This window comes from Anthonomus grandis, chromosome 6, assembly GCF_022605725.1.
Source record: "Anthonomus grandis grandis chromosome 6, icAntGran1.3, whole genome shotgun sequence".
Taxonomy (NCBI): domain Eukaryota; kingdom Metazoa; phylum Arthropoda; class Insecta; order Coleoptera; family Curculionidae; genus Anthonomus; species Anthonomus grandis.
The window spans coordinates 7,777,533-8,354,248 of NC_065551.1; the positions used below are offsets into that span (position 1 = coordinate 7,777,533).

Sequence of the window (576,716 nt, forward strand, 5' to 3'; positions counted from 1 at the left end):
CCAGTCATTTAAGCCCGCTCAAGGGCACCAAAATTGGACCCCAGAAAATCAACGGTAAATGCGGGTTTTGTCGCTTCTCGGTGGTTTGTTTTTCTCTGCTATTGCTATCGCTTTCACATGTGTCTCGAGATTTCAAATGTGTCGCACGGTGTGCTCGCCGCTCGCTCCATCTTTGTCGCCGAAGGCCGGAGAACAGCTAGTTGAGATTTGGTTAGAGTCGTTAGAGAGGTAGATATTCAATACTTTCCTTCGAAACATTTTAGGTATTAGATAGTATAAGCTTTCAATTTACTTTAACTCAAAATTGTCTAAATTTTTACACTTTTTGTATTTTTATTTTTTATTTCCATATAATAGCCGAACAAAACTTAAAGACAATTTGTATTTGAATCTATATATACACACCGCCATGTCTATAGTATGTAAAGAAATATCAAGTATCGTGATCGCCTTAAGGCGGGACTCACCAAAATGGGCTAGCCCGGTGGCATTTGCGGCCTTGCCGCCGGCATAAAATGACGCGGCTTTCTGCGGACTTAAAATCGACTCCACCAAACTGGGCAGATGTGTCGGCTTGTAGAGAGTTCTTGTTCTTCATCTGAGAATGTTTGACGACGACGAAATTTTTTTGTTAGGGTATATGGCCCTAAAAATTATTGCCAAGAAAAAAAACAAGAGGAAGCACAGGTTTTGGGTACGGCCTAGTTTAAACAAGAATCTTCAAAAAACTGAAAATAAACTTTTACGTGATTTAAGAAAAGTGATGATTGTGGTTTAGTGCCTGGCCATACTATCAGAAGCTCTTTTCAAAATTTTGTTAGAATGAGTGCAACAGATTTTGAGGAACTAATTTGCTTAATTGGATTAAAAATCGCTAAACGCAACACAAATTACAGAAATGCTATACCAGTTGAGGATCGATTGGCAGTAACATTGAGATTCCTAGGCACAGGCGATTCATATGTTAGCCTAAGCTACACTTTTAAAATATCAAAGCAATTAATTAGAGTTATTGTACCTGAGGTGTGCCAGGCAATAAAAGAAGCTCTCAAGGAACAAATAAAAGTAAGTATGTTTTTTTTAATTTTTTTATTAAAGGCTTGTAGAAAAATAAATACCTATTATTTCATTTTATTTAACACATAAAATAAATCATTTAACTAAAAACATTAAAATGCAAAAAATTAAAAAGAAAATAAACCTTAAATATTTCTAAGATGTAGGTATACGCTTAGAGTGGCAATAAATGGGATAATGTATCTTCAGGATGTTCTGATGATTTCTGACCCTGGTCGTAGGACGTTAAGTTACAGTTAGATTGAGTTGAAGAAGGCCCTGATGAAATCCATGTTGCTATTTGTCTAGAACCTGATGGCTGCTGGTAGGTGGAGGCCGCAGGGTACTGAGCCAGGCCATCTGACGTGAAGCTCGAGTCAGACTGATTTGAAGAAGGTCCTAGTGGAATCCATGTTACTGCTTGTCCAGAACCTAATGGCTGCTGTTGGATGGGGGCGGTTGGGTACTGTGGGGTTGGTGGATTATTATACATACCAAGGCTTGCTTCATAAAGTGTAGTTTGAATTTTATGTACAACCAGACATCGCGCATAATGAGTAGGTAACATACGAATTTTGAATTCGACTTCTTTGCCTAGCAGTGATTACTCATCAAAGTTCTGTAGGCTTTCATATATATATTTAAACATTTCAAAGTTTCTTCATTCATATCCTCTGATTCTTCTTGCATTCTCTTTGTACATTTTTTTTTTGGTATATTGTTTTTCTTTTTTAATGTTTGCTCTACTTCTCGATTTGGATTATTATTAGAAATTTCTTCTTGAGTAATAATTTGTTCTTCCTTTTGAGTGCCATCTCTTACCAGATTTATATTGCTAGTTAAAGACTCTTCATCCAAACTTTCTTCACATTGATTCTGGAACAAAAATCATTATTTTTTTTTACTTTAAAACCCCAAGTTAAATTGAGTACAACCTGTTCCTTACGTAATACTTTCAGATGACGCGTTACAATTGGCCCAAAATATAATTAAACCATATCCTGGCACACATAAAGATGGTTCCAAAGAAAGAATATGTAATTACAGAATAAGTAGAGGAAGAAAAATGTCAGACAGTATTTGGGGTCTTCGCTTCAGTTTTTAGAGTATTTAGAAAACCAATGTTACTTCAAGAAACCACTGCTACTGAAGTAACATTGGCATGCTTATATTTACATAATTTTATGAGACGCAACACAGAGACTCGATCTCGTTATAACCCACCAGGCACATACGACATAGAAGATACAGAAACAGGGACAATTCTACCAGGATCGTGAAGAATGGACAGTTTAACCAATGACACATTGTTGCCGCTTGCTAGAACTCCCCGAAAATCTGCAAATATACCACAAAAAAAAAGAGATGAATTTTGTGACTATTTCGTTAACGAGGGTAAAGTCGATTGGCAAGATAGATACGAATAGCTTTTTTTTAATATCTTAATATCAGATAAAATCGAGGTCCCCTGTGTAACAAACAAACTTACCTGTGTATTAATTTCATCAGTCCCTTGGGTAAGACGTGGTGTATTCTTGTCCTTCAAAAACTCCAAATACGGATAGGCAAACCATTTGGTTTTATAATTCTCAACAGCTCCTCAACCTGATTTTTTTGATTCCATCTTCCTTTTTTCTCGATAAAAGTGGCTCGTTATATTTTTTATTTTCTTTCTACCTTAGCTTTTTCAACACGTAATACTTTTGAAATGTTTATTTTTATTTTTATAAGTATTTTCTCTAGGGTTCCACAAATTGCTTTCATTTCGGAATAATTCTATCAATAATAGGACTTTTTTGTCACGCCATTCGGTGGAAATAATATGGGTATCATCTTGAGTATTTTCCGTATCCGTATCTGAATATAGATTAGGGTTTCTTAAAAACCTACCTATACCTGCTCGAGCAACGGCTACTGCATTGACGAGCCCTTCGATGACATAGGTCCAGTTCAATAAATTACACAGTTGTGATTTACTATTACATAAGGGTTTATTGTACCTTTTGGTTAGTAATAATTAACAGGTATAGACTAATGAACGATTTACAATGTTGAAGTTAGTTATTTACCAGGGTTTACAATATTAGTTGACGTTACCAGCCTTCCAGAATCACAAGATCAATAGCAGGAACTTAGCAGGAACCAGGAACGGCATTAGCACTAACGTCACCTTGGTTTGTGCAGCTATTGACAACCACTGTTGCACTCACAACGTTGCACTCACTTTCAGTTCAGTTTTCCACCTTTACGCACACTTATTCACTATAGACCTTTTTACATAACTTAAACTACTTTATCGTAACAATTAGGTATACATATATGAACTTTAGACAAATACTTAAACGGAAGAGAGTGAGAGAGAGAGGAATTGCTTGCGCCAACTTGCTCTTGACTAACTTATTTTCTCGGTACTTTAAGCTTTGTGAATTCCTTCTTCACTGGTGAGAGAAACCTTGTGTTTCGAGGGCGCGAGAGTAGGTACTTCTTTTTGCGGTGACTGAGTGAATACTGATTTTTTCTCGTGGGACTCGGGGTGAAATGTTGGGTAAAAAATGTGGGATGCACGTGTGTCATGGGGCCAACACTTAAGTGAACTTAAGGAGAAAAATGGATTTTTAAGTGCACTTAAGCTAAACTGGCAACAAAGGCATTTCTTAAAAAGTAGGTAAAAACACATGTTGGGATTTGGGAGAAGGTTCAGGCAAAAATTATTTACTTGAGAAAAAAGGTATTATTCGTTTGACAACCATAAACTTCGATTCCATAAAATCATAAAATAAAATAAATTGTTAAAATTAACTTTTAACATACTCCCCCCTTTTGAAGGCTTTGCCTTCAACAAACATTATACATTATAACTTATAGACAAAACTTATCAAGAAATACTATGGTTAAACTAAGTTACTATCAGATTTGGGCAACGGGCATAATTTGGTTATATTTCTAGTAAATATTCCATTTTTAGTCCTAATTTTTACCAAGCGTATTTTACCATCTTTATTAGGTAAAGTATCTACTACTCTGGCCAACGGCCAATCAAGAGGTTTGGTGTTCTCATCTTTAAGAAGAACAAGGTCATTTGTTTCAATATTGGGGACTGGGGATATCCATTTAGGCCTATTCTGAAGATTGTTGAGATACTCTTTGGTCCATCTAGTCCAAAAGAATTGTTGAATCTGACTTAACCTTTGCCAACGATCTAAGCGGTTTTCAGGAATTGACGAGACATTGGGCTCAGGGTACGAAACGAGAGGACTTCCAACTAAAAAATGTCCAGGGGTAAGACAAGTTAAGTCCAGTGGATCAGCTGATAGGGGAAGAAGTGGCCTGGAGTTTAAAATAGCCTCAATTTGTGCTAAAATAGTGGAAAAATCTTCAAAGGTTAAATTCTGGTTTCCAATTAATCTTCGTAAGTGATGTTTAGTACTTTTTATAGCTGCCTCCCAAAGACCACCCCAGTGAGGAGAGAAAGGAGGTATAAATTGCCACTGTATTTCATGGCATGAGAAAAATGCAGTCAATTGCTCTTGTGTCTGTTGTGACTTAAGCGTGTCATAAACTTCTTTAATTTGATTGCTGGCACCAGAGAAATTTGTACCATTGTCACTAAAAATTGTTGCCGGGCATCCACGTCTTGAAATAAAACGTTTAAAGCATGCTAAAAATGCTTGTGAAGAGAGACTTGATACTAGCTCCAAATGAACAGCTTTAGTGACCATGCATACAAATAAAGCGATATACGCCTTTTCAATTTTGGCGCGTCGAAGAGATGACGATTTAATAATAAATGGTCCTCCAAAATCGACACCTGTTGTTAAAAACGGTCTAGAAGGGACAACTCTGGATTTAGGAAGATCTGCCATAATTTGTTCTCCTGTTTGAAGCTTAAATTTATAGCATTGTAAACAGTTTATAGAGATCTTTTTTATTTCTCTTAATCCATTTAGCGGCCAGTATTTAAGACGAATATTTGACAATATCGTTTGAGGACCAGCATGTCCTAACCTAATGTGTTCTTTTTTCAGCAAGAGTCCAACAACATGGTTTTTTGAGGGCAATAAAATTGGAAATTTTTGATCAAATGATATGGGTGCTTGGGATAATCTGCCTCCAACCCTTATGAGATTGGAGGTATCGATAAAGGGGTTTAACCTAAGGACTTGCTTGTTTGAAATTTTTCTTTCTTCTGACTTTAGTTCACTGATTTCCTTTGAAAACGTTTGGTGTTGAACTTGCTTTACTATAAAAATTTCTGCAGCCTTTAATTCAGTTACAGCTAAAGCACCATAAAATTTTTTACCATTACCTTTACAATTATTTACAAATCTATGTATAAATGCAATAGTTCGTTGCAATCGCGAGAAGTTAGAAAACCGATTAAAAAGTGTTATCCAGAAATCTTCGGAGTTAACAAGCAAGACCGTTTTTGCTTTTCTTGCTTCTTCTTCAGTGGAGCAAGGTCCCTTTTCATACATTTTTAAATTTAAATTCGGGTCCAGTAAGAACTTTGGGCCGTTCCACCAAAGCGTAGAGGTGAGAATCTGGTCTGCGGTAAATCCGCGAGAAAGATGATCAGCTGGATTATCCGCAGTTGGAATATGACGCCATTTGCAGTCTTGAGATAAAACCTGAATTTGAGAAATGCGGTTTGCTACAAACACATTGAAACGAGAAGGGTGGGCATTTAACCAAGCAAGTACAATCTCAGAGTCAGTCCAAAGATTAATGTTGTCAACTGAAAATCTTTCTTTTAATATGGAACACACACGAGTGACTAAATTGGAAAGTAAAAGTGCTCCACAGAGTTCCATGCGGGGAATTGTAATTTCTCTTATCGGGGCTACTCTACTTTTGGCAGTAATAAGTTGACAAGAGACATTTTTGTTAGGATAAAGGGCTCTTATATACACACACGCACCATATGCCTTCCTGCTGGCATCTGAAAATCCATGGATTTGAAGTGAACTGGGATTATTATTAGCTAGGAAAAAACGTGGAATTTTTAAACACATTAGTTGGGGAAGCTCTTTAATAAAGGTGGTCCATTGGGTTAAAATGGGTTCTTTCAGGGGTTCATCCCAATTAATTTTTTCTTTCCAAATGTTTTGCATAATTAATTTAGCATTTACAACAATGGGAGCTATGAATCCTAAGGGGTCGTACATTTGCGCAATTTTAGATAAAACTATACGTTTAGTAATTATGCTTTCGGACCTAGTGTCAGGTAAAGAGATAAAAAACTCATCTGAGTCGGGATTCCAGCCTACACCAAGGACTTTATTTGAAATTCCCTCGGTTTCTATGGTGAAACTTTCTTGGGACCCATTATCACAAGTTTTAGACAAAAATAAATTGCTATTTGAACACCATTTATGTAAGTGAAAATTTCCAATCTTGCAAAGTTCCAATAGCTGCCTATGTAATTCTACCAAATTTTCATAGGTATCTTGCCCACAGAGAACATCGTCCACGTAACATTGAGATAAAATAGCTTGAGACGCAAGAGGATAATCGTCTTTATGAATAATGGCAAGTTCATTCAGGGTGCGTGTAGCCAAATAGGGGGCACAGTTCGTGCCATAAGTGACGGTGAGTAATTCAATGCATTGCATTGGCTGAGAGGGATGGTCGCGCCATAAAATATTTTGCAGGTAAGTTTGATTTGGGTTAACGCGCACCTGTCTATACATTTTTTCGATATCAGAAGTGAGAGCGAATTTAAAACTTCGAAACCTAAGTAAAATATCAAACAGTTCAGGTTGAACTGTATATCCTTTATGCATTACGTCATTGAGTGATAGCCCAGAAGACGTTTTCATAGATCCGTCAAACACTACACGAAGTTTAGTGCTTGTACTGTCCTCACGAATTACACAGTGGTGAGGCAGAAAGTATCGATTTTTGTTATTTTCAGTTTTAAGGGAAAGGGGAATAATTCGTGCATGATTGAGTGAGATATATTCACCGATAAATTTTTTGTATTCAAGAAAAAGGTCAGGAGATTTTTGAAAACGCTTTTCTAAGTGGTGAAACCTTTTCTTGGCTAATGAATATGACTCTCCTAGCGGATGTGACTCTTGGGGCCTTTTAAGGGGTAAGTCGACTTGAAAATGACCATCTTTAAATACCGTGGTATTTTGAAAATTCTGTTCAACCATAGAATCTTCAGGGGATAGGGGTTTTTCGTGAGTGGGCGAAACATTTTCTAGTAACCAAAATTTCTCAATTAATGAGTCCAGTGAGCAATCTGAATTTAATGATTGCACTAAAAAGCAATTCTTAGAATTTGCCAAAGGGGTTTTGTGAACGAGAGCTTGGGAGGGGATTAATCCTGAAAGAATGTGGCCAAAGTAGGTACCTACCAACGTTAAAGAGTCCTTGTTAACCTTGGTGTATTCGCCTGAAAGAATGTGGTAGTATACATCTGCTCCCAACAATAAATCTATTGTAGAAGGCGTATCAAAGTAGGGGTCTGCAAGCGGTGTATTATTGGGAAGGTTCAACATAAATTTGTTGACTTTAAAGTGAGGGGATTTTTCTGTGATTTTGTCTAATACACAGCAGTTAACATTCAGGAAGTAATCGTGATTGTGACAGGAATGAATTCTCAGGGAAATTGCGTGATTAGAGTGCTTAATTTTGCCGCCAATACCAGAGATTTGTATTGGCTGCGTCTTAGGAGAGAGATCAAGTCTTTGAACCAGCGATTGGGTTACTATTGATATAGTACTCCCGGGATCTAATATTGCCTTTGCAATAATAAAATGACCATTCTTGTCGGGTATTTGAATCAATGAAGTACCTAATAAAACTTCATTATCTTCAGTGGCGAAAACTGACAAAGTCACAGGTTTATTAGCGTGAGGGCGATTCGAGTTCATTTCATTGCTTGTGCTTGGGATTTGTGGTTCTTGAGTCTGAGAGGAGCTTTGGCTTGAACCTTGATTCCGAGAATGGGAGCTATTTATGAGAAGCGAATTTCTGTTAAAATTTTGAGATCGTTCATTTTGGGTTTGAGGATTTGGCCTCCAATGTGAATTTCTGCTTTGCAAGGGCTGTGCTGCATCATCCATTGGATGCAAAAGAGAATGGTGTTTCATATGACAAATCTGGCACCTCTGAGATGTACAGTTTTTTACTTGATGCCTTGAACCGAGACAATTAAAACATAGATTATTATGATTAACAAAATCCTGTTTCTGTTTTAAACTAAGATCTTTAAATTTAAAACAAGTATAAATTTTGTGATCAGGGTGCTCACAAAAGGGACACTTTTGTCCTGCAACAAAATGTGAGCGAGAGTTTTGAGGAGAGTTTTGAGGTATGACTTGGTTGCCTTGGCGTTGCCCACCATGAGCATAGTGTGAAATTTTTTTAACAAAGGGAGTGTTGTGTTGAGAAGAGCGTCCATGAGAATAATTTCTAGTTGAAGGGCTTTCAGAGAGATCTTCTAACACCGAACAACGCTTTTCTAAAAAGCTTAGAAATTCTTCAAGCTTAGGGACCACATGTGAGGAAGAGCGCATTTGAGGACCTCTCTCGGATATATATGCCTTTCTTGTGCCAAAGTCTAATTTTTGAGAAAAAATATAAATTAAAATTAAATCCCAGTGGTCTACTGGAATGTTTTGATTTTTCAGTGAATCAAAGTTCTGTTTTATGCAAACTATAAATTCCCTAAGTGTGTGTGAGGATACCTTATTTAGGATAGGAATGTCAACTAAATTTTTAATATGGGCAAAAATAATTGATAATTGATTATCATATCTTTGTCTAAGGGTATTTAGGGCAATTTGGAGGTTGTCAGTGGTCAATTGTAAATTATCGACCAAATTTAGGGGTTCATCTCTTAAATAAGATTTTAAATAAATTAATCTTTGAATATCAGAGAGAGATTGATTATCTAGAATAAGGGTAGAAAAAAGTTGAAAAAAGGCATTCCATTTAGTGATGTCTCCGTTAAATGGAGGTATGCTAATTTGGGGCAAACTAACATTTGGGGAATGAGAGTGTTGGGGAACTATATGTCTTACTTGAGTTGGCGCTTGCGGGGAAAGTTCTAAAATTTTACGTTGCATTTTAGCAACACACGTTAAGTATTTGTCTTCTACATCATCCTTGTCTACTTTACTTATATCTAAAACTACAATTTGTTTTTCTACCTCTTCAAAATCTTTAAAAGCGTGGGTTAACATACTTTCACGTACCTGAATTTCTAAAAAGTCATGTATACTATCATTATTTTCTAAAAACCAATTAACAATTCGTGTTACTTTAGCCTTTAAATATCCGCGATTTTTAACCAACGCTTCTACTGATATTTCTATTCCTTCAGCCATTTTATTTTTTAGTTTTAGGCTTACAGAATAAACACAAAAAATTACGAGACAACCAGATGCTTATTTTTTGGGAATAGATTTTCTTTAAATTTAAACAATAATTGTTAAGAGAAAATAAACTAATTACCAAGAAACAATTTAAAAGAAAAAGTAAAAAGTGAGTTGCTACTTATTTCCAAATAACAATTATAACAAGTAAAAATAACAAAATAACAAGGGACAAATAACTAAAAGGTTTGTTAGTAAGTAATTAACTAAAATACTGTTTACTCGAAGGACCACCGACACATATGTCGGAACCAATTATATACTTTTTACACAAGAAGTATGTTTTGTTTTTGCTTAGATGAATCGTAAAATCACAACTTGGGAAGATCCGGCTCGAAGGACCATGAATATAGATTAGGGTTTCTTAAAAACCTACCTATACCTGCTCGAGCAACGGCTACTGCATTGACGAGCCCTTCGATGACATAGGTCCAGTTCAATAAATTACACAGTTGTGATTTACTATTACATAAGGGTTTATTGTACCTTTTGGTTAGTAATAATTAACAGGTATAGACTAATGAACGATTTACAATGTTGAAGTTAGTTATTTACCAGGGTTTACAATATTAGTTGACGTTACCAGCCTTCCAGAATCACAAGATCAATAGCAGGAACTTAGCAGGAACCAGGAACGGCATTAGCACTAACGTCACCTTGGTTTGTGCAGCTATTGACAACCACTGTTGCACTCACAACGTTGCACTCACTTTCAGTTCAGTTTTCCACCTTTACGCACACTTATTCACTATAGACCTTTTTACATAACTTAAACTACTTTATCGTAACAATTAGGTATACATATATGAACTTTAGACAAATACTTAAACGGAAGAGAGTGAGAGAGAGAGGAATTGCTTGCGCCAACTTGCTCTTGACTAACTTATTTTCTCGGTACTTTAAGCTTTGTGAATTCCTTCTTCACTGGTGAGAGAAACCTTGTGTTTCGAGGGCGCGAGAGTAGGTACTTCTTTTTGCGGTGACTGAGTGAATACTGATTTTTTCTCGTGGGACTCGGGGTGAAATGTTGGGTAAAAAATGTGGGATGCACGTGTGTCATGGGGCCAACACTTAAGTGAACTTAAGGAGAAAAATGGATTTTTAAGTGCACTTAAGCTAAACTGGCAACAAAGGCATTTCTTAAAAAGTAGGTAAAAACACATGTTGGGATTTGGGAGAAGGTTCAGGCAAAAATTATTTACTTGAGAAAAAAGGTATTATTCGTTTGACAACCATAAACTTCGATTCCATAAAATCATAAAATAAAATAAATTGTTAAAATTAACTTTTAACAGTATCCATTTCAAAGTCCTAGACAAAACACAAATATACGTGTAAACAACGTACCTACTGTTCGATCAAATATTCAAAACTGAATAAAAACACATGTGCGCGCCCTGGTCAGACAGAGCTGCCCGCGTGGCCGGCTTAAATCACTTTGATATTTACCGACATTTGCCCGCTACCAAAATATTGCCGGCGGCCGACGCTAGCGGCCTCGAAAGGATGTTTATTTTTAATTTTCCTTCAGCAAAAGCCGCTAGCCTAGGCCAGTTTCGTGGAGTCCCGCCTTTATAATTAACGTAGTATTACAAGGCGAGTGAGCATGACATTTATGTTTCGTTTCCTAGCTTTTGGTTTAAAACAAGTTTCAAAAAAATAATTTTTTATTTTGGGTGTAGTGCTCCCGAACCGAGATGGAGACAATGGTGAGCCTGAGGGAGGCAACATAAGTATCAACCGCCGAATATCACTTTATTTTCTTAAATGTCCTAATAATTAAAATATTTTTTATGTGATGCATTTTAAAACAATTGTAATATACCTACAACATTTTATTGTAATGTTATATTACTGTCTCATATCTACATATCCTTAATATAACTTTCTAAAGCCTACAAAAAGTAATTTCTGTAAGTGTATTTATAAAATAATAAAAATTATGTTAAAAAAAAAACAAATAATTGGGCCTGTAAAGAGTTGAGTTGACAACTTGCTGAGAAATTTATCACGCTCCTAAACGCATTATTGCGGCTTTCGATCACAAAAAATAGATTATCAATGACAGTAAAAACGGTAAACTCTAGTAAATAGTGTAATAGTTAAAAGAGCAGCAAAACACATGCAAAACTTATATGTAACAGATATACCATAAAGATTATAAAAAAACATTTGATAAGATTTTATATTATATATATAAATTACTCAAAACGATAAAGGAGCCACTACACATAAGCTTATATTCGACGTATTTTGTAATTAAATGATAATATTATTTTACAATCACAATGTATAGACTTTAGCCTTATTCGTATACTTCTAAACTAATTTTTTTTTTGTGTTGGTATCCTCAAATATTTTAAAGATTTTAATGTTAATAATTCCTTATCAGCTCATATTAAATTTGCACCTGTTTTTATCAGTCTTAGTTAAAATCTTACCGTGAAAACATGAATATTGACTTACTTACTAGGTGAAATTGATAGGACCGTAACGTTAATTGAAGAAGAAGAGTCGTAGAAATTTTGAGTGTAAGTCGGGCCACTGTAAACAGAGCATGGACTCATCAGCTCGGGAAGTTCGTTTATTAAGTCTGTGGGCGATTAGGGAACGAACCACTACTGCACGAGCGTTTTAAAATCAGTTAGCAACCACAACGGAAACCAGAATTTCTGATCAAACAATACGTAATAGACTTCATCAGTCTTGGTTGCGTGCTAGGAGGCTGGTTAGAGTTCCTCGTTTAGCAGCAGAGCATTGAAGAGCTTGAAGAATTTTTGCCGAAGCACATCGTCATTGGACAATACTACAATGGAGTAATATTTTGTTTACGGACGAGTCCAGATTCTGCTTACATCACAACGATGGACGAGTTCGGGTATGCGAGGAACAGGCGAGTGGTAGTTGAACTCAACTGTGCAAGAAACTGTTCTGTTTGGCGGATGGTCTATTATGGTATGGACTGTTATACGTTTAAATGGGCGCATCGACTTATTGGTATTCATGTTTTTACTGTAAGATTTTAACAATTTCTTAACGTCATTACATTACTTACAATAAATTTCTACACCACACGTGTTTCCTTTTGCGGATAATATGGGAGCAGATTTTATTTTACAACACGATAATGCTAGGCCTCACATGGCTAGGATAACAACAACTTTTTTAAATGACCATAATATTGAACTTATGGATTGATCGGCTAACAGTCCAGATCTCAGTCTCATCGAACATTTGGCGATACATTGCCACGAAGATTATTGGAGCGGCAGCCTATACAAACTATCCACTAACCTGATTGAGAGTATGCCCAGTCATTGTGGTAAAGTTATCAATGCCTGACGAGGGTATACTCACTACTAAGAATAGTTTTAAGATACTGTCTCATTAGAAGATGGAAAAAATTAAATCAATATTTATCGACTTATTGAAATTTGAATTTGTTATTCCTAAATATCATAAGCGACAAGTTTAAGACATTTACAATTTTAAGAGTAGTCGTTCACAAATAAAGGAGAAAATGTTAACTTTTTCAAAAAACTATTACACAAAAAATGATTAAAATTTTTTCAAGTGGCTTTTTTTCGTTTTGAGTAGTTTATTTCATATTATATTTCAGTATGTGGCTGGGTTACTCGTGTGTCATGGATATTCAAATTATTGTATTTGAGTAAATATTTTTATTTCATTGGCGAAGCTCTTTTAACCCCTAACAGTTCATTCAGTACCGACATCGGCAACGTTTTCCTTAACAAGAACACAAACACATAATAAGAAATATCTAAACATAAATATACGAATCGAAGGAACATAGTTAAAATGAAGATTCAAAGCATTGTAAGACTTTAAAGTAACATTCGGGGAGTTCAAGAAAACTGTGAGGTGAACCACAAGCTTCTAAGATTTTGTCACGATCACAATCAACAAAAATAACATTACCTACGAGAAATATATGCAAAATAATAATACTGTTATCATCTACTTATATCTACTTCTCTATTATTTTAGTTTAGGCCCTAGGATTAATTGCCAAAATGAACATATTTTTCATACCTTAGCTTGGTACTAGGCTTTCAAGATTCAAAGAAGATGAATTTAATTTTTAAGTTAACAGCAGTTTATCTTTAAATTTGCAAAAATCTGCGAAGCAATAACAATCTAAATTAAATTAAAAATTAAAAGGCAGCGTAATAAATGGTGGCTACCGTCTTATCAACTTTAACGTTGGATGAAAATAAACATTGTTCTGGTTCTTTTGAATAAATTTTTATTATGTCATTACACTGCGTCAATTCCTACAGAGACACCTATTTGGCGATCTTCAGAATAAAAGTCCTTATAAGTATTATTCAGTTTTTACCATTTTTAACTACATCTAATTCTTTTAAAACATTAAAGCTTCAATTGCGGTAGACTAGAACATTAAAACTATGTTAGTGACACTTTTTCCTAGAATAGAACATTTTCATATGTTGGCTTAACTTAAAAGCAACCTAATAAATTCCTGTTAATCCTGTAATGTCGTAATCTATTGTCAGTTTAACTTTTAATTTTATCAAAAAACTCATTTATAAAGATTCCTCCGAGGTTTTCATTGGCTGCATTTTTTTAATAGAATAAAATATAAAAGGGTTTGAATTAAACATTTTGAAAAAATCTGTCTTTTATGAAAATACCATATTTAACTAATCAAGTTTTACCAATATTCAACTAATCGCGACGAGCGACTATTACTAATAGCATATAGGGTGATAGCTAAACAGAAATCCTCATAACTAACATAATATATAAATACATAAATTTCCAAATTTTTTAAAGAATATCGTTTCTGACTATGATCTGTTTATTTTTAACATAGATTGGAAGGCACAACATAGAGGTTTCATCTTTATTCAAAACTGCGAAACATTTACGGAGGTATCAAAGACTCGATCCCATTGGATCGTGGGTTATAATTTCGATCTTCAGCTTCCAATTTTAAAAAAAGTTTTATACTGAAAACGACTCCGACCACTTGTAAGATGCTGACTCCAAGTGATACCGCACACATGATCCACAAACTCATTCTTAGGATAAGAGCTACTTTTTCTTCACATCCCTAAAATAAAAAAGTTATTATTATATTTATGCATATATTATTTTATTTGTATTTTTTATTATACGAAATTATTAAAACGTGAAAATAGTTGAGCTCTCATTAAACGCAATTATTGTCTTAATCAAACAGAAGAGTTATAGAGATCAAATTTTCTCCTTTATTTTTTAATACAACTATAATATAAAGTACACACGTACATTTTAAAGCAGAATTCATTATATAATTTTAAGATAAAGTGTACATATATATGTCCCCAAGGGCTTCATCAATAAACTGGAGGTGTCTCGCCAGCCATGAATGCGGACGGATGTGTTAAGTAAGCTTTGATGATATAAAATCAGTTATTTTTTGTAACTGAGTTATTAAGTTATTGCATAGAAATAAGGAGTGTAAAAATATGTATCTGCGGTTCATAGTTCTCATACAAAAAAAAGAATTTAAAAGTGCAAAGTAATATCGTCATTTGCAGAGTAAAAACAAACAAGAAAAATTCGCGTGAATGCAACATTAGAAGTTTTGATTAATAAAACAAACTTAATAAACGATAAAGTAGACTTTTATCTAAAAATCGCATCAGAAATGTACTGAAAGAAACAGTAAGTTGAAAGCGTAAATTTTGTTATGATCTTGAAGTTAAAACCTGACTAGAAAACCTAATTATAGAAAGTTTTTATTTCATTACTGCGTGGAAAGTTAAGACGAATATTGAAAAATGATTCTGATGTAAAATGTAATTTTGATGGTAGAAATCCAATTATCTCATGACATGGATCAATATAACTAGATGGAAACCATACCCACTATAAGAGCTTTGGAATAATGTGCTTATAGAGCTTTTATGTGCTTATAGAGCTTTTTATGCGCTATATAGAGCTGTAGAAGTAATGGGCCTGATGCCTGTGGAGATTTATACACCAAAGAGTCGTGTTATTTACAAAAAATCGCCTCCACTCTTTTGGAATTTAGTTTTGTTTGGCAAGAACCAACAAGCTTATCTTCTGTACTGGAGGATTAAATGGACGCAATAAAAATAAAGGACAATGGTACCAAGGAAATGGCAGATGTAATTATTATCTTATTTAGATAGTTTCAAAACTAAGACAGGTTCGAGCTGCGGTATATAGTCTAAAGACCTCCAATAAATATAATGCAAGTCATAGGTACGATGCTAAGTGATCTTCAAATAGAAATATATGATGGCAGCACACCCAAGTACTAGTAACGTTCATAATAAAACGAGACACATTTGCACCAATTGCCGACAGGCACTTCTTGCGACTTCAAGAATACACCTCACGTTAGAACTAGTGCAGTAATACGTTCTAAAGTAGAAAATATCCAACCTCAAAAAATATGAAATCCATCGTTACGCAAAAATCTTTGCCTAAAATCCTAAGACATATAATAAAAATACAGAGTGTTTGGAAGGTGAGTAGCCAAACAGAAATGGTGAATAGGTGAGGTTACTGGCTATTTAATACGCATAGTGTTTTTTTGTTTTTCCTCAAATTTAAGGAGTAATATATTTTTTCCTTTTTTTATTAGATTTTCCCCGTTTTTTTACTTTCACCTTCAATTTTTTTTAAATTTTTGGCCAAAATGGTGCACAATTAACTTTATTTTAAATACTAATGTTGTCTCATTCAGATTTAGGTAATAACTGAGAAAAATATTTAAAGAAGAACTAATAGTGGAGTAACAAACTTCCTCAAATCAATAAAAAAAATGTTACATCAACTTTACAATGGAAAAAATAATAATAAAAAAAAGTTGTGGGGTTTTAAAATGTATTAAAAAACTTCTCTAGTTAATAGTCTTTCTAACATATGCTACATGTAACAAAAATAATTAGGTAACTTACGAAAAACAAATAAGTTTGTCTTTAAGGACGCGTGAACCAATTTCTTGAAAGCAACCTAATTGACCAGGTATGCCTTTTTCTAACACAGCTAAACCTGTTATGCTATAATCTCCTTTATTATTCGGAGACACTTCCTTTGTGCCCCGCTACCTTAAACTGTTACCTGTCACTAACCATAATACGAGTATTATTTATTCGAGACTTGTCTTTCTTCGCTACTTCACGTATTTTTAACTCCGCTCTACTCATATTGTTTTTGTTGTTCATTTTCGTTAACTTTGTTTTATTGTTACTGTTGCTTACTATGGCTGGTGCCTTTACAAAGGAGGAGTACGCCGATATCCTAATGGCATATGGTAGAGCTGATGGAAATGGACGAGAAGCAAAAAGAATTTACCAAGAGCGTTTTTCCAATAGACGGCAATCTAATCGTCATACTTTTGAAACGACCTTTAGACGCTTAAGAGAAACTGGTAGTCTAAATCGCCGTGAACCTGGAGTTTGCAGACAACATAATGTTGCTGATGATGAACGAATTCTTTTGAAGCTTTTGACGAAGATCCCACAACAAGATTTCGGACTGTAGTTCCTCTCAAAGTCGTGTCCTTTCAAAGGAAATTCTCAGTAAATGTTTGAGCAGGCCTAATTGGCCACATTATTTACCGGATAATTTAAATGGGGATAATTATCTAGATTTTTTATCAAATGATCTGCCCGAACTCTTAAACGGGGTTCCAAATTTTCTCAATGAAGAACAAATGACGTTCCAACACGATGGGTACCCAGCGCACTGGAGATTGGCGATCTGGGAGCACCTAGACAATGCATTTCCCATTACTTAGATTGGCAGAGATGGGCCCTATCTTATGGCTTGCAAGATCACCGGACTTGACGCCGCTTGATTTTTACGTATGGGGCCGTGCAAAAGCACTTGTGTATTTCGAACCTATAAATACAAGGGAACAATTTATAGAAAAATTTAATGACACTTTTGTAATAATGAGACGGGAAGTAAAATTACAGTATAACACAAGAAAAATAAGAAAGCGATGTTACGCGTGTATTAGAAATAATGGCCATCAATTTGAGCAAGACTTATAAATAAACGATTTGAAGTAAAAAATATGTTTTTTTAATCAACCTATAAAGAAAAGGGTCATGGAAACGAAAGGTCAGAATAAGTTTAGCTGTTTTAGAATGGTGAAAAAGATAGCGCAACAGATTTAGCAGTGTTAGAAAGCGACCTAAGTTTATACCTGCTACTGCTCTTTGACATTTGCCTAAAGTTGTTGTTAAACTTTGATGTTACTGTTGGCTTTTGACTAAAGTAGACCGGTCCTTTAAGTCGAAAACTGGTCTATTTTTTAGTGTTATAGAAGCTATTTCTTGTAATAGAATCAATATTTCCACTATGGTGGCCTGTTTTGTGTTGCTTCGTTCCTGAGAGGTTCATTTAGTATGTGCCAAGTACGAACATTTAAAGACGCTGATTCAATATAATTCAATCGCTTATATAATTTGTATAAACTAAATCGCACACTCACAAATGACCATGCAAAGTCGCACGGTAAGTATATATATGCATATCAATCGCCTGTGGCCGTATTTTTGAAACCATGCGAGAATCTTTAAATGCGAACAAAGTCGAGCGACAAAATTCGCACACGAATTAAAAAGTGCATTTTTGAATAGCATTCGAAACTTCATAAACATGAAATGTAGTGAACGTAGCAGAGTCGAGTGCTATTGAAGGCCATATCAAATGGGATGAAGACGATCCAGATTTTTTAACCTAACCTGAAATTTAAGTTTAAAAACATCAGGGAATTTTGAGGTTTTTTCATGGCGTTTCTTGGGTTTTTCGAATTGACTTTTTTATGTTGGATTCAAAAAATAAAAAATATTGCAATTTTGTGTCGAGTGAGTAAAAGAAAGAATTAATTTTATTTCTGGCAGAGCACTCCGAATTAAAGTCGGGCAAATGAACCCAAGATTTTTCAGGTAAAGCTAAACAGCACAAGCCTTGTGGACAAAAGTAGCGGACAGATTACGCAGTCTCCCTGGAGCACATCAATTCCATCGTAATAGGCTTGCTTAATCTATATAATTTAATAAATTGAGCATCTGAATACATTTCAAGTAAGTTAAGAAACGAAAAGTACATCCTATTCTTTCGAGTTTCAGTTTCTTCAGTGCATCGATGACGTTTCTTTGCACAAGATTAATTAAATTAATCTTGCTATTTGATTATAGTTGTCTTTTTTTCAATAAACAACAAAAAAACACTACGAAAATATTTAACAAACTCACACAAATAAAAAAAAAAACAAAGCTAGTTTAAAATCAAAACAAGACAAGTGGCAGAATCAAATTGAAAATTGCACATGAACTTTGAACTTCCAATGGTATATACCCACTCGAGATACCGCATGGGAAAAAGTTCGCATACGATGCGGTGGAAAATACGAATATCGATTTTTCATGCGAAATCCTCTAATTTCGTATGCGAATCAAATTCGAATGGTTTCAAAAATACGGCCCCTGGGTTCAAAAAATTCCATTGTTAAAAATTTCGCAGCTGTCAATCTTTTTAATGTACAAAGTTATTTTTAAAATTTTGGATTTTGGGACCTCTGTTGTATGACAGATTCTTACAGAACCAATGGTCCCTTAAGATAGTCAGCAAGCTCTCCGAATTTTTTAATTTTTTTCTTTTTGTGGGGATACCTAGTAAATAAAGTTTATATAGAGCGACACATAAATTCTAAGCAATTACAGCAATAAATAATAACAACTATACGGAATTTAGCTGCTCGTCCCACAATACTTTTAAATGCGATAAAACGCATTACGAGATTTTATGGAAACAATTTTTATGAAATATTTAGATACAATTTTTAAAAAGGAAAAAATAAATAATAAATAACAATAAAAATATAAAATAAAATAAAAAATAATTATCATACTTTTTTTTTTAAAATTGACGGTTACAGGAATCTGTCATTCTGCCATTGACTTTTTAAAAACAATGTGGCAGTGTTTCTGTAGAGATGCATGACCATGACCTACTACTAAAATTAAAATAAGACGTAATTTTTTAACAAAAAATTTCTCATTTAGTCATTTCTAAAAATAAGTCCATAGTGTTATATATTTTTTTTTAATTGTATTCAGTTTTAAATAAACACACAAAATTGAGAGACCATGTATATTATTATATTATGGCTTCTTTACCCGTTCGTTAGGTGTGAATTAAAATTCTTATTAAGACTACTACAAATATTTATTTACACTATATTTGTTTACTACTATTTATGTTGATTTTAAAAGTTGCGTCAATATTCTGACTTGAACTGCTATTTCAGCGGCGTGGGATCCTGATATACTCGGCAGACCATGGTTCAAGATTCACAAACCTTCCATGCGCTCCAGAGAAGTGGGAATGCCGCTTGTGTCATGGCGATAATTTGGTAATGAGGAAGCACAACTGACATTACCGGTGTTGCTAATATCGTAACAGTTCATTTCGGCCAGAAATTTTTCCAAAGAGGATAGATGTCTATATCCTCAGAAAACTTCCCTCTTGCAACTGGACGTCTTATAGAAATACCAATCCACGCTTTTCTCCAGAGAACGACGTTAAGCACCCCAGAACTTGCACGCTTGTAGACCCGAAAACAACTTCTAAAATATTGCGAATTGTTCTTCAGTCTAGGTTATCGTGCCCACATGCGACTTTTGGAATTGCTAGGCTTCTTAAATCCAGGGCAAGCAACCGTCCTTTAGAAAACACAAAGCATCCCAAACGTCCTTACAGGTTGGCTTTTGATGTGACGCCTCTTTGGTAACTAGGTAGAAAATCTTTCTACCAGCCGCGTCATCGGCTATCTTGAATGCTTGCCCATTTCTGGGATAGAACCGAGGCAGCTCTTGAGTTTTTTTGAACTTTTTACGGAAAAACTATTCCTCCAGACATTTAAAAATCTTTAGCCATACAATGTGCCAGAGCATACTCAGCTGGAGCAGTAAATAGGTCTTGCAGCACTTCACAGGTCATACCATATCTACTCTTTCGGTCACTAGAATGACGGGCCATGAATTCATAGAATATCAAATCCCACTCTGGTTGGATTAGACGCAGCCCAGCGTCTTCGTGGTTTAGATAATAAGCAGCCAATCGGAAAAAGTGGTGAATGACTCGAGCTTTACCCCTCAGCGGCTTTTGAATGCCCTAAAAAACACTGGCGATAGCTTCCAGCACTTTGTATGACCCATCCTAGGATGTTTGAAGTTTCGGTGACAGACCCTTCCGTCTCTTAGGATCATAAAGCCAAATCAAGTTACCGTTGTTATTAAACCTCGGGTTTTTGGCATTGACATTATATGCGTCCTTAATCTGATCGCTGGCATCTTGAGTGGAAATGCGCCCTTGACTATGAATGATATCCTTTCTGCTACGCAGCTCACTGACGTAATCTTCCCCCAAAACATCGGTTCCTGGCGGCAACCAAACTCCAGATTGCATGGGAGACGGAGTTCTTTTTTGATCAGTACTCGAGTCGGAGACTCTTCTGTGATTTTACGGATGGCCAGTTGCTAAGCCAACAGGAACAAATGAAGAAACCTATTCCAGTCTCTTTGGTTGCTAGATACTACTTTGACCAAATACTGATTCATTGTCTATTTCCATGTGTGCATTCTTGAGTAGGATGAGACCATTTTAAGACCATCAACTGTTGTTGTCCCGGGCTTTTTAATAATGCCATCAATAAAAACGTTCACATCCAAAGTTTTGTTTTTGGGAAATTGTACATTTTAATGCAGTAGATTATGAGTCATACCTCTTGAAGTTTGTTCAGCTATTTGACTGCGGATGTAATGCATCGTTTCCTTAATTCCAAACGTTTTACAGAAGTTCTGGAACAAGTTGGATTCTAAATTTCAGCCTTGGTCTAAATGAAGGTACACCAAATCGGTAGATCTATTATTTTATTAATCGGCGATAATAGAGGGTTCCTGGTTTGGTAGAGGGTATGTGCCCCAACCCATTTGCTGAAATAGTCCATCACGACCAAGATGTCCTTATCCCCTACTTTTGATTCGGCAAGCGAATCAGAAACATCAATAGCAATCCCAACTAGCAATGATAGTCCCAGATTCTTGTTAAAAAGTATTCGCTACTAAAATATAGTTCCTGAATCCACTTTGCTACTTAAAATGTTACTTTATAGAACATAGTGACTTTAAAGTATAATTTAGAAGTCGCTGTCTGGTTCCTGCCACTAATATTTGTGGAAGATAAGCACCCATATATTAAGTGGCAACGGTTCACTTTCAAGTAGTATCTTGGAACTACCCGAATCTTTACAAATGCCACGATAAAAGACCAGAAACTTTATAGTCACTTTTTATGGTAGCAGTTACTTATAAATGTTACTGTAATACCTCGAAATAGTTTTTGTTACTTTGTGGTAGCAATTTAAATTCCAGGGTAGTTCCGGCTACGACAATTAGGATCTTTAAAAACATAGTCGCACATATAGTTCCAAGATAGTTATTGTCACTATGGTAGGATACTATGAAGTGGCTGCCCCATACGCCTTGCCACTAAAAAGTCGCCGGGATTAAAAATCGGCACTTCAAAGTGGCCGTTACTTAATACACCCCACTAAAAGAGCAAAATAATAGATCAGAACCACAAAAATATCAAAATTTTCTAATAGTGTTATACTTGTTATAAAATTTTATTATTTTAGAGTACAGTAAAATGCCAAAGGTAAATAAAAAAAAGTTTAGACATTCCAGTACCTTTTACCGGAGAGTTAAACAAAAACGGAATATGCCAGAAAGCAAATTTCAAGAACCCGAAAATCAATTTTTGCATGATGGTCGACTGCTAGAGGTCTACATCTCAGCTGATTGAAAGTATTGACGTCCAATGTTGCGACTCGTTTTAAACTTCATAGATCCAGTCGTCCATCAATCAAAAAAAATTTTCTTTTAATTCCTTCTTGAATTTTTTCTTTCAACCTGGCATAATTTGTTCCCAGTGAGGCACAGTTTTCTTCCAGTTTTGCAGAATTTTACAGAAATTATTTTTTAAAACCTTCTTTCATCTTTGTAGAATTTTTCAGAAATTATTTTTTCAAATCTTGCAATATTTGACCGATATCGCTTTCACCAGCAAAAATAGTTGTCCGGGTCATCGCCTTCCTCCACTAATGCATTGCGAAGCTGCTTCCGCAAGTCTGCTTTATTTCCCGTTGTATTGCAGTCCCTTTCCTCCAGCTCCCTTTTCAGCTCAGCAACTTTTGATTCCAACAGCTTTAGCATTTTTATATACTTTAATCCGATTTGTTTCAGTTCACTATTATTATATTGTATTATTATTATTTTTCACCAATGTCCAGTTGACTGAGGTCCAATTCACACCGCACACCCGACTCCAATCTAGCGTTTTAACCCGATCGTTAGGTGTGAAAACACTTGATGCACAAAATAGTCAACTAATTTTACATCATTAGATTTGATCCACATCACCAGGGTTGCTGTATTTTCTAATATTAAATAGTATAATCAGCTAGCGGCGCAAGATTTCGAAAAATCGAGACATGGGTGCAGATGTTTTAAATACACTTTCTGTAACACCCAACTAATCATAAATATGTAAAGATTTTACTTCCTTTCCAGTTCGGGTAAGGGGAAGCTTTTAAATAACAGCAATCATTTTATTATTAGAGTTAATTCTATCTTGAGTAACTACATGCCTCAAAAACTAATCTTATCTAAATCAATTTTAAAGTTTTAACGTAAAAGATAAGGACATAACGGACTATATATAAGCACATAACGTGTGTTTTGATTGAAATTCATTTGATGATTTTTTTATTGTTTATCGAAACCTTCATAGTCAGGAATTAGTAATAAGTCTAGCTTTAAATTGATTCCAAGATAAACACCAAACCTGATGTCACGAAGCTTGGTACGTTTTAAAGATCCATGAAATAATTTAGAAACGCATGGAACATTTTACATTATTTTGGTTGATGAGGACCAATAATTTTAATATCATATTAGTCAAAGAAAGCAAGTATGTAGAATCTAGAAAAATTAAACTACCAGGATTTATAATTATTGAATTACGTAAATGGGGACCCAAATTGTGCCATCAAATAAAATACTATTTGAGAAATTATTAAAATAAACGTAAGTAGAACCCTAAGTAAACTTAACAAACGAACCTAAACTACAAAACAAGAGCAAAAATATTTCAAAACTATGAAAATAATTAACGTTTTTACATTTGAAGGGTACATCTTAAATAGGGGGAATGTCAAAAATCGTTGATTTTCAGGAAATCAATTTTTAATTTTAAAACCCAATAACTTTTTATTTTATTACTTTGTATTGAATGTATTAATGGATTTAGTTTGTTATGTCTATTTGGGATTGGAATTGAGAAAATATTAATGAAATTCCATTTAAAAAAAATTTTTAGAGCAAAAAAGAAGAAGAAAGTACATATTGTAACGAACAAGAAGGGGGAATGTCACATATTTTTACTGTAGTTTTGTGGTATCATCAGTTTTTTATACACAAGCAATTCTAAAGCAAAACAGCAAAGTTTAATTCGAATTTTTCATTTAATTGGGAAAGATACAGAAAAAATTCAAACACTTTTTTTGCGCTTCTTACACACAAAGCTTTTGGAAAGGAAGCCTTGTGTTTGACATTTCTGGTATGTTTTAATGTAGAGAAATATTTTCTAGCGGCTGGATTGCGACAGAATTTCATTAACGTGCGGTCATTGTACTTGGCTAGTGTTATAGGCAGTAGTCCTGCTAATAGATAAAACCTCCTTAATATTGAAAAATAATATTATGTGTATAGTTAGGTACCTTTGTATAATTGGCCTGGTAATTCGAACAAATTGTTTGGTAAATTATTGATAAATTTTTTCTTCGGTTTAATCAAAACAGCCGATTCCCACATACCATTCCATGTTGATCGATGGTAGACAAGCCTGGGATGATCTTTAACGACTTTTAGTTCACGTATGGGCTGGATCTTCATTGGACACTTATTTTTGTAAAGTGTAGAAAAATGTGTAGTCCAGCATTTAAAAAAATCGAAAGTGATTTCCCTAACATCAAAAGGATTTGGTTTAACTCGTGCAGCTCTGAAAACTTCAGCCCATTCATTTGGAAGTTCCACACGCGACTTTTGCTGAACTAGTCCAAAATCCTTGTCGCATTCCATAAATGAATGTCCTCTAATGGAAAAACTGATCTTGATTTCATCAAACCTTTTTTGCACATGTACTAAGTGATGGAGGTAACGGATAACTGTGTAATTCTTATTCTGTCCCCCACATGAGTCGCAAAATATATCGAGGACTTGAACACTACTAGGTGGAAAGTTGTAAACAAAATGATGCAACATCGAACATACATCGTCAGAGCCTTTTCGACCCTTTGTTTCAGGATAAGTATAGAAAATACTTTGCTTAGTCGACAAAACATGAATATTAAAAGAGAATACAGATAACTGTCTCTTATAATAAACATCATTTGTGCTGATGTTGGGCACTGGCAGATTTTTAGCAAAATCCATGCATATTGCTTCTTTGTTCTCATTTACCCGACTAGATAATTTTGCAGCTTTTTTTCTTGAATAAAACACTTCAGCTTTATGCTTGTGAAGTAGATTTTACTGTTGGAGAGTAGTGATTTTGTCATATAGTTGTTTTTTTTCTATGGCATTTTCTGACACATTCTTCATTTTGGCTTCTAGGGACCTAATATTTGCCAAGTATTCGTCACAGATACTGCATGTATTCGACCTTGGGTAACCAAATGAAATGTTGAAGTCTCGTGAGAAAATAGATCTATATGTTTCATATGACACACAATATTTTTGATCTATAACGGTATTTTTGTACATATTGTACATTTTTCTGATATTTAAATCTTCGGGCAGGTATGTTTTTGAAGAATCCTTTAGGCTGTAATGGCTTTGTCGTTTGAAAGAACTAATATGATTGACTACTAGATCTTTAGCTTCCTGTTTCAGCTTGAGAGGCCTTTTTAAGTGTTTTCCTCGTTTATCATTTGGGGCGCTACCAATCATTTTTTTAAATTTCTGGAGAATTTCAAGCTTTTTTTTGGTTATAACATGTAAGGAAAGAAAAGCCTTAAAACAAACTGAAACTTCTGTTGTCTCACCATTTAAAGAGATTCTGACACGATAAGCAAATGAACTCTCATGATTGTAATCTTGCGACCTCTTCTGCGTTACGTGGACGTCGCTTTTGTACAGGACAGACACTAATAAGTCCACACAAATAGATGTTTTGCTCATCCACGGATTTTAATAAATTAAACTCACTTATTATCTTTTGTCTTGCACTAAGTGGAACTTTATCAAAACACTTGAGACGTTTACATTGGCAGTTGCTTCCTGTCACGTGACTTTATAGGTTAAGTTTTTTAGAAACATCGGTTAGTCTTCCGTAACTTTTTCTCTTTTTTCCCTGAACTGGCATAACAACAAAGTCTTCACTGTCACTGACACTTGGATTCATTTTTTACTGTTTATTAGCACTACAATATTAAAATACGACTTGTCACTTATATTTCCACAAGTTTGACGAACAATATATAAACACCAGAACCGGTAAACACAATCAGAAAATAAAAGTAACTGCAGTCAAGAGAGCCTTCTGACAGTTCCTGAATAACGTGCATTTGTGACGTTCCTCCTTCTTAGCATGTGGCGCGCGGACTCTCCTCCTTTTTAGCCAGTACAGTTTAATTTAAATTGTCGATATCTGGCGACTCTTCCCTTTTTTCGCCTGTATAATGTTACTAGGTGATACTTCTGTCTATTAAAAGTTGAACGGACTGAACAGCTCAAAATGAGCAAAAAGTGACATTCCCCCTTTTTAGCCTGTACCCTTCATTTTCATAATATTGCTTCCGTTTCAAGTTAGACGGTCCCGATCAATTGTCACCTCCAGGGTCAAAGTTGGAGACACCTGAGTCATGATAAGGCGTTGTCGGACGTTGCTGGATCCGACCACATTGTTTTGCAAACGATCTTGTTGATTTTTTTTTAAAAGTGTAAAAACCATGTATAAAGCGCTACTTATAAGTGGGAGCCCTGACATTACATTCGAATTTCGCATGTTAAAAAACCCCTAGTTATAAATTTTGATTTTAATATCGACACAGTTTCAAAAATTATTTAGAAAAAACAAAAATAAAACTTGAACACCCTCCATCTACGAAACTAAGCATTTCTAAACATATAACGTATTCCAAAATATAAACTTACCGCGTAAAATATGTTGGAAGGATGATCACTTTTACCACAGAGAAAAATAGGAGTTTTACAACACGAATCTGGAACTTTATTCATAATTCCGGGTGAACCTTTAATCCATCGACTATATTTCCAGTCTGAAAAGGTCTGTGCCCCGCAGCAATTCAGCTAAACAATATAATATTAATAATAGTTTTAATTAGGAAGAAAATAGATTTCTTAGAACTTACATTTTCTTGTATAAAATCCACGGAATCGGTTTTGGAATTTCTATTGTAATTCTCCAGAAATGAGGAGTTCAATCTTTGGCTAACGTCTTCAGATACATTTTGCTGATAAAAATATGCAAGAATAGCCACAAGTGACTCCAATAGGAATACTAAAACCAGGACTAAAATAAACTGAAAAAAAAATTTAAATAAAAATAACAAACCCAAAGTAATTCTCTAAAAAGTTCTAATGTATCTTACTTAGAAACGTTAAGATATTTAAGCGAAGATTATTTTACTTAGGATACTTACTACAAATATAAGCTTAGTTCTATTCTTTGGTATAGCACAAAAACCAAAGACAAAGGCACAAATGACTAGACATCCAGTAGTTATAAAGAGGTACAAAATGGCAGAATACATAGTCATATCAGCTACGGTGAAATAATGGTATGTTTCCAAGTACTTCCATACTCCCACAGTTACAATGGCAATTCCAGTTAGCTAGAAAAATCACATTATCTTATAATCATATCTGTTAAATATATTCTAATAACGTAAAGTTTAAAAATTGACTGAATAAAAATTTTTTCATTCAGCCTATACTGTCGTGGAAGTTCTTATTACTTTTATGTTATTAACATCTTGTCTTGTATGTTATTAACATGTTGTAAATTGTCAAACTTGACGAGTGAAAAGTTTATTTGTGGCGTCTTTCCAAAGTGTTGATTTTTTAACGTTTTAAAAAGCCAAAGTAACGTGTAAAATGATGATTGATGATGACTGTTCCATTTCTGGAACCCCCCAGAACTCACGGAGGCAGTGAATGCTGCATCATTGGAATTGTTCCCAGTAAAATCTAGAAATAAGTACAACTATGCATACAACTGCTTCATGGACTACCGTACGAATAAAAATGTAACTTCTTTATCGGAAAATGTTGTAATGACATACTTCTTGGAGTTTGGTTCCAAGATGAAATCTTCAACTTTATGGGCCAATTATTCAATGCTGAAGGCATCCCTTGCAATTAGACATGATGTGGATATATCTATAAATCTTATAAATATTCAAAACTTCGGGCATTCCTGAAACGGCAAGCGCATGTCTATAAGCCAAAAAATCCAAGATTTTAACTAAAGAAGAAATAAACAAATTTATTCAGGAAGCTCCAGATAAGGAATATTTGGAGCTTCTGTTCTGAATATTTGGATTCTGGAATATTGAAATGATTAAGGTAACTTACAAAACTTCAAATTATATTTGGATTCTTTACATGCTTATTTATTGTTATAGGTAGCTGTAATATTTGGAATTTCCGAAGCTTGCAGAATGGATGAGCTGGTTAAAATGACTACAAGATATACAAGACCTACTATCTAAACTTTTAGTTATCATACCGGATTCAAAAACCAATACATCAAGATCATTTATAGTAAACGAAATGAACTTAAATCTATACCGCAAGTATGTCTCTTTAAGACCAAGAGACATGAATACCACTCGGTTTTTTTTAAAGTACCAAAATGAAAAAGGTTGTAGACAAGTAGTAGGAATTCACCAATTTAGAAACATGCCTAAAATAGTGGCCAGTTATTTGAATTTGCCAAACTCGAAAGAATATACCGGCCACTGTTTTCGTCGGTCTTCTGTCACAATGCTTGTTGATTCTGGTGGAGATATTACTAGTTTAAAGAGACTGGGTGGATGGAAATCAACAAACGTCGCTGAAGGATATATAGAAGAGTCTCTTACTAATAAGGAAAAAGTGGCAAATAAAATTTTCACAGCAGAAAAAAATCAAGAAAGTAAATCTAATATTTCTATAATACTGCAGTAACGCCCAATATTAGTTATTGTCATACAAATAAAATAATTAGTTTGTAAAATATTCAACAAAATAATGCTATTAGCTCCCAAGTTCTTCCAGTTTTCAATACTTGTACTAATTGTCAAATAACAGGAAATATAACAAATAATAAGTAATAATTTTAAAATATATATGTTAACCTTGTTTGTGCTGAAAGTTTTAAAAATAAAATTGTTTAAGAAAAAACCTGTTCGCATTTATGCTCTAAAGTTTACTGTATGGAAATAACATTTCCTTACAGTACAGAAATGAATATTTCCTTACTATTATTTTCGGTTGCCAAGCAACAATCAAGTTGGAAGAAATATTGACTTTTTCTTTCAAATATGTTGTCAAAAATGTTATTATTTCTTATCGATTTTCGGAAAAAATATTTTTTTTTCGTGAACCCGTTATATTTTCAGAAACAGTTAAATTAGTAATAGTTTATACAATATTAAGATTGCCAATAGGATGCAGTGTACAGAAAGTAATTTTGTAGCAGATATTAGAGTTAAACAAGATCATTTTAGGGTTATATTAGGGCCGCATGCATTTTCTGTATGCACTATAATAAAATCAAAGGGACCTAATATTTTTAATATCACTTAAGAATATTTTACAGAGCCTTCAGGCCGGGTTATGGTGGTCTCCTTGGAGTCTCTGGCCTAAACGAGATGGGGGCTTGGGAAGATTAGACCAACGTGGTAGTGATAAGGCTATAAGCACACAAGCCGTTGGATAGTACTGGTGATCATTCAAATCTGAAAAACGTTCACAATACCACATAATACGCATATCTACATATATAGAAAAAGCTGTAAAATAAGCATAAAAAGAAGAGAAGATAGAAAGGCCTTCTAAAGTCAAGCCAGCTCAATGGAGGCCAAGGATCAATGGAAGCCGAAAAGAGAAAATTCCAAAAGGAGGCTTTAGGCAAATCAAGAGGTAATAGCAAAGGCAGCTAAAAAGAGCGGCAGCTAAGACGATGCCAAGTCAGATGAAAAATGAAAGAGGGTACCCGTACCGGAGACAAGGAAGACAAAAAGAGCTGATCGCATGGTCAAATGAGCCCACTTCATCGAGGTAGTCCACCCAAGGGACACCGCAGGGGAAGTGGACTGTTATGAATCTTTTCTGAAAAAATATGTCTTAAGTAGGCCGTACAAGGTAGACCAATCATATTGTCATACCAAAAACCTTGGCAAATAGAAAAGGAGGGTAAGGGTTACATGAAAGTATATCTGGACAACAAACTGATAAAGGGAAATCGTATCAGCAAAATTGTATACAACGCTACTGCCCTTATGTGGCAGTTACGAAGGATACTCGGTTAGAATTGGGGTAAGCGGTGGTAAAAAAAACACAAATGTTCAGAAACTGGTTCAGGATCAATGGGACCACTCTTTGGCCAAGCGCTTCTCTTATGAAATTCAGACATCTTCTTAGGCATATGTTCTTATCGCTAAAAAATCTTCTCGCTGGTTATTAGAATTATATTATTTGCGAATTTACATTGTCGCCATTCTAGAAAAAGCAACAAGAAACCAAGTAAAGAAAGGACTAAAAAAGAAATAATTATATACCCTGACAGCCAAGTGGCCTTAAAAGCAGTGGCAGTTCGTGGAATTTAAATTTGGGGGGTGCAAGTAAGTAAATACTAATATGAAATTAAGGATAAAAGAGGGGCGGTGTAGGCGATCCGCCGAAGGCTAAAATAGATACTGCGCCCAAATTGTTGACCGAAAGTCATTAAAATACACATTTTTGAAGCATTCGTATCCTCTTAAAAATTATAGCTTTGCACCGAGTAGAATTCATCTATTTAAACTCTCCCATTATTGAGCCGGGTAAAACCGAATGTAGAAAAAAGAAAGTATTTAAAGAACAAAAACTACAGAATCAGATTTTTTATTTATATTTAAAATCTATTCTTCTATTTTTTTAGGGAGCAAATATTTCAATCACTTTATTATCACAATCTAAAATATTCTGTACAAGTTTTTTTTCTATTGAAAGCATAGCAAGAGTATTAAGTCTATTCTGAGCCATCGTACTTCTTAAAAAACACTTTATTCTTTTTAGAGTCGAAAAATCAAAATGTCGCAGTATTCTTTTAAAATTAGTTTATTAGATTCAGGCAATTCAATACTTTGTCGTTTATGAATCTGTTTATTATTTTCATTGTTAGCTTGTTAAAATAATAAATAAACTTAATGATTTCGAATTTCCTGTACTAGATTTTCAACATTTATTACATACATCTGAATTTTTTCGACTGATCTTATTTAAAAATATTTTGACTTCTGAAGTTATTTAATGAAGGGCTTCTAAAAGGGAGTTCAAATCACCTAAATTTAAATTACGTATAAGTGCATTTGACGATAACATTATTTTACCACCTTTACTCTCTTGTTTATATTTTTCCAAGCATTCAGTTGATTTTATTTGTAAATCGGGCGTAGAACGACCTTTTAATTGCAACCTTTTCTTTAAAGAACGGTAACACTTCGAGACTGTAGCAAATGCATGACGCTGCCCGTTCGCATGGCAACCACAGATCTACTCGCAGATCTATTGGCCGCATGCTTCGCGTGACGTCACATCGGGTTGCATTCGATTCGAGACCCTGTGGAAGTAAAGTTTAGATATTTTACCTCCCACGTCCACTTATTATTTAACTCTTGCGGAAATACTCAAAATTATTTTTTGATAAATCTCGCTACACGCGGACCCGGCTACCGGTTTAGGCTTGGAAGGGAGGGTTATACCTGTTTATTTTTATTGTGAATTTAATATTTTTTATTTTAATAAAAAAATAAGGGGTTTGTGTCTCTGTACCAGAAATTAGTTTAAAGGTGGTAGAGGAGTGCAGGGATGTACTGAACGAGCTCGGCATAACGAAATTAGTTTGGTCATGTTTAGAATCCCAGAACACCGCGGAGTAGAAGAGACGGATCAGTTCCCAAGACTAGAATCAACTCTTCATTCCATAGGACATGAACCCTTCTTCGAAATAAGTAAGAAATAAATCACTCACGTCACAGGGCACGGGAGAAATCTAGGCTAAATTAAATAAGGAATTACAAGTGCAAACAAACCAAAGATTTTTAATTTTCAAAGAGTCATTTCTAGAGCTAAAGTAGCCAATGTCTCGACACAAAGAAGTTATTGCGAACCGAAAATCTTAGCGGTACCTGCCCCTATCAGGAGTGGAGCAAAGTTCGCTGTGCTTCAATTGTTTTCCCACCAAGAGTAATAGTTTGATAGTAGCACAAAAAAATACCGAAAAAGTCAAGACATTTAAAAGTCAAGCTATTTAAAAAAAAATAATAATAAATTCCAATTAGCACTAGCCAAGTATTCTTTTTTAGGTAGGTTTACACTGTTAGATTACTATTTTTGGGACAAGAGAGGAATTTTAGTGGATTAGTTGTCTTAAAGTGAAAGTTTAATCTTAAGTAATATAGAAAGACTTTTTGAGCTATAAATAGTTTTATACCTACTAATGGAAAATAACTGATAGAAACATAGCATCCATTTTTCCCAAGAGATCAAACAAAAAACAAGATAAACGTAAATAGACAAAGTCACGGTTTTATTATATTTCTTATATATTATTTATATTTCTTCTTCAGGGGTACAAATTTATAGAAGAAATAATATATAATTATTTTTGTAGGTTTGCTTGTACAATGGAAATTCGTTATAAGTATACTTACTACTATACATTTAATTATGAAAGTCTACTATGAGGCCACATCTTTGTTGGTTTATTTAGAAAAAACACTACATTTTATTTGATTTTTATAGTTTTTAAAAAAGTTTAAAAATTATTATGGCATACCGAAGACCATTTTTTTAATATAACGGTATCTGTTATATTAAAAAAACGGTAATATATAATAAATTTCGTAAGCTATACGTCATTAGGCCTAGACCTACATGTACATACACAGGTCACATATCACGCCGTGTGATTTTTTTGTGTTTTTACCTTTATTTTGAAATAGGTGATATACATTTATTTGGAAATATTTTCCAATCAAATAATACCAGACCATCGGTTATTCTTAGACATTCACTGTAGTGATGTAGAAGTTTTGAAAACATAATGAACCTCGGTTAAGTCTGGCGTATTACACGCGCTTCTCGGCTCTAACATTACCATGCCCACAGGTTTCAACATTTAAGTCATGTGGACTACCAGATCTACTTTTTCTATTATCAGCTGATCAATAATTCTATATGAATAAAGCTATGTGAATATATATTGCAACATTAGCTCATCCTGTATAATTTAATTTTTCACTTGTAAAAATATTTGATTAAAGATTATGTAAAATCCTAGAGATTCTTAAAAAAAGAGAAAGATTCAAGAGGACGGGGATATTTTAAATAAGATCATCATCAGATTTGAATTTGAAACTAGACGAGGGAATGCCATTTTTCGACAAGCGGTATTTTTAACGCTGTGTCTAGCCTCCCGGTACCGATATCCGAATAAATCCCGGTAAAATATAATATAATGGCGGTATGATGACGTAATTGTCTACCGGTATTTACAATAATCCTTGGCGGTATGATGACGTAATTTTCTACCGGTATTTACAATAATCCTGGTTTTGACAGAAACATAACCTATAAATAATTCGTTAGTTAGTACAGTGTTTAGATAAATTATTATAAAAGTATTGGTTGATTTGTTGTATATTAAGTGGTGTAAAAGTGTGTAACGATGGTGTTTTTTGTGGGCGAGACCTTTAAAAGTTTTGAGGATGTAAACAGAGCTCTAAAGGAATATGAAAGTAAAACATTTTTAAAGTATTGGAAACGAGACGCGAGGCTCATAACTGTGAAGTCAGTATTTTAAAAGACAAAAGTAACAACTTTAAAGGTATGTTTATGCAAACCAAAAAAATGAAGATGACTTTCGATGCTTTTCCAGAGTTTTTAAGTCTTGATGGAACTTATAAGTTAACTAATGTGAAGATGGAAATTGCCAAACCGAAGTAGTCGCATTTTGTTTACTTACGCAAGACAAAGAAAGTTTTGAATGGTTTTTAAATGAGTTTAAATTAAAAATCCTAAATGGGCCGAAATAAAGTGTGTGATGACTGATAAAGACTTACTAGAACGAAAAATTGTTAAAGAGTGTTTTCCTGAAGCTAATGTTATTATTTGTATTTTCCACTCCATGCACACATTTCAAAGGCAAATATCCTGCGAAAAAATGGGAATATCTTCTACGCAAAGAAACTTAAGTCTTGAAATTATTCAAAAGATGGTTTACGCCAAAACTATGGAGGAATTTGAAGACCTGTACAAAACTATGTGCGGAAATGTTCCCAAAGTTGTTTTAGACTATTTTAATGCGAACTGGTACAGAATTAAAGATGAATGGTCCATGACAAAAAATTATTTTAACTGCAATTTCCTAAACACAACCAATAATCGCATTGAATCAATAAATTCTTAACTTAAATCTGTCTACTAAATAAAACGCAACAGCAGCCTCAAAGAATTTTTACACAGTTTCTTTACAATCATAAATGCGTTGGAAGGAGAACGAGATTATAAGGCTATATACTAAATGCAAAAACGCTTGGTTACGAATTTTGATATATCTTATGATGAAAAAAAGTATATAGAATATTTAACTCAAGAATCGGCAAAAATTGTTCTTAAGTAATTACAACTTAGCAACAAAATTAACCGTCAGTGTTTACTGTTACCGACTCTAGCAATAAATACACTTTTAAAACGTCTGAAGGAGATATTAGTTGTGGGATAGATTTTTGTACATGCAATTTTTCCACCGGAATCTTATTACCATGTAGACATATTTTTGCGGTAAGAAAACGATTGGGTCTTCCTCTGTTTGCTAAGTAAATAAGCGGTGGACATTAGAATACTATAAAACAACGCAACGTCTTTTTATAAATCAAGACATTTTAAAATTTGATAGTAACAATGACAATTCGAAAGAAATGGAGCAGGATATTAATATTAAAACTCTACCAATTAATAAGCCTCAAACATATAGTCAGAAAAAAAAAAAGCCCTATTTGTCACAGATTCACTTGCTGATTTAATGGGACAATCTTGTGGTACTTTATAGACTCGATACACTCAAAACTCTCAAAAAGAAGGACATGAAGTAGTTTTAAAAATTAAAAATTTGATAAAAAGATACTAAGGACGACATTATTTTGCCTAGTAAGTAAAGGAAAATTTTCTGAGTCAGACCTTATTGGCCCTTTTTCATTATACATATTTATTTTTATATTATCATAATAATGTTGAATTTTAGCCTCAGGTGCAAAATCAAGTGTTCAAGACACGTTTAATATTAATGATATGGAAATAATATATTCTGGCGAAACTAATGTTAATGCTATAGAGGAAAACTACGATTTGGAACAGAATGATTTACATCAAAATTATGGTGAGCTTCAAATATTTTTTTGTCCATTACACATATTTCACTATACCTCTTTTTCAAGTGAAGCCACTAATGAATTAAATAGTATGGCGTATACAGAAGGTAATTCAGTTTCTGAAGATTTTGATGTTCAAACTGATGTTTTGACAGATACACCTAAAGGTAAATTCCAAGTTATCTTTTATTTATTATACAAAAAATCCGTAACAAATCATTTTTAGAAAATAAGATTATAATTTTACAAAATATCAAGCTTCCGAAAGTCATTAAACGACGAGCTCGACCAAAGGGCGCGGATTTAACTGCCATTGGAATACCAAAGAAAAACAATCGTATAGTCCCTTTTAATCGATTACATTTTCAAGAAAAACAAAAGAGAATTCTAAGCTGGGTGGTAGAAAAGAATTTTTCAGAAACAATTGACAGTACTGTGCTTATTGAGAAAACTTTTGTTAAGACCGACATAGAAAGAGTTCCTCATTCAATTCTAGATGAATATGTAGACATTAGTTTAATAAGGTAGGTAACCATGTCTTAAATATGGTTTCTATATAATATTACAAGTTTTTATTTTTATATTATAGAACGTTTTTTCATGGAATTTGGTCACAACGTTATATAAGAAAAAATCCCAACGTCCTTTAATTTGCTCTGTATGTGGCTATGATATATCGTCTAAAAAAGAAAAAATTACATATAGTTTATGCCTACTTAAACGGCATATTAAATGTACTACAGTGAAAAAGAAGCCAAAAACTTAGTTTTGCGCCTTTTGTAAAAAACAATAATTTTTAAATTTTATCACAATTTTTGTTTGTTATTTTTTTTCGTTGTTTAAAGAATAAATCATTTTATTTTTTGTAGCATCTGTTTCTGTACTCAAAAGTTTTTTAATAGAATTTAAAATTAAACTATACTGATTATAAAGAATATTATACAAATTTTGAAAACGATATTGAAATAGTGTCTAATTATTTTATAAAATCTAACGGGATTTATAGAAACACCGGCGAAATGTTATCATATATTATACATCGGTACCAGGAGGCTAGCACAGCTTGATATAAATACCGGTAGATTTTTACGTCATTATATACGTCATTATTTTACCGGGATTTATTCGGATACCGGTACCGGGAGGCTAGACATAGCGTATTTTTAACCGAACTAATGAATATTATTATGCTTTTAAAAATTCACCGCAAACCCATGAAGTCCAAAGATTGGGTCAAATCTTAAAATAAAATACTGGGGCCAATTTTTTACTAGGTAAATTTAAATGCTAAAAGCTACCTCCAGCTATTGAATAAAGCTGTATTAAATCAGCTTTAAGATGAGTCGTTAAGTATGCGACAGTTGTGGTGACAACAAGATGGGGCACTACCCATAATGGAAGGGTAGCAACTTAGTTTAAGCAAAAAATTTTCCAATCATTGGAAACCAGGGTATTGTACAGGGTGGGCCAATTTAGACGTTTTCTTATGGGAAGTCATGTCCCTGTTAAAGATAAAAAAATTTTGACCTCCATTCTCCGGGCTCAAATTTTAAAAGAAGTTTATTGAAGCAAATGAAATTTTGCTATGGCAAACAGTTTGGCCGCTAGAGGGCGTTTCTGAAATTTGGTCATTTTCGTTTTTCGGCTATGGCTGCTGTGTTTTTAAAGATAAATGATTTCTGTAAAGACTTTCTTATAGCACTTTTAAGCGCTTAACATGCTCATGATATTTAAATTTATACAGGGTGCTTCATTATTAATTTTTTTTTTTTTTTTTTTTTTAATGGAATGCATATTATTTTTTTGCATTTTCTTGTAGCCCTTAAAATTCCCTTTTCAAATATATATAACACTTATAATCTAAATTCATTAGTTTAGGAGATATAAATAGATTTCTTAAGTATCAATAAATTATAATGCCGTGCTATTTAAAACGCCTAAAAAACAGAGTAGGCGGGTGACACAATTGCGGGTGAAACAATTGCGTAAAGGGTTGAGTAGGCGGTTGTCAAACTGCTTTGAGTAATACGTCATTTTGACATAAACAAGCTTATTTTCATAATCTGTTTTACTTTGTATTTCTTTTATGTGATAATCACAATGTATCAAAACTATGAAAAATTCGATATGATTAAATGTTTTATTAAATGTAATGAAAATGCAAGAGAGGCCTGTAATTTATATCAACGACGATATCCAGAACGGGGGCAGCCACATAGTACGCTGTTTGAGAAATTAAAAAGAAACCTTATTAATTTTGGTTCTTTTGCTAAACCGCGAAGAAATGCCAATAATAATATAAATGACGATCAAGAGCTATTGGATATAACAGTTTTGGGCGCAATTGAAAATAACTCTAATCTATCCACCCGGAAATTGGAAGTAGAAACTGGTGTGCCAAGGACCTCTGCAAGACGGATTTTAAAAAAATATAGGTATAAAGCTTATCGAACCCGAAAAGTTCATCATCTCTTTCCTGCGGATCGTGATAGAAGATTAGAATTCTGTCGGTGGTATTTGCAAAAGTGTGGTCAAGATACAACATTTGGCTACAATTGTATTTGGACGGATGAAGCATCGATTAGTAGTGCAGGCATTTTTAATAGGTATAATAGGTATACCTGGGCTCGAGCAAATCCTCACGCAACGGTGGCTGTAAGAAATCAAGGCCGTTACAGTTTTAGTGTATGGGTAGGCATATTTCGTGGTAGATTTATTGGTCCCTATATTTATGATGGACTGTTAAATTCAGAGCGATATTTACAAATTCTGCAAACGCAAGTTGAGCGCTTCCTAGAGGAATTGCCTCTAGCCCAGCAGAGGCATCCTATATTTTTCCAGCAGGATGGTGCGCCACCGCACAATTCTAGAGTGGTCAGTAATTATTTAAATGAGCAGTTTGGTGAGAAGTGGATAGGAAATCAAGGTCCAATACGTTGGCCGCCTAGATCCCCTGACTTAACACCCTTAGATTTTTATCTTTGGGGAAGAATAAAAGACTTGGTATAGCAACAGCCAATTACTTCAAGAGTAATGTTGGAAGAAGCTTTACATAATGCATTTGCAACAATAACAAATATTGAATTAAGAAACGCTGTTGATAATGTTGAAAAACGTAGCCGCTGGTGCATTGATCAGGAAGGAGCTCAGTTTGAACACTTGTTATAAGTACGTAATATATGGAGTTGCAGTTTTAGTTAAAATATCAATAAAAAAATTAAATCTGGTTTTTACTTTTTGTTTGTTAGTTCATATTCTAAGTTTAAAATAAATAAATAAATAAATACTTTTATTTTTTTTTTACAGTATTATTTTGTTTTTATAACTGTATTTGTCCATTAATATAATTAATATTTAATAAAACAGGAGCTATTCTTTAATTTACTTTTGATTTTTAAAAGCGCTTACTGAAGTATCACAAATAAAAAATACAGAACCTATAACGTCCTTTTTTAATCTTTGAGTGTCTTAAATAACTGCACTTATTTTTAATAAGGACGTTGATATCGCAGGCCCTTAAATTCTCATTATATTTGATAAAACATCTAATCATATGGAATTTTTTGAAAAATTGATACGTTTTTGGATTCTAATATCAAAATATAAATACAAAGGAAAACATAGATTATAAAAACAAGTTTGTTTATGTAAATATTAAGCTTCACTTATAGCAGTTTAAAACACGCCTACTCTTCCGTTTACGCGATTAAAATGGCGGGTCATTACCTACGTGTTTTTAATATTTAAGAAATTTATTTATATATCGAAAACTATTAAATTTAGATTATTAGTGTTATATATATTTGAAAAGGGAATTTTAAGGGCTACAAGAAAATGCAAAAAAATAATATGCATTCCATTAAAAAAAAAAAAAAAAAAAATTTAATAATGAAGCACCCTGTATAAATTTAAATATCATGAGCATGTTAAGCGCTTAAAAGTGCTATAAGAAAGTCTTTACAGAAATCATTTATCTTTAAAAATACAGCAGCCATAGCCGAAAAACGAAAATGACCAAATTTCAGAAACGCCCTCTAGCGGCCAAACTGTTTGCCATAGCAAAATTTCATTTGCTTCAATAAACTTCTTTTAAAATTTGAGCCCGGAGAATAGAGGTCAAAATTTTTTTATCTCTAACAGGGACATGACTTCCCATAAGAAAACGTCTAAATTGGCCCACCCTGTACGTTGGACAGTCAGCAGTCCAGATTTTTCCCCGCTGGAGTATTTTTGGCAGTGCAGGACTGCACTTATTTTTTTTGTAAAAAAAAAATATTTAATCTCATCAAAACACTAACTAATTGAAAATTTTAATATGTCATAATGTTAAGGTGGATAAAAGATACCAAAAAACATTTAAAAATTCAGGTTCGCATTTGAAAAATTTAAGTTGATAATGTTCAAAAAATGAAACGTCGGATGTAAAATCCAAAAACGTCATTTTGTAGACGGGAAAAAATTATATTGATTTTTAAACGGAATTTTAATAAGCATCAAATTACGCAACTTTGCATAATTTAATCTACCTCGTATCTCTTGTAGATTCTTCAGCCTGTACTATAATTACATTTTTTATTTTTATGTGTATTCTGTTTTTTGTTTTTTTATTATTTTATGTTTTCATATATTTATGTGTTTTTTTATTATCTTTCTAGCTTTGCCTAAAAAATTTCTAAAAATGTTCTTAAGATTAAAGCAAAAAAAAATGACATCGCCGTATTCAGGCCGTCACTTTGACTATCAAGTGCTGAAAATAACGTATTCGATAGGAACTTCTTTATCGTTGCGAAACTTACCACAAAAACAAACTGGTAAGCATACAATACCGCTTTTATAATGGAAACACGGCAGCAACCTTCACTCGAACTCATGGTTAGTTCAGTCTCGCTCCCCACCGCTTACAAAATTACGCCAGCCATTGGAGTTTTATTCATGCATTTTTTCTGAATTCTAAAAAACAATAATTAAATTTTAATTTAGCTGAAGCAACCGTGTCTTATACATATATATATGTACATGCCTTAACCATAACTTATACTAGATGACATATTTTAGAATATGAATAGTGCCTTAAATTAAACTTACATAGAAAAAATCACTCTTAAGTCACTTTTTATTTTTAGTAAATTGTGTTAATATGAACACGTGAATCAATACGCGCAAATCGCGTGGTGGGCGTCAATATGTAAATATTATTGAATGTGAAATTTTAGTCGATATCGCGAAATTTGCTTTTATACATTTTTATCTCGGATGTTTAGTAAATGAAGGTTTTTATAATAGCTGCCGCCTGTTGATAAGCGTATAAATTTACGTAGTACTAAACTAATCCGAGGCCAAGTTCAAAGTAGCAAAGTTATGAAGACAATTCTAGTTATAACATTGTTACCAAGGAAAACGTGGTCTTTTTGCAAGCCTATAAATAGTTCACAACATACCTTATATTGTTACAAGCACAAGATTGCAAACAATATTTATGATTTTAAAAATGTCAGTTCACAATTAAATCCATTAGGCATTATTAAGTATACTTATCCCGATATAACTACCTACAACTCTAGTTAATTGTTCGCAACTGGGCTCAAAAACTCTTCTTTGGAATACATTTTTGTTTCAGCTTCTGATCAGTATATAAATACTTTTAACACTGTCACCTTACTCGCATTGACTTTCTGCTTGCTCAATTGATAAACAAGATAATAAACAACAAAACTAATTAAATTTTAATCAACTTTGATTCCCTTTATAGACTCAGAATTCACATAACACATCTACGCGTAAATGAAGAATATTTCTGAGTATAATTTTTACCGTGCTTAGGCAGCTTTTTCAGTATAAACTCGTAAATAGAAAAATGATATGCCAATAAAAATGGCGATTTACAAATATCCTAGTTAGTTTGCCACGATTCTTAAATAACTAAGGCAAAAGTCCATTCTGAAGTGAATATAACAGAAAAGTTTTGTAGGGGAAGCCTTTTCTGCACAATTAAAGTGGAGGTATAAGAATGATGCATTTCGGCAAGTGCTCTTGATGGCATCAGACTTTAAAATATATTGCAAACAGTTTAAAAAAATATTGACGAAAATTCATTTCATAATTTAAAAAAATACAGATTACAGCTGTGAAATTGTAAAAAAACTTTTTTTCCGAAAATCGATAAGAAATAATAACATTTTTGACAAGATATTTGAAAGAAAAAGTCAATATTTCCTCCAACTTTATTGTTGCCTGGCAACCGAAAATAACAGTAAGGAAATATTCATTTCTGTACTGTAAGGAAATGGTATTTCCATACAGTAAACCTTAGAACATAAATGCGAACAGGCTTTTTCCTAAACAATTTTATTTTTTTAACTTTCAGCACAAACAAGGTTAACATTATAAAGGGTGATTCAAATTGAGCTTCCATATTAAAAATATTAAAAAAAAAGAAGAAATTGAAAATTATAGAAAAATATTTATTTTCCCCTTGAAGGTAGTTAATTACAATTATGTATGAAAGATGACATCATGTAAATGACCGCCGCGGCTCATGTGGCATGACGTAATCTGTTTGGAGAAATTTTCGACTACTCTGTGGCACAAATCAGGACCTATGTTGATAATTTCGCGTCTAATCTCTTGTTTCAGCTCCGCAATGGTGTTCGGGTTATTCTTGTACACTTTGCTCTTAAGATACCCCCATAGAAAATAATCTAAGGGAGTTAAATCACAGGATCGCGGCGGCCAATTGATATCACCGTTACGTGAAATAACGCGACCTGGAAACTTGCCGTGCAGTACTTGGATCGTTTCTCCTGATGTGTGACAGGTGGCACCGTCCTGTTGAAGCCAGAGATCTTCGATATCCATATCTTCCAACTGTTCCCAGAAAAATTCTGTTATGATGTTCCGATAGCGAACGCCATTAACCGTAACAGCGTTCTCCGCGTGATCCTCGAAGAAAAATGGACCAATTACGCCTCCGGACCAAAAGGCACACACAGTCACCTTTTGAGGATGCATTTTCACTTCAACAATCTGTCTTGGATTTTCTAATCCCCAAATACGGCAATTGTGAGTATTTACGAAGCCCCCAAGGTGAAAATGTGCCTCATCGCTAAAGATTATTTTCATTGGAAAATTTGCCCCTTGTTCTCTTATCCATTCGGCAAATACACAGCGCTGTTGATGGTCCCTAGGCTTCAATTCCTGCGCTATTTGGACTCTGTATGGGTGTAACTCTTTTGTTAATCTTTTGTTAAAATCCGCTGTGTAGTGGAATATGAGGGGTCCAGTTGCTGCGATCGATGACGAATCGATGTTCTTGGATTTTCGTTCACACTTTCGGCAACAATAGCAATATTGTGTTCCGACCGACCTCTACGAGCATGCCTAGGAGTTTTGATGTTAGCGACGGATCCAGTTTGCTCGAATTTTCGTACCAAATTCCAAATTGTCTTCTCACAAGGCCGATTTTGTGCGCCAAAAAATTCACGTAAAGCACGAAATGTATTTTTCCTTGATCGGCCGTTTTCATAATAGGCTTGGATAATTTTAACACGTTGTTCGGTCGTATATTGCTTCATGACTGTTTTGTTTATATTTTGACGTTAGAAATGTCACGTTGCCGTTGACAAATTCAGTAGCGTTTCAAAAAAAAAAATTGTAATGTGGAAACTCAATTTGAATCACCCTTTATTTTCAAATTATTACTTATTATTTGTTATATTTACTGTTATTTGACAATTAGTACAAGTATTGAAAACTGGAAGAACTTGGGAACTAATAGCATTATTTTGTTGAATATTTTCAAAACTAATAATTTTATTTGTATGACAATAACTAATATTGGGCGTTACTGCAGTATTAGAAATATTAGATTTACTTTCTTGATTTTTTTCTGCTGTGAAAATTTTATTTGCCACTTCTTCCTTATTAGTAAGAGACTCTTCTATATATCATTTAGCGACGTTTGTTGATTTCCATCCACCCAGTCTCTTTAAACTAGTGATATCTCCACCAGAATCAACAAGCATTATGGCAGAAGACCGACGAAAACAGTGGCCGGTATATTCGTTCGAGTTTGGCAAATTCAAATAACTGGCCACTATTTTAGGCATGTTTCTAAATTGGTGAATCCCTACTACTTGTCTACAACCTTTTTCATTTTGGTACTTAAAAAAAAAACCAAGTGGTATTCATGTCTCTTGGTCTTAAAGAGACATACTTGCGGTATAGATTTAAGTACATTTCGTTTACTATAAATCGTCTTGATGTATTAGTTTTTGAATCCGGTATGGTAACTAAAAGTTTAGATAGTAGGCCTTGTAAGTATATCTTGTACAGTCATTTTAATCAGCTCGTCCATTCTGCAAGCTCCGGAAATTCCAAATATTACAGCTACCTACAACAATAAATAAGCATGTAAAGAATCCAAATATAATTTGAAGTTTTGTAAGTTACCTTAATTATTAAATATTCCTTATCTGGAGCTTCCTGAATAAATTTTTTTATTTCTTCTTTAGTTAAAATCTTGGATTTGTTTGGCTTATAGGCCATGTGCTTGCCGTTTCAGGAATGCCCGAAGTTTTGAATATTTAGATATATCCACATCATGTCGAATTGCAAGGGTTGCCTTCGGCATTGAATAATTGGCCCATAAAGTTGAAGATTTCATTTTGAAACCAAGCTCCAAGAAGTATGCCATTACAACATTTTCCGAGAAAGAAGTTACATTTTTATTCATACGGTAGTCCATGAAGCGGTTGTATGCATAGTTATACTTATTTCTAGATTTTACTGGTAACAATTCCAATGATGCAGCATTCACTGCCTCCGTGAATTATGGGGGTTCCAGAAATGGAACAGTCATCATCACTCATCATTTTACACGTTACTTTCGCTTTTTAAAACGTTAAAAAATCATCACTTTGGAAAGACGCCACAAATAAACTTTTCTTACTTCGTTTCCGTAGTTACGAAACAATGTTTCATGGCTTCTTTTATTTAAGGGAAAAATAATAATGTTGATTTGAATTTTTATGATCGCCCGGGAATGTTAAGCTTTTCCTACTAGGTATACAATATACTATTTTTTTACTTTTCTTTCTTAAATAACTTTTAAAAGCTCAAAATGAGGGTATACAGGTTGGAGAAATGAAGATTACTCATTGTTCAAAATAATGGGAACACCGCTTCCTCTCGTCAATGGGCGGCAGCCTCCGCTTGTCTGATAGGTATTTACTGTTTTTATTTTTTACAGAATAACAGTAATAATATCGACTGGCTATTAATTTATATTCTTTCCGAAAGAGTTCAAGCTATTAAGTGTTAGTTATTGTGTGTTTTTTGTAGACAATTCGGCAGTATCATGTAGGCATTTATTTTCAAATACCAAATAAATTTTTGCGACAAAACAATTTTGAGGCATTGTTTTGTCTTAAAAATAGCCATAAAGGTCCAGCAGCAAGAATGACCGAAAGAAATAATTTGTAGTGCCCTAGAAATGGATTCAACACGATCAAGTAGACGTTTTGGAGAGAAACTGAGTATGGACCATAAAACTGTTATCAGTATTTAGAAAAAAAAAACACAAATACGCATGTTTCAAATATGCCAAAACTCAGGTTATGTTTCCAGTGTGTGACTGTTTTGTGAAACCAGTTCGAAAAAGCAAATGAAAATGATTTTCTTTTACAAAATATTCTATTTCAGAGAATCTTATTCTCCATTATATGGAAAATACAACCTTTCCGTTGTTTGATGTTATTCTCAGAAGATAGTGCACAGAAGTTTTCAATTCCGTACACAGTATCCTCAAAAATTGAATGTTGAGAGTTGGTATTTTGGGCGACCATATTTAAGGGCCATTTTTTATTGAAAGTATTGTAAAAGCCCAAAAATACCTTGAGTTGCTGCAAAACCAAGTTCTCCCTGTCATTCAAATCTTTCCTGACTTTGACCTGGTATGGATCTGTTCGGACAAATACCGATTAAGGGTTCTATTTATCCGTTCTGCCATTCCATCTGACTACGGGTGTAACATAGTTGTCATCGTATTCTTGATTTCAAACGTCTCCCAGATGTTTTCGAACAAATTGGATTCAAAATTTCGCCATTGGCCCAAATTTAGCTCCAAGGGTACACCAAATTGGCAGATCCATTTCTTTACTAAAGTGTCGGCGACAGTAGAGGCTTTCTGGTTTGGTAGAGCGTATGCCTCAACCAAGTTGCTGAAGTAGACCATCGCAACCATGCATGGCTTACTGGATATGAATCACTTCTTAATAACATAACTTTAAATTATTTGACACAACTACATGAACACCAGTTGTGACTTCTTTTGAATTGTAAGCATTTTTAAGAATACTGTGATCCTTGAAATCTGAAAAAGGCTTTAGATAAATTTCATCTAGCATCAGAATGACCATTTAATATCCTCTTATAGGTTAAATTTGGCAGAAGCATAAAGTAAAAAATTTTCTGGTCAGTGTTAAAATTGCCACAGATATGTCTTAAGGTTTTCGCACTTAGCAATTAAAAAATCCGACATTTAGACATAACAATTTGCTTTCGTTTCCTTCTCTTCCTACAACTTGCCTTCTAAAATTAGAGAGTCCCATTGTGATCAATATGACTTGACGTTAGGAAAATACTTCGATCCCCATTTTGCAAGTATCGTCGACGATAGTGGTTCTAAACCACTGACCATCTTTCTCCTTTGCTCGCTGATAATGCTTGCAGTCTTCCAGGGAGGGTGTTCTTGATATGCATAGCTTGCTAAATACAGGTCGACGATACGATCGCCCTTCCTTACTTTGGCAGGACTGGAACTAGCGCCTTGCACAGTGTCTTGCTTTGCCACATTTCCAGCACTCTAATCTCCGGTCCTGGTGGCTACGTCCTCCATTATTATATTAACCTTCCTAATGATCCGTTGACTGATTCTTCAAAGTCGTCCTGTCTTAGAATTACTTATCGGACACGAGCCTGTCCTTCGTTCGTGTTCTTGGCACCTTCGAATTCAAAGGACCTAGTAGTAAGGCCTGCGTCATCTCACCATCGCGGAGTCCATTTAGGAATGCTTGATCAGTCAACGTTCCATGCTTATTTCCTGGATTTCTAGATATGCCAGTTGAACAAGTGTAATGCTAGTTTCAAATTCTTAGAGAAAGTCGCCTGATTTCTGTCACCGATTTTTCAACTGCGTGTAGTAGACATGCTTCAGGTGTGACTGGCCATAACGCATCTCCAAATGCCTCACTAAGTGGTCGTAGATTTCTTGCTCTTCGGGCGACATTCTTTGCAGGATGACAGCAGCATCTACTCTTAAGGCCAACGTAAGGCCAGTAGTCGCCTTCTCCTTGGACAACCAACCGTTTGCTCTTGCTTCCGCCTCAAACTGATGCTAATAAATATTCGATGATGAACTAATATCAAATTGAGGCGGTTTGTGGTGCATTAGCTCAACAATTTTCAATCTCATCAAATTTCTGTATTGGCACAAGCTTCGTTCTTTTTGTCTTTCGAGTAACTCATCGAAAGTGTTAAGGTCCTGTCTTCCATCAATCAAGGAGTGCACTTTTCCAGTGAAGATTTTTCCAAAATGTTTTCGTTTGATTCCTTTGTTTTCCGAAACATGTTTCCCAAGCTCACTCACTTTTTAAGTTGGTGAGTGTAGCAGAGCAGACCAGACAACATTTAAACGATATCGCTTGTCCTTCTCAAGTAATGCGTTACAAAGCCACTCTTGCAAGTCCTGTTTCTTCCCAGTCGTATCGCAGTCGCTTTTCTCCAGCTCAGTGATGTTTAGGCTTTTAAGTCCACTAACTTTGCCATTTTCACACATACTAGTTCGACCTATTTCACTATTAGTTATTTCTCACTAATCTCATTAATGTTCACTGACACTGTTGCTTGACGTCCAATTCATACCCTGACACCAATGTAGCATTTTTACGGTTTATGTATATAGGTGTGAATTTTTACACACTAGGGCGTAAAGTATTTTAGTATATTTAACTTTTTTACGTTCGGTAGTAGAAAAAACATCGTATGCTAAATAGATTAAATAAATCTAATTTTGTTTAAAAAAGGGAACTTTTTTAATGAATATGAACGATTATTCGCATGCCAGTTCATGTTCAAATCCTCCACTCATGACTTGGCACACCTCAATTAACATAAAAGCGTTAAATATAGTGCACAACTTAAAAAAATTTCTTGATAAAATACAAAATCAGGTCGGCAAGCACGATGTCTGGCTTCACGGTATTAAATTGACTATAGGTTGCGAAAACGTTACCGGGACACATGGGATTGTATATAGAGGGTGTCCCAAATTCGAGCCTCACTACTGGGATCTCTTGTTAAATTGACGCAAAGTTGCGCAATTTGGTGCTTATTAAAACGCCATTTTAAAATTTCAAAAATTCCGAAATATTTGGAAAAAACCGAATATTCGTTTATTCGAATAGATATACCTAACAAACTAAATTACTCATTCTTATTGCAACTTTCTGTATTCTACAAAATGGTGTCGTCAGGTTTTCAAACCGACGTTTCGTATTTGAGCTGTCATCATCAAGTTTGTTTCAAGGCGTTTAATGAGCATCAAATGCGCAACTTTGCCTCAATTTAACCGACCTCGTATCTTCTATTTTACGAGATCCCAATGGTGAGATTCGATTTTGGGACATCCTGTACATAAAAAAAACAAAATGTCCCGTTTAGTATGGGCCATTTCACCTTTCTAAGGGTTAGTCGTGCACCTCGAATCTGTTAATCCTGTAAAACAAAAGCAACATATTCAAAATTCTTTAATGTTTTTATTCTTTTCATATATGTACTATAATGACCTCTGTAAAGTATAACGTTATGTAAATATGCAAGACAAATAGAAAAAAAATGACTGGAATAAATATAATATAAAAAGTATTTAACAAGATTTCTTGGAGTAGTACAATAATCACTATTTTCACATACTAAAGCTCATTTCTTTGTTTATAAACTTTTTTTAGTAATAGCTTTAAGCAAAATATAATAATACGCCTAACAAATATTAAATATATAATTTAATTATAATTATTTCCTCATAATCTGCTTCACAATAATTCCAAGCAATATTATTCTTACTTTAATAGAATGCTAATGCTATAAAATAGTACAAGATTTGTATGAAAATATGACTACTTATAATAATAATATATTTGTACAAAATGATTAAAAGTTTGACAAATCTTTACAATAATTAGGGTGTCACAATAAAAAGACACGATCGCATTCATTTACTTTTACCACTAATAATAGACATCACAAAATAATTGGTATTATCAATTTTATAATATACTAACTATAAAGAGTTAAAAAAATGCAATAAAAAACAACTAACAGGAATAATAATATAAAATATCTGAAAAATTATTGTGAGAAGAATTTTATTAGATAGGAATCTTATGTAAGAAAAAATATGTATAAATGCAACACAATGGATAAAGTGTTTCTAGAATGCATAAGTCTGGAGAACAATAATAATATATTGTTAGCAGTTTACACTTAAAAATTGGTTATGAAGCTTTATATAGTATGTATGGTGATAAATTAAGTAAATATTTAAGGTGTTAAGATGTGAAAAATAATATTATTATAAGAAAACCGGGATAACCGAAAAAAATTACGGATCTTACCTACCGTCAAACGGGGTAAATCGGGACAGTTTGACATTTTTTTACAAACACGTGATTTTCATGCATGCAGCAAATGTTTTTAGGATGGGTAATATGAAAAACCTCTTGTAGACACAACAGCTGTTTGACATTCATGCGTGGCCGTTAGTTATTTGGAAGATTCCAGTGCGTACAGGTGTCCACATATTAGAGCGAAATTTAACGTTTTTTCAATCTGCTGCTAACTTTGTTTGGAAAAGGTATTTATTGGGAGATTTGAGCATTGGGTTGTTAATATAGTATACCTGTGGGTATTTTCTAGATGTTGAGTGGACTTTTGTTAAATTATTTTGCCAAGTTTTTTTATTATTAATTTTTAAACATAAAAACTCGCTTTCAGGGGTGAATCGGGACAATGGTCCGGAAATACAAAAAAACGCCTGGGACTATCAGAATTATAGTCAAGAACAACTGAAAAAGGCTTTGAGGCAGTTCAAAAGAGGCCAGATAACTCTTCAAGACGCAAATGAGTTATATAACATCCCAAAATCGACATTACAGTGTCATGCGAAGCAGAAGCCAAAGAAACAAGGTGGTCAAACAATTTTGACAGGAGCTGAGGAATCCAGGCTGGTCCATTTAATAGTACTGGCGGAAGAGTGGGCATACCCAATGGAGAAAACTACTATTCGATACATTGTAAACGAATATCTTGATAGAAAAGGGGTAAGAGTGGCGAAATTTAAAAATAATATGTCCGGTGTTGATTGGGCGAATTTGTTTTGTGTTTGACATAAAGAACTTCTGACTGAGAGACTGTGCGAGAATATCAAACGGTCTCGTGCAGCCGTGACTCGGGAAACAGTAAATAAATACTTCGATAATCTCCAAACCAACTTGCAAAACGTTGAACCTGAGTCCGTCATTAATTATGATGAAACATGCTTTGTGGATGATCCCGGACGGAAAAAGGTCATCGTAAAAAGAAAAACAAGGCATCCAGAACGGATCATCGATTCAACAAAACAATCGACATCAGTGATGTTTGCAGTAAGTGGTGATGGCCATCTATTACCCCCATTTGTTGTTTATAAAAGCGAGCATCTATACGATACCTGGTTGACAAATGGGCCACCAGGTGCGCGGTATGGACGAAATAAAAGTGGCTGGTTCGACCAGCCATTCTTGCCATTGAAGACTGGTTCATTTTTATAGCTCTACCTTTCTTGAAGAGGCGTCCGGCACCAAGGGTTGTCATTGGCGATAATTTGTGTAGTCATTTGTCGCATAGTGTGATTGAATTATGCGAAGAAAATAATATTCGGTTTTCTTTTTTGCCGCCAAATTCAACCCATTTAACACAGCCACTTGACGTGTCCGTTTTTGGCCCGATGAAAATGGCTTGGAGGTCAACTCTAGAAGGTTGGAAAAAACAATACAAGGGTTCTTTGCCGAAGGAGTATTTTCCAAGCCTACAAAGGCAAGCTATAAGCAAACTAGAAGCAACTCTAATACAAAATATTAAAAGCGGTTTTCGTGGCACGGAAATCATTCCCATCGATAGAAATCAAGTTTTGAAAAGGTTGCCACCAGAAAGAAACCTCGAAGAAGATGATCCTAATGACTGGACGGAATCTGTGGTAGAAGTGCTTAACGAAAGCAGGAATGCATGCCTACTGTAGCAAGGAAAAAGAAAGTTACAGTCGAGCCAGGCAAAAGCATTTCTACCACAGATTTTTTAGAAGCGCAACCGCAACCGTCAACAAGCAAGACAACAGTGCCTCAAGACTCTCAAGAGGACGACATTTTCGAACTTGAGTCAGATAAAGCAGAATCTGAAGCAATGGAACTGGACGAGTGCTTTGATGTACAGCATCCAATGGAAAATAGCATTGCCACTGACGATTTTGTCGAGGTTAAGTTTAAGACAAATAAAGTGGAAAAATATTTTATCGGGCAAATTAAGGGACTCTTTGGTAAAAGTTTTGAAGTTAAATGTCTCAGATCAAACCGAAAAATAAAAAATTGTTTTATTTTTCCAACAGTGGAAGATATTTGCATGATTACGCCGGAACAAATTAATAAAAAACTACCTAAACCAACCGAACTGCGACGAGGAGGATACAAATTTCCTTTACAATTGAAGTTAAAATCTTATGCCATCTAATATCATTATATTATTTCCGAAAATATTTTTTTTAATGTGGTTTTTTTAAGTCTGTAACTGAAAACTGTAAAATAAAGACTGTTTTTGTATTTTACTGTAGTATTTTTTTTTTTTGTTTTTATACTTAAAAATATATGAAAAATATAATTTTTTAAAATTTTTGGTGCCGATTTACCTCATACGCGGGACGGCATGCATTTTACATGGCCCAAAACGGGGTCAATCGGGACACCCTATATTTATTTATTTTTTTATAATCCATGGAAATTAAAAAATAATCACTTTCTGCTAAATTTTAACTTTGTTCGGCAGTTGTATAAAAAAAATATAACATAAATATCTAATAGTAGTCCCGATTCACCCCGTTTGACGGTACGTGTTCGGGTCTTTATGGTAACAAAGGGTAAAAAAGATTGAAATATTTACCATGTAATACACATATACAAAAAATCTGTTTCTAGTAATTCACTTAGTTTGATGAAGAAAAATTCTTATGCACTCCCGAAGAAAAATGTTGTTCTCCAGTTTTAAAACATACTTTCTAAAAACGTAAAAGACTAATTACCTTTTACACTTTTAATCTTTCCTTATTCATTAATCTCAAGGAAAAATATTTCTTACTCTTTTTACAAAACTATCTGCGACATTCCACACTTTGAACAACCCGGAGGCAAGATTCAAACAAACAAATCATAAACCTATTCAAAATTATCCAGAGTCTCCTCTAATTTCGAAACGATCTTTTTATAAAAGTTTAATTGTTCCTTTAGGAAATCTTTCACAGCCCTTTTCATGTCCTGGTCCCTTTCTTGTTGAAAATGATCTAATTCTGCGAATACCGTGTACGTGATAACGTCAGACCTCCTACGTATTTCTGCCAGTGCGGCCTGGGATGTTTGATTATTCCGTTCGCACTCGCGTTTTTTTTGTTCGGCCATTTTTTGCATTTGCAAGACGTTTGGTAGATTTGAAGTAATGCCTTTGTAGATGTATAGTTTGTCGAACAATGGGAGCCAATCTATTCTTAATTTCGCTTGTTCTTCATATAATTTGCCTATAACCGTGTATGTTGCACCGATGTTGCGGACATCTGGAAAATTGTAAAAAAAAGATAATAAAATTGCGTAATTTACAGGGTATTGATTAAGTACATCCACAAATTGTTAGCCTTTAATTTGCATGTCTTTTATATGTAACTTTATAATTCAGTACAAAATTATAAATTAAGTATTTTTTTTCTATAAAATATGCATCTTAAACTTATTACTTTACTGAAATATATTGTAAAATGCAGTGACTGCCAATAGATTAAGATAAATAAATAAAATGTATGTATTTTACCTAAGCAACACATCATATATTATAATCGTTAAATATATGTTTATTTAATGATTTTTTAGTAAATTTTTGGTTTTGGTATATTTATTTACCGTAGATGGTCAAGGTATATTTATTAAACTGGAGAATATATGTATATCATATACGATTCTATTTACAAAATGTAGAAAGTTTCGGCATTTCAAAACATTGACACGGAATTTACATATCTAGTTTTAAATTCGATTACTACATCTTAAATATTTGATGAAATTCTTTTAAAAAATCACTGTTTTTCGTCCTCATTATCGAATCTAATAAAGCTGTTTTTATAGTAAATATTTATATATAAAATTATATCAAATTTAAATAAACAGTATTATTAAATTAAATATTAAATATAAATTTTTTGCAAATATATTATTTTTCATCAACACAATCCTTATTCTCCCACCCAAAACATTTGTCCAGTAAGAAATTCTTTTGAAAAATCATCGTTTTTCGTCTAAATCCAATCTAATAGCACTGTTTTTATATTAAATATTTATTAATAGACATATAATATACAGTTGTCGCCAAAAAAATAAGGGTGCATATCAAATTTTATCAAACTGAACTAGCTTTACTATATGTTGGAATTTGAAAATGAAATAATACGCATTTTCTTCCGGCATTTAATCTGTTTACTTGATAAAATTTATAAATAAACCAAGAAGGCATTATATTTTAAAAGCAAGTTTTTTTTCATCATTGTTTAAACATCTTGTGGCCAAAAAAATAAGAGTATTTGTTTATTGTAACTATAGTCTCTGTTTATTCAGATAAAAGATTTGTTTGTGATATTTTCCATAAATACAAGTCAGTTTCAACAAGATCGTTGCATCGCGTTGGTAAATAGGGGTCAATGTGCGTCTAATTTTGCAATTGAGAAGTCAAAATAAATTCTACGCATTTATTGCAAATGTGCATAAAAGATCACCTTGTGTCATCTCCAGAGTTTTAAAAACACAAAATAAAATGGAAAATATAAATATATATTGTACGCGAAATCAGTAAACAACCTTTTTCCACATCTACCTCTATAACGCGAAACTTAAGCCTAAGTATTAGCACTAGGACAATAAGAAGACGTTTGCAAGACCAGAAATTATATGGTCGAGTGGCCAGAAAAGTCCCATTTCTAAGCAAAAAGACTATAAAACAAAGACTGACATTTATTAAGAATATTTTTTAATGAACATTTTCAAAGAAATTGGTGCAACAGTTTTTTAGTGATGAGACGAAGATCAACTTATTCGGATCAGATGAAAGAATATTCGTTGGAAGGAGGAAGAATGAACAATATAATCCTAGGAACACAATAGGCACAGTTAAGCACAGAGGTGGAAATATCAAACTGTGGGGCTGTTTTTCCTAGAATGCAGTAGGTCCAATATTTTGGATTAAAAAGAGCGTGACAAAAGAAATTTATTTGGATATCTTGGATAGACTCATGCTACCATATGCCCAAGAAAATATGTCTAGAAGGTGGGTGTATCAGCAAGATAACGACCCTAAACATACGGCACGGATTGTTAAACAATGGTTTACACAAAATAGGGTTTTGATTCTAGAATAGCCATCACAATCACCTGACCTTAACTCTATTGAAAACCTTTAGAAGGAGCTGAAAAACCGAGTAGCTTGTAAAAAAACAACAAATAAGCAAGATTTATGGAAGGAACTTCAGGAAGCTTGGTATTCCATCCCAGTTGAAACATGCGAAAAGTTGATCGATTGGATGCCACGAAGATGCGCAGCCATCCTCAAGAATAAAGTTTATTCCAAGTACCAAGTACCAAGTACTGACTAGCTTATCTAATGCTGTCATTTGTGTTGCGGTACATTGTAATTATAATTTTTTATGGCCATTTTTGAAAAATATTCCTATTTTTTTGTCCACCATAAAACGTGTAAGAAAAAAATTATTTATTTATAATTACAAATTAAAATGACAAAGGATAACGTGTATTTATTTTTTTATCACTGATGGCATATGTTCTACAAATATGAAATCGTTATTGTTTTTTTCTCTATGTAGCACAATATATTATTAGGAATATTCAAAAAAACCAGGCACTCTTATTTTGTTGGCCACCACTGTACATATACATGTATGTATGTATGTATGTGTTATTTTGACATTTAGAACTGTCGTTTTTATGTCAAAATAAAATAGTGACGCATTTATTTTCGTACACTGATTTTTACCTATTCAAAAATCATAAAAATGTAAAATGTTAAAATAAAAAAAAATCCTTTTTTATTAGGCCGCCATTTTGAAACGAGTTAAGATATGGGTCTAATATTTCAGGGCTATAAAGTACTCATTGAGACCTTTAAAATGAGGTACCACACGACCCCCCTTTCTATTTAAATTTTTTTCTCAAGATGTCGCCCAGCCGCCATCTTGGAATTTACAACTACCTAGTTTACAGTGAAAAATAGTATCTATAGACCAATTTACTTATGCCAAGTTTCAAAAATTTTTTTTGACCCGTTCAAAAAATAAATGGGGGGGGGGGGGGGGACTTCAAAGAAAAGCACTGTATATATATACACATAGTATGTAATGGTATATGTACATATTCATGTATATGTAGAGGGAGGGTAGTCTTGGTCGACTAGTTATGTAACAAAAATTCTTTTATAATTTTTTAATATTTTTTTATACATACAGTGCTTTCATTTCAAAACGATCCACCCTTAATAACTTTCTTAAAAAAAACAAAACAAAAAAAAAAACACGTCAAATTAGATATACAGGGGGACGTTTAATTCTGCATTTACTGAAGTTCTGTCAATCACCTCCTCACCTCCAGCTAACTTCATTTTAATATGTCAAATGGGAACCCCCATCGTGTGATACATCATAGTAAGGAGCGTAAAATTCTCTATTCAACGGTATTAAAAAAATGAAATCGGTAAATGTGTAAGCAAATAGTTAGCGAAGATTTCTAGAAATAATGAATATTTTATTTACGCCAAACTTTGGTATGTCAAATGGCTACCCCATGGTGTGATACATTATTTTAAACGGCATTCATTATGCTATCAATGGTTGTAAAAAAAAATAAAATTGATTGACCAAGAAGCAATTAAAGTGTAAATCGGTAGGGTGGAAAAACAAATTTAATTAGTTTAACAAATTTATTTTATTAAATATTCAAAATGCGCGCCGTTATTAGCAGGACAATAAAAAAGCCTATTTTCAAGCTCCTTACGAACATTGGCATGGGTCTGCCCGCTAATTTCTCTGCATTCTTAAAATATTCTATTTTTTAAATTATCAATACTCTAAGGTGGGGTTTTATAAACTTTGCTTTTTAAGTAGCCCCAAAGAAAAAAGTCTTGTGGGGTTAGGTCCGGAGACCGCGCAGGCCATTCGATTGCACCACGTTTCAAACTGACAGTTTTAACAATAATAAATCGCTTGCTTTTTAAACGCCTTAAAAATGTAAGGTATTGCAGTGTTTTTTGTACCTATTAGGTAGGTTTCGCAAAAAATATAAGTGAAATAAATACACATACAAAGTTATAAGACTGCAAAGATTTTTGCAAAAAATTTGAAGACACTCTTTTTTCTCGCAAATAACGGTACACATTCATTACTTAAAAAAATAAATAATTTGCTTGAACTAAATATACTGTTTGTTACCACACATTTTAACTTCTAAATTGCTTGTATTTTTTTTTTGATGATCTATTATAAAAAATGAAAAAATTTTAAGATGATGTAGGTACCACACTAAAAGTATTCATTTAAAATACCAAAGTTTGGCGTAAATAAAATATTCATTATTTTTAGACATTTTCGCTAACTATTTGCTTACACATTTACCGATTTCATTTTTTTGGGTACCGTTGAATAGAGAATTTTACGCTGCTTACTATGATGTATCACACGATGGGGGTTCCCATTTGACATATTAAAGTGATGTTAGCTGGAGGTGAGGAGGTGATTGACAGAACTTCAGTAAATGCATAATTAAACGTCCCCCTGTGTTTTTTTTTTTTAAGAAAGTTATTAAGGGTGGATCGTTTTGAAATGAAAGCACTGTATATATACATGTCTTTGCCCATGTAAATTATTAGAAAGTACAAATAAAGCCATTATTTATTTATTTAACAAACCACAGAAGGGTGTCCTCTGCGACAGAAAAGCTAACCTTCAGTGATAAGATAATTTTATGTGTTAGCTCAAATAATTTTTTAAAACGTAAGTATTCATCATTTAAAGACTGAATAATTTAAACATTATTTTACTTTTTGCGCCTTTTGTAAAATTTCATAAAAGATATTAATAAACGTATATACAATGCATCCGTAAAGTAGCAGATAAATTCAATAAATATTACATGGACCGTTTCTGGAAAAAATGCCCAAACACGTCGATTTTAATATTGGGTTTAGGGATTTTCTACTTGGAAATTAAATATACAGGGTGACTCAAAAAGATATGACGTCATCAATATGTTTTGTTCATGGAAACCACCATGTTTTAATGCAGAATCAAAAAAAACGCATTTTTTTTTACAAAGGATATGGTACAAATGAATAGTGGTTACATAAGCAATTTTAAAGGTAAAAATTATAATAAAACGTAAAATTAAGGAAATACTTATCTAAATTAAATGTTGGTATGTTGGTATTTTGGTTTTTTGTTGTTGTTGTCTGTGTCAAAAAGTGAATGTATTTTGGTGCATCTATTTGAAGTATTTTTACATTTGCAAGTGAAGTTTATTCTTTTTGAGAGGCGAAAGCAGTGTCATCCTGCGTTTTATTACTAACTTTACTTTACTACCTACTGGTATTGTATGAAATATGAGAAAATTAACCAAACGTGAAAGAATCGCAATCTTGTGCTTGGTTTCGGAGATATGTCACGTACTCAAAAGGAGGTGGTTCAGTTATTTAATGCAACTCATCCTGATCGGTCGCCTATTAGCCAAAGCATGGTAAGCGGATTCGAAGTAAAGTTTCGTGAATTCGGTCATGTTCGGAATACCCAAAAAGCTGGTCGGGGTTCAATAACTGAAGAAGATGAGCTTAACGTTCTGTTAACGGTCCAAGATAATCCCAAAGCCACAATCACAGGCACGGCTTCTTATGTTAACTTATCGCGACCTACTGGGCATAAAGTATTGTTTCACCCTTATAAAATATTCTTACTTCAAGAGCTATCGGAAGATGATTTTGATCGCCAAAATGAATTTTGTGAGCAAATGCAGCAATTATGTAATGATAACAATAATTTTGTAAAACGGATATTTTCTGACGAAGCAATGTTTACTCTAAACGGCCATGTGAACAGACAGAATTGTCGATACTGGGCGACCGAAAACCCTCATTGGTTCACAGAATGTCATACACAACACCCTCAAAAAGTCAATGTGTGGTGCTGTGTAGTGAAAGAAACAGTTTTAGGACCTTACTTTTTTGATGACACTCTCACTGGTGAGAGGTATTTGGACTTTCTCCAAAATGATCTTATCCCCGCTCTGTTAACTTTGTATCCGGATTTGGAAGAACCTGACACGCACCAACGTGATCTTTTTTTCAGCAAGATGTTGCCCCGCCACACTATGCTTTACCCGTTCGCAATTATTCAGATGAAGTTTTTCCAAATTGTTGGATAGGTAGACGAGCGTTCATTGAATGGCCACCCAGATCGACAGATTTAACTCCCCTCGACTACTTTTTATGGGGATACTTAAAAAGTAAAGTGTATGTCACTAAACCAGCGAATTTAGAAGATTTAAAAAAAACAAATACGCCATGAAATTAGAAATATTACTCCAGATGTCATTGACAACGTTTAAAAAGAATTTTTACATTGCCTTGGTTATTGTCAGGTTGTTAACGGTGCTCAATTCGAACAGTTAATTTAGATAGGTATTTCTTTAATTTTACATTTTATCATCATTTTTCGTTCAAAATTGCTTATGTAACCACTATTCATTTGTACCATATTCTTTGTAAAAAAATGCGTTCTTTCTGATTCTGCATTAAAAAATGGTGGTCTCCATTTAAAAAACATATTGATGACGTCCTATCGGTTTTTTTGAGTCACCCTGTATATTTAATTTTCAAGTAGAAAAACGCTAAACCCAATATTAAAATCGACGGGTTCATGCATTTTTTTCAGAAAGGGTCCATTTCATTTTTATTAAATTTCTCCGCTACTTTGCGGATGCACAAGTTCAACTGTAAGTTAATTGAATATATTTTTATAACATAACAAATTTACTCCTAGGAAAATTTCATGTATAGATTTTAATACGACCAATTTTGTGAATGACTTGATCAATAGGATGATAAATGACAGCACTAGTAATAAGAATTTAATATTTTTTCATACCGCTAAAGCCGACTTTCATGTAGACCGAATAATCTTTTCACTTTAAAGAAATATCTTAAATTATTTATAATATTAATAAATCATTCTCTTTGATAAAATCAAAATGTACAGGTTTTGACGATATGGGGTATGACATATTGCTGTTAGTATTAACTATGTTGCACCCGTGTTGGCTAAGATTTTTATTCTTTGTTTGGAAACGGGATTATCCAGCCATATGAAAAAGTGCAGTAATAAGAGCTCTTCCCAAGGGAGCAAGGATTATCTCATTCGATGAGCTTAGACCTATAAGCATTCTACCAATACTTGCGAAAATAGTTGGGCTAGAGATAGTATTAGACAAAATCAATAACTTTGTTGCACCAAGACACCTATTGCCTACAAATCAGTTCGGCTTCAGGGCTTGGCAGAGTACATTAACAGCTCTAAGCAAGGTTACCAGTCACATTTCCAAGAACATGGACGTCTCACTTATCTCCTGTCTTGTATTGCTAGACTATAGCAAGAGACTTAATCCCATCATCACGGCTACAGAATCAAACTAGTACATGAGCTAAATGACGATGATTTTGATCGTTATGTACAATTTTGTGAGTACTTTAGTGATAAGTTTAAATGTGAGAAAAATTTCCTGTACAATGTCTGTTTCTCGGACGAATGATCCATTTATTTACATGGTGAAGTCAATAGTCACACTTGTTGATACTGGAGTGACACTAATCCTCATTTATTTCGAGAAACACATACGCACCAACCTCAAAACAAGTATGGGCTAGTATCCTGGGAGATCATATTATTGGACCTTTTTTTTATTAATACAAATCTTAATGCTGAAAATGACTTGGGACTTCTGCAGGGCGCCATCAATCTCAGAATAACTTGAACAAGATGATAACGTCTAGAAAATGAGCTGATGTTTCGACAAGATGGGGCACCACCACATTATGCTGCTGCCGTTCGTCATTTTTTAAACGACGTATTTTCTGGACGATGGATTGGCCGCAGAGGTACCGTAGAATGGTCTCCTGATCTTACCGCTTTGGGTTTTTTTATGAAGTTATCTAAAAACCAAAGTCTTTGCAACAAAGCCTGAGTCCCTTGAAGATCTTCGAAATAGAATTGTTAAGGAATCCCAGTTAAGAACGTCCGAAATGTGCGTAGACGTTTTGAATAACAATAATTGTATTTTTGTATGGAGGTCCGAGGAGATCATTTTCAACATAATAATAAAATAATAATTTAATAAAATAGGTTGAGGAGATGGCGTTAGAGAAACGCAATTTTTGTCAATAAACGTCGCCCTCAAAATTAAATTTGGCGTATTCGGCCGTGTTTGACTAAACATTTTATTTTTCAAGATTTTTTTCACGGTGGACTGTTTTGTGTTGGACACTCTATATATGCTTTCTTGTTTTTTTTGTCTCTTAGGTAACATGAAAGAACACTGTGGAAATGTTCACTTTTTATGTAATGGTTTTTACTTTATCAGATTGTTGCATAATAAACGACGTTATTGTTATTGTTTTATTTAAAACTGCATTCCCAAAACCGCATAGCCGCGGAATTCTTTCGAGATAATATGTATACTTTACTAAAGTCCAGTTCAGAGATCTATTAGGATCTTTGATGTGTCGCAGATGCCGCACTAACTAGTCCGTGCGCCTATGTCATATTTATTGTCGCATGATATACAGTGCCGGCCAAAAGTGGAGAAACTTTTAATATTTTTATTTTTTTCTTATTAAAACCAATTCGAAGTAATTGTAAATAATGTTTATGGTTATATCTAGTAGTGACGAAAATAATAGTAACGAAAAAAAATTGAAAACAAATAATTTATTACAAAATATGCAAACAAAATTTATTTTCTCTAAGGACAAAAATGGAGAAACTTTTTATTTTTATGACATAATTATGTGATAATACAAAATGTGGATAAAAGCACACTAATACTTTGTGGCATAACCGTTATTCTTCACAACGTCTTGGCATAGATTCAAGAAGATTGTGTATAATATCTCCGAAAATTTCACTCCATGCTTCTTTTAGGATTTCGGAACTTATTCGGATTTTTTTGTCGAACTTTTTTGTCTAGGTGCTCCCACAAGTTCTCGATGGGATTTAAATCTGGACTTTGAGCTGTCCACTTCAGAACTTGAATTTGTTGAGAGGTTAGGAAATTTTTACCAAGTTTAGAGTTGTGCTTGGGGTGGTTACATCATACTGGAATATCATACTGGAATTTCCAAATTAACGGCAAATTATCCTCGGCGTAGGGAAGCATATTATTCCCTAAGATGTTTAGATAATATTGGCTATTCATGATCCCCTCTATTCTCACCAGTGGACCAACGCCATGCCCGGAAATACATCCCCACATCAACACTTTACCGCCTCCATGTTTGATTGTGGGAATAGTGTACTTTGGGTTGAATTTTTCATTCTCGGGACGTCTAACCCATCTCATACCATCTGACCCAAATAAATTGAACTTACTTTTATATGACCATAAAACGTTTTTCCATTGATTATAGGTCCAATGTAAGTGTTCTTTTGCGAATCTTAAACGAGTTTGTCTATTTTTCCTCACTGTAGGATCCAGTATACTTAAATTGTAGTGTTTTGTATAAGATTTTTAGTTTTTAGTATAAGCATTTATTTTTGTTAATTTTTATCTAATCTCTCCTAATATGCATATCAACTAATGAGGCAAACAAATTAATAAATATTACATTCAGGATGTAAAGTGCGTTTTTTAATAAGTAAAACTTGTGTCTTTTAAACGCATAAAGTATAGACAGCTAGATGATTTTTAATGTAAAAGTTTATTTTAAAAAATATACTTCCAATTTTCTGACTACATATTTACTTTTTATCAAAAGAAGTTGGTACTAAATATAGAGATGGAGGGTTTTAATAAGTATATTATTATAATATTATATCAGAATATGTATTAATTTTTAAAAAAAACTATAATAAAGGACATTAAATATGGCAGCCAAAATCCCCATTAATAATCACCACCATGTAAAAATAAATCTCAATTCCCAAAAAAAGGAAATATATAAAATTTTAAGACAAACCAAAACATTTTACACTTTTGTGTCAAAAAGTAAATATTTAATGCCTTAATCCACAGAATAAATAGGCCCAAGTAATTCGTATCACCTATTCTCTCATCACTTGTTATAAGAGACTGATGGCGCTAAAAACTAAACTTATTAAATTAAAATTTTTGGTTAAACTCATTTTACGTACTTAAATCTTACATTTAAATTAAATATTATCTTGCTATCAACTATCCTGAATTTCTAACTTAATAAAACTAAACCCAAAAATCCCGAATAATAAAGTTTTAAATACAAATAAATTTGAAGGCCGGACCTGTGCAACTTTTCACGCTTGAGTGGCTGTGATTAAGGTCAGGCGTTTAACAAAATAGTACGTGGGCGCATGTAGTCAAATTTTACGAATCAAATGTATAAATTCTTAAAAAATGCTTAAAACATTTATTTATTTAATGAAATGATTAAATATCGCTTAGAATATTACTTTATGACTCTTTCCACATAAAATTTTGCGATTTAAACATGCATGTCATGCGACAATACAAGCAACACCGGCACACGGACTATTCGCGGTACATCAAAGATTCTAATAGATCTCTGAACTTAACTATACGTGTGCTACGTCCACAAAATGTCGACCAACTGATTCAAAATTTTTTGTTCTAAAAAATGATCTTTTTGTGAAGTTCTGGTCTTTTTATTCCACACCATAATTAAAGATTTCACCCTGGAGCAGAACTCAATAAACTAATAATCGTTGTTTTAATAAATAAAAAAATCTTTGTTTTTATTAGTTTATATTATTTTCCTTAAATCTTTTTACTTTTTTTCAAATTCAATTTTATTGCAACAAAATTATTCAGTACGTAACAAATTTTAACTATTTTACAAACATAAAATTACCAAAACATCAGAGACATAATCTTATAGCCAATTATGGCCAATAAATTGCAAGAAAATACTAAAAAATTACTAGAATACGGTTTTTATGACTAAGAAATTTAGTAAATATGTAATAATAAACTACTTTATAAAAGGTTTATATTCATTGGAATCTCTAATATTTCTTAAGGAAAAATTTATGCTACTAAATTTTTAGAAAATATTTTTTTTTACTGTAATGATCTCTCTACATTTCTATGGTTTAAAAATCTATTTCTAGTATTTTTATAATTAAATTTCTTACCCACTGAAGCCTTGGAAAACATTCCTTGCTGATTATACTCAAATGCAAATCCTAATGCACAAAACGCATCGCCTATTCTCTCAAACTCTCTCTGATACATATTCGTATATTTCTTGTGCTGATCTTGAGCCACGTGCATCAGGTTTTTAATACATTGATCCATTTTATCCACATATTTTAGATTTTCATCCAATTTAACTTCCACTAGCGATGGCATTATTTCTTTTTCAGGGGCATCTATACATAGGCAAAAGTTGGCCCCTGTAAGTTGATCCTTTTCTGCGTTTCTTTTACCCTGTTTCCACTGTTTTTCGTCAGTACAAGTTAGAAAATGTATCCAAACGTCGCAAGTCGATAAAACTGGATGTCTACACATATAATTAATGAATTCTTGAAGTTGTGACCGGCGGTGTTCAATGAAAGATTCCTCGTATCTCCCTGAAACCTATAATGAATTTTATTTAGTTCAGATTTGAAAAATAATCATTAGGGTATTCAACGAATTTAAAAAGAGAAATTCTCAAAGGCTCCTTGAATATAATCAATTGTTATAATAAGAGATCTTAAAAATATGCTTAATTTAACATACCTGTTTATCTGGCAAAGGTGGTATCGCTATCAAATTAAACTTTTCCGATAACCGGTCATGTAACCAATCAAAATGTTTATATCTCCTAGACACTTCAATATTAGTAAAAGACGGTATTAGCTGATAAGCTATAAATGATTTGAGACCACCCATTTTTGACGCCTTGCTCCGCGACGTTATTTGAACGGTATAAGGATTGGAGATGTGCTCCCATCTGCCTAACTGATCGTCACTGTCTCTGTATATGTGGAAAAGTTTTGTCGATGTGTTTGAGTTATCTTTGGTGAGACCTATAAATTAATTATTAGTAAATAGAAGTCCATTCTTGAAGTGGAGTGGTTATAATATAGCGGGTTAAGAAGGGCGGGAAAACTTTTCTCCACAAATGACAATCTTTTTGTCTTTTTAAGAGTTGCATGTATTTCAATGAGTTCACTCATCATCATCAGACTCTAAAATTTTTTTTCTTTTGAGAGAAGCACATCAAAATAACAAACAGTAAGCCAAAATTAAAAGGTACAACAAAATTTAATGAAATTACAATCAAAAGTAGAAGTTTTAAAAAACCTTACCTAACACTACATAGCTGTGATGTTACCATGAAAAACAGTAATTATGATAATAAAATCAACAAACAGTTAATGGCGCGACATCTAGTTAACGTAGTTAAAACTAAGGTTTGAACATGAAAGATAAATCTATAACGATAAAGGCGAATAAGCTCGAATTATTATTGAACGTCGACAGAGTACTATAGTAGCACGGGGAGAAGAGGTTGTCAAAATTTTTATTGAGGCACTCAGACAGTTAATTATGTGTGAGCTATCATACTTCTAATAAACAGTACTTAGCTAAGCTTAACCTAAAGAGTGGGACTAGGGTAAGAAGAGATCTGACTAGATAAATATATAGTGACTTGAATGCTAACACATTGGTGAAGTCTTTGCAATATCTTTTGATAAATCCAAGCAGTTTATTAGCTCTGTTTATAGTATACTTGAAGTGGTTGGAAAAAGTAAGTCTCGAATCAAAAAAGACACCTAAATCCTTGAATGAGTCAAGCTGCTTTAAGGAGATACCTTCAATAACATATTGACAAGTAAGCGGAGACCCTTGATTTGAACAAGAAACTTGAACAAGAAAATCTCATGAATCCACATTTCTTGATATTTAATGACATTCCATTCAACTTACACCAGGAAAACACTTTGTTTATATCTCTCTGGAGCACCAAATGATCTTGAGAGGAAGAAATCCGTCGATCATCAGCAAGAACTCAGATTTTAATAGGGAGCCAAGACGATTGATAATAAGACTAAACAACAATGGTCCTAAGTGGGAGCTCTGTGGGACCCCTGAAGTTGTCGAAAATGGGTGCGACAAAAAACCACCAATCTTAACCCGCTGTTCTCTATCCATCAGATAAGACTTAATACAAAGTAAAAGGGAGCCGCTAAGATCTGAAATATGAGAGATAAGAATATTAGAGTTAACCTTATCAAAGGCTTTACTAAAGTCCGTGTATATCGCATGTGTTTCATTACCGTCGGCAAAGGATTTAAAGATGTAGTTGCTAAAAATAAACAAGTTTGTATCCACAGAGCGACCTCTGCCGAGTCCATGTTGTTGATCCCCAATTATTTTCTGAAATGTGTCAGACTGAATGTGTGTAGAAGTGGTTCTCCTCTATACAGTGCTCAAACAGCTTAGGAATTGCACAGAGTATTTTAGTATCCACTGGGACGATAATTAGTTACATCATTTTTATTTCCAGATTTATAAATAGGACATACATTCCAATCATCTGGAGAAATTCCAGATGTTAGGGACAGATTAAAAATATGAAAAAGTGGAAGGAAGAGGGAGTGGCAGCACCCTTTTAAAGGCCTGTCTGGAATTCCATCGGGACCTGCTCCCTTTCTGTTATCCAGTTTATCTAATGATGTTTCAACTGTAGTAGGACTGAGGGACGCCTGGTTGATATGATTACATTTATATGAGGTATCAAAGCTGCCTGAAGCATTAAAAGGGTTAGTATTCTTGTCAAATACAGATGAAAAGTGGGTGTCAGAGAGGTTTGCAATAGAAATACCGGTATCAGCCCTAAGGTCATGAAGGAACATCTCATTTGAAACAGTAGTAGTGCCTTGGTTGGAATGAAGCTTTACAAATTTCCAAAAAGTTTTGCTATCGTTTTCTATTGCATTTTCGGCTCTCTCAATGTAATGTCTGTAGCATTCACTAGATAATGTACGACACTCAGAGCGTAGAGCACTAAAATTTAAGTAATCAGTTGTTGATCCCGATTGTCTGTACCTTCTGTGTGCCATTTTTTCGAACGAGACTTTTTGATTCTCTCGAAAACCATGGTGGGTAGTGTTTTTTAAGAGCGTGTTTTTTTATAGGCACGTACTGATTCAAACAATCATAAACAACGGAATAGAAGTTTGCAATAGTGATATTTAAGTTATCGTTAACAATAATAAAGAGCCAGTTAAATGTAGAAAAGTAGTTATTTATGGATATGAAATAAGCTTCATTAAAGTCATAAGAATAGGTTACTAGTAGATCGAAGTAATTGACGTTACTATTTGGTAATTTATTTGGTACTATTTGCAGCTCAAGAGCAGGATGATAAGGATCTGGCCCGATTAGACCATTACATTTAGCTGTTAAGTTGGAATAAAAGGTTGTAAAACAAAGGTGAAGAATTGTTCCATGATCATTAACCACCGCATTGAGCTGCATTAAACCTAGGAAAGTGAATGTGTCACATAAAAGGTTTTCTTTATCGGACATAACATTATTTGGGCTTAAGCCATATTTATCTTAACTTGGTAACCATGTAATATTTGAAAGGTTAAAGTCACCAACAATAAGAACATTTTTGAAGCACTCACAAGCTTTGGTCACAGAGTCACAATGCTTCGCATATACAGATAGATCCATGGATGGAGGAATGTAAATGCAGCCAATGCAATATTCCTCACTATCACCAAGACACATAGAGATCCAGATTTCTTTAAGTGAATTGGCAAACGATGGGATTTTAGGGTGTTGCTTAATGCTAGGAGCACACCCCTGCCTCTACTTTTCGAGCTGTTGCCAGTGTTGCGGTCTATTCTATACACGCAGTAGTTGGAACTAAGGAATTCACCGTCGTTGACTGCCGGATCCAGCCAAGTTTCTGTTAGGGCAAGAATGTGGTAGTATTCCGATTGAGCAGCTCAGAGAAATTCCTTTAGTTTAGTTTTTAAGCCCCTCACGTTCTGATAAAAGAACAACCCATCATCTACTGTGGACGCTGAGACAGTGTTGAGTCTAGCTGAAAATTCGCCCCTCAGCCCTGAGTGCGAACTCAGGACGAAATTCCTTAACCGCTATTCCTGCTGGGCAGAGATTCGGGTCAAGTAGTCCCTTTAGTAGGCACTCTTTTACCACTATCTTAAAGGATACAACATCCTTATTCCTATCCAGTGTGACACATTTAACATCTGAGGTGTTCAGTTGCCTTTCAAGGTAGTTTAATATTTGTTGCTCACTAGTGTCCAGATTGCACCTGCCCAAATACAGCCACTGACATCTATCAGCTGCAGTGAAGAAGCTTCAAAAGAAGTCCCACTGATCTATGACAGTCTGCCTGCTAGGGTTGGGTTAATGGATAGATTGTGGTGTTGACCTGGGGTGTGATTTTGCTTCAGAATTGGCGCCAGCCATTGAAGAGCTACTAGGCCTGGATCTAATTGGATCGACTCTTTTTACATAGGCATGGGCTACTGCTTCTGTTCTGAATGCTCTGAAATGTTTCCATCCTGACTAATGTGTGCTACATCGGGCAAAGAGGAAGGAGAATTGAAACTAGAGTAAAAGAACATACCAAACTATAATAGAAAATAAATAATAATAGATTAATAATAAAGATAATATTATAATAGAAAATAACATAAATAAGTTTATTAATAATACTTCTTCACCTTTCGCCAACCATATCATCGAGGCTAGACATAGGTTCGTACCGGAGGCAGACACAAAAGTTCTTCATGTTGTCAGAAAAACTTAAGAATGGACCTTTTAGAGATCGTCTAAATTAGTCTAAATTAATAAAGCCATAAAATCACCAGATTTTGTTTGTGTCAGTGAATAGACTAAGTTTGATAGCAATCTGTTTTTTAACTCCTTAAGTACACACTACCTTCTGACTTCCAATAAATAAATAATATCCTTCTTAAGAAATACTTATCATTCATACTTCCCCCTCCCCGCGCTACTATAGTACTCTGTCGACGTTCAATAATAATTCGAGCTTATTCGCCTTTATCGTTATAGATTTATCTTTCATGTTCAAACCGTAGTTTTAACTGCGTTTACTAAATGTCGCGCCATTTACTGTCTGTTGATTTTATTATCATAATTACTGGATGTGTCTGCCCAATCCTCCAATGCTACTTAGCTGGTTCTTATTATGAGTTTATTGATATTTTAACCAGGCTCCCATACCCAGCGAAGGACCAGTAATTCATCCGTGTAACAAAAAGAACAAACACTTTCTGGATCAACACCTCTGCATTTATTAACTAAATGGTTCTTGAAGAATTACGAAACTTAAAGTAATAATCAAATAATTCCAAAAAGGGGGAAAACAGGAGAACAAATTTACTTAGTTGTGCAATGTTAAAAATGCAATTAATTTCGAGCAAGAAGGGTGGCGCGGACCGAACGTGGTACTGGTGGGACGTGTGTCGCTCGACTCTTTTCTTATAATATTATTTTACCGAATTTGGCCGTAAACGACTATTCAGTTCCTGGAATATATAAATGCTTAATCATTTTTTAGATTATCAGTTGGCCTTTATTTTATACTTAATATTGAAAGTTAAAGAAAAGTGGTTTAAATCCCAACAACTACTGTTTTTCATGTTAACATCACAGCTATGTAGTGTTAGGTAAGGTTTTTTAAAACTTTGACTTTTGTTTGTAATTTCGTTAATTTTTGTTGTACCTTTTAATTTTGACTTACTGTTTATTATTTTAATGTGTTTCTCTCAAAAGAAAAAATAAATTTGAGTCTGATGATGATGAGTGAACTCATTGAAATGCATAACTCTTGACAAAAAGATTGGCATTTTCATTTGTGGAGAAAAGTCTTCCCGCCCTTTCCCAACCCGCTAAATTAATTATTATATTAAAAGCAATTAACATATTAATCATATTCGAGTTTAAATATTTGTTTATGAACTAACCTAATATGTAGCCCTCAAGGCCACTTCTTACGGTACTCGAAAATATGTTTAGGCTCTTTTTGGTGATAGTTCCTTTGTTATCCCCTGTTGCTCCAGCTCCACCCGATAAAGAAATGGTATCGCTTTGCATACTTTGTCTATTAAGGACAAACTGTTGGTTAATGTTTTGGTTTTGTTCCGCGGTGTGTCCTAAAAATCGTAAAATGGCATAAATAACATCGAACTGTTTTAAAGAGGGTGATAGATTAGATCATTATGTATGTGAGAGAGAGCAATTGACATTGGTTAGTACCAAACAGTCATCTCTCTTTTTTTTAACAAATATTCTTAACTTTTAGAGATTTTTCTTGACAATGTAAGAGTTTTACAATGATAATTTGGCTTCCTCTATAAAGGTATACAGGGTGGTCTAGATCTTAACCAAGAAGTTTTAACCACGTACTTTATACGTCAAAAATAGAATCTAGTTTATCATACAGACCTCTCCGAAATATAGGGTGTTAAAAGTATAAGAAAAAAAGTTTTTTTATTTATCATTTTTACACTGCTTCAAATATTTCTTTGAAATTTGGGACATAGCTTTTAAGCATCAAAAAGAACTTTTTGCATAAAATTATTATTTTTAAATCCTGCCAGTGGTATCCGTACTGCATCGAGACGCAATATTTGAGACAAAAAAATGATACGCCACTGGTTTTTCCAAAAATAAAAAATACTCTTAAAATCCGCTATTTAATTTGTGGCAAATTCGGTCTGTTGACTTTTTTACTCACGAGACACCGTTTCCGAATAAAAAAATAACACACATGCATGAAGAAATCGCTAAAAGCTGATTGCAATAAAAAGCTTACCACATTGCTAATACTTCAAGTATTATAAAAATATTATAAAAAACTATAAAAGTATTATTTCTTATTGTTTGGGAATGTTTATTTTATATAGTTACTAAAATCAACGACATGGTGTATTGCATTTAGCGACGTCTAATAACGAAGATGAAAATTATAAACATCGTATAGCTAGCGCCTTATCATAGTCTAGGAAGTCTTTATCTATTATGATGATTAAACTTCTGTGAAAATCCTATACTGTAACTTTACCGTGATGATGGCAAGAACACTTGCCGAAATGCATCACTCCTAAAGTTAGAGGATTACCACTTTATTTGTGGAGAAAAGATTTTCCCTACTAACTTTTCAATGTTATATTCACTTCACTCCAGAATGGATTCCTTCCTTAATATATTTTTTATTTATAAACTATTACTTTAGTCAATAGCCTGTTAAATAGTACATAATTCAGCTGAATGAAAAAATTGTGGTGTATTCTGTTTTTTTTTAATTTTTTTTGCAACGTTTTTTGAAATTTCATTTTGAAATCACTGCCTATAAATTATATTCTAGCTTTCCATTAGAACTTATTAACTTAGATATTAATTTTTACAATTATTTTACATATAATTATACTCTATTTCAGAAGTGTATAGAGCAATAAACAGGGGAATTCCGTTCTGTTTGGCTACATTTCGTGGTAGTTCATAGGCGCAGGTACTTAATATATTTATGAATTTAATTTTCACGGATTAAATGCCTTTATTTTGAAAGAGATTAAATACTAAATAAATACTTTTAATCCTTTTGTATAGGTACCTATCTTTTAACGCTTTGTAACATGCAAAAATGGGGTCAGGTAATATATACAGACTATAAATACTTTTAAATCATATTTTAAACGTTAGTAGTCACTGCTACGCTGTAGTGTAATCACAATATTATTATCCCAATATTTAAAAAATGAAGGTGTTCAGTCCAACGAAAAGATGTACTAAAAATTCTCCACTATCGCTGAGTGAAAAAGTTATTATTTTAAATGTACATGATTGCATAAAACACGATTACCCTAGTTTTACTGTGCAAGAAATTGTTGAAAAATGTTCTCGAATGAGTGGAATTGGAAAGTCCACCATTTTCAAATTGTTGCGGGAAAGAAAAGTAGCAGGTCAAGTGGAATCTCCCAAGCAAAAGCCAGGACGACCTACAAAAGTCCTTGATGAAAATGCTAAATGTATAATTCGAAGAAAAGTTCACTCTTTTTATTTTAAAAAGGAAATACCCACCAAATAGACAAAATTTTAATGGAGCCTGGGAAAAGCATAACCGCAAAGCACTTTTACTGGAGAGCGACGAAATTGTTTGTTGGAGACGACAATACTTGAGAAGTATCAAGCAGTACCGCAAGGAGCAAAAGAAAGTTTTTTATCTTGATGAGACGTGGATTAACGAAGGTTATATAGTCCAAAAAATGTGGCAAGACAAAAATATAACCAGTGCTCGCCAAGCTTTCATAGAAGGCCTGTCTACGGGTATTAAAGTACCTTCGGGAAAAGGAAAAAGACTTATAATCACACATATTGGAAGCGAAGAGGGATTTTTAAAAGAAGGTCTGCTAACCTTTGAGTCGACTCGCATAGGAGATTACCATGAAGACATGAACTCAGACGTTTTCGAGGTTATTTTGGTGAAATGATAAAATTTCTTCCGGCTAATTCGGTGGTGGTTATGGATAACGCAAGCTATCATTCACGGCGAATAGAGAAGACGCCAACTTCAAATTGGAGAAAGCAAGAAATTATCGATTGGCTGAGTGCAAAAGGTATTGCGTCTGAAGCAAATTTGATAAAAAAAGAACTGCTGACAAAACTCGTTTCATGAAATACGCCGTGGAAGATATAGCCGAAAAATATAATATAACTGTACTGCGCTTACCGCCATATCATTGCGAACTAAATCCTATAGAACTGATATGGGCGCAGGTAAAAGGATTTGTAGCAAGACAAAACACGACTTTTAAAATGAAAGATGTTAAGCTACTGTTTGATCAAGCCATTACGAAAGCGACACCAGAGAATTGGCGAAAAGCAGTCCAGCATGTAATTAAGCAAGAGGACAAAATGTGGGATCTTGACAACCTCATCGATCAGACAGTCGATCCTTTAATTATAATGTCAAGAGGTGATGACAGTTCGTCAGATGACGAAGAAGACTACAATCTATTATAATTTAAAATTGTTATACACTATTCAAAAAGTGCCAGATCCAAAAGTGACATTTTCAACTGTTTTACTCTACATATTATGTTCAATAAATTTGTGAAAAAAATATATTATTCCATTTAAACAAAAGTAACTTTCTAAAATAAAATAGCATTTAAGTACATTAATTATAAGGTAAAAAACAAGTCCCAGTTGCACGCCTTTGGCGAACCGTTTTCAATGTTTATCAGTGGGTAACAATGGGCAAAACTCATAAATTGACCCAAAACCGGGTGGCACTACCTGCAATCAACGAAAAGAAAGAATTTTACATTGAAACTAATACCCAACTAAGGTAGTGGCATAAAATATTGGTGGATCACCAGGTACCACTTTTGCATACCTAATGAGGTTTTATTGCTCTACACACTTCTGAAATAGAGTATAGATCAATTTGAACGTATTTATTCAACTATAAATAATATTTATTTTAAAATTTGCAGCTTTGATATTTAAAGAGAATCTATAAAGACAAGTTGAATTAACAACCTTTTGAATGTGTCTTTGGGTTAAGGGACCTTGCACGTTTCGCAGATCCAAACTGAGTTGAAATTTTTTGGAATATATCTTGATCTGACCTTTAAGTTTGATAAGCACATTAATATGATTACTATCCTAATCGTCTATTAATGAAGAGCAGGAATTGATAATAATCTGTGTTCATTAAACAGAAGACCGTGCACATCAAATATAAAACTCAAAATGAGTCTTATCAACATTAAAGACAAGTTGATTACACGCACAGTACTTGCCTACATTGTCAAGGCCTTCTACAATGAGAGATATAGCTATTTTTTTGGTATAAATAATACAACAGAACAGTAGTATCGTCAGCAAATCACTTATCTGCGTTTTAGTACTAAAAGATTAGGCTTATAAGAGAAACAATAAAGACCTAATAAAGAGCCTTCCGGCAATTTCAAATTCAAATTCAAAAAGTAGCTTTATTGTCCTAAACAGAGTTATTGACAAGGCCATATTAAAACCTAAGTCAGTAAAACTTAGGACTCATAGACATCAGAAAGCAAATAGAGCTACAATAATTTTTTTTTTCAAATCACACATACATATTTTGTAATCAGGACAAAACAGCATTAAAAAACTCGTCTAATATAAAAGATGCCTTAGTAAGTAACAATCTTTTTAAATGGTTTTTAAATATAATATAAGAGTTAAGTTTGCTGATATGCAGAGGAAGGTGATTAAAAAACAACTTCTCGCCTGCTCTGAATGCGGAATCGGCACCCAAAGGGTGTATGTAAGACGAGATCCAAACAAACTGCCTCCTACAATTTCCTGCTGGTGCTTTCTGAATACCATAGTTATTGTTTCAAGCATGGCCAAAAGTAGATAGACAAATGGTTTTTTTTTTTAATCAAAGGAAATAAAAATTCTATAATAAAGATATTTAAGTATATTATGGGCAACAGAAACATGTATAAAAATAATATAAAACATTCTTTAGAAACAACGACCTAGTTTGGTAAATAATAAAAAATAACTAAATATACGCTGGACAAAAGTAGATAGACAAATTTAAAAAAAAACCAATACTCTTTTTCTTCCAAAGTATTTTTTTAAAATTACAAATTAAACCATCTACAATATTAGTATTTTGTAAAATACCCATTACTGTCTATTACAGCCTGACATCTACGTGGCATTGATTCAATAAGATTGTCTATGAGTTTAAAACCAATATTTTTCCATTTCTGTTGCAACCGTTTGAATAATTCACCTTTATTTGAATAGTTTGTATCCCTAATATCACGATCTACAATTTCCCATAAATTTTCGATGGGATTAAGATCGGGTGACTGGGAAGGCCATTTTAAAACTGGTATTTTTTCTTCTTCGAAAAATTGCTCCATAATTTTGGAGGAATGCTTCGGGTCATTATCTTGCTGGAATTGGAATCTCAATGGTAAATTGTCTTCGACATAGGGCAACATAACATCTCTGAGAATATTCCTGTACATAAAGCTGTCCATTATGCCCTCTATGCGATGTAACGGGCTCATTCCAAACCTGAGAAGCAACCCCAAACCATCACTGATCCACCTCCATGCTTAACTGTGGGTTTTGTGTACTTGGGATTCAAACGCTAGCCAGAAGGACGTCTAACATATTGAATTCCATCGGAATTAAACAAATTAAACTTCGATTCGTCGCTTCAGCAAACAAGTTTCCATTCATGCTTTGTCCAGTGTATATGCTGACGGGCAAATTCCAATCGGGCTAAGCGATTCTTTTTTGAAAGCAATGGTTTTTTTGCTGGCCTACGTGCAAATAGATTCTCTTCTACCAACCTTCGTCTTACAGTCCTTCAATTTGACGAGAAGTCATGAAAGGGTTATTCTGGCTATTTTTTTTTAATTTGCGTAAAGCTCTAATGTCCATTTTTTTTTAGTTGACCAGATTTATTTTTTGGCTCTAATGATCCTGTCCTTTCATATCTTTTGATAATTGCCCAAACAGCTTTTCTTTTAACATCAAATCTACGAGCAATATCAATTTGACGATCACCCGCGCGATATGCATTAATAATGCGTCTTAAATCAAGAGAGAATCTAATTCCGCGTGGCATGTTGCACCTTGAGTTAAAGAGAAGCAATACTATACTAATTTTTTTTTATAAATATCTAGACAAAAAAATAATTCCAAAATTGTTTTTGTCTATCTACTTTTGACCAGCTATATTTATATTATTGCTTTATCTGATAGCAAGCAAAATATTTATCTGAAATTTATTGGTATTTTTTTATAGACCGCCTTACAAATAACAATAATTTAAAATCTAGGGGACCTGTGGGTAAATCTTTAAACAATTAAATGAAAATAATGCTTTGTCTATCTACTTTTGGCCACTACTGTATATACGCAACAAAGGGTCAAGATTCTATTTTGAACAAAAAGATGCCGACAAGAAACACGACACCTCACTCCACAAAGGGCTCTAATTGCTTTTTTTTGCAGAACAAATACTGTATTTAAGAGAAGAGTAGGCACATGATCCCCAGAAACAAACCCCATAGCGAAGATGTAACTCCGCAAGGGCATGATAAGCATTTTTTGCAATGTAAACATCTAAGTCCTTAGAAATTATTCTAAAGACATAGCAACCTGATGAGACCCTACTGCACACTTTAATTATGAATTTCTGAAATTTGAGTCTGCAATCAATTGTCAATCCCAAAAACCTTCAAGACTGTGTAGTTGAAATCGGCTCCTCATTGATAGTGATAATCCACTCTTTAAGTGAGTGATGCCTGAAGAAGATTCACATATAACTACTTTCTGGGTGCAACCAGACGTAGGATTCCAAACATTTCAAAGCCAGCCCTATAAATCTGTAACAACCAAGCTTTTACAGCAGTACTCCACAGTCTACACAATCAAAAGCTTTAGACAGATCACAGATGGTTACACACCATCCAAGATCCTGAAAATGACATAGGTGCTTTTTTTCCAAACCATTTAAGAACCTTGCATCTTAGAGAGTATATACCAATAGATTTTTTTCTGTTTTCGAATTTTTCAGATTCTACTAACTATACCTAGTATAGTTGGAAGACATTTATACAAAGGACAAAGAGAGACGAGTTTTATAGAGAATTAAAATTAACAAAATATGCAATACCTGATAAGATGAACTTAACAAAATTTAACTAAGAATCTGCATTACCTATTTTTAAATAGTAACATGTTTATTTTTATTCTGGTATTTCCAATTAGTTTACCACAACTGAACATTGGTAAACCAAAGACCCTGTCATGCATATAAACATATATTTATATGATTTTGAATTCTCTATAAAAGTTCGTTTTAAATTCAAGAATCCCACTTTCTGTTAAATAAATAAGATCATTGAGTCAATTAAAGATTTAAAAAAAATAATGACGATAATTTCCAATATTATACTTAATATCCAATTTATTTTAGTAATTATTGATCAGTCATAATTTAGTTTAAGTTTAACTGGCTTAGATAAACAGCCTAAAATATTTTTTGTCTTACTAGCAACAAAGTGCAGAGATCAAAATGTTATCCAACATCTCCATGTTTAATATTGTTGAATTTTATTATATCTTCATCTAGTAATATGTAGTAGTTACTTTTGTTAATTTAAAGTATAAGATTAGGAGAAAATTTACTAACTATTTAACTTTGGATGCTTATTTACCTGGTTCTACTTTTGCCACATAATTACTGTTACTTTTAGGAGGCGCTTCATAAGTACTATCATCATCCCAATCATCCCAATCATCATCATCCTGATTATCATGTTCATGGGGTTGTTCCATTCCAGGTAAACCCCAACCCTGCTGAGTGGGTGGTAAAACTGGAGCTGGCATACTTGGAGGACCAGATTCTATCTTTTCTACATATGATTCTGGGAATAGACCAGATTGGCCCCTAAAAATATTTTAGAATTAATTTAATTTTGTGGTATTTCCATAAATAAAATTCCTGTCAATTTTAAAACTATAATGAAGATTTATTGCATACATTTTGTGACCAAAAATCAAATATTACTTAATATTTGTAATTCTAACAAGTTGTTGTATATTGACTGAATTTTCAATTTCACTTTAGGAATAGCTTCTTTAAACAAAAAACATCAAATATCCCCTGGTATGAGACTTTTCTATAAAGATACTATTTTTCTCTTTTAACTAATTTAATATAAAAAGCCAACAATGTTCTTAAATATAAAAGAAACTGCATACATGCAATATTTAATAAGTGGTATATGTACCGGGTGTACAGCTAAGAGAGGTCGCCGGCCATATCTGAGTAACTACTCATCGCACAGCGTAAGGAAAAAAATATTGTTAATAAAAGCGGCATAGAGAAATTGCTGGAAATTATTTACAAGTTCGTACGATAACCGCTAGGGGGCGTAATACAACATTAAAATAGAAAAAATTGGTTTTATTGAAAATATTCAAAGTAAATCCTAGAAAAGAATGCTGCCATTTAAAAGTATTATAAATTCTAAACATTTTTTATTTCAAACTTTTTTTTCTAATCTGTCAAATAATAGGTGGGGGAAGGGTTGAATATTTATATCTAAAATCCTTGATAACTTTGGATTGGTCTAACGAATTTCAATGAGCTTACTTTTGTTTTAAAGGATAATTATTAGGCTTTTATGTGGTATAATTACTTAGCCGTTTTAGTTGTTGTGTTAAGCGCTAGAGGGCGGTTTGTTTTAATTTGTACTTTTTCAGTGATTTTCTGGCAAATATTAAATACAACGATATAATTTTTTTTACTTAAGCTAAAAGAGCATGAAAAAACATAAAAACTGGCGCAAACCGCAACTCGATATCTTATTTTATTCCAAAATTATAAATTAAAATGTTTTTGAACAATGAAATCTGTCGCCGCGCTGACATTATTGCGTCACATAGTCAATAGCAAGCTTTGGAAACAAATAAATTTGATAAATATTTTCGGGGCCATGATAAAACGTTTATGATCGATGTCAAATGTAACGTCGAAGACAGATTTTGAAATCATTTAAGTTTTTAAAAATGCCAAACGTAGCTAGCACTGTATTTTGAGTTAATGCAAAATGCACGCATTGCAGCCCGTATATATGCCCAAAGATATCCTGACAGAAGACACAATAATCATAGAGTCCTTACCGGTTTAGCTACCAGGCTAAGAAAAACTGAAATTATTCGCGGCAATATTCATCGAAGACGAAGGCGAGGGCGCATAGAGGCAAACGTTATAAATATTTAGGGATATATTGAAATAAACCCTCAACTAAGCATCCGAAATATTCGTAGGGAATTTGGAGTGTCCCTCGACCCAGTAGAAAATATTCTGAAAGAGCACAGGTACCTATTTTTATTTGTTACAACACTAATAAGCATCCTATTATATTATATTTATTGTTTTTCACTTAAACTTCATCCATATCACGTGGTTCTGCACCAGGCGCTTCTCGAAAAAGACTTTGATAACAGACTCAATTTCTGTTATTGGCTGTTGAACATGGTTAGAGAAGATACCCGATTTATCTCGAAGATATTATGGACGGACCAGGCATCATTTAGCAGTGATGGTGGTGTAAACCTGCATAATTTGCATTATTGGGCAGAACAAAATCCCTGTTGGATTTGCGAGACTCAACACCAAGGCAGATGGACTGTAAATGTGTGGTGCGGAATTATTGGCGGAAAAATTATTGGTCCTTTCAATCCGCAAAATGATCTCCCGGTTACTGGAAGATGTTGATTTGGAAACAAGAGGGCAAATAATTTTCCAACATGATAGTTGCCCTGCACATTTTTCCGTTCAAGTTCGTCAATACTTAACTAGACAATATTGTTTGTGGATAGGAAGAGGAAGTATTTTTCCTTGGCCTGCTCGATCCCCAGATCTGACTGTTTAACTAAATTTTTATCTGTGGAGAAGGATTAAAGATTTAGTTTTTGTCACCCCACCCAAAACAAACAACAACATGCAGGACCAAATATGCAATGCAATAAATTCCTTACCCACAGCATAAATCCAGACAGAGGTTCTGTCAACGACTTTGACTGTGTATTGAAAATGAAGGAAAACAGTTTGAGCATCTAAGACACCATTAAAAATATAAAACAATTTATTTATATTACAATTTATTATAAAACTGTAGTGATTTCTGGACCATAGCAATTATGCCTCCAACCAGCTGAGTTACTAACTTAAATAATATTGCCAGCAATTTCTCTTGGCGACTGGATACTCATTGCTGAGATATGGTACCCTTATTTAAACAGTCTGTACAATGCTAGGCATTGCATTATTTAACACCTTTCTTACTCACCGGTGATGGATTGGTGCTTCTATTGTTGACAACAGATACTTTTTATTGGCTTGTAGACTGTCATTAAAAATTGCTTTATTTGCCTTGAGCATGATTGTCAACACAATTCAAACATGATGAAGTTGTTGAAAAATTTGAATTCAGAAGGAGAATTGAAGAGTTATAAACAAACATACTTTGCTCTATTGGTGGTTTTATGCGATTATGCCATATTTGGACTTAAAATGGACTTTTGGACTTGGACTTTTAAATTGTTATTTTTTATTTGTTGCTTAAATGTTCTCTTATACTCATAGGATTAAGAAAAAGCCAGAAATATAAATAAATTGCAGAATCATAATAAGACTACACAATGTAACATCCTGTATTGAAAAACACTCAATAATGCTTAGCAAAATGCTTGACAAAAGCATTATTGAGTGTTTTTCTTGAAAGGAACTTTTTTAAAATGGTGCCAGCCATATCTTTACAAAACTTTTGTAAAACAATCCTTTAAAGTCTAATATAAAATTTTCTCAAAATTATTAATAGATTTTGGGGTCCGGTAAAGTTAAAGGGACTTCTAAAAACTGATTTTTTTTTTTAATTTTTACATAGAATGTTGAGTGTGGTCAAAATATTGATAAAAAAGTGAGGATGATTGGAAAAAATACAAAATTTTGGAAATTATGAAAGTTTTTCTACATACGTTAAATACGTAATTATTGCCAACTTGCACAAGGTTTTTTAGCTCTTGATTTTGCTATAGTTAAAAAATATATTGGGGCAATTTTGGAACTTTTTGGGGGTTATTATTGTAAATTTATATAATTTTTTATCGCTTTGGACCTCTTTTAATTACATATTTTGTAATTTACACACAAGAAAAATAAAACAACAACCTTCTTGACAAAAATGGCAGTGGCTTCACTACGTCCCCAGTAGTATTTTTTGGTTTTGCCGGGAACACTTTTTAGTTGGATGGGTTGGCTGTGGACTCAATTTTAGATAATAAAGGCATAATATAGTTAGATTTTACATTACATGAACAAAACACATTTATCAGGTATTACAAAATAGGTACTATTTATTTAAATTATTTGATATTTTATGTAATTTTATATATAATAAATATACATTTTGAAAAAAAAACATAATTTAAGATATTTAATTATTTATAGGTAAATAATAACGATGAGGTTTAATGTACATTAACTTATAGTCAAAACAATAAATATCTTTAAATTCATTATAGGCATTAGGAATAGGAATAAGGCATAGGAATTATATGGCTCCCACCCTGCGTGTTTGTGCCTATAATTCCCATTTTCTAATTATTATCCCATTCACTAAGTAGGGTTCAAACGACTACCCAACTCACTATTTAGAGCCAACCCAAGGTTCCAATCCCTTTTTGCAATCCCAACTCTACATGTGCGCCAACCACACAGTCCCATGTGCGCCCACCTTTTTTTTATTTATGAATAAAGCCATATTTACATATTTGATATTCCTGATTTGCGTGTGAATGGAAATTTGTGTTTATCACCTAAAGAAGTGATGTAAATCCTTCTTTAGTTGCAGAATTTGTTACTTAAGGCTTTAAATTTAAATTAATAGCATATATAATGGTCAACATGATGTCTATCGCAAATAGAGTGTAGTTAAGCCAGGTGTAATTGTGAATTATACGTAAGTAGAAAATCCTTTATAATTTTTAAAATTTTGCATTTTTTTTACTTCATCCTCACTTTTTTATCAATAAAATGTTCAAACTCAACATTCTATGTAAAAATTTTCAAAAAAAAATCGTTTTTTAGATGTCCCTTTAACTTTAGCGGACCCGAATATTTAAACAAATCTCTCTAAGGGTCATAGATAAAATATTGTAATTTTTTTTCTGCAGTGAGATAAGAATTTGAGGAACTGCAAAATAAGCTGTAGCATGTTCATTTCTGCATTTATTCAAGTAGAAAAAAATCAATTTACACTTCAATGTATCAACAATAAAAACCAAAATATAATTGCTTTTAGTGATTTGTGTTTTCTTGGAAAAAAATTGTGAAACTAAACATAATTTTACTGTCTCCGAGATGGAGTAACCCTTTAAGATGTTTCATTATATTCCTATTATAATTTCAGTCAGTTTTTCTTTATCAGTACTTTCAAGGGTGTTTGTATTAAAATCTTTTGTTTGGCAAAAATATTTTTTAAAGTTTAACTTTTGTTATAATTATCATCAAACAAAAATAAGTAATTTGCCTAAAATTATATAATCTTTAGAAGTTAGGGTACAGTTTATATTAATTTTTATGACTGGTTATTTAAATATCCTAAAACTTCTTGATTACTTCCACTCTAGTAATATTGAATTATATACTTACTTTGCATTGAGGCCTTCCCACCAACCATCACCAACATCGATCCTGGTAACAGTAAGCACTTCATTTGTGGATATGGACATTTCTGCTGTGTTGGGTTCCCCTTGGAAGTCATACAGACAGCGCACTTGGAACTTAGCCATGGTAATTTTTTCAATTTAGCACCAAACTAAGCAAATTTTCTTTTTAAGCGCGTAGGAAATAAACGTCGAGTTAAGAAGCTGCTCTTAAATCTTTCACTAATTAAAATGATTAGGGCTGATAAAGGACAAAGTATAATTTAAACTGTTTTCAGTGATATACAAACTAAGGACTAGCTAACAGGCATTGGGACTTTTTTTCTAATGACCAAACAGAATTTCCTACAATGTATTTCCACCCCTAAACAAATTATTATTTTTTTTTACTGATTTGATGACACACGAAAATGAAAAAATAAATATTTTCTGCAAATTGACACAAGTCAGTGAGTGACAAACAGCAACCCACCCCGTGAACCATGCAAATTGCCACCTTATTCGTTTATTATCACATGCCTGGCGGTGTTACTCGACCGACCTAGAAATGAAAGCTGGTCGTTCTTGATTGGTAGAAGAAACCTCGACTATCAGACCCTGTAGGCAAACGAACATGACATTAATCAGCTGTAAAAATTTGAACGTGTAATAGCGTTTTCCATTTGTTACAGAGTTATTTTAAACCTATTTTCCAACAGATGGCGCAACCAGCATGGTATTTTTAAGTCGAAATTATTTAATTTTTTTTTGTAGCTGTTGGCTTTCTCGATGGATTTGGCCACTTAAAAATTTTTTATTTACGTTTTTTATTGTCCTGTCTGAAAATCAATAAAGATATTACGCCTATGTACCGGGTGACCCAATAAGACTGTTCCTCGGCCATATCTCGATAACCGTTTGTGTCGTATGACTTAGGGGTGGAAGAAGTTATAATCGGGTAAATCGGTCATGAAGAATCGATGGAAAACATTTTCAAGTTCTAAAAATGACCACCAGGGGGGCATAACTGCCATCTTAAATTTTAAAATTGCTTTTTCCTTAAATGTCGCACAATAACGAAAAATTGTTTTTCACATTTTTAAAGAAATTCAGTTTATCTATCATTCATGTAAAAGAAGAAACCAGTTATTTTAAAAATAAATATGGTGGTGGGCGTTCAATTGTTTTTTGCAATAACCTGCTTTAACTTCTTAACGGTTTGACCGATTTTAACAAATTTGGTATCGTCGAAAAGGGCATTTCTTATTGGGCAATAATATAATCGTCCAAAATATAGTAAATTTAGCTGAATCTTTTTCCTCCAGGAGGCTACTTTTGACACCATGACCCAAAATCGTAAAAAAATCAAATGGATTGATATTAAATTGATATTGTGGGATACGAGAGTAAGGACGTACTGTGTAAAATGGATAACAGCATAAAAAAAGTAAAGTATTAAAAAACCTTAGATCAGGTTTGTCTGAAATTCGGCACACAGATTTTCGTATGTTCCGCTCATGTAAGTATTTAGTATTTATTTATAATTTGTACATATTTCAAATTCATTGTAAATTAAATATGATACTTAAATCTAAAACTTTTCTTTAATAATTCTTTTTTACCCTTATGTGCTAAACATGAACCAACAATATGAATCAACAGATTTGTGTTTCTTGGCAAATAAACTAACATATATTATTTAATAAAGAAGAAATTAATATGGTACTCAGAATATATAATGTAAAAAAAACACAAAATTTGCATTAATTTAATCAAAACATATGTATACAATTGTGCAAAATCAAAAAAAAAGATGCATGACACAATTTTGAAACAGTCAGAAATCCAAAGAAATGTTTGTTTGCACAATACAATTATTTACCTCCCAAACAGCATCATACGTCCTAGGTACGTAATTTTTATGTCATGTTTATGTCCATATGTCCATGTTATAAAAATAACGTAATAAGTACGTACTTTTGGATACGTAGTTTGTACGTACATTACTTATGTCTCGCGGACGTACATACATGTACATATACATCCTTAGAAAATGCTTTAGCTCTTATACAAGAATAAAAAAATATATAAATTTTTGTTAATACACAAAACTATATGGCAGGAGTGAATGTTTGTTCAAATATACGTATTTTTAAATACTTCTAAGTTTTATTTTCAATATTTCTAAATTCAGTAGGGTAAAGAGAAAAAAAACTATTTGCATGCTTCATCTGATTTGATAGAAAAAGTCAACGAATTCGGTATAAATGAGACAACAACTGTCAAATCGAGATTCCTTCTTTCCAAAGGACTAACATACCCTATAAATTTAATTAGTTTACATGTTGATCTGGTCCAAAAGTAATTAGGTACAGGATTTTCAAAACATCTAAATACTAGGAGAGTGTTCCACAATCAGACACAAAATAGATTTTGCTAAGTATTGACCTTGTTTATTGAACCAACCAAAATATGATTATCACTAAAAGAAATTAAGGCTAAACATAAGTTTTTATGGTAGAACAAACATCATAAACCAAAAACTAATTAAAAAAAGTTTGTTTAACAAAGGAAGGACAGTTGTCTGTTAGTGGAACACACATGTTCCACATCCAGACACTGCATGTTCCACAATAAGACAAAAGGTAATAATGTTTTAACAAACTTCTAAAGCTGAAGAATTTACTTCAAACTTCAAATAAGATTGTTGGCGCTTTGTTGTTCCCACATGTGCTGGTTTTGGTAACACCATCTTAATGTTTTCCAAACATACCAATGAGACGTCTTCTATTTCGGGGTAAATGAAGCTGTTATTATACTTAACGGACTTTCTCAAAAATTTGACCTCGCATACCTTATCCTTTTTACAGAACACTTCAGCTATGTAATAATTTTTTTTTTCTTTTTGTCTATAAATTCTATCAAAATAAAATCGCCAACTTCTGGCTCTTTATTAAGCTTATCTAGAAGTGGTGGTGGATCGATTTCTCCTACAAAATCAATATCATCATCGGAACTTTCGGTTACAAGCATCGCCGCGTCGCGTCTTCATTTTCTTCGTCTGTTGAGTCTTCATCGATTACTTTTCTTTTCACGACCTTATTCTTCTTTTTTTTCTTTCTCGCTCCATTTGTTTAGCATCTAGGGCGATCTTTTCTGGAGTGTCCGTGGCGATAATACTTTTAGCTTTTTCTCTCTTCTTTCTCTGGTTTTTTCATTCTTCAGCTTTTGGGTATCCTTTAAATTGTTGTGGGCTTACGAAAGTTTCTTTGTGATTTTGTGTAGGTGTTATGTTTAAACTAACTGATACTGAAACTAAGGAGTCTGACATTATATTTTCTTCAATGCTTTTTGATGTTGATGGTTTATTTGGATCCATAAGTCGTTGAGCTTCTTCATTGTTTTGATCCACATTCCTATCAGTTACGCTGCTAATTGCAAAGTCGTCATCTGTAAATATGAATTTATCGACGGAATAAATCCCAGTTTTTCGAACTCCGGATTTGATATTAGCGGGAGTCATCGATTTTTCAAATGCATAAGCAACACAGCCAGCGATATCAAAAATAGAAACGGGTATCCCAGGGTGCTCTAAAAGCCATGTTTGTAAGGCAGTATTGTAGAATGATTTAAACGAAAAAAACACCGGGACATCTAATGGTTGCAGCTTGTTGGAAGTATGTGGCGGTAAGGTCAAAAAGATCACTCCAGTAAACCTCGTTTGGCGCTCGTGCAGGAAGATCCCTCTCTGAGCAATAATCTTTTTCGGTTCTTGGACGGTTGTGGTGGCAGTTTCATCTAAATTATAAATTCTTGTATCGCTGTAAAAATTTCCATGGTTCTGAAACACTTTTTCAACATTTTTGAAAAAAAGTCCAACATTGTGTTTGTTGAATGATGTCGCTCTGGAGAGGCTACATCCTTCCGGCTGGCGAAGACTTAATTCTGCATGTCTGGACATAAATCCAAGGAACCATTCGCGTCCAGCTTCCTTATTTGTTTGCCAATTTTCCGGAATTTTACAATTATTAATAGTTGCCATTTCATAAGCCAGTTTTCTGATATTAATGACCGTTTGTCCGTAACACATTTTTGAGAAAGTTAATACGTAATCGGCTAGGGCTTTTTCTTGATTTTCAAAAAAAAACTTTTCTACAAGCATAATTTGGAGCCATTTTAATCTCTTTGGAGGGATTCTGTTTTTGCCTTTTTACAAATTCATAAACCGTTTGAAATTTTAAATTGTATCTTTTAGCTGCTTGTCTTAAAGATATCTTCTCTTCGGTGACTGCTCTAAATGCAGCTCTCATGGATTGTTCATCAAATTGCCCTTTATCGCTTTTTCGCTGACGTCCTCGAGCCATTTTTCCTGAAATATAAATTAAATTTTTACAAAAATAATTACTTTTTCAACAACACTCCAAACAAGCGTTGTGTTCCACAATCAGAGACTGTCTGATTGTGGAACAAACATGCTGTCTGAAGGTGGAACACAACCTACAATACAAAATTAAATTTAACTGTGACCTTCATACATAGCCTACAAAATTAAACTTGCCTATAAAATGTCGACAAAATAGCCCAAAATCTGATGTAAAGGTTGTTTTTGTAATACTAGTTTCAGAAGAAAAATTAGAGCATATAATATCATATCAACGATAGAAAAAACTTACCTTGAAAAACGATTTTTTATTAAAAAATGCACAAAACCAAGAGAATAGCGTTCAAACTTTGTTTACCACATCGGCGTGTATATCCGAACGAAAAACGTCAAACTTGCGGCGGGAATTTCAAAATTACATGCTTTGTCTGATTGTGGAACATGTCTGATTGTGGAACATTCTTCCCTAGATAATGGAGTATTTGTCATGATAATATATTAAAATTATCAAGATCGGTCACAAAAGCAACTCAGTGTTTTTGTTGCCCCCACTGTCAAATAAGTAATCGGCAACAAGAAAGAGTTGACACTGTTAACAGTGTTTAAGACAAGCGACCACGAACTTAATAAATATACCTGGACTGCCAATTCAATAAAAAACAAATGGCCACTACTAGGTGGCTACCATTTTCCGTGACTGTGTCCTGTCGATGTTGGCCACTGACAAATTTCAGGTGTGCCAATTGTAGGGAAATAAAACAGTTAAAGTTTTTCGGAGGTTATGTTTAAAAAAACCAAACAAAAAGTTACATTTAGTTAGCAATAGATGCGATAAGGTAGTTGCGTTATTAGATCTGAGTGTTTTTCTTGTACTTCTTTAAGAATTTTGTTAAATTTTATGAAAGAAAGTAATCTTCACCTAAAATGAGACAAAGTTTCAATTCACTTGGGATAGATGAATGCACTTTAAAATATTTGTTTTATTGTTCTGATAAATTTGAATCTTTTAAATCCTAATACCATGAAAATAATAATCTTCATTTAAATGTTTGCTTGTGTTTACTTAACAAATTTTGCTAAGAACACTTTTATTTTCTTTCTATTTTTACTTTACCATTTCTACTTTCCTTCTATAAACCGAGTTTCCATATTAACCCATTCACGGACACGTCTACATATGCAGACAGACGTGCAGGGACACGCCTGCATATGAAGACGCAAGTTGATTGTCCCCAGAGGACAAGTCTTCAATTGCAGTCGTTATTAGCGTGTACTAAGGTTTAGAAAGATATGTTGTGTCCCACTAAATACTACAATAATACTGAGAATCGTCCCACGAAGCGTATAGTATGCATATATGTAACCTGCGCATGTGTTAACAGTCAGCTGATCTTTTGGCGCCAAGACTGCAAGTGCAGACAAAATCTACATAAGGTTAGACAATCAGACGTGGTTTGTGTCCCAATAAAGTGCACCTGTGTTCGGTAAGTTTTAGAGGTGAAAAATAAGTAGTAGGGGCTCATTTTTTTTTGGAAATTGTATTTACATATGGTTTTGGCCAGTTTCAATCTGGAGTTGGTGGTGATAATAGAAAACTAACATTGAAAAGTAGTGCACACAATAAATAACTAGGGCACAGTATAATATTTTGTTTTTACACGTTTTTGCTTATGTAGCTGCAGCTGTGTAGCCCGAAAATTCGTTGTGTGGTAGTTAGGTTAGGTTCAAAATTTTTTTATGTGTATAGATTTTGGTAACCAAAACAGATAAAAAACATCTCATTGCATGAGCCCCTCCTCGCCAGAAAATCTAGGCAAGTACATACTGTGAATGGACATTCTGTATTATATTAGCTACTTGTCTCGGCAGTACCAGTAAAATTCTATTTTTTTTTGCAGAAAAATGGACGAAAAAGAAGAAGCTAGGCTGTTGAAGTTTTATGATGAAGTCGAGACTGCTGAATCAGCATCGTCTAGTTCGGATTAGGCTAGTCAACAAAGTGATGAGGATCCTTATCATAACTCTGAAAGTGGGGATGAAGACTATGTTCCATCAAATAATAGCTCTAATGAAACTCAAGAAAGTACCCCTTCTGAGAACAGGGATATCAGTTCAGCATCGAATGACGCAGAGCCTTCGTTACCATCGCCAAGCTCTAATCAGTCAGACAGCGATAAGGAATGGCATAGCGACGTTGAAGACATTCCGCATTTCAACTTTGACAACGCAAATGCTGGGATCAAATTAAGATTTGATCATGTACCATCACCGCTGGAAGTTTTCAAAACTTTGTGGGATGATGAAGTGATGAATCTTTTAACATCATGCACTAATGAGTATGGGAAAAACATGGAAACGACCAACAGACCCCATGCAAGATATGCGCGAATGGCATCATTTCCGAACACCAATTTTGAAGAAATGTGTAAGTTTTTTGGATTGTCCCTTCTTCAAGCCCAAGTACGTTTTCCAACTCTGCGAAAAATATTCTCCTTGGATCCCCTTTACTATCATCCCATATTTTCCAACATAATGACTGGAAGGAGGTATGAGCAATTACTACGGGCGTTCAAATGCACCAAGGAAAAAGGAAATGTCGATCGTCTGAATAAAGTTACTTCTCTGCTACAAATTTTGATACGCAATTATCAAAAAGCCTTTTCCCCGGAAGAGGCATTAGCACTGAATGAGTCGCTTTTATTGCACTGAGGCAGATTGAGCTTTAGGCAATATATAAAAAATAAACGTCCCAAATATGGAATTAAATTCTTTGAATTATGCTCTCCAAATGGGTACAATCATAACATTGAAATATATAAAGGAAAACAGGACGATGGAGAAGTTTCCAAGCTTCAGGCATTGGTATTCAGACTAATGCAGCCATTTTTAGATAAAAGTCATCACTTGATAATGAACAATTATTATAATAGCGTGGGGCTGTCCAAAATTCTCCTTCGTAGAAAAACTCACACGACAGGTACTTTGAGATCAAATCGAAAACAAAACCCAAAAGTAGTTACGACAAAAAAACTCGGAAAAAAAGAGGGACCATATTTGGAAAAGAAATGGTAAAGTGTATGTCAGCAAATGGAAGGACAAGCGCGATGTTTTTTGCATTACTACCAAATTTCACACAACGATGATAGAGGTTTCGAATTCTTATGGGAAAAAACTACAAAAGCCAAAAGAAATTCACGAATATAACATGAATATGTCAGGGGTAGACAGATGTGATCAGTTTACTTTTTATTATAGCTGCCCCAGAAAATCAATCAGATGGTACAAAAAGGTGATATTTCATCTGTTAGATGTTACAGTTATAAATAGTTTCTTGCTGTATCGAGATATCACAAAATCAAAAACAAATTTACTTCAATTTCGGGAGAGTATCATTAGGGGATTACTTGGGATTCCAAACAATTTGAGAAACAGAAGAAAACTGGTGAACCAAGGTGCAGCAAAAGCTGCAAAAGTTTCAGTCCCTGCGACACACGTTACAGCTGAGGAGACAATTGTAGTACCTGAGTGTAAGTGAGTACCTGAAGTTCTACATGTCTTAGAAAAAATACCAGTCCCGCCCAACTCTAAACGCAAAAGTCATTTCCTGCGATGCCGGGAGTGTTCTAAGCATGACAAACGCGGGCAGACATCATGGAGATGTAAGCTTTGCGAAACGCATCCCCCATTGTGTATTGAGCAATGCTTTGAACTATTTTCATTCCAATAAATGAATTTCGGTTTTTGTAATACCTATGTTATAAGCATATGAATTAATATTTTTGTAGTTTCTTACTTTTGTGCATAAAAACTTTTATTTTTATACATGATATATTATTTCGTAGTACCTATGCAACCTTTCAATAAATATCTTGTCTGCGTCACACGTCAAACGACAGCGTCATCAACTTCATTACCGTTATTTAATATATTTTTTGTTGGCAACACTGAAAATATTCAGAGTGACCAACATCAAAAAGACATAATCACTATAAAAATGGCGGCTATCAGGCAGTGGTAATTTTTGGGTATGGGGGCATTATGCATTAGCAGGTACAATTGTATTGCAGGTACATTGTATATTTATTAAGTTTGTGCAAGCGACAGATACACGAGAACGAACGTCCTTCTTTCAGTCGGCTTGGCACTTGGCAGTATTGGCGTGGGTTATCTCTTTGTAATAAAAGTTATAACACCTGTAAATTTAGGATTTATCAAAATTCGGATTATAATAACATTTTCTTATTACATTTGAATTTAGTTTTACTGTTCACTCAGTGATCAGTAAGAGAAAGGATCTACTACCATCTAGCCCAATTCATGGAAAGAGCATAGTTATTCATTTTAGTACTAATGAAGTATTTAATTGATAACTTGCTTATTTTAAAATATAATTTTAAGGTGCAGCACTACAAGCAGGGATTGGAAGCACAAAGAAAATTGAAGACTGTACTTCACAATAGTTGAGTTTATTTTGTATTTTTTTAAACGTTTAGTTTTTGTTTGGTTTTTTAGACATATACATGTTTTGTTTTATATTTTTATATATTTTTTTTTATAATCAATATATATTCAGTTTTTAAAATGAGTTATTTTTTCCCAAATACATTTTACCACACAAAAAAAAGATTCATGTAAGTAACCTAGATACGTCATTTTATGAAAACATCTTGTCGAACTTGCATTGTCTTATTTATTTAATGTAACACGACGTTTCGGTTGGTAAGTATCTCCAACGTCTGACGTCAGTTTAAACTTGATAACGGTTGCAGATACTTACCAACCGAAACGTCGTGTTACATTAAATAAATAAGACAATGCAAGTTCGACAAGATGTTTTTACTGTACCATTGTCTACCACCTTCAAAAACACGTCATTTTATGTCCAATACATGACGTAAAAGTACGTACATAAGGCGTGAAATCCTGCGGAAAGTGGACCTCCTATATACGTCCATAGTACGTAATATGTCTTTTGTGGTACGTACTGAGTACGTACTTTTATGTCGTGGAAAACGTACAAAATACGTCTTTAGTACGTATCTGTGCTGTTTGGGCTTTGTTTTAATTTTTTTAAATGAATCAACTCATAAGTTATTGGGCAAAGCATTATACAAGGATATTCTATTTTATATATTTTAGATATATATTATTTATTTATATATTATTTTCGTTCAAAATTGCTTATGTAACCACTATTCAACAATGGTGGTATTCATATAAAAAATATATTGATGGCGTCATATCTTTTTTTGAGTCACCCTGTATACTTAATTTCTACGTAGAAAAACCCTAAAGTAATTATTAAAATCGACGGATTTTTCTTTCAATTTTTTCAGAAACGGTCCATTTAATTTTTATTCAATTTATCCGCTACTTTACGGATGCACTGTATATAAGCATTAGTTATTATAAATGGAATTTATTTTATCCAATAAAATATCTCATCTATTTGTTTATTTTTTTAGATAATCGGATTACTGCATTTAAGTAAAGGTTTAAAAAATTTATTGGCAAAGCGCCCTTAACCTTTACACGTCATTTTCAATCCTGAAAGTGAATACAATACTAATTGAAATTAGGACTAGATTTTTTATAAAATTAGTTGGTACTCATTCGTCAATATATTTCTAATAAGATTCTTTAACAAAAATATAAATAGGGGAGGAACAAATCTAGACATAAATACACGAACGGACAAACAAAAATCGAGACCTAAAATGTAAACTAACCCTAAAACAAGACTACGTTAGAAACATAAATTAAGAAATTCCAAAGATAGCCAAGAGGTGATCTCCGGCTTCCAAGCCTTTGCCAGTACCCTTGTTAGTAAACTGTGATACAAACACTAAGAAAAATAGCGTTTCTCGAGTGTCAACTTCATAGTATTAAAGCTGTCGATAAACCTAAAGAAAAATTTGGGCATAGATCGTACAGTTTTTGTGATAAATAATATATTTAATTATCATTACTTTCAATGTTATAACTGAAGATGACCTGTAGAGGATAAAAGACTGCTAATAAAAATTAAAAAACTTTACATGAATACGATAGTCTGATTATTCTTCAAAATGAATACCTTATCAATTGTACTTTTCAAAAATATATTTTTTTTAGTTTTTTAGCTAATTTTTTGTGATTTATAAGAAACATTTAACAATACACCAAAGTTCAAAATAAGACTTTCGAAATAATTAATTAGAAACTACTTATGTTAGATAAACTAACCCACAATGTGTTAAGGTGTGTATCATTTCCTAAATGTGTCCTTTTATCCTAAAACCTAACAACTTTAGCTGGCCCGTATCATAAACTTTGTATCAAAAAGCAGGAGGGCGGATTCGGAAACGTCGCAGGAAATATAAAGAAATATAGGTCAGGCTATTTTAAAACGTTAGCATTTAGAAGACAAGCCCAGAAATTATGGAGCAGGTATAAATGCCGCGCGATTGTAGGCGTAGGCGAAGAGAATGTAATAGTCGATTTTATAGAAGCCTTTTTATCAAATACTATGATGATGAAAACATATGATGATATAAGAGACATGAACATTATTTCTGAATCATAAAAAGGCAACGGGTAATAAAACTATATTTATTACTTTTTTTGCGGTATAAATTTATGGCACTTTTCTCACAATTACGTTTATTTTAAACATAGGAGTAATCTGACTAATAATGTAAAAATACAGTGTTTTCATTTCAAAATAAACCACCCTTAATAAGCTTAAAAAAAGGAAGCACTTTGTAACTTTACAAGCACCGAAAACTAAAGTCATAGGGGCACAGTCTAACAATGAAAATCTAATAAATTGAAATATATATATACTGATAGCATTAGAAAACGTCTATTTTTTTAATTACAAGGTAAATCATAATTATTTATAAAGTCTTATAGAAAAACTAAAGGTTTATCTTATAATAAATTAACTTAGCAAATCATAAGACTTTGCCAATTTCAAAAATCAAAATACGAACAATAAAATACACTCCAGGTGAAAAATTGAAATTCCAAAACAGGTTAATAGTTATTTTGTGTCTATCATATAATAATAAGGATTAATTTAATATGCAAAGAGACCAGATATTTGCGAAATAAATGTATATTACCGAAATTTTACAGATGGCAACTCTCTGTAACGAAATAAACCTGCGAAAGAACGACAAATGCCCGGCACATGAACAAATATTATAGTTTCTTCCATACTTTATTTTTATGCATAAAAGAGGAGAAACAGATCTAGTCAGCAATTATTTACCAGATACACTTTTTTTACTTATAGTGTTTTAAATATTTTTATTAAAAAAAAATTTCCAAAAAATATTGTATCTAAGTATAAAATCCCATTTCTATATTGAGATTCTGTAAAAATTCACTTTGGTTTTAGATGTTGGTTTTGGTTTTACTTGTGCGATTAGATATATCAAGTAGAATCCAATAAATATTTTGGTTTAATATTCGATCAGTATTTGTCATGAAAATTACATATTACATAAATATAAATTTGTTCTACCCAAAATCTACTGAAAAACCTAGATTTTCAGGGCTACGTCCCAAAGTCATGGCGTCAAGTGAAAGTCGTCTTCATTCCGAAACCCGGAAAAAGCGATTTTACAGATCCCAAATCGTACCGACCTATCAGCCTTACCAGCTTTATGCTGAAGGCGATGGAGAGGCTGATTGATCGATACCTTAAGGAAAGCATCCTGGTCAACAAACCACTACATGTGCACCAATACGCCTATCAGGCGGGCAAATCCACGGATCTGGCCCTACACCACCTCGTTAGGAAGGTGGAGGGCGCTCTGGGTAGTGGCAAGGCCTGTCTGGGTGCGTTTTTAGACATGGAAGGGGCGTTCGACAACACCCCTTTTGCATTAATCTGCCAAGCACTCGAGAGCTGCGGCTCAGAACCCTGTTTGGTTAGCTGGATAGAGGCCATGCTCTCGAAACGTCATGTATCTGCCCAGCTCAACAACGAGATTGTCGAAACGTTGGCGGCTAGGGGCTGCCCGCAGGGAGGAGTATTGTCCCCTACCTTGTGGCGCCTTGTGGTCGACAGCCTGATAAATCTGCTAAACAATGCTGGCCTATACACACAGGCCTACGCTGATGATCTGGTAATCCTTTGCCCAGGGAAAGACGCCGTCTTAATGCGGGGCCCTATGATGAAAGCGCTGCGTATGGTGGACACATGGTGCCTCTCGTGAGGTCTCAGGATTAACCCCAAAAAAGCAGAGCTCCTACTATTCACGAGGAGACGTAACTCTGGCACGTCCCCTGTTATATCTCTAGGTGGCGAGCAGCTGCATTACTCCAGGACAGTTCGATTTCTGGGAATCAAGTTGGATCCCAAACTCTCCTGGCATGATCATGCAGACACCAGAATGAAGAAGGCCACCTGCGCGCTATGGGCCTGCAGGCGGGCTTTCGGCAATACCTGGGGTCTGTCTCCTAAGATCCTCCACTGGATCTACTCGCGCATTGTGAGACCTCTTCTCACATACGGGGCTATCGTTTGGTGGCCATGTACTGAGAAAGCGAAAATTCGCGCACAACTGGACAGAGTCCAACGTCTTGCATGTCTCAGCATAACGGGTTCCATGCGGACGGCGCCAACTAGAGCGCTTGAGACTCTGCTGAGCCTTCCGCCTCTAGACCTCGTTGTGCAATTCAAGGCAATGAGGACTGCATACAGGCTATACGTCCTCGGCGAACTACGTGCTGGCGAGACCGGTCACGCAAAAATTTGGTCACGGGCCATACAGGAATGTCCTCTCCTTCTGATGGGCAGTGACTGCATGGCTCCAGTGACTGTGGACTGCGAGGGATTCGTGACGCATATTGCAGGCAGAGAGGAGTGGCAGCATTCCAACAGACCTGAACTGCTAAACAGGGGGACCATCTGGTACACAGATGGCTCCAGAATGAATAACAGAGCTGGATCAGGGCTTATTGGTGGGATCCCACATACCAGTAGGGCATACTCGCTGGGGGAGCACGCCACTGTCTTCCAGGCCGAAGTATTCGCTGTATTAAAATGCGGACAGAAAATCCTAAGCTGCGAACACCGCAATACAGTCGTATCAATATGCTCGGACAGCAGAGCTGCCATTAAGGCTATCACGGCCGAAAAGGTAAGCTCCAAGCTTGTACTAGAGTGCATAAAAGTCCTGAAAAAACTGGTACAGGTTGGATGCAGGGTCCAGCTCGTCTGGATACCTGGCCATGCAGGCCATGCAGGTAATGAACAAGCGGACTCTCTTGCCAGACTGGGATCCGCGAATGTGCCGATGGGGCCGGAACCCATAGTTGGTATCGCCAAATGCGTTGCGGTCGCATCAATGAAGGGTCTGCTGGACAAGTGGACCCACCGAAGATGGACTGAGTCCCTTGGTATGAGACAGGCCAAAGCGCACATAGGTGGGCCCTCTGCCTTTCTCACCAAAAATCTACTACGCCTAAAAAGACGCGAAATTCGGCTAGTGACAGGTCTTTTAACCGGTCACTGGCACTTAAGAAGCCATCTCCATACTATCGGTATTGCGGACAACCCGGAATGCCGATGGTGCTGTGAGGAGGATGAAACCGTTGACCATGTAGTCGAGGAGTGCCCAGCACTCACGCGCGCCAGGTTCAAATACTTGGGTAACACTTTCAGTGTACCGAGCGACTTTAAGTCCTTCAGACCAGAGAGCCTTATAGGTTTCTCTAAGGCCGTTGGGCTCTGGTAACCCCCGGTGGGGCATGACGGGTCCATCAGGAGACCTATATGCACAACTGCCTTGGCAGCCCACTGTTTCGTCAATTCATTCATTCAACCTAGATTTTAAGATTAGGATAACAGCTCTTATTCACTTAATTTAATTATATGGTTTAAATGTCATGGTATCAATAAATCCAATATATAACCATTATTTATTAAATGATATTACTTAAAAATACTAATAAAATAACAAAAACGATAAGCTCTGTTTATAATGTTCTCTGTTAATAAAATAGCTCTGTTTGTCAGATATTGGAAATAGCAAACTTTTCAAGCTTGCTATTGAGGCTTGCTATTCCATTTCGCGAAAAACAATTTTAAATATTGTTTGTTTTGTTTTTAAGTATGTTTATGTTTTAACGAATTTTGAAAAATCTTTTTGTCTTCAAGATTGTCAAAAATACCATACTAAAGTGCAAGAATATTTCATCGAAAGAATCCAGAAACAAGAGTGGAAGGAATAGTTTGTAGTACTCTAGAAGAGGATTCAACACGATCAAGTAGAAGTTTTGGAGAGGAACTGAGTATGGACTAAAAATTTGAAACAATATGGGTATAAATGGTTAAATGGTTAAATGGTTAAATATTTCAACTCAGGAAATATTTTCCCAGTGGAAAAAGCCAGTAGAAAAAGCAAATGAAAATTATTTTTTTTTTATGACATTCTATTTTTAGATGAATATTTTTTCCTATTATATGAGAAACACAATATTTCCGTTTTTCGATATTGGTCTTGAGAAAATGAGCACAGAACTTTTCAATCCCGTACTCAGTGTGTGTCTTAAATAGTATTATTTCGTTAAATTTATGTTTCGCTCGTATTGGCCACATAGAGTATCTTATGCACCAAGAAGATGCGCAATGGGCAATGACAAGAGACCTGCAGAATTCCTCCAAAAAGAACAGTAGCTTAGAGTGACCGGTACGTGGCTTATTGATTTAAAAAAGAAAACTGCCAAAAGGAAATCTCAAAACGTACAAGAAATATTATCAATTATACTGTGTGTTTAGTAATGGTATTAGCATTACTTGCATTAATTATTTAAATACTTATATTAATCTCACTTCGCTAAGTAAATTTTAAATGACCCCTATATCTAAAAATATATCTGCTCGCTAACACCAAAATTCCTCATTCCTCTCCTAAAAATGAACGAGGAACCAGACGTGAGAAGAGTGGACAAGCACTTAAAAGGGAACCATTTTCGTGTATTCGACGCATCTTGGTGTATACTTCACTAGTACTCAAATTAAGTAACTAATTCCGTAAAACCTTGCCAAAATTATCGAAAATACTGGCCGGTAACGGGAGTGACGGGCAGCTCAAATATATAGAAGAAAGGAATCAACAGCCTTTGGTATGTTCATTTTTATTATCCTTTTCCTCTCATAAATTTATTGCTCTCACCGCCACACTGTGCCTCTCAAACACTTCCTGGGATCTCAGAGGCGAACGGAGAACAATGAGAAAAAGTAGATGCAATCTGTTCTGTATGGCGTCGACATTTTCCATTTTAATTTAAACAAATAATTAATTACAGTCCACATATAAACCCTCAAATAATATGACGCAAACTAATCTACACACATCCTCAAAAATTGAATGTTTGAGCTGGTATTTAGGGCGACTATATTATAGGACCGTTTTTTTATTGATAGTACATTAAACGGCCAAAAAATACCAATAGAGTGTCTGGAAAACCAAGTTCTTTCTGCTGTTCAACTACTTCCTGATTTAGAGCTGGTATCGGTCTATTTGTTTTTAACACGGCACTTTACATACTTATACAGAATTTTTAGCAAATTCTTTTCCTTTCCGCCTTAGTAGTGGGACTGGCTATATTGAATGGCCTCGTAGATCTCCAGATTTGTCCCTAAATGACATTTATTACTGGGGTTATCTTAAGAAGACTATTTACAAACACGAATTTAGTAAGCCAATAAATTTAGATGATTTGCGAGAGATACTTGTTGAATTTAATTTAAATTATTGCAACTCTTCTGGAAGTACGAAATGGCTTTTATAATAGACTTTTATCATATTGCTAACTAATTGTTTAACTAAAGAAGGAGGTCTGTTTGAGGTTTTTATTTAAAGAATTAATTTTTCTTAAGTTTATTTTTATTTTTTATATCGTATTTAAATGTTTCTACTTTTTTCAGAGTTTATATTTTATGATAACGCTTTCATTTTCATTATGCAATAGACAGCATAATAAATATTATAAAATTACGATTCTATGTAGGTTGTATATTGTAATGTAAGAAAAATATCTTAAACAAATCCAAATTTCACGCCAAATTTCATTGCAAATAGTACAGTTACCCCATCCCAGTCCAACGCTCTGTACTGAAAAACCGCAAAATTCTTTCTTTAGATATATATTCAGCGTTTTTTTATTCAGCTTTTCGTTCCTAATATATGGCAATTTCAAGCAATTAAATTTCCAGCTTGTATATTTTCTCTTTAATTTTCTTTTATGTTTTGTGATATTGTTTTGTTTTTATAACTTACCCACAAATAAACACGTTTTTTTTGTATTAGGTACGTGTTTTTATTGTTTTTAATATGTGTTTTTCAAAGTTTTGCTATACTTACTTAAGCTAAATATACCTGCTTCTCTCAAACCGTGGCTACTATGTTCGTGGACTCAAGACAAAAAAAGTGTGTGTTATGTTGCCCAACGTTATCATCCTATATTAAATAGCACTATGCGCCGTATTTATACACGTTTTTTTGGAAACTGGAGGTTATACTAAACAACCTGAAACTGGCTTTCAACGAAGGACTAACACTCCCGATGATCGCTTTATTATCTTACAAAGTCTCCGACAGCGTCAAGCTACAGCTCTAGAAATTCGACTTCATCACGTCCGGAAGACCAATGTGCGCAACGGAAAGCGAACGGAGCGTGAGCCTGAATCCACATTGATGCGTAATTGCGGATCCGTTGGGACCACGTGATTGCTATCAGCCAATAAAAGACCCAAAATCGGGTGTGTTATTGGCGTGGTCCCAACGGATCCGTAATTACGTATCAACGTGGATTCAGGTTTAGACAAAGACTTCGTGAAGCCACTCTTGCTATTCATAGACCAGCGGCTAAAGCTTCTTAGACATCATCGTGTTATGCGTTTTCAATTTGCCAGGAACTATTAACACTGGGGTGAAAGTTAACAGGGGCGATGTTTTTTACTGATGATTCGAGATTTAGCCTATGGTATCCGGATGGTCATGAGTATCGCAAAGATCACAAGAATATTTTGCACAATATACCTTTAATCGTAGGGTAGTTGACCAAGGGATCCAATTATGGTGTAGGCTTATAGGTGCATTTATGAAATTCTCTCAGATTTGCTTGATCCTTATGTTGACTTTAATCGAAATAAGTATTGTATTATCATGCATCACATAACGCCAACACTGCGAGAATTACTCAAGAATACTTAAACGATGTAGACATTTCTATCTTGGATTGGCCAGCTTTAATTCTAGATGCGAACCCAATTGAATATATTTGAAACATGCGTGGGCAAAAACTAAGAAGTCGTATTCCTGCTCCTTTAACCTTAAATAAATTACAATACGCTCTTTTAGAAAAATTCCTCAAGAAGACATTCGTCATTTCATTTTAGGCATGCGAAGAAGAATGTAAGCAATCATTGGGATTAACGAATGTTTCGTTGTAAATTTTTTTTTTAAATCTAAAGAATTTTTTTTCTTGTCTGAAATCAATACAAAATAATAAAAGTTTTATTTAGTAAATATAATTGACTTTTAACTGTTTTTCTTTAATACAATTATGCCATTTTTATTACGTAGTAATGCCTGGTAAACCAAATCTTTATATGACGTAGAAATGAGTTTCGATTTAAATAGTAAAACTTCCTCAGCCTAAAAAATAAATTTTCTCTACAGATTTTTTAAAGACTTAAAGCAGAACGGGTTTTCAAGCAAACTAATAAAAACAACTATTAGAAAAGAGGCAAGGATAACAAGAAAAGATCGACAGGATTTTTAACGATTCTGCACAAGGAAAATTAGAGAAAATTAAGAGCATAAAAATGAAATGACGAATGGCAGAAATTTAAGCAACAAGACATCTTCAAAAAGGAAGGCATCTTTGAAAAGGACCATACGAGTTTTAGTATCGAAGACAAAGTATGCCTATAAGACACCAAGAGTTGCGTATATCAAATCTGCCGTGAATGTGAAAAGTCATCCATATACGAGACAAAGCGACCATTGGTAGTCAGGATAAAAAAGAATCGACAGCAGACCTCAACAGGAGAGGTTTTCAGATCAGGAATAGCCGGAGGCGCTTGGTTCAATAGCCACAACCTACATACATGGATAGAAACAAAGATTTTGTGCCATAAGCAACACTGGAAGCAAAAAATATTCCTAGAAACAATTTACATTACGTAAAATCAAGAAATCTTCAGTAAGGCCAGTGTTAATATTCCCAACATCCTACTGGAGAGACCCCTACTGTTAGGACGCTGCAAGATCTAATGCGCTGCATGTATGACCAGATGTCATACACCTCTAGCATATACGCCTGTAGAATAGTTATTGCAGAGAAAAACAAACCACCAAACCAACGGTGGTTTGTTTTTCTCTGGTTATTGTTGATAGTTTATACTTGATAACGGTTGCAGATACTTCCCTACAGAAACCTCGTACTAAATTTAAATAAAAGACAAAGTTCGAAAATAAGATTTTAATTTATGATATTAAAGTCGCTACCACAATTTTACTACAAAATGTTTCTGAAGAAAAAATAATAAAAAATTAGTAGGTAATAAATTTCAATATAGTTCTTCTTTTTTAGTTTAAAATAATTCATTATAGTATTATTATAGCGAGTTGTCTTGGATAAAGAGAACACTTTATAACGGCTTTACTTTTAATCAAAACAAATGATTTTATTTAGTATACAGATATGTTACATAAACACACATTTTTTAACAAATTCATTTGTTTTCTGTCACTTTCGGGTTTATCAGAAATTGCCTTCATTTTCTAATTTTAAATGTGATACGTCGCATTATATTTATATTATTAAAATTTTTATATTTCTACAATTGTTTCAAATAACGGAACGATGAGAAGCATAGCCTTTTATAAAATTAGGAGGTTGGCTACTCATTAGTAGTAGCTTTGCTTAGTTTCTTATCTAAATGAATTTAAAGGATTGTGGTTTTTTATCTATTAAAATAAAACACTTATATCTTAACTTTGATAATTACTGATTTTTAATTTATATACGTAATGTATATATTATTATAATGAATATTTAACCAAAGTCAATAAAATCATTAAATCCAGGTAACTTTTAAAAAATTAATACTATTGTAATTATATTTTGTGTTTTTATTTTTTTACTACTTATTTACTCATAAACTTAATTTTTATCATTTGAATAAATGTGTTAAATGATCCATTTTCCATGCAATCCAATTCAGATAATTCCCCTGAAGGATTAATTTTTAGATAAGGATAGATATTTAATAGATTTTACATTTCTTAAAAAAATATATAATTTATGAAGGGTATGAAAACATTAGTGAAATCTTTCTCTTTGTAATTGAATAAACTTTTTTGAAATGATTCGAATACATACTACAATGGACGAACTTTTGCATTTTCTATTACAAGATTTTTTTATAAAGCATGATTTTTACCAAGTGGACGACACACGAGCGTTTTTTAAATTTTAAGTATAGTATTGTTTTTTAATGAAATAAGCCTCTAAAAAACATTCGCAAGAAGAAAAACAGGTACATGCTCTCACACTAACATTCTCATAAATGAAACGCCACATATTTTACAGAATTCTAAGCTAGTCTGGAAGTTCTTGTTAACACACGATGTTGCTAAATATAGCCAAATATCTGTTAATGATAAAAATAAATAAAGAATTTACGTGTTTACTCTTAAATGTGGAATATGATCTTTTCCTTAAAATGAAAGGTTATACTAAAATATACTTAGCACTTTACAGTGAATTCTAGCTTTAATATACTATTCTACTACTTTTTTTTATGATGAGCCATTTTCTTTCTGGTGGTATTTTTTCTAAAAATCGAGTCGAAAATGTACTTTTAATATGAGTGTTTTCTTATTTATATATTTAAAAAAATTTATAGTGAAGAGAAACTAACGAAAAGTAGTACAATACTCTTAAAAAATTATTTTCTCAATTGTGTTTTGCGATTTGAGAATTGGTTAAAAAGGAGAGAATGTGGGATAGGAGTCCAATAGAATTGAATCTTCTTTAATTTATATATCGATGTTTCGACCTTTATAAAGACATTCTTAGGATACATACTATGGTGAAAGTTAAAATTATAAACAATTTTTTTTATTATAATGATTTTTTTTATAAATTGATCAATATATGATTAAGATAATATAATAAAGATATAAGATTAATAAATAAATTGTTTACAGATATTACAGGAATGATATTATAAACATACATACATAAAAAGCAAAAGAACAACATTATATTTTATTAACAACTCCAGTGAGGATTTGTATATACATATTTTTTATTTACTGTTTTGACTTAGTATAATTATGCTTCTGTTAAAAATATATTTATAATAATTATACTGTTCAACAAAAAAAAACAAAATACACGAGTCAGAGTTACACTTTTTGGTAACATGTTTATCAAGTTTAAATAGCGATTCTGAGTAATTGCTGGTAATAATAATGGTTTTCTCTGTTTTTATTTACGCTCTTTTTGCATTTTTTTATACTGATTTTGATACCATTTTTTTTATGTGAAGATTATCAAAAGCGTGCTCCGCCAAAGCGGTCTTTTTAACGATGATGTAAAATTCATGGATTTAATGGTTCTTTGATGTTGTTTCCATCTTGTTTTTCAATATCTGCCAGTCTGTCTTATATAAACACTCTCACAGTCCAAGTATTAAATCTTATATATCACACCATTTCGCAGATCCTTTGGGTTTTTTCTTTTAAATTTAAGAAAAACCGACTGACATCTTTAAAATGTTATCTGAATTTATTCGTCATTCATAAGGACTATGAATTACGAAAAAAATGCCACTCAGGCAGATCCCTCTAAGTCACCTCTCACACTCTTTCAAATATGGAAGTTTAAATAAATTGTGCTATTTTTGTTTTTAGTGATTTTGTTGTTAAATATTATTTTGTATACAGTGATTCATGATGAAAGGAACAAATTCATTTAAAATTCAGGTATTTTTTTCCTCTTTAATTTTTTGGACATATCGATTAGTATTGTCACTTGCGCGTTCTTTAAAATAAAAAAAAATCTATACAGGGTGCCTTAAGTAGAAACTATGGCGTCAACATTAATTTTTTTAAATAAAACACCCTGTATATTATGACATTTTACAATTTCGATATATTCTACTTTTTGTATAGCAAACCATATGCCTAAAGTCAATGGTTTATCAAATATGATGTAAGAGACGAATGACATATCTGAAATGAAAACATAAATGTATGAAAGCACAGAACATGTATTCTAATGTTTAAATGATTATTCATTTGATTCAATGCGTGAGTCCTTTGCAATGAAATTTGGTTACAGGGTGTCTCAAGTGGAAACTATGAGGTCAACATTAATTTTTAATGTGATTTCTTAGAAAGTAGTTGCCTATTTTAGAACCTACTTGTTAATGGTTTGTCAAGGCATTTGTGAATATAATTGTCATATTAGTTGTCATTTCCCGCATTTTAACGGAAAAAGCTACTTAGACTTTCTACAGTTTGAACTTATCTCTGCTTTAGTTGTTTGATCTACAAGAGGCTGAGATACCTAGTACACCTAGTAAGATATGGTTTTAACAAGACGGGGCGGGGCATCTCTCCACTTTGTCGACAATTTCTTGATACAACTTTTCCTAATAGATGGATTAAAGAAGAGGACTAATAAAGAGTGGCCACCAAGGTCACCAGATATAACCCCATTAGATTTTTTCTTATGGGGCTATGTAAAGTGCAAAGTTTACATGAATATACTAAATAATGTTGATGATTTAAAGTCAAGAATTCGACAAGAAGTTAGACTAATCGATCCGCAAGTGAAATTGTGCAATTGCAAGTTATTTACTAGCTTTAAAAATGCCCTGAAGTAAATTAATAACAAATTGAATATCAGTTGCAATAAATATTGTATCAATTTTTATTTTTTAATGTGTATGTTTCATTAGTCTATTATGTCAAATTTGACAAACCTCTTACTTTAGGCATATGGTATTCTATACAAAAAGTATTCAAAATATAAATCGTAGAATTATAAAATATCTTAATTTATAGGGTGACGTCATAGTTTCTACTTGAGATACCTTGTATAGAACATTTTTATTGCAAAAAACGGGCAAGTAATAATGTTAATCAACGTGTCCGGAAAATAAAAAAAGAAAAAAGCACCTAAATTTTACATGAATTTGTCCCTTTCATTGCACAATGCACTATACATATAAGCCGGTGTGAATACTTATTATTTACCAAAAAAACTTGTTTAAATTTGTTAAATTGTTGTTCTTGATTTTAGATTTTCTACTATATTAATTTTCTGCTGAAAGTTGTTTTCTGATTGATAGCCAAGGAATCTTTTTAAAATGGTGGGTTTGTGGTACCAATTTGTCAAAATTATGTTTTATGTTTACGTTCTCATCAATTCAATATTAAGAGAAGAAATATTGCCGCTGTTTTCGCCTTCAATAGTAAACTGTAACCTTGGATGAAAGCCATTCAAAATTTTTTACTTCCAACTGATCCGCAGGAATGTAATAAAATGGTCCACATATCTTTCGGGAAACGATTAACGAAAAGGTACTTTAAAAATACTTTAATTTTCTAGTTCCAGTAAAACTATATCAGCATAAACTGGTGATAATTACCCATTCCAAAACCATAAATCTGTTGGTATAAAAGAGCACCAGAATTGAAGTAGCTATTGTCCAAACACAAAATCTAAAAGCATCTATAAAACTTTCAATGGACAGACTGCAATGTTTAGTAATGAGATTCCACCTTTTTTCAATAATGTTCTTCAATAAATCTGTAGGTGTATTAGTAAAAAGACATTCACATCAAGAGATATCAAAACAAAATTCGTCTTATAGATACCGTTTCAAATGAATTTTTTATACAAAATCCACAAATCTTTTGTTTTTCAGGCAAATTTTAAAATATTAGCTAAAAACTTTAGAGAGAGCATACGAAACTTACGATTAACCTAAATAGAATATCGTTTTTATGGATTTTTGATAGAAAGTACGCTTTTGGTGGATTTATTAATTTATATCTGATAAAATGATTAATTTTTTTCAAGTTATCTAGAGTTTTGCATAGTTTGTTTTGGATCGTTATTGCGTGGGATTTTTATTTAAAACTTCATAGGTGGTTGTATCAGAGAACTGTTTTTGTTTTTTTAAATAGTCCTCTCCATATAAAGCCTTCGTTACATTGCCTTCATCGGCCTTTGTAATAAGAATGTTGTTATTGTCTTTTAGAATTATTTTGTCTTATTACAGTGCTTAAGGAGATGGCTTGATTTAATGGATTAGATTTTTTTGATGAATGCATATTATAATTTAACATAATATTAATAATCTGATTCCTTTTTTGAATTTTGATATCGTCATTTTCTACAAAGTTTAGAGCATATTCAACATCTATAATTATTTGTTCGAGAAAGAAGTCACGAATTTATGTGCTTTATTTATTCATTTATAGTAATTTATTTATTTATGAATACCCTATTTAAATAACCCTATTATAAAGTTGTCAATTTATAAACAAAATTATTATCATTATATTAAAACAAAAATTTAATTTGTGCTATCGGTTTACCACTGTAGTGTCCTGAGGATAACTTTATAAGGATCGAAACGTTGACATATAAATTAAAGAAGCTTTAGTTTTATTGTACCCCTATTCCACAATTTAAAAATTATTTTATTTAACAACAAAATAATACTACTTATGAAATAAAATGTGCGCAATAATTATTAAGTGTCCACCTTCGCTTTCCAAGCAAGGTCTAGCTAGCCTGTTAAATAGTATGACTGATGGCTTTTCCAATAAATAACACGGTGGTTATAACCTTAGAACATTGAATACACTAGAATAAACATTGGCTGCTTTGGATTGAGCGCAACATCTACACAGGGGGCAGAGAGAATATTTTGTTGATAAACATGCTTAGTATTCCATGTTGTCAGTGATTACTCAATTTTAGAAAAGAAAATAAAGAGAGATAATAAATTATTATAATTAGTAGAAACTGAGTTGCATTATTTATTATAAAGCAAAAGAAAGAGTGAAACTCGTTTAATAATCAAAACTATTTTGTACTATATTTACACTAAACACTTATAATAAATAATATTTTTAATTTGCATTCTTTAAATCACCAAATTTCCACACACAGCGGCAACGCCGTAGATTTTGCCCAGAAATTGGTAATCCGAACCGAAAATTTGGTAATTTTGCAATTACATTTATTTGAATAATTCAAGATTCGCTTATTAAAATTTTTTGAAACTTTGCACAAGGGTTTACCAGATTGGTCTCTTCAAAAAGTTGTCTTACATTTTTTCTGTAAAATGTACAGGGAAGCCAATAATTGACTCCCTTAAAATTTACATGGGATTTCCTATGTTCTGCTCGGCGACGCACCACCCGGTACATAATATACAATAATTTATTATAACAGACATATAAATTAGAATTAATCTAAAAATTTTTAAAAGTATTTTGTTAGCACTGAACTAATATCATTTTAACTAATTTTTTTCAGGAAAATTAAATAATAAATGTATTAAAGAAAAACATTGTTTTATTGCCATTTGTCCAATTGGTGATATGTCGTACACTATTGTTAGTACACTGTCGTAGATTATTGCAGTAAATTAACTCATTTAGATATGTAGAATAAAGCTAAAAAGTTTTATTTTTGTTCAGATCAATATCTGATGCTAACACCTAAAAAAGGCCCTTTTCTCTATGAGTAATCTTTTTGAGTAGTCGTTTGCTTTAGATATTACGATTAAATGATAAGATTGTCGAACTAAATGAAATTTGATTTCCCGCCTTAATTTGACCACGCCTTTCACCATTTTCATTGGTCCAATTACGTCAAACTGTCAAATTAGTTACAACAGTTTCCGTTGCCAAACGAGAGGACGCTAGCTGATTTGTCAGAAGAATTTCTATCAGTTTTATATATTTATATCTTCTGTATATTTGTGTTCTGTGTTTTGTATCTTAGAACATTGAAGGCCCTTTTTGCTAAAAAATAATAAAGAGGTCTGAAGTGAGTCACATACATTGAAAAAAAAGAAAATTCAAATCGTTCCTTTCACAGGCGAGTTAGGTGTCAATGGTGTCATCCTTCTAGGTTATAATATAAAAGACGGCATATTTGTAAAGATGATCTATTAAGTATTATATACCAAAATATTAATAAAAATGTGTAATTAAGTATATTATTATAATCTAGCAAATTTATTGCTTTTTCGAACCCGAAATGCCGCAAAATTAATGTGTGCGAAAATGAAGGTAGTAGGATCTGGTCGATATCCAGCGACCAACGTTGAGAACGCAGCATATGTTGTTTGCCAGCAACATATTTATAGTCGGCGCCCATTATTATTTAATCAATATAATGCCCATAACTCCTGGAATTCCAAAGGAGTTTTAATAATTTTTTGTCTAAATATTAACAATGGATAACTAAATCGGTTTATAGTGGGTATAAACCGCGACAAACTAAGGTTTTTTTTTGTAAAAATTAAAAGGTTAACTTCGAAAGAATTAGAATTAAACTTCTTCTGTAAAAAATTCTTCTGTAAAATATAATAAATAAACGGATTTGAGATGGTTGCAAATCTGTACAAACGAAAGTTTTTTGATTAGAAATTATTGAGTTAGACGTTATAAACGGCTAAAACTGTCAAAGGATATGAATAAAACTTTTCCTTACAGCCGTTAGGAGTTACATAGCCCTTTCTTTTAACATCTAACAATTCAATAATTTTTTACCAAAAAACTTTTGTTTGTAGAGGTTTGCAACGATCTCAAATGAATCAAATGCGCTTATATATTTATTAAAGAAAAAAAAAATTAATCCTTTGACAGCCTTTTTTATTTCTTTACCATTCAAAAAGTCGAATGTAATGTGTGTGTGTATGTCGTAAGTAATTTTTACAAAAAAACTTTAGTTTGTAGAAGTTTATAACCACTATAAATCGATTAAGTTATCAATTGTTAATATCTGGGCAAAAAAATATTTAAATTCCTTGGGAATTTTAGGAGATACGGGCATTATATCGATTAAATAACAGCGGGCGCGGACTATAAATAGGTCGCTCGCAAACGACATATGCTACGTTCTAGATCATTGGTTGCTGGATATCGATCGGGCGCTAGCTTCACAGATATGAAAAAATATCTAGAAAAACAAGACAAAGTGGCAACATTAACATTTATCCTGGATACGATCTACACACCCGATTTCGACTAAACTTTGGATCGGAAGTATTTGTCAAGAACGATTTGAGTTGCCAGCGGGAGGAAACGCTTGAACTTGCGGACTTCGACGTCATGTGGTTCAAAATAATAGCCAGTGGTGCCACGAAATTTATCTCCGGTATCTACAGACCACCAAGCGACACCCAATATAGACGGCTCTTTTTGAACCTGGTTGATTGCATTAACCATCTGCAAATTGACTACCCAAGCGCAGAAATCATCGTCATGGGTGATTTTAACGTTCACAATATCAACTGGCTGCGCTTCTGCAACAAGAACGACGATGAAGGACGAGAAGCTGAGCTATTTGCCACCATATGCGGGCTTACGCAGCCTGTGGAGGAACCTACCAGAATCCCCGATCGAGACGGCGAGTTCGCGAGTCTCCTAGATCTGGTCTTGGCTTCAGACCCTGACTCGTACATAGTATCAATACATGCCCTCCTAGGAACATCTGACCACAAATTGATAACAGTCTCTTGTCAGTTGGAGGTTAAAACGCAGGATCCTCCGATGCCGCGGAAGGTATGGCACTATAAATTAGCAGAGTGGAGCCATCTTCGGGAATTTTATCGCTCATTCCATTGGAAAGAGGTATGCTTTAGAACCAATATCATCTCAGAATGTGCAAACCAAATTACAGAGACGATCTTGGCAGGAATGGAAGCTTATATGCCTTTTTCTACTAAATGCAGATCAAACAACAAGCAATGGTTCAACCTGAATTGCAAAAAGGCAGTAAACACTAAAAACGCAGCATATCGCAAATGGTGTCAACATCCTTCCATCGAAAATCGGAGGAACTTTTTAGCCTCCAGAAATAGCTGCAAGCGAATTATTGATGAATGCAAAGAGAGTCACAACAACAGGATCAAAAACAAACTGCTAAACTGCCCAAATGGAACAAGATCTTTCTGGTCGGTATCGAAAGCCGTTAGTCAAGGATTTGCTAAGTCGGTCTTGCCACCCGTAACAGCAGATGATGGTTCTATCGCGGTAACAGCGAGGGAAAAAGCCAACTTACTGGGTAAACTCTTCGCGTCCAATTCTACTCTGCACTCGCAAGGCAAAACACCGCCATATTTGCCAAGGGTGAATTCATCGATGGAAGAAAATTCGTTTCCCCAACGAATTATAAATAAAATTCTTAAAAGCGTAGACACCAACAAAGCTTCTGGATCCGATGGAATTCCAGCCCTAATACTAAAACGTTGTGCAGACGAATTGACTCCTCCCTTATGTAGACTGTTCACGGCATCGTATAAGCAGGGCCAATTTCCAACAAGCTGGAAAACTGCTCGAGTGCAAGCTGTACCCAAAAAGGGTAAGAAGACGATGCCCTCCAATTACCGCCCGATTGCACTAGTTCCAGTAATATCGAAGATTATGGAGAAAGAGTCAACCAACAACTGTTAAGATATCTGGAATCATCTGGACTAATCAGCGATCATCAATACGGCTTCCGAAAGCTTAAATCCACCGGCCATCTTCTGGCCTACGTCACACACTTGTGGACGGAGGCCATGGAGAAGCACGGCGAGTCCCGCTCAGTCGCTCTTGACATTTCCAAGGCATTTGACAGAGTGTGGCATGAGGGACTACTAACCAAGCTCTCCTCAATCGGCATACAAAACTCGTTATTGAATTGCATCAAAAGTTTTCTTAAACAACGAACAATCCAAGTAGCCATCGATGGATACCTCTCCGACAAATTTAACATTAACGCTGGAGTCCCTCAAGGATGCATTCTATCCCCCACCCTTTTCTTGGTATATATCAACGATTTGCTAGGAATTACTGTCAATTCAATCTACAGCTTTGCGGACGATAGCACACTTATTTCCACATTTAAGTCCGCCAAACCAACGACAGCCGCAAGTTCTCAGAATCTTAGGCAGCAACAACTAGCTTTAACCAACAACGATATTAGAGCAATCTTGGAGTGGGGCGATAACAATTTGGTCAGTTTTAACGCTAAAAAAACGCAGGCTGCAGTATTTACGATGAAGACTAACCTTGGTGGCCCGGAGCTAGTTATGGCAGGGAAAACATTTCCAATGAAACCATCTTTACATCTTCTGGGAGTCGAGGCATGACCTGGCATGACCACGTTGCCGAGGTAGCCAGGGCGGCTTCCAAAAAACTTGGAGTGCTTTTCAAAACGAAAAAACTGTATACACCAGAATAGCTGCTGACTCTTTATAAGGCTCAAATACGCCCTTCCCTCGAATATTGCTCGCATGTCTGGAGCTCTGCACCCAAGCATAGTTTAAACCTGCTGGATTCTATACAGAAGAGAGCTATTCGTCTTATCGACAAACCAGAACTGACAAAGAGTCTGGATAGTCTGGAGCACAGGAGAAAGGTGGCCGATCTTTGTTTATTCTACCGTTATTATCACGGTAAGTGCTCCTCTGAGCTGGCAGGCCTGATTCCACCCAGGGCTGTTCCGGCAAGAAGGACGCGTCTAGCAGTTTCGGCTCATCAACATCGAGTCCACCTGCCTACTCCAAGGACGTCGCTGTATCGGGACTCATTCATCTGGAGAACATCTTCTTTGTGGAACGGGCTTCCACCTCACATATTTCCCGACGCATACAACCTACAGCGATTCAAGATAAATGCCCACAAATATCTTCGCGCAAGCACCACTACAAGAGGATTTTCTGACATAGGACTTTCCTCTAACGAAACTTTTAAAGAGTACATTTTTTACCTGTTACAAAATATAACACATTAAAAAAATATATATTGGATTAAGAAAATTATATATTGAATGAAAAATTGAAAAGTCGATTTGACATCATTATCTGAGAGATGGTGAACTCAAACAACCTTGCCTATAGTTTGTAGCTAGGCTTATTCTAGGCATTCAATGTTCTAACGTTATAACTTAGCGATATTACTAATTTTAATAGTCACATTTCTACTACTGTGGTGAGTACCGTCATGTTGTAACCACATCTGTTATTTTCTGTGAAGCGGAATATTCTCCAACAATACAAGCAGTTCGTCTCGTAAAAACTGTCGATGAATTGCAGATGTCAAGTGACCGTCAACACACAAGAACTAATACGACAATAATCTTCTAACAACAATAACCGAAAAACGGTGTTGGAAATCCCGTTCAAGAATTCGGAATTTCTCAAATAATTGATACCGTTTTGAGAGAATGTATCAGTGAACAAGATGTGATTATTAAAATTACAGCACAAATTACATGATGTAATTTTAATAATTTAAGCCAAATGCAGAACTGCATTTTGAGGGTCGAGATCAGTGAGTTGTAGAGCTTGGACTGGTTGCATATGAATTGGGTACATATCAGATTCGCGTATAAATCAATTTTGTTATTTTTAACTTAAAAATGTAAAAGACATGTATTTATAAGTGTGGTGTCCAGTAGCCTAGCTTGACTTCAACTTTCGATATTGAGCTCCAGTTCTTTAATTTTAATAGAAAAAAATAATGCATTCTGCGCAGTAATACCCTACATATATTAAGTCAGGATTCATTTAATTAATAAACAAAGTAATAAGTACGAAATATTTTTATTGTAACAAATAAAAATGTTACGTATCTCTCCTAACATCGCTTAAAGTTTGTTGCTATTTTCGCAGGACATCCTATATTTACACGGTACGTATATAGTACAAACTTGTCAATTATTAACCTGTGAACTGAACTAAGCAATAATACCTATGTTTAAATCGTTTTTATTGCGTTAATGATCATGTTTAAAAAAGTGAAAATTACCAACTTAATACATAAAGTGTATAAATAATTAAATATGATATATATATTTTAAGCTTTATAAGATTAAGATAGAACATCTAACTAAGAAACTATTTCTTAAATAAGTTTTCTTTTTTATTTAATTAGATTTAAAACTAATAAAAATCTTGTTACATTGATTATAAGCTACTTTTAAATGATGTAAGTTATTTGTGATGAGCATGCATGTGGATGTCGAATTATAAATTTACAAATAAATAATTATCGAATAATCAAATTAAGAGTGTTTTGAATATTTTAAATATTTTTATAACATGCTTTTTATTCTTATGGCTTATTTGTTCTTATGTTATCTAGTTTAAGATATTAGCATTCAGTTAAATCATTTTCATAAGAAGATTGAATTCAGCTTCAAGTAACAAAAAGCTTAAAGCTTGCGAATAAAAACTAAGATTCTTGCATTTAATATGACAAAATGATTTGAACTGCTTATTTTATATATGACTGATAGTATCTAATAATACATAAAATACATTTACGTTACAAATTTCATAAAATCAGATTTCACTTTTCGTCTTAGTGAAAAATGTTGGACTTTGCTTAAAATTTGTTCGTAAAAAAACGGATAAAAATAAGAATATAAATGCTTCGGACTTAGAATTTTATCTTGCTCTTGATAAAGTATTAATTTCCTTTAACACTTGACCAAGATAAATTCAAAATCAAAAGATTCAATAATTCTTAAAATTTTGGATTCATCCCTTTAAACCTTAGTAATAATAAGTAGCAATATTGCTACTTATCTATTACCACAGATATAAAGAGACAAACAGATTAAAAGGGTCAATGCGCTACTTCGTTACCTGCTACTTAGTTTTCCACCATTTTAATATAAACAATAAGAAAACATTGACATATTTCGCGCCAAAGCCATACCAATTTGCTTCGGATATATGTTTTTCGTCAATAACACATGGCGCCCGCTACAGGATAAGAAAAAGATTAACACCAAAAATCAGTTTATATTATCCCGCAAGAATACTACCATTGATTGAATATTTTATTATTTCAAATAATCAATCAACGGTAGTACATTATTTTGTCAACTTGTGAATAAGTGATACGATGTGCTGCACCAGAAAATAGCAAGTAAAAAAATAACATTTTCAACAAAGTTAGTGTGTTTTTATTACATATATGGTTAAAACAATATTTTTTTTTAGAATAATATGGGTGGTCGCGAATTAGGTTTAAAAATATGGCCATTTTTAGTTCTAGACCGGATGGTAAGCTTGGCGACAACTATCTAATCGGCAGATTTAACATAACATAATTTAAATTTGATGCAGATGTTATAACTTTAATGAAAATATGATATTTTACAACCACCTTTTTAAGTACATGTCAATGATAAACTTGCTGCTCAAGTTTGGTGGTCGAAAACTAATAAAATTGAATATACTTAGTTCTTGACCGTTAATTTTCTTTAAAAGTATGGAATTCCAAAGCGTTCAATTCCTCGCTCGAGGATTGCCCTGCTAGGCAAACAGGGTGGTTTTGCGCGAATCGTATGTTGAAGATATGACGAATGGACCGAATATACCAAAGAAAATGCTACTCAATCGACTCAGGAAGATGGTCTGAAGAACGTATAACGGGCAAAAACGTATTAAGGACTGGGTTGTCAATATTGTTAAATGCAGGATTCCAATACGAAAAGATACTCTTATAGAAAGAGTTGCAATGATTGCCAAAAAATCCGATGAAAAAGGATTTAAAGATAACATATCAGGGCAAAGCTGGTATTTAAGAAGGAATCCGAAAATATCTTTAAAAGAAAAAGAAAACATGGCGAAACAAAATTAAAAAAGAAGATGATTTTTAGTTAGACATACTTAATGATCCCACTAGGATCTTTAGCTGCAATGAGTCAGGATTTTGCCTAAGTCAGAAAAGGTTCTGGGACGTAGATGATCCAAAAATCTTTACAATAATAAACTTGCGAATAAAAAGAAACCTTAACTGTTCTTATGATGTTCAATTCATGTAGAAATATTACCCCACCTTCATTTATATATCCATATTTGAGACCTCCAAGAGCTCTGTGGAAAGTATACCATATTTTTAAATGAAATATTGATAGACAACATAGAATAATTTAAATTAAATATCAAAAATGTGGATTATTGGACTAGTTGATTATATGAAATGTGTCAAGACTCTCACTGTGTCAAGACTGTGGATGTTGCTGAAGCTCTATCGACAAACCAAATAACAAAGCAGGGGAGATCAAGCGAAGGAAAACCTTTCCAAAGGGCTTTAAGATGAAAAAAGATAAAATGAAACCATCTCTCTCAGAAAAACGTGATTTGCAAGATCATTTGCCAATAATTACAAGACACAATAAGTAAGCGATTACTTATTGTCAAATGTTACTTTGGGTGACATTTTCACATCTTCTTTTATAACGACTTGGAGAATAATCAACTTTTAGTTTTTGGTTTTCCTGACTTCAATCTTCCAATGCGCCTACAGTAATTACTTTCAACAACTAGAAGCAATAATATTACTACTCATAATCTTAAGGCAGAAATAGGGTCTTCTAATATATAATCTTCAGATGATGTCAGTGATATTGCTCCTTTTAATATTATTTCTTTTAAAAGAGACATTTTGTCTTTTTGTCTTTTTCTCTTTTCAATTAAAAACAAAATAAAACGTTTCATTTTACAATAATTTAAGGTCTCTTTAGCAAACTACCAAATTAAGTGTTTTCGTAGTATGGTAATACAACCGTTTTTTTTTCTTTAAATAAATTGTTGATTGTTATTGGAAATTGAACTTATAAAATGTTAAGTGCTCTATTTTTTGTGCCGATGTGTGTATAAAGATTTTATGTAAGTTAATTATAATGTAAATTAATTAAATTACTTAGTTTTAAAACCATTTCATAATTCTAATAATTTTTCATTTAATAATAATCACACAGAATTTTTTATATTAAATTTGTATTTATTATATTTTCAAAAATAGTACCTAATTTTAAAATACTTGTTTTTAAGGAAATGCTACTTATTAGTTAGAAGGATTTTTAATGAAAATATTGACAATGAGAGATTTAAACATTTTTACCGAGTATTCATGAAAGAGGTATTATGTGGAAAAATTTCATTAATATAATGAAAGTTTTACATAATAAGTTAAAAGTTCTTTTAAAAAAAAATTAAAAACATTTAGTGTTTTGCGTTCTGTCAATGTATCATCATTCTATAATTTGGGGATCCATACAAATGTGGGATTTTGCTGTTAATTTAAGTCTATCAATATCTGAAAATTGAGTTTGATATTGTTTTAACGAGTTATATATTTATCTGTTAATTTTTTCTATAGGGTCTTTTGCTAATTTGGAATAATTTCTTATTATTAAGTAAATTTATTATTAAAAAGGTAATTTTATTGATTAACTTAATATTAAAAAAATTATTTTAAGAAGGTATGATAGTGAAGAGAAGAAACGAGCTAAGTTTAATATATGAAACGTTAGCTTCCGGTATAGTAAAAGAAAACCTCAGGTAAATTGTTGTAATTAGGAATGGATTTTATAAATTTATAAGCCTAATTTAAGAATTATTTATATACCGAAAATTTAAATACTGTTAAAAATTTAAATTCATGATGTTATAATCAATAAAATACGTAACTGGTAAATTCATCACAAACAATATAACAAGTTTAAATGCTTAAATTAGATCGAGAAGGCGCCCTATTCATATTCTTTCAATATAACAATTAATAATATAGAGAGACAACTAAGTAGCCTACCTGCTTTTAATTACTTACCATTTTCGTTCGTTACTAGACCATTCAATGTTTGCGTCGGTTTTACTAATTTGCTTACTCATCTATAACGTGCTGCGCATAACCAACCAGAAAAGTGTATAACATGTGACGCGATTTAAAATTTTGCCATCCCGTTACACTTTATTTATTTTCAATCAAAAAGTTAATTTCTTAGAAATCCAATTACCAGTTTTCTTACAAATTATTAGAAAAATACACGATCTGTTTCAGGTTTTATTTAGAGGACGCGCTTTTTAGAAATAATGAACTAAAATAAATACGCTGTTCGTGAGCGGACCACCGCACTGACATTGATGTTTCAAACAAAACGTGACTTACTATCGCTCGGAAGCGCGCGAGTTGATGCTTTTAGTCGGGGCGCACTGTAAACCATTACAAAAGCTTTTGCATTACTCATTGATTCAAAAAATTTAATAATGTATAATTAACTACTAACTACAACATAAAAATGAAATATATAATATATAATGAATAGGTTGTTAAATACAGGGATCTAGAACACCAGATACGAAGACAATGGGAAATGACAGAAGTGCGGACAATCCTAATTATTGTGTCATTAACAGGAGTAATGCCAAAGAGCCTGATCGAAAACATAAAACTGCTCAATCTTAAGGAAAGGATTTATAAGCTAATACAGAAGTCGACGCTATTATCCACATCTCGAATCATCAGAAAGTTGATTGGAAACGCAAATAACCTCAACTAGTTTAAGAAAGATATTATGTTATTTTAGTCTAAATGTATTATTTGTTAATAAAGATAAAAAACAGAGTCCGATAATATGGAAAGGACTCTATCTGAGCTTCATCCTTCTGATATCTGGGATAAGTGACTGATCTCCATTCCCCCAGGGGAAAGTGCGATAAAATTTATAATGATAATAAGCAATTCGGTTGGGAAAACCACTATATGAAAAGCATATTCACGAGGTTTAACAAGAGTATGTCGACATAGCGGCGTCGAACTACTGGTTTACTTCGAAACAGCTTTTTCCCGAAACTCAGGGGTTTCTTGTGGCTATCCAAGATCAAGTCATACCAACAAGAAATTATTTAATGTTTGTCGTAGGTGACCCGACGGTAAAAAGTGACAGATGTAGGTATGGATGTGAGAAACGGAGTCTATTCAGCATGTCACCGGTGGATGTCAAACTTTTGCACCAACGGAATATAAAGAATGACATGATTTAGTCGCAAATATACTGCATCAAGAGCTCGCAAAAAACTAAACCTCTTATCAGCAGCCAAGGTACCGTATTATAACTATAAGCCGGAACCAGTTCTTTAAGATGATCAACACAAATTGTATTGGGATCACACTATACTTACAGACCAACGAGTAAGTAACAATAGGCCTGACCCAATACTAATTGATAAAATTTCTAAGAAGACAACCCTTATTGATGTAGCTATTCCTAATAATAACAACCTAAGAGCAAAACATAATGAAAAGATTATTAAGTACAGGGATCTAGAACACCAGATACGAATGGGAAATGAAAGAAGTGCGGACAGTTCCAATTATTGTGTCAACAACCCGAGTAATATCAAAGAGACTGATCGAAAACATAAAACTACTCAACCCTAAGGAAAACATCTATTTTACGTTTTTCTTTACATCAATTGACATATTTTTAAATATATTTTATTTATATTACAATGTATCCGGAACCTATATTTACATACGAAATGCGTGATATTATTTCATTTTTATTTAATTACTAATATCTGCGTGATTATTGGAAAAACTGTAACATTAAAATCTTTTAAAAGAATTAAGAAACTTATCGGTTTTACTCTTTACCCTTCATTTATTTCCATATAAGTTTATGAACAAAAACTAGTGGATTTTTATAATATTCAACTAAAAGTGTCCTATAATTACATATTTATAATTCTAACTTCGCGCTTACTGTCAGTCACTAAACAGAGGTATTGACAGTTGACAGTGTTGAGAGACAGAGAGATGAAGGAACCGATACCTCTAAAACTAAATACTTATAACGTCCCAGGCAGTGTGCGCAAAATTAAGTCAAGAAACAATATCAAACATATCATAAATTTGGCCTAAGTCTATCTCACAGGAGAAAACTCGCCAATGGGCATGAGTGATTGTGTGACATTCTATTGGCTGATCGTACCCCATTAGCCATCATCCATGTGTTTTGCATGCAAACAATCGTAGGTTATCTGCAAACTGTAGGTGGATTTTTCTAAAATTTATTATACCTAAATACCATAAAAGGAATTGATTTGATCATATTTCAAAGTAGGAATCCATATTTCATTAATTTATTTATCAAATTAGGCGAAAGGTATATTTATTTATTTACTTTTATTTAAGCCCTTATTTACAACAGGCAACTAGGCAGCTAACGCAAAGTCGACGCTATTATCCACATCTCGACTCGTCAGAAAGTTTATTGGAAACGCAGATAACAACTAGTTTAAGAATTATATCATGTAATATTAGTTTAAGTGAATTATGTGTAAAAATAAAGATAAAGAACAGAGTCCGATAACATGGAATAATAATAATAAAGTGCTTAACTAATATAATAATACCAAGTGAGTGTAACCTTAATGCAAAATGTGTAGGTGACGAATTACAAAAATGCCAGATATAACCAAATGGATCATAAACCGTTTAAACTTGAAGAACTTTAACATTGAGTTTCTCATAAAAGATTATCAAAGGGCAACTATAACACTCAAGATCCCTCAAAATGTCCAGCAATAACTTAGCTTCCTACATTGTATAAGCTAATTACATCTTGCATTACAGAATTTTTTAGAACACATATAGTCATTGCAACTGAAACAACATAGTAGTAATACGACAGATAAGATGCATAAGGAGTGTCACAGGCTGGAAAGAGCAACTGATAATCGACTCTGCAATTTGCAATCAAGCCTACAATAACAGGAACCTTTTCGGTGCCTAAATCGATAATCGAAAGGTTTTTGTTTGTTTTTGTTGTTTAGCGGTTAATTTATGCGGTAAATTACCACATAAATTATTTTCTTTTTAGTCCAATGACAATTAATGGACATTAACCTTCAGCTCTGGTAGAAGCATCCAAAATAGCAAAGTCCTAATTCGCAGACATAGAAATAAGAACCGATTACATAAGACTGACCTAGATAAATGCCGTACCGATAGCATATTGTCACTCCTAGTACCTAATAGCGAAATCTATTGGGGAAAAAATGTAGCATGAGTGCGGAACCAGGGCAAAATTTATAAACCATTGGTGTAATTAGTGCAGGTTTGTGTAATTTATTGGGGCACCAAGGTGGTACTTTTTGCCGTGAGTTCACCCAGTTCCGCACGAGCTATGGGAGGTCGTGCGGCTCTAGTTCCTATCCCGTAAGTAGAAAATATGGCGATTATTATTTAGGGAAGTTGATAAATAAGTGCATATAAGCAAAATTACATTTTAAAGGTAGGTAACGTAAAACATAACTTCAACTAACAACAGACAATTTCTGAATTTTTCTCTCAAGGCTAAATCCAAAAACCATTGGCAATGCAACAGTATGGTTTTTTACCTGAACCAAACCAGTGTCGCTGCCGCCTTAGTACCACAATTTTTTTTCTAATGGAATTTGCTATTAGTCATAGGCCCATACTGTTCCACCTTGACTTAAAGAGAGTTATAATTGCTCCCAGTTACTGAGCCGGACCAAACAATGGGATGACCCAATCCAAGCAGGCTGTTATAAACATTGGATTTCCTTTGCGCTTTCTTAATAGTTTTTTTAATCAAACTGTCCTTGACGTGATAAAACGGAATCAGAACCAGTATAGCCTATTAGACCCTCTCATCTGCTGCGAGGTCCTATGATTTCTCAAGAGGGTAGAATTCTTATTTTATTTATTTTCTTCAAGTATTTTTCTTGTTTCTTAAACTAAATACTTTTATTTTTTTCCAGAATAGATGTCTAACCTGCTATAATATCCAATATACAAAAACCTGAAATTACTCAACGTCCACAACTACTGGCTGCTAAGGACTCTTACTATTCAGCATCTTTTTCAGGTGGTATTAAGGAAGAAGCTTTAGTCACCGTCTATAGATTACAACTGTAAATCTATTGTTCTATCTAATCTAAGTTTTAATCTATAGACGGTGCTTTAGTCTTGTGTAACATACAAGTATGAATATGGCTTTTCCAAAGGAGATTTTGCACTTTTTTTGTATTCTTATTAGAAATCTTAATTGGTTCAATTAATTGGTGCGAATATCTTATACATTCAAAATGTTCACTCTGTGTACAAGCACTCTAATAAAAATATTTACTCTTCAGAGTTTAGCGGCAATACTTTAAAGTTTTCTGCAATAACGGAAAGTGATATGGTGAATAGTATAAGAATGATAAATTCAAAAAAATCAAATATTGTCAAAATATAATCAAATTTTGTTTTTGCAATTTAGATTGATATTTATGCTTTAAAATGCATATACAACCTGATAAAATTAGTTTCTTTCTGTAAAGGTATTTGTTAACGGATTAAAATGAAGGTTACACCAAAATCTTCTGAAAAAAAACTACGACTAAAAAATATGGTTTTCATTATAAATACTATTAAAGTGCCAATTAATACATTATAAGTGCCATTTCAAAAAAATATAAAACCCCAAATATATATGTTTTCTTACGAGTTGTTCACTTTAGATTAACAAGTAAAATTAATGATGTCACCGAAAACATTATGTCGAAGGACATACGTATGTAAAACTGTCTCACGTAAGTAAGAAAAACTATTACAAAAACAATTAGTTTTTTTAATGGTAATCAAAAGAATGGTTTTTTGTACTTTTTATATAGTAAAGTAATTAATTTTATACTAAATTAGGATTTTTTTTAACTATTATTATAATTTTAGATTTCACTTAAAACGAAAAAAATACATTCTATTTTTTTACAGTATATGTTTTATCTCTTGTTTCCGATTTGTAAATAATTGATAATAGCCACATCTCATGATTTAGCGATCAGGACTCTAAAATAATATATTTTTATTGAACCTAGAAAAATAACCTAGAAAAAACCTAAATTTTAGTAATTTGTGCTATTTTTTATAATAAATGCATCGAAAATTTGATTCATTAATGATTTTAAAATTCATAAAGCGGCTAAAACAAAACCAAAAGTTCGTATATACTATATACATATACATTATACATATACATATGCAAAAATCCCCCTCAGTTTATTCTAAACGTAATTATTTATTAAATTACATTTACAAAATTATTAAAACCCATTTATACTAATGAAACTGATTTATGCAAAAGCTTTGCATTAATCAGTTTTGGGACAAAGACATCATAAATTAATTCATTCCATCACTTTCAGTTTTTTATTTTACACCATTCAATATTGTTAAATTCATGAAAGCTACAAACAGAAAATGTCGTTTAATCATCCATAGCCGTAATTTTTAATCTATCAAAGATAGCCAAAGCAATTTAGGCCAACTTGAAGCCTCAATAGCACAAAATCGAAATCAATCACAAGATTATTTCTTTGCTACTATAAACGGACACGCAACCGAGAAAGAATAAAAATCGTAAAAGCGTTATAAGAATTCTCCAAGTATGGTGCGTTACCTTTAATTTAATCGGGTTGAAGTTTAATTATTCCACCTACTATATTTAAGAAATATGTGTAAGGTGTTTAACATTGAATTAATTTTATTAGTAATACGTATGTAAAAAGGATACAAATTGGAATAAAAAATGCATATATTTTTAAGATATACTTTAAGTTTTCATTATTATTAATATTATATCTCTTGGACTTTAAGTTAATTTCATTTATTTGTTTTAATTCCTAACCCTTGCACTGACTTTTCTCTATTTAGATTTGGTTTTGTACCATATGATACGGTTTTGGTTAGTTACACCTGACAAAATTTTAATCTATTTAGTCTCCTGTTATATTATTTAAGAGTCTAAATAAAATGGTTTTAATAATTTCACTAATTTAATTATAGACTTGAATTATTTTACTGGATTTGACTTTAAAATTTTTGTTTTCCAAGTTTTGTTTTAACTTAGCACGTACCAATATATTTATTGGCGCCCTTTAATAGGAGACAAGGGGTTTTAAGGAAATAAATCCAAAATTTCCGTGGCGTTTTACCAAATTTTGCCTTCTTAGAGAAGAGTTAGGTAACGTTGTTTTTCATGAATATTTTTTTATATAAGTTGGTAAAGGTTATAGTAGAGAAAAAAAAAACAGAATCCATGCACGCCAAGTTTGGGTTGTTTAGATAAGAAAGGTATTCGAATAGTTAGAGAATATCAACATCATTTACTCCTTATAGTGGTGTTATCTCCAGATTTTTCGTGTCCAATTTTATAAGTTAGTTCTACTGCCAAGTTTTCATTTAGATTATAATAAAATTCATATTAATCATTATTCTAGACTTATCATCCTTATCAATAAATAACAGATCAGGTCTATTATAATCTACTGTTCTATCCATTGTTATTAGTATGTCTTAATAGAGAACCGCTAAGTGTAAATCTAATACTGCTGCAGTATGATATTTGTAATGTGGTGGGCAATTTATAAAACAGGGTATCCTATAACTTGGTGGTCATAGAACTGCAGTATATTCTTAGGCTAAAAATACGATTTGGCCAAATTTTACTAGTCCGGAAAATGATAATAACCGAAATACAGGATGTTAAAAAGTTTCACTTTTATTTTTATAATTTCTTAATAATTTATACAAAAAGAAACATGTCATTGCAAAATTTAGTTAACTTCAATCTTTTTAGCTACCCATTTATTGAAAAACTGCTCGTTACTAAACAATGTTAATGTCTAGAAATAATTCTGCTGCTTTCTAGATTTTTCCCATTCCCCAGTATTGATTGTGTCTAGATAAACAACTGATTTCATATATCCCCATATGAAAAAGTCAAGTGAGTTAAATTCAGAGCTTCGAGGCGGCCAAGGCATTTAGCTCTACGACCGATCCAGCTGAAACACCATACTGCATAAGAATCATGCGTCTCCATAATTGCAATCTTCCAAAAGTTTGATCAGCTTATTTTGTAAAAAATCTAAATAGAGTTCGCCGTTTAAATTCTACAACCGAATTGGTTCGGAAATTCTATAACTCTGTTGGATCCAGAAAGTAATAACCGATACCAAACATTTATTTTAAATTCATGCTGGAAGTGACGTTCTATTCTCAAATGAGAGTTTTTAATATGCAAAGCATGTTGATTTTTGAAATTAAAACCTCTTCTGTAGCTTGGAAAGAAGCAAATTTTGAACAGGAATGAAATGGAAAGAATGCAGTTTTTCTTTATGGAATATTCGAGATGTTGTTGGTTTACTAACCATGACATGGTGAGCCATGCGTCTCGTTATTATTTTTTTTATTTGCCTTAGTTTCGATTAGCACTGCTTAGCTCTCTAAGTCTTTTTAAATAATTCACCCCTCAATAAATGAAAAACTGAATTTCCCTAGCAAAAAATGCAAATCGTAAATAAAATAATTTTTTTATTTAGGTCGTATTAAAAATTAAAAATTCAACTATCTCGAAAAGGGTCGCCCTGAGCGACTCGACAAAGGTATACCTTTTTAGAGTAATGTTAATTAAGAAGCTGAGATTTTTATCAAAAACTCTTATAGAGTGAGGCTTAAAAAAATGTACACCTTTTTATTTCGCATTGTCGCTGAATCACCAATCAATTCAAATTTTTAGGCCCTAAAAACTGCCTACTACTAAATCTGTGTAGATGCTACTTTCTAAAGAACCTATTAAAAAATAATGAAAATCAACTTCGCATCTGGTATCTTGGTCATTATCCGTTTTCGGCCTAGAAGAATTCGGTCAAATTAAAATATTCATGAGCGAAGAACATGCTGTTGCTCTAGGTCTACAGTTATGGGGCACCCTGTAAATTTTATGATTATTATTAGTTTTCATACCAAATGGCAATCGCACTCCCCATGGGAGGGAACATTCACTTATTCCAGATATCCTAGATATCAGAAGGATGATATCGTTACTTTTCTATGTTATTGGACTCCTTATTTACAAATAATATAAATATTTTTTCCTTCATTTACAAATAATACACTAAAATTACATTTGTTAAAGTTACATAATTATCTTAAACTCTGTTCTTATCTGCGTTTCCAATGAACTTTCTGACGATTCGAGATGTGAATAATAGCGTCGACCTCTGCATTACCTTATAGATGCTTTCCTTAAGGCTGAACAGTTTTATGTTTTCGATCAAGCTCTTTGATATATATTACTCCGGTTGTTGACACAAATAATTGGAACTGTCCGCACTTCTCTAATTTCCCATTGTTTTCGTATCTGGTGTTCTAGATCCCTGTACTTAATATTCTTTTCATTATGTTTCGCTCTTAGGTTGTTATTATTGGGAATAGCTACATCAATAAGGTTTGTCTTCCTAAAAAATGTATCGATTAGTATTTCTTGTTGGTATTACTTGATCTTGGATAGCCACAAGAAACCCTTCAGTTTCGACGAAAAGCTATCTCGAAGTCAACCAGTAGCTCGACGCCACTATGTCGACATATTCTTGTTGAACCTCATGAACTTATTACAGAACATATAGAACATATTTCTAGTACTAACGTCTTAAGTGATGGTATTTAGTGCATCTGTAAAACAAATCATTTGATTATTTTTGGGCATCGAGTGTTTTTCATTCACACGTCAACGAACGGTGAAAACCCTTCAATTTAATTATCCAAAAAAATCGGTAACTAATTATGAATTTGTTACAATACAGATTTTACTTAAAATATTTTGTTAATTATTATCAACAAACAAAATATCAATTTTTGACAATAGGTTGAGGTGTCATTTTTAAGAAAATAATAACTTGAATTTATGAAAGGTAAATATATATGAATTCAATTTCTATTAAAAGCTCAAAGATGTCATTAGAAATTGTATTAGCTTCGTTCTAAGTACTTATATGATTTTTTAGTGAGGAAGGTAGTTAAAGCAAGGTTTGTAAATTCTGCGGGATATTTATTGGACTGATTGTTCCGGTCTTGTAAGCCGTATTAGTTTGAATGTGCCTTAATATATCACAGTCTGCGGTATAGATGTATCTTTACTGTACCTTTTAGAATACATAGGATAATACAGATAGGCGTTAACACAAATTTAACTATCTATATGACATTATATTCCTTTTTTCCATTTTTATTTAAACATTTCTTTCTTAATATGTACCTATTAGAGAAAACTAACTTAAAAGCAAAAATTAAGCACAAAATACAACATAGATAAAACTAGAAACTATAATCCGAGATTAATCAAAAAAGCAGCGCGCCTGGAAGGGTTGGATTATGCTCAAGGCTCGCACGACTTTTATGTCTGGATTGTCTGGCATCTTAATTTTAAAACCACTATAGTATTACCTGCTATATCCCATAAAAAAAATGACAACATGAAAAAATCACAATTTCATTTACCAGGAACTCTTTCGGAAGTACGAAATGACTTTTATGATAGGTTGACTTATTTAGCCAAAGGATGATTTTTTATTAAGTTTTTTTTCAAGATGTGTATTTTTGTATACCATGTAATTTTTTCTGCTTTTATCAGAGTTAATATTTATTAGTATTTTTTAGTATTTTTATTATCGCTTTAATTTGTATTAAGCAATTAAAAATTATTATAAACATTTTAAGATTACAATTGTATGTGAGCTGTATATTTATACAGTGGCCGCCTAAGGTTCCGCATAAATTCCATAAAAATTAGAGACATGATTTTTTGAGAAAGTGCTCGGACCCGTCGATTTTTATTTTAAGTTGCGCATTATTTCACATAAATTTTTGTATACAGGGTGGAACAAAAAAAAAGATATGACGTCATCGGTCATTTTTTTAAATGGAATGCTATTTTTTTTATTACATTTATGAAATAAACGCAAAATTCCAAGCAAGTTTTGTATAACACACTTTATCTCAAAACTCAACTGTTTCCGAAATATTAACATTTAAATAACAAGAAAACAAATAAGTACGTCTATTTACAAATTAAGGTAAAATCGAGAAAAAAAAAATATTATAAATACTGCCAATTGTTTCTATTTCCATGGTTGCACTTGTAAAAAATCTCCATTTTCGAATGTCACTGTCAGTTCGAAAATTAATAGTTTTTATCGGAATAAATTATGGCTAATTTAACGGAAACCCAACGAATTGAAATTTTTGTGATGCTAGGGTACGGGGATCGAGTGCGCACGCAAAAAGAAGTAAGTGAACTGTTTAATCCCAAATACCCAAACCATCCTATTTTTCAGTCAACAGTTAGTAGAATAGAGCACAAATTCATAACTTCAGGTCATGTTAGGGATTTGCCAAGATCAGGTTGTCCAAAAATTTCTGAAGAAACAAAATTAAATATTCTGCTCTTCGTCGAAGAAAATCCAAACAATGCAACTTCACAAATTTTACTTGATAATAATATAGCCGGAACGTCAGTAAGACGCATCTTAAAAGCAAATGAATACCACCCTTAAAAAATTAGACTAATACACGAGTTAAATGAGGACGATCCTGATCGAAGAAACCAATTTTGCGAGCAAATAATAAACATTTGCAATAATAACCAAAGCAACTTTTTGTTTAAATGGTGTCGTAAATCCGCAAAATTGTCAGTACTGGTCAGTGTCAAATCCACACTGGGCAACTGAGGCTCATACACAGTACCGTAAATCTATTAATGTTTGAACTGGTATCGTGGAAAATAAAGTAATAGGGCCATACTTTTTCGATACTGTGTTATGCTATGTTATACGAAACTTGCTTGGAATTTCGCCTATATTTCATAAATGCAATAAAAAATATAGCATTCCACTTAAAAAAATGACGGATGACGTCATATCTTTTTTTTGTTCCATCCTGTATACAAAAATGTATGTGAAATAATGCGCAACTTAAAATAAAAATGGACGGGTCCGAGCGTTTTCTCAAAAAATCATGTATCTAATTTTTATCGAATTTATGCGGAACTTGTAGGCGGTCACTGTATACGTAAAGCCTAAATCAGAAAAATATTTTAAAAATGCTTGAACTTCCTACTTCTTCTTTCCTATTACATTAGTGTTTATATATATGGCTACTTATTAGAAAAGTATTTAGGTATATTATTTTATTTTAAGAAAGAAATTTTAATATTATTTTATTGAATATCAGAGTTCTAGATATAAGTTAAAGTCGATAGAAAATTATTGATAAATTTATAAACATAATTAATGGATCAATAACCTACCCGTTGACACCTCCAATAAATAAATATGAATAAAGCCAATGATTATTAGAATCCGGAAATCTTGAAACTAAAAGCAATAATTCCATAATATAGTTGAACTCAATACTGCCAAGATGTCGCCAGCGAACAGCGGCAAAGTCGAGTCTTGACACGATGGTGAAAAACAATTTTGTTCGACGGAAAAAGGAATGAAAGAAAATATAGAAATTTAGAATAGCTTTTAAAAAAGTATATGAAACCTCTGTAATAAATGTATTCAATTTTAAATTCAAATTCATATTCATGTCATTACAGCTTCCAAGATGTTTACAAGTAACTAAAACACAATGTTCTAAATACATTTAACTAAAAAAAAAGCACTGGACATGGACATATAACTTGGTTAAAAACACATTAAATAATAGTAAAGTTAAAACTTAAAAATACATCTATACTATGTAATATAAATACTATATAATACTAATACTAGTAAAACTTCTTTATTTTTCAAATTGTTTACTGTACTCTGCCTTATTTTCGTTGCCACTTTGTTACCAAAAATGGTTTGCCATATAGTCAGGGTGACTGGCAATTCAGTGGTCTGCAAAATGGACCAACGAGATCTTCTACCTGCCTTGCTAAGAAGGTCTGAGATTTTCTTTGTAACCACTGATTCCTTCTTACTCCTTCCATGCTTCATTATATCGTTAAGAATAGAATTTCAACTTCATTCACAGAAGTTGTTCATACTATCCGGACCGGGAGCAGAATAGTTTTTCACAGCCTCCATGGCCCTTCTTCGGTCGTGATTGATGTGATTTTATGCTCGGTAACTTGCATGTCCCTACAATAAAGGCTAATATTATTTAAAGCTGAAGCATCTCATCCCACAGGCTCTGATTTCTGGTAGATATCCTTCTACGTCGCTTGCAAGCAGTAAATAGTTAATATCGAATGTCGGATTAATTCGGTTTGGATAGAAAGCTAGAAGGTTTGTTCACAAACTAGTTGCTATACCTTATCCTCTTTACTTTCTCCTTTATGCTGTATATAGCTCGCATATGAAGTAGGCGTTGCAATTGGCTCAGTAGCAAGAATACATCAGAGTTTCCGATGAACTTCAAAAAACGGACGATGCATTATGTAGATAGCAGTGCTGATTTTTGCAATAATTTATAGATATTTTAATTTAATTTAATTGCAATCGCTTGTTCTCTATCAGATTATATAGTATTATTCCTGTTGTTGATATAATGAACAGCCTCCACTTCTCTCATTTCAGATTATCTTCGAATTTGGTGTTCTAAATCTTTGTATTTAACTATCTTGTCAATATATTTTGCTCTTAAGTTGTTGTTGTTCCGGATGTAAATATCAAAAAGATTTGTTTTCCTAAAAAGTATTAGAATTAAGTCAGGTCTATTACTTACCCGCTGATCTGTGCAGTAAAGTCCAATCCCAGTACAACGTGTGTTCGTCATTTTGAAGTATCTCCTGCAGGGCAAACTTGTAATATGGTACCTTATCTGCTGGCAAAAGATTTAATTTTCCTGCTAGACCTTGATGGAGTCCTATTCGCTACTGGATCGTGTCGCTCTTTCTTTTTGGTAAATAAATATCTGACGACTTTCCGTTGTATGGACTCAGATATTTCACATCCTTACCTACTATCTGCCATCTGTATTGCTTGGTTACTTATAATAAATTTGACATAGTTTCTTGCTGGAATAACTTAATCTTGAATAGCTACTAATCCTTCAGTTTCAGGGGAAAGTTGCATCAAAGGTGGCTCGTCAACCAGCAGTTAGACGCTGCGGTGTTGACGCACTTCTGTTCAATCTGGTTGACGTGACTCACGTGTACTCGTTTTCTAATCCAACTTTCTACATTAGCCTGCTCGGTACTGTGCTGGGCTTAAACAAGGAGCTCTCAAAGCCTAAGTGGTATCGAGTCATTCGCTTCATAGTAGTTATATATAAATTCACAATATTTATAGGTTTCTCCAGCGTCCATTGCTTCGATGATCTGAATGCTAGATGATCTAAATCCAAAGATCATTCCTGTGTTGCCAGAAAACTTTTATACTATTTTTATATGCTATTTGATATATTTGATACGCTAACAACTTAACATCATTCATGTAAAATGGATGCTTAAGTCTAGTTCTCTATTGTTGTTAAGCCTTATTCAATTTAGTCGGATTGAGGGTGAGTTAGATTAATGATTCATTATTATTATTATTATTATTTTTTTTTACCAGATTTCATGCCAAACGATAATCGCCCCCTGGGAAGGGGGAATCATCCACTTATCCCAGATATCTCAGATATTAGAAGGATGAACCTCTGATCTAGTTCTTTTCATGTTATCGGATTCTGTTTTTACCTTTATGAACAACTAATAAACTTAGACTAAAATTACATGATATGTTTTTTGAACTAGCTGGCGTTTCCAATGAACTTTCTAACGATTCGAGATATGGATAATAGCGTCGACTTTTGCATTAGCTTGAGGTTGAGCAGTTTCATATTTTCGATGAGGCTCTTTGGTAGTACTCCTGTTGTTGATACAATAATTGGGATTGTCTGCACTTCTCTCATTTCCCATTGTCTTCGAATCCACTGTTCTAGATCCCTGTACTTAACAATCTTTTCATTATGTGGTTGGTTTTCCTGAGGTTGTTATTATTTTGAGGTTTTCTTCTTAGAAATTTTCTCGATTAGTATTAGGTCAGGCCTATTCATTGTTACTTACTACTCGTTGGTCTGTAAGTACAGTGCGATTCCAATATAATTTGTGTTGCTCATTTTCAAGAACTGGTTTTGGCTTATAGTTATAATATGGTACCTTGGCTGCTAAGAGGAAGTTCAGTTATTGCAACTAGATCACTCATGTTGAGCCTCGTGGATATGCATTCCATATAGGGGTTTTTCCACCCCAGCTTTCCCTTTTTCTTGCTCGGTGCTATGATGTATGGACCGCTCAAGCTCCTGGAGTTTAAGTGGTCTTGAGTAGTCTGCTTCACATACGGCACGATGAATGTCTGATGTTTTAGCCTTTCTAAAAAAAAAGATTGCAGGTTAATAATTTGCTAAGTCATTTGCTTCTCTATGTACGCCATTCCTCCTCCTCCCATATGTCGAGGTAGCGTAGTTCGTTCGACGTTTTTGCTAGAGAGTGGGTTCATGGCAAGGCAGAATCAAAGTGAACTTAAGGAATCTTCCTGAAATATACCCCTACGAATAGGAATCATATTATTTCCAATACAGTTATGGTTAGGCACCTGAAGTTTATTCATGTTCGCCAAGATGCCATAGTGAATTATAAAAAGAAAATTATGTGGTTATCTATTTTGTACAATTTAAGTACATTGATAAGTCATTTATGTGGAACTGCATCAAAAGCTTTTCGGTAGTCAATGTATGCTGCAAGAAGGTTTCTCTTGTTGTTAATTGCCTCGAAAATTAGCTGTTTTTTACACCCCATGGCACCTCTGGTACATTCTGTCTCTTAAGCCGCTATGATGCTAATCTGGCAATAATGTCTGTAAGTACCTTGTGTTATTATTATTAGTATTGTGCGGTGTAATACGGGCCTAAGCAAGATGGCTTTAACTATTGCAAATTAAGAAATTTTCGTACAATATGACAGAAGTTTAATATAGTTGATTTCTGTAGTTTTATAATTTTAAATATGGCAGATCCTTTCGTCTCTTGATCTTGTGGCCAGAAAGAGATTTAGAAATGACACATGTAGTTGAGAGTACAATAAAAACAACAACACCAACACTTTCTTGCCTCCATTGCTGTTGAATCTCATTGACAAGATCGGTATACTGTGGCAGCTTGTTAGTAATAGTCTCTTGCAGATGTGCGTATTAGGCACAGCAATGTTTATCAAAAAAGTATTTCTTTGTCCTTTGTCAACTACTATGTTGTCTGGTCAATTAGCCCAAATAGTTTTGCCTGTAATAACACTTCTATCCCAGTACAATCGATAGTTTTTATTTTCCAGGGTGTAGTCGGGAGTATATTAATAATGTGGTTATTGAAGTGCTTGAACTTCTGAGCAAGTTGCTGGTGGATTATCTTGTCTACATAGTTATGATGATGGATATATTCTATATGGGCAAGGGATGTACAATCTGTTGTGATGTGTTGTATTATTTTTGGCGAGCGTAGACTTTTACTACATCTAAAATCTACTACCGCAGATTCTCTGACAATATGTTTAAGGTAATTTTTAGTGCCTATTATTTGATCTAAGATCGCGTACATAAATCCCTTGGTTTCCAGAAATAGATCCCCATGAGTCAGCCAGTAGTTCGATGCAACTAAATCTACAATTTCGGCACTGACTTCAGGAGGCTATTTTCTGTGCAGGGCTTTTTGATTCGAGGTGTTAACTCGCTGTTGAATTTGGTATACTTTAAGTTTAATGGAGTATATCTCTCGTTTGCCAAACTAGCCGCTTTGTAGAATAGAAAGAGTTGGATATTTGCTTCTCATGGAGAGAACAAATATCAAGTACCCCTCTACCTTAAAAATAATAAAAAAATAAAGGAATTATTCTTCGAAGTATATAGGATGCTCTATCGTGTTATTTTTTTCTAGAACTAAAGGCTTTTAAGTTACTAAATATAAAAAAAAAACATTCTTATGGCTAAAATAATATCTCAGTCAAAATCTTGCTACTGTTTCCTGAGAATATAGATCAATCTTTTCTTGATGGGGTATTTTCTGACTGAAATTGGAAAAAGTAATTTCGCTCTTAGAAAAGATGGCGACGTTGATTCTCCGTGTAATTTCGCTTCATTTCTCTGCTATCCACTGTTTTAAAACTAATTCAGATTTAATAGAAAGGGAGCGTAATAATCTTTGCAATTGGCTTAAGTTATTTGCAAATTGACAGAATTTTGCATTCTTTAAAAGAATTGACTTTGAATATTACATTAAATTCCGAAGTAAAATTAAATTAATTTATGCATTGTTCGTCAAATATATTGTTGGTATTTTAAAGTTCTATATTTTATGAAAGAGTGGATCAATTTTCAAAAACTAAAAAAATTTGACGTGTTCTTGGATCTTACTGAGAAAAATTCTTTTCCAGCCTGAAATTATATGAAAGTATTCTATTTGTATATAGCGAGGGCTTGCGTTTCAAAATGTACCAACCTTAATTAATTAAAAAAAAACAAAAAAGGCGAAAGTACTGTCCAAGGAACCTGGAACTAAATTGGGGTCGCTGTCACTTCCAGATGGCGGCTTTACTACCAATGAGCGGGAGTCACTGGAGGTCATGCTGCGCACTCACTTCCCAGACTCCAACTCATCTCGCGATCCTCCTAGCTGTTCTCGGGCTCCGATTCGCTTAGAGTTCGAGACTGCTAGAAGAATAATTACCTACGAGAGGGTAAAATGGGCAATCAAGACATTCCCCCCCTTCAAATCTCCAGGCATGGATGGATTATATCCATGCCTTTTGCAAAACGAGTTAGAAGTACTAACTCCACACAAAGGACTATTCAGGTCGTCCCTTGCTCAGGGCTACGTCCCAAAGTATGGCGTCAAGTGAAAGTCGTCGTCATTCCGAAACCCGGAAAAAGCGATTTTACAGAGCCCAAATCGTACCGACCTATCAGGCTTTCCAGCTTTATGCTGAAGGCGATGGAGAGGCTGATTGATCGATACCTTAAGGAAAGCATCCTGGTCAACAAACCACTGCATGTGCACCAATACGCATATCAGGCGGGCAAATCCACGGACCTGGCCCTATACCACCTCGTTAGGAAGGTGGAGGGTGCTCTGGGTAGTGGCAAGGCCTGTCTGGGTGCGTTTCTAGACATTAAAGGGGCGTTCGACAACACCCCTTTTGCATTAATCTGCCAAGCACTCGAGAGCCGCGGCTCAGAACCCTGTTTAGTTAGCTGGATAGAGGCCATGCTCTCGAAACTTCATGTATCTGCCCAGCTCAACGAGATTGTCGAAACGTTGGCGGCTAGGGGCTGCCCGCAGGGAGGAGTATTGTCCCCTACCTTGTGGTGCCTTGTGGTCGACAGCCTGATAAATCTTTTAAACAATGCTGGCCTATACACACAGGTCTACGCTGATGATCTGGTAATCCTTTGCCCAGGGAAAGATGCCGTCTCAATGCGGGGCCCTATGATGAGAGTCCTGCGTATGGTAGACGTATGGTGCCTCTCGGGGAGTCTCAGGATTAACCCCAAAAAAGCAGAGCTCCTACTATTCACGAGGAGACGTAACTTTGGAACGCCCCCTGTTATACCTCTAGGTGGCTACTCGCGCATTGTGAGACCTCTTCTTACATACGGGGCTATCGTTTGGTGGCCATGTACGGAGAAAGCGAAAATTCGTGCTCAACTGGACAGAGTCCAACGTCTTGCATGTCTCAGCATAACGGGTTCCATGCGGACGGCGTCAACTAGAGCACTTGAGACTCTGCTGAGCCTTCCGCCTCTGGACCTCGTTGTGCAATTCGAGGCAATGAGGACTGCGTACAGGCTATACGTCCTCGGCGAACTACGTGCTGGCAAAACCAGTCACGCAAAAATTTGGTCACGAGCCATACAGGAATGTCCTCTCCTTTTGATGGGCAGTGACTGCATGACTCCAGTGACTGTGGACTGCGAGGGATTCGTGACGCACATTGCAGGCAGAGAGGAGTGGCAGCATTCCAACAGACCTGCATTGCTAAATAGGGGGACCATCTGGTACACAGATGGCTCCAGAATGTTCTTTTGTGTGTATTTTTGAATTGCTAATATTGGAGTATGATCATTGCTACATATAAATCTGATGCAATCCTCAGAGAAAGAAGGCTTGTTTGAAACAAGACGGATTATCTAAGATTATCCAAATTTTTGGATCTGTTTATTTTAGCTGTCCTCGGTGGTTTGTACTTCAATAGAAAGATCGAGCACAGCTGCGGTATTATCGTTGATTGAGAATATGTTCTATATTCCCATATTCTCAATCAACGGTATCAATATACAGAATACTTTATTACTTTTATCTAATACATTCGCCCTTAGATTTTTGAGCCCTGTGATATGAAAGCTTATTCCCAAGTAAATTGAGTATTTATTTTAAATGGCTCTGTTGTTCAGCTTGAGCTTCTGTATGGGAGCATTTTATATTTCTTATTGTTGGAATTTACATAACATAACAGAAGAAAGTTGACTAATAGTACTTTAATGGTACCCATTGTTTATGTCGAGAAGCTGTGGAGATCCATAGGAAAAGCATCCTCCACAGTGGTGGTATCCATAGTAGGTGATGGTACCAGCTGACCTCAGGCTCCTGTCGCACTTCTTGCTCTGGTATTTTGTCTGCTCTTTTATAGAACTGAAACCTTAAGTTTAAAGGTTAGTATTATATCTAAATAACGAAACACAAAAAACTTAAAAATCATTTCTTTCTTTAAATATCTGGTTAATATCGAGATGATTATAGTCGCTCTACTGAAAAGTACTCTTTAGTAGTTATTGAGTTAACCCTCTGGCACGATAAACCTTAAATTATTTTTAAGTTTTGCAGATTCATCTGACATGCCATAATATTTTAATTTGTACTGATATCTTATGGCTTATTATCAAATACCATTAAAAAATCTAGTTAGCCAAAATTTGGGCGTCTTTTTATCTGTATCACCAGAGATATTAATTAATTTATCCGTAAATTTTTACATATTTTGATAAAAAATTACATTCCTAAGACAATGGAATAGTGCTGGCCACTAATGAATGCTTATTTAATTTAGTTCAATAAGAGTTTTTGACTCATTATTTTTTGATAGTGAGTGGACTAACAAGTATGTTAAGTTTAATGCAGCAGTTTATAAATATTTAGATTATATTTGTCGATATAGACATTATTCTACTCAAATATTACTGAACAAAGATTTTCATGCTCCGTTTCATAAAATTTAAACTCCTTTATTAATAGAGATATTTCGTTTGATACCTACTAATTAAATGTTAAAAAAAGAGTGATTTTTATAGACATTATTATTAAAAAAATTATCAAATCCTGAAATTCTTCTGATATAAAAAATTATTTAAATAATCGTTTATTACAATAGAACTCTCAGTATTATACCTGTGTGGTAGCTCTACCTACCTCAAATAGTTTTAATATTTTTGTATTGTTTTGCATTTATTTTATAATTCAGATTCATTAGTTAAGTCAATTTGGGATTTTACCTATACTTTATTTAATAGTTTAAGCTATAGGATTTACGAGACTGTATAATATATGATGATTCCTTTAAGTTTACTGCTTTTCATAAGCAAATACGATGGAAAATGTGTCAAATTTTTATGAATGAGACACAGGTCTTTAAAAGAATTAATTTTCAGTTTAAATTCTTACACACTTTAGACAAGTAATAATTTTTTGAAATTAACAGATTCAAGGATAAAATTGCGTAGACTTATACAGGGAGTTCCATTGATCATGTTACAAACTTCTAGGTTAAAAAGAAAATGTAAAAAAAAATCATATGAACATGGGTTCGGCAATGCTTTCTTAGGGAGCTAGAGCTCTTTGAAGACGAACCTTTAAAAACTAGTTTTCGTTTTATAACTTCGGAACTACTTTAGCTACCGCAATCAATTTTGGGATATAAATTATTGTTAGTACGTTTATTTTTTTGAATCTACTAAACAAAAATAATTTTAACCAGGGGCGTGCAAACCAAGGCGATGTTTCCTAAATTCAACTCCCTTTCTTTAAAACTTCAATTTCTGCCCATTTGGGTATCAGATTATGATGCTCCTATGCCTTTTGCATAAAAAAGGTATTATCGGTCAAAAACGCTAAATATTATCATTTTTGTAAAAATTGAGAAAAAGTAATTTAAGACACAACACCAGAATTTAAATATTTTATTAATAATACTAAAATTTACTTGCCGTATATCTAAAAGTTAATTTATAGCTTTAGTTTATCTTTTATTCAATGCAGTTCATAAAAATTTTAGTAATTTTGGAACTCCAGGCTCATCGGTTTAAATATAAGTATTCTTACAAATTCCTGTTTTCATTTAAATTTGTCAACTCTAGGGTAAACAAATACATAAGATACATCCAAAAATTAAGAGTATTGATAATCTTCACTACAATTTCTCAGATATTTGTTTGTTAACAATAATATAACTCGTACTTTTCTTGTTTCTTTTTTTATCAGAGTATGTAAATAATATTGCTCATATGAATTTAAAAAAGTATTATCTCTAATAGAAGAGAGTAACATTTTAATATAATTATAATGTTATTCATAACACTATATAGTACATATAACACGTTTCTAGTATTAAGCATCCTTTAGAATTTGGACAGTCCAATAAGTTAACGAAATTTGTTTCAAACCTTTACAGTTACAAGATATCTGGGACCAAAAGCCTTGACAGTAGTTTTTGAAATTATTTGTAATAGATTTTTTATTATTTTTTAATTTAATAAATCAAAATTTTGTAAATTGTTTTAGTTGATATTTTTTTATTTTTATTGGGAAAATTTGATTGCCTTGTTTTAAAGCCTTTGTAGTTGTTCGAATAGATATATACTTGTGTCCCCAACATGAAATTAGGTATCGTAGATGTAGTTCAAAGTAATAAAACTATTATATAGTATATATTTAGCTATTTAATTTAATTAATATGAGCATCTTCTTATCGCCCCTACAGAAGGAACTATTTATATGTGTTACTAAACTAAACTTATTTTTAATTATTAAACCTAGATATTCGTATTCCTTCATTCTTTTCAGAGGGATATAATATTCAGTTTAATTCCTCGCTCTTTGTTCCGCTTTACTTTTTGAGTGCAGATTGTGTGCACACCGTCTTTTCTATATTTATACTTAGTTGGTTATACCACCTAAGTATAAAAATATACCAATATATACCAAAGTATCTTACCAGATCCATAGCTCCAAATTAATCGCTTTTTCTAGTTTATTCTTATTTTCAGTAGAATATACAAAACAGCGTCATCAGCAAATAGTAGGTACGTATTTTGACTTTATTAGCAGATATTTAAGACTTTGTGCATATAAGAGAACCCAATACATACCCTTGAGCAACACCAACATCTAGATGTCGTTCTTCACTATTTTTTCCATTAATAATAGTAAAATGCTTTCTGCCTTTTGTATATAACTGTAATACACAAACATTTTGCATTACTGGAAAACTTTTGAATACCATATATTTCCACCTGAAGCATTTACGCAAGCCTGAAGGTGCTTACCCTTACTATCTATGAGATTGGAGATATGCTGTTGAGGATTATAGTGCCATTCTGAAGAAGACTTAGATAATCGTAGGTGGATTTCTGCATGCTTCCACTACCCTAGAAAGCATCTCCCAAGTATGTTCTATGGGATTCAGGTCTCGTAATAGTGCGGGACAGTCCAAACGGTTGATGCGTTCCGATTACAAATACTCATAAGTGTCACCAGTCATTGTGCCTTGATTATAAAAAAAATTCTGTGCGACCATTTGACATGACACCAGCCACAAAATATACACTGCAAAGGATGATACGGAATAGCAACCTGGGCAGCAGTTGGCTCTCTCCATACCCATATTCCATGACTATCCTGCACCTAACCAATTCTTGTTTCGTCAGAAAAAACGCCTAGTTAAAAAATTCTGCAGGTATAAAGCCATGTATTTTTGTGCCCATTGTAGTCGACGAACTTTGTGCTCAAGTTGTAGTCAGGGTACTCTTAATAGTCGGTGGCACCTCAAACCTGTTGCTAGTATTTGCTTGCGCAATGTATAGAACTCCCACATAATTGCCTCCCAAACCGAGTTAGCAAAATCTTTTCAAGACGCCGTTTTTCGAACTTTTTGGTCTAATACGTGTCATTTTGACGTCCCTACGTCCTTAAAGTAACGTAAAAATGTCACACCCAAAATGACGTCTTAAGAGACGTCCTAAATAAAGGCTAAAAGACATATTAAACGAAATACAAAAAGATACCTGGAAGACGTCAAATATTTCCGTAGAGACATGTAAAGACGTTTTAGATTATTTAAAATGACATTTGAGGACTGCCTGGATATTAAAAAAAAGTTCCTAAATTCTAAATATATATTTATTTATTTATTTGTAAGCATGAAAAAAATAAACAGACATTCTTTTGTCAATTTTTTAAGAAAATATTTGGTACAAAAATACTGTTAACTTTTAATTAACTCTTTAAAAGAAAACTTTTTTGTAGATAAACGGTATACGATATTTAAGGCGAATATTACTTCTTAAGCAGTAAAGATCACATTTTTTATAAACAATGAAGGGCTTTACGTACACTTTTATGAGAAATCTTTAAAACTTATATTGTTTGTAAGGCATAATAATAGAAATTAATGATTTTATTTCTTAACTTAAAATTCTAAACTGGGAAAAGTCTAATTAATCATTAAATAACAAAACGTGAAAAGGATAATTCCCTTTACCCAATGGAGCTTATAAAGATAAACTGCTGCTGCAAAAAGCTATAAAAAGTAAATTAGTTTTATTACACAATATGGCCACCCACCATATAAAATAGAAAAAAATTATGAAATTCATTAACAGATGGAAAAAGTAAGTAAAATAGCTATTGAAAAAAATAGTTTCCTTTAAATACAAAATAATATCCCTGATCTAATCCAATTTGGCGATTTGTTAGGATGGTAAGCAGGTTCAACACCTAAAAACGGGAAATAGACACCGAACACAAAAGGAAACACAGCACCAAACAACCATAGATAATATATATAATAACTAAAATAGATAGGCAACTGCTTAACAATGGGTTCGACTTTTACGCTGGTGGCGACGTACTGCGACCTGTGTGTCAACTATTCACCTGAATCGCCGAATGGCGGGCTTTTTAAAATTATCGGTATGTTTTTGACATTCGAATTGTTTATTAAATATTTTTTGTTAAACTCCATATTTTTGTTGGCATAAAATATGAAAAAAATATCATATTTAAAACTACAGAAAACAAAAATATGAAATTTAAAAAGAAAACTATTTAATAAACAAAAGCTAATTTGCGGGAAAAAATGGGAGATTAATAAAAAATAAAACAGTATATGAAATCTAAACCTCATTATTACATGTTAATTAATATTTAGTAGTTAAATTTAGCACAAATACAAAGATATATGTGAAAAATACTACAAATAAAAACTAAAATCTAAATTATCATAGAGAACTTATATTTTATTTAATAAAATTTGAATAGACATTTTACCACAAAATCTTGTCAACAAATTTAATCGCATATTTCAATATATTTAAACATGTACTCATACACAGAAATAGGAATATTGATAATTGAAATCCAAATAAGCTACAAAAATTAAAAAAGTATGTATCCAAATAGATTTTACCAATAAACTTGCTACCAATAAGCTAGATTGCAGATAAATAATTTAAATTTTAGGAAAAACTTATTGAACTTTTTTGAAAAACCCTGTATGAAATTAAGATATATAATCTCCATATGCGTAATTTAAAAACTTTTATTTTTACTGGAAAACTTTCATCAGAGAGTTTTCCAGTAAAATTCCACTGAGATCTGCCTCTGCAATATTTTCAATAGACAACCAAGTTTTTTCCGGAATAAAAAAAATTGTTGTAGTATTGATAGTAACTTCCTAATTTTTTCAGAAGAACTTTTTCAGTAGAACTTTTTCATTACATGTCTGCTTCAATTCTTCTTATGTTTTTTCTTCATCCAAATTTCGCTAATGAAAACAATTTGATATAAACTTCGTGGCTTTTCTTCACTCAACTCATCTTCTACAGCTTTTTTCAAGGGTATCAGGTAGTCTTTAAACACTCTTTCAAGAAGTGCTTTTATTTGTTTTTCATCCATGGAATTGCTTTCAACCTCACATTGCGGCAACAGATGACAGTTGTACAGAGTAGACGTCTATACTTGTAAGAGGCGCCGGTGTTCAGTTTTGATTTAATTTAAATTGTTTTGATCTAGTGTTGCGTGCTTACATTAACGTGCTATATTTTCGCGGTACAAGTGTTTCCTAAAAAACTAATTAAGTTCCTGCATCAGTAAATGTTTTTGTTTTATAAACAGTTCCTGTTTTGACTAAATTAAAATTATCTGGCTACCATTGATCTTAACTTGAAATAATTGAACATTAACCGTAGGACGTGCAATTGTGTGTTTTGTTGTTCTACGTTTGTTTCCCGCGTTGGGTTTAAGTTCAAGTTACTGTTTACTTGCAGTTCCTGTTTTTACCATTAATATTTATTTCAATTTAATAATATTTCCTTATAATCTAAAATGAACCGCAGTTTCAAATGTTGTCAAAAAAAGGCTTTTTCAAATTATTGCTGCATCTCTTGTATTTCAATGTTCCACCCAAGTTGTCTGGAAAGAAATTCTGATGCCATAAAATTGGGAGGCTACAAGATTTTATGCTCACAAAGATGTCAAGATGATTGTAATGAAAGAGATCAGGAAGGAAAAATTAATAAGCAAAAGATTTATGATTTGTTGACAGAATTGAAAGAGAAGGATAGACATATAGAGAGAATGAGAAGAAACAGCATGGTTTTTGAAGATGAAGTGTCGGAGGCCGAAATGAAGTTTTCCTCGTCCCTGGAAAATCTGCATAAACGGAATGAAGAACTTAAAGTTGAATTGGAAAACTTAAAAATTCTTAAAAATTAAAGAAGGTGAATTGTTGGTATTACTGAAAGTGAGTGAAAGGGGAAGTCTTAAGTTTAATTCACAAATTAGCGAGCTAAATATCCGAAATAAAAATTTAATTAAAACGATAAAAGCATTAGAAAATGAGTCTTTAACCTATAAGACTGAAATAAACTTGCTACAAAAAGACGTAAACGACTTAACTAACTTAAATAAGAAGATGTTAGACTCCGTAAAGGTGTTGGAGGTTGAAAAATATACCTGTTATTCCGACATTTGTGCATTGAAGGAACAGTTACAGATATCTAAATCTGTTGTTATTAATTCTCCAACACAGCTACCATCTAGGCCAAATACACCTGACGATAGTCGACCTCGGCTTCTCTTTGTTGGTGGAAATTGTAGAAGAGTGTTCCTAAAACATTAACGTTTAAAGTTTGAAGCTTACTACAAGGTTCAGTGTTTCCTGAAGCCGGGCAGTTCAAGCAGTGAAGTGGTTAGGACAGCATCAAATTTAGTTAAGGACTTTACGAAAGAAGATTTTTTAATAGTAATGTTAAATGGAATTTGTTCTTCATCTGATGTTTTAAAAAATTTAATTCAAAATCATGTTGATACAAACACTTTAGTGATGACAAGCCCTTATACTTATTTAAACCATAATGTCATCTGTAATAGTAATAAGGCCCTTTATCGTACTTTTCATGCAAATAATATTAATCTGTATGCGATTTTAGAGTCTAATCACGCCAGTAATCTTGGTTCAGAATTGGCATCATTATTACATGCACATATTTTCAAATATTTTAAAATTAATATTTCATCGAATAAATTGTCTTTGAATCATCAAATTAATGAGTCTGAACTGATTACTGATCGTGAATTGAATTCTCTTTTGAATTTTCTTTGAATTGAATCTTCTTTTTTATGGATATGCCCACGAAGGTTAAATCTCATTCATGTTCATATTCTACTAGTAAGATTGAAATTAGCTCTTCGAAAAGCTTAAGTATCTTTATTCTTAATATACAATCCCTAAGAAACAAGATAGATGAGCTTCATCTTTTGCTGGACACATGTAATTTTCCTGATATTGTACTTTTGACTGAGCACTGGTTGAGGCCTAGTGAATGTTTTTTAATATCTGATTAGGTTCCTATATCAAATTTTTGTCGTCAACAATCTATACATGGAGGAACCATGATCTTGGCTAGGCAAATATTGAAACGATTTTTTGTAATATTGATAAGTATGATAATCTTCTGTTAGAGAATGTTTTTAAATTCTCTCTTTCTTTTTGTAAGCGTTTTAATTTATATATTCTTTGTGTTTATAGGCCACCTACAGGAGATATTGCTATGTTTCTGGACAAACAACTTGATTCTCTTTTATCCCAGTTGTCCCTACACTTTAAGGTTATATTGGCTGGTGACTTTAATATCAACTACACTGATAAAACCTTGCCACGTACTTCTCTTAAGTATTTTAAATTCTTACGACTTGAAAATGCACGTTCTTTCTCCCACACGAATAACTTCTTTATCTGCAACTACAATTGACTATTTCTGTACAAATTTTGATGACGTTTTATGCACAATACTCCCATCTGGTATTTCCGACCATGAACCTATTCTAAATGCTAAAATGCCATATAATACTGTATTATCTTCATCTCATTATATGGGAAGAATTTTCAGCAGGATAAATTTCAATGCTTTTTCTGCTGCTATAGCTTCGGTAAATTGGAATGCACTTGAAACGGCTTCTGACCCACTTACTTTATTTTTTCAAGTTCTGTGTGATAAGATCAATCAGTGCTTTCCTAAAATGAGGCTTAAAACTAAGAAACGAAAACCATGGGTTACAAGAGGCCTTAGAATTTCAGCTAAAAACCTTCGTTTTTTGACTAAATTGTGCAAATATACCACAAATGAAAATATCCTTGTATATCATCAGAAATACCGTAGTCTGTACAGAAAGACAATTAAAGCAGCAAAATCTAATTATTATAGGGATCGCTTAAATATGTCATCAAATAGGCAAAGAGAGTGTTGGTCGATTATTAATGATTGTAGACATTGCCATAGAAAAGTATCTGAACCGGAGTTAAGACTTGACATTTTAAATGACTATTATTGTGATATACCTAATATCTTGCTTAAGGGCATTCGTAGTAACATTGATCCCTTACACTATCTTCAACAAGTGTCGGTTGAGCATTAATTTTTCTTTCATCCTGTCGATCTTACCGAAGTAAAAAATGAAATCAAACGCATAAAAAACCATAAATCATCTGATGGGATATCTTCGAGGTTGTTACTCTTTTTGCCTGATTCAGCCTTAAATGCTTTAGTTTCTGCTATAAACAATTCTTTATATATTGGCATTTTTCCTTCATGTTTAAAAGAGGCAGTGGTTATCCCTCTTCCGTCTCATTTCTATTTTGTCTACCCTCTCTAAGATAGTTGAAAAACTTGCAAAAAGCAGAATTTTGTCCTTTTTACATTATAATGGCATTTTGTCTGCAAATCAGTTTGGATTTCAAGCCGGTAAAGGGACTCATGATGCTGTTTTTAGCTTTTTGGAGAGCGTCTATGTGTCTTTGAATTCTGGAGAGTCATCGGCGGCAGTGTTTTGTGATCTATCCAAAGCATTTGACTGTGTGGATCATGGAATACTGTTATATCTAAGCTCGGTTTTAGGGGCCTAGCGTTGCGATGGCTTGAGTCCTATCTATCAAATCGTACTCAGAAGGTTACAGTGTCTGGGCGTTTGTCTGCTTCTAGATCCCTAAAATGCGGCATTCCCCAGGGTTCAGTGTTGGAACTACTGTTATTTTTAGTGTATGTGGATGACTTGACTTCATTAAAACTGCAGGGCAAGGTGGTTCAGTTTGCTGATGATACCACCATACTATGGAGCCATAAAAATTCTGATTATATTAAGATTTGTATCCCTAAAGACCTTCAGATTCTATCAGGGTGGTGTACTTCCAACAGGCTCGTGTTTAATGTAAGAAAGACGTCTATTATGGGGTTTAAGTGCGATGTTCAGGGTCTGATGTTTGACGAAAATTCCCTCTTGCAGAATAAAGAGTGCTGCAAGTTCCTAGGAATTACCATTGATAGTCGCCTTCGATTTGAAGATCATATTTTACATTTAGCTGGGAAATTATCTTCTGGATGTTTTGCAGTAAGAATGGCAAAACAAGAACTAGGAGGGGTGGTTGCACGTTCAGTGTACTTTTTACTTATTAAATCTCATATTCGGTATGGCTTGCCTTTTTGGGGTTTAACCAATAAGGGGCTACTTAATATTGTCTTTGTTATTCAAAAAAAGCAGTTAGATACCTGTGTTCTGCTAAGTTAAGAGATTCTTGCAAACCCCTCTTCATTTCTGAAAAAATCCTATTTTTTCACTCTTTATCTTAGAAACAGCTGCTCTTATTCACAAAATTCCCAAACTACCCTCTGACACTGGTCATTTGACTCGTCGTGTTAATGATGTTCCCCTACCTATTCCTACGTCTTCCCTTACCAAAAACTCATTGATTTACATAAGTAAAAAAATTTACAATTATCATTATCTTTAATTCAAGTATGTTCAAAAAGTTTTGTCTTCTTGTGTTTAATTTTGTTCATTGTTTTGTCAATTTTTGAAATTGTATTTTTGTTTTATTTTTTTTAGCTTGTAGGATGCTTGTACACAAGATTATTCTTACGTAATATAGCACATTTTCTTTCTTTCTTTCTTTACTGTCTACCATCCTACCATCTGGGGTGAAAGCTGATACAAATTTCACAATTCAGTGGAGATGCTACTTTTTTTTGGAAAAGTTTTTTGAGGTTTTTCTAGAACTTCTAAATATTTTTGGTTTACAACTGACATAACCTTAAACATTATGTGCACAATATAAATATTATACAATATAAAAGAAACTTATGAAATGATAATTGTTACTAATTTGCCACTTCACTTGTCCGGTGTTTTAACTTGTAAACTTTGTTGTATGATATGTGACTTCGGAAGATTTTTTTTTTGTATTATGTTCTTTATTCTGATGTTGAATGATTATGTTTTCTTTGTATTGTATTTAATTTTTATTGTGTCTTGCATATTTTTGTATTAAACAACCTAAAGTAACTTAAGGCGCAATCAAATATATAATAATAAAATGAATTATGTTTGTTAAGAAAATAAAAAAGAATGAAGATTATTGATAATTTTATTATTTCGCTGATTAATCTTACTATAGAATGAAAGAAAAGAGCAATTTTAGATCGAATGTCAGCAATTAACTTATTCTAATAATTAAACTATTGATAAATGCTAAATAATGGATCTCTGTTCGACTATTTCAAGCCATTAATGTGTTATAGCTAGACGGCCCTGATTGGTCCAAAATTTAGAATGAACCGGGACACTGCACCCTGGATGACCTAGATACAGCTAGCTGAATGACGTCAGAAAAGACGTCATTTCGTATTAGGTTCATACTATTTGTACAGGGCTATTTCATTCTAAAATATTTCAAATTCTAGCGAATATTAACTTTTATATTTTTAGCAGCTCCGATTATTAAAAGCTATGCATGGAGGGAAATAATGTAAAGTTACGATATTTATTTAAGCATAAATTAAACAAAAGAACAGTTAAAAATTGTTTTTGACTTGGTCTCCGATATCTGGCAGAATGTCAAGTTGCGTCGGGGCAACCAGCAGTTTTATTTTTATATGCTATTTTTGTAAACATTTACTTTCTAAGCGAATAGATATGTAGAATGTCGTATCAAGTGGCTTACATGAAAAAAAATATATTAATAAAAATAGGATAGGTTATTTCAAAAAATGTGTTAGTATATAAATTATTGATTTAAATCTAAGTTAATAGCAAATATTTAGCCAATCTCTACACTTTAGTTATGCACATCTGGAAAATCGCATTTGTTTCCTAGAAAGTGCTTTTGAGAAAAATTATATTTAAGAACGGTACAGAGTAGATGTACTAACACTATCAGCAAAGATTAATTATACTTGAAGTATAATGAAAATAAATTTGGATTATAAGGCAGTCTGGCTTTTTGACGTTAAAAAAGTCAAGACACCGATCTACTACGTTTCACTCTCTATAATTTAAATCAAAGGTATTTTGAAATAAAATGCCTTAAATATAAGCCTACGCTTTAAAAAAAATTGTAGGCTTTTATCGATTTAACTTTATTGGTCCTAATGATTTGGTAGTTTATACCTGAAAATATTTAAAAAAAACTCTATATGTTCTGATACGATTCTATTTGTTTTTAAATTATAGCGTAATTAAAATATCTTACTTAAGTAGTTTACCGCTTCTTAGGTTCAAATGCTGTAGGTGCCGATTGATTGTTTTTGTTCTTCTGACAAGTCTTAGGGTCAGTGTATTTGACGCGTTTATTTTTGAGTTTGTACGATTGAAGTCGTATAAAATGCCACACATCTATTCAAATTTAGAATATGTAAATATGGTTTGTGTTAACGTCTTTTCTAATCGGAATGCTACAGCTCCTTTTCAAGAACACCATCGACGATTTTTACGTTGGAGGAATCCAAATAAAAACATTTATCAGAGTTTTTAACAAATTTTGTGAGACCGGATTTGTAACTAGTACTGATACAATATCTGAAGGAGCCACTCGATAAGGTTTAGAGTAGAAAATTCTGAATCTAGTGGATGATAATGCACCGACCATCTCGCGAAAAAATTATAAAACAAAATTCTATTTACGATTTACGATTAACGATTTACGATTTAAAATAAATAACGCCTTTATTCAAGTATTTCTTTGTACATACAATGCAAAAATATATCAAAATGTACACTCACATCATATGCACGAGAATAGCGCAACTGGCGAAGTTTAGCCTCCTTTCCATTCTTCCACTCAATCGATTCAGCATCTTTAAATAAAAACAGAGAAAGTCCAATAGAATGTTTTTGAGAGATAACACTGGGGATAAAACAGTTATAACCAAATATAATAATATAACAATGCAGTACATACATACAATATATCTGTCACTAAAAAAGTTCTAAAAATCTACTGCACATCTAATAAATACCTACTATACTTAGACCTTAAATTACCAATATTGTATACCTTAAATTGAAGAGGTATATTATTATGTAAGTTAACACAATTATAACTGAAGCTCTTTTTAAAAAAAGAAGTTCTATGTTGTGGCATTGTTAAATAATTTTTATCATGTAAAGAGCAATAATTATGCACAGCCTTCCTATAAATTAGTTTTTTAAACAAATATACTGGTTATTGACACATATTTAGTTTTCTAGAAAATAGAGTCAAGTTAAAATTATACCAGTTATCATATTTAAGCCAACCCATCTTTTCTATATATTCCGATCCATGATGAAATTTTCTTAATTTATAAACAAATCTACAGCATGTATTCTGAAAGTATTGTATCCGTTTTTTATTTACAGCATGTAAGAATGAATGTTATACTATAAGCTGTACACTGTACAGCTTAATTTTAAACAACATTTAAAATCTTTACTAAAAAGAAGTTGTGTGAGAATGAAGCTTTTATATGCAAGCAGACATTTTAAATTTCAAAACCAGAAAAAAATTGTGTGAGTCACTTATTATGTCTATTTATTCGTATTGTTTCATAGTATGGCTTTGGCTATTTCAGATTTTTAAACAAAATCTAGAAATTTAGAGGGTGTTTTCAAAATTAAGTTATTTATTTTAATAACTTGTAGAACCCATAAAAAGAAGTTAACATACCAAAACTGACCTATATAAAATTTGCCTAATAAGAGGATTACTAAACCCTAATGAACATTTTTTTTTAATCTTTGTTAAGTTAGTTAAATGATTACTGTTTTTTGGGAAATTCTTAAAATTTGTCCTAATTTGTTCGATGAACATACAATCTTGCTCGGCAAATTCACCACTCTTCATCATGATTCACCACCTTTTTGAAATAGCAAGGAGACCGAGAAATCGGTCCATTGTGCCGTATCTATCAATTCGGAAACTCACTACTTCAATGTTCAGAAACTTCTTACCTAAATTGTCATGGAGCCATTATGTAAGAACCACATATTCTATCTTACCTTTAAAGGAACATATTCTAATATTTGTGCAGATTGTGTCGAAGAAAATCTAAATAAATTTCATAGATCTGTTGAGGTGGAAAAAAGTAGGGTTTAATAAGCATACCATTGTATGTCCAAAAATTTCATGAAAATCTATACTAAAAATTAGATCTTTTTACAGAATGGCGGATTGACTACCAAACATGTGGAAATTTTGCACTCCATCTCATGTAAATTTGACCTCGCCTGTACACAGAATTAATTTCGTAAGACTTCCTTTCTAAAAGCCACTGGCAAAATACAACTATTCTATGATGATCTTCAGGTTGTAACACTTGTATTCGTTGATATTTATAGGAATAATATTATCTGTGACGTATTGTCTTCCTTACTTTACTATGAGAAACTTCAACTTAAGCTGCTATGGTAGTAGTCAGCGTTGAGTCGACTATTTCTAAAATGTCTCCCTCAATTTGTAACATTTCAGGTTGAGCAGCTCTTCCAGTGTGGTCTCCTCGTTGTTCATTAAATACGAAGTCTAATAACTAGATTTACAAACATACGTAAGGCCGGATTATTTCTTAAAAGAATCCTTCCCGTATACAACCTGCATTGGTTGGCACTGTCCTTAGGTAAGTATCATGTCCACTAGTTTATTATTTTCGTAATCATGGGTTATTTTTCCGCACCAATTAATATCTAATAATAATAAAACGTAAATCGTAAATTTACTAAAGTTGGCTTATTTGCAATATTTGGAGACCCAAACAAAAAGGATCAACGAAAAGTTTGGTAAGCTTTAACACACCTCAAACGTTGAGGTGTGTTAAAGCTTGTTGCTGGTAAAGCATCTTCCTACAAATACAGTTCACATTTCTCCTGAATTGTTAAATGTGGAAGAGATAAATACATATTTCTGCAGCGTTTTTAAAAAATCAAACAACTGTAAAATAAAGTGGAATATTATAATAATATTCATATAAGGGAAGGCATACAATTTACTTTCAAATTGGTCGATCTCTCTGATGTGTTTAAGTATGTGCAGAATATTAGGTCAAATGCTGCAGGTATTGATGGGATAGCACTTCAGATGGTGAAACTGTGTTTGCATATATTAATATTACATATAACTTATATTGTCAATAGTTGTCTCGAACATGGTCATTTCCGAAATTGCTGGAAAGAATCTCTTGTTACCCCACTGCCTAAAAGACATGATCCTGTCAGTTTTACAGATTTGAGGTCTGTTAGTCTGCTTTCTGTAATATCAAAGGTTCTGGAAAAGTAGTTCATGTTCAGATTACTTATTACTCTAATACAAATGGCTTTTTTCCTGTGCATCAATTGGGCTTTAGAGCTAGTCATAATACAACAGCTGCACTTCTAAATATTATTGACAACATTGTAAAAATTCAAGATAGGCAAATGGCTGCTATATTGATTTTGATAGACTATTCTAAAGCCTTTGATGTTATTAATCATGAGTTGATGTGTTCCAAGCTATCATATTATGGTTTTGGGGAGGTTGAAATATTGTTCTTTAGGTCATATTTAACAGGTCAAAGACAGGTAGTTAGGATAGGTGGTGAGACATCGCAGAGTAGAAACATTATTTCAGGAGTGCCACAAGACTCCATACTTGGCCCTTTATTGTATGTTATTTATACTCCAGATATGTTTTCGATTGTATCAACGCACATGCAAGCATATGCGGATGATACAAAATTTTTATTTCGTCTTAACCCAGACTATCCTGATGATGCTGCTGAAAGTTTAAATTCAGATTTATCTAATATTTTGCAATACTCGATGGAACATAATTTGACAATTATTCCTGCAAAAACTACAATGTTACTGTTTGGCTCTGAAAAGAAACGGGGCATAGTCATGAATCAACTTAATATTAAGATTGAAAATACTCGGTTGACTTTTGCTAACTGCGGTAAAAATTTGGGCTTGCGTATAGATGTAGAAACCGTAACATTGTAGTTTTTGCAGGAATAACACTTGTATTCGTGTTACAGCCTGAAGATCATCATATAATAGTTGTATTTTTTGCCAGTGGCTTTTAGAAAGGAAGTCTTACGAAATTAATTCTGTGTACAGGCGAGGTCAAATTTACACGAGATGGAGTGCAAAATTTCCACATGTTTGGTAGTCAATCCGCCATTCTGTAAAAAGATCTAATTTTTAGTATAGATTTTCATGAAATTTTTGGACACACAATGTTATGCTTTTTAAACCCTACTTTTTTCCACCTCAACTGATCTATGAAATTTATTTAGATTTTCTTCGACACAATCTGCACAATCATTAGAATATTTTCCTTTAAAGGTAAGATAGAATATGTGGTTCTTACATAATGGCTCCATGACAATTTAGGTAAAAATTTCCTGAACATTGAAGTAGTGAGTTTCCGAATTGATAGATGCGGCACAATGGATCCATTTCTCGGTCTCCTTGCTATTTCAAAAAGGTGGTGAATCATGATGAAGAATGGTGAATTTGCCGAGCAAGATTGTATGTTCATCGAACAAATGAGGACAAATTTTAAGAATTTCCCAAAAAACGGTAATCATTTAACTAACTTAGCAAAGATTAAAAAAAAAATTTTTCATTAGGGTGTAGTAATCCTCTTATCAGGCAAATTTTATATAGGTCAGTTTTGGTATGTTAACTTCTTTTTATGGATTCTACAAGTTACAATAAATAACTTAATTTTGAAAACACCCTCTAAATTTCTAGATTTTGTTTTAAAATCTGAAATAGCCAAAGAAAATTCCTTTTTGCTAATACATTTCTTACAGATCTTTTTCATTAGAAACGAGCATTTTAGAAATTAAACCCCAAATAAAAAAAACAAGGAGATACAAGATCTTCTTTTCCAATACATCGTTGAGAATATGACAAAAGAAGTCAAACTTTTGAGTAAAGTAAACTATTAATAGCTTACTTGCTACCTGTTTTTTAAACCGCAAATATTTATGTTCATCTTTGCAAAATAATTTGCTTATACTATTGTAAATTATCCCTTTAGACCCTCCAAATAACATATTATAATACGGCATGGAACCTCTCAGATTTCCCCAATGATAAAAGAGTCAATCTTATTGCGCGCGTATTCAAACCTTAAATATTTTTTCTTTTGGGGTTATTTGACAAGTTTAGTTTACGAAACACTGGATGCTGCAATATAATATTCCAACCAGTTTTGACATGAAAGATACCGTTAATGCATTGGAAGATTAACAACGTCAGAAGATAAAACCAGCACTGGCCACAGATATATTTTTACTGGGTTTGGTCACTAGGATAGCATATTCTAATCGGCTTTTTTACTATCATGGAGCAACCATGGTAGTAAATTTAGGCCTTCATAAATTTGTTTTTTTATTATCGAAATGAAAATACAAAAATAAGATTCCTCTATAATTTAAAAACAATTTTAAATTCTATTAAGCAGAAGAAAGGAGACAAAAAAAGGGTAATATCAACAAATTTGTTTTCGTTCAAGCTCCCTTCTTGACAGTTCAGCACTTTTTTTTCTCTGTCTCTTTGGTACATAAGCTTAGTTGATCCATGGTGTTATAGAATGGGGTTTTTTCACTGTTACTTAAATGTGTATTAACATCGATAAAGCAATAAATCAAACAGTGCATTTGCACACTTTCGAAAAAAACAATATTTCATGAAGATGGATATCATAAAGAGTAGAACTTCTACATGCTCCATGTCCAACTTATTTAAAAAAAAATTAACCCTTTTTCTAAATTTACACTTTATTATAACTTGTGAAATAATGAATTTAGTGAGAATGCTATTTTAGAAATGAGTATTATTTGGTGAGTCGATTACTGATACCATTTGACATAACTAATGGTAATTTTGTAAAAGTCATAAGTCAAGTAACAGTCACAACCATAATTTATTTAAAATATTTCATACAAAATTGCATTAGAAATTTATATACATTTCTATATTAAATATCTACAAATTTTAAAATCTGTTTATTTATTCCCTTATAACTTAAGAAATACGGAATGGAATAACGAAATTTGGCATACTAACTTCTTTTATTCCCAGCAAGGTAATGGCATGGTTCTAATCGTAAATACGTTTCTAATTTTGCAATAAAAAATTATCTGTTTTTGCCTGTAGCAAGTAACGCGAGCAAATCCACGGGTTAGTTAACTATCGACGGTTCAGAAGTGAAACCCCGTATCTACAATTTTCTAAGAATTGTGAGACCACGTATCTACATTTTTGCCGAAATATAGTTACGAAACTAAAACGTTAGAAAATCTGTTTACGCATCTTTTAAATTCCTCATCTTTTACGCATCTTTTAAATTTTAAATTCCACCTCGTATCTTTTTTAAAATATTTTGCACCTCAAATTAAGTTTTTGTGACAACACGCATGTACCCATCGGTACAAATCAGCTTGTGACACCTCGTATCTTACTTAGTTTTGCGTGGTTTGTAATGGCCGCTAGAACGGTTTTGGTGGCTGTGTGAATTTTAAGGTAAGTTTAGTGGTTTTTATTGTTGAAATTATAATAAATTTTATGCTACTTACTTTATTATGCATAACTAAATCAAAATGTTATTTTAAAATTTTTTATGCTAGTTTCTTGGCATTTTTGGAGACACGTAGATACGAGGAATCACATATACCAATCTTATAAAATGATCGTATACATGCGTGTTGTCACAAAACAGAATTAAATTGTTAAGGCTGAGTTATAGTGCAAAAAAGAATTATTTTGACAGATTATAATATTATACAGATTATACAAATTATCCCTAATTATCCTATTTGGTTCTGCCGTTGGAAATAAATAAATAAATTACATTAAACAATAACCTCAATTAAGGATTACGGCTTCCTCAAGGTTCGACTATAAATACGGGCAATAGTCAGCATAAAATGGTACCTATTCATATTCCAGACTGGAATAAATGGTAAATAAATCGTAACAAATGGTATTCATATTCCAGACTGGAATATGAATACCATTTTATGTATTCATATTCCAGTAATGCGTAGGGTGCGATTTTTATACATTATTTTCTAGGGCTTTCGTGCGAATGTGTTACCGATTCCTTTTATGAAAACTACGCCAAACAAACAAAAAAAATTGACAACACAAAGATTTTTTTTACGTCTAGAGTAACTTTGCATTAAATAATCGTATTTAACATAATTTAAATGACTTCTAAGAGCGAAAATGAAATACTTGCTCCCCTCCAGATAGTCCTAGATAAAGTATAGTCTAATATTTGACTCGCGTATAATGTCCTATTATTAAAGTCGCCTTTGGCTCGTGGAATATAGCCTACATTATACGATCGTTAAATAATAATAATATACCATTTCTTACAGATCAAGAAAATGGAACACAAAAAATATTCATATCGTATTGAGAAAATATTTGCCAACCTCCCAAAAACTGTTATACCAGAAGACAATACAGCACAAGGTAGTTCTAACGATTACCCCAATGAATCAGTGAGAAGTCTAGATTCACCTATTGATTTGGAAAATTGTATATTTTACGATGACTTATGAATGAAGGAAACGAAATAACAGTTTCTACTACCCAAACAAACGAAGAAAATGAGAAAGAAAATCATGTCGCCATCATTAAAGATGTTTCGCTTGGAAACATTTCTTTAGGCCTTTTGCAAGATTCTTCTCTCTTGCATTCTTTCTTGGATAAACATTTAGGAAATAAGCGTGATGACCTCAGTAGTTGTTTATTAAACCTTGGAGAAGAATCGCATAGACACAAAAGCAGAATGTGGAAGTTGATGAACCGAATGAGTACGAAGAAATCCACCAAGGAAATAATGACCTCCTCCCAACCGACGATATGGCCTCCAAGGACGAAAGTGAGTCATCCGATTCCGAAGAAAAAGGAACAAAAAGACCTATAGAAGAACTTGAAACTGACACCGAGGACTCTGAAGATGATAACGTGCCTAGAGCTAAAAGAAAAAAAATGTAAAAAAATTGACAGATTTTAAAAATAAGAAGTTAAGGGAGCAGGGAAAAGCTTATAAAGGTTGGAGCAGACTTAAAGGGGCACCTGCCAAAAGGAGTACTGCAAGAGATGAAAGGAAAATGGGTCCTCGATGTACTTCAAATGTATGTTTAAAATCCAAATTAAGGAACTGTCAGGAAATTTCTGAAGAAGACCGAAAACAGTTTTTTATCAAATTTTGGTCCCAAATGAGTTGGGATCAAAGAAAAATCTATGTCTGTTCACTTGTTACGAAATCTGAGACTGCGCGCTTAACAAAGGGTCCGGGTGATGTTTCAAGAAGAAGGTCAACATTAAAATACACCCTTAATATTAACGGTAAAGTATGTATGTAAAATTTTTTCTCTTTCGACATTAGGGCTTCGAGAATGCAGTGTTTTAACGTGGGTCCAAATGTGTGAGTCTGGTATTCATCCTTCAAAAGAGGTAGCAAACTCCACTGGGCGGAAAAGTAAGGGACCTAGAAGTGACTGAAACCGAGTGGTTTACTGAAACCGAAGCCGACCTTACGGCTAGTAGTTTTGCTGCTTGCATTGTTGATTACTTTTTGCAAATTAAAGACTTAAATAACCCCGTTATAATATGGAGTGACGGGTGCACTTATCAAAACCGAAATTCTGTATTGTCAAATGCGCTGTTAAGCTTAAGCGTGCATAAGAACATTACCATTTACCAAAAATACCTTGAACGTGGACATACACAAATGGAAGTAGACTCGGTCCACGCTACTATCGAGAGAAATCTTAAGAATAAGTCGATATACTTACCTAGTGATTATTTAAAAATTACAACGGATGCAAGAAAAAAGAACCCTTATTTAGTTAAAAATATTAATTTCGACTTTATAAAAGACTACTCTGTGTCACCTAAATACAACTCTATAAGACCAGGTCGGAGGGTAAATGACCCTACGGTTAATGATATTAAAGTTATCAGATATACCCCCAATGGCATTATTCAAATTAAGTTAGGTTTTAAAAAAGAATTTCAAAATCTTCCAGAACGACGAATAGAAAAGACTGTACCTGATTTATTATCATTTGTGCAATTGCGAAAAGCACCTATAAAGATAAAAAACAAAAATGGGAACATTTGCAAGAGTTAAAATCTGTTATTCCAAAAGACTGTCATCTATTCTATGATCACTTACCAAAGTCAGAATAAAAGTGTATCACGCATATTAAGTTCCCATTTCTGATTTTTTATTAAAGAACAATATAGTTCAAAAAAATCCCTAGGCGTAAGTATTTTGTAAAGCAAAGTGTATATTTGTTAATATCCAATGTTAAAGACTTTTTATTTTAATGTTGTTTTAAGAGTTTCGTTTTATTTTGCGGTTCGAGCGGTTTGGTTTAAAGAATTGATTTCATAAAATAAGCTTAAGTTCCAAAATTAACATATCCGTTTTTAGTTATTTAAAAACTGTTTGAACATTCATTTTGTTAATTTGAAGTTTTCGTTTTCTTTACCTACTTACTTTTGTAAATAATAAAAATTTTGAAAAACACTAAATGGGGATTTAATTTTCTTAGTATAAATTAAAAAAAAAGTTCCTTCCGCCCTGCACCGTCCATGTGTGATAATACGTATCTTTCACATTTCAGAAAATTTTTTTATGTGAAACCACGTAAGTGCTCTAAATCTTAAAAATATTAAATTTTAAAATATTTTGTACCAAAATACTATAACAAAACCTTTGTTTTGTTATAGTATTTTGGTAAAAAAGCGGAAGAGTCAATTTAATTAAAATTTTAAGTTTAATGAAGTTTTTTTGCTCTCCTGTAAAATGTAGTTTTTGAAGATACGTGGTTTCACGAATTTCAGAAAACGGTAGATACATGGTTTCATTTCTCAATCGTCGCTATACTAACCTGTATTTTATGATTACGTAATGATAAAATACATAGATCAAAATAGTCTAGCGGTAATAAAAGGCAATTAAATTAAAACTTGGCAATGTTTTTGGGACATACTGAACAAATCTAAACTCATTTTGAAAACACTGCTAAGCATTAAATTATTAAATATACAAACATTAATCGTAGTATTCCGGGGGATTATTCCGGGGAAATTTTCACTAAATCAATATTTAATTATTCTGTATTTATTAGATGAAAAATGGGTTCCAGAATTTGATCGCGGTATTCGTTTGCTGTTAAAAACTCTTCACGGACTTGTAGGCAGGTGTTTGCCATACCGCCAGCCTTCTTTAATCTGGATGTAAACCAAATCTTGATTCATCAGTAAAAAGAATGCATGCCCATTCACGCTCTTGTCAATTTTAATGATGTATCATCAGCCTTTTCAAATATCTGCCACAACCTTCCTATAGTGCTCTTGGTAGAATTTACAGCTTCTGCGACGTCGTGAATGCTTAAACAATCCTGTATAATACCAACAGCTCATAACTGTATTTCACGATCAAGATGATGCCTTTGCCTGTTAATTAGGTTGAACGGATAATTAAAACACATTTTACTTCACTGGCAGCAAAAATACATATTTCAGTTTCTTTCACTCGCAGTTCAGTGCGCGGTCCGTATACACCTGGGCATAATTGTCGTACATACCCTAATTTCCTTTTTACCAAGTTTTTTTTCTGGTTAAGAATTTAAACTTTATTTAATATTAGGAATGTGTAATCTAAGGAATGTCCAACAAATATTGAATACCACCTATCTTGGAAACAATTAAAAAAAATATAAACGGCTTTTGTTCCTTGTCCCCTAGACTATTTTGATGTATATAGTATCACTCTTGTCATAAGAATTACATTTTGAATTTTATAAGTTAAATATTTATTATTAAAATCATTAGAGGTTATAACGTTACATGAAAAAGTATTGAATCACGATCTACCGTTAAATAAAAAAAAGCAGAAAAAATTAGTTCCTTTAAAGCTGTTAAGTTTTTCCCATTTATGGACATTTTCTCAATTTAGCAATTTTTTAAATGATAATATCCATAAAACTTTTAAAATAAACTCGGTTTTTATGCATCGCTATTTAATATCAACTGGGCGTTCTTGGATGATAGCATATACCTAGCTTGTGGACCATTCTATAATAAGTTTTATTAGCTACTTGCTTTGTATGTCGTAAAAAGGTAATAAAAACCGCTAATTTCCTGGTATTCTTCTGAACATAAAGCCTAAAGAAAAACGCTTTTAAAAAAACATATCGTGAGTACTGACCGAGTTTAAAAGGCTAAGGTCACTCAAGTCTCAAATAGATAGCTAAAGGAGATTCATTAGAAATTCTAAAGGTCATGGTGAGATCCATGACCATATGGGAGTGTATGATAGTCCAGTAGATTATTATTACAGATAGATTTATCATTGATAAAACTGTCAGTTTGACGCATGCAATTTTTCAATTTTAGTTAAAACAGTGAGTTAATGAAATGGTGTATACGCTAGCCGAAAGAATAGAAATAATTTTCCGTTATGGAGCTCAAGATCGGTGTGCAAGCAGAACCGCGAGAGCATTTAATAAAAGGTATCAAGATAAAGACGTGAGTTTTTAGAAGTTCTTTCCTTATAAAATTCATATTCTTCATGAACTCGGAGAAGATGATTTTGATAGGAGAATTCAATTTTGTGAAGTTATGTGCCAGCGAAATGACGACGATGACGACGAATGTTTGGGCAGGAATTTATGGGAATGAAATAATCGGGCCATTTTTTTTGGAAGAAAATTTGACTGGCGAAATTTATTTAAACCTTTTAGAAAATGCAATATACCCTTCCATCATCCAATCTATGGAAAATCAAGTAGATCAACATGGTGCTATATTATTGAATGAAAATAATATACATTTTCAGCAGCATGGAGCTCCCGCGCACTACAATTTGGTAGTTCGAGAGTGGCTTGATGAAAATTTTTGAGAAAAGTGGAGTGGCAGACGTGGTGCAATAGAATGGCCTACGCGGTCTCCGGACCTAACCCCACTAGACTTTTTTCTTGGGGGCTACTTAAAAAGCAAAGTTTATAAAACCTCACCTGAGAGTATTGAGAATTTAAAAAAATAGAATATTTCAAGAATGCAGAGAAATTAGCGGGCAGATCCTTGCCAATGACGTAAGGAGTTTGAAAATAGGCTTTTTTATTGTCTTGCTAATAACGGCGCGCATTTTGAACATTTAATAAAATAAATTTGTTAAACTAATTAAATTTGTTTTTCTACCCTACCGATTTACACTTTAATTGCTTCTTGGTCAATCAATTTTATTTTTTTTACATCCATTGATAGCATAATGAATGCCCTTGAGTACAATGAACACCATGGGGTAGCCATTTGACATACCAAAGTTGGGCGTAAATAAAACATTCATTATTTCTAGACATTTTCGCTAACTATTTGCTTACACATTTACCGATTTCATTTTTTTTGGTACCGTTGAATAGAGAATTTTACGCTACTTACTATGATGTATCACACGATAGGGGTTCCCATTTGACATATTAAAGTGAGGTTAGCTGGAGGTGAGGAGGTGATTGACAGAACTTCAGTAAATGCATAACTAAACGTCCCCCTGTATATCTAATTTGACGTGTTTTTTTTTTGTTTTTTTTTTTTAAGAATGTTATTAAGGGTGGATCGTTTTGAAATGAAAGCACTGTATATGTTTAAGGAGAAATAATAATAAAGGATTAGATTTTCATTGGGAAATTCACGACTTTTTTTAGCCCCAATAATGGGGTATCAGAGCACATATAAAAAATTAAGATCTTCTGGAAACACAGTACTATTTCATGATCATATAAAATTCTATTCATTGTCATAATATTATAGATTGTCACATACAAGTTTGACTCAATTGGGGCCTAAAAATAGATTAGCGAAGTTGTGGAGCCGTTTGCTATACCTTACATTCAACTTTAACAACGTGACTTATCCTTAAATATTTATTTGATACTTTAGAAAATCATTTGAAACATGATAGTCACTTTCCAGTACTTTCCACATTTTTGGATTGAACATACAATAATAGCTCTATTCCATAATAACTATCACATCGGATAACATACAGGTCAATTTTACTCCGTCCTGAAAGAAAATCTGTCTATGGATAATTATAGACCCAGGCGATTTCAGGAGAAGGAGAAGGGATCACCAATGACGCTAAGTAAAAATTTCATGAGGAAAGTCGACAGTCAGCACAGGGTCCCCTGAGAAGCTGCTCATATTTTTCCATCGCAACACAGGTACGTCTTAGAGGTTTTATGTAACTAGCGGCGCCATTTTGGAATTTTTACAGTGAATAGTGGTTTAGTGATAATTTTTTTAGTGATTTCTTACAGTGATATATTGGTATAGTATTTGGTCTTAATATGCTCCATTCCTACAGCAAATAATATAGTTTTTATGGATATTTGAAAAGTGCTTGTGCAAAAGCAAATGATATATAATTAAACGTGATATTTACATTAATTTGTTTAGCTTAATTGAAGATTTATTATATTTTGGTTAAGCAGTTACCTGTGAGGTTATTTTAAACCATATTAGGAAGAAATATGCGAGACGAAATAAAAATATTAAAAGAATTAATTTATCAAATTTTAATAATTGCTTGATATTTTAGTTAAGTTATTTTTATGCAAAATATTATATATTCAGAAAAATTTATATTTTTAAAATTATTGTAAACTTTTTATTTTACAGATATGAATACGTCATTTTTAAATTTTAAATATTTCTTTAAATGGAAATAAAGAGGATTGGAGTAATGCAATAAAACCAGCATGATCGCTATTTTAATATTTCAAGAAAAAAATAACGAAATTTGTTATGCCGATTGCATACCATACATATTTTTATTTGGTTTTTATTTTGTGTAGGTTCTAAGTTATTTCAGTGTAATAAGGGCGGTATTTTAACATTTACCTAATAGGTTCAATAGTAATTTTAAAAATAATTTGCAGGGAGCTTGTTGCATATTTTTTATAGAATTAAAAAGGAGTATACGTCTATGTATAATTACGTCACTTGCGGGCATTGCACTCTTTTAGGTTATGTGTTGAAACCACCACTAATGGAGACATTTTTATTTTATGATCAATCTGATGACTGCTCTGTAGAAAAAAAATGTAAAAAAAATTATAGGGATTTAGAAAATAAAATCCATAAGTAATACTGTGAAAAACACATTCATACCTTTTGATTACAAAATAAATAAAGTATTGGAATTCATGAATTAAGTCGAAATGATTACGGCTAAATATGTAACTTTTTTGATAATTTTAAGTCATGAAAAAGACTATGTCGTAACTCAAGTCACCTTAATCCATAAAACAAAAATATTCAAAGTAATAAGAATATCTGTATTTTTTATGCTGGAAACAAGGAGTAAATTAATAACGAAATCCAATAACTACCAGTACAGCTTACTAAAAATTAAGATAATTGTATTAAATGCAGAATCACAGCTCATGCCCGAAACCCGATATCCAAAAAATAACAGAGAAACCAAATTAGGTGACCGTGTGCAACATTATTTTTGCCGAAGCCTTGTCTTGGATATGTTCCAAGATCTATTTCTGGAAGCGTGTATTTTCAGTTAGTTTGTGTGTTTGTGTATATACGGGCCGGATCCGATTTAGAACTTACAAGTTTGCTATAAATAATAAGGTTGGTCGTGGAACGGATCTTGTAAATGTAAAAATAGCTCCGTTTGGGCCGTTGCTAATAATATTATGTCTCAATAATATTTGAATTTGATTTTTAGTTTCTTTAAAATGTATCTACATTTATTTTACTTTTTTTTGGGTATTGTGCCATATATATATATATATATATATATATATATATATATATACATATATATATATATATATATATATATATGCTACATGGTTATTGTATTTAACGATGAACTTCCATATTTACTATGAACACATCTCGTGAGAGTCATTTAATGTTCAAGTTACATTAAGCAGAATTATGTTTTTATTTCTGGAATAATGACTATTGCATTTAATCTAAAATTTAAAAAGAAACTGGTAAATAGATACTGCTCTATAGTTGATTTGCTTGAAATTTGCTAATTCTCAAAAAGGGAGAAACTAAAGCCCTACTTAATTTTTTTAAATCACTTTGTTGTAAGTTGCCTTTAAATTTTTCTTTTTGAAGTAAATTAATTGACTTTAAATTGAAAGAGACTATTTAGATGTGTAAAAGTTAAAAACAAAATATCCTGGCATTAATCGTGTATTTTGTTTATCTTAAGAAAAGGATCAAATCTAAAAAATTTCATGAGTCATCCCACAAAGGTCAGTTCAGGACAGGTCAGGTCAGGACTTATCCCACATATTTTTTTCAGTCGAATGTTACCTCTTGTGCCATCTTGCATGAATGCTAGTAAATGGAGGTTGATGGCACATTTTGTTTAATTTATTAAAAAAATAGATTAATTTTTAATAATAACATAAATTAATTTTTAATTTTTAAATTAAATTGAAATATTTTTGGTACGGTTCCTGTTTATGTTTTAAAAGATGATGAAAAATAATAGGTAGATTTTTTCTAAAAAATAAACTGTTTATTACTTAAGCAACTATTAGCAAAATAAAAGCAAAAAGCAAAATAAAAACTTTTTTTTTTCTTGAAAAGGCCATAAACTATTTTTTTTGTTTGTAAAGTTCTTCAAGCATTTGTCGTATTTAATTGAATTTCGTTTCTAATTCTCTGTTCTAGTTCTTCAATATTTCTGGATGTTCTAGCATACCGTTAGGCTAACCTCAAATATAAAAATCTAACATAGCAAGGTCAGGTCATCTTGCTGGATATTCGATTGTCTCCATCCAATTCATGTATTACGTAAAAAATTATATAAAGAAATTGTCGTACATGAGTATCATAATTGAGTGATAAAAAAAGTAGATTCAATGTATTTTGTAAAAATTAAGAAGATATCTGTCACCAGTTAAATTCTTATTAAAAATATTGTGCCAATAAGTGGATCTAAAATGATTCCAGCCCACACATTGATTGTTGCTGAGTATTGTGTATGCTGTTCGACCATCCACTTTGGATAGTAACGACATTTTCTTGGCATAGTAACGACAATTGCGCTGGTTTACCTAAAAAGAAAAGCTATGCGATAGATATTTGCAAAGATAACATGATAAGATTTTAATTTAACTTTAACATGGTATCAGCAGGTAGATGCTGTACGTATGTACCTCTCCTATAAGACTTAAAGTGGCTTCATCTAAAAATAACACCCAGCTCAAAAGTGTTTGACCATTATCAACCAAATTCATCATAGTTTCGTAATATTCTAATCTATGATTAGCTTGTCCCTCCATCAGTTCCTTGCATTTTAATGGCTCTTTTTCCTGCTGAACCTGAGAATTTAAGTCAGTAAAATATCCCGTTTTGTATCCTTGCTTATCTATGGATGTTTTGTCTAGAAATACTTCTTACATATCCATAAGTTCTAAATGGCTCCTCAATATTCGTCTTTGACCCAGATTAAATTGAGTTTCTCAAAATAGCGCCACAACTTCATTTTGAGTTCGCATCCGGTTTCAAAACTGAATCGTCAGTCAGATTTCAATTTTTAAGCTTTCTGTTAAGTACGGCGTTTTGACGTAAATAAATAAGCATGAATAAGTACTGGGTATTTATTTTACCAGAAAACACTATTAGAATAATAACTACCCATTCCTTAATTCGATTTAATATACAAAAACCTGTTTATCTGTGCGTTTGCTTATTAAATAGAAAAAGTTGAATTCTTATATTAAAGGTAATCATATACGATGGCCAAAAAAATAAGAGTGCCTGGTTTTATTTGAATATTCCTAATAATATATTGTGCGACATAAAGAAAAAAACAATAACGATTTCATATTTGTACAACATATTATGCCATCAGTGATAAAAAATAAATACCCGTTATTCTTTGCCAGTTTAATTTGTAATTATAAATAAATAATTTATTTATTACACGTTTTATGGTGGACAAAAAAATAAGAGTATTTTTCAAAAATGGCCATAAAAAATTATAATTACAATGTACCGCAAAACAAACGAAAGCATTAGATAAGGGAGTCAGTACCTGGTAGAATAATCTTTATTCTTGAGGACGACTGCGCATCTTCGTGGCATCGAATCGAACTTTTGGCATGTTTCAACTGGGATGGAATACCAAGCTTCCTGAACTTCCTTTCATGAATCTTGCTTATTTTTGGGTTTTTTACAAGCACTCGGTTTTTCAACTCCAAAGGTTTTCAATAGGGTTAATGTCAGGCGATTGTAACGGCCATTCCAGAACCGAAACCCTATATTGTGTAAACCATTGTTTAACAATCCGTGCCGTATGTTTAGGGTCGTTATCTGGTTGATACACCCACCTTATAGGCATGTTTTCTTCGGCATATGGTAGCATGACTCTATCCAAGATATCCAAATAAATTTCTTTTGTCATGGTCTCTTTAATCCAAAATATGGACCTACTCCATTGTAGGAAAAACAGCCCCACAGTTTGATTATATTCTTCATTCTTCCTCCTTCTAACGAATAATCTTTCATCTGATCCGAATAAGTTGATCTTTGTTTCATCATTGAAAAGAATGTTGCACCAATTTCTTTGAAAATTTTCATTAAAATTATTCTTAATAAATGCCAGTCTTTATTTTATATTCTTTTTGCTTAGAAATGGGACTTTTCTGATCACTTGATCATATAATTTTTGGTCTTGCAAAGGTCTTCTTATCGTCCTAGTGTTATAACTTAGGCTTAAGTTTCGTTTTATAGAGGTAGATGTGAGAAAAGGTTGTTTACAGACTTCGCGTACAATAAGCTTATCAGTCTTTCATGTGGTTTTTCTTGGACGGCCGCAATTTTTAGGAACATTTTTCGTCTTATTTTGTGTTTTTAAAACTATGGAGATTACACAAGGTGATCTTTTAAGCATATTTGCAATAAATGCATAGGATTTATTTTGACTCCTCAATTGCAAAATTAGATACCTTTCTTCGCGGCTACAATGCTCTGCGCAACTCTACCAACGCGATGGAACGATCTTATTGAAACTGACTTGTATTTATGGAAAATATCACAAACAAATCTTTTATCTGAATAAACAGAGATTAAATTAATAATTACAATAAAGAAATACTCTAATTCTTTTGTCCGCAAGATTTTCAAACAATAATGAAGAAAACTTGCTTTTAAAAGATAAGGCTTGCTTGGTTTATTTATAAATTTTATCAAGTAAACAGATTAAATGCCGAAAGAACATATAGCGAAGCTAATTCAGTTTGATTTAAAATTTGATATGCTCTTATTTTTTTTTGGCACAACTGTATAATTTAAGGGTAGTTAGGGGATTTTTATCACCTTCTCAAGATAAAGAAAATAAACATTTAAGGTTGAGATATTTTGTCTGAAAAAGAAAAGTACACCAGTATTTCGTTTTTAAAAGAGCAAATTCCAATTTAAAAAATTAAGTAGGATTAGATTTCACCCGTTCTGAGGGGTTAAAAAAATGTTAATGAATTTTAAAAGGGGCCAAAAAAATTAAAAAAAACGCATCCCCACCCTGTATATTTTATTGTACTGAGGGTGTCTTAAATAGCATATTTTTATATTATTATAAAATATAATTTAAACTATAACATATAATCCTAGAGTTCTACTGTATTAGCTTCTCAATGATTGTCGAGTAAAAAGTTAAAGTATATTAAATTTAGAGCCATAATTAAAAAGTTTCATATTTTTTGTGTCATTTGGTATCTTAGCAATAACAAAATATTATTTATTTCCTTTCAAAACCTATATTGCCTTCCAAATGCCTTGTAACGTTGCGACGTAGGAATTACCACTATCAGGAATTTCTCCTTAATGCTGTTGTAACTTTTTTAAAATGGCTGATATACAATTAGCATTACTGTCGTACACCAGCTACCTTTCTAAATATTTAAAGTATGTAATAACTAAATTAAAAAACATAAAATTTTAATGGCGTTTCTAAGACACCAAATATCACATTCAACTTCAAGCGGTCTTGTAGATTATTAAAAATAATAATATCGTCTAATTTAAATAATATTTTTAAAATAAGTCGTTTTTATTTAGTATTTATATTTTGTTTATACTATTCTTATTATAATTCAGAAACTAGAAAATATTTGGCAATATTAAAGGGCATAAAATTGGCATGAACATTGATACTTTTATCTAATTTAACTTTTTTTCTATTCTATTCTAGATGGCAGTTTTCACTTTTAAAAGGGAATATTTATAACAAATCTGGCTTTCTCTGCACTTTTTTAATTTCTGTAGTAGTGGAGTTTTGTTTCCTGTTTTAAACTTACATTAGTAAGTTTTACTATGTTCTCTAATACTCGATTAAAACAAACTTGATTAACAATGAAACATATTACCGAAATCAGAAGTTCTTATTTAGCTGTATCCCCAGAAACTTTTTATTTATTAACTGACCCTTGTCAATTTATAGGATAGCCTGTTAGTCTCAGCTGGCTGGACTACCTGGACAAATCAACAAAAATTACAATTTATATCAAACCAACCTAAAAAAAACAGAACTATTTTACTTTTCATTAAGTTAATATACTTTGCGTCTTCTAATATTATTTTAATAAGATGGCAGATTTTATGGCTCTCTGGCTATTATTACATAAATCAAAAGTCGATCTTTTCCCACTTGTTGAATATCATTTTTAGAAGCAAAAACTCGAATTACGTTAAAATTAATTATACAAGGTTTCCTCGAAAATTATTCAAATCGTAATTTTACGTTAAAATATTGTTTTAAAGATTCCTAATACCATTGGATAAATGGATATTTTAGTTTATTTTATTTATGTTTTATTGAGAAAATATCTGCTCGGAAGCAATATATTAAAAACCTGTAAGGTTGCTTTAGGTTTTGTCTTGTCGATTATGATTCTAAAATATAAGCCTTTTATCCCGAAAATTGGGCGTCTATCGACTTCTACCAAAACATGCTGGCACACCTAACTCTACCCTGTATTTATTTAAAATTTTTGAAAAGTTTTCCTGATTTATAAGTATTTTCTTAATAAAATAAAAATTAATTTACTTTCTGTTGTTATTTCAGAACAACCAAACACTTCATAATGGCGGACGATGAGGTTAGGTGAGTATCATTGTTTATAAGATTTTAAATAGAAAAAGTTATTTAAATAAGGTAAAAGAATTAAGCACTAAGTAAAATCAGAACTAAAAATTAAATTAAGGAATATTTCAAATAAAATGGCTTTACCTTATTTTTAAGAACGTTCAAAATTTCAAAACCAATATTTTTTTTCATAGAAATACTCCTAAATTAAAATTAAATCTCAATTTCTACACTTGATTTAAACTATATATAATAATTATTTCTTTTTCATGTATCCTCCATAGTATATATCATAAAAGGAAATCATCTATCAGAGCCTCAAAATATCCAAGGTAAATACATAAGCTGCATGCAGAATATTAGAGTTAACGTTTTTAGCTCTTTTGTAGGAAATGTTTGCAAATCTACTTCTATTAGTGACTGAAAGTAGAATTTGTCAATAAAAGCTTAATAATTCTTGTAGTTATATAGATATTTCATCTAAATATAGCGAACCTCTTTAGCTGTATATATATTGCTTTAATATTTATTATATTATGAAACATTGTATGGCTTCAGTAAGTTTGCATGGTATGTTGTGTCTTTTTTGCATGGCTTCACTTTGCCATCAACTTAATTATAAATGTTTATGTATACTAAATAAATGTCTAATAATATACAAATTAGTAAGCAACATTTTGCAATAAAAAAGAAAAAAATAGATTTGTAAAAACAAAAGTAAAATCAAATTTGTATGTTATTATTATATTTTTGTTCAAATTCCGATTAATTTTTATTCTTACATATATAAATTAATTGCCACATCATATAATTAAAACTTTTAATCATTGATGTTGTTTTACTTTAAAACTTTTTAATATCACTTACATTTTTGTTGGTCAATATACATTAACCATATTACCATATAAACCTTTTTATATGTTCACCTTTTGGCACCAGTATTTGAACTAGCTTTAAGGCACTGACATTACACATTAATTTACACTACACATTAATTTATCTTTATTGATATATTTTGAGCCAACTCAAACCTAACAATTTATAAACATTGTAATTAATTTCTTATTTTTAATCTATATATGGTACTAATTTATATTTTTTCTGTTTTTTTCCAGAAAAAAAAGTTGGAAGAGGCACGTAGCGTTTGGATACCAAAAATAAGAATCCTACTTTTATAATTTAACCCGATTTTATTTTAATTTTTAACAATTAAAAAAAAATTTGATCAGTCAATGTATAAACAATTTAGAGTTTGTATATTTTTTCTAAACATTAATATTATTATATTTTGAACAAAACTAAAAAAAATCACGATTTTTTCAAAATTTTCTAGAAAGCCTGCATAGGCAATTTAATTAAAGTTTATTTTATCCCTTAATATTTATGTTAAACAATATAGGAAAAGAAGAGGAAACAAGCTGAAATCGAAAGGAAGAGGGCCGAAGTCCGTGCCCGTATGGAAGAGGCCTCCAAAGCCAAAAAGGCCAAGAAAGGTTTCATGACCCCTGAAAGGAAGAAGAAACTTAGGGTAAGTAAACTTTAAAACTAAAATAATAAAATTTACGAATTTATGCACAAATATTGCTTATTTAGTTTTCCACGAATAGAACGGTTTCTAATACTGTGTTTTCATTTTTCCCCAGTGTTCAAAATATCTGTTTTCAAAAACATTTTGTAAATTTTTAACAATAATTTACAGAAATATTCCAAACACTCGTTGTGTTTTGTCGACTCTCGTTCACAATTATAAAAAGCCATTTGAGTTTCCATAAGATCACTTAATATATTTTTGTGTGGGTATATAATATATAAGTTTATATATGTAAAATTATGCTTTCATTCTAATAATTATGGGCAAGATGTCCTTCTGACACACGAAGATGGATTTTCTCTAGCAACTCTGAAATTTAACATTTAAGCATAACGATTTGCCTTCTTTCCCTGCTTATCGTCGTAGTTAACTATTTTCCAAAATAAGGACTTTGGAAGAATACTTGGCAACTAGTTCCCAAGTTGTCTTCTTTTGTTCCTTTATCTAGTTTAGAACTGTCTGGACATCGAAATCTTCTTCATGATCCTTAATAAGATCCCATTTTTCCAAATATCGTCGACGATGGTAGTTGTTTACAAATACGCATCTGTCTCGTGGTCTGCTGACAATGCTTGCAGTTTTCTAGACAGTGTCCTAATAGGGCATCGGCATTTCCATAGATTCTCTCTGCTTCGGTGTTTATTGTCAAAGTCAAACTCCTGAAGCTTCTCTATTCATCTGGCCACTTAACCCTATGACTTTTTAAACTGAATCATTTTAAAGCTGCATGGTGGACTCCTATGCCAACATTGGTAGCGTGGTATCTAGTACCAATCTTTAAGTTACAACTACTTTCATGCCCAGTAATTGGATATGAAGATTTATGGTTTCCAGTTAAGGTTTGTTCGTTAAATTCAAACATTTTCTTCTACTATCTTCTCTTCGAAGAAGAAGATTTTTACCATCAATGGTTTTTTTTGAAAAATAGATAAAAAAATTTATATCGGTTTTCTGTCCTTTATTATGTCCGTTTCAATTATTTTAACGTACTTTAAAAATAATAAATAAACGTAAGATTATTGAATAAGTTAGTTTAAGAGGAATAATTCGAATATTTTGGGCTAATTCTGCTAAGCAACTTTTCTTGCTTGCATTTAATACTTGATATTTTTATCAAGTACATATATATTATTTAATGAATTTACTTACGTATTCTGTTTTAATATTTTTGGGATATGTAGATTTTTGATTCTTAATTTATTTTTAAAAGTTTTTTTTTAAATTTATTCTCATAGAATTTTAAATAACAGCTGTTATAATATTGCTCCTAAAATACAGGGTGTTAATTAAGTACCTGGCCAAACTCCAGGAGGTGATTCTATGTGTAAATTCAAGATGAAAAGTTCACATAAACATAGGTCCAGAAATGCTTCATTTTCCAGATAAAGGGAGTCAAACTTTTTTTAAAAATCGGTTTTTCCTATAGATCTTAATAAGCTTTCAGTCGATTTTGTTCAAATTTAAAAAAGCCTATTTTAAGATCTACCCTTAAACTTTCATTTCAATAAACAAAATTTAACAATAAATGACAACAGACTTATAATAGTTGAAAATGCTCTCACTTGCCCTCCTTCAACCTAAACGCAAACATTAGCTCGTCTTAACATTGATTGTCGAACTCATTGAAATATTCCTGGCGTATGTCTGATCATATTAATCCCGTATCCGTTGGGTTAATTCTTCTTCAGTCTTGACTAAAGTTTTGTAAACGAGGGACTTTAAATGCCCCTTTTAAAGAAAAAAATCTTACGAATTTAAATCCGGTGACCAGGGTGTCCATGGCTGTGAACCTGCGCGCCCAATCCAGTTTTCTCCAAAAGTTACATCCAAAAATTAGCGAGATACTATGCTGAAGTGAGATGGAGCCTCATCATGCATGTGCCATATTGCGCCTGTTACTTCCAGCGAGACATGTTCTAATAGTCCAGGTAAAATAAATTCCAAAAAATTACGATATTCTTGACTATTTAACCTCGGGGATAAAAAAAAGAGATCCAATGAGATAATCAACTAATAACAAACATTCACGGAAAACTGTTGCTGAAAATTAACTTCTGTAACCGCATGGGAACTTTCTTCAGCCCAGATATGATTATTATGAAAGTTCATAATTGAATTTCGGGAAAAATACGCTTCATCGGTAAATAAAATACGGGATAGAAATCTTGGAAACGCTACCTGTAGCTGCAATAGCCAAGTATATTAAACAACTTGTTGGGGAAAATCGGCAGGTAATAACGCTTGAACATGCTGTATGTGGTACGGATAGAGTTGATATTCTCTTAAAATCTGCCATACATTTAATTGTTCTGCAATTTTGCGTGTACTTTTATCGGGGCTACGATCAATTTCATGTAAAACTGCTTCCTCAATCTCCACTGTTCTTACTGTGGCAGGTCTCCCAATTACAGCAGCCGTTGAAATGTACCTGATTCACACAGCCTGCGATGTATTCTCACAAATGTTTATCTATTTGGTATAATGCAATGAGGATATCTTTCTTTTCAAATGCGTCTAGCCGATCTAGAATTGCCTTCAGCAATTCCATAAACAAAATGCTTATCGGCCATTTGTGTATTTGTAAATTGAACCATTTTCCATTATTAGTAATTTCATTAGCTTAATACTCTTCGAAACACTTCAAATAATTGCAATTGTTAAGTACGCACTATTTTAAGTAAGTTATGTCAAAGTCAGATTTGTTTGAATAGTAATTGATTTTCCTTCCATGGCACTCTTATTTTTTGTTACTTTTAAAACATTGCTGTTATAAATTAATACGTTATACGATTATTTTATGTTAATTTGTCTTATCGAAACTAATTTTAACTTGTGCGAAAACATTCAAGCGACGGCTTTTGTCTAATTTTCATTGTTTAATTAGTTTGGTGGGTCTAATATTTTGTTATGTTATTTTCCCGGGGACATGCAATAAAAAGCTTTTAATTTTTTATTTCACAAACGAAGAAAGATGTGTAAACAATTCAAGAGACAAAAAAGTTTATTTTTAGCTGCTTAATTCGAAACAAATATAAACATTGAAAAAAAGTCTGTGGCGCATAATATTTTTGTCAAAAATATTGGTTAGGGTGTCTTCCGGGACGCCACTGGACATAATAATTTTAATCTAATTGGGGCTAAATTAGCCTCTTACTGCCCTTCATATCACTGTTAAATTTGAACAAAATCGACTGAAAGTTTATCAAGATATTTAGGAAAAACCAATTTTTAAAAAAAGTAAAAAAAGTTTCTTGTATCTTGAAAATCAAGCATTTCTGGACCTATGTTTATGTGAACTTTTTATCTTAAAATTACTCATAGAATCACCCCCTGGAGTTTGGCCACGTACTTAAATCACAACCTGTATAAGTAATAAAACTAAATTTATACTGGAAAAAAAGTAGTAATATAAAAAGAAAACAAAAAAAAAACAAGACAAGAAGTCAAGACAAGAAATTTAAAGAATAAAAAATTAGAAAATGTATTGAAATAAAAATTTTGGGAAATAAAGTAACCTAAAAATCTCTTAAAAATAATTCAGATATTTTTTTTTGCTCTTGGGGTTCATCCATTAAGCCCGAATACATCTCAGCATAAAGGCTTATTGTGCTCAATTCAAATATTACTCAAGAAATTCAAATTTCGTGAACACTAGGCAAGTTAAAAGGAAAAAAAAGTTATTAAAGATGAATAAGACTAAACCAATGAATCATGATTAAAAATGTGTCTGCTTTTTAATAAAGCGTAACTTATCTTGACATTTTAATAATCAAATAATTAATTGTTTACTTGTCTGTTCCACTCCCCGAAAAAAATCACAATAATTTCTTGCGAATTTCTTGGTTGATTTTGGTCCATAAAGAGTGCTTAATTCAATACTTCTGCTACATTAACATTTTTAAAGTAATACTATCATTCAATATTTCAATTATTGTAAATTCTTTTAATCAACATTATGCCTTTCCAAAACATTTCAGGCTCATCGCAAGGATTCACTTCAAGAGCTTTCTCTATAGCGTATTTTGAGGTTCTTATTTTTTCCCTAAAGTTTATTAACAAAAACTGATAAATTCACAACCACTGCAAACCAGCGATTCATTAATGAGCCGTTAATAAAGGAACTCTAGGCATGCTGAACGACAATCCTGAAGCTAAAACCCTTCTAAGGATATATAAGTCCATAAACATTTTTGTTTTGTATTGTTACTATACGGTTTGGTTGTCAACAAGATTCTCTTCTTCTCAATAGGTGCAAAAAAAGTTTTGTGTTAAGAGACTACAGGGTGGTCTAGTTTAAACGTCATTAATTTTAATACGTGATAGAGAATTTAAAAAGAAATAGACTTTCATTATAAAATTTTTCTCAGAAATGTTTAATAACAAAGATACAAGGTGTTAAAGTTAAGAATAATTAATGGTTTATTGATCATAACTTTTAAACTACTTGCTTAATTTTAATTAAATTTCGCATGCAGATTATTGTAGTGAATTATCAATTATTTATAATGCCAATTTTTAAAAAAATTGCCAGTGGCGTAACATACGGAGGGACTTGGTCCTTTTTTGTCTCAAATCTGCTAGTTAATAAAATATTTTTTTATAAGAAGTCAACTTTTAGATTCTCCATTTAATTTTGAAAAAAAGTTACTATTGCAAAATTATGATTTAAGGCACTGTTTTTAAAATATCTAAGTTTAATTGTACAGAAATGCCAGTGAAAATGCTGCAAAAAAAAGAAAATTAGGCTTGAATCTTAAATTAAACTTGTCAAATAAAATAATGACTTAAGGTAACTTTTGATCATCTTTTATATTTAACTTTTTTACAAATCCAAGCTTGATTTCCTTATTTTCATAAATTTTTACAAATCTTAGCAGGTATTTCTGAACAATTAAAGTAAGATATTTTAAAAACAGTGCGTTAAAACATAATTTTGCAAGAGTAACTTTTTTTTTCAAATTAAATGTAAAATCTGACAGCTGACTTCTTATAAAAAAATATTTTATCACCTCGCAGATTTGAGACAAAAAAAACCAAGTTCCTTTGTATGCTACGCCACTGGCAATTTTTTTAAAAGTTGACTTCATCAGTAATTGACAATTTACTACAATAACCTGCATGCAAACTTTAATTAAAATTGAGCTGGTAGTTTAAAATTTATAATAAATAAACAATTATTTCAACACTCTGTATCTTTGTTGTTAAACATTTCTGAGAAAAATTTTATAATGAGAGTCTGTATTTATTTTTCAATTCTCTATCACGTATTAAAATTAATGACGTTTAAGCTGGACCACCCTGTATATCTTGTAATTTAATCTTCTTTCCTTTTTCATCTATGAAGATCACATTTTTTTTGTTTTGTATCATAATTGCATATTCCTATTTTAGTGCAATACTTTATCTTAATCAAAGAGTTTTACTGTTTTTAATTTCGATTATCCTCCTTAAAAATAAAACAAATTTAATTTGAATTACAGTTACTGTTAAGAAAGAAAGCCGCCGAAGAATTAAAGAAGGAACAGGAAAGAAAAGCTGCAGAAAGGAGGCGCATCATCGAAGAAAGGTGTGGTAAACCGAAACTTATTGACGATGCCAATGAAGGTAAGCACATTTAATTACACAGACATAGATGTGTATATAAAAACATATTATTTTCTTATTTAATCACAATATAAACAAAGATTTTTTGGGGTCAACAATATTTTTAATATTTATAATAATAAGATTAGCAGTTAACTGGGAATTTATTTAAACTAATTGGAAACTATACAAACTTTAACTAAATTTTGTTTTTACGTAATATAGAACAACTTAAGAGTATATGCAAGCAATATTACGATAGAATAGTCAAACTGGAAGATGCCAAATACGATGTGGAATACGTCGTTAGAAAGAAAGAATTTGAGGTTAGAAACAAGACCAACCACAATAACTTTATAACATGGCAAAACATGCACGCAATTGGTTGGCTGAAGTAACTTTTCTTTTGTTTATTTTTCGATTCGCACTATATACGTCAAGGCTGTACTGTTTATTGTTGGATATTTTTTCACATTTTTGTTGTTTCGAATTTTACACTATCAAGTATTATTATGTCCCTTTCAATTTTTAGATCTGTATAATCTCCAACAATAAAATAAAATAGCCTTGATTTTTCAAAATATACAAATAAACTGCTAAGACTGTATTTCGTTTTGATTTTGAGTATTTTTACCAAAAACAAAGCTTTAAATAATCCATTCTAAAACAGTTTGTATACTACAAGAATGGTCCCGCTTTTAAGCATCAAATTTTAGAAAGCAGTTTTTAGCAGTTTAATTCTTTCTTACAATTTTCTGTACTCTTTTAACACTTTCTACTCCTATACATCTGGAAATTAGGCTTAAGCAAAGATCACGTTATGGTTGTCACAATCTACGCCCCATAATATAAAAAAAAAACACAGAAAACTTAAAAGGGAATTTCTACATTTTAGGTACCGTAAAACAAGTTTGCGAGCAATACTATAGACGTATCGTTGATTTAGAAAATAAGAAATACGATCTCGAAAAAGAGGTTGAATTCAGAGATTTTCAGGTAGAATATAATCAGGATCGCCGTCTGAGCGGCATGTGTTAAAAACTATGTTGTTCGCGTAGACGTATTTTTTTTTTTCGTAAAATAACCCTCACCAAATAAGTAGAAGCTTTTATTTTTGCACTTCTTTTTTTTGAATTTTGTTTTATATAAAATATTACACAAGCAGGTAAATATCGTAGAAAAGCATTTTTTTAATTAAAGATACTATTACGCCAGTGGACTAAGTACTTCTATCGCGCCCCAATTCATATTAAGAAATTCAATAAGCTCAACCCTTGACGGATAATTTTAATTCCAGAATTAGCTTCTACACTGTACAATAAATTTTTTGTTCGTGTACTGTGATCTTAAATATCAGCCTTATTACTAAGTCTGTAAACTTGTTAATTTATGTAGCCAATGTCTTTATAATTATTCCTTTTTCTTGATATCTCTCAAACATTTAAAACTTTTTAAAATCGACCCTTTTTTGCCATTTAAATTAGTAATTTTGCTTCTGATCAAAATATCTTTTGATTCCATATACAGGGTGTCCCAAAAGTCAACGATAAGCCGATAAAGGGCTTAGTAGGGATTCAAAAAAAATACTAAAAAAAATCTATCTTGAGTACTTTTAAAATTATAAGCATTCATAGAAAAACCGAAAAAAAATTGACACCCCCTGTTGACCTTTTTAGTACTGTAGCTACAAAATTTCGAATTTCTTAACAATTTTTTTTAATGTAACTTTCAATAACCTTTCGATAAATTACAAAACTAAATTCAAATACAACTGTTCACATTTTTAAGAAATTATCTGATTTTTGCGCAACTTGTGTTGAAAATTGTGTCTTTTGACCATCATTTCCCAAATTTAACTAACTGTCCTGGAAAAGAAAATTACTTGACTGCTTAGCAAGTGATTTCAAAAGTTGGCGTATCTAATCTAGATTTCAAAATGGTAAGATACTTGCTAGATTATTGCTTCAATAAGTGTGTATTTTTATTTTTTTTAGTACATAGTCAAATGTACGCTGCTACTCTAAGCTAAGTTAATTTTACAGTCAAAATAAATGAAATAAAAGATTATTTAAGTCGCAACAAATGTTCAAAATGTCTGCCTTCATTCCTGATACGACGTTTTAAATTGGATAAGTGCACACTTTTTCTTAATTTGAATTTCTCACTTTTTGTTAATTATTGATCCCGTAAAGTAGGCAAATTTAAAGAATTTATTTAAATTGGGTGATCAACTTAAATAAATTCTTGTAAATTAAGTAAAGAGTGAATTGGATGGCCCTAGGCTATTCTTCTACCCCGCCCTATCTACCTGTACGGGTATTCCCTGTTCAGAAATACCTTTACAGTGTAAGTAAGACTGATAGTGGCTCATCTTAGGTCATTAATTAAGCCTTTGCTACGGAAGGGCTGCGTTCAGCGGCGGCAAAGCCAAAGCTAAAAACATCTTTGGCATTTCTCCTGACCAATCAGATAACGATTCTTGTTGGAACGACATTATGGAGCCAATAAAAACATATTTCACCCCCCCCTCCCCTCTCCTAAAAATATTTTTCACGCTGCACACCAGGTCCGAACGCATCCCAGTACTTTGCTATCATCCGTTTACTACGTATCTTTTTGTATTCGTGTTGATATCGTGTTTTGTTTATTTTGGTTTTTTCGGATTTTTTTGTTAATTTGACTTGGCTTATTGGACTTGATTTGGATTTTTGCTCTTTTCTGGACTATCGATACCTGTGTGATTGTGTAATTAGTAAACGAAACCATGCCAGATCGTTATACTGCTCAAGAATATGCTAACATGCATCTCATCTATGGAGAATGTCGATGCAATGCTAATGCTGCCTCTAGACTGTATCGTCAAAGGTACCCAAATGAAGAGCGTTATCCAGATTACAGAGTATTTTTAAATGTGGATCGATTACTTCTAGAGGGCCGATACCCAAATCAAATGGGTGCTGCAGGCAGATCGCGCTTGCCCTACGAAGCTGAAGTCTTACAAGAAGTTGCCCGTAATCCAACTCAGTACATGGAATAGAAACAAGGACAGGCGTGTCTAAAAGTTTGGCACATCGAATATTGAAAAGAAACCAGTTACATCCGTACCACGTACAACAAGTACAAAGTTGATTACCTCGAGACTACCCGACAAGACTTAAATTTTGTCAAATAATGTTGCAAAGACATAGAGAAGATTCGCGAAGAATTTTATGGTCCGATGAATCGACTTTTAAGAAGGATGGATTCATAAATCTCCACAACTTACATGAGTGGCATGTGGAAAATCCACATTTACATCGAGAGGACCGGTCACAATACCAGTTTAAAGTAAACATGTGGACAGGAATACTTAATGGTAGAGTTATTGAACCATTCGAGTTGCCGGAAAATTTGAACGCCGAACTTTACCTAGATTTCTTGGAAAATCATTTACCAGACTTACTAGAAGATGTGCCACTTAATATTTACCGAAACATGTGGTTTCAACAAGATGGCTGCCCGGCCCACTATGCTCGTCCAGTAAGGGAATTTCTGGACAGAGAATATCCGAACAGGTGGATAGGGCGGGGTGGAACAATCGCGTGGCTGCCACGTTCACCCAATTTAAATCCTTTGGATTTCTTTTATTGGGGAGCAATAAAAGACAAAGTCTACAACAATCCTATAGAAGAGGTAGCTGAACTGCGGCAAAAAATACAGGCAGCCGCTGAACAGATCAACAAAGGAAGATTCGCCCGATTAATAACGCGATCTTTTCTAAAAAGGATTAGAATGTGTATTAGGAATGAGGGCAGACAATTTGAGCAATTGTTGTAATTCTAATAAAGTTTTGTTTCATTTTTCTTTGATTTTGTTTCATTATTTATTTTGAATATAAAATTAACTTAGCTTAGAGCAGCGGCGTACATTTGACTATGTATTAAAAGAAAATGAAACCAAAAATACACACCTATTGAAGCAATAATCTAGCAAGTATCTTACCATTTTAAAATCTAGATTAGATACGTCAACTTTTGAAATCACTTTTCCAAAACAGTAAGTTAAATTTGGGAAATAATGGTCAAAAGACACAATTTTCAACACAAGTTGCGCAAAAATCTGATAATTTCGTAAAAATGTGAACAGTTTTGTTTGACTTTAGTTTTGTAATTTATCGCGGGTTATTCAGGGTTACATTAAAATATGAATTGTTAAGAAATTCAAAAAATTTTAGCCACAGTACTAAAAAGATCAACAGGGGGTGTCAATTTTTTTCGGTTTTTCTATGAATGCCTATAATTTTAAAAGTACTCAAGATAGTTTTTTTTTGTATTTTTTTTGAATCCCTGAGCACCTGGTCTATTGCCCTTTTTCGGCTTATCGTTGACTTTTGGGACACCCTGTATACTATACTACGTAGAGATATTTAAAGGGAGGTTTAAAAGGCACTAATCAATATATCTTTTTTTTATGCAAGTAGCAATGTCATGTCGACTAAGAGATTTGACGACACACTTCTTTCATATTTTTTTTACCATATAACATTTTTTAAGTAAAATTTTTTTTTGACCATTGCTTCACTTTTTAAGATGCCTGTTTGTGTAATTTAATATTTTAGTAGCATATGTGGATCTATCAGAGTATTCATTTTGACATAAAAATGATATAAGTCAATTCACATCCAAAAGCTCTTGGCCTTCGTGTAGTCTTAATACTTCACACGCCTAAGCTATTTTTGCTGCAAGCTTTAAAGTAAAAGATCCTTAAAAACCCTTATTTCAACTACTGTCCTAGTGTAATTTAAAAAAGTACGTTCGCATTAGGGAAACTCATTAAAACCATTCAAAAAAATTGTTAAAAAACATATTTTCTTCTAGCCGAACTACAAACAATTTGCCAAGGCTACTACCAGCGAATATGTGGCCTAGAGGGGGATAAATATGATTTAGAAGTTATTGAGCGAATAAAAGCTGGAGAGGTACTTTCTGAATACACGATATATTTTACAAAATTGTCTAGGCCGCTGAAATCCCATAGAATGACGTATATATCATATTGTTCTTGTATCAAAAATAACTTTTATTTTAGACCCTCATAAGCTCTATAATTTAATTTTCCTATAAATAAGAGAATGTAGATTTGTAGTTATTTTTGGTAGAGAACTAGAGTGGTCCTGCTATGTATATATTTGCAAAAGCTACATTTTTAAATCAATTTAGTTCTCTTTTTTGACGGTGAGAATTAGCACGACGTAGTTTTTTAAAGATTAGTTAAAGGACCCTGCAATATGCCTCGCCAACATTCTTATATTTTTACACAACATTAGCACATTCCTTTTGAAATTTAATAAAATTTGGCTTTGAAAACTTTAATTAAAAACAATATTTCACCAAAAAAACTATAGATATTTGTATATTCAAGACAAACTAGTTTCAATATCCTGAAGATTCTAACATAGCGAAATACGTTGAAATAAAATGCCGTAACAAAATTACTTTTGTATTCATAAGAAGGGTCTTGTATATAAAACTGTGTTTAAAAGCTCCTTTTTTAGTGATATAGAAAGTCCTTATTTTTTAATAATTCATATATAAAATTTAAAAAATTACTCACAGGTTTTTAGAAGTCGCTTAAGATGAATTATTCATTAAATGTTTAGATCTTTTTTGCTTAGTTCAGTAAAGTTAAATAAGTATAAAATTGAAAGTTTAGATATTCATAACTAGTTGTACTAAGAATTATAAATAAAAGTTTAATTGTACTGAATTGAAAAAAATAAGTAATCACATTTGATTAAAAAAAATATTTAAATAAATTATGAAAAGCAGTAATCATAATAATTATTTGTATAATACTTAGATATTTCACACTTTTCTTTGTTACTGATGAAAGTGCTATTATCAGTATTTTTTAAAGTTTTATCCAGTATAATTAAGTATCCTAAGTAAGTGTGTATTTATACATATTAAAAAAAGCCTTAATTGAAATATTTATTTTTTGAAATTTTCAAATTTATTACTATTTGCATACTTTTTTAATAGTTTATGTCTGTTCTCTATTAAGGCTTATATTTCGCAAACTAAGAGACTCATATTTTTTAGCTTATTCTTACGGTGGTAAGGTTCTTTTAAAATAAAATAAATAATTTTTGTATTTTACCCTCGTGTATCTCGAAAAAAGAGCTATTTTACACTGAACAAGATGCCTGTAGGTTTAATTTTATATTTTTAGTAGCCTTATCAAAAAATTATTTTTAAGCGTAAAAGTATGCAAACTTTATCTCCCTTGCATTTTATTTTAATTGCATTTTATTACTAAAAATAAAGTAAAGACCAACATTTAAAATTAGAAGATTAAATATTTAAAATGTAATTATTAAACTTTATAGTAAAAAATTGGATAAAACAAACTTATTTGAAAAAGTTTATAATAAGTATTTTTAATGATTAATAAAAAAAAAGCGGAAAACAACTACACAAAACACACATTTACCATACTATCGTGGTAAAATCCCTTATAAAGCTAATAAAATAATAACTTGTGGTTCCGTTATTTCAAATTTCAGCTACCCTAAAACGAGTTATAAAGGAGTACTATGACCGTATGTACATTTGCGAGGAACAGAAATGGGATTTGGAACGCGAGGTTCGGAAGCGAGACTTTGAGGTACCGTCTGAGTCACGAATAAAAAGCGGTTTTAGGGTCCAGATGTGTAAAATTCTAAAAAATTGGTAGCGAAAATATTATTTAATGTGTCCGTCTTATCGTTTAATTGTTATTTGAAACTTGTTTAGTTATACGTCTTTCGATGGCGCTTCATGTTACATCTCTGAAATGAATTTACGTCGACGTCATATTTTTAAATAGGGTTAATTTTCAGAAAACATTTCATGAAAAATTTGTATCGGGTAATCAGCAACCAATTAAAAGAACCTTTCTGGTCTTGACTGTGCATTGAAAATATTTATATCATTTTCTTGTTCAATTTTAATTATTTAATAGAAGATCAAATCTTTTGTTAAATAATATCAAATTAGAACCAATTTTTGCGTAAGATTTTCACTTAATAAGTTTTCTGTATAATTCTTTGGCCACCAGTTTATGTTTCTTTTTTAATTTAATATATTATAATTATTTTTTTCGGAAATAATATTTTTCTAGAAGGTTGTTTAATATGTTGAAATGTATTTTTATTTATCATCAAATAACTTCAGAAGTACCCACCCTATGTATATTTTATAGAGACCAAATCTTTCAGAACCAACCTTCTTTTAAGAAAATCTATTTATATTTTCTTAATTTCCATCATGTACAAACAATATGGTCTATGAGATAATGAGATAAAAATCTTTAATTTGGCAATTATTAAAATTATCTTTCAATATTTGAATACGTGTAGCCTAATTTTTTGTAGCTTAATCTCCAGGTTTGGAACCTTATTTTCCTCTTTGATTTCTTCTAGTTCTTCTTCTCATTTTATAGCGGCTTTCATGTCACTTATCAATTAGGGTTTTTGTTTTTAATCTCGTCTTAATACCTCTAGATAATCTAGTCTGCTGGTTGAAGCTAGTTTTACCAAAGCAGTTTTACCAATAAATTATGTAGCCTAACTTACTTACTCATCTGTTAGGCTAATTTTTTATATTTGATAATTTTAGGTAATTTTCACTGTAAATGTATAACCATTTGGCTCTGGGCTACGATCAGCCCTTTTGTTATTTGTAAGTAATTTTATGGTTTAGTTAGATGGTCAATTATTGTATTTCTTTCTTTAGCTGCACTTAATTAATATGTTAATTTTTGTTATTACTGAAACCATCTACTAATAATTATTCCTCAAATTAGTTCAATTTTTAGGACAAATTGCGTATTTCAATAATCTTTTAAATATTATTTGAAGCTTAAATAGGATGTTATAAAGGCCTCCATAAAAATATGCAACATGGCATAAGTCATTTTCATAATAAATGTCATTACTATTCAGCTAGAATAAAATAAACTCATGAAATGGAACAAAGTAGATGATATAAAATCGAAAACCGGGTAAAATAAAAGAAATGCAAAGTCAAAGTCACAAATTTGAATTTGCTTAGTCCATTATTTATACTTCGTATAGACACGTGAACTTGTACTTTAAAAAGTAGTATAAATTGAATAAATGAAACAGCAAAATAAAAGCAATCCATCTAAAATAATGGCGATGCCGTTAAAAGTAGTTACACTACATATAAATGGAATTATATAGTCAACATTATGCTTGCGAAAATCACCAAAAGATTGCTTATTCCTCTGCTTGAATATTTCCAAAATAAAACATATCCAAAATTGTCACCATATGGTCTTTACGCGATACTTAAAAACAAAGATTTAAACGGAAGAAGTAAACATTTTATGATAATGTGATCAAATTATTAACTTACATTATACTTAATTTGTTCTAGGAAGCTTCATCATGAACATAATAAATATTTTCTATGCTTATGGTAATGGAGAATGCTTAAATGAATTAGCACACTTTGTACTTCCTTCTGGTATTATTGCTTTCTGCAAAACTTTTCAAATGGTACTACAAATTACATTATTCTAGAACTTTGTTGACAAGTAAATCTTCTATACAAATCAAGTAACTGAAATTGTCTAGCTGAAAATATTATTCTGAGGTGAAATATTATGCTCAATAAATAAAAAAAAAATTAACGATATGTTTTATAACTTCGAAACTTCTCCTAAGGATAACATAGATATTAGAGACTAATTAGATCGAATTATGCGACTTTAACTTTGCACAATTTTGTGTTTTAAATTTTCGGTAACTAATGAAGATAACATATTTCTTTAATTAAGAAAACGAAAAAAAATTACACAATTAAACTCGAACTTTTTATCTTATGGTTGCTGCGTGGCCCTACAAAATCGTCATTCCACACAACATATCACAAATATATACATTTTCGATGCGTATGTTACGAATATTTTCCAAAATAACTATTTTAGATAACTTGTACATTTCAGAATACTTAAAGAAAGTTATTCAGGGGTACCATGAACGTATGTATATTATTGAAGAACAGAAGTGGGACTTGGAACTTGAAGTTCGCAAAAGAGATTATGAGGTATCACGAGAGTAACTACTCAAATCTCTCTTTTTGAGTTTGTTTTTTTGAATTTTTGTAAACGAGGGGATTCTGGAAAATTGGTAACTGTCCTAAGACAATGGTCTTTTTACGGGAGTATCATATCGAAATCACATCCATTACCATAATGTATTGTGTAATTCATTTATTCATTTGTAGGTAGTTTGGTCGACTGACTGACTCACGCAGTTACCAATTTTTTTGATTTTTATGAGACATGGCCCCTAAAACGAAAAACCTAGTGACTAAACTTTGACGCTTATTATTACGATCATTTTATTCATTATAAAGCTCTGACGAGCCATCCTTTTGCATAAGCATTGCTCAGATAAACCTCGCTGGCAATATATTTTTGAAAAGTTTATACTGCCAAAATTGGTTTCGGTAGTAAATTCAAATAAACACATTGTAAATAATGCCAATCTATGTAATTACACCCACATGAAGCGTCTAGCCGTAGATTTACCCTCCATCCTCGCATAATATTTTTGTTACATGTAACTAATATTATAGAAAAATTATTTTACGTTATGTCGTGCTCTCCCCTATTGTATACAGTTTTAAGTCTCTTTTCTAAATAATAAATTTTTGCTAAATATCCTTTTAAACCTTTGCTTCTGCTGGTTTCGGTACATAATAAGGCTTATCTTATTTTTTTACTAGTTAAAAATATATTACATATAACTTTTTTATAATATGCTTTAACAGTGCTTGACCTGCGATTCTTAGAAAGGTCTGTATTTTAAGGTATAATCAATAACAACCTTGGGGTCTAAGGTTTACTTTTCCACTCTTCCAGTACCCATGGTATATTATTGTTAAGACTTGATGCATTTCAGAATTTATTACACATAGTAAACTTTAAACCTCGTCCAAACATAACCTTAGGTAGCTAGGTATTTATATAAATATATTTTTTAGATAATTAATAATTTTTAACCATTTCTCATACCACGTTTCGAATGATGTGGTTCTTATAACTTTAACCTTTTAACTCTCGGGAATAAACTGCGATCAAGTTTGGTTTGTAAGGCCGTCTTAAAATGGTTCTGCATTATTAAAAAATTGTTGATGCATATGCGCAAGTTAATTTTCTTTCTTTTTCTTAAGGACCGTTGAAATTGCCGCTTCTTTCATATTCACCTCGCTCATTTCTTTTTCTTATTTTTAATTTCCTCAAGCTCATCTTTTCCGACTATGAAGATGCTGTGATCATCTTAAATATTACCATTGCTTAGAAAATCAGCTTTCATTATGCACGGTGCTCACAGCACACTTACTTTTGGCACAATTTGAGCACAGAGATATATCACTCAACTGATTAATACTTTTCTACAATACGCTAGTATGGTCCCTACTCATCATATTACTACAACATAATATGACATTTTTGCTGCTAATCGATTTGAAATTCGCCACATTTAGTTGATGAGCTCCACATAACCACACTCTGTTTCACATAGATTTGTTTAGCCTAATTACCTGGCCCTCACTTATATTAATATAGTCAGTGATGCGTCATTTATTTGTCATGAGGTATCTGAGAATCACGCTTGAGATATTATTTACAAACTTAAATCTAATGCCTTGGGTTTGGATGGTGTAAATCTTAAAATGAATCTTTGGTCTTGTCCTCATATAATACCGTTTCTGACCCACATTATTAATATATGCTTAATTTCTGGTCAATTTTCCTCAATGTGTAAACGGTTCGTACGTCCCATTCCTAAATACAATAACCCAAAAGAATTAAAAGATCTACGTCCGGTGAGCTTATTCTGTAACTTATCAAGAGTTTCACAGAGGTTGGTGGATCGATAATGTCGAGATTACCTTGATAGAGATTCTTACTCAATTTCAGAGTGATTTTAGACCCCAATATAGTTGTGAGGCTGCGCTTTTGAAGTTAACGGAGTATGTGAGGTGGCAGATAAACCTAAATTAACTGCCCTTGTCTTAATCGACTTTTTGAAGGCCTTCGATACCATCAACCATATTCTTCTTTGTACCATTTTAAAGGCAGTCGGTGTATTGGGAACAACTTTGTTAAGTTCTTTTCTAATTAGTTAAGTAGCAGGTGTCACTATTAACAATATGATGTCTAATTTCTTTTCTCCAAAGTGTCAATATAAGAGTACCACAAGGATCCATCTTGAGGCCTCTCTTATATATTATTTACAAATATAAAATGTATTTATATTTGAATTTTTGCCAGTATTTATTCTATGCCTATGATACCCAATTATTTCTCCAACCTAATGATCCATCTAGTGCCATTTCTAAATTAAATATTGATATAGAGAATTTAGGATCTTGGGCAAAGGCGCATGCTCTTCTAAGAAATCCTAATAAACCAAAACTACTAATTTCAACAATACGTAAAAAATAAACTTTCTAATTAACAGTGTAGTGGTCTGTAATGATAGCATAAATTAAATTAAAATGCTTAAATAAGTAATAGTGATTTGAAGCAAAGTATTCTGCTTGTTTATCTTTTGAATATTACCAACCAATACTCCCTCAGAGAGATCTTTCTTATTTATTAGAATAAATCATCTTCTAAATGGTTTTGTACTTATTCTATCAATTTTTATTTTTGTTTTTTGCTACCTTAAGCATCACATTAAAAATGGTTCAGATATGATGGTTATATATGATATAAGGGTGTATATAATATATAACGAATTGAATAACCAAAAGGAAAATAATAGCTAGTTTAACACCCTTATTTTCTCAAACTGATAGTTTATATCTTCTGTTTCTGGAAGATGCTCAAATGTTTTAGCAAGACAAGATCTTCAATGAGGGAAATAACATAGTGCAACGTAAGGGCTTTAGAAATTCATTTAGAAATGATGGATCACAATAGTTAAATGTTATGTTCTCTATCTATCGTGGTTAAGTTTGGTTATACTAAGGTTATTTTGGACGCATTGTATAGTAAGACCTGAAACATCATATATATTTGATAAATGTCTAATTTGTATGTTAAAGTTTTTAAATAAATACAGGTCTTTCATACGGCATGGCCCTTCATGGCTAAGTATTTATTTTTATGATTTTAAATAAATATTTGTTTAATAAAAATACTAGTATGGTAGTTTGTGAACCCCAAGATCATGTAGCAACGTTCCAAATCTCCATGAATGACGATTTTGGTGACACAAATGGACATAAAATATCAAAAAAAATAACGGAACCTATAGTGCTAGAAGTGCCATGCTTTATCCCTTTTTTCAGATATTATAATCCCGATTTAATGTTGTTTTGATGTAAAAGTTGGTTTGACTGTAAATTTAATTGATATTATTTTTGACAGTTTATATTTTTTGTAGCAATGATATAAACCTCACTTAAATTATAATATAAACTAAAGATATTTTATATTTACTTGGATATTTACATATTTTTCCTTAATTAATATTACGAGAAATCGTTCATTGTTTTACTAATAATAGTAATTAGAACAGTATCTTTCTTTCGGTTCAAGCAGATTATATCAGCCTTTTTCTTTCAAACCTAAGATAAATCCCTAGATTTATATGAATAAACCCATAATAGTATGTACTTTAGGATGAAGAAGACATGGAATTATATCATTCTCAGAACTACTTCTATTTTTAATATTTAAAATAAGAAATAAGCAAAGAACCATACAAATGCAGTTCATGCCAGCTTTTAAGAAAACCAAACGTACTTAAAAAGGATATAAAATCAATTCTACGATAACTTTAATAGCTAATTTTTTAACCATAATTTGGATTTTTTCCTATGGCAATATCAATCATTTTAACTTTTAATAAATACTGGTTCTAAAAAATGTTAAACTCGAAATCAGTAATATCAAACCAAATGTCTGGTTAAAACATTGTTCAGGAAAATATAAGATCACATAGAAGTATAGTTTACATTAAAACATATAGCTTATCTAATATAGCCTAAAAAGCAAATAAAGTGAAATAACGCCATTTAAGTCCAAAAAAGAAATCGAAACTTATTTTATAGTTTTCATCAAAGTGCAATATTACAGTGCAAAAATATTTTTATTTGTCGTAATCAACATTGCCATATATATGAACTCACTAAGTTGGACAAAATTTCTCGCATTTGCATCCTCTCGACATTATACAAATACGTAGTTTCTATATTCTTTTTAGAACTTTGTAATATATACTTAATTAAACCTTTTAAGTTCCTATTTAATAAAAATAACAATTATATCGACTACTTCTGAATCAAATACCTAAGTGCAGAGGATATGATATACGGGCTTTGAATTGAATATTTTTGAAAAAGAAAACGTTACGCTACTAGTTTTTCTTGTAAGATTATAGCTTATATGATTTCTGTATATTTTTGTGCTTAATATTTTTGCACAAACAAATAAAATAACTTTTCTGCATTATTCTAAATTATACTGCTAATTTTGTTTTTTTTTATGTTAATAGTACTATATTTATTTAGGGACAAATAATGCTCTGTTGTTTAAGATCTTTGAGGAAGAGAAGCTTATAAAATCTCAACTTAAATATTATAATACGTTTTTGTTTACAGCATTCATAGTGAAATTAGTTTTTGCTGCCTTAGAAAATCGGATACGTGCTTTACAACCTTATCATTCTGTAGTTTAAAATTTAGGACCTATGGCCCTAAAAACTTGTTTGCTTGATTTAATTCAAGGAACGCGTTTCTGAATTTTGTCAGAATAAACAAAAATACATTGTATAAATTGCATTCTAAGGTTTGGACAGTTTTCAATTACCAATAGAAACTTTAGGAATGCAAAATTTATTAAGAGATATTAATACAGATTTATGAGAATATTATATTTAAAATATCTATTTAATATTTTTTATAAAAGAAGAAGTTGCCTTAAGAAACATTTTGATACATGCTTTACAGTGGACCACTCCTTTATTCTTCTTAAAGAAAAACCTTCCATGACATTTACAGTAGGCGATGATAATAGATGAGATAAAATATTGATCAAGTTAAAAAAAATTATAGAACATAAAATATTTATTAGTTTAAATATTAATAGAAGTACTGTCTTGATTTTAGTATTAAATATTTGGATAGAAACTAAACGTTATCTGATAAATAATATCTTTTTAACACTTTAACATATACATCAATCAAACCAACTTCTTAATAGCAAAACTAACCAAACTCTGTCAACAGGGAACCCACGCCGAGCTCAGCAACGTTAAAGTATATTTTAATATAATAGTCTAACAACCAAGCAGTAGTATTTTTAGTAGATTTAAAAAATTGTGTATTTGGTAAAAGTCTGTGATTTATGTAGAGTTGATTTTAATTTTATAATTTTTTGTATAAAAACCATTATACGAGATGGTATTTACCCATTTTTTCACTGGTGCGTTTTTCTCAGTGATTATTTTGTGCCCTGTTATAAGACAACCATTCCTCCCTTGTAATTTATTATCGTCTGTGTTTTTTATGCCAGTATTGTTCTGGCTTAAGATTGTTCCCTGTTTTTTTTCCTATTTTTCCTTATTTTCTCTACTAACCCAATCACTTGCTATTTGCTTCTATTTGTGTGTATCTCAAGCTGTATTTAACTTTGCTTTATGTATTACAATCATTAGTAATATGTACTTTAATTTCGGCTTAGAGGTTAAGAATAATTTCATTAAAAAAATCTTATTATTTAAAATATTTTTCCGAAAAAACTAAACAATTAATTGAAATTTGACTCTTAACCACTAACCAATTTAGAGAGGTAGAGCCTTAATTTAACTTAAAATTGATGATTGAATTTTTATCCAAAAATTAAAATTAATTAATGCTCTACCACATTCAAAAATATTTGTTTAAATGCTTTATTTATAATAATAAAGCCTTTATTACATTTAAAAAAATATCTTTTAATCCAAATAAAGCATTTCAGCAAATTATTTGCTTAAAGGTTAACCTCTGTATGTGAAAGAATATGATTATATGTTTAAAGTATGGCTTAAAATATTATTTTTTGAAATACAGAGGTTATCCTGCATATCTTTAAATATATAGAAAATAAAATGTAAATTTATATTTAGATCGCCGATCTGAACAGCCAAGTCAACGATCTGAGGGGCAAATTGTAAGTATTTTGCTATACCAAATTTGTAAAATTTATATTTTTTTAAATAACAAAGTTGATGTATATTATAAAGTACTTTGCAGTATTTCAAGAGTTCCTTCGTTTAAAAATGATTAAAAGAAATTTGAGAAACGTACTATTCTTATATCAGTGTTATTTTTTATCGAGATATAATACAAGGGATGTGGTATTTGTCATTTACTTTTTCAACAATACAGTTCTTAACGACACCGGCGGGCGGGGCTTAGTCTGGTGCCAATATGGATTTTTCTTCAGAGCAGGATGCTATGTTATCTTTAAGTTTTATTATAAGACCTTATTAATATACCCGTTACAAGTCTAGCAAGATAATATTTTTGTTTTTAAAAGGAATGAGCCAATTAAAAAGTAAATATGTAAGGTATAAAAATATTTAATTTTCATATAATAATTTCAAGGTTTATAAGTTAGTTATAAAGATTAAAGCTAGTTAAATATAAAAAACATATACCTAATTTATACACTTTGATGGCTATAAAATTTAAACAAATTATTATATTTTCAAAATATTGGTAAAAAGCCACAAAATAGTTTATTTTTCTTTATTTTCTTTCTTTTATTTTAATACATTACGGCAAAACTTTAAATCGAACGCCACAATTTCATTATACAGTGCTTTCATTTCAAAACAATCCACCCTTAATAACTTTCTTAAGAAAAAAAAATGTCAAATTAGATATACAGGGGGACGTTTAATTATGCATTTACTGAAGTTCTGTCAATCACCTCCTCACCTCCAGCTAACCTCACTTTAATATGACAAATGGGAACCCCCATCGTGTGATACATCATAGTAAGGAGCGTAAAATTCTCTATTTAACGGTACCAAAAAAATGAAATCGGTAAATGTGTAAGCAAATAGTTAGCGAAAATGTCTAGAAATAATGAATATTTTATTTACGCCAAACTTTGGTATTTTTAAATGAATACTTTTAGTGTGGTACCTACATCATTTTAAAATTCTTACATTTTTTATAATAGATCATCAAACAAAAATATACAAGCAATTTAGAAGTTAAAATGTGTGGTAACAAATAGTACATTTAGTTCAAGCAAATTATTTATTTTTTTTTGAAATAAAGAATGTGTACCGTTATTTGCGAGAAAAAAGAGTGTCTTCAAATTTTTTGCAAAAATCTTTGCAGTCTTATAACTTTTTATGTGTATTTATTTCACTTATATTTTTTTGCGAAACCTACCTAATTGGTACAAAAAAAACACTGCAATACCTTACATTTTTAAGGCGTTTAAAAAGCAGGCAATTTATTATTGTTAAAACTGTCAGTTTGACGCGTCATATTTTTAAATTTTAGTTAAAACAGTGAGTTAATAAAATGGTGTATACGCTAGCCGAAAGAATAGAAGTAATTTTCCTTTATGGAGCTCAAGATCGGTGTGCTCACAAAACCGCGAGAGCATTTAATGAAAGGTATCAAGATAAAAACGTGAGCCATAAATACGTATTAGAATTGATACGAAAATTTGAAGAGACGGGATCGATTTACAATAAGAAAAAATATGAAAATAGAGTTGTCGATGAAGCATGCCAAGTTGAAGTACTAGGACAATTTGCTATGGATCCAACTTTGTCTATACCAAAGGCCGCAAAACTAACAAATATTTCCACTAATTCCGTACATAGAGTTTTAAAAAAAATAAGTTCTTTCCTTATAAAATTCATATTCTTCATGAACTCGGAGAAGATGATTTTGATAGGAGAATTCAATTTTGTGAAGTGATGTGCCAGCAACTTGACGACGATCCCTATTTATTGAAGAACATTTGCTTCAGTGACGAATCGACCTTTTTTTAAATGGCCTGGTGAACAGACATAACTGTAGATACTGGGATAACGAAAATCCGCATGTTTTTCGTGAAGGCCATACCCAATATCCCCAAAAAATTAATGTTTGGGCAGGAATTTATGGGAATGAAATAATCGGGCCATTTTTTGGAAGAAAATTTGACTGGCGAAATTTATTTAAACCTTTTAGAAAATGCAATATACTCTTCCATCATCCAATCTATGGAAAATCAAGTAGATCAACATGGTGCTATATTATTGAATGAAAATAATATACATTTTCAGCAGGATGGAGCTCCCGTGCACTACACTTGGGTAGTTCGAGAGTGGCTTGATGAACATTTTCGAGAAAAGTGGATTGGCAGACGTGGTGCAATCGAATGGCCTGCGCGGTCTCCGGACCTAACTCCACTAGACTTTTTTCTTTGGGGCTACTTAAAAAGCAAAGTTTATAAAACTCCACCTGAGAGTATTGAGAATTTAAAAAATAGAATATTTCAAGAATGCAGAGAAATTAGCGGGCAGACCCTTGCCAATGTTCGTAAGGAGTTTGAAAATAGGTTTTTTTATTGTCTTGCTAATAACGGCGCGCATTTTGAACATTTAATAAAATAAATTTGTTAAACTAATTAAATTTGTTTTTCTACCCTACCGATTTACACTTTAATTGCTTCTTGGTCAATCAATTTTATTTTTTTTACAACCATCGATAGCATAATGAATGCCCTTTAGAATAATGTATCACACCATGGGGTAGCCATTTGACATACCAAAGTTTGGCGTAAATAAAATAATCATTGTTTCTAGACATTTTCGCTAACTATTTGCGTACACATTTACCGATTTCATTTTTTTTGCTACCGTTGAATAGAGAATTTTACGCTTCTTACTATGATGTATCACACGATGGGGGTTCCCATTTGACATATTAAAGTGAGGTTAGCTGGAAGTGAGGAGGTGAGTGTGAGTGGAGAGGTTCAGTATCTAATCTAAACTTTTGGACATTCATAAAAGCGAAATTTTAAAAATTTCAATTTTAATTTAATTCTTAGACCTTATTCTTTTTTCTTGATATTTATTTTTTACTTTATATCATTATAAAGCTTAATAGCAAAATTAGATGTATTTAAACGAAAACAATATTTTTTATGTAAGACTATTCTTGCTTTTGTTAGTATAAAAGATAACAACTGTTTTAAAAAAATTCCATTTAACATATGTTCCACAATAAAGTTGCTCTAGTTATTATATACGAATTTCACCTAGATAATTTAATTAATTTCAGTTACATGTTTAACTTCTGGTATGTTCAATTATCACCAATTACAATAAATAGAGGTAAAAAAAGTTAAACAAAGATACTTCGACATTATCAATCAGCTCATTTTCGTCTACTGCTGGACATAGGCTTCCCTTCATTGCTTTCAAATTCTCCTATTTTGTGCCACCTATATTCAACTTGTGTGGATCCGTTTAATGTTATCGGACAATACATATACCGGTGATCATTCCCTGCTTTTGTATTATCTAGGCCTTTACTCTATGATTCTCTTGCTCCATCGTCATTCTTGCAATGTGTCGCGCCCAATTCCACTTTAGGATTGCTATTCTTTCTACTGCGTTAATCACTTTTTCACCGTTGCTCAGCATTTGTGATGTGATCTCTGAGGGTCAGTTCCAGCATTGACCTTTCCATTGCACTTTTTTTTAATAATGTTAAAGTCTCAGCACCATAAGCTATGATAGGCAGAACACACGGATTAAACACTTTTGACTTCAGAAAAATTGGTAAATCTGACTTGCTGCCTAAGTTATTCCTATTCGCCTAACCAATTTGCAAGTTTGATTATTTCTGTTTATACGGATTTTGTGGCCAAGATACTTGTATAAGTTGATTTTTTCTACTTGGATGCCATTTATGTATACTCTTTCACCAGTTGTAGGGTTTTTCTCACAATAATTTTTAGTCCGACCTTATTATATTAATAGACTAGACTACTTACGCAGTTTCATAGCATGGCCAAGGAGATCTGATATTAGGACTATGTCATCGCCATATCTTAAATGTGCTAGGCTTCAGGCAACAGGTTCATCACCAAACAATTTCGGCGAAAAAGTATCCCCTTGCCAAACTCATCCATTTATTTTAAATTTATTTGGTGCCTCCTGCAGTCTTACATTAGCTGTATCATTATTAAACAGGATATCTCTAAAAGATTTATATAAAATCCTAGGACATATTCCTAAGGTCAAAATAAAGCCGATTTAAAGCAACAACTAGTCCAAAGTTGCTTCGCTTCTTAGATAGGGTGTTAAATTTAAAAAATAAAAATCCATTTTATTTAATTTTTTTTGAACATTTTGCGATATTACCATTTTTGAAAATTGGTACCTGGGGGTTTTTTGGGATGAGAAACTCGAAAATTGGCATCTTTTTACTGTGGGCGATAGAAGGCGCTCTATACTGCACTGTTGATGGTGTAAAATGGCCATAAGTTTTTTGCAAGTATGGTTTTTATTTTTTTTATAAAGGAAACAATTTCCCTAATGCTTTTGAGTAAAAAAGGTACTCTTGTTAGAATTAATCAATATTCGTGTTTTATTCTTTGATACCGCACTAGAATAATCAAAAATTGGAATTAAACTTTTTTTTGTTGTTACTTTTAACGTAGTTTGTAGGAAGATTTTTTTAACTTAATAAGAAACAATAATGTATGTAAACTAGTTGTAATTATTATAAACCTTTAAGAATTGTTAAAAATGACGTCCGTCAATATGAATGCCCAAAACACGGCGTAAAAAGTGAAAAAGTACTCTTTGGATCAACTCCTCATCGTTCTTCAGTATGTTGGCTGCATTTTGAATTCTTTGCCCGTATCTTTTCTTCTGTATTAATTGCTCTAGAGTACTCCATCGTTTTTAGAAACCCTCACAAAAATAATCTAATGGAGTCAGGTCCGGTGAGCGTGGTGGCCAGCTTACAGGAGCGTCATTTCCTCTTTCAATCCATCTATTTGAATATTGTTGATGCAAGTCATTCCGAACATTTAAAGTGAAATGTGGTGGAGCATTATCACGCGTTTACCACACGTCTGACCGTGATTGTAATGGCAATTCTTCTAATAAATCTGGCAGCGTATTTCATAAATGTTCTAAATAACTCACACCAGTTAGCTTTGGTGGTAAAATTACAGGACCGATTATAAAATTGCCAATGATTCCCGCACAGACATTGATCCTAAACTCATGTTGAAAATGAGTTACTTTACTGGCATTGGGATTCTCATCAGCGTAAATATGTTCATTATGAAAATTAGTTACACCACTTCTCGTAAAGTATGCTTCATCTGTAAACAAAATTTACTTAGAAAAATTTTAAACCTTATTGTCTGTTTTCATTGGAAAATTGACAGAACGATGTTCAAAATCTGTAGAATAAAATTCTTGTACCTTTTAGATGGTGGTATGCATAAAGCTGCTGTTCTTTGAAGGTTCTTTAAACCATGTCCTTGGATCCTCCTACTTCTAAACTTAAGCATCTGGTGCTTAATGTAGGATCTTCATGGATTCTTTCCAAAATTGTGATAATGTTTATTATTTACTATGGAGTCGATTTTTTTTTATTTTAAAAATTTATAAGGCACCACAATTTCTTTCAGAAACCGCCACATACTATTACAGCCTAAAAGCACTTTCTTCGAGTTTTTATCACACTTTCAATCGTATCATTTATCCAAACTAACTGATTGCTTAATTTTTGGCGAGCTATATTTATAAATCAAAATAGACATTTAAGTTTTATCTCTAAAAATATATAAATATTGCTAAGCCTTTCTTTTTTTTGCAGCGTTAAACCTACCTTGAAAAAAGTATCCAAATACGAAAACAAATTTGCCAAATTGCAAAAGAAGGCGGCCGAATTCAACTTCCGTAATCAACTAAAAGTGGTCAAAAAGAAGGAGTTCACCCTTGAAGAAGAAGATAAAGAGGTAATAAAGTAACTTAACTAGATAAATATTTACAAACATGAAAAACTCCTCTAATCAAAATTGTCTCTTAAGCTATTGTGTATTTTAAGTAACCTCATCGTACACTCTATTATAAATATTATTTCTCTTGACTTAATTATTCGTTTTTGCAGAAACCGAAACAGGAAAAAGCTGAGTGGCAGAAGAAGTAAAAAACTTTCCAATATTAAAAAAGAATTACAAACGTATTTAATTAATCTTTTATGATACTGATACCTATAACCAGTTAAAAAATATTGTCCTACAATAAGCAATAAATAAATTTATAAAGATCAGTGGTTTATTTAGATTTATTTTGTTTTTGAAGGAATAATTTTGCAGCAATTTTTTTTGCAGAATATATCCAAATCCTTGACACAATTTTGACACATTTTTTGCATTTTGCGTCTTTTTTGTAACTTCCTTTTTTGCATTTTTTTCCTTTTCTCAGTTTTTAATATAGGTTCGAAGGTGAGCTAAAGCTAATTTTAAATATGTGTGCTCCCTGCTATTTCCAATTGCCTAATGCTAGATTTTTGTGAAACATGTTTTTAAACTTTAATATCTTATATTTTTTATATGAGTTAGAGTTATATAGGAGACCCTCCAGGAAATTCATTGAGAGATTTTTGGCAAACTCAAAATACAAAATAGTATATTTTAAACAATATAATTCATATAATTTAAGATATATTTTATTTGGTCTAACTATACGTGCTAATTTTCTTTTTTTTAAGTTTTAGACAAACAGCCTTTAAATAATATTATTTTTTGATTAACTAATGTTTTTGATTATATTTTAATTACCAATGACTTTCCAGAGAACTACTATTAATTATTATTAAACAGTTTATAAAACCAGTTTCACAAAATGTACTTTTTTAATGGTTTTACATAATCATATTTTTCTAATTTGTCTTTCTTTGAAGATATTTATATTTCTTCTTTAAAATATATAAATATGATTATATCAAAGCCTTCTTAAATTTGCATCCTGTAATCTAGTGTCCCTTGCTAAGAAAATCGTAGCAATATAAATAATCTTTAAAATTCACTGGCTCTGTTAAGCCAAGAAAAATCTATTTACAGCAACTTGGCATACTGTTTTACCTTTTAGCTTAATGCACTTTTACAATAAACGAGCACCACTTTTCTGTAAACAGCACACATTTTTATCTTTTGCACCTCTTGTTTTCTTCCTATCACACCAAGCTACTGTATCTTTTTACTGTAACAAACTACAAACTCATATTCATAAGTTTATTCATAATTTAAGAATGTTTTGATTCGTGTAATTCTAACCAGACTATTATCATTTCTTTTCCAGAAAAAACCTGACTGGTCCAAAAAGGGAGAAAAGGTACAAGAAGCCGAGGCTTAAGGTTTCCGTTGTCCAGTGTGCCCCTTAAATCCTTATTTGTACTTGCCTATGTTTTGGTTGGGTCTGTTGCACGACATCAAATCTGTCTTTTGTATGTTTTGTCGCTGCCCATGTACATTTTGTTTATTTCATCTGTATTATGTGTTTATAAGAAAATATTCTTATTATTAAAAAATTACAAAAAATAAACTATTATAGTCTTGTGTTTTATTTGTTGTTACTTTGTTGATTTATGAGTATGTATGATGTCACCGTTTTTTTTTTTATTTTGTATAAATTTGTGTATTAATTAAAATAAGTTAGCGCAAAAAGGAAAGCATAGACATAAATTAAGGAAATACAAAAAAATCAAAAGCAAAAAAAATTAAATTAATATATTCTTTTACACTTCTACAGTAGTTAATGAAATGCATTTGTAACCAATTTGTTTAAAACTTAAAAACCTTTTCACTTAAATAAAAAAGTCTAATTCACTTAAAGAAAATCACAACAATTTGGCGAATACCTTTCATTTAAAACTCCAGTCTTCTACATAAAGAAAATAAAACGTCTAATACTTCTATATCATTTACAATCATTTAAAAAAAAACTGCTCGAAAAGGAAATGCCAGTAATTTACCTAAAAATATAAATACAGGATAAGATTTTTACAGCAAGTGAAATCTGTAAAAGAATAATGAGCTGAGACACAAATGAAATTAAAAGCACTATTAAGATATAGATCTCAAAAGTTAGCAAGAGTTTTAAAAAACATACATTATTGTTGAAGGTTACTACAAATCAAAGTTATTATGAGAATACGTGTATAAATAGTCCTGGCTGCTTAAGAGAAATATTTCTTCTTCTAAGGCCATCTTAGGGAATTCTGATGTTGTTAAAATATAACATTTGATATTTATGCATATTGTCGCTACATCATTATAAGAAGATGCCAATTATGTCGATGTATATAGTCAACCTTCTATATTTGCATATAAGCACACAAAAAAATATATATGTGTATTGACCATTTATTGGTAAATTATATTTTGTTTTAGCTAAAGTGTTTTACAAATGACTTGTTGCCTTCAAGAATAATCTATTTTCTCAGACCTTCTGTAATAATATTTAAAAATAACGTATTAATTAAAAAATTTTGAAGTATAAACTTTAGAAAATTAGAAGTTTTTACATTAAATCAATAAATATAATAATCCACCTCTAAAAATGGACGTAGACTAATCTACAGGTGTTAACCTATGTAGGTCCGAATTTGAAATATTTATGTCGATTTTTAATGAATATTATGCTTATTTAAATTTGAACAATGATTGATAGAAATTATTCACCAATGATTAATGGTCCTGGTCTAAGCTCCTGATCTACGATTAAATAAATGAATCTAAGAATTTTCCTTGTTGGGATACCTAAAATACTTGGTGTATGCCAATCCAATTGATACTATAGAAATTATATCAGAAAGAATTTATTTTTAGTGCAAAAAACTAAGTACCAATATTCGATTGAGGAGGGTTTATTTAAAAAATTAGAGAATGCGTACATTTAGAAGTAGTTCATATAGAATCTACATAAAAAATATTATACATAAGGCAATTGTTTTTTCCGAAAACCGTTTATTTATCCATATTGATTGAAAGTATATATTTTTTTAGAGTAAGATGCGTTGTCTTAAAACGATATATTTTTTATTTTTATTATACAGGGTTAGCAAAAAACTACAATCTTAAATTTACAATCAATAAAATAAATTTGAATAATTTTGAAAAAAAAAAACATGAGTTATTTGTTAATTCTGATCTGTTACCTTTTTGGCAAAATTTCACTGGGAAAACATTAAACCATAAATGATTAAATGTATAACACTTTTATCATTATATGCAGCAAAAAGTAGTGAAGTTCAAATAAAATATATTTAAATCCTTACATATATCCTCAGAGTATATAATTAGAAGTAAGAGAACTTTTTCTTTATCTGCTATTTCTAGATTATAACATAGAACATCCCAAAATTCAAAAATTTTATCATACTCATGCTAAATATCTACTCTAAGTTTCTTTTCCCAGATATACATGTTGAACCACTGGATTTACTGAGAAATTGAGACTTAATATGAGACAATAGAATTATCTATTATAATAATATGCAATTATATTATTTAATATGCAATTATATTTAAATACCTATATTATATTAAACCAATTTCAAAATTACGTAAGCTAAAGGAAAGTGCATTTATAATGTTAAATGAAGATAAATGCTTAGCTACTTGTTCGGTTGATTTTCATAATACATGGATTCCTTTGCTAAAGAGAGAAGTAGATCAGGGTATTCTCAAAATTAATTAATGATTTAAAATATTTGATATTCATATATTTTCTATGATTAATTTACATTAAGATCACACCCCTTTAATTTTAAAAAAGTAACCTTTCAAATTTTTGTTATCTTTCAAAATAGTTATGTCAATGTCAAACTATTAATAAACCATCAAATCATATAAAAATTATATAAAGTATTTTCAAATTAGGAAGAAATTTTGATGAGACTACATTGCTGAAAATTTGAAAGATAAGTATATTTTATTTTTAATTTAATTTAATTTTACTTTAATTACCTTGATAACGGTAGTAAATATAACTACCGAAACGTTAGTTCAAATTAGGTATTTTTAAAAAAAGTAAAAAGTCCAACTTTTTTTTTCCATTTGAAATAAATTTTGATTGTTAGAGTCCACAGTTAAACCTTTTTCTATTGATTTTTTTAATTCAAGCCATTTCCTAACACTTTCAAAATGCCCCTTACTGGTTTCGTGTCTTTCTAAAGTCTGAGATAAATGTCGCCAGTCACTATAGCCATTCCCCTCATTAAAACTATTATCAGAAACTTTAAATAATTTACAAGGAAAACAGTACATTGAATCTTTAGATTTTGAGTAAATAAGCCAGGTTCTAGGAACTTTTTCATTGTTAGTTATTTTTTTTTCAAAGTAAGGAGCCCTAAAACATCTATTTAAATTATTAATGGGATAATTAATATTTTTAATTTGAACAGGTCCTATTCCTAAAATCAATAATCTAATATTATCCGTTAATATTTCGGGCCAATATGCTGGATCTTCAAATCGTTCTTCATTTTTGATCTCCATCATTTGGTTGTTCTACATCGGCATTGGCTTCAGTTGACGTCAAAGGTTGAACATCCGGCCTTTGGCTTGTTGAAGGTTGAGGTCGTGCCGGTTGTGGGTTCGTTGATGACGCAAAAAACTTTTTTAACGAACCTGCTAACCGCCTGTCATCTTTCTCCTTTTCTAGCTTCCTTTTTCGGTATTGGGAACCAGAAAGCCTCTTTCGACCATCAGCCATCTAAATCAACAAATATTTTTTTTAGAATTGGCACAAAAATCAGACATTACTTTTTTCAATGAAAAATTGCTTAAGGCATGAAGTTCTAAATATTTGGAAGATATTAATAAAATATTTTAAACTTACCGTTAACAACACAAACACAATTTTTATATAAAATGTATTAAAAATAAACACTAATCGACAAGTCACTTTAAAACTCGCAAATTAAAATAAATTAAAAACAAAAGGGTGGGAATTTCTAAACATTACACCCCCTCTTATTTCTGCAGCTCCAAAATACATATTATCACAGATTTAACTAGCTACGCTCTAGCTACGCTAGTTACGCTAATCTAGCTACGCTACGAGCGTAGCTAGTTAAATCTGTGATATTATTTATTACCCAAAAGTATTGAAATTCCGCAAGAAATAAATTTCGAGGAATTACTATTGGTGGTACTTTACGCTGTTCTTTTAATTACGCCGTCCTTATAACATCATCAGCACCGGCGCCGCCCTGGCTGAACCCACCATAGTTGCGGTGCTATTGTTTTTATTACCTGGTCCTGGTACCTATTTCTTTATCTATATAGATTATTATTATTATAGCAACGATTCGGGGAACAATGCTCGGTTTCAGAAAACATTGCATTCTGTTGGCGCCTTAATTATAAGTTTTAAATTTTATAAATTTTTGTTATTCATAATTTTTTTTTCATTACTTGGCGCTTTTTTATTTTATTTTTCGGATATTTTGCCTATATATGGTGCGACGCACCCCTTGCACCCCCGGCACGGCTCGGCCCTGGCTACCGATACAAGGAATCTTGACCAGAGACGCGTCGTCAAAAAATATTTACATGATAAATATTTATTAATAATAGATTATGTTTTAATATAAACAACATCATCAATGTGCGTTTTTTTAACGTGCTTCATTAGAGTAAAGCTACTTATCTGATAAAAATTATTTTTATGGAAAATAAATATTTTATAATTATAATAGAGTTCTTAATAGTTCATGTTTTAAAATTTTGTAACGATAATAACAAGAATTTGATAAGTAATGTGTGACATTTTAATATGCCATTTTTATGCTAAGAAACACAAAATCAGTCCTGCTAATAGAACCATGGACAAGACTCGAGTTTTTTTATTCTTTTTAGCCTAAGTTTTTTCAAAAAATGTTTGAATTTGTTTGTATTTCACCCACATTTCACATTAAAGTTCCTATTTAGGCTTATTTCTATAATCCCCTATTCTACGTTTTTAATGGGAGAACCGTTTCTTTGATATGAGGTTATAACAATATCGATATTTAATGGTGAGAAGCGGCTCAAGTTTTTACCATCTGATAGCTTACAAAAATACTGAAATAAGACCTTATTTCCTTTTTTAACCAAAAACTAAAGAAAAAACACAGAACTTCACAAATGCCAAGTGTAAACCCAAAACCGTTTAACAAGATGACATTTTACGCAACTCACAGCTATTGCTTGCGGTGTTCATTCTAGATTTTTAAATTTTTTTTAGAAGCACTATAAGAAATAAAATTTTTAATAATTTTTTCTTAGACCTTACAGATGTTTTTTTTTGTCTTAGAATAGTGTGGATTACACATGTTCCACTCTCTATTGAGCATTATCAGATCTTCCAAAAAATACATTGTTTTAAGGGTTGAGTTGTTTGATAACTTTTTTTGCAGTCTTTTGCGGATTTAATAGAAATTAAATATATTGAAACACAACTAATGATTTTTGATAGTCATCAAGTAGGGTCACGTGACTAGAATAACTTTTTTAGTAGATATTATTCCGATTTAGTACTTAGGGTTTATTTAAAGTAAAATAGTACAATTTTGTCTTCAGATGTTCCCACTTATTATATGTCTCTATATTCGGTATTAACTTATTCCTTAATCTATGATCTTGCTGTTAAATCGTGGGTATCTATTGGTACTTCTAATTCTTCACATCAACATATGGAATTAAGCTCACTAAAATAGCGACATAAAATGTTAAGACCATATGGCAATTTTGTCTATCCACTTTTAGTGCTTTTCCACATGCTCTGGTAAGTAGTCTTTTATTAGTGTAAAATTCATTATTAAATTTTGGTAGCATTGAAATGAATTTGTTTGTATCTACTAAGACATGTACGCTTAATAATATTGGTTTTCTGCATTTTCTCCTTCATTTGTTTTGTTATTACTTAGAAGTTAACATTTAAAGAGTGATATTCTTAATTTAATGCGTGAATAATGCTGAATTTGATTACCTATTTTGGTGATTACCTATATTTTCCTATAATGGCTGTTTTTTTTTTAAATTTGCCATTTAAAAATTATTAAGTTATAGGATTTTTTATGGTTTATTACAAGAACATCATTTGTCACAAAGAAAAATCGATAAACCCCATTATTAGCTATTTTGGCGTCCTAGAGTACTGTGTTAACTTTTATGAATTCTGTATTAAAAAAAAAATGTTTAAGCGTGTCGTCATGAGTTTACTATCCAAGACGCTGGTAAAGTTTTTACTGTAAACGTTTCCTTTTGCATCCAGGATCTTTTAAATATTTCTTAAAAAATAAAGTAGTAATTCTACTTTCTATAGAATAAAGTAATTCTACTATTAAACCAACTTTTGGTTTTGCTTGTTTTATCACATTGCAGCAAGGCGATTTGCCAGCACGATTTTAAGATTCAGAAAAATCTTTTTCTGAAAAATGAATGAAAATGTTCTCCAAATACACATAATAATTTTTTCAGCTTATTACAAATACTTATTTATTATTTGTTATTTCTCGAAGAAATTTATTTTTTATCTTAAAATAATAATTGTTTAATGCACTATCAAAATCGACTTATTTTAATTGCAATTGAAAAAACATTTATTAAAAATCTGTTAAATATTTATATATCGTTATTTTCCTATGTTATGAGAAACTTGTGGTATTTTTTCAGCATGATTATTTATCTTTGTTGTTAAATAATATTTTATAAACTATAATGCTAATGAATCATAAATATTCTATATAAATTTTCATTTTCAGGAAGAAGGAGCCGAGGGAGGTGAGTTATTGCATTGTGAATCATTTGTAATATGTGACTTTCAATTTTCTTCCTAATGTTTTGCATATGTTGTTATTTAAATCATCATTACTACGTTTAAGTCATTTCTAAAAAACAAAATTAAAATATTATTTTTACTGATTGAATGTTTTAATACTAACTATATTAATAACAATACTAAAGTATTCTATTAAGGTAAGGAAAGGTAAATAAAAATATTTAAATTTTCCATACTTTACCATTATCAACTTACATCAGTCTATGAGTGCTATTTTCTTCTTTACTGTATAATTTTTTTAGAATCACTGAAGACATTAATTAATTTTCAATTATGTGTTTGTAACATATTGGCTGTACAAAAAACTATTCAAAAATTACTTGTTTCATCATATATCTATCAATTTAAGTTATATCTTTTAATTTTACTTACACATATCGTTACTTTTCTTCTTGATGCCCTATGCATATAAATATTTGTATAAAAAAGTTTTTTTTGTATTTCTTTATATTTTTGTGCTGTTTATGTTCAAGAATATTTCCTTAACATGGTATAAAAGTTCAATATTTCTTAAAGTATAAATATATAGTGTGCCACAGCATATATGGTTAATCTCTCAAATTTGGGTATGCTGGTAAAAAAGAAGGTAAAATTTAAATTATTTTTGTACTTCATCCTCATCTTAGACTTATACGCTCCTAAAGAACGTCTTTAAAAACGGATTTTTTTTACAATCAACTTAAAAAGATATATAAAATTTCATGAATCATTAAGTTAATATGCTTCAATAAGGCTTTTTAAAAAAATCCTTAGATATAAATAAAATAGTATAGTTATATTAATTGAATAATCGTGAAAAACTATCATAAGTGCCAAAGTCTTAATACATCTATCTTTTGTCAATTTAACAGAAAATTAACTTTTCTTTAGTTAAATAGTTAAGTTTCTTGTTTAAAATTTATCCTATAACTCTTTAGAATTTTACCCGACTAATAAATTGATTAATAATTTATAAAGTTTAATACTTTCTAAGTAAATAAAAAATAAAAATAATGGAGATTTGCATAATTAGATAGTTATATATTAAATCATAAAAGTTTATTCAAAGTATAAGTGTTCAATAAAACTTAGGAGATTACAGGTTTTTACATTCGGTTTCCCTAGGTAATTTGACAAAAAATTAATAAAAATTATGTTTTAAGTACCAGTATATTACTGCATATTTGAACATCGTTTTTAGTTCTAATCAACTTCTCTATATAACAATTTTCGATATTGTCCAAAATTAAGGTGCTTTACTCTTGAGCAAAATTTAATTTTTTTTTTAAACTTCGTATACGACTAATAAAATTTTATACTTGTTTAAATATTGCGTTTTAGGTTTTGAACCATGCAGAACTTTTTATAAAGAATAACTTTTTGTCATAAAACTAATAATAAAAAAGTTTCTTATATGTACATATAAGAAAATGTACTATGTATGTAACATTTGTATTATCTAAAAAACAAAAACCTATTTTTCTTACTATTATACAGTTTAAAAAAATGCTTAAAATGTGCTAAAGGTTCATGTTAGAGAAGCATAATTACTGATTTTCTATAAGTCTACTAATAGAATTCACGAAGTTAAATGAAGTACTTTAAAAAGTTACTAAGAAAGAATATAAATTTTAAAGATGTCCTTTAAAGGCGTTGGGCTAAACGTAAGGTCGTTAACTCGTAAAAAATCTTTTATCTTTTCTTATAAGCTATTAACATTCGGAAGTGCCCACATATTCTGGATTACCCTGTATAAAAACTAATTATTGATGAAATAATCTGCTTAAATATGCTTATCCAGAAATATTAATAATACTTCTAAAATATTGGCTTAATAGAAAAACCAGCAGAAGAAGCACTGGAAGCACAACCGTCAGCAGAAGCACCCGGCTCAGAAGCAGCACCACAAACAGAAGCACCACAACCGGCTGAACCTCCTGCGGAACCTGCAGGCGAAGGCCAATCTCCTACAGAGGGTCAACCACCGGCGGAAGGGCAACCTCCAGTAGAAGGTCAACTTCCGGCAGAAGGGCAACCTCCAGTAGAAGGTCAACCAGTAGTTGAAGGTGAAATTAAAGCAGAAGATGCTGCTCCTAGTGAAGGACAACCGCCTGAAGGAGGTGCACCAGCAGAAGGTAGGTATAATTGAGCATAAATGATCAATAGATAATAAATGACTTCACTGAGTTCACGTTTTTTTTAATAAGATTTTAGGTGTCATTATAACAGATATAACTAGCTCTGGCAAGTGCCGAGAGTTTTGCTTATTTAATAATAATCTTTTTATTTCAAATCACATAACAATGACAAACAATATACATAAAATGAAATAACATCAACCAAAAAAATGGATTAGGATTAAGTATAATAGTTTCTTAAAGAGTGGGGTTCCAGCTTTACTAACAAATTCTTAATTGCAGCCTTAACCCTTCCAACCGATACAATTCTTTTTATGTTTCTGGTAGGGAGTTAAATAGTTTTATACATGCATAATGTGGAGATTTTTTTTGTTAGTAAATTATTTAGAAATACATTGCCGCTATTGGTTCAGCTTCTTTATTTTCTTTTATAACTACTGAACAATGGATATTAAAATGAGGAAAACTAGATGACTTTGATACAATAACCATCAAGTATTACAATCAAATTATACATTTTAAACTGCTCTGTTATATAATCTGAAATTTTTATGAAATTTAATTTAAATACAGTAGCTCCTTTCATAAGACTAGATATGACTACTTATATACAATTTCGTATACTACTTATATGTAAAGTGATATGTTTCGACTACTTATATACAAAGTCGTAAAATCGTAAAATAAATTAAAAATACATTGGCTCTATTGGTTTAGCTTCTTTATTTTCTACTAGATAGCTTTGATACATATATAGATGTATACATATTTGATATATGGTATTACTGCTTGGCATTCGCCAACTTGCTTCCAGCAAAGACACTAGTTGTTTGACTATGGATCATGTAGGGATCTCGGGATTCCTCATAATCTGCTTAACTTGAGATAGAACTCCTAACATTCTTAATTACGCTATAGCTATTACTTATTAATTAGCCTAAATTTAATCACTAAAGCAGTATTACCAATAATCCAATATATATATACACATTTTTTATAATAATTAATCCTTCTGTCCTAATATCTTTATTGATCCGGCAGCTGATACGATGCATAACCCTTTATAATTTAGTTTATTTTAATAATCCTATTTACAAAAAAAAATTAAAAAATAAGAAAAAATTAAATGTAAACATAATGATTAACGACTTACTTTTGATCCATTCATCACTTCGTATGTTCGTTTAAGTAGAGTCGTGCTTTAACAAGTAATTTGTAATTCCGTTTAGTTTTGTAATTTTTACATTTGTAGAACCCGAAGTAACCTGTAGTAAAGAAATTAGCTGAAATTTAAGGTTTAATAATCTAAATGATTTTAGCTATTTTTGTTTTTTAAAAAGTCATAGCCCTGATGATGGTCTACGGACGAAAGAACTAGGCAGATATTTAAAGTAAAAAAAATGCAGATATCTTATATTAGAAAAAAGGTAATAACAACGCAACGCCGCTCGATCGAATTGTTTATTTTACCGACACAAGGAATCTTTACCAGTGACGTCGTCAAAAAATATTTACTTGATATATTTTTATATATAATATATTATGCTTTGAATTATAAATAATATTACCATTTATAAACTCTTTATGCATTTTTTAACGTACATTAGAGTAAAGATACTTGCCTACTATAAAGCATTTTTATGGAAATTAAATATTTTATAATTATTGTAGATTTCTTAAGTTTTAATTTAGGTTAATATTTATGATCCCCTATTCAACGTTTATACTGACGGTTCTCCCTTGATATGATGTTATGAATTTAGTACATAGTATATTAGTACCGGTATTTATTTATAAAAAGATCGGCTTGAATTCCTTTTTTCCAAGGTGTGGCTAAAACTGCACAAGTTTTTACCATAGTAGGAAATGAAAATTTGTGTCAATTTGACAACAGACAATCGATGAATATGTTTGTAAACAAAACACATTTCTTACCTTTGAGCACATGCTGGACTAGAACAAAGTAGTTGTTTAATAATTCTAATCTTTCAATGTTCTAAGTATATAAATTATAATTCACGTTCGGAGAATGATCTCTATGTTCAAAATACCTTTTTATTTGGTTTTCCCATATATAGCAAAAGCCTGAATTCTACAGTCATTTGAAAATAAAAAGTTATTTAGCACACTTTATCAAAATTGGTTGAGTTATGAGCTGCCAAAGTTGTAAAATTGTGCGTGTTATGTTATCGACTCTACAAGTGCATGGATGAATCTTGCAATGTTGCGTAACAAGTTGCCGGCATTTTAACTCAGTATCACTTAAGTTAAGCAATAATCTTTTTTTATTATAAACAGTATTTTTGCATCCTTAGTACTTGCATTTATGAACCCTAGAACTCCTTGCTGTTACCTAATTTAGTCCCCTTGAAAATTTGTATTATATATGTATATAATTATAATTGTATCATAGAAAATTTGAGTATCATGTTGGCCAATGATGTCACTAAGCTCAGGCATTGATGGGGACAAATAAGAGAAAGGGTAAAGGGAGGGAGTTTATAAATTAAGTAGGAGGTAGGCAAGGGTAATCTCTAATAAAATAGTACTTCAATAAAAGCTGAAAATGTTGAAAAATCTGATAGTGCGTGGAGGGTGGAAACATGTTTTTCATAGTAAAAAAAGATTTTTGCCTAGCTTAAGTGGTAGTGAATTGAAAAAACAAGTAACTTATCACGCAAATTGCCTGTCAAGATCCGTGTGCTTGTAGAGTCGATAACTCAGCACGCATAATTTTGCTATTTTGACTCAACGAAGAGAAAATCTTTTCGTCTTTAAATAAAACAGATAATACGTGGTTTTTTGATGCTTCGCCGATTCTGGGACTTCCTGCAGACATGTAACGTGAACAGCGAAAACAGTTTTTCTATAGAAAATTCATGTAAGGAATATAAAAGTAAATTCGAATATCAATTCTATGAAATTCATTAAAAATATTGGAAATTCTAGAAGAACAAACTAGTTTAATAAATGTGTAAAGGAAAACTATTTTAAAGACAAAACTAAATTAAGTACAATAATTTTTTTACTAATTTAATAAAACTAATTATAATTATTTTCTTTATTATACTGGGTGACCCAATATAGCAGGAACATTAAATAACCTCGTTACTCTTTGAGTAAAAGAAGTTAAATTTAGGTAACGTTACGTAACTATTGAAGACATGTGTGATGTTATAAGGATCTCCTGCTCATGCGATACACAGCCGGGTGGCATGGAGGTAAGTAACACGCGGCATCGCCATTCGGGAGGCCGTTCGTGTTTGTGAATGTAACACGCGGGCTGGCCAATTTACTGGCGATATCGAGTGCTACTTTGCATTAGACTTTTTACCGCGAAAAATAGCTGATGCAACATGGAAAATGCACAGTCATTATTTGTCTTCGTGATTTTAGAAAGGTAGCATATTTTATTGTATTGTCTGATTTTATTAATCATGGATTTGTCGTGCTTACCAGATGGCTATTGTTATTTAGAAAAAAATTATTTGTTGCGTTGCAAGTTAAAGAATAAAGAAGAAGTAGATGTAAGTAGCATTAATAATAATTAAGTTTACTCTTACGACTTAAGAATTAGACTTATTGTTGCCCCATACATATTTGAGTTGTCCTTGTCGGCTCTTTGTCGGACTAATTTGCCGACAAAGAAAGGTTTGATAATTATTGAGTCATTATTGATTTTGTCGTTCTGGGCATTATTTTAATACCCGTTTAATCAAGGAGTTTTTAGATTTGTTTAGGATTTATGTCATTTATTTTAAAGGGTTCAAGCAACATAGATCCCAGGGCCTTCTTTTATATTTTGTCACCGTTGATAACGTTTTTGTGCTACTGCGAAATTGAAATATTTAGGAAATATTTCTATATGGTGTTTATTAAAAACATTTTGGAAATGCATATGTCGGCTCTATATAAAAAATATTAATATTAAGTCAAATTTTCGTAGTCGAAATGTCAATGACCACAAAGATACCAAGTGATAAAGCTAATTTAAATTTTGTTTACACATCTTGTAATTATTTATTAATTTTAATGATTGTACGAAAGAGGTGTGTCCTACACTCCTACAAAAATTTCCTGGATAATCATTAACAATATTTTAGGAATGGAAAGAAAAAATGGAGGAAAGTACAAAAACTAATTGGTCAATCAAGCAAACAATTGAAACGCCCCCTTCATTGACACGATTTAATGTCTTTAAACGAATGTATAATTGCCATTTTCACACCAGAGGTGGAAGAAAAATTTCTGAAAGTAATAAGAAAAAGCGGGAACATAGATCTAAAAACATTAATTGTCGTGCGCAGTTAATTATTATAATTAAACAAAAAATGAAATATTAACATATTTTGAGAGAGGTCATTCGGTAGCATCTGCATACTATACATATAATTTTGATAAAATGGAACAATATGGTGACAATTTTAGCATAATGTCTGCAGATAGAGCAAATTTTCCCACCAAAAATGATTTCAAGTACTTATGGAAAGTTAATTTCGCAAATAAATTTGGCCCTAGAAATAAAAATGAAATACTTTCATTTTTGGAACAAAATCTAACAAAGTCTGATGTACCCCATAAAATTGATAAATTAGACGAACATTATATAGTTGCATTAAGTACGCCAATTATGCAAAGAGTTGGTAAATCGGTATTACAAAGTTCTGAAATCATCTTTGTAGATTCAACTGGCAATTGTGATGTGGATAACCACAAAGTTTATTTTTTTGCTACACAATCCCCGATTGGTGGACTTCCTTTGGGTTGTCTTGTTTCAACGTCCGAGAAAACAGAACTCTTTCATTTAGGAGTCAAGAATTTATTGGAAATATTAACCTATAAATTAGCACCTAGTATTATTATTACAGACGATGATTTAAAGGAAAGAAATGTGCTTAAAGAGTTTTTTCCGAATTCAAAACTGCTGTTATGCACTTTTCACGTGCTCAAAGCAGTTTGGAAATGGCTTTTGAGCGCGCGTAATGGCGTCGAAAAAGACCACCGCCAAACCTTATATAATATGTTCAAGGCAGTTTTAATGTCATACAAAGAAGAAGATGTACAAGAAAATATTAAAGTCCTTATAAAATCTTCCCAAAATTATTCAAAATTTAATAAATATATTGAAAACTATTTGGCGCCAAAGGAGTTATGATGTTTATTTTACCGCAAAAATCTCATGACTCGGGGCACTAATACGAACAATTATGTTGAAATAATGTTTCGGCTGTTTAAAGATATACCTCTTAAAAGAACAAAGGCCTATAGTCTTACCCAACTAGTAGATTTTATAACGAGTAGCTTTAGTAGGTATTATATACAAAGGATATTAGATGTTATAATGGGAAAACTTGATCGAACAAAAATGTTAAAGTTATTGCCAGATTGCAAGGATGTAAATAAAGAAAACATTACCGAAGTACCTGGCAACTTTCAATATTTAGTTAAAAGTAATTCTGATCCCAATCTAAGTTATTTTGTGGATATGAGTATCGGCATCTGTTCATGTCCGGTTGGCAACTCGGGAAAGATCTGTAAACATGAATCGGCAATCATCGATGTATTTAAACTTGAATCTGCTTATAATACACTAACCCTTCGAAGCAAAGAAATATTATATAATATAGCTACGGAAAATGACGCACCACCAAATTTTTTTGTTCCTTTGTTAGAAGAACCTTGTCTGGAAAAGCCTCAGGCTGAACATCTACCATACATTGGGCTCTTAGATACTTCTGAAGCTGCACCAAGCAATCAACAAACACATTCAATAGAATCTACTACTAAAAGTGTTATGGATATTGAGAATGGTTTTGATGCAAGAGAAACAGGAGAGAAATTAAAAGAATTTATTGATCAATTCAAAAACACACTACTAAAGAATTTGGAAGACGATCCACAACGGTTTCAACCGGCTATAGAAGCATTAATGAAAAATTACCACTCGAATGCTAAAACACCACTTCAACTATTAAGTTTATTGCATACTTCTTTTAAAAACACAATATATAAGCCAAGTCATCTACCAACAACTAGAAAGGGAAAAAAAATATTAGTGCAGCCTACAGCCATAGCAAGAAGACATTCGAAATATTCAGGTATGGCTACAGTGGGTATGGCTATTAAAAATCTCAAAAATATGTTGTAATGAGGAATTATACTAATTCTTATTTTCTTTAGGAAAAAGAAGATTCCAAGGAGGTAAAGGTAAATGGGGAAAGAAAAAGCCAGTTGCACCACATTCGCTTGGCAAATGTGTCGAAAACAATAAATGACTGAGTGACAGAAAAATAGCGAAATAACTATTTCCTTTTTTATGATTATTATTACACATTTAATTTCATTTTGTTAATAAACTTTTTTTTTAAATGGTTATCCTTTTTTTTACCGACTTTTCAAAAAGCCATAGAAGAAACTAAATTTTATAGTGGTCCATTTCATAATCACACACAATAGGATTAATAACTATGAAACATAATATAAACTATATATATATATATATATATATATATATATATATATATAGTTTCAATTGTTTGCTTAATTGACCAATTAGTTTTTGTACTTTCCTCCATTTTTTCTTTCCATTCCTAAAATATTGTTAATGATTATCCAGGAAATTTTTGTAGGAGTGTAGGACACAGCTCTTTCATACAATCATTAAAATTAATAAATAATTACAAGATGTGTAAACAAAATTTAAATTAATAAAATAATTATATATATATTTATATATATATATACTTTACTTACTTTATATATACTTTATACTATATACTTTATATATATATCCGAGTATATACAGTGTAACCCATTTGTTTTAGGGTCACCCTAATAAAAAGTTTATTTTTGGTACGATTTTGCTCGGGTTTTTTTTAAATGTTAGGTCCAGAAAAACTGCATCATTATAAAAAAAAATTGTACCATGCAAATTTCAAGGCCTACTAATGTCAGTTTTTAAGGGCCAAATTTTAAGAAACCATGCTAGGCATTTTTTTAGCAAAAAATTGTGCACACCACTGGATTTGGCATCCCCTAAAACGGTCTTATATTTCACCAAATTTCACCAAAAAATATTAATTAATAACAATTTTATAACAAAAAATAAAAAGAAAAATTATGCATTTATTTACATTTAAAAATGTGTAGATAGCCATGAAAAAAACAAATTGAACAAAGATAATACAAGCAAATAACAATTCCAAACTAAATACAAATAAAAACAAACAATAAACCAACAAAAATAAATACAAATAAAATAAAAACAATAAACAAAAAAATTAAAAATTAACCGCTACTAAATTTTTGAAATTTCTACTAATCCACCATTGCTTTCTATGCATTTTACATTCCTTTTGCCTACATTTAAAATAACTTTACGGTCTTGCTCTGGAGTAATTTTTGAACAAACCTGGATTATTCTGACTTGTAGATCTTCTAAATTTTGAGGTCTTGATTTGTACACTTTTTCTTTAAGTAAGCCCCAGAGAAAAAAATCGAGTGGCGTTAAGTCAGGGAATCTCGGTGGCCACTCAACGAAAGGACTGTTTCGTCCTATCCAACAGTTTTCAAAATGTTGATTTGACCAGTCTTTTACTAAACGAGCATTATGGACAGGACAACCATCTAATTGAAACTTCAAATTAAGGTGATATCTTAAGTAAATCTTCTAATGCGTTCGAAAACTCATTCTCAAGAAAATTCAAAAATTCAATTGTATTCAAATTACCATTAAAGAAAAAAGGGCCAATAATTTTGTCGCTTAATACTCCACACCAAACGTTAATTTTTTGCGAATCCTGTCTCCTTGCATTTATTATAAATTTTGGATTATGCACGAACCAGTGGCGGCAATTTTGACTGGAGACTACGCCATTTGTGGTAAAAGTGGCTTCATCGCTAAAAAGGATTTCATCTAGAAAGTTTCTGTTGTTTAAATATTCTCCCTGAAGCCAATAGCAAAACTCTAATCTTCTTGCCTGGTCACCATCCTCTAAGGTGTGCAAAAATATTGGCTTAAATGCTTTTATGTTATTTTTTTGCAAACATCTTCTTATACTTTCTCTGGGGATGTTAAGGACCAAACTAGCCGTTCTGACACTACTTCGAGGATTGTCGTTAAAATATTCCAAAATGTAATTTTCATTTCTTCTGAGCCCACGCCGTCCATTATGTCTCTTTTTAAGTAGATTTTTCGAAACAGATCCTGTTTCATTGAAAATTTTATTAACACGTTGCACAGTACTTAGACTTACTGGTCTATCAGGATGCCTAATATTAAATTCTCTGGCAGCTTCTCTCATCGAATGCGTATTACCACCAACAAGACGAACAATTTCAATTTTTTCTCTTAAATTTAAATTTTCCATGATTACTAATACTATCTAAACACGTTCTATTACCACTTTTGACAGTTAGATGTCAAATGTGACAATTCAATATTTCAATAATTTTTAGATACAATAGAGTTCAATATTTCAATAATTTTTAGAGACAATTTAGAAGTAAAACGCATTTTTTTTTAACATAAAATTGTTATTATTTAATATTTTTTGGTGAAATTTGGTATAAGGCCGTTTTGGGGGATGCCGAATCCAGTGATGTGCACAATTCATTGCTAAAAAAATGCCTAGCATGGTTTCTTAAAATTTGGCCCTTAAAAACTGACATTAGTAAGCCTTGGAATTTGCATGGCAGATTTTTTTTTGTTATAATGATGCAGTTTTTCTGGACCTAACATTAAAAAAAAAAACCCGAGCAAAATCGCGCCAAAACTAAACTTTTTATCAGGGTGACCCGAAAACAAATGGGTCACACTGTATATATATATATATATATATATTATATACATATATATATGTTACGTTACGGAAACGCAATTTAACTTTTTAAAAAAAGTTTTTTATTAAAATTATAAAATTTGACCGACATAAATTCGTCTTACAATACTGAGCTTACAACTAACTTATTCTACAGAAAACAATTGAATTTATAATATAAAAATGATGATTCTGCTCCTGACTAAGCTGCTTCTTATCGGCGACTTCTTGGAGTTCGCAAAAGGCGTGGGGTTGCCGTGGAACTAAAGCAACAGACGCCTATATATATTTTTAAATTGACTCCATTTGGCTTAAGCAGCATTTTAATTAAGCGTGAAAATAAATATCTCTTAATATTACAATCTAAGTTAAAAAAAAACCCTCTCTAGTTTTTTTTATCTGTATAAATCAATTACTTAGATATCTCTATTCTTGTAAGTTCAGCCGCAAATAATAAATGCATCAAATAAGATCAATACGGTACATAAAATAGTAGTTTTATTATTTGACATTTTTTAATTCTTGTGACATGAAAAATAGCGTTAAATATTTTATTAACCATTTTTCTAAGCTTATTCCAATACAATTTATATTATTGTGAGAAATGTTTACAACTTCTGCGCAATGGCGAAAGATACTCAATGGCGATGCCAGGTGTTACTTACCTTCATGCTGCCAGCCCGCGTGTTACATTTACAAACACGAACGGCCTCCCGAATGGCGATGCCGCGTGTTACTTACCTCCATGCAGCCGGGTGTATTAAAAAAGTTCTTTCATCTTTGAGGAATTTATTGGGTACAAAAAGTGAAGTTCCATCTCTGATCACTTTTTACAAGATTAACCTACTTAGATGCCGGTAAAAGCATTGGTTTTGTGCTAAGGTTGTTTACACACTCTTAGTTGCAACGAAACAGGCAGATCAACGCTCTGTATTTTTACAAATTCAAAAAACAATAGTCCGCTGCAAGCGTACCATTGTCATGTTTTGACAGGGGTCTAAAATAGTCCGCGAGCTTAATTAAAGACTACATATTGCGGTTAAGCAATAAGCTTCGCAAATACATTAACATTTTCTAGCATGCCGCCACCCTCGAAAGATTCCAGTATCTTTCAAAATAAAAGAAATTGAAATATTACATCAAAATGATCAATTAAACTAAGTCCTAAATCAGATATGGGCGGATTAGCAATAAAAATACTACTCTTAACTAATCATCATACATATAAATCTACATATATATAAATGACTAACAACTATTAACCAAGATGTACTGTAGTAACACATGCTAAGGAAGTTAAAAAATTAAATTCAACTCGAACAAAAACTACATTGAGATAGATAAAATGAGCTGTGTCAATGAACTGAATAACCTAATGAGTAAAAAATCTAAAGTAAGGATTGTTACACAACATACAATACGAGCTAATGTTCAAGAAAACAACATTTACGAAAACAAACTCTTACGACCTAAATTCGAGATATTATTTATCGCTAAAGTCTTCCTCGATAGGATATTGAATAGGTAACGGGCACACTTTGGTAACCGCATGCTTAATCACACAATTGCTAGTTTAAACACTGACCACCCGCACTATTCCACGTACATTCCAGGGTGCAGATCGACGATTCTAACCTTCTTCCAATGCAGGGAGGGCAGATTATCTTCCTTTAACAGAACGAGTGAACACAGTAAATCAGAATGCTTCAAGCCGGACTTCCATTAATATCTTTGATGGAGGGTGTGCAGAAACTCGGCAGACCATCTAGTCCAAAAATATTGCGACATTTTTTGAATGTGCTGATATCTAGAGAGACGGTTATCAGCGACGTCCGCCACATCTAGCTCGGGATGCTTGTCGAGAGGGCGATTAGAGAGTTTAATATGGGTTCCATTTGTACAAGCGAGGTGTAAAATTCCTCGTAATAGAGGGGAGAATTATCCTGAAAACTCTTGCCTTTTAATGTTTCATAAAGAGCTTTAAATTCGTTGTTAGCCCCAATGAAGTTCAATCCATTATCGGAATATAGATAATTACATAAAAAACAATGCAAAAAAAGCAATGAAACATTGAGTGCTAAGCTTAGTGGCCAACTTCAAATGCACTGAGGTGGTCGCTAAATAAACAAATAGACAAATATAACATTTTAGAATTCTTTTATTCTTAAATTTGGAATCTTTTAGCAGAAAAGGGCCTGCATAGTCCACGCCAGTGTCATGAAGAGGGCCTAACTCGGGGGGTGGGCAAATCGCCCATTTAAGCTTGTAATGGTCGAGGATTTGTCTTGAAACAAGATATGCATTTTCGAACAATAGATTTTACTAATTGCTTGCCATGCAGTGGCCAAAATCATTGTCTAATGAAAGAAAGTGTGGCTTGAGCACCAGGGTGTAAATTTCTAATGTGTTCATGCCTAACGATAAGGGCATATAATGGAGGCTTATATGGAATTAACGTAGGGTGCTTATAGTTATTATCTATTTTGGCACGGTTCAAGCGTCCACCTACTCGCAAAGGCATTGCTTACAGGATAGTTAAGAGTTTCTATAACCTTCTTTATTTTTTTGGCTAAGAGATGTGCACCACAAAGCTCAAGCCTGGATGGGAAAACGGCCTTCAAGGGAGCGACTCGAGATTTGGCGCAGAGTAGGTTACAAGAGATTGTTCCATCGGAAACCTCACATCGCATATATATACAGGCGCCATAGGCATTGATGGAGGAATCGGAAAACCCATGAATTTGTATATCGACACACTTTCGTGAGGATACTTGTAGAGGTATTTTGAGAGTATTAGCATTCAATAGTTGGTTGAGAAAATTAGTCCAAATTTTATGGAAATCATGAGGTACAGATGCATTCCAGGATATTTAAAGAAGCCACAACTTCTGAATACGTATCTTTCCTTGGATGATAATGGGACCTACCATAAGAGCATCATTAAGTGAAATACCACTGGGGGATTTGGAGGAAGCCTTAAACACTACTCTAAGGCTTAGTGGTAGTGCTATCTACTTTTTCTACAGCATGATGTGGTAAGTAACAAATAGGCTCTCTGGTATCACTACTGGGCTCAATTTTTGTCATATGCCCCAAGGCTTCATATTCATGAATAAATTGGGATAAGGTGCCTTAAGTTCGGGTTTTCTTTGAAGTTTTCGCTTAATAGCTAAAAATCTTTTAACAGCAGCATCTAGGGAATTGCCAATAGTTGAATGAATCTCCTTTAACGGTAAGCTTACTTCAAATCTTCCTAAAGTTTTTCTGGAAACAGTTTTGGCAAAATGACATTCACACTCAAGTTCTTTCCTAGACAATAGTTATTGTTCTCATTAATAGGCTCCCCTATTTTCCAAAATCTCTCAAGAGATTGCTTTTAGTTTGATGTCGCTGGACAACGACAAACAAGACATGGGTCTAGATAAATTGAGAGGAATTTGTATAGGGCTAGAAACAACCCAGCCCAAGTTTAGTATTATGAAGAAAAGGTCCATTTTTCCCAAGTTTTACTTGCCTAAAGAACTTAAATCATAAAACAAGGTAGCTCCCAGAGGCATATGTATCTCCGAAGACTGGAAAAATGTGGGGTTGGCTAGAGCAATGTCAGTAGGAAGGTTGAACTTGGAAATGTTGATTGTTTGTTGAGGACATTTATATGTTATCTTATCAATAACCAAAGCATAGATATCAAATTTATAGGCTCTGTTTAGATCTTTAATAGTCAATAAAGATTTTTTATTGATGAAGGTAGATCTTTGTTTGATTCCACACAAAGGGATATTAACCCTTTCATATTTAACGTTTAGTTTATCAAACAAATCTTTGGTTATTAGGTTCGATTGAGACCCACTATCTAGCAGGGCTCTGCATGGAATGGGTTGAGAATTTGCATCATAAACATAAACTAAGGCTGTTGATAAAAATACGAAGGTATTTGTAGCGGAGTTAGCACAAGCCAGACCATAATCAACCTTTGAAATACTTTGTGCAGTGTCAATATGGTCTGAGGGTTGACTCTCAAAAAATAAGCTCTTATTCCTGGATACATCAGAAATATATTGATCATTTTTCTGTGAAGTAGCAGAGGGTTCAAGTACCTTTATATCGACATTGCCACATTGACGATCTGCAAACAATGTTTCACTCTGATAGCTTTTCGAGTTATCTATCCTAGTTTGGGTATGGAGAGTCGTTTGCTGAGGCTTATTTACTATATTGGGATTAAAATTAGCTGTAGGGTCAGTAGCCTAGGATTTGGGGAAATAGTGCATCAAAGAATGATGCTTGCGATTACAAATTCTACAAAAATGCTTGGATTTATAATTTGAAGTGAAATGCACCAGACGCAGGCAATTGATGCATAGTTTTACTCTTTTCACCTCATTATGACGCTGGTTTAAAGATAGACTATGAAAATCTTTACAAGCATAAGCAAAGTGATTGTTTTTACAAATAGGGCATTTATGTTCAAAAACCGTATGAGTAAATGCTTGTATGGTGACATGATGTTTATAAAAATTTGTATCAGGGTTGTTAGGTATTTTATAATCAATAGAGTGTTACAGAGTGTAACCATTAAGTGATAACACTCTGTTAACGCACAACCATGAAGATATAATAAGAAAATGTAATAGTGGACTGTATTTTAGTAAATGATATGGTTCAAAGGAATTGTACGTTACATACACACATGGTTTTAAATGTTTGAAGTAAAGGGCACTTACCACTGGTCTTCTATCTTCACTGTAGATAGGGACGTCCCTTTATATAACTACCAACTTCATAAGCCTTGCTCTCACAACCAAATACAAATTAAAAGGTCCTTATTTTAGGTTTCGTAAAATTGTTAGATCCGGCACTCACGTCGTTCTTAACCCGATTGCTAGTCAATTGTCTCTGCCTTTACCTTGCTGGTAAAGTGCCCAGAATATACCAAATATGTGTAGTACATGCGCGATTAATAGATTTTAACAATTATGATTTAGCGGTGCGCTAACACACTCTGTAAGAAAAGAGGTAAGATTTAAAGTCGAAGTATTTTTTGACCAGATTTCCCATTCCCTACGAGTAACTTGATTAAGTTTGGATCTCATTAAATAAATTAGAGGTGTATTCCAATCATGTACATTTTCTCCCAAATTTGTTAAACATCTACAATGTTAAGTAAAATCTGTATTGTTGTGACGAATTCATAATGAGTTACTTATTATATTGGGTATTACGTCACTTATAGCAAAAATCAATTTAGAAATTTTTTATCTCACACGCTCAACAATTATTGAAAAGAAGAAGAAAATAGACTTATTCACGTATTTAAAAGAAATATGAACTTAAATCTGTAACGATACCGTTCGATATATTTAATTTAATTTAAGTTCAATAAGTTTTAAATACAATAATTTACTTGAGGTATAATAGATTTTTTTTATATACCTAGGAGCTGAGGTTCAATCTATTAATCTCTGAGCTCGTTTCTTCTTTTCAATATCCTACCTAACTTTGTTATGAATATTATAATTAAAAAAACGATAAAATACAACAAGAAGACCTACTTTTTTTTAAAAAATACCTAATTTGAACCAACGTTTCGGTAGTTATATCTACTACCGTTATCAAGGTAATTAAAGTAAAATTAAATTAAATTAAAAATAAAATATACTTATCTTTCAAATTTTTAGTAATCCAGTCTCATCAAAATTTCTTCCTAATTCGAAAATACTTTATATACTTTTTTATATGATTTGACGGTTTATTAATAGTTTGACAAACTATTTTTTTTTAATTACCTTGATAACGGTAGTAGATATAACTACCGAAACGTTGGTTCAAATTAGGTATTTTTTAAAAAAAAGTAGGTCTTCTTGTTGTATTTTATCGTTTTTTTAATTATAATATTCATAACAAAGTTAGGTAGGATATTGAAAAGAAGAAACGAGCTCAGAGATTAATAGATTGAACCTCAGCTCCTAGGTATATAAAAAAATCTATTATACCTCAAGTAAATTATTGTATTTAAAACTTATTGAACTTAAATTAAATTAAATATATCGAACGGTATCGTTACAGATTTAAGTTCATATTTCTTTTAAATACGTGAATAAGTCTATTTTCTTCTTCTTTTCAATAATTGTTGAGCGTGTGAGATAAAAAATTTCTAAATTGATTTTTGCTATAAGTGACGTAATACCCAATATAATAAGTAACTCATCTACAATGTTTTTGGAAACTGTCAAGAAATTTTCTTAAGCTAGAATGATAAATTGAAATTGGCTTCTATGTGGGCATGTATAATTGCCTTGTTGTTCTCATACCTTTCCCTTAGCAAATTCTAGGCAAACAAGTAATTGATATCAGTTGCTGTTAGGGCGCTAATAATTTGTGCAGCATCTCCCTTTAGTACATACTGGAGATTATAGATTTCTTGCACATTTGTTAAAGACATATTTTTGTCTATTAGAGCCTCAAAAGTTTTAAAGAATTGGGTTCATGCTTCATATGAGCCTGAGAACTCAGGAATTGATAATGGAGGCAATTTGGTAGAAAAATTGATGGAATTATTATTAATGGGGTTAATTTGTTCAGGATTATGATGAAGATTATCAAGCTCGATAGGCTCGATTGGTTGTAACATATGCTTGGCCTTTGAAATTGTTGAGAAATATCTTTCCTCAAAATCACTTCTGACCTCATCTTGATCATCCTCATCTGGCAGATTATGCAGCAAGCACAGATTATCAATACCTGTCTGAATTTGTTCAAACTCTTTTAATGTGAATGTAGCAACATTTAAACGGGTTTCAATTTGAACTAGAATATCTGAGGTTAATGAAGTAGGTAAAGAGTTTAAGTATGTGGATAAACGAGTAAGTGAAGCTTTAAGTTGGCCTCTCTTGGTTGTAAGAAATTTTAGTTCAGCTTTGGTTTTGGCTAAAAGCTCTTCTTGGGTTCAAGCTTCAGCCATCTTGAATAAGATATTGTTCAGCAGAAATACTTTTTAAATTAAAACAGTGCAGTGATAGTCTTTGTATTTTAATAATAATATGAAATGTGAAAAGAAATTGAATAAGAAGAAATGAATCAATCTTTAGGATCCAAGGTTGAAATTATGAGACTAAAAACAAATTATTAAAAGATTTAAAAATCATACAAATATATAGGTTTAAGGATAAGTAAACACTCTGTATATAAGGTGTACAGAGTAGGTTAAGGAAAATCTGTCTGTATATAGGATATACAGAACAAATTCCATAAAATATCTGTGTGTATCTAATGTCTATCTGCATATGAGGTCTACAGAACAATTTTATCAAAACTCTGCATATAAGGTTTACAGAAGTTTTTTTTCACCCGCAATTAAACAAAAGGCTAATAAGGTTAAACATTTAAAGTATGAGAGTGTGAAAATAAAATTGAAAGAATCTAAGATTTACTAAGCTTAAATAGTTTAAAAGACCAGCTTGGACAAATCTAGGCTAATAAAATAACTCAATCGTTATGGTAACGTTTAGCTTCATAAGTAATATTGTATAGGGTTTGCTGGCTTTCAAATGATTTTTAGCAAGAAACTAACCTTGTTTAGCGGCTACAAACTGTTCGGCTGCTGCAGCATTCAAAACACGCAATTTACACGTTAATCCGATCCGAAGGACCATTTTTATGTGTGATGTTATAAGGATCTCCTGGTCATGCCATAGACAGCGGGGTGTATTAAAAGAGTTCTTCCATCTTTGAGTAATTTATTGGGTACAAAAAGTGAAGTTCCATCTCTGATGATTTTTTCCAAGATTAACCGACTTAGATACCGGTAAAGGCATTGGTTTTGTGCCAAGGTTATTTACAAACTCTTAGTTGCAACGAAAAAGGCAGATCAACGCTCTCTATTTTTACAAAGCCGAAAAACAATAGTCCGCTGCAAGCGTACCATTGTCATGTTTTGAGAGATAGTCCGCGAGCTTAATTAAAGATTACATATTACGGTTAGCGAACAAGCTTCGCAAATACATTTACAACTTTTAACAGACATATTCACTTATCTTATGTAATTTTCAGTTTAACGAAAAATTGTCTTAATTTCCTAATTTTAAATGGAATATATTATATATTTTAAATATTTCAAATTTTGAACAATTATTTATAGCCTAAAAGTACGTTAAAATATTAAATTTGGATAAAGCAATCATGGAAACATAATTTTAATGATGTTGTATTTTGTGCGCGATTTAGACGCGATTTAGACATGACCATAATGGAAACTATCACTTTTTAGACGTAGATATTTTTCTTTATTTCTGCACATACACTTTGGAAACGCACAACCTAAAATAATCTCTCTAACTAACAAGCTCCATAAAACTAAATCAACTTACTTACTCCTAAAAATCAAACTAATTTAGTCAAAAAGTTAATTAACCAATAAGTAAGTTAACGCGTGCGAAAGTCATGCATATATGCTTTCTTATATGCTCCTCAATACCTTTAAGTTCAATCTCTTAAAAATTATTTTCTTATTTTTAAACAATATCAATGGATAACTTTCACTTTTTCTTTTAAGGTGCACCAAGTGCAGAAGGAGCACCATCAGCAGTAGAAGGAGAACAACCCGCACCTCCAGGTAGGGCATTTATCTTTTCTCTAAAAATATTTTTTAGTTTTAGTTCCTATAAATAGCCTACCATAAAAGTAATGATGATATTCTTGTGGCATTTATTGCTCTACACATAATACAATTTGTTGGCAAGGCTAGAAGATATCGGCCATTTAAGAAACTGTTAACAACATTTAAAGAAATAAAATGCTGCCAAAAGAAATCGGTCAAGCATTTTGCAAGGTCTGGAAGCTAAGTTGTGGAAAATTCTGAAAAGAAATAAGAAGTTTTGAAAAATGAATCATTTCATTAATAGAGAACCGGATCTAGTAAAATTCAAAAAATTAAAAATCGTAATATTGGACGTCAACACTTTCGATGATCTGCTGTGTAGACCTTCAGCAGTGAGCAACAAAAGCAAAGTTTGTGGCAATACGGAATCTGTTGAGATACTGCGCACCAACCCGCATCAATCTGATGGTACTACCTCATGAAGTATTTATCAGCGTCAGTTTGAAGTATCTGCAAAAGCAAACGACTGCAGGGAGAAGGACATTCATTCATGCAGTGTTACTACCGCTGATATCTACTACCACCTGGTAAGGTATTTGGGGATCGAACACACCTAAAACATGTCTCCACACGCAGTTAACCAATGGGTGTCAAAAATCTGAAAAATTGGAAGTCTATCTTGCACGTTTAGTCAGTAACATCCAGATGTCCCGGAAGGGATCATGAAACGTTTAAAGATTGCAAAGCAAAATAATAGGCGAAGGGTCCTGTTTGCTTCACAATCTTTATTTCAAAAATCCCAACCCAAAAAAAAGATTGTGAAGTAAACAGAACCTTTCGCCTATTATATTGCTTTGCATAATTTTACTTCACCCTGGAGAAATCTATGGTAATGTTTGAAGAATGGTTGAACTGCAAGCATTCGTTGGATGCTACTCCGCGATAATTAAATTATGCAGGTCTTACTACTAGGATTTCCACCTAAGCTAGTAGATGCACTAACACAGACAAGATTTTACTAGACCAACAGAAAGGCAGACGTAAGGGTTTCGTGCAGGAAGTGCATTGCATCTGCAGCGAGTAATGGGTCGCAGAGAAAACAGAAGGCTTTGCTGCGCCAGTACATCGTGGAAAATCCCTTTAAAAGATTGCTATTGGCGTTGCCAACCCGTTTTTAGAATCAAAAGTAGGAAATAAGTACATTGTGGTCGTGGTAGACTACTCAACTACTTCGAATATATTCAAGCATAAACTTCACCGAACCAGGGAGCCTCTACTGTCGATTTAATGCAGCTACACTCGAACATAGGGGAAAATTTGAATCCAACCTGTTCCATAACATCTTTAAAACGCTTTGAATGAACAAATCATCGTGGAATGATATTCTTTACGGGGACAAAAATTGCCATGGGATAAAGCTCGTGCACTTTGAGCACGATTGTATTTCTTGTTATGGAATTCAAGGCGACGCTGAGCTGCGGCAAATCCTACAAGACGATGAAGTTGACGTTCGATGAATTCATGACTCATCTGTCTAATGGTACGGTCTAATGGACGGTTTATGCTCTTCTAAAGGAGTTATTGCTTCCTGAGGACGTGAACCTGTCCCAGCCTGGCAATTTCCAACCTGGCATGCGGAAATTCGCGAATAGTCTCGGGGGCACAAGCGGCGGGCACATGGCGACATGTCTGGAGGCACGTGGAAGGTTAGCGAATCTTCCGGAATAATGGTCTAATATCATGGCAGTATCCGCGATGTAATTATACTAATTCTATACTTCATATCAATTGACTAATACTTATTTAATGACGATTGATGAAACTAATTATTTTACTGATTATTCAATAAGTTCATTTTGTATTTTTAATTATTTCATTAATATTTTAACACCAGTGCAAAGAAGTTCTTTATTAAGGAAGGTAAAGTCCTTAATCAAAATATAATATCAAGGGTTTACTTAAAACCTTTTGCCTAAGCATCTTTACAGAAAAATTTAAAGTTTTTCTCAATCGCAACTTGATAATTAAAGGAAATCACACTGCTGGTGACCACCGAGAATGTGATGATTATCAGCAATTATAGTAAAATGATGGCTAAAGTCAACAACAACTGGGAAACAGGGCCTTTAACCACCTAGTCTGAGAATATTCTAATGGCAGAATAATTGTTTATAGGGCAGACCCATAATTAAGAACGTGATGACCCTATTAGTTGATTGTAAGTTGGCCAGTACTATTGAAAAGTTTCCGTCATTTGCCCGGCACTTTTATCAGTTGACTAGGGCTTTGTGGCATTTACTGGGAGACTATAAGTTCATCTTGTTAGTAGCAGCTATGTAACATGATGAACTTTTTTCTTTAGTATTATCTTAAGATACATAAATATCATATTAATATGATTTATTATCAATTTTAAGATAGTCCAATTATGGTATTAGTTTAAATTCTAATAAAACGCATTCGCCATAATATTACACATTTAAGGTTAAGCTATATTAAGAAAATTCGAACTTATACCACTAGTAAACATTCAATAATATCATTTGGAATATCTTAGTATACCAAAAAACCACTATCGATTTTGTAAAAGGATTTGTTAGTGTTAAAAGATTTTAACAAAACTTATAGATCCCACTGTTAACTAGCGACTCGAGTTAACATACAATAGGCAAGAATCCAACTTAAAGAATTTTTGGGTGGTTCATTTGTGTATCTGGTAGTTTTTCTGGTTTTTGTGTTTCTATTTACAGTTTTAAATTGGGTGACGCCTCGTTGGTACAAATAAGCAAAAATGCAATTTACGTTTCTCATTCTGTGCTATTAGTCTATTGATAATACCTATTATTAAAAAATCGATAAAATAGAAATACATTTTTTCCTGAATTTGTTTTTAGTTTACAATATGCACAAGTGAATAACTGAAAGATAATTTATGATTAAGTACTATAAAACTACAGTATAAAAAAAATGAAGAACTTATGTGCCAACATATTCCTTTTTACATTTTCTCAATTATATTATTGTTATGATATACATAATATTACTTATCTTTCACGTTGTATATAAGCTAAATACCATAGTCAGTATATATAGTTCACCCCGCCTATGGTATTGCACTCGTGATTTTGCTAATGAAATAAATTTCAAATAGACAATAACACTAAATGTAGCAATCATTATGATGAAGTATTTAAGTTTAGTCTAGCTACTCATCATCTTAGCTTAATATAGATAGGTTTTATCGTACATATTTTTTTAGCATTTATCTGTAAACTTTCTTATTTATAGCAGAAGGAGCCCCATCAAGTGAAGGAGCCCCCGCATCGGAAGGTCAACCGACTACAGAAGGCCAACTTTCAGCGGAAGGTTAAATATTGAATATTCAAATCTGAGTTAAAAAAAATTGTATGTGTTCAATTTAAGGCGCACCACCAGCAGAAGCTGTTCCAGCAGCTGAAGGAGTATCAGTTGAAGGTGCAGTATCCGCTCCTACCGAAGAAGCAGCACCAGCAGTAGAGGCAGCAAGTCCTGCAGAAGCAGCTCCGACTGAAGCGACACCAGCCGAAGTTGCTCCAACTGGTGAAGCGGCGCCTGCTGCTGAAGCGCACACAGAAGCATCTACAGAGGCAGCACCGGCAGTTATAGAAGGTTTGATCATTGATTCAATTAGTTTTATGTGATTTACGAGAAAGCAATAATACACTAGTCCCAAAGAGATATAGTTTTTCTTTTAAGTTCTTTGTTATTATATTAATATGTAATATTATTTTTATTATTTCTTTATATTAAGCATTTTTTTAGCCGCAGCTTAAAATCATCAGCATTCTGAAATGAAAGTGCCTTCCAACTTGCAAGACTTCAATTACATTATTGGTTACTTAAACTTTTTTTTCTGTTATGTGTATAAATTACAACAAGTTATATATTTTGGACTTGCATCATATTACATATATTTTAATTTTACAATTTTAGGTGTAAGATTATATTATTTATTAAATGATGTATAGTTATTAAATCTTTTTATTGTATACAGTTATTTTTACTCACTATCCATCGTTTTAGATAAAGTTTTGCCTAAAATTACGAAACTGTTTAGCGTTCCTTTCCCTTCTTTTGCATGCAGGTCTCGTTTCTCTTGATCGGTTCAGGGAAGCAACGAGCCACATTTCATTCTGGAATCGGAATGACGCAAAAAGTGACGTCATCGTGCGCTGCGAACGGGTAAACTAGGTCAGTTAGGGTGCGATGCCCTGGTTTGGCTTCGAGGACACGGCAAGCTGCATGGAATTATTTCATTCTGGTCTTTTCCAACAAATATTATAGTGGTGCATTCGGCTTTCAATCGATGCATCAGTGTACAGTCTCTTTCATTTAAATGCGATCAATGTAACGAACTACAGATCCAAAATTTAAAAAATAATTAATAAAAAAACTTGGTGTAATCTATATAACTGGAAGATATAAATTTTGTTGATCCTTTGAACCATCTTTTTTTTGTTAATAATTCATTAATTGCAAGGAATAACCGCTTGTTACTTAGTAACTAAAATAAATTAAAATCAAATTTTAGCTCTTAATTAATTTCTTAGAAAACAAAACTGATATGTTAAAATTCTCCGAACCATATATTGATTAAAACCGAAAATCTGTTATTCTTCAATCCCTGCATTTACTGAGATAATCGAATTGAGATGAAAATCACTTAGGCGGACACAAGGCGTGGTTTTTTAAATAATATTAATAATAATAATATTAAGAAGGTATAAGTCCAGTAATAAAATGAAACAAGATAATTTACTTTTTGAACTCTCAGAGAAAATTATCTTGTTTCCTTTTTATCTTTTCTAGCAATTCTATTAGAAAGCTTAACGACAATTCTCCAACAAAGTCTCCAAAAATGCCTTTAGCATTTATCCCACTAAAGAAAACATCGAGGAGTTCTGAGGCACTCTAGGTATTGTTCCTAGTGAATGCAACCTCGACACTAAATGGCTGACTGAAGAACGCACAAGAAGTGTCAAACATGTAATCCAATGGCATCTTTACCATTTTCAGTTGGCGAAGTGACTAACGTCATAAAAAAGCTACATAACTGGAAAGCTCTAGGCCCAGATCACGTCCAAAATTACTGGATTAAGAAATTATAGTCAACACATCACAACTGGCCGACCTTCTAAACGACGTGCTTATAAATCCTCAGATTTTGCTTAATTTTTTAACAGAAGGTACCAAGGACTGCCAAGACATTAAGATCCGGCTAAATATCGATCAATACCATGCTTACCTACACTCTATAATCTAATTACATCTTCCATTACAGAACGTATTTTACAGATATTGTGATCAAAATAGCATCATAGCGGCTCAACAGACAGAATGTACCAGAGGTGCCATGGGGTGTAAAGAACAGCTATTTATCGACTCCGTAGTTTGCAATCAGGCATTTAAATTGCATGCACTTAAATTATATAAAATAGATAACCACAGAATTTCATTTTTAGAATTTAGTATGGCATCTTGGCGAACATCAATAAAATTTCAGGTGCCTAATGGTAACTGCATTGAAACTAATATGATTCCTATTCGTAGGGGTATATTTCAGGGAGAGTCCTTAAGTCCACTTAGTTCTGCCTTGCCATGAACCCTTCAACTAGGTACGGATTTGGCCTAAAAAAAGATAATAAAGAACTAACAAGAGTAAACCATCTACTTTATATGGATCACCTAAAAATTCTTGCGGGCAACACGAAGTTCACTAGATCAGATCCTTAAAATAGTGGACAAATTCTCTGGAATATGGGAATGACCTTGGACTGGATAAATGCCGAACTGTGAATATTATTAAGGATAAACTACAACCAGGTGACTTTTAAACAGAAAACGGTCAGATAATTAATGCTATGGATGAAGAAGAATCCTACAAATATCTAGGAAAGAAGCAAAGGCAAAGAATAGACCATAAAACTATAAAGAATAAACTGACAATTAAGCTCACTACAAGAATGCGACGACTCTTTAAAACAATGGTAGCAACTTTTTTATGGTAGCAACAAATTTAAAGCTATACATATGGAGTCAGTTCATTAACTTACTCATTTGGAATTATAGGATAGATTCAAAACGAACATCGAATATTTGCAAAGAAAAGCTAGAACACTCCTAACAAAAGCCAATAAGCATTATCAAATTAGTAACTGTTGTTCCTTTTTCTTAAGAAAGGCTGAAACATCACACATTCATCGTGCCATATATGAAGCAGATGACTCACACCACTTAAATTATAGGAGCTTGAGCTGCCCACACACCATAGCACCGAGCAAGAAAAAAAGCAAGGTTGGATGGGAAAACCACTACATGGAAGGCATGTTCACGAGGTTCAACAAGAGTATGTCGACATAGCGGCTTCGAACTACTGGTTCCCGAAACTGAAGGGTTTCTTGTGGTTATCCAAATTCAAATAATACCAACAAGAAATTATTTAAAGCTTATCGTAGGTGACCCGAGGGTACAAAGTGACAGAGGTAGGTATGAATGTAAGACAATGGAGTCCTTTCAGTATGTCACGGGTGGATGTCAAACTTTTGCACCAACGGCATATAAAGAACAACATGATCTAGAATTAAGAAGTAAACGTGTTATCAGCAGCCAAGATACTATATTATAACTATAAATAAGCCGGAACCAGTTCTTGAAAATAAGCGACACAAATTGTATTGGGATCGCATTGTACTTACAGACCAACGAGTAAGTAACAATAGGTCTGACTTAATACTAATAGATAAAATTTCCAGGAAGACAACCCTTATTGATGTAGCTATTCCTAATAATAACTAAGAGTAAATTAAAATGAAAAGATTGTTAAGTACAGGGTTCTAGAATACCAATTACGAAGACAATGGCAAATGAGAGAAGTGCGGACTGTTTTAATTATTGTGAAACAACAGAAGTAATACCAAAGAGCCTGATCGAAAACATGAAACTGCTCAACCTTAAGAAATCTATAAGCTGATGCAGAAGTTGACGCTATTATCCACATCTTGAATCATCAGAAAGCTCATTGGAAACGCAGATAACATCATCTAGTTTAAAAAACATATCATGTACTTTTTGTCCAAGTTTATTATTTGTTAATAAAGGTAAAAAACAGAGTTCGATAATATTGTTATTATTATTATTATTATTATTATTTAGATCTTATGAAATCTGATATAATAATAATAATATTATTTTCAATAATAATAATAATAAACATCTACCGATATTAACATACTTATTAATCGTATGGACAGACACGGAACTAGACAATGTCATAAAGAAAAGAAGAGCAACTCTGACTAAACATAGGAAGCGCCCTCCTAAGGCAAGTACCCTAAGGATCACAATACCAAGAGGGGAAGAAAGAAGAGGCCTTATTAACATCAATAAACCTATACAACGGGAAAGTTTAACTGTTAAAAGCGTACATACACGAAAAAAAAAAACAACCTTGCGCTTACACCGAAGTGCTTGCTTAGCTGCGCATATATACCTTTAAACCTGGCCAACGATGCTTAATAAGCAAATGAGTTAAACAGTTAGGAGAAGCAACAGCAGGAATGGCAGAGCAATACCCTCCATAGAAGACACCCTTATGACCGCGACCAACCACATGCCGACAAGATAGCGTCAAACGCATGGTTGAGCAGTGGAAAACTTTTCCCAGAAACGGAGGCCTTCATGATAGCTAGGACTAGGCGGTAAACACTAGATACTAGAGCTTGAAACACATCGTCAAACATTCTCAGAGATGAGATAACAGATGTAGAAAGTGCAGGGAGCGGCCAGAAACCGTCCAACACATTACAGCAGCATGCAGCTTACTCTGTCAAAACGGCTGCCTACGCCGGCAACCAAGTAATACATTAAGAATTGTACTACAGGTTAGAGCTTTTTCAACAGGCACCTAGAAGCCCTTAATAACCACCTATAAGTACAATCCTTTAGCTGTAACTAAAACGTCACAGTATACCATCTACTACGATCGATTCCCTTCTACAAACCGGACATCATAGTTCGATACCAAACACACATAACCTGCTGAACACCTTTGCAGAAAGAAAGGGGAGATACACCGATCTGGCCGATCTGGCAGATGAAATCAAGAAGTTGTGGTGCTTGAAAAAGTAACAGTTCTGCTCATTGTATTATCGGTCACGACAATAATACCCAAAGACCTGCACATAAGCCTTAAGAAGAAAAATAGGAATATTAATAATAACTACGGAAAAATCAAAACATACAATAACAAAAATAGTAGAAGTAGTAAATTTCTTGTTAAGAACAATAAAGAACTTTGTTGCAAAGTCCTCACAGAATAAAGATGAGCAATGATAAAGTTTGTCGCCACACTGACGACCGGAGACTGAATACCGGCACCCCTCTCGCAAATTAGTAATACTTGAAATTGCTAACATTATTTTACTTAGTTATATATTTTTTTAGAAGTTAATGATCTAGAATATGGCTACTGCTGTTATTAAAACATTAGGGGTTAAGATCAAAGCTAAAAAATAAACGAATTCCAGAACTGATGTAACTAAAAGTAACTTTAAAGTATTTTTTAGGCATTGCTTTTTAGGCATTTAAAGTCTAATTAAAGTTTGTTCTATCTTTTCCATAGTAAATAAAAGTTTTTAAGACATTATTTTAAAGGGTCAGATCAATTATAATCATTAATTAATATATACAGTGTGGTGACTTTAACTGGAATAAATTCAGTTAAAACTAATAAAATTTTATCTTGCAAAATTCCTGAGACCCGTCGATTTTTGTTTATTTTTTTCACATTTCAAGATAGTTGTTGTATTTTTTCACTTTTTGTCCAAATTAACCCAAACTTTTTTTTTTCAAATGGAAAGCCACTTTTTTTAAACTCTCATTGGAAATAGCCCTTTTTCCTGATTAAATTACCCTATTTACTTTTGTGATTATCTAAAGGAGAAATACGAAAAAAAAAACCATTAAATTATTAAAAGTCTCGAAATATTTTGTGTTGGTAAATTTTTGGCGTGTTTGTTTATTTTATTGGTATCGAGACATTTCCTGACATTGTTGTAGTGTCACTGTTAAAGTGAATTTCAACCAGTTGTTAAATAAGTTAACTTATATTGAAAAAATGCCTTATTTATCCGAATCCCACAAGATTGAAATCTTAATGATGATTGGTTATGGGGACAGAAGTCGTCAGCTAGAGGTTGTCCACTTATTCAGGCAGAAATATCCAGATTTGCCACTTATTAACCAAGGTACGGTTAGTAAAATCGAAAGCAGATTTCGAGAAGTTGGGCACGTGAGGGATGTTTCAAGACAAAGGTCTTCTAAAATCAATGAAAACACCCAATTAAATGTATTGTTAGCGATGGAAGAAAATCCGGTAACTGCAGCCAGAAGAGTAGCTCGCGAAAACTCTATTCATCATAAATCTATGCCAAAAATTTTAAAAAGTACAAACACCTTATAAAATGCAACCCGTTCAAGAGTTATTGGAAGACGATCCAGATCGCAGAGTTCAGTTCTGTGAATTAATGATGAACGCCATTGACGAAAATTGCATATCTTCGGAGTGGATCCTTTTTTCTGATGAGGCTACATTCACCCTAAATAGCCATGTTAATAAGCAGAACTGTCGCTACTGGTCTGACGAGAACCCACACTGGGTAAGGGAAACTAATACACAATATCCCCAGAAAACTAATGTTTGGTCTGGCATAATTGGCAGGCAAGTTATAGGGCCCATATTCTTCAATGATACTTTAACTGGGGAAAGATATCTAGAATTTCTTGAACATGAACTAGTTCCAGTCTTACGTGCCTTATATCCGAGTCAGTTCGATCCAGATTTGTATGATGAAAGAATCTGGATGCAACAAGATGGTGCTCCCCCACATTATGCCCGTAATGTACGCCAGTATTTAGATGACAATTTTCCAAACAGATGGATTGGTAGAAGGGGTGCAATCGAGTGGCCGGCACGTTCTCCCGATCTCACCTTACTTACTTCATTTTTTTTCTGTGGGGACATTTGAAAAGTCAAATTTATATGAGCAAACCAGGAAACCTAGATGAACTCAAAGAACCTATTAGGCAAGAATTCCGACAAATATCTCCAGAAGTGTTACAAAATGTCAGAAACGAATTTTATTGCCAACAAGTAAATGGTGCTCATTTTGAGCATCTTATACATTAAACGCAACTTTTAATAATTTAATAGTTTTTATTTTTTTTTCGTATTTCTCCTTTAGATAATCACAAAAGTAAATAGGGCAATTTAATCAAGAAAAAGGGCTCTTTTCAATGAAAGTTAAAAAAAAGTGGCTTTCCATTTGAAAAAAAAAGTTGGGGTTAATTTGGACACTCACTGTAGGTGAAAAAATACAAAAACTATCTTGAAATGTGAAAAAAATAAACAAAAATCGACGGGTCTCAGGTATTTTGCGAGATAATTTTTGATTAGTTTTAACTGAATTTATTCCAATTAAAGTCACCACACTGTATGTAATTAAATATTCTAGTACAAATATACTAATACACCATTTTTTCAAATAAAATAGTCTTTTTGTATAGTTAGGTATGAAATATTAGTATTTAAGACTAAAATATTTTTGTGTTTATTATGGAATGAACACGTGCAACATTCCACAACATTATACTGCATCCAGTGCCTTGATACCTTTAAACAAAAACTCTTTTTGTAGGTGTTTAATCTATACAAGACAATGTAATATTCGAATAGTCAGAAAAAATATTCAACTTTGAATTGAACGATTTAATACCATTTAAACTCCGGGAGCTCTCAGATACAAATTTATCACAGTACCGAGAAAGGTAAGATTATAAATTGAATTAGAAAACATTCTATGGAAGACACATCAATGGGGCTCGACACAGCGACGTCAAACTACTGGTTAACCTTCGCCCAGTTTTTCCTGAAACTGAAGAGTTTATATTGGCTGTACAGGTCGCTCTAGCAAGGAAATATGAATGCGAGACATCGGAGTCTATTCAGTATGTTACAGAAATGTTACATCTTACTATGTAACATAAATGAAACACGAATTACTCCTATTCGTATTTATCTTTATTGTCCGGGATTAACAAAAACTTACATGAAAGCTGATTTATCATCACCGCTTCTAACTACTACTTAAAAAATACTCGTGCCACTCGTGGCCTTAAGGTTTCTCGGGCGTGGTTCCTGCGCGGCTCTGGCTCCAGTCGGTTTATCGTTTACCGAAGTGTTCACTATACGAAAAGAAGGTTGTTAGAATTTGCGCCAATAGAATATAAATGAGTATATTCTGTTGGAAAAAATCTGGAACATATGAAAATTCTTTCCAATCGATGCCTTTTAGCATGAAATCTTTTAATGTAGATATAAGCTAAAAGCATAAATACTATGGAGTACTGTATGCATCATCCACATTTTAAATAATCACAACAAGTAGTACTTTAAAATTATACTTATATTCAGATCAAGGAGAAAAAAGTATTATTAAAATAACAGGATCATATGAAAAAAAATTATCGACCTTTATAGATTCTTCAAAAGAGATAAAGAAATATCAAAATATTCTCAGTTGATACATGAAATGAAAGCGTCAATGCTGTGTACTAGTCTGTGTCCTATCATATTATTGAGAACATCATTACCAGGCTAGAGCAATACATTAATATGTTAAGTCAATTTGGCAATGCCTCTAGATACTGGTGCAGGAAAAGCCACAGTATTGTAGTGAAGTACGCAAAGTCAATAGTGTTTGCAAGGCTGGAAAAAATATCCGGATGATTATTCCAGATAATTGAGTTGTGAGATGCTAAACTTTCCGAAGTTTTAAAAGGTTAAGTTTAACACCCCTGAATACTCTTTCATTTTAGCATAATGTTTTACAAAAAAATATGCCGGAGCAGAACATAACATCTAAAGAAAATGAGAGTAAAAAAAGTAATTTTTATTTTGCATTTTTTGTTGCAAAATTTGTAATCTCCAAAATTAAATTACTAATACCTTTACTAATATTAAAATAAGTAGGTTACTGTTAAGGTTAAATTAATATAATTGCAAATTAATTAGGAATAAATAGCAAAAAAGAGTGAAAACTCTTTGATAAAACTTTGGCATTTTTTAAAGAAAAATTTGTCAAAGTGGGAATGGGTGGTCTTGGTTCTAGATCTGTCATATATATATAGCTTTTATGTTTTAATGCTGGTGGTCTTTAAGGCCACCAACTATAGGATTGATCCTTAAGTCGAGCTTTTAACTCTTGCTTTAGAAAGTCTTTTAAGCACATTTTAATTCTCAGATTTATTTGATTATTAACCATTATTCCGTACCCACGGTTACCAACCGTACCCAAGCTTCCGTACGGTTTTTATAGGCCAATATTGAGCAGTATCATATCAGTCAGGAATAAAAAAGTCAAAGATTGGCCAAAGAAATTTTGAGTTTGGCGCCGTAGTTTTATTTTTTAAAAATAGTTAAATCAACTATTTTAATTATTCTACTTTATTTTGGCATAAACGATAAAAAAATGTAAGCGGCGATGTTTCATGATTCGCCAAAAGGATTTGATTGCATGAATCACAGTATACTATTGTAAAAACTAGATACTTAAAAATACTAATTAAATGATACCACTGGAAATAAGTTTTTACGCTTACATGTTGCTGACAAGTCCAAATTTGAAAGTCATATTCTCATGTACGTTGGTATATCATATACTCATCTTAGGTTATATACTTATCCAGTTGCCATATTTGTTGCATCTCAATGGCCAGCTCTGCGTATTTGGTCTTCTTCTCTTGGTATTTGTCCAGCATCTTATTGTTATTAGATACGGCGACAACTACCAAATATGCTGCTTTCGTTTCCTTGTTTACCACTACTACATCAGGTCGATTATCCGACACCGTCTGTCGGTGACCTGATCGAAGTAATCGTAGTAATACTTTAAAACAATTATTTTCAAGCACTGCGTTAGGCTGATATTTATAGTATGGTACATAGCTGTTAAGTAACCCGTATTTATTATCCAACGCATGATATGATATTGCACATCTGGTTGTGTCGCTGCAGGTAGGTAACATTAACAACAGGCCAAAAAAAAAAAGATGCACCTCAACATTAATAGAAAACACTTAGATAATATGTCATAATTGAAATTTACCTGTCTCCTACTCTATGTAGTTGCATGATGATTCGATGTTGGCACGTTTGTAAAATCATTTATCAACCAATAACTCAAAAAAACTACAAAAAGCTATAAAATCACTTAAAAACTTTAAATTGAAAGAAAATCACGAGGCTTGGCTTGTTTTCCACCCAGAGAGAACCTAAAAAAGACAACCGTCAAATACGACAGTTAAAATGTCACTATTGTCATATTTGATGTACGTCAAGAATTAGCCAATCAGAATCAATCGGCCATCTTGGGTCTAAGACTCTTCCGCCCCGCCCCATCTAACCTTCATACCGGTGGCCATCTCGATTCCCTAAACTCGAATTCGCTACGACAATCGAGGTGCTTTACAATTTTCTTTAAACGTGTGTAGTTTTGGGCTTTTGTATTTTTTAATTTGCGATTCTTTCTTGCATTGCATTTAATGATGAGGTTTTTTTACAATTTATTTGTTATTAATATTGCTTATAAAAATTTTGTAGTAAAAAATAACTGCAGATCAAAAACGAGATATAAGTTCTTATAATAATCAGATTCGAGAAAATCGGGTAAACTTAACGACTAAGTCAATTTAAAGTAATTGAGTATCCTCCCTTTTTCAAAAACCTACGAACCACTTTTAAATGTATGCACTAATTTCTAATATATTAGGTTTTGGATATATAAAATCCTTTTTAAAAAATAATTTTTATTTAAAAATTGCAAATTCAAACTAACATAGTAACGTGCTTATTTACTACTGACTTAATAGTATATTAATATTAAAATTACAAAGGCTTTTTATACACAAACTATGTGTATAAAATATATAGACTGACGCTGCTGACTGGACAAAGATAAGGAGGTTCTCGGATTTTCTGTTCCCACTAAAAGTGTGGAAATACAACTCTGCATATTCTTAGAACTAAATTTATCAAGGTAACATGAATGCTGATATTAATACAATGTTGGCTATTTTTCATATAACAACTCTCCCTTTTAGAAAAAAGTTGGTGTTGGATAAACAACAACTTTTAGGCAGAACTTTTTTTAAATTTCTAACTTTTCTTCTAACTTTCTAAGAGTTCTAACTCCTCCTCGATGTCTTCTCCCAAGTGGGTACTGGGTCTTTTTGATAGGATATTGGAGATTCTCTGTCGAACGGATTTTATTTAAGGTCTCGGTTGGAATGGTGGAAGATCGTTGCCAAGTCTTGAAGTCCTGGTTTTCCGACGTTTGAAGGAAATGCACAATATAATTAGTAGAATTACAATACGATTTTCAAAATGGTAAACCAATTTATGTGTTTTTCGATAAACGGTAGACTGATCATTTTATCTAGTTGGTCGGAGTACTGGTTGAGATTGTGTTTGGCGATGTTCATGTCATTAACGTTGATTTCATTGATGCGTTATGGCTTCAGTTTTGGGATTTTATATTTTTCTGAAAGGGGTTTCTTTCATTGATCGATTGGAATATGGTTCAGCTTGAATTCTCGTACTTACAACAAAACTGTTACAGGTACGTATAAGACTGATAATGCTATTGGCTTCAATGATATTCGTGACGATTTCCTGGCCTTCACACTTTATGGTAATTGAGATTAGAACCAGACGTTGTAACTAACCATGAATTTTGATGGGTTGGCTGGACATGGTAGCTCTCGGCTAGAAAATCGAAGTTGTACAGATTTTCGGCAGCTTTGTTTGTTGTCTAAGGAGTTGCGCTTCACAGATGGCATCGCTATCAATGGGGTACGTGAGTACATTGTAGCAAATTTTGGTCTTCTTGTCAATAACTTTACAATGGTTTATGTTTCGGAAGGTTATGAAAAATAATGAATCAACATCGCACGCAATGTATTTATTTACTGTTGAAATTGTATATAAACCTGTTCCATTGTCTAAAATTTGTATTGGGTATAGGCAGTATAAGATATAGGGTAACAAGTGGTATTTTTAATACAAATACTATTTTTGAATTAAACTGATGAAGCTTCTAATTTGATTATGTCGATATATTGGGCAATGGTGGAAGTTGAAGTTGGTAGGGGTAAATTATTTCTTTGATGAGAATTAGAGATTTATTTAAGAGAATCTTCTAAATCCTAGGGTTTTATTATAGAGCCATGCAGTATTTTTAGGCGCGCAAAGGTCACTGCGCTTAATGCGTCATTAAATGTGTCCTTAATAGATGAATAGCTTTTCATGAATGATTCACATAAGTCCAATGCTTTGATTTGTGCGTGATAAAAAGCAAAGTCGTCCAAAAGTTCAGCTATTGTTTCAATTTCGACGATATTTTTATTAAATTTTCATCGGTTTTTAATTTTTGTATAGTAGAATTAAAATTCTTTATAATTCATGTTGTTACTGATATTTATTTCTGTATAAGCATTTTAAGGTTTGCCTCATTACGGTTGATTTTGTCAATGCAGTCATGATAGTATTGTCCGTCTGATGCGTCTAAGTTCCCAGTTATTGTTTTTAGATGGTTTCGAAACCATTAAATATTACACGTTTATATCTTAAACGTGGTTCTTAATATTTTGTATTTACATATTTTGAAATTTGTTTAAGCAGACTTATGTGCGTTTGAATTTCTAATTTAAAAGCTACCATCATTCGATTGATTTTTTTGGTTGATAAGGTGTCAAGAAAACTGCTTAAAATTTTATCGTTATGATCGATTGCTTCTCTAAACGGAAGTAAGTCTTGTTAGATTAAAAGTATCCATTTTTTATTAGATACTTTAATATTGAATTCTTCAGTGAAAAAGAGTCCGATTGTGTTATTAATAGGTGTGATTCGGTATTGGCTGCTGGATCGAGGACCATCCCAGTAATCTGTAAGGAAATAAAACCTTATTCAAAATATGGTTTCATCCTATCAAAATTGACTTTAGTTAATTTGTTTGTTTCTGGATTCAGTAATACAGCTGAATTTAAAAGAATTTCGGTTATGACAAACGGGCCATTAAATTTGTTTACAGATTTTGATTTTATTTGTGATTCTCGTATGTAAACTTTATCGCCGACATTAAATTCGGGTAGATTTTCAAAAACGCTCTGATCGAATCGTACCTTAGATTTTTGTTTAGGTAGTTCCGTTTTTTGTCGGGCAATTTTATAAAAGTATGCCATCTTGTTATTAAGGTCTCAGATGTATTTTGAGATAAGGGCTTCTTGATTGTAAGGTTTTTCGGGAGGTCTATTTGATGTGTGGCCAAAAATTAATTTATACGGGGTGAACCCATGTGTGCAATTTTTTGTGTTGTTATAGAAAATCACGGCATATGGTAAGGCAACAAAAGGATGATCCTCAGGATGTTCTGCTTGATTTATTCTAATAATTTCCCCTAGCGTGGCGTAAAAACGTTCTAAAGAACCATTTGATTCAGGATCACCTATACTTGGAAATAATATTTTCGCGTCAAAAGTTGGCAAAGATCTTTTAAGAGGGTGTAATCGAATTCTTTACGAGACTCGCAACGGATTCTTAAGGGTATGCCGTAGTGCTGAAAATAGTCCATGAGAGTATCTACAACGGTAGCAGCTTTTTTGTCTTTTAGCGGGCATGCTTGAACAAATTTAGTTTGTCATTAATTGTTAAGGCGGAATTTCGGGAAGGGTACACAAAGATGTCAATATTAATTCAAATGGCGTTCGAGCTGTTTCCGTAATTACAAGCGGTCCACTTAGGGTTTCCCTGACTATTTTGACTTTTTGACATATTTCGCATTTTTTTATGAAATTTTCAATATTTTTATTCGTGGCCTTGCCAATGGTATTTTTGTATTATTCGACGGGATGTTTCATTAATTCCGCGATGCAATTATTTAACCCAAGATGATACTGTTCGAAAATGATGGAAATAATTTAGACATTATTATTGTAGGTAGATCTAAATTATTTTCTATGCGATAGGTTTCGTTTAATTCGAATGTTTCTTGATATTTGAACGAAAAATAGAACAGCAAACATCAGTAACAAAAGGTAAAAAAATATGTTATAATTATTGAATTTATATGTTTATGCCTAAGCAAAACACTCTTCACAAGTGGACCGGCTAATTCTAAGAACCAATAAATAAGAGTATATTTGTTTGTAGATATCATATTACAGTGATATCCCGTTGAGCCTTTTGAATAGGCATTGTAGGTAGTTTTTTAGGCAGTCAAGAAAAGACCGTGACTTAAAGCTAAGATTCTGTTTTGTTCCAATTTAAATAAATATAATTTTAATCAACCTACCGGGTGTTTTTCTTACAAATAATTAAATATTTTCGATTTTTAACTGTCTTGCTAGTGGCAATATTGATTTTTAACTGCTGAAATCTAATTCTTCTTCGAAGATTAATTTAATTATAAAGGTAAATGTTTACTGAATAGATAGGTTTTGAATATATAAAATCTTTTTTTAAAAACAATTTTTATTTAAAAATGACAAATTCAAACTAACATAGTAACGTTAATTAACTAAAATTAGGCTTTTTATACACCATCTATAGACTGACGCTACTGACTGAACAAAGATAAGGAGGTTCTCGGATTTTCTGTTCCCACTAAAAGTGTGGAAATGCAACTTTAGCATATTCTTAGAACTGAATTTATTGTAAACAATGCGTGGGTTTATCAAGGTAACATAAGAACTGATATTAATACAATATTGCCTATTTTATATATATAGATAATATGCATATATATATTATATGAAAAGTAGCCAACATTGTATTAATATCAGTTAGTAGGTTCATTTGTGATGTAAAGTTAGAACAGGAAGAAGCTTGAAATAAATTATATTATTTTCAAATCTTACCCTTTTCCATATTTTTCATTAAGGTTTTTTAAGCTTAAATCCGTACATTAATGGAGAAAAGAATCAATAAGGAGGCTACGGCTCCCCGCTGACGTCATTAGGTTCCCGGAGGTGGGGCAATGCGTCAATACTTGTTGCAAAATGTGTCGGACGGAAATTGGGTCAGTGGTGGGAGCAGGAGAAGAGTTCTTTGACCTCGCTGGTCCAAATTTATTGTTAGCGAAAATACTTAAGCTGAAGGTGTGAATAAAAATTTACATATGTAAAATAGTTTTATAAGAGAATACTTTGCTGGTATAATTGGCGTTCTTATTATTATAAACTTCCATTATATTCCACTCTTTTAAATGTTATGTTTATATTTTAATTACATTTTTCATGATAAGTTTAATTTATTTAGATAATTATTACTTTGGCTAATAAAAAATATGTATCTATTTAAGATATAATAATTTTATTATAAACGTAATTACTTTTATGTTAAAGTATTAATAATTATATGCTTAATTTTTTCCTAGTTTGCTTTTCAAAGATTTCCTATTTTAAATGTGTGGAAAATAATTCCTCTAATAATAAAAAGCTCAATATAGTAACTATGAAATATTTTATTTATTTTTCTCCTCTGTTTTTTTTTTGTATAGTATTCAACTTTCCCTTATATTTTTAAATATTTATGATTGTAGCTTAACTCTTGCAGTAATGCTTACGTCCTTATAAGTGAAGTGCCATAATTATTAACTAATTATGGCAAACCTCTGATTACTTGCCGTATCTACTTATAACAAAGGTTTTTGTAGGTAACTATAATAGTGGCTCAGTGACTAAACAAAGTGAAATTAAAATTTAATAAGATTATTTAATAAGATGCATGCAATTTATTTATAGAATAATTCTAAGTTAGCGTCTGCATTTTTTGGCGAGATGAACTTCCCCCTCTCTTCCGGGCTGACTGACGTCACGGGCTTAGGGGAAAAGAGGTCAAATGCCCAGGTTAATGCATTGGATGCGAAAGATGTACAGAGTGTTTTAATAAAATTAATTAATAAAAATACGCGTTTAAAGTTCCATACTTTGTTTTGATGCAAAATATTACACCAAGTTTTTTTTATTATATAATTTACGGTGAATTCCTATTTTAGCATATAATATATAAAATATAAATTAATTACACTTGATATTCGAAATTAGAAAATAAGAAGAGTTACTATCACAAAAATACTTAAATATTATAAGAATAAAAACAATTTTCTTTTCAAATTATAAATAAAAATAAACTTGATGTTGAACAATCCTTTTGATGAAAAACAAACACACACCATTATACCTAATATTTGTTAAGCATTATTGTAGATCCATAAGCCTAGTCGAATTTTTGAATAACCCAATAAATATACAGTTAGTAAAAAGTGTGTATATAAATTGAGTTTAAAATTATTATTAGTGAAATTTTAAATTCACATTTTATCCAAGTCTTACTCATACATTTTATACAGAATAAGGCGAGGAGAAACATAGCGGATTTCATTCATAAAACGCTCAGCGACTGGTGCAACTTTATACATTTAAGACCATGCCACACTAAATATGCACTTAACAAAACAAAAAAACTCCGCCACTGATTACTTCAATATTTGTTAGGCGCAAGCAAATACCATACGGAGTCATGCAGAATCTCTGTCCAATTACAATCAAAATTTATCCATAGCAACGAGCATAGAAACCAATACGATGCGATAAGACCAAATCGATACAATCTTTCCGCGTCGTGTTGCCAGTTCAAACGATGAGGATGAGATTCTTTGGAAAAAATTTAAATATTATTAAATAAAAAAAAGAAAAAACACAATGACTTTTTGATAATTGTAGGTACAATATTGATACTTTATGTCCAGCTCAATTGTACTCTTGCAATGAAACTCGGCAAGATGTGTGTAGGTGTATTCAGTGGCCAGTGCTGATTAAATTCCTTTCAAAATGAATTATGAAATTAGTTAATTAGTAATAATATGCTATTGTCTAACTTTTGTTAAATAATTTAATTAATAATTTATAATAACACTTAAACTCCGTTAAATATATGATATCATATAATATGCTGTATAGACTCAAGCTCTAATAAAGTCAAACCCGTGTAAGCCAAAGCTTTTCTTTTAAATACAAACAGATTTCAGAAATAATGAAGATTTTATCCAGCTGAAACTTTTGTTTTTCAAATGGGTACCTACCCTAAGTGTAATACATTATCTTAAAGGGCATACAATCTTCTATCTAACCAAACCACAAATAAAGAAAATCGGTTCGTCAAAAGTAAGCAAATATTTAGCAAAAATGTGTGGTAGTAAAAGACATTTTATCAACTTAAACCTTGGTAGGTCAAATGGTTGTGTCATATAGTGTCACACATTATTTTAAGTGGCAAACAATTTTCCATCTTACGTCGCCAGAAAAATTGATGCAAGTCAAATCAAATAACGCATATAATACAATATATCCTTCAATCGTCCAATATTTAGAAAACCAAGTGGATGAAAATAGTATTGGGATACTTTACGAAAAGAATTTATATGTATAACAAGATGGAGCTTCCCCGCACTCAAGCACTTTGATAATTCAAAAGTGGCTTAATGAATAATTTCCAGGGATTTGGATTGGCAGACGTGATGCAATTGAATAGCCCGAACGGTCGTCAGACTTAACACTATCGTTTTTTTTTCTTTGGAGGTATTTAAAAAACAAATGTTATAAAACCCCACCTAAAAATATTAATGATTTAAAAGATCGACTTACTCGCTAATGTAGAGATATTAGCGGACAAACACTTCCACTAGGAATTTCAAGACAGAATTTATTATTTTCTCGCGAATAAAAGAGCACATTTTGAGCTTAATAGAATAAATTTGTGAACTGATTAAATTGTTTTGAGTATTTGATTGGTGGTAGATTGTATGCCCTTTAAAAGGATGGCTCGATAAAATATTCATTTTTACCAGATATTTTATCTCACTATTCGCTGGTAAATCAACCGATTTAATTTTTGTTAGCACTAGTAAATAGACATTTTAATGATGCTTACAATGATTTACACATGATGGGAGTTCATTTGATATATCAAAGTGCGGTTAGATGGAGGTGAGGAGGTGATTGACAAACCTTTGTCAAATAAAAAATTAAACAACTGGTATATTTCGATTCACGTTTTTTTTCTTTTGTTTTTTTAAAGCTATTAAGGCTGAATTTTTTAAAAATGAAAGCACTATATATTATTAATACAAATGTTGGGCAAAAGTAGAGGAAATACATTTCTTTGGTCAGCCATAATACATTACCGATTATCTGATTCCTAGAATTAACGCAAACCTCGCGTATATAAATAAACCACCGCTATATAGGGATTTGCATGTTGCAATCTAAAAATAGGCAAATCGCAACCCCCGATCCCTCCAACAGCCCTCTAAAACAGGACAGTTACCTGCAAACATTATGAATCCGCAAGAACACGTGAGTGTTTAACAATCAATGTAATGACGTCATTGCTGTGTAGACCAATCGCCGCGTAGCTTCATTCAGTTTAACTGAGTGGCCCGCTTTGAGATTCATCTCGACGTCCTCACAAGAAATTCTGTTCAGTTTCGAATGAGGAGTCGCAGCTGAAAGTTCAGCAGCTGCGGACCTAGCACAATAGTGAATTAGTTGATGAATGAGTGGTGCATCAATGGATTCACATCATGACCTACCTCATCATAAATAACTTTGTGAGTTGTATTTTTTATGCAAATTTAATTAGTTGTGTTTCGATATGCGCTCCTAGATTGTTTATTATGCTTGTAGATTTTTTTTTAATACAAATATTATTTTGGACTTGCACGCATAAATATTACGTAGGCAAGAAGACATATAAATAAAATTATTATAAGCTTTATTGAACATGTAGAATATTTATATTAACTAATTAAAATAAAATGTTTTAATCAAGAAAATAAGGTATTATATGTATCCAAAATTTTAAAAACAAAATTGCCAATTTTCTTCAGATGCGATTATACAATTACCATAATTATACAAAAAATATACAAACAAAAAATTTAAATAAATTAAAAAATTTAACTTATTTTTTAGCTCTTAACAATGTTATAATAAAAAACTTAATTAATAATAATAAAATGCGTTACATACCGAATAGCTAAAGTTTTAAAAGAATTAAATTTGGTGTGTAAGTTTGTGTCGTAAAGGCTTATTTTTGACGTAATTTGTTGTTCTGTCACATATTATATAGATTCTATACAAATTTCTATAGAGAATATTCTAAAAATAATGCCACTTGTCAATTTTTTCCACATAGATAAAAAAAATAATATTTCTAATTGTGAAATAGTGCTAGGAATAAGTTGAAAATCTTATATTTGCATCAAGTAACAATGGAAAATAATTTTGATCGTTCGTTTTTATGTGCTTGACACGAATATTCTAAATAAGGAAATATATATTTCTGCGTTTAATAATTTTTTTCTCAAATATCATCGTTTTTAGCGAAATGCTTTCTATCGTAATATGTTAAAATAAAACAGGAAATCCATTTAAAATTATAAAATTAAGATCTTATACCTCTTCTAATTATCTGTAATAACGAATCAATTTAAATTTGTCGTTATATCGACAGAAAAACAGGAAATACGTCAAAAAATATACCATAATTATTATGAAAAGGTGCGATAGACAGATCGTTTTATCCTGGACCTGCCAGTATAAAAAAATGTATGCAAAATTTCATACAAATTTCATAAAATTCCGAAATAAATGACAACAGCGGGTATACCAGTATATAGGTATACCGGGTATACCGGCTATATAGTAATTTTGCTGTACCGCCTATATATTTTAAAAGTTATCAAAACTATGATCTCCCTGTCATAAAATGTTTTAGGAAAACACCTACCAACCTATACAATAATATTGAGGGAAATTAAAGTTTGTGTAAGAATTAAGCCTCACCTCCCTCAGTTGATCTTCTGGGGATCCTTAGGCCTTATCACAATCAACAAAAGCCCGCCAGAATGAGACTAGAGTATAATGAATACTCTTGTCATTGATGTAAGACAAGAGTATATGTGACGTTATATTTTTAATAATAAATGAAATTTAAATAAACATTTTATTATGCACCATATTTAACGATTTCGCAAAGTATCTGGTGTAGTATAGTCACCGCCAGACATAATTTATTGGACACTCTACAAAACTCGTGCTTTTTACCTGTCATAGCTATGTTACTACCTGCTATAACATATGCTTGCTCGTCAGGTTTTTTGACAGGTCACTAAAATTACGTCTGGCGGTTAGCGTAACTCTGTATTTGGCGGATTCTTCATTCGTTGGATCCTCAAATGATATTTTATATTAATTTCCGTCTTTCCATCCACCTTAGAGCAATCCTGTTATCAACTCTCTCACAGTATTCGTATACTGCTTTGCATGTATTCGCGTGCATGCGCACTTTCTTCTACTGGAAGTATAGAAAATCTTAATTAATTAAATGACGGCCATATTGGCCTCCTCTAATTTGCCACTACTTCAATAACTAAGCTAGGAACTGTCTCGTTCGATATATTTAAATAAACTCCAACATTTAAATAAACTACATTTAGACTGCTATTATTCCTTATTATTTACTATCTCAGAGATTATCTAGGACTACATTCCACAATAAGATCATGTTCGTGTCACTTGTGAAACATCACATAGTACGGCTTAAATTTATAGATTTTTGTGATACGAATACGTTAACCTAGATATATAGAGGGATGTTTAATTTTATATTTGACAAAGTTTTGTCAATCATTTCCTCATCTTCAGGTAACCTCACTTTCATATGTCAAATGGGAACCTCATTGTCTCACGCCATTGTGTGATACATTATAAGCAGCATTAAAATGTCTATTCAACAGTCCTTACAAAAATTAAATCGGTTAACGTACCATCGAATAATGAGCTTAAATGTCTGAGAGTTTTGGTCATTCTCCGGAACAGACTTGTAATATGGCATTTTATCTGCTAAAAAAAAATATTTTTTTCGCTTCCTTTAAGCAGAGCGTTCTTACTACTGAGCCGTGTCGCTTTTTATATTCTGTTGGTACAAATGTCTGATTATCTCTTTTAACGTGCTAGATAAAACTGCCATACCAATTGCTTGAGAACCAATAAATTTCAGAGTTAGTTCCTTGTTGGAAAGACTTGATCTTTCATAGACACCAGAAACACTTCTGTTTCAGGAGAAAGCTGCCCGAGGTAACGACATATTCCTGCCAAACCTTGCTGATACGTCTTTAATGTAATAGAAGCAATGCAGTTTCCAATCGACTTTCAATCTTATCCTGTTCGTTATTGTGGTGACTTCACTCTGGATCTTCCAAAGCTTAAACGGTGTTAAGTCATCGGCTTTACATACGTGTCGAACCTAATCCAAAGTCATTCCTATGTTACCAGAGAACCTCCACTATCTCATACATAAGCCATAGATCTTGATATTTAACAAATATAATATATAAGCACTCTCTAAAGTCACCATTCACAGGTATGTTATCATCTCCACCAGATAGTCTTGTAGAAGCGCACCTAAGAAAAAAATTACAAAATCTAGAGCTATTTTATTAGACATACTTACTTTTCAGAAGGTCGCAATTTTGCGAACCTGCAAAGCAAAGCACTTCCACGGCTAATTCGTTGCGATAATGTTTCATGCTAGAAGTGCCTCATCCCATATAGAAAAAATAACTGTCTTTATTAAGCTTTTTAATTTTTTAAAAATCTGAATATTAAAATAAAAATTCTTCGTCTTTTAAATATACACTCTGCATATACCTTTAAAGACTACATATTAATAAATAAAGTTGCTTAAATATTTAATTTTAAAATACCTAGGTGCAAAGTTTAAAATTTTAGTATTTAAAAGGCGTATTTTAAATAGGATTTTTTATAAAAACCATTTGTTCTAAAATTTATTCTAAAACTGGAAATTGTAGTTAATTCAACTTATTCCATATGTTCGCTATAAGTCTAGATAGTCATATACAAATAATATGAAACTACATATTACATAAAATTTATGTTAACCCAATACGTTTCAGAGTGATTAGGATAATAATTCTCAAATATAATGTTTAGTAATATTGGAGTATGTATGCTATTCTTTTATGAAATTAAAAGTTAAATTAAAAATATAGTTGATTTTAAATATTATGGATCCGTGCTCCTCTGTATAATTTTAGTAAATCGTAATCGTAATCGTAAATGGCATTAAACGTCTTTGATAATGAAATTCTATTTGATTTAGCCTATTGTTATTTTTGATAAAAACTCTTCTGTTCACATAAAGAAAGTCTTGTAGAATTAATTGCAATATTGATAAAGTCATAAATAAAACTGATGATGATATGATTCAGTGTGAATAATGTTTCACAAGGAGCATTTTCAATAGCCTTCACTTTATCTCCTGTAAGTATGTAAACCATTTTTGTCGATATTAAAACCTAAATAAGAAACCTCATCTATGAAAAAATGGCATTTTTCTAGGCAAAATTTTAAAGCAGCATTATTAAATATTTTTAATACTATATTCAATCTTTCTAAATGTTGTTTACGATCCTTACCGTAAATTAAAATATCATCAATAAAAACGGTTACGCCTTCAAACTCTTCCAATAGAGATATCTATAGGTATATCCATAATTTTTTTTAATTTTGCAGGTATACATGCTACCCGAACAGATGCTTTATTATACTGAAGTCCTTTATAAGTTGAAATAGTTACTAACTATTTCAAGCTTTGTTCTAGGCATATTTGCTGATAGGCACTTGGAAGATCTAGTTTACTAAATTGTACACCCCCTTGCAATTTAATAAATAATTCGTTGATCATAGGTAACGGATACTGATCTATTTTGATGTATGGGTTAATGGTGACTTTAAAATCACCACAAATTCTTACAGAACCATCTTTTTTTAATACAGGTACTATACGTGATCCTCATTCACTAAAATTAACTTTAGAAATAATTCCCAACCCCTCAAGACGATTTGATTCTTTCTCCACCCTTGTCTTTATTGCGAACAGAAGAGGACGTGCTCTAAAAAATTTTGGTGCGGCTGAATTATTTTTTAATTTAATGGATATAGACCCTTTAGTAAGTGTGCCGATTCCCGGAGAAAAAACTATATTTTTTTATTAAATTTTGTACTTCTGAAGGGTAATCAACATAACAGATATTTTTAACTGAAACAAATTAAAAAAATCACGTCTTAAGAGAGATAAGCCTGGAGCATTTTTTATTATAAAAAAAATTTAGGTTTAGGTAATGTTTTTTTTTTTGTTAAAAGTAACTTTATATAGCCAATTTTTTCACCATTATACAGGGTGTCCCGAAAGTAATAGGACATAGAACAACAGTAGATTCCTTAAGTCAAAATAATGTAATTGAGGTCAACTTGCCTTATCCTAACTTTAATAGTAACTGAAATACAGGATGTCAAAGTATTATTTGATTTATCGTTTTTTTCTCATAGATCCTGAACTTTAAAACATACGTGTCTTTTAAAAAGAAAAAGAAAATTTCGTATACAGTTTTCGTGTTTTCGGTAGAGGGCGCTCGTTGCGTTAGTATTTACTGGTTTAGAACCCCTAACTTTTATTCAGCCCCGTGTATCGGTTTAAAAAGTATCAAAATACATTCCTTTTTTAATGTTACATAAAAAACGTATACCTTATTAAAGTCGCTAGGAGCAACTACTTTCGATATAATCACCAATTTTCAAAAAAATCTTTAAAATAATATTTATTTACTACTTTATTTAAATCGCATTCGCAATCGCAATTGGCAGTTGGCGTTGGAGACAAGTGTTTGTATTATTTATGTCAAACTTTTTAAGTGTCATATAAAACTTTTAAAACGAGTAAAAAAAGTTTTTTTCTTAAGTTTATTCATTTTAAGTAATGGCTAGGCATAATTTGTTTACCAATTTGGAGATGCGTGATATGCTTTGTGTTTACACGCAAGACGCGGGTATCAGGAAATATCTCCAGATAGACAACAACCAAACCATAAATTATTCCAAAGAATTTATAGGCGACTAGGAGAAACTGGATCATTTCGGCTAAAAATGCCTGTTTTGGGCCTCCCAAAAAATATTTCCCAAGAACCGGAAGAAGAAATTTTAGTCCGCATAGCAGAAAATCCCGGGTTAAGTACTAGGCGAATAGCGGCAGTTACGAGTGTAAGCAAATCATGTGTTGGTAAAGTACTTCAGAAAGAAGGCATCCATGCATCATACCACTTTACACCAGTTCAGTGTTTGATTCCACCCGATTTGTCAGCCAGTATGCAGTTTTGTCGTCAGTTTAAAAATATGCAAAATGCAGATCCAATGCTTATTAGCAGAGTGTTATTCACAGACGAGGCTATATTTACTAACCGCGGCGTATAATAGGCCCCCATGAACTACCACCTAATTTGAACGCAGACTCGTACTTAAATTTCTTATGACATAATTTGGAGGTCTTTTAAAAGATATACAATTAAATGTTAGGCAGAACATGTATTTTTTGCGAGCGCATTTTTCTCGATAGGTACGCAATTACCTTGACGAGCAATATCCCGAACTTTGGATTGGCCGTGAAGGACCTTTGCTATAGCCTGCGCGTAGTCCAGACTTAAACCTCATGGACTTCTGTATTTGGGGATATTTGAAATCAATTGCTTATGATAGTCCTATAAATAATCTAAATGAACTAAATGTAAAATTTGTAAATTCTGTAAATATGTTAAAAAATCATGAGGATCTTCTTTTTAAAATACGGCAATCATTTGTTAAACGTATTTCAAAATGCATTGAAGGTAATGGAGGGAATTTTGAATAGTTGACCTCAATCAACTTGCCTTTTGACGTAAGGAATCTACTGTTGTTCTATGTCCCATTTCGGGACACCCTGTATAGATTAAAAATATGATTTTATCATAAAATATTATTTTTACTAAAATGTGCATGGTAAATTCTGTCAGGTAAGATACTATAAGTTGCACTGTATCCAAATAAAAAGAAATAGGTATATTGTCTATAAGGATATCTATGAATATAGGACTTACATTGTTTTTAAGTGCATTGGATTCAGGGATACATTGTGGCCAAATAGCCTTTTTTTTTGGACATATGTGACAAAAACATTCGCGAAAAGAACAGTCCTTATGATTTCTGCGACCGCAAACTAAACACTGGTCTGGAACTTTGAGTAATGAGGCTGAACTACTGCTCACATTTACCGATTTATGTGCAGCTTTCGATGAAGAAAAATTGGTTGGCTTACCCTTTCTGTGATTGCTACCAGTAAATAGCAGATCTGATTCTTGCTTCACCACTACACCGGAACACTCATGAAAAGACTGTGTCGCTGATTTTGCAGCAGCTACAGTAATAACGTCATCAAAACTCACTTTTGTTTCTTCTAGCCGGCGATCTTGAACAGCAACCTGCTGATTGCCTGTAATAAATATATCACGAAGCATCACTTTTAACGTTGCATTTTCAAATTCACAGACCGATGTTTTATTTCTTAGTCGCACTGCCCACTCTTTACGTGTTTAATTCAGTGATTTCTTAGTATTATAAAATTTAAATCTGTTTGCAAAGACAGATAAATTCGGTTTCAAATGTTCCGACAAAAGATTAATTAGGGTTTCGTTTAACTTGTTTTCTGGTTCCTCAGAAATGCAAAGGTCGTACACTAATTTATATGCTTCTTCGCTTAAAGCATTAAGTAATATGGCCGTTTTACGCGAATTGTCTGTAATAACATTTGCGTCAAAATAATTTCCGATCCTTCTTTAAAAAATAATCCAATCACAAGTCGAATTCTCTAATATGGCCGATATTTTCTGTGGCCATTATTGACGTCGCACTTCACTAAATAAAAATAAAACTTTTCACTATAACTGAGGTATTTACTTATATAGTTTTTTTAGAAAATATTTAACTTGAAATCCTTGTTTCGTAACGTATTAACGCTCCTTTGCTCCTTCTTGGGTTTCTACTGCGGTTAACTTCTAAACGCTTACTGAACTTTTTTCTTGTCCTAGTATTTGTCATAGGTAATCAGCGTAATACATACTAAAAAGCCTAATCATTACACATGCTGCCAAAAAACTCAAGGGTGAATTTTAGGCTTTGTTAAAAGTGTTATGGCTATCCTTTGCTAATTGTCTGTGTCAGTTATAGTAAATCCTAGAACCCAAGGAATAGGGTAATATAGAAAAATTCCCGCAATCTCATAACAAATGTTTTCAAAAAATACAACCAAAATCCAACACAAAATACAACCTTTCCATGAGTCCTAACTGACCTGCCAAAACCAGAAAAATAAGAGTTTTACAGTCTTTTAATGTCAATTTATAAAATAAATGAGGCTTCTATGATTAACTCGTTGATTTCTTTATAAAATGCTCTTTATAAAAAATTATAAAAGCAAGCTACACTGTGGTTTAGTGTTAGAAATATGCAGTCAAAATGAGATGGAAATAGATTAAGGTTAAAGGAGTAAGGGGCTATTTTACTCAGTTGAATTTATCTTGTTACCGAGGGAAGTTTTTTCAAATACAGTTTCTCCTTATCTTCTCATTCACTATTTAAGCTTCTGACCAACTTTCCATGATTAAAAAATAGGTGAGGTAAACTCCTATATGCTTGTTTGTAATATAGGAGTTTGTTGTACCTAATGATCTTCTAGATAGATTTTATGCCCTGATTGAATCTCATTGTTTTTATATTTACTATATAAAATATCTCTAAGTAATTTAGCAGTAGGCGCATGTGCACAAGATAAGTTTTTTTAGTAGTTCTGCATCTATTCCTGTTATCCATAACTTCTTTTTTGGAAATGTTACACATTATTGAATTTGGCAAACAGGATTTGCCTGTTAACCTTTATTAAATTTCGACGCAGATTTTAATACATGGGTCTTGCACTCCTACACCTAGCCACTACATAATGAAATTAAGATTACCTAGCCTTAAAACGTAAATGAAACGTAGACAAAACCAAAATCAGGAAATAATTCGTAACATTACCGTCCTGAATAAGTCTGCAAGCACGGCTTATAAGATACGGTAGGGAAAAGGGAATTTATAAGAAATGTATGAAATCGTTTGCTTGCCAAAAAGCATGAGATGGAAACTGTCATAAAGTGTTTTTATAAGTCCGCTTAAAAAAGATGCAAAACAAATTGTGGTCCTTTACTCATAAATATTAAAGCTGTTCGAAATATTTCGATTTTCTTATTATTAATTCCGAAACCTATTTGTTGATTTTTACCGATTGATTATATTATATTTTGTAAAATGTTGGCTATTAAATTTCTATATGAGATTATATCTAAAAAATTATATACTTCTAGACAACTATACTACAAGGAATTGGTTACCTCGACTCGTGTAATTTAACCCAATGGCACAACATAAGTGGCAACATCAATGTAGGTGCCACAAAAAATTCTTTTGAAAATTGTAACTTTCATTAATTGTAGATGATTTGCAATAAATTGATAAATATTCAATAATTATCCTCCCTAATAAAAACGCATTTGAATCATTTATTAAAATTAATTTCGACCGACATCATATACATCTGCATCAGATTAAATGCGTTTTTAATAAACAAAACGTCTACCTTACATGTATAACTGTTTAATCTGCGTTTATATTTATATCAAACAATAAAAATAAAACATATTAATTAATAAAAGTTTTTTATGCTTTTCTTTCTTCATTAAATATTAACTCCAACAGTGGTATGATTTTTTTTTGATTATGATTCTTGTATTTCTTTTTACTTGTAATAGAAAAATAATATTGTGATCACTTCTGTTGCAGAATTTATATCAATTTAAAATATTAATAGTTGGCCTACTTCTTTTCTATACAAACATTTCTATTGAGGGAATATGGCAAAATGGAAAATTAGATAGAGTAACAGAGTGGGAGGCTGACGTTTAAATGCAACTACGTATTAACTTTGGAATATTGGTTTTAATCTTCCTAAATATGGTTTCAAAATACTGCGCAAATTGAAACTCTTCCTACACAAAATTTTAATATGAAGCTCTTTATTTTATAATTGCCTTTGGTAATAGCTGAGTTATATAATAAAATAATTTCGAATAATAATATGTTGTTGACTAAAATTGATGTTTACATTAAATTTCCCTGCGGTTATCAGATTTCAGTTTTTGATGAATTTTTAAGAATTTAATATATAAAATATATGTTTTTAAAGGTTGATGTATTTTATAGAAAGACAAAAGATAGTGACTCCGCTTAGTTTTAATTGTGGAAGCTGTGATCATGAGTTTATTTCTATTTAACAGATTATTGACATTGATCGTTGCATAAATTTTACAAAAATTATTCTGTTTTTACTGTTCGTGTTATTAATAAACTTGTATATATATGTATACAGGGTGATTTTCAACCTATGCGCATAAACTTGGGAAATGGTAGATGAAGATCAATAATGAGTAACAATGAGAAAAAATTGTAGTAAAATATTTTTGGTTTCCGAAATAAAGTTAAACAAATGTCAACAGAACGTGTATCAAACGAACTTATTTTGTTTATTAATAACTAATAGTAAACAAGTCATAATGTTTGGAATTTGTTGCTTGGAATCTTTAGCAGTACTTAGTTTGTTGGTGGCTGTGATCGTTTTCGATCATTATTTTCACACGAACAAAATAAAAGCGTCAAATGTAATGACGCACATTTTTACAAACGAAGAACTTATCGACATGGTTTTGGTTTACGGAGAAACGCATTAGAATGCAGTGGCAGCAGCTAATCTGTATGCCCAAAGATTTCCCCGAAGATATCACCCGAGACGTGGGGCTTTCTTACGTGTTATTCAGCGAGGTAGAGAAACTGCTATTAGCTATTAGACCTAGGCACATTTTAAATCTGGAGGAGGATATTTTAGAAGTTATCGAAGAACAACCTGGAATTAGCACTAGGACAATTGCAGCGCGATTTGGAATATCGCAATCTACAAGTTGGCAAATTTTAAGGCACGAGTTGCTGTACCCGTTTCACGTGCAGAGGGTACAAGCCCTACTTCCAAGAGATTTGCCGCTTCGAGTACACTTTTGTGAGTGGTTCTTACATCACCAGCAGTTAAGCCCAAACTTTACCATGAACATTTTAGTTACGGATGAGGCAAATTTTACGCGCAATGGAATTTTCAACTTTCAGAACACTCATTACTGGGCTTTGGAAAATCCGCATATTACACGGAGAACATACTTTCAACAACGTTTTAAATAAAATTTAAATGTATGTGCTGGAATTCTGAACGGGATGCTCATCGGACCTTTTATTCTGGAAAATCGTTTGACTGGTGCTTGGTATTTAGAATTTTTGCGCAACAATTTACCAGTGCTCCTTGAAAATGTTAATCTCAACGTTAGGAAGAACATGTGGTTTCTTCAGGATGGTGCTCCACCACATTTTTCACGACCAGTGCGACAACATTTAGATTGTGTGTTTCCCGGACGATGGATAGCCCGTGATGGTCCAGTTGAGTGGCCCCCTCGCTCGCCTGACCTTCTTATTCCATCGCCTGATCCATTAGACTTTTATTTGTGGGATCATATGAAAACAATGGTGTATGTAAACGAAGTTGATACTAAGCAAGAGCTACGACATCGCATAAACGCTGCCAGTAACGCAATTCGCCTACAGCTTGGTTTGGCCCGTGCATGTACATCTTCATGGATTCGGCGAGCTCAAGTCTGTATCGAAAATAATGGAAACAACTTCGAACAGTTGCTTTAAATTAGTTTAAATTAAACACGTTAAAAAATACACGTGTACATGTGTTATTTAAATATTTAGTAGTTAACCTAAGCTAGATAGGCTTGTAGTAACCTTTTTACTTTTTAATAATGAAAAGGGACAATATTTCTAGGCTAAATTAGCCTGAGGATTTTTATATAAAAATTAATATGTTCGAGTCCAGAATTAAGTTGAAAGTACTTAAAAAGTGAAAGGGATGAGGCGTTCCGAAATAACATATCAGGAAGTGCTATCGATCATTTTATATAGCAAAAAAAATAATCAAAAGCTTGAAAAAGTTAAACGTTATATGCGAAGGTGTATGTCAATTTTTTTAGTGAAAAATACGAATATGTATTTTTGACAGGATTAAGATCTACTAATTCTATTTGTCCTTCTAAATCTTTATAATTTAGCTTGCAATAATTTTTTTTAATTGACTTCAAGTTTGTTAAAAATTCTAAAAACTCGACTGTTGCCATACTGTCTTTTGACCTAAATTAAAAACATAACAAAACATAATTACCGAATTGCAAGCGTTAAAAAACAAATATTTCAAAAATAAATACGAAGATTTATTTTTAACCCAGACTTAAACCCCTTAGACTTTTCAGTATGGGGATTTTTAAAAGAAAGAGTGTATGCGACACCTGTTCCAAGGGATGACCTTATAAATAGAATTAGGATTGCTTGTAATGAAATAGTACCATTTTTAAATAACATTTCACGTTCGGTTATTCGTCGATGTGAATTATGTATTGCAGAAAATGGTTTACATTTCGAACACCTTCTTTAAATTTGTTAATTGTTTGTTGTGTTCTTGTAATCTGTTGTTTGTTATAAATAAGTTATAAGTATTTGTGGTATTGTTCTATGTTGCGATTTATTAGACGGTTGAAATAAATTTATCTTCAAATCTTAAGTGATTTTTACAACCCAATTTGAGGAGAAAACGGAGTCAGATACGAAAAAATATCAAGAGAGCATTTTTGTCTACAATTAAATGCACTATTTAGAAATGATCGTTTAATCGACTTAGTCCAGTGGCGTGCTACTTTTTTAGTCACATTATGTTCACACATGTTCCTCTATGTATCAGACAAATTTTAGAAGTTAAGAGATTCAAAAAGGAATTAAAATCACTTTTATTATCCAGGGCATATTATAGTCTTGACCATTTTTTTAATGATACCTTTTAACCTGTGCTCTGACATCGTTTTAGTTTTGTTTCCTGTTAAATAATTTAATTTACTTCTTCTAAATTCTGTTTTATTGACAGCTTTACTTATTTTTTAATGAAATTTATCAAAAAGATGCTTTTTTTTCTCAATCTGTTTTGTTATGATTAATTTTGGTAATGTGTGTAAATTTTATGGTAAAGTGTTTTAGATGTTATGTTTGTTTGAAATTTAAAGTGAATTTGGAATTTTTTAGTTTTTAGGATGCTTGTACACAAGATTTTGTTGTCTTACGTAATATAGCACATTTTCTTTCTTTCTTCTTTCTTTCATTAAAGCAATTAAATCCTAAACTTAAAAAATAAACAAAGAAAATAAAAGAGATTATAAAGTAAAATTTCAGACAGTATCTAACCTATTTTCTATAATGCTCTATCAAGTGCTGAACATGGTTTTATTAAAGGTTGCTCTACTAGTACCAACTTGTTATAATAATAATGATATTAAATAAATAATTAAATAATAATAAAAACAAATGGTTTTCTTCCAGGCAGTTGAACAAGGAAAAACTGCCTGTTTTGTGTATTTTCAAACTATTAGCAGTCCCACATTATGCTAACTATAACTAAGCTACTGTCCCAGAACTGCCTTATTTTGCTTGTGTTTCCTTAGAGCTTGTTTTTTTGGTAGCAAAAATTGTTATTGGCTTAGTCGTTGAACTATGGATTGTTGATTCTCTCATCATGATCTTTCAACTCAGTTAGAGTTGTATCTATTTGAGCAGTAGGTATCTGAGAAAGCCTTAGAGAAAATGTGAGATAATTGCCTTAGAAAACTATGATTAACTGTTGATTTCTAGTCCTTGAAAAATAGTTAAAAATATGTTATTTTTAGTATAGTAAATAGCAGTTATGGAGCCTATGATTCTATGGACTGTACTCTTTTATTGCTAATAAATTGCAGTTAATTCTTTTTTGTTTTTTTTTTTTTTCATGAAAATCACTATTTTTATAATGAAAATTATTTCGCTACTGTATATATATTTTGTTTATTTCTTAATTGATAGTGGGTGTCACCAATTTTTTAGTTCGTTTTAGGGTTTATAGATGTAACATGATTTTCTTTTTATGAGCCTGGTTAAGGATTGGACTAAGATGAGCTTATGTTAATCAATGGTCAATAAGGCTTAATAATAATTGAATTCATGGAAAGTCACAAAAACTTGTTGTGTTCATCCACTTTTGGTTTTAATATGGCAACATGGGTGCAATCAATAAGACCTATAACACCAGGGAAATTGGATCTTTCCATAAATATTAATTTGTCTCTGATCTCTTATATTTGGAAAATTAGTAAATCGGTCAGCAAGGTGGTCAATAACTTCAGTAATTTTCTGGATCCAACGACATGTAGTAGTTTCGCTAATTCCAAATTTAAAATCTTGTTCAACGCTTCTTTGGTAATAATCTGTGGCATAAAATCTTGACATACTAAAACTGCCCATTCAATGGTAACTCTACTTCCCCTGCCTCTATTATTAACAGAATGTTGTAGAAAATAGGATCGAGTTAGATCTAATAGTTGTTGTGTTTAAGAAAGCTTCTTGATATACTAATGAAAACCTGGTATGACTATTGGTAAACAATCAATGAAATAAATACGTTTAAAAAAGGATGCTGACACATTATGCACGTATTAAATAAGGAAGAAGCTATATCGTCTGGTGCATACGATGTACCCAAGCGTGTCGTCGACAAATCGTTAAAAACTAGGCAATCCGCAAGACACTCACCATTGAAAATTTTATTTTATATCAGGCTTCGTTGTCTGACACGTATTGTTGGGCAACAATTTCTGAGTCTCGCAAAGGAATTTACGGAGCGTGACAAATTTTTAAGCCTTTAAAGTTGTTCAACCTTCTACATACTTAATATATTTTTTTTAATATCTATTCCGTAATTCGTTTTTCCCCTCCGACCTGAACAATATGACATCGTAGTAAAAATTCGTAATTGACGTTCCGACAATCTTAATCTGATTGGCTAACCATTATGACTGACTAATAGCAAACTCTATTGGGGAAAAAATGTAGCAGGAGTGCGGAACCAGGGCAAAATTTAAAAACCATTGGTGTAATTAGTGCAGGTGTGTGTAATCCATTAGGGCACCAAGCTGGGCACTTTTTGCTCTGAGTGCACCCAGTTCTGCACGAGCTATGGGTGGTCGTGCGGCTCTAGTTCCTATCCCGTAAGTAGATCACATGACAGTTATTAATTAGAGAATTTGATAAATAATTGCATATAAGCAAAACTAAATTTTAATAGCCAATTTTTGGATTTTCTCTTGAAGGCTAAATCCAAAAACCATTGGCAATGCAACAGTGCGGTTTTTTATCTAAACCGAACTAGTGTCGGTGCCGCCCTAGTGCCAGAATTTTTTTTCCAATGGATTTCGCTAGTAAGTTTTTGGCGAAGGTTTGCACCAACAGCATGCGGTATACGGCGGCCGTCCACAACAATTAAACAGGTGCGTCGGAATTTATTGATCGTTCTACGTATTTGCGAGACTTGCCTTTCTCGATTTTATTGAGCTTTTGTTGATTTAATTTAATTGTTTGTCATATCATTGTTAATTCTTATATATTTAATATTTGTTATTATAAAGTGACGACATTGGCGACATGAAAGTTATTCATAGAATCTGATGACTTTATTTTCCCTTGTAAACAGTCATTATGAAGAAAATTTATAAAGGACTTTTTACCACGGATATTTCTCACGGCAATGGCAAAAAAATTAGAGAGGATTATTATTTCTGCAAACAAAAAACATCATTTAAGAAAGGAAAGGAGATGGGCAATAGGTACCGATAGTTACTTGTGTTATGCTCAGGGATGAACAGTTATGAAATAGTTATTTATGTAACAAGTAAAATGATCCTTCGAAATTTTACTTGTTACATATGATGGAAAATTTGTCATGAGCCGTAGGTGAATGCAACAATTTCCACGAATAAAAAAGGGAGTTTTACACACGTGTAACATACGCATTTTTTTCTACCACCGAAGAATACACTTACAGAATACAGAATACAGAATACACCAACATACCAAAAAATCAAAAATTCCAAATTACTTTACGCACTATTACGTTAAAAAAACGTCATTTTTTTTTTAATAAATTATAAATTAAATGTCAAATAAACGTCAAATTACTTACAAAAACGTCAAATTACAAAAAATGAAACTTAAAATAAAACCTGGGAAGTTACATACGATAGTAAAAAAAACTTTTGCATTTTACTTAAAAAAAACCTAAAAATTGGTGTTTTCCATTTGTTGCAGCAGGTTAAAACAGTTAGACTTAAGTCAATGCAATTGGAAATTGTTAATAAAAATAGACTAAAAACAACTCATCAAACCTCTCTTCAAACCTCTTCTCACTTACGGGATTATCGTTTGGTGGCCCTGTACTGTTACAGGTTAAAATTGGCATTTTATACTCTTTATTAAAGCACTGATTACAGTTATATTTTCAAAATAGATATTTTACAAATATTAATGATTGATACTAGTAATGCCCTCTCTGTAATAGCCTCCCAAGTAAACCATAGTTCTGTTCTCTAGCCATTTCAAATTACAGTATTCTTTTTTTTAAGGACACATTTAGTTTTGTACATTTCAGCTTTATATTGTACTGGTTGTCAATGAAATTTTATTTATACTCTTATAAAACCCGGTTCTGGACTAAAGAAATATTTTAGAATTTAAATTATATTTCATATTGATTATTTAATTATTTTATAACGAATAATGATTAATTGGGCATGTACAATTATTGTGTATGTTGTACTGTTCATAGTACAATATCTGATTTTGGCTTGACCATACCAGATATGCTGGTTGATTTTACTCGGACTGACCTATCTAATTTTTGTCTCTTTTTATCTAATGTAAATATTAGTTTTCTTGGAAGATAGCAAGAAGTTGCTGGTCTAGGCAAAATCGAAATTGATTGTCATAGTGACACATATTTTCGTTGCCAACTTCCTTGGGCCACAAATTTTGTTATTTATTTTTTATAAAAGGTTTTATGGTACTTATAAAAAAAGTTAAGTTATTTTGTTATATATTTCGATTGGCAATACACTTTGTGCGTGATTGCTTAAATACGGGTTTGACCTCTGCGGTCGTTCCTTTTCCCAGACCGCCGTCATGAAGTGAAGAGTGCTTTAGTTCTTTTTGAAATTCGTGTGAATTTTACCCATATGGGGATATAATTGACTAAATGTGGTGATAGTAAATCAACTTTTTGGGCGTAATGCTATAATTTGTTGTTTTGTTGAATTTACTGGCCTTTATGGCGATTTAAAACCTAATAATTTTTCACGTGCCCTCGAACATCGGCAAAATAGCGGTTCTGATTGGCATTGGCAGGGGACAATTTAATTAGCAAGCTACTAGAGCTACATAACATGGATTTTGGACGGATTTTTTTTGTACGGACCTGATTTCTTCAGGCCACATGGTGCTTTCGTTTTGGAGTTATGTACTCTACTGGCTCTAATCTAGAAGGAGATTTTAAGCAACTGTGAGCTAACGTCTAACCTAGACCACTACCAGAGCTTGGCGTATTGTGAAGTGGAAGAGGTGAAGCTTGGAAGCCTGCAGTTTTTTTTTCTTTGACTGGGATTTGGATGTCTGGGAGAGTCTCGAATCTGAAGTAGTCTGCTGTGTGTGGAGCTAGGTGACACAACATAACATTTTTTTATTCACTTATTTTATTTTTATTATCACAACTTTTATCTTTTGAGTTGAGATGCATACATAAGCTTATTTAAAATTTTATTGACATTATTTAATCGATGCTATTTTATTATTGAATATTACTGATAAAAGTACATATATATGTGACAAGTGACTCCTGTGAGGTAAGACGCAGCCGGCTTCGTAGTACTACGAGTATATACTTGGGTTATATTATTTATTTTCAGACTACTCCTAAGATGTCAAATTTTCTCAGATTAGCTAGTAAATATTAGAGTAAACTAATAAAAGGGTAATTTTAAGTGGGGAAGCTTCAACAGTTAGGGTTGTTATTTTTTGTTTTGCTTAGGTCAATGTCCGTGTCGGGATATACCGGGCCATGTAAGTTATTAGTTTAATTGAATTGAAGCTTCATTCCCCAAAAGGTTTGGGTGTAACATAGTTTATTTTATTTTGACAACCACACTTTGATTGTGTATTTTTTTGTGTGATGTTGTGGTTCCTTATTACCAACTTAAATAATTATTCCTCTTAACGATAAATAACATAACATAATTCTCTGTGATAATCAAGACTTAAATAAATTGTTATTTTCTGTTGTTAATTTGTTTTTCACTTGAGTTGAGTAGGTTGGAATATCATAGGTAATTTGGAAACAATAGTGTATACTGATTTGACTTTGATTTTGTTTTCCAAGTTTCGTTTTGAACTTGCCTAAATAAATTTTGATAAATATTGGGCGTCCTTTGGGATTATATAAAATCCAAAACTTGGTGGCGCCATACTGATTTTGACATTTAGTTGGGTAACTCTTGGGTAGTTACTACCTAAGAAATTTTGGTTCATTTGGTTGAGAAAGAAGCTAGAACCCACATCGGCTTGAGCTAGCAGCATTGTGAAGGATTCCTTCTCTGGGCGTTTCAGGTAAGAGGGGTTAAGTTCCTCCGGGCATCAAACAACTTTTGGAGACCCTCTTAAGGCCATAAACCTTTCACTATTTTTAATACTTCTTTTCTTTTGATTAACTTGGCATTCATCGCTTCACCACCATCATTCGATTTTATTGCACTTTAGAAAAAAAAATATAACACTGGCGCCCCAACTTACTCTTCTTTCTCTATAGTTACCCAAAAATTTTTTTTTTCTTCTTTCACTGGATTGGACTTTAATATTCATATTTTGGATTTGAATTTTTTTTAAAGGTTAACGTGAAATTTTAGGACAGGTGTTCAAATGATATTTGGATTTGGAATAGGATAAAAATCTTCTATTTAATTTTTGGTGAATTTTTACAGGAAAATATAGGAGTTGATTTTGGTAACCTATTAATTTTGACCTATCTATTCATATAGTACATATATATTTGTTTTTGATTTTTGTCAATTTTTTTTAGTACAACATGTATAAGATTACAATAGAAAGATTGCAAAAGGATGAGCTGGAACATGAAGTTAAAGTTAGAGGTATTGACCCTTCTGGTACAGCAGATTCCTTGCGTAAATGTTTGCGTTCCCTTTTACAATTAGAAAAATCAGGCAATTCAGTTCAAAGCTCAGCAACTCTTGACCCTGATATCGAAATTCCGATTTGTGCAAATAAACTTACTGAGTTAAAAGATTCAATTTCATCTTTTCCTGGCACAACTACACAACATTTGAAAATAGAAACAAAATTTGCTCATTTAACTGGCAGAATAAATAGGATTACAGACACCGATAAAGAGGTGGCTTCAAAAAGGTCCTCTTTACTTCTTGAACTTACAACATTAGTTTCTGAGTATGAAAATAAAATAAAACTTCTTTCAGACTCTAACATTGATCCACCCTTAGATAATAATTTTGAAGTAAATACTTTATTAGATTCAACTCGAACATCTATTCATGATAATTCTACGCCTACTCGAAATGAAGTTAATATGACTGCGATAAATACCAATATGCAACCATCTACATCTTATTTCAAAAGTGTTCCAGTTTTTAAATGGAATTTAAAATTTTAAGGTAATAAGTCAGGTTTAAGCTTCAATGCATTTTTACAGAGGGTAGAAGAACTATCTATTTCAAGGGGTGTTTCAAAGGCAGAACTTTTCAACTCAGCTTCTGATCTTTTTGACTGTCAAGCTTTAAATTATTATCACTTAATATCTAGATATGCAACAGATTGGGACTCTTTAATTAAATTAATGAAAGATGAATTTGTACCTCCACACTTTGCTGATAAATTATGGAAACAAATTTTAGAAAGAACTCAGGGTAGTGATGAACCGATTGGTATTTATGTTGCAGCTATGTCTCAACTTTTTGATAGAATGCCTACTCCAGTTGGTGATCAGTTAAGATTAGGAGTCTTAAGATCAAACATTTTACCTTTTTATCAGGAAAGATTAACTTTGCATGAAATAAATACACCTTTTGAACTTATTGAATTGTGTAGAAAGTTAGAGGAGACTCGGTTAAGGGTAGAGGATTTTAAACCACCTAAGAAGGGCAATTTGTCACTCGAACCTGATTTAGATTATCAATATAATAGGACAAGTTTAGAAAATTTTAAAATAGGTAGTAAACTTAATAGTACAGAATTTGACAATCTAAATAATTGTGAATCAATAAACTCAAATTTTCAAAATTCCAACTATAATAATAATAGATTTTCAAGTAATTATAACCAGAATATACCTCATTCAAATCAGAGTTCTTTTGTTAATACAAATAGATTTGCAAATAATAATATTAATAATCAAAATAGGCCAGGACAAAATCAAAATTTTAATCAAAAATCTAGTAACCACAATAAATTCCAAGGTTCAGATCGTTATGGACAAGACAGAAATTTTAATTCTAATAATTTTAAGAACAGTAATTTTAAAACAGGTCCTAGTGGTCTAAATCATCACAATTCTGGCAACAAAAATAACAATAATTTTGGTAATGCTAATTCTGGAGTAAAACTTTGTTTTAAATGTGACCAACCAAATCATTTTGCTAAAAATTGTACATCAAAAATTAAAAAATGTTTTGGCTGTGGAAAAGATAACTTTACTAAAATAAACTGTCCAGATTGTAATAGACATAATAATCAGGGAAACGACTCGAGAAGCCAATCTTAGGTCGAGGGTTTGCTTCTGGTTTTGATTCGACCATGGATTGTAAAAATAAAATTGTACTTGACTATGTATTAGCACATGTAGGTCCAGGGGAATGTCCTTATTTATCAGTAGAAATTTTTGGGTCTAAATTTTATGGTCTTTTGGATTCAGGTGCAAATAGGACTTTTATGGGTAGTTCTGGTTGGGAAAAATTGAAAATATTGGGAGTTACTTTGGACATTAATAGGAGAACATCTTGTACAATAGCTAATAATATGTCGTGTGAATGTATAGGCGTTGTTAGCGTGCCTGTAAGTGTAAAAGGAGTTATTAGGGTTATTGACATTTTTATAGTCCCAGAAATTCGTCATGAGTTGGTTTTGGGTATTGATTTCTGGAAAAGCTTGGGTATTGTTCCTGACATGCGTCGAGGTGAATGGCGTTTTTCTGAAGAACCTTTAAATTCTGAAATTTCCTTGATTCAGTGTAAAGCAGATTTATCTGCAGAAGAACATTTGGCTTTGGATAAATTAGTTTCATCTTACTTTCAAAAGATTGGGGATAGGCTGGGATGCACTTCAGTTGTTAAACATAAGATAACCACTAATAGTGAGCCTATTAAGCAAAGGTATTATCCTGTATCACCTTTCAAACAGAAACTCATTGATGAGGAGGTTGACAAGATGTTGGAGTTGGGAGTCATCGAACCATCTACTTCAGCTTGGTCCTCTCCGGTTCTTCTGGTGCCTAAAAGTGATGGCAAAATGAGATTCTGCGTTGATTTTAGGAAATTAAATGCTGTATCCGAGCGTTGTGCATATCCACTTCCCTACATTTCAGCCATTTTGGATAAGTTGGGCGGAGCCAAATATCTTAGTTCTTTGGATTTAAGGAGTGCTTATTGGCAGGTTGAATTGGAGGAAAATAGTAAGCAGTATACTGCATTTACCGTTCCTGGACGTGGTTTATTTCAGTTCCGTAGACTTCCATTTGGATTACATAATGCCCCCGCAACCTTCCAAAGGTTGATCGACACCATCCTCGGTCCCAAGTTTCAGAATTCAGTGTTTAGATATATCGATGATATTATTCTAATAAGCCCGGATTTTAAGAGCCATTTACAGCTTCTAAAAGATGTTTTTCAGTGTTTGGAGGAGGCCGGTCTTACACTTAATAAGGAAAAAAGTAAATTTTGTAGAGCCGAGTTAAGATATTTGGGTTATGTAGTAAATCGTCATGGAATTTCTGTGGATCCTTCCAAAGTCGAAGCCATTACTAACATGCCAACTCCAAAATCAGTGACAGAAGTTCGTAGAATTATTGGTATGCTCTCTTGGTATCGTCGATTTATTCCTACCTTTTCTGATATAATTGCACCATTTACCAAACTTTTAAGAAAGGGAACTAAATTTTATTGGGATGTAAAATGTGATGAAGCTTTTCAAAAAGTTAAAAATTCCTTGATTTCAGCACCTATTTTAACTTGCCCTAGGTTCGAATATGACTTCGTTTTGCAAACAGATGCCTCAGGATATGGGGTTGGCGCTGTTTTATATCAAATTTATGATGGGCGTGAAAATGTAATTTGTTATATATCTCGTACCTTGACTCGACAGGAAAAGTTGTATTCAGCTACTGAGCGAGAACTTCTAGCAGTCCTATTTGGTATAGAAAAATTAAGATGTTATTTAGAAGGTGCTAAGTTTTCGGTTATTTGTGATCATCATAGTTTACAGTGGCTGGATAATCTTAAAAATCCTCAAGGTAGATTGGGGAGATGGGCTTTAAGGCTGCAGCAATTCGACTATAAAATAATTCATAGGAAAGGGCGCGATAATGTAGTAGCGGATGCTTTATCGAGGAATGTCCCGGTAAATTGTGATTCTGTTCAGTTCTCCAACCATGATTTCCATAAAACTAGTGATTCTTGGTATATTAAATTGAGAGATAGAATTGTCAAAAATCCTTTAGATTTTCCTCTTTGGAGAGTTAGTGAGGACAAGATTTATAAATATGTGAGGTTAGATTACCCAGATTTACGTGACGCTGCTGACTATTGGAAATTGGTTATTCCTAAGGATAGGAGACACGAAGTTTTTGCAAGCTGCCACTGCTCGTCTTTAGGAGGTCATTTAGGTGTCTATAAGACCTATGCCAAGATAGGCAGATTGTATTATTGGCCAGGGATGAGGTCGACCGTGGTAAGGTTTGTGAGACATTGTGTTACTTGTCAGAAAATCAAACCTGAACAAAAGAAGCCAGCAGGCTTAATGGTTTCTAATTTGGTCCCTAAACATTGTTGGCAGGTTGTGAGTATGGATTTATTTGGTCCTTTGCCCAAGAGTAAACGTGGCAATATGTATATATTTGTGGTCACTGATGTATTTAGTAAATTTAATCGTTTCTTTGCCATTAGGAAAGCTAATTCTGCTAAAATATGCAATATTCTTGAGGAACATATTTTTCTTTTTCATGGAGTTCCAGAGGTTATTAGGTGTGACAATGGGGTACAGTTTAAGAGCAAAGAATTTCAAAATTTAGCAAAAAAATATGGATCTAAAATCATGTATAATCCCAATTATCATCCTTCTCCTAATGTTACAGAGAGAGTCAATAGAGTACTAAAATCCATGTTAACTGCTTTTGCTTCGGAAAATCATAGAATATGGGATGAAAACCTAGCAGCTTTAGCTTGTGCAATTAATACAGCAACTCACGAAGTTACAAGTAAAACGCCTTACTTTATTAACTATGGTACTGAAATGATTTTGCATGCATCAGAATTTTTTCAATATAGGGACGTTAACCAAAATATAGTTTCTGATCAATCTCAGGGGAATTCTATTAAAAGGGTTGAATCTTTAGGGAAGCTAAGGGAATTTGTATCGAAGAAATTATTACAAGCAGGCCAGAAATCTAGGGATCAATATAACTTAAGACGTCGAAATGTAGAATTCAATATTGGTGATTTAGTTTGGAAAAGATTGTATGCATTGTCAGATGCAGGGAACTATTTTACTGCTAAGTTGGCAGGTAATTTTGAAGGTCCTTTTAGGGTAAAAAATAAAGTGGGTTACTGCATTTATGAACTTGAGGATATGCATGGGAAATCAAAAGGAAATTGGCATGTGCAAGATCTTAAACCTTATTATGATGAAGTTGGAAACTAGCTACCTATTTAATTTATTTTTTTTATTTTCATTGCCTATTACTTAACTCAATAGATAATTAAATTTAATTTGGATGGTAGTGTAATTATTTTCTTAATTGGCTATACACCTATAAATTAGTATTTAAAAAAAAAATTTTAGAAAAAAATTTTTTTTGGGGGAAAAAGAGGGTAGCTGTTACAGGTTAAAATTGGCATTTTATACTCTTTATTAAAGCACTGATTACAGTTATATTTTCAAAATAGATATTTTACAAATATTAATGATTGATACTAGTAATGCCCTCTCTGTAATAGCCTCCCAAGTAAACCATAGTTCTGTTCTCTAGCCATTTCAAATTACAGTATTCTTTTTTTTAAGGACACATTTAGTTTTGTACATTTCAGCTTTATATTGTACTGGTTGTCAATGAAATTTTATTTATACTCTTATAAAACCCGGTTCTGGACTAAAGAAATATTTTAGAATTTAAATTATATTTCATATTGATTATTTAATTATTTTATAACGAATAATGATTAATTGGGCATGTACAATTATTGTGTATGTTGTACTGTTCATAGTACAATATCTGATTTTGGCTTGACCATACCAGATATGCTGGTTGATTTTACTCGGACTGACCTATCTAATTTTTGTCTCTTTTTATCTAATGTAAATATTAGTTTTCTTGGAAGATAGCAAGAAGTTGCTGGTCTAGGCAAAATCGAAATTGATTGTCATAGTGACACATATTTTCGTTGCCAACTTCCTTGGGCCACAAATTTTGTTATTTATTTTTTATAAAAGGTTTTATGGTACTTATAAAAAAAGTTAAGTTATTTTGTTATATATTTCGATTGGCAATACACTTTGTGCGTGATTGCTTAAATACGGGTTTGACCTCTGCGGTCGTTCCTTTTCCCAGACCGCCGTCATGAAGTGAAGAGTGCTTTAGTTCTTTTTGAAATTCGTGTGAATTTTACCCATATGGGGATATAATTGACTAAATGTGGTGATAGTAAATCAACTTTTTGGGCGTAATGCTATAATTTGTTGTTTTGTTGAATTTACTGGCCTTTATGGCGATTTAAAACCTAATAATTTTTCACGTGCCCTCGAACATCGGCAAAATAGCGGTTCTGATTGGCATTGGCAGGGGACAATTTAATTAGCAAGCTACTAGAGCTACATAACATGGATTTTGGACGGATTTTTTTTGTACGGACCTGATTTCTTCAGGCCACATGGTGCTTTCGTTTTGGAGTTATGTACTCTACTGGCTCTAATCTAGAAGGAGATTTTAAGCAACTGTGAGCTAACGTCTAACCTAGACCACTACCAGAGCTTGGCGTATTGTGAAGTGGAAGAGGTGAAGCTTGGAAGCCTGCAGTTTTTTTTTCTTTGACTGGGATTTGGATGTCTCGGAGAGTCTCGAATCTGAAGTAGTCTGCTGTGTGTGGAGCTAGGTGACACAACATAACATTTTTTTATTCACTTATTTTATTTTTATTATCACAACTTTTATCTTTTGAGTTGAGATGCATACATAAGCTTATTTAAAATTTTATTGACATTATTTAATCGATGCTATTTTATTATTGAATATTACTGATAAAAGTACATATATATGTGACAAGTGACTCCTGTGAGGTAAGACGCAGCCGGCTTCGTAGTACTACGAGTATATACTTGGGTTATATTATTTATTTTCAGACTACTCCTAAGATGTCAAATTTTCTCAGATTAGCTAGTAAATATTAGAGTAAACTAATAAAAGGGTAATTTTAAGTGGGGAAGCTTCAACAGTTAGGGTTGTTATTTTTTGTTTTGCTTAGGTCAATGTCCGTGGCGGGATATACCGGGCCATGTAAGTTATTAGTTTAATTGAATTGAAGCTTCATTCCCCAAAAGGTTTGGGTGTAACATAGTTTATTTTATTTTGACAACCACACTTTGATTGTGTATTTTTTTGTGTGATGTTGTGGTTCCTTATTACCAACTTAAATAATTATTCCTCTTAACGATAAATAACATAACATAATTCTCTGTGATAATCAAGACTTAAATAAATTGTTATTTTCTGTTGTTAATTTGTTTTTCACTTGAGTTGAGTAGGTTGGAATATCATAGGTAATTTGGAAACAATAGTGTATACTGATTTGACTTTGATTTTGTTTTCCAAGTTTCGTTTTGAACTTGCCTAAATAAATTTTGATAAATATTGGGCGTCCTTTGGGATTATATAAAATCCAAAACTTGGTGGCGCCATACTGATTTTGACATTTAGTTGGGTAACTCTTGGGTAGTTACTACCTAAGAAATTTTGGTTCATTTGGTTGAGAAAGAAGCTAGAACCCACATCGGCTTGAGCTAGCAGCATTGTGAAGGATTCCTTCTCTGGGCGTTTCAGGTAAGAGGGGTTAAGTTCCTCCGGGCATCAAACAACTTTTGGAGACCCTCTTAAGGCCATAAACCTTTCACTATTTTTAATACTTCTTTTCTTTTGATTAACTTGGCATTCATCGCTTCACCACCATCATTCCATTTTATTGCACTTTAGAAAAAAAAATATAACAGGAGAAAGCAAAAATTTGGGCTCAATTAGATAGAGTCCAACGCCTTGCGTACCTAAGCATAATGGGATTCCTGCGTATCTGGCCTAGAGCCCGTAAGACTCTGTTGAGCCTTCCGCCCCTGGATCTAGTGGTGAAATTCGAGGCAATGAAGTCTGCGCATAGTGACTGGGTGAACTTCAGGCTAGTAAGACAGGTCATGTAAAAATCTGGTCGCATGCCATATTAGGAACGTCCTCCAATATCGCACCTGAAATATTGGATAGTAAGGGTTTCGTTATTTTGTGACCGATATAGGTCAGAAAAAGAGCAATGGCAAGACTTCAATGGACCTTCATTGCTAACCAGTAAGACCCTCTTCAATACAGATCCCTTCAGAATGAACAACAGAGTTAGTTCTGCATTGGCCCCCTCCCTAAAACCTCCCTAAACGGGCCTACTCTAAAGTCTTTGCTCTATTGAAATGCGTACAGAAAATCCTAAAATGTCATTAAGCTTACTAAGGCCGAAAAGGTGAGCTCCACGCTCGTACAGGAGTGAATAAAAATCCTGGAGTAACGGATAAAAGTGTGCTCCAGGGTTCAGCTTGTATCTGAATACCTGGCCTCTCAGGGCTATGCAGGAAACGAGAAAGCGAACTCCCTCGCCACACTACAATTTGCGAAATGGCCGGCAGGCCGCGAACCTACAATCGAGATAGCCAATTGTTTATTATCTCATCAGACAACTACTGCGCTTAAAGAGATGCAAAATCCGGCTAGTGACAAATCTTTTAATCAGACACTGCTTTTTAAAATGCTTTCTGTACACCATTGGGTATTGCGGACAACCCGGAATGCGCTGGTGTCGGGAAGAGGTTGAAACTCCAGATCACGTGATCGGGTGTAAAGTGCCTAGCCCTCTGGCGCAATTGTTTCAAATACCTGTGCACCATCTTGAGTTTACCCAGCGAAATTAAATCCCTTAAACCAGAGTGTCTCATTGGTTTTCCAAAAGGTGTGGTAATCCTCGGTGGAACACTACGGATATATTTGATTTTAATGAGGAAGACGATAAAATTTAGGGAAATAATAGACGACGATAGTCGAGAGACAACGATAGTCGAGTGATACCTGGTCACTCGACTATCGTTCCAATTTGAATTTTTTAAGGGGGGCCTCTAGAAGCTAGGGGATAATTATACGCTTTAAAAAAATTAACCACTTTTTTTCCTCTTCTATAAAAACGATTTTAAGCATTTTTTTAATATTTTTTACGTTTCAAAATTATGAGCCATTGCTACTTTTTAAATTGTCACCCTGAATGTCTTCCTAATTTTTTCATTCCGACTGTAGTATAACGTAATTGGGAACATTTTTTAAGAGTATATTATCATCTCCCTAGCTTCCAGAGGCACCCGATTAAAATTTCAAATTAAAAGGATAGTCGAGTGATACCTAGTTTGAAGGGTCCATTAATTCCCTAGATTTTGCTATCTTACTCAGTAAAATCAATGCAACCGTTTTCGAGCTATGAAAATTTAAATATTAGTCTAAAAATATTTATTCTAATACTAAAATCTGAGTATTTAAAGTTCTCTCAATGCTTTAGTTTTGTTTTTACATTGATTTATACTCGTAGCATCGGCGAAAGAGTTGAAATGATATTTATTTATGGTTTTCAAACTCGCTGTCATCTTAGAACCGCTGGATAAATAAGTTGGACATTATTATGAACGATTAGTAAATTTCATCCTTGCAAGCTACAGATTGTTCAAGAGCTTGGTAGTGGCGATACAGACAGGCGGATTAAATTTTGTGAATTAATGACATAAAAAATAGTAAACGAGCCACGTATTGTAAAAAATATTAGTTTCGATGACTAGTGCACTTTTTACACGGTAATGTTAACAAGCAAAATTGCGGAATGTTGTTACTGGACAGAATCTCCATATATTAATAATAAAGAAATAAAATCTGCTGAATAAAATCATGGACCGTTGTTTATAAATGATAACCTTAATGGAGAATATTATGCTGAAATGCTAAACCTTCATATAAAGTTAAATGTAGACAGTGGCGGATAGGACCTATCTGTAGAGGAGAAAATCACTTATAAATGCTTTGACAAAATAATGAAGCAGTACTTTAGCAGTATGCCTTTTGTGGAATCTTAAATATAACGCTTCTATTGTTTATCCTGAAAGTTGTCAATATATTAATTACAAATGGGGGACAATTGATGTTTGCAACAATAAACCATCTTTTGTTTACAATGATTATTAAGACCTGTGTCACAATTAGTTACAATTTATGACAGTTAGGGTTCTGCTCCGAATAAAGTCAATATTTCATCACTAATCATTGAAAGAAGTTCCAAATTTTAGAATCATTCTTATGTAAAATATATTTATGCGCAGATGTAGTTATTTTCGTTTCAGAATACAAATTATTTTTTCAACAATTTTTCATACATAAATCTGTAGTGTCACAAAATACCTTTTTTAATAGGATTTCTTATACGTGAGTGATAAAATTTTTGGTCAGAGAATTGTAGTCATATAAATTCCAATACAATTAAATTTTAGTAATTCATTCAAATTAAAATTTATTTGTAAATGTTTAACTGATAGATCTTTAAATCTTTAATATGTTCTATATATTCAGACTATTTGTAATAAAGTATTATTTTGAAAATTTTAATGTTGAATTAATAAAATATGTTTCGATTGGAAATGTTTTCATTTTCTGCTTGTTCAAATTTCTGTCGAAACCAGATAAAAATCTTCGTATAGCTGGAAAGCTGTCAGACATTGATGGCTACAATGAAAAATATGGTGACTGTGAATATATTTATGATTGTTTTAATAATCATTGCTAAATCTTTATGATATGTATTTAGTTGGCAAAGCTCTAACATAAGTCGTTAAACTTGAACATTTTAAAAATATGGTTACCTTTTCCGTAAGGTCTTGAATTACTAGTGGTTGTACATTTATTGGTAACTATAGTATCACTTAAATCTGCCTCATTACCCGGCAACGCCAGAGTTCACCAGAAGAGTTATATTAAATTTTCATGCTTTTAATGTCTATAAAGTATTATAGTAAGTATTTGGAATTCAAAACCTTACGTTAAGCAAATTTCAAAAATAATCATCAGAACATAGAGACCTTTAATTACGAAAAAACTGTAGTGACTTCATCAAAGAGAAAACTTTTAAACATGCATAAATAATGTAATATTTAAATAGATTTGATAGTCACTTTAAGAAAAACCAATAGCTAAATTTCGTATTTCTAAAGAATTGAACCGTTACAGTTTAACTTTGTTATTTTGTGTCATAGTTATCCCGGATGACTCTATATGAAAATGATGTTTATAAGTGGATTATAAAAAAAGCATGTAAAGACCATAAAGCAAATATAAGTCTACTTCCTTTTCTATAAAATTTTGTTTAAAATAAAATACTTCGATTAACTTTAACAAATATATTACATTGAATAAAGTTACCTTAAAATCGAAGAAATCTTATCCATGCGACAGAAAGAGTTGGACGTGTACCAGTCATCTGTACGTCTTTGGCAAGTTTTTCATTAGCAAATCCATGTTGTTTCTTTTGTTGTTAAAAAGTGTCAGTAACAATTCCCCAAAGTCTCATATCGGTACGCGATGTAGCAAATTTTCGTTTAAACGCATCCCTTCAGAAATTACTTGCCCGAGTGAAGTTGAACTTGAATTCGTGAAGTCTTTTACTTTCATGCTGACGTAATTTTATCGTGGTACGTGATGTATCCTGGTACAACCAATTTTCAATTATTCAAAAAATAATTACACTACCTCGATCAACATTTAACCCGGCAAGTTTGCTGTTTAGCATTTAAGACTACGTAAGACTCGACTAGTTGTTAACAATTTATATGAGTACCAGATGTAACCAAAATTTTGCGACCGTCTCCTCAATTATAATAAATTAATGAAACATACAACCATCAACCGCTGACACTATAACCTTCAAACATTTTGATAGGTACCCGTGTCTACAACCTGACAAGAGTCCTTAAAATTCGCATCCTCTAAGGGCCAAATTACGGACCAGCTGATAAAGTTTCTGTGTGTTATGAGGCAGATAAATTTTATCCTCTCATTAAACCTACCAATAGCTGTAGAAGGAATTATGAACCAAATTCTAACCTGTTGTTTAGTAGCAGATTGTTTACAGTTTGGCAACAACATAATTGTTGTGGCCGGTATAATAATTTTAAGAAAAAAAGAAAGATTAGGGTTATGAATATCCGGTCCTGAGAAAATAAATAAAATAAACAAAAATAATGAAAGTGTTTGGTTTTTAATTTGTGATAGTAGTTAAAGGTACTTGTATACTTGTTTTGTGCCAAATCCGATAATCTTTCTGTTAGTACTAGTAATTAATACATATTTGCATTTTTGCTAATTGTTTGTAAGTATCCCACCAGATATTTGCCAGTAAATCACATTACACAGCTTTTTAGAAACTGTTTACTGTGCAGTGAATTTGGTAGAATTTTAATATATTTTTTACATATTTTTTTTAAAGGATGTCTCAATAATCTATTAAAAAAGAGGTCGGTAAACTTTCCTGAAAAAGAAGTTATTTTGCTCTGTAATTCAGTAAGTCAATATGCAGGTACAATTGAGTCAAAAAAGACTGATGCAAAATCTTGGAAAGAAAAAGATCAGGCCTGGGAAAAATTGACGGCAAAGTTTATTGTAAAAAACCCTATGTCAGGGGTGGTTCGAACCCTGAATAATCTTCGAACAAAGTATGAGGGTATAAAAAAAGATCTAAGAAAAAAGTAGCCAAGAACAAATAGAAAATATTTTGAAACTGGTGGCGGTAGTGCAACCATAACACCTCTTATCACCTATGAGGAAATAATTTATAATTTAATAACACTAAGTGTTGAGGGACTGCCTTCAAGATATCATGATGATAGTAAGTGACAAAATATGGGGGATCAAATTTGACGTTCCTATATAGGATTTCTTAGATGTATGTTTTCTTTTCATTTCTCAGTCACAACAGTGGCATAGCCAGCAAAGAGAGGCAGGTGAGGGAAGGATGTAACCTTAAGTTGGGCATTATCACATTAAATAAAGAGAGATTTAACCAGATGAAAAATAACAAAATACTCATACAGATTAAGAATAAAATTTAGAATATTATAGACAAACTTCTTGCAAAGCTATGCAAGCTCCAACTCTTTAAGAAATTTGAGGTTATAAATTTCCTAATAAACCTTTTATACGCTGCTTTTTCCTGCTGTTAACTTATTCTACTGGTAAGCAAGAATTATCCCACTGGTAAGACAAACAAGAAGTTAATAATTCAATTTTTAATGTTACCAGCAGGATAACTTTTCCAGACACTTTACCAGCCGGTTCATAATTTGGCCCTTAGTCAAACAAGGTATTAAGAAGTGTATTACGGTGCTTGAGAGAAGTACATAAAATAATGAGGCCTTTCAGGGAATGACTTGTTACGCTAATTGCCTACTATATTTATTAGCCACCTTGATAACCTTACGTCAATCTCTATATTCTCATCTGCTACACTACTCTTTTAAACATGTATTAAAAAATTCCCTTAAAAATGTATATTTAAATAATTACTTAAAAATTTCCCCCTTTTTTGTAACGAATAATTTTTTTAAACTAATTAAGCCAGAAAAACATACGGGCAATAACTAAAAACATAATTTCAAGATTAGATTTAACAAAATTATTAATAACACGAACTTTTTTACCATAAAATTTATTCTTATCTAGATAAATACGTTCCTAAACCTCGAAAAGAAAGCGCACATATCCGCCCTGGTGTACTCCACAAATATTAAGACTAATTAAGCAAAAACATAGAGCCTGGAAAAAATATAAGCGTTCGGCCAATCAACAGGACTTAAGTAACTTTCGCAACTTGCGCATACAAATAAAAGCAGACATTGATCAGTCATATAAATCCTACTGCTCTAACCTTGAGCAAAATCTTTCAATGCAACCAAACAACTTTTGGAAATTGATTTTAAGTTCATAAAAAAACAGTTCTGTGCCATGTAATATATATGATCAAACTGGTTCTCTCCTAACTGACCCCCAAAAAAATAGCAGACTCCTTTGCTCAATTTTTTTATAACTCATACACTAGTACATCCCAACAGAAGATAACTGAAATCAACACTCACATTATGAAACTATTAAAATCACATCTATTACAGAAAATGCAGTACTAAGTGCTTTAAAATCAGTTAAGCCCAAAGCTCTAGTTGGTCCCGATAAAATATCTGCATTTCTTATAGTTGACTGTGCGTATGCTTTTTGTAAACCGCTAACAATATTGTTTAATCTTGCTCTCAGAACTGGAGAATTTCCCCTGCTCTGGAAAAAATCTGAAAAAAGATTATTCTTGTTTATAAAAAAAATTATAAAAATCTTATCGATAACTATCGGCCAGTTACACTTATTAACAACTTTTCTAAAGTTTTTGAGCGGGTCCTTCATTCAGCATTATACTTTCCCAAAAAAACATCTTATAAACACTAGACAGGATGGCTTCATGAAGAGCAGATCTACTACCACTAATCTTATTACGATCACGGAATTTATATCAGAATCTGTAAATGATAATTCTCAAGTTGATATAATCTATACAGATTTCTCGAAAGCTTTCGACCGTCTTGACCATTCCATTCTTATATCAAATCTTTCTGACCGTTTTATTCTCGTTTAACCTCTCTTGTCTCTTCTTATCTCACTAAACGTCCTGAACATGTTGAATGCTTTAGACACAGCTCAACTGAAATAGTCGCTCCTTCAGGCGTACCACAAGGCTCTATATTAGGACCTCTACTTTTCAACTCATTTATTAATACCATTTCTAAGGCCTAGAAGTAAACAGCTTATTATACTGTGATGATAAAAAATTATACTATAGAATTGACACTATTGAGGACTGCATTAAACTCTTAGCAGCCATTAACTCGTAATTAAGTGAATGAAGGGTGCAAGAATAACAACTTGCCTCTAAATGCTGTGTGGTTTCCTACTCCTTAAAAAACAACTGGGTTACTTACTAATACAAAATTAATAATGTGATACTACCAAGATCAACCCACTCAAAGACTTGGGAGTCATTTTTAATAGCTTACTTTTATTTAGTTTTCATATCGAAGATATCATAAAAAGAAGTTACAAAATGCTGGGTTTTGTTATCAGGAACTCTCCATGCTTTGAGAATATCTCTAGCATTAAACTCCTGTACTTTACCTATGTTCGTTCAATTTCGGAATATTCTTCCCACGTCTGGTCGCCACATTATCAAAACTATATTCAAGAGCTTGAAAATATACAGTGAAAATTTCTTAAATTCCTTTGGTTTACATGCGAAAGAGTGTACTCGGAAATCTCATATGATCGTTTGCTTGAACGATTTCAGGTAAAATCCTTACAGGAAAGAAGGGATTCGGCAGATTTATAGTTCTTACATAAATTAATTAATGACGTAATTGACTCGCCAGAGATTGCAACTTTCAAATTTACTGACTCCTCGGCTGTCAGCTCGCAGTTCTCAAACTTTTTACCTTTCAATACCTCGAATCAACATTACAAAATTTTCGCCTATACGTAGAGCTTGCAATACATACAACTCTATACAGAATCAATGTGATATACAGGATGTTTCAGAACTATGGGATCAAATTTCTGGGGGTTGTTCAGTGCAACAGAAGAATACATTTGAATATAGGACCATGTCCAGAAATGCGTCACTACGCCACTACGACCCTAAGACGCGATAAAATTTATAAAAAACATTAATTACCTAAATAGGATCTGCCGGATTTTATTTTACCTTTTGTACATGATACCATAACAACAATTGTTTAAAATCAAGGCTTATCAATGTCAATTCGCAATGTCATGTTTAAAAATTTTATAGCTTACAATTTTTAAACATTTATTGCTAATGGAAAACTTTACCAATCAAGAATTGGCGGATATGCATTTGGCATACGGAGCAACAAACTGCAATGCACGAGCAGCATCGCGGTTGTATCATGAACGTTATCCCGAACGACAGCATCCTGGATACAAAAAGTTTATTGCATTTCATCGACGGCTCGCTGAGACAGGCATGTTTAAGACCAAGATGCATGATACTGGTCTTGCTCGAACCGTAAGAACGGTCGAATTTGAAGAAGAGGTGCTTCAGCGAGTTGCCGATGAACCATCAAATAGCACACGTGACGTCGCTAAAAATATGAATACGAGTAACGCTTCTGTCTGGCGGGTACTACACGAGCAACAACTCCATCCTTACCACTTCCAGAAAGTTCAAGGTATCTAAGACCTAAAAGATCTAAATATCTTTTAAATTTTTTACGATATGTTTTGTGGACCGATGAAGCCTTTTTCACAAGAGACGGTATTTTTATTGGTAGGAATTGCCATGTTTGGGACGAAGAAAATCCTTATGCAATTTTTCCAAGAAAACATCAGAATCGTTGGTCTGTCAACGTATGGGCAGGCATTGTTGATGATTATTTAATTGGGCCATACCTTCTACCGGAACGGTTAACAGGACCTATTTATCTGCGTTTCTTGGAGGAAGTTCTCCCAGAACTCCTTGAAAATGTTCCACTAAACGTTAGACAGCAAATGTGGTTTCAGCATGATAGAGCGCCAGCTCACTTTGCTGTACAAGTACGCGAGTATTTGGCCCAGCGGTTTGGGCACCGCTGGATTGCCAGAGGTGGAGCAGTTTCTTGGCCTCCTAGGCCACCTGATTTAACGTCGCTCGATTTTTTCTTGTGGGGACATTAGTCTACGAAACTCCAGTAGAATCAGAGCTAGACTTAATTGGACGAATAACAGCAGCATTTGAAATCATTCAAAACAAGGATCAAATTTTTAGTGTAGTCCGCCGAAATCATGTGCGGCGTTTAAATCAGTGTATTGAGGTTGGAGAAAGACATTTTGAATAATTGTTGTGATGGTATCATATACAAAAGGTAAAAATAAATGCATCAGATCCTATTTAGGTAATTAATATTTTTTCTAAATTTAAACGCATCTTAGGGCCGTAGTGGCGTAGTGACACATTTCCGGACATGGGTTCCTATACTCAAATGGATTCTACTGTTGCACTGAACAACCCCTAGAAGTTTGATCCCATAGTTCTGAAACACCCTGTATTTAACTGTAGCCTAGCCGAAATTAAAAGATTTCGCTTAGTTTAGATAATCTTGTTTTTTTTTTATATATTTATTAATAATTTATCATATCTATAATATTAATTATATTTTGATAAGATAATTTCATGTTTATATACATCGTTTTCACTAGTTTCTCTGTAAGTTTCTCTGTTGAGTGATGTAAATAAATAAATAAATAAATAAAATTATCTTAGCTGTACTTAAAAGCTTTTTTGTATTATGGCTAGCAATGTTTTAATAATGAAAATAATCTACGGATAACGTATAGTAATAACTATAATAGATAATACAAGATAATATACCGGGTCATACAGCAAAAAGGAAATACTTAATAATTCTTAGAACATTGAAAGGCCTTTCAATGTTCTAAGTAATAACTACTTTACTTTTCAAGATAAAGAAATAAAATTTGGTATATTTATGGAATTGCTATAAGAGCATCTTTTGATATATCCGTATGTAATTTTCCGTCATTCCCTCTTTAACCGGAAGTGACACTAACTTTTTTATTTTAAATGAGACACTTCGTATATTATTATATATTTTGATAGAAAATAATATTCCGAGAACAATGATACTGCATTTGCTACTTTTTGTTTTACACTTATAGAAAAAATCATTTTTTCAAATTTTAAAATAGGGTGCCATGAATGCGTTAAAAGTTTTAATTTTTTTATTAAGTAATCGCGAAAAAATAGTTTTCATTACATTTTATAACTTAAATCTTTTACACGCCTATTTAAACTGTCCAAATCAGTAATTTTGGAATTTACTTTATTTTTTTAAATAGCATATTATTGGGAACAATCACTTTAAAAATAACGTTTTTTTTCCTCAATAATTTCGTATTATTATTTTTTTAATCGGTGGATAAATAAGCCCATAAGAAAAAAAAAATTAAGTCATAAATAAACGCATTTAATTAATATAAATAGCATAGAAGGCTTTGATTTCTTGACTAGGAAGCTGCGTTTTGACGCGTTCTTGAATTATTTTTTTCAATTTGACATAATTTTGACTGTACCGCAGTTTTTTGTGTTTTCTTATATTTGAAGTGTTTACTGACTGTATTTCTGAAAAACTGATTTAAGTAATACAACACAATGAAATTTAATTTTCTCGGTGATTACTTGATTAAAAATTAAAATTTCCAATGCATTTATGGCATCTTTTTCGAAATTTAAAAAAATCATTTTTTTATGAATATTATTTTCTATCAAAATACGTATTGATATACCAATTATACAATTTTATCCTATTTAAAATAAAAAAGTTAGTGTCACTTCATGTTAAAACGGAAGTAACAAAAAATAACAGAATATGTCAAAAGATGCTCTTAATACTGTTCTATCGATATACCAAATTTCATTTCTTGAATTGATTATTAAGTGTTCCCTTTTTCCTGTGTCACCCGGTATAATGTCGTTTCACTGTTATACGTCTTCTGACTTTTATTAAGGTAATTTTAAATTCATACACCCTCAAACGCCCCTAATAAAACTTTATATGATAGACATAAGATAATTATAAATATTTTGTCACTATTTGTCAACGCTCTATTTTTTGCCTTTTGTTTTGCAAATAAAGCCATCAAAAATATCCTTAGTGCCTAAAGAGTAATTCTGTTCATACACCCGAATGGAGTGGAGCAACCTATCCAAGAACTAGCGAGGCTAACGGCCTCGTCCTCCCAACGCTATTATTAGATCAGGGCCATTCTATATTTAGCTTTGGAATGTAGGTTAGTGAGGGAGGCTGCGCGCGTTGATGACGTCATCAATGACCTAAATATTTAGAGCGGCGCTGATCCACTGCGTCTGTTGGTTCACTTTTTCTTACTTACGAGGCTCTTATAGATCGCCTCAGTTGCAATGAACTCTAATTTCGTATTAAGTGATTGATCAAGTCATCGACAAGTTTTAAGAATCCTTTTGTTATTAAATTTAAAAATATAAAGCAATGTTTGGCTTGTATATAAATTACTCAATTTCTATTTACTATACTATATGTTATATTTAAGAAGACAACCCGATACAAACTCTAATGCTTATGATTTTTACGAAAAGGACTCACCTCTAAAAAGTTGTCTTCCACTAAACTTGGCTCGACGAATTCGGTATTTGCTCAGTGCTCAGTTGCCAATACGATAGTATAGCGAAAATGTTAATCTATAATAATATACTTTACTATTCTTATAATACAGGTTGGGGAATCGACCATTACGCATAGAGAGATAATAAAAGGCGAACTATAGAATATTTCGTGCGCTCTGCTACGTCGTTGTTTTTTAGTATTATATTAATAAGCATCTGACTTTGAGGGGTGTAACTATATTACTTGCAATAAAATATTAAGCTAAAGTGCCGGCATTTTTAGAATACTTGTCTGATATAGGTCTGATCTATTATAATGTGTATTGCATAATGAAAATTAAAGCATTATTGTAATAAAAACAAAATATTCTAAAACTCTGAAAAAGTAGAAAAATGTATACACTGTATAAAATTTAAATTAAAGCACTTGAAAATAACTTTTGGAAAAAATATTTATTAAATATTCTTTTAAGGACATTATTAAGGACAGCCGTCGTGTTGAAGATAGACCGATACTAGGTCTAAATTATGAAGGATTTGAATAGCAGGAAGAGCTTGGTTTTGCAGCAACTCTAGGTATTTTTGGATGAAGTACCATCAAAAAATGCCCTATAATATGGTTTCGCAAAATACTTACCCAAATATTCAATTTTTAAAAATACTGAGTATGGAATTAAAAACTGCTCATTTTCTCGAGAGCAATATCGAGCAGAACGAGTGTTTTACCATGTAATGCAAAAGAAGATTCATCTACAAATAGAATAAATTATTTCTTTGTGATATTGTCGACGTTTGGGTCTATATTAGACGATCCTCAGCACGCTATATATATATTATTTTAAACTTATGTACAAATATAAAAAACTTAAAAAAGTAGTGAAAAAAAAGATCTGAAAAGAATACAATTAAAGTAGACTGGTATTGCAAACCCACCTTTTTTTCCACTTTCAGTTAAAATACAAACCACCAATAAAAAATTGCCAAACACGAAAAAGTTTTTCAAAATTTTGTCAGAAAGGGTGGCTAATACACTTAATAATGAATATTTTACTATAGCTTTTAAATGTGAAAATACTGTCAGGTAAAGAAGAAGTCAGAAAATACAATAGTTGTCCACTTGACAAAAAAACACTTAATCCTAAAGAACTAGTAAGTGGGGTAGTTTATAAAATGCCCTGTTTAGACTGTAAAGCAGTTTATATTGGACAAACCGGGAGATACATAAAAACAAGAATTACAGAACATAACCTGAAAAAGTCTGAACCAGAAAATTTTTAAACTTGAAAAAATAAAACGACTCTTGCAGAACATGCCGATATAAAAGTACACCAATTTAATTTTCAAGATATAAAAATCTTGGATAAACAATCAAATTATAAAAAAAGAATAATTTCAGAAATGATAAACATTAAAAAACATAATACAAGCATTAATAAAAAGCAAGACAGATAATTTAGGTACATCGTATTTTAACCTGATTAAAACAATAAAACCAAATGGCCAAAATGTGATTCTTATATATCCCCGGTATACAACAAAGATCATCTAATTTAGATATATAGAAGGACGTTTAATTTTATATTTGACGTTTTTTACAAAGGTCTGTTAATCACCTCCTCAACTCCAACCAACCTCACTTTGATATGCCAAATGGTAACCCCATCGTGTGACATATCCTTGTAAGCAGTATTAAAATGTCTATTTAACAGTGGCAAAAAAAATTAATCGGTTGACGTACCAGCGAATAGTGACCAAAAATGTCGAAAAATGGAAATAATGGCTATTTTATCGCCCTCAAACTTTTGAATTTAAAATGACTACCCTTAGTATGATACATCATTTTAAAGGGTATACAATCTACCACCCTGGCAAGGGTTTGTCCGCTAATATCTCTACATTCGCGAAAAGTTCGATCGAAATTACAGGTGAGGTTTTATAAACTTTGCTTTTTAAATACCCCCAAAGGAAAAAATCTGGTGGTGTTAAGTTTGGCGACTGTACGGGCCATTTAATTGCACCACGCTTGCTAATCCACATCTCGGAAAACTGTTGATTAAAATTGTTGAGATGATGAGAATCTCTTGGATTCCTAAGAATACTTTAATTTAAACTGACAATATTCAAGCTCCTTATAGTCATCCTGATAGGATATAATATTATAAAAGGAGACTTATTTGTGAAGTATCTATTGAGTATTGGATACCAAAATGAAGCTATTTCCCTTCATTTTTTAGGAAAATATTAATAAAAAGGTGTTATTAAGTATAATAATATAATTTGGCAAATTTTTGTCTTATTCGAACGATTAAACGCCGCAAAAATGATGTGTGTGAAACTAATATCCGGTCGACATCCAGCAACCAAAATCAAGAATGCAGCATATATGGCAAACGGTATATATAGCAAATGACACAGATATGGATAAAAGTTTTTCTTTGAGAGTTATAGCCGTTTATATTTTTTAACATCTATTATTTCAGTAATTTTTTACCAAAAAAAACTTTTGTTTGTAGCGGTTTGCAACCATCTCAAATCCGTTTAGATACTTATTATACAGGGTATTTCGGGAGGAAAGGGAAATATTTTGGGAACATGTTCAGAAGGTCAAAATAAGATAAATTAACCTATATGTTTTATTCCGATTCTCAAAGTTTTCTAAATTAATCGGTTCTGAAGTTTTTTTGTAAGATTTTATTTTAAAAGCAACACAAACAACAAATATTAGCAAAAAAACAAAATTCCACTAATTTAAAATATTTTCGAAAATACCCTTACCAACTTCAAGGCAGCAGTTTGTTAAGCGCTTGTGTTGCACGTTTAATTGCTTGGGGATTGTTTTTAATAATATTTGAAGCATTCAAAATTTGATTGTGGAGTCCTTCTACGGTTTCTACTGGTGTTTCATACACTAGAGCTTTGATCCACCCCCAGGGGCAATAATCCAGTGGATTTAAGTCTGGTGACCTCGGTGGCCAAACTTGAGGTCCTCCTCTGCCAATCCAACGATCAGGAAAACGATTGTCTAAGAAATTACTAAATTGTCTAAAATGAGGCGGGGCTCCATCGTGTTGAAAATACATTCGGTGACGAACAATTGGCGGAACATTATCCAACATGTGTATTAAATGGTCTTCCAAAAAGCGTTAAGATCCTTCTTCAGTAAGACGCTCATCTAATACAAAAGGACCAAATAACTGGTCGTTTAGCATTCCACACCACACGTTAACACTGAATCTATGTTGAAAGTTTCGTTCAAACGTGGCATGAGGATTTTCATCTGACCAACGATGTTTTTAGTGTGTCGGTTATTAATTCTATTGCGGGTAAAATGAGCTTCATCGCTAAATAACATGTATTTATGTACGCCTCGATTTTGTTGGCCCAATCGCAAACTTGAACCTTTAAGCCATAATCACCCTCTTGAAGATGTTGAACCGGTTGAGTATGAAAAGGCCTAAAACCGTTTTTCCTAAGTAATTCGCTTCGTACGCCCGGGTTCTCTTCAGAATTAATTCTTACGCTTGGAAACTTTTCTGTTTCCTGAGGAAGTTTTCGATTTGGAAAACGACGTGGGTATTCACCAACAGCATGTAATGCGCTACCATTATTGAAGCCATACATGAATATCATGTCAGCACACTCCCTATGGGTGAATGTGTGAAGCATTACGTAATAAAAACTTTGCTCTTTTCAAATTGAAACGCTCAGAAACAATCAAACTGATAACCATGCTTGTCAAAACTACCAGTCAATTAAAATAGGTATCAACAAACAATGATGAAATACCTGCAACGTGAATTAGAAATACAGGGAACGCAATTATTCCAAAAATTTACGAAAAAAACTTTGAGCCGATTATTTCAGAAACGTTTAAAAATCGGATTAAAACATATGGGTTAATTTATCTTATTTTGACCTTCTGAATATGTTCCCAAAATATTTCCCTTTCCTCCCGAAACACCCTGTATATTATAGAAAAAAATGTATTCAAATCATTTAGGAGTTTGAGAGCATTTTTAATTTCTTTAATATTCGACTTTTAATTTTTACAAAAAAAAAACTTAGACTGTGAGGTTAATAAATCTATTTAATTATTCACCGTTAATATCCGGTTAAAACATTATTAAAATTCCTTACGAATTATATTTATACGTGCATTATATCGATGAAATAACAGCGGGCGCGGACTATAAATAGTTTGCTGTCAAATGAGATATACTGCGTTCTCGATTTCGGTTCCTTGATATCGGACGGTACCTTCACATACAATCAAAATTATCTAACTAGAAACAAAAACACAAAGTGCCAACATTGGATACATGGCATACATTGGATTTTTTTTCATTAACTCTCTTGTTAAGAATATTTTTTTATTCTAAAAAGTTGATTAGTCTAAAACTCTAAAGTACACAATGTGTCCAAGATAAGGATGTCTATCATGGGGATCTTGGCAGCTATAGGAGATACGAGGTTAATTAAATTAGAGAAAAGTTGCGCATTTTAGAGCCTAACAATACGCCGTTTAGAAAGTTTTAAAATTTTGAGTAGTTCGGAGAAATTCGAGAAAAACCGAAATTTTCCGATTTCGTTTTTATTTTTTTCTGGCGTTATTTAAAGAGATATGGAAAAACAAAAGACCCTTTCTCATGGCCACTTTTCAAGCGTTAAAAAATAACATTAACGAGGTTTTTCGTACGACGTTTCGTTTCGAAGAAACCATCATCAAATTTTTTTATATGGCGCGTAAAAAAAGTACACCCTGTATAAAATAGCATATTTCTTTACTATTACAACGATGTATGACACAATATGTTTCTACGATATTTAAATTGTAAAAAATGATTTTTTATTAAATTCCGATCGTTTTGATGTAGTAGGCTGTGAAATAATGACGTTCAGAAAATGTCAAAATTAAATAAAAAATTCAATGTTAAAGTAGTTTTTATTATAACCATTATTTTTTATTCTTTTTATCTTAGGTGAAGTAAATAGTTTTAATTATTTGATAAATTTAGTTGACATTGTGTTTTTGAACTCTGTTTTTCCGTCTTGTTGCTAGTTTTTTTTGTTACAAAATGGAAGACGCTTTTTTACCTAAGGAAAAGTTTGATATGTTAGAATGTTATATCCTATGCTACAGCAACGCCGTTGAATCTGGTCGTATGTATTTAAATAACTATCCAGACAGGAAACAATCTAGTACAAAAATTTTCGGACGATTGGTTTTCAATCTTAAGCAGTATGGTGCGTTTAAGAAGCCCAGTATTGTCAAGAAATAAGCCCTGCAATGAAGAAAAAGAAAATAATGTGGTATTAGCTGTAACTGAAAATCCGGAAATATCTGTTGGAAAAATAGAAGATACCACTGGAATACCAAAATGTACTGCCCATTTCATTTTGAAAAAATATAAATACCACCCGTTTAAATTCAGAATTTGTCAAGACCTCAGACCTGGTGACGAAGAAAGACGCAGAACATTTTGTGAATGGTACACCAGGAAGTGTCAGGAGGATGAAACATTTCCCCATAGGATTATCTGCTCCGACGAAAGCATGGTCACAAATAATGGAATTTTTAACCGGAAGAACACCCATTATTGGTCAAGAGATAATTCCCGAGTACACCGAATGGCTAGACATCAGCACCGTTTCGGTTTTATTATGTGGGTTGGCATTTTTGGAACAGATTTAATAGGCCCCTTCTTTTACAACAATTCCCTTACCTCGGAGCGGATCGCAACTTATTGGAATGCGATTTGGAAGAATCCTTTGACAACTTACCGCTTGCCAAGGTTAGAAACTGTTGGTTTCAGCAGGATGGTGCGCCCGCACACAATGCCCTAATAATTGTGCGAGAGTATCTATCGAACAGATTTGCGGAAAAATGGATAGGAACACATTCAACAGTTCCATGGCCTCCTCGTTCCCCAGACATAACTCCGCTCGACTTTTTTCTCTGGGGCTATTGCAAAAATTATGTTTACAGTCGTGTTTTTGAATCTGAGGATCAGCTGAGGAGAATGGATTTTGGGTTTTTAGTAGGTGGTTTTTTAACTTAATAATGTTTTTAATTCCTTAAAATAATCACGTGACCTAGCTACGTGACGGTATATGAATAAAGTTTTTAAGTTGTCAATAACGTGATTTTTGTTTAGTATTTCAAAATATGAGTAATAGCAGCCTACTACACCATACTCAGCGTCATCATTTCACCGCCTACTATATCAAAACCATCGGAATTCAATAAAAATCAAATTTTTAACATTTAAATATTGTAAAAACATATTGTGTCATACATCGTTGTAATCGTAAAAAATATGCTATGAGTTGCTAAGTTGATGATGGTTTCTTCGAAACGAAACGTCGTACAAAAAATCTCGTAATGTTATTTTTTAGAGCTTAAAAAGTGGCCTAGAGAAAGTGTTTTTTGTTTTTCCATATCTCTTTAAACGCCAGAAAAAAATAAAAACGCCATCGGCAAATTTCGGTTTTTCTCGAATGTCTCCGGAACTACTCAAAATTTAAAAACTTTCTAAACGGCGTATTGTTAGGCTCTAAAATGCGCAACTATTCTCTAATTTAATCAACCTCGTATCTCCTATAGCTGCCGAGATCCCTATGATAGACATCCTTATCTTGGACACACTGTATATTAATTAAAAAATAAAAGAAAACTTTAAAGGGTCCACTGTTTAGCTCTCACAAAATAAAATACATTTTAAAAATATTCAGTGGATTAAGAAAATTCAATGTTCTAAGATATAGGTCATAATTATAATTTACTACACAAGTATATCCCTAATTTGAAAATAAGTGATTTTAGAATTAGTTTATAAAACACCATAATAGTGATTGCTTACTTTTTTAAAGGTTTTTTTTTGATAAACTACATGAGAAGATATTTTGGCTGTATGAACTACTATTAAGTTTTATAAATTGTTAATTATGAAATAAGAGTTCGTATAATAAAAAGCAGTTAAAAGGAAGATTTGTAAGAGTGCGGTCCTGAATATTCCAGGAAGCGCCACTTGGCGCCACCTGGGAGCTTATTATTGAGTCCGGAGCTTATGGATTTCTACTTTTAGAATTTATTATATTTATTGATTTTTTGTAGGAACCTTGTTTTTTTAATAAAAAAAATGTTTCTCTTTTTAAACTTGGTTTTACAGATATGTTGGCATTTAAATCGGTTAATTAAATTAAAATAAAAGATCAAATGCATCCGATTATTGCGCAGATATCCGATTATTCAGATCAAAGAAATTATTAACATATCATCTGTCCCAAAAAGAACTTCTACGTCATTGGTATACATTTAAAAGAAATTTTAGAAATTGATTTTTGGAGGAATCAATGGGATGAGATATCTTGTTTATTGTTTATTGGGGGACTACTAGTATGGAAGTTGCTTGTTGTACTTATAGTGAACTATAATGTATAAGTATAGTTGCAATTATTATTTATTTAATTAATTATTTTTTTTGTTTTTTTTAATGAAGGTTAACAGTATAAGAGTAGCTTGTAGCTAATCTTCGCCTTTGTAAGCAAATAGGCATTATTGTAACATTTGCTGAATAAAGACATTTTATTATTATTATTATTAATCGCAAGATTGTTCGCAAAATTTCAGTCGCTAGAGTCGTCGGCATTGACTTGCCTCAGACTGTGGTAACCCTTCCGTTGAGCGGACGTAGATAACGGCTGTAGGAGGGGCGAAGTGACAGTTGGTTCGCTTGGTCCCTCCAGAGTGCACAGGGTGCGCTGCCCCTGCGTTTTAATTATCTCCCCCTTACGCGTCATCAAGCCTGAAGAATACGAATTGTTTTGTTAACACTTAATTGGATATATAAGTTGCAATTAAATTTATAAAGCAGTTAGTATAAAATAGAAGAATAGCAAAACAGAATCATTTAAAATCTAGTATCTAAAAGTTTTATTTAAATATATTGGTAATGAAAGTGTTATTGCTTTTGTACAAATCTGGCAACATGCACAGTTTCAAATGGTATTTTTTAAGTACTTAAAGTAAATAATTATAATTTTTTTTAATGAAGTGTTCGCATAAAAATAAGATACATTTTAATTCCCAAAGAAATTTTGCTGTGAATTTTTTCATTCCAATTACATAAAATCATTATCGTTCTATTTGCAATTGTCAATTAAAAAGCCTGAAGCTGCTTCAAGAAGTTTCACATTTTGTAAAAGTATTTTCATTAAAATACGAGATATTGCAAAGAGCAAAAAAATGCATGCGATTGAGCCTAAATTCATCTACATAATTTTCAGAGGATTTACTATGTTTCATAGTTCCCATCAGCGATATTCTATTTTGCGGTTTACTTGTCAAAAAAAATTTTAGACAAAAACAATTTTCGATTGCAAGTTGAAAATTTAAAGCGTAAAAAAAGAAGAATATTTATCTAAATGACAAATCATGCAAATAAACAAATCAAACAAAAAATATAATAAAGGCCTAAATACATATACATAAAATTCGGGGATGTGTTCCTTGGATTACATCCAGCAAAAAATGCCTATGGATTTAAAATGCAAATTGAAAAATAGTTCTAGATGCATAGCAACTACATAGAATTTTCAGATAAATATCTGCAGAGGTATAAAATTTATCCGATTGTTTTTTAAACTTAATCAACCTGTAGTTTAAAATCTTCGGCGTTTAAGACATATAAAGTTTTTAGTTTGATTTCATCCGAACGCGTTTCTTAATATTGAAATTAATATTTTTGTCACAATATTAAGAGATTGTTCTCTATATCTTTTACTAAATTTACTCTTCTAGTTGTTCGTTTTTAAGATTTTCCAAGACTTTGTTTATTGCATCAACATGTCAGAATTATTAAGTTGTATTATATATTATTCCAATATAATATTTATAAGATAAGAGTGCAAAATATTTACAAGAAATTAGACATTTAGTAGATATCCTACAGAAATTTTTAATATAATACATACTTTAATATAATAAATATTATATTAACAGAATTGTGTACATTCATTTCAGAAATGTATATGGCAATAAACACTATTACGCATGCAAAAAGATTATAGAAGACCCATCAATAATTTATACCAACTACATAGTTTGGTATTTGTTTTATTACAAAATGCTTTCTTTTTTATTAATATATTATTATATATATATTATCTTAAAAAAGACAAAAAAACATGAAATATGCACTGATTTCATTAAAACCACCCTTAATACCTTCTTAAATAAAAAAGATGTCAATCTAGATATACAGGAGGAAGTTTAATTTTATATTTGACAAAGTTTTGTAAATCACCTCCCCATCTCCAGCTAACCTCACTTTGATATGTCAAATGGGAACCTCCCATCGCGTGACACATCATTGTAAGGAGCATTAAAATATCTATTTAACAGTGCCAAAAAAATTAAATCGGTTGACGTACCAGCGAATAGTGTCAGCTAATAGTACTTTTAAAAAAATTGATGTAAGTTGAAGCGATTTACTAGTAAAAATGTATGGTAATAAACAGTTCATTGAGTCCAAATATTTTTTTAAAATATGCATCTATTATTTCCAGGAACAAATGATATTTGAAATTTTTTGCAGCACCTAATAGGTACAAAAATAACACTGCAGTAACTAGCATTTTTAATACGATTAAAAACCAGTTGATTATCATTATTATTAAAATCTTCATTCTGACGCTCTAAAAATTCAGGTGCGAGTTATTTAAAATGGTGTATACGCTAGCCGAAAAAACAAAATTATTTTTCTTTATGGCACTGAAGATCGGTGCGCTTCTAGAACTGCCAGGGCATTTAATGACAGACATCCAGACAAGAACGTAGGCTATAAATATGTGCTAGAATTGGTAAGGAAGTTTGAAGAAACGGGATCTGTTTGCAATAAAAAGTGTACTGCGGAAAGGGTTATTATTGAAGCATGCCAAATTGAGGATCTAACATTAACTATACCCAAAGTCAAGTTAATTAAAATTTCAACAGGTTCTGACAACTTCGAAAAAAAAAATTTTCTCCTATAAAATTCAAATCTTTTAACAACTAGGAGAAGATGATTTTGATAAAAGAATTGAATTTTGGGAACTGTTGTGCCAGCAAATTGACGAGTGACGAGTCAACTGTTTTTCTACATGGACTGATAAGCCGGCATAACTGTAGATACTAAGATAATGAAAATCCACATTTTTTTGGAAGAAAATTTAACTGGACAAATTTATTTAGATTTCATCGAAAATACAACATATCCTTCAATCGCCCAATCTTTGAAAAACCAAGTAAATGAAAATGGTATTGAAAATACCAAACGAAAATAATTTGTATTTCTAATAAGATAAAGCTCCCCTGCTCTACGCTTTGACAGCGGTTGAATGAACAATTTCCAGGGATGTGGATTGTCAGGCGTGGTGCAATTGAACGGCCCGCATGGTCGCCAGACCTAACACCACTAGATTTTTTCCTTTGCGGATCTTTAAAAAGAAAAGTTTATAAAATCATATCTGAAAATATTAATGGTTTAAAGAATCGAATTACTCGCGAATGTAGAGATATTAGCGGACAAACACTTGCCAATGTTCGTGAGGTATTTCAAAACAGACTTAGGTATTTCAAAACAGACTTAGAATAACAGAGCACATTTCGAGCACTTAATAAAATACATTCTGTGAACTGATCAAATTGTTTATTTGTTAAACAGTTTTTACACCCTTACTCTTATAAGTCTATAAACTTTTTTTTATACATCGTTGGGTAGTAGATTGCATGCCCTTTAAAATGATGTATCACACTATAGGATAGCTATTTGACATATCAAAGTATGACGTCGATAAAATATTTATTATTATCAGACTTTTAGCTCACTCATATGACAATTTTAATAATAATAATAATAATAATAATGATAATAATAATAATAATAATAATAATAATAATAATAATAATAATAATAATAATAATAATAATAATAATAATAATAATCAACTGGTTTTTAAAGATATTAAAAATGCTAGTTACTGCAGTTTTATATTTTTGTACCTATTAAATGCTGAAATTTTTTTTAAATATCATTAGTTATATTCTCGCAAATAATAGATGCATATTAAAAAAATAATTGGACTCACTGAACTGTTTATTACCATACATTTTTATTTGTAAATCGCTTCAACTTGCACCAATTTTCTTAAAAGTATTATTCACTGCCGCTATTCGCTAGTACGTCAACCGATTTAATTTCTTTTAAACTATTGAATAGACATTTTAAGGCTGCCTACAATGATGTGTCACACGGTGGGAGTTCCCATTTGACATATCAAAGTTCGGTTAGCTGGAGGTTAGGAGATGACTGACAGAACTTTGTCAAATATATAATTTAACAAGCCGCTGTATATCAATATTGACATGTTGTATGTATAAATATTATATTTGTATATTACATTATAATAATTGCATCAATATTGGTTGGTCACGGAATATTAACATATAAGGCAAAAATCATGTTTGTGTCTTACTTAAATGCAAATGAAAAAAAAATCTAATAGATGGATTTATTTTATCTTTTTAAAGAGAGTCGAAGAACACTTTAAAGAAAGTTACTAGAGAAAAATAAAGCCGATTGGAGGAGAAGAGATAGACTAACGACTGAATTTACCTTAAACTGTTTTCTTTTTTGGAAATGATTTTTAAAAATAAGGTAGTATGAAAAAACTCTAATACAAAGTTTTTATATCTTTTTTTTAATGAAAGCTAAAAAATCCTGAACCCTAAAAATTAAGTTATGATACAAACAATCAACTTGCTTAGAACTATTTTCCTCTTGCACTCAACAATTAAAAAATTTAAAAAAAATCTAATATATACCACGGAATTCAGCCAAACTGCCAAACTGGACGGAATTGAACTTTTCCACTACAGAGTGCCTCCGATTAAAACGGCATTTATGGAATCTTTGTTAATATTTAAGATACAGGTTCATTTAAATTAGCAAACTAGTAGGATTTTTTCTGTTGATTAAAATGGTAAAAAACAGATAAAAAATTGAACGGAAAAAAATTAAATCACACTATGGAGATTCAACGAGGCGAGAAAATATTATTTTGTTAAATGGAATCCTCTATATATTTTTTCATATGTCCAAAAATAATAATTTTAATATTAAAAAAGTTGATTTATACTAATAGCCAAAGCATAAAAATAATTTATAGCAATATAATTAATTTTACGAAATTTAGCCAAGTCGGTTTTAAAATATAAACACAACATCAAGTAAACCTACTTAATTTAAACCTACTAAATGAGCAAAAACATCGCCATGTTGTTTTATACGTTTCTGAGCATACTTAAAGCACTCGTCTTATAGCTTTTAAAATTGATCTTCCATCTATTAATCCAATTATTATATATGCCTAATATGTGTTTGAAGTTTAGCAACGGTTCTGTATTTTTTTAATTTATTTTATTCTTGATGTAACCCCAAAAATAAAAGTCAAGGGGGGTTAGGTCTGGTAATTTAGGTGGCCAACGAATTGGGCCACATGTCGCATTCTATATATCGCTAACTATTTTATGAAGTAATATTCTTACATCAGTTAGCTGACTGAAAGATGCTCCATCCCATTGGAAATATATTTGTTGCCGTCTCTCCAAGTTAACTTTATCCAAATAATCTTCCAGTGCTCCAGATATTATGAGGTCAACAAATCTTCTTCCGGTCAAAGTGCCATCAAAAAATATAGATCCTATTATTTGGCGTCTTATTAAGTCGCACTAAACGTTTATACTAAATTGATTTTGAGAGTTTCTGATATCAGTAAGAAAAAGATTTTCTCGGGATCATTGCTTCAAATTATACAGTTTAAAATATTACCATTTGCTTCATATGCATTACTTAACCAGTTGCAAAAAGCAAGTCTTCTTTTGTTATCGCCAGGCAATAACGTTTGTTTTGGTCGATACTTAAATGGCACAAATTTGTGTTTTTGTAAAAACCGCCGTATTGTTACTAAGCTCACACTGGAAGCTCTTGCTAAATCTCTAGTCGAGTTTTCTATATGAGCTTCAAAATCTGCTAAAATAAAAATTTTAACATCCTTACTTGTATTTGCAACCAAATAAATTTGTTCCGTGATCCAGTTCTTTTAAGCACGATTTTGTTACTTGCGGTCTTCTAGCACGCTATCACTATTTTTTCGTCATAGAAGATAACATACTAACATACCACATTTAAAACATTTTTCAGTAGGTATATGGAAAAGGCATTTTACTAATATAGATTTTACAAAAATCACAAACTTAGATAATGTGTAACCGACCCTGTACCTTAAATATTAACAAAGATATCAAAAGTGCCGATGTAATCGGAGGCACTCTGTTTTCCGTACCACAGCACCCTGTTTTTTGCACCTATTTTCTGAAATATGCTATAGAAAAGAATACATACGTTATAGATATTGTTATAACGGGCAACTCCAATTTGCATAGTTTTGAACTTTTTGAATCACTTTGTCTAATTTCGTTATTTAATTGTAATTTGTATTTTCTATAGAGTTTGTATCCTTTGGTTACAAAACTTAATAGGATTAATTCATTTTAAGCTCCACTAAAGTATTTCATATAAGTTCTAGTTACAGTAGCGCAGCCGATCATTTGTATAAGGTTTTTTTTTGTATGCTGTTTGTTATTTATATAGGAAGGAGTATTTTCAAACATAATACGATAAAGAAACGGTCATTTAAGAAGTTTATGATATCTTAGGACTGTGTACTTCAGCCTGTAATAAGAAATACCTACCAATAATCTTATATTTTAGTTGATACATTTGCTCGGTATAATTATACATATAAAGAAAACACGTTTCTTTTGGTTTGGATGGTTAACGTACCGTTGCAGGACCCACTACTAGAAGTAGTACTACAGAAGTTAAAAGAAAATAAAGGCTTTAAGAAGTTACGTTAAAATGTTTAACGGCGTATTCTAAAATATAGCTTAAAAAAGTTATAATAAAAAAGAATAATCAAAAGATAAATAGTAAAACATAATTACAATTTTGATGTCTTAGTATATATTGCATAAGTATTAAGAATATAAAAAAGTATACATAGTCAAGCTAGCAAAATTTTGAATAAAAGAAATTTGTGTCAATTCACTAATTTCTTGAATGTCATTCAAAATGTTAAGAATAAATTAGCTTAAAATATAAAATAACACAAAAAGATAAGAAAAGTTAGAATTTTTAAGTACAGCTACATTACAAGCAATAAACTCGTCCATCCTATTGAATGGCTGCCTATTTTTCTTGACAAGTATTATATTTAAAGATCCAATATCTGTAGGCAGCTTATTAAAAATGTTAAATTTTGATTGTCAATTAACTTTATTTGTCGAGAATTAAATGAAAATTGTCACCAAAAATATGAATTTTATATCGCCCAAACCTAATAATATAAAGTGCTTGATAATCTGAACTCTAAATTTATGCATACACAACAATTAAAAGTAATTTATGTGGGACGTTGAGTTCCTGGCCGCTTATCATATAACTCTTCTCTGCTTAAATTCGGAAAGTTACTTACAATTGCAACTGTTGCTCGTTTTTTCGACTCTTTTCTGATAGGTCGTCAGTAAAGGCATTCTCGCACTGATTAATTTTTTGAAATGAAACAGACTTGTTCAATTTCTTTCATCTAATACACAGTAGGATTTAGCATATTAGAAACAAAAGAAATGGAATTGGAGCAATCCAAATGCCCGTCAAGTCTTCGGGAGTTTCCCTGGACTGCAGCGGGATTGTTGATGGCTTTAAGGGTTAATTTAAACAAATTTATGTTTCTTTGAAAACTCTGTCGATTCAATAATATGCTGGAATTCTGTCTTTTTACCTTTGTATGTTCTCTTGTCTATCTTAATAGGCCACATAGGTGAATGGATTCACAATAATTGGCCCAGATATTCTGTAAAGTCCTGTTTAATACTTGTCTTGGGTAGTTGTCTGGCAAATAAATGACCAACATGTTGTTACCATTTAGATGTTAAATAGTGCTTTTTGGTAGTTAACATTTTATCATCCGTTAATGCGTATATATTATTTGATGTTGTTATTAGCTCGAGGAGCTGATCACATAATAATAACAACGTTCTTCTTTCAATAGTGTGGTTTGATTGCAGATGACAAGACCTATTTTTTGAAAGTTGCTTTTTTAAAAGTTAATATAATTTAAATAAATCTTCACAAAAAGATTGAGTTTTTATTTTTCAGATGAGAATTAAATAAAAGTGTTACGAAAATACTTTTTATTTTTCGCCTAAGACTAATCATATAAGATGCTTATAAATCTAAATTATAAATATATGCATATAGAAAAAGTAAAAGTAATATGTGTGAGACATTGGGTTATTGACCTTGTTGCATGACATAGTTTGAGTATTAAAAATGTGCCAACATTTACTCTAAATTTTGTTTCTAAATATTTTGGTGTAACCTTAATTTCTCAAGACCATAAGACAATAACGTCAAACTAGTAAAACAGTTAAATTAGTCACAGAATACCTAATTTCATTTGTTTGCTTTAACATGCAAAGAAATGGTCCACCATATATTATAAAGCATTTATTCTAGATGTTATAACTTTGTAACCTCTAGATAATACTGAGGTCCGAGAAATATTGTTACAGTTATTTATTGTTATGGTCTGCATGAGGATACGAGCATAGAAGTTAATATACAATTGATTAGCAGCAATTGAAACAATACGCAACTATCGTGCAAATTGCCATCATACGAGAAGTCTACATTGAAGCGATACCAAAACTCTGGTAAAACCTTTTTGGTGGTAAAAAGAACTGGACTACCTGGGCAGTCTTCTAAGTAAAGAAAAGCTTTTCAAAGAGTAAAGCAGAATGCCGAAGGACTCGCACCTCCATCGGAGCCACCTCAAATAAAAACAAAAAAACTTGTAACATGGAGAACGTACTAGAGGGGAATAGAAAACTAAGCCGATACTACGAGACTAATAAAGACCCATGCAAAAAAATAGGAAATCTGCGCAAGGAGGAAGGCATATTGACTGCTAACTTCAAAGAAAGTACAAATCTACTTTTTGCCATTTACTTTTTAGATTTCAACGCCAGAATTACGGAAGACTGGATGTACGTATCTTATTTACCCTTTAATGCTGATTTTTTTAGTTTTTCTTTTCTAGTTCTAGTTTCTATTTCTACAATGCTGGATTTTCGCAGATCAGATAATATCCGAGTTCACTTTAATCCACAATATACAATATCCACTTGAATTTAATATTAGATAATATCAAATTAAAGTGGGCATGGATTCATCCTTTTAAATTCCCGGGAACTGACGACTTCTATCCAGCACTGCTATAGTGGAACCTGCACCTGGGAAGATGTTCAAACCATCTCTGGCAATAATATACATCTCCAAGATAACTCCGTTTTCATCCGAACCGAGGGAAGTAGGACTATGTCACTCTCAAAACGATTCTTTAATAATTCTTCTTAAGTAATTCTGGAACTGGGTAAATTCAAGCACTCGGTTGCTTCCAAGCGTTCTTTCAAATAAAAGAGATTTGGTGTACGGAATATTTCCTATCCATTAACACCAAAACCACTGAGATGGTGCTATTCACTAGAAAGGGAAAACTAACTAAACTATTAGGTACCTCATTAAGTTTTGCTTCAGAAGCCAAAAGCTTTCGAGTAGCACTCGACAGCAAACGAAATGGGAAGTCTTATATGATAAAGAGAATACAGAAAGCATATATTTTATATGAACAGTATAGGTGCGCAATTAGTAGGATCTGAGGTTTCGCCCACAGAGTATTTATGTAGACCCACATAATTAATATAAAACTTATGCTAACGTACGTCGATATGAAGTGGAGTCATAAAGTAGATCTGATCAAAATCATATTCAAAGGATCGCATGCCTCATAATAACAGGAACCTTGAGAACTACACGAACTAGAGCCAACATTAGTTAATTGTTCAAATTAAAATTAAGCACGAATGAACACGAATTATGCAGGATTAGGGTTCTATATAGAAATATATTTTTTTTTAATTTATTATAATAGAGCCACTTATAAATGGAATTATTATTTTATAAAAAATATTAAATCATGGAAAAACTGTTACTTTAAATCTTTTGCAGATACAGGGAACAAAACGCGAAGAAGCAGTGGTATTTATTAAAATCAGGCTCATTTGGGACAGAAACTGAAATTCAACTAGTTTCTGCCCATATTGGGTTCGTTTTTGATAAAATTTATCTGCAATTTTAGATCACATTGCAGAGTTACAACAAATGAAGATTAAATATCACGGACGCAATAGATGATATTCTTAACGTCGTATGGGATGCAGATATCTCCGTTTTAAATAAGATTGTGCGTTCCTTACGATGTCGAGCATACATCTTCTCACCAAAAAGGAAGAATACATCGAAGGATGAGGCATACTTTTTAATACATAAATCGTATTACTTCTAATGTAAATAAACTTAACTAGACGGTTGCATGTAACGGCACTGAAAAACTAAAAGTAAAGCAACATTTTAAGGTTTCTTATTGGTAATCCCCTATACTGTAGTGTAACATGTAAAACTAGTCTCTCATTTATATGGATTCTTAAAGCGGAAGGAAGAACCTTTATTCCTTCCGCCTGAAGGACTATATTACGTATACTGATCACCGGCTTTTTACGTTTAGTGCATGACCCCGAAGTGAAAATTATTAGAAATCTGAAAAACATTATTTGACTGTTATTTTATTGTAGATTTAAATGTTTGGTAAGATGTTATTAGGAGTCAAAAAAAGTATATTGTGTAGAAAAATATTCTAGAAAGCAGTGTCACGATCACTTTTTTTGTAATAATAGTATTTATATTATGAGTAATAATAATAATAATCAAAAGAATATGAAAGTGCTTGATGCAAACCTGTACTTCGCTACAAACACCAGGAGTACCTCAGAGACCGAAAGAAAGAATAAAAATATAGGCTTCGATCTTAGTTTTCTTTTTAAGGAGATAATATAATCACTGAAAATGTTATGGGTAGGAGGAAACTTACAATTAAACAATAGACTCTTTATGATATCAGAATAAAATATTTTAAAGCACAAAGCCAAATCAAAGCGTTAAAATGAATGCTCCAATATTTTTTGATACAATATATGTACTGTATAAAAATATCGAATTATCGGATTTTGGTAACCCTTCTGTATACAAATCCAAGAACGTACCGAAATTCAAAACTATTAGTTTAGTTTTTTTGTCAAGAAAATCCACAATTCATCACTAACAAACAAATATCCCAAATTTGTTTGTTAGGACTATTTCCGTAAATAATTATATGTATGTATATAACAATATTTCAATAATATATCAAAAAATTTTACAATTTGTAGATAAAGCCTAAGTAAAAATAAGAGAATACAAATCATATAAAAATACAATAAAAAATACACATAGAGAGAAAACAAACATACAATACTTTATACAATTTAACAAAATTGAATAGGGTCAAATTACAAAAATAAATAAATAAATTAGTAAATAAACAAAAAAGAAAAATCAATATACCTTAAAATCTATATAAAGTCAAAAGGTAAACAAATCAAGAGGATATAGCAACACAAGCGCGAAGAATAAAATATTTAAAAAATTTTTTAGTTCTAATTAAAAACTGTGTGCGAAGTTTAATTTTAAATATGAATAAAAAAGTCGTTTATTGCATACAAGGCTCTCTTCAGTAAGTACGATTTGTTTAGCGAAATGAGGGAAAGGAAGATATGGACTTTACTTCTAATGGCAGATGATTGTGCATTTTTTTCGCATTATACAGAATCGTTTTTTTGTCTTGCTCTGAGCAAGAGGTTGGCAAATAAAGATCATGCTCTGCGTTCCTAAGTGGGTAACTGTGAAGGGGCCCTTTTAAAGTAGCTGTAACGTGTTTAGGTATTAAACAAATAGATTTAAATATGCACAAGGAAGGAAGTGTTAAAATTTTATATCTTTTGAAGAAATCCTGGCAGTGGGCTCTACTGTTTAGCATTTGATTTAAAATGAATTTCGGCAGATTTGCATACATTTTTAGTGTTAGTCCATCAATCACGATGAAGATTTGTTTTTAATGTCTTTAATTGTACCGCCAAGTTCTACTGTTACCATGGGCGTGACAGTAACAGACTAATTAAATTTTTAGCCACATTTACAAAGTAATCGTTTAGGCTGTTCGGTAAAGTAGAAATGCCAAAAAGTAGAAAAGCCTTATTTCCTGAATCATTAGCAATAGACCATGTTTCTTTGGCAAGATTACCGAATTTAGCCAACCTTCTATTATAATAAATGTCCTTGGCGGCCTTTATAGTCTTATGGTAAACTTTTCTGTAGAGTTTTACGTAAATAAGACAGAAAGTGCCGTCTGAAAATATTTTTAGGTGAGATAATGAGCGCATATTTTAAGCTGACGTACGTAGGCTTTTTGTTGTCCAAGGTTTATATTTTTTAAATTTAATTGGCTTAAGAGGAAAGAATTTGAACGCTAAACTAGATAATGTTGAAGGTAGAGAATTCGGTATTAACATCTCTAGAGAGAACGTTCCAGTCAGTTGTTAGACAGAGGTTCTTCAAATTTAGAAAATTTTTGTTAGTAAAAATACGGCTTAATTTCTACGGCTCGACTTGTGTTTGACAGCAATACAAAGTTTGTGTTTTCTGCTCTATGGTCAGAGAAACCTGAATTTAAGACAGCACTGTCAACAACTCCTGAAACTACATAATCTATGGTGCTGGAGCTAGTTTTAGAAATTCTAGTTGATGAGTTAATATGACTATACCAAATGAGTCGAAAATCGACTGGAGAGATTCTTGAGCAGCACACACACTGGAGAAGTCAATGTTAACATTATGTGGCAAAATTAATTTGCTTTTTAAAGGTAGGGAGAGGACTCAAGCAAGCTCAGTAATTTCTAAAATAATATATTTATGTCTGCGTCGAGAGTTCTGTAAATATGAACAATATAGAGATCATAATTATTATGATAGATAATAAAAAATTCGAATACTTTTTCAGATAGCAGATTATCAAATTTGGTAACTATCGAAAAATTATTGTTAGTAGACATTATTGTGGTAGCTCTATGAGATAAATTACTTCTAATAAATCTAGAGATTTTTATTTAATTTTAAACAAAAACAGGCTCATCAGTATTTAACTAATGTTCCGTAATAGCAATGACTGGAAAATTAAGCTCTTCTAGAAAAAGAACTAATTCATCTGTTTTTTGTCTTAAGGATTGAATATTTAAAAGAAACAAACTAAGCTTGCTCTCGTCCAAATTTACAGAGGGGCTAGATCCTCTATATTTTGCCATATGTCTCCAATTATTATTTTGATTTACTGCATTATGTAAATATATTGTAACTAGTTTATTTTCTTTTCAATAATTTCACATTCCTTACAGTAGATATCGACTTAAACTGTATCTACTTCTAAGATATCTAGAAAAACAAGAATCTTTATACTTGCAGTATTGTCAACTTTAGTCATCACTTAGTTAAGTGTGAACCAGTACAAACAGTTAAGAATACTAAACTTAAAGAAAAATAGTAGTATCGGGTCATAGTGCCATAAAAACAGAAAAATTTCTTTGCGCGAAATATGGACGTAAAAAATCAAGAATTTATTAAATCGGCTTTATTCAAAGTTCTTGTCAAGATTCTAAAAGCAATCTATTGAAAAAATACGACAGTAAGTATACTTTGGAACGTAAATTTGAAATCGCCAAATTTTTAGTCAGAAATTCACTGAGTCTCACTTTTTATGAATTGAAGTCATAATTCGTATGAATCTAAGTCATACTCAAGGTGAAAAACACGTGATATCTCGGTCTTAGAAAACATTATAATAAGAAAATGAAGTTTTACATATTTCGCTTAATCAGTATCCGAACCGGTAAATCACGGAATCCCTTATGCAAAATCTTGTCTGCTATTTTTGACTAACACCGAAATTGAAATGCTCGATGTCAATATTAAAGGTATGTTTTACTAACAAGGAAATCTACGCACGCAGTTTTGCATTTAGAAAAATAAACCCTTAATATATCAAATACTTAATAACATTAAACTAATTAGTAAATTTGTCTTATGATTGTGGTTTGCATAAGATTATGGTAACCTTTTGGTTAAAAGGTAGTAATGGGTACCGTAAACCAAAAGGGTACGACAGGCGATCAGGGCCAGTTCGGTCGCTATCATCTGCGTCCGAAGGTAATCGAATTTTGATTCGGTAGGTACGTTTCTTTCACTTTTTTGTGCTCATATTATCAAAAATCGTATTATTGCGCTCATATTAGCAAGAGACATTCTGAGGCAATCTGGAATATGGGCCAGAGTAGCTATCACTGCTCCTTGCCTTACTAGGGAGCACCAGGTAAAACAGTTGGCATTCGAAAGAGAGCACTAAAATTAGAATATAAATGAGTCGGATAACGTGCTTTTCACAAATAAGTCGAGATTTTGTTTATACTTTTGAGATCGATGAATAGCTGTTTGGGAGAGAATCTAACATGCCCTGGGTATTCTTTTAAAGGTCACACAGAATTGGTGCTGCTTAAAGAGGGTTCTTTAACTGCCGACAAAAATATTACAGATATTATAGATGTACTTTAATGATCATGTACCTTATGATTCATTTATTGCTAATGATTTTCTCCAAATGTACGATAATGCACGCCTCCACGTAGAATAGGTACTTAGTATCGTCATGATATTAATGTTTTAGGCTTGCCAGCTTGCAGTTCAGACATAAATCCGATAGAGTTTATTCGGAAGTTGCTCTACAGAAGAGAGAAATCTGAAAAAGTCCACTCAGCTAATCTTGTGAAGACATGCTACGTTTATTAATTTTTTAAAGTATAAGTTTTAGGCAGGGCCGAGCCTAGGGTATTTGCCGCCCGGGTGCAAGAGCTAATTTTGCCGCCCCTTCTGCAGTGATTTTTATAAAAAGTGTTACCAAAGTACAACTCTTACCAAAGTACAACGTTTAAAAAAAAGGGTGTAATAAAAAAATCATATTGAATTAAATTCCAAACACACATATATTAATCAATATATCAATATTATCTATACAAAAAATATACATAAAAGCATATATTATTTACTTATATACGTATTTCTATATTAATATGTAATTACATCGATATAAACACCTAAAGAAAATATATTTTACTTACATACTAATTTAAAGAAATTAAAAAAAGTAATTAGAAGCCTGGTTTAAATGCTAACATTTACTTTTCTTGTCTTTTTATATGCAAATTCCCTAATTAGGTTGGTGACATCTAAATTAGAACAATGTCTTCCTCAATACTTATTATTGATAAATTTGATAGTCTTGATTGGCTCATTATGGATCTTAAGTAGTTTTTTATTAATTTTAGTTTGGAAAATGAGCGTTCCCCGTGAGCTACAGTGACTGGCATTGATAAAAATATTCTTAAAGCTACGAATAAATTTGGAAATATGCCTTTCAAATCGTTAGCAAGCAGATATATTAATATTTCTTTGGCCGAGAAAATATTTCTATCATTAATGTAAATTGATAATATGTCGATTTCATTATAGAGGTCCAATCCATTTATGTCCATATTTTTTGTTTCAGGGTCAGTTAATTTAGCTTCTAAATTCTTACAATAGTTCATTTATTCGGGTTTGGAAAATGCTTTCAAATTGTTTAAAAAACCAAATAATTCAATATGTTTTTGTAAATCGTGAAATCTCTCATCCAATTTTGAGGTTGAAATATCGAGAATATTTAAAAAAATTACTTTAAAATTTATTTCTGGAGATTGGATTGGCTCATCCTTGTGTTCATAATCAAAAAACGTTTTTTTCCTTGGTCTTATTGAGTGAATGGCTGGAAAGAAAATTTCGGCGTCTACTTCTTCCGCAATCTTAGATTCATTTATCATGTCTAAAAACCCGTTTTCCGATCTCATTTGTGTCAAAAATAATTTGATTTCTTTTAGCATCTGTACAGCTTCTGGTAAAATAACATTAGACTTTTGCAGTGTTTTGCTTACTATATTAAATTTTGCCAAAATGTTGCACCAAATAACTAACGGACAAATAAATTTAAATGATTTTATTTTATTTATTAGGGACATTACAATATTCTTTGTTTCATTATCTCTGCTTTCATCATTAAAAAGCGTAAACAGAGCATCATACACTTTTTCTAACTCAAATCTAAGAGTTTTTATTGCCTCAATACGGCTTTCCCAGCGGGTATCCGATAAGGGCTTTAGTGTTAGCCTGGGCAGCTCTTTTAAGAGAGCATTCCATCTGTTAGTTGAGGCCGAAAAAAAGACATATATTTCCTGAATAATGCTAAAAAAATTAGTTACTTCTAGAGAGCTTTTTGCTGCATCATTAACTACTAAATTTAAACTATGAGCGGCACAGGGCACAAAAAAGGCTCTAGGATTAATATTTAACATTTTTTTTGTAGGCCATCGTGCTTGCCTTTCATGTTTGCTCCGTTGTCATAGCCCTGACCTCTCATATCGGCAATATCAATATCCAGTTTTTTTAAATAATTTAATAAAAAATCTGTTAACCTGACCAGTAGTGTTTGTAACTTTACAAAATCCTAAAAAATGTTCTCAAATTTCTATATTTTTGGAACAATCATCAATAAAAACGAATCTAACAATAATGGTAATTTGAACTTGGTGACTAACGTCAGGTGTACAGTCAAGAATGATTGAGAATTATTTGCATAATTTTAAACATTCAACAATACACTTTTTTACTTTTTCTCCTATTGAAAAAATTAATTTATTTTGTATTTTATCTCCCAAATAATGCGGCATTTTGTTTCCATCTTTTTGGAATCTATCAATATGTTCGGCCATTACAGAATCAAATTTTGCAATCGTCTCAATTAATTTCAGAAAATTACCGTTACCCTTATCAAATAGCTTTTGACTATTACCCCTAAAAGCTAAATTTTGTCCAGCTGAAAACTGGATAACAGATTTTATTCTCTCTAAAATCGAAGTCCATCTTTTTTTTTCCATTTGAAATAAATTTTGATTGATAGAGTCCACAGTTAAACCTTTTTCTATTGATTTATTTAATTTAAGCCATTTCCTAACACTTTCAAAATGCCCCTTACTGGTTTCGTGTCTTTTTAAAGTCCGAGATAAATGTCGCCAGTCACTATAGTCATTCCCCTCATTAAAACTATTATCAGAAACTTTAAATAATTTGCAAGGAAAACAGTACACTGAATCTTTTTGAGTAAATAAGCCAGGTTCTAGGAACTTTTTCATTGTTAGTGAATTTATTTTCAAAGTAAGCAGCGCTAAAACATCTATTTAAATTATTAATGAGATAATTAATATTTTTAATTTGAACAGGTCCTATTCCTAAAATCAATAATCTAATATTATCCGTTAATATTTTGGGCCAATATGCTGGATCTTTAAATCGTTCTTCATTTACCTGAATAGCTTCAATGTTCTCAGTTTGCGTATTTGCTGGCGTATTCGTCGAGTGATCATCTTGTTTCAGTTCATCTCCTGATGGTTGTTGATCTCCATCATTTGGTTGTTCTACATCGGCATTGGCTTCAGTTGACGTCAAAGGTTGAACATCCGGCCTTTGGCTTGTTAAAGGTTGAGGCTGTGCCGGTTATGGGTTCGTTGATGACGCAAAAAACTTTTTTAATGAACCTGCTAACCGCCTGTCATCTTCCTCCTTTTCTAGCTTCCTTTTTCGGTATTGGGAACCAGAAACCCTCTTTCGACCATCAGCCATCTAAATCAACAAATTTTTTTTTTGAATTGACACAAAAATCAGACATTACTTTTTTCAATGAAAAATTGCTTAAGGCATGAAGTTCTAAATATTTGGAAGATGTTAATAAAATATTTTAAACTTACTACCGTTAACAACACAAACACAATTTTTATGTAAAATGTATTAAAAATAAACACTAATCGACAAGTCGCTTTAAAACTCGCAAATTAAAATAAATTAAAAACAAAAGGGTGGGTTTTTTCGGTTTGTGGGTAATTTCTAAACATTACATCCCCGCTTATTTCTGCAGCTCCAAAATACATATTATTTATTACCCAAAAGTATTAAAATTCCGCAAGAAATAAATTTCGAGGAATTACTATTGGTGGTACTTTACGCGGCTCTTTTAATTACGCCGCCCTATAACATCATCAGCACCGGCGGCGGCGCCGGCGCCATAATTGGGGTGCTATTGTTTTTATTACCTGGTCCTGGTACCTATTTATTTATCTATATAGATTATTATTATTCTAGCAACGATTCGGGGAACAATGCTCGGTTTCAGTAAACATTGTATTCTGTTGGCGCCTTAATTATAAGTTTTAAATTTTATAAATTTTTGTTATTCATAATTTTTTTTTTCATTTTGGCGCTTTTTTATTTTATATTTCGGATATTTTGCCGCCCCAAATGAGCGCCACTCGGGTGCGGCGCACCCCTTGCATCCCCGGCACGGCTCGGCCCTGGTTTTAGGTTTAACGTTTTAATTATACCGAACCTACATAGAATCCCTAATTAATATGAGCTCTTTTTATTCAACAAAAAGGTGTTTCGTTCTTTTCAATATTCATTAATAAAAATAAAGTAAGGTAGAAGATTAAAAGGAAAAACGAGATCAGAGGTCGATTGATAACACCTGAGTATATAAAATATTAAAACAGAAATTATACCTCAAGTAAATTATTGTATTTAAGATTTATTGGACTTAGATTGTATTAAATATAACGATAGGCGTCGTTTTCGTTATTTAAGTTCATACTTCTTCTAAATATATGAACAAGTCTATTTTCTTCTTCTTTTCAATAATCGAGCATATGAGATATTTACTAAATTGATTTTTACTGAAATAGTGACGTAATACCCAATAAAATAAGTAATAATAAAATTCCTGCGTGAGACTAAGTCGCCTCGAAAAATTGAGGGATAAAATTTTCAAAAAATTTGAAATACATTGTTTATGTTTAAAAAAAAAGTTTAAATATAGCAATGGTAATTGTGTGCAGACACATTGTATAATAACAAAGTTTGTTTTATTCATTTAGTAAATACAAAAGTGACTTAAATTTAGAAAAGAATTACACTCTCGATAAATTTGGACTCTATATCTTGTTAAGTAAAGGTGATAATAAATACAAAGAAAGCTAATAAATATTAAAAAGCAACTTAATAAGAAAGAAATATTTAACATCGAGAATGCACAAAAGTAAATTAAGATAATTTATTAAAAGCAACGAAGTACACTGCCACATTTGAAATTAGGGAAATTATATAGGAACTTTTAAGTTAACGTCACACCGGAACATGATTGAGATTGTTTACACCTGGTACCTGTGGTATATTTATAATATTTGTCGGCCCTTTTAATTGCTTAAATACCATAACATTTACCGCTATGAGTAATAATACAAAATTACTGGAAATGATGCATATATAGCTTCTCCTAGTATTCCTATGAGAAGCATGTGGCATAAATAATACCACCAAAATAAATACTACCAAATAAATTTAAACCACTCAAAAAAAAAATCACATTGAATCTCAAAACCTAACTTCCAATAATTTTAGTGATTATTTTTTAAATGCTGCCAACAGCATTTTAAATAATATGCCTGAGTCAGATACATATCCTCTCGAGAATGTTGGTGTGACTGGGGCTTCAAGAGGCTCATCATCTTTGCACTGATTCTTCCGATCTAGCAACGAAGGCTCTTGCCGGTCTTTTGATTGATCCTTTAGTCGAGATTAGGCGCCATCTTTTTATGATTCTGTCTGGTCGCATCTAGGTGCTTGAACTTTTGACTTGCTCGGAGAATAGGAACCGACTGGTCGGGATAGGTTTGGTTGCATGTATTTATGAGGTCTGGGTGTGATGGTATTGGACGCGAGCCTGTGGAGCAGACCACGCCCCCTCAGATTGCGGAACCTTTGGCTAGCGAAAAAAGGTCGGGCGGAGGTGTGAACGTAACTGGTCCTTTACGGTGTTGTTTGGTGATAAATTAGGTTTTTGGCGGTTGGATTGGGTTTTGTATGAGGTTTATTTTTGTGTGGTTATTAAGGATGGGAATTGGGATTTGGACATGTTAGGAAGGAAACGAACGGACACTGCGAGAACCTAGACCTCGACTGCCAGTAATAGTTTGATCGCCGGGTTGGAGTTTAATTTCTCCAGTTTTGCCACTAAGTTATCAATTTTTTTTTCCAAGATCCCGTCGGGAAAACTTAAGAGATTTAGGAGATTTGTGTTTTTAATTGATAAATCGGGCCGTTTCATGTGCGATGATGTATCGCTATCCTTTGGCTCCGCCCTCCTGTTATTAGAGTCCGAGTCGGTCGTTCTCAAGGTTTTTTTTTTTTTTGGTTGTTTGTGTTTTTTATATTTGGGTTTTTTGGGCAGCGCCAATAGCTCGCCGGATGGTCACCGCCGCAATTGCAACACTCAGCCGGGGTTGTTCTGTTTTTTACACATTCTGTGTGTAATAGAAGTGTTCGCCCTTGCACTTGTGGCAACGCGGCTTTGCGTTGCAATTACTCAGGACATGACCATATTCCTGGCAGCGATGACACTGCCCAATTTGCTTCCTGTTTTCAATCGTCTGAGTCCTTAAGCGCTCAACGCGGACCCTAATCTTTAATATGTTATCAATTTCAAACACATTCTCCTGTTCTTTGGGGACGAGGAATCCGATGAGGTATGTGGGTCTTCGTCGGCCTGGGCCGGTTTTAAACCAGTTCCTCCGGCTCAAACCCCATCGCTCTCAGCTCCTCCTCGACCTCTTTTAGCTTGAAGTTTTGGTCAAGTCCTCTCAATATCACGTTCAGTTTCCTGTCCTCCTCAAGGAAGAAGGAATGGAATTCCATTCCCTTCTCCTTGAGAAGTTTGCCCGGTGGTCGTTAGGAGTTTTGGGGAAGAGTGCTAATCCCAATCTGTCTTTCTGCCCTTTTACTATGTTTTTTTTTCACAAAATAACTTGTATTTTGCGGCCTAGTTTTTTGTGTCTCTTAACACTACTTTTGGGACTTTGTTAATATTTGTGCTGGGATCAGTGCTTCTCCCTTTGCCCGCTAGGGAAAGGTCGTTTAAGGGCATGTACAGTGGATTTTTTTTTTAATTTTGGCGTAGGATTTTCGGTGGAGTTTGGATGGGATCTGAGGCTGACGATATTGAGGGGACTGGCTCCCTGTTTGTTGTTATTTCAGGGTGAACCAGTTCCGAGGCCGACTCACCTCCGTCTTGTGAGGGTGGAGACAGGCCCGCGTCTTCCCTGGTTCTTTTATTTTTACGCTCCTTTTGATTTTCATCACTAGCCAGACCCCTCTGTGCCGTCAGGTTCTCTTTGAGTTCGGAATATTTGATGGTAAGGGTTTCGTTTTGAGTCAACACATCCCCGAGTTTACATTTCAGGTCCGAGATCTGCCCATTAAAAGCTTGGTTTTCAGAGATTAATTTATTTATCTTTTGTTCAAACAATTGTACTCTCTCGATGATCTGAGAGTTTCTAAGTTTAATCTCATACATTTCGTTTGCGTTTCTCTCAATTTGCAAATCTCGTTCCCGAATTTTCTCCTCGAGTTTGTGTACTCTTTCTTTGCTTTGCCTAACTTCCGCACTCTAGGGTGGCGCTTTGCCAGCTTCCAGGTCGGGGTTTGGAGTGGTTTGAGTGATTTTGCTAGTCTGGGATCAGTACGGGATTTGGTATGGGGTTTAAGGAACTTAGAGGAGTCGTCCGAAGTCTTACCCCGTTCGCTCTCTTGTCTGCTTGTCGTTGTCTTGTAGTCTTCGCTTTTGGTGGATCTATCAGTTGAGTATCCATCTGACACGTCCATTCTTTGCTTCTCCTCTGTTTTTTTTCGGCGATAGTTGTGCCCCCCACTGACGATGGGGGGCGAGTCAACGTTTTTCTCCGCCGTTGTTACTTTGGAGCCTTCTCTGCTCTGATAAAATTGGGTGTATCGCTGTGTATTCAATGGATGACTTTTTAAAGTGACGTGCTCATATGGCAATCACTGAATGTATAATGAAACCGAATGAAGAATAATCTTCAAGAGACTTTAGGTTTGAAGGGGTGAATTTAAATAAAGTGGGGGATCTAATAAATTAATTTAAAAATAAAAATAGTAGTGGATATTTATGGTTTTAAAGTGAAAGTTCTTAAGCCAATACAGTTTTATAAACCTAGAGAACTTATTTCCATTCCCTTAACTGGAATTATTAATGCATGTATAAGGAAAAACTGTTTGAAAAAAGCCCCTGTTATTGCGTGATTCAAATTATAAAGTTCCGATATAAAAAAATCTAATATTCAGGAAATTATAGGCGAACTTCCAATTACATAAAAAAAGTCTTGGAAAATGTTTGTTGATCAAATGTTGCAGTTCTTTGAGGAGAGTGGACTATTTAGCGAGAGTCTATTTGGGTTCAGGAAGAACAAGAACAACCCAGGGTATTCTTAATATGATAGTAAATGTCATAGATGCTTTTGATGAGCAATGTTATATTACAGTTTTTTTTGTGACTTCAGCAAAGCTTTCGATAGTGTCAGCTATTAAATCCTTCTAGATAAGCTATAATTTTAATTAGAATCCGACTTTTAGAATCATACTTAACTGACGGGTATGGTGGTGCGAAGTCATCAAAGCAGAAAATAAAAGTTCCATTCTCGGGTCCATACTTTTCTTAATGTTTATTAATTATTAACAGAGACAGTTTTTGCTGTAAGGAATGTTGACAGCTTTAATCATCAAGTCTGACATACCAAAATTTCTTGGTGTAATCATTGACCCCATAACACAATGGAATCTACACGTTGAATGGGTAGCCTCAAAGTTTATACAGTATAGGTATACCCCAAAAAGGATTAAAAAATGCCTTTAGAAAAGTTAGATGATGTAACCTTTCATGCCCAACTTTTATATTCTGTACGGAGTCATGCTTCATGTGCTCAAAGACTCTTTGAGCAGTAAAGGGCAATTAGGGCTTTGGAGTTGGTTATAGGGATGACTGTAGGGCTACATTTGAAACTCTCGGAATACTCACACCTCCTTCTCTCTATATTAGGTGTCAAGATGTATAGACTTCTGGACAATAAAATATTTTAACCTTTTACCAAGTGAAGTAATGTAACTTTCTTCAAGTTGAAAGAAGAGATAAAACTAAATTTCATAAAAAATGTATTTTATTTTATTGAAAAGAAGAATTGAAAAAAAAGAACTTGATTGCCCGTTGCCAATATGTAAGTATATAGAATTTGAAAACTTCCAATGCAAATATCTCTTAAACTAAAAAAGTTAGAAAAGCGCAATTTGATACAAATATTATACAAGTATTGAGAACTACAACCACCATATTTTGGTTATAAGGTGAGTCTTGGACCCGATGCACCTCAACCCTAAAATTTTAAATGGAACCACCCCTTTTGTAATACCTTAAATTAAAGGTCTTTTGAACTAGTGTTCACCTACATATTTTTTTTTCTAAATTTTATACAGGGTCAAAGAAAGGTATAAGTTAAATAAAATAAAGTCTGTTTTAATGAAGTATTATTTTATTTAATTAGATGCTCAAAATGCATTCCATTTTGGGCTAAACAAAACTATAATCTATTTTTATTCACATTTTTGACATTTTGAAACACTCTGTAATAATTCGTTACCGAAAATCATCGAGTGAAGGTGGTTGCGTTTTAAATACAAGTGACCCAAAAGAAAAGAGTCAAAAGGTTTTAGATCTGGTAATCTCGCCGGCCATTCCATTGTACCTCTTCTCCCAATCCACTGATTTGGGAGCACATCATGTAAAAATGTCCTGACAGGAAGAACATAGTGGGGTGGCGCTACATCTTGTCAAAAATGTAATAAATCTTCGTTTAGATTCCTACCCCCATGAATATCCAACCGATTTTCTATTTCTTCAACAATTTTAGGTTGAATGGTAGTTTCCAACATTTTCAAGTAAGTTTCGCCAATAAGGTTAATTGATAAATAGAGGCCCGACCTAGTTAAAACTAGGTTCAAACATTTACTTTCTGGTGCGACCTAAAACCTGCATTCCAATTTTGTAAACAAACTTTTTTTATCGTATTAAAAAAATTATTGTTACATTTGACTGGAAGTATAATCTGACACACTTGACTTAAATTGAATATTGATAAGTAGCAAACAAAAAAAACGGTTCAGCATAGAGTACTTGATTATCTTTGCCAACGAATTTATTACAAAGTGTGCATCTAATCCAAGGCAAGGCTGTCAGAATGTTCGGAATGATTTGAAAAAATATTATTATTTTTGTTTAGTGCATTTTGAGCATTTAATTAAATAAAGTAGCATTTTATAAAACAGAGTTTACTTTATTTAACTTATACCTTTGACTCTTTATAAAATGTAAGAAAAATTCTTAGACAGGTGAATATTATTGCAAAAGACCTTTAACTTAGGATATCACAAAAAAAGTATTACTATTTAAAATATTGAAGTTTGCACCCTTTAACTACAACATGGTGGTTGTAGTTCCCCCTGCCTGTATAACATTTGTATCAAATTGCGGTTTTTTATTTTCAGAGATATTTGCAATGAAAGTTTTCACATTGACACCCTGTATGTCTGTGTGTGCGTGTGTAATTATAGTATTTAAAGTTTTTTTAATCTATTATATTTTCAACTTAGTACGTAGTTCCCTCTTTTTATTTTAGATATTGGGCGTCAAAACTAGTATAATTTTCATTATTGTAAGGTACGTGCACTACTTCTGTGATTTTGACACAAATAAATGATTTGATCTACATATTCCTTGGTTTTTTAATTTTACCGCTCTATATTCTTTTCCCTTCTTTGGCCAACTTTTTTGTTCAAATTCTGTTTTGATTCAAAATACGTTTCTGTATTTTTGTTCAAATAATTGCGTAAATTTTTTTACCCTATTTCTCCCCTTAATATATATTCCGAGGTTGCGTTTTTTTTATCTCCGATGGTACTTGTATGCCATTTTAAAAATTACATACCAAGTGCATATTGTAATAGATTATCTTGAATCAGATATAATATATCTTTCTTTAACACAGTATTCTATGTGTTATCTTATGGTTGAAAATGTCTTTGGGTAAATCAACCACCTTAAAAACCCACAAGTCGAACAGTTTACGACTCCTAAATAACTTTAAACTAATTTTAAAATAGCTAAACTATGCCTTTGGTAGGTTTAAGCATATTCAGGGTATAACCAATTTGAAAATCATGGTTAATGATCATGGCTAAGTTGTGAATTTTGGTGCTGAAACTAAAGCCAATTTCAACGAAGAAAATAAAAATACTAAAAAAATATATCTTATATATTAATTCAATGAAATTAAAGCTATTTAAAAAGGCAGAAATCTGCCCTTTGAGGTTCAGATAGTTCATAAGAATCAACTATATAATTTCGTAATAAAATGATTTTGTCGTTCTGACGATAGACGTTCAAACTTTACATCTCTAATAGAAAATAATGTATAGATACGAAAATCTAGTGAAATTAAATATTCAGGCATATATGTATCTGTGAACTCATTTAAAACTCTTTACTGCTCGTTAATCAATTCACAATATAGTTGCGGCATTACTAGTTGGGGAACCGCTTATGATTCGCACTTACATTATGTATTATTAAAATTAGATATAAAAAACCATACCGCTCTCTAAGTAATTATCTCTGCCTTGATTCACAAATCTTAGATATAAGGCAGGTATTCTTCCAAAAAACAGTCATAAAAGGACTCAGGGATAGGGCAGACCTCAAAATGTGACCACAACAGAATACACTATATATTTTATTTCATTTAATTTTTTTTTGGGAACCACCTTAGACTACTTCTTATATGAGCTAAAGATTGCTAGTTTGTCATGCGCAGTTTGACTGCAATTTTTTTATCAAAAGACATAAAAAATCTAGAAGAATGGAGGATTACGCTGATTTAAATGGTTTCTTTTTGTCATATACAGGGTGTTCGTAATAATCATTCAAATTTTATAAATTTCAAAGCTTCATTCTCGCTTTTTTTTAATGGAACACCCCGTATATTTTTTATGCATTTAATAAAGAATAATCAAATTACCATTTTGTATTATGTAAAGAAATTAGCTATCCGTAGTCGTTTTTAAAATAATTTAAAATAATTATCTGTTGAAAGAAAGAAAGAAAGAAAATGTGCTATATTACGTAAGAATAATCTTGTGTACAAGCATCCTACAAGCTAAAAAAACAAAACAAAAATACAATTTCAAAAATTGACAAAACAATGAACAAAATTAAACACAAGAAGGCAAAACTTTTTGAACATTCTTGAATTAAAGATATGAATAAAACAATCAATTACTACTAAACCTATTATTAAAAAAGTCATCCAGGTTATAATATGCCTTAGCCAATAAAATCGTCTTTAATTGTCTTTTAAATTTCTTAACATCCGATATATGTCTAACACATACAGGAACATGATTGTAAATTTTTTTACTCATGTAAATTAATGAGTTTTTGGTAAGGGAAGACGTACGAATAGGTAGGGAAACATCATTTACACGACGAGTCAAATGGCCAGTGTCAGAGGGTAGTTTGGGAATTTTGTGAATAAGAGCAGCTGTTTCTAAGATAAAGAGTGAAAAAAGAGTTAGGATTTTTTCAGAAATGAAGAGGGGTTTGCAAGAATCTCTTAACTTAGCAGAACACAGGTATCTAACTGCTTTTTTTAAATAACAAAGACAATGTTAAGTAGCCCCTTATTGGTTAAACCCCAAAAAGGCAAGCCATACCGAATATGAGATTCAATAAGTTTACACTTACACTTTTGAAAAGTTTACACTGAACGTGCAACCACCCCTCCCAGCTCTTGTTTTGCCATTCTTACTGCAAAACATCCAGAAGATAATTTCCCAGCTAAATGTAAAATATGATCTTCAAACCCCATAATAGACGCCTTTCTTACATTAAACACGAGCCTATTTGAAGCACACCACCCTGATAAAATCTGAAGGTCTTCAAGGATACAAGTCTTAATATAATCTGAATTTTTATGGCTCCATAGTATGGTGGTATCATCAGCAAACTGAACCACCTTGCCCTGCAGTTTCAATGAACTCAAGTCATCCACATACAGTAAAAATAACAGTGGTCTCAACACTGAACCCTGGGAAACGTCGCATTTTAGGGATCTAGAAGCAGACAAACGCCCAGACACTGTGACCTTCTGAGTACGATTTGATAGATAGGGCTCAAGCCATCGCAACGCTACGCCCCTAAAACCATATTTATTGAGCTTAGATAACAGTATTCCATGATCCACACAGTCAAAAACTTGAGATAGATCACAAAACACTGCCGCCGATGACTCTCCAGAATTCAAGAACACATAGACGCTCTCCAAAAAGCTAAAAACAGCATCATGAGTCCCTTTACCGGCTTGAAATCCAAACTGATTTGCAGACAAAATGCCATTATGATGTAAAAAGGACAAAATTCTGCTTTTTGCAAGTTTTTCAACTATCTTAGAGAGGGTAGACAAAATAGAAATGGGACGGAAATTACAAGGCTGATCCAAATCTCCACCCTTATGAAGAGGGATAACCACTGCCTCTTTTAAACATGAAGGGAAAATGGCAATATGTAAAGAATTGTTTATGGCAGAAACTAAAGCATTTAAGGCTAAATCAGGCAAAAAGAGTAACAACCTCGAAGATATCCCATCAGCTCCAGATGATTTATGGTTTTTTAGGCGTCTGATTTCATTTTTTACTTCGGTATGATCGACAGGATGAAAGAAAAATTAATGCTCAACCGACACTTCTTGAAGATAGTGTAAGGGATCAATGTTACTACGAATGCCCTTGAGCAAGATATTAGGTATATCACAATAATAGTCGTTTAAAATGTCAGGTCTTAACTCGGGTTCAGATACTTTTCTATGGCAATGTCTAAAATCATTAATAATCGACCAACATTCTCTTTGCCTATTTGATGACATATTTAAGCGATCCCTATAATAATTAGATTTTGCTGCTTTAATTGTCTTCTTTCTGTACAGGCTACGGTATTTCTGATGATATACAAGGATATTTTCATTTGTGGTATATTTGCACAATTTAGTCAAAAAACTGAGGTTTTTTGCTGAAATTCTAAGGCCTCTTGTAACCCGTGGTTTTCGTTTCTTAGTTTTAAGCCTCATTTTAGGAAAGCACTGATTGATCTTATCACACAGAACTTGAAAAAATAAAGTAAGTGGGTCAGAGGCCGTTTCAAGTGCATTCCAATTTACCGAAGCTGTAGCAGCAGAAAAAGGATTGAAATTTCTCCTGCTGAAAATTCTTCCCATATAACGAGATGAAGATAATACAGTATTATATGGCATTTTAGCAAGAATAGCTTCATAGTCGGAAATACCAGATGGGCGTACTGTGCACAAAACGTCATCAAAATTTGTACAGAAATAGTCAATTATAGTTGCAGATGAAGAAGTTATTCGTGTCGGAGAAAGAACGTGCATTTTCAAGTCGTAAAAATTTAAAATACTTAAAAGAGAAGTACGTGGCAAGGTTTTATCAGTGTAGTTGATATTAAAGTCACCAGAAAATATAACCTTAGAGTGTAGGGACAACTGGGATAAAAGAGAATCAAGTTTGTCCAAAAACATAGCAATATCTCCTGTAGGTGGCCTATAAACACAAAGAATATATAAATTAAAATGCTTACAAAAAGAAAGAGAGAATTCAAAAACATTCTCTAACGGAAGATTATCATACTTATCAATATTACAAAAAATCGTTTCAATTCTTGATACATAATTTTTAAATAAGAACCAGAACATCTGCATTCTAAACAAAATAGATATTTTAATAGTATTTTTTGTTGCCAAGCAAAATATTTCAACCGTTTTTCTAAATAAATTTTATTTGACATTTTTCATGACAATACCATTTTTTTGTGTTTATTATCAACTAAGTATTTAGTTATGTAAATTTCCGTAACTTTGTTTCTAAAGGAAGTTGTGTTCCAAAGATTTCTAAACGAAAAATGTATATGAAATGCATTTTAGCAAGGACGAACTTAATATGATATTTATGTCAGGTGAATGTGAAAATAATTGTTTTTCTGTTTTTTAGCCTCTCGAATATATGGGGCGCGTTATCCTCATAGGAGATGTCCAAATAAAAAATCTCTTAGAAAGTTATTAGCGAGATTTGTGGGCACCGGGAATGTTTGTTACCCAAAGATAAAAAGAATGAGGTCCGTTGCTAATCAGGAGCAAGAGTTAGATGTGTTATTATCAGTAATCGAAGATCCTCACCTAACTCACCTCACCTAAGTCAAGCAAATATGTTTACATAATAAAAAATTTTCATTTATTAATTCTTCATTAAATGTACTCCATTAATGTGATAAAAAATATACAGGATATTTTATTTTAAAAAAAGCAAGAAATAAAGCTTTGAAATCCTTAAAATTTTAATGATAACTACGACAGAAAGAAACTATTTTAGTCAAAGTAATGTTTCACTCTTCTAAAATCCAAATTTAAATTAACATTTCTGATGTCAAGATAAAATTAAATAATGTAGTGATTTTTTAATTTTTTTTGTTAAAAATATATTATTGCCCTTCACAAAGTAGCCATATTAAGCGCATATACTAAATAGTCTGAGGTCATCCCAAAAATTAAATAAAAAGAATGACACTCCATTTAAACGAAATGCCGGTTATATAGCCACACTTTTTTGAAGCGCCCTGTATATTTCTTGTTATATAAAATATTTTCTAGGCGCGCTATTAGGTCCCAAAAAAATTTTAATAGATTAGAAAATATTAACCATTTTTTTAGGCTTTATTAAAGATTAACACACTGTTGCAAGACCCTGTATAGGTTTTGGAATCAAAAAGCTTGGAAGTAATAATTTTATAATTGACGCATTATTATATTAATTATATAATTAAATATCATTATATAATAGTTCTTAGCTAAATTTAAAGTATAGAAAAAACCATTAAATATGCTTCTATTTAGTTAAATTTTTAATGCCTGAATTAACTTTTATTAAATATATATGCTCTATATTGCTGCTATAGAAACTATAAGTTTCAAATGCCCTATTATGTAACATAGTAATATATCGAGTTAGTTTTTTTAAACCAGAAATTATCTAAAAATAAATAAATAGTTACAAGAAGTTCTGTCAAGTATAATTGGATTATAAAAACACACGATTCTCCATCTATGATAAACTAAATAGAATATTGGCTTACCAGGTAGAGGGGGAATACTTAAATAGGGGATGAAACCTCATAAATACTTTAGTTTCAACTGTCCGCCGTTTTAAACTGCTCAATGGTGTCAGTTGGTAAAGTGATGTTCAACCAAAAAGTTTCAGTCTGGGCTTATAAAAAAAAGGTAAGAATATAGTTTATTTTATATTGATGTTGTAGTTGACTAATATTTAATAAAGTATAATACACATCTTTCGAGAGCTGTGAAATTGATCGGTAATAATAAAAAAGTACTAACAATAGAAGCTTAGCAATGATAAATTAAACAATAAAATAAAATTAAAAAAAGTATTTTATTAAAAAGCACTATTAAGTTATTTTAATGTTAATAACTGATAATGTGAACTATTGAAACTAAAAAATTAGCTATAAAATACAATTTTAGCAATATACAGGATATTCCACATTTACCATGATTCCATATTAATAAATAACAATATAAGGTTATTTTTATTAAGCTAAAGTGATGTAAAAACCTTTCCAAACATATCACAAATTTCAATTTAGCTCTTGGTGATAAAGCCACATATCCATACTCTAAAGTTCTAACTAAAGCTAGTCTGATTATAAAATCTAATTAAATGTCAAAGTACTTTGAAAGCAAGCTCTAAGGTGTGTACCGGATAGAATGTATTCAAAATAGTTCCATTTATCCGAGTATTAATATTAATAAATAATTTACTTTACATTTATATGTAATCAAACGATTTTTCTTAATTTAAGGTCGTTTTGTTATACCTACTATTTAGTTGTACCGTATTTGCAAACTACAGCTATCATTGTATCACTAATCGTCCTTATATTTATTCCCACGGTTTAAAAAAATTTTTAATAAACTCCAACAAGCTGAATATAAGTATCATATAATATAAGCCTCCTTGAAAGGTTATCTTTAAAAATACAAAACAGTAGTGTGTTAAAACTAACATACTATCGCATCAGTAGCAACAATTTTGTTTGGATACATTACTATTAATTAATAAATAAATGAATAGGTAACTATATATTCTCAACAGACAATGTAACAAAAAATAATAACAAATGAGGTTTGCTTCTTAAAGGCAACACAGGAACATTGTCACGGTAAATGCTTTGGAAAAATCAGACAAATGCGACTACTTACTGTGGACATTGAAATGATCCAAATGCATCACTCATTTCAGCGAGTATCCTTGATTGTGCTTTTTTGTCTTGAATAAATGACCAAAACTTCAAGGGATCAGAATGGATGTTTTCTTGTTATGAGTGATGCATGAGTGATGAATATTTATGAAATTTTTAAATCAAGGCGAAGTGTCTGTTTCTCTGTAGATGACAAGATCCAGTTACTATAAAGGTTTCCTAAAGTATATCGCATAAAAAACGTTACAGGTATCAGAGACTCTGAGCTTACTCAGAGAAGATTTCAATATATTTGTATTTCGATAAATATCGAAGAGAATTTCCGGTATACTTTTACTCTTCGATCCGGGTTGTCTTCGGTCTCCTCCCAATTGACTTGTAAATAGGAACTAGATACTGCAGATAATAGATACTTGTGACATGAGGAAAGAAGTAGACTGTTCCACAGTCTCTATATATATACTTGCTTTTATATATATATATATACTTATATACTTGCTTTTCTTCTGGAATTAACAGATAGGCCTGAAAGTCGTTTTTTATGTACTGTTTTATAAAAGTTCTTTAATATTTTTTGCAGACACTATGATCGGAAAAGCCTTCCGATTGCATAAAAATTACGGGTAATATTTTATTGATATTTGCTATAATATATATTGGAAAAATTTATTGATAATAAGGATAAAGTAAGTAGTTTTACTCATCTGCTTTTGAGGTAAGAGTAAATAATGTATATTATATAAAATTAAATTTTCATTAAGAATTCTCGCTCTTACCCAACTTTAATACATACATGCTAAAATCTAGGGATATTGAATTTTGATATTGATATTGAATTTTAATTACAAAGTGTGGTTTTAAATTTTCAAAATAAATATTTTTTGTCAAGGTGATATCAAAATACTGATTTTCGTGAGAAAAAATGAAATTTATTCACAATATATGCAAAACAACAAAACATTTGTAAAAAAAAAAATTATATGCTATGTGACCTACTCGTGCATTGTTTGTGGCTCTACAACGTCTTTTCATGCTATAGATTGTTGCTAACACTGTTTAAGAGCTTGAAGCAGCTGATCTCGGTTTTAAAACCCTAAAGAACTTCGCTGAAGCATTATTGCGGGCATGCTCTATTGCTCTCTAGGACTGGGATCAGGTGATTGAGATGGCCAGTCTAAAACACGAATGTTCTGCTCATCCAAAAAATGTAGTGTGATTCTTGCCGTGTGTAGAGTGGCATTATCATGCATTAAAATAAAACCAATATTTTGGGCGTATAGAAAAATAAAAGACTCAAGAACATTTCTAACGTAATTCAGAGAAATTCTTGCCCATACCATAATTGTATCTTCTCTATAACTATGTATGATGGATTCGACTTCTTGTGTCAGGTGCCCTCCACACACATACTTGGATTACTCCATCGTATATTGTATAGTAATCCATGGATTACTGACAATATACGATTTATGATGAAACTTAGGCAAAAAGCCCTCATGAAGTATAAAAAACTAAAAACTGATGCTGCGCTTAATGAATACAAACAAATTAGGAATTTTGTAACGGGTGCAGTACGTAGCGAAAAGAAAGCCTACTTGAATGAACAATTTAAATCAAACCCTACTTGTTTTTGGAAAACATTGAATTCTCTTAACATAACATCTAAAGTTTCTCCTTCCACAATTATTAGCGATTTTTGAAACGCACCTGATGGACTTAATTCGTTTTTTATTAATAGCATTCCCAAGGTAAATACGGTATGCACTAATAATGGCCTTAAAACTAAGTATACCAATAAAGTACACCCTAATGTTAAGAAACTATTTCAATTTAAGGAAATTTCTGAAAAGCAAGTTGAAAAAATAATTTGTAGTATAAAATCTACTGCAACTGGTTCTCATGGCATGGGCATTAAAATGATTTCACTTTTAGTTCCTTATTTAACACCCTATATAACTTTTATAATTAATAAAGCACTTGTATTATCAAAATTTCCATCTGAATGGAAGAATGCTGATTTACTGCCCATCCCAAAAAATAATACCCCTACGGAATTTTCTCATTATATATTGCCTATAAGTATATTGCCAACCCTTTCTAAAATATTGGAAAAGGCCAAGTATATGCAATTAAATGATTTTTTTAGACTTAATTCCATAATTCCTATTACTCAGTCAGGGTTTCGATCGCAGCATGGTATACCACGACAGCACTATTGCATGTATGTGATGATATTTTTAGTGCTTTAGATAATAGAGAGGTTACTGCATTAGTGCTGTTGGACGATAGCAAAGCGTTTGATACTCTGGATCACTCTCTTCTTCTTACCAAACTAAAATATTTTGGATTACACGAGTCGGCGCTGAGTCTACTTTGTGATTACTTAAGTAATAGAAAGCAAAGAGTGCGCTTAAATTCCACCTTTTCAGAATATTTAAATATTAATCAGGGAGTTCCTCAAGGCAGCATTTTGGGGCCACTACTCTTTTCGATTTATACTTGTGATTTTTCTGAATTCCTGCATAACTGCAAGTCTCACCAATATGCAGATGACGTTCAACTCTACTCAGCTTCTCCGATAAATGAACTGAACACTGACTTAGCGCGCATTAATACCGATTTAAATCAAATTGTACAGGTGTCTAATTTTCATGGGCTGGCTCTCAACGGTACTAAATCTAAGCTATTACTTTTTGGAATGCCTAAATCTTATCATTTGAATTTAAATGTTATTATCGATCGAAATATTATACAACCATCTGACTGCGAAAGAAACCTAGGCATTCTTCTTGATAATCAGCTTAATTTTGTAAAACATATTAATTCCAGTATTTTACAAAAAGCCTATTATAAATTGAAAATTCTATACATGCATAAAGATTTTTTATCTTCTGATGTTAAACTCAAATTAAGTGATTCGTTGGTTCTCTCTTTAATTAGCTATGGTAGTGTACTCTTGTGGCCAGCTCTTGCTCAAAAGGACAAGTACTACAAAAGCTACAAAATGCTTGCCTAAAGTTTTGCTACGATAGAAGAAAATTTAATCACGTCACCCCGTTATTTCTTGCCTCTGGCTGGTTGAATTTGGATGAACGTTATAAAATCAATATGGCTGTTCTTATTTATAAGGTACTCCATAATAAACTTCCCCAATATCTATATGACAAATTATCAAGTCATAACAGCATACATGGCCGTGAAATGCGCCACTCTGCAAACCTTTTGATACCAAATCATAGAACTTCCAAATTCCAACGGTCTTTTAGTTATAGTGCGGTTAAGGTATATAATTCATTGCCAAATAACCTTAAAGCTAAAACCTCGGCTGTGTTATTTCGAAAAGCTGTCAAATCTTACTTTTCTAACACTGCGAACTAATAACTAAAATATAAAAAATATATTTCATTTGATTTTAAGTTATATCACTAATTACTTACTTATTACTTTTTTCTTTCTTTTATAAACTAGATATAATTATAATTATTTTAATAATAAATTACGTCATGTGATGTAAGCAAAATTCTATTTTAGGCTTCTTATAATTTTAGGCTTCTCTTTTTATATTTTTTTTTCTGTATGTTTTTTTTGTGTATGCGGTTAGATAGAGTAGCCCCAGGCTAGATCTCGCCGCATTTTTGGTTAATAACTTTTGTAACTATTTTCGTAATATAAAGGCATTTATTATTATTATTATACTCTTTGAGAATCTGGATACAAGCCAAAGCGCGATTCATCAGTAAATAAAACATTTTGCCATTGATTTTGCTCCCAAGTGACATGTTCCTAAGCCCAAGCTAGTCGACTGGCGAGATTCCATCGATTTAAGGCTTGGCGTCTTCAAAGCCTTTGCCCTACTAGATTACCTTCTCTCAATCTTTTGTAGATGGTATGTCTTTAAACAGTCACATTATGAGCTCCACGCAGATGACTTATTAATTGTGTTACTATTACCATATGAGGAGCAGTCACCCTTTGTCGACTCAAATGCCTTTCGCGTGTGATTTCAGTTTCCCGATAACGGCTCCGAGAGGCGAGAGATGGCTCTGAGTGGTGCCTTTACTATTGGCTACACACCTTCCACCCAAAAAATCTAAAACCTAAGATTGACAACTGTCAAATCTGGTGAGCTTGGAGGCCAAAAGATGAGATCATGAGTCTGATAATAATAATAATTCTTTCACCAAACTGATGTCGTAAGTGTTCAGTTATTTCTGTTAAATTATAAAAGAGTCCCATTAAAAATACATATTTCGAAGAACCGCTTTTCAAATTGTCGTTAATATTAAAATTCTTTCAAAATACTACGGCAAATTTGAGCAACAAATACATACATTAATATTTTTTAGATACGAAGTCTTCATAAACGCCAATAGAACATTAAACCGTCGACTGCGAACGCCCTCTGAATATCGAGGAATGGTACTAACCGGAAGCAAAAATTGGTTTGTGACGTCATAATATCGGGAAATTTAACCCATTTAGATCCATGCATTTTCCACTAGATACAAAGGTCTGAGTTTCAGAAATAAAACGAAAAATATCACAAAATGTATTATTATAATATGAAAAGAGATAATAGCAAAACCTCATAGACACTAAGATTTGTAAAGAATCTCTCCAAAATTGCTCATGCGTTGAAACTTCCAAGACTGCTCTTTTCTCAAGTTTGTGGTCAGCTTTGGAGTATCTTTTTGATGCTTTGAGATCTTTTTAAACACTGTGTAGATTCTGGAGAAAAAAATGCGCTAATAAATGACCACCTTGTACATTTATATAGTATGAATGTACCTGCATGTACACACATTTACAAGATTAATAAAAAATCTTCACTAAAACGAACTCTAAATAAATAATATTTGCCAAACGAATCGATAAATAATAATGTAGTTCAGATGACCCACAAATTGACATAGTATAATTATAAGTTCCAGTTCTAAATCGACTGGGACATAGCCAGATGTTTCACGTTTTCTATTGAATATTTAATACTGCAACTGTGCCTATTCCTTTGAATGTATAATTTATAATTTATGACAATATATAGTTTTTAAGGCCATGTATAAGGATGATGTTATATTTTTCAGTTATTAAAAAAATTAATTAAAATGTGACTTTAAATTCGTATTTTACATATTTAACAATAATAACAACAAGGGGTTTCAAGTCAAACTAGGTACTATGGCATAACAAAATTGACGACGCGTCGTTATGGAAGAAAAAAAATATACAGAACTTGCCCATTCATAATTTAGCTGTTAAACAGCAATCAGCAAGATCGTTAACTACAAGATTCATTGAATGCGAACGCTAAAAATTCTTAAAAATGTCTTTTGTAACAGGAAAAGAGAAATTAAACGCAATATTTTAGGATAAGCTGGACAGACAATAATAGAGGTAAGTATACAGTTTTCAGAAGCCAGTTTAAATAAATATATAAATCATGATTTATGCAAAAGGCCAAGTATCTTCATAACTTTAGATGTATTCCCGCCTAGCACAGATCTAACGAAAGATCAAATATCTTTCAATGTCTAGATGTTTTACACATTCAGGGAATGTTTTCATGGAATATTTTGACAGATCTATAAATATACTTATGTTTTAGGTGCCTGAATATATATTTTATACATTTATTTATTTATTTATTTCTTAATTTAAAAAGCCACCTGACGTCGTTTGGATTCCAGCACTTTTTCGTAATAAAATATTAACCTTAAAATGTTTTTTTCACCTTAAACTATTTTTTTCAAAAATATAATTATTTTTACTATATTCAACTGAATAACTTAAATTTTGTGCTAAGTGGCGCTAATTATTATAACTACAATAGGTCGTAACTTTATCTTGGATAGCCTCATCCTGCTATCTATTTTTGTATCATCAATTATTAAATCACCTTTTCCAACTAGGAATATTTCCTATTAATTCTGTAATATTAATGGACATTTTTTATCTTTTATGCAGAAAAATGAGATTTATATGACAGTTTCAAATTTTAACATTGTGTCATCTAATTTCATTCAATATTTGTCAGAAATAATAAAATTTAATAATCAGTTCTTGCAATTCTGCAGTATTAGTTAAGTCCCAAAAAACGTTAGGAAGAAACTATCCTAATCAAATATACTGCTCCGCAACATTTTTTTTTTGGGAAAAAATACGAATCCTAATTACGGAACGAAACTATACAGGGTGAATCGTTAGGTCGTTTTATGAAAAAAAGTTCCTATGAACGTATGTCGGGAGTTGCTTTGTTTCTGAGATACAGAGCGATGAAGGTTCAAAAAAATAACGGTATTTTAAAAATACTATAACTATCCTTAAACCGATTTGGTTGAAATTTGGTGCAGTTATTTGAAGTTATAAGACGCTTATTTAGCTGTAACTAGATTGAAATTATTAGGTCCAGTGGCGTGTCAGTGGGCACCACATGCTTATTGTTGAGAACAAAACAAGGCCAATAGTTAATTGTTTTGCAGCTTTTTATTTATTTTTGTATTTAAGAAACTAAAAAACAACTTTTTCCTATCTTACCTTATTATCTTCATATCTGGCTTTGTTTTCGAGAAAAAAAATTTAAAGTATCTGTAACTCATTCTAAAAATTATCCATGGACGACAACATAAAATAAAAACCAATTAATTCGATAAACAATTTCGACCTTAAAGTACATGAGCAAAATGTCCACCCTCCAATGCACGACTTTTTGGTCTCTTGTGTCTTGTTTACTATGATAATAAACATTCAACTTCTACGATTTTTATTATCAAATTTTTGAAATACAACAAAATAACAAATACATTGCTTCTTATGACAAATAATTGGCAAGTCCATTCAAGTACCTCCTTTGTACCTACCTGCTTTGGAGGCCAGCTGACAGTGATAGAATTGCTATAAGTAAAATTCAGCTGTCAATTAGCAGTGATTCATTACTCCATCATGAATAATTTTACTAACCATGAAATGACCGACATGCACTTTATTTATGGATTAGCAAATGGAAATGCGGAAGAAGCACGAAGAATTTACCAGGACAGATATCCTAACAGAGTAATTCCATGTGCAAAAACATTTAGAAAACTACATGCAAGATTATGTGAAACTGGGAGTTTTAATAAAAATATGGGTGGTGGAAGACCAGAAAATATAACAACGCCTGAACTGGAAGAAGCTATTCTTGATGCGATAGAAGAAGATCCTTCCAATAGTATTAAGAAGATTGCTCCGGTTCAAAAACCGTTTGGAAAGTTCTAAAAAGAAACCTCCTGCATCTATATCACATACAACGTGTACAAGCTCTACTGCCTCGGGATTTTCATCCAAGATTAATGTTTTGCATGTGGTTGATTCATACGATGGCACACAATAATATTTTCCTACCAAATATTTTATTTACGGACGAGGCAAATTTATATTATGAACTTCCACAATGATCATTTTTGGGCCGACGAAAATCCCCACGTTATTAAAGAAACTCATTTTCAGCAACAATTTTCGCTCAACGTTTGGATGGGATTTAATGGTGACTACCTAATTTGCCCATTTTTTTTACCGGCAAGATCAACAGGTGAATCCTACACGGATTTCTTGCAACACCATTTACCCACTTTATTAGAAGAAGTACCCCTACAAGTAATAGTCAACATGTGGTTTATGCACGACGGGGCTCCAGCTCATTTCAGTGTTCTTGCTTGTCAGCATCTCGACGTCATCTACCCTAATTGCTGGATTGGACGTGCAGGACCTCAAAATTGGCCGGCTCGCAGTCCTGATATGAATCCCCTGGATTACTATTTATGGGGCCATCTGAAGGCTCTTGTTTATAAAACTCCTGTTCTAGATGTGAATGACTTGAGGAATCGGATAATTGTCAATTGCAATATCATAAGGGATACTCCAGGTATTTTTGAGCGTGTCAGACACTCAATGACAAATCGTTTGCAGTCGTGTATTTTTTCAGAAGTTGGGCAATTTGCTCATTTACTTTAAGGTCGAAATTGTTTATCAAATTAATTGGTTTTTATTTCATGTTGTCGTCCATGGATAATTTTTAGAATGAGTTAAAGATACTTTCTTTTTGAAAACAAAGCCAGATATGAAGATAATATAAGATACGAAAAAGTTGTATTTTTAGTTGCTTAAATACAAACGATTATTGGCCTTGTTTTTTTCTCAACAATAAGCATGTGGTACCCACTGACACGCCACTGGACCTAATAATTTCAATCTAGTTACAGCTAAATAAGCGTCTTATAACTGCACCAAATTTCAACCAAATCGGTTTAAGGATAGTTACAGTATTTTTAAAATACCGTTATTTTTTTGAACCTTCATCGCCCTGTATCTCAGAAACAAAGCAACTCCCGACATACGTTCATAGGAACTTTTTTTCATAAAACGACCTAACGATTCACCCTGTATAGTTTCCTACCGTAGTTAGGAAACACCCTGTACATGGGAATCCAATTTTTTTTTCTATTGCTAAATAATGAAATAACATATTTTTCATGTAAATATTAATTTAATTTCCTATAACTAGAAAAAATAATTAAAAATAAGAAAATATTTTTTAACAAGAAATTTTAATTTTTTTTTTTTTAAATTTAAAATATAGCTTTAATATGTAGTATAGCTATGTGCGTCTTGGCAACGCCTTTGCATACTGTCAATCAGGTGGCTAAGCATTTCTGGATGAATTTCATAAGTTGTGATAAAACGGTCCTAACCCCAGCCATTGCTTCGACGGTGGGTCCGTGTTCATCTACCCTTTGCTGGAACATCTCCCAAGAGTGTTCGATGCAATTAATTAAGGTCGGGCGATAGTGGAGGAAGTGAAAGATGCGGAATTTCATTTATTTCTATCGCATCAATAACAACTCTAGCCCTGTGAGGTCTGGCATTATCATCTAAAAAATAAAAGTCTGGACCGATAGCAGCATAAAATTGTGGTACAATGTTAATGACAATACCCCCTGTATGTTGTATGTATGTTCATGTTTCCATCGCAAATTTAAAAGTCAGTACGACCGTTGAAACATATGCCACCCCACACTATTGTGGAACAGGTCGTTGATTTCTAGGTGTTTTAGATAGGGCTCATATTCTAACTCTTCGACTATCCGAAAATCTAGCATACCTGGATTCATCTGTGAAAACGTAATTTCTTGTCCACTGTAAGGTTTGCGGCATGTGGTCTTGGGTTAGCCGCCTTATTGTTTCAATTGAAACACTTGTTCCTGTACCATTAAAAAGTCGCCGTGAAAGTTATCTACACAACTGTGGTTTCCCTGGAGCCACCAATCCTTGGTCTTTTTAACACAGCACCAGTTTCATTGAATCGATTATTTAATCTACTTATGATACTTTGTGATACATTAAACAAATTGGCAACTTCTTGTTGAAAACGATCACTTTGTGGCACAGCCCGATTTGCTTGTTCAATTGTTAATTTACGTCGCTCCATTGCATTGAAGAGATGTGCACAGTACAATATTACCAAAGACATAATAAACCATACATTCTTCAATTTGTTTCATTTTAACAAAATAGCAAAAATGTAGTAAATAAACAAAAAAATGCATAAAAAAATTTTTACCAGAATACCAATGTAAGTAACTGTATGGGTGTGTTAAACTGGTCACCAAAAATTTATTTTATTGCAATTTACTTACAATTTTCAGCAATATCCTTATCTCTTGTGGAGCAGTTTATTTGAACCCTTGCCGGGTATCAACATTTTAAACTTATAATACCATAAGTAGTTTTTAAATAAAATTTTATTGATTTTGACTTTTTATATAAATTATATGCAAAGTCTTCTTTATAATTACCGTATACCTACTCGTAGATCCTTGTTTCTTTTTTTAGTTCTTTGATAAAAAAAGCGATAACTGTGGAAGATCTAATTTGCTATTTTAATGAAAGTAATTACTCTTTTATAGTGAAATTGATATCCATGTATAAGCACCTCTAACCAGCAAAACTTCGAGGTATGCATCTAACATTTATGTAAATAACTTACCGACTAGCATTATTAGTCATTCCTTGAAGGCACAAGAATCCGAAGATTTTAATTGGAATTTCTCGTTTGCCTATAATTTAAATACTGCAACGACTAGTATAATTGTGCGCTATTCTGATCCAGTTCAGTTTAGAGATGCATTATTCCATTAACGGATAAATTGTGAAAGCACTTTTTAAGTAAATGAGACAGTATTGACTTAAGAGCTCTACTTTCGTATGCTATAAAACTCTAACAGCGCTCGCCTGGTCGTCTCAAAACCTTTTTTCTAAATTTATTCTTGTGAATAAAAAAACTTATACTAGTCAGTAAAGTGTCCTCTACATTTGTAAAACTGCTTTGGTATAGTTCAAATATAGTCGTAAGTGAAGGTTCTGTAGTAAACTGGAAATGATGTCCGATTTCGCCAGACTAGTCAAACTTCTCGGCTTAGATAGGCGACAGCTGGCGAGTACTAGAGAAGAAACACTAAAATATCTCCTCGAGACTTACTTCATTGCAGAGGGCGATACGGTTACGGATTCGGTCGAAACCATCAGGAGTCTGACTGGGAATTGGCTGGAGAAATACTGACCGATAAGGATATGAAATGGGTGAGTGAATTCTGTCCATACAAGGCAGCTGGGCCAGATGGAATAATCCCAAAGATGCTGCAGTTGGACCTGGCTTTAATCCTTCCTCAACTGAAGGATATTTTTGTCGGCTAGCGTAGCAATCGGATATGTACCGAAGACATGGAGGGTAGCCAATGTGGTATTTGTTCCCAAAGCGCGCAAAAAAGACTACAGCCTGGCCAAGTCTTACAGGCCCATCAGTTTAACGTCCCTTTTAATGAAAACCTAACAAAGGATGAGCGATTAACATTTAACTTAGGTGATTCTGAAGGAAATCCACTGCATAAAAATCAACACGCATAAATAAAAGAGGGGTCTGCTGAAACCGCTCTACACGCCATAGAGAGGACTGAGAGCTCAGCTCTGGCAGATCACCGGGCAGAGATCGAGGTGGGTGGTGGGTGCCCGCAAGAGAGTTGCCTATCGCCAAAGCTCTGGCATGTGGTCATGGACGGTCTCCTATGGCGGCTTGAGCAGGAAGGGTTGTATGCGCACGTCTATGCTGATGCCCGACTGGTTATAGTCACAGACAAATTCATTGATGTAGTGTGTGATCGCATGCAAAGCGCATGCATGATCATTCAAAGGTGGTGCGTGAAAACAGGCCTTCTGTCAATCCTGACAAAACAGAGCTCATACTTTTCACGAAAAGAAGAAATCTTGCGGGACTAAGGCCGCCATTAATGTACCAGAAACCTTTGCACATCAGGCAAGAAGTCAGGTACAAAGCTAACGTGGAGTAAACATGGCACCGAAGCAGTCAACAAAGGAATCGCCATCTTGTGGCAACTTCAAAGGGTAGTTGGCAGGAAGTGGGGTATAAATCCAAACATCCTGCATCGGCTATATACTGCTGTAATCGGGTCTAGAATAGTGTACGGTTCGGTGGTCTGGTGGACGGCAACAAACAAGACTTCAAATGCTCAAAAACTAGCTAGGGTGGCCAGTCTCGGCATTACAGGTGCAATGAGAACCACACCAGGTGCAGCGCTTAACATCCTCCTGGGCTTGCCAAAACTCCCGCTGTGGTTCAGAGCGTGGCGTTAGCAACTTATATAAGGATGAAGGATAGCCCCACAAGGCATCGACTCGGGGTAGTAGGGCATACACATATCACCAAACTGGTAGAGAAGGAAATGCCAATGCTGCTGCCCCTCAATGAAAAGCCAGAGGACACTGCGTGGTTAGAAGGTTCATTTGAGGTTGACATAGCAAGCAGCGAAGAATGGCCCATAGAACAAAGAGGCTCGACCTTGCAGGGATTTGCAAATATGGTACACAGGCGGTTCAAGAATGGCCCACACAGGGCTGTCAGGAGCTGGGGTGTAGCGCAACGATATCGATCAAGGACAAGCTTTCTCGCTGGGAAGACATAGTTTTTCAAGCCGAAGTGTGCGCCATTCTGGAGGTGGCCACCAGGGAAGAGGTCTAAGAGGGCCTGGAGACTGAGATAATCATTTACTTCGACAGCCAGGCTGCGTTAAAAGAGATCCAAGCACCAATAACCAGCTCCAAACTGGCCCAATGCAGGGCTGGACACATTTTGGGTAAGAGGAAGACGATTCGAGTATGTTGGGTTCCCGAACACAGCGGAGTGGAGAGCAATGAGCGGGTGGAGAAGTTCGCGAGTCTCGGATCAGCTCTCTCACCGATTAACCCCAAACCCTACATTGGACTAAGAGGGATTATAGCAGACCTGACCAGAGTCCTAAAATATCACTGCAGACGCCACCAACACCTGCATGTCTTAGTGCCCAGCCCGTTGAGAGGTTCACATCCTTTAATAGGAGGACGGCCGCTTAGGGAGACTGCAGTTTAATTTGAATTGCCTCAAATATTGTTTTGACAAATAATGACAATTATCAATTGATACCAAATAATCTAATAGCATTATAAATAAATCATCAACGTCCGTGAAAAAAGTTAAATACGTTATATACATACGTTATATACGAAAACGTTATATACATAACTATCATTATCATCATACATACTATATTCTGGATAACGAAGAGGAGTACTGCCAGTCCCTGAGATGTAAAAGGCTAGTAAAGGTATGATATGTAAGATAGATGGTAAGATATGTAAAAGATGATCAATAAAATTTTATTTGTATGCATATACCGATTTTTAGTAATTTTTATTATTAAAAAACAACTGTTTTAGTTATAGTTTTTCAAATTATACAATAAATTTTAAAAAACCATATCTGGAAAGTAAAACTGTTTCTCAGTCAGGTGACCATCTGAGTAATTTTTGAGGATTAATTTTTTTAGATAATAGTTTAGGCTATCTAAAGAACGTATGTTACAGGTACAAATATGTTACTCTTTCCCTGGAGAATAAAATTTTTAAAATATGTCTCTATAAGCTTATTTTAAAAATATTGGTCTACTAATTATTATTCTAAAAATTTATGACATTAAACAGTATATACACAAGTATATATACAAGTATTTTAAGTTATTTAAAAAAAAACATGATTGTTAAACGTATAAGGAGATCTAAAGGTAAAGACGTATAACTCCATAATATATAAGAAAAATTATATTAAAACTTTAATTTTTTCTTCTTGCAAGCTATCCAGGAGATTTAAAATGAAATTAAGGCAACCCTTTTTTATTAGAAGCCACGAAGTTTGAAACCCACTACAGCTGCTGGACGCTGCACAAGAGAGAATTTCAAAACTCTTGTGCGTGTGACAGCGGCTATTGTGGGGATTCTTATTCTACAGTATTGGATCACACATCTAAAGAAATGCTTTAGAAGTCGATTAAAAAGGTAAGAATTAAGTAAAACCCAAACAGTTAAATATACATATCAAACTGATCTAGAGGACAAAGGTATTAAAAAAAAATTAAATAAAAAATTTGGAAATTATGTGAAAAATATTGAAACTGAACAGAACTGTACTCCAAAACCACAAAAGTTCCGGCTTAGTACGTATCAAATTTTTGAATGTTGTTGAATGAACGAAATACCAAAAATTCGCCATACCCTTCTTAAATCAGGACGTAAACCAAACACACGGTCTTGCCAATTTTGATTTTCTTTGACTCAACCTAATCTTCTTGCGTAAATACAAATATCAAAATGGTGTGTATTATTATTTTTTGGGTAGTGACACTAACTCCGTGAACATTTCAAAGCCCATTTTCTAGCTAGTTGACAGTAATATTATGATTTTGTATGCAGAAATGGATGCAGAATAATTAAAATTCTTAGTACCCTGGCACCAAAAATTGTACTGAATAAATTTTTCAGTCTACCAAATATGCTATGAAGAATTTAAACTATTTATTTCATATGAATAAGAAGAACTTAGGAAAAGGTATATTCAAAGAAATATCCATTAAACAATAAACGTAATTTATGGTGAGAACAAATTTTTTCCTCTAAAAATAAAAGGTTTTTTTCTTTGTCCCCTAGACTATTTTGATGTGTATTTGAGTATACAGGGTGTCCGGAAAAAGGAGGCCAATCCGTCGACCACAAATAGGGTGGACCAAAATAATGCGACTTTCGTTATGCCATTTTTTAATTGGGCGCTCGGTATTCAATATACAGGGCGTCAAAATAAGAAATATAGAATCGTTTTTTTTTAAATAAGTCGAGTGTTTCATAAGATATTAAATTAAAATTTGGTATGAGAAGGTTTTTTGGAACGAGAAATTGAAATCCGTTTACGGATTTGCTATACCTTGCAGAGGGCGCCACCTGCGATATATTGCATGCATTAAAAAAACCAAAACTTTTTTGTTTCTCTGTATAATAAAGTTCTAGTAAAAAAATCTAATTGTCTTGATCTCTAATCTTTTCTTGTAAAAAAAGTATTCTAAGTAAATGTCGGCCTGAGAATCCGTTTATTAGATATCTTAATTGTAAAATCTAGATACTTCCTTCTAAACAAATTGGCTTGGCTGACCTCGGGATCCAGTAACTTTTTACGTATTGTCAAAGTAACAAATTTAAACGCTTCTGACGCTCTTTACAAGCTTCTCAATTACTCCTAAAATAAATCTACAATTTTTAATTACATATTTGTATTTGGTGTGTTTTCTTATAACTTATAAAACCCTAATGGCTCATAGACCAAGAAATGTACCTTTTTCCGAAATGGCGGATATGTTTTTGATGTTTGGCAAGTTTTAAATATTATTATCCTAAAAGAAAATATTTTTGAAATTTGATTAACTGCCTAAGGGAGACTGAACGTTTCATCGAAAGACAGAAGGGTAATTGCGGCGGACCTCCTACGGTGCAATTAGGGCAAGAGGAAGAAATTTTAAGACTTGACGAAGAATCACCAAACATTAGTAGTAGGGTTTTGGCTGAATGGGTGAGAATTGAGAAAACCGAGACACAATTATGTGTCTCGGTTAAATAATTTAAATATTAATTCTAAAATATTAATTTTACGGAGTTTAACAACTTTACCCATTTCATCTTCACCCGAATACCCGACGATCCCGAGGCAAGACTTGCTTTTTGTACATGGTTATGTGAAATGAATAATAGAAATGTGGATTTTATAAGGGCTATTCTGTTTACTGACGAGGCCACGTTCACGAGAAACGGCATAACAAATATCCATAACGCACACATATTGGCTGAAGAGAATCCTAGGGCCATAGTTGAGACACATCATCAAGTGGGCAGGTGTTCTGGATAACTTTCTTTTAGGACCTGTCATTTTACCAGGTAATTTGACTGGTGATTAATTTCTGTTTTTTCTACAAGAAATGCTGTCCGATTTGCTTGATGATTTGCCTCTAAATTTAAGACAAAATCTTTGGTTTCAACTCGATGGTGCTCCAGCTCATTTTGCTATAAATGTTAGGAACTATTTACATCAAGTATTTTCTAATCGCTGGATTGGTAGGGGTCGAGATGCTCTTGTTCCGTGGCTACGCCGTTCGCCCGACCTTATACCTTTGGATTTTTTAGTCTGAGGATGTATGAAAGACTTTGTGGCAATGGCTCCGATTTTAAACGAGGATCATTTAAGGGAAAGAATCATTGTAGCTGGAGAGTATTTCAGGTTAAAACCAAATATTTTTCAAAGCCTTAGATTTTCATTAATAAAGAGGGCTCGTATGTGTATACAAGCAAATGGAGGTCACGTAGACAAATAATTTAGGGTAATTATTCTATGATTTTTATTATAATAAGTAATTTAGAAAAAATAATTAACGTTTATTTTGTTAACTTGTTAAAATGTATCTAGATTTTAAAATTAAGATATCGAATAAACGGATTCTCAGGCCGACATTTACAAAGAATACTTTTTTTACAAGTAAAGATTGGATAATTAGAATTTTTTACTCGAACTTTAATATACAAAGGTACAAAAAAGTTTTGGCATTTTTAACACATGCAATATACCGCAGGTGGCGCCCTCTGCGAGGTATAGCAAATCCGTGAACGGATTTCAATTTCTAGTTTTAAAGAAACCCCTCACACCAAATTTTAATTTAATATCTTATGAAACACTCGACTTATTAAAAAAAAAACGATTCTATATTTCTCATTTTGACGCCCTGTATATTGAATACCGGGCGCCCAATTAAAAAATGGCTTAACGAAAGTCGCATTATTTTGGTCTACCGTATATGTGGGCGGCGGATTGGCCTCCTTTTTCCGGACACCCTGTATATGTACATATTTTTTGCAGCCACAAAATTGTGTAGATAAAATTAGCAACTACGTAAATAAATGACTCTTTTAACAATATAAGTTCAACTTTAGTACGCAAAAGTTTGAGTCGTAGATCGCCCTTTGTTATTTTTAAAATATTTTTTTCGGAATCGAACGAATTCTGAGAACCTCGACGCAAATAGGAGCAATTTACGAGTGGATGACGTCGTTTGTGCGACACGGTTTGTGTTTTTGTTTTTTTCTTAAGTGTTATACAAACGTTTAGTTATTAATTTTTTAGGTAAATAATTTATAAACTGCACTAGCCTATTACCAATCTTTTGCTACTGTGGTATTTAGTTCTACTAGATCTAGTATAATATTTCCTAAATATATATTGACTTCAGCCTTACAAGAGTTTCTGGCCGATTTTCACAAAAATTACTGTACTATTTGACACTCCATTGAAGGTTTTGGTTCAATTATCAACAACTAGCAAATTCTCTTCTCGCGAGTTCGCTCGCTTTCATATTTCTGGGTTCAACGCTGTATCCCGATAACCAAGTTTTATATTATTACGGCTCCCCAGCTTCTCTAGTTCTAGTAGGCAGTTTCATGCCAGTATTCGATGTAGCCATGCTGTTCGCAAGTAGCTGCAATTAAGTGAAATGGCGGAGGTCCAGTAGCGTCTCCATGTTATTTTCATGACTTCTAATAGAGCACCTAGACAAGGTATAATCTCAGTATATCACCTGTCCTAATTAATATAAAACGGGATGAGTGTAATATAGTAAGTGTCTTTAGTCATTATGCCAGAGCTGCATACGTAATTGTTGGTAGCACTGCTCTAGTGCAGATCCCATGTACCATCTCGAATTGTGAGCCAGCCCCATATCTATCCATGCATTCATCTAACTTTCATATCGATGGTTTCCGAATGCTTGATTATTTTATCCAAATGTTGGTTCGAGTCCAGAGATACGACCAATTTAACTCCCAATAAAGGAATTTCTCTATGTTGTAGTGCTAGAGCGCTTAGCTAATTTCGGTCTTTTTATAAATAGCACTTTTGTAGATTTAAGACTGATCTTTAAACATTAAACAAGGAACATTTGGGACAGTGTTCGTTCAAAATTCTGACCACCCGCTTCAATGCAAGCGTGACAGCGTCGTACCATTTTCTCCTGCACACGTTAAAAAACTTCCGTAATTTCTTGAATTTTAGCAACAACCGCAATAATCCTTCCTACTAACTTTTCCTTTATTTGTACCGGAGTGTCGTACACAAGCGCGTTTATGTGACACCATAAAAAGAAGTCGCATGCGGTCAGGTCTGGTGAACGTGGAGGCCATGCATTTGGTGCGTCCCCGCCAATCATTCTTCCCTGATATGCCTGGTGCAGATGATCCCTTACGGCTAACAGGTGTGCTGTGGCTCTGCCGTGTTGGTACCACATGTTTTGTCTGACATTCAGGTAAACATTTTCTAGCAATTCGGAAAGCGTTTCTTGCAGAAATGTCAAGTAAATTTCTCCATTTAGTGGTGGCAACAGATACGGCCCAACCAGAGTATTATGAACAAATCCTGCCCAAACATTCACCATACGTTTTTGTTGAAAACCACGCAGGTAAAGAGCGTGGGGTAAACGTGGCTGTTGCGGCTGTGGAAAATCCCCCTCCCTCGCGGGTAAAGGCGGCTTCATTCGTAAACACCACTAAAGACAGAAATTCGGCGTCGCACCTCGTTTATCGTAAAAACCATTTACTACTCTACCCGAAGGAGATAATCCTCAGGCAGAAGTGCGTGTATCTTTTGAAAATGAAATGGATGCAGTTGTTCGTGTAAAATCTTCCGTACCCGAACATGTTTTATCCGCAACGAGTGCGCTACAGCTCGGGTACCTATTTATGGAAGGAGATTCGACAATTTGTGCTAAAATTTCCTCTTGCCTGGCTGGTACACGCACTGCGCGTGGTATTCTTAGTAAATCCGCAATGCGCGTCTTCCATTACCATCAGCAGCGCCATAAGCCAGGTGTAGATCTGCTAATTCAGCGAATGTAAAATTCTTAATTAAACTTTTAAACGGTTACACTACAATTTAGATTAAGTTAGGTTTTACCGTTGATTGAAGAGGCGTTCCCTTTTCAATTAACGGTTTTACACATTGCCACGACGCAATTATAAATGAGTAGCCTACGCAATGTGAGTGCGGCGATAGGTCTCGAACGTCAAAATTGATAGAGCTGGGCACTCAATATCGACATTATTTGTGTATGAATATATGTTAGCATTTTCTTAAAAATTAGCTACGTAAAGAATATCCACGGAAGGCACGGGCTCTCAAGAGTGGGGGGTACGGCGGAGGATTGCGTGCGAGTACCGCTCCGGGGCAGATTCGATGATATCCGCCTTGAGAGACGACACGCCTTACGTGGTAGATATTGTTGTCAACATTTGTATTTTTTTTATAAAAACTATATTAATTTCTAACATCAGAAGTGGGATCGGCCCATAAACACATTTAAGACTTAAATTTCAAAGATGAGTGCCGACGCGTTGCTAGAACTTTTTCAAAAACTGCAAGATTCGCTGCAGGCACCGCGACGCGCCAATGACGACGTCGCGCTACCGGTATTTGATCCTGACCGAGTAGATTCGGGTGCTTCGAATTGGTGTAGTGAAATTATGGAAATCAGTGCTGAACTTAAATGGAATCCAAGAGAAATGGTTGCACGGGCTGGGAAAGCCCTTCGGGGAGAAGCCCGCAAGTGGTTCGAAAACTGGCAACCGGACCAACGTGATTGGAAGACCTTTCAATCCACGATAGTGGATCTGTTTCCACCAAAGAGAAATTTGGCCGAAAAATTGAAAAATGCTGTTTTGCTTACAAGCGAGCCGTTTGCTACGTACTGTGAGTATGCAAGAGAAAAATTAATTTTATTCGAACGCACTAAAATCAATTTTACTGAGTTAGAATTAATTGAGCTTGTAATCGGTGAGATAAAAGATGTCTCTGTTAAAATGGGAGCGTTAAATAGCAACGTAAAAACAACAAGCGAATTGATTACTCTGCTTTCTGGTTATTTTAAAAACACGCGTAAGCGTATTTTGGAATTGCCCGAGTCTCCTTCAAGTACCGCTGGACCATCAAACAAACGTCCAAATCTTAAACGTTGTTTTAACTGTAATAAAGTGGGTCATTTAAAAGCCGAATGTAAATTGTCGGAAAAATTAAATTTTAATCGAGAATTAAAAGATTAATCGACTTACCTGGTAAGGAAGATCAATCTTAATTATTCGAGCATCGGAGTCCTTCTATGATAGTATATTGGTAGGTTCCATTTTCGACCTACGCGACGCACTGTGTTGAAAGAATGTGTAAAGTAAACATAAAATTCCCCAACCCCCGGGTACGATCGTAATCTAACCAGTTCATTAGTGTCGGAGCAAATCGCACTAAATAGGGTAATAAATGATAAATTTATGGGGTGGGGAGGGCCCTATCATAGAAGGACTCCGATGCTCGAATAATTAAGATTGATCTTCCTTACCAGGTAAGTCGATTAATCTTTTAATTATTCTTCGCATCTCCGTCCTTCTATGATAGTATATTGGTAGATGTTTGTAGATAAAATGAAGTGCGATTGTTGTACGGAATCAACAAATTTTATTATCTAGATAATAATTTGGTAATGAAAGAACTTAACTAAACTAAACACAAAATAAATTCTAAGATAGGGATATCTATTCTTTGTAAATTTTAACAAGAAAAAAAAAACTAATAATCCTAACTTACTACTAGAGGGTTTTTGGATAAATATCTTTTTTGGTACCAATATTTGACATAATATGAATATGAGTTTGATATAATACTCATACTTATATAATAATATATTTTACATAAGTTAAACAACATTACATAAACAAGCACACATTACATTAACAACATTAAATAAACAAGCTTTATGTACAGTTGTTTATTATACATTTTGAAAAATCTGCTGAGTTTTTAGATAAAGGCAAGTTATGAAATGTATTAAAAACAGTAGATTTTTCAGTCCATCCGGCTGTAATTCTAATAAGATCTATATCTAAACCACACCTAAACGCGGCTGATGTGGTTGCATGACGTACACTATGGGACTTAAAAATATCTGTATCTATCCCGCTTTTTCCCAAGACATCCTTTACCCATCGACTTATTGTCTGCGTTGATGCAGGGCGGTATGGTTTCATATGAGTTAATATAAGTGTGTTAATAAAACGACGGCGTGTTTCTGTAACTTTAATATAATGTTTTATTGTTGAAGCTATACATAACTCAGGTTTATTTTTAAAATATGGGAAAACTAAAAACGGTTATTTTTTACCTAGGCCAGATGTTTTGACTCTATCTGAAATGCGAATTTCAATAGCGTCAGATTTTTGTTTAATATTCTTTAGAGTTATTTTAGAGAGAGTTTGAATTCTTTGACCTGAAGTTAAAAGCAACAAAGTTGTTAATTTAAGAGATAGATCTTTAAACGATAAGGATTCTAAGGGAAAAAGCGTTGACAAATATTCCAGTACTGGGTGTGGGTCCCAGGTTGCTGAATATCTAGGCCTTACCGGATTTCTATTGTATAGTCCTTTAAAGAATCTTTTTAAATTTTTTTCTTCTGATTCATTAAATGTAAAAATTAGTGAGAAAGCTGATCTGTATGAGTTTAGGGATGAATAAGAAAGGCCCAGATTGAATTGTTCGACTATAAAGTCTAATATTGAATTAAAGTTCATAGAATGAGGATTTTTATTTTTTATTGTACAGTGCTGCCACCATTTTTTGTAACAAGTACTATATTGTTTTAATGTGTTTTTTTGTATGGAGGAAAGCATAATTGGGATTGTCGATTCTGGTATACCCTTAAGCCTTAGCGATTCCCAGATAATTTCCCGGCCACCAGGGAAAGATATTGGTGAAGGGGATGATTGTCCCTAAAGGGAAAAGAAATAAGGTTATAATCAGGTGGAAATACCATCGGTTTGTCTATTAATAGTTTAAAGAACAATGGGTACCACGGTTGAGTGGGCCAGTTAGGAACTATTAAGATACCAGTCGCCTTATCATTAACTATTTTTTGAAGAATTTTTCCAATTAATAAGAATGGTGGAAAAGCATAAAAGAAAATGCCTTGCCAGCTTATTGTTAAGGCATCTACACAAAAACAATCGGGATCAGGGCCCCAAGAAATGTACTTTGCACACTTTGTATTTATTTCGGAAGCAAACAGATCTATTTGAGGAACACCGAATTGTTTTGTTATTTTGTAATATATTTTATTGTTTAATTTAAACTCACTGTTTACTGATTTAATTCTAGACAAAAAATCTGCCTCAAAATTGTCTTTTGTACTAACATAAGACGCAAAAATAAATATATTTCTTGATTCACACCAATCCCAAATTTTTCTGGTAATATTATTTAAATGCGAATATTTCGTGCTACCCATTCGATTAATACATGCCACGGCCGTAACGTTGTCAATGCGTAATAAAATTTTACAGTCAGATTTGTCTTTTGCCAAACATTTTAAACCATAGTATGCTGCACATAATTCTAGCCAATTTATATGGCGAAGCTTTTCCTTGTGGTTCCAGAACCCATTTGCTTGTGAAAATTTGCAACAAGCGCCCCAACCAGTATTGGAGGCATCTGAAAAAATTTCTAAGGAAAACGATTGTTGTGTTAATTCTTTTTCAGATGTATTAATATGAATTAACCACCAATTTAATTCTTGTTGTAATTTAGACGGAATTATCATTTTCTTGTTAAAATTATTATTATTTAATTTTAGAGCTTTCTGTTTTACTATTTCAAACGGTGTTATATGTAACCAGCCATAGGTCTGTGTAGGTGCTATTGAAACTAATTTTCCCACAAGACGAGCAAAATTTCTTATTTTACAGGTTTTAATTTGTTTAAATTTTTTGAGTAATTTTATAAGTGTTATTATTTTTTTTCTATAGGTAGACCTAATGACATATTTTTTGAATTAAACACAAATCCTAAAAATTCAATTTTTTGAATCGGATTTAGTATACTTTTTTCTTCATTAATTATAAATCCTAGAGAGACTAGTAGGTCTATTGCCATAGCTACAGAATGGGTACATTCATTTAAAGTTTTACCAAAAAATAAAATATCATCAAGAAAAATTACCATTATTACATCTTTTTGTCGTAAATACTTTACAACTGGTTTTAAAAGTTTTGTGAAGGTTAGAGGGGCTATGTTCAAACCAAAAGGAAGGCAATTAAATTCAAATAACTGATTACTAAATGAAAACCTTAAATATTTTTTATACTGCGAGTGAATGGGCAAAAGATAGTATGCGTCTTTTAAATCTAATTTGGCCATAAAACAATTAGGTGTTATTAGATTTAGCGCACTACGATAATCTTCCATTTTAAAATGATTGATATTAATAAAGCTATTAAGTTTCTTAAGATTTAAGATAAATCTATGTTTTCCACCTGGTTTTTTAATTAAAAAATGTGGGGATAAAAATTGTCCTTTTGTGTATTTACATTTTGATATAACTCCCTTTTCAAGTAAATTATTAATTTCTGTTAAGTATAACTGTTGTTGCTCACTAGAAAGGTGTTCTTTTGGAAAATTATATTGTTGTGGAGTTCGACTAAAAGGTAACTTTATTCCGCTTATCCACTTCAAAACCCTTAAATATGTTGTTATTTTTTGCCACTTGGGTTTAAAATATTTAATTCTACCTGCCAGATTATTAAGGCCTTTTACCTTCACTATTTTTGGTAGCGAGAGCTGGTTTTCCTCTGGTCTTTCTTGTAAAACTGATGTCTGTCCTGGCTCCTCGTCTGCTTCTCGTTCTGATAACGCCTGGTCGCTTGTGTCTTCCCGCTTCGTGTGTAGGGTGTCTTTCTGTCCTCTTTGGTTTTTCCCCTCGAGTATTGGCGCTGGTAGTTTAAACGATTATTATTTATGCCAGATGGTCCTGCTACAACCGGGTTTACTTTTTTCTGATTAAAAAGCTCTTCAGCTGCTTTTTTCACTTCTTTGGATGATCTGACTTTTATTAAAAAGTCTTTTCCAAATAAAAATTCATCACTTTTGTTTTCACTTGCTGCTCGCCGTCCTTCTTCATTTAAATGAGGTGATATTTCAAATTTTCTTTTTAGTGTAAGTGTATAATGTGTATTAGCCATTAACTGACAAGCGTCTACAATTTTTTCCAAATTTTCATTTGAGATTATTAATTCCTTATTGGGATCCTTCAGTTTTTCACTTAGGATTGATCCTAAGGCTGCCAAGCTGGCACCGATCTGTCCCTGAATATTTACTAAAAATTGGTCGTTTTTAATATTTTTTGTAGGAAGTAAACTCTTAATTTCGTCATTAATAAGGGGAGGAGTCAATGTTTTACAATTATTCGGTAATTTATACTTTTGTAATAATTCTTTTCTTGTTTCAGTGGGTAAACCATCCTTTAAGTAAGCTAGCCACCTAACAGCAATTTCCTCATGTACATCAGGGCCTAAGATACTTTCAGTATTAGGATGTTCTTTTAATAAATGAATAACAGATAGGGAATCTTCTGCTGCTATCGGCACAGCAGGCACCTGAATATTATTAGCACCTATCTCATTAGGTGCTGATGGACTGTTTTCCCCTTCCTCCATTTCTTCAGATTGACTGGAATATGAAGAAGGTTTTTCTGAAGAAAAGAGAGAAACAATTATAATAAAATACAACTTTTTAGTCAAGACAACCAAAAAGAAGCATAATTAACACAATTATTAGCTTAATTTATTTTGCGGCTAATATAATATACGACTCCTGGTTAATCTAAGTCCAAAACAACTAGATACCAGTATTTATTTTAAAATATAAGCAACGCACTTATATTTTAAAATATGGCCTTTTATTAAAAGCGTACAAGATGATACGTCAAAACAACTACCATACTCTCACTTTGCATATCTGAGTTTACATAAGTCAAAACAACTACATAAATCTCTTAGCATAAGGGTCAAACTGCTGACATAAAGCATATGGCCTATGGCCTAAATACTATGGCCTTAAAACCCGCAAATACTATCTAATTGTGTTAATATAAACATTTCTATTTATTTTTTTTTTCCTCACGAACAGAGCAATAAAACCCCGTGAAGGGTTTTTCTGAGCTGCAGGTAGTTTTCTGTCTAAAAATAATATTACATTTGAATCACATACCTGATTGTATAGATGATACATCCGATAATGATGAATCAGATTCTTCTTCCGAATTTATTTTCCTCTCTAAGCGTGATAGCATATTTTTAATCACTTTTAATTGGCCTGCGAGGCCTCTTTTCGATTTTGACCGTTTTTTTGGGAAAACTTTCGGCATCGTGCGCGTTTTAAATTTCAACACTTACGTACGCGACGGCACTTAAAAATGAACTGGTTAGATTACGATCGTACCCGGGGGTTGGGGAATTTTATGTTTACTTTACACATTCTTTCAACACAGTGCGTCGCGTAGGTCGAAAATGGAACCTACCAATATACTATCATAGAAGGACGGAGATGCGAAGAATAATTAAAACCAAATACTACTAAGCAGTGCGGGTTTTGTAAGAAAATGGGTCACGACTCTGATTCATGTTGGGCAAAACAGCGTATCGATAAAAATAAATTATCACACGTAAATTGTTGTAAGGGTGTAAATTCATTTAATAATTTAACGCTAACCGTGATTAAAGGCACCCCAGTACATTGTTTGATTGATACCGGGTCCACCTGCTCCCTAATGTCAGAAAAAACGGCAAATTTAATTGGCTGTAACGTTGAATATTATGTTACGTCGTTAAAAGGATTAGGGGGTGGTCAAGTATCAACTTATGGTAAAACTGTGGTTACTGTAGAATGCGAAAATGTTTCAATCGAGATTTGTTTCTTCCTTGTGCGAAATCATCAATTAGAATATGAAGCGATAATAGGTAGAGACGCGGTACATTACAATGATATAACTATTTCGGTTGACAAAGACGGAATTGACATAGTCCGTAATAAATCTGGTCCAAATTATGTTTATATTTTGTCTGAGCTGGGTGACGGCGCCGGCGATATCTTAAACGATATTATCATGGGTACTCTTGAAGGTGAAGAACGTAATAAATTATTTAAATTGCTTGAAAAGTATAGAGAGATTATTACTTTTGGAAATGCTGTACGTTGTATTAATACGACAGAATTTAAAATTGATCTAAAAAATGATTGTATTATAAATTATCGCCCGTACAGATTATCTATAATTGAACGAGAAAAGGTCAGAAATTTAGTGAAAGATTTATTACGGAACAATATCATTCGGGAAAGTAATTCTTCTTTTGCAAGCCCTGTTATTTTAGTTAAAAAGAAAGACGGGGGAGATAGGCTGTGTGTAGATTTTAGGGCCCTTAACCGTAATACTCAAAAAATAAGATATCCATTACCACTAATTGAAGACCAGTTAGACCGCTTAGGTAAGGGTAAATTCTTTATAACCCTCGACATGGCATCTGGTTTTCACCAGATACCAATAGCCGAGGATTCGATTCCAAAAACTGCCTTCGTTACTCCCGATGGGCACTACGAGTACTTAAGGGTACCCTTTGGCCTAGCTAATGCACCAGCTGTATTTCAAAAAGCTATAAACCAGGCTTTAGGGCCTCTTAAAGACTCTATTGCCCTTGTGTACCTCGATGACATACTGATCCCCTGCCCCAATATTAATGAGGGTTTGAATTTCTTAGAACAAGTGCTAGAAGCTTTAGCCAAAGCGGGTTTTTCTCTAAATATTAAAAAATGCCGTTTCTTTGAAAAAAGCGTTGATTATTTGGGTCGAAATGTATCAGCTGATGGTATTAGACCTGGTAAAAGCAAAATATTAGCTTTAATAAATTCCCCTTTACCTACTAACGTTAAGGAGGTTAGACAAATGATGGGACTTGCCAGCTATTTTCGTAAGTTTGTCCCTGAATTTGCAAGCAGGACCGCATGTATTACAAAATTGACTAAAAATAGCGTTAGCTGGGAATGGGGTGAAGAACAAAATGTGGCACGAAATTACATTATTAACCATCTAAGCAGCGAACCGTTGTTTACTGTCTTTGATCCTACTTTACCAACGGAATTACATACTGACGCCAGCTCCATCGGATATGGAGCAGTGTTATTTCAAAAACATAACTCCGAATCTCGTGTTGTTGCGTATTTTAGTAAGAGAACCACCCCGGAAGAATCTCGGTACCATTCTTATGAGCTGGAGACGTTAGCCCTTGTTAACGCGATTAAACATTTTCGTGTTTATCTATTAGGCATTAAATTTAAGGTCATTACAGACTGTAACGCTATAAAAGCTACAGCTCATAAGAAGGACCTTCTTCCACGCGTTGCAAGATGGTGGATTTATTTGCAGGATTTTGATTTTAGCGTTGAGTATCGTAAGGGTAAATATGTTCAGCATGCCGATTATTTTAGCAGGAATCCACCATCTGAAGGTCATTGTGTAAATATTATACATCAAAGTTCGTGGCTTGAAGTCGAACAGACTAAAGACAACGAAGCTCAGGATTTAATTATTAAGTTGAATACAGGGGAACCGGGAGTAGTTTCGGATTATGATATTAAAGATTCGTTGCTCTGCAGAAAAATTGATAAAAATGAGTTACGATATTTTGTCCCAAAGGGCTCTCGCTTTGGGTTAGTCCGCATGTATCATGATGAACTTTGTCATATTGGGGTGGATAAAACAATAAGCAAAATTAGAGAGCAATTTTGGTTTCCTCGAATGAACGCTTTCGTACGAAAATACATTTCACATTGCTTAAACTGTGTCTCTAATAAAAAGTTACCTGGCCCTAAGCAAGGTTTTCTTCACTCAATCGATAAGAAACCAATTCCTTTCCATATAATTCACGCAGATTGTGTTGGACCCTTTAAGACTACGTCTGACGGTTACAAACACATTTTGTTACTTATGGATGGCTTCACCAAATACATTTTCTTAATTCCTTTAAAGTCATTAACTGGTGTCGAAATGCGTGATAAATTAGAATTGTATTTAACTTTATTTGGAACGCCTTCGTTAATAATAATTGACAGGGGCACAAATTTTACGGATAAAAATGTAACACAGTTGATAAAATCTTTTAAAATAGAGCACCACTTGGTAGCAACAGGAGCGTCAAGAGCAAACGGACAGGTAGAGCGATATGTGGCTACTGTTACTACTATGCTCAGAGCGGAAATAAACAACGGGTCAGAATGGACGAGAGCAGTTCCAAAAATACAGCTTACTTTAAACAGTTCTATACAAAAATCTACGGGGTTTTCACCATTAAGATTACTAATAGGTGTCAACGCAAATAACGCTCCTATACAGGGATTAATTGACTCTATAGGTGGAGGGGTTCATTGTAATCTTGATATTGCTAGTGATAGAGCTCTTGCATACAGCAGGCTACAGCAAAATGCGGCTGCTCAGAAGAAAAGGTTTGACGAACATCGCCGTAATAACCATATATTTCTAATGAACGATTTTGTATTCGTTCCAAAATCAAACGCGAGGGCAGCAAAATTAGAGCCTGAATTTCGAGGCCCCTACAAGATTGTTGAAATCTTACCTGGTGATCGATTTAAAGTCGAGAATAAGCGTTTTAAACGCGGTCCCCTGATAATCGCCAAAGATCATCTCAAACTTTGGCCTGGAGAGTGGACTGATGAATTTGTTTCTGAAAACGAAAATGGTAAGCCTTGTATTGTTTTTTTTTTTGTCTCTTTTGTGTATGGATGAGCCAGTGTTAGCATTTATTTTGCACAATACTGGGGATTTGCTATTTTATTAATTTTGTTAAATGTTGGACGGATATTGTTGAAATCCGAGGAACATGAACAGAATTTTAATTAATTACTTTTGCTAAAATGTTGGACGGATATTGTTGAAATCCGAGGAACATGAACGGAATTTTAATTAATTACTTTTGCTAAAATGTTGGACGGATATTGTTGAAATCCGAGGAACATGAACAAAATTTTAATTAATTACTTTTGTTAAAATGTTGGACGGATATTGTTGAAATCCGAGGAACATAAACAATCTTATTGTTTCAAGTACAAAAGGTGGAAACTTTACTAAAGATTGAGAAACGTAGTTTAAAAATTAAAAAAAAAAATTGGCAAGATTTTAATGCTGCATGGGCACACTTGAAAACTGGGGTTTAAAAAGGTTTTCTTTCGTTGTTACAGAAAATGAGACCCAACAGTAGCTGTGTGCGAGTTGCGATGTTCTAAGCGGTGTTGTTACTGCGTTGTCTACGCCTAAACATCACGCCTTTTCGATTTAGTAGCTATTTAGAAGTAGTTTGTTATTGCTAAAAAAAAAAAAAGTATTTTATATTGTGGCATTATATCATAATAAGTAAGACATTCATTGTATATTTTAACCTCGTAATATTTTGATTATACTTTTTACAGTGGCAATTCATGCTGTTTTTATTTTATATGACTCAAAAAGAATTGTTGGTAAGCATTGGAGGTATTTCGAGAGCGAAATACAGGTCAGTCTGGCCGTGTTAGCATTTTCTTAAAAATTAGCTACGTAAAGAATATCCACGGAAGGCACGGGCTCTCAAGAGTGGGGGGTACGGCGGAGGATTGCGTGCGAGTACCGCTCCGGGGCAGATTCGATGATATCCGCCTTGAGAGACGACACGCCTTACGTGGTAGATATTGTTGTCAACATTTGTATTTTTTTTATAAAAACTATATTAATTTCTAACATATACATATGTTAAACTTTTTTCTTGTGATACCTATTAATAGCGAATTAAGGCGCATGCGCCTCTGGGTTAATAAGTAAGACATTTGTTTTGGCAAGATCTGCCCACCCTTACATTTTGACACAATAGTTTCGGAACACCCTGTATATAGAGGTATAAACGCTACACTGCCTGACTGCCATCTCACGGAAATAAAAGTGATAATGGCGCTCATCAACTTGGTTAGCTTACTTAGTGTCTCGTCCTTGTTGCATCGTCGCTATAATTATTTTATCAGGTACAGCAGATTTGTCAAATATGCTTAGGTCCCACTTGACCTTTTCATTTTGTCAATATCTTTTTGACAACTTCACAGTTGTCCTCTATGATAGGCTCGTTCTAAAATAGCCTCGTAGCTATTGATTTGGTCCTTTAAAATGTTTCCTACAAAGTGAACCAAAAATAGTTCGGTCAATGTGTCTATTTATCTAAATGTGTACTAATTTTTGTCTTAGCAAATTGAGTTATTTATATTGAGTTGTTATATTTATTCTAATGCTGGTTTTACAGACATAACAATGTCTAAAACCCGCATAGAATTGTAATCTTAAAATGTTTATGTATGCTGTGTTTTGCATAATGAAAATTAAAGCGTTATTCTAATAAAAAATAAAATATCAACTCTGATTAAAATATAATAAAAAATCAGAAATAAAACTCTAATAAACAAACTTAACAACATATCATTTTTTAAAGAAAAGGCTCAAATAAACCGCCTTCTTTCGCTAAACAAAAACTTAACCTATCGTAAAAGCTATTTCGCACCTTCAAAAGAGTTTCAGGTAAAAGAAAGAATTGGCACCTTTGACAATTTTATTTCGCAACTCCTCTAAATTTGTGGCCTACTAAATTCGTGCTTTTAAATGGTCTGCTTAAGGTAACCCCACAGATAAAAGTCATTTGGAGATAAATCTGGAGATCTAGGCCATTTAATATCGCCAGTCCCACTAATAAGGCGGTTAGGAAAAGTATTTGTTAAAAATTCTTTTACCCTAGCCGCGTTATGAGCAGGACAGCCATCTTTCTGAAAATAAACTGATCCCAGGTCTACATCAGGTAGGATTTGAATGGCAGGAAGAACTTGGTTTTGCAGCAATTCAAGGTACTTTTGGGCGTTTAAAGTGCTATCAATAAAAAATGGCCCTATAACATTGTCGCCCAAAATACCTGCCCAAACATTCAATTTCTGAGGATACTGGGTACGAAACTGAAAACTTCTGTGCTCGTTTTCCTGAGACCAATAACGAACAATGGAAGGATTGTGTTTGCCATGTAATAGAAAAGAATATTCATCAGAAAACAAAATATTTTTAAAAAAATATTCGTTTTCATTTGCCTTTTCTATCATGGTTTCACAAAATTCCATTCTTCGCCACTGGTCTTCAGGAAATATTTCCTAAATTTTTGAATACTTGAAACATTTGTACCCATATTTTTTCCAGATACGAGCAACAGTTTTATTGCTCATTCCCAGTTCCTCTCCAACACTTCTAGTGGACCGTGTCGAATCAAGTTCTAAGGTAGGTACTGCAAACCATTTCTTCCCGCCGTTCTATATCCTGGACCACTTCAACAGGTGGTTCTTGACGTTTTGTGTGGCATTTTTTACAATCTTGAAGACAAAAAGATGTTTCAAAATTTGTAGCCACATATAAAACCGTTTTTGCACAAAGAATCGTCTATTCTCAAATGTCACTGAAAACAAATCTCTACATTGTACTGCCGAATTGCCTCCATAAAACCATTTAATTAGTTGAACTCTTTCGGAAGGGGTATAAACAGCCATAGTGAAAAAAACACGAAAATAACGCTCAAAAATTATTAATGCAACGTGCAGTAACACAGCAAAGTGAGGTCTGCTGACTCCCGGTTCAAAAAATAAAAACGAAAAATTCCGCCGCCTGTATATGTATATCTGTGGAATCTGTATATGTGACGGCGCACGAAAAATTCCACCTAAGCGTCCAAAAATCTAATTTTTCATTTTAAATTAATTCATATAGATGATTTTGACCTAATTTTTAACGTTGTGCAATCGAAAAATTTTTATTACTTTAAATAATGGAGAATTTCATAGTTTGCTAGATCCCACTGTTTTTTCACGTGCGCACGTCTTTTTTATATATTTTAAATATTGATCGCCGAGGATTGACCAATTGAAGATCATTACAAGAACGAGCTGAATCAAAATTCTTGTTTGTAAGGCTTTACAGTTGCATTTAGTGTATTTATGATTATATTTTAATATTGGTGATATATATGAATTATTCTCAAACTGTGCCAGTGTAAATAGGTACAATCATTGTACTAACTAGTTTAAATATATCTATAAGCTGTTAAACATCGACAGAACTATGGTTTACTGATTGCATGGCTTATTTAACATGACAAGCACAAATCAAACCTGGCTCCAAGACAGATGTAGTGTTGATACGGGGGACCTATGTAGATCTGTTTAAGGGTAGAAGTCAATGTAGATGTAATGGAACTTATCGGACATCTATGATGTGAAAAAATTTCTTCTTTTTGTAGTACTAGATCACAAACGCTATGTTAAATGAGTATAAGCATTAATGGCTAAATTTTAACCTTATACTTGAATACATTTTTACAGAAATGCATGCATATAATATGTAGAGTATTATAGACCAAGATAGCAAAGGAAATCTTAAGACTTAAAGTCGAAATTATACCCATTTGTAATGACGTCATTTTTGTTTATCTTTGTTTAGCATATTCCAAACAGCGGCGACAACAAACTTTTGAAAAAAATTGGTGTCTGATGAATCTTTTCATATCATCTTTCATCACATTCATCTTTTATATACTAGGTTATGTGACATATCCGTCACTGTCCATCAAAAATATTGGTTTGTCAACTTGTTCTTAAAAGTTATTTCGAAAGTGTTAGATAATGCCTAAAAAAAGATATAATAGGTATAATGAACAATCGCAGCTGATAATTTTAAATATATTGGCTTTTTTTCAACTGGAAAAGGAACAAGTCCGAAACGGAATTGCACTTCAAATTGCGAATGTGATACAGCGACCCGCAGATGCAACAAAATTGAGCACAACAACGATCGCAAATATAAAGAAGAATGGGATAAAATCAGATCAGGATTACGCAACCCGTATATCTTCCAAGCAAAAGATAGCAAAAACCATAATTACAACATATTTGAAACATAGAATTCGGGACACAATTTATTCTATGTACGCCAGAAAAGAATATGTAATATTGGCAACAATAAGAGAAAAATTCAGGGAAGAAATTGAATATTTTGAGTTTTCCATTGACTCCTTAAGAAGATGGATTAATAGTATAGGCTTCAAGTGGAAAAAATCAAATAACAGAAAATATTTGATGGACTTGCCAAATATTGTTCATAAAAGAATCATTTTTTTAAGGGAGTATATCAAAAATAGAAATGTAGGTTCGGAAGGTTTTACTCCAGGTTTCATTGACGAGACTGGGATTTTTAGCAAGGGATCATTTCGTAGTAGCTGGCAAGATGATACCAAGCACACGGATTCAAGGAAAAACAGTGAATGTAAAAATTATCTGGTTATCTTTTTAGATTTTTTTTTGAATAAAAACTATTGCCCTTGTAAGGGCCCTCTAACTTCATAATTTCATCTGTTTCATAGTTTCATATAATTTCTCTCTAAGACAATATGAGGGAATTTAACTCCATACACTACTCGTATGTTCATGGAACATTAGTTATTAATTATATTAAATTTATGTTCTGGAAAAATGATTTCTAAAAGAAGAGAATTGAATTATCTTTTATTTTTTAAGTCATCGTTATATCGTGGTCCACGCCGGAACCAAAGATGGCTTCATCAAAGGTGCAAATTTAATATTCAAGAGTGGATTAAAGACGGGAGATTATGATGACAATATGAACAGGAAAAACTTCGAAAACTGGTTTAAAACTCAGCTGGTTCCAAATCTTTCCCCAAAGTCATTTATAATCAAGGACAGTGCAAGTTATCATTCTGGTTTATTAGAAGAAATCCCGAGAAAATCTTGGACAAATCAGAGACTGACCGAATGGTTGAAGAAAAAGAATATTGGCTTTCCAGAAAAAGCCATGAAAGATAAAATGGAGTATTGCACGCAGAAACTGCCCTAGTGAAAAAAAGTACTTCCTTGATAAATATGTTAAACCTTTAGGACACAAAATTTTGCGACTGCCACCATATCATTGCCAGTTTAATGCAATTGAAATGCAAAATATGATCAATATATTTCCAATTTTAAGGGGTCACCTTCAGAAGTTCTGACTACATGGGAAAGGGTAATAAACGAAATTTTTATAGATCATTGGCAAAAATATGTTTTTCATACAGAAAAGGAAATTGAAAAGGCTTGGGAGGCAATACAAGTGTGTGATGCCTATGAAATTCTGCCACTTGTGATTACGACTGACGAAGACGACGATGACGAAGACAATATCTCTAATTTCAGTTCTGACTCTGACAATACTGACGAGATTGATTAAGCTTTTTTTGTTCTAGCAAATTTTATTTTATGATCGTCGTTTAAGTATTCAATCATATCGTTGCAATTTCATTAACTTGGTAATGCAATATGGCGTGTTTTGTTTGAGTTTGTATGTTTTATTTTTTGGAATGGTATTTTCATTTTAATGTGTTAACATATTCCTTCAAGCAGCATTTTTTTTCATGAACAAGTAAATTAAATTGTCAGTATTTAAATTTTTTCCAGTGAGTTAAAATAATTTTATACCATTATTCACAATTTTTGTAATCTCGGTTTTGTTACGTCTACTGCTTGTGCCGAATTCTACTTTTCAAATATGTTGTAGATTTGGTTTTTCCGATCTTTTGCTTAGAAAATGAGCAGCGTAATCCTGATCTGATTTTATCCCATTCTTCTTTATATTTGCGATCTTTGTTGTGCTTAATTTTGTTGCATCTGCGGCTCGCTCTATCACATTTTCAATTTGAAGTGCAATTCCGTTTCGGACTTGTTGTTTATGTCGCATTATTTATGATTAATTATAATAATATTTGTTAATTGTTAAGTTTGTTAATAATACAATAAATACTACAAGATTTTTTAAAATTTGTTGGGAATAAAAGTATATACACAAATATAATAATATGCTGCTAAAATAAATCATTTGTTAATTTCTGAACGTATAAAAATACATAGCAGACTATTAATTTTTGAAGGCGATGGTAAAGTTTCTAACCTAATATTGATTGGCAAAAATATCTACGCCATACGTTTTTTCTCACCTGGATGACGTAACTACAAATGGGTATAATCACAGATGTAAATAGCTCCGCAGAGATGTAAATAAATGTAAATGATGTATATATATATATATATATATATATATATATATATATATATATATATATATATATAGAATATAGATATAGAATATTTTGATTCTTGAGCATGTTAAGAAGCTTAAACTAACCGATATGCCGAACGTACAACTTTCCAGTATAAAATACAGGAACAGTCTGAAATAAAAAAGCCTTAGGCTTATCCTCAATCCTAACTGGAGGATATCAAAGGTCAACCTGTTCGTCTAGCGTAGTGAGACTAATCCCCATACATCAACTGCGATATTTCCTGTACAAGTTTACTTAGAGACATACATTTTAGAGTAGAATCCTTTAGTACTGTGTAAAATATTATTAAAACAAAACCAAATTCTAACCCTAATGTAAGGATATCCGAAGTTAACCTGTTCGTCTAGCATATTCGGGCTCGACCTGATACATTATTTGCGATATTTCTTAAACTAGTAAATTTAAGAGACATGAATTTTAAAAGAAAGCTTCCCTTTTTGTCCACTTTACTCATATGCAAAAGATTCTTTAGAAACTTCAACCCCAAGAGAGAATTACAACACGTTCATCCCGTGTTCGTCAAAAAAAGTCTGTTAAACTCCTATACAACATCAATTTATAAGACGGATAATTTCCAAAATAATATCCATCACCTTGGACTTAGCCTTAGCCTCTCTAAAATTGTTGAAAGAATGTGAAATTAGGCGTTCTGAATTTAATACGTTACAGGGAACAATAGGTAGGCTACAATCCTGTAATATGAGGATATCAAATCTTCTAGCAATTCATAACGTCTAGGTTGACCAAATCTATTGCTGCGTAGGAGTTACAGAAAACAATATTAATTCTTTGCGACGAGGGCGTTTGAGCCTCCAATACAATTTTGCGAAAAAATCGAGAAGGACTACCAATGTATGCGGTGCATAGTCAAATCCAGGCATGTTATGTGGACGTCTTAGTTCATATAGACAAGCTTACTAAGAGCTTTACCAAAATAATCTGTTTTATTATTCTTGCAGGTTCTCGCGAATTCCTACAAAACAGAGTATCTAAATCAAGGACTGTTTGGGAAAGAGTTAAGTGCTAAAACTTAATTGAAACTAGACTGGATGTCGACAAAAATGCTTGTCATTGTCCGACTAGAATCAAGCTTTTCTTCTTCTAATTTTGAATGTGCTTTCTTTCTCTTGCTCATCCTTTTTACCTGCGGATCTCGTCATGCTGTTTCTCCTTTTAATTTTTTTAATCCTTTTTTGTCTTCTGGTCTCTCTTTCAGTCCAATTCAGCAATGCGGAATATGACCGTAAAACGCGGTCTCTAATATTCCCTTGGGAATACCAAGCTTTACCCAAATATACGGTTCTACTTAAATGGACCGTAATTTCCGATCTACTTGTGGGACCAACCTGCACCAGCACAGGAGTGGAGAGGGCCTTCGGTTTCGCGGTGATGCTTCTGGAGCTTCAAAACCCTCGAGGATACGAAAGAGCAAGAAAGAACCTCATGCTAAACGTAGGGGGTCGGATGGCTTGCAACTTTATTGCTCACCCGGCAGTTTTTAATCCTCTACTAGCGGCAAACATCTGCTGGTAAGTTTAATGGTTAGGCAAACCTTGATTGTATATTACGCAATTTTCTATACGTATTTTTGTATTTCATATATTATTTAATACATTATACCCATAATATTCCTACAGGCTAACCTAAAGCATAAAAAAGAATGTACGGCTGTTCTGTGTAAAAGGCTTAAAAAACTTTGCATGAACACAGCTCAGGAGTAAACAAGACACCCTTAAAGGTTTGGGTCTCAAAAGTATAAAATTGCGACGTTAAAGTTTTTTAAAATTAAAACTGTTTATTGCAATAAGAGCCAATCGATGGCAATATTACGCTATGTTCACCAACACTGTAAACTTGTTTGATTCATGGAGGGTCTCACAATGTCGGATCACAATTAACTGCATAAATAAAGGCACATGCTCTTTCAAGTGGGTAACACATACGAACCATTCAAGTTTTAAGGTGATTTTTTTCAAATGTTTCATTGTTCTTTTTAAGTATTGGTTGAAGAGTATTAAGAGTATTGAAGATGAGTAACATGTTTAAAAAGTTTGTATAAGAGTTTTAAGCCGGAGGAATATTAAATCTATAAATACAGACATTAAAGTGTTTTTACGACATTTACACTACGCCTTGCCAATGAACTTATCGTAGGGTAAAAGAAAAGATTTTCTAGAATCATCACATATACATATATTTTTGTTTACATTTAACATCATTACATAGTAATTCGCTGTGACCTAAAATAACAACAAAAAAATATGTTAACATAACTATATGCTATTTTTAATATAAAATGGTATAAAAAAAGTTAAGAAAATAGGGTCCATCCGTCTAGTAGAAGAATTTAAGTTCTGAAAAAAAATAGATTTAAGAATTTAGTGAAGACGTTGAATATTTTAAAAGATTTGAGATATTTTGATTGATTTTTGTTAGATTGTTGAAATGTAGGATTATAGGATAAAATTTCAATTCTTGGCAAGGTTTGTAAGCCCAACTATCAAATAAATTCTTTGAATTAAACTAAATGTTTTTAGCATTCCTTTTTACACAATAATTATTGCTTACAAGTCTATTAACTGAAATTTTTTTGAGACTGTTGGGCAGCAGATTTTATGGTCTTTAGAAGAATTTATTGTTCCTCTTCCACTTTTGGTTTTAAAACGTGCATGGTGCTTGTTAAAAAATTACGAAATTACATCTCAGGGTTTCTTTTAAACACCTGCTATAAGACATATGGAAGATTTTACGGGATTCTTCGTTATAGTCTTTTCATATACAAATGGTTCAGAGGCATTGCTTCTTTTTTGTAGATGGTATCTCGAAAAAGTAACCGAAAATCATCGTTTTGATACTAACATCTTGTTTTGGATAGACCGTGAAGGACCCCAATTGTGGCCACCTAGATCATTTGACATAAATAGCCTAGATTTTTATTTGTGGGGACACCTACAAACATTGGTTTATCATTCATCAATTGTGACATACAAGAACTAAGAAATCGGATTTTTGGATGTGAAACACGCATGAAATTTTTTAAAGAGTTTAAAATTCTATGAGAAAAAGAACAGAAGTCTGCAGGCGACAAGCGACAGGTGGTCATTACCAACATTTTTTATAAATTATGTAATAGTACTGTATTTAATTGTTATTGCTTTTTGTTCACTTTATTACACTATTTTGTTGTTATTGTAAAACTATTTATTTTACTTATTTTTTTTGTTAGTTTAAAGAGGCCTTTTATGTTTATAATTGATTGATTATTATTACAAAACCATATTTTTTTCTCAAGTCAATGGCTTAGTATTTTTTCTTTGGAAAAATGCATTAAAAATTCGTCGTAGCTATGGCTGCTGGAAAAAAATTAATGAAAATTATGTTTTTATAGCATAATACCCTGTGCCAAAATTCAGTTCAATATCTCAAGCCGTCTTTGAAAAACTTAGTAAAAACTAAAAATGGAATAAAACTTTGACAAGTTATATCTTAAAAACTAAGCATTTTAGGGCCCACGTTAATATGAACTTTTCGGCCTAATATATAATAATATAAAACTTATACCTCGTATCTTTTGAATGCGTTTATATAAAAATTTGAAATTTGGCACACATCTTTAGCAACCTTAGTACAACTTTTTGGTCCCTAGCTCATTTTGCAAAACTGCTTATTCTTCTTTCTTAACTTCTTATTCCCTTTCTATTTAACTTTATTTTTGAGGTTCATGCGATACTATCTATTGGAAAACTCTTAACGGACATTTAAACAAATATTGCGACATGCATCAATTATTTTTTGACGTAGATCGAAGATAGATTCTCTCTGGCTGGGTGATGTAGACTTTTTGTTTCAAGTAGCCCCATAAAAAAAAGTCCAGAAGTATAAGTTCGGGCGATAAGTATTATTTAAATATTCTCTAACATTTCTCCTCAAATAAGACGGTGCGTCATCTTGTTGAAAAACTGTTTCCAACTCAAATAGATGAGGATTGTCTTCAATAATCTCAAGGATCAGTGATTCTACTGCATTTTCCAACATGTTTAAGTAAAGGTCCTCTATCAAATTTTGGTCTAAAAAGAGAGGCCCAACAATATGATTTCCTAATATGCTAGTCTACTCATTTATTTTTTCTGGGTATTATGTGTGTGTGTTTTACGAAATATGTGGGGATTTACATCGCTTCAATAACGGACATTTTGTCTATGAACATTACCATTCAAAAAAAAGTACATTCATCACTGAACCAAATGTTCTTCACATAAGCAGGCTGGCGTCCTATTCTCTAGGTAATTTCTTTACTATTTACACAATTCCATACGTCGATCGGGAATTATAAACTCAAACCAGCAGTATGCTTTTTAAAAAAAGTTTTATTTAACTAAACTTAATAATTATAACATTATCGTACAAATTCTATGCTAGAACTGATCTTATAAAATCTAAAACCACCTAGAAACGATGTAAAATAATAAATGCCTATTCTGCTTATTCTACGAATAAATGCTTATATGCACACTTATTGGAATCGGTTCATGCACATAACTCCTCCTCCCTTAAGATTCTTCAACGTCCTCGTTGATAATGTCCTGGAGGGTCTTCAGAGGAATCGCCTTATGTTTTCTTTGCCACAAATAAGTTATAACTATAATAACTATTACAAGAATTAGGAATAAAACCGAAGTGCTAATTACATGGCTTTTTTCTGGAACAGAGTCTTTAAATACAATTGGTTCCCTAAGATCTTCCTGGATTTTTTCAGGATACATTAAATGCTTAAGTTGTAAATTTAAATGAACATTTGAATCTAAAACAGAATTTTCAATTTCAACATTTTTAATGCTCAAATTATTCGATTGTAGTGAATACTTATGCTGACCTATTATTACATTACATTGGCTTTGAATATGTGAACATCCCGTTAAATTATATTTAACAAACTGAAAACAATTTTCAAAAATAGTTTCAGGGGATTTTGTACAAAATAATAGAGCTTTATTATATGTTAACGTGTGAACTTGATAGTTGTTGTTTATCTTTGCAAATGTACAGTCTGTTAACAAATTACAACCATTAACAATTGGATCCATACATATCCAATTCGTATTAATCTCTAAACACTTTTTATACCATAAATTGTTACAATAGAACTTACTAGGGCTCACTAAAATAGTGTCATTTGAGGAAGGAATGGGGTATACAATTTGTAGGTTACATGTTTTTGTTCCAAGAATGGGGATCTTAATCACTAGAATTGCCATGTCATCGGATAAAATTAATCCAGTTTTACAAATTAATGTCAGTTCTGTAATATGTCTTATCGGCCATAATAAATTTTTAGGATATTGAACTTCTAAATACTTCCAAATTTCATGTATTTCTTTAGTATTTAAAATTTCAAGATCTAGGCTTTCTAAATGGGCAAAAGTTAACGTGCGTAATAATTTTTCTAAATAAGAGTGTACATTTTTAATTTGCAGAATTTGATTTTGCATTTCAAGTAAAAGTCTAATGGTGTCGTTTAAAACATCTATATTAGCTTTAAGTTTCTCTGAATTTTTATTTACTATATTTACATTTTCCTGGAATCTAGCAGTTATATGACCGGCGAATGAACTTAGTTCGTTAATCTTATGCATGGAATTAATCTGATTACTTTTCAAGATTTGCATGTGTTGGTTTATAGTCTCTAAGTCATCATTATCTAAATTGCCAGTAACGAATTTAATGTAGCTTCCAAGAAGGTTTACCAATCCGCGTTTTTTGCGAACTAAAGACTTAAACGAACTTAATTTTTCATAAGAATCGTATGTGTTATTTAATTCTTTATTGGCTTGCAAAAATAGCGAATTTAAGGTATTATTATACTTATCGGTAAAATGATTAAATATAAACAAATTAGAAGTTAATCCCGCTAAAGTAAACTTAATACTAGTGAGATTAAAATATACATAAGTACTATGATAATGATTTAACGTCATAGTAGGGGCGATTTTTTCTATAAAGAATCCATAATTCGGCATCAGGGGGTCGACTTGTAGAAGGTTGATCCTTGGAAGTCGGGTTACGCTGTAAAGATGATGGATTTTTCCTTAATCTCTTAAGTTTCCTAATATGACCAACTACGGTTTTCTTTTTTGATAGTCCAGTAAAAGCGTTTTTCTTAATAGTCTTAATTTTCGTAGGGATAAATGAGGGGTTCATCTTATTCCTATAGGGATTTTTTCTGTACACAATTTGGCCTTCTGAAAGTTCAGGTATGGGGCTGGAGTTTCTATTATGTTTTTGAGTATTTTTGGATTGTGTTTTGTGAGTTTGCTCATAAACTTTTTGGTGAAAGGGGATTAATTCGCTTTTTCGTTTTTCATTATATTGTTCGTAAATTGTCAAGTCATTGTTTATGTTAGGTTCGTTAAGGTACGGGCCATAGAGTAACGAAAAAGGTGAAAAACCTGTAGTAGAATGAATACTCTGATTGTATACTAAAACTGCTGAAATCATCAGATTTTGCGGGGTTTCCTCAGGGTTTTTCATTTTTTGAGTTTTGAGTTTTTCGAGAAGGGTAGAGTGTAGTCTTTCAATGGGGCTGTTAGATGTGGAGTTGCCAGGTGTAGTGTAGTGTACTTCAATATAAAAAAGTTCACAAAATTCTTGAAATAAACGATTTTTAAATTCTGAACCTCTATCGACTACTATTTTCTTCGGTACATTATGATGAGAAAAGTAGTGACGTAATTTATTTACAACGGTCGTAGCATTTTTATCAGAGATATAATATGCTTGGGCATATTTAGAAAAGGAATCAATAATTGTTAAGAAATAACAATTAGAAAATTGAAATAAATCCATATGTAGGGTCTTAAATGGTTTCTCTGCGAGTAAAGGGCCTTCATAATTGATTTTATATGGATGTCTTTCATATTTATTCTGTAAACAAATTTCACAGGTATTAATTAGGGTAGTAATCGTTTCTCGCATTTGAGGCCAATAATACTTAAGTTTTAATTGATTATAGGTTTCTGTTATGCCATTATGATTTTTTTGGTGATATTCAGAAATTATATCCTTTTGCTGATCTTGGTTTTCTATATCAATTAAATAACTGTTTGAAATATAAAGCTTTGCGGAACCGTTTAGGTTGGCGGCAACATATTTCTGAAATTCTAGTTTTAAATCGGAGTTTGGGATAAAAATAACAAAATTTATATCTGGTCTAATTATTTCCTTTAAAATCTTACTAAAATTATCTGCAAGATTATTTTTGTCTACTTTGACAAAATGATGATTCTTTTTAAAAGGTTTAGTATATTTATGTACAAAATTATTTCCCGATTCTATAATTAGACGTGAGGAGGAATAATTTACAGGGAGTTCAGAAATGGGTAAATATTTACCTTCTGTGTCATTATTAGAGTGTACTGTGGCATTAGAGTCGAGGTCATTTTCTCTAAGGTTATCGACATTTTGTTGAGGTTGGTCAAGAGTTTCGGAGATAAGCTCGTTATAACGTTCGTTGAGTGCAAAGTCAGCGAGATCAAAATCGGCGAGATTTACTACTGTTTCGTCGGTTATAGGGGCTATTGACTCGTTTTTCTCGAGGACATTTATGTCGACCCGTGATAGAGCATCGGCGACGAAGTTTTCTTTACCTTTTTTATATTTGATTTCGAAATCAAATTCACCTAATTTTAATTTCCATCGGATTAGGCGAGAATTCGGCTCTTTAATCTTTGACAACCACACAAGAGGGTTGTGATCCGTTTCTATAATAAACTTTTGGCCATATAAATAAGGGCGAAAATGTTTGGTGGACTCAATAATAGCTAGGAGCTCTTTCTCGATGGTAGAATAATTTCGCTCAGCAGAATTTAAGGTTCTGGAGTAATATGCAATGGGATGATCATTCTGGGAAAGTACGCTACCAAGGGCTATATTAGAGGCGTCAGTAGTAAGATGAAACGTTTTCGTAAAGTCGGGGTATGCGAGTACAGGAGAGTTAGTAATTAACTCTTTGCATTTGATGAAAGCTTCCTGGTACTCTTGATTACCAATAAATTTTTCATGACCTTTCCTTAGACATTTTGTTATTGGGAAGGTTATTTTCGAGAAATTTTTAATAAACCTACGATAATAACCAATAAGTCCCAAAAATGATTTTATCTCCTTAGGGGTTTTAGGCATAGGATATCTTTCGATGGCATGAATTTTTGAAGGATTTGGTTTTATGCCTTCAGGAGTTATAATATGACCTAAAAAGGCAACTTCTTTGGACAAAAATTCGGATTTTTCTAATTGTACTTTAAGATTCACTTCCCGGAGCCTTTTGAGGATTTTTCTGATGTGATCGATGTGCTCAGCAAGAGATTTCGAAAAAATTACTACGTCATCGATATATACAAAACAAAATTTGTAAAGGAAATCACGCAAGACTTCGTCCATCATTCTTTGGAATGTGGCGGGAGCGTTTTTCAGGCCAAAGGGCATCCTTAAATACTCAAAATGTCCATTATTGACAGTAAATGCGGTCTTTTCGATGGAATCAGGGCTCATTTCGATTTGGTGAAAACCTTGAGCTAGGTCAAGAGTAGTAAAATAACTACATTTTCCAAGATTATCCAAGATTTCGGTTATGACAGGCAAGGGATATTTATTTTCAATGGTGGCATCGTTTAACTTGCGATAATCGATTACCATGCGGAATTGTTTCTTACCAGAAGCATCAGCCTTTTTTGGAACAATCCAGACAGGGGCGGAGTAAGGGGAAATCGATGGCCTAATGATTTTGTTGTCTAAAAGCTTTTGAATCTGTTTTTGAATTTCAGGCAACATGGCTGGAGGGTGACGAAAAGATTTAGCATATATAGGGCGATCATTCGTGGTACGAATATGATGTTTAGTTTGGCTAGTAAAAGTCAAGTCGCAGTCTTCTGAGTACATGACATCTTTAAATTCTTGACACAAGGGGACAATTTTGCTTTTTTCTAAATCATTAAGATGGTTTAAACGCAATTGGCTAGAAATATTAATAGACTTATTTTTCGCGGAGGGATCAGTTATCTCAAAATGTTCTTTAGGAATAACTCTCATTCGTTGTTCAAATTTAATATTATGGTTGGGGAGTGGATTTGGGATTTTACAAAATCCATCTTTAACCGTTATTAAACTATCTGGGATTACAACTTGATTATTAATCTGAAAAGAGGGCAGAATAGCATCTCCATTTTCAAGATTTACAGGGATGTTAAGGGCATTGCTACTAATATTTTCAATTGGTTGACTGAGAGGCTTATTATACGCAAGTGAAAATTGAATTTTCTTGTTGTTTTGAAGCGTAAGACGTTTATTTTGATAATCTAAAATGGCATTTAAATTTTTTAAATCTTTAGTGCCTATTAGTGCGTCAAAATCTTTGTGCCAATTAAGAACACGCATTTTTAGGGGTGTACTAATTCCAATTTCCTTTAAAAGGGAAATATTAATATTGCAATTTTCACGGTAAGTCTTTTTGCACGCGGTTACTTCAAAGGGTTCATGAAATAATAAATCAGGGTACAAATTTGCAACATTGGGGTTCATTATTGATTCAGACGCTCCTGAGTCAATCAGAACAGTAATTTGCATTTTTGGCAAAAAGAAATACGGCAATTCGACTTTCTGGGCAATATTATTTAAGTTGATGGGTCTATAGAGGCTATTTCTTGAAAATTTTCAAGATTTGACCCACCCGGACAATTAGGGGGCATAAGGTTTGCTTCTTGCATGACAGGCGTTTTCTGTTGCTCACAATCATACGATAAGGATTCATCATAATATTCATCAAAATATTGACCTGCTGATGGATCATAATTACATTCTAAATTACTTAATTCTTGGGAAGCAAAGTTTCTAGCACCGGCGGGTTGAAAATGACTTCTATAGGGCCTTTGTTGCGCTTGTTGATACATTCGAGAGGGTCCTGCAGATTGTATCGACATTGGGGTTGGTTTCGGCAAGTGCCTTGGATTAAAGTCTCTTTGAGGGGCAAAAACATTTTTTTGTTGACCAAAAACTTCGGCGTTTGTCGGAAAATGCTGTTTTACGGGTCTAGGCTGTACATTAACGGGTTGAGACGGAAAGGGTTGATTTTTAAAATTAGTTTGTTGTGGATGTTGCTGATTCTTATGGTTATGGTATTTTTGGTTAAAATGTGGGTTGTGGTGAGAGTTCGTGTTTTGCTGTGGGTTTTGGTGTCTATGTGTAGTTTGGTTTTTTAAATTAATCTGTGATTCGATTAAATTATAGTTTGTAACATGTACAAGTGCGGCATCTAAATTATCGGGGTTTTGAATGAGTAACATCGTTTTTAACGACTCGGGGACATTGGACATTAAAACTATTACAGCAGTTTTTTCGGCTTGTGTGGAGAGGATTAACTTAGAATTATTGTCAATATTTTGACTTTGAATCTTACAGTTAATTCTTTGCACAAACAGTTTAAGTCTTTGTACAAAATCTAGTAAATGTTCGTTTCTATCTTTATTAATATAATTAAGTTGTTGAAGCAAAGTTTGATAACCTATTGGATCACCATATTTTTCTCTTAGAGCTACCTTAATGTCTTCCCAAGTCTTGAGATCTGGCCTACTCATCAAAAAATCTCTAGAATTATCAATTAACTTAGAGCGTATAACATTCAACACGAATTTTTTCTGAATTTCTTCTCCATTGTAGTAAAGTTCATGAAATTCGTTAATTGAAAAAATAAAAGATTCTAAATGTTCTGGATTTCCAGAGAAAGTTGGTAAAATGTTAGCAAAGGATCGCAGAACGTCCATTTCGCTTGTCGTTTTATAACTTTGTATTAAAGAAAAATGTTCTACAGATTCCTCTTCTTCAATAGAAGATAGACTACTTAAAACAAGATTATTTTCTCTAGTCTCACTAGAGTTAGAAGAGTCAAGATTAAAATCTGCAAATAATTCGGTTAAATTTAAATCAGATCTGTCTTTATATGATTCTAGCTTTTGTGCAAGGGAAGTATTTTTATTTTTCTTAGCTTTTAAGCCTAGTCTTCTCCTATTCGATAATAAAACACTTTTAAATAAATTTTCAGGATTAACAGACATAAATAAAATAAAATTAATGGCAATTTTAGTGATTACTTACATGAGGGATATGACGAACCATTCTAGCATCATTTCAAATTTTCTCACAAATCACCTTCACAAAACTTGCACTACTTTCACAACTTTTCTTCTACCAAGTCAGCCTACTGGTTGCAGGAAAATTACTTGAAATCTTAGGGTTCAACGACCTACTTCTTAGATTGAATGACGGCCAGAGTTTCACCCCAGGGAGTTTCTTTCTTTTTCCTGTGCTTCTTACTCAGTTGATCTCAATGCTGAACAATAGAGAGACCAAACGGCAGGGAGCTTGAGTTTGAGTTCTTGAAGTTTCCTAAAACTTCAATTGTGCTTAAGGTATTAAAATACACCAAATCTCAACGTTACACGATAGAGAGACTTGTAGCACAATCCTGTTCGCAGCGCCAATTATAAACTCAAACCAGCAGTATGCTTTTTAAAAAAAGTTTTATTTAACTAAACTTAATAATTATAACATTATCGTACAAATTCTATGCTAGAACTGATCTTATAAAATCTAAAACCACCTAGAAACGATGTAAAATAATAAATGCCTATTCTGCTTATTCTACGAATAAATGCTTATATGCACACTTATTGGAATCGGTTCATGCACATAACTCGGGATCATCTTCTGTCGATTGATAAACCATTTGAATTTTAGAAGAATAAAATGAATGTTTTTTAAGTACCCTTTTCGCAGTAGCAAAAGATACATCACACGTGTTACCAACTGTGGAAGTAGAGAGTTGCGGATCTCTTACCATAGTTGCTATAATATCCACCTATTTTCCTTCTGGGTAGTTAGGACGCCCTGGATTCTTCCTACTGGCAACACTACCCATCTCGATACATTTTTGAATTAGATCACGAATATAAGGGGTGTTTTTTTTTAGAGACGGAGAACTTTAAATTAATATTAAACACAAAATATTTTATTAATATGAACGAATTTGCTTTTATATTAAAGATTTTTTTTTTGGCATTAATATTTAAAAATGATTTCGGGCATGTGACCCCCACGGCTGGCGCGTACGTGGCGTAATCTAGAGGTCCAATTTTCACACACTCTTTCCAGTACTGCAGGCTGTATTTCGGCTGTTATCACGCGTCGTATGTTGGCTTCCAAGTGCTCAAGTGTTTCGGGTTTATCAGCGTAGACACGCGACTTAACATACATAGCCCCAAAGAAAATAATATAATAATAATCTGGCGTCAAGTCGCACGAACGAGCTGGCCAGTTTACAGGTCCATTCCTTGAAATTATTCGTTGCTTGAATGTCTCTTGCAGTAAATTAATTGTTTGGCGATTGATAAATTTTAACTGTATGCACGTGGCACCGTCCTGCTGAAACCACATTTCTGCAACGCCTTCCAATTGAGGCACAAAAAAGTTGGTTATCATGTTTCTGTATCGCTCACCGTTCACTGTAACGTTCTGACCATCAGCATTTCTGAAGACATAAGGACCAATGATTCTACCGGCCCATAAAGCGCACCAAACGGTTAGTTTTTTTGGATGTAACGGTTTTTCACCAATAGCTCGTAGATTCTCATCCCCCCAAATTCGGCAATTCTGCTTGTTTACATAGCTATTTAACCCAAAGTGTGCTTCGTCACTGAACAAAATTTTCATATGAAATCGTGGATCAACAGCAATCTTTCCTTCTGCCCATTCAGCTAATGTACAGCGCAAAAGATGATCCTGGGGTTTCAACTCCTGGACAAGTTGAATTTTATATGCTCGCAATCCGAGATCTTTGCGCAAAATTTTCCATAAAGTGGATGGACATAAGTTCACTTGTTGAGAACGACGACGAATTGACACATTTGGATCATTATCAACACTATGCTGCACAGCAGCTATCGCTTGTTGCGTTAGTAAAAGTATTGCGAAAACGATCAACAGTTTCTCGAATTAATCTCTCTGAAGGACCATTATGAGCACCATAAAAATCACGTAATGCCCGATGTGTTTCTCAAATAGAACCATGTCTTTCAAAATAAATTTGAACAATTTGGAAACGTTGCTCCGGCGTGAGCCTGTTCATGATGAATTGCCAAACTAAACTAATCTAAAAATAACCCAGAACTGTCAGGTCGGCTGTCATAAAAAACAGTGTTGCCAAATGAAAGTTCTCCGCCTCTAAAAAAAACACCCTTTACTTCCGATATACTGGACGGTCAGAAAAGCGAACATTAAAAATTCTTTCCGTCTCATGTACACTGTGTCCCATTTTGGATGAGATTGCAGGGTATCTCTGTCAATTTTGAAGATATAGCTTTGGGGTTTTCGCAACTCTGTATCACTTTTTTGTAAAACTTTTAAAGCCACATACAGAAATATTCCAACTACTTTTGTTCCTGAAATACAGGGCAAAAACGAAAATGTTTACGTTTTCAGATGTTTTTATTTCTCAGGCCCTGTATAAGATAGAAAAAAAAATGAAAACTGCTTATAATAGATATTTTTGCATTTTTTTTTCTGAATTCATTGATGTATCACAACCTAATCTTTAATAAACTTTAGCTTCAAAAATTATAAAATTCCATATTTATGTTTGTTTTTTTAATAGTAGGCCATGAATTCTTTCACACATGCATAAAAGTAGAACATGCATAAACAATATTTTGTCACAGTCTAAACAAATCAATATTGATGGCTGACGGTGTTTGGAAGCAGGACCCCAAATTTCCTGTAGAAAAATAGAGGAAGAGGTAGGAGCTTCAAAAACAAAAGTGCAACAAATTTAAAAAAAAACAAAGTACGGTATAACGTTGTTCGAGAATTGTATCTTGAAAATCCATTTAAACGAGTGGAATTTTCTAATTGGTTTTTAACTAAAACTAATGAAGATTTTGCAAAAAATGATGATCTGCCGAATCCAAATGGCAGATTTTGAATGGCAGTAACAAGGCCGATTTAATGTTAGTGTTTCTTTTTTTTACAGCCTTTTTTGTTTAATGTTCTAATTACAGTTTTTAATTTTAAATCTGCTCCGATATATTTTTTTTGTTTTTAACATTTTTAAGTTTATGTTAAAGAGTAATATTTCGAGCTTATTTTTAAAATATTATTAAATAAATAGCTTTAAATCACATGGCATTTTAAAAAAGTAATAATTACATGCATGTGTGAAAGAATTCATGGCCTACTATTAAAAAAACAAACACAAATATGAATTTTTCTGAATTTTGAGGCTAAAATTTATTAAAGATTAGGTTATGATACATAAATGTATTCAGAAAAAAAATGCAAAAACTTGACGTTAAAACCTACAGGATGTTCCATTTAAAAAGTAGCAAGTTTGATCCCAATCTTAAAAATAGTGTTGTAAAAAAAGTTTTTAAATACGCCACTGACTTTCATATAAAAATTAATATCTATTAAAAGCAGTTTTAATTTTTTTCTATCTTATACAGGGCCTAAGAAATAATAACATCTTCAAAACTGAACGTTTTTGTTTTGGCCCTGTATTTCGGGAACAAAAGTAGTTGGAATATTTCTGTTTGTGGCTTTAAAAGTTTTACAAAAAAAGTGATACAGAGTCGCGAAAACCGCAAAACTATATCTTCAAAAACGACAGAGATTCCCTGCAATCTTATCCAAAATGGGGAACAGGGTACCGGGTGTACAACTAAGAGAGGTCGCCGGCCATATCTCAGTAACTAGTCATCCCACAGCGTAGGGAAAAAATATTTCTCATAAAAGCGGCAAAGAGAAATCGTTGGAAATTATTTATAAGTTCGTACGATGACCGCTAGGGGGCGTAATACAACATTGAAATAGAAAAAAATGGTTTTATTGAAAATATTTAAAGTGAATCCTAGAGAAGAATGATGCCATTTTGAAGTATGATAAATTCTAAACATTTTTCATTTCAAACTTTTTTTTTAATCTGTCAAATAATAGGTGGGGGAAGGGTAGAATATTTATATGTAAAATTGTTGATAACTTTTGATTGGCGTAACCAATTTTAACGAGCTTGCTTTTGTTTTCAAGGGTAATTATCACAATTTTATGTAGTATAATTACTTATCCGACTTAGTTTGTTGAGCGCATGAGGGCGGTTTGTGTTATTTTGGACTTTTTCAGCGATTTTCTGGCAAATATTAAATACAATGATGTAATTTTTTTCATTTAGTCTAAAAGAGCTGAAAAAACATAAAAACTGGCACAAACCGCAACTAGATATCTTATTTTATTCCGAAATTATTAATTAAAATGTTTTTGAACAATAAAAAAAACTTCAGAACTCAAATTTTTGTAATAAATAAATTGTTTTATATTTTTAATGGTGTCCTAGATGCTCAAACTGTTTTCTTTCATTTTCAATACATAGTCGAAGTCGTTGTGTCGTTGACAGAACCGCTGTCTGGATTTCTGCTGTGGGTAAGAAATTTATTGCATTGCGTATTCGGTCCTGCATGTCGTTCTGTGTTGTGGGTGAGGTGGCAAAAACTAAATCTTTAATTCTTCCCCACAGATAATAATCTAGGACAGTCAGATCTGGAGATCGAGCAGGCCAAGGAAATATACTTCCTCTTCCTATCCACAAACGATACTGCCTGGTTAAGTTTTGACCAACTTGAACTGCAAAATGTGCAGGGCAACCATCATGTTGAAAAATTATTTGCCCTCTTGTTTCCAAATCAACATCTTCCAGTAACCCCGGGAGATCATTTTGCAAAAAATTTAAATACACATTACCAGAAAGTGTTTGATTGAAAAAGAAAGGACCAATAATTTTTCCGCCAATAATGCCGCACCACACATTTACAGTCCATCTGCCTTGGTGTTGAGTCTCGCGGATCCAACGGGTATTTTCTCCTGCCCAATAATGCAGAATATGCAGGTTTACACCACCATCACTACTAAATGATGCCTCGTCCGTCCATAATATCTTCGAGATAAATCGGTCTCTTCTCTAACCATGTTCAACAGCCAATGACAGAAATTAAGTCTGTTATCAAAGTCTTTTTCGAGAAGCGCCTGGTGCTGAACCATGTGATATGGATGAAGTTTATATAAAAAAACAAATATAAGATATCAGGATGCTTATTAGTATTATAACAAATAAAAATAGGTACCTGTGCTCCTTCAGAATATTTTCTACTGTACCGTGGGATATTCCCAATTCCCTAGAAATATTTCGGATGCTTATGTGAGGGTTTATTTCAATATATGCCAAAACATTTATAACGTTTGCCTCTACGTGCCCTCGCCTTCGTCTTCGATGAATATTGCCGCGAGTACTTCCAGTATTTCTTAGCCTGGTAGCTAAACCGGTAAAGACTCTATGATTATAGTGTCTTCTGTCAGGATATCTTTGGACGTATATACGGGCTGCAATGCGTGCATTTTGCATTAACTCAAAATACACTGCTAACATATCAAAAGCTATGTCGTTTGGAATTACCTTTGGCTTTTTTAAAAACTTAAATGATTTCAAAAACTGTCTTCGACGTTACATTTGACATCGATCATAAACGTTTTATCATAGCCCCGAAAATATTTATCAAATTCATTTGTTTCCAAAGCTTACTACTAACCCGTGACGCAATAATGCCAGCGTGGCGACGGATTTCATTGTTCAAAAATATTTTAATTTATAATTTCGGAATAAAATAAGATAACAAGTTGCGGTTTGCGCCAGTTTTTATGTTTTTTCATGCTCTTTTAGCCTAAATGTAAAAAATTACATCGTTGTATTTAATATTTGCCAGAAAATCGCTGAAAAACTCCAAATTAAAACAAACCGCCCTTTAGCGTTCAACAAAACAACTAAAACGACTAAGTTACACCACATAAAAGCCTAATAATTACCCTTTAAAACAAAAGTAAGCTCGTTAAAATTCGTTACGCCAATCAAAAGTTATCAAGAATTTTATATATAAATATTCAACCCTTCCCCCATCTATTATTTGACAGATTAGAAAAAAAAGTTTGAAATAAAAAATGTTAAGAATTTATCATACTTTAAAATGTCATCATTCTTCTCTAGGATTCATTTTGAATATTTTCAATAAAACCAATTTTTTTTATTTCAATGTTGTATTACGCCCCCTAGCGGTCATCGTACGAACTTGTAAATAATTTCCAGCAATTTCTCCTTGCCGCTTTTATCAGAAATATTTTTTCCCTACGCTGTGCGATGATTAGTTACTCAGATATGGCCGGCGACCTCTCTTAGTTGTACACCCGGTACATTACGATTTCCACCGTAAATGAAAATAATTTCAATTTTTTTAGCAAGGGGACGTGGATCAGGCATTCTCGATTAAATCAAGGTGCAAATAAAATTGACTGAACAAAATAGCAAAAATATTCTCTCCTTCTCTATTCGCTTTTAAAGGTATTGGTAAACCAAATAAGTTTTTGTGTGGAACAGTAACTTTTATGATAATAATGTGACATTGACAAAAAATACAAACTCTACCAACAACAACTAGGTGTGTCGTTTGTACAAATAGCCAACAAATTACATCTGGACAGGTGTAGTAAAGAAAATATAAATAAAGAAAAATGCGAAAAATAAGATTTTGAAAGGCTGCCATTTTGCTCTGGTTGGAAGTGATGACTTAATATTCTAGGACCATAAAGCATTTAGTGGGAACTTTCAGATAATATATGGCATGAGAGGAGTCATGTCATTCTATTTTAATGTTCAAAATAGCGTCCCACCGCCATTTTCAAGTTTTGCAAAATGAGCTAGAGACCAAAAAGTAGTATTTAGATTTCTAATAATGTATGCCAAATTTCAATAGACAAATAGAATTGTATTGCTTCTAAAGTAATACAATATATACTTATAGCAATAGAGTACAGGCATTACAAGGAAAAATATCTTTAAACAAAAACCAAATAAAAAAATCTGCTGAATCATAAGCACCGTTTGCAAAAATTACAGTTATAAAATAGGTAGCGAGGCAGAATTATTTAATATAAAATACTACGTAAAAAATTGGCTATAGTTATAACCTATATAAACTAATCACTAACCTAATTATACAACAATATATAATTTACATAAACCAAAACCGTATTATGTGTATCATAAAAAAAAAAACTAATTATTGATTATAGAACCTTTAGTTGAGAGTTGAAAAATAATACAACTTACGCACTAGCCCCAATAATCAGTCCCAAATACAAAAAGAAAGAACAAAATTACTCACTACGTTGTGCACGCTAAATACAACCTCATCAGAAGAAATTAGACCCTGACGAAGAGGGGCGCACTCAAAAAATATGTGCTGAAAGGTCTGCTTTACATTTGCGTTACATACAGGGTGATTTTTATAAGAAGGTCATGCTTTTGGGGGATGATAGGGGACGTTCAAATATAACTTTTGATATAAGACACTATGGGTCGGAAATGCCTCAGAAGCAAAATACAGGGGGTTCAAGTTTTTAAAAAAATTAAGAAATTAATTTTTAGTTTTTTGACTGTTTAAGATATCGGTGTCAAATTTTCTCAATAAAGCTACCTAATAAAGATGCTTTAAATGTAAAAAGTAAATGTTTTAGTTTCAACCAGTGGCGTAGATCAGATAGGCATTAGAGTAATTTTTTAATAAAAAAAAAAATACGCCACTGATAATCACAAATTTTAAGAATCCTTGGTTTATTTAACAGAAAAAAGGGTATCCTGCATCTTTTTCCCAAAAGGCACCATTTATTTAAAAATAAATAACTTTAATAAAAACTAAGGAGAAAAAAATTATTGGATAACGTTAAAAAATACTAAATAATAAATAATAATAATTAATAATTAATTTAAAAGGTGCTCAAAGTGGCCGCCATTTTGTTGGATACAGAGCCTGCAGCGTAATGTTAAATTGTCATGAATTTTCTGAATAACTTCACCCCTATCTTTAATTTCGGTATTTGGTCTCGCACGAACTCATCGGATTCGCCGAGTGTGCATATCCGCTAACTCAATGCCACGCAAATTGCAAAGAGGGACATGATAACAAAATAACTAATAGCTTTGACGGTTGTTAGGATATTTTTGACATACGAATCAAAACTTTGTTATAACGTCATCTTCCTGATTAATTTAAATAAGGTAGTTGTTCTGCCGTTGCTTTATTTTGGATGTTAAGGAGCCATTTACGTGGAATGAATTGGCAGATATGCATTTAACCCTTGGTGAATCCAGAGAAAATGCTGTATTGGCTCGCGCGATTTATGCTGAACGTTTTCCCAATCGAATGGTCCCAGAGAGAAGATTTTTTCTTAAGGTCGACAGGAGTCTACGTGAGAGAGGACAATTACAAGTAAGTACCTACTTAAAAAAAATTAAAACAAAAAATTAACATGTACTTTTTGTTTTAGGTGAACCCAGGCATAAGAGTTCGTGCAAGACCTATTCGTGATAATGTTAAGGAGGAAATACCACAATATCACAATATTGAAGAGGATCCAAATACAAGTACCCGAAAAATTGCTGATCACCTGAGGATAAGCCAAACGTTGGTTTGGAAAGTTTTGCATTATCTTGTTGCCCCAAGACTATGCTAATAGGTTCGCGTTTGCCACTTGGTATCTTCAACAAGGGGCTGAACACCCAGACATTCGCCAAGCTATTTTGTTTAGTGACGAATCAACGTTTTGCCGAGAGGGACATTTCAACCCAAAAAACAATCATGTCTGGGCTGATGAAAACCCTCATGCTAAATTTATCCGTGGCTACGAACAAAAATTCTCTGTGAATGTTTGGGCAGGCATTGTAGGGGAGAATTGATTAAGGAGAATATGATTGGTCCGTAGAGTCCGTAGTTCCAAGACGTCTCATTGCAGGGAATTATTTGATTTTTCTTCGAGATGTACTGCCTGAACTTTTAGAAGATGTGCCATTTGATGTTCGGCAAATAATGTGGCTTCAACATGATGGTTGTCCGGCACACTATGGTGGCGTTGTCAGGGAATATTTGAACCAAAGATATCCTAGACGTTGGATTGGGAGGGGAGGCCCAGTGGCTTGGCCAGCGCGCTCCCCCGATTTAAATCCCTGTGATTTTTATTTGTGGGGTCGTTTAGACCAACTTATTTATTCTACACCTGTGCCAGATGAACATGATCTTTTGGCTCGCATTGCAGTAGCTGCAGGCGAAATTAAAGATAGGGGTGAAGTTATTCAGAAAATTCACGACAATTTAACATTACGCTGCAGGCTCTGTATCCAACAAAATGGCGGCCACTTTGAGCACCTTTTAAATTAATTATTAATTATTATTATTTATTATTTAGTATTTTTTAACGTCATCCAATAAATTTTTTTTTCCTTAGTATTCTGATAAAATGGTGCCTTTTGGAAAAAAGATGCAGGATACCTTTTTTTCTGTTAAATAAACCAAGGATTCTTAAAATTTGTGATTATCAGTGGCGTACTATTTTTTTTATTAATAAATTACTCTAATGCCTATCTGATCTACGCCACTGGTTGAAACTAAAATATTTACTTTTTACATTTAAAGCATCTTTATTAGGTAGCTTTATTGAGAAAATTTGACACCGATATCTTAAATAGTCAAAAAACTAAAAATTCTGAGGCATTTCCGACCCATAGTGTCTTATATCAAAAGTTATATTTGAACGTCCCCTATCATCCCCCAAAAGCATGACCTTATTATAAAAATAACACTGTATAGTGCACATGTCGTCAAGATCTATAGAGTACGAAAATCCATCAAAAGTAGCCTTAAAAAAACGGCAATTGGCAGTCCGGCTTAGCAAAGAAACTTCAAATACTTAAAAGAAATTCTCTTAAATTGTAAATTAGTTTTTGGCTTTTGGACGTTTGAAAAACAGCTATAAAAGAGAGAAAATGCTGAAGCAGGTGCAAATGCAAGGTCTTTTTGAACAAAAACCTGTTCAAATTTATCCAACAAGACTTTATTCTTCTTTAGGTAGGTACTCATTAATGAAATAAATGGCATTCTAAATTCAATTTTTGAAAAAAATAAATTCTTTACTTCCTGAATCCAATTATATGAAGGGTCAGGGTTTTCAAGTTCCACCTGTCTCCTATAGCAGATTTGTGAGTATCTGGAGGGTTTAATAGATAAAAGTTTGATTAGCCAATTAATAGCTAATTTAGAAATAGTTAAAGAAAGGCATGTTACACCAAATTCTAGGCGCAAATGCTGTCAGGTGTATTGGCAGGAAGATAAAACAACTTTTTGAAAAAACTGACCTGTACACGTTCCAAAACTTCAATGTTGCAAACGCAAACTCCAAATTGCAGCATTATTAAGTAAGACGCTCAGAACAAGTGAATTATAGTGTCATCTTTGTCGACCAACTGGTATGGATGGACCGCGAACAACTCCAATATAACGTTAAACAATGATGAAGAGGTAAAAGATGCCCCCAGGTAAACATACTTCTTTGTTGTCTCCACTTTTTCGCCCTCATATTTAAAATCATGACTAGCTCGATGGCCACTTCCCCTAGCAAAGATCATAATTCTGGTTTTATTTAAATTGACAGTAAGTCCGTTTTGATGTGTGTAATCTTCAAGAGCCCGTAATTTTCGCTGCATATCGACTTTAGAGTAGTACAGAAAAACTGCATTATCGCAGTACAAGGCAAATAAAGCAAGGATGTCAGAAATACTGTCAATATCAATACCATCGAGTCCTCGACCCCGAAAAAATAGTTCAGTCACATAAAAATAGTGAAAATAAAAAGGTGCTCAAAGATTCTCCCTGTAGAACTCCTCCCGACACCAGAAACTTCCTGGTAAGCTCGTTGCTACGTTTTACCCTAAAACTGGCATAATCGTATATAACGACTGTATAATAGAAATAACTGATGCTGACAGCCCAAACGTGTAAAGTTTCTGCCACAAAAGGTCGTGTGAAAGTGAGTCAAATGCTCTTTTAAAATCAATAAAAAGTGCATAAACTTTTCACCCTCTAAGACGCAAATGCAATTGAGCAGACTCTGGACTTTCGAAAGCCACTTTGACACTCAGGAATACAATTGTTCTTGTCTGACCATACCTCCAGTCTTCTTAAAATTATCGTTGTGAAAAGTTTCACAATACAGTTGACAAGAGCTATACCGCGATAATTGTTGGGATCATTAACATCAAATTTGTAAATAAACGCATTCAAAAGATAAGAGGGAGGGGGAGGGAACAATTAAAAGCCGCACTGTATATAATATCCATACATACCTACAAAAATTAAGATGTGCATCATAATGACTAGTAAAAGTACAACAAATCAGCTTAATCATATCAATGAACCTAAAATAAAAATTAATTATAATTTTTTTTTAAATCCTTCAACAAAGTTATTTTGCTTACCAGGTCGTAAGGTGTATCCGAGTTTGATCCTACAAGACCAAATTTTTAATAACCTCTCCGCCTCCCCATTGTAAAAGTCCGGTTCTACCCTCAATGTACTTTTTAGATAATATATTGCTAAAAGTGGATTTTCATTCTGGTAGTGCAGCAAGGCGAGAAAAAAGTTTGTGGCGGGCTCCACATAATTTACTTTAAACGCAATAGTGAGAAATTTACTGCATTGGTCCTGAAAAGAGTATACATTTTTAAATTACAAAAAAATAACAAGTAAATTCTTAAAACACACATACTATTTAATTTAATGTTAAGGCTAGCAATCAATCTCTGTATCTCAGACCATTTATCAATAAAGAACTTATGGACATGTAAGTTACAAAATAGAGTAGTGGTGAAGACGAGATTCCAACAAATATTGTCAAGTCTCTATCTGTAAGATTAGTGATATTTAAAAAAAAGACCTCAGATTTATAAAAAAATAGAAATCAGTGACTTCAAAAATGACACACCCATTAGTCTTATTTCCAGTTTTTTAAACGTATTAGAATTGGCTAACTGCACAAGAATTCTAGAGCTCTCTAATGATGCCATTGTTCGGTCTGCAAGGCAATATACCTATTCAAAGAGACGTTCAATAACAATTTATATTAATAAATTATTATTATTTAAGTTCGCAAAGGCTATCCGGGAACACCTGGAGAGTAAGAACATAACATTGTGTAGATCATAAAATGTTACTGGATAAAGCAGAAAAATACAGTATCGGACAAAATTAGAGAGACTTGACTACTTACGTCTTTTATGTAAGATAAAAATGATTAAATTCCTCTTTTTGTGCTGAAGGATGTTATGTTTTGAAGTAGTTTAAAAAGGCACTAAAATAAATTTAAAAAAAAAAAACATTTCTCAAGATTTATTAGGAAAAATAAAAAAATGCAAAAAATTCTGTGCGACAAAATTAGAGAGACTTATCCTTAAAGTACATTTGTACCCTATACTAATGAAACTAACCTAATACTTTGTCCAGTACCCTTTATTCTGGATAACTTTTTCACATCTATTCGGCATCGATCCAATGAGATTCGAAATTACAGCCGGATCCATTGATTTCCAGGCATTCTCGATTTCTTCAAATAATTGAGCACGATTCCCGATGTTTTTAGTGCGAATCTTTTTCTCTATAATCTCCCAAAGATTTTCAATTGGGTTCAAGTCCGGCGATTGCGGTGGCCATTTTAAAACTTGAATTTTGTTAGCCAAAAACCATTCCTTCACAAGTTTGGCCGTATGTTTGGGGTCGTTATCGTGTTGGAACGTGAATCTTAGCGGCATTTCCCATTCGGCGTAAGGCAACATTACATCTTCCAGTATAGTCCGATACATAAACCTATCCATAGTGCCCTCAATTTTGTGGATAGGACCCATTTCATAACCCGAAAAACAACCCCAAACCATTAAATTGCCACCTCCGTGCTTCACAGTACCAGAAACATATTTTGGATCAAGCCTTTTGTTTGCTGGGCGATGTACGAACTGCGCTCCATCACTTCCAAAAATATTATATTTAGACTCGTCACTAAACAAAACCTTATTCCAGTCCTTAGCTGTCCAGTAACGGTGACGTGTTGCAAATAACATTCTAGCAGCTACATTTTTTTTTGATAGATGGGCTTTTTTTGCTGGTCTCCTTCCAGGAAGCCCCGCCTCCACTAATCGCCGCTGCACAGTCCTGGATGAAACCCCAGGCGCCTCCAATTCAGCTAAAATCTGTGTTGAAGATAGACGCGGATTATTCTGACTTAGTCGTTTAATTCTCCTGTCCAGCAGTACTGAGGTTTTTCTCTTGCGGCCACCTCTTTTAAGGTTTGTCACTCTTCCACGGAGCTGATAATTTTTTATTGTTCTAGAAACCATTTGTTTACTGACGTTGAATTGCTCTTTTATTAATTTTTGTGAGCGACCTGAGTTATAGGCTTCTATAATTTCAGAAATTAAACTAATCGCGACTTCAGCGAAACTAAATACAAAATGAGTCTCTTTAATTCTGTCGCAGTAATTTTTTATCAATGTTAAAAACATTCTTTAAATAAATGTAAACATGAGCTACAAAAATGAATTGTTGATAATAGAATTCTTGTCAACTCCGGTATACACTGCTTAACAAATATTAATATTATTTCAAGTACAAAAAATTGGAGTTGGCAAATAGAGAAGTCTCTCTAATTTTGTCCAATACTGTATAGTTTTAGAGGAAATGCTATACAGTCGCTTCACTTGTATATAACCGCAGAACTCAGAGGAGCACAACTGATAATGCTAAATCAGAAGTTAAATTGAATAATAGTTTGAAAAGTGATATTGAGGTGCGCTTTTCACCAGCTTGTAAAGCTTTATTTCCTGCATTTAACGGCGTAAATAATATATATGGTTGCATTTAAGTTTTTCGAAATAAATCATCGAATAGTATGTCACAAAACAACGCCCCCTAGCAGATTTTAGGAAAAGCAAAGAGCAATAATTTTACGGTAAAAAAAATAAAGCAATAAATGGCCCGTAAAACACAAGTTATTTAAAAAAATCGGTTAACCCAGAGCCAACTTTCACCTATTTTTCTCACTTTAAAAACTCCCCGACGACTTTATTTAACATCTGACAGAAATTTATCTCAAAACTTTTTTGTGGGGATATCTTTACAGATTATCAGATTATTACTATATTATTTTTAGACGCACGTTATTGCAAGTTTTTTTGCTGGAAAAATAGTTGTCAGCAACGCCCTCTAGCGGCTGAGTGCGAACTTCAAAATAATTTCCAGCATTCTTTTCGGGCCACTTTTATGAAAATTTGTTTGTTTAAGTTTCTACCATTATTAGGTGCTGAACTCTAGCCGAGGAACATTATTAATGTATATATAACCTGGTACGTTTATAATAAATCAATTGACCATTTTTGTGCATCGAGTGTTTTACACACCAAAACGGACCCTTCCATTTGCTACTCACTTTATGATTTTAAGACCGTTCATGTTGCCTTTTTTTCAATTTTCAGATGTCCTATAAATTCTCAAGAACATTCAGAGCCGGTCACTTAGCCGGAACATTACACAAAAGTTATCGTTTAAACTATTTTCAATAATTATCATGCTGACAATAATCTTTTTTTAAGTTTAACCGCTTACTACGCTTAATAACAGATAACCCTTGAATAAGCTATTTGCATGTTCTGTTATCTTGTATAAGATATTCCATTTAAGAGAAAGAACTGCATATTTTTTGATAGCCAATCGACGTATTTTAGGTCAGAAAATTGGAAAATCATAATAAAAAAACAGTTACATACAAAATAAAAGACTCACATAAATGTTGCGTTTTTTACATGGAACACCCTACTTATTATTACATTTTTCATTTGTTTAACTCTTTAGTTAAGTATTTTTTAATTAGCGCGCTATTAACATTTTATTAATATTAGATTATTTAAAATAATTTATTTTACCTTTAATCCCAGCATATAAACTGTAGATGCGATTGAAACTAAAACTACGTCGCTCTCATCCTTGGGTGCATTCTGGAACGCCATGTCTAAGCAGTCAAGCGCTCTTCTAAAGTTGCCTCTCACCCTCCAGTATAAACTAGCTAGGGTAGCTAAAACCCATTTAGGTGAAGTTCCCTAATATAAAGGAGATTACTACTAACTGTTGTTCTATTAAACATACCGGGTGGTGCGTCGTCGAGCGGACATAGGAAATGCCATGTAAATTTTAAGGGGGTCAATTATTGGCTTTCCTGTACATTTTACAGAAAACATGTAAGATAACTTTTTGAAGAGATCAATCTGGCAAACCCTTGTTTAAGTTTCAAACAATTTTAATAAGCGAATCTTGAATTATTCAATTAAATGTAATTGCAAAATTACCAAATTTTCGGTTCAGCCACCAGCAAACAATTTGTTATAAGGCTTTGTCAAATCTGACGTACAGCCGAATACAAGAAATTTTTTTTTCGTTTTATCAATCTCACAACCATACATTCAAAGTAAGACACGTTGACATTACTTTTTGATCTAAACTTTTATTTAATATAACGATGAAGTTAAACCAATAATAATTATTATTATCGATTATTAAAAAAATAATTTTATCATACTTAGAGAATTTAATTAAACCAATAGCAGTATCTGAAATATTTTCAATTTATTTTCCCATCATGCCTATCTGGTCCATTTCAACCATTAAACCTATTGTTAGTAAATTCGAGTTCAAAGACATTGCAATATTTAACTCAGAAGATCGAAAATAGATCCGAAAAAAGGGAGAACAGAACTCTTAATATTTACTAAGCGTGGGAAAATAAAATAAAATATAATAACTTTTTTAGAAATAATAGAGAATTACATAAAAACATCAATTAATCAAATGTTTAAACAACCCTCCCATTAACAGCGAAACAATATCCTAACCGATCATAAAATTAATTTCTAACGTTACAAAGTTGATATTGGGAAATTTTATTACATTCTAAAGAAATAGCGTTTTGTAACTGGTTTATATTCTCAAATTTTACACTTTTATAAATGACACTTTTTAAATGACCCAACAAAAAGAAGTCATTCGGTGAAAGATCAGGTGACCTGGCTGGCCAAAGTATCCGGTACCGTGGACCAATAATATTGCCGTTAAAATCATTTTCCAAGGACTCTCTAACCATACGGGCCTTATGGGCCGGCCAACCATTTTTTAAAAGTGCGCAATACCGTTGTATGATGTTTATTTACCTCTTGCCCAAAAACCCTCGTACTAACCATCTTGTTTTCCTCCACACTCAATAGAATATTAAGATCTTTGTTCTCTCTTTCTTGGGCTCTATTTTCGATATCCTGAGTTCAACATTTACAATGATTTATTACGGTACCTTTGGACTCGAACTTATTGACAATACGTTTAATAGTTGAAATGGACGGAATGGGCTTGGTGGGGAAATAAACTGAAAACATTTCAGATACTGCTCTAAAACTGTTTCCCGCATAATACCACTTAATTATGGCTATTTTTTCGTCGATTAAATAATTCATACTTGTTTTCAAATATCGACTGTCACTGATTTGTCCTCACGTCAGTGACAATATTCATTTTACTGGTGCCCATTTGGTTTTACCTGAACCGAAAATTCGCTAATTTTGCAGTTACATTTAATTGAATAATTCAAGATTCGCTTATTAAAATTTTTTGAAACTTTGCACAAGGGTTTGCCAGATTGGTTTCTTCAAAAAGTTATCTTACATTTTTTCTATAAAATGTACAGGAAAGCCAATAATTGACCCCCTTAAAATTTACATGGGTTTTCCTATGTTCCGCTCGGCGACGCACCACCCGGTATAACTAAAAATAATGAAAAGTAAAAATGGTATAGTCTATCGCTACATGTAATTCGCAGAATATTCCATATTCATAAGAGGGTAAAAGTAGCTTTTATAATATGTAAAATTGGATGTAACTTGACGAAGATACAGTCCGCAAATTCGCTGGGTCGTCTATTTTAAACCAGCTTTCAAAGTCGGGTTCCAATAGACGTTTGTACACATCTTTTTAATAAAAAGAAATAAAGCGCTCTCAATTAAAACTAAAACCAAAAAATTTATGAGGCAATGAGTTCCAAAAGTACTTTTATCCATTTTCAAAATTTGTGCGTAAAAGCGCTGACTTTGTTATCTCTGCATAAGCCTAAATATTTATCGGTACTAAAACATATTTTATTTCTTATATTTGGCATTATGAGGTTTTGATTCTGGTAGTTTTGCATTAAAATGAACGGAAAGGAAGACGAAACTCACGAAATAAAGATGCTTGGGAGAATAAGCTCTTAAAAAGAGCAAGGTAAGTTCCCTAAGATAAAAAAAAGTTAATAATATAATTTTCAATGTTGATTTTTTCCGTATTTTAAAAATTCCATTTAACTTAATTTATTATTAATATAATATTTTAATTAATTCTTAATAAAACCCGTTTTAACATTTTTTGCAGAAGGGGTCCCAAAGGATTACCTCAGAAGACGGCTTGAGTTTACAAGAAAGGAAATTTCCAATGCATGATATACCGGGATTTCACAAATCATTTTACTGAATGTCTGAAACGGTTTTACAAGACAGTTTTATTTTGAAATACACTTCATAAAATATTCCCAAAAGACGGCGACCAAGTGTTAACAATGGTCCCGGAAAAGGAATTACTATAACGTACTTTGTAAATTCAAGAACTTTGGGAATTGTGCAGGTTTGTGACAAAACATTCTTACACATTTCTGGTATCTACAAATTTTAAGTACAAAATGTTTGCAAAAGACTTCAAGGTGCTGGAAAGGCACTTAAGGAACGGCGCGGCGTGGGTGTGACACACTAGATCAAAAAAATATCTAAATGAGAAAGTAAATCTTAAAAGGACGTCGAGTCGCATTATACCGTTGACAGTCTATCGGTCCGGAGAGCAAATTTCCGTTCCCTATAGAAATTGGTGACCGCAGTCAAGAAATCGTGTAGGCAATGGAAGGTGCTTCAATCGCTACAAACCCTATACGATTTCGTGCCTAACACAGGTTTCGCTAAGACAAACTACGCGATGGACGGCCATTTACTTGAGGGGATGAACAATAATTCACGTAGAAATTGCATCATTTCGCCATTTTTTCGGTGCTGCGCGGTGTAATTTGCCAGAAAAATTAGTCCAGTTTTAAGACTAGTACACAGACTTAAGGCACTACATTTATTTAAATTGATTTAATAATGTCTTTCCAAACAAATTTCTTAAATGTTGTCCAGCGTTTTGATAGTGACTGTAAATTTGTAAAGAAAGAAAATGAAACCTTAGAATTGTGAACAAAATTTTCGCCTGAGCTATGTGCAGAAGAAACAAAAAAATGAATAAAAGAATATTCTGAAGCTTTCAAAACAAATTGGATCGTAAAAAGAAATTATGCAAATCCCATAAATCTGTTAGGCAGCGTAATAAGAAGTGCAACATGAAAATTTTTATTTGAGTAAGAATAAATAATGCTAATGCTCGAAGAATTGACAAATTAATGCGCGTTGAACTCAACACAACGATAAAGGTAAGTAGAATGTCTTATTAAACGGTTTTATTTACCTTGCCATGTTTGTTTATTTATTTATTTATTTATTTGGATCAAATTTAGTGATTGAAATTTGACCCCTTTCCTGTTGACAGATTGATCTGATATTTGGTATAAACCTTCACTTCTTCAATTTAATATATTTTGTATCATTGTAAATCCAAGATGACTGCCGCTACAAAATGGCGGATTACATATGTTTTTGTAGCACTCTCAATATGGGTATCAAATAAAAAAGCTTGACTAGTAAAATGTTGTAAACTATGAAAAAAAAAATTTAATCCAATTCGGCCGTTAGAATTAAATATTTTTAGATAATCGGTAACCACTCCCACAAAGTTCATGTCACTGAAGCATATAGTTATTTGCGAGTATCTGAGGAGACAAATGCTTTGCTCGTCTAGGACCTGCTGAAAGCAAAATATATCACGAAAATAATTTTATTGTCGACGCCGATGAAAGTGATATTTTAAAGACTCTAAGCAATGCTCAGATAAATCCCACAGACCGACATATTTATCATCTTTTTGAAAAATGGAGGTATGTATAAATAAAAACAAAAAAAATCAACTTTTTAACCTGATTATTTTATTAGAGAAGAGAACTGTGGAAATGGAAGCATTCATTCTACTATTGACCTTATGAAAACGAAAGTAGTAATAATAATAATAATAATATGTCTTTATTAAAAAAAAAAGCAATATTAATCTTACAATATTACTTAATACTACATTGCCAAGAAGGCGAAGATTAGCTTAAAGCTACTCTTTAACTCTTAACCTTCCTAACATTCACAGTTTAAATGGAGAAAACGAGAAAAAAAAACAAAAAAAGAAATAAGTATATATAAAGTATTCATCTTCTAGAACACTAGACTATATTTTGGATTGATTTAAAAACAAAAGTTTATAATATTTCCTATACACATTTAACGAAGTATTAAATATTGGTTTATAAGTATTAAAGAACTTAACGGCATGGTCAAGATATTGTATCTAATATTTCGAGTGTGAACATGGTTTCTTGGTATTAACTTTTCAAAAAGATATTCAGGTCTTTGACTAACATATAATCGATAAAGAAAAGTAGAAGTGAAGAATTTGAATAGGTAAGGTAGCGTTAACTACCTCAACTGAAGTATAAAGTCTGATACATGATCAAACTTTCCGAGATTAAAAATAAATCTACAGCAAGTATTCTGCACGCGTTGCAGGCGGTAACGATTTATTTGGTCTAAGCAAGGATAATAAACTATAAGGCAGTAATTTAGAATAGATAAAACAAGAGCCACTACAAGTTTTTTCCTAGTTTTAAAATTTAAAATGTGTTTATTGGTATAAAGCATACGCATGCGTAAATAACACCTCCGCAGAAGAGTATTAACATGTTCCTTAAACCTTAAAGAATTGTCTATTGTAAGTCCCAGAACCTTCACAGTATCAGAGAACAAAATAGTTTCGTTATCCAATTGAATGTGAACAGTTTCCATTATATTTTTATGCGATCCTCGGTTTGAAAACAAAACCATTTTTGTTTTATTAGGATTAATGACAAGGTTATGCTCTTTTGAAAATTGATTTATTACGTTCAGATCAGCGTTAATAGTATCAGCCACGTTATCAAAATTAGCAGAGTCAAAATAATGTATGTATTGAGTATCATCAGCATACTGATGTATTTCAGAATCTTCAACTAGACCGGGTAAATCTGAAGTATATATAAGAAATAATAATGGGCCTAGGATCGACCCTTGTGGGACACCAGAAATAATATTTTTCGAAGCAGAATATTCATTATTCACCCTCACTTTCTGGGTTCTACGCCATAAGTAAGTTTTAAAAAAGGACAAAACAACCTCACTACAGCCATAATATTTCAGTTTCGCTACAAGCAAATCATGATCGATGACATCAAATGCTTTCGAGAAATCAAGGGCTATCATAATGGCTGAAATCTTTTTGTCAAGAGCTCGCATGATATTATCGGTGACGTTTAGAAGTGAACTAGCTGTGCTATGATGTTTCCTAAAACCAGATTGATGGGAAGGGAGGATATTATTTGACATTAAAAATGATGACAGCTGCATATAGACTATTCTTTCGAGAACTTTGGAGATTACGGGAAGCAAACTTATCGGACGCAAATCTTGAATAATTTCAGGACTGGAGGATTTGGGAATCGGACATACCACTGATTCACGCCAGGCCGTAGGAAAATATCCTACCTCCAAACAACAATTTATAATATGAGTGACATGATCCAGTATATCAGGGAGACATAAGTGTAACATACGTCGAGTTATGTTATCCATACCAGAGGCATTGGACCTAATATTTTTTATAGTTTTTTCGACAGTACGTTGGTCTACTAAAGAAAAATGAAAATTATCCTCGTTAAATTTATTACTGGAGTAGAAGTTAATTTTGTTTACACATTTATCAGATTTATTAAAAACACTTACAAAAAAATCATTTATTTGATTTGGATCAGATATATTAAACGGCAGCTCGTTATTATTCTTGGTTGTTTTAATATTTAAAGTTTCTAGACCTTTCCAAAGTTTTTTACCAGTTTTGTCACTCTCCAAGCTTGCAAGATATGCAGCTTTTTCTCGTCTTATTGATGCCAACGCAAAATTACGACACTCCGTGTAATATCTCCAATTTTCTAAACACTTGTGATTTTTGTATTTAGTCAAAGCCTTATCACGTTCCTTTAAAATAAGTCTTAAGGTGTCTGTCAACCAGGGAGCTGGCTTTTTACTGACTCTTATAGTTCTGTAGGGTGCATGAATATTAAATAAATAATTAATATTTTGTTCTAAATATTGAAGTAGCTGTATATAAAGCAATGGGTGTCATGATATCTTTACAAGAATCTCCTATAACAATTTGTATAATTACCCCCATAATGGCAAGAGCACATAATAATACATTTGCGGCCGAAACTATTTTTGTTGATTCTACAGCTAGTTGTGATAAAAGCGAGACCAGTATTACCTTTTTTATAGCATCAACAAAGATTGGGGGTATACCACTAGGATGTATAATCCATAATGGCCAAGCAGAAAATGATTATGTCAATGCATTTATTGCACTAAAAAAATTACTTGGAAGCAAATGTTTTCATGACAGATGACTCAACACCTGAACGAAAAGCTTTGAGCAGATCTTTGTTTAGAGTTTTTCCATCTTTAAGGTTGCTGTTATGTTCATTTCATGTTTGTCAAGTTGTTTGGAGGTGGCTTTGGGATCACAAACAGAAAATCGAACTAGTAGACTGTAGACCAATCATGTTGATTATTCGTGAAATTTTATACGCTACAAATGTCATTGACTGCAATGAATTAATTGATGCAGCTTTCGAGAATGATCTAGTTATAAAATAATACCCACAATTCTTAAAATAACTTGAAAACTTAATACGAAGAAAATCTGAATGGTCTATTGCATATCGTCAAGATTGCTTAACCAGAAGATTGCTTAACCCATTTATGGCCAGTGATGCGTATACGCAACACTGCGCTAATGATTTATCTACAAAAAATAGTGCTTTTTTCGCCTGAAATATGGGCTGGTACCATTGACGCAAGGTTGAACAAAAGTGACAGAATTAAATTTGAACCATTTTTTTCATTTGCTTTCTTGTACGAATTTTTTAAAAGGCCGGATTTTTTCTTATATATGGCCGCACATTTTTAAAAATCATATACTCCTATTTAATGTTTTTATTTTCAAATTTTTGTATTTTTTTAACACTAATTACATTCCAAGCTACACCATAAAATTAAAAACCGGGGCCTAGTTGAACCAGGGTTTTCCTAACTAGGTCATCAATTATGCTGTTGCGTTCTCGCATCACCGGCCAAATAACTGAAATTGCCTGTCACAAGTGTGTCTAGACAAGTCTAGCAATTAGTACCCATTATCATGTAGAACTTCTTACTTCTACTAAAAGATATAATAGAAAATCCAAAAAAGAAGTGTCAATCCCACAACCAGCTGTAATTTCAAGATATAATAAATACATGGGAGGAGTAGATTTACATGATAATGGCGTGGCAAATTATAGTGATGGGTAAGAAATGGTGGTGGCCACTATTTAAAAATACAATAGACAGTACTCTTGTAAATTCCTGGAAACTCTACAACACGATGAATCACAATAAAATGTCACAAATTAATTTTAAATTATTCATCGCCGTACGCTTATTAAAAACGGAGGACTTTGTCGCTAGACCACTTCCATTAGAACCACCCAGTGAAATGAGGGTTGATTACTCTGGACATGTAATCAGTAGGACTGACTCCCGAAGAAGATGTGTATGTAGAAGTCAAACAATTTATATTTGTGAGCGTTGCAATATTTATTTACACGCTGACTGTTTTCGGCAATATCACTTAACACTATAGGCCGTTGATGCGTTTACGCAACACCACTTATTTCAGAAAGTAGCAGATTTATTTCTTTTTTGATTTCACATATGTGTTTCTGTAATGTGTTTTCATAATTAAAATATATAATTTAAAAATTTTAAGTTTTATTTCTATCCTTGGCCATAAATCGGTTAAACAATCTTGTGGAGGCCTGCATTCGAGTTTTTAAAGATATTGTCTTAAAACGGTACAAAGCATTCAATCCGGTGGCTTTAATTGAACTGGTTATCAAAGTATTAGAGAAGCACCATTAGAGACGTATACAAAAATATGCTAGTTTTCGAGTATCGAAACCTGAACTTGACTACAAAAAAATTTGCATCAAAGCAACTAAACTTACAGTTAAAAAAAAAACAGAAAAATGTATTCCATGTGAGCTCTGGAAAAGATTCGGATTTGATATACAGTGCTTTCATTTCAAAACGATCCACCCTTAATAACTTTCTTAAAAAAAAAAAAAAAAAAAAAAAAACACGTCAAATTAAATATACAGGGGGACGTTTAATTATGCATTTACTGAAGTTCTGTCAATCACCTCCTCACCTCCAGCTAACCTCTTTTTAATATGTCAAATGGGAACCCCCATCGTGTTATACATCATAGTAAGGAGCGTAAAATTCTCTATTCAACGGTACCAAAAAAAATGAAATCGGTAAATGTGTAAGCAAATAGTTAGCGAAAATGTCTAGAAATAATGAATATTTTATTTACGCCAAACTTTGGTATGTCAAATGGCTACCCCATGGTGTGATACATTATTTTAAAGGGCATTTATTATGCTATCAATGGTTGTAAAAAAAAAATAAAATTGATTGACCAAGAAGCAATTAAAGTGTAAATCGGTAGGGTAGAAAAACAAATTTAATTAGTTTAACAAATGTATTTTATTAAATGTTCAAAATGCGCGCCGTTATTAGCAAGACAATAAAAAAGCCTATTTTCGAACTCCTCACGAACATTGGCAAGGGTCTGCCCGCTAATTTCTCTGCATTCTTAGAATATTCTATTTTTTAAATTCTCAATACTCTCAGGCGGGGTTTTATAAACTTTGCTTTTTAAGTAGCCCCAAAGAAAAAAGTCTAGTGGGGTTAGGTCCGGAGACCGCGCAGGCCATTCGATTGCACCACGTCTGCCAATCTACTTTTCTCGAATATTTTCATCAAGCCACTCTCGAACTACCAAAGTGTAGTGCGCGGGAGCTCCATCCTGCTGAAAATGTATATTATTTTCATTCAATAATATAGCACCATGTTAATCTACTTGATTTTCCATAGATTGGATGATGGAAGGGTATATTGCATTTTCTAAAAGGTTTAAATAAATTTCGCCAGTCAAGCTTTTTTCCAAAAAAAATGGCCCGATTGAAGCAAATGTTCTTCAATAAATGGGGATCGTCGTCAATTCGCTGGCACATCACTTCACAAAATTGAATTCTCCTATCAAAATCATCTTCTCCGAGTTCATGAAGAATATGAATTTTATAAGGAAAGAACTTATTTTTTTTTTTAACTTTATGTACGGCACCAGTGGAAATATTTGTTAGTTTTGCGGCCTTTGGTATAGACAAAGTTGGATCCATAGCAAATTGTCCTAGTACTTCAACTTGGCATGCTTCATCGACAACTCTATTTTCATATTTTTTCTTATTGCAAATCGATCCCGTCTCTTCAAATTTTCGTATCAATTCTAATACGTATTTATGGCTTACGTTTTTATCTTGATACCTTTCATTAAATGCTTTCGCGGTTCTGCGAGCACACCGATCTTGAGCTCCATAAAGGAAAATTATTTCTATTCTTTCGGCTAGCGTATACACCATTTTATTAACTCACTATTTTAACTAAAATTGCACGCGTCAAACTGACAGTTTTAACAATAATAAATCGCCTGCCTTTTAAACGCCTTAAAAATGTAAGGTATTGCAGTGTTTTTTTGTTTCTATTAGGTAGGTTTCGCAAAAAATATAAGTGAAATAAATACACATACAAAGTTATAAGACTGCAAAGATTTTTGCAAAAAATTTGAAGACACTCTTTTTTCTCGCAAATAACGGTACACATTCTTTACTTAAAAAAATAAATAATTTGCTTGAACTAAATGTACTGTTTGTTACCACACATTTTAACTTCTAAATTGCTTGTATTTTTTTTTTGATGATCTATTATAAAAAATGTAAGAATTTTAAAATGATGTAGGTACCACACTAAAAGTATTCATTTAAAATACCAAAATTTGGCGTAAATAAAATATTCATTATTTCTAGACATTTTCGCTAACTATTTGCTTACACATTTACCGATTTCATTTTTTTTGGTACCGTTGAATAGAGAATTTTACGCTGCTTACTATGATGTATCACACGATGGGGGTTCCCATTTAACATATTAAAGCGAGGTTAGCTGGAGGTGAGGAGGTGATTGACAGAACTTCAGTAAATGCATAATTAAACGTCCCCCTGTATATCTAATTTGACGTGTTTTTTATTTAATTTTTAAGAAAGTTATTAAGGGTGGATCGTTTTGAAATGAAAGCACTGTATACTGTTCATTCTGAATTAGAATTATGTGAATGTCTTGCAGGAATCGGTGGTGCATTTTGTAAACATCTTTGCGCAGACAACGTTAAACATAATTCCCAAATAAGTACAGCTCCCTGTTTAGTCTTTGACGATAGAGTGGTTTTTGCAAAGATAGCATTAGGAGATAATATAGACGAGACGTTCTTTCAAAGTATGTCATTTCAAGACACCAATGAAAATATAAATACTTCAACTGAACAGGATGACTTTTTAGATCTATAGTCCAAAATAAAGCGCAAGAATTGTGCGAAATAGTAAGTATATACATATATATTTTAATAAAGTGAAATAAATCTCGACTGACAGTTCCAAATGAAAGCTTTATTTTCTTGAGGATGCAGACTGCATCCCCAATCAATAAAGCTTTCATTTTATATTTTAATATTTATATAAATTCACAATTTTCTCATTACAAACGGGAATTGACGCCGATACGACATCTGATGGGGAAGGTTCCGCAGATATAGATAGACTATCTAATAACTTCATTAAATTAAGTAAAATCAAACGGTAATAATTACATGCTGCGAACTATCAAAAAGTCAACGATAGTCTAGAACATATTGATACTTGATCACACATATTATCTATTTTTGAAAATTGTTGGCAAAAGAGGAAGTGTAACGGCAATAAAATTAAAGTTCAACCAACTACAATTGCACAAAGAAAAAGTAATTACAAAGGAACAACAGCCTTAAAGGCTGGTCGCATTACTAAACCACAAAAAAAGAAGAGAAGAAAGAAAATTAATAAAAAATATTTTAGAAAATAAACTACATGCAAAATCGCATATGTGAAATAAATATATGTCTTTTTTTACCGAATATTCTTCACATTTCATTTTGTTTTGTCACGAAATCGAATAGGGTTTGTAACGTTGAGACAATTTTCGTTACCTATACGATTTCATGACTGCGGTCACCAATTTGTATAGGGAACGGAAATTTGCGTCCGGAGACTCGTTGGTGTGACGTCACGTTAGTGGCCCTGTATTGCAGCTTTGCCCCGTTTAATTAACACACAGAGTGTCATCGAAAATATATTTAAATTCAAATATGGCGGAAACTAATACTCGTAGTAAGTTAAAGTAAAAATTATTGAACAGCGACTATTTTTAGCCATAAATTTAAAAAGTTACTTTTTATTTTTAAGCCTCTCAGTAAGTAGAGAAAAATATATAACATTTTTAACTGCTATAACTGTCTAGGATAAAATTATGTTAAAACAAGATAACTATTAGACACGTTCTATTTCAAATAATATATTTTCTGAAAAAAAACGTAACACAAAATATTATACACGAGCCTATTAAAAGTGCAAAAACAAAAATATATAGGTAACAAAAAATAATTTATAAATATACTTAATTAATATCTAAACAAAAAAAGTTATCTAAAAACCAAATCACCTAAAAGTTTAAATTCGTCAAAAGTGAATAGATGGGTAAATTAGTCATAAAACAAAAAAATAAACATATTAAGGATCATTGGCCTCTTCAGTACATTTTCGAATTTTTTTTTTTTCAATTTCGGATTTTCCAGAAAACTTTTTCTTTCAATAAATCTTCCTCGGCAATATTATTTTTGGCTTTGCTGTAATTATTTAAGAGGATTTGAAAAGGTGTTCTTAGTGTGTTATTCGTTCGCCATTGTCGTAATTGCTACTGCATAATGGCACACATGAAATTGAAATAACTTTAAAATATTACTTTAGAAACGTATTGCCGCATATTTACCTAGTTAAACTCCCTAAAATTAAACGATAATAGTCGGTAAAACGGCTTAAACGAGATTGTTTAGGCCCCAAAACGCTCACTGTGCACTGTGTAGCATTATTGCAATACTAAGATTGAAAAAGCGGGGCGCGAATGGCGCGATTTCCGCCAGCATACGTTAAAAGACGAATATGCCAATGAGAATTGAAGACGGGACCAAAAACCGATTGATCCCTTCGTTTACGTCCGTAAAATTTCGCGCGCGATTGTCATTGGCATATTAATTTTGTTTTGTTTTCCCAAACCTAGATTGCAGATTTTTTTTTTGCTTTGCTTCCTGAATGATTTAATTATCGCCGATAATTATTATTTATATCGATTTTGCCACTATTTGAGTGCTCACAGCAATCATAGTGTTTAGTGTTGACTCCGTTGCCTATAATATTCGGTTCTACGCTAATTTTGAGTTCAAAAACAAACATTTTAGTGTTTGATTTTCAATTTCTAGTAAACTGTCCAGTGATTTCTTTACTGCTTTACTTTTTTAGCTGCTGCAGTATCTGTTTACGATAATTATGGCAACACTAAGGTAAGATATAATTTTTTTAGGTCTAATCTGAATAATTATGTATTTTCCAGTCAACAAAATGCAATCTGCGAAGTCTGTGAGAAGGAATTTTCAAGCACATCCACGAGAAACAGAGACATCTTAAGAAGTTTCACCCAGAATTTGTTGTCCAAGAATACAAGAAACACATTATATGTCCTATGTGTACCAACGATACCTACACATCTTATTTTATAATAGTTTAAACAAACATTTTTGTTTAATATTCACAATATAAAGATTCATAGAACAATCATTTTTAAATTTTAGGAATTTCGAAGAATATACCTCTTGGAGAGAACAAAGTATTGGGAAGTCGATTATGCTTGTCAGACCCAAAATAAATTTAAGAACGGAGAAGAACTTTTAAGAAATTTTACAATTTTAATTTTTGTAGGATTAGTTGATGTAAATTTTTTTGAAACACATGTAGGACATGAAGACGGGTTAAGAACAAAAAGGTTATCTAAGGCTGAAGAAAACATTGTTGTTGGGCAATTGACAGTAGGTATGACGAATGAATAATTGCTAGAAAAAGACGCTAGAAAAATTCAGAATGACACAATAGTAAGGCTAAATTTGCTAACAAGAGGTGACCTGATATATTTGATAAGGAAATATAATGTTGACAAGAGAAGAGATGGTAATGATGGTGGTAGCCACTGCTTTGAAAATTAATGAATGGAATAGCTAATGGAAAAATTATGCATTTTCTTTCAAAAGAATTGGTACGTGTATATGTATAAAAATTAAAATTATTACTTAAATAAACAAATTAGAAAGTTTTGGGTGTTTTAATAATGATGTAAATAATGAAAGTGTTCATGTACATACACCTAAAGTTCCGCATAAATTCGATAAAAATTAGATGATGAGACATGATTTTTTGAGAAAACGCTAGGACCCGTCGATTTTTATTTTAAGTTGCGCATTATTTCACATAAATGTTTGTATACAGAGTAGAACAAAAAAAAGATATGACGTCATCGGTCATTTATTTAAATGGAATGCTATATTTTTTTATTGCATTTATGAAATATAGGCGAAATTCTAGGCAAGTTTCGTATAACACACCTTATTTCAAATCTCAACTGTTTCAGAAATATTTACATTTAACCAACAAGAACCCAAAGCAAGTAAGTACGTCTATTTACAAATTAAGATAAAATGGAGGATAAAATGTTATAAAATGTGAAAACTCTTATTAATGTATCAAGTATTCAAACTGATCCCCATTTAATTCTTGGCAGAAAGCAAGACGGTTTACAAACTCATGTAAAGGCACTATCAATTATTTAGGGTGATAAACGTCTAATTTCATATCTAATTCTATTTTTCAAATCTTGGTCAAAACCATTGTTTGGCTTCTCAATATAAACTTTACATTTCAAGTACCCCCATAGAAAATAGTCGCCGGGATTTAAGTCTGGTGATCTGGCCGGCCACTCTATTCGCCCTCTTCGTCCTATCCATCTTCCTGGGAATACTGGTTGGTCTTGTTCGTCTAGGTATAAGGCAGCCAAAGCAGGGATAAGATCTTCTTGAAGAAAATTCAAATAGCGTTGTCCTGTTAAGTTTTCCTCGAAAAATTATGGCCCTATTATTTTATTTTCCACGATACCAGCCCAAACATTAATAGATTTACCGTACTGTATATGAGCCTCAGTTGCCCAGTGTGGATTTGACACTGACCAGTACCGACAATTTTGCCGATTTACGACACTCTTTAAACAAAAAGTTGCTTCATCCGAAAACAAAACTCGTAACACAAACTGACGGTTATTATTGCAAATGTTCATCATGTGCTCGCAAAATTGGTTTCTTCGATCAGGATCATCCTCATTTAATTCGTGTATTAGTCTAATTTTATAAGGGCGGTATTCATTTGCTTTTCAGATGCGTCTTACTGACGTTCCGGCTATATTATTATCAACTGAAATTTGTGAAGTTGCATTGTTTGGATTTTCTTCGACAGAGAGCAGAACGTTTAATTTTGTTTCTTCAGAAATTTTTGGACGACCTGGTCTTGGCAAATCCCTAACATGACCTGAAGTTATGAATTTGTGTTCTATTCTACTAACTGTTGACTGAGAAATAGGATGGTTTGGGTATTTGGCATTAAACAGTTCATTTACTTCTTTTTGCGTGTGCACTCGATTCCCGTACCCTAGCATCATCAAAATTTCAATTCGTTGGGGTTCCGTTAAATTAGCCATAATTTATTCTGATAAAAACTATTAATTTTCGAACTGACAGTGACATTCGAAAATGGAGATTCTTTACAAGTGCAACCATGGAAATAGAAACAATTGGCAGTGTTTATAACATTATTTTTATCCTCGATTTTACCTTAATTTGTAAATAGACGTACTTATTTGATTTCTTGTTATTTAAATGTAAATATTTCGGAAACAGTTGAGTTTTGAGATGTGTTATACGAGAGGTGTGTTATACGAATCTTGCCTGTATATAAATATTCCACCCTGTATATAAAAATTTATGTGAAATAATGCGCAACTTAAAATAAAAATCGACGGGTCCGAGCGTTTTCTCAAAAAATCATTTCTCTAATTTTTATCAAATTTATGCGGAACTTTAGGCGGTCACTGTATATGGGGGTGATCCATCAATGAAAGACATATCTGATTTTTTGACCCATTTCATAATTTTATTTTAGTTTTTCAGAATTTATAAATTAAGGCTACATAAAAATAAAGGCAAGACAAATTAGTTTCATGTAGTCTTTTTAAAAATTCCATTTACTAATTGATGTGACAGTTTTTAAAGTGATTTTTTTTTGCAATATATATAGCAAGTAGTCAAACGAATTAGCTCGTACCAACTTCAATCGACCTCCTTGTTCAATAAGCTTTAATTTTTAGGGGATTCTTATCCAGGGCTAAATGATAACGATTTTGCTGTGGCTACATGAATGGGATTATGGAGAAGAAATTAAAACGATTGTTTGTATAGATGGAACACAAATGAATTGTTGTTATGGCTATATTTTATCTTTGTAGGTATAGTTTAGGCGAAGTTACTTGGTCAAGCTCCAAAATTGAGTATGTACAAATTACAATCAACATACTACATACACGCATTAAAATAAATTGAAAAATATATTACGTTATTTAGTGATCGATGCCCGTATATATTTACGGTCGATTCGAGTCTTTCCACAGCCCCCGGCCCGTTCAAAAATCAATATTTGTCAGATAAAGATAGGCAAGTTCGGCGCGGATAACGTGAAACAGACGAAGATACGAGATTCTCTCGATGCTGATGGGACTAAATTGAGGACGGGCCGTGAGTACGAAACAGAGTCGCGCGCAAAAATAGAAAATGCAATTATTTTATACGTTTTATTATTGTTAGTTTGCAGTATTTCTTAAAATAAACGAATATAAGTAAAATATTAACTTGTATTGCGTTCTATTATTTATATCGTCATTTTTTACTAGATATTATACAGGATGCGGCACAAAGAGCGAACGTTTTTAGGACAGGTAGCGATTGGCCATTAGAGAAGGGAGGGGTGTGTGTCAGATTACATTTGGTGCCTTATGAATGTAATCTGACGGAGCCACAGCACACACCGCCAGGGCATCCATGCCTGTTTTTCGTCCTTTGATTGCCAACCATTTAATTTCAAGATTCGGTGACGTTTTATGGCCTCTTCGGTACCTGAAGTTCATGAAAATAAATATCGTAAATTAGATGAATTGAAAGATGTAATCTGCCAGAAAATTAGTGAAATCAATAGAGATTTATTATTCTTCTCCACAACTGAAAATTCATCCGAGTATTATCAAATGCTATGTCTTTGTGTATGTTGGTCTACCAATAAATGTTCCCTAAAGCAAAAACTAATGATTTTATGATCAAAAACAACCTATTCCTCTGACGGACTGTGCAATAATACGGCGTGTTTTCACTATTGGGTTCTCGGTAATAATGATAACAGCCTGGCGTTGTTACTTTTAAAAAAGCTTTATTTACAAAAAACCCAAAAACTTAAAATTAATGAATATCATCAAAATTAATGATTAACATCTAATATGAACAGCAGAGCTTTGACACAATATTAAAATGTTACCGATTATTATACTACACTTACTTAAATAGTACTTAATTGCTATATCAGCAAGTATGTTGGTTACCGGCTATTACTCCTCCACCCTTAGAGCAATCAACGTCCTCGTTGATTAATTTTTCCAGAACTTTAGTCGGGATGGCTTTCAAATGTTTCTGTTTATGCCAAAGATAAATAACTAATGCTAAGATACATATAAATACAAAAGAGATAACCATAAACATAAAATACGATACATTATAAGGCGAATTAATAGCTAGGGGTTGCAAAGTCTCTACAAGATCTTCTTGAATTTTTCTGGGGTATTTTAAATGTCTAATTTGTAAGTTTATAGACAAATTTGTGGGTTGAAGTTTTTCGATTTTTGGGGGTATAAAAGAAATATTGTTGGAGTCTAAAGAATACTTTTGCTGACTAATTATGACATCACATTTACTAAAAATAAGTGCACAATCCTAAAGGGTGGTTTTTTGGAAGTGAAAACAATTTTCATAAATTATTTCTGGCGTTTTTGAGCAAAAGAGCAAACATTTTTTATAAGTCACAGTGTGTACTTGATAGTTGTTTTGAGCTATAGCATAGCGACAGTTTGCTGGTGGTAAACAGTTACTAGCAATAGGGTTAGAGCACATCCAGTTTGAACTTATTTCTAAACATTCACTATACCATATCTTACTACAGTAAAATTTGCTTGGACTAACAAGAATTTTTGATTCGTTATTTGGTATAGGGTAAACAAAATTCAATTGACACATTTTTTGTTCAAAAATAGGAATCTTAATTGCTAGAATTGCCAGATCACTTAACACTAAAAGGCCGGTCTTACATACTAGGGTTAGCTCAGATAAATGCTTTAATGGCCATAGAGCACTTTTAGGATAATGTGTTTCAAGATATTGCCAAATTTCTTGAACTTCTTCAAAACTCAATATTTCAAGGTCTAAAGTCCCTAGATGAGCAAAAGAAATTATTCTTAGCAGTTTTTCTAAAAACTCTTTAATACCTACAATTTGTGTATATTGGCTTTGTACCATTAATAGCAGGTTAATTTCACTGTAAATGTTTTGAATTTCGGCTTTAAATTTCTCTGCGTTTTCGTTGGTTATTACAACATTTTTCTTAAAATTAGACATAATATTTCCTGCCAATGAACTGAGGTCATTGATTTTTTGCATAGAGTTCATTTGATTTTCTTTTAAAATATGCAAATTTTGCGTAATGGTTTCCAAGTCGTTGTTATCGAGGTTACCGGTTACGAACTTGATGCCGCTTCCCAGAAAGTTCATTAAACCGCGTTTATTACGATTATTGTAAAATGAGTTATTTTTATACAAATTTAACTTTGCAAACGTATCATAACTATCTTGTAATGCCTTTGAAACGTAGTAAAATTGGGATATTGATATATTGCTATTTTTCGTAATCATAGAATATGTACTACGAATATTTTTTGATAATATATACAGGGTGGACTGAATATTAGTAATGTTAAAGGGGACATATGTCGTATGATAATAACTTACAACTAGGGTGGGGGAAATATCTTCTACATAATATCCGTTACTAAGGAGTTTTTGAGTTTGAAGGGCCTGGTAAGGGCTCATCTGGGTCTGGAGGGTCAGGATCAGGAGGCTGGAAAGAAATTGGATTTTTCCTTATTCTTTTTAACTTACGGATATGAGTCATAGTTGGTTTTTTCTTTGAAACACCCGTTATTTTATTTCCAGTTATTTCGGTTACTTTAGTCGGTATGAATTGCGGGTTGATTTTATTTCTGAGTGTGGTTTTCTTATAAACAGTCTGATTTTTTGATAACTGTGGGGGTGGTTCTGCATTTTTGTTCAGTCGTTGTGTATTTTCGGTCTGTCTTTGATAAGCCTTTTTATACACAGCTTCGTGAAAATGGGCAAGTTCCTGCTTTCGTTTTTCATTGTACTGTTCAAATATAGTGAGGTCGTTATCAAGGCTGGGTTCGTTTAAATAGGGGCCGTACAAAATTGAAAAAGGGGAGTGACCAGTCGTGGAATGTATACTCTGATTGTAAATTAAAACTGCGCTAGTCATTAAAGTTTGAGGTGTTTCTTCAGGATTTTGCATTTTTAAGGTTCTTAATTTTTCTAATAAGGTTGAATGTAATCTTTCGACTGGACTATTTGATGATGAATTGCCTGGAGTTGTATAGTGTACTTCTATACAAAATAGTTGACAAAATTCTTTAAAAAGATTATTTTTAAACTCTGTGCCTTGATCAACAACTATTTTTAAGGGGGTGTTATGGTGTGAAAAATAATGTCCCAATTTTCCAACTATAGTTACTGCATTTTTATCTGGAATAAGGTAGGCTTGCGCGTATTTTGAAAAAGAATCTATTATTGTCAAAAAAAGGCTATTAGAAAATTGAAAAATATCCATATGCAATGATTTAAACGGCTTTTCTGCTAATAAGGGGCCTTCGTAAGCAATTTTGTACGGGTGTCTTTCGTACTTGTTCTGCAAACATATTTCGCAGTTGTTGATGACGTAGGTGATTGAATCTCTTAGTTTAGGCCAATAATATTTTTGCTTTAAATTGTTATAAGTTTCAGTTATGCCGTTGTGATTGTTTTTATGGTAGTTCGTAATTAAGTCTTTTTGTTGGTTTATGTCGGTGACGTCATTTAAATAAATATTCGAAAATAAGAGTTTTGCTGAGGGATTGAGGTTTGCATTTACTAGTCTTTGGAATTCGAGTTTTAATTCCTGATTTGGAATGTGAATAGTAAAGGAAACATCTGGTTTAATTATTTCCTTTAAAATTTTTAAAATACAAGTGTCAGTATTTTCTTTTGGAATTCTTACGAAATGGTGATTTTTCTTAAAAGGCTGGGTGTATGCATGTTTGTACTCGTTTCCATAATCAATGACTAATCGATTACTTGCATAATTCAGGGGTAACTCTGAAATTGGAATATTTTTTCCTGTCGTGTCGTTGTTCGAATGCACTGTAATGTCAGAATTATTATCGTTTATGACGTCATGTCCTATAGGTTGGGCAGGGTCTGGGTTTGGTTGATTTATATTATTTGTAGTTGGTTCGTTATATAGTTCGTTAAAGACAAAATCGGCAAGGTCAAAGTCACACAGATTTGCGACTGATGCGTCAGCATTTGGGGCGGTTGATTGATTATCTTGCACCTCGTTAGTCTCTTGGGCGTTGAGTTCAATCCTTGAAAGGGTGTCAGCAACATGATTTTCCTTCCCTTGTTTATACTTAATATCAAAGTTAAATTCCTCAAGTTTAAGTCTCCATCGGATCAAACGTGAGTTTGGTTCCTTGATTTTTGAGAGCCATACCAAGGGGTTGTGATCAGTCTCAATGAGAAAGCGTTGGCCATATAAATAGGGGCGAAAATTCTTCGTGGAATCGACAATTGCAAGTAACTCCTTCTCAATTGTGGAGTAATTTCTTTCAGCCGAATTAAGAGTTCGAGAGTAAAAACCTATAGGGTGGTCATTTTGAGACAGTACACTACCAATGGCGATATTGGATGCATCTGTGGTAAGCTTGAAAGGCTTACTGAAATCGGGAAATTGCAAAATTGGTGAATTTGAAATCAATTCTTTGCATTTTTGGAATGCGGACTTGTATTCGTCATTATTGGGATTTATAGTTGAACCTTTGCGTAAACACTTAGTGAGTGGAAAAGTGACTTTTGAAAAATTTTTAATAAAACGGCGGTAGTACCCTACAAGACCAAGAAACGCTTTGATTTCTTTTTGATTTTTTGGAATGGGATAGCGTTGGATTGCGTCAATTTTTGATGGATTAGGTTTTATTCCTTCGGGGGTAATTATATGGCCAAGAAATGCTACCTCTTTACACAAAAATTCTGACTTACCGGGTTGAATTTTTAAATTTACTTCTCTTAATATTTGAAAAATTTTTCTTATATGGTCAATATGTTCTGCCAAAGATTTTGAGAAAATGACAACGTCGTCTATATATACAAAGCAAAATTTATACAAATATTTACGAAAAACTTCATCCATCATTCGTTGGAATGTGGCTGGAGCAATCTTAAGCCCGAATGGCATACGTAAATATTCATAATGACCATTATTTACGGTGAAAGCCGTTTTTTCGATCGAATTCGGGTCCATTTCGATCTGATGAAAACCCTGGGCTAAATCAATTGTCGTGAAATACGTACATTTGCCTAAATTATCCATAATTTCCTCAACTCTTGAAAGAGGCCAAAGTTCGTCCAATGTATCATCATTCAGACGACGATAGTCGATGACAAGACGAAACCTCTTTTTTCCTGAAGCATCTGGTTTTTTCGGGACTATCCAGACTGGGGCTGAATAGGGGGAAATTGATGGCCGGATAATTTTATTGTCTAACAATTTCTGAATTTGGGCTTGAATTTCAGAATTCATAGAAGGGGGGTGCCTAAAAGACTTGACATATATGGGTCGATCACTTTTTGTGCGGATACAATGTTTTGTCTCACTGGTAAATGAGAGATCACAATTTTCATGGTACAATATGTCCTTAAATTCGTGACAAAGGGGGATGATTTTTGATTTTTCAAGAGGGGTTAAATGATTGAATCTTAACAATATTCTTAATTATATTAGGGGTGGGGTTGGGGATTCGACAAAATCCATTTTTGGCTTCGACTAAACAATCGGGAATAATATGGTCGTTTATGTTTAAAGATGGTAAAATAGCAATACCATTTTCCAGATTTACGGGAACAGTTAAAGAGTTCACGTTAAAATTTTTAACGGGGTGTGCTAGGGGTTTGTTATAAGCTAATGAGAATGGTATTTGTATATTTTTTAGAGTCAATGTCTTGTTTTCATAATTAATAAGTGCTTGAAGGTGCTTTAAGTCTCTAGTACCTATTAAGGCATCAAAATCATTATGCCAGCTTAAAATGCGCATGTCAAATGATTCATGAATTCCTAGTTCTTCTAACAAATTTATTTTTAGATTTTTATTTTCTTTATAGACTCTTTTACAAGCAGTCACTTCAAATGGCTCAAAAAAGATGTTGTTTGGATAGAGATTTGCGATTTTTGGACTTATAGAGTCAGAGGCGCCAGAATCAATAAGAATAGTAATTTGTTTTTTTGGCAAATGAAAGTAAGGCAGCTCTATTTTTTGTGCAATATTGTTTAAGTTAATGTTTGATTCGAGGCCAAGTCCTGAAAATTTTCTGGATTGTCAGAAAAATTTTGACTATTGGGCGTGGCAACGTAATTTTGATTTTCAAAATTTTGTGGTGGGTACATAAAATCAGGGCTTAAACAATTAGTTGCTTCGTCAAAATCGGGGGGTTGTTCTACAAAATATGGTTCGGGGTTGTCAAAATCTGGGTAAGTCTCTACGTTCGTCAATTGAAAATTATTTTGTCTTTGGGGAGGTTGTTGATTTTGGTAAGACATCCTAGAGGGTCCTGCAGATGTGACTGACATAGGAACGGGGGGTTCTGTGATAGGTTTATGGGTTGGGGCAAATACGTTTTTTTGTCTGCCAAAAGTTTGGGTATTAGTGGGGTAATGTCGGTGCTGAACGGATCGGGGTTGTATCGGTACAGGTTGACTAGGGAATTTTTGGTCTGCCGGGAATGACATGGGAGCTAAAAGTGGATTTAGGTGGTGTGGCTGACTAGAGGCTCTAAATGATTGGTTTTGTGGAAAATTATGGTTATTGCGGTTAGGGAGTGTACCAAATTGATTGCGATGCAAAATTGAATTTGTATTTGTAAAGTTCACTTGCGATTCAATCATGTTGTAATTTAAAACGTGATTATAAGCGTCATCAAGTGTATTCGGTTGCTGTAGCATGAGTAATGTTTTTAGTGTTTGTGGAAAATTGGCAGTCAAAATTAAAACTGAGGTTTTTTCAACTTGATTAAGCAATGCGATTTTGGCGCTGTAATCATTGACCTCGCATTGTATTTTTGCAATTATTCTCTGCACAAATGTTTTAAGCCTATCTACAAATTGTAACATATTCTCTGTGTGTCTAGAAATTTTAATGTACTGAAGCTGTTGTAATAAAATTTGATATGTAATAGGATCGCCGAATTTAATTCGTAATGCGTCCTTTATTAAGCGCCAGGAAGTTAAATCAGGCCTAGATAGTAAAAAGTCTCTAGCTTTATCTGTAAATTTAGATTTTATTGCTGCTAAGACTAATTTGTTTTGATCAGCATTTTCACTATCATGAAGAGAAAAAAATTCATTAATTGAGATAATGAAACTTTCTAGATGGCTTTGTTCGCCTGAAAAAGTGGGTAAGAGTGATGAATGGAATCTTAGGGTTTCCATATTTAAATTTAAAGGTCTTAAAGTGTTTTCTACAACTGATGGTGAATTTTCTTCGGAACTTAAACTTAAATTTTCTAGAAGCTCAGCTAGTTCTTGTGAGTCTGAAGAACTTGAGCTTTGTCTTAAATTAGGAGTTGAACTTAATCCTAAAAACGCTCTATTTTTTAACAGGATTTTTTGCAAACGATTAGAAGGACTTGACATTAAGGCAATTCAGCAAAAAGAAAAACTTACAGTATAGGCAAGAATGAATCCATAAAGACTATAGAGGTGTTGCTGGAATCACTAATAGGTCCTCCTGATGGAACGTCAAGACTGCTGGGGGAAGAAGGGCGGCAATGACGTCGGCGTCGTTCTCTGTCTGCGTGTGTGGTGGCGGTAGATGCACTACAGGATCGCTCTTCACTACGCTCACTAGGCACTGGATCACACGATCACTAAATGCACTAAACTTTTTTGCACTTATTTCTCCTTACTCCTCTCAGTAGGACACTCTGGATGCACGTCCACAGGGTCCTTGATTCGGATAGTCGGCTAAGATTTAAAAATCACTTCTGCACAACGGAAACACCGATAAAGGGCAGAATCACAACTATCCTGTTCGCAGCGCCAATAATGATAACAGCCTGGCGTTGTTACTTTTAAAAAAGCTTTATTTACAAAAAACCCAAAAACTTTAAATTAATGAACATCTAATATGAACAGCAGAGCTTTGACACAATATTAAAATGTTACCGATTATTATACTACACTTACTTAAATAGTACTTTATTGCTATATCAGCAAGTATGTTGGTTACCGGCTATTACTCGGTAAATATAAGAGATAAGAAAATGGTTAAATTTAGGACAAAGTTGCGCATTTTTGAGCCTAAAAATGTGCCATTTTAAAATTTGTATAAAAGGTATTTAAATTTATATTTCTTGTTGAAGCGCTATTAGACCACCCCTTTTGTACGTGGAAATAAATTTTTAAAGAATCAACCATTTCTTAAGATGCGTGCCATAATATATAGGTTTGTATATGGTAACAATTATAACAATTTTGAATTTTGTCAGTGTGTTTTAATTAACATGGTGCAGTCTTGGCTCACCCTAAAATCGGTTTCGCGCTTATATTATAATGTAGTTCTTGTTGTTATTCTATTTGCTATATACCGTTGATCTTTTGTTCTATTTACTTTCGTCTGAATTTTTGAACAATAAAAATATCATTTTGGCGGCCTTTTGATACTAGTGATAATAAATTGTGTTAGTTTATGACCGTTTTACCGATCAAATTTTAAGAGAGTATCAATTTCTTAACACGTGTCATTTTCGACCTGGATATATTTTAAACCTGAATTACAATTTTTAAATACAATATACGTTGTTAATAGATTAATATATCTGCTTGATAAAAAAAAGTTACAGTACTGTTTTTTCAGATAAAAATTGAAGGTTAAATAGCATTGACATTAAAATTAATGAGTATTTTATTAGGTATTTTATTTTTTTGACAATTTGTGTAATAATTTAAAAAAAACTGTGTAAAAAATATGTGTCATTAAATTTAACCATGACTTTTGCGTGACTTGGATAAATGTTTTTGTTGGTTGTAAAATAACATATTTACTATTAATATATATTAAACCAGAGAAACAAAAATTATATGCACGCCAATGCCTTATAAAGAAAACGCCGCGTGCTAAACGTTTTTAGTTTTTATGCTTGTCCAAGTAACTTCACTTAAACTATATGTATGTAGCTAAAATATGATGGTGTAATATTCAGTATTTTGTGTTTTATTGAACTATAGTCTTTAAGGATTTTGGTGCATTTTTAAAGTAATTTAAAATTTTACTTATTTTCTATTTAAATTTTCAAATGTACTTAAATTTGGATTGCTTTATAAGTATAATATTTGTAGGGCGCCGAAAACCTAACTGAATTGCTTCAAAACGGGCATGATGAGAGACAGACCTTCTGTGAGTATATTTATTTATTCAAATGTATACAGAACAGTATTTTTTTTTATGTGCTACGAAAAAAAATGTTGCATGCAAGGTTGGGCTGTACGTGACCAGCAAAGATGGCAAAGCTAGCTAAAGAAGTGCTAGTTTACAGCCCAAGCTTGATGGATTCAGTTTCTTCTCTACCATTTTAGTTTTTTAAGTTGTTGATATAATATAATATAATACATTTTAATATAGTATAATCTCAATATAGTATAGCATATAGTATAGTTTATTTTAAAAATTAATATTATAAAATATGTTTTTATAAAATTTAAAGTATATTTGCCTGAATTTCAAATATTACAGTAAGCTAGTCGACATTAAGGTGTTTGATAAATATGATGGGAATTTTTTTATTTCAAAGTAATATCACTGTCATCACAATGATTTATATAATTTTCAAATTGTCTTTGAAAACTACTCAGCAAGTAAGCTGCCTCAAATATTTATGGAATATTTACTTCTTATGCCGGGTTTCCACCAAGCGGACAGAATAAAAACAAAACACGAACTGTCCGTTTGAACAGAAAATTTGAACAGTTTTATTTTGAAATTGTTTCAAAACTGTTGTGTCCCCAACGGACTTTCTGTTTACACCAGCAACGAACTGAAATCAATAAAAACTGTTTATATCTTGTTTAAGTTTTATTCAGTTTACATCGAGACACCGGACACGGCATTTGTGAAAATGTGGCGCACAGGAAATATGTTAAGACAAGATGACGAGTATTTATTTTTGCTAGGAGCTCCATATTTTATTATAAATAAAAAGAACAAAAATAAATATCGATTTTGGGTTAGACCATCTTTAAGGCAAAAAGCAGAAAATGTGACTTCTAAACTATTTTTTATTAAGTCTAGGAGGTGAACTGCGATCAAGTTTTAAGAACTTTTTAAGAATGTCAAGCACAGATTTTGAAAATTTATTTTATTTAATTGGCCCTCTCATTAGCAAGAGCAGCACCAACTACAGAGACTATCCCAGCAGTGGATCGTTTTGTCATTACATTGAGGTTTCTAGCAACAGGAGATTTACACCATAGTTTAATGTATTTATTTAAAGTTTCGGTACCATCTATATCAAAAATTGTTTTCATCAAGGCCACTCTCTTTTGTAGTTCTTGGTTTATTTCTGTCTTGGAGGAAAGCCATCAAATTATACCCAAACCATTTAGAACGAAAATAAGAAGCCGCTCCAGACTTTATGTGTTTTATAATTACGCCTCTCTCTACGATACTGAGAATTAATGTTGGCCTCGCTTTAAAGTCGACCTCTAACATTCGCTCAACTTCGGCTGTGGACACGTTACACATTTTTCCTAGTTCCATCAAGGCATCTTTTTTTAAAATTCTGTTTTTATAGTCTGCGTGTTTAGCAAGCCATAAGCTTCTGAAATTTTTGTAGCCCTCAATTAAATTGGCGGTTTCCCCCACTGTCCACACTTTTTCAGAAGTATTCTAAAAGTGCATATACTGGCTTATACGTGTCAATTTTTTTGATATAAATAAATATAAATACAGACATTGCGACGTTTTCTTTTTACGCATTAAAATTAGATTAAACCTCACAATAACGAAATTAAAAACAAACTGTCTCAAGACGTCTACACCAAGCAGACAAACATTTCTAGAACACGCGGACCCTTTGAAGTTACCGACACTCGCCGGGACACTGTTCGTAAAAACTCTATTCGCGGACTAAAAAGTTCTGAAAACATCAAAAATGTTCCAGAATAGTTTGCAAACAGTTCGCGAACTGTCACAAACGGACCGAGTTTGTGTTTTGTTCTGTCCGCTTGGTGGAAACCCGGCATTATGGCCACTATGATGATGCATCACCCATGGGATCAAAACAATGCCTAAACAGTTATATAAAAATTAAAATAAATAAACATATTTTTTAGGATTATGTTTTATATATTTTGATTTTAAATGTTGTTAAAAAAAAGTTTATATGTTATTTATAAGTTTTTTTTCATGGCAATTCATATACTTTTAGTTGTTCATCGTCAATCTTTATCATCTACCCACTCGATATTCTCTGATCCACATATTTCAATCTCCTATGGTAATGTATAATTAACTATTTAAATAAACTTCAAACGTTCATTGACAATTATTATATTATGAAAAGAGATTAAATTATAGATACCCATAGGAATATGACACGTAAGAAGTAATTTCACACTAAATTTTAATATACCTAATACCATAAAAAACTCCTATAAAACAAGCGAAAATAAAAATACCAAAAAAACTAAGTATTATCATTAATAATAATGCCAATATTTTTGGATGGTTTAATGTTTTATACTGTGCCAACATGGTGCGTTATAGGGTGTGCCAACAAGGTGTACGGCTAAGATAGCGCCTTAACTATACGAGGTAGAGCGAAAAGTTCTACAGCAAAGTTGTAGGATTGACAAAAACCTACGAACTAAAAATATTTGTATGTATACTGGGTGTGTCACAAAAAAGTTATTATAAAATATGATTTTTTTTAATGGTACGCCCTGTATATTATGGTACTAAAATGTGAGGCAAAAAGAGTACTTTACTTTGGTATAACGTTTTTAAAATTTCCATGCGGCGTTGGAACGTAATTAATTTTTTTATGTTATTTTGGTACAAGTTTCATAGGCAGAATAAATTTTAAGTTAATAATGATTTTTTAAACGAACCCTCTAAAAGGCAAAAAATAACATAAAAAAATTAATTACGTTCCAACGCCGCATGGACATTTTAAAAGCGTTACACCAAAGTTAAGTACTCTTTTCGCCTCACATTTTAGTACCATAATATACAGGGCGTACCATTTAAAAAAAAGTCATATTTTATAGTAACTTTTTTGTGACACACCCAGTATACATAAAAATATTTTTAGTTCGTAGGTTTTTGTCAACCCTACAATTTTGCTGTAGAACTTTTTGCTCTACCTCGTATAGTTAAGGCGCTATCTTAGCCGTACTCCTTGTTGGCACACCCTGTATATACCGTACTCACTCATATACTTGCACTTATTTACTAAAGAAACCTAGACCTCTTTCTATCCCATTCTATTTTAGGTATATGTTCCTGTTTATTTTTTTGCATAAGATTTTTAATTCTTTTTTCTTATTTACATTGAAATAACATAGTGTTTTTTTTCACTCTCTGTGTACCTCTGTACTTTTTGAGGGACTAATAAACGTTTTTATTATTATTATTTCTGCTCTTAATCCATATACAAATAACAAATATATAGATTGACCAAATTAATAAGTTGTAATATATATTTTCCATAAAAATTCACATATAAATTGGATAAATCTCAACACAAATGAAACAAACCAAACCTAACCCCAAATTTATCAGGATTTGTAACATCACTGTATAGGATTGGGTGTAAACTCCTTGAATGTACGGCTTGCAGTAATCTACGAAAGACAAAGGCGTAAACCGTAAAACTATAAAAGCATAACATTAAAATCCCTTACATCAGATTGTTTAAAATTTAACACTTATTCTCACATACATTCCACTCACACCTCCTATTTTGTTTTTTGATATTCGATCTGGTTATCTTTAAATTTAAATGATAGTTATTACCGGCCAACCTTGAAGAAAAGAAAGTCTGGCAACCATGTAAACAAAAATCTTGGCCATCTCGACCATCAACAGCTGTTCAGTCTGGCTTCCATCTCGGAAGCCAGCCTGAACAGCTGTTGATGATAGCCACTAACAAACCACAAAAAGTAAATTGTAATAATTGTAAAACAAAATAAGAGGTGTAAGCGGAATGGAATAAGAAATAATTTAAAGAACAATTTTCAAGTTCATTATGTGAGTTTCACGTTTAAACCTAAACAATTAAAGTAAGATATTTTAAAAACGGTGCGTTAAATCATAATTTTTCAAATTAAATGGAGAATCTAACAGTTGACTTCTTATAAAAAAATATTTTATCACCTCGCAGATTTGAGACAAAAAAGGAGTCCCTCCGTATGTTAAGCCACTGGCAGTATTTTTTTTTTAATTAACTTCATCAGTAATTGACAATTTACTACAATAACCTGCATGCGAAATTTAATTAAAATTGAGCTGGTAGTTTAAAAGTTATGATAAATAAAGAAATAAATATTCTTAACTTTAACACCCTGTATCTTTGTTATTAAACATTTCTGAGAAAGAATGTATAATGAAAGTCTATTTCTTTTCCAATTCTCTATCACATATTAAAATTAATGACGTTTGAACTAGACCACCCTGTATATATATATAAAAGAAAATCGTGTTAGTTACACTATTTATAACTCAAGAACGGCTGAACCGATTTGGGTGAAAATTGGTGGACAAAAAGTGGCTTAAAACCAGGAGACGGACATAGAACACTTTTTATCCCGTTTGACCGCGTTTCCGTGAAGTCAGTATAAAACGCGAATTAACAAAAACACATCTGACATGGAATAACAAAACCCGAATGACAGCTAAACGTAATTTTGTCTGTGGTTAAGTATGGTTAAAATTTGACAATTATAAAATTGACAGCTAAACATAATTTTATCTATGGTTAAGTAGATTGGAACGGGAACGTGAATATGATCACCAGGAATTAGATTTAGTAATTCAAACGAATGTACAACTGTTGAATCCCCAACAAAAGGAAGTTTATAATATATTAATGAAGGCAATTGATGATGAAAATGGTGGTTTATATTTCCTGGATGACTCTGGCGGAACTGGTAAAACATTTGTCATGTCATTAGTTTTAGCCACTGTTCGTGCAATATCCAACATTGCACTTGCAGTTGCTTCTTCTAGAAGAGCAGCCACATTGTTAGAAGGATGCTGTACAGTTCAGCATTAAAATTGCCGTTAAATCTTCAAAACCAATATGTAATATTTCAAAAAACTCCTCAATGGCCAAAGTTTTATCAGCATCGAAAATCATTATCTGGAACTGCACAATGGCGGATAAACGTGCATTAGAAGCACCTAACCAAACATTGAAAGATATACGCAATGACTCGAGATGTTTTGGAGGTATAATGATTTTACTGTCTGGCGATTTCCGCAAAACACTGCGAGTAATTCCAAGACCAACGGCTATAAAAGAAAAAAACGCTTGCCTCAAATCATTGAATCTATGGGGGTATATGAAGAAAGTTCCGCTGACTACAAACATGGGAGCTGCATCGCTTAATGATGAATCGAGCGGATTGATTTAATTTCCTCAGAGTTCTAACTAACTTTGACTTATCAAAATACAAACTTATCAACAAAGTATTCCCAAACATCATTACTAACTACAAAAATAATGAATCGTTGCGTGAGCGAGCAATTTTAGCGGCTAAGAATAAAGATGTTGATGACCTAAACTACATAATTCAGAATGATATCATTGGTACAATGTATTCATTCAAATCCATTCACTGTGTAACAAATGAAGATGAATATAGATCCAATTGAATTAATTGTGATGTGCCTGGCTTACCACCGCACAATTTACGCCTAAAGGTTGGCTCCGTAGTAATCATGATTTAAAACATAAACCCACCAAAACTTTGCAATGGTACTCGTTTGGTGGTAAGTAAATTATTGCTGAACAATGTGATTTGCGCGACGATACTCAAAGAAAAATTCGATGGTGAGAAAGTTCACATTCCGAGAATCCCGATGATCTCAACTGATATGCCGCTTGAGTTTAAAAGATTTCAATTTCCGATCCGTCTTGCATTCGCCATGACCATTAGCAAATCACAAGGCCAATCCTTGAAAGTTTGTGGTTTGAATCTGGAAAATTAATGTTTTTTACATGGTCAATTGTATGTGGCATGTTCACAGGTCAGAAGACTATCTGCGTTGTTTGTACTTGCGGCTACTGATAACTGAAGAGTGCGACCTATTAAAGAATCACTGAAATACTTAAAAATTAAATTCATAAAATCAAAAATCTGTTTATTTATTATCTCTAAGGCGAAACGAAGTTCGCAGGGTTAACTAGTTATTTAATAAATATGTAAAATAACTTTTAAGACTTTTTATTTTATTGTAAAAACAACTCTTGTCAAACAAATGTTTGGTTAGACCACCCAACCTACGTCAGGTACTTTTTAACAGACTCAGTTATGCTCGGTTTCCAAAAAAATTAAAATTATTAACAAGGGCTGTTTTTGGAAACAAAGCTTCAATTCACAAATTTCCCATAGAATTCAGCCTATCCCAGTGTTTATAATCACAAAGCCAAAAATCTTATGCATATATACAACAAATTTTTAAAAGTGTTTTGCGATTTTACTTACTTTTTTCATAGCAGTAATAATTCTCTGACCAATCTCGTTCTCGTCAGAATTACCGTCATTAAGATACTTTAAAAAAAGACTTTTTAAATAAGCATTGGACTTGTATTTGACATCTAAAAGATTCTTTTCGGATATCGGAATAAATTTTTCTCCATTCACATTTTCGCCTTCACAAATAGGTGGATACCATGGTAAATCGTGTTGAGAGTAATCTGGTAAGCCTATGTCATCAGTGATGGCTTTTTTCAATCTGAAATAGTGTCGCATTACTTGATAAGAAGCATAAGAAAAATGTAATTTAATACTTGTATCCCTTATTATCAGGTGGAATAAATACTGGTAATTCAAGGTCGTCTTTGTCCTCTAAAACCAAAGCCCATTCTACGCACTCATCTTTTTTTGGCCATCCTGTTGCGTCAAAGTATTTATTGGCTTAAGATAAAAAAGAAGGCTTTTAAAATAAAGTAGAATCTAAATGACACAATTATATAAAGGTTGTCTCAAACATTTTTGATAGCTATAACTTCAATTATAGGTTTATTATTATAGGTTATTACCCAACCCAACCCAATTAATCCCAAAATACGATAAAAAACAAACAAGTGTTACTACTTATATTTCAACAACAGATCAATGAATTTAAATAAATAGTATTCAAAAGGTCTTTTTCTTATACTGCCGCAAAAACTATAAACTCAGTTTCAGCATATCTTTGGAGTACTTCACTGGCTAGCTTTAAGAAAAAGCTTAAGCAAAGCCTGATTTCTCAACAATTGTTCATTAACTAAATAATAAAAGTCAACTTGTCGTCATAAAGTTAAAGTATTTACATGCAGGGTATTTTTTTTCTGCTCTATTACCTGCTTTTGCTCTGTGTTTAAAATATACTTGCTCTAGAGTTCTAGAATTATTCTTATTATAAAATTTTTAACATTGTGTTTTAAATGTGCAATTAAAATATAATGTTATGGCTTTAGTCAGTTCTGTAATTTATTTATCTTTTCTAGCACTCTTAGTTTGTGTGTGCACTTAATTAGTTCTTACTTTTAGTTTTAGTTGTTACCTTTTTAAAGTATGTGTTAAAGTATATGAACCTAAGACATTTACTTAAACAACTTAAACTTCAAATCAGGTCTCTATATACAGGATGACTGGTAAGTGGGTGCATTCCTTCAAGATTATAAAAGTATAACCAATTTGTTATAAATTAAACATATCTCTATAATACTACTAATGGCTTTCGAGATATTTCGTCTTTATTTTTCACAATTTCTTTGCTTCATAAATCAGGTCAAATATTTGAGCTGTTCAGCGGAAAAGTGGTCTAACTCCCTTAAAGTAGAAATTTAGAAAATTTATATTTTGCATCTGGATGAATTAAAAAATCACAGTAACATATTCTTTACTTTTTTGTACATATTTATAATAACCCTGTACTAAAATTTCATATGGTAAACATTTTTACTGATTGCGCCCATTAATTACATTTTTGCCGCCCAATGTCATTATTCCAGTAAGTTATTTTCAAAAACCTTTTCCTCGTAAAAGTTAACCAAATTTCACAAAACTGATGAACCAAAGAAAAATGATAGCTGTAGTATGTTTACTGTGATATCTATTACTGATAAGTGTTCAAAAAAATATAGAGCTTGAAAAGCAAAACATTATTACCACTTATCTCACATACTAAACTTACAGTAAGGAGAGTAAGAACAAGTTATTAAACAAATTAATCTTCATCAGAATCGGATAATGGACCACTGTCAATAGCATCTTCTTTTGTCAGTATGTCCAGGAAGAACTGATGCTGAATCGGGGGAATCCACTGAAGAAGTTCTATCATATCTTTTTTCTTAGCTACAGTAACTGATCTACACATGTTTTTTGTTTTTAGTGTACTATAACACTAAAAAAACCTGACTAAACAAGAAAAAGCGAGTTTAATAGGACCTGGCGCGACTTCGGAACAGCGTGGTCTCTTGACTTATACCACTATTCCAGCGAACGAATCCATTATGTTGAGAGGAATAACGTTAGGAAGCTCTAATCTTAGCTAAGTTAAAATTTTGACTTATACCAGTTTTCGACTGAATATATTAGACCAGTAGAAACATAATTAATGGTATAACTCAACAATTAAAAAATACTGACATATCACTTTTCCTCTGAGCGGCTTATTTAGCAATGAGAAAAATACTGTTTTTAAATATCCCTTCTTAAATTAAAAGTGACATACATATACACACAATTATTAATAGTGAAAATTAAGTTATTTAAAATATAAATTATTTCTTAACTTAACACTTACTTTTCTTATCAAGCATCTGACTAAGGTTTAAATTATGCTCAAAAATATCTAAAATTTCATAGTTCATAAAACGTACAAATGAAAAAGTTCTCCAGTCTGTTGCCTTTAAAACAAAGTACAACACTCCAAGCCATAACAAACTAAAAAAAAAATGGCTAATTCATTCTTTCTTGAGGAAACAAATTAGACAGAAATTGAAAAAGAAATAACTCTATTAAAACCAAATAAAGCGCCTGGGTATGATCAAATAAAAGCTGAGACTCTTAAAGAAATAAAAATGTTAAACCTCTAACACATATTTTTAATCTTAGTTTTAAGACGGGTACCATACCGACGGAATTGAAAACAGCTGTAATAAAACCGATTTTTAAAAAAGAAGATAAGGAACTAGCATCTAATTATCAGCCTATTTCATTAATAAATAGCATAGCAAAAGTTTAAGAAAGATTAATTAAAGTTAGATTGTCTATCTACCTTAACAAATACGACTTGATATCAAACAGACAATTTGGTTTTCGCCAGGGCATTAGTACCCAAGACGCAATAGGCAATTTAACTAAAAAAATCTACAAATCTCTCGATGGTTGTAATCCTTGTCTATGTGTCTTCCTGGATCTGGCTAGGGCATTCGATACAGTTGACCACCATAAACGGTTGGAGGACTTGAATAATATTGGAATACGGGGAATACCGCATAAATTATTTATTTGGTCGCACCCAAAGGGTTGCCATAGGAAATATTTTTAGCGAAACAAGAATTGTAAAGTACGGTGTACCTCAGGGCACTATACTAGGACCTTTGTTTTTTATAATTTACTTAAACTCTTTATTGGAAACAAATTTTTCAGCAGATATTATTAGCTTCGCGGATGATACAGTTTTATTTTTTACCGAAAAAAACTGGGAAATTGTAAAAAGAATTTCAGAAGAGGTATTAAAGGATGTTTTTAATTGGTTTTCGAGCAGGAAATTGAGTGTGAATTATGATAAAACTAAATTTCTGGGTTTTTCATCATACAGAGATGGTCTTCCAAATTATGATAGGTTAAATATTCAATTGAACGATAAGATAACTTATATTTCAGCAGTACCTAGCATAAAATATTTAGGTATTACCACAGATGAACAACTTAAGTGGAATATTCATATACAAAATGTTGCAAATACCTTAAGATCTTTATTGGCTAGATTTAAGTTTTTGGCTGGAATATTAAGCATTTCGCATTTAAAAATAATTTATTATCCTTGGTAGAATCTCGTCTTCAATACGGAGTTTTAGGATGGGGAGGGGCTAGAGACGTATTTTTAAAATGCCTAGAAATCGTTCAGAAGAGTATGATTAAAATAATTTATAAAAAACCTAGACTATATTCCTCAGATCTACTGTACAGTGAAACATACATTTTCGATATTCGTCAAATATTATAAAAAAATATAAGTCATATATTTTAACATATGTACACAAATATAAGTCAAACATTTCATTAATTACCCATCAGTATAATACAAGAAATCGTCAACTGAATTCCTTACAAACCAGTAGAGCTAGGAAGACAATAGGGCAACATAGTTTTACTTATCTTCTTGCCAGATGTTATAATTTTTTACCAGTAGAAATGAGAGGTGTTATTCTAGGTAGCAACTCATTGGGATTGGTTAAAAGTAGGATCAAAAAATTTATTATCCTTCAAAATAGACAGCTTATTGATGGTTTGGTAAATATTAGAAATTAACATGTCCACTTATATGGTCCTTGGGGACCCAAAGACCATATAAGTGGTCGTCGATGGCTGGGGACATTATGTATTTATTGCCGATGTTTATTAAATTTACTTGTATTTCTTTTGTTATATTGCATTTGAAAATAAATATTATTATTATTATAATATTTATTAAATTAAACGTTTAATTTATGTCCAAATATTCGAGAGCAGCCTCTTTAAAATTTTCTCGATTGATAAAAAAACAATAATTACCCTTAAAAAAGAATTTTAGCTTATCATAGCTTTCAGCTTATAATAAAATAAATAGCATTCTAAAAGTTAAATTAAAAAACTAGTAAAGCAAACCATGTAATGTGAATTAACTTATTCATTTTGAAAATGGGTACCTTCATTTCTTATATAAGCACGAGCCCGTTTTCTTATTTCTGTCTTGGTAATTCGATTAGAAAACTTGGAAACTTACTTGCTTTTTCTGATGAGAATTATCTTCGTCCCATTAGTGCAAATTTGTAATTCCTTCCCTAGAAAATTTTAATTCATCGGTCCATAAAATTCTTGTTAAAATAGAAGCGTCATTAAGCTAGCTAATTTTAATATTTTGTACCTAAATAACTAATAGACCATTAAAAAAAAACAGTTAAATTCTAACAATTCCCACTTGTGGTAGTTTGCACACAAGCTAAAATAGCTTGTGTGCAAACTACCTCCTTCAATAGATGTCACATACATACTATTTATAATAATAATAAAAGATAAAAAAGATTAGGCAAACATAGCGACAAGGCGGACGGCAAACTGGCAGAAATTTTCACAAGATTTGAGATATTTATTTAGTATAGTTTTACAATAATGCTGCAAAATATGTTTGATTTTCTAATAGAAACTGTTTTGTTTTAGTCCTCTTAAAAAGAACTGGACCATAGTAGGTTATAAATCTCTGAGTAACGTTTGTGGGTTTAAATGGAACAATAATATTGTTTTGTTTTGTTGACCTATTACTATATACACTACAGTTTTTATCAATTGGACACGTAATTTTATTGACATAATTAAGTACTGAGTGAATATAAAGGTTTCTAACATTCAATATATTGAGACTAGTATATAAATCGTACATTCAGAATGTTTATGGTTGTTTAAATACAATTTTAAGAACAGTATTTTGAGTAATTGATATAAATAGTTGTATTATAAGCACATCCCCATATGGTAATGCAGTATCTCAAATTGGATTCCACAAGGGCATTGTACAATATTTTAAGTAACTTCTGATTAAAAATATCACGTAGTTCATAGAATTTGTGAAGTATATTCCGATTTTTTTTTATTTAAAAAAGCAATATGTTCTTCCCACTTTATATATTGATTCAACATAACCCGTACATATTTTATTTGTTTAACTTTCTTTATCTTTATGCAATTACAAGTAACTTTATTTAAGCAATTATTATTATGAATATTGATTTCATTAATATCGGGTTGATCTGCCAGGGTTGCAGTAAAAATCATAAAATAGTTTTTTTATAATTTAGTCTTAAAAGGCCAATCATAGATCTTGGTGAGACCCACCTCAGCTTGATTATGAACTTCAACCAGGAATCACCTGAAAATAATAATGCAGTATCATCTGCATAGGATATAACACTGCAGTCTTCTAATATATCTCCTATGCCATTAATGTATATGAGAAAAAGGATGGGACCTAATACAGTACCATGTGAAACAGTGTCGAAGGCTTTTGAAAGATCCATAAAAACCGCCAAATTTGTGTTCTTATTTTCTATATTAATATTAATGCTATCAACTAAATCATATATTGCATTTTCAGTACTTTTTTATCTCTAAATTCATTCATTAGTAGTTTCATAGCGGTTATCTAATTTGAATACAGGGGTCACAATTTTTCAGTCCAAAGGTAAATTGGATGACGTAAAAGATAAATTTATTAAATGGCATAGTGGTTTTAAAATAAGAATAGGCATTTTTTTAATTAAATTTGTTGATATTTTATCTTCCTCCGGAGCTGAATTATTTTACATGCATTAGAATTTAATTTAAAGATTTTATATGCATTAGAAAATCGTTGTTTTGTACTGGGAATAAAAATAAGGAATTGGGGTTTAGTTTTGGTTTTTGAGGTTTTTTTTAGTTTTGATCTTTTCGATTTGTAACGTTATATAATATCATTTTGAATATTTGTCCCAATGTTTATAAAGAAATCGTTAAATATGTTGCTAATTTTAAGTTCATCAGTTCATTATTTTCTTTCAATATAAACTGAATTGGTAAACCTTTTTTTTTGAGTACCAGTTTTTTGTAATCATTTTTGGACTTATCTAATTTTAATTTCAAATAATCATTAATTTGTTTAGATTGTTTCGATAATTTTTGTATTTCATTTCATTGTCAATGCTGTAATTTTTATTAATTAGTTAATTATTAAAGAATGTCTCAAACGATCTCTTTCTGTAATAGAGTTATATAATTCCTTGAGTTACCCATAGCTTGCGTTTCCTTTTTTTGCTGTTTAATAATGTTATTTTTATATGTTTTCTTAATAAGAATAAAATCCTGTCCTTAGAACAGTTGTAAGGTTCTGTAATATCTTTTTTTTTAGTACTTTCTGCCACAGTTCATTGGTAAGGTCATTTATCAAATATGTATAATTTATGTCAATTTTTTTTTGTACGGGATTAGAATTGGAAATTTGTTTTGTTAGATTTTTAATACATAACCCTACTGGAAAATGATCAGTTAAATTTAAAATACAAGAGGTACAATATCTTCCCTTCTTAAATCCAGTTGCTTCGTTTTTAAAAAAATGTGATATAATGCCGTTGAAGTCTTGTGCGTTGTTCTTGTTGCTTGATTAATGCATGATACATAACCATTAAGCATCATAATGTTTAAATACCTTGTTACATTAATTTGTATGTTTCACACACTGTAAAAGTTTTAATATTTTCAAGTCTAATTCATAGATTAGTTAGAAATTTGACAAGAAAAGTTAAGTTTAAGCTGAAATAAAGTATGGTTAATATTTTACATAATTTTTAGTGCTAAGGTTTAGTATGTGAGTTTGGTTATAACTTAAAAAGCTACTTTTAAAATAGCTTTTATTATATTGTATAATTTTTGAAATTTGTATGGGGAAAATTATATTTCTTAAAAATACAAAAAAAATAAATATCTCCAAAACCGTTCAGTGATGTATAGAAGTAAATTATATTCGAAATGAAATAAGCTATACTTTCATTTCCTCAAAGGTATACGTCCACTTACCAGTCCCCTGTATACCCAATAGGATTTTACTAATTTCTAAAATTTTAACAGCATGTTCTTTAGTACAAATATAAGCGAATATAAATCGATTAGAATACTCCGACCAAGGCAGAGCCGTAGTAAGGCAAATTTGTATTCTAAGTCGACCAAAATCTAAATCTCAGCCAAATCGGACCAATAAAAAAGGTTATGATGGACACATAACTTTAAAAATCAATCAAAAAAATTTGCAAAAACTGTCTTGTTCGATTGATAAAATTTAAAAAATTATGTTGCTGTGCTAACTTTTACCACAAATTCAATAAGATTCATTGATTTTCAAAATATTACGTGTTTTTAAACAATGATATGTCACATACATTTTATTGTGACTTAATTTCATATTTTACGTGACGTATTATGATTATGCAAGCTAGCCTACCCGTTGGCTCTTTATTTAATATCACAACATTTAAGATAGTAATTTAAAGACTCGAATACATGTAACTGAAAGTGGCAAATAAATTACCTTTTGTCGGCATACTGGTGGGAAATCTTGGAAGTCCCAATTTCGAAGGTTCAATATTAATTTTCGTGGTCTCTAGATTGAATTGTTCCAGTCTCTGTCTCTCGTTTTCCACAATTTCAAACAAACTATGAAGGTTTAACTTTTCTACTTCGGGCGTTTTATCATAAAACTCGCACGAAATAATGGGTTTGTTGCCTGTAGTTTTTTTAATACACCTTTGAACCTAAAAAGTGTACTCTAAAATTAATTCATATCAACCAACTCAGGTGAAAAAAACCTTTCAATATTTAAAGTAACTAATGTATGTCTAAAATACCTTTTTAGAAACATGAGACATATCTGGGTTCATTGAGTCAAATTCATAATTAAAAGTAGCCGTTTCCCACATTAATCGCTCTTGCAACCGCAACCATTGCTGAAGAATACTGTGATAGTCATGAAGTTCTGAGAGAATATTTTGCAGATCACTAAACACATCAGAATAAATTAAAATCACCTAAGGAACCTTTCAACGGCTTAAAAAAAAGAGATTAAACTTACTTTTGAAACGACGTTAAAGCATTTTCTAATTTATAATAACACAACATCGCATGCCTATTGTTAGCGACTTCTTTGTTTTGTGGATCAAGTTCTAAACATTTATCGTAATTTTTAATCGAATTGTTAAAGTCTGTCATGGAGGCGTATATGTTTCCTAATGCAAAATAATGTATTGGAACGTTAGGTGCAAGCTTAATAGCGCTGTTCATCAATTGAATTGCTTCTAAAGGGTGACGCGAATGATGAAGAATTCCAGCAAGGTTGTGTAAAGGAATATCTTGATAGATTCTGGAAGAAAATAATTCTGTGAAATATATTAAACATGATATAAAATAGGCAGAAACAAATCTCTAAATCTAATAGTATTTAATTTTTTTAAATATTCATTAAAGGGCGATATAGGTCGCGTTAAGATCATTTTTGCTTTTTTTTTAACTTACGTTTTATTGAATATATCTTCACTTAAATATTATCTTTAAGAAAATAAATATTTTTTTTTATATCAATAAGCATTCTGGATAACATCAAAGACCTTGTCATTAAAGAAAACATCTAAAGGAATATTATTATTCGAAAGTTTAGGGGAGAAGCCAACGCGAATTAGGATATTAAAAGGATCCCAGTCAAGCTTAGTTCTTTCAGTATCCTAGATATCTAAGATCGATGGATTTTCCGCTCTAAAAGAGTACGTAGCCATACACAGGGTGACAATTGAACAAAGTGAGTTGAGTGATAAAATTTTAAATTACCATATATTAGAAATGAAAAACTGAATAAAAAACGGTAAAAACTGTTTCTATAAGACAAAAGACGAATAAAAACAAGCACATTATCTTACCCTTTTCTGCAACCTCTTAGACATGGCGAGATACAGCCCTTAAATCTTAAATAGAAGAAGGGGTCTTGAAAAATGCTTTCGAATGTTGCCATAGAAAGTCACATTTCAGAAAATTCTTCTCTGTTTATCAAGAAAAACAATAAATGAAAAAACATTTTTTCCATCTTTTAGTATAATTTTTATTAAATTGAAAAGTTAGTAGGGGAAGTCTTTTCTCCACAAATAAAACGCTAATCCTCTAATTTCAGGAGTTATGCATTTCGGCAAGTGTTCTTGCTATCATCAGACTTGGATTACTTAACACATACACAAATTCTCTGTTGTGAGAATTTCTTATAATATAAGAGGCTAAGATGTTCTATCGAAACAAATATCAATGGCGCCTATGCAGAGTTTATGCAACAAGCTCAAAATTGTATCAGGACTGATTCTGGTAAGTTTTGGGAGAACGCAATGTGTCACGAATCCATAATAACATGACTTATAATGAAACCCACTTAGACAGTTCAAAAAACATTGTGATAGCTGGAAGACTTTGTTGAGCATCCAGTTTATCCACATGAAGTCCCACCATAAAATATGAATATTCCATCACTCAAAGAGCAGATTGAGATGCTTGGTTTGACAACGTGCCTGTTTGTCTTCTCACAAACTGCACTCCCGCACTTACCTCCCCAGAAGTGTAAAAGGCTAACTACATCCCTATTAAAACACGAACTGTGAATACACCATGCACGGAATGCCTCTTCCTTATTATAGTGAGTCAGTGAGCGACTTGGGAATCACAATAGATAAGAAGTGGCCTTTTAACACGGACATTAACGAAGTAGTGAGATTAAGGTCACATCTTAAATCTTAAATTTTTTGCGTTGATCATAAGATCAACTTGTAATTTTAACATATCAAGGAGAAGAATTCTGTCCAATTCTACAGCCGAATCAAAACTATTTTACACTAATTCAAATCTGTAATAAGTTGACTGATTCTCCAAATCCTCTAGGCAGATTTAATTTTTTGTTACCACGTATCAACCAACACTCGCGTACATCGTATTTTACCTGCCTATAATCACTACCAATCGACCCAAAAAAGAACCCCTCTATCGGGCTTGTTCTTGAATTAATGAAATAAATAGTAGAATTAGCATTCACATTTTCAAGCTACCATTTGACACATTTAATAGGGTATCATTGTTGTTGAGTTGAGTGCAACTCTTTTTAGTGTAGATGCTTCTGTAAGTACAGTACATATGGTTTTTTTTTAAATAAGTTTACGCTTTTGTAAGTAAGTAAATATAAAATGTGTAATTGTCTTGTTATTAAGATTACTCCTGAGAGACAATAAAGATTTTGAATTAATTATTAGGTTAATTACTATTAACCATTATAGCGTAATTTGATCACATGCAAATATGTATTTTATTGTTTAAATTAAAACCTTAAAACAAATTCATCATAAAAAGGCTTAAAATTCGAGCTTAATAATCTTACATGAGTATCTCTCTCTAAATTCTATATAATAGAAATTATTAATATTGACTATATTACAAGCTAGGAGCTGGTAAAATTATTAAAAAAATACCAAATTCATCTGCGAACTCTGAACGAACTCATTTTGAAACATTGGACAAACTAATGCTTCTTATGTATTAGGTCAAAAGATATTACCTGATAGGATATGTAACCTAATAAAATATAAGTCATATTACTTACCCTTGTCCAAACTGAATTGCTAACTTTAAACAGTCAATAGCCTCTTGACTCTTTCCTTTAACTCTCCAATAAAAAGAAGCAAGATTATAGTGAATCCATGAAGTCGAGTTTTCTTTAAGAGCTTTAACAACAAAATATCCAAACTCATCCAACGTTTTCATAGGTATAAAGTTTCTAATTAAAGCATCTTCTGGCTCTATAACCAAATTGGTCCTATTTAGTATTGGCTCAGACCATTTTGAAGGAGTTAGTTTTACGCAAATGGGTTCTGTTAACTTGTCACTACTTCGCTCTTCATCCAATTTTATGTCCTTTGGAATTGATATTCTGATACCCCTTTCAGTTCCGTTGATTGCCATATTATTATAAAGATCTAGTTCGGAGAACAGCTTTTCTGCGGCCAGACAGTCTGCATCTTCGAAGTTTACTCTAGAACCTGTAATAAAATAATACAATAAACTACATTCAAATATAATACTAATATAGTACTATATACAGGGTGTTCCTTAAAGACGTGCTAATATGTAAGGGGGGTGAATCCTGGACCCATTTAAAAAAAAAAAGTTCTTATGAATGTATATCCTAAACGTCTTAACTTTTGAGATACATGGTGTTAAAGTTTTCAAAAAAAAAAACAGTTTTTTAATAATAACTTAAATAATCAGGTGTTCTTCGATTGCTTGTAGCACCGCGTTCTCAATTTCAGGGGTTCTGACAGTTCGAGGTCTACCTTCCAGAGTATCTTTCTTGAAACAACCAATTTCCCTAAGTCGATGATGAATATTTGAAAACATACGGTAGGGTTAAACTAACTGGTAGGGCACGATTCGGATACCTTTCCTGATACACATCTCGTGAGAGTATATACGAAATGCATTGCTGCTATTTCTTCATTGGTATAATTTGCCATTGCTGATATTCAGAAAAATAGGTATATATACAGGGTGTCTCACGACGAATAGACGCAATCGATATCTCGGAAACTAATTTTTCAAAAATTTTGAATATTTGACAACCTGGCACAGTCGATGGGGGCTACACAACTAAAATATTTTGACAGTTGTGACGTTTCCGGTTATACCGGAAGTAGGTGTCAACTTCGTTATTTTAAATAGAATACCATGTATATTTTTACATTTTTGGCTTCCACATGAAATTCTAAGTATATTTTATGTATAATATCCTATACCTAAGTGTAAGCGTTTTTGACATATTTTTAATTTCATGTGAAAAACTATGTTTATAAGCCCTAACATAATTACCGATTACTCCCTTTTAGTAGCCTTTATTTATTGGTTAGTTTTGGTTTTATTTTAAAGGAAGGACCATTTTAAAAGACTATTTTAATATTTGGCTAAAAAAAAGATACAGGGGGGTCAAAAACTAGCATTAAAAATTAAAACGAAAAAATCATTAAAAGTCAATTTTTTTAAATGGAAACCCCCTATTTTTATATTTTTTTCACAAAGATAATTAAAAATAAGGTCAACTTTATATAAGGTTATCTAGTCCAAAAATTGATAGTTTTCCGAAATATTGGCAGTTTAAATTTGGCCTAATATTAAAAGCCGTATAGTAACACGGCTTAAGGATTGTTGATTAGCTGGCCATGACGGTTGTCATAGTAACCGCTAGAAGCGACAGTAAGACAATGGATTATAACAGAAATGTGATTGCTTGTAATTTTGTAATTTTTTAAAAACTAATATGCCGGGGCGATTAAATTATATAAAAGAAGATTATTTAAATTTGTTTACTATCTATGGAGAATGTAACAAAGTTTTATCGAGAACATGCCAGATATTTGCAGATAGATTCCCAGAAAAACAGAAACCATCATGTTGCGCTGTTAGGCGAATAATAGAAAATTTTATAAATTTTGGCAGAGTAACAAGTTATATTAGCAAATGTTCACAATTTCCTCCTTGAACTTCTAAGCATTTTTCACATCTGCGAATTAGTTCGTCATGGGTTGCCGCTCTAATTGACTATGGAGATAAACTTTCAAATGCTTGTCTAACCCTTTCCATACAATCCTGCTGCGTTGTTAATGGATTGGAATAAACAATAATCTTTATTGTTCCCCAAATAAAATAATCTAGGGCAGTTAAATCCAGAGAACGAGGAGGAGAACACAAAATAGGTCCGTTATTGGCAATCCACTTGTCATTAAATGATGCGTCTAAGAATCTCATTACAGGAAGGGTTCTGTGTGGTGGTGCACCATCATGTTGGTAATAAATGTTTTGGTGTTCTGCCAATGGTAAATTCATTAAATATTCTGTATCTAAGTCCTCTAGAATATTTAAATATCCTTCTCCTGTAAAAATTGACACAGAATTAAAAATTTGAACGTAATATGCATTAAATTTATAAGTGACTTGCCATTTAAGTTTTCTTCGTAAACGTACAATTTAATGATCCGATCATTTCTAATAGCACAAAAAATATTAAACTGCCAGACTTCTTGATAATTTAGTGATCTCACAGCATGAGGATTTGAATCACTCCAAACATGGGAATTATGTCTGTTAAAAATACCATTTTTTGAAAATTTTGCCTCATCAGTCCAAATTACGTCATCCAAAAACTGAGGATTTTCCTGTACCATTGTTAAGATAAATTCACAAAACTGGATTCTTTTGGGCAAATCTGTTTCTCTAAGATGCTGAACCAAAGATATTAAATAAGGGTGGAAGTTATGTTTCAATAAAATCCTATGTATTGTGTCTTTGGAGAATCTAGTTTGTGAAGCTACTTGTCTTAAGGACGTCATAGGATACGCTGCAAAATATCCCAAAATTGCAATTTCAATATTTTCATTGTCAACAAGTGGTTTCTTTTTTTGCGCTTTCGCCTTAACATTGCTAAAATGTTTAAAATTTTCTATTATTCGCCTAACAGTGCAACATGATGGTTTCTGTTTTTTTGGGAATCTATCTGCAAATATTTGGCATGTTCTCGATAAAACTTTGTTACATTCTCCATAGATAATAAACAAATTTTAATAATCTTCGTGTGTATAATTTAATCGCCCCGGCATATTAGTTTTTAAAAAATTATGAAATGACAAGCTATGACATTTCTTTTATAATCCATTGGCTTACTATCGCTTCTAGCGGTTACTATGACAACCGTCATGGCCAACTAATCAACAATCCTTGAGCCGTGTTACTATGCGGCTTTTAATATTAGGCCAAATTTAAACTGCCAATATTTCGGAAACTATCAATTTTTGGACCAGATAACCTTATATAAAGTTGACCTTATTTTTAATTATGTTATCTATATATTTTATATATTTTATTTTATATATATTTTATCTTTATGAAAAAAATATAAAAATAGGGGGTTTCCATTTAAAAAAATTGACTTTTAATGATTTTTTAATTTTAATTTTTAATGCTAGTTTTTGACCCCCTTGTATCTTTTTTTAGCCAAATATTAAAACAGTCTTTTAAAGTGGTCCTTCCTTTAAAACAAAATCAATACTAACCAATAAATAAAGGCTACTAAAAAGGAGTAATCGATAATTATGTTAGGGCTTATAAACATAATTTTTTACATGAAATTAAAAATATGTCAAAAACGGTTACACTTAGGTATAGGACATTATGTACAAAATATACCTAGAATTTCACGTGGAATCCAAAAATGTAAAAATATACAGGGTGTCCTATTTAAAGGAACGAAGTTGACACCTACTTCCGGTATAACCGAAAACGTTACAACTGTCAAAATATTTTAGTTCTATGGCCCCCATCGACTGTGTTATGTTGCCAAATTTTCAATATTTTTGAAAGATTAGTTTTCGAGATATCGATCGCGTCAATACGTCGTGAGACACCCTGTATATTGCGGCACTTTTTTACTCCCATTTACTTTTTAAACGCGTTAAAGCCATGAGTATTTCTTAAATTATTTAACTTTTCATACTTCTTGTAATAAATCTGATCCCATAATTTACTTGCAATCGACGAACAAACATTTTCACACTGCAGTAAAATTGTTTTTATTTTTTTAAGCGAAAATCATGCGTCAAACAAAAAAAAAACCAAGATATCAAATTTGCTAAAAAGTGATTGAGAATTTTAAAAATAATTTTTATTTTAAGTAAAAGCAGTGGCGTAGTATTTTTTTCACTAAAAATATTCAATAGAAGACCTGTAGGGACGCCACTGGCAGAGAAAATATATTTTTTTGCACATCAAAAAATACGTCTTGATGGATAGAATACCAAAGGTATCAAATTTCATAAAAATGTCTACAATATTGTTAATAAGTTATTATTAAAAAGCTGATTTTTTCTGAAAACTTTAACACCCTGTATCTCAAAAGTTAAGACGTTTAGGACATATGTTCATAGGAACTTTTTTTCTTAAAATGGATCACCCCCTTAAATATTAGAATGTCTTTAAGGAACACCCTGTATAATACATACTTATATTAATTTCTAATTTAAAAAAAAACTCGGATTTACTTCCGAAACCTTAGTATTAAGATAGAGGAACATGGTTCATTTAAAATGGATTTTGATGGTCTCTCAGATAATTCAATAATATACAGGCTCTTCCATAAAAAAAAAAACTTTTCGGCATTTTCGTACCTAGTGGTAAAATTATAAATTTTAAGCATATAAGAATATATCATCCATTTTCTTCAAAACGCCAAACAAATACTTCAAAAAATAAACACAAAAACAAAGTCTCACTTTTAAAGTTCGATACATAAAACAAAATTCACTTTAAAGTAAGATTTAGACGGTGTTTTTTTTTATTTTCAAAAATATAAGTGTATTCAAAACAAATCCAACACAAAAAACCTTGATAAAAATTTATACAAAAAAAAATTCTAAATCAAAAAATTAGATTAGGCCAAATCGGTCGAACTGGAAATTCCAGAGACCTTTTAGATGCTCAATCGAGAATTCGTAGGCAACTGCAACTCTCTTACTTTAAAATCTAGAAGCCCTCGAGTCTATTAGAAAATATTTGCTTTAACTACCTAACTACTTAAATTATAGCCGTATAGCACACTATACTAACGATTGACGCCTTTTACAAGCTTAGCGACCTAGTTACAATAACATAACATTCAACAATAACATTCAACGTAACCAGAATACTAAACAAAAATGAAATATACATCAGTCAGAAGCTTAAAGCTTTCCATCAACGTAGACTGATTACAATTGATTCCAGACTAGCTCAAATCAATACGTACCCTTCAGTTCTTCCGTTATTTAAATCACGTACCCGTTACATGAACTTTAATAATTTTAATACACCAGACTTTAATCAATATGAACGATATCCTACTTAGAAGATGATCAGAATTACTATTCGTATAATAACGACAGTCTGTTTTACGTGACTGTACGACGATGACCTAAGCCCACACTTGAACAGAACCTTCTCTAAATCCACTTCTTCCCGTCAATAAATGCAAATCCTCCTTCAACGAATTAAAACAATAGCAACCCACTAAATAAAAACTATATCCCATGAACCCTAAAACACCTCCATTATATGGGTTGCCAAAAGTCCATAAAACTAGCATGCCAATTAGACCTGTGGTTTCCTTTGTTGACTCCCCTTGTTACCAGTTATCATCTTGGCTTAACAACGTTCTTAGAAATGTCTCAAACTTCAAAGCGCCATATTCTGTAACAAATTCAGTGAATTTTGCCAAAAGCATTCAGAATGTTCACGTTCCAGATACAGCCCAGCTTATATCGCTAGACGTGAAAAACTTATTTCCAAGCATTCCACCCGCTGATTGTCTGGTCTTAGTCAAAGATCTTCTCAGGGGAAAACTTGATTCACTCTTGGTGGAAAATCTACTTTTGCTCCTTTCTACTGTGTTAGATCAAAATTTTTTCCAATTTAACAACCGTTTTTTCAAACAAAAAGAAGGACTAGCAATGGGCTTCTTGTATCGCCATTTCTTAGTGAAGTATTTCTTAGTAACTTAGAAACAAAAATAATGAGCAGTAATTTTAAAAATAACATCATCTTTTATAAACGGTATGTGGATGATATATGTTTGATTGGGAATGGAAGTGAGGTAGAGCTTACAAATTTCCATAATTATGTCAACTCTCTTCACTCTAAAATTGAGTTCACAATCGAACGGGAACAGAACAACACCTTACCATTCTTAGATTTATTACTTAAGAGGGAAAGAAATAAGATATCCTTTGAAATATTTCGTAAACAAGCAACAACAGATAATATTATACAATATAATTAAACATCACTGTCCACACATAAATTTGCTGCTTTCCATTCTTTATTTTACAGACTTTTTAACATCCCACTTTCTCGTGAAGCTTTTAAAAAAGAATTCCTTACCATTAAACAACTAGTAGTCAGTAACATTTTCCCTCTTAAACCTATATATAAAATGTATTTTCAGTATGTGAACAAGTATAAATTATCATTTAATTTTATCAGACAACAAACAAACTATATCAAAACTTTTAGGTCCACATTTTGGACCAATTTCGTCACAACTATCCCGCTTTTTTTCTCCCTTTGGCATAACCCCAGCTTTTAAAATCAATAATACATTAAAAAGACATTAATTAAAACTAAAGATAAACTACCCCCGCTATCTTCTCCAGGAGTTTATGAGATTAGGTGTAAAGAGTGCCCTGCAGTGTACGTCGGCCAGTCTGGTAGGAAGATTTCTACTAGGATTAGTGAAAACAAGGCCCAATATAATAAATTTAAAAATACCGAAATCACAGTGACCAGATCAGCTTTTGCTAATCACCTCCTCGACTCCAAACATAATTTTCCTGACAGCCAAAATATAAAAATACTGCATGAATGCAACAAAAGTAAAAAACTAGACTTGTTGGAGACAATGGAGATTGTCTCGCTTTTAAAAGCCCAGATCTGTCCTGTGTTAATGAAAGGTTTGATTTTGATGGCCACTTAGTTTTTAATAACCTTAAGTAGTTCTAGACTCTTAAATGATGGTTAGATTTCTAAAATGTATAAAGTGATTTGATTGTTTAGTTGAGTTCTGTGTACATAGATAGTGCCACTTTATTGTAAGCTTTGTTTACTTATATGTCAGGTGTTTTGTGTATGTTATGGTAAGTTTTTGTTGAATTCTGCTTTTTTCGGGTTACATAATTTTAATTATTGTTTAGGTCTGATGATGCTCTAGTCGAGCGAAACATATAACCTTCGTAATTTTATTAAATGTATTTGTGATGCTGTAGATTTCGTGTTTTTTACCTTTTATAAAAGAATTAAAACAAGCCTTAATTTAGGACCTTATCTTGACACATCCTTATTTCGAAGAAACTTTCTTACTCAACACCGATGCAAGCGCATTTATCAAAAATCAGGCAAGGTAGGATTGCTAAAAGATTTTCCAATAGTATTTGGCTCGAGAAGCTTCTGTAACCTAAAAGCAAGGATTCAACAATCGAGAGAGAATTTCTCGCTCGTGTGGGTTGTGAAATACTTCCGCCCTTATCTCTCTCTATGGCCCAAAATTTACTTTAGTAACTGATCATCGACCTCTAACTTGGCTATTTTCTATTAAACACCAAGGTATCCGATTAGCTAAATGGCGTTTAAAACTTGAGAAATACTAGGCATTGAAAATATTGTTTTTGAAAGCATAACATACATATGATACTCAAGACAAGTAGGACATTAAAAAATACTATGACTACATTCATTGTTGAAGAACCTCTTGGGTGTTGTAAAATACCCCCTACACAAAGTAAAGGTTAAACTTTTTGTTTAAAAAAATTAATGGGCAAATTTTTTATGTCTGTTGATAACTTGTTACACAGTTTAACTGCCATAAACTCCGGGCGATCCTGGCACTTAGATAGGCGACAACAGGTAGGCACAATATTATTTGAATATCTGGTTTCATAATTTTGGACATTACCATGGGTTAAAAATTGACACTCAAATTTTTTTACAGTAAGCACACACTCCAGAATATAAACTGATGGAAGAGTAAGTATATTTAATTTTTTTTAAAACTATCCTGCAGTGATCCCTAAAACCTATACCTGCTACCTGCTAGGATCCTAATGGCCTTGTGCTGTAGAGAAAACAATCTTAAAGCCGAGGATGCCCCTCTCACCCCCCCCCCTCCCCTTCCCAGATTACAAGACCTACATCATAAAATAATCAAAGACATTTATATTTATACATTTTCATTTTAAAAAGTTGTTAGATCGTCCAGAGCAAATCCATTAGGAATAGGAAATACCTTATAATTCTATTACCCTATAATCTGAAAACACTAGTTCCACATCTATTTTATACATCATTCATATCATCTACATTATACTGGGACTATTTTGACAAATCTGAAATTTACTGTATAGAAAACAATTTAGAATTACCTATTTTAGAGTTATTTAGCTTCATATTTACCGACAAAAAAATTAAAATGAGAATTTGTGAGGATTTAGTCCAAACCCACATAAGCCTTCTTAACCAAAGTTACAACTTAGTAAACATAAAATTTAAAGAAATCATTGCCGACACTAAAAATTATTCCTTTTGAAGAAACTGTGGTGTTATAAACGAAATTGGTACCATCTAGAAATCCATTACTGGTAATCTAGATGCCTCGGATGGTGAATACTGCAATAGTATCGAGAATGACGAAATGCAATTTGATAAAAAAATCAAATAACCGTAACTACTTTTGTTATTAAGAACTTTAATACAACAATACAAAAGTTGCACAACGAACATATAACAAAAATGCCATATATAATATAATAAGACTAAGAAACTTGAAAATTCTATCCCGAATCTTTCTAATACTACAGCTTATTATACTGGGGAAATAGGAGTTTTCAATAATTATGAATCTCTTATTGAGACTTGCTGATGCCTTTATTGAAGAACCTAAATAATCTAAATTCCATCACGTTTGCACCACTTTAAATTCTACAGAGTTTCATTATTACACCAGTTGGTTTAATCAGCTTCCTTAAACAAATGTCTCAAGCAATAAAAAAAAACAATTTACCTTTACCAGTTTATTCGTCTAATATGGGTCAATATCTTGACCTAATTAATTTTATTCAACCTATATCAACAATAATACCATCAATATCAGTTAAATGAGATGAGATTCGATGCTTTATATCTTTGCAAAATGTAGGACACTGTAATAGTTTAGAACGGTCAAGAAATCTGTCTGGACACAATCTCATCCAATCAATAGAGACGCAATCTGTGAAGCGCAACTCTTGAAACAGAATGCCCAATTAGTACCACAAACATGCCAAGTTGATGTTCTTCTAGCCTAAGGTTATAACTTTCAAAAAATAGATTAAGACTTACAGTAAATAGTATACAGCAACTTCAATCCTGTTGTAGAGCCTTCATTGGGAGCACTAGTGTACAAGAAAAATATGTTGTTAAAATCTATCAAAATGTCAACTACAAAACTCATCCTACTTATTCCCTATAAAAGTTGTGAGCATCTACCAATTAAGAGCAAATTCCAGATTTTTAAGCCTTAAAACTAAGTAGAATCAATGCAAACGACATATTTGCAACAATATTAATTCAACAATAGAGTTCAACATAAACTGGATCTTGTGACGGACCTTGCGATACCATGGCTTGAAATTGGTAATTGCCTGATTTCTACTCGCGACTCTCGGACATTAATTGACCATGCTAACTCAAATTTAAATTTTAAACTGTCTTTTATTAAATAACATTCAATTATTAGGTTTATTTGTAGTACTACAACGTGATTAACGTATCTTTGGATTTGACGAAGAATTCTCGGATTCCCGGCTCATAAACAAAAATTATAACAATTTTCTGGACCGTGCCCAACAAAACACAACTTAGAACGAAACTATAATAAGCCGTGGATTAATAATATTAATAGTGAAGGATAAAAATAGCGAGTAGAATGAGACTTTTTATTTAAACGCCATAAAATATTTCCTAAAAGTGTATCAGCCACCGATATAATGATGATGCTTCTGTAAAAAATCTCATAAAATCAGCATATATAAGAATAGAATGGTCAAGATGATCGAAAGCTTTCGAGAAATCTGTATAGACTACATCAACTTGAGAATTATCATTTATAGATTCTGATATAAATTCCGTGATCATAATAAGATTAGTAGTATCTGCCCTTCATGAAGCCCTAGTGTCTATAAGATATTTTATAGGAAAGTATAATGCTGAATGAAGGACCCGCTGAAAAACTTTAGAAAAGTTGTAAATAAGTGTAACTGGCCGATAGTTATTCATAAGATTTTTATAATTTTTTTATGAACAGGAATAATTTTAGATTTTTTCCAGAGCAGAGGAAATTTTCCAGTTCTGAGGGCAAGATTAAACAACATTGTTAGGGGTTTACAAAAAGCATACGCACAGTCAAATATAAGAAATGCAGTTATTTAATCAGGTCCAACTATGGCTTTGGGCTTAACTGATTTTAAAGCTCTTAGTACTTCATTTTCTGTAAAAGATGTGATGTTAATAGTATTAGAATGTGAGTTTATATGAATGATCAATGTCTGATTTTATTTGTGTGCGTAAGTTGCGAAAGTTACTTAAGTCGTTGATTAGCAGAACGCTTATATTCTTTCCAGGCTCTATGTTTTTGTTTAATTAGTCTTAGTATTTGTGGAGTAAACCATGGCGGATATGTACGCTTTCTTTTCGAGGTTTTAGAAACATATTTATCTAGATAAGAATAAATTTTCTGATAAAAAAGACACCTGCATTGACATTCTCAACAGAGTAGAGCATATCCCAATTTATTTCCAGGATACTAGTGTTAGGTATTCTAAGATCAGCTTTTTGAAAATTATAGAAGACATTTTCTACTTTAAGATGATTGTGAAATTATTTATTAGAAATGGTTTTAAATTTTATAAGAAGTGAGGGATAAAAAATATACTCTTTTAACAAAAAATCGTGGCATCTTTCAACGGAACAAAACTCAGGAGTTGGCGAAATAACGAAATCTAGTAACCGCTCTTAAAAATTATATATTAAATTAAGTTACTGCATCTTTTCTATTTTAGTTTCTCGTATTATTATACTCGGTTAAGTTAAAATCACCAAACAATATTACCTTAGCCTGATAAAGATATGTTAAGGTCGCAAGATATTTATATAATAATTCGTACGTCTCAATATTTTGATTTGGGGGTATATATACGAGAATGGTGTATAGGCAGCTAGTGTCACTATTTTTATTCTTATTATGTCAACAATATTATAGATCGATTGAGGGAGCAATAACTTTAAATTAGAGACCGCAAAATTCTGCCTAATAGCAAGCATTACACGCCCCACGATTGTCACTCTTTCCGCGTATTTTCCATCGCATCTGTACACAGAATATTCATGTGAGAAAAGTTCTGAATCGGAAATGCTCATTTAGCATTTCCGATCACAAATGAATCATTTAGCCACGTTTCGGATATAGCAAAAATATCAAAGTCGCAGGTTAAAATTGCACTATAAAAAGATTATATTGTATATGTTTTCGTTCGTAGACCTCTAATATTCTAATAATAAATGCGAAGGTAACTGTGAGGCTGTTGCTGCCACCGGGCAGTCTGGGATAATTTAACAGACGAGTTGCTTGAAGAGGGAGATGCAAAGAAGACGTTATGGTGGAAGGGAGCGCGTGATCTTAGTTGCTACAGAATGGACTCAAAAATATTGCAAAATGCATGACAAACATATTTGTTCCAGACAGCGTGATTGGTGTCTATATCCACTTTAAATTTGTTTTTAAGAGAACAGCAGTTTACTCATTTATAATTGTTAGCACGAGATATGCAATCTTTAACTTGATGGGGTTTAGGCACAATTTCAAGTGGCATTATTTTTACAAAATTTAAGGTCTAAATTTTTAGTCTATTGTTATTTAAGACTATTGTATGTGATAACATCCAACTGTAGATAAGCCTGAAATATATTGGCGTTATTTTTAGTGGGCCAGATTTTAAAACGCTTAATACAAATGAATTAGTAAAAATATTATTATTTTGAGCCCTAATAAAGTTCTGGAGATCTTGCTTTGAATACTCTTTGAAAATCTGATAGTCCCGCGATGGTAACTTTTGGCTCTGCAAACTTAAGTTCTTGTATTTTATAGTCCTCTGTAAGTCTCTTAAGTCTTTTCTCTGCAAGATTCATAACTATAATAGAGCTAATAGAATCAGCTGTCAAAAGAATACCTCTATCTGCGATATTCCGAACTTTGCTTAGTTAAATGTTTTCGTGTGCTGGATTGATGTGAGTTAAGAAATCTGTCTTCGTCAGAGTGTTATCTTGATTAGTATTTTTTGGCCTAACAATTCTCGATTGCTTGTTACCGATCTCAACATAGCTTGGTTGAACAGAAGTTTGCTTTGGTTGTGTTTCAACAAGAATTCTTTTAAGCCTGGAATCCATGGAGTGTACAATAGAATCCATAACTGAAGATATATTTTCCTCGATGATGTCCTTTAAAGAGTACTTAATTACCTCCCAGGAAAGGGTTTTATTTATGGACTCTTTAATTGTATTTTTAATGTCCATGTCAGCAACATTTCTGCACATTGGGTAACACCAGTGTAGCCCTGGGACCGTAGATAATAAATTTGCTGCTTCACTGGGTATTCTCATACAATCAAGGTCATATCAATTTTGGGAGCTGGACGCTGATGCATTACAAAAACCACGCTGAGACATGATGTTTTGTTTCTGTCTTGCTCATATATACATAATAGAATCAGAACCATGCGACGTCGATAGATTCAGATTCAGATTCAGTATATATTACGGTAATTAACCAATTTACAAAATAAATATAGTATATAAAATATTCAACAAAATAAAATTTTATATGGCAATAAAGCACTCGAAGTATTAGTACTATCATTAAATATCTAGCATAAATAACAGATAACAGGTAACATCAATAAAATTAAATAAAATATAAGGACAACAATGGTTTAAAACAGAGTTCAATAGAAAAACTTCAATAGAAAAGAAGACACACTTTAAGCAAAGTCAAGATATAAAATTATATTGCACTTAAGCAGATTTTAAAACTCGTTGAAGTGAACTCAGAGAACAATGAAACAAATCTATACTGACACTATTTAAGTTAATCATCATTCTACCTATTGCACAGTTTTCACCATACAGTGTACGATGTTGTCAAGGTAGAATAATCTAGTCTGCCTGAGCACTGTAGTAGGAGGAACATTTAAATTAAGCTGACACAACAACTCAGGAGACTGTATTACATTGTTCATACAAGAATTATACAAGATACAAGAATCTTGTATGTTGTGACAATATCACAGTTTTTACGTCGAGTCTCCAACTTTTCAATGTTCAGCAATCTATACATATCACTGTAATTAATATCAATACAAGGAATATTAGGCTTGTAAGCAATGTATCTTATGAATTTACGTTGAACTTTTTCTAGACACATTATATATTTACCATAATAAGGTGACAATATACATGAATTCGACTCAAGTTGACTGCGAACCAATGAAAAATACAAAAGTTTGATGGAATCAATACTGCTGAAATCATGAGTGTGCCTCTTAATAAAACCCAACATTTTGTAAGCCTTATTACGCAGGTTTTCAATATTTTTTGAAAAAATTAGCCTGCAATCAAAAAGCACCCCAAGATCACGTATCTCTGATACCTTCTCAATAAGTGAACTCATTAGATGGTACTGATGAAATGGTGGACTAAAACTCCTGGTAAATTGAATATATTTGCATTTTTTAGCATTTAGGACCATTCTATTGTTCTTGCACCATAATTCAAATTTGTGAAGATCAGAACAAAGTTCATGATGTGCCAAGTTACTGTCTATAATTCTAAAAATCTTAACATCATCAGCAAAAAGCAACACATTACAATAATCAAAACAATGAACAACATCATTAATAAAAAGATTAAATAAAAAAGGGGCAAGATGGGCACCCTGAGGAACCCCAGAAGTCACTGGAAAAGGACTAGAATAAAAGTGTGAATTTTTAATGTTTGCTGATGACCTCAAACTTTTCTTGGTTATTATGAATGAACTCGATATCAGCCTCTTACAGAAAGATCTTGATGGCCTTTCTCTGTGGTGCCAAAATAATTTGTTGGATTTGAATATTAATAAATGCTTCCAAATTTCATTTCATAGGAATAAAAGTAGGATACGGCCAGAAACTTCAATTAAAGGATGTTGCTAAGGATTTAGGAACACTGTTTGACACGAAATTAAACTTCTGCAATCATATAGACCAAATAGTAGTAAAAGCTAATAGAATGTTGGGTTTTACGCTTAGAAATTGTGAGGGGTTATCATTGCAGGCTGTCAAATCTGTATATGTGGGATTGGTACGATCACAGCTTGAGTATGGCTCAATTATCTGGACTCCCCAGTATAATGTCTATAAGTCAGTACTGGAGAGTGTGCAGAACAAATTTTTAAAATATTATAACTACATGTTTAATTTGGATCTTATTGCTAATCATGATTATTCCCAAATATTGAATTATGTTTTGTTTTTGGATAAAAGAAGAACAATGTTTGACATCTGTTTTATCTATTATAAGTTGTTGAATGGTGTTATATCTTGTCCGGATTTACTTTCCCAGGTTAAATTTTCTATTCCTCAGAGAACACTTAGACAAAATAATTTATTTCATATTGGGTTCCATAGAACCAATTATGGTAAAAACTCTTTTTTGGTGAGATCTCTAGATTTTTTGGATCGGGAGGAGAGGCTAGATGTTTTTGGCAATTCATACGGGTCTTTTAAGTATTGTTCAATTAATATTTTTAATTAATATGTTGTTTGATGGGTAAACCAAGTGAGAATTTATGTTCCTAATCTGTTAGTTAATACAAAGATATTTTTTTTGTTTATTTACTTTAGAGTCTTTTTTTTTAGTTAAGTACTTTAACTCTTAATAGTTTAAGTAAGGATTATTAATTATTGACATAACTGTATTTTATAATTTATTTTTTTTGTAATGGGGGTTTCCCGTTAAATAAATAAAAAAATTAAAAAAAAAAAAGTTATTTATCTTTACAATCTGTGTTCTCCAGACAGATATGACTTCAACCAGGCCTAAAGACAACCACCAATGCCATAGAGTGGCAACTTTGCAACCAGGAGAGAATGATTAACCCTGTCAAAGGCCTTGGAAAAGTCAGTATATATGGAATCAACCAACATACCACTCTCCAAGGCCCCCAACAAAGCTGTTTGGTAAAGGAACAAATTAGTGGTAATGGACCTACCCCTGACAAACTCATGCTGCTTAGTTGAGATTATGTTTTTAAATTTCTCTGATAAAAAATCTGTGACAAAACTTTCAAGAACCTTTGCAAAGTGACAAGCCAGAGAAACAGGACGATAGTTTTTCACATCATCCCTCTGACCTGTATTTTTAAATATAGGAGTCAAATAATTTAACTTCCATGAGGTTGGAAATCTACCTGTCTTGAAATACAAATTATAAATCAGCCATAGTGGACGTGCCAAAGCAAAAGCACAGAATTTTATGAAGAGAGCTGGAATACAGTCAGGCCCAGGGCCCTTATTAACATTGACACTGGTTAACTTTTCAAAGACTTCAGATATTTGTACATGCATTTCATTAATATCAAAAGAACATGCAATATCAGGCTGCGTAAATTCCTGAACATCAAATTCGTCAGGAGAGTAGACTGAAGAAAAATATTGTGCAAATAAAGATGCTATTTCATGGCCATTTTCACCCACATCTAAATATTTCACAGTAGATGGAATACTGTTATTTTGTGTCTTATCTCTTATATATTTCCAGAAATATTTAGGGTTAGATTAGTCAGATTAGAATAGAATTGGATTTTATTAACCTATGTAAGTAGGAAAGTGTTGATAGACCACTCACCCCTATTCCTTTATAGTTCAAGAAGACCTCTATGAATTTTCAAACCTCTTGCACTTATTTACTTTACAAAATAGGCATTAAAAGTATTACAGATAGAAACATACATCTTAACAGGACAAGCGATTTGATACATTTTTCAATGTTAATATACAGATCTATATTATATCTTCTTATCCGCTCTAAGATTTTTAAGGAAGTTGTAAACGCTAGAGTGGTGAGCTAATATAACTCAATATGGCTTTCATCAGTAAATGGATGCAAAAGATTCAATAACAAATATTTCAATTCCTCCTACGTATATATTATATGATATGTTCTGAGTTTGCATCTAGCAGGTTTAAGTGCACAGTATTATACTTTTGCAGTGTTTTTTTAAACTGGAAAAACATAAAAGCGGTAAATTGGGCCAATAATTTACCATGTTTAGTTACTAATAAATCATATAAAAATTAATAAAAATAAATCAAAATACACGCTCCACAATATTTATCGCAATAGGATATTTTTAATATATAATTTTAGTTTTTTGGGACGATGTGTATATTTACCAGCCTAAAACGCGTTTATAGTTTCTTATAATAAACAAGAAGTTAAATTTATTTTGTGACAAGTGACCAATGGAAAAGCCTCTAGAATTATTACGCTAATAAAACATGTCAGAGATACGTCGCTGCAGTAATAAGCGTCCAACAAAGCACAATATACCAAGAGTCGTTCAACGCTACCGAGAAACAGGACAGCTGTTCAGAAGACCAGAACAAGGCCGCAAAAGAGAACTTCGGTACTAGATGACTGTTATTTGAGGTTAACGGGGCTAAGAGTTAGACACACCACCACTTGAAGGCTGCAAGGAGACCTGCTGGCTGCCCGTAATGTTCGATTTAACCTACCTAGTTAAGAATAGGCTTAGAGAAGCTGATTTACGAGTAAGACGTGGTTCTCTAGCTGACACTCTCAGCTAGAGAACCACGTCTTACCAGACAGCATCGAGTAGCACGATTGCAATTTGCTAGAGAACACGCAAATTGGAATATTCAGGATTGGTCCAATATTTTATTCACAAATGAATCCAGATGTTGCTTATAATCTTCAGACAAACTGAAGCACGTATATAGGCGACGTGGTGAACGACATGATCAAGTTAATTTTATTCAAAGGGAAAGCTTCGGTGGTGGGTGTATCATGGTTTTGGGAGGAATTTCTTTCGAGGGTCGCACGGAGTTAGTACCGGTGAATGATGAAAGGATTAACTCTGACAGGTATGACCCATATCTTAGAACCCCATGTAGTGCCCCCATGTAGTGCACTATATGCCCTTAATCGTTGATTACTCGGTGCTCGATAATGCTCGTCCACACGCTGCTAGAGCGGTTCGGCAGTACTTAGAAGATGTTAAGAGTCCCACCCTAAATTAGCTTGCACGTAGCCCGGACCTTAATCCGATTGAATATGTCTGGGACCATCTAGGCTGGCAAATTTAACAACATCCGAAACTAATAAGAATACTAGATACTCTTCAGAATGTTCTTATTGACTTATGGGAAAATATGCCACAACGGTACATTTAAAATCTGTTTAGAAGCCTTCGAAGACGAATGGAAGCTGTAATCAGATCCAGGGGCCACAATACACGCTATTAGAGTTTTATTAACTTGTTTTAATATTAATGGAGTTGAATAATTTTTTGTACATATTTTTTCGGTATATTTCTATACCGGATGGTGCGTCGCGGAGCGGAACATAAGAAAACCCATGTAAATTTTAAGGGGGTCAATTATTGGCTTCCCTGTACATTTTATAGAAAAAATGTAAGATAACTTTTTGAAGAGACCAATCTGACAAACCCTTGTGCAAAGTTTCAAAAAATTTTAATAAGTGAATCTTGAAGTATTTAATTAAATGTAATTGCAAAATTACCAAATTTTCGGTTCAGGTAAAACCAAACGGGCACCAGTAAAATGAATATTGTCACTGACGTGAGGAAAAGTGTCAATAAATCAGTGACAGTCGATATTTGAAAACAAGTATAAATTATTCAATCGACGAAAAAATAGACATAATTAAGTGGCATTATGCGGGAAACAGTTTTAGAGCAGTATCTGAAATGTTTTCAGTTTATTTCCCCACCAAGCCAAAAAAAAACATTTCTTGTATTCGGCTGTACGTCAGATTTGACAAAGCCTTATAACAAATTGTTTGCTGGTGTCTGGTTTTACCTGAACCGAAAATTTGGTAATTTTGCAATTACATTTAATTGAATAATTCAAGATTCACTTATTAAAATTTTTTGAAACTTTGCACAAGGGTTTGCCAGATTGGTCTCTTCAAAAAGTTATCTTACATTTTCTCTGTAAAATGTACAGGGAAGCCAATAATTGACTCCCTTAAAATTTACATGGGATTTCCTATGTTCCGCTCGGCGACGCACCACCCCGTATATCTTTTCGTTATATAAAATTTTGTCTTGTTGCATAAAACTGATTTAAAATAAATGTTGCAAAAGTTATATTTAATCGAAATTTAATTTTTTATATTAATAAAATTGTTTAAAACGGAAAATAAATTACAATATTTATTGAGCACTTTAAGATAGCACTTAAATACTTTGTTAACTAAGTATGCTATATATAACATTTATTATATGTTTTTCCTTTTAGTAGTAGGATATGAAATTCCTATCCAGGAGGTTACCAGACAACCTTTAATAAAATATAAATCCTGCAAAGGAAAACTTAAAATTTTATGTTTAATTATTATGATTTTGACTCCAACAAAAATACTTACTATGAAACTGTTCAACCCATAGTGTATTTATTAAAAATGGAACAATGTAAACTGATATATTCATATTAAGTAATAAATATTAAATATAAATCTAACACAGACAGCAATTATGTTAATCAAATTCATGAGAATAATTTTGAAAATTAATTAACATAAACCTAAATATGTAGACAAGGCTAGAGCAGCTAGGGCATTGAGAAGCCCACTAGCTGCAGCCACACAAGTTTATAAAATAATATAACATTTATAAAGTTTACTAGTGTCAAGCATTCCTTGACTTCTAACAACTTGCTTCTTTTAGGTATATCCAGGTTTAAAATTTCCCAGGTGGTTTCGGCTGACTTTGGTTTCGAATTGAAAAATAAATTACCATCTGGTGTTGAAGAAATACCTAGCTTTTTGGCTAAGGCTAAGGTTTTTATTTGTGTGCTGGCCGATCCACTGACTTACATATTAATCTTAATCTTACCTACAGAAAAAATTCCTGATGTATGGAAGATTGCCTAAATATCACCCATATTAAAAAAAGGTGATTCTGACCAGGTAGCCAACTATAAGCCAATCTCAATCCTCTGCACTTTTTCAAAAATATTTTAAATTATGTTGAATTTGTCTTAGTTCGACCATATCAGAGGTCTTACTTTGTCGATCAGCATGTTTATTTAAATGCCAATTTTGTACTACTAATTTGTATTGCTTTTCTAGTCGTACTTGTAAATCCATTGATCATTCATCATGAGCTCAGTCTCAGGTTGATGTCATATACAGTGTGTCCAAGGAAAGGATGTCCTATCATGGGCATCATGGAAAATAAAAGAGTTACGAAGATTAAATTAAAGAAAAGTTGCGCATTTTCAAGCCTAACAATATGGCATTTAGAAAGGTTTAAAATTCCGAGTAGTTAAACCGAAATATGCCGATTTCGTTTTTATTTTTTTTTGACGTTATTTTAAAGAGATATCGAAAAACAAAAGGCACTTTTTTATAGCCACTTTTTAAGCTCTATAAAGTAGCATTGAGAAATTTTCCGTAGAATGTTTCGATTCGGAGAAACCATCAACAACTTAATTTTTTTATATGGCGCGTATAAAATGTATTAAATAGCATATTTTGTTATGAATAAATTAATACAACGATGTATGACACAATATGATTCTGCAATATTTAAATTGGAAAAAATATGTTTTTATCAAATTCCTAATGATTTTCTCCAAACCCAGATAATGCCATCTAACTGTCGAATTTAAAACACTTCTTAATATATCAGGTGTAATGCTGTTGAACGCTTCAAAAGCGATCCTCCTCAGCTGATCTTCATATTCAATAACACGATGGTAAACAGCGGAGTTATGTCCGGCGAACAAGGGGGCCACAGAACTGTTTAATGTGTTTGTTATATTCGAAACAAGATCAAAGAATTGGAAATATTCCTATTGGACAACTAAAGAAAATATCGACTTGATTTTGAATATCTCACAGAGCACTCTCTAAGTGAAAATGAATTTGCTTCAATTTACATTGAGGGGTATAAGCATATATCAAGTTATACAAGGAAATTACATAAATATCTTAAAGAAAACTCATATTGAGGCATTGGAAAGAAGGAACTTAGTCAAAGTCTTAGTAAAAATGAACTATGAGATTGCTGGCATCGAAGTAAAGAGGATGGACCTGATTTGAATACCCATGTACCTCCCCTCAGTGGGTGACTTTATTATATTTATAGATGTGATAACTAGTCTTCTTGACATTTTAACTCTTAATAGTAATAATAATTTTATATGTATAACAGGAGATTTTAATATAAATTTTTATAATGTGACAGGCATGACTTATATGTATCCCTCATGTTTTGTATTCTTAGGGATTCTCACAAAAAGAATTTTATAAAAATGCAAGATAGTTGTTAATAATATCTTTGTTAATTTTGAGGGTATTTGAATTTTTATCAAAAACTATTCTTAACACTGTTTAATCAGACCATAAAGCTTTTCAAATTGAAGTTGAAATCCCTACCATACAACATACTAGCCAGACAAAATTTTTCATAAACCCATGACACATTATTCAAAATTTTGAAGGAACTGGCAAAGCCTATTTATCTTTTCAAAAACTTAAAAAGAACAGTTAATTGAAGTGTTTTGTTAATGGTTCACCATGATTTAATACACTCTACTTGCAACTATGGTCTTTTGACTTAGGGTCATGCACATCAGGCTAGAAGAATTTTTAAGTTGCAAAGAAGGGCTCTAAGGGTTGTGGAAGATCTGGGTTTCAGCAAATATAAGGTCGAAAGTTAACTATAACACACGGCAATTAAGTCTTCGAAAGATTCAATCCCTGAGACTCAATAAATCCCATATCTCAAATACATATTATGCCAAGTTTTTCAATAAACTTACAAATGAACTTAAACTTTTAAATGGAAAAACAATTTACTTTATTTGTAAAAAAACTGGTGGTGTTTTATAGCATTGATAAGTATTTGCAGGCAGGATTGTGAAAGCCCAGGGATAGTTTATGTACCTAGCAGGATATAATATTATTTTAAAAAAGTATTAAAGCCTCCAAAGTATTTAATTTCTTTTATGTTCTAAATGTGTATTTTTTCTATTTTAAACTTAAATGTGTAAGTTGTTTTTGATTAAAACTTTTTATTATATGATATTTAGAGTGTACATTTTATTGACGATTGTAAGATTTTTTTTGTAAAAATGAATAAACTTTACAGACCTAGGTTTGAATCTTGTAAGTACACCTAAGGTAGCATTAATCTAAAGCCCTAATACTCCACAAAGTGAGATCTATCAAGTAGGTACCAATAAAACAAATTAATTAGCCTGGATGAAATGCTATAGCAATTTAATTTATTCAATAAAATATTGTGATAAATATTATCAAAAGGTTTGTGACAATCGTGTGTCCAAGAAAAGGATGTTTTATGTATCATGGGGATCCTGGAAAACAAAAGAGATATGAAGATGGTTAAATTAGAGAAAAGTTAAAAGCACATTTTCAAGCCTAACAATATGCCATTTAGCAAGTTTGAAATGCCAAGGAGATATGCTTAAAAAGCCAAAATTTTCTGATTTCATTTTTATTTCTTCCTGGCATTATTTAAAGAGATATGGGAAAACAAAAGACACTTTCTTCCACTTTTTAAGCTCTAGAAAACATTGTTGAAAGGAGTTTTTTTATATGGTGCATATATCACAATAATAACCTTAACATCTTTACTAAAAATAAATTATATCCTATTGGCCTATTCCCAATTATCTTAAAAAAATTCTACTAGGCTATAAAAAGACTTGCATTTAGGAAGTCTTTTAAGGACTTTTTAAAGCAAGGAGGCCTTTATAGGCTTTTATGCTCCAGAACATAAGGGAATCGCATGTTCACTTTTTGAGATGTGCATTGGAATATTATTTTGTCTGATATTATAATGTTTTAAGGAGCCATTATCTTCAAGATAAGATTTATTCTTTTTTATATATTAGGCAAGCAAACTCAACAATAAATAAGCATCAGAAGTTAAGTATTTTTAAATCTTTAAATAGAGATCTACATGAGTCCAGTGGAGTTTTATCTAATGGCTTTTTTTAAATGGCTTTTGCAAAACAAACAGTTTAAACACAGAGTTAAAAAGCCCTTGACTAAAGCAACCCCAAAATGCTATTCCATAGGTGACTTTTAATAAGAAAAATAAACTGATTTTGTAGCTTGTAATCTCAGTTTATTTGAAACTACTTTAACAGCCTAATATCCTCTAACAAATTTTTGCCTCAATGCTGATATATGGTCCAAAACTTCAGTTTACCATCAAAAACAATTCCAAGAAATCTGTTACAATTATTCACTTCCAATTCATTGTTATAAATCATTAACAGATCTGAACAAAAACTATGGGAGTAAAACTAAAGGACCACAAACTATAAGAGTTTCTTATTGATTCCACCTATGTCTTAAGGTCTTGGCATTATTAGATTACTAGAATTAACTATATGTTGTATTGCAAGTTGAGATTTTAAACTCGCATGACTTTTTTTTAGGCTTTAAACGAGAATGTTACCTTTATTTATACTAAAATTAAAATATAAGAACATAATATATATTATCAATACTGTATGTCTAGTTTATAAAACTGCTGATAAAATAAGCATACAATATTGACTATTTGTTGTCATATAAATAATTATGTACGCAAATACTTTTCAATCCTTACCAATGTTGGAATTTTCTTCAATATCACACCATTTCTTCTCAATAGCAGTTTTCCGTGACACAAGATCCTCATATAGCTCGCTTATATCATTTTTGCGATTTTCTTGATCCAAAAGTGCCAGGAGATCATCAGGTTTTCGTAAATCAAACGGTGATCTTAGCTATAAAGTTTTTTTGATATGCATCAATTACTTTTAAAAGATATTAAGCCTTTAATGTTAAAAATGTATTACTTACAAAAGCTTGTATTTTTCCACTTTGAGTTACAATCCAATGATTTACTGCGTGTAGTTCACCTAAATAGGTAACAATGAGATAAAGAAATATTAGTGGTTCTTTCATACTAAAGGAGAAAAGCTAATTAATTTTACGAAATTATCGACATGAAATTGAAAACTTGTTGAATCAACAAAAAAAACAATCACCAAAACAAAGATAAATGTGACAGACCAAGATTGACATTGACGGGGTGACATGACATATTACTTAGACTAGGAAAGAGAGAAAACTCTCTTTCTTTATGATTTATATATTACAAGACGTTTTCAAGAAGATATGAGGAGCGCTACAAAAGATAAGAGGAGACTCGCAGCAAAATTTGCGTAATTCGAATTGTCTTTATAACGATTATCCTGTCCTTCTGCTTACCCTTAACCAAAGAACAAATCCTGCATACCCAACTAACGCAAAATAAACTCCTGGACAAAATTATCCACTTGATTTTTAGAGATTTTTTTTTAATAAAGATAAAAAAAATGAATAATAAGCATTGTTAACTATGCATTATCTATTAATAAAAAAAATGATATTCTATTTATTAAAATGAGATTTAAGTAACTAAATTCAACGCAAGGAATAAACATGGATTTTCACTAACTTCAATTTTAATACAAAAATAAAACAATAGACCCAAGAAAAACAATAATGAATTCTTAATATCGTGTATTGCCACCTCTAGCTGCAATGACCGTTTGAAGTCTTCGCGGTATTCCTCGCATCAAATGTTGAAAACTTTCCTACGAAATGGTTTCCCACTCCTCGTGAGTAGCATGTTCCATGAGAGAGCATAAACATAGTTTTTGTCCAGGTCTGCCTTTTGTATGAGAGAACATATATACCTGTTTTAACTGATATTTATTTTTATTTTAATTTTCTTGACAAAATAATCAATGGTGCGATAATTTTGTCCAGGAGTTTAATATCTTATTCAAAAATATCACCATGCAAACTTCTTTTTCAAACATTTACTGCTTTTTTTAATTTAAAATATTATATTCAATATTTAAAAATTATCCCAATCCTCGAAATAAAATGCTTATATTCTCTGTCTGTTTAAAAACATCAACTTCGTCGACAATAGTAGCTTTATGCATTTATTATAGGTATAGATCTCTTTATTTGCAATATTGGTACTTTACCAACCTTCATTAACTCTCGTAGTCAAACTGTAATAGATATGACATCATTCATCCCACTTAAATCAACCTCAATCGTTAACTGGCGTATCTCTGACGAAGTTTTCATGTCAGATCATCGCTGGATAAATTTCAGGTGAAACTGCGATATCATATCCTCTAAACTATATTGAGACTCTAGAAAAATCACGAAGTCTCTTTACCATAATAAGTGAGGCCTACTGATATATTTTCAGAACTTTGGTAAAGCTTCGGTTTGGTGAGCCAAGAACTGGAAAACCTAAGAGCAGAGTCAAGAAAAGCTTTCAGCAAACCAAAAAAATACCAGAGTAAAGGAGGACCGGCACCTTTATCGGAGCCATCTCAATCAATTTAAGGTTGTAAGACAAAAGCAGAAAGAAGCATGGAGAACGTAGTATAGGTAAATAGAGAACTACATACAGGGTGTCCGAAAAGTCAACGATAATACTGAAGGGGCTGATGGAGCAACTCATAAGCACCCAGAAAAACATAAAATGACCTTTGTAAAAAATCGATGGTTTTCGAGATATTGGCACTTTAGTGGAAGTCACAAAAATCCTACTCTTGGATCAGATTTTCGATTGTCACGCCTTAAAAATAGATATTTTTTAGAATCTCTTTTTAGCTATGCAACACTAAATAGCCATTTTACTAATCAAAGACAAACATTAAACTAAACGGCCAAAAAATCTAATAAGAAATTATTATAAAATAAAGTATTACTTATTTTTATTTTTTAAACTTTGAATTTGACCGCTCATACTGGACCGAAAAATTGTACGGCAACCCGGCTAATACCTTAAAAAGTTTGCTCATTTAATCTACATTTTAAAATTACCTAAATGTTTTTTTAACAGTTTACTATTATTGTGTTATAGTAAAAAATAACCCTAATTCACCTTATGATATCATTGTAAAAAAATTAAAAAAATTTTTAAGTTATGTTTAAAATGTTTTTATTTAACTTAAAAATTAAAAAAATCAAGAGCGAAGGTAATTCTTATCACCATAGCAATAAACAACAAACATTTTTGGAATTTAGTTTGTTTACAGTATTCCGTGAACTAACTACTTTTTTGCGTTTATCCTAACGTTTCTGTTACCTTTTACTTTGGATTTGTTTTTGAGTTCATTTTCCTGTGGACTGTGTTCTTTGAGCTGTTTGTTCTATTGGTTGATCGCCCTTGCCGTATACCGCCCAAGAATATGCAAACATGCATCTCATTTATGGTGAATGCAGAGGAAATGCTCTGGCAGCATCTAATCTTTATCAAGAAAGATATCCGAGTTTGACCCGATATCCTGACTATCGTGTTATTACTATTAATGTTCACCGCTCATATTCCGAAGGCAGATTGCCTCATGCCCCTGTTCGAGAGGGAAGACCTCGTATTGATTATGTTGATCAAGTTTTAGAAGAAATTGAAAATGATCCGACTACTTCGTCACGAGCAATCGAAAGAAGAACAGGGATACCGAAATCTGTAGTAAACGACATCACTAGGCGATTTCAATACCACCCTTATCATGTTCAACGAGTGGAAAGCCTACTGCCTCGAGACTACGAACCACGCCTACAATTTTGCCGCAGAATGTTGCAAAAAAATCAAGAGGATCCGAATTTTTTAAATAATATACTGTGGTCGGATGAGAGTACATTCAAAAAGGATGGCTTTATGAACATGCACAATTTGCACACTTATGAGTTGGAAAATCCCCACTCCATTCGAGAAGAAAGGTCACAGTACCGATTTAAAGTAAACTTGTGGACCGGTATCTTGAACGGACGTGTAATTGGCCCATTCGAATTACCAGAAAATTTGAACTGGCAGGCTTATTTAGATTTTTGTCGAAACAATCTACGAATTCTTTTAGAAGATGTTCCTTTGGCCAGTCGCCGAATAATGTGGTTCCAAAATGATGGTTGCCCGGCACATTATGCCCATGAAGTTCGTCGGTATTTTAACCAAACATACCCCCAACAGATGGATCGGCAAACTTGTTCCAATTTTATGGCCTCCCAGGTCTCCAGACCTAAACCCCCTCGATTTTTTTTACTGGGGTTGCATAAAATAAAAGGTTTATGTAAGACCAATAAATAATATTGCTGAATTACGGCAGCGAATAAATGTTGCAGCCCAAGATCTTAACGCTGCCAGGAATGCAAGATGGATCAATAGGTCATTTATTATATAAAAGATGCCACGCCTGCATTCGCATTGGTGGTAGACAGTTCGAACATATTATTTGATTTTTAAGTTTTTTTTTAAGTTAAATAAAAATATTTTTTGAACATAACATAATTATAAATTTGTTTTATTTTTTTCATAAGGTAGATTAGGTTTATCTTTCACTCTATCACAATAATAGTAAAGCTTTTTTTAAAACATATTGGGTAATTTTAAAATTAAATTAAATGAGCAAACTTTTTAAGGTATTAGCCGGGTTGCCGTACAATTTTTCGGTCCAGTATGAGCGGTCAAATTCAAAGTTTAAAAAATAAAAATAAGTAATACTTTATTTTAGAATAGATTTCTTATTAAATTTTTTGGCCGTTTAGTTTAATGTTTGTCTTTGCTCAGTAAAATGGCTATTCAGTGTTGCATAGCTAAAAAGAGATTCTAAAAAATATCTATTTTTAAGGTGTGACAGTCGAAAATCTGATCCAAAAGTAGGATTTTGGTGACCACTAAAGTGCCAATATCTCGAAAACCATCGATTTTTTACTAAGGTCATTTTATGTTTTTCTGGCTCCGTCAGCCCCTTCAGTATTATCGTTGACTTTCCGGACACCCTGTATATCGATGATTCGAGACTTCAAAAGGCTCTCAATAAAGACGGAAGTAGTAGTGAGAAGTAGCTTGTTAGCGGAAAATAAACAAGCTACGTAGAAAGTAGGGCACATTTACTGCCAACCTCTAAGAAATCACGGAGCACACTATTGGCTATAGACTTTCCTGATTCCCCCTCTAGATTTACGAAGGATTAGATACAAGTACTTTATACCTAATTTATCCTCGGAGGCGGATTGGTTACTTGCCAGTCGAATAATACACAAAATAAACTGAGCACTCTTATTATTCCCTCCCTTTAATTCTGCAGGACCTGACGCCATCTGTATAGCACTACTTCAGTGGGGCCTGGAACGTTAAAACCGTCTTTGGCGCTAAAATACAGGCCTTAGGTATACAGAAAAGTCAAAAATGTATTTCTTCCTAAAGCAAAGAGGCTGAATTATACAATTCCCAAAGCTTATCATCCTATTAGACTATCATGCTTTTATCATGCTTTTGGTTGAAACCCATGGAAATGCTGTACGAAAGATATATAAGAAATGCAATCCTGACATCCTATCTGCTTCATCCTAATCGATACGCATACACTCCAGGGAGATCAATAGATTCTCCCTTATACTCAGTTATAGGGCGAGTAAAGAGGTCGATGGACCGCAAAGAGTTCACCCTTTGTATTTATTCATTGAGATTAACGATGCATTTGATAAAACAAACTTCTGTAAAATAAGCTAGTTGCTAAACATTAGAAACACCCCAGGCACGTTGATGAAATGAAATTTCAACCTGCTTTCCAAGAGAATTATACACATTAGTGTCCAAGACGTCAAAATTAGGGAGATGATATTCAGGAGCTGTCCGCAGGGAAGAGTGCTATCACTTCTACTTTAAAACATGATTTTGAACAGTGTCATCATCCTCCTGAATAATAACCACCAGCACTTAATAGCCTACGCAGATGACTTAGTCATTCTACAGCTAGGTAAATTTCAACAATTGCTTTGCAAACAAATGCGGGCGGCTCTTCAAATCCCCAAATCATTAACCTCAAAAAAACTGAGATGTAGCTATTCACCAAAAAGAGGAGATTACATCTTTTCTGGCATCCAAGCTATCAGGCACTTATTTAAGTTATGCATCGGAGGTAATGTATCTAGATCTGACACTCAATAGCGAAAGCAAAAAAGCTTACAATGATATGCTTCCGCTCTAGTGAAATGAACATGCAAAACGACAAACTCGCTTTTGATACTGGAGGCTCCAGTTGATCTTGCCTCAGCAATCTTTGCTTTTAACAACTTTCCTACATGGCGCTGAGTATTCTTACTTTGCCATTTTTTTTATACTCTCCTATGCCTTCTATTAGTCAGGGAGAATTTTGAGAAGCTTATAATACATGCTGATATTCACTTGCGCTATACCACGAATGTATTTGACAGATTGGAGGCTCTTAATTAAATGATCTTTAATCTTCCTAATAGCGAGGAAGACCTACCAAGACATGAAGGTCTGTGAGATAAATATATAGAGATTATATAACATTTTTTTTCCTTTAATTGAGACATTTATTTAGTTTTATATGATTTTTGCGGTGGTCTGTTGCTAATAATAGTTAATAGTACATAATATATACAGTGCGGCTCTTAATAGTTTCCCCTCCCTTCTTTTATCTTTTGAATGCGTTTATATAAAAATTTTGAAATTTGGCACACATCATTATCAACCTAAATATCAAAACAACTTTTTGGTTCTTAGCTCTATTTACAAAACTTCAAAATGGCGACGAAATGTCATTTTAAAAAATAAAATTAAATAGAAAGGGAGGTCATGCGATATATCGTTTGAAAGCTCTTACTGAATGCTTTATAGTGCTATAATATTAAATCATTACTTCTATTTATAGCAAAATGGCAGCCTTTCAAAATCTTATTTTTTGCATTTTTATTTCTATTTCAAATAATTAAAATTTAGGTAACACAGAGATGTAACTATTTTACAACATACCAAAGATGTTGAAAATATGCACCATTAACTTCAAGGCAGTAAAATAATTTATTATATAGTTATTGGACAACTCATTTCAAACATTTTAAAACCTTTCTTAAGACAACTGGTAATGTGATTTGTGAACTTTAGCTTGACGTTTATCATTAAGCTTAGATTTTTTGTTGAAACATAAAAGAGACAAGTTTTCCATTAAGAATTAGTTGGACATGATCTAAAACCGCCCTTCTGCTATTATCACTACAAAATAACATTGCCACGCTCTTGCTTAGATTTAATTTAAGAGAATGATTTGTCGAGACTCTATTTACTAGAGCAAGGTCAGCATTCAAACAAAAATTAGCTCTTTCAACATTACTAGCATTAAATGACAAATATAATTGTGTGTCGTCCGCGTAGAGGTGGTATTTACAGAATTGCAAATTATCCATGAAAGCCGACGTAAGAATGCTATACAATAAAGGATCCAGAATGCCATAATTTAAGGGATTATTATTTTTAGGTGGCATAATAAGTGGCAAAATAAAAGCAGACTTCCAAGATTTTGGAAAGTAGGAGTTTAACAAACAACTATTTATAATATGGGTATAAATGGTATTATAAATGGACAAAAAAGAATTATTAATGTTGTGTTTAAATTATCAGGTCCAAACGCCTTAGATTTAAGTTTAATAATTAAATTTGATACTAAACTGGCGGAAACTTCTGATTAGATTTCTAAAAATTGAAGGTTTCGTTTGTCGGAGGAGTAATATTAGAAGTTAAATGACTAAACCAGTCATTAAGTTCATCGACTTTTTTTAGATGTTCGGGAATTTCTTTCGATTTGTAATTTATGATTTTTACAAGTTTTAACAGTAAGAGGTGCGTGAATATCTAGTTTATTAAGCATATGGTTAGTGAGGATAGAAACTTTTTCATCTTTAGTACAATAATTTGATGCCAGGGTGCACTTTCTAGGTCAATCTGAAAATTACCTAAGTTAATTCGTGTTAAAGGTCTGTAAGAAAACGTATTGTTGTTGTTATTTAATTTATTTAGTGGTAGATTATACTATGTTAAAAAATGATCCGATATATGTATATTCATAATACCAGAGTCAACTAATATCTTATCCGAATTAAAGCATATTAGATCGAGGAGAGTTAACGAACTATTAGAGACTCTCGTTGGTTCAGAAATATACTGTTTTAAATCAAAAGTCAATCAAGAATTCCATTTAAGTACTCGACTCCAACTTAAGCATGTCTACGTTTAAGTCCCCAAAACAAACATTTTAACACATAATGTGTTAAGATTTATTAAAGTGTCTTAAAATATTGCCAAAAATTCACTATAATTTCCCCTTGGCGGCCTATAAATAACTCCAACTATAATTGTTTCATTCTCAATTTTTACTTTAACTCATAAGTTCTCCATTGCATCAACAACATTAAAGTTTACAAACAAACACGCAATGTTTGTTTGTATCTTAGCCATCTGAAGAAGTCTTAAATCCGAGACGAACGTTGCTGTAACAAGTAAAGAAAAAGTGAGGCTGTATTTTTTGGAAACATTTTATTTATAAAAACTATATTCTCGGCCTGGAACCTTCCTCCAACTATGTTTTGCAGATAATTTAGTGTTATATTCGGATAATCTTGAATCGGATAAACGAGTGATATTGCAGAACCTGCCAGAGGTGTGTGGAAAAGTCGAGATTAATATCATTTTTAAAAAAACAATTCATAAGTCTTTTTCCCAGCTGTAGCTTGAAGATTGGCGGAGCTGCAATTCAAAGGGGAGATTAATATGTGCACCTTGGCCATGAGATTAGCAGAAGTTAGAATCCGAACAAAGCTATATAGCCTCTGGCAATATGTATATGTATGTAATATGCAAATTTAATATGTATTGACGAAAACCCTCAATTTGTATCCCTGAAGATGGACATGTTATATGTCCGAAACATGTAGGATGAATAATTTTTAAATAAATTTAGTGGAGGATGACCGGAGCATTTTTAGTAACCCATTGACATATTAACTCCACTGCAAGTATGGACTACTTTTTCAAATATTTTAAAGAAAACGATTTTAACTTTAAAGGTTTTTTTAAAATCTCTTACAATAATTTGATTTTTCTAATTCAAATTGAATTTAATAATTTCTTAATATTTACAAGTATTAACAGCCAGAAGCTAATTACAGATACTAACATTTCTAATACATACTAACTAAACATAAGAACAAAATAGGTTAGCGTGTAACATTAATAAAAACAAAATTAAATGAAATAATAAGTGTCAAATATATACTAATTAGTAATTCCACTACCTATTGGGGCTGATTTTGGGAAGTAAAATTTATTAAACATTATTTTTATTATAAATTCTTACAAGTTTGGATTGCACTTAGGTAAGCATACCTGTGTGTGCAATAAATAAATATTGTATAACGAATTGGATCAAAATTGGCATCTATATAATATGTAAATATCAAAACAATTTAATTACTTTACACGAAAATAGCGTACTACATACTTAATAATGTATCAGAGAAACTTCAAAAAAAGACTTATTTATTACAAATGAATTGTTTGACATTTTTATTAAAAACTTTTTTGTTTTTTAAATTCATGATATCTAGTGGAATTAGGTTGTAAAATTTGGGTGCTAAATAGGTGGCAGATCTGATGGTATTTTTAGTGTTGTGTTTGTGTTGTATAAAATTTGTTTTAATCCAATCTTTTAAATAAGTAAATTTACAAAGAGACAATACGTACAGTGCACGAATACTGCAGGTTTCAATAGAGTAAAGGTGAGAGGTTGGAAACAGTCTTGCTTTTTTAAAAATAACTTTGAGAATATAGTTTTGACTAGTCCTTAGCTGTTCTAGAATGCTAGAATACATACCGCCCCACACCGATATCCCATAGGCAAGTAATGGTTCAACAAATGCTTTGTATGTCATAATTAATTGTTTTTTTTGTTTAATATTTCACGCAAGATATAAAATTTTGGAATTAAATTTCTTATTTTATTCCGTAAATATAGTACATGTTGATCCCATTTTAGGTGTGAATCAATTATAATCAGGCATTTTATTGACTTAGTTTCTTTAATTCGTGATGTGTTGTTTATTTCTAAAATTCTATCCTCAATTGTTTTTACAAAGCTATTGAAATGAATTATATCCCAGTCTAAACTACTAGCAAGAGTGTTAAAATATTTACAGATTTTATAAATCAAAAGTAAACGGTGGTAAGATCCTTGCTGTGGAGAATATCCAAATACAACACTATACTGTATTCCAGTCTTCAGATAACACTGTATGTATGTACATTCAAATTTTGGTAGATCTAATGATGCAGCCCGTTGATTTATTTGTCTTATTTACCATATTAATCGGTTTTGTAAAGTTTATATTACACTTAATTACCAACTTTCTCTCTCTCTCTCTCTCTCTCTCCTCTCTCTCTCTCTCTCTTGTTCTAAATTCACAAACTATATACCTTTAATGCTATAGGTATATGATATAAAATTTCTATTTAGAGTAAGTTACTTTGCAAACAAACGCAATCAGCTGTCGTACTAATGAGGACTGTATATTTTAAAATCATCTGCAAAAAGTAAACTTTGCGATATTCCAATAACCAAACACATATTATTATTGCAAATTAAAAATAAAAGAGTTCTAAGTTGCAGCATTGGGCGACTCCAGAGGAACTAGTAAAAACATTTATCACCGTCTATAGTTACTTACATTATGATTTGCTTCTTTTTTAAACAACGGGATAATCTTGATCTTTTGCCAAACTATAGGCTAGGCTGAAGTTAAATATGTAACGAAGAGGATCCAGCAATAACTCTGCACATCTCTTTATGATATAATCTGCGAGTCCATCAAGCCCAATGTACCATTTGGTAAAACTCATTTACAGATTCATCAACATTACTATACTTATACAGATTCTCCCAAATATTGGCATTGAAGCATACATTTTATGAAAATTGACTTTCTTAAAATTAAATCTAGTGTTCTCTGACGGACGTACAATGCATATATATATATATATATATATATATATATATATATATATATAATTTTTTAAAAATTAAAAATTTTTTTAAAAATTATATATATATAATTTTTATATAAATTTTAAGAATTTATATTTTTATATATATATATATATATATATATATATATATATATATATAAAGCATAAATATATATATATATAGTCGTAGTATATTAGTCGTAGTAGTATTATACTATTATTATTACGACTATATATATATACGCTTTTATTTAAAACTAATTCTGTAAATTTTTCTTGCTTAAAGCTATCAAAACACCCCCTCTTTGCTTTTTCCCTATGAGGGTTTCATTTCTGTCCACTGATAAATACTAGTATGTGTAAATAAAAACATACCTATCCAAAATATTACTTCAGTATAATGTAGTGGGTTAAGAAGGGCGGGAAGAAGGTAAAGAAAAGTGTCCCCGTCCTCCTTAACCCGCTATATTACCACTACTTTTAATTTCAAAAACCGTTATTTTCTTAAATACTATAACAAATTTTGAAAATAATGTTCTGTGATACATAATACAGAGTAGACCAAATAGAAAAAGTTTCACAATCAATTGGCTATAAATAATCTGTCATCTATTTCTTTGAACTCGGATAGCAACGGATATACAGGAAAAAAAAGGAAGAACCGCGTTTTATAAAATTCTTTATATCTTGTCTATTATAAAAACTAAAATAACGACATTTTCAGGAGAGTAAGGGTAGGAAATGTGTGTGAATTTGAAAATAAAGTAAAAGAGAATCTAGGTCAACTATATTAAATAAGGCTGTCAAACTAGAATTTCTTGTTAGTGTTAAGTATGTCTAATTAATTGTGAGTTTTAAAATGAATAACTCTTCAAATTATGAAAAATACAATATATCGGAGTGTTTTGTTCTCTGTAGTTGATATGAAGCGGAAAATCGTAAAAGATTGACTGAGTAATACATAACTCACATATTGCTCAAATGGAGGCTATTATTAGAATAGACTTGTTGAAAATAAAATTCTGGTTGATAATGCAACTGTTGTTTTAATTGACAAAAGATTTTGAGCACATAATGGACGTATTATCAATATCAAGAATTCTTAAATAACAAATTTCCCAATAACTGGATAGGCAACCTGGGACCAGTAAGATGGCCTGCGAGATCACCTGACATAATACCGTTTGTTTTTTTTTCATGGGGTTTCCTTAAAAATGAGTATACTGTAGGTCATACAAAATCGAAGAGGAGCTGAGACACGCTGTTAGAATAATCAGAAAATCATGTGAAGCACTAATGAGATGATCCCAGGAAGCACCCGTTCGGCCCATGGATGTACTCTTTTGGTCCTACCGCTTATCCTATGGACATCGAAAAATTATCTAAATAATTTCCAGAATTAAATATTTTCTTAATGGATTTTCATATTATAAAAATATATATTTTAAGTAGATAACATGCATTTATTCTTTTCCAGCATCCAACCTTTTTGTTTGTATCAAACTCTACCGTAGACTCACAAGCCTAAAAAAAACACCGACTTTTCCAAAAAGACTTCTTCGAAGCCAGTCTTAAAAAGTAATAAAGCCACCGGCTCTGATAGAATGCCGCCTAATATTGTTAAAAAAAGAGGCGATCGTGCTGACACCACCGTTGTGGAACCTGTTTTCCCTTTCAGACAAAAGAGATCTGTTTCCGGGTGACTGGAAACTTGCAAGTATTTAATCAATACCCAAAAAAAGAAAAAACGGCACTTATCAATTACCATCACCTTGCTTTAGTCTCGGAAATCACCAAAGTAATGGAGAGATTTGTCAACCACCACATTTTGAAATACCTGAAGTCCACCAATATCATTAGTGACCGTCAGTATGGTTTTCGAAAACACAAGTTTACTGGTGATCTGTTGGCCTTTATCATGGATATTTAGTCTAAGGCTATCGAGCAATATGGTGAATCACATACAATAGTATGTATCATGATAACCTCTTTAGAGTTGTACACTTATATATATATAGAGTTGTACACTTATATATATATATATATATATATATATATATATATATTATTACAAGCTGCATTCTTATTCTTATGGTTTGCCATCAGCTGTCGTTGCTTGGCTTGGAAAATTCCTCGATAACCGATCCATCTACGTTTTCGTTCATGGACACACCTCGTTTATTAGGTGTGGAGGTTGGAAGCAATAGTGAATCGCAGTTGCAAAAAGCTTTTTAAAAACTTAAGGCTTTCTTTAAAACTACAAAGCTGTATACACCGCAATAGCTTTTAACGCTTTACAGGGGTCAGATTAGTCAATTTCTTTAGTACTGCGTGCTCTTACATATAGGGCTCTACAACTGACTTTGAAGCTGCTTGATACCATAAAAGAGAGCCCTAGGTCTTAAAGGAGATCCAGAAATAACTAGAACTTTGGATTAGCGCATTTTATGCACCAAAAAAAAGAGTAAAATTCTATGGCGAACTCTGTTTTATCGATATCATCACATTAAATGCTCTTTCAAACTGGCCGATATCATTCCACCTAGAGATATACTCGCACGATGTCATGAATATTAAGTGCGTCTGCAGATGCCTAGAACGTCCTACATAATAAAAAATGTTTATTTATTCCCAAATATACTTGCTTATAAATGAAATAATACATAATTAATCAGCTTGCCTTCGAAAAGAGGCAGCTGCTAGAGCCAAGAAAAATTATATAAAAAAGAAATACATCGTTGCAAAACAGCAAGCAATGAAAAAAAAAAGATTATAGTTTTCAGTTTGAAAATTAGAAGAGAAAATGAAGAATAGGCAACGAGAGAATAGCTAAAAAATCAGAAGATAAAAAAGGTCAAATAGAAATGAGATAGTTATCAAGTGAGAGAGTAATCATAGTAATATGATGTAAAAATGAATGCTCTTGAACCAATTTGGCTTTAAAGTTTCTTTTGAAGATAGTAAAGAAAAGTCTATTATTTTTTATATATTAATTACAGAGGCAATGTAATTCTCATTAGTGCTTGATAGGTTAGGGATAGGATAGGATTAAATTTAATAATTTTATAAAAGATACTGCCGATTGTTGAGTGCACCGTCCACTCATATTAAGCCACCCTATTTCGGACAATTTGTGAGATATTATTTGCCTACGCCTTATGCCAAATATAAGTTTCAGACAGTAATTTTGCAGTTTCTCAACCTTTTTTATGTCCAAGCTGTCCAAATAAGGCCCATATACGTGATCGGCAAAGTTGAAAATGATAAAACGAGTGTTTCACAGAGCGTAGCCCAGTTTATTGCAATAAACAATATCTATGGGAATAAATTAGTTTTAACATCGAATATGCCTTTCTTAAACAAAAAGTAATATGTTTCTTTTTCTGCATAGAGATGATATTTACAATATTTTACGGAATTTACAATGTTAAAGCTTCAAATGCTATATAGAAGTTGGCCAAGTATACTACCCTGAGGAACTCCTGAGTTGACAGTCAAAAATTCTGATTTTTTCCCTCAAGGCAAACTCACTGTTCTCTGTCTGACAAAAATGAATTAATTAAAGAAAATGAAGCTTCCTTAAAGTCTATATATTTTAAAATTCATCCATCATATAAATGCTTTGGAATAATCTAATATTATCAAGATAATTGCATTTCTACTATAAAACTTTTTTTTACTATTTTTAAAATTTTTTTTGTTACGTTAAAAAATTGTTAACAATATTGTTAACGTTAAAAAATCTACTTCTGAATCAATGTTGTTAATAAGATTAGACACTAACTAGATTCAAATAGATATAAACAAGTAGGTGATCTATTATATAGGTGAAATATTAACATCTCGAGTGCCAACATCCTGTATTATTAAACTCAATAATATGAAAAGTATCATTATCCAGCACATTCATGTTAAAACCAAAACACAAAATCCGTTTACAACCGACATTAAAATCAATTAAAACATCCTCAAAATAATTTAAAAATTCCTGACAGTTGATTGCAGGAGGTCTGTAAATATATCCGATAATAATTGATTCACCCATTATCTCCACTACCCATATATATTTAACTAAATATTAGATTTTATATAAATTCCAACCCCACCCCCTTGTTTACTACCAAAGCGATCTTGTCTAGCCAGATGTTATCCATTTACAGAAGTGCTTTCGTAAGTTACATTTGGATTAAGCCAGCTCTCTGTTATACAAAAAGTAATTTTTTACATCGGGACTTTCGATATCTAGTTATGTACAAAATCCTAATTGTTCAGGAACCACAAAATAAAATTTAATAGACTCTATCAAACCAAGTCTATAAACAAAATATGACAAAAAAAGACCTTTTTTAATTCACATACTTTTTATTAGAATAATTTTTGTAAATTGAAACAATATCCGACTTAAACAAGAAAAATGCAGATAGTCACGTTTGATACAACAAGCTTTATTAAAACTAGTGGTTCAAACAGCTAAAACCTAAAGAGAACATCCTAATCAAAAAAATTAAAGATTAAAATTATTGTAAGAAAAAGTCCTCTTCTTCGGCATCATTTACATCTGGAACTACAGTTTTATCCTCAACGCTTCTACTTCTTTCTAATATTTTACTTTAGAATACATGTAGCATTTTTCAGTACAGACAATACTTGCTGCAAATCAAAGTTAGCCGAATGTACTTTTTCAGGATTTTCTTTAGCTGCATCCTTGTCCAAGTTTTTTTCGGAAACTTTGTTTATGGAATGATATATTAAAATGTGAACTAAAAATATAGCGATAGTACGACTCTTTTAAAGATTCCATGTTTTCTTCTACACATTCTTCTGTACCTGTGAATCTGCTTTATGTTTAGTTTTAGTTGGATCCAAGTATATTTTTTTCGAATCTTTCCTGCAGTAGTGAGAAGAGACAGTAGATACTTTGGCGCCAAATCCAAATGCATTCATAGCTACCTTTAGAACTTTTAAAAAATAATTTTTTTGTAGGTAGCCATAGTTGGAACCAAACCATCGACTTGTTTGCTTGCAGTGTTTGTTGTATGATTAATAATAATTCAAAGTGAGTAATAACTATCTATTTATATTTCATTTATATTTTGTTGGGCAAGCAACAGAAAGAGTCTAGAGTTTTTTTTCCTTCATTTTTAAGATCTTGCTCGTTTCTTACCCCTACACTGAGAATTTCGTTATTGTATCTTTTATAAATTAATTTAATTTAAAATTGGCGTAAAGAACAAATGCCATCCAGAAAAAATGGAGAACCTTTGCATGTAGCCACCAGGTATTTTAGTTGCCAATACAATTTCTACATCCTCTTTATCATCCTTCTGGATTAATCCTTATGGATGTCACCAGCTTTAAATTCTGCAAACCTTACCGCAATAAATCAACAATTAAATTCCAAGTCTGCGGAAAGCCAAATCCCATGCCGGCGCCCCAACTCAGCAATCCAATCTGGCGCTATGGAGAGAAGAAACATTAAAATTAGTTGTGACAAGGAGGCAATAGCTTCTAGCAAATCCATGGTGTTAGAAAACTCCGTTATCACTGTAGAAAAGCCTACAATGAAAAACAAGCTTGAAGCAAGATTTGGACCCGATGACGCCACCTATGGTGCGATTGTCGCGAGACTCGGATGCGGCTAATAGTCGTTACTTATTGGCAAGACTAAGAGATCTGTCAATATTAAAACCTCTTAGTCTGTTTCTTGCCTCTCTTCATGACCAACTCTCTAATATCTGCTTTGAAGGACACACTTGTACCAGCATCAAACTGGCGTTAGCATCTGAGGGTGTTCCGAATGACGTAGATTCCCTTCGTAAATTATATTATCGCTTTTACGACGCCTATAGCATAAATGAAGCTGAAGACCTGAAGTTGATGCAGATCTGACTGCCTCTACTTCTTAATTTTCACCCGAGAAACTTCTACACCTGCAAAAAAATAGCGAAAGCCACAGCAATTGCTTATCTAGTAGTTCTCCAAATAGAAACAAAATGTTTTAGTTATGACACAATTAGAGGATCCAGCACCCTCTACATTTGGACAAGGGCAAGGGCAAAATCTCATGAATTCATCTCAGATACCATAATAATGTCCACTAACAACGATTTTTCAACAGTTTGATAATCTGCTATCTGAAAAAGTATGCGAATTTTCTATTATCTATATCATAATAATTATGATCTCTATATTGTTTATATTTACAACTCCCGACGCGAACGTAAATATATCATTTCAGAGATTACTGAGCTTTACAAATCCATTTTATGTGGCGATCTTAACATTGGCTTCTCCAGTGTGTGTGCTGCTCAAGAATCTCTCCAGTCGATTTTCGACTCATTTGGTATAGTCATGCATATTTACTCAGCAACTAGAATTTCTAAAACTAGCTCCGGCACCTTAGATTATGTAGTTTCATCTTTCGATACAGGAGTGGTTGACAGTACTGTCGTAAGTTTAGGTTTCTCTGGCCATAAAGCAGTATTGACATACTTTGTGTTGTCAAACACAAGCAAAAATTCCTCGAGCAAATTGAGCCATTTTTTTTCTAACAAAAGTTTTCTAAATTTCAAGAAAGTCCGTCCAACAACTGATTGGAATGTTCTCTCTTCAGATGTTGATAATGTATTCTCCACCTTTATTAAAACATTATCTAGCGTAGCACTTAAATCTTTTCCTCTTAAGCCTGTTAAATTCAAAAATATAAACATTGGACTACAAAAGGCCTATGTACATCAGGTAAAAATATGCACTCTGCAATCATTTTCAGACCTCAAAAATTTTCAAACAACACTTTCTTTCTTAATTACGTCAAACTCTAACGAAAAGTTTACCTTAAGACTATAAAGGCGGTATGCACTTTAAATCATCTTACTTACTACACCTATTAGCCTGTCATTCCAAAATGAGGTTTTTCCAAACTGTCTTCTGAAGACTGCGATAATTATTCTCTTGCATAAAGGAGGAGATAAAAAGAAAGTTTCAAACTATCGCCTAATTGCACTTCTCATCAGTTTGGATTTTGGAATAACAAATGTACAAACGACTCTGTTTTCTCTTTTTAATAATGTGTACTCCAACCTGAATAACCATCATTCACAGCGACAAACTTTTGTGATTTTTAAAAACATTTGATTGGGTAAATCACAACATCCTAATTAATAAGTTACAGTATTACGGATTCAGAGGTACGCCTCTTCAATGCTTAAGTCGTATCTTTATAACAGATAGTCAGCTACATATAATATAAATTCTGTTTAAAGGGTGCCTAAATTTAGAAAAATTTGTATGCACCTGGTATCTATAATAAGTCTACATAATAAATAAATAATTAGTATGTGCATATATTTTTTTTCAAATTTTATAATTAAAATATACCTGCACCTATTAATATTTGCAAAGCTGCTAAGAAAAAATAAACCAAAATATATTTACAAAAAGCAGAATACCGAGAAAATCACCTATATATTCTACAAAAAATAGAAAAACTAAAATTTTAATTTACAAAAATTGCACACTACCTATACCTATAGTATATAAAATTAAAAGAATTTAAAATAGACGTAAAAACTTTTCACGATTTTTCCAACAATATCTTTTAAACAGAATATTAAAGCCTGTGTCCTTTACCACATTCTTAATATTTGCAGGAATTAAATTGTAAAATTTAGGTCCTAGATATGACAAGAAATGTAAGTTTAAGTCACACTTAAATCCATTTAGGATGGGAGTCATACATTCTACCCCACAATAATGTCATATCTCAGAAGAGGATCCACTAGTGCCTTATAACTCATAAGGATTAATTTAAAGCTGAAAATGCTGTGTAAAATATAGAATTTATGAATAAGGAATCTTATTTTTTTATTGAGATAAAGCACATGCTGATGCCTGTCGATAACAATACCTAACTATTTAATATGGGATACCTCTTGCAGAGTTCATTTATATTTTCAAGCTTAATTTAATTAAATATAGGTCTATTTGCCAGTGTTATGAAAAAAGCTATATATTGGGATTTTTTTAATATTTAAGGTTAGTTTAAAAGTATCTAAAAAGTTCTTAACCATAGTAAAACCGGTCTTTATAGTTTTAGATGTGCTAGTTCCCAGCTTCTCGCATGAAATATCGCCACAGTGTCATCAGCATATGCAATGAGACACATCTCGTGAGAGTTGTCTCTGCTCACTAACGGAGGTGTATGCTCGATATTTCTAAATTTGTGGTGCAAAAACCTTTTTCGCGCTTTGTTTAATTTGGTTATAATACTAGACAACATTTCGCTAGGTAAGTTGTTTTATTTTAATTGATTATTTAAACTATTTTTTTTTAACATTTAGTAATAAGAGATTTACAAGAGGAAAAAAGGCAAATATTAGAATTTTTTTTTGTTTTCTCTAGTCGTGTAAAATGACATAGTGCGTTGTCGGCTAAAATGACATAGTATGTCATTTTGCCCGACTTATAGAAATAATTTTTTTATTTGTTATTGCAGATTGCCATACCCCGATTTTACGAAAGAAAGACAAATAGGCAGTCATAGAGTACAGATTCGATGTTAAAAGCCCTAGAAGCGGTCAATAATGGTGAAATGGGCTGGTTAAAGGCATCTAAGACTTACGGGGTACCACAAGCAACCCTACGAAGACATGCTTTAAAAACAAATAAAACAATAAAGTAGGGGGAAAAAACGCCTCGGTAGATTTAAGCCTACTTTTCCACCAGAAGTAGAACGGCAGTTAGTTGAACATCTAAAACTTCTAGAGTCAAGATTTTTTGGACTCACAAGGAAGGATGTGTTAAGCTTGGCCTACCAGTTAGCTTTTAAAAATGGCTTTCAACACAACTTTAACCGTGAGAAGAAAACAGCAGGAAAAGATTGGCTGCGAGAATTCCGAAGAAGAAATCCGGATATAGCATTACGTAAGCCAGAGGCGACATCTGCTGCTAGAGCCCAGGCTTTCAACAAACCACAAGTTGCTCGTTTTTTTGAGATTCTAGAAAAGGTGATTAAAAAAGAAAATATCAACCCACTTAACATATATAACGTCGATGAATCAGCACTCTCTACTGTGCAAAAGCCTAAAAAAATATTTGCAACAACAGGTCGTAAGTAAGTAGGAGCCATAACCAGAAGGGGAGCCGAAAGGGGATCCCATGTAACCGTTGTTTGCTGCATGAGTTCCAATGGTAATTTTATCCCACCAACCTTAATATTTCCCAGAAAAAACATGAAGAACGAACTTACTGATAATGCTCCCCTAGTTGGATGACTGGACCAGTATTTTTGCAATGGTTAAAACATTTTCAAAAGTTTACGAAAGCCTCATCAAACGAAAAGGTGCTTTTAATTGTTGATGGCCATTCCAGCCATAAGTACCTTGATGGTCTGATTTTCTCCAAAGAACATGGTATTGTTCTGCTCTGCTTGCCTCCTCACTGTACCCACCGACTGCAGCCCCTTGATGTTTTATTCTTCGGTCCCTTAAAAACCTATTTCGGTCAAGCTATAACCAAGTGGCTTAAGGCACACCCAGGCAGAGTTGTAACGCAGTTTCAAATAGGTGCCTTACTTAATGAAGCATATGGAAAAGCTGCCACTATTCAAAATGCAACCAACGGCTTTTCTAAAACCGGAATATGCCCACTAAATCCTGATGTATTTCCAGAATACATATTTCAAGCAGCAGAGACAACAAATATTCCAGAATCTCAAAGGTCAAAGGCAAAGGAAATTTGGCTGCAATGTTGTTCTTGCTCGAAATGGGCACACGCTGAGTGAGCTGGAGTCGACAAAAAAACTAAGATGTTTATTTGCGAACTGTGTTGCGATAATTAATTTTCTACAGAAATTTTTGGCAATATTTAATAGGTATGTCATTTTACCCACTTAGGAGGGTAAAACGAACTTTTACCTTTTTAAATTAAATACTTTAAAATGAGAATTTCTTTTTGAGTTTTTCTAGTGATTTTTATTTTTGAAAACCCTATGTCATTTTGTACACCCTTCCCCTAGAGGTCTGAATTAGATTTAAAAGGAGGTTTCCAAATCCAATGAGCCTTAGCTTTTTTAACAAAATATCGAAACTTACTACGTCAAAGGCCTTCTGTAAGTCAATGAATACCACAACTACAATTTCCCTCCTATCTAGGGAGTTTGAGATGTAGCTAATAAAATCAAATGTTGCCGCGAGAGTACTGCTATTTTCATGGCCGGATTAAGGTTTTATGGGGCCCGGGGCTAATAAAGTATCAAGGGGCCCCTTATAAATAAAATGCAAAAAATATTATTTATAACACTACATATATATTACTTATATAAAAGAAACGGTTTTTTTGAAAATAGGAATATTAAAATACCTTTTTTCGTAATTTCAGTTTTACAAAATCTTCTATTACGTCATTAAACTCTAAATCCTTTAAAACGTCCCTTTCTATACACATTAATGTTAAAGAAGACAGACGTTCCTCCTGCATTGTGGCTCTATATTTATTTTTTATATAAACTAGCTTGGAAAAGGAACGTTCAGACTCACAATTTGCTATTGGTATCGATAGATAAATTTTCAAAAGCGTATATAAGTTAGGAAACGTGTCAATTAATTGGTGTTCTAAAATATATCTTAAAAGATCAAGTCGATTGCATATTTTTTCGGAAGAGGTTTTAAGAAGTTCCGAGAAAAATACCAGCTCATCTGTTAAATTAATATTTAGGTCATCTGCGTACACGCTTATTACTTTTGCAGAAAACTCTGCAACTTCTGATTTAGATAAACATACATTAGAGCTAAGTTTTGAAATCAAACCAAACAAGCAAAAACAAGGGCAAGATCTGAATATGCATTACACCGTCGTTCTAATTCATTGACCAGCTTATCTACTATTACTAAAAATGACTGCGTGCAAAATAATTCTCTTTCATTCAATAATATTTCATTTTTACCGTCCGGGTATTTTTTTTGTCGCTTTGACCTGCCCATAGGATACTCGTATTCTTCCTGTGGTAGTAAACTTTTGGCTTCTTCTTCAAACAAGTCAAATTGGTCTCGGAAATAGGAAACACTTTTGATTAGCCCTTTTAAAATGTTTTCACCAAACAACAAATCCAGACCTGGCTTTTGAAGTATATTGGAAGCTTCCCCAAAAAGTCTTAAAATTTTGCTCCAAAAGGTAGCCATTACAAGAGTCTCAATTTTTATCATTTGTTTAAAAAGTCCCATGGCTTCTAACTTGGTGTCTTTTTTTCTGATGGATCATCCGACATCATTTTTAAGCAGCTGTTTATTTGGACATAGCTTGTTACTAACGCTTTTGCTGCATCTTCTCTACAGCTCCAACGAGTGGTACTTAACGACTTGACAGTAAGGTTTTTGCCAATATTATCTGAAAGCAAATGCCATCGATGTGTGGAGGACCCAAAAAAAGCATACAATTTTTGCAAAAAATTAAAAAACTTTGTAGCATCAAGGCAATCGTCAACAGCACATTCTCCAACTAAATTTAAAGAGTGTGCAAAACATGGCACGTAAAAAGCTACCTTTGTAATTTCTTTTATATATGCTTGAAGGCCATTATACTGCCCCGACATATTACTAGCATTGTCGTATGACTGTCCACGACAAAATTTTAAATCCAGCGTATTTTTTGTCAAAAAATTTATAACAACCTCCGACAGGGACTTACCAGTATGACTGAAAATAGGTACAAATCCTAAAAATGTCTCATATACTTGCCCACCCTTTTCACTAAAGCAAAAGCGGATAATTATCGATAACTGATCTACGTGCGATAAATCTGGAGTCGAATCCACTATTATTGAAAAATATTTTGATGCTATTATATCTTCTATAATCTTTTTTAGTACTTTATCGGATATTAATGCTATTAACGATCAGAACACTAAGCTGACATGTCTGTTGGATGAAATTAAGGCTATTCAGACAGGCGACCTTGGCTCAGTGGTATCTGAGCTTAAATCTGAGGTCCAAGACCTTAAGTATGAGTTGGATCAATTAAAATCTCAGGGGGTAAGTAAGACTAACATGGCTGCTGAGCAGACCCCTGCAGAGATTTACGAGGAAATGCACGAAAGAGCTTCCAGATCCAAGAATGTTATTTTTTATGATGTCCCGGAGAGTAATGCCGAAGAATCTAAAGTTCGTTTAGATCACGACAAGAAGTATGTAACTGAGTGCTTTCTAAGACTAAATATTACCTGTCCAAGTTTTAAAGGCTATCGTCTAGGCAAATTGAACAAAGACAAATTGAGACCTTTAAAAGTGGTTTTCCCTAATAGTAAGCTGGCATCCTCTGTTTTAAAAAATCGTTAATCACTTGATAATTTTCAAATTAAAACACCTATTCAACGTAAGCAAGTAAAAAATGCTTATGAAGAACTTACTTTGCGCTCACGTACAGAACAGAACTTATGCATACAATATTTTAATGGCATTCCTAAAGTGGTCCAACAAAAGAGGAATAATGTTATTAAGCAGACTTCAAAAAACTAAATGTATACTTTCATAATGCAGGTGGTTTGCGAACTAAAATAGCTGATCTGCGGAATGCTGTCAACAGTTGCATATATGATGTTGTAATTTTGGTGGAGTCTTGGCTTAATGAAGATTTTCTAGACTCGGAGTTAAGGTTCACTGACTTCAATATTTTCCGTCAGGATCGAAGTTACACAAATACAGGGAGGCAAAGGGGTGGTGGCACTTTGATTGCTGTTCGTAAATGTTTTAAAGCCAGGTTATTACAGACCAGTGATTCAACCCTGGAACACATCTTTGTGCTTGTATCATGCAGTGACAAGAATATCATTTTTGATGCTGTCTACATCCCTCCTGCTTCTCCTTTATCAATTTATGAGGAATTTGCCTCTACATCCATGGATCTTGTGAGTGTTCATACTAGTTGTAATATTCTATTTTGTGGTGATTTTAATCTGCCACATGCGGTATGGAGGAACTCTGTGAACGGACTGCATGTTGAGACGGCTGAGTCTATAACATCTGCAAATGTGCTATGTAGTTGTTGTAACTATCTTAATCTTAAGCAGGTGAATGGCTTGCCAAATTTGTTTGGTACATTTCTTGATCTGTTTTTCTCAAGTTTGTCAAATGTTAAAGTCATATATGCTACTGAAAATTTATCACCGGCATCAAACCACCATCCTGCTTATGAAATAAGTATTCCTATTAATTGTGATTTTAGTCTTAAGTATGATGTTTATTATTATGATTTTGTAAACTGTGATTTTGTTGCCATTAATAATTACCTTGCTTGCATGAATTGGGATACTGCTTTTAATCATAAGGATATTAATAAATGCATTGATATTTTTTACAATGCTCTCTATTTTGCTATTGAGATGTTTATTCCAATTAAACATTTTAAATCATCTAATTTTCCCACTTGGTTTAGTAGAAAATTACAGAATCTTGTTATTCAAAAAAAGATTGCTCACACAAAATTCAAAAATAGTAAGAATCCCATGGATTATGTTAATTTTTGAAATTTGAGGAATAAATGTAAAACTCTTCGTGATGAATGTTTTAGGTCATATATTGAAAGATTAAATACTGAAATTTCTCATGATCCTTCTTCATTTTGGAAACACATCAATAGATTACGTAGGTCTGATTCATACCCCAATAGCATGCATATGGAAGCCGAGGTTGCTGGTAATGGTCAAAATATTGTAAACTTATTTGCTAGATATTTTGAAACTACATACAGGCAACCTGTCCGCAAGGCTCCTGACTATAAATTTAATTACAGTCTGGATTTAAATCGCATCTCTTTTTCTTTATTGGACATATTTGATGAAATCTTATGCCTTCCGAACAAACCTTCTTTTGGCCCTGATGGTATCCCATCTGTTTTTCTTAAAAACTGTGTGTGCACTCTGAGTAAGCCTCTGCATCACCTTTTCAATCTTTGCTTTGACATCAGGCAAATTTCCTCATTATTGGAAGGTAAGCTTTTTAACGCCAATTCATAAAAATGGGGATAGAACTAATATTTGTAACTATAGAGGTGTGTGTATTCAGTCTGTAGTTCCTAAGCTGTTTGACAGGTTGTTTTCTGTGCGATTTTCGTGGCACTGTAGGCGATTGCTTAATGATCATCAGCATGGTTTTTGTCAGGGTAGATCTACGGTGACTAACCTGTTGACTTACCAGTATGATTTGATTGGTGCTTTTGAGAGGTCTGTACAGGTCGATAGTGTGTACACAGACTTCTCGAAAGCCTTTGATAGGGTTGGTCATGAACATCTGGTTCAGAAGTTTGGGGCTATGGGCCTTGGTAGGACTTTGGTCGAGTTTTGTCACAGTTTTTTGACTGGTCGCACACAGTTGGTCAGGATAAGTAATTATATTTCTAATGGTATTGAAGTATCTTCAGGCGTGCCTCAAGGTTCGCATATTGGACCGGTCTTTTTTAACTTGTTCATAAGAGATTTGAGTGATGTAATTGTTCATACAAAACATCTTGCTTTTGCTGATGATTTTAAACTGTATAAAGCCATTGAGTCATATCTTGATGCTGAGCTACTTCATTTGGATTTAAATAGTGTTGCTGAGTGGTGTAATAGCAATAGTCTGGAACTGAATGTAAAGAAGTGTGTATGTATTTCGTTTGGTCGTTCTAACAAAATTATTAATTATCAATACACAATCAACAATAACGAACTCAAGTCAGTTGATACAGTTAAAGATTTAGGTGTTCTTTTTGATACCAAGCTAACTTTTCTGCCGCACATTTTGGATATTATTAACAGGAGTATGCGTAGTCTTGGTTTTATCACTAGAAATAGTGTACATCTTTCACCTTATTGTTTCAAATTACTTTATTACTCTTTGGTACGTTCCTTGCTTGAGTATGCGTCTGTAATTTGGTCCCCTTATTATGATTCTCATATTGAACACCTTGAGGCTGTACAAAGAAGATTCTTAAGATCCCTTGCTTATAGAGCTGAAGTTAATATTTTTCGTAATTATTACATCGACTATAATGCTATCAGTGTCCAATTTAATATCCCTAATCTTGAAGTCAGACGGCATTATTCTGATGCTTTAACGTTTTATAAGATCTTAAATGGTTTATATCATTGTCCTACCATCTTGGAAGGAATTCCTTTTAACACCTATCAAAGAAGAATCAACTCTTCTATGTTTCGTTTACCCTTTCATTCGGCCAACTATGGGTTTTTTTCTCCACTGACTAGGACTTTGCGTTTCTTTAATAAAAATAATTTGGATCCATTTTCCGGCGGCTTACGGTCATTCAAATCAAAAATAAATAATCTTATACTTTAACCTACGTTCCTTGGATAGTGCTAAGTTTTTAGCCCTGTTGATGACTGTTTTTTCAGAGGTTTTATCTTGGTATATATATTTTTTTTTGTAATTCTAGTATTGTATTTATATTGCTATATTGTCTAGTATTTTGTATTATCTATTTTGTTTTGTAAACTGGCTCTGCCGTATATTGAAATAAATAAATAAATAAATAAATAAATAAATAAGTTATTTGGATAAACTCCTCGCAGATAGTCTTAGACAAATAAGAAACAGTGCCTTTACATTTATTTCCATAATTCTTAATATGATTATCTATAAAAGGATCAAATTTGGCAATTAGTTCCAATTTTCCCATATAAAGACCATTAGATGGTGACCCAAAAATCTCATTGTCACCACGAAAAGGCAGACCCCTTTCTGCCAGAAATTTAATTACAACTACAATTCGTTAAAAAACATCAATCCAATAATTATTTTCTTTCTGAAAGGCTTCTGCAATAGTTTTGTCTACTCGTTTTTTTTAAATTAATTCTCAAAAGAAGTTTATTCATACATGTCCTATGCTCTTTGCTGTTTTCGTGGAGTTCGATTTTTTCAGGACCCTTTTTCCAATCTGAGAACCCACAACAAAATAAAGCACTTTTTTTGAAATTAAAAAGTTTGCAAGAAAAGTGACAGTAAATATTTCCGGTGCTGGGAGAATATAAAATCCACTGCCTCCTTACCGTTTCCCCGTTTACCAAAATTTTGTATACCATTGATATTCCAAATTTTCTATTTTGGGATTTGTACGATCTTATTGAAGCTTTAAAACATTTATCAGAGTCAAAATTTTGAAAATATTCGACTTCTTTTTCAAATAAAAATCTATTAAATTATTACTAATTATCTCTGGCCATTTCGCCGGATCCTTATTAGGTGGCAATAAACTACGTTCAAGGGAAAGGGTTGCATCCGATTTACCTGTTGAAGGCACTAAAATAAAAATTATTATTTGATAATGTGAAATTAATTTTAGGTATCATTAAAACTCTGGAAACTTTTAACCCATTTTTTTTAATTAAAAAAAATTTAAATTCTTTAAAACACTTTGCTATAAATTAAATTAAGTAATACCTGATTCTGCTGAATTTTCTTTTAAATTTCCATCGTGCGAATTATCATCATTAGTGCCGCTTATTATAGTACCATCACTACTCTCAATGTTTGCGTTTCCTAAGTCAGAACTATTTTCAGTGGAATCCTTTTCAATTGGAGTTTTAGGTTTACTTAAAAACCTTGTTATTTTGGGAAGTTTCTTTACTCTTCTTGCTTTTCCTCGGTCGCTTAAAATAATTATTTTTAGTTATTCTGATAAATTGAACCCATGCTCTTTATAGTAATATAGAACTAAGCAAACTGTACTTACTTTTCTTTTTTGAGCGCCGCTTTTGTGTCGGCTTAATTTTGATTGGTTACTATCCATTATATTGGCACGGGCCACGGGCACCGAATTAAAATATATATAATATCAGTGTTCAAGTTCAATGGGTGCGTAAACGTATTTTCTATTGTCTTCCTCTAAAATATGTAAAACACATTTAACAAATTTAAAATAAAATGATCAGTGTAAAAAGATAAGCAGCTTTTATAAATTTGTGATCCTCACTTACCACACGACTCAGAACGCAGCAACGCTGACTATTTTTTTTTTTCAAGTACTTTATTGTCGAAAATTTGGTACATGTACACGAATTTTATTGACAAAGCTTCAGTAAATAAATACAATCAAATCAGATTATACAAAACGAATATAAAAAATGTATACAACATATAAAATGCCTAAAAAAAAAAAAATGCAAGAGAAAAATGTTACAAACAAAATCTTTATAAAACAAAATATATGCATGTAGACAAAGGTAGCAGAGATAAAGGGACACATAAAGGTATGTTCAAAATTAAAATTAAAAGATTAAAAGCTTAGCATCTACTACACAACATCCTCAGCCTTAAAAAAGTCTTCAATCGAATAAAAGGCTTTTAGAAGCAAATATGACTTCAGTTTACAACGAAACTGGCGCAAAGACTGAACACTTCTTAATTCCACGCTAATGTGATTATAAATCATTAAACCGCGATATATAAATGAATCTTTGATAGATGTAAAATGAGGAATAGGAAGGGGAATATTATTAATCTGTCTGGTAGGATAACTGTGATGTCGGATTGGAAAACTGTTCTTATTTTTGAATATTAAACATGCAGTTTCCAAAATAAATATGATGGTAGGGTCAAAATACGGCTCTCTTTAAAAAGATTACCACAATGCATTCTAGAATGGGCCTTGAATAAACTTCTGACAGCCCTCTTTTGCAGCACAAAAACAGACTGAAACAGATAATTTGAACATGCACCCCAAAATGGAAGAGCATACCTTAAATGCGACTCGAACAAAGCAAAGTACACATCACGAGCAACATCTCTGCCCAGTTCATGAACGGTTGCCCTAACAGAGAAGCAGCCAGAAGCAAGTTTTTTATTTAACTTTATTATATGGTCAGAAAACTTTAAATCTTTATCAATGACTAAACCAAGAAATGCAGAATTGTCTACCATGTCCAATGCGTTCTCACCAAAATCAAGACTCTCAGCTTGAAAATTGAAACCAATAATATGGGACTTTGACATATTTAAGCAAAGTTGATTGGAATCACACCATTGCTTTAATTTCAGGAGATCGGCTGCAACATCTCTGACAAGCTGCTTGGGATCTTTATTCGACCATAAAACCGTTGTGTCGTCAGCAAACAATGTAAAATGTCCACATATGCTAAGAGTAATAAGATTATTAATGTATACAAGAAATAGAAGGGGACCAAGAACTGACCCCTGTGGAACACCACAATCCACAGACTCCCTACCAGAAAAGTCACCATTAAGGTACACAGACTGCTCGCGACCAGACAAATAGCACTCAAACCACTTCAGTGCAACACCCCTAACTCCATAAGCAGAAAGCTTCTGAAGCAGTATCCTATGACTCACACAATCAAAAGCTTTGGACAAGTCACAGAACACCGCCGCAGTCGCCTCTCTTCCAAAACCCTGGAGAAGTTTGGACAAGAAATCAAACATAGCGTCAGAGGTGCTTTTCCCTGATAGAAAACCAAATTGTTCATCTCGAAGAACCCCTTCCCCCAGAAAAAACCTTAAAAGACGATCCTTCATAAGTCTTTCAATTAACTTAGATAAAGTAGACAAAATTGAAATCGGCCTATAGTTGGATGGACTAGAACGATCACCACCCTTATAAAGAGTTTTGTTGTAAAAATTTTTGCTAATTTTAGGCAAAGAGGAAATGTGCCCGACTGAAATGAAATATTAATAGCATCAGAAAGAGCCTGAATAGCACTCAAAGGAAGTTTTTCCAATAAATTCACTGAAATACCATCGTCACTAGATGCCCTTTTCTTTTTCATCGATCCTATAGTGCAAAAAATCTCCCTGGGAGTAGTGGGGCTGAGGTAAAATGAGTTTCCACTAGTGGTAGGTAAAAATTTGAGAGGGTCATAAGTGGAAGAGAGACCCTTTGTGAGGATATCAGCAACCGAACAAAACTACTTATTTAATATGTCAGAAGCAATCTGCACTTCTTGAGAGCCATTACTTTTGGACACAACCTCATTAACAATTGACCACGCTTCGCGTTGCTCATTGGAGGAATATTTCAAACGTTTGGAATAATAGAGTCTTTTCGCCTCACACACAACTTTCCGGTAAACTTTTCGATATCTCGAGAATAGCGACAATACAATATTATTTATCGGGTAGAACTTTTTTAAAATACCAAAAAATCTAAGATTACGACCGGAAATGCGAATACCAGGAGTTAACCATCTTTTTCGGTCCCTAAATCGATTTTTTAATGGGTGAACGGGAAAGTATCTATCAACTAACTTTGAAAGAACTTTGAAAGTATGAAATGAAGCAAGAGCATCCTGCTCACAAAATATTGAGTCCCAATTAAAAGACCGACATCCTGCATCAAAAGGCCGGAAGTTCCTTGTGCTGTAAATTCTACCCAAACCTCTGGATTTGTATCTTTTTCTGAATGGCACCTGAGCCAGGATGGCACTATGATCAGACAAAGCTGGATCAAATACATTACAAATTACATTCTCCTGTATATTGGAGGCAACATAGTCAATGGTTGTTGATGTGGTACCTGTTACACGCGTAGGGCTGTTAACATGCATAATTTATATATAGCTAGGCTATAGCTTATAAGGTCAGAAGTAAAAAAGTTGATAACGTATAATCACTGCTTCCAACTTCCAGACTCAAAACTCTCCCAAGAAAGGATGCGAAGCTCTGAAACTATACAGTTACCGATACCAACAACGCAGCGTCTGTGTATGTTTCATCAGCGGCCGCGGTATTTCCCCGAGATCTGAAATCAACACATTATGTGATTCCCCTTTAAGTTAAAATGCAGTGCTTTCGCAATTCGCGTGCGCTCACGCTTGTCAGTATAACAACGTATTTAGCATCCAAAGCGTCAACAATGGCGCCTATTAAGACCTTTTTAACATTGAGACAATACATACGTTGGTGAATATTCTCATATTTATAAATTTTTCACATTTTTTATTTAACCTTTCCCAAAAGCGGACAGTTCCCACAAGCGGACAAAAATGTTGGAACCGTCGATGTCCGCTTATCAGAGCTTTCACTGTACTTCTTTAAAACTTACTTTTGCATATTTTCATCACAGACATGCCACGTTTAAAAATTCAAGCAATATGATTTCTTAAAAATCGTCACTAAGCGCCAAAATCAAAATATACAGACCTCTGAATAAAAAGCACTGTCTAAAACAACATCAAAACAAGCCATAGAGAAGGAATAATATAGAAAGAACAAAGATGCCTTTAAAAAACTCGAGCGTCTCGCCGCAGGAATAATTTTAGTATAAATGGTTTTTTTTTGTAAAACAAATACCATCGAAGCCTAGAAAAGCAGCAATGCCAATAAAAAGCAGATCCAAGTATATAATAATATAAATCGTAAATTAAAATAAGTAGAAAACCTAAATAAATAAACACCCGCAAAACTGCAAATATAAATTCTTTTCAACTACGGTTTTATTGCCTATTGACCAAATTATTAAGGGGAAATGCATGCGTTAAAAATTATTGTTTTTAGCCGGTTTTCTTAAATTCAATAACACAAAATCTAATAAAGTTAGAGTCAGTCTGTAAACGCATTTTGATAGATAGTCTTTTTAAGAGTGCTGGCAACTTACGTAATTCAGTGCTTTAGCCCCTTTAGCCCCATGGGTAATCCAGGCCTGGCTATTTTCAATGAAACCATATTGATAATTATCCACCAATGTATTTTTGTATATAAAAAAAAATAAAAATAAAAAAAAAATAAAAATAAAAAACGACTTTATTTTATACTCGGTGAGATTCAGCACAGCTGTTGCTAGCCGAGTATTCATAGCAAAAACAAAACATAAGATTTCAATAATTACAACAACGTCGAAACATACAGTAAGGTAAATTAAATATTCAAATAAATAGAAAATACAACTGAAAATTGTCCCTAAAAAATCTACAAAACAAAAAGTAAATAAAAAAAAAATAAAAAATAGTCTCTAACAACACAAAAAAGTCTCTAGTCTACCAGACAAAAGTAAATCAAAAGCAAAAAAATAAGGCAAAATTCTCTCCAGAATCCACAAGACAAAAACAAGTAATTAATCAAAAAAAAAATAAATAAATAAAAAAAAAATAAATAAATAAATAAAGTGATTAGTATTTAGAAAAAAGGTAACTTTTATACTTCTTTTTAAAAGTCGAAGTTGATTGATTAAACATTTTTATGTTTCCAGGCAAATGATTTAATAAATTAACAGAAGTATAGCTAAAGCAAGATTTAAAGAAGCTTCCCTTATGCCTTGGAATTTCATAATAGTCTCTATATCTAGTATCTCGGTTATGAAGGCTTGATCTAGGTGTAATTTTTGCAAATAGATAGTTTGGCGATTCAGTTTTGAGCATCCTATGAAGAAAAGAAGCAAAATGAAGCTGCTGTCTGTCCTCAATACTTAACCACTGAAGCTCCTTTAGTCTATGGCTGACGTGATCTTTTAAGCGTAGATTAAAAATAAGTCTTATGCAGGAGTTTTGTATTTTTTGTAACTTGTACTTACTACTCATATCAAGACAAGGGCCATAGACAAAGTTGCAGTAGTTGCACTGGGACAAAACCAGGGTCTCACATAACTGCTTCTTTATACCGAAGTTGAGAAAGTGCCTGCTTTTATATAAATTACGCAATGAAAAATAGGATTTTTGTTTAACCCTTGAAATATGTCCCCTAAATCTTAATTTTTCATCAAACCAAACTCCCAAGTTCTTGTACTCTGCAACCACTGGTATATCAACACCACCCATTTGAATTTTTATATTCGATTTAGCCCACCCGGTATTTGGCCCAAAGAACATTACTGCGGATTTATTGGGATTTAACTTTAAACCGTTATTATTTGAATATGTTAATATACTATTTAGCGTTTCATTAAGTCTGTCTTCAGCCGCCTTAAAATTATTTTTTGAGAATTCTGCTCCTATTTGGGTGTCATCAGCATACTGACTTAGGTTGCAGCCTCTAACAGATTTCCACATGTCCGCTGTAAAAATAATAAACAACAGTGGCCCCAGTATTGATCCTTGTGGCACACCCCTCTCCACGCGAAGACTTTCAGATTTATTATTATTTAAAGACACACGCTGCCATCTCCCCTCCAAATAATCCCCGAGCAAATCTAAAGTTATTTCTTCAAAACCATAATATTTCAGCTTTGCTCGAAAAAGTTTTGGATCCAAAGTATCGAATGCCTTGCTAAAGTCGAGAAACACAACCGCGGACGTATATCCACGATCTGATGCCTTAATTATGTTATCAAGAATATTGAGCAGGGCCGTTGCTGTACTAAATCCCTTACGAAAACCAGACTGGCCCTCAAAAAGTAAATGATTTTCGTGAAAATAAAGCAGCATTTGCTTATATATAAGCCGCTCATATACCTTAGACAAAACACTCAAAAGGCTAAATGGCCTCAAATCTGACAGTTGTTTTACACCTGGAGTTTTTGGTATAGGAATAACAATAGCTGTCTTCCACTGAGATGGAAAAACACCCGTTTCTATTGATGTATTGAATAGATTGGTCAAAAATGGAATAACAAGAGGACAGCATAGTCTAAGCATGGAAAGAGTTATGCCATCAGCGCCAGCAGCATTCGATCTTAGTTGGGATAGAGCACTTTCAACATCCTTTTCAGTAACAAGATTTAACTTAAACCTGCCATTAGTCCCGCGGTTTGTATTATAGTAATTTATTGTGTCTTGGTCGACAGTGGGACATATTTTGCGTACTGACTCAATAAAAAAATTATTAATCTTGTCTGGGCTATTTAAGTTTAATGGTAAGTTAAAATTATTTTTTGTTTTATTGTAAACATTTAATTGATTTATAGATTGCCACATCAACTTATCATTTTTGCTGCTTGTCACATATTCTAGATATGCTTTCTTTTCGCTGCGGACAGCCTGGGTAAACATATTTCTTAAGGTTTTATAGGTCTCCCAGTCTTTGATCTCACGAGATTTTTTATACTTTGACAAAGCTTTATTTCTTTCAGCTTTCATTAACTTTAGAACATCTGTAAACCAAGGTGATTTGGGTTTGGTGACTTTAATCCTACGCTTAGGGGCATGTATATCAAAATAGAAGATATTTTACGAAAAGACGATATTTTTTTTAAATATTTTTTTCTAGTTTTTTGATAGGGTGTTAACAACAGTACATGGGTCTGTAGTTATTCATCTGATCTTTGTCATTCATCGTATCTACTGGATAGAGCCTTGTATGTTGTATGCAGTAAACGACTTTTTTTATTCATACTTTTGCCTTGTGACCTTATATACATTTTAGTGCATATTGATTTTTTTTTATTTATTTATTTATCTTTTATATTCTTTTTTTGTATTTTGACACCATACAACTTTGTTAAATTGTATAAATTATTTTATGTTTGTTTTATCTCTATATGTATTTTTTATTGTATTTTTGTATGTTTTGAATTCTCTATATTTTCTTAGGCTTTGTCTACAAATTTTAAAAAAATGTTGACAATAAAGCATTACATTATAATATTACTGTAAACGTCCCTACACACTACAATCTATAAACATTCAAATCACCATAAGACTAAAACGGCGAGATATCCAAGAACTTTTAGGTATAGTAGTACTGAAGTAAACCATAAACCATCTTAAAACTTCTTAACAAACAAAAAGAAAGAATATTTCCCCAAAGAGCCCTTATACGCCACATGCCAGGTGGTGGTAATAACCGCGGCGAGTGCGCAGGCGTCGCAAATGTCATCGTTCTATAAAACCACATGGTGCCTTTTAAAAATCACTCAGTCTGTGACTTGTGTTTACGTGTTGTGTTGGGTATTGTGAAGTAATGGATCTAACGTGCGCTGAATCGACAAATAAATGCATACGAGCTGTCAAAGATAGGGTCATTTTTAAGGACGAGCGAGTTATAAACAATTTGTTAAACGAAGAAATTTTCTATGTTCCTAATTGTGATTATTTTACAACCGTACAAAATGACATCCAACCGTTCATGAGGAAGGTCGTAACGACATGGATGTTGGAGGTAAGTCGAGTCTGCTCTGTCAGACAATCTACATTCCACAGGTTGTCTTTGACATTGACAGAAAGGTCGGTTGTACATTTTTATAAGTGGTTTTCCCCATTAGTTCATCCCTTTCAAGTATTTTTAAATGTTTATTAAGGCCTTTCTGGTATATTTTGATTATCAGCTGGTCTACCGGTTGCACAAAATGTGACGAAAACCGTGGAGCCGGCAGGGGAACAATGAACTTTAGAAGGTTGCCATTTTAAGAACCGGCACATTTTCCCATTTAAAATCCCATAGGTTATTTTTAGTTCCCACGTTTTTTGTTTTAACTTAAACCAGTGTGGAATTTCTGCTCCTATTCGAGGAAAACTTGTTTCTCTAGACTTCTGTTTACATCTTATTCCCTTTAAATGTATTAAGGAGAAAATATTACTAAATTTGACCTCAAGGGGACTGAACTTAAAGAGGTGTTAATGTAAAATACATTAGAAAATTTAAAGGGGCCGACAGTTTCCACAGTACTTACATAAATAAATATTGTAAAGTAATGTAATAAAATTCCATGCTTTTGCCTTAGGAAATCCTTTATTTAAAAACCCTGACCATATGATTTTGACAATCATATGATTGTGCTTATATGCTCAGATAACAATGTGAGTCGACTTCATTTTTAAATGCCTATGCCACGTTTCGTTATCGCAAAATGGTCATCTTCAGCCATAAATAGATATTAGTTTTTTTTATGGTTTTAAAACAGCATGACATAACCTTTATAATATCCTAATTATATTTTATATTAGTCAAATTAAAATTTATAAAATCTTAATTAGAAACAAAGAGGATATAAAGAAATGATATTGTGTTATAATGTAATGTGTAAATACGGTTTTAAACTCTATAAATACACTCAAGTTGTTGCCGGCAGATGGCTCCGGTGTCGTAATAACGTCGCCGGTCGTAATAACCTTTACCACATCCTACCTACACTACCACCACATGTTTCTGTTTTGTCAGAAGAATAACGTGGTTGATGAAATCGATTTAATAATGGTTGAAGGACGATTTTTAAAACAATATTTTTCCCATCAGTAGTTTCTTATGCCAATAATTTTGATATTACTTTAAGGCCTGACTAAGGGGTGCTGTGCTATAAATCCCCAGCGTTTTTAATGGCATGTTATCATTTTTTAAAGGATGGAAAATTCAATTTAATATATAATGTATCTCATTGTTTGGTTCTGTGAAAATAATTTTCTTATTAATTTGATTTATAAAATATTTCTTGACATTTTATCAAATTATTTTGCAACTTTTACATTGACATTTTATTATAGCTGGGATATTGCAAAAGCTTGTAAAAAGCAAAAATTTGTAAAAGGCAGCGTCAAATGATATTTTTTATTCCATACATTTTTTACTATTTGATTTTTTTAAATAGGTTATTTAATAAAATATATAAGGATTATAAATACTTAAAATCTTTAGCTCCTACCCTCTTCTGGGTGGCCAAAAATATGAAGCAAAATCTTTTTAGAAATAAACTTTACAGGCTAGTATATGTAATATGTAAATATTACATTAATGTCAACAATTTAATATTTTTAGAAAGTCAGCAAATTAAAATTTTTATAATACCTGAGAAATTACTGACATAAAATTATGTTATATTGCAAGAAGTTTCTTAAAAGTAGGTATGAATAAACTAAGAAATAAACTTCTAAACAAGTATCTATGTACCTTCATCCTTAAGATTTTTGGCATGTACCATCTACCTAATTTTTTATCTATAAAATGGTTTAAATGTATGGAACACTTATTCTAAAACTGTCATTTTATAAGTTTTACTGGACAGTGAACTCAAATGATACTTTTTTTTATTTGATACATTTATTTGCTTTTTATTGTTTTGAATTTAAAATTAAAGTATACTATTTTATTTTCAAAAAAAAAATATACCAGGATTAAAATTACTTAAAATCAAAGTTCTTTTCCAAATCTTTTCACATTTGGCTTTTTAAAATTTTTGTCATGTGCTTCTAAAAACCACTATGTAATTTTTTTTTTTTATTGGTATTTGCCAGCAAACAGTAGAAAATAAAGGTCTTATTTCACCAGAAATTCTATCTAAAATATGACAATTCCTTTTATTATTGTCATAATAAAAGGAATTTCTGGTGAAATAAGACCTTTATTTTCTACTGTTTGCTGGCAAATACCTATAAAAATACATCCCAGAACATGGACACCATTCTCCAAACTATAATTTTTTTTATTAAACCTTAATGTTTTTTTTATTAAACTTTCTTTTATTTTGTATTGTAGATTTTTACCACAAAAAAATATAAAATAGAAGGTTGAGAAGAAGCTATTTTTATAAGTAAAATTAAAAAATGAATTCAAATTGGATAATTAGCAATAACATATACAGGGTGTTTTTTTAATATTGCACCAAAATTCAAGACTGTTCCTTGGACGAAATCAAGCAAAAATGTTCCTATGAACATATGTAGGTATGTCTTAAATGCCTTAGATTTTAAACTACAGGGTGGTAAAGTTAAAAGAAAAAAACTTACTTTTCTTGATAAATTTGATACAAGTATACATGAGTTTGAATGTGTGAACATAAATTTGAGGCATGTATTTGAATGTTTTACTGAAACAATTCTGGAAATCGAGTTATAAATGTAATACTTGATTAACATAGTCAGACTTAGGAATTCTGGCTATCCACAATAATGGTTTTTATTTTTTTATGTGAAAACCGTGCATCGGGCAAAAAATTGCCTAGTGAGCAGATATGCTCTAAAAGAAATAAAAAATTCAAAAATATTTTTTTACTACAAGAAAAACCAGGGACGTACACTTTTCTTTAAAAAAAAATATATATTCGGTTCAAAGCCCGCGTAAAAAAAAATAAAATAGTTTAAATTCTGCATAGGAAAAACGCTTGGGATGCTTCGTGGTATCAAATTTATCGAAAAAAGTAAGTTTTTGTCTTTCTATTTTACAACGTTTAGGATATATGTTGATAGGAACTTTTTCGCTTCATTTCGTTCAAGGCAAACGCCCCTGAATTTTGTCGCAATATTTTAACATTCTGTATATAAAAAATACTTAGTCCCAAGTATGAAATTAAGGAGTTTAGTAGTTCCCCTAGGCTTGTCCAAAACTAAAGAATCCTTTTTTTTTAATAATAATAATAACCTTAAGAATAAGCCTATGGACCCAGTACTCTTGTCTAGATAATTTTAAAAATATGCATTTTGGCTGTAAATATTATTTTCTTTATTAATTTATTTTCCTAAAAGCAAAAACTTTCTTCAAAATTACAGTAAGCCTACTAAAACAGCATTTTTTCTAAACTGTGTTTTGCTCAATGAATTGTTATTGCTAAAATAACAATATTTTGTGCCATATATGAAATAAAAAATTCATTATATTTTTTCACATTATTTGTTCCTAAAGTTTAGATCTATGCCTATTACATTTTTTTAAAATTTGTGAAAGTACAGAAATAATTTAAAAAAAATCATATTTAACCTGGTATTTAACTATTAAAGATCCTCCACGTGGAGAAGATAGTGAACGCCCGCAGTACTCATTTTACGGTAAAGTGGTTTTTAAAAATTTAAATATCCACGTTGGCGTTTATTTTAACGTTAGCGCCAATACGTGCATACTAGGTAAAAGACGCCAAGTGTTCTATTTATAACGGGTGAATTTGATGTTTCATAATTAGCTACTAACGGTATTATTAAGGCGATAGAAAAAAACTGATGTATCAGAAACGTTCGTTCAATACTTGAAAAGTTCATTAATAAAATTCCGCTGTTTCCATCGCGAATATTTTTTTGTAAAAATATATGGCGCCTGTGTTATCGCAAAGTTAAATAACAATCAGGTCTATGTCGGCGTTCAAAGATTACGTTATGTATAATGTAGCAAAATGTAGATCTGAATAGATGTCCACTACAGGTTTAAGCAATGATGCTCTTTAATTATAAAAAGTAAAAAAAAACTTAATATATGAGTATGTTTGAATAAGTTGATTATCATGAAAGGTATGTGTCAGGATAATTATATATGGCGCCTATTTGTAATTAAATAGAAATTATTCGTTATTTAATAGTATGAACCTTAGAAAAGCAAACATTCCTATCGCATGACTTGCTAAATGAAGTGAGTAATCCAAAGTTTTAATGTGACAAAAATCAAACCATCAACATGCTTGATAAAGATTTCTTTTGGATTTCAGAATAATTTCTTCCATATTCCCACAACGTAAATATTATATGCAGTTAGTAACATTATTAATTTTAACGTTTATGGACCATTTGTCCAGTGCATATAAGTCAGGAGAAAATATTAAAACTTTCCTTTATTCAACATTTTCTCAAAATATATGTAAATTTTGTAAAACAATTGTTTCTTCTCAATACTTTAAATACAGAATAAAAGATTTTCTACATATTTTGCAAAAAAGTATCAACGTAGGAAAATCCATTTTTATAAATGCAATTTATTAAATTACAAAATCATTCTCAAATTTCAGCGTCTTCTCATGTTTTCGATTCTAGGAAGTAAAATTTTGAAATAGTTATCCTAGAAAAATCCTAGAAAAGTTATAGAAAATTTAATTGACTCAACTAAGTTTTGAACTTGCCTAAAAGCTATGGGAGGTTCAAAGAAAAACTCTGGGACTTATATTCAGACTGCATTTTCCATACAGTGTTCAAAAATAAAAAAAAATTAAATTTATGTCAATTTTTAAATCAATCAATTCAATTTCAATTTTACTTATTTTAAAATTAATCATATTATTATAAAATTAATCAATTAAGTTCTATTAATTATATTTTATAGATTTGGCATAATATAATATTAATATTTAAAATAAATATAAGTATGTAATTCAAATATACTCAGAATCTTATTGGAATGTAGCTCCTTTTTTAGTATTACTTTAGAAACATTCTAGGTATGATAATATTCTCCTTGTATATTCTCTTGACAGCACAAGAATATTAACGGTAGATATGTATCATTAAAAACCAAATGAATTGAGACAGAACTAAAACAATTTTAACGAGAAAATGTATCGGCACTCAAAATGGTAACCGATTCACGAAGTTCATTGTTCGCCCCGGCCCGATGTTCAACTTTTTTATCGCATTTTCTGAAATGGGCAGCACAGGTTAGCCTTGCAAAGCTCGGCATTTGTAAAGCCACATTTTATAGTTTCCTCGGAAATTTCCTCTGGTATGCGATACGATTTCAGGCTTTTCCACCAAAATACAATATCAATAGTGATAGCGGCAATATATTCTCAATAAAAATGTCTTCTGTATAATTGGCAGCTCCAGACGACGGAGTAAGATATTCTACATTGTCGGGGACCCTCGTAAGCGCAATAAAATCATATGGCCGGAAGCGGTCCTACAGACAGTGTTGACTTTACGCCGAGGAATTTCTATTTCATATTTGTTTTTAAAATTCAGAGAGATGATACTTTGTGACTTGAAACCCAAAGATGAATGGAGGATGGCGTTACTTTGATCATACAGAGAGACTCGTTTTAAGAATTATTTACAAGTTTTAGGTAAACCTGTTAAGGCGACAAGGTATCTGTAGGGGGGGGGGGGAGGTATACATAACTATTTGTATGGAATGTCGCTTGTGGTTTTACAGGGCGTTGCGATTCCGTTCATTTAATCGTTTTAAAAATTCAATTCAAAATATCGCATATAATTTTGCATATTGATTTTGGTTTCTCTAGCTGAGAGAAGACCTAACTTCAAACTTATTAGACGTATATTTAAAAATGTACAAGCAATTTATACAGTCCTTTAAATCATTTTTATTCTTAGGAAACTGTTCTTTAAGTTAAATCCTAACTAAATTCAAAAATATTTGCTTAAACTTGGGTTTCCAGCATCAAACAATACTTTTTTTAGAAGACAAGATGTCTCAAATTATCCGGAAAAGACCAAAAATCGACTATTCCTTTTCAATTATATTTTGATTTCTTGACCTTCTTCTTAGTCCATGAAATATTTTTAAACAAGATACATCTGGCATAGAAACTTTTTGTTTTCCATAAAATTTAAACATTCAAAAACAGAGATTTCATCTTCATGGCACTATTAACTTTATTTTGTCAGTATCTTGCATAAGGGATAAAAAGTTGTTGGAATTTTTTATATGTGACGTCGCACTTATTTCAGTTGGTCACATAAATTTAATTGCTTTTGACAGAGAGACAATTAAATTCACCAAAATCGTGTTATTCGTTATTATATCGTAATAAATAGTCTTAAATATTATGTATATATATATTGAATAGATACTGAAATCAATACCATCAGGAATTTTAACTGACTGCTAAAATTATGTAATTTTTTTATAAATATTTAAAAACAGCGAAATATCCCAATACAAGCTTTTGTGCAAGAGTAAGTTTGTTCTGATCATAAATCTAATAATAATTTCAAAATTCCTTTGATTTCCTCTGAAAAGCGTTTGTACCAAACCAACAAACCAATTACATACTATTCTCTCTATAGGCCAAGATTGTCCACAAACTAGGGATTTGCTTATTTGTCATTGATATATTAAAACATGTTTAGGGTTAATCAGGGTGGGATTGAATATATTAATTATCTAAAATATAAAAAAATCCTATAGTTCACTTAATATATTACCTTATTTTCCTCTTTCTAGGTGTGTGAGGAACAAAGATGTGAAGAACAAATACTGCCACTGGCTGTGAATTTAATGGACAGATTTTTGTGCACATGTAAAATCAAGAGGCAGCACCTTCAACTCTTAGGGGCCACCTGCCTTCTTATAGCATCAAAACTTAGGAGTACGAATTTCTTACCAATTGATCTTCTGTGCGCTTATACAGACTATAGTGTTACTTATGACCTGGTGGCGGTAAGTATTTTTCATTATAAATTTATTAGGTAAACACCAGATTCAAATTGTACGTACACATACATCATTTATTGCCAGAACTGTAACCTAATATGTAAATCATTGTGCAATTTATCGCCAAAAGGTTTTGTTTTTTAAATTTGAAGGGGATTTAACCCAGTTTTTAAATTTACCTTATTGAATCACAAATCGCGTTACATTAATGTGTTGAAAGCGGCCTTCTGATGTATAATTTGAACACACAAAGGAATTTTAGAGCATTATACGTCTTAATGATTTGTCATATCCTATGTCCACTCTTGACCGCGATATCCTCTTATCTTTTATGATTAAAGAAAATGTGTTAGGGCTACCATACCATGTTTCCTGCCACTGTTTGTCAAGACCGACATGACATCATCCTAGGGTCACAAAGGGTAATTGTAAAAACTGGTAATTAAGGATATGTGCCTGAATTTAAGGAAATTGCTGACGTCCGAAAAGCCACAAGTGATCTTAGATAAAATAAGCTTCCTGTCGCGTGGTTGAACAAATTTTAGGGAAAAATGGGGGCGAGGCATTGTTGATAAATTAGCAGTTGTTTACATATACCATATTTTCAAGCAACAGCTGATTATAATTCCTTATCGTTAGTTATTTTTAGCGGTGTGGTTTTTATTTCGTTCTTAGGTTCATTCATAAAGCGGCTTATCGGGATCAGCGCTTTTAAAAATGAGTTACTGGGAAGCAAAATCCGGTACGTATATTCTTTATTAAAGCAAATAACGTTATTTCCAATTTGCTCTTTGATAAGCGACTTAATATGATAGATATATGTATATAGTTTTTGTGTTAGAAAAAAAATTATAAATTTCAAATTAGACGTAATTTAAAATCTGTACTGTTTAAGTTGTGGATTTATTTTAAATCTCATGAAATCTTGTGAAATATGTTAAAATCTTATAAATGTTTTTAAAATATAGTATATTATATCTGTGATTAAAAACTAGGTTTAAGATTAAAACATTTTGAAGACTTTTTTTCTAATTCATCTTGCATATTCACCATACATTATAGGTATTCTTTAACTGGCTTCCAACTGGTAATGAATTTAATAAGGTTTGTTTGTTTATTTTTGAATAGTTGGGGGAGTTGAGGATATGTCCAAATTGCGAACCATTTTCGTATACCTAAATGACTAAACAAATGTTAAATTTATGTTCTTATAAACTTTTACAAAAAGGCCCTATTATTGTAATATTTCTGACTAAACTCCCATAAAATACATAAAAAATTGCAAATAATATGTTATTTAATTTCAAGATGAGAATTTTTTAATTTGATCATATTTTCGGAACTTTATTAAAATATTTATTATATATGTTAGGAATTTAGCCTTATTTATAACAATGTTGATAAAAGTTTTCTTAAACGTCGTTAATTTCCTTTTTTTAAATATACAACTAAAAAATAAACAACAAACAGTTTAATACAGCTACAAAAGTTTTGTTTACTATTGTTTGCTTTTTTAAATTCTAACTGTTTTTTTTTTAATAAATCGTTTAAAATATCGTAAAGGTTTGGGTCCATAACTCCTGTCCAAATACGTGAATAAATCTTATTTTTCTATTCTTTTTATAATAATATTCTTTTCCTATTCTTTTTATAGTGATTGAGATATGAGATAAAATTTTCTAAATTTATTATTTATTTAGAAGTAAATTGATACGCAATAAAATTGTTAACAAATTCCTAAATATATTTATTTACATAAATTCTCTCATAACATACCCTCTCCATGTAAAGTCTTGGTTATAACTTCTGAAAGCAGCAAGTAAATAATTATATTTAGTCTTGACCATACATTCCTTAACATAAATATCCACACTTTTTATAAAGGACATTCTTATCTTACAAATGTTTTGCTGTGAGCTTCATAAGTAGAGCAACTATTCTTTAAGTCCATTTGGAGTTCAGTCCAGTTTAGCTAAAGTTCTTATCAAATACAAAATACCAAGAAGTATTCATTTATCCATACAAATAAAACAAAATTCTTGGGAAAAGTTTAGACAAGGAGAAAAACGTTGTAAAATTGCAAAAGCAGTCCTCAAGAGTGGCAAGAGACGCAAAACTACTAGTGCCGTTAACAAAAAAATTAAAATGCTTTCTGCTAATGACCCCCTTTATGAGTGCATCCTGTATGAAAGAAGAAATTTCTAAAGTGCCTGTGTCTTTAAGTACTATAAAACGAAGACTAAGAGAAGCTGGTTTATATCTTGAGAAAATAGAGAGGCTTAGACTTCGCTTTGCTACAGAACATGTGAATTGGTCTTTCCAAAAATGGAAAACGGTACTATTTTCCGATGAAAGGTGGATTAAACTTTTTAAATCTGATGGAATTTCCTGGGTGAGGCGACCGACCAACGAACGTTTCAATCCCAAATATACAAGAGCTATTGTGAAGCATGGTGGAGGTGGAATTATGGTTTGGTCTATTTTTTGGGGTTTGGTATGGGTTTTGTGTGTTGTGGCATTCCAGAAGACCACATGCTTCCATTTGCCAAACATAACATGAGTTTAAGATGGACATTTCAGCATGATAATGATGCGAAACTCGCCTGCAAATTAATAAAAGATGTTTGTTGCAACTAACATCCACGCAATGCTTTGGGTTGGACAGTACAAAGTCTTGATCTTAACCTGATAGAGAACACGGGATGAAATTGACAGTGGCATTCATAAGAAAAAACCATGAAACTTGACTGAACTCTATAAAGAAGTCCAAAACCAGTGGAACTGTGTATCTCAAGTTCATATTGATAAACTTTTACATTCTATGAAAAATCGATGTGTAGAAGTTGTTAATAATAAAGGATATGCCACCAGATATTAAAAAAAATTACAGAATTATGATTAATTTATTTTTCTAGTTAGTTGCTCTATATTTGACCCTACAAACTTGCATGAATTACCACACATATCTTAGGTTTTTATTAAAGAATTAAATTATAGTTATGTTTACTGTATGTATTATTTATTACTAGATAATAAAGTCCCAAGTAAAAATCCGGTGTCTGTGACTTTCACAAAAAAAAAATTAAATAACAAAAGTTGCTCTTCATATGCGCGATAGTGTAAATCATCAAAGTTTAATAAAGGTCTCTATTTGAAAAACAATGGTGATATTTCTGAGTATTATATTTTAATTTTTTATACTTCTAATCCTTTTTGTTTATATTTTTTTAAGACCACAGGTTTCGTGGTCTAGCTTATTTTTTATTTCCTTTAAAAAAAGATTTGTTTTAATGAAATTATAAACCATATTAAAAGCTAAAATATAGGTACATTTTAACTTTAAAAAGTATTAAAATTCTTTAAGAAATTTTAGGAATAAACACATTTTTTAACTTGATAATGAAATAATGAAAAGGCTCACAAACGTTATATAGAACTTATTTGTATTTATTGCTATTAAGATATTTAATTTGGTATTTTAATAAGAAAAAACATTTAGCATCATTGTAACATTAACTAATGCTTTCATCCACTGTCTTTGTAATGTTAATTTATAACTTTCACCCCCCACTTCACACCAGCACTTTGTTATTGCCGCTATAAATAGCCTAACCCAATAATATAATCCCACCACGTCTGAAAAAATCTATCTCCGTTATTATCTGTTTGGTCTGCATTCCAAAGTCATTGAGAAGCGCCTTCGAAACGATTTTCATCCTACCTGCTAGGGCTGGCGCTTCCAAGAAACACTAAAGCCGACCACCCTAGTGTATGAGATTTCTTTCTCAGTGTAAACAGTTTTTAAGGCCCCGTCTCGGCCGTTTGTTGCTTCTACCCGAAATACGAGGAGTGATGAAAAAATATCGGCGCTTTAGTTCATTCTTGTATTAAAAGGCACTCCTGGGAGCTTGTTTATTTTTTTATTTTACAAGCGAACAATTCGGGTTTCAGACAGTATTTTATTACGGGAAGACACATCTTCCAACATCGAAAACCCTATACATGTTGGCGCTATATAATCAAGTTAAAACTCGGCAAAAAAGTACCCCGCACTTATGAATGAAATCCTCCACAATTACCCAACGAGACGAGATTAACCCAGTTCTTTGTCTAGACCTGAGAGACGCAGTATCCCCACGTCGTGCCTTTGAAGAAGCCGTCGCTTTCGGTTCTCCAAAATAAAACACCGAGAGCCGCATTTTAGATGTGGTCACTGGTCAAGTCAGATGGTGGTCAAGGACCCTGCGTGAATGCACGGCCAAAACATTTTTTCGGCCGCCGGTACCCATTCGTTCTTTGCGAGGTTTGCATCCGATGTTATTCAATGCCTGTTCGAAAATAATATCAATTTTCGAAATCGAATTCGGCCCCTGGGGGCCTCACAACGTTCTCAGGGTATTTGATTGAAACTTTTAAGGACGTATAAGGTTTCAAGTGCCATATGATCCAAATAACTCACCGATTAGTGAACAAATTATTTGTAATATTAAATTTGCCATAAAACTCTCGTTTGAATGAATATTGTCAGGTATTGATTGGCCAGTTTAATATGATGGTTTTCAGGTTCACAAGTATATCGAATTTAGTGTTAGCTAAAAAGGCGCATGTACCATCCAAAAAATGTATTTTTTTTAGCAGGCCACTTAACATGGTGGCAGATTTTGAAGGAGTAATGTATGTAGATTTTAATTAAAAAAAATCAAAAATACCCAACTCCGATTATTAATGAATTTGCTGAATCTGGCCCAAGAATATGTTAAAAAGTGTATCCAGCCAGTAACTAAATGCTGGTTGAATAAGTTTGTACTAAAATACCAAGGTCAGCATAGGTCACATGAGGTCCTTTCCACGACTCTTAATGAGGAATTAAAGTTAGTTTACGTGGATGTGTGTCAATAAATTGATACCTAATTTGTTAAAATCAAAAGATATATTAATTGGAAAATCTAAACAAATAAAGAACTAGAAATTTCAGTATTAAAATGAATTATGCAATTATTAAATTTGTGGACAGAATAAAATATGTTGGATTTATATTAAATAGTCAGTTAAATTTAAATGATTATTTAGAGCATGTCATTGATAAGGTGGTCGGAAAGTTGGGTTTTTGTCTGGTTTAAGGTATAAGCTATCTTTACAAACTAAAGAAATATTAAACTAATTTTACTAACAGCTTAATAAAGCAACTTTTTGACTACTGTGGATCACTGCTTTATTTCGGAAACAAAACAGATACAAATAAGTTGCATGTACTGCAAAACATAGTTATGTGAACCTTTTTAATCTGTAGTAAATATGAACCAAAAATAAATATGTTGAGATCTCTAAATTACCTGAATATAGAACAAACATAGATATTTATTTATAAAATAGAGCATGGTCTTCTACCTTCATATTTGCAGGATTTTCTAAAAAGAAATAATGAGATTCATAGTCATCAAACAAGGCAGCCCCACAACTTTCATGTAAACACTATAAGAATGTCTTCAACCCATTTTGGTTTGTTCGACAAGGGTCTGTCATTGTAAAACATGCTGACTTTAAATTAGATCTTTGAAAAAAACAAAACGATTTAAAAAAAAAACATTTATTGGATTTGCAATACTTGTTACCCCAGTTACAATACGCAGATCTGTGAGGACTTTTGATGATGGTATGATGATTAAGATTATGTAGTTTCAGTGTGTAGGCTTTGTTGCGTTAAGTTTATTATTACCTATTAAATTTAACTAAAATTTATTATGATTGAAAATTGAAATTCTTTAAAATCCGTACTGTGTAATAATTTATCTAGGCTTTAATATATTACAATATTATAATTACAATTGATGTGGAGTAGTATTTAAGTATTTTAAATATTAAGTATTTTTTTGTAAATGATTTATAAGTTAAGATTTTGTTTAATTGAGTTAAACTTAAGATTTTTCTTTTTATGAAACTTTGTATTAATGGTATTTTTCCAAATAAACGATTACTACTACTACTACTACTACTACCCTGTATCTTGGTAGCAAAGCAGAATTGCTCAATTTAAATATCCATTTGGTCCTTATGCATGTCTTGGTTTCTCTAACCATTGAATTTTATATTTCTTTCATTGCTTGTTTTTTTACTTGCTTCTCGATGTTCTTATTTCCTCCCCTTTTGAATACTTTGTGCCCTTTTCCTTGCACAACTTTGCACGTCTTATATTTAATACTTAACTTGATTCTAATAGTTTATACTATTATAAAAATAATGCAAAGAGCGACTTCACAGAGGCTCGCGTAGGTAAACGAGTCTTGTGGATGGGTTATATAATTGCGAGGAGGCTCTTATTTGTCATATTTTTCTCTTACAGAACAAATAAAGAACAAATAAAAAAGTTTTCAATTTGAGTTGAATTTGGTTATATCCTAGGGGTATTCTATGTGTTAATTTTCATATTCTAAGAAAAAGATGCCAAGCAAGTTGATGGAAACTTTTAAAAAATAATCTAAATTAGTATTCAATCATTATCACTTAATTATTAATAATAATAATTTAGAACTGCCAAAAAAAACATAAATCTCACCTCATTTAGGTGGTATGAAATCTGAAACATTGCTAATAAACCTCTAACAATCTTCGGCACTTTCACATCATACATAATAGACCCATTCGGGAAAATAATGGCAGGCATTTCGAAATAAAGGGCGCCCTTCCGAGAAGTTACCTCTACCCGACACCTCTTTTCCCCGAACTACCCACAGATAACGCAGTGTAAAACGGTACTATGAGGTCCTTTCTCAATGGTACGAAATGTAAAGTCACCCTTAAAGTCCTTTATAGGCGACCCATGCCGACATTTATATCTTTTCCATTTAATGCTGATGCCACTTTCTGACTTGACGCCGTCTTATTTGTATACAGGGGCCTCTGATAAATTATCATAGATGATTGTCCGTTCATTGGGTACCTGTTTCGGATCCAGCTTAGGAATTTGAACCTTTTAAATCTATCAGCTTTTTTTGTTCATTTAACAGTGTTTTTTTTTAATTCAATCCGTGATCCGACTTAATTGTCTGTAAATCGGTTTTGGAACTGAATGCCTTTTTTCTTCTTGTTTAACTAATTACCTTTTTTCTTTAGAGTGTGTTTATTATGAACTATTTTATATTAACGGAATTCTATTACTAAGAATAACTATATCGAACACGTAAAATATTACACCTCATATATTGAAGTTGACAAACTAGAATTTAAGGTCCCAATTTTGTCATGTCATACAAGTACCTCTCTCACTAAAGTATTTTTGGAAAAACATTAAGTTCTTGTAAAAAAAACTTCAAAAAAAACTAATGCAATAATATATCATGTGATAATGCTCGTTATCATTTTCACCTCAATCATTTGTTCTTTGGGTGAGTTCAGATTATCTGAAGCCATTGTACGGAATGGTCACTCTAAATCTTAGTTCTTAAATTTAATTTTAGTTAGAGTAACTAGTAATTTTTTCATTAGTACATGATTTACTTATGCTGTATGGTTATAAAGCGCACATTTTGCCCAGGGTAAGAAATGATACCTCATAGACGTACGTTTTATGTTTTCAGATATCTTTCTTAGTTTTAAATTATTCTAATGTTCATGGACGGATTAAACTTTATTTTATATAGAACCCCACAAAAAAGGTCCAGATCTAGGAGGCTATGCTACAAAAGGACTATTTTATTTATCTTGAAAATTTTCATTGAGCCATCTGCTCATAGGTGCAGCATTGGAGCGCCATCTAGCTGAATATACAAGTTATTTCTACAACTTAACGGCTAGTTATGAGCATCATCCCAAAATTTATTTTTCAAGAAAACCAAAAATCTCGCACCGTTTAAAATCGTATTGAAAAAGAAGCGTCCAATAATACGGTCTAATAAAATTCCATATCATATATATACTTTCTCAAAATATTGACTTTAGCAATGAATTACCCAGTGAGGATTCTCATTAACCGAATATCTAATATTCTGATATGATACTCTCCCGTTGATAGAAAATGTCTTGTTTTTTGGTTTTCTTGCCAAATGAATTTTGGAATGCTGTCGATGATTTGTCGTTAAAGAGAATTGTTATTGTTGAATCGTTAACTTGTATATTAAGATAGTTGGCGTTCCGATCCATAATGCTGCACCTGTATGAAAATGAAAATTTTCAAAATAAATGGATTGATTGGTCGCAATAGTCTTTTTGTAGCTTGGCCCCCTGGGTCTCCAGATCTGGTGCTATCTGTGATGTGCTATCAAAAATAAAGTTTTTAAAACCCGTCCACAAACATTAGAGGTATTTGAAACTCGAACAAGACAAGCATGTGAAAAAATTTGTAGACAAGAATTACGAAAAGTTTTCTTAAGACATAGGAAAATTTATGAAAATTGTTGTTTTTTATCCAGTTGCGTCGTAAGTATGCACTTAAAAAAATAAATGAGAACGTAGGATCTTGGGTAAGGAGAATTCATTATAATTTAACAGATTTGAAATAATGTCTTGAAGGCAGTTTACTCTTAAATTGAAAAATACCAAACCCCATTAAAACAGGTCTATGAGAAGCACGTGGACAGACCATGTTATGAATTGGAGTATTGAGTGTAAGGATACCTACTTAAAGAATATACACAAATTTAGGATACTTTTAACAAAAACATGTATAACTATCCTGAGACATTTTTTAAATTAATTTCAAATAAAACGATCATTTCTGTAATCAGTGTGTTCTGAAAAAAAATTAACAGCAAGTAACTGAATAAAATGACTGAGCTAACTAAAAAAAAGCCTGTGGGAAAGAATTTAAAAAACAGTTCAGCTAAGCAAAATACACATCACAAACATAATTTTAGTGATTGACGAGTTGTTCCTAGAACTATGCATACATAATATTTCGTTATATTCGTTATATATCTTATACCCTTGTGTTGCCAGTTAATAATCATGAAATGACAAAATGTGAATACATGCATCTTTCTTTTAAAGTAATTCGCCATTTTGAAATATTTTGTAACTTTTTGGAAATCTTTGCAAAGGTGGTATTATCATTTATCGCATCTTAAGTTTTTTCCCACACTCTTACAAGCGGAAAGCATAAAAGATTGCCTACATTAGTCACCACCTAATATTAACGCCGCTGTTTTAAAATAATGTATACAGATATAAAAAAGAGGCGCCTTCGCTTAAGGGTAGTTTATACATAAATATTATTTAAAAAAAAAGGCGTTTGTTTAATAGCTTCTCGTTTTTATGTATTCGCTCTCACGACTTTTCTTTATTACTCTATTACCCAATTTTCTAAAAGTATAAGAACTTTCGAGCCCTCCCTAGAGACAGTATTTTATTGCCTTAAATAAAATTCAAAACGATCGACAGTTCAAGGACCTCATAGATGCATCGGTATTGCAATCCCATGCAATCGTATTTGCATAATTTTACCCAAATCATAAAAGTAACACAATAGCCGGTAATTCTAGGTGCCAAATGACCCGCAGTAAAATGGTGTGGGAAACATTCGGGCGACACCTTTTTAGTCCCATTATACTTTCTATAGTTGAGCCGTTTTCCTTACAGGGCATATAAAACCCAAAATCATCCCTTAACCGTTTTCCTGGGGGTTGAAAAGGTCTCCTTTTCAAACCGGAACAACGAGACTTAAAAAAATAATAGATGAAAGACAGATCCGGTAGAAAAAATTAGACTCTATTCCTTTTTATTTTTCTTGTTCCTCTGGGGCTTACTTACGATGATGGCAGGTACTAGGATTACATATTAGGTGACAATAAGAATGTTTTTTATGTGCTGATAACGGCTTGAGGAAATAGGGCACTCGATTCGAACAAAAAATTAATAATTTTACCCTTGCGGCTGAGCGAGTCGGGTGGAACAGGAAGAGGTTTCACTTATTATTTGATGATTCGTTATTAATTTATATTGCGTGCAACTGTTTTACCCCCTTTAAAACAGTTGAAGAAGTTAATTTTTCTATTTTTTTTACTGGCCAAACAAGAGTTCTATTTTAGAATAAGTTTAAAATTTACGCCCGTTTCTTACAATGCAACATCTCTTTACAATTGCATCGCTCTAACGGGTTGCAGAATTTTTGTTGCCTTACCAGGAATCTTATTTTAAATCAACTTAAAATTCGTTTACTTGTAAAGCAAATTCATTGATTATGTGACGCTAATCAGCTTTTTGCAATATTTTCAAGTTTACGCGATAAAATTGATCAGCTGTTCCAAAGCCAAATTTTTAAACTTAAGTAATTGGTTGGCACTCATTGTCTCATCTGCTGTGGAACGTCAATCAACGGTCTGATTGATTCGCTGTAAAACAAGATTTTATTTCTTGCTGTTTTTGTAAGTATTTCGTACTTTGTCAATATGATTAAATTAAAAATAGTTTAAAACTTCATTTTTACTAATTTGTTTAGGAATGTATAGGTTTCCACTTGAATTGGATTAAGGATAAAAAATCTTTGTAGTACCTTTCGGAAGATCCGTTTAGAATACCTTTGAAATATCCGCACTGCTGGTTATAAAAATATAAGTGGTCTCAAAAGGTATCTAAGATTATAATGTTTATTATCCTTCAAAAAATAAATTAAATATTTGCATCATTACCGAGCTATATCATAAACTAAGCCAATTCATTAATTTCTTCTTAATCTTAAATTCGCTTACTATTTACCTTTTTACACAACGATATTGATTATAAGTTCCAATTCCCACATTTTTTAAAAACGGCCAATTAAAATTTCCAAGAAATCTTTTTATCAATATAGTTATGATGATTGCGCATTGTTAAGGCCATTATACTTATGATATACCCATTCGACCCATTTCTTAACATAAAGAGAGCCGCGAGATCCTTGAGACTGTAAATAAAATTCTGTAACAAAATATTCATCTTGAGGTGTTTTAGCGGTCGCCAAATACCAAGGTTGCAGATATATGACCCTCTTTTAAAATTCTACTCGTGCCTATTTTATTTAAGCGAGCACATTTTCATCTTTTTCATACAATCTGCTTCAGAAAAGGATAAATGTTTATTTTAGGTAGTTTCAGGTAAACAAAAATCTAGGTAGATTTAGAACCGCGATGGCCGATGGCCGTTTACCTGTGCTGATTTATCAGTGTAACCATTTTTTTGACGAAAACCTTGAATACACATTTTCCTTGGGCGGTATCGCAGTGGTGATGTAAGGCTAGATTATTGTTTAATTTATAAAACTCATAAAACACATTAGCGAAAGGAACGGGGGGCCGTTGACCCATAGACTACTTCCTGACATAAATTTCTTTAATATAATAATATCCAGTCGACTACAAAAACTTATTTTTTCCAATATTTGAGATTAAGGACTGGTTTATGCGAAATATGGCGACCACACAAAGCAATGTTTCGTAGGCCCACAATATAGGAATGTATTTGTCTGAAATGATCGAGGCGGCGGTTTCAATGTCTTCTACCTCTATTTGCCAATGTCGAAGAAGAACGAAAAACGCTTGGAGGGTGCTTCAGATGAATGAAAGGAGTTATTCGCGTTCTAGCGTGGGAACACGTTTTTACTTTCCTTGAGTTCAAAGAGACTTAAACGTCTTTTTATATAGTCGTTAATTATTGTTAAAGCCGTTTTTGTAAAGTTTTATAGCCGAATTAAATTCCAAATTGTCGTAAGATTATTGTCTCTTAACAATTTTGCTTAAATGGTATGGAGTACAATATGACTTCTTTTTTACCAGATCAGTTTACTTGTATTAACAACTTGTAGCAAATTTGTATTATATTCGTTGGAATTACTTCACCTAAATATTTCACCATTGTCTTTTGTTTTTCCCTCTTGCTGTTGTCCTTGTTCGTTTCCCTTGAATAAATGTCTTGAATTATACTGGATACTAAGTATCATTCAGTTCTTTACTCTATTTCTTCCACATTTCTTTAGCTCTTGGTGTCTCTGGTTATTCATTGATTCTTGTTCGACCTTTTTTACATTTAGGGTGAGCCAATCAAAACGAAACACGGGAGATATTCCATATACCGTGAGTCTAAAAAAAGATAGAGATTATATACACACATGCTCAAAATCTATGGATATTGAATTATTTTAATTACAAAGTGGTTTTAAATATTATAAAAAAAAAAAAAGATTTATAAGATTTAATATTTTTTGTAACCATTTTAAATGAAGATACCTCGATAACAAATTAATTATGATGTAATAACAAAATACTGATTTTCGTGAGAAAAAATAAAATTTATTTACTATATAGCAAGAAAAGAAAAACATTAATATGGGATGTACTCTAAAACGTCTTTTCATGCTAAGAATTAATTTATTCAGATCTTCTCGAGGAATTGCTATCCAACACTGTTCAAGAGCTGGTCTTGGTTTTGATACTGATTCTAGCCCTGAAGAACTGTTCGCTGAAGCATATCCCAGGTATGCTCTATAGGATTCAGATCAGGTGATTGAGCTGGCCAGTCGAATATACGAATTGGTGCTTGAGCAATTTCAGACCCAATGATTTTCCAAAAAAAATTTTGTTTAGTAGAAAGGGTACGCATATTTTTAAAAAAATCCGATACTTGGAATTTCTTGTAACTTACAAGTTGTAAGTGAATTTACTGTTGTTCAATATTTGTATTACTAATATAAAAATATTGAAATAATTACTCTATTTTAACATGACCTAGCTGTTTATATATATTTTTTTTAATTAAAAAGTTTTATTAATTTAAAAAATAATAAATTGGTAAGGATTCCTCATTTGATATGTAAAATTTAAGAGTGTAAGGGCAGGTATGCGTTTAACCCAACTCCACCAAACCTAAAATAAACCAACCCAACCCATCCCAACTTATCCCATTCCAACCTATTAACGACAATTGTCGCATTGGTCTGCGGCTCATGTAAGATGGTTACATGGCACAAGTTACTATAAAATCCATGTGTAAAAAATCGACATGGAAATAAAACTTTAAAGAAAATAAACCCTCTGACCAGACAACTATAATGTTATTATATAAAGTTACATATAAGGAATGAACCCTAAGAAAATAGCTTCACAATCCGGCAACGCTGTAGTTATTAGTTTGATTCTCCTGAATAGGTTGTGGGTTAAATGTCAATAATTTGACAGTTAATTTTAAATTAAATGAGGTCAATTTGATAAACAACTTTAAAAAAGTGTTTTTTTTTTTAAATCATTATATCGTTTTAATTTAATATAGGAATAAGGCAAAAATATTTTAGATCAATTGTCAAAAAGTGATCAGTCTGCGATAATACTATAGTATATTTTTAATATTAATTTGTGTCCGTAAGTAAATACAAACTAGGAAAATCGTGGTCCATATACAACAAACATTTTCGTTTTTTTTTTGTTAAAAAATGGCTCATTTAAAAAGCTTTTTATTTTAATTTAATTTGTGGAGTCCCTAGTTTTGGAGTATGTGTGGTTTCCTAATTTTTCATTTTTCTAAAACAATGCTACATATTTTTCGTATAATTTCAATATAAAAGGAAAAGTAGGTTAAAATGTATATACAGAACATGCTGGATTAATTGGTTTATTTGATAAGCATTTGCAAACAGCAATTAATTTTTTTTTCTGTTATATATAGCGCAATTGCACAATATATTCTTTTAATATAGCCTTCATCCCATCTATTATCCCAAATTTTTGATTTTCTAAGAGTTGAAATTGTCAAATAATCAGGCCTTTTTAATGTAATTATTAGTGCTCCGCTGGGCCAACAACTGACTTTACCAGATATTCTCAGAACTTGTGTCATCCAGACTTTTCTAATAACTTAATGTCCCTTAAGTCAAAACAAGAAATTTATTACATCCAACGGGTGTATCGTAATTATTAACTTGTTATAAGACTTTTAAAGGGCTCGGATGACAGTTATCTAATCTGTGGATTTAACCGGGATATAAAATACTGCCTTAAAGGGCAAGACATCCAGACGGCGGCGGCGGCAACCTTTGCCCCCTCGAGATTCCCATAGGCGAGACACACATTGTTAAGTTGTATTTGCATTATTACGTTCCCCTTTTCTTAACGGCAGCATACGAGATATGTAGTAACTAACGTGCGAAATACAATTATTTGTTACATTCATGTGTTTAAAAGTTTCTCGTATAAGGTTTTTGGCCTTATCTGTTTTTTTTTTCTCTGACTGGGTACCAATAAATAAATTAGTGCATTCTGATAAAAACAGTTCTAAAGCATTCAGCGGGTTTCGACATTCAAGGAAATTAAATGGCGCCTTAATCTTATCTGAAAATATTTTAAAGCTATTTAAAGTTTAAAAGACGGTCTTTTAAATGGATACGATCATAGAATCAGAATAGCGTATATAAATAGTTTTTTAGGCCACTCATATTAGATATTACATAAGGCGAACTCGATTTTTGTACATATTTCCAGCTATGAGATTGTTTTTATCTATATTTTATTCGTACGAAGTTCTCCTTTAGTCTTGTTTTAAACCTAAAAATCTAAAAGAAACAAATTTTATACTTTTTTTTACAATGCATCTCTTTGAACCATCTTATTTTTAAATAAAAATATTCAAATTCAGAATCTTGCTGTCTTGCCTTCTGGACTATTCTTTATGACTTTTGTCTTAATGCTCATATTTTATTAGTTATTTTTTGGCTTTTTCATGATTACATATATTACTGCCTAAAATGAAATCGACACGATTTATACATTTTTTAAGAACTTTTGAATGAATTTTTTTGGCTTTAAAAAGTAAATTTCTGTTTTAAAATGAAAACTTCCAACTAATGATCTTTACTATTCGTTTTACAAATGATGATTCTATTTACATATTAATCTCATATAAACTATGTTTTATTTCAATTCAAAGGCATCTTTACAGGTAATCAAGAATTTTTCTCGAAATTCTTCTGATTTCTCTAGTTTCTTATATCTATAATAGTCCTTATAAATTATCCGTGTGAAAACTTCCACATTACACACCTCGCAGCTTTTGGAGAATTTGTTTGATAAATTGCTAAAAAAACATTGAGATTCATGGTTTTTGCGATCTCAATTAAAATCTTATAACTCGTATTATTCTGTAGTAATACTATACTATTCTTTAACATTTACGAAGGTTGGTTCAGATTGGTCACTTCTTTCGTAAGTGTAATCGCAAACTTAAATATTTCCTTTGTGAAGAAATGCGTGTTTTAAATTGCCAAAATCATTGTATAACATCAAATAAATTCATTTCCTTCTTAAAAATATTAGGCAAATTGGAAGTCTTTTGATACATATTGAAAAATGTATGAAAGAATGAATTTTCAATACCATTAATTTTGACTTTTTTATCAATTGCACTTAAGACGAACTCTTTAAAGTATAAAAAAGTTTATCGTAAGTATTTTATCTGACATGGCCTATAACATTTAAAACTTGATTTGATCATAATAGCTCTTAAGTTTTGCAAAACTTAACAGATAAACTTTCAAAAAAACACAACTTATACCCTTCCAGCCCTATTAAATTATGCAACCATCATAATACTAGTTTCTTGTATTTCATTAAGGACTTAAATCCAAAAAAACAACCATGCATAGATCCATAAATAACTAGAGGTAATAAAATTTGTCACAGATAGGGTTAGACCATACGGTGGTCAGCGCAATTAAAGTGTGGTCACCACATTTGTTTTTAAATTTTAGGGTGTAAGACCTTTTGTTAATGAACCTTTTGCATGTATTGGAATGAATTCTCACAGGTAGATAATTGTTTGTCGAACTGACATTTTTTGGTATCTCATACCTTGATCTGGTACACTTATTTTCACACGGGCTATGGTGCATGACGTGAATTATTACTTCACATAATGTGTAATACAGGATGTAACAAAATTCGGAGAAAATATTTTAGGAGCGTATTAGTGGAGTCAAAATAAGACTTTTTTTTCCTATAAACATGTGTCCTAAAATGCATCCCCTCACAGCTACGGCCCGCGCAAATTGCTTAAAGAAACCGGAATATTAGGAACTACAGTTATGCTTCAAATATCCTGAAAATTTGCAACTAGCAATATTCCGTCCCAAAAATGGTATAAACCTAATTTTAGGCAAGGATTCAGGAGGACTTACTTAAGCTTTCCAGATTTTCTGGAAAACGATTAATTTTTGACTTTTTAAGACAAATAATTTTTTGATTTTTTCATGGTTAACTAGATGATGTTGCTAGATTTTTAAATTTCTTATCAAAAACCTAAGATCGGGGCCATCAGAAGATTAAGCCTCCCTGAATCCTCTAAAATTGGGTTGAAAATAAAAAGGGCACTTAAAAAATGGAGACTTGCAAATTTTCAGGATATTTGAACCATGACTGTAGTGACCGTTCTAAATAATTGATTTTCTTCAAGCAATTTGTTCGGGCTGTAGCTCTGAGGACGATCATTTTAAAATACACGTTTATAGGAAAAAAAATCTTATTTTGACTCTAACAATACGCTCTTAAAATATTTTCAACGAATTTCGTAAGTCCATGTATAGATTTCTATGAATTAAATCTTCTCAATCCCTTACCAACCCTTTCGCCTAATTATTCTTATTGAAAAACATTGTTTGCAAAGGACAAGTATTTTTTCTTGCCGCATGTGCGTCTAGACGCGGTTTCAGACCCTAATGCTAGAAACCATTTTCATTATCATTATTATGGTAATTCTCATTTTGCCTTATGGGAGTTACCGTTGGTCTGATTGTATCCCTGGATCATAGCCGGGATTTTTTCAAATACAAACATCGACTTTATGAATATGTAATTTGCAACAGTTATGTTCAAGTGCTCCCAAGAGGGTTTATTAATTTTGTTACTGTCTGACTCAGTTTGAAAGTTAAGGGGTTGGATTTCTTTTGTTTAAATCTGGATTAAGTTTCGGTTTAGGACTAGTATAAGAAGGAGCGATACTTTTTGATGATGAATCAACATATTTTTTTAACTAACGAACATTTTAGAAGATCGATTAAATTTTTCTTTTTATTCTAGAACTGGGAACAACTAGTCCTTTCAAAACTTCAGTACAAACTCTCGGCTATTACTGGATACGACTACATTGATCATGTAATCGAGAGGTGTTCGTGGAGTCAAAATCATGAACTCTTGAGGCGGCACGCTCACACATTAGTCAGTATTTGCTCGACTGGTAAGTTTTTCCAATGAGTAATATTGTTCCTTAAGAAAACATAACTGTAATATACACCAATTCTCGGATGATACACAATTATACCCTGTAATTGATTCCCTTAAACGCTGAAGCGACTGTGTTAAAACTAATTGGGTGGTTAACAAATATTTTTAATTATTCGGTGAATAATGGGTTAAAAATTAACGCAAATAAGCAATTATGTATTTTGGACCAGATCGAGAGTGGGATTCTAACAATCTTCATATTAGTATTGATGGAAGTAAAATAAAGACTGTCAAAGATTTAAAAAATGTAGGCTCAATTCTAGATCAAGAACTTCGATTTAGGTCCCAGCTAGGTAAAACTATGCAGAATTGTTACATGTCTTTGAGAAATCTAGCTGTAACTATTGTAATTTTATATATTACCTTTGAAAAATAAAGTGTCTACCTATATTTATAAAAAACTAATAACTAGAACTAGTATCCATGCTCACAGCACACGTTTTTGTGGAAATTTTCAAATTCCTCAACTTAAGACCGCCTTGTTCCAGTGCACATTTTTCTATTTAACCCCGAAACTTTTAAACGCAAAATTGCTTGGTAGATTTGATTTGAACGTGTCTACAGGCATTTACTTAAAAAAATATATAAAAGTATGCTCATGCAGGAATGTTCTTAATTTAAACTTATTTTCTTATAATAATTATGCTTGTAGGCTTTTTATTACCTTTTCCTTTGAGCAGATTTTGAATCTTGTTATTCAGTAGAAAAATTACTATATTTTTTTGAATTTAGTCAATACTACATATTATTGGATATATAATTTTTAGGTTTAACTGTGTTTACATAACATGTTACCTGCCACATTTTCATTTTTATTGAAATTTTTTTTTGTGTTTTTTTTTTAATTTAATATTATGTTAAGCTAAACAGCTATGATGAACTTTTGCCAAATAGAAAATATAGGCCATTTATTATAATGAAAAAAACATAAAATATTAGTATCTGGTGTTGTGGGCAAAAAAAATCATAATCAAATGTATGTAAGTTAAGTGCTTTAAGTACTTTACAGTCCCAAGGGGAATTCTTTAGTATTAAAATTATCGCAGCAGAAACATTTTACCACGTCCCGAATTCCTGAAATTCAATATTTTGTTAGCTAAACAAATGTTTATTTGTTGTAAACATAATCGGAGGGGAATCACGTTTTGTGCATAAAATAAGATATTTTCACGGGAGAAGGTAGATCTAATCCTAGTAAATTTTGGTAACATAGAAAAGGTTATACCCTTGTTCCCAAAGAGGGGTTGTTCTCCTAAAATCTAATTGAGGCATTTGTGAGAGAAAAAAATATAGGTTTAAATCAAATAAAATCGGCCGTTCTCACGCGTTTGCAAAAGCCTATCCCATTTCTGCAGGTACCAGCTGGGGGCGCTTTCTTTCATTATTAAAATCAAGGTCGAATGCGGCTAAAATTTTAATTGAAATTGATGAAAGGGGAGGATCTCATAGAAGAGAGAATACCAATATAATATTTGAAAAAGTATGTAATATAAGTAATATTACAAACATTTTATTTGCATTTCACACGATAACAATAATATTCTATTTTAAAATAGTACTACTATTCTTGATTTATATCTAAAAGCTGATATTGAATTCTGCGTTTAAATATTTTATATTTAGTTCTTTTTTTGTTTTGTGTTCTAGTTTTGAAAAAAAATCTTAAACTGGCATTAAATATTTTGATTAAATTTTGTTGTCAAAACGTCTAGTTTATTTCTTGAGATTTCTTAATATTAACATAATTCAAAGAGTAACTATAGATAAATTTTGTGAGTGACCATTGAAAAATTGTTAACTTTATGCATTTTAAGAGTAGTTTCTGCATTTCTATTGATATAGCATGTGTCGATATATGTGGAAAGTAAAACTACATATTTTTTTAGTGCAAAACCATAAATTTTATAAATATTTAAATTTAATTTAAATTTTCAATAAACAATTCGAATAATATATAACGTTTCTTTAAAGAGATTTTGAGAGATTGACAGCTATAAATTAAGATTTGTATTTAACTTTCGATAATGTAATTGTGAAATATAATTTTAATAGTAATATTGCTTTATATGTATCTTTTCATAGGGTTGCTTATTAAAAATTCGGAAAAGTTCATTACATAGTCAAATATCAAAAAAAAAGTTAAATTGTTGACTAGGTCGATACCCCAATAAATGTTAGTCGAGGTAGTTCATATATAAAATTTCCTATTATTTAAAATAGATAAAAATATGTTAATTTATATATTTTTTTAAATAATATATTTTCATATGAACTTATGCCAGTATGCTTATGATATATTTCTTGTTTTTTAAATATATTTTTTTGTTTATTATCTTAAGCACATTAATTAACAGTTATCCCTATATTTCATTTGCTTAAATAGGTATATGCATATACACATAGATTCTTTTTTCATCAAAAGTATTGTAAAAAAATGTGTTCAGATAATTTTAATAAAAGTTGTAATAGTACTTTAACCCCTAAGGTTTTAAATCGCCTTTTACTTCTGATATGAAAAAAAGGAATAATACTTGTAAAGTGGAAAAAAGTACATCTAAATAATTTGCAGATTATTATAAGAATGCTTGCTGTTGTTATACGGAAATACAACTCGAAGAACTAGTTATCTGTAACCTATTTATGCGATATTCTTAAAATAATTCTTAAAATATAAAAGCTTATTCGGCTGTTCTGACCCCGGGTATTATGTAAACATGCAAAAATGATATACACTAATTAGTCTTATCGACACCACTATTTGATTAAACATAAAACTTAGGTTAGTTTTTTTATTGAAGATTGTTCTTTCATAAGAACGACTATTATATATTTTGATCGGCAGCAAAAAAATCCACAAACGCGTTGTCGACTTTGAAGTAAATTACCCAGAAAAGATCCTTGAATTCAGGGTTGTTTTAAACATTTTCTTGTGTTAAAAACTCATAAATTAAACAAATGTTTTCAAATCAAATTTCTGAGACTGTTTCACGGGTAATAATCAGCCTGATCAGTAATCACTGTCACCAATCACATCGTCATTGATGGAATTGAGCTCTTTAAAACTAACCAGCAGCCTTGACATGACCTGGCCGATTGCGTAGTTTTGAATGGACTAAACCATGTGATATGAAAGAGTCTTTTGTACGGCTGACAATGCAATAGCTGTTAAGCCAGTTCCAATGCTGTCTCATTTATATTTGTCATAGAACGCTACCATGCTAATGGTATAGTACAGATTCGGACTTTAAATATTGATTAATGATTACAATTAATAAAAAATATGAATTAATCAATGTTTTCTTATTGTTTAAAACGTTAAATTTTAAAACAAAAAACATGTTTTGTATAAAATTAAAAAATACATTTTTTAACCCTTCTTGTAACTATCTTAAACTTTTCGATTTTAGACTCATCATTCCAGACATCTTTTTAGACATCTGCATTCCACTGCGAAGTTAAGAATTATTCTTCTTATTACTTTAAACTAAATGTTCAGATTTACAGTTTGAATTTTTAACTACATTATTGAATGCTTTAGAGCAATTCAAAACGTTTAAAACTTTAACTTAAGAAAATTTATCTAAATTCAAATTGTATAGGAAACTTTTTCATAAATGAACACAATGAATTATAAATATTAAAATTATACTTCATCGTCTTCATTATTAACCTATTTAATTACCATACATGGCCTAAAATATGACCAGACGTTAGACCTTGTAACTTCTTTACTCTCCGATCTGTTCTCATTCCGAACCACCGCGCGTCTGTATGTATGTTGTACCTGTGTGTTTAACTCCGGTACTTCTACTAAAGTACGGCCCATAAACACGCAAAAGAAGGATATTTTCTTACGTGCCAAACATTCCGATACCTTTTATTTTTTTATACTTTGTTACTAGCAGGACACAACAGCAGATGTTTAGCGAGCAGCCATAGTGCGTTTTGAATAGGTCCTGAGTAATAAAGCTTACTAGTTTATTTGGGATTGGGAGGTGATAAGCTTACTGGGTTCCTGATAGAGTCGTTATAATATCTTTGTTGTCAAATATAATTTGCTAAAAACAATTGGGATAAAATCACATGGAAACAATGAGGCAACGTTATCTTGGTGGTATTCGAGGCAATGTATTTAAATGTGTATTTCATTTAGTTGAGATAACTTGTTCTTGGCATAGTTGAGGTCCACTCAAATCTTCCATCAAGAGCATCTACGAATTTTCTTTGTATTATTTTTCAGTCCGTGGATTTCATCGGTACAGTCTCAATGCATCTCAATTTTTTGCATACTTAAAGTTATCATGGCTGTAGTTATTTCGAAGTTTTTTTTTCAGTCAACTCTTTCTTCCAGGTAGTAGAAGAGAGAGAGAGAGTTGTGAAAGTTAAAGTATGTTTACAAAGTTGTGAGAGTTAAAGTAATTACTTTCTGGATCTTATGGCAATCATGAGTTATGAAAATTATAACGTAAACAAATGGTAGATATGCTTATTTCTCTCTAATGGACGCTCTCCCTCAGATGACATAGATATGCTTTGCCATTTCTTGGTTTACTTGTTTCTTTTTGGACAAATAAAAAGTTTGTTTAAAACCCGAAAGTTTAATTAATTTGAAGTCATTTTTCGAGACTTTCTGTGAGTTAATAACCTCCTTAGATCTACTTGTTTCCAACCGACTTATTACTACGTTTCCAAGTGTATTCCAAATAATAAAAAGTAAACTATTAAATAACGTCTCTGAAATTCTTGGACTCGGACAATACAACCGTGTTCCGAACATGAATGGCAGGTTTCTTGATTTAGTCTTTGCAAATGTTAATATTGAAGTCAGCAAGAATGAGGTTCCACTACTAAATGAGGACTTGCATCATCTTGCCTTGATGCAGCTGCAGCTTCCTGTGCAAGCTGCTCTACCTCACATTTCAAATACCACAATACAGAAAAGCAATCTGCCTTAATTTAACTTTAGGGAGACCAACTTTCCACTTATGTATGTAATCTAATACTGACTGGTACAGGTTTTTATGTTGTAATAACGTTAAGGCATACTGTAGTGAATTTTATAAAATCATTTACAACTCCTTTGAAGCATCAGCGACGTAGGCGGTTTCCAGTATGGTTTTCCAAAAACATAATTAACATTATTTTTAAAAAGGAGAGAAAATATCGGTATTTTAAATGTGATCGTACTGATGCTATAGCCGCAAATTTAATTTTTTACGACAAACAATAAAATATCAAGCTCGGGAGACCTTCAAAAGCTGTGTCATTAGAATAGATGAAGCAATCTCTGAGGATCCTCCCTCTTTTTGGTCCTTTATTAGGGCAAGGACGGACCAGTCTTTGGTGCCAGCAACAGTTTACATTAAGAAGTTTTGAGGAATATTGTTTTAGCATTGCATATTTCTTCAGACGGCATATAAAGATTCTAATCGAGCAGATGATACCTATTCTTATTCTGGTTCCTCGGATTATGTTGAAGGCTCCCCGTCAATATCTGCTGATAAAATTGCAGCTGCAGGCAAAACATAAAAAAAATGACAGTGGGGCCAAATAGAATTCCCAGTTTTTTTCTACCCTTTATATCATCTTTTCAACTGAATCCTCAAAACCACCCAGTTTCCTTTTATTTGGAAAACTGCCTAAGTACTTCCCATACACAAAGAAAGATCACCATACAGAATATTGAAAATTATCGTCCTATATCATTTCTATATAACTTTTCCAAAATCTTTGAGATTATTATTTACAATTCCATATTTCCTCAAGTTCAATCGAAACTACTGATAGATCAACATGGCTTCGTTACTAAAAGATCATGTATAACCAATCTTTGTACCTTGTCCCGATTTCTCTCTCTGCCATTGATGAAAAAACCCAAGTTGATGTAATATATACAAGACTTCAACAAAGCCTTGACCTAATAGATCACTACATCTTACTAGAAAAGGTGAGGAATTTTTAATTTTTCTTATCTGATTGGTTGTCAACAATTTGACGAAATTTTATTAAGGTCTAATCTAGGCAATCTAGGTCCACGACTATTTAACCTGTAAGTCAATGACGTGATTTCAAGTATCACTTGCTGCAAACTAGCCTATGCTGACGATCTGAAACGACCTCGGCATTATTTTTGAAGATAGGCTTACATTCTTCCCTCATATTGATCATATAGAGTAGCTGCTTCCTTAGGACTATTGGCTTTTATTAATCGAAACTGCAGGCTTGTTAAAAATTCATTTTCTTTGATAATGCTCTATTTCTCTTTGGCTCGATCCAAGCTCGAATATGGGTCTCTCGTTTGGTATCCATCTTATGAATACCATATTAACTCCCTTGAATACATCCAAAGGCGCTTTTTGAAATATCTTATTGTTAGAAAAGATGGTACCTATCCAGTTAGAGGTTATAATACCAATCATCTGGTATCTCGGTTCAACTTAGAAGCTCTTGTTTTGAGGAGAGAGACTCACTCTGTAGCATTCTTGTGGAAATTGCTCAGTGGTCACCTAGACTTTCCAATTCTTCTTAGTCACATTTCTTTGCTAGTGCCGCGCCCTTCCTCCAGAACAAATGTTACTTTTGTTGTTGATCATGCCAGAACTAACATTGAATATCAAGATCCTATTTTTATCATGCGCAAAAACTAATGCTCTTTGAGGCACCTAGTTTCACAGGTGATCACGGGGATTATTATACAGTGAGTTTGGCAGTCGCTGGAGGATAAGTTGACTATCTCCTTTTTTGTATGTATCTTTTTTTTTTTAAATTACTCAGAATTTTATTTTACTTTGTATTACATTTTGTAATTTAAGTTCAACTCTGCCTCTGTTAAATAATTTTTAATAATTAAAAAACTATTATGCGTTATATTTTACCATTGCTAATTTTAATTTTGAGGTAATTGGGCTCTGGCCTGTTCGAAAAATGAAAATAAATAAAGTAAATTATATATAAATAATCATAGTAAATGCCTCTTAGAGATCAAAGCATTTAAAACTATAATAACATTAACTTGTTAATAATGTATAATATTAGGTACTATGACTAAACCCTTTATTCCGTTCACCCTATTTTAGATTACCATAAAGCAATTGCAAGATGTCCTGCATCAATAAACTCACTTTCCTGCCCTTTAAATTCGCCATTTTTAAAAGACCCAGTTGTTGCACCAACCAACTACGTAGGCATGTCGTACACCTTTTCGGTGGACGCCTGATTTGCACCTGGACATACAAAATAAAAACATGTCAAAATAATAATAGAGAGTGTGCATCTGCCGGTGGTCCTGCTAGTTCGGCTGTAACAGGATTTGGTAATTTTATGCGTAATGTGTTTGTTTCGGTTTCGTTGTAAAATAGAAACAATGCAGTTTCCATTTTGATCTTGAAGAGTAGTTTAAAAATTTAGCAAGCTAAAGCACGGCAGACTATGTAGCACAAAAAGTAATAAATGTCAGAAGTCTTTAATAGCAGACTACATGAAAAAATTTAAATATAGTTTGTTTAGTTTCAACTAAATTTCAGATCTATTTCTTACTTTGAAAATATATCTCAAGGTCTCTTTTTTTTTAAATGTATATTATTATATTGATTTAACCATTTCTTTCAAGACAACAAACTTCTAAATAAAAACACTGTTAAGGTAAAGGAACCAAAACAATATTTTATCTGATTAGGGGGTGTATGCACTACATTGTAGTGACTGTCCAGCAATTTATGTGGGTCAATCTGGTAGTAATGCCTTCTACGAGGGTAAAAGAATTTATAAGCATGGTGGAGAAGTTTAGAAGCTCGGAAGTTCCCGAAATCAAATTTGCCTTACCAAATTTGGCTAACCATCTAATATCTTTAGCCAATCTTCGGGTCACTATTTTATATTTTAACGAAACTACGTAGTAGCACCGGCGTAAAAAGGGCGTTAAATAAAGTTAGACATCACTAGGGCAAAGAGGAGCCCTGTCTTAGTTTGTGTTAAGGACTTTTCCAATTTCGAGCCGCATTGAATCTTTAATAAGCTTAACTAATATAAGTTTTCTGTATAAACATCAGTATATTTTTTTAATTTTTTTTAAATTTTAGTTTTCACAACATGACCCATTTGGCGGAGTATGTTAAAGCACTTGCACTTGATTTGAATTCCTGCACAGATAAATAATACCTTTTTAATGATAAACAATTTTAGTATCCGTAAACTGTCCGTTGTGTGCACGTCTGAAGTTTGCTGTCTTTAAAAATGTCAATTTTAGAAACCGTTGATCAGATACTTCTTTTTCATATATATATTAATTTGAATAGGTTATAGCATTTTAATGTTTTTTTATTTAGGTCTGTTGCAGTTTTTAGGGACGAAACACGTGTTAAAAATCATTAATCGTAATATAAGTTCGACACTTTGACCAAACTGATCAACGGCCTAAACCGAAATATTACACTTACGCACGACTTTTTCTTTCCCTTCTTTATAGTCATAGATAGAACCCTCCAAATTAACCAAAATATTATTGACGAGCGTTTATTATTACTTTAACTAACTTTGGACCTGAACCCGTATACTTCGAGGGAGTGCACAAAATTATTATAGGGGAGATGATTTGCTTAATAATTTCTTGCATGTCTATGAAAAATGGTCAAAAAAATTGTTTTTTGTAACTAACTTCATCGTTCTCGAAAAGATAATTATATTGATCAGGTTGTCTAGAAATAAATTAAAACTAATTAACCATAAAAGGGGCAGTCCTTGCCAGCGATACAGAAATATATGTACAAAATATGCAATGAGATGTTTGAACTATTATTAATGTACTTAAATACATATATATTAGTAAATTGAGAATACAACCAATTAATGTTTGGAAGCTTGTGTAATAAAGGATGCTTTTTTACATATCTCATGTTTTTTATAAAATCTGGTTTTCGTCCAGCTAATAAGTTTATTTAAAATATCTCAGTGAATCCCCTAGAATAACATTTATACTATTTATTTGCCTGAAAGAGAATCCCAATTTTTGATGTTTGTACAAAATTGTAATACTATTTTATATTGTATTTATAAAAATAACCTGCCACCTTTAACAATACACTTGCACAGTACTGTAGTATCATCTGCATACAGCAGCAAAGCAAATTATTTATACAGGCTCCAATACATACTACAAGTTACACGACATATTGGGAGTATTACACTTAATCAGATTGATATTCATGGCGTTTACTTCTTGTTTCTCACCTACAATAATAGAAATCAATAATTAGACCTAATTTGGCTTTTTGTAAGTAACATTGGTCCCACCAGGTGTACATAAGTTCAAATTTTTTCGTTCTCCCTCCTAGTAACTACACAAAACAATACTTTATTTAAATTGCTTTATACTAGAGCTTTAATTTTTTGGGGTAACTTTTTAAAAAGCCGATTTTCCTGCAGCTGACACTTTAATTGTTAAGGACACCCTGTAAGCATTGAAATTCAACTTATCACGAGACACACCTATATTCTGCGTCCTGCAGGGGTGATTGTGCAGCGGCACGTGCTCTATATAAAAACTGGTGTCTATAATGACGACGTGTGCCTTATTTATTGCAACACCTGGTTACCAAAACTTTTAGGGAGGATGATTCTGTTAGGTGTTGTGGATTTTGATTGTAAAGCTTAATTTTTCAATTATTAATTTACTGATAAAATATCGTTTTTATTACTTATATTAACTGAACTTGTATTAAATATTCAATTCGAGCGTGTACTAGGGAAGTAAGCGTTCATTCATACGAGCAGACGGTCTCGGATACCATGTGTACAACCAAAAGAAGTCAATTTGGAAAAAAAAACGTTCTTTCATGCCCTAGTAACTTTCTTCAGTTTCAGCGGAAGGCCCTTTGGTATATTTTAGAGCCGATAATTATTTTTATAAGGCGACATTTGGTATGTCCAGTAAAATTAGACAACTGTTCTTTATACCATTTTTAAACCGTGAAGACTAACAAAAAAGAAAAAATAGTCAATTTTCAGGACCATTCAGAGTTATAATCCTTCTTATACATTACAAGGGTTGAAAGTCTTTACTTCAAATTCACATTTATTAAACGTGGGCATATTGTAGGAAGCTATTTCCAATTATACAGAAACAGATTCCACATGAAGAAACAAGAAACAACTACAATACTATAAGTTTTAACTGATTCATTGTCTAAAACGCCTATAATAGAGCAGGCATTTGACGTGAAATGTGATAACTAAAAAGACGAAAGACCAATAGCTTGTATCATTTTTCGTATTTCTTGCTGGCTATCTTTTTCGACAGTCTTTAATCAAGACAGATTTTACAATATTCTGCTTTCTTTTACGTCATGCTAATTATGGATTTTATGTGTTTTTTACTAGAATTCTAAAATCTTATAATGAGGACAATATTGATATTTTTGGAAAGAGAGTATGTTCTTTAAAAAGTGAAATATAACAAATTCTTAAAGTCTAGTCTAGTGTTATTTGTTTTGCCACTGAGTTTAATGAATAAATGAAATCTAAATTCAAATTCAAAACTTTTATTTGCCCTCAAGATACAGAGTTATAGTTACAACACAATAATAATAGAAAAAAATATGATAAATAAGGACCACCTCGCGATTATATAACCGATCCACAAGACTCGTTTGATAGAAACTTGTGTGAAGTATATAGGTATATTAGGTTTTTTCATGAATTATTATAAGTGAGGGAAGAAAATATATTTTGTATTTAAAATGGATTTCCAAGAACTATGTCTTTTATGCAAAAAATGTTATTAAAGTAACTTTATAATTTTGTTTTTCCAGAGAACAGAATATGCTCAGTTCTTAAATCTGGCAAATAATTTATGTAAATAACACAATGCGTCATTAACCTCGATTAAATTATCTTCAATATAATCATATACAAAAAATTTTATAGACATAATTCTTATTACTTTTTTAAAAGCATTTAGCAATATTATTATTATTGTTAAGATGTCAATACAAGAGCTGGAGACCTTATAGGGGTAACCGGTGTACGGCCACGTTACGGGCTCACCTGGCCCGTCTTGAGGTCAAAAACACTGTGAGGTAACTGAGGGTCAAAAAAATGGGTTGATCTTATGTGCAGGAGCAAAATGCTTAAATTAATTGGGTACACGGTAACTTCAATTATTTGGCAAATCAGTGACTATGTGTCATCAATTAAACGGAATCTCTAGAGTTTTTCAATTTATTTTTATCTCGTCTATATTTAGTGTTCTAAGTAAATATAGAAAAACATGGGTTGTATGCTCAACAACTGCCATCTTATTATCATTTATCTAAGTTTATTAAATATTATATAATGTTGATACTGAGATGATGCTTAATCATCAATTTAATATCTCCTGTTTAAAATCTTTTATTGTCTGTTGTCTTTCATACATCTTAAGTCAAGCGTCTAATCCCATGTAATTATTCCTGGCAACGTAACACCTCGTTACATCTTTCATCCCTAATCCGTTTAGTCATTATACTTTCTTGCACCCTTTCGCCATCAAAAAACGTAATCCAAATAAATTGGGCAAATTATAAGATCGTAAAAACTACAACCGTTACCCCATTTGCATCTCGTTATTCCCCATTTTTTTTCCTATATGTGTACTAGCTCCCTCGTCTCTTAAAGACAAAAACGTCGGTTAGCTGCACAAGCACAAGAGCCGTTATCGACATTTTAACTTTAAAGAAAGGGGTCGGACACTATGACCGAGCAATTAAAAAATACTTTTTGAAATCGGTCGGAAAAATTTACGTGACAATAGAATAGAGATTACTTATAGGGGTAGGGGGTTGGGTTTTCCATATGACCCACGTTTTATCTCTCATGTGTAGAAAAAACAACAGGTTTTTTTTGAAAGCGGTTGCCATAGTGAATATTATTGTAACAACCTAAAAAATAAGAACCTGTTGGTGGAAACTTCTTATCAAGAAATTGAGAATTTGTGTTTCAACAATTTTTATAAAAATTTTGAATTTTGGTTTTGGTCTAGATCGTTTTATTTCTATAAATCCCTTATTATTATTTTTTTTCTTTTATTGGGATACTTGTCACTGATATTTTCTACAAATTTTGGAAGTCATTCGAAGTAAAAAACGCTCAATTAAAATCTTTGTAGGTCTTTTCATAATTTATAGATTTTAGCAGTAAATCCAATAGGTGAATGGTAAACAGTTTTGCAATTATTAGAAAAACTGAGAAACTCTATAACTTTCAAACAGTTTAATTTAATATTTTTACATTTGTTGATTTACAATGAAGACATATATATTATACACTTGGCCTTTTGCAACACCTACAACAATTATTAGCAGTGTTGAATTTCCATAAAAGAGGAAAACAACCTTGTCAGTAGAGAACGTCACAGGGCACTTTTCCTCCCTATATTCGAAATAATTGGTACCTTGGCAGGTGGTAGACATAAGGCAGGTAGCAGTGCAGTACCACGTGGCTACAATATAGACACTATACGTCCGGTGTTTATGGTGCACCTTGCATCAAACTCGCGAGATCTCGAAACGATTAAAATTATATAAAAAAGGACTTGACCGAATCCCCGGTACACATCTGCTGTCATTAATAGTACAATCTTATTAGGGGTTCAACAGCCATGCTTGTTGCAACATGTCTTTGCCTAACCATTAAGTATAAATAAAATAATATTGTTGTCGCCTATATTTTTTTTATTTTATGAGGAAGAACTTGTTCGAAGTAAGGAATAAAAAAATATGTGGAAGTGGCATTAACAATTTTGGCGTTACTTATTAACGTATATAGAAGAGGTACCTCACCTCACTAACCTCACCTTACAAACGTCTGAGTGGAAACCTTAAAAAAATTGTAGAAGGTATTCGTCTTCCCGTTTTTGTATCTCTCTATATATAAATGTGAATGTTTCTGGCTATGTTCGCCCAAAACTTAAGAACCACAATACGCGCGTGGAAATGCGTACGTATAATATGTACGTATGTAGAAGACGTACGTGAAATAACTACAATAATCGCTGTTCACAAATACAGAACAGCTGATCCTGCTCATGGAGTACTCTGGCTGCCACATGCGAACTACGCAACTGAAATCGGTAGAGTGGAAAATATTTAATGCTAGATTGCGCGTAAGCACCATGTAACCTTCACATTATTGTCAAATCCATATATTTTATATTACCAACAAGAATCTCAACTCTATGTTAAAACAAGAATCTTGGAGTCCATTGCGACATTTACTCTTTAAATAATGCAGGAGGCTTGATCAGCTAATTTTTAATAAGAGGTGTTCGTAGTATAATCTGCAGGGAAGAACATGCAGTGGAATATGAAATTAATTTTTTAAAAACCAAGGTAAGCATTTAATTTACACGAGTGTTTTAAATTTTAAACATCTCATTAGTGATGGTCAGCACCAGTCTGCGTACACTGTTTATAATAATTTAAGTACCGTAACTCACGAGCCATTGGAGCGAAAAGTTTGTAGATAGCCGCCATTACTTTAATACAAAGAATTATAACCAGCGTAAGGGATTATTTTTATAATAAATGGTCAGAATTAATTTAACAGGGATTTTTATAATATTAAAAAAGATCTAATTGATAATGTCTCACGCACTTGTTTTATTACATTATTGTAATAAAAGAAATATAGAAAAATGATTATTCTTGTAACAAAAATTAAATTTAAATAATCAGCTGTCATCCAGCTTCGCATTCTCCCCAGATTAAATCACAAGTTACGTAAGCAGAACATAACGGCGAAGGTAAAGAAATGAAAAGACGCCCAAATGACTTTAAAGGCACGTGACAGTGGCAATAACCTACCCTACGATTCTTTGTTCGGTAAGGGAATAAAAAAAAACCCAGATTATTCTTAAGATCTTCAGGAGGCATATGCCATGACAGCTGGTAGATCTTTTAACTTTCGACATCATCTCAAATTTAACGTTATTGATATCACATAGAGGAAAAGGTGTTCCGCCTAGGGACCATTATTGGCTTTAACCAAACTTGTATTGTTTTTAGTAATTGGTGCGAGAGTCACACCCGGACAAAACTCACCCTCTTATTTAGTTACGTGACATACCGCATTATAAAGTATAAATTAAAATTTTGGTCAGGTGTTGGTCAAAATTGACCCTTTAAAATTCTCCCACCTCCCGCTTTATCACCACCCCCAAAAGCTATCGTTGCGTGTTGTAACTCAGGACCATATGCTTAAACTCTTAAAATATGTGTAAAAGTATTTAAGGATGACTAACCACGTGGAGAGAATTTAATTTATTGAAATTATATTAATTTCATATATAATTTGAAAGCTTTTTTAGAGTACTGTTTCAAGTACGCTTAGCTATGCGTAGATACCTGACACGTATAATCGCAATAGAGCATTTAAGCCAGACCTGTTAAAAATTGTATTTTTTTCTATAAAACCATTCCAAATTGCACTTTATTTTTTCTGTATTTTTAAAAATATTGTCAATAATCACGAAAAAAAATTGTAACAATCTGCATAGCGAAAACAAGGAAAGTATATTTTGATTCTGTCTACCTAAAATCAAATAATTATGGGCCACTAAAATACAATAAAAAGCGGTCTCAACACCGTCTAACTTATACATATCAATTGCAAATTGTATCAGAATCTAACGTCAAGTCAAGGTGTTTAAACAAATCCAGCTGCGCTTGGTTTTTCTCTAGTAGCATCTTTACTTCCTAAGTAAACGTATTATCCCATAAATAATGGCACAAGAATAGATCAAGATTAAACCAAGGAAAAAAAATGATCCGAATAAAATTTGCCCCAGAGGCATAAAAACTATTCTTCGACCCCTGTCTCGACGAAGACATTGTCCTTTTTCATAGCAGAAAACATTACTTCGACCTGCCCCGTCTTACCCCTCGGTCGTTGGCACATACCAGGTGTTTCTTATTTCTTATTGTACAACCCCAGGGTTGCACTCATTGTGTCTGATACCAAGAATAAGCCGTCTCGGGGACAATGTTCTCTTATACTAAAAAGCATGCCCCAAATTTTTGGAAAAAACTGGTTATAGGTATGCCTTATGTAATATTTATTTGATAACGCATTTTTTTTTAATTAGATTTATACTTCTTCTCTACTACAATTATAAGGTAAAAGTAGAAGCATGGTAAATTTAGGGATTTAAGATTATTCAATATTTTCAGGAATTTAATTTTACTGCTTTTTAAGCTATACATTATTATATTTATAGAAAAAGGTGAGGTCCTAAACAACTTGCCTGACTAGCAACTATATTTTTAAATCATAAAGATTTTTAAGTGACTAGGTCTAAGAGACTTACGCGGTGAGGAGCAGCCTCCGGCACAAAGTGGCTTTTTAAGACTATAAATTTATGTTTTTTTAAATACCCTAAATAAATTCTTTGATCAACGGATGCAACAGCTATGCAAAACGAAAATAGGTTCGTAATGACATGCAGTTAAAATTATATTTTATATTCATGCACATGACTTAACTCATCATGGAGTCAAATAATAAGAACTTTTCAACCTCATCAGGTGGTGATAATTCACTTCATTCTATTTCGGTTCAAAATTTCTTGCTTATTAACATGCAGTATAAAAATTTCAAAAATTCTAGATAATTCCGGAAAAATTTCACATATTTGAAAGAAAAACGAAAATTTAGAAAATCCTTTTTTGTCTCTTATTCAAGTGTGACACATCGTTAAAAAGGTAATTTAAAAAAAAACTTTGATGATGGGCGTTCAAAGATGAAACGTCTTATAATTACTTAATTATTATCATGAATACAAAAAAACAGCAAAATTTTGATTTTTAGTTTTTGTTTAGATATCTCCAGAATTTTTTTAAATTTTCAAACGGCATTTTTATAAGAATCAAATTGCGCGAGTTTGCTCAATTTAAACAGATCTTTTACAGTTTTTGAGATCTCAATGATCACCCCAGAATTTCGGCTTACTAATGCAATTAAAGTAAAAATTGTTTCTTTTTTTCAGAGCCATCTTTAATTCAAACACTACCTTCACTAATCGCAGCAGCCTGTCTAAGCTCAGCAGTACGAGGACTAAAGCTTTCCTGCCAAAGTATCGCAGTGGACGAGATCTGCAGCATGTTAAATGTTGACGTAACAAAAATTGATCTTTATATCAATGTGGTCGATTCTGTTGTCGAAAGGGTGGCCAATCCTGAAGGTGCCGAAAAAAAAACGAAAGAACCAGCAAAAAAACCAGCTGGTTATGAAAGTCCTACTTACGGGCAACCGGAGACACCTACTGAAGTTGAAAATGTGTATTTTTGATCTTGACTGGTCAGTTGTATGGAACTCAAACGAGTCAATTGTAAAACGCTTATGTATATTTTAAGTTGACGGAATTAGTGTACTAAAATATATAAATTTTAACGCTTCTTTTAGAATTGTAAGTATTACAGTCCGAGTTTATCAATGCAGACGCTTAAACATTAGTTTACTTATAGTACAATAGTTATCAGGTTTTTAAATTATCCGGAGACCCTCGTGGTGTTTTGGGTCAAACAGAACTGAAGAAATGCAAGGATTTCTGATCTTTATACTTACCACTATAGCTAGTTTGTTAGCGCTAATAGTTTTGGCTTAAAAGCATATTTTTTTTACGAATTTGCTCAAGTACTACAGACATGATCTTTTCAGTAAATAGATTGTATTCAAAGTCAATTACAACAACTTCTAAAAATATCGCGATTGGTTATTTTTTTTTTAAGATTGCCCTAAAAAAACATCGATATCTTAACGTTGGAAAGATTTATTCCAGGTTGTTTTAATTTCTTTCTAAATATAATATATTATAGCACTACTGTCTGTTATAGTTTATTTAAAGATTATTTTATGCATTGGATTAAATTGCTTTTTAGAATAATATGCAGTACTCCACAAAAGTCTGGGCACATCTGAGAGATTTAAGATATTTCATGCAATATTTAATTCGTTACAGAAAACACAAGAAATATAATTCAAAATAATTTTATTGTAATTTAAAAAATAAAAAAATACGACCAGATAGTTTGGGAACAAAATACAAATTTATGACACAAGGACATTTGTTTTGGTCTTTGTCAATTTTTGTATATATGTGCAGCCTGTGGTCTTCAGTAATTTTAGTCTAGAACCAATAAATTTGTCTTTGAGCACTTTTCAAAAACTACTCTCAGTTAACACTGCAGAGTAGTTTCACACAAAGCAGCTTTATTCTACATTGACCAGCGTTTCTAATAAATTAAGAATGAAAATAAGCATGGACCAAGGGCGAAATATTTTATTTAAATGTTTTAAAAAAGTTTCAGGTAATCAAAAAAGAAATGTATAGAATAAAAAGAAACTCCTTACAATCTTATACATATGTAATATAGTAAAGAAAATCATTGATTGGATTGTTTTTTCACTAGCGTATTTATTCTATATTTCCAAACTTTTGTAAAATACTGTGCCTAATTTGCATAATCCATTTGTTATTATTATTTAATATTGTACATCTATTACTGATAGGTTCACTTCATATCACACCAGGTTTGTGCAGCCTTTTTTACGAAACCTGTCAAGATGCACATATCAATAATAATTATCCTAAAAGTATATACATTATATATTACTTTTAAGAAATTAATTTTTAATTATTTAGATTTCTAATTCAATATTAAATTGGCATTGTTAAAAATGTTTGTTATTGCAAAATCGGCTGAATTAAACAAAATATAATTTCTGTTAATGATGTGCCTTTAAAGTAACCTAGTGCCTTATTGTTAGTTGTATAGATGTTGTTTAAGATTACATATCATTTTTAATGTTGTTCCTTTCTGAATAGATAGCACATTTACAATAAAGTTTATACCTAGTGACAATATTTAGCAAAAAATAACCAGGTGACCTATATGAAACTGATTTTAATCACATGGTTGGCTAACAGGCTTTAATGTCCACATTGTGTTCACATATATAAAATAAAAATTTTAAACTCTACTATAGCTTACACTTTAAATTAGTTAACCATAAACTCCAATTGTTTTAAATCTATCTATGTAATTTGTAAATAACTTGTATACCTTATATAACCTACCATTCTACCGACTTTGATAATAGATACAAAAAAGTAGCTACTATCCACCCAAGGGTTCTAAACAGACCGAATACTAAAAAATGTTTATGTATAAATATTTTTTCAAATATTCGTTTAGTTTAACCTAGTTACTCGCTGTGATCATATTTTTAGCTTAAGTTTATAACGTAGTTTAAATTTTCCCAGGTGCATGTAAAATGCAAATTAAAATTGTTTCCTGTAAATTGGAGCATGTAATGTTTTGGTTAATTTGAACTGAAAAATTTGTCAGAAGTTGACTATTTATGTTTTATATAGTTTCTTTGTTATCTAGTCTTTAGTTAGTTTTGTATTTTTTATATTTGGATTTTTTTTGTATAATATAGTCTCTGTACTCTTACGTTAATTGTAAGGTGTGTTACTTATATAAGAGTTTTTAAGTAATATAATTCAGATTTCAATGTTTACATGTTAACGTTTTATATTGCTTGAAAAGTAACGAAAGTAATTTATTTTTATAATAAAAATAAGCGAAAACCAAAGTTTTTGTAATGAAATTTTACAGTATTTATTTTTATTTTTGTAAGCATTCCTGTATTATATGTAAATAACACTACTTTTATGAATAAATAAATATTAAGGACAAATGTTTTTGTTTTAAAAATCCAAGTATACCGAATGATTTTCGTATTAAGTTTTTTTATGACGACTCTCCAGAACTTAAATTTATTTTAATTATAAAAATTCTTAAAATTCATTAATTATAAAAATTCATCATCATCTTCATCCTCTTACTGGGGTGAATAAAAAAATGCTTTTTCCGTACAGTAATATCACAAATCGTTCAGGGAACATTCTACTATTGTTTAAATATTCTAAACACTGAGGAAATGGTTCTGAAATAATATTGCATCTAGAATTCGCATTGGAAATGGGGTATTAATAATCTCTCTCTCTCTCTGAATAGAGAGAAATTTTCTCCCATTTCCATTGTATCTTCCCCCACTTGGATGAATGGGGCAAGTTATATTAAACTCACATTCTAGATATTGCTCAAACGTATAAAAAGCATTATCAATTGAGCATTTTTTTTTTAAATTGAAAAATAAGCAGTGATCTAACATTAATTAGTAGAACAATAAAAAAAAATTAATCAGATCTAGTTGGTGTGTGGTGCAAATGAATTTCTTCAACAGCATGTTATTGCTCTTGACTCTCTACATACCACTCCAAGCATTCTAATATATATCACGGACTGTTATCAAACGCATACTTTACGTACATTCTTATATCCTAAGCCTGTCACTATTCTCAGCTCTTTTTATAAGGCAAATATTCTAGGCATTTGAGCTGCATGGCTCTTCCCAGGTGAGCCGCACGTGTGTGTGCAATATTGCATAGTAGGCTGTTCTTAAAACATCGATTGCAGCGTGGTTTTTCATTTAAAACATAAGAGTCCCTTATTGAGTATAAGTGAAAGTGTATTTTCCTATAATTTGGAAAACAGCTCAAATGGTGCCAGTATTTAAATTTGGAGAAAAAACTTATGTACGGAATTACGGGCCTATTTCTCTACTTAGTCACTTTGGTAACTTTTTGAATCTTTGCTGTTAAAACAATTATTCTTTAAGTTCAAAGAAGCTGTTGATGTTAACCAACATGGGCATAACACCAACACCATCTTTTTCCAAAAAAGATCGGTAATAACCAACTTAATACCATTTATTCAGAGTATAAACGAAAGTATGAATAGTGGTCTGGAAACTTGTGCCGTGTACACCGACTTTTCCAAGGCTTTTGATAAGGTACATCATTCTACACTTTTCGTGAAGTTGGATAATTTCGGTGTGCACGGAGCCCTACTCAAACTCATTAAAAGTTATCTAACAAATCGCTCTCAGTACGTTGTCATAAATGGAGTAAAGTCTTCTTGTACAACCGTAACTTCAGGAGTACCGCAAGGTTCTCATTTGGGACCGATTTTATTCTCAATTTTTTTAAATGACATTGGTCAATGTTTCTCTACCTGTAGATATCTTGCATATGCAATGACCTAAAAATCTTTACAAAAATTAAAAAGGTATCAGATTTTCGTGCCCTGCAATCTGATCTTGCAAATTTTGAAAGGTACTGTACCTTAAATAAATTATTTACTAATCCAGAAAAATGTCATTCTATACTTTTTAGCAGAAAACCATCTCAGACACAAAACAAATGTGATGTCTATCTCGGGGGCACTATCTTGAAGTATGTGGAGTTTATTAAGGATTTAGGTGTGACGTTGGATTCCAGACTGCTTTTCGACGTTCATATAGAAAACATTGTTCAGAAAGCTCTAAAAAATCTAGGTTTTATATCTCGAATTACAAAGGGTTTTAGTAATCAATTATCATTAATATTATTATATAATGCATTCGTTAAACGTACTATAGAATATGCGACAGTGGCTTGGAATCCGATGTATCACAAATATATTGACCAAATTGAAAGAGTTCAACGCAAGTTTGTAAATATAGTAAATTTTCGCTTTAATAGACAAAGAAATTTTTTTACTTACTATAATAACTTAAAATTTTATAGTATGAAGCCCTTAGAGAGTCGTAGAAACAATTTTCATTTATAAAATTATTAATAATTTAATAGGCTGCCCTTTCTGTCTGGAAAATTTACATATCAACGTTAATCCTTATATTTTGCGTAATAGATCGACCTTTAGCATCTCAAGATATTCTTCAAACTATTTGTCTAACTCTCCATTGTTCAGATGCGCCCGTAGTCCGTAGTTTTAATAATTTTCAAGAATCTAATTTGAATAATGATATATTTTTCTCCAGTATGGCTTCATTTAAGCGATTCTATTTCAAAAATTCTACCTAATTTCGCAAAGAATGATAAATATTGTCCTTTTTTTCCCTATTGTCATTATTCATATGTATATATGCTTCTTTATTGTTTATAAGAGATACTATTAAATAAGTTAGTTAGGTTTATATTGCTTGGTGTACTTATTTGTTGGGTTTGGTGAAAATGTAATGTTTGGCAAAGCGCTTACTTGTATTTAAATTCAGAAGATACTTTGTGCTTTCCTGTTATTGGATTGCTTAGTCTATCTGTAGGAGAGCCTTGTGCTTAAATAAATAAATAAATATGCTTTCCTTAGTGAAGTTTTGAATTAAGCTCCACCCTTAAAAACCATACCTGTTGATCAGTTTCGATGTTTTACAAATCTCTTAATATGAAAGGGATCTTCATTTAAAAGTAGTCGATTTAAGCAAAACCTGCTCATTGACTTGCGACGGCATGTATTTCGAGCGGTATTTTCATTTAGTGGTATAGATCACTTATGTAAATTTAATCTTTGCTGATATCACACCAGCCCAAGCTACTACCTGTTGTCATTTTAAATATTATTTTTAATCATTTAGATGTGATTCAATAAGCAATATGTTTTGTATCCTGCAGTTCCAGTCTCAGTTTTCTTTTAACAGAATGCTATTGTCTACTCACAGGAATGATTTACTTACTCAATTCACAAATTAAAGTAGAAGTATATAGCATGTTATGAAATGCCTCAGGTATATATGATACTAGTTTAAGAATGCCTAGAATAATAATAATAATAATAAATGTCTTTTATTATTCAAATTCATTACAAACTTGATACAAAAAAACAAAGTACCTGAACCTGGCGCAGTCTAGCTTTATATAGCTACTCCACTGAACCAGATCAGGGTGTATTCAGGGTGTAAAGAAATATTCCCAATTATAATGTAACACAAAAAAAAAATTCTTCTTCTATAAAAAACAGCAATTTAATACATATTAAACAGTAAGAGAATTGTTTTGAATATTCATAAGAACAATTTTATATTTCCTCCTAAATTTATCTGCACGAGGGTCAACAAATTCTGCAGGTATTTTATTGTAGCACTGAACAGCATTGTAAGAAAACGATCGCTGAAACATAGCACTCCTATGAACCGGCATGGTTAACTTATTTCTAGCTCTAACATTTACCCCGTGTACATTTACTCTAAACAACAATCTATTCCTTATAGTCGCAGGTGCCTTTGGGCTGCTAATGATTTTTATCAAAAAAGTGGAAAAATGAAGAATTCTACGATTGTCCATTTTAAGCCAGTTAATTGTTTTAAAATATTGCGAAATATAATCATACTTACGTAAGCCATAAACCAATCTGATACAGGCATTTTGAATTTTTTGTATGCGCATTTTACAATCATTATCTAAGCAAAAACCATAAACACAATCACAGTAGTTAAAATAAGAGAGCACCATGGCCTCACATAGGCTGCGTTTAAGACTTAGATCTATATCTCTATTACTATATAAGAATTTTTAAAGTGCAAACGATTTTTAAACAATTTTTTTAACATGCTCCCTGACACAATGCCCAAATTTTTGGCAGTTTCAACAACCGAAAGGTTAGAGCCCTCCACATGAACATTTATTACACTTTTAATATTTATAATTTTATTTGTATTTCCAAAAACCATAAAACAAGACTTTGAGGAATTTAATTATAAATTATGTTTTTTAGATGATTTATTATATTTAAGTCATTGTTTATACCAATCTCCGCTTCTTTAAGATTATCAGGTTTGAAAATTGTATATATCTGCGTGTCATCAGCAAACGCTTGCACCTTACAAACTTTTAAGGACTTAAGAAAGTCTGCTGTATATACAAAGAAAAGCAGAGGTCCTAGGACAGAACCCTGGGGTACTCCAGATAAAATGTGAGCCTGATTAGAATATAATTATTTGTAAATATTGTCTGAAATCTATTATTCAAATAAGACTCAATTAACTGTATAGACTCCATTGAAAAGCCATAATATTTAAGTTTAGCTAGTAAAAGGGCATGATTTATTGTATCGAACGCCTTAGAGAAATCTAAAAGCACCAGAACAGCAATCTGTTGCTTATCAATAGCGTCCATTATATCATCCACTACGTTTAGTAGAGCTACAGAGGCACCAAAGTTCCCCTAAAGCATTGCGTAGCCGGAATAATGTCATTATCAATAAAATAATAAACTATCTAATGGTAAAGTACCTTTTCAAATATTTTTGAAAGTACTGGAAGTATACTTATAACGCGCAAGTCGTTATAACTTTCTGGGCTAGCAACTTTTGATAAAGGTTTACCAATCGAAATTTTCCATTGATCGGGGAAATAGCGAGCTTCTGTACAACAATTTATTATGTGGCATATGTACTTATCAATAAAGCGGCTACAATACCTTAACATTTTTGGTGAAATCTGATCCACGCCAGTCGCATTAGACTTAATACTATTTAAAATTCTACTTACATCTTCAACAGTTGCAAGATTAAGTGTGAAATGCAGGCTATTATCAAATACACCATTATTATAACACTGAATTTGTTCATCACAATTCGCAGAATTTTGAAGAAATTGAGAAAAAAAGATGTTAATTTGATTTGGATCAGACAGATGTTCCGGAATATTGGTATTATTTTTATCTCTACAAATGTTAAACTTTTTTAATGACCACCAAAGCTGACGTTTATTGTTTTCGTTACACAACAGATTTAGGTGCTTCTTTTTTTCTCTTCTAATTCTAGAAATTTATAATTCTCCCAATCTTGTATATCCCTTATTGCCTTAAATTTCCTTAATGCCTCATTGCGCTGTTTTTGGAATAGAAGTACCTCAGATGTTAGGCAAGGAGCTTTAGGTGTAGTAATTCTTGCTTTCTTAAAAGGAGCATTTATTAAAAAGTGTTTGAATTAAATTATTAAAAATAACTAGCTTACTATCGATATTATTTTGATATAAAATGCTATCCCATGGTAGTAAATATAAATCCTGCAAAAAAAGTTGGTTATTAAAATTTTTAAAGCACCTGTACTCAATTAGTTTAGGAACTATGGGTACCCTGTTTAAATTTAGCTCACAGAAAACCAAGTTGTGATCTGAGATGTTGTCTGCGCAAATGCCCCCTTTATTATGTATCAGAGACACATTAGACACAAATATTGCATCAAGAAGAGTGCTGCAAGTAGCCGAGACTCTGGTTGGGTCTTCAATTATTTGAGTGAGATTATAATTTTCAAATAATGATGTAAGGGGATTACTTCAATTTAAAAGATTAATATTAAAATCTCCTAAACAGAAAACTTCGTCAACACACGGGTATATAAAAGAAAATATATTATCAAAATCAGAACTTAAGGCTATTAAAGTTAAGAGTAGGGGGCTTATAAAAACCACTAAAAGCATACTTTTTATTTTCGATTTTTATTTTTAAGAAAAGAAGTTCCAATTGAGCATTAATATTAAAGTCAAATGAAACAATATTAACTTTATACTTGTCTCTTACATAAGCCGCCACGCCCCCGCCTTTACCCTGACGATTCTTCTTAAAAAATTCGTATCCCGGAATTTGAAACAACAATGAGTCATCGGTATTGGAGAGCCATGTTTCAGATAAAAAGATAATGTCTACATTTTGATATTCTACTAGGAATTTATTCTACTAGTAAATTCATTGAACCTTGTATGCAATGATCTTACGTTTAAATGTGCAATTCTCATTTACCTATAAAATATATAACACCCCACTATAACAGACACTATAAAATACCTTTTTATACCAAAAAGAGAAAAATTAATAATAAGTTAATATATAAAAATAATATACAAATAAAAATTATTTAACATAAAAAAAGTAAAAGTGTTTTAAACAAAAAGCGTACACACGCATGAAATTATAAATAATATATGTAGCCATATACTTATATAAAAGTACAGTAAACCAAATGACCAATTTTAATTTTTAAATGTACCTGTTAATCACATTTTAATTTAATGAATATCCATCTCTGAGTTAATGCGGTGCACTGTACCATTTTCCGCTCTAATATACACATTACCATTCAAAATCCATGTATTTTTATGTGAAAATGAACTAGAAGCACTTTTGAATAGCACTAACCGAGATTTAGTTAGGTCCTTCTTAATTTGCACACCCGTATTTTTTAGATATTTTCGATTTTTAGACTAGTAGTGTTATTATTTATGAAACCAAACTGGCATTGTGAAAAAAGTGAAAAAGTTTGTCTAAAAAAATTATTCTAATAACTAAACATTTTTCGAAAACTTTGTACTGAAATCATTTTTACTTTAAATCTGTATGTATAAATTAGGAGTTTGATCCTTTTTACATCTAGAAATAATTTCTACCTTTTATAAAGCTTTTGCCTAATTTGTGGAAAATTTTATTGTAACTGATGATAACAGTTTAAGTTTTTTTAATTTTGTTAGATCTAAAGAAGGAAAAGTAGACCAGATTAGGAAAGTAGGTAAACACCATTGAGTATTATTTGGAACCCACTCAAAATTTTGGTACATATCTTACATTAATATAGAACTTGTAATAGAGATGGATTTAGGAGTAAAAACCTGACTCTGGATTAAGGATTTGGGTACCTTTTGTCGGGCATTTTTTCTAAATAACAAATTTTTACTCTTGTTTTTCTATTCTTAAAAATTTTTCCAGGTTCTTCAGAAAATTCTTAAAAGGGTTTTAGTCAACGAAATAACCTAATTATTTCATTTAACGTTTCTTGTAGGTCAAAAACTTTCTGAGTTAAGTTAGATAATTTAATGAAACAAAATGCAAGAACTTTCAAATTTAAAAATCTGTCACACAGCTATATAAACTTTTGAAAGGTACACTAGCATCAAAATTTTGATTCCTTAAAATAAATGCTCCTTTTACTTAGCTGATATAATGGGGCATCACTTTAGAACCAACTTAAAATATAGTTTTTTTGTACTTTGCCTTTCTTATCAGAATTATTAAATATGAAAATAAATTGGTGATGCATTTAACAGAGAAGTCTATTTAGTCTAAATTTTAAACTGTTTTCTTATTAAACAATTACCTCTATAATAGGTAAGTAGTATAGTCAGCTCATTTTAATTTTTTCAGTTTCTTGATTGACAGTTTATTTTAATAGCAAAACTTCTTTTCTTTTTGCTGAAATCAAAGAATTAACATCTAATATTTTAATCAGGTTGATCCCTTTACTTATTAATCTATAATAAACAATTCATTGCTTATATATACAAGTATGATGACAACTAAGACTTATTATATGATCTTAGAATTTAAAGTTTTTGTCTGGCCTAACAACTTCCTGCAAATTAATAATGAGATAGCCGTACTCTTATATCTTACTCTCTCAAAGTAACAGATGCAAATATTTAATGTCATACCTGAGGATTCAGTGAAACCATTCAACCAATTCAGTAAATCTACGAAAGTCCTAGGAAGTAATATCGACTTTAGATTTCAAAGGGGTGATCTAAATGATCAGATAGATTCTTTATGTGTTGAATAAATTAAGTTAGCATCTCTTGTTCAATGTTTTATCAGAACAATTTGGTCAAAAAATAAAAGTATTTAAAAATATAGAATAGTTTGTTAAGGGAACTGTGAGCCGACCCATTAGATTCCAAAATTTCCCAAAATTCATATATGCAATGCAAATGAAATGAACTGAATCATTTAGAGCTGCATTCAGAGATTTTAACAGTTTTTTCAAATTTACATTTTTGGAGTCTGAATATTTGTATATAAGAATCAAGCAATTTCTTATGACGTTCAGGTCGTTCGCCGCTTACTTCTACAAGACAAGACTATATATAAAATGTACACTATATTTATTTTATATACCTATATAAAATAAATTATTCTTCTTCATAACGCACCACCGCTTTTCAAAAGTGCTTTTATTTTAATGAATTTAGATTTTTTATTTACTCAACTTACGAAATAAAGTCTATTTCTACCATCTCATTATTTCGAAGATTTAAAACTTACTTTTCCCAAAGCCTGTTACCGTGTTGCTGATTTTTTAATCTAATATTTTTGACTTTCTACAAACCTTATGTTTTAACCCAGACAGGCACAAAGACATTGCATGCGTATACCCAGAATATCTATAATTGGCATATTCATATATGCCCGGAATATCTTATATCTCCCTTGGTATATGATAGGCATATTCAGGTGATATCGCAGGTCATATGCCAGCCAACATATGCCAGAAAAAATGTAAGATAACTTTTTGAAGTACCCGATCTGGCAAACCCTTGTGCAAAGTTTTAGAAAATTTTAATAAGAGAATCTTGCAATTAAATGTAATTGCAAAATTAGCAAATTTTCGGTTCAAAACCAAACGGGCACCAGTAAAATGAATATTGTCACTGCCGTGAGGAAAAGTGTCAATAAATCAGTAACAGTCGATATTTTAAAACAAGTTTGAATTATTCAATCGACGAAAAAATAGCCATAATTAAGTGGCATTAAGCGGAAAACAGTTTTAGAGCAGTATCTGATGAATGTTTTCAGTTTATTTCCCCACCAAGCCCATTCCGTCCATTTCAACTATTAAATGTGTTGTCAAAGAGCTGCAGGAAGGAGATGAAGAGCGAAGAATGGCATTTTGTTTTGAAATGATGGAAAGAGCAAATAATGATATGCATTTTTTAAGAAATATTTGTTTTACCGATGAATGTACATTTACCCTCAACAATGAACCAAATGTTCAGAATTGCCGGTATTGGAGCCAACAAAATGAACATCGCTTTGTTCGTACTCGGACACAATATCCCCAAGAAACAATTAATGTATTCGTGGGAATTATCGGACACCCTATCATTGACATTGACTATAACCTAACAGCTGAAACCTATTTGGACTTATTTCAAAATCAAATTGGACCCGCCTTGGAAAAAGTTGTTCAGGAAGATCAAATGATCTGGTACCAAATGGACGGTTGCCCGGGCCATAATGCCATAATGCCTTTCACCGAATGACTTCTTTTTGTGGGGTCATTTAAAAAGTGTCATTTATTAAAGTGTAAAATTTGAGAGTCTCAACCAGTTACAAAACGCTATTTCGTTAGAATGTAATAAAATTTCCCAATATTAACTTAGTAACGTTAGAAATGAATTTTATGATCGGTTAGGATATTATTTAGCTGTTAATGGGGAGTTGTTTGAACATGTTATTAATTGATGTTTTTATGTAATTCTCTATTATTTTTAAAGAAGTTATTGTATTTTATTTTATTTAATTTTTCCACACTTCGTAAAATATTAATAGTTCTGTTCTCTCTTTTTTCGGATCTATTTTTGATCTTCTGAGTTAAACATTTACAATTATTTATTGCAATGCCTTTGGACTCGAATTTACTAATAATAGATTTAATGGTTGAAATGGACCAGATAGGCTTGATGGGAAAATAAATTGAAAATATTTCAGATACTGCTATTGGTTTAATTAAATTCTAAGTATGATAAAATAATTTTTTTAATAATCGATAATAATAATTGTTATTGGTTTAACTTCATCGTTATATTAAAGAAAAGTTGATTGAAAAAAAAAACATTTCTTGTATTCGGCTGTACGTCAGATTTGACAAAGCCTTATAACAAATTGTTTGCTGGTGGCTGGTGTCTGGACCTGAACCGAAAATTTTAATTTAGCAATTACATTTAATTGAATAATTCAAGATTCGCTTATTAAAATTTTTTTAAACTTTGCACGAGGATTTTCCAGATTGGTCTCTCCAAAAAGTTATCTTACATTTTGTCTGTAAAATGTACAGAGAAGCCAATAATTGACCCCCTTAAAATTTACATAGGATTTCCTATGTTCCGCTCGGCGACGCACCACCTGATAATGCTAGGCGTCATATCTGTTGCATATATTGAGGTTAATTAAATCATATGCCCGCAATATTTTTTCCTCTTTTATAATATATCCAAGGCATATCTTACTATTTATACAGGATGTCAATGTGAATATTTCGTAAAATATAAAAGTTGCTGTAGAGGTTGGAAAAACTAGAACCACCATATTTTTGTCAAGATATGAGCCATGCTTAAGCACTTTCAACTCCAACATTAAATTGAACCACGCCCTTTTGTCATAATTTAAATTAAGCGTCTTTTTGAATAATATTCATCTACACAAAAAAAATTGTTCCATTTACTGCTCAATGACCATAATTGAATTACCAAATGAGGATCAATAATAAATATATGGTGGTTCTCTAGTTCCACTAATCTATTTAAAACTTATTCCAAACGACATTTTTCCAACACAAATATTTTCTGAATTAAAAGTTGTCAAATTAATACTCATTGACATGCTTCCTTTTTATTTTTTTTTAATTTATGAAGACTCAATCTCTTTTTCTTTTCTTAAAGATAAATTCAGGTCAAGATTCTTTTGCAATAAAAATAAAAAATAGCATGTAGAGCAAAAAAAAGAATTAAATATTACTTACTGTAAATTGAGAACATTTGTACATAAAGACATTGAGAAGCACACTACTGCGTAACTATCATGGCATGTTTTATTATTTCTTCTCAAAAGGTTTTAAAGTATTATTAGATAAATAAAATATTATAGATGAAAACAATAAATATTAAAAAGCACTAAATATTTAAGAGTAAAAAAACTAAAAATAAAGAATGTTCAGTCGCATTTTTTTGTTATATTATATTTTATTTTTCTTAGAGCTGGCTTTCAAAAATATTTCTATTTATAAAAAAGAAAATAAATCAAATATTGGTTAATTAATTACCAATCAGAATATACAGTTTATAAATAAATAGTAAAAACAGTAAATTAGAATAAATCCTTACATAGTAAATCAGAGCATGATAAAGTCATAATGGAGGCAGATGACAGTCACTGATTATCGGTACTTACATTTTTCTGAGAGCTCTGATGCTTTAGCTAAATAAATGACAATAAATCAATTGTATTGGAGTAGAAGAAAACAACTAAAGATATAATAATATACCTAAATAATAATTATTTTTAAAATGATATATTAACTGTAAAAATTAAATACAAACATACTTCACAAACGAAATTTTGAAAATTAAATACATATAATTTATTAAAAAATGGAAAAAAAGTTTTATTTATTTTAAAACTTATGCCGCTGGAATATCTGACAGATATGAAAATCGGATATTTTCTGCATATCTGTTAAATATATGCCAGGAATATTGCTTCTGCATATACGATATATGATATTTATTCACTACATATACGATATACATTTTATATACAGTGTGGTGACTTTAACTGGAATAAATTCAGTTAAAACTAATCAAATTTTATCTCGCAACATTCCTGAGACCCGTCGATTTTTGTTTATTTTTTTCACATTTCAAGATAGTTTTTGTTTTTTTTCACCTACAGGGGAGATCCAAATTAACCCAAACTTTTTTTTTCAAATGGAAAGCCACTTTTTTTAAACTCTCATTGAAAAGAGCCCTTTTTCCTGATTAAATTGCCCTATTTACTTTTGTAATTATCTTAAGGAGAAATACGAAAAAAAAAACCATTAAATTATTAAAAGTCTCGAAATATGTTGTGTTGGTAAATTTTTGGCGTGTTTGTTTATTTTATTGGTATCGAGACATTTCCTGACATTGTTGTAGTGTCACTGTTAAAGTGAATTTCAACCAGCTGTTAAATAAGTTAACTTATATTGAAAAAATGCCTTATTTATCCGAATCCCACAAGATTGAAATCTTAATGATGATTGGTTATGGGGACAGAAGTCGTACTCAGCTAGAGGTTGTCCACTTATTAAGGCAGAAATATCCAGATTTGCCACCTATTAACCAAGGTACGGTTAGTAAAATCGAAAGCAGATTTCGAGAAGTTGGGCACGTGAGGGATGTTTCAAGACAAAGGTCTAAAATCGATGAAAACACCCAATTAAATGTATTGTTAGCGATGGAAGAAAATCCGGTAACTGCAGCCAGAAGAGTAGCTCGCGAAAACTCTATTCGTCATAAATCTGTACTAAAAATTTTAAAAAGTGCAAACAAACGACCTTATAAAATGCAACCCGTTCAAGAGTTATTGGAAGACGATCCAGATCGCAGAGTTCAGTTCTGTGAATTAATGATGAACGCCATTGACGAAAATGGCATATCTTCGGAGTGGATCCTTTTTTCTGATGAGGCTACATTCACCCTAAATGGCCATGCTAATAAGCAGAACTGTCGCTACTGGTCTGACGAGAACCCACACTGGGTAAGGGAAACTAATACACAATATCCCCAGAAAACTAATGTTTGGGCTGGCATAATTGGCAGGCAAGTTATAGGGCCTATATTCTTCAATGATACTTTAACTGGGGAAAGATATCTAGAATTTCTTGAACATGAACTAGTTCCAGCCTTACGTGCCTTATATCCAAGTCAGTTCGGTCCAGATTTGTATGATGAAAGAATCTGGATGCAACAAGATGGTGTTCCCTCACATTATGCCCGTAATGTACGCCAGTATTTAGATGACAATTTTCCAAACGGATGGATTGGTAGAAGGGGTGCAATCGAGTGGCCGGCACGTTCTCCCGATCTCACCCCACTTGATTTTTTTCTGTGGGGGACATTTCAAAAGTCAAATTTATATGAGCAAACCAGAAAACCTAGACGAACTCAAAGAACGTATTAGGCAAGAAATCCGACAAATATCTCCAGAAGTGTTAGAAAATGTCAGAAACGAATTTTATTATCGTCTTGGGCTTTGCCAACAAGTAAATGGTGCTCATTTTGAGCATCTTATACATTAAACGCAACTTTTAATAATTTAATAGTTTTTATTTTTTTTTTCGTATTTCTCCTTTAGATAATCACAAAAATTAAATAAAGCAATTTAATCAAGAAAAAGGGCTCTTTTCAATGAAAGTTAAAAAAAGTGGCTTTCCATTTAAAAAAAAGTTGGGGTTAATTTAGACCCCCCTGTAGGTGAAAAAATACAAAAACTATCTTGAAATGTGAAAAAAAAATAAACAAAAATCAACGGGTCTCAGGAATTTTGCAAGATAAATTTTGATTAGTTTTAACTGAATTTATTCCAGTTAAAGTCACCACACTGTATAGTCTTGTCTTGTAGAAGTAAGCGGCGAACGACCTGAACGCCATAAGAAATTGCTTGATTCTTATATACAAATATTCAGACCTGTTATTTCTGAATGATTCAGTTCGTTTCATTCGCATTGCATATACGAATTTTGGGAAATTTTAGAATCTAATGGGTCGGATCACAGTTCCCTTAACAAACTAATCTATATTTTAAAATAATTTGAGTTTTTGACCAAATTGTTCTGATAAAGCATTGAACAAGAGAATCTGACTTTATACAACACATAAGGAATCTATCCGATCATTCAGATCACCCCTTTAAAGTTTAAAGTCTATATTACTTCCTAAGACTTTCGTAGATTTACTGAATTGGTTGAATGGTTTTACTGAATCCTCAGGTATGACATAAAATGTTTGCATCTGTTACTAAGAGTACGGCTATCTCATTATTAATTTGCAGGAAGTTGTTAGGCCAGACAAGAACTTTAAATTCTAAGATCATATAATAAGTTTTAGTTGTCATCATACTTGTAAGCAATGAATGAATAATAAGCAAAGGGATCAACCTGATTAATATGTGATACATATGTAGCTAGTATGAGCACTACAGATAAAAGCAAACAAAATTACCTCAGATATATTTATATTTATGTAGTACTTTTTTTTAAATATTCGATGTGAATTCGTTGATTTTAGCAAAAAGAAAAGAAGTTTTGCTTTTAAACTAAACTCTCAATTAAGAAACTGAAAAAATTAAAATGAGCTGACTATACTACTTACTTATTATAGAGGTAATTTTTTAATAAGAAAACAGTTTAAAATTTATACTAAATAGACTTCTCTGGTAAATGCATCGCCAATTTATTTTTATACTTGATTTTCATATTTCATAATTCTCATAAGAAAAGGCAATTAATACATAAATCAACATTAAAAAATCTTCTAGATCGAACATACACCCTAAACTTAATAAAAAAAAAACTTACTCTTGTCAATAAGTTGAATGAAATTTGATTATAATAAGTTCTAAGGTAGATTTAATTAGCTAAAAAATTGTGCTAGATAAACCATCTTTAGTAATATAAATCTTCAACCTAAGACTACATTTTTACTCTTGAACCTCATAACTCTATTTTGGTGTAAAAAATATATTATAAAAAAAAAACATATTTTAAGTTGGTTCTAAAGTGATGCCCCATTATGTCAGCTAAGTAAAAGTAGCATTTATTTTAAGGAATTAAAACTTTGATGCTTGTTGTACCTTTGAAACCCTACTGATTGTGTACCTTTCAAAAGTTATATATAGCTGTGTGACTTAACTCTATCAACTCTATCTATAACTCTAATAACAACTTTGATGTACAAGAAACGGTAAATGAAATAATTAGGTTATTTCGTTGACTAAAAGCCTTTTAAGAATTTTCTGAAGAACATGGAACAATTTTTAAGAATAGAAAAACAAGACTAAAAATGAGTTATTTAGACAAAATGCCCGACAAAGGGTACTCAAATCCTTAATCCTGAGTCAGGTTTTTACTCTTAAATCTATCTCTATTACATTTTCTATATTAATGTAAGATATCTACAAAAATGTTGAGTGGGTCCCAAGTAATACTCAATGGTGTTTAGTGATCAATATAAATTTTGAGAACACACGACAGTTAAATAAACGTTTATTTTTGGTAACACCAGATGTACATTTTTGGTTGAACTTCAAATATAAATATCGGATAAAATATCCGCGTGATATACGTTGAGGAATTTATGAGGAATTATATTTACGTTTTATTATATTATTGTGTTATTATATTTACAAGTTCTATGTTTTAGTCACTGAGTTTAACAAGAAGGTTTATTACATGTTATTAAAATACAATTATTATTTTTATAAAAGTTAGACGTTTTATGCAAATTTGTATTGAGTTTTTTTTAGTTGTATATCTTATTATGTATAATTATTGTTTCATACACGTTAATGCACTTCCTATTTTTTTCTAGATTTCTTTATGTATGATATTCCATTATTACACTATAAGATATATACGTGTATGAAGAGTATATAGTATCCTACACAGTGGCATATATGTGATATCAAGGTCATTTTATCACATATTTGAGGTGTAGTGATCGAGTGTTAAGACTAATACCTTGCCAATTTTTTTAAATGTCGAAATTTTCCCCCTTGTGTAAACAGAATCGTATATGATATACGTATATTCTACAGTTTAATAAATATACCTTGACTATATACGATTGATAAATATACCAATAGAATTAATTTAAAAACTGTATTTTTGAACCTAGATAATGAAAAGTTGTCTAGAACAAAAAAAAATGATTTTTTTTTTAAACTCAATGATTTATCTTAAAAAAACTGAATTTCCAAAAACAGTGATTTTTCAATAATTTCTTACAAGGCAAATGTTTGGGGTGGGTGGGGGTAAGGGTTGTGTTCATGAAAAACATCATGTTTTTGCCGAAAATATATATACAATATTTGATATATAATTTTATATATAAATATAAGAACAGCGTTATTAAATTGGATAATATGGGCGAAAAGCAGTGATTTCTCAAAAGAATTTCATCAAATATTTGAGGTGTAGTAAATGAGTTTCAAAACTAGATATGTAAATCCCGTGTCAAGTTTTTTAAATGCCGACATTTTCCCCCCCTTTTGTAAACAGAATTGGTTATAATATACGTATATTCTACAGTTTAATAAATATACCAACACCAAAAAATTACTAAAGAATCGTTGAACAAATATATATTTAACGATAATAATATATGATGTGTTGCTTGGGCTGGCACGATATTTCTAAAACATATAATAAGCTAGTCATTGTGAGAATCCTTTCTTCTATAAAGGAATAAGCCCTACAAAAATGATGTGATTTACCTTTACATATATATATCTACTGTATCACAAAAAGGAATTGTAACAAGTAAGCACTTCAAATCCGATTTTCAGCGTTAAATTGGTAAGAACCACGGTTACTCTTTTGGTTGACAACTTTGTAAGTGTGACGTATTGTTCCCCCAACACTTAAAAATTTTGATCTAAAGAAACAGCCGCTGAAATGAATTGGTTATTAGGAATCAAAAAGTTTATGTTTTTTCTTTTCTGTTTCATTAAAAAATGAAATCGAATTTTTTTATTTTCCAGAGCCTAGCCATTCTTTTCTTTCAAATAAACTATTGTGCTTTTATTGGATCTAAAATAAATTATGTTCAATGGTCATGTAAATTTGCATAAATGAAGCTATAAACACCTTATTGCCGGAATGAATTTTAAATGTTCTTTTCTTTAATTCAACTTTTTTTTACTAAGTAGCGTAATAATACTTGAAATAATTTAAAAGAATAAAAAAATATGTATGCGTAACAAATATAACATAATATAAAATTTCTAAAATAGGTACCATCAAGCAAATTGCTTGTCGTTTCCAGGTACTACCTTAACTACTACTTGTTCTTGATAATTTAAAACTAATTGGTATTTATTTTTCTTAATTTATAAAGGGCGCACACCATATCGTAATCCTCAATCATCAAAGTCGGAATTCTATGAAGGGAAATGATCATAGTCTCTTTACGCGCTCTATACTGTGAGCATATTAAACTTTACATTGCAGTCAATAACGATTGTAAGAAATTTGCTCATAACGTATTACCCAAAGAGTGACATCCTCTGGTGATTTCCTAAAGCATACAATTTTCTTCTTTTGGGCTTTATGGAAAAAAGGTTTGAGTCAAACCATTGTTTAATACACAAATTGCTTACAGTTATAGTTGTAAGAAGAGATTTTGGGAACTATATCAACCATTCATTATATTGATTTATTTTTCACAAAAAAATTTTTTAGATAATAATTAATACCTACCTACCTACCTCAAATCGCTAGACTCAAAGGAGTAGTTTATTTTTATGACTACCTTGATTTTCATATTTAATCCTGCTGGTAGGGCAGGCTAAAAGATACAATGTCTATCAAATTACACCAGAAAATATGATTGGGAAAAAGATATTGTGCCATAACTAGGATTTTTCAAGTGGAAATAGACACTGCTCTCAGTCTCTATGGTAGAAATGAACACTTGCATTTTACACGACGGGTGTTATTTTGAACATTTATAATAAGTTTCTGTTTGTTGTATGTTATGCTTTTCGATGGTTTCATTAAAAATAATAAATGTGTTTTGGTCATAATATTTTTTGCGCCAGTTTCAAGCCTGAATAAACTTGAAGGAAGGAAGGTACATGAACACAAAGCAAAGAGGAGAAATTCATCATGAACACGAAATAAAACAAATTATAAACAAGCCAAAGTAAAAGGAAAAGAAACTACATAACTTCAATTTTTAATTTAAAAAACTTTAAACATGTTTCTTTATTTTCCAAGGTCTCCATGATCGCGGGCTTTTGAAAACAATAATTTTTTCAATAATTAATTATTATTATTTTCGTTAAGATTCCGAAACTCATGAAGATGTTGAATTGAATCTTTCAATCTTTGAATTCAAATTCATTCTACTTTCTGACCATGATGTATAATTATGTCCTTACATTTAAATTTCCAGGGTTCCTTATTTCCTTTTAACTACAAAAACCTTCCTTTCTTAAATGAGGCAGTCAGTTTTTAAGTTTATTAAATTTTCTTAAGCTAATTCTTTCCCCCACCTCTAACTTACCATTTTATTTTTTTAAATTAAAAACTTAAAATTTTATTAAAATTTTCAGATAAACTCAAAATGTTTTATTAATCAATAACATAATTTACTTAACACTCACTGTATAAAAGTTTATTTCATTCCATGATAATTTCTGATCAACAGTAAATCTAAGAAAATGAACACTAGAAGAGTTTTCTATTATGACAGTGTTTTTTTGAAAACAGTTACATAAATATGGTATGAGTTTAAGACACGGCAATTACTTACAGAGTATTTATTAAATTAGTTGACACAAGGTTACAAGCTTCTGAGAGATGGGGCAACGCTATCACTTCAGCAGATATAGATCCTCTATTCGAGTTATTCCATCCATAATAAAGGATCCAGGATTGATCCCCGCTGCGTGACACTTTACAATGTTACACTCACACGTTACAGTCTCCCAGATCAGCGGCCTATTATACTTCCCTGCAAATTTGTTTCTGCCCAATTAAGAGCAACCCCTTACATCACAGACATAAAGCTTTCTTAACTAAAAGTTTGTGATCTAATGGGTATTGTGTCAAAGGCTCAACATGAAATAGATCCGCCACATGCTTGCTACAAATAATTTAGTGCTAAATATTAATAATCTCTAAATAATAAAGTTTAGCTATGAAAAAAGTAACACTTCTACAATTTACAAACAAAATGGTAAAGAAATCTAAACATCACAGACTGGATTGGAGATATCTCGTTGATTCTTTAGCAAAAGAGCTGCTATTACTGCTGTACCTTAAGGGTTCTTGCAGTAAATGGTTTGCGCACCATTGCAACTGCAAAAATAGCCGATCATGCAGTCATGCATAATTATGTGCACTCTCAATTGAACTATGGATGATCTTTTAAGGCGGCTGCATGGAGGCAGGTAGAGACTTGGTCTTACAGAAAAGATGTGTAAGAAACATTAACTTAGGCTCAAAATATAGCTGTAAATCATAATTTAAAGAAAAACAAATTTGACTAATAGTACGTACTTACATTCTGCAGGCAGGCATCACCCACAACTATACTAGATACTAGAAACAAAAAAAATTATAAAATTGTACTTTACTTTTATTAAAAAAGAACCTTAATTTTTTGATAATCTTAACAATTTTTTAAGAAATACCGGTTTACTTAGGAGCATTAGAAAACAAAAAATTTCTATTATACAGCAAAAGAATAAGAATTAGCTGAAAAATAAGAATTTCCTAGCTGAGCAGCTCTTACAGAATTTTTAGGCTTTAGGTGGATATGAACCTGTACGTAACGTTTTAGTAAGGTGTTTTCTTATATTCAATTTTTGCTTCAGCTAAGCTTTGTTTAATTTCTAAATTGTTATATTCTGAATGATGTATAATTAAAGAAAAAATTATAGAATTAATATTTTTCGCAACATTAATTTTAATGTTTTTCAAAAAAGAAATTTTTTTCGAGCATAACAATAACGCACCCAATAGGAAGGAACTTAAAAAATTATTTGCAGCAATTTATATCTGCAACTTTTAATAACCAATTTTCTTTCTCAAAGCTGTTGTTTCATTAAATTTGCGTCTTGAAAGTTTTATTTGTGAAGATTTTTGATACTGATGGGTTTTTTATCTTTTTTTAGGTCATCCTAAATTTGGAACCCTGCTTATAATTACGAAGATATATCTATAGAACCACTCCTTTTTGCAAAAGAAAGTCTATAGAAAGGGCTATTTCTTTTTTTTTACTATATCTGGAGAGTTGTGGTACTAGCACTTATATATGTAATATATATTGTATAAAAATATTTATATATAAATATATAAATAATATTATTAATGATATTATTAAATAAATATATAATAAATTTCAGTTTTAGCGAATGTTAGAAATGAGTTTTACGGATGTTTGGGTCTTTGCTTAGCGGCTTACGGAGCAATATTTGAACATTTGTTAAAGTTTATATTTAAAGTTAATATTTTAGGTTTAATAAATTATTTTTAATAAAAAAATAAAGTCTTACATTTTACAAGTTTTTTTTAATATTTCATGGTTTGTATTTTAATAATTTGTGTGCATATGTACGATTGTACGAATTTTCAATCATAATTTAATTAAAACCACAACTTTAATTGGCAGTTTACCCTTATACCTAACTTTTCCATCTCGAGCGATACCTGTAAGTACGAGGCGACAAAAAAGACAACATTTTCTCCAATAACTTCTAAACGGGCAAACCTACAAAATTAAAAGTTATCTTGTTGGTTGCAGATTTTAGTCTTAAAATTACTCTATAATAATATTATATATTATAATATATTATTATAATATATTATTAATATTATAATATATTTTTTCTCTAAAATAATTAGGAGCCAATATTTGACCCTATTAAAAATTACATGGGCTTTCCTATGTCCCACCTGGCGGTGCAACACCCTGTATGCCTTATCTTTAAATGTATTCTTGTTTCTTGATTGCCAGTAGCAATTTCGAATAGGTATAGTTTTGACTATCATATACCTAGATGTTTTATATAAAGATTTTTGAACATGCTTGAAGTTTAATAGCAAAAAAATTAAAATTTATATTTTTTATATTTTTATTAAAGCCCAATTTTCCATACTAGCTGTTTGGAGAGAGATTTTAAAACTGACATGAAGGTAAGAGAAGACAGAGTATTTATTGCTCCGAAAAGCGTTTTCTTGAAAAAGATTTGGATACTGACCAAAATATAAAAAATGTGCAAAGTAAAGAAGATGGTTTGTTATGATGCAGCCACTATCTTATAAGTAACTGTCTAATAAAGAATTGGAGTTTGGTGCTATAGTCGTAAAAAATTGAAATTATTAACTTCCTTAGAGCGGAGGGTTTATCAGATGAAATAGCTAACAGTCAAATACATTACCTACACAAAAAAGATGGTTAATTCACTAAATGAAAAACGTAGCGAAAAATACTTCAGGCAAGAGATTCAGGTGCTCTCCTAAAACAATTTAATTTTGATGAATAATACTACCACTCATGTGAATATGTAAGCCAGATGCGAAAGGAACTGTCCGAACTTACATCCATCAACCGTGACATGATTATACCAGCATCAAGGTTCTTGAGACTGGCAATTGTTCTGGAAACGAGGAAATTAGACGAATGAAAATCATACTCAATGACAAGCTTGTTAGTAAAATATATCCAAAGCCAGTTTGTCAAGCTATGGTAATTCAAATAGAAGGTAATATGTATAATATACCATGAGTGCTCCTTCAAAACTTTAATATCTTAGGACCAAACGAAGAAAGGAAAGTTAATGAATTTGTAATGGAGGTATTAGAGCAGCAGTTTTCAAGAGCTTCTCTAGGTAAAAACGATGTTTAAATGATTATGACGGACTGTGAAAAAGCTTTTGATAAGGTTGATCACGGTATGCTGATCACTAAACTGGGTAAATTCGGTTTTTCTCTGTCCGCATGTAAATTTATAGCTTCCTATCTAAAGAAAAGAATTCAACGGGTTAAGTTCAAGGGTAGAGAATTATCTGTGGAGTACATGGCAGTGTCTGGAGTGCCACAGGGCAGTAACCTTGGTCCATTACTGTTTGTGATTTATATTAATGACTTGCCAGATTCTGTAGAATGTTCTGAGTGTGTCATGTTAGCAGATGACTTTAAGTTATTTAGACATATATCATCTATTAAAGATTGTGATGAGTTGCAGAGTGATTTAGACTCAGTGTCTGAATGATTTAAGGTCAATAGAATGTCATTAAATGTTGGTAAATGTCATGTCTTAACTTTTACACGAAAAGTGGAATGTACCAAGTTTAATTACATGATTGATAATTTGTCAGTAAGCAGGAAAAGTGAATGTAGGGACCTTGGTGTGTACATGCAGTCAAACTTTAAATTTAACCAGCACTATGAAGCTATGGTCAATAAAGCATATAAAGTTCTTGGATTTGTAATTAGAAACACTAAAAACTTTAAACAAATAAAATCAATCATAATGTTATACAATACATTGGTTAGACCCCATTTAGAATATGCCTCTGTTATTTGGTCACCACAGTCATTGGTGCATATTGATATGCTTGAAAAAGTGCAAAAGAGGTTTTTAAGGTATCTATACTTAAGAACTCGTAATACCTGTCCCTATATGATTTCTTATGAAAGTATGCTGACTGAATTTAGTATGGTTAGATTCAGTATTAGACGAAGTTTAAATGATGTACTATTTATATATAATATTGTCAACAATTTAAAGTATAAGAAATGTTCCTTAATTAACGTAACTTTTGTGGTTCCTAAAATAAACTTAAGAATAAGAAATAAAAAGCTGTTCCAATGTTTAACTCCAAGTAGTTCACCTATAAATCGAATGATGTACCAAAGTAATGAATATATACAAAAATGTGATATAGATTTCTTTAATAGTTCTGTAGGACAAATTAGATCTGTGATTTTAGGTAGTTCAAAGTATAAGTAGTACACATATTTGTTTAAGAACCTGCTATATGTATTTGTATGTTTTTTTTTATATTGTTAATTTGTTTAGTTAGTATATTTTAGTTGTAGTCTTTCTTTTTCTCGCCTTTACTGGCGTAGTAAGCACTCTTAACATGTAATTACATTTCCAATGTGTTTCTCATGCATTGCCAGAAACTACAAGATCTAAGTTTTTGGGTATACATACCCACTAATTGACCTGGAATTACACTTTAAAAATCATATATTATCATTAAAAAGAAAGCTCTAATCAGGATGTTTTGCTGTGCAAGTGGTAAGGGAAGAATTGGGTCAAAAACTAGCCCGAACAGTTTACTTCTCATTATTTGAGTCTTTCTACAAACTCTACATCTTCTCTGGTAAAAAAGTCTCTGATTTACGAGGGTCAAAAAATGTTTAATCATTTGCCAAACAATTATTATCATGAAATTGTTTTTGGTAGAATACTTTTCATGATAAAATGTCGAAATTGTTTTTCGAATTAATTGGTTTTTATTTCATGTTGTCGTCCATGGATAATTTTTAGAATGAGTTAAAGATACTTTAAATTTTTTTTTTGAAAACAAAGCCAGATATGAAGATAATATAAGATACAAAAAAGTGGTATTTTTAGTTGCTTAAAAACAAAAATAAATAAAAAGCTGCAAAACAATTATTGGCTCTCAACAATAAGCATGTGGTGCCCACTGACACGCCACTGGACCTAATAATTTCAATCTAGTTACAGCTAAATAAGCATCTTATAACTTCAAATAACTGCACCAAATTTCAACCAAATCAGTTTAAGGATAGTTATAGTATTTTTAAAATACCGTCATTTTTTTGAACATTCATCGCCATGTATCTCAGAAACAAAGCAACTCCCGACATACATTCATATGAACTTTTTTTCATAAAACGACCTAACGATTCACCCTGTATAGTTTCGTACCGTAGTTAGGAAACACCCTGTATATTTTCATGAATAATCAAACTTTACCAAAAAATTTGGTCCTACTGTTGGAACTTTTAGTGTGACACATAAATCACAAAACTGTTGTCATAAAACATGTATGGAGAATAAAAATAAAATTATTTAGTAAACCTGTTTTGTGATTTAACCAAAAAATTGATTGAAATTCTCAATTTCTTGAAAAAAGGTTGTATAATAAAACACCTTAATGGGTCCCCCTATAAATAATTCTATTATATTTAATTGAAACAAGAATGAAAGAACTATAAAGCTTTACAGATGATGAACACTAATATACACCAGATTTACAACTTTAGTGGTGACCATGTCCATGCTCATCAGGGTACATCTTATCATAAATTTTGGTGCCTGCAATAGTAAGGAGGAACATTCCAAATCCAAGTTTAAAACCTCTTTTGAATGTGATCAGAAATCTTTTACCATCGGTACCAAATTTCTTCTCGTCAAACCTCCACACTTCGTTACGTAACCAGGGGTCCTTCAATCCTCTGGCAGCCAGAGCCTTTTCTATGACAACTAGTTTTGGAGCATCAGATACTTTGTAAATTCGATAATCTGGAACGACGTAGGGTGGTCCGTGACCATGGCCGTGTCCACCGCCTCCCATTATTTATCGTGACTTAATTTTCCCTTGATATTCCCGGTTTTGAAAAATTAAAAGATTATTTTTCTAAAGGAATAACAAAGATTTTAATGTCTTATTTTTTTGACCGTTTTGGCATGAAACATATGTTGCACGTCAGCTGACAAGTAAACTGCTCTTTTGAAATTATAATTCATGAAAAACAAAAAACCTATGAGTGTGAAGTTAGCATCCGATCGATGTCGAGCAAACATTCAACCAAGTCGAGAACGCAGCATATTGTCAGTGTCCAGGCAAAGTATCGTAAGCGACATTTTTTGCAAAATTGCGATATTGGTGTTTCCGGAATTGTCTAGGTGACCTGCATCGACTTAAAAAAACATCGTTAGCGCCAAAGGTCACAGAACGTCATAATTTCATTTTTTAAATTTACGATCGTATGCGCCTTCAATATGTAAAATATCGCAAGCTAGATTATTATCAATCAGAGTAAACTTATTATCCACCAAATAATTTAAAATATCGTAAGCTTGTGTCGCTTACATTTTATTCGATAGCGAACCTCTTAAAACAGTAACCAAAAGATTCAGCATAAATATTGTAACCGCTCGTCCCTTACGATATTTTGTTTTTTTAATCGTTTTAATGTTTCGCGCCAAAATTAGGGTATGAAATATCACAACCGCCCAAAATATTCATATAAATAAACGTATCCGCCTGTCGCTTACGATATTTTTGTTTTGTTTGCCATTATGTTTTGCGCCAACATTAGGGTATGAAATATCGCAACCGCCCAAATATTTGTAGAAATAAACGTATCCGCCTGTCGCTTACGATATATTGAAAATCGTCGGATGTTAAATAATCGTAACGACCAAACTAAATCAGTTTTTTAACCCTCCTCGTGGAAAGCGGACGTGTTTTTAGTGTGTTTTGTTGTTATACTGTTATTTATTTATCCTAAAAATGTCTAGGGGCTTACGGTGTCTGAATTTGTGTATTAAAAGTAAAGAAGCTGTTGAAACCCTGACATTGCGACTCATAAACGAAGAGTTTTCCGAAAGAACAACAATGTTTCAAAAGGTACGTTATTTTTCAATTAAATTCGCGTAATAATGATAAATTAGAAAAATTAATTAACTAAATTAATGTTGTTCAATTAACAAACGGTGCCATTTTATTATTGTAAATAATTATAAATTTTTAGACGTTGGCGGTACTCCCACAAACAAAGGGAGACAAATCTAAAGAAGCTCCAGACCCCATGACTATTCTTGACAATGTTAATGATAATGCTTTTTTTGAGGTAAGCAACTGAAAACTCCAACCATAATACGTCGTATAAGATTGTGCATCTTATAGAGTAGAAAAAACGGAAAACAAAATTTGATTTTTTTAGCAAAATCCAGAATTATCCTTTCAACCCAAGCCTGATCAAGAAATTATTGTTAATAAATTAGCAGGACATGAAGCTACGGTACATTCACAAACAAACGGAGACGAACCTAAAAATGATCCAGAAACAATTATGACCTACACTATTCTCGAAAATGTTATTGACAGTGTTATTTCTGAGGTGACTGTGAGAACTCCACTCTAACAGGACGTATGCAAAATCCAACAAACATTGACCATTTTTTAGCAAAATCCAGAGTTATCTCTGCAACCCAAAGGTGATCAAGAAGTTATTGTCAATGAACCATTAGCAGGAAGAGCCGCTAAAACTACCGACCTTGATAAAGACAACATCCCTATTATTATTATACAACCAAATGGAACAGTTGTTTCTAATGAGGAAAATAGTATTGCCATGAATTCATTCAGTGCTGCGGTAGGTAAGGATAAAGCTAGATACATCAAACACGTTATGTGTGCTTCTTTTAATAATTGCTTTATTATTATTAAATTTCAGCTGACCTCAATCTTACTGGTGTGTCAGACCTTGACTTCCTGATGAACGAAAGTGTTCTGGAACCTTCTTGCAATGAAACAATAAGTGCTGAAATTATGACGTTTCCATTCGATAATAATAGTTCAAGTATAGAAAGTTATGATCCCCAGTCTAAGGTAACTTCTTCTGGTGAACTTGAGACCTATGAAGAAAAGAAAAGTTGGCTAATTCAATGTATGAAGCAAAAAGAAATAGGAAGAAAATGTACCAAGAATAATAATTCCAAGCGACAAAAAACTATAGAATATAACTTAACAGTACAAGGAGAACAAAAAAGAGTTTGTCAGCAGTTCATACTAAAAACCCTGGATATCAGTCAAATGTCTTTGCGACAAACCATAAACAATGTTTCTATGACAGGAATGATTAAAAAAGACTCGCGATGTCGCTGTGCACCAAAAAATAAGACATCTGAGCAATCTATTAAACATGTCAATGATTTTATTAATAAAATACCAGTGGTGCCATCCCATTATTGCCGCTCCCAAACAAAGAAACTTTACATGCTTTCTGAAATTGGAAAATTTTCAAATCTATACAGATTGTATAAGGAAGATTGTAAAATGCAAAAAATGGATCCAGTGAGCAGAGCAACGTTTTTAAGGATTTTTAAAGGTTACAATCTAGGCATTCATGTAAAAAAAAAGATAAATGCAGTCTTTGTGAAAGGGTCCTAAGTACATGCGAAAAAAATGTAGAAGCAGCAGATTTAGAAAACTATCTGCGTCATAGATAAGAGATAAAAAACAGTAGGGATAAATTTAAAAAAGGTCAAGAAAATTGCGACCCAAATTTCATGTGTGCATCTTTTGATCTACAGAAGGTGTTAACTACGCCACACGGAAACAGTATACTTTTATATTATGCTCGTTAATTAGCTGTTTACAACTTCACGGTATATGAAAGTATAACAAAAAACGGTTTTTGTTTCCTGTGGACCGAGATTTTGGGAAAAAAAGGTTCAAATGAAATTTGCACTGCCCTACAAAAATACCTTGAACTTTTGGATCAACGTATTTCTCCTGAAATATCTGAACTTTCCCTGTACTGCGATAATTGCAGTGGCCATACATACATGCCTGTTGATTCTATGCATTCCACTATAGAATCATTTATACCAAAAAGAACCATTTACGCATAATCAATGTGGAAATCTGCTATAAGTCTTGCAAGGCACACACCCGGACCATATTTCGTCAATTTATTAAACTATGACAATTTTCTGAACTATTCAACCATTGCAAAAGGGGTTTCTAATTTTTCCCAGTATGTTGAAGACACAGAAACTACTGAACAACCTGAATCAATTTTAAAGAAAAAACGAACTAAAACTAGAAGCAAAAAACCTAAATTAGTCAAAGGTAAGCCCCTTCAAATTTCCAAAATTCGGGTAGTAAAAATGGAAGCAGAAAATCCAAAATACATGACAGTTCAGTATAGTTATTTACAAGGGTTAGCCAATGAACAGCACTTTACTATTAAAAATGACGGAAAGCCCCTTAATAAATGCTACACTTCCCTACTGCCGATATCGGCGGCTAAATACAAAGATCTCAGCAAATTATATTTGCAGTCAGCTATTCCAAAGGACTATCATACCGAATTCATTAGTCTGCCACATTCGGACATTATAGACGTATTACCGGACATATATGAAGAAGATGAAGAGGACGAAGGCGTTTAATTTATTATTATTTTTTGAAATGTTTTGTTTAATGTTGCCGCTGTTACTGTCGTTTTTTTTTAAATAAACATACCATGACTGTAATAAGACCTAATTATTTTAATTTGGTGCTTACGATATTATAAAAATAATTCGCAAGTTATTTTGATACAAGCAACATTAAAAATATCTTAAGCTCCATGGAATTCCCAAAACGCATTTTTAAAATATCATAAGCGACCTTTTTTTAACATAATATTAATAGTTTTTGGAAATTGGCTTTAAAATAATAAAACAATACCTCTTCCCCATACATCCTTCACAACAAAACAAAAATTTATTAAAAATAATGAAAAATAAATGTTTTTTTGCGTTTCCTGAAGATATTTTGCCTGGACAGTGACGATATGTCGTTTGCCAGCAGCCTATATAAGTATGACTATTGGTAAACAATAAATGAAACAAATACGTTTAAAAAAGGATACTGTCACATTATGCACGTATTAAAAAAGGAAGAAGACAAATCGTTAAAAACTAGGCAATCCGCAAGACACTCACGACTGAAAATTTTATTTAGAATCAGTCATATCGAGTAATCGTGTCGAATCGTGATTTTAGAATCCCAGCCTGATCGTGTTATCGTGAGCCACGTATTACCCAAAATAATGGCAACACCGCTTGGTTGCGGCTTGCAGGCGGCGGAATTTTTCGTTTTTATTTTTTGAACCGGGAGTTAGCAGACCTCACTTTGCTATGTTACTGCACGTTGCATTAATAATGTTTCAGCGTTTTTTTCGTGTTTTTTTAACTATGGCTGTTTATACCCCTTCCGAAAGAGTTCAACTAGCAATTCGGCAATTCGGCAGTACAATGTAGAGATTTGTTTTCAGTGACATTTGAGAATAGACCGATTCCTTGTGCAAAAACGGTTTTAAATGTGGTTACAAATTTTGAGATATCTGTGTACAAATTTTGTGTCTTCAAGATTGTAAAAAATGCCACAGAAAACGTCAAGAACCACCTGTTGAAGTAGTCCAGGATATAGAACGCCGGGAAGAAATGTTTTGCAGTACCCTAGAACTTGATTCGACACGGTCCACTAAAAGTGTTGGAGAGGAACTGGGAATGAGCAATAAAACTGGTGCTCGTATCTGGAAAAAATATGGGTACAAATGTTTCAAGTATTCAAAAACTCAGGAAATATTTCCTGAAGACCAGTGGCGAAGAATGGAATTTTGTGAAACCATGATGGAAAAGACAAATGAAAACGAATATTTTTTAAAAAATATTTTGTTTTCTGATGAATCTTCTTTTCCATTACATGGCAAATACAATCCTTCCATTGTTCGTTATTGATCTCAGGAAAACGAGCACAGAAGTTTTCAGTTTCGTACCCAGTATCCTCAGAAATTGAATATTTGGGCGGGTATTTTGAACGACAATGTTATAGGGGCATTTTTTATTGATGGCACTTTAAACGCCCAAAAGTACCTTGAGTTGCTGCAAAACCAAGTTCTTCCTGCCATTCAAATCCTACTTAATGTAGACCTGGGATCGGTTTATTTTCAGGAAGATGGCTGTCCTGCTCATAACGCGGCTAGGGTAAAAGAATTTTTAAGAAATACCTTTCCTAACCGCCTTATTAGTGGGACTGGCGATATTAAATGGCCTCCTAGATCTCCAGATTTGTCTCCAAATGACTTTTATCTGTGGGGTTACCTTAAGCAGACCATTTACAAGCATGAATTTATAGGCCAACAAATTTAGAGGAGTTGCGAAATAAAATTGTCGAAGGTGCCAATTCCATTTTACCTGAAACTCTTTTGGAGGTGCGAAATAGCTTTTACGATAGGTTACGTTTTTGTTTTTTTGCGAAAGAAGGCGGTTTATTTGAGCCTTTTATTTAAAAAATGATATGTTGTTAACTTTGTTTATTAGAATTATATTTCTGATTTTTTATTATATTTTTATCAGAGTTGGTCTTTTATTTTTTATTAGAATAACGCTTTAATTTTCATTATGCAAAACACAACATATTAAACATTTTAAGATTACAATTCTATGCGGGTTTTACACATTGTCATGTCTGTAAAACCCGCATTAGAATAAATATTTAAACAATGACTGGATTTTCGCGTAATATTTTGGGACATTTTGCCGCTAAACGACGCAGCTCCCACGAAAGTCAGATGTTTACTAATCCCGTCATCGGGCCGGCCGGGGCGGTGCTCTGTCGCAGGCACTCGTACACCCGCGACGTTGCAAAATTTCGCCTCTGTGCGGTTTCCTATAAGTAACGAACGAAAACACGATCTGTATAGTCCGCGCTCGCTATTATTTAATCGATATATTGTCTGTATCTCCTGAAATTCCCAAAGGATTTTATTAATTTTCTGTCGAGATATTAACAATGAATAACTAAATCGATTTATGCTAGTTACAAACTAACGTTTTTTTGTAAACATTAATTCAAAAGTCATATGTGAAAAATCCTCAAGGCTTTGGATAATTTTTTTTTATATAAATAATAACCATCTAAGCCGTTTTGAGACAGTTCTCACTTCTCAGTCAGTTCCGCTAGGACAGCCTTATGTCATCGAACAATGCTCATATCAAAACCGATTCCAAGCGGTCTATCGGTAATTACCGTTCCTAAATGGTATTAACCAAACACGTCCAAGCGGTTATAGTTATAACCGTGTTGAGATACGTGACGTCACCAATTAGCCCTTTATAGGTCATCAATTTGGATTACTAGCGTCTGGGGTATTATTTACAAACAAACAAAATGATGACAACGACAGCTGACAAATTACGAAGTTACTTCAACCAAACACGTCCAAGCGGACACGATTGGTTATGTTATAAAGGGACTGTTCAAGGTCAACCAAGGGCTTAACCGCGGTTAAAATCGATAGATCGCTTGGAATCGGTTCAAGTGCCCAACCATTGTCACTCGTGAAGCAGTTCGCGATTCGTTATGCGAGATTCGTTAATTCGCGCATCGTGTGTAGGGGTTTGATTCGTTAAAAATCGATTCGTGAACCGAGTTCGCTCAGTGACTCGCAGTGATTCGGTCTTGAGAGTGGTAAATTAATGAAATCAAAAGCTGTGAATCACCATGAACTGCTGATTTGTTGAAATTCATAAGCCGCTACAGACGATGTACGTTAATTCACGTGCACAAGACCATTATTATTCTGAAACTGTGGTCGGAAAGTAAAGAGCCAACAAGGATTGGCTTTTTCAATGTCAAAAGTTGGAACAAGCGATGTTTACAAACCGAACACACCGCATAGAGTAAACCGTACTATACACCGCATGGAGTAACAGACACAATTTAAGTACATATAAATTTATAAAAACTTTGTTTTTATGGCTACTACTTTTTAAACTTATAATTTCTATAACATTATTGGTAGTTGTTTTGCCTGATGTATTTAGAAAATTCGTCACGAATTTTCATCACGTGACAAAAGTGATGTTTGTGGTTGTGTTTCATTCCTCCATCATTGACAATTATATCAATTTTTTGTCTATCAAATGTACCCGGAAATGCATACATATTACTGGAGTTTCTGTTTCTTCTTAGAAAATTATGTAGCAATAGACAGCGTTCCGCAATCAATCGAGCTTTATCTTGATTTAATAAAAAAGGTTTTCGTAAATTTCAAAATACCCCAGACATAATTCCGAATAATTTTTTAAAATTCTGCGGGCTGTGTCTTATTGTCATGATCTCTACCATATGGAACCATGAGGTAACCTTTTAAAGCGAATGCGTTGTTGCCAATATAGGGCACATGCTTTGCTCTCATTGGCAATGGTTTGTCTGAAGGTAAAGTTAAGGTCTTATTTTTCAACGCCTCATACAAAGAACAATTATTGAATAAACCTCCATCTGATATTCGTCCTAGTGAGCCAATATTTCTGTATATTACAATGTAATACGCATCACTCAGTCATAAGTACTATATTAAATAATATTAAAATAAATTAAAAAAATAAAAAAAAAATTAAAAAAATATTTCCTTGTAATTTATATATTCACAAACAATTTGGAAATTTTCATCTGTCTTTGAATAAATCTGATTTTTTTTCCATTTTGAAAAAGTCGCGGAAATCTGTAAATAAGTAAAAAATTTTAAACATTTATTAAATAAATAAATAATTAATTTATAATAAATTATATTGCAGAATAATCTTTACTTTCTTAAAATATTAATACTTTAATAATTAAATACTTCAAATACGATGGAAGATATGAGCTGCGGTAAAATTTTAAGTAAATAACTTAAACTTTAATAACTGTCGTCAGAAGCATGGAATCGTAAAGTTACAGCTAATCTTTCTTTAGCAGAAATAGTACGCCTCATGTTGGTGGTCTGTTTAGTTATAGATGGGCCTATTCATTGCAGAAGAATTTCGAAATCTGCAGCTACTATACGACAAACATTTTCGAATTTACCGGAGTATTCGAAACATTTAGCAGATTATATCTGTAAATAAAAGTTGTATAATAATATAATATATTGATATAGGTACAGTATAGATAGGTAGAGTATACCTGACTTTATGTTTGAATAATGATACACTCCACGATCTGCGTTTTTTCCGTTTATTTAACTTCTTTTTATTTTTGCGCTAAGATTATATAAATAGCACAAGCTATAGACAGATCATCGTCACTCTCCATATTTGCGAAATGCTGAATGAACTATGAACCAACAACGGATCACGAATCGTAAACAACGTACAGTATATACGCTCTGTTCGTCAATTACACGAACTAGAACGAACTTGACGAATCACGCATCGCGCATAACGAATCGCGAACTGCGCACCGTCTGTAGCGAGCTGAGCGTTTATGAGAGTTATGGATGGACATTAGAAGAGAATCATATCAATTTCATTGGTTTGATGGAAATCAGTTGCCAAGCATTGTTGATGAATCACTGCAAAATGAACCAAGTATTATATTTTCACTTAAAATTATTTTTATCTGTTCTTAGCAACTCACACCACAATTACTTTATTTGTTTTAATAGACGGATTAAATAACGATGCAGTTGATAAATACACAATTCAACGATTGGCTCAATGATAAAGAGGAAATCTTTATCGATGCTGACAGCGAATATTAGATGCTAATAAAATACAAATAAAAAATATTTTTATACTGATTATTTTTGGTACTATTATCTTAAAAAAACTAATAAAATATAATTTGATTAAATTAATTACTATTAAAAAAACTTTATTTGAAGTATTAATTCAAAAAGCTTATCATTTCAGCATTTAAGCCTAATAAAATTGAATATATATCTGTATAACTTTATATTAAATCCTTTGGGTGTGTACTGAGTTTGTTGACAAGTATTAACAATTTAAAATTAATATTTTAGTGGATTCTAAGATCTTTTTTTATTATTACTGACAAGGATTTAAACCTTTTGGCTTCGATCATTTCTTTGCCAAGAATGAGATACTCAGGACATGAATAAGAGTTTGTTTTTTTTTTTAATTTTATTGAATATTGAATATGGATAATGCTGTCGCGGTTATATACACAGGATAACGTTAATGGTGTCTGGGGGGATGATTGGCCGATAAGGTTGGTCTGGCTGCTGGTAAGATGCGAATATTTTTAGTGCAACTTTAAAGCGTCTGGCGAAAGTTACGGCCGGCGGGAAGTGTTTGGCAATATTGGATAATGATTTTTTATACTATTTTGTAAAACATATCCAAAAAGCAGCAGGAAGAGTTTGGGTGCAGTCATTTAAGCAAGTCATATTTTTACGTACCTTTCTTACCTGTTACCTGTAAAAGGGCCTCGTACCCCAACTAGCGAGTATGCATATGTCCTTAGGCATATATTACTATACATCTTCTGAAAATTTCGAGCGGGAGAAAATAAATAACCTCTGGGGGCCTGAGTTCTTGGACTATTAGAGTGCACATCAGCTAGAGTCTCATTAAAAAATTCGTGAAAATTCCTAGTCTGGTGGCACAATAAGTCATCGGGAAGAGTGTCTGCGGAGCACTGTCGCATTTTTAATCTGAGCTTCAAAATTGAGGCTTTTAAGCCCAATCATCATGGGTTACGAGGTTACGGGTTACAAGGACAACGATTTACGCGATTGCTCCACGTCACACGCCGGGAGCGCGAGTGAACGCGGCATGGATTTCGCGCTAAGGTGCCGGAAATAAAGCCAGCGTCCCCCGTGATGGGAGCAGAAATGACTTCGCAGAGCGATGAGGTTTCAGCAGTGCCAAAGAATACCTAAAAGAAATGGTCCTGGTAGTTTTGATACTACAGGATGAACTTCAGGTGGGCTCCTTGTACGTCTCTCCTCACAGGGACATCACAAGAGTCTTTGATGGTGACAAACTTATGCTTATTGCGGGTGACGTCAACGCCAAACACAAGGACTGGGCAGGTCGAAACCAACGTGGGATAAACCTTATGAGCATAGTGAAACATATTCCTTTCAACTTCCTGGTTCTTGATAAGTCAACCAACTTGCTAACCGTCTATTAGAGGCAATCCAGAAATCCTGGACCTTTTTTTTCACCAAAAACTCCCCAGAGACTACCCAGGTCTGCTCAGGTCACCTTTCAGCCTACCTGGAAATTGGCAATGACAACCAATACCAGCCAAATAAATTCAGCTATTACACTGAATGGCGTAGTTTTAGGAAATTCTTGGCGAGCACCCAACTATCGCCTTATCACTAATCCTCCCTCCCTTGACGCAGCAGTGGAAAAGCTAACTAGTAACATCTCTGATGCCCTTTCCGCTGCGAAAAGGACTACACCTGTCTCATTCAAAAGGGCGTCTCTCCCTGATGAAACCAAAGAAGCGATCAGAGACCGCAATCGTCTGTGAAGGAACGCCTTTAGGACAAATGATGCATTCCTCAAGAACCAACTGTACAGGGCGAACCACAGGATCAAGACCGTGCTGGATGAGCCACATCAATGAGGTTAGTAGGAGAAACTTAAAGAAGTCGAGAGCTACGTTCACGAGTATAGCATTCTGGACTGATTTCAAACTCCTACTTGCCAACTTTTCCGGGTACTAGATAAAACTGATCCACTCCTTCTTGCAGAACAGGACGTTCCGCGTTTCTGTAGACATCCACCTATCTACTCCCTGAAAAATCGACCATATCACAAAAATGAACAGACAATACCTCCTAAGGGCAGTAATTGGATAATTCACTAATCACACACTCCCACAAGGCACGAGCCCACCCAGGGGTAAGACTCCAGCTGCCGCGGAATCTTCTCGACGAACCGATGCCGAAATTTAGGAGCCACACTCACCGCAGTGACATGCAATGCTACATTAAGTCATGATCTACTTTAGCAGAATATGATACGGCTCATTAAACGGGGGTAAACAAAGCACTCTAGCTTTTAACCCAGAGGACAAGGACATATTAAGAACCGATTTGGGATGGTTGCAAATCTCTACAGACGAAAGTTTTTTAATAAAAAATTATAATTTTTATAAAAATAAGATTATAGAAACTTTTTTCTGTAATAAATAATAAATACATAATAATGAAAAATAAATAATAAATAAAAAACCTTAACCAACAAGGGCAAGATTGAAATAGGCCGAAGATCATTTACCTGGTCGCCTCATTTCACTGTAGGTAAACACATTTACCTGAAACCTAGAATGAAAAAGGAGGCAATGATATATTAGCATCTAAAGCTTGTTGGGATGAAGATATATTGTTTGATGTTTGGGTTATTTTATTTTTAATGGTATTTGCAACATTTACGAACAATGTGTTTAATGTTCCTGAATCAAACTTGTTTAATATGTCTGATTCGTTGTGTTTTACTTTTTTTTGTTTATGAGATCCCAGCAGGTTCTTGGCAGATTAGAACTTGTTTTATTTTTGTTATACTCTAACTATACCTGTATGATAGCATTCCTATATTTTTTACGATAAGCATTTCTAATTGTAACCAAATATCCTGAACAAATATTTTGACATATTTCAGATAGAAGATGTAAATGATTTTGCATTGTTCTTAACTCACTATTAAACCAGATATTATATTTATTTTTGTGACTATGTATTACCTTCAAGGAATATATCCAGAATGTTCATTTGAAAACTTCCCACGACGGATTTATCGAAAACCACTGTTAAAAAAAAACGCCGAAATACGTCAAAAGGTTTTTCAAGGAGGACAACTTTCTAATCTTAAATTACTTCACCCCCTTTCAACCATTGCCTCCCAGGGTCATCCCCTTAAAAATTTTAAATGGCAAGGGGTATCGAGTAATAGCTTGTTTAAAAGGTCTTTTAAAGTCTTTTATTTTGATGTTTGATTTTTTTAAATCGGTCGGTTCGTTTTCGAGAAAGTTAGAAAAATCTTTGTTTATCTTAATTTGTTCAGATAGAAAACAAAAACAGGAAAATATCAGTTTTTATTTCAATAAGTGTTCAAAATGTTGCCCGTTTTTGGCCAAACAATGATATAGGCGATGTTCAAATTCCTGACGGACATTTTCAAAAACATGTTGTGGCATATCATGGCAGCTGTCGATGATGCGTTGACGAAGTTCATTCAAACTTTTAGGTTGGGGAGTAAACACAAAACAGCGTTATATCAGGAGATCTAGCAGGTCATTCTATAGGCCCCCTTCGCTCTATCCATTTATCTGGAAACTCGTCGTCTAGCCATTCCGAACGGGAGGAACATAGTGAGGAGGAGCGCCGTCTTTCTGGAAATATATTTCAGCCTCATCAAGTATAGGGTTTCCATCATCATCGATTTGGTTTTCAATGGATTCAGTGATAAGCGGATTGATGGTATTTTCCAACATATCCAAATAAATGTCTCCATTTAAATTTCCGTTAATAAATAATGACCCAATCACTTTATTTCCTAAAATGCCTGCCCATACATTAATTTTTTGAGGGTACTGGGTATGCTCTTCTAAATATTCGTAATGAGGATTTTCATTGCTCCAATATCTACAGTTATGCTTATTAACAAATCCATTTAGATAAAATGTGTATTCATCGCTGAAGCAGATATTCTTTACACGAATAGCATTATCATTAATCGCTTCAGTAATTTTTTTCACAAAACTCAACTCGGCTATCGAAATCGTCTTCGGTTAACTCTTGCAATATTTTCATCTTGAATGGATGAAATTTATGAAGTTTGGTAACTGTGTGAGCAAAGCCTAATGGAATACCAGTGGCAGTATCAATTTTGCGTAATGAAGTATTTGGATTTATTCCAAAATGACCCAAAACTTTAACTTGAGCGGCTTCATCCAAAATTCACCGATGATCACGTTTTTTATTTGCAACAGATCCAGTTTTAGTAAACTTAGTAATAAGGTCCAAAACATACCTATGCGAAGTTATCTTCTCCGGATGTCTGGCGTTAAACGTGACGGCAGTTTGCCGAGCACATTGATTTTGGGCACCAAAATTATAATAGCTTCCACTCTTTCGGCTAGTGTGTAAACCATTTTGGAAGTAAAATCTTTAATTCAACAAATAAATTTTCACTATTCCAAGACTGTTACAAATGTAATTGACGGCAAAATAAATTCTTTATTTTCCTTAGCAACTATAAATATTTAAGCAGGTGTAACAATAAATACAGTTCGCCCAGGATATCTGTGTTGATGAAAAGAATGCGGAAAAAAATTTAGGTTGTTATTTAGTTTTTTCCACGTCGGAATTGCTGTTTATGTTGGTAGTTTCCGTTTTAAATTATAAACGAATTGTAGATTTTGCAAACCCTAACGGGCAACATTTTGAACTCTTATTGAAATAAAAACTGATATTTTCATGTTCTTGTTTTCTATCTGAAACAAGAACATGAACACGAACACTTTGTTTATCTCAAATTAAGATAAACAAAGATTTTTCTAATTTTCTCGAAAACGAATCGACCGGTTTAGAAAATTAAACGTCAAAATAAAAGCCTTCGAAAGACCTTTTAAACAAGCTATTACTCGATACCCCTTGCCATTTAAAATTTTTAAGGGGATGACCCTGGGGGGCAATGGGTGAAGTAATTTTAGGTTAGAAAGTTGTCCCCCTTGGCAAACGTTTTGACGTATTTCGGAGTTTTTGTTTTAAACAGTGGTTTTCGATAAATCCGTGGTGGGAAGTTTTCAAATGAACACCCTGTATAGCAAAATTCATGTGGTTCGGTCACCTGGAGCTAGTCGTATATGTATAGGTGATACGTATTTCTGTATCAAATAAATATCATAATAAATATTAAAAATAAAAGACAAACCTGTATTCTGGAGATAATAACTCTCTCTTTGAAGTCTTAGCTAAAGATGGTCGCACAAAGCTTAATAAGACATTCTCGTAAAATTGTAAAAATAGAAAATTGAGTGGATCAGCTTCTCTTTCTAGCCATCAAAATAGACCAAACATCAAATCGCCGGCGGTTGAATGGCTTTGGCATTTTAACTGTATTCATGAAAATTAATAATTTTTTTTTAATATCAAAAGTGCCAAAGTAATATGCAGCAAATATAACGCATTCTTTTCTTTATCCATATTTTATTATTTTAGCTTTAAACTTGTTTATCGTTCTTATTCATGGAATAAAACAACAGGATGGTTCTCAAGATTAAATTAAAATAAACATAAAATAAAAATATAATAATTGCACATGATATAACTCGGCACGAATCAAAAAACTTTGCAGTTTGCAATCGATTTTCTACACTTCAGCACGCGTGCTACAGTTGGATTTTATTGTGAATGGTTCTAAAGTCGAAATTATACCCATTTGTAGTTACGTCATACTGGTGAGAAAAAACGTATGGCGTAGATATTTTTGCCAATCAATATTAGGTTAGAAACTTTACCATCGCCTTCAGAAATTAATAGTCTGCTATGTATTTTTATACGTTCAGAAATTAACAAATGATTTATTTTAGCAGCATATTATTATATTTTTATATTCGCGTATATATTTTCATTCCCAAAAAAATTTAAAAAATCTTGTTGTATTTATTGTATTATTAACAAACATAACAATTAACAAATATTATTATAATTAATCATAAATAATGGGACATAAACAACAAGTCCGAAACGGAATTGCACTTCAAATTGAGATTGTGATAGAGCGAGCCGCAGATGCAACAACATTCAGCACAACAACGATCGCAAATATAAAGAATAATGGGATAAAATCAGATCAGGATTACGCTGCTTATATATTTTCCAAGCAAAAGACCGCAAAAACCAAATCTACAACATATTTGAAAAGTAGAATTCGGCACGAGCAGTAGACGTAACAAAACCGAGCTTACAAAAATTGTGAATAGTGGTATAAAATTATTTTAACTCACTGGGAAAAATTTAAATACTGATAGTTTAATTTACTTGTTCATGAAAAAAAATGCTGCTTGAAGGAATATGTTAACACATTAAAATGAAAATACCATTCCAAAAAATAAAACATACAAACTCAAAAAAAACACGCCATATTGCATTACCAAGTTAATGAAATTGCAACGATAAGATTAAATACTTAAACGACGATCATAAAATAAAATTTGCTAGATTAAAAAAAGCTTAATCAATCTCGTCAGTATTGTCAGAATCAGAACTGAAATCAGAGATATTGTCTTCGTCATCGTCGTCTTCGTCAGTCGTAATCACAAGTGGCAGAATGTGATAGGCATCACACACTTGTATTGCCTCTCAAGCCTTTTCAATTACCTTTCCTGTATGAAAAATATATTTCTGCCAATGATCTATAGTAATTTCGTTTATTACCCCTTACCATGTAGTCAGAACTTCTGAAGGTGACCCCTTAAAATTGGAAATATATTGATCATATTTTCGTTTACATTCCGACCATACCATTTCAATTGCATTAAACTGGCAATATGGTGGCAGTCGCAAAATTTTGTGTCCTAAAGGTTTAACATATTCATCAAGGAAGTACTTTTTTCCACTAGGGCAGTTTCTGCGTGCAATACTCCATATTTGATCTTTCTTGGCTTTTTCTGGAAAGCCAATATTCTTTTTCTTCAACCATTTGGTCAGTCTCTGCTTTGTCCAAGATTTTCTCGGGATTTCTTCTAATAAACCAGAATGGTAATTGTCCATGATTATAAATGACTTTGGGGGAAGATTTGCAACCAGCTGAGTTTTAAACCAGTTTTCGAAGTTTTTCCTGTTCATATTGTCATGATATCCGGTCTTTAATCCACTCTTGAATATTAAATTTGCACCCTTGATGAAGCCATCTTTGGTTCCGGCGTGGACCACGATATAACGATGACCTTAAAAATAAAAGATAATTCAATTCTCTTCTTTTAGAAATCATTCTTCCAGAATATTTAATATAATTAATAGGTAATGTTCCATGCACATACGAGTAGTGTATGGAGTTAAATTCCCTCATATTGTCTTAGAGAGAAATTATATAAAACTATGAAACAGATGAAATTATGAAGTTAAAGGGCCCTTACAAGGGCAATAGTTTTTATTAAAAAAAAAAATCTAAATAGATAACCAGATAATTTTTACCTTCACTGTTTTTCCTTGAATCCGTGTGCTTGGTGTCATCTTGCCAGCTACTACGAAATGATCCCTTGCTAAAAATCCACGTATCGGTCGTCTCGTCAATGAAAACTGGAGTCAAACCTTCCGGACCTACATTTCTATTGTTAATATACTCCCTTAAAAACTTGATTCTTTTATGAACAATATTTGGCAAGTCCATAAAATATTTTCTGTTATTTGATTTTTTCCACTTAAAGCCTATACTATTGATCCATCTTCTTAAGGAGTCAATAGAAAACTCAAAATATTCAATTTCTTCCCTGAACTTTTCTCTTATTGTTGCCAATATTACATATTCTTTTCTGGCGTACATAGAATAAATTGTGTCCCGAATTCTCAAGAAGTTTCAAATATGTTGTAATTTTGGTTTTTGCTCTCTTTTGCTTGGAAGATATACGGGCTGCGTAATCCTGATCTGATTTTATCCCATTCTTCTTTATATTTGCGATCGTTGTTGTGCTCAATTTTGTTGATCAAAATTGATCTGCGGCTCGCTGTATCACATTCTCAATTTGAAGTGCAATTCCGTTTCGGACTTGTTCCTTTTCCAGTTGAAAAAAAGCCAATATATTTAAAATCATCAGCTGCGATTCTTCATTATACCTATTATATCTTTTTTTAGGCATTATCTAACACTTTTCGAAATAACTTTGAAGAACAAGTTGACAAACCAATATTTTTGATTGACAGTGACGGATATTTCACATAACCTAGTATATAAAAGATGAATAATCATAATTTTTTAACACTAATTTTTTTCAAAAGTTTGTTGTCGCCGCTGTTTGATATATGCTAAACAAAGATAAATAAAAATAACGTCATTACAAATGGGTATAATTTCGATTTTATTACCTATTATCTATCTACCATGCATGTCCAAGCGTTACTTCACTTACGAATTGATTGTGAAGGTACCTTAAGTCTAGTCAAGTTTAAACCATGACGTCTTGCAAAATCGGACGCTAAGTTGACACATTTTATACATAACCTGAAACTCCCGTAACTTAGCAAGAAATCAAACAAAACATTTCAAATTTTGTGTTTTGGATTTTACTTTTCAAGAAGTTTTAATCTATGCTGCTTGTTTTAGTAGAATATTAAAATTCCTGAATAAGATAAAAAAATTCGTATTTGAGCAACAATGTCTAAAAGAAAATATCAAAATGAATTTTATGAAACCACTGGCAAAAGGTTTACAGCTAAACCTGATCAGAAAAAACACACCTTGGATAGTGATGAAGAGGATTTTGTAGACGATACGAATGTTTTAAATGAAGATGATATTGAAGGAGAAGAAGATGGTAAAAAAAGTCTTATATTTTATACAATATTACACAATATGTACTCGAGTCATACTCATATATTACCAAAATTAAATTATTACAGATATGTTTATATTTATATACTATTTATAAATACTTTATATGCATTTTTGTAATAACTTTTCCATACTATTATAGCACATCTCAGTAAAAACTCCACAAGAGCTTTGTAAACATATATCAAAAGTTGTTCATTTAGAATTTCCCTTATCATATAAAGTTTCGGAATTAATTTTCTATTGTTATCAGTTAATCTTAACACATGTTATTTCCATTTGAGATTCTGAGTGATGATTACTGCTAAATATTTAGGAAATTGTACCTCCTTTATTATAATTCTCAAATTCATGTATCTGAATGCTAAGATGTTTTTCACACACCTATTCCCAAGTGTGACCCACAAACAGTACCACAGCATCATCAGAATAAGAAACCACCATATCACTCTCAAGTAAGATATCTGTTAAAGAATTTATATTGATTAAGAAAAGCAACAGCCCAAGAACAGTACCCTGTGGTATTCCTATCAGGATCTCTGAGGGATCATTATATTTATCATTAACATGCCTCTTAAAAGCTTCTAACACAACCTCTCTGACACCATAAATGTTTAGGACATCAAGAAAGTTGTCCTGAAGTCCTGTGTCAAAAGCCTTCACTAGATCAAGAAATGTTGCAAGGCACTTACTATCTTTATTAAGATGTTCCATTATGGTTCTTGTGACCATGTGTATAGCATCCGAAGTACTAATACTAGTGCAGAATCTGAATTGGTTTTTAGATAAAATGTTATTAACAGACAAGAATTCTTATTTTTTTTAAGCATTTTTTGAAATATTTAATCCATAACAATTCATGGTTTAAGTTTTTTCTGGTCCATATAGTAAACTGTTTTATAGTCACTTTTTCCAGTAATAAGGTAATTTTGTGTTGCCATCTCAGATTTATTTGTTTCTAAAATCTCTCCCCTTTAACATGTTGACTGCCAGGCGTGTATCAGAACTTGGGTCAGGTGCGCCGGGAGTGTTTTATTAATTTTGTTTTCTAATAAGTAGATTTTAGTTCCAAATATAGTAGCAAGAGACACTTTTTTTGTATTTGACCGTTGTATTTGACTATACACAAGCGCTAAAATTTATACATATGCCTGTCCAGGTAATCCACCAATATGTGTTGAATGTTTGTTTGTAATTGATAAAGCCAAATGAAAGTAATAAAGGGGTTTTGCATATTTTTATCAATTATGCCACTTTTTCCACAATGTTTTAAATATTGGGTGTATTTTTCCATTAGTTTAGAAGTAATTTTTAGTTATCACCTATTTTCTTTTAATAAAACGTTTTCCGATTTACTTTATGTTACATTTCCTAACCTAAAATGCGGTATTTTCTTACTAAAAAACAAAGAAAATCCTATCCAACTTAGACCCGCATTATTGGGCACTTTTTTGCAATACAAAATTTAAAACAGCTATATTTTCAAAAAATAGAAAAATATTTTCACGTCAATCACATTATATGTTAGTCCTACGCCGGACAAATAGAGAACCCATAAGAAATACACATAATGTGTGCGTAAATCGTATACACGCGGCCTGCAGTCATCAATAGAACTATGTATATATTTTATACACATGGCGCCAGTGACACACACGCTGTGTATAATATATATACACATGGCAGTCAACGTGTTAAGAAGATCTTTAAACTTTCCACATTGTAATGTTAAAATAATCCTGGAGACCTTGTTTATTGTTGTTTTCTGTTTATAAATTCTGATGAGAAGTCAGTCATTATAGGATAGTGATAATTTATATCATTTTGATGTATAAATGACATTTGCTAAGTTAAAATTGTTTTAAAACTATTTTTCAGGTCTGAAACAGTAAAGACATGAGCTGCTTGTACATGTAAGATAAATAGATAACAATTACACAAGATGATTTTATTCAAATTTAAAAAGTAGCTTTATTGTCCCAAACAGAGTTATTGACAAATCCTTAATTAATTTAAGTCACTAAAACTTAAGACTTAGTTACAATAATTTTTTTTCCAAATGACACATCCATATTTGGTAATCAGGACAAAACATTAAAAAACTCATATAATGTATAAAATGCCTTAGTAACTAACAATCTTTTTGAATGATTTTTAAATCTAATATAAGAGTTAAGTTTTTTTATATGAAGAGGAAGGGGATTCAACATTTGTTTACGCATGTAAATAAAACAACTTCTCACTTGCTCTGAATATGGAATGGGCAACTAAAGGGTGTATGTAAGACGAGTTACAAACAAACTGCCTCCTATAATTTCCTGCTGGTGGTTTTTGAATGCCATAGCAACAAAGGGTCAAGATTCTATTTCGCACAAAAAGATTCTGACAAGATACATGTCAGCTCACTCCACAAAGAGCTCTAATTGCTCTTTTTTGCAGAACAAATCCTATAGCGAAGATGTGACTCCCCAAAGGCATGATAAGCATTTTTTGCAATGTAAATATCTACGTTCTTAGAAATTATTCTAAGGGCATAGCAACCTGATGACACCCTACTGCACACTTTAATTATGTATTCCTGAAATTTGAGTCTGCAATCAATTGTCAATCCCAAAAACCTGCAACATTGTGGAGTTAAAATTGGCTCCTCATTGATAGTGACAGAATCCATTGAACATTTGAAACTTAACAGATTTGTTTTTGACATATTAAAACAAAGTGGATTTGCATTCCCTAATCATAAGCAAGTCAGCATCTTGAAACATTTTCAGTTGGTCAATGTATTTTCCATGCCAAATGCTGGAGGTGTCATCTGCAAACATAGTAGCCCTACCTTTTATGGGGAGCAAAGGAAGGTCATTATAATAACGGCCCCAGTACAGAACCTTGGGAGTCCTTTTAGTAGTCTGTAGTTTTTCAGAGCAATGACCACCAAAACTAGCCCTTTGGTCACAACCTGATAGATAGGAGTTAAACCAACCTAAAAGAAGGCCCTCTAAAACCATATCTCCCCATCTTCCATAACAGTATTCTGTGATCCACATAGTCAAGAGCCTTGGATATGTCACAGAACACTGCTGCAGCAACTTCACTGGAATTTAGTGTACTATAAAGAAATTGAAGAAGATCCAAAATAGCATTACCCATGCTCTTGGCCTCTTGAAACCCAAACTGTGTATCCTTAAAGAGACTTGATCCCAACCTGCTGATGTTTTATTTTTAATTTTTCTCATAACATCTCTGACCTCTAAAATATTAGTGGGACTAAAGAAAAAAGTCTCTCCACATTTACTTGTCTCATATAATCCTGAGCTGTATAACTACGAAAACATCCTTGGTGAGCTTAGAAGCAATGTTACAGTAGTAAGAGTTCATTGTGTCTGCATGTAAATTGGATTCCAATTCAAGAGTTGTGTGGCTTTTTCCCATCAACTCATTAACAATATGCCATGATTCTTTTGATTTATCTGGTGACTCATCAATTCTCCTACGATAGTACAAAGCTTTAGAAAAAGCAATAGTCTTCCTGTAAAGCCTCCTATAATTATTGAAATAGACCCAAAATGAATCATTGTCCATGGCAAATTAATGTATTTGACACTTTACACACATCAAACATATACAAAATCCAGTTTTAGTGCTAATTATAGTCATAAAACTCATTAACATCAAACACTTTAAAATAAACAGTACTAAATGTAGGTATAAAACTCATTAAAATAATATAAACACAGCTTTTCCTCAATCCAATCAATTTCCTCCAATCACTTTCTGAACATTATAAATACATTGAAACAGATTGCATATAAAGATTCTAACCAAGCAGATGAAACCTATTGTTACTCTTGTTCCTCGGATTATGTTGAAGTTCGCCGTCAATTTCTGCTGATTAAAATCGGAGCTGCCGGTAGAACATTAAAAAAAAAAAATTTACCGCTGGTGCAGATAGAGTTTCCAGTTTCATACATAAAAATTGCATTTATTCTGTGTAACCTTATGTAAACCCTTATATCATCTTTTTAACCTAATTCTCAAAACCAGCCAGTTTCTCTTTATTTAGAAAACTTGCATTATTTGGAAAAGTATTATATATAAACCTTCTTCTTCTTCCTCAATTACAATGGACTCGCGTCGTATTTCGACGGCCGCCCAATCTTGTTGTTTATTATGGACCTACAGTTTAACGTGGGTTCCGAACCACGAGTGTATTGTTTTTGTAAGACAAACACTAACAACCATGCCCATGTCAGGATTCAAACCTGAGACCACACGATTGCATCATGAACACTTTGCCCACGGTGTTACCGGGGTCGGCTACTATAAACATATAAACAAGAAATATGACCTATAAAATATTGAAAATTATTGTCCCATATCCATTCTATGTAAATTTTCCAAAATCTTTGAGATTATTATTTATAATTCCATATTTTCTTAAGTTCAATTAAAACTAACGATAGGTCAACATGGTTTCTTTACCAAAAGATTATGTATAACCAATCTTTGTACCTTGTCCTGATTTCTCTTTGCCTCAAACTAGCATATGCTGATGATCTAAAAATCTTCTAGTGTGTTATGGACAAGCTGGATTTCTTATTGCTCCAAAGCAATATCAATCAAAATTTTAGAAACATTAAGATTCAGGAGAATGCGATGACACCAATTCTATAAAAAAGAATTGGTGTCATCGCATTCTCCTAAATCTTAATGTTTCTAAAGGCTGTGTTATGTCTTATCATAGAATCAAAACCCCAATAATATTTAACTATACAAGTGGTAATTTCACTTTATGCAGAACTCAATTGTTTAAAGACCTATGAATAATTTTTGATGATAGGCTTACATTTGTCCCTCATATTGATCATATAGTGGCTGATGACTATTGGGATTTGTTATTCGGAACTGCAGGCTTTTTCTTTGCTCTCAGCAATTCATTTTCTTTGATGATTTGGAGATACTCACCCTGTAGCATTCTTGTGGCACATTCAAATGGCTCAATGGTCACATAGATTCTGGAACTCTTCTTGGTCACATTTCTTTGCAGGTGCCTCGCCCTTCCTCCAGAAGAAATGTTACTTTTGCTCTTGATCATGCCAGAACTTACATTAAATATCAAGATCCTATTTTTATCATGTGCAAAAACTTCAACAAATTTGCTTCCACTTGTAATATCTTTCAATGCTCTCTGAAGCACCTAGTTTTACAGGTGTTCACAAGGTGCTACATAGTGAGCTGGGCAGTAGCTGGAGGATGGGTTCTTATCTTCTTCTGTTTTATATGTACCTTTTTTTTTAAATATTACTCATAATTTTATTTTACTTATTGTATTACATTTTGTAATTTAATTTGAACTCTGGCTGTGTTAAATAATTTAATCCAGAGTTTAGTTCTTTTTTTTTAGTTTTTAGTACTTTATGTGTTATATTTTACCATTGCTAGTTTTGATTTTCCTGTAATTGGGCTCCCGTCTGTTTGACGAATAAATATAAATTTAGTAAATAGATAAATAAAAACCTAAAATATCAAATTTAATTCATGTACCAATCAATACATTAGTGAGTGACAAAGAAAATTATGATCAGGAAAAGGGCCTACAAATTTCCAATACACCAAAAATCATAGTGTGTGATAGTTTGTCTTCTGCCACTCATGTTTCAGCTGTTGATAATTCTTTTTTAGATCTTACCATCGAAGCGGCATCAATATGTTTAGAACTCGTTTAATTAATGTTCAATATATTAGAGCTAAAACTTATAATTTGGAGATATTCTTGGAACATATTGGGTTTCCAGAGGTCTTATTGATTACTGAACATTGATTTAAAAGTAATGGGTCAGTTTATTTCTAACTGAAGTATTATATCTGAGCTCTGCAGAAATCATTCTATACATGGTGGAACCATGGTACTTTTGCGAAATGATTCAGAAGGTCGAAACTTTAATAAAGTAATGAAGTTGTTTGTAACTTGTATATATCGTTCCCCAAATTCAAATTCCTGTTGCGATATTTTCATGTTAAAATTAGAATTACTTTTAAGTAATTTACGTCCTAAATCATCCGTTATCGTAACAGGCGACTTTAACATTGACTACGCGGAAAAAAAATCGGAGGCTAGTTAAATCACTTTTTTTCACACAAATTTACTTGTTGAGTTCAAATGGTTTAAAAATGCTAATGTTATTAATTTCACAAGAATCACACAAAATTCAGCTACCCTTTTGGATTATGTTTGCTCTAATTTTGATGTTTACTCTAATTTTCTAATGAGACTGTGTCCTGCTCTATATTAAATCCAGGTTTGTCGGATCAGGAGGCAGTTTTCTGTGAGTTCTGCATTCCTAGACAAGTCGTCAAATTGAAAAGAAGACGTAGCCGCATCTTCTCTACATGAAACTTGTTTGGCTACACATTCTTGTTTGGGTACTGATTGGGTAGAACTATGTGACAATGAGCAGCCTTTGATCTCTTTCTTTCATAAGCTCATTGGAATATTTAATAAGGAATTTCCTGTTAAGACAATTAAATCTAAGTCAAAAAAATCATGGATAACTAATGGTTTGAAGGTATCCTCTAAGAGCATGAGATGCTTACATTCATTGCGAAAATTTTTCTTCATTTCACCGAATATAGACTTATGTATGTATCGTAAAATGTAATTTCCAGTTAGACGCTAGTACAATAAACCATTTTTACTGTTCAGTGGCTTCTCAAGGCATTTCACCTACATCACGTATGGAAAGTCATTTTTATACACACCAGTAGTGGCTGAGGACATTGTGGATATTCTAAGAGAAATTAAATAGGACCTCTGCCGGTTAGGATGGCATTTTACTTAGAGATCTAATTAATTTACCCCAACTAGCTTTTTTTGTGCTGGCACATTGTATAAACACATCAGTTTTAAGAGGTGAATTTCGATACCTACTAAGACGAGCAATAGCGATTTCAATTTTTAAACAAGGGGATGATATTGCAGCTAATTATAGACCAATATCTTAGCTACAGAAAAACTACTTAAGAAAAGGATGGTTGATTTTTTGCAATCTAATAATGTAATAAATAGGTGCCAGTTTGGTTTTCAATTTTCAAAAAATACTACTGATGATGCTCTTTTTCATTTGCTGGAGAGACTCTACTTGAGCCTTAACAATGGTGAGCGGGCTGCAGTGGTGTTTTGTGACCTGGCAAAGGCCTTTGATTGCGTCTCATACAAAATACTACTGCGCAAAATTGAATTTTATGGCTTCAGATGTCAGAGGGTTCATTTTGCTCATTCTGAGTCAGACGAGCTCTGAGTTGTAGCAGGTGTGCCTCAGGGCTCGGTACTGGGTCCACTTTTATTTCATATATATGAAAATAACTTGCCTTCAGTTTCGAGACATGGCCAGTGTACATCTTTTGCTGATGACAATACTCTTTTGTGGAGTAGTACTGATTCCCATTATCTTAACAGAATAATTAGTCATGATTTGACCAGAGTTAAAACATGGTGTGACGATAACTCTGTAACAGTTAATGTTTTAAAGACGCATCTTTTAAATTTAAAATGTGATATAAATGATTTCTGCATGGCTTTACCAATGACTGATTTTAGATAAATAAAGATACATTTTTAGGCTTGCTTATTGATAATAGGTTAAGGTTTGATAAACACATTGAGCAGCTATGCTTTAGGTTGGCATCAGGAATTCATATGCAACCAGAACATTTGGGAGTAATTTAAATAAGACTGTAGTCAAAGAGGCTAATTATGCACTTACTGACTCACAGCTGAGATATGGTATTTCTTTTTGGGGCAATGCTTCTACCTACTTGTTTGACTGTTTGTTCGTTTTGCAGAAGCGAGCGCTAAGATATTCGTGTGGACTTATTTTATTAAAGAAAAAATTCTTTCAATTTTCATTTTTGAAACTGTTTCTCATCGTTAATTCATACAGTTAATATAAATAATACTTGATCAGCTTTTAACATATGTTTACCAATACTGTCATCAGCCTTAACTAATTCTATTATTTATAATGGTAAAAAATTTAACTACCTTCCACAGTCACTTCGGAAGATTGCATTTTATAAATTATTTAGAAAAAAGGCGAAGATTAGTTTAAGAAATTTGGTGTCCCAACTCTTTAACTTGTATGTTTCTTTGTTGTTCTTTTATTTCATCTACCATGATCATGCTTTTTATTTTGGTTTACCATTAGAATTCAATTAGAATATACAGTATATTGAAATTTTATGACTGTATATTTTAATTATTAATAAGCTTTGTCCACAAGATGTAATTATCTTTTGATAATAAAGCTTATTTTGAATTCGAAAAAAAACATTTATCTATATCATTAAATATAAAAATATTAAAAAGAAGTGGCCCGAGATGAGAGCCTTGAGGCACTCTGGATAAAACCTGAATAGTTTTAGAAAGAAAAATACCAGTTTTAACAATCAGTCTACGATCAGACAAGTAAGTAGCTTTTGTACCAGGACAATAAAGGTTCATCAATACCAATCATTTTTAGTTTATGGAACAAAATATTGTGAGGTACCCTGTCGAACGCCTTGGTGAAATCAGTGTATATTATATTCACTTAATATCCCTTCTCCAACGCATCCCACAAAAAGTCCACCTGAGTAAGCCTGAATCCACATTGATACCTAATTACGGATCCGTTAGGACCACGTGATTGCTATCAGCCATTAAGAAACCCGAAAGGTTTCTCGTACCTACGTGAAGGATAGAAGTTGGTTAATTCGAACTTTATTCCATATTTTTGATCCGTTGTACTACTTGTTTTTTATTGTTATTTTTGAATATTTACCAAATTCTTTTTTACTAGTTGATATTTTGTACCATCCTTTTTAGGATATCGAGTTTGGGTTAGACCCCGGGTTCGACATATTTTAAATGTGACTATGGCGGCTTTTTAATTAACAGTTAGTGATAAAATTATTTGGAACACCAAGGTTTCCTAGTATATATGAAGGAGAACCAGGGTTTTACCTTCGAGCTTCGCGCCAATGAGGATAATATTACAATTTTAACTTTAGCTTTTAATTTTAATGGCCTCTATGGGATCCGAGAACCCCTTTACAATCAAGGTATAAAAATAGGTTGAAGCAATTGTGGGAAGTCAAAATTGTTGTAAACACCTAAAACTCAAGTAAAAATATAACGTCATTTTACGGATACGCTAGTCTCTAGTGGATGGGATAAAAGTCACGGATAGGCTTGACAGCCTCACTTATCCATAATTGTTACGTTACGCCACTGGTTCATCCATTCGACCGTTCCCCAATTTTAGCTGACGAAGAACTATAAGAAAAACGTTTTTGTGCTTGTGTGTGAACTTTTAAATAATCAGATTTGACTGTACCGCCTAAGTCGCAAGATCGACTCAATTTTGTATTCATATTTTTTTAAAACAGTTTTTATATTTTTAACATATTAAATTTTTTATTGAAAAAAAAGGAAACATTCTTTTATTCATTTCAAAACTTAATTACGTACCAATGTGGATTTAGACTAAGACGGTTCAGCTTCGTAGATCTGCGTGGTCTAGAACCGCTTATTAATTACTAGAAGTTCAAGAAGGGGGGCTACGTTGTCACATATGTTTAAATTAATTACATTTTTAAAACTATCACATTCGTTTATACCTTGTAAATGTACATTCAACCAGTCTAGTTGTTCCCTAATCTCCTCTTCTGATACGTTATGCGACATATGAAATGCCAGACATTTTTACTACCCATTATATTTTTTTAATAGGTCTTGCTCGCCAGGATGGAGAACAGAAAATGACTGCCTTTAATATGAGAGAAGAGCTTGAAGAAGGGCACTTTGATAGAGATGGCCATTTTATATGGAAGAATGAAAAAGAAGTAATTTTCAGCTGGCAAATTCACATGAAAGAAATTTTTTTATCTAATATATAATTATTAAAAATGTGTTTAAGGTACGAGACAATTGGCTTGATAACATTGACTGGCAAAAAATCAAGCATAATTCAGAAACAGCAGGAAAATATGATATAGAAGAAGCCGGACTGGCTGCCGACAGTGACTCAGAAGAAGAGATGGATGAAGATTTTTCTGAAATTGATACTTACAAAAAAATACTGAGTAATAACTATAATTTGTGTGTTGTTTATCATGTACTTTTTTCTTTTAATTTTAGGTTACATGAAGCCAAAAGAGACCATAAATCAAGCAATAAAAAGACTAGGTGGGGAGATGAGCAAGCTATCAAGCCTAGAAAAATTAAAAAGGAAAAAGGCTGGCACCCTTGTAATTTCAGAAGATGTTACTAAACTTACAGAGTTAGCGAATCAAGTGGGTATTAAGCAACAATTATCCACAAAATTTATTAGTGAATATTATTCTAGATTCTAACAAAACTTGGAAATATGGATGTTTATCAGGAGACCTATGAACAGATTCAAGCTAAAATAGAGAACAAAAGTAAAGGAAAAAAAACTGTCCGGGAACCAGAGCTAGATATGTACTCAGATGATTTTGAGAGTAAAGAACAAGAAAAATTAAAAGGTAAGTTATTGTTAATACCTGGAATTCATTTAAATATCATTTCAGAAAGGTGCTGCCAAACTGTGTCACTTTTAGCTTTAATTAAAATGCTGTGCTAGTCCCCAATTTGTCTATTCCTAAAATCTGAAACAAATAGTTTACAATAAAAAAACCTTAAAAGTAAATGGTCTTGATAACTCTAACTAACTAATAGAAAAACAACCATATCACATCTTACCCTTATCTGCAACCTCTTGGACAGGGTGGCAGCCTAAAATCTTAATTATCAAGGGGGGTGGGGTGGAGTGATAATCAGCATCGTCATCTTGAAGCTCTTGAGAAATGCTTTCCAATGATACCACAGAAAGACATTCAAAAATCTTCTCTGTTAATCAAGGAAAACAATAAATGAAAACACATTTTTGAAATTTTTTATTATTACTTAATTAATGTTCAGAATGATAGTTACCAATATACTGGCAAGTCTCTTAAGAATTCTAAATACAATGTCAAGCCCCTAGTTATTTTGTCTTGGTTTATTTGCTATGATTTTTTTGCAGAAAAAAAGCCTTAATAATAACATTTGCATTTTATTATTACAGAATTTACTTTAAAAGTAACTTGTACTTGTGTTATTTTTTAAGAACAATTGACTTTCGGTTCAGTTTAAATAAAAATCAGCACTTCTTATCTTTAACAATGGTGTACAACATAGATGAACGTGTAGACATTATCATTTATGGGTCTTAGTATAAATGTTTCTTAAGGACAGAAAAAGGAAAATCAGCCGAGATTAGTCGACGGTCAGGGCTAATTGAAATTCTGGGTCAGTTTGCAATGAATCCAACCTTATCAACTCGTCAAGCAGTTGTAGCAACTGGATTATCTCGTGAATCAATAAGAAAGGTTCTTAAGTTTCAAGTTTTATCCCTATAAACTGCACATATTGATAGAACTTGGTGACGACGACCCGGGCAGAAGAATCGAGTTTTGACAAATAATGACATAGAATTACGGCAAAACCTCGACTTTGCTTCAGGGATGAGTTTTATTTAAATAGGCATGTTAATAACTTATTCGTAACTGTCGTTACTGGAATGACGAGAACCCACACATATTTAGAGAGGGGCATACCCAGTACAGCCAGAAATTTAATTGGCATTATAAGAACGTCTGTGTATCGAAAACCCACACTGGACAATACCTACACTCTGATTCCAATCACTCTGGTTCGACTAAAGTTGGAATCATCAGGTCTCTGTACAACCGAGCTGTAACCATCTGCAATAACGATGCAGACTTCAAGGCGGAAGTAGCACTTCTGACTAAAGATCTGTAGCAGAATGGCTATCCCAAAAAACTTATCCAGAGGTCGATTGCGAAGAAAACCAGAACCAAGCAAGAGGATGAATCAACTGGGCTTCTCGCAATCCCCTATATAAAAGGTACATCCGAGAAAATCCGACGAATAGCCTGAGAGCATAGATCTGGCAATACAATAAGAAGTTCTGTTTCCAAAACAAAGCCAGAATCTACAGCACACACCAAAAACTGCATCTACCAGATCCCTTGTGAGTGTGGGAACTCATATATTGGCGAAACCAAAAGACCTTTGACAGTTAGGACCAAGGAACATAGTAAATGAACGACCACTGGAGAAGTAGCCAGATCAGGCATTGCTGAACATGCTTGGACAAACGGCCATAACATTCACTAGTCTGAAACAAAAATTCTAAGGAAGGAATCACACTGGCGAAAAAGGAAATTTCTGGAAGCTGCCTACATAACGTAAAACCAGTCTTCAGCCAACCCAGTGTGGATGTTCCCAACATATGGACACCTCTTCTAGCAGACGCTCTCTTCGCGCATCATTAGAATTCACGACTCATTGACCCCATCAATCATATATAAGCCTGCAAAATAGGAAATTGCTTTAGTTTACACTTGATAACGGTCGGAGATACTTACCGACCGAAACGTCGTGTTGTACGAAAACAAAGGCAATGTCAGTCTGACTACCTGTTTCCAGAAATTTAATGTTTGGGGTGGTATATTGGAAGATGGTGTTATGGGCTCAATATTTATACCAGGAATTTTAAATGGTGACATATATGTTGATATGCTACAGAGGTCTATCGAACCACTTATAGTGCAGGAATTTGAAAGTCAGGTTCCCACACGGAAATTTATCTTTAGAAGAACGCTTACATTTTTCACGATCTTCAAAACGATATATCCATCACTCGACCCCCCTTTCTATTTAAGATTTTAGGGGTGTATCTCATCCTGTTTAAAGGGTTGCAAAGAGTGAGATAATATGGCCATTTCAAGTTTTTAAATTATCACCCTCAATAAATATAGCTATCACAGAAAGTAAATATAATGGATATTTTGCCATAAAAATCAATCATTACATAAAATATATAATGCTTTATTGTCAACAAATTTTACAATTTATAGACACAGCCTAAGTAAAAATAAGAAAATACATAACTTAAAAAAATAAATAAATAAATTAGTGAGTAAATAAAAAACAAAAATCAATATACACTAAAATGTATACAAAGTCAAGAGGTAAACAAATCAAGTATAAATAACAACACAAAGGCGCACAATACAATATTAAAAAAAAAGAAGTTTTTTATGTTTTATATTTCTTTTTTATTAAAAAGTGTATGGAAAATTAAATTTAAGAATGAATAAAAAAGTCGTTTACTCCATACAAGGCTCTCTCCACTAGGTACGATTGAAAGCTTTACGAAATGAGGGAAAGGA

General features: G+C 32.4%; 7 protein-coding genes across 25 annotated transcripts in view; 3 read left to right on the forward strand and 4 right to left on the reverse strand.

Annotated features, from left to right (window-relative positions):
* Positions 1 to 13,693: 13,693 nt before the first annotated feature.
* Positions 13,694 to 115,693, reverse strand: LOC126737770 (CD151 antigen-like). Of its 2 annotated transcripts, none has more exons than XM_050442820.1 (6): positions 115,380 to 115,693; positions 40,020 to 40,173; positions 27,247 to 27,438; positions 26,956 to 27,126; positions 26,738 to 26,893; positions 13,694 to 14,541 (listed from the first exon to the last, which is right to left on the reverse strand). In XM_050442820.1, the coding sequence occupies exons 2-6, from the start codon at positions 40,092 to 40,094 to the stop codon at positions 14,353 to 14,355; spliced, it is 783 nt and encodes a 260-aa protein (XP_050298777.1). In that variant the 5' UTR covers positions 40,095 to 40,173; positions 115,380 to 115,693; the 3' UTR covers positions 13,694 to 14,352. The 2 variants fall into 2 exon arrangements, with proteins under 2 accessions (XP_050298777.1, XP_050298776.1); XM_050442819.1 differs by lacking the exon at positions 115,380 to 115,693 and adding an exon at positions 40,309 to 40,475.
* Positions 51,601 to 81,752, reverse strand: LOC126737748 (sorting nexin lst-4). The gene is made up of 6 exons (XM_050442769.1): positions 81,121 to 81,752; positions 76,115 to 76,347; positions 68,840 to 69,028; positions 63,600 to 63,889; positions 63,011 to 63,455; positions 51,601 to 52,129 (listed from the first exon to the last, which is right to left on the reverse strand). The coding sequence occupies exons 1-6, from the start codon at positions 81,258 to 81,260 to the stop codon at positions 51,738 to 51,740; spliced, it is 1,689 nt and encodes a 562-aa protein (XP_050298726.1). The 5' UTR covers positions 81,261 to 81,752; the 3' UTR covers positions 51,601 to 51,737.
* Positions 115,694 to 158,614: 42,921 nt separating the features above from the next.
* On the forward strand, positions 158,615 to 225,291 carry LOC126737758 (troponin I). Of its 10 annotated transcripts, XM_050442797.1 has the most exons (15): positions 158,622 to 158,731; positions 165,616 to 165,649; positions 166,752 to 166,769; positions 167,036 to 167,164; positions 172,708 to 172,831; positions 173,036 to 173,136; positions 187,983 to 188,026; positions 193,717 to 193,858; positions 195,204 to 195,236; positions 201,655 to 201,673; positions 203,549 to 203,845; positions 221,219 to 221,278; positions 224,552 to 224,629; positions 224,687 to 224,911; positions 225,065 to 225,291. In XM_050442797.1, exons 2-15 carry the CDS (start codon positions 165,635 to 165,637, stop codon positions 225,073 to 225,075), a joined length of 1,296 nt encoding a protein of 431 aa, XP_050298754.1. In that variant the 5' UTR covers positions 158,622 to 158,731; positions 165,616 to 165,634; the 3' UTR covers positions 225,076 to 225,291. The 10 variants fall into 10 exon arrangements, with proteins under 10 accessions (XP_050298752.1, XP_050298753.1, XP_050298755.1 ...); XM_050442790.1 differs by lacking the exons at positions 173,036 to 173,136; positions 225,065 to 225,291 and adding an exon at positions 173,706 to 173,806 and having other exon boundaries at positions 158,621 to 158,731; positions 224,687 to 224,978; XM_050442791.1 differs by lacking the exons at positions 173,036 to 173,136; positions 225,065 to 225,291 and adding an exon at positions 177,667 to 177,767 and having other exon boundaries at positions 158,621 to 158,731; positions 224,687 to 224,978.
* A 7,072-nt stretch (positions 225,292 to 232,363) lies between these two features.
* LOC126737981 (tetratricopeptide repeat protein 17-like) lies at positions 232,364 to 445,126 on the reverse strand. Of its 7 annotated transcripts, none has more exons than XM_050443125.1 (12): positions 444,916 to 445,125; positions 444,680 to 444,839; positions 421,739 to 422,174; positions 419,189 to 419,476; positions 418,965 to 419,115; positions 418,649 to 418,871; positions 411,132 to 411,258; positions 410,827 to 411,076; positions 379,175 to 379,348; positions 375,683 to 375,908; positions 375,551 to 375,622; positions 232,364 to 232,543 (listed from the first exon to the last, which is right to left on the reverse strand). In XM_050443125.1, the coding sequence occupies exons 1-11, from the start codon at positions 445,018 to 445,020 to the stop codon at positions 375,609 to 375,611; spliced, it is 2,154 nt and encodes a 717-aa protein (XP_050299082.1). In that variant the 5' UTR covers positions 445,021 to 445,125; the 3' UTR covers positions 232,364 to 232,543; positions 375,551 to 375,608. The 7 variants fall into 7 exon arrangements, with proteins under 7 accessions (XP_050299082.1, XP_050299081.1, XP_050299080.1 ...); XM_050443124.1 differs by lacking the exon at positions 232,364 to 232,543 and adding an exon at positions 346,740 to 346,758; XM_050443123.1 differs by lacking the exon at positions 232,364 to 232,543 and adding an exon at positions 348,035 to 348,228.
* LOC126737982 (uncharacterized) lies at positions 338,742 to 343,391 on the reverse strand. Of its 2 annotated transcripts, XM_050443129.1 has the most exons (3): positions 343,235 to 343,391; positions 341,783 to 342,716; positions 338,742 to 339,963 (listed from the first exon to the last, which is right to left on the reverse strand). In XM_050443129.1, the coding sequence occupies exons 1-2, from the start codon at positions 343,389 to 343,391 to the stop codon at positions 341,788 to 341,790; spliced, it is 1,086 nt and encodes a 361-aa protein (XP_050299086.1). In that variant the 3' UTR covers positions 338,742 to 339,963; positions 341,783 to 341,787. The 2 variants fall into 2 exon arrangements, with proteins under 2 accessions (XP_050299086.1, XP_050299087.1); XM_050443130.1 differs by having other exon boundaries at positions 338,742 to 342,716.
* A 33,621-nt stretch (positions 445,127 to 478,747) lies between the features above and the next one.
* On the forward strand, positions 478,748 to 521,741 carry LOC126737730 (G1/S-specific cyclin-D2). The gene is made up of 4 exons (XM_050442742.1): positions 478,748 to 478,977; positions 485,683 to 485,898; positions 502,917 to 503,073; positions 519,136 to 521,741. Exons 1-4 carry the CDS (start codon positions 478,780 to 478,782, stop codon positions 519,435 to 519,437), a joined length of 873 nt encoding a protein of 290 aa, XP_050298699.1. The 5' UTR covers positions 478,748 to 478,779; the 3' UTR covers positions 519,438 to 521,741.
* A 41,401-nt stretch (positions 521,742 to 563,142) lies between these two features.
* The window catches only part of LOC126737983 (CD2 antigen cytoplasmic tail-binding protein 2 homolog), a 113,441-nt gene continuing 99,867 nt past the window's right edge, over positions 563,143 to 576,716 (forward strand). Inside the window, exons 1-5 of one of the 2 annotated variants that reach the window (XM_050443133.1) lie at positions 563,143 to 563,403; positions 573,187 to 573,299; positions 573,374 to 573,539; positions 573,595 to 573,749; positions 573,803 to 573,962. In XM_050443133.1, the coding sequence (XP_050299090.1) occupies positions 563,244 to 563,403; positions 573,187 to 573,299; positions 573,374 to 573,539; positions 573,595 to 573,749; positions 573,803 to 573,962 (754 nt within the window). In that variant the 5' untranslated portion in view covers positions 563,143 to 563,243. The remainder of the gene's footprint in view (positions 563,404 to 573,186; positions 573,300 to 573,373; positions 573,540 to 573,594; positions 573,750 to 573,802; positions 573,963 to 576,716) is intronic. The other variant, XM_050443131.1, reaches the window with a different exon arrangement.

Bases quoted from the DNA above. Each gene is read 5' to 3' on its own strand.
- LOC126737982 (XM_050443129.1), bottom strand. From the start codon at position 343,391: ATGCCGAAAGTTTTCCCAAAAAAACGGTCAAAATCGAAAAGAGGCCTC. The intron at 342,717-343,234 runs GTATGTGATTCA...TCTTTTCTTCAG, and splicing joins TGTATCATCTATACAATCAG to AAAAACCTTCTTCATATTCC.
- LOC126737981 (XM_050443125.1), bottom strand. From the start codon at position 445,020: ATGAAAGAACCACTAATATTTCTTTATCTCATTGTTACCTATTTAGGT. The intron at 419,116-419,188 runs GTAAGTTTAATC...TGATGTGTTTAG, and splicing joins GCTTTAACGTCGTTTCAAAA to TGATCTGCAAAATATTCTCT. The intron at 379,349-410,826 runs GTAAGTAAAATC...CCTTTATATTAG, and splicing joins TTATTACTGCTATGAAAAAA to GGAACTTCACCTAAATGGGT.
- LOC126737748 (XM_050442769.1), bottom strand. From the start codon at position 81,260: ATGGCTAAGTTCCAAGTGCGCTGTCTGTATGACTTCCAAGGGGAACCC. The intron at 63,456-63,599 runs GTATGTTAAATT...AATTCATTATAG, and splicing joins CACCTTTGCCAGATAAACAG to GTTTCAGGGAGATACGAGGA. The intron at 52,130-63,010 runs GTAAGAAATTTA...ACAATTTTCCAG, and splicing joins GTTTTCCAAGGCTTCAGTGG to ATGTCCGCAACATCGGTGCA.
- LOC126737770 (XM_050442820.1), bottom strand. From the start codon at position 40,094: ATGAGTTCGAGTGAAGGTTGCTGCCGTGTTTCCATTATAAAAGCGGTA. The intron at 27,127-27,246 runs GTAAGTATCCTA...TTTTTTTTTCAG, and splicing joins GAACTAAGCTTATATTTGTA to TTTATTTTAGTCCTGGTTTT. The intron at 14,542-26,737 runs GTAAGTTTATAT...TTTTTATTTTAG, and splicing joins CTTCCAACATATTTTACGCG to GGATGTGAAGAAAAAGTAGC.
- LOC126737758 (XM_050442790.1), top strand. The intron at 188,027-193,716 runs GTAAGTATTTTG...TTTTTTTTGCAG, and splicing joins AACGATCTGAGGGGCAAATT to CGTTAAACCTACCTTGAAAA. The intron at 203,846-221,218 runs GTAGGTATAATT...TTTTCTTTTAAG, and splicing joins AGGAGGTGCACCAGCAGAAG to GTGCACCAAGTGCAGAAGGA.
- LOC126737730 (XM_050442742.1), top strand. From the start codon at position 478,780: ATGGATCTAACGTGCGCTGAATCGACAAATAAATGCATACGAGCTGTC. The intron at 485,899-502,916 runs GTAAGTATTTTT...TTTTTATTCTAG, and splicing joins TTACTTATGACCTGGTGGCG to AACTGGGAACAACTAGTCCT. The intron at 503,074-519,135 runs GTAAGTTTTTCC...TCTTTTTTTCAG, and splicing joins AGTCAGTATTTGCTCGACTG to AGCCATCTTTAATTCAAACA.